The sequence below is a fragment of the Danio rerio genome, chromosome 8 (assembly GCF_052040795.2).
Source record: "Danio rerio strain M-AB ecotype USA chromosome 8, GRCz13ab, whole genome shotgun sequence".
NCBI lineage: Eukaryota > Metazoa > Chordata > Actinopteri > Cypriniformes > Danionidae > Danio > Danio rerio.
Window position 1 is genome coordinate 26,853,347 of NC_141028.1, and position 576,716 is coordinate 27,430,062.

Genomic DNA, 576,716 nt, shown 5'->3' on the forward strand with positions numbered 1-576,716 from the left:
GCTTGTGCGAGCAAGACAAACGACAAATCTGACTCAATTACACTATTTCTGTCAGGAGGCATGGGCCAATATTCTCCTACGTGAGAAGCTTGTAGAAGGATACACAAAACATTTGACCAAAGTTATACAGTTTAAAAGCAAAGCTAAAAAAATACCAAGGAAATGTATTTAAACTTTTGACTGACTAGAAATGAATAAAAATTATATATATATATATATATATATATATATATATATATATATATATATATATATATATATATATATATATATATATATATATATATATATATATATATATATATATATATATATATATATATGTGTGTGTGTGTGTGTTGAGTTATACTTGTAGGAACAGCCAAAAACATATTATGAGTCAAAAATATAGATTTTTATTTCATGCCAAAAATCATTATAATATTATAATATAAAAAAAACATGTTTTTAGTTAGTAATGTGTGTTGTTAAGAACTCAATCTTGATTGATTTTCTCAATAATCAATTTTCTTAGAATTTAGATTTCTTTTGAAACCTTAGATTCCAGATTTTTAAATAGTTTCATTTCTAACATTTAAGTAAACATATTTTTTGCATTTAATAACATTTTTTGTGAATAAAATTATTTGCTTTGGCCACAGTTAAGCATACATTATCAGTGTACCTTCTATGTGCGTGGTAAAATTTAAATCAAACTGAAGTTTAATATGAAAACGGGACTGACAGTTTTAATTTACCAGAACTTCTAAGCTGCTTTGACACAATCTACATTGTAAAATCGCTATAGAAATAAAGATTAAATGAATTGCTGAGTTGACAGGTTGTGATACAGATGGTGTTGTTCATCCCATTATGCACTTCATATCCCTACCAATTTTAATTACTTTCCAATAAAATACCAACTTCATCAACATTAATCCACACACATAATTCTATTTAATAATTTTATAGGACTTCTAAAAAAAATGCCCTCTTTTAATAATAGTTTCTCTGATTACATTCTATAATGACACATATCTAACCGGAATCCAGCCTAAACCAAAAGCATCCCTACAGCTTCACCTTTGCCAACGGCGAATTCTGCATCTCCATTCTGTTTCTGATACGTAATGCTGCAGCAGGAGATTATGACGTAAGCGGCCCTTAACAGAAGGCTGTTTCTAGTGCTCAGATCAGCATCGGCCTGAAATGTGCCCTGTTGGTGTAACACAAACCCTGATTCACGACAGCTGTATCTCAGCCATGTTCCCTGTCATCTTCTCAGTGATTAAGGGCATTAGTTGTCAGTTACGCAGCGATTGGTTGCTTTTCTGCTCCTGCAGGGATTGAACATGCATCATTAATGATTCCATTCATGTAAACGTATAAGTCTGACTTCACTACGAGAGAAAAAGGATGAGGTTTGCATACACAATCAGTCTCTGACAGACTGGGCAAAAGGTACAGGTTGCTTGTCAGGTACCAGGCTTGAGGAAGTAGGGTTTGTCGAAGGCAGTTAAAAGGCACAGAAAGTAAGATAAGACACTACGGGCTATTAAATTCGAGTCCAGGTTAAGTAGTGAGTAGTGTTTTGAAGAAATAAGAAAGCATACAGAATTGAGCACCAAAACCTATAGTATCTATCCCTATATATTCAACACATGCTTAATACTGCTGCGGAAATACTTGACTCATCATTTTTGAGATATTCATTGTTTGTTGAAAGTTAATTGTTGACTCCAATAGGTTTTCCTTTAATATCTTGTAGATAATTTAAAATACTTCACTGACTGTTTATAGTTTAATAGAAGTCATCGCCATCATTCAAGCAAAGCATCTTGGGATGTATAGGAAGAAAAAGGCTTATATCTTTCTCTGCTACTCTCTCGGGCTTCGTAATGTTTACAAGTGAACCACGTGAGGACAGAAAAGCAAAAGCACATCTTTGGATTCAACTAGTGCTGACAAACACACAGCAGACTGGCAGCTCTACAAAATCTCACCCTTACCGCTGAGCTCTTGGCGAGAGATTTAGAAGCTTACATTTGCCATTGCGCAAGTTTGTTTAGAGGCTTTTCATTAGAAATCATTATTCTGATTTATTATCTACGGTGGCCAAGAGGATTCAAACAAGTAGCATTTTAAGAGACACATCCAAATAGAAACCTTTGACAAATTGAGAAAACAATTCAGTTCGACAACACATACACACACACACACACACACACACACACACACACACACACACACACACACACACACACACACACACACACACACACACACACACACACACACACACACACACACACACGCACGTAAATATAGAAACATGCTGTAAATAGTACAGACCACAACAGAAATGTGTTGTGGACCCCAAAAAGTGACTAAGCAAGCGTTTTCCCGTTTAAAGTCAGCTGTGTCATCAGAGATCTAGATGGTGAGTTTTTTGTTTATTTTAATGGTCTGGTCACATGGTTCCTTGTTGTGTGTATATCGATCACTGACTTTGGTAATGGCTGCTCCTTTCCAAACTTTTTAATACACCTTTTTTTGTGTTTAACAGAAGAAAGAACTCAAATGGGTTTGAAATAAGTGTAAGGGCAAGCATATTATGACACAATTTTCATTTTTGGGTGAACTATCCCTTTAATGACTAATGATGTTTATTTGGATTTGGACTTTATTCTGACTTTGCCCTATTGGACTTGAATCAGAAAGACACTGAACTACCAAATTACCTGATATCAATGACATAGAAAAAAATACTATATGCATTTTATATATGATATATATTTAAAAAAATAATGGCTGTACTGTAAGTAAAATAACTTTTATTAATGGTTGAATAGGGACTTTATACTGCACACACAACTATACTCTAGAATATTTTTTGAGCTGTATTATCCCAACCATGGGTCAAATAATCAACAAACAAAACAGTTGGGAAAAATTGTCATTAAAATCTAATGTAAAAAAATGATCCGACATTGGGTTTGGCTATATTTGATCCTACTGGGGCTGCACAATATATTTTGATTTGGCATCATATCGCAATGTGCACATCAGCAATGATCACATCACTTAATCTGCAATATCAGTTTAGTTTTAGTTTATTAATTCATTATAAAATATAGTTGACCAGGAACCACATTGTGAAGGTTAACCTTAATAAAGCGAAAGGTTTTCAGTTGATTGCTTCATTTTTAAGCATTTTTTGTAAGACTTCAATTGAATTTAAATCATTTGTCCATAAGAAACATAAGAACATTTGTAGATTTAACAAAGATTAATTATATAAATTTTTATACAATGAAGACTATGCATTAGTTATTTATTTTTATTTATTTATCCTTTATTTTACCATTGAGATATGCATCTCTACCAGGGGGTCCTGACCAAAATGGCTGCATAAAAAGTTTCAGATACAAAATTAGACAGACATAAAATATCACATATTAAAATTTACACAAAACATTCACATGAATCTTCCTGGTAAGACTTCAAACAAAAAATTACATTTGTTTTTTTACATTTAATTATTAAATTTCTGTCTCCAATACACAGAATCCAGAAAACCATAAAAAGTGGCCTGGTGGATTTCACTCATTAAATGTAAATCAATATACAGATAAATTAATATAAAATGTAAATCAATCAATATAAATATGATAAGGGCGACTTTCTGCATGTTCTCATCGTGTTCGCATAAGTTTCCGCAGGTTTTCCCCACAAGTCCAAGGACATACGCTATAGGTGAATTGGGTAACCTAAAATTGCCCATAGTGTATATGTGTGATTGAGTGTATATGGGTGTTTCCCAGTGATGGGTTGCAGTTGGAAGGGCATATATATATATATATATATATATATATATATATATATATATATGTGTGTGTGTGTGTGTGTGTGTGTGTGTGTGTGTGTGTGTGTGTGTGTGTGTATAAAAAACATTGCAATGACACTTTCCTCCAAATAACCCAGCATTTTTTTCTATGGCATAGTTAACTGTACTTTCCCTGTCTCTCTTCCTCTCCTCGATCCCAGCCGTGTCATAATTTCCCCAGATAAAATGCCCCGTGCAGCCATGTTGTAAATTCAAGCCTTGCTGCATGGCCCATTAGGCCGTTGATAAATATCCCCTCCGCCAGCGTCCTGAAGTCTGTGTGCGTGCAAATGAGCCTGTGAACACACTGTGAAGTCTTATCAACTCAGAGGCGGGATGCAGACTTCATGGACGTCTGAGTGACAGACACCGGTTGCAGTTTTTAGAAGACTCGTTAAAAGCATTTAAAAATACCCCTTTTGGCTGCCTTCTGTTCTTTCTGGAACTGAATGTGGTTTTCTGCACTGGTGAAGTCTGGTGTGATGCATGAAACTAGCATGTGTGTGTTAGTGAAGAGCATCCACACAAATGCACTCCGCTCAAGGTCACAGTGACGCCAGCAAGTTCTCAATAATTAAAGACTCTCTCTGGGACACTGATGCAGCCGCACAGCATGAAGAACAGCAGAGGAAATATGTTTATACTGATGCTATAATGCACACACACTATATATATTGCACAGTTTTAGTTTAGTATCGTTTGTAAATAATACAAATTTTGTTTTACATTAGTAGTTTTAATTATTATTTTTTATTAATTTATATACAGTTGAAGTCAGAATTATTAGGCCCCTTGAATTATCAGCCCCCGTTTATTTATTTACTTTACAGCTTTAAGTGACATTTAAAGGCCTTAATAGATTAATTAGGTTAACTAGGCAGGATAGGGTAATTAGTCAAATCTATAAATCAATGTTTTGTTCTGTAGACTATAGAAAAAAATGAGCTAAAAGGGGCTAATCATTGTGAGCTTAAAATGTTTATTAAAAAAATTTAAAACTGCTTTTAATCTAGCCGAAATTAAACTAATAAGACTTTCTCCAAAAGAAAAAAAATATTATTAGACATACTGTGAAAATAACCTTGCTCTGTTAAACATAGTTTGGGAAATATTTAAAAAAGCGGGAAAAAAATCAAAGAGGGGATAATTATTCTGACTTCAACTGTGTGTATTTATTTATTTTTATTTTTTGTAAAGCATGCCTTTTTATGTCTAGAGAATGTAAAGCTCTAAAATATGGTAAAATAAGCACTATATCATAATCATAAGTAGTGGAAGAGCATGACAATCAACAAAAATACATTTAAAATAAAGTGTATTTTAAAGAAATATTACAGGAAATGCTTTGTAATGTTAAGCTTTTTATCATTTTATGTTAATTTATGTTTATTTATTTAAATATAATTTGCCTTTTGGTTTTGGAATTTATCTTTGTTTATTTTTTTTTTCAACTTCAACTTTGTTAGTTGCCAAAGCAACATTTGGAACCTAAAACTTCTCTCTTTTTTTCCTCATTTATTGTTGTAGTTTATAATAGCAGCAAAAATGATTTGAGATTTAAGATGCAGAAACTCAAATGGCATTTAAATGGCCTATCCATATCAGATGCACTGCAACTGAGGGTAATTATGTTGCTATTTCCCCCATACATGCTTATTTTCTTCTATGTTGACAAGATCTAAGCACATATACTGCATTCAAAAACTGTGTTCGTAGCAATTAGGGCTTGTAGCTTGTAATGCCAGTTATTTACCCAGTGTCATTAGGGATTTGACTGTTATGAGCGAATAAGATGCTGGGGCTAATGATGTGTGCTGTTTTTGTGAAGTAAAAGTCTTTAGTTGTCCCTAAACATGAGCAAAAAATAGCTTTGCTGTTTCACCTTTTGTTCAAAATATTAACAAAAAACTTTGCTCTCATTAAGAACGAACAATTGCAAACACAGCACAGTTTTACAAAAAAAAAAATACCCTTATTAAAAATATAAGTGCTACAATTAATGGCACCTCTATGCATTCACATTAATTCTAAATATATTTGAAGAGTAATTTCATTGACATTTCACACAAACATATTTACACCTTGGGTGACGAGGAACAGCAAATTGTTTTAAACCACGAGTACCTGTTTCACAGGGAAACATAAAGGGCAATCTCATTTAGTCATTCGTCCCAGTGGCTAACTTCAAAGAACAGGATGTGATTTGTGGCAAAAGGTAACTGAGATTCATAAAAGTGCACATCCAACTTTTTCCTACACGCCATGATGCTTTAACTGAATTATAGAATTAAATTCTGTTAAACTGGACACAATCAGTCATTTGTTTTTCAAAACGAGGTATCATAATTCACAGTTCATTCACTGAATATTAAAATAAATTAGTAGAACTAACAAATTACTTTCAGCACAATCAGCAGACCATGAATAACCCCCAAAACTCTTGCGCAGCAAATTGAACAGACGTGTTAACTATTACTGCATTTTAGTTAATGAAAAAAAAAATGATCTGAAACAACAAAATACAACAAACTCAAAAGAGCTTTTGCCAAAGATGCACTGTAAAAAAGTGCTTAGTTACTTTACTTTAAAAATAGAATTTAGCAAACCCAATGTAACTTGGAACTATAAGGTTATCTTTTAAATTATGCACATAATTCATTTACTTTAATTTTAACGCAACAGATTAACTCACATTTTTAGTAACTGCTTTTTATTACAGCGTATAATTGTGATTGATGTCAAGTTAAAATACCAAACATAATGTTATTTTAAATATTTATTAAAACAAATAAAGCACATTCATTCATTCATTTTCCTTTGGCTTAGTCCATTTATTCATCAGGAGTCATCAACATGCAAGCAAATGTTTTACAAGCGGATGCCCTTCCAGCTGCAACCCAGTACTGGGAAACATCCATACACATTCATGCACACACATACACTACACTCAAAAAAAAAAACTCACTGGATAAACTTGATTTAATTGAGGGAGGGATTTTCATCCAAATAAAATTGTTTAGCACCAACAACAAAACAACCATTTACATAATTAAATGCAACTAAGGTGGTCCAACATGATTTTGTCAAATAAAAAAATAAATACATTTGTATTATTATTTAACTTAATAATATCATGTATGTCTATTATGTGTCATACATTTCAAAATCTCTCAGTATTATTTGAAGTTAAGTAACTAATAGAGACATTTTTAAGTATTTTATGAGTTACATATGCAGTTGACAGACTGATCTCACAACTAATTTTAGGACAGTTTTTGCTCACTGAGCAAAGCAACAAACTGCAGTTTTACTAATTTAGCTGCCAACATCCAAAGCATGGGTGTTTCTGCAAGGTGGTAACCTCAAAACTTAAAGCGTTACATGAAAATCTTCTAAATCTTCAAACTAAAGTGAAGATTAAACTCTAACTAGTCTTTCTGTTAACTTTAAACACCTAAGATTAGTTTTAGGTCAACATTTCACTCTCTTAATTCAATACTATGCAAAGCATGCTGGCAACTACAAATCCCCTAACCAGGTAGTTGGACCAATACAATTCCTTCATGTTGTCCCAACACAAAACGCTTAAGTTAACTTAATTATTTACAAATTTAAGTGGACTGAACATAAAACAAATAAATTGGCCAAAGAAATTATGAGAATTGTGTTGTTTTGTCTCATTTTAAATGGGTAGTTTGAACAAGCAGCAGTAATCTCTTTTTTTTTTGAGTGCACGGTCAATTTAGCTTATTCAATTCACCTGTACCACATGTCTTTGAACTGTAGGGAAAACCGGAGCACCCGGAGAAAACCCATGCAAACACGAAGAGAACATGCAAACTCCACACAGAAATGCCAACTGACCCAGCCGGGACTAGAACCAGCGATTTTCTTGCTGTGAGGTGATCCACTGAGCCACCGTGTCACCGCAAATAAAGCACAGAATATTTTAAATATTTCTCACTCAGTTTCACTATGTATGTCCATTATGTGTAGTCCAACTTCCATTCTTTTGAATGGATGTTTTCTAAACCAGAAGTGCGACCCTTAACATGAAACATAATGGAGAAAATAGTGGATAACAATATGCAAAGACATCGTAAATATTCATTTCCATCATCAATACAATAACTAAAAGTGTTATGAATCAGCCTGGAAGAGAATCTCGTCCAAATGCACTGTTAGGAGGAAGTGGACAAAAAAATCTACAAAAGTCATAACTGGAGAACCGCAAACCTTAGTTTAGCATTGGAGTCAGAAAGTCTCCAAAACTATAATCTGACACCAACAACTTCACAAAAACCGTCAATTGTTTTAAAGATTTCTGAGGGGGAAAAAGTCGATACTCTCATCCAGAATCTCATGCATCTTTAGTCTTTTAAATATTTTGAGCAAAAGGTTTATTTTATTTTTCATAGCTTTACTTATTCTATATACTTTATATTTAGCAGGGATGCTGATATTAATGGAGGGCTCTGTAGGTGACGGGTGCGGTGTGTGATTTCAGATGCCAAGCAGGCAGGCATCACTTTCACCATGATCTGACGTGCGTGTGTCACCGCGACTCATTCATGCCACCAGAATATAAGTACACACAAACACACACACAGAGCGAATGAGTCAGAATCATATGATCTGCAGTTGCCATAGCAACAGATCCCAGCAGTGGCCCTGGCGAGGTGAGTCACATGAGAAGGGTGAGGAGCTCTGTGTGCTCCATCAGAGAGAGCCAGAGCCTCGTGATTCACACACACACACACATACAAACTCGCTCACTGCAGGGTTGAGGATGCTCCAGTGTGCTCAGAGCTACAGGCTTCGGCACAGAGAGGGAATTGCTGGAGACTACAGGGCTATTTTTAGCTGTGTTTGTTCACGTCTGTATGCAGCATCCTGGTGTCTAAGACATCTGTGGAAGGAGAGATGCTCAAATCCTCACCGAGCGTTTACCTATGAGTACGTCTGAAGGCCACGTGGGGTATGACGAGGCCCACAGCGAATCTACGCCCATCTGTAGATTTCCACAGAGCAGGAATGTCGTGTTTATTAACCCTTTGATGTTCAATCCTCAAAGGCAGCCAATTAAATATGCATTTTCTTTAAGTTCTTATTGTACACATCTAAAAATAACCTCAGGCATTATTTCTACATTTATGTTGCTATCTTGCATATAAAACTACCATACATTTGGCAAAATGTTTGTTTATATTTTTTTAAACAATATAGCTGTAAACCAGTAAGCATTTTTTTTTTTGTATTTAAACAATGTCTGATAGACATCTAAAAATAGTTGTCTTGGCTAAAACAAGGCTATTTGACGACTAGTCTAGTTTTGGCCTATTCTTAGGTGTCTATTAGATTTTCACTGACAGCCGAAGTTTAGCCTTGTTTTAGAAGAGCTGTCTTTGTTTAGATGTCTATTAGACATCTATTAAACACAAAATTGCTTGCTGGAAACTTTGTTAATAGTACTTGGAAGCATGTCATAATCATCAAGGTACACACGAGTAATATGTATTTACATATAAATAATGTGCTTCCGTATATTGGTATTTTGTGGTCAATGTAATATCCAGGTCATTGTCAGTGATTTTAATTAATAAAATACTTTTCAAGAAATGCATCATATTTCAGAAAACTGTATTTAAAAATTTTAAAACAGAAAGATTTAGTTGTGCAAACATTTCAAAGATTTAATGCTTCACTTCTAAATAGTTGCAAATTTTCAGTAGTTTTGTAACTATAGAACGTTGAAAATACAAGTAGGGCATTCTGCTTAAATGAGTGCATGTTAAATTCAGCCACTTCTTTGCATTTATTTGTCAAATGTAAACTCTTATACTGAACTGATGTTATACTGGTATACTGATGTTTCTAAAACAATTTATATTATACAGTTGAAAAAATTATTAGCCCCTGTTTATTTTTTTCCCAATTTCTGTTTAACTGAGAAAAGATTTTTCCAACACATTTCTAAACATAATAGTTTTAATGACTCATTTCTAATAACTGATTTATTTAATCTTTGCCATGTTGACAGTAAATCATTATTTACTAGATATTTTTAAGACACTTCTATACAGCTTAAAGTGACATTTAAAGGCTTACCTAGGTAAATTAGGGTAACTAGGCAGGTTAGGGTAATTAGGCAAGATATTAAATAAGTATGGTTTGTTCTGTAGACTATCAAAAAATATATAGCTTAAAGGGGCTAATAAATAATGTTTTTTTTTCTAGCTGAAATAAAACAAATAAGACTTTCTCCAGAAGTAAAAATATTATCATACATACTGTAAAAATTTCCTGAACCTGTTAAACATCATTTGGGAAATATAAAAGAAAATAAAGACATACTCTGACTTCAACTGTATATAAAGTAGCAAGTTTTGATGATCAATTCCAAATATTTTCTAATAAAACACAAATTACCATTAGTGCAATATATATATATATATATATATATATATATATATATATATATATATATATATATATATATATATATATACACACATACATATATATATATAAATAATTCCATTTTTTTATAATTGTAAAAAATACAATTCTATAAATTAATTTAAAGATTCTAATAATGTTTATCAGCAAAAACAAAATAACAAAACACAAATAATACCATGGCCTATTAAAAATAAATAGTTGGTCTGTGCAAGAAAATTTATATTAATTTCTACAATTTTACTTTTAATACACAACTTCAACAAACAATCCAGCGCACATTTATGAATATTTGGAGCATGACACTGCTGTCACATGAAATTAGAAGTATCCCATTAATTATGCTTCCAGCAACTAATAAGAGCAGTTTTTTTTATAATAATGACTTCTACAGATTTAACATTAGTATAGTGCATGTGGAAAAACACATCAATACTGGACATTTGGCACTATGAAAATCCAGGTGGTGTTTCTGAAAGTTCATCTGGCTCCCTTTAAAGTCTCTCTTTGGTGTCAGACACCCGGTTGCTTCTCTGGGCCACATCTGCTGATGTGAGTCGAACACACACTCACACATAAACAAACACACATCCGGCTTATGTGCTACCTGTTTGTTTTCCCAGGCTCAAAAGCGGTAGCCGCAGATGAACAGCTCTGTCTGGGCAATGATCTCCCACCCACAGGACTAAACATTCAGAGTCGAGAATTGAGCCATTACCCTTCAGGATTGTGCCTTTTTAAATAGTTTTTTGATCACAAGAATCGTTGGACTCAAAAAAATCTTAAAGAACTGATTTACTTTATTATTGGTAAAAACAAATAAATAAAGTATTTTACACTTTAAGGGATGCTTTCTAAATCTTTAGAGGCCTGCAGACGTGTGACTAATGGGATGCCTTTATAAAACATCTGCTGAAGACATTAATCAGCCATCTGCGATATCCATCTCAATTCACACAGCAAAATTGAAAAGAAACTCAATTGAGCCAGACCAGCCAGAACCAAGGACAATATAAATCCTCCAATGTCAAGAAGAAGAATGAGCTAGACACAATCAGACTCATCCGCATGTGAGAAGAAATAGCCTTTCTGATGGTGCACACTGACATTTCTGGAAGGAGAAAAAGCATCAATAGAGCTCTAGATTTTAACCAGTGTCATTTCTCACCACTTTGACGGGTTTATAATGGAGTTTATTGATCTGATGGGAAACAAGCTTATGTCGAACTAAATAAGACATAATCATACACCCCTGGACACTTCAGGACAGCTTTTCAAAGACAGGACGTTGAGAATTTACTTTGCAGTCGCCAAAAGGTATTTCATCAGAATTTGGACGGGATGGGATGCGCACATTACGCGCTTGCTGACGTACGAACGCGTTCGTGACTCATGCGCACACCTATAGTAATTCACTCTCTGCTGCCAATCGCGTAAAGGAGACATAAGTTGCGCTTTGAATTTTAACCGCTGGAGGACAAATCAAAGAGTGGGTTGGTTAGAAGCCTTATCGCGGACAACGCCCACGGATGTGTCAGCGTGACCCCAAAGTTACTATTTTGGGCTGACGGAGAACACACAATAGTGCCTGGTGGGCTTTGCGTCAGGCGGCGCGCTCACTCACTCTGCGCATTTCTGGACAGGTTCAGTCGTGAGCGCGGAAACGGCACATCAACTGTCTCAACCAGGAATCATTCTATGGGAGCCGTCAAACTGATTCTACGTGTTAATAACAGTCCTCGAGATCTGTATGAGCACATCTGTATTTGAATCCGATCAGTTAGGTGAGTGATTTTGGTTTCTCTTCTTCTAGCATCCGTGATGATGGAAGACGCGATACATTTTTCATCGATGATTGCGTTGTGCCAACTTGCTTGGTATTCCAGTCATGTTTAGAGCGTTTTGTCACGCTGCGCGAGGTTTGTGTCGATAATTCACACCAGCAATTACTAGTCAGTTGTTTGTCATTTACAAGGTTTGTCGTGTTATCAGACGCGCGTCAGTTTTAGCTCAGCGTGACACAAATATTTGACCTTGAGGATGCTGCTCGACGCGTGGTACCCTTTACATACCTGACAACATGAAGCCCCGCGGGGTCCACGTGTTTGTGTTTTTAAACTATCGTAAGCGTTTTGCTCGTGTCCATTTGTGTTGAAATATTAGTGAATGAGGGAGGGTACAGGTGAATGCTATCTCAATGTCCGTGACTGCAGCAGGCGCATCCTCAGGTGATGCTGGCTGGAGCCGTTACTCCAACTTGACGAACATCACGTGATTTAATTACGCTACTCGTTTTCATTTGTGTGCGGTAAAGAATTAGGTTTTAAAAGTAATTATATAAAGGTATTCATTTGGTATAGCATAACATAAGGCAATACAGTAGAAGTTTGCATCAAGACGTAGTTGATTTGTGGGTTCTGGATGTCTGAAGGCATTAATACTGACTCAAATGTTGACTTTTTACTCAATACATGAAATGGCTAATCCACGACGCTTCATTTTTATTGGACTGTATTTGCACAGTAAAGCGCTTTTTAATCAACAGCATTTTTATTATCGTTTACTCATTTAACAAATGGCTTTGGGATTGTCGACTTGGTTAAACACAGCAACAAAATGAATTTGAATATATTTCTAAAACTAACGATATTGTACCATAGCCCTTTTACTGTTCAACACCCCATCTGTTTGTGCCAATGTCTGTCTTGGCTTCCATGTCAACAGATTGCTTTGCTTCTCATGAAAAAATTCTACAGCCAAAAACAAAAAACAAAAAAAACAAATGCAATCTTAAGATGGATTTAATCAGTCAGAATTGTGTTGAAGCTTGACTCATAAAAACTTAAAAGTCAACAGAACACTCATAAGGAAAAGCTAATCTCTTCTGGCCTAACTTCTTATTTGCATTTTGATGTTTTTGTTCTGTAAAGCAACTTTTGACATTACACAAACATTTGAAAACTCTGTTATACTAAAAATACTAAAACACAGTATTCATATAATAAAGTATATATGTAAAATGAATACATAATTAACACAGTTTTATTTATTAAAGTCCTCAAAATTTACAGTGTCTGTTTTACTAGAGCACATTGTTATTATTTAAGTAAACAATTAATCTGTGTACTTTAATCCACTGAATAAAAATGTTTGTTTTGGTAATCTTCAATCAAAGTCTGACCATTTGCTTCCCCGTTTGGAGTGGTGATCCTTCTCTGCTGACATCAGTTTGACAGCTTCAGTCACAATATTCTTAACCCCGCCCCTCTTACTGTTAGTTTGCTATGAGGGAATGATGCGAAAAAAGTAAGCCCCATCCCTTATTCAGTATTCTGTTTCAGTTGGAAGTACATCAACATACTAAAATAAAGGTTTTAACAACTTCTGACCTTAAAATAGGATCCATTTCCTTCCCATTCTGAGGCTGACCAAAACGTGATGTAGGAGTGCGGTTTCCTCGTCTTACCAAAATGATTGTCAGCCGCATATTAATATGTCTCCGTAGTGTGTGAATGATTATATCAACAAGACAGGGCGTGCACAAAGCAACTAGGATTAAAAGATCTGTTCAGCTCTCTGTGATCATCAATCATTATCAAATGTGATCAAAAATTAGTTTTAAAAGTTTAAAATGTTTTTAAATCAGTGCATGTTTTTTAATGAAATACAGACATTTCACCGTCTTTACTTCATCACCACAGCACTGTGTCAGTACAATTATAAAAGAAAATGATTCGATGCCGGTTTATGGATGTTAAATCAGGTTTATTTAGTACATTAACATAGCAGATATTCATACAGCAGTGGATATTAATGTGTATCCTGTCATATTTACCGTGCCAAAACAGTGCAAAGTTAAACATGCACTTTGTAACGACATTGTGTGTGACTCTTTGTTGCAACCCCACAACATGTACATCAAAAAATCATTGGGAAAGTTCTTACTGTAGTAATTCTCACAAACGTTATGTGAGATCTGCTTCCTTCATGTCGGTCACTGTGCTGTTTATCTGACGCAGCCAAGGCGGATATTGAGGCACACTCTGACAGGCACATTGGAATGGTGGGTGGGGAGAATCAGCATTAAAGACACAGGCAACAAAAACAGCTACAATGTGTTCAGAGCAGAAAATTCCAATGTGATGGGTGTTTAGAGCTGAAACTTTACAGACACATTCTGGAGACACAAAAAAACGCATCTTAAATCCTGTTAAAGGGGTAAAATAGGTGCTCTTTAAATAAAACAGTAATATATACTATGAATAGTAGGTTGTTTTAAAGCAAATTTAAGAAAAAATGGACAAACTAAATCATCGGATTAAGTTTTTAATAAAAAAATGTTAACCCAGTTTTTGTTTTGGGTTGAATCAACCCAGTATTTTTAGAAAGCATACTATTCATTTTAAGTTTTACTAAAAATCAAATAATAAAATGCACTGAAGAACATCTAGTTAATTTCCCAAATGTCTTTTTTTTTGTGTCAACCACCCAGAGAGGCTTATATAATCTCTGACACCAGTTTGTTTTTCTTTATTTTGTTCTGGCAATGTGTGGGCAAATTTTTTCTTCACAGTATATGCTCACTTAAGCAATTATCGTAGTGAAAAAATTACAGTAATGTAAAAATAAACAATGACACACATACAGAGAGAGAGAGAGAGAGAGAGAGAGAGAGAGAGTGTGAGAGAGAGAGACAGAAAGAGTACTATTCATATTCTTCTTCAAATTAAAATATTCTAAAAGATGAGAGATTGTCTGTCCGCATAATTCCCATGATTATCTTTGCAACAGTCCAAAATCGAGTTCACATCATCACCATGTCATTTTAGCCATTTTCTGAATAGTAAATATGGTATGGAGAGACTGCTTGCTAAATTTGAACTGTGATTCTCATGATCCGTCTTGTGTATTTTAAAATTTGGAGTAGTGAACAGACGAGCTGCCACTCACTGTTCTCATATAGTGAGCATGCAGGTTCACAGGAAGCAGAGATGTGAGAATTTCATCAAGCACCATTGCCTAGCAACCCGGACAGATAAAATATGTGCATTTCACATTATAATGTGCCGTTGGCTCACCAGGATATTTATCTATATGGACTATTACTAATAAAGAAATGATCTGATCTGCATTATATATTATAATCATGGCTAAAATGGTGAAAATGTAACCACCAGCAGAGAGGCTCGTATTTGCTTGTGTTTGTTGAATTCCTCGGCATCAGCTGACTGAGCACGTTCACTGCATTATGAGTGATCAGCGCCCTTGTGCTTAATACACAGCAAATTGGGACTGACTGAGCACAGGGTGAGCAGCATTCTTCAGGTCTAGTTTGCTCCCTACTGAAATATAATCCTCTTCATAATAATGACGTTGAACTGACTGGCCTGCCGCCCGGACAAGCTGTTTGGGACTTCAACACTGCAAAATTTCACAGTGGGTGTAAAAGTTCAGACTCAGCTTGTGATGGTCCTTTGATGGTCTGTAATCACCAACAATGTCACAAACATTCAACACAAGTGCTAATTGTGGGTTTGTCTGATTTTAACCCTCATAAAGGATTAAGCTGCATCACAAGTCTGTTTAGACCGAATGAACCATTATTTATAAAATTGCCATGTTGGACAGAGAACTTGGAGCGCAGAATTACGGCTTTGATTGGGATTTAATTTGGGAAAAATATTTCAGTTTCATCTAAAAATCCTGCCCAACAATTGATAAATTTCAATGTAGTTCATAGATTTTATTATACACCTCTAAAACCTTTTAGAATAAAACTTATTTCTTCACCTGTTTGTGTAAAATTTTAGCTTTTTTCATGTTTTCCCAATCTACAATTTTTGGGTTAATGTCTTCACTATCTTGGTCGCAAATTCTGGAAATAACCATTGATCCTGAACCTTGCCTTTTTCTATTAAATGATGATTCTTCAAAAACCCTGACTTTGAAACAACGAAACAAACTAACTTTTTCTCAGGATTAACTGCTGCTAATAAAACAATAATCAGTTCCTGGTTCCCTCCTAATCTCTGGTCACTTTAGCAATGGTTATTGCTATTTTATAGACATTTTTCGACTAGACCAATTCACTGCCTTAATTACCAGAGCAAAGCTTTCAGCAATTCTTCATGAACAAATACATGATAATTTGATCTCCATTATTAAAACTTATGTTTTATGACGTATACGAGAAATAATTAAGATGTCTTTTAAGATATAGGTCAAAACAAACTATTTTATTTCCTGTTGGACTGTTTTACAATAATTTTATTAGACACTTTTTTCATTTATGTACTTCTCTGACATTATGTATACAGTTTTTTCCTTTTATACTTACAGAATTCTGTATGTAGATGTATATATTCATATATGTGCTTGTTTGTGTGTACATACAGTACATATCATTTTTAATTTTGTTTCATATTGTTATTAACCATGCTATACACATTGAAAAAGTCAATGTTGGGGAATTCTGCCATTACCATGTTTACTAAAAACACAAAGTCAAAACACAAAAAACACAATAAAGTAAAAAAATTGCAATATTTTGTCATAAAAACTATCTTTGATCTAGGTCACTGAAGGCAACCAAGACAAAACCTAAACTAAAATGAAATGTCTTTGTGCCATATTAAATGCATATTTGAATTAAAAATTATAACTACAGTGATTTAGGAGAGGCAAACGTTTCTTTATGTATGGTTGAATTTATGTTGTGTAATGTGAATGTTCTTTGTGGCAGTGCATGTAATGCAAGGCTAAAAAAAAATGTTTATTTTCAAGGTCTTAGTGATTCATGCTAAAGTGATTTGTCAATAGGCATACATCCATTTAGCAACAAAACAAATTCTGCATTAAAGTCATGTTGGATAAATCGTATTTCCAAGAATGCATGAACAAAAGTACAACGCCATCTTGTATCCCCAAAAGTTTCTTAAATGTACCTGTCATTGCTATTATGCCTTGTCATATCATAAGTAGGAACGTCCTAGGGAGTGTAACAATTTTAAAAAAAGTCTATTTCTTTAAAATAATGTGTTGTCTTCAAATGTTTCATTTCCTTACAAAAGCTAATCCATTTTATATATATTCTTAAGTATTTTAAATTGTTCTCTTTAGGGTCAAAATGGACCTGAGTGCATTATGAGTCTTTCTGCACTGCAGTTTGTATGTTTGTGATGGGCAGTGGGTGGGCATCGCCTAGCAACCTGCAGCATTTTTACCCTCTTGTTATTTGAGATAAGCTGTATAGATTTTTCAGCGCCTCAGGCTGCTTCTCATTACCAAAGATAAACAAAGATGGCAAGAGCAAAGATGGCGGCTTTGTTGCCACATTCCCTAGTCACTCCAGAGATAAAAATCTCAGCTCATGCATCACCTCTCCCATATTATCATGAAAAAGCAGCCCTGTGGTCTTGATTAAAAGCTAGGCAGTGGCTGCCTCTTTTTTTAATCTTCAGTCTGTGGTTTGCTCAGATTTCATCTATTAGTTTACACTAAACCAATACCGCTTTCGATGGGCTCCTTGATAATTATAATTTAAGACTAATAATAAAAAAACAAAAAAATGTACACTTTAGTTAATTGTTTTTATTTAATTGTGTATAGTCAGTGTTGCTTTGCTAGACCTAGCAGAAAATGTTGGCTTTAATATACTGTAACAGCATCTTGGAACCTTAAGCAACAGCCTTGGGCAATGGAGAGAGTGGGATTCATGCTTTTTGAAAATGTACTGTAGTGTTAATGTTTAGTTCCTTGGTAAAGGAAGAATAAAATACTGTTTGGTTCATAAGTTAGTTTGGATGACACATGTAGTAGAATAATGTGTAGGAGGTTGACTTCAGCAGCAGTGCCCACACATATTTCTCAAAGTGCACAACGAATACAAAACCGCAACTCAGTGCAAATCTGCAACAACTTTCTTGACACTGTACTTGCATTTGAAACAAAAATGCTTTTTGCTGCTAAGATACTTTTGAAGAAATTACTTTTATGATATATTCAAATAAAAAAGTTGTTTTATATTTTGTAAATTACTGTTTTGACTGCATGAATCTAACAGTAGGATTTCAAAAAAAGAATTAAATTAATATTAGGACATGAGTTCCAAATAACATTTGCCAGAAATGATTTTGTGTAATGTAGCACATCATTTGGATGATGACTTGGTCTATATAATGATCCTGCTAGTCAGCTCTTGGTGGCCTGATTTCTCATGTTTTCATTTCTCATGTTTTTGTTTTTTTTCACAGGAGCACAAACCTTCATTCTCCACACCTGCTTCAAGCCAAAGGGCGAGCTATTGTGACCTCCATTCTCTTCTGTTTTCCGTTAACACTGTTAATTGTCGGGATAACCACAATAACGGCAAAGCCATGCCCAAAAGCAGTAAAGTGACTCAGCGCGAGCACAGTAATGAGCCTGTCACGGAGTCTGTGGCCGACCTCCTGGCGCTGGAGGCCCCCATGGACTACAAGAGCAGCCAGATGAGCATGAACATGACAGGAGGAAGCGCTCCACCCATAGGCAAACCAGACATCTCTCCTGATCTGGAGGACGGTCGTCCTGCGTGGAACAGTAAACTGCAGTATATCCTCGCCCAGGTGGGCTTCTCTGTGGGCCTGGGTAACGTGTGGCGCTTTCCTTATCTTTGCCAGAAGAATGGAGGAGGTGAGTAACTTATTGATGATGTGGATTTGTAATTGTTTTGAAACTAAAAGCATAGTTCATTCGAAAGAATTGATATAGTAAGATTGGTCTTGAGACCACGCAGATCTGAAACCAATTTTTTTTTTTAAATGCCATAGAATGCATTGATACATTGTTGAATTTGTTTTTGAACTTAAAGCTGATCTATTTTTTAAAATAGGTTTTCTACAATATATAAAACCTAACAGCTTTTTCTTTAGAAAACAAGCAGAAATAAATGATCATTGTTGTAATCTCACTAGGAAACATTGTGGCCAATCAAACAGTGCTGGGACTGTGCATATTAATGAATCAGTGTCTCTGTGTTTTGTTCCAATTGGCCTGTTTTTACCATGTACTAAACTCTTATAAATCACCTATGCTACACTGTAAAACCCAATAAGCTAAGGTAACTCAAACCATTTGAGGAAACCAAGTTCAAACTTAATTCTAATGAGTACTGTGAACTTAATCCAATAAGTAAACAAAGCAGTTTGTACACATTAAAACTCGATAAATGAAAAGAACTCAAACCAACTGAGTACTGTAAAACCCGATTAAATTAAGGAAACTCAAACCGTTTGAGGAAATCGATTGCCGCAAACCATTTGAGTTAAAAAAACGAGGTATTTAATTAACTCATTACATTCACTGTGTTCAAAACTCTTTTCAATTGAGTAGAATTAACTTAGTAAATTTTGAGTTAACTACACTCATTTTATTTAATAAAGTTGACTGTTTGGTTTTACAGTGTATACTAATGCTAATTATTTAAATATACACATTTTCTATTTGAAATATTGATCTCATAACATTTTGTGCAGTATGGTGCTACTTCTGTGTCACCTTTGCAGAAATAGGCTCTCCATAGGGTCTTATTCCAATTTTATCAACTAATTCTAACCCATTTCTTAGGCAGTAAATATGGATCTTTCAGAAATATTTGGAAAGTATAGTTTGGTCTTGGTCCCAACACATAAAAGACTTGGTTTTGTATTGATCTCAACTTCTCAGAGTCTTGGTCTTGTCTTGGTCTCAACCCCTCAAGAATTTGATTATATCTTGGTCTCAGCACATTCTAGTCCTGATATGTTTCAGTATAAATGGTCTTGCCTGCAACTCTACCCTAAAAGGAACATTTCTGTCATAATTACAAAATATCCCAAAATAATTTGTTAATGCATTGGTCATATATTTACACACAATACCAACAAATGTGCACAAGAGCTTTTAACTGTCAAAACTGCATAAATGTTTTCAGTACAACCTTTTTTGTGGTCAAGTAGTGTTTTGTAAGGATTTCATCTGCTGGTTGAGCAGTAAAAGAACATTCCTTCTACGGGGCTGCTAAAATCACTATGATCCCCAAGCACTAATTAAATCTTTAGAGCAATTTGTTAAATCTATCAGTAAATATGTGCTTTAGAATGACTCCAGCATCTAGAACTTTTAATTGATAAACCCATTTGAATCCTTAAGCAATAAACAAACAGCCAAACATGACTAAGTGAGTGAAATTTAGGCAAGATGCAAAAAAAAAAAATTGTAGTTGCATTAATAGAAAACACTGTGGAAAATTCTAGTCCTGAAGTTCATTTGGATGACACATGCTGCAAAATAATGTGCATATCTTAAAACAAACAAGAGATTGATTTCAGCAGCAGTGCCCACACACATTGTGTATTCCTCAAACTACATGAAAACCTTGAACTTGTTCCAAATCTGCAAAAAATAATTTTCTCTACACTTAACTTGCATATCAGCGGTGCAGAAAAGAACCATATAAAGCATCCCAAATGTTTTCAGTACAGCATGTTAGCTAAATTTCAACTAGATTTCAACCATATGTATTTGGAAGACAATGGCTTTGTGTGACTCTGCTATTCTTTGATAATCTTCTCCAGTCAGTTAACCATTCCCTGTGTCCCAATATGCCGAATTCGTAGAAGACGAACAACAGAATGCTAAGTGTTGTGTCCAAATTCATAATATTCATTAAAAGTAATCAAAAAGTGGCCAAAATTGAGTGTCAAATTAAATGTACAACCTTCCTGACTTTCATTGATTTTAGAAACAAAAATAATGATAGGATCATTTAGTCAGTTTTCAAGAACTGGATCATTCAGTTTGGTTTGTGAATGGATCAATCAGACTGGATTTGAGAAATGTTTGTGGCATAACTGCTACTATAATACAGACAACTGGTTCTGAAAATGTATGCACATGTAATATTGTATGTATGTGTTATTTATTTTTTTATATTTTAGCAGTGACCTGACAAAGAGACTGTGGATGAAAAGTTCCTTTTGGTTAAATCTAAAGTGCATTAAATGGAAACATTTATTTAAAAATATCAATATAAAGGTATACATTTTTTATATGGCACTTCTTTTTGAAAAGACTTGCAAGCACACAAGTCTAATCTTTTTTGATATTGTACAAAACTTCACATTTTGTTCCATGAATACAAAAAAATTGTGCTAATTTGGAATGACATGAGAGCAAGTAAATTATTATCATAACATTTAGTTTTCATTTGTAATTATGTGTGATCTTTAATATTTTTACTTTTTTATTATTCTCTTAAGCTCTGTAAAATTTCCACTGAGACAGTTTTTTTGGGGTCAGTTGAGAGCCTTGTGTGCTGTGGTTCCTCTAAATTTATTAAGCAGACGGTAGCAGTGTGTGTTATTTAGGGCAGCCAATGTTATACGAGCTGTTTGAAAATGGGAAATTCAAGGCTGGTGCGGTCTTAAATTGTGAATCTACGTCATAATTTTACTGCCGTCATTGTTCCTAGGTTGCTTAGACTATTTTTCATGGTTCATATACTCTTTTTATCTGAAATGTGCTATTTTATGTTGTTTTACACACATAAAATATGGTGTAGAATAAATTCAAGTAACTGAAATGTATGATTTAATGTTAACTGAATCCACATACTCACTTCACAAATAAATATATCTACAAAATGTAATGAATTAAGGTAATCACATTAACAAACATTGGCTTAATGGAACATTGCTCTTTTTTTGAAAAAGAAAACAACTTTAGAGTTGTACAGTTGAGTAATATCTAACAGTTAATTCTATCCACTTGTGAAGTGTGATGTCACACCAAGTGGTTTCCGGGTCCAAGCTCTTTATCAAACTGTAAATGTTTACAAAACGATGTAATACTTTCGAAAATCACAATCACAGTATACAGTTGAAATCAGAGTTATTAAACTCCCTTTGAATTTTTTTCTTTATTAAATATTTCCCAAATGATGTTTAACAGAGAAAGAAATTTTCACAGTATGTCTGATAATATTTATTCTTCTGAAGAGAGTCTTATTAGTTTAATTTCGGCTAGAATAAAAGCAGTTTTTAAATTTTTTAAAAACAATAAAAAAAAAATTTTAAACCATCATTATATTTTTTGTATAGTCTACTGAACAAACCACTGTAATACAATAACTTGCCTAATTACCCTAACCTGCCTAGTTAACCTAATTAACCTAGTTAAGCCTTTAAATGTCACTTTAAGCTGTAAAGAAGTGTCTTAAATATATCTAGTCAAATATTATTTATTGTCATCATGGCAAAGATGAAACAAATCAGTTATAAGAAATGAGTTAAAAAAACTATTATGTTTATAAATGTGTTGAAAAAAAATCTTCTCTCCATTAAACAGAAATTTGGGAAAAAATAAACAGGGGGGTTAATATTTCTGACTTCAACTGTATATATATAAATGCCTAATATCAGATGGGCAGAAAGTGATTAATTTTTTATAAATTGGTAAAATATTGGTGTCTGTGCAGACACTGATGTGTACACCATGATTTTATATAAAATTTATTCTAACGTGTGATTTGAGTGAAAAGTGCTCATAAACGAATATTTTCTCAATTCAAATGAGAAGCAGCTTGGACCCTAAAACAGTTTTTCATACGTCACGACTTAGCAAGCAGTTTTCAGAAGATCTCCAGGTCTGGCTGGAGCACTTTTACTGCAGCTTAGCTTAGATCATCAAATTTGATTAGACCATTGGAATCAAAAATCAAACAGTTTTGATAAGTAAAAAATTCCTATTTAACGCTAAACTTGTACTAATAACAACAGAACATTTAATAATCTATGCTAAGCTAAAAGTGCTCCTGTCAGACAGAGATTGGCTAAATGGATTCTAAAATGGTACAACTCAACTGTTTAACTATCTGCTTGTTAAGTGTGACGTCAAGCGAAGCAACAACCAGTTCCAAGCGCTCTATCAAACTGTATGGGAAGACTCATCAAATGGTAGTAATAAACGTTTACAAAGTGCTGTAATACTTCCAGAAATCACCATCACAATATATACATCCATGCCTAATATCTGATGGCCAGAAAGTGCAGAATTTTTTAAAAATTGTTAAAATTTTGTTATTTGTGATGCAGCAAATCCAGAGATCGACATGCACGCTATGATGTTATATAAAATTCACTTTAAAGTGTGAAATGATGACTAAAAAGTGGCCATAAATGAATATTTTCTCAATTTAAATGAGTATCGGCTTGAACCCACAAACAGTTTTCCATATGTCACGACTTAACAAGCAGAAAGGGGAGTTGTAAAATGAGCCTATTTTCAAAACAAAAGTGGTGTTCTTCATCAAGTTTTTAATAAAATAATTAAATTCTGAACAAAAGTCTTTTTAAAGCTACCAACGATTAAGATATTGAAGGCACAGTTTACCTGAAAATTAACATTTGCTAGAAATCAACTAGAGCCTCAGGCCGCCAAAAAATAGGTGATATTACAGATGATAAAACAATCATCCTTGGTGATTCATAATACGGTTAGTGGCTTCTTTGAGGGTTCAAACTTACACAAGCAAAATAAAATGCAGCTCCTGACAACACATCGAGGTCTTGAGAACTAAAACAATCCATCTGAGAATAAAATTAATATTCTTGACAGCCTTATTCATCATTTCCAGGCATTTGTAAATGCCTCAGAGATGTTGTTTGATGAAAATACTGTTTAGCTGTTTGCACAAACTAATTGGTTAAAATTAAGACCTTTGTGTTTTGCCTGGTGCCACAGGTATTAATTTTGTTTTGCCTGTATGTGTTTTTTTGCCTCTCAGTGCCAGCTAAACAATCATCTTTAATGCTCTACTGAAGACAACAAGCACATTTATTTATATGAAGTCTATTCATATGATCATATCATTATACAGTAAAAAAAAAGCTCCAAAACAGGACACGATAATCTTATTGAAAGTGAAACCTGACTCCTTAATTAGCTCATCCTATCTTGTCTTTGCTTGTCTAGCGATTATAAATGTTTCCCAGAAGGCCTTGTTTCCGTTACGCTCTCATACTCTCTCCATCTTCTCTCCTCCATCTGTCCGTCCATTCCTTTCTCTTCCCTCCAATCTCCTCTTTTCCAAGCAAGACCCGCTGTTCCTTTTCATTAGTCGTATGCATAAATAAAGCGCAGACAAAAAGCACCACAGAACACAAAAGAAAAGCTATAATCAAACTGATAACAAGCAGTCATTCTTCATAAACAGAGGCCAAGGAAAGGCTGTTCTGTGATCATCCCTGGCTCTAATTACACTTGTATGCTCCCGAGAGGATGAATTTATGGTCATCTGCCAGCAATGTGCACTCGGAGTCTACAAAAGAGGTTATTTCAGGATTGTTCTTTGACTTCAAACAGACGCTGCTTTTGCTCAGACCAAACTCTTCGTCACCATGGAGCTGCTTTGACGTCAACGGCGTGACTTGCTGTTTTATTCTGTTGTCTGTCCGTTCATTCATTCATGTCTGCCGAGGCTCAGGCTTTCATTAGCCTATAGCAGAAACCATCTGCTGCATATGGGTGGTTGAAATTTAGCATGCACATTTAGGCAAAACAAAACAACGATGACTGAGGGATGAAACTAATACAGCATTGCTCTTGTACTTGGAAAAGTCTATGATTCATTTATTTCAGCCTAAATCATGTTGTTTTCAATTAAGCTGAATGTTTTAAATGATGGTTTGACAAGTTCATAAGAACTAAATGTATTGTCAGGAGCTGTATTTTATTTTGCACGAATGCATTTTTTTCAAGGAAAAAGTTGTATTATCAATGGTGAATTTAAGCTTTTTAAATAAGATCGAAACAGAAATATAAACGGCTAGTGAACCTATAAATATATATCTTTCACACCTACTGCACTATTTTTTGCAATTTTTGTCCTAAAATAATGTTCTGTTCTATTTATTTTTTACATTTTTAAAAACATCAATCTTTTTCAGAGAAAAACAGATTGATTTGAAAATTAGAAATTATATCTGCATGTGTTAATATCACAAGGCGAATGAAATAAGGTGTTTTAAAAACAAGTTAAGGTTAGTAAATTTAAAAACAGTAAAAAAAAAAACGGTTAATTAATTATATTTGAAAATTTATTTAAATTATTTAAAATTATTTAAAGTGTGGGTCAATAACAAGTGTCTACATCATAGATGCCCAAAGTAGGGTCCGCAGGCCAAAGTTGGCCCATTGTAACATTTGATTTGGCCCACCATTCCATCTAAGAAGAGAGTGAGAAGGATGGAGAGGGTTAGTGGTCATTTATAATTTGAGGTAGCCTTTTTTGTTTGTTTGTTTGTCTATTGCTGAGCTACAAAAATGCTAACTGAGATAAAATGTTTCAATAGACCCTTTTTACATTTCTGGGTTTCTCAGTAGCGGAAGTCGTCATAGTTCGGAAAACTTTGAAAACAGTGAATGGGAGACTAAAACAAATATTTCTTTACAATCTCACTTGCTCAAATAATAAAAGAAAAACTTTACAGTGATGTTATAAAGACATTTACAACAAGAAAAGAAATTGTGTGAGATTGATGACGGCAGCCAGAGGGAAAATAATGTCAAATTTACTGTCTGTCACATAGATGCTGCATTAGAAACACCTCACACAAGCTGTAATTCATTTTTTTGTAATTTGAAGCAAAGATGATATAATACATACATAAATAAATAAATGTTCATACGTTTTTTGAAAATAAAAATCTTAAAAACTTTCAAGGATTTAAGATGCTGAAGACCTGTAAACGCGTCATAACAGGCTTGTGAAAAGGGTCCATTAAATGAAGGTGATTTTGTTAAATGTAAATAATGTCAATCGACGGATAGAGGCATATGCATAAGACTAGGGTGAACAAATCAAGGCAAAAACTAGAGTAAATCCATTCTGTCAAAAATGAGATTGTTTTTGTAATAGTGTATTAGTTAATAAAAAGTTTTCTAGTTGTTTTTAAATAATAATTAAACTAGCAAATGACCCATGGCAGTCATATTTACCTTCAGCCCACTAGCCTCAATCAAATTTTGTTTGCAGCCCTTCATTAGAAAAAGTTTGGGCACCCCTGATCTACATCAAATTAAATTTACAAATAATTATATATGTAAAAAAAATCATATTAAATCAAAGCAAAGTAAAAATAACCAGCAGAAATGAAAATGTCAAAATATTGATAGAATAATGTATGTTCATTTAGCATAACTAGCAAATTTATATAAACATACTTATTCTGATCTCTAATTATTCACATATATAAATATAAGAATAAAGGATATGATGCATTTTATTATATATTACATTTTTACAAACCTTTTGATGACAAAACCTAGAGGTTTGAATTAAGCATAAAGATTTACTATGACATTTAGTATGTCATTTAGTTTATTAAATAATAATTTAATATGTATTAAATGCATTATGCATTAAAATTCTTCTAAATGCAACTGAGGGCATTGGCACACTGGGAAACACCCATACACTCTCATTTACACTCATACACTACGGACAATTTAGCTTACCCAATTCACCTATAGCGCATGTCTTTGAACTTGTAGGGGAAACCGGAGCACCTAGAGGAAACCCACACGAACATGGGGAGAACATGCAAACTACACACAAAAATGCCAACTGACTTAACCGAGGCTCGAACCAGTGACCTTCTTGCTATGAGGCGACAGCGCTTCCCACTGCACCGCCTAGTTACTCTGATCTCTAATTATTAAAATGTGTAAATATGAGAATAAACGATCATGCATTTTATTATATATTACATTTTTACAAACCTTTTGCTGACAAAACGTTGCTGACAAAACGATGACCTTTAATTAGTCATTTGGTTCTGCACTATGATCTTTAAATATAACCATTTAATATGTATATCAGCATTAATCATCTTTTAAATGCAACTGAGATTTATTTATTTTTTTTGGTATATAAAGTGTTACACCGAATGACGTTTTAGAAAGTATCTGTATCTTCTGTAAATCTTGATAGAAACACTACTACACTATTTTTGATCTATACAAAAATGTAGTTTTAGCTTGACAGATTTATCACTATTGGTCTGAGCATATTATTTAATGTTTACAACATTATATACATGCAGTTAGGGCAATTTATGATGTAAAACACTTTACTGTATATTGCATACTTTAGAAGCAATAGTATTGCTAAAGCAACATGTTTATGTAGTCTATATGCTTATTGCTTTTATTTTGTATGTAAAAAGCATAAAAATAGAAAAAGGTGTGTTTTTTGTCATTTCAGTGAGCAGTATAGCTTGATTGATCGTGGCTGTGTTGGTCATTAAAGATACTGCTGTAAAGCACATTACTCTCTGTGTTTACAAGTGCCGTTGTGTCTCTCAACAGGTGCCTACCTTGTCCCATACTTCATTCTTCTTATCCTTATTGGCATCCCACTCTTCTTCCTGGAGCTGGCGGTCGGCCAGAGGATCCGTCGAGGAAGCATCGGCGTGTGGAATTATGTTTGTCCTCGACTTGGTGGCATTGGAGCGTCCAGCCTGATGGTGAGTAAAAGAAGTTCACTGAAACAAGACACAAATGAGCCATCACTCATTTAAATTACTTTACTGAATTACTTTAAGAGTGTTTATGTGGGCAAAGGTTTTGTTTTTGGATGCACGAAATTTGCTGGTTTAAGGTAGAAGTAGAACTAAATCTAAAACACAGGAAAAAGGGACAAGGTATATAGGAAATAGTTACTGGTAATTGTATGTTCTCTGTGTTACTAGTACTTATTTTTTAGAGAATAATATTGCAAATTGTTTTATTATGCTTACAGTATTTAGAGTGTGTGCTTACCTAAGAAAGTACTGAGTTATTGTATATACTGTATAAAATGTTAGGTTAAGTGGTACATATTATAATTAGTAAGTACATATAAGTAGTAGTAAGTGGTTAGTACATTTAATATTATTTACATGCCAATTAGGACTGTAAAATAAAGATCTACCTTAATATAAATTCTGTTAAGTACTAGCACGTTTTTGAAGGCTATTATAACATATTTGGGTACTAGTGCCTTTCTATACTGATGAGATACCACTTAAATAGACACTAGTACTTGTTCATTATATATTAGTACTTGTTCAGTTCATAGTGCCTAATATAATAGTGACTAGTAGCCATTATATTGTTTCCAGGTAAAACACTTTTGCCACTGACTCTAATGGAGATCCATTACTGAGATATCTCTATTCAGTTTTGGTTAATATTTATTCCAACTGTGACTATGTTTTTCAATAACAAGTAGTCATATTCATATGATACTAATAGCATTTATATTTAAAATACTATTATGTATTATTAAAAACCAGGACTTAATCATTAGATCTTAAATTAGTACTTAAATACTTATTGAATTGATTTTTGTTTACATTTTCTTTAGAAAGTAGTTCATATTTATTATATACTAGTACTTGTATGTATTTAGATATGTCTATCTATAAAATAGATACTAGTGCTTATTGATTAGCAACTAGAACTTTAGTAGATATTAATACAAGTTTATTATATTCCATATATCACTGGTAAGCTTAACTAAATTTCTCATTGAACTTTACTGTGGTTTTTCTGACTATAAATGAAAAAAGACAAGTTATTTATATAACATACAAAATGCATACAAAATAACATACATAATGCATAATAAATAAGTGCTACTATCTCATAAATAACTATAATACAAGTATTTGTTGAATTGCTACTAGTAGCTAAACAATAAGTACTAATATCTATTTAATAGGCAGATGTGTCTAATTAATTAGCATTAGTATGTATTAAATCAATAAGTTACATGTTTTAAAAAGGTAATAATCCCTTAAGAATAAGCAATAGTAGCTAATATATAATGGAGAAATTATAAGAATGGAAAAGATGCTATAAAACAAAAAAACTAAATACGAGTTCCATGAAAATAGATACACAATGTGCAGTATGTTGTATGAAAGTATGTTCATAGTTTGTAACTATTTAATAGTTCATGTTGTAAGAAAGTATGCCAAAACAATGTATTCATAATGCATATTTTATACTCAGTTTGGTCATTTGAATGCATGTTAATACTAGGCCGAAATAAGGCCTAAACTGATTACAAATGTAACATCTGGATTAAAAAACTCCAGACATCAAATCAGGAGTGTCTGTGCACATCAGCTTGCAATTCCAGACCAACAATTATTTTACTATCTTCCTATATTTTGTTGTCACGACTTTAATAAAAGCATTTATTTTTGATGAGTCACTATCATAAAAGTTCCCATTCACCAGAAACTGTGCTAAGACATCCATTACTCAATGCTGTTCTCTGATTAGACTATCACAAGCAGAGTCACACAACCAATCAAATAGGCTTCGATCTCAAAATATCACTTTGTGGGAACATTTCATACATTTGATTTCAGTCCCGACTGCACCTGCTCTTTCTGGTGTCTTTTTCCTAGAATAAGCAGAGCTGCGCTTTGGAGATACTTTAGCAAGTCAGCAAGTATATAAGGCCTTTTGGGAGATGTTGCTTATATTCCATAAGTCGATGCACCGGTGGTGAAATCTGCTATTGTGTAAATGCTGTGTCATCAGCAGTTTCCTGGGACTGGCTTTCACAATAATAAGAGAATGACCTGAATACATATTATATTCAAATATATATAAAATGCAATGAGGTCCACAGGGTCTTGCAGTCTTTAATCAATGCAAATTATGTAATAATTTGTAAAATTGTGAAATGTTTTTAGTATTCGATTCTAATTCAAGAATTAACTACATTTAGGTATAAAGTTATCACTACAGTATATACACTGAATATCCTTTGTATTTTATTTATTGTATATATGTGGATTGAGGGATATAGCTGAATCCATTAACTTTAGATTAGCAAACAACCTTGGTTGTGTTAAAATGATGCTTCACCCAGATTTAATTCACTTACATTAGAAGATTTTTAACGGAAATTGCTGCTCTTTGTCAATCATAAAAACACAAGCGCCAACTGTTACTGGCAATTTAACCTATTACACAGTTCTGTGGCAACAGTCTGTGAATATAACAGCTTCTAATGGTAAAAAAATATATATATATTCATTCTATTTTTTATAAAGACAGTTTATTACAACACTGATTCTCCCATTGTATATGCAATCAGAGGGGCAAAGTCCTGCCCATTAGTGTCAATCTCTGCCTCATTAGCATAGGAGGATAGTCTTGTAATCTGCCACTATGCTGACACACAGGCATTTGTAATTCCAATCACTATTTGAAAAGAGGGCTGAGAGCACAATCTCCTTCAAATTGAATGCAGTAGTCACCAAAATGGCACAATTAGGATCAAAGCCTAAAAAGGGCAGTTTTAAAGAGTTATAAACATTATTTGTGGGTTATTTTGAGCTGAAACTTCACATAGACACTCTAGAGACATCAGAGACTTAATTTACACCTTGTAAAAGAGACAAAAGTAAACTTTAGAAGTCAAAGAAGACAAAACATAAATAATTTGTGTGGCTCCAAATGATGCACTGATGCCTTATGAGAGGAAATGGGAAAATGAACATTATTTGCAACATTACTGCCTTTAATACACACCTCTGTAAACTGTTATGAAGATGCTTTCATAGAGCAACTGTTTTGCTTCATTCAAAACCTCATTAGCTTCCTTCAAATGGACTGAAATAATCAGTTTGCATCTAGACAATAGTCCATGTCAGATAGAAATAATATTACTAATGAATTAGAAGAGGTCACTTAAAGGTTTTCTAATGTGACAGGTTATGACATGTAAACACTAGATTGGATTGAGAGGTCTAACACTGAAAAAGTTCTTTGATGTGCTTTGACAAAAAAATGGCGTAATGATGTACTGTATGGCTGCTATGTCTTTTCAAATTCCTTTCCACTGTCTGTCATGCGGTGCAGGACAGTGTTGCGGACTGATTTTTCAGCCTGATAAAAATAGCCAATGCAGCACAAAGCTTGATATACCAACTGTTCCCTGAAAACAAATAGACAATACTTTGTAAAACAATGTAAATAGGAAGGAGGATTGGCTTAAAATGCACATCCTAAAATAGTGGGAATCTATTTGTCTAATAAGCGCAAGTCTGACTTGCATTTTAAGATATGGCTTCAGCTAAAAATCCTTTTATATTCCGCTGAAAAACAAAATCTGGAATAGCCTGAAGTTGAATAAATGAACAGCAAATGTTCATTCATGTGTGAGCTAAACTTCTAACCACACTCAAAGACAATAAAAAACATGTACATTTAGATACTACAGACCTCTAAATAAAACTAAATAAAAAGAGAGCGTGGCAAAACACCCGAAGACTATATGTAGCTTTTCTGCAGCAGCCTCAGCTATTAATACCCATGAAGCCAAAGCAGAAAGAATGTGCTTCAATTATTCACCAACTCAGTGTGCGGTGGACTTGTGACGTTGCAAAGAGCCATTTCTGCGCCCTGCTATAGACTGCAGAAAAGAAATCAAGGGATAGATTTGCAAGCACAAACAGATGAACCTTGAACATACTTAGTATTTTAGCACATTGTGCATTTGCTTGTGTTCTATTTATATCTATGGACTATATAAATGGAGTAATGGAGTTAAAAGACTTCAGATTTGATCCATTAAGGCATGTATCAGATGAGATTCCGGGAGCCAGACTTCTGACTGTCAGCACATCAGTGCTTTAACAACTGCCAGGAAGAGCTACTCTGACATATCTGTAAACTGATGACTTACACTTTGCTGAATAAACCAGAAATTGATGACATCACAATAATAGGCTGTCATGTAAACTCATTAAGACAGCACCTATGAAATTTGTGGAAAGTATGTTTAGATTATATACTGTAAGAGGCAATCCTCTCTGAGCCAGTAGAAAATCAGAAAACATCACCAGAATAAGACTGCTTGAAGTTGTCAGACTGTTACATTGGATTTTGACAGCTCTTGCTATTTTTAGTATACATAATGTCTGATGTTCAATAAATTGTCTGCAGTCAAACAAAATGAGACTTAGACTCGATAAGACCTTGCCAGGGGCTGTCTTTTTTTTTAAAAGTATTACCACCGTAATTCTTTTAAAGTTGTTAACCAATGCTTTTTGTTCTCGCTTTCTCCAATTCTGCAGGTGTGTGGTTTTGTTGGTCTGTACTACAATGTGATTATCGGCTGGAGCATCTTCTACTTCTTCCAGTCCTTTCAGTATCCTCTACCCTGGAGCGACTGTCCCATCAGGAAGAACGGCAGCCAAGCCAGTGAGTGCTCTTCAGTTTCTCACATAATGACCATAAAGACTGGAGATGAGTCATTTAATGCAAGACATTTCTTTTGGTACAACACTTTAAATAATGAAATGAAATGTGGCTTCCTGCTTGTTTGCCAGTCAAAACTGTAGTAAAGTGACACTGTAAGTAGAGTAGTTATATGTAGTTATGTATGTATATATGTAGTTAGCTATATAGACCAAAATTGTTTTTAGTACCACCTTTTTTCTGCTGTGAAGTTGGCCATTTTAACATTTGGGTCAATAGAAATGTGCTCTATTTTTGCCTAGCGAAATTTTGATGATATGCAGTCTCAGTTACTTCAGTATTACCTTCATGAGAGAGAGCGGGATGTTGTCGCTTGATTCTGCCCTATTCACACCTTGTCACATTTCCTATAGATGCTGTTTATGAGCATCGCTCTCAAGGCCATGTTGTGTGTTTAAGGCTTCACAGAATGCCATGCAGTACTGTCCCCAGGTCAATGAGCAGAGGATGAACTAGACAGAAGCTTTGACCTGCAGTCAGTGTCGATATCTAGCTCTCTTACACTAGATGCATGTAGACGTGCAGGTTAAGTGGTCACAACAAACCACAAATATTCTTATATAACCCAGAACTGTTATGTGCTAGTGTTTTTAAACTTTATGTGGATGTTCTTTATGTTTCTAATCTGAATAGGCCCTGTTTCCACATAGTATTAGCATGCATTCAAATGACCAATTGAGTTTGGATTGCTTAGTCAAAACTCTAATATCTTATTCAAACAGAAATTTTGAATACTTTGTTTTGGTACATACAACATGTCCCTTAATTCTTACTTGTTTGTCATTTGCCTGTACAAGAAGAGTGAGTTTTCCACTGAATTCATCCACATTAGGGCAGCATGATATTGGAAAAATCTGACATTGTAATTTCCTGCGATATATACTGCATTATGGTCACACTTTATGTTAAGGTTCAATTCTCGCTATTAGGAAACCATTAACTATGCCTTTTTTAACTATTAACTATGAATTTGGTCCTTTATTAATATAGTTTAGGTACTGGATGTTAGAAATGTAGAATAAGATCATGCAGAATATGTAGTTTATAAGTACTAATAAGCAGTCAATATCTCAATAACATGCATGCTAATAAGAATAATAATCAGAATTGGTCCCTAAATAGTTATCAAATGTAATATTATATTTTTGTTTGATTGGGATGATTCTGTAGGTCAATTAATTATGCATAAAATGTAATAAACTGTAAATGTAAATGTAATGTAAAAATTACACTGCAAAGTCAACTCAACATTGCATACTTATGTGATGCGACTATTGTGGATGCACACATTGTGATTTTGATGCTGAAACGATATATTGTGCAGCTCTAATCCACATGAGTTTAAACTATTTCTAAAGAAAACAAGCTTAAAATGTTTTTGACCCTGTTCACACCTGTATTCAGCACTAGATTGGCACAAATGCATCTTAATATCAGGTGTAAACAGGACGATGTATTACAAACTTTAAAGCTACTATATAGGTCAAACTATAATGATTCAACCCCAAATTCTGTTGGTTTGTGCAGTGTTTCATCAACAAGTAATGATTCTGTTTCTGTTATTCATTTCCAAGACACTCTACTATGCTGTTAGAAGCAAAGTTTAAAGATTCCCAAAGCGCTGGCAGAACTGGAAATAGCAGCAAGTCACCAAAATATGTAGGGGTTTTGGATGATGGGCTCCCAAAAAGCGTATTGAATTTTTTCAGTTAAAAAGGCTTGAGAAAATAATTGTTAATGATATCCCCAAGTAGATCCTATTTCCGGGATAAACATGTTTTATTGATCCTGGAACAACTTTCCAATCAAGTTAGATTTGAGTATAGGTTTATAAGAAATGTCAATGTAGGATTACAACAAGGTCTGGGCTATCGTCATTATTTTTGTTAACTTTTTATCCTCACTCTTATTCAGTTTAGTCTGGGGTCGCCACAGCGGAATGAACCGCTAATTATTTTGGCATATGTTTTATGTAGCAGATTCCAGCCCTTCCAGCAACCTGAAAGTATATTAACTCATGAACCCCCCAGAGTTGGGAAACACCCATACACGATACACCTTTTATTTCACACTAATTTTAGTTATTATTTGGGGTTAGGCTTAAGGGCAGGGTTAGAATTACGAATATATTTTTTGGACAGGAATGTTGTTCAAGGATCAACAAAAGATAATGGGTAACACTTTATTTTGATGGTCTATTTGAGTATTAGTAGACTGTGTGCTTAATATATGTTCATATGCTCCTTCAACAGACATTTAACTGACTATAAGAAACTTTGCAAGTACATGTAAACTTACACTAACCCTAACCCCAACCTAACTGTCAACTTATAATCTAATGAGAATTAGTTGGCATGTAGGTGCAATGTAACTTAAATTCAACAAACGGACCATCAAAAGAAAGCATAAAACAGTCTTTACTTTGCAAAATCATGGCAACCAGGGAACATATCATTCCAATTCATCAGTGTTTATGACTGATCATCTGACATCACATAGGTGATACATTTTGCTAATTAAAAATTTTAAGTTTGACAAAATGTCAGATTATTGCTGTAAACAATGAACATGATATCTATCGAGAGCTTTACTCATTTGTTCTATTATTTTACTTTATTATCTGTTCCCTGATGTTACTCTAGGATTCAACTGTGGTTCTAGAGCTATACTGCTCTTTTTAAAAAGATATATAATTCTATGAGTGTTGGAAAAATTATTTTATCCATTTATAGAATTGAAAATATAAATTGTACTGCAACTTATAGCTTGCTTATTTGGCTACAAACGTCATCTTGTAAAATCCATGATGTATGTCAAATTAGGAAGTAACTATTCTTCTAAGCACAGAGCAAGACCTGTAATTCCAACCAAAAAGGTTTGCAATGTTCCAGGTGAATATATTTCTGGGAAGCATGGTTCAGGAAAAACATTATTTTTGACCATAGTTGGCTAATTTGCTTTTGGGAAATGCACCCCTAAAGAGTTTTGCTCCAAACTTAAACTTATCAAACTTTTTAGGATAACTAGAAACTATAGGCAAGTTTGTTTGTCTATAATCAAGATATTGACTTATTGCACAACACATGGACATTACCTTAATTATTTTTGCTGATGCAATATACAGCTGAAGTCAGAATTATTAGCCCCCCTGAATTATTAGTGCCCCTGTTTATTTTTTCCCCCAATTCCTGTGTAACAGAGGTAAGATCGTTTCAACACATTACTAAACAATAGTTTTAATAACTCATTTCTAAAAACTGATTTATATTATCTTTGCCTTGATGACAGTAAACAATATTTTACTAGATATTTTTCAAGACACTTTTATACAGCTTAAAGTGACATTTAAAAGCTTAACTAGGTTAATTAGGTTAACTAGGCAGGTAAGGGTAATTAGGCAAGTTATTGTATAACGATGGTTTGTTCTGTAGACTATGGAGAACAAATGAGCTTAAAGGGGCTAATAATTTAGTCCCAATAATTAAAAAAAACATTTAAAACTGCTTTTATTCTAGCCGAAATAAAACAAATAAGACTTTCTCCAGAAGAAAAAATATTATCAGACACTGTGAAAATTTCCTTGCTCTGTTAAACATAATTTGGAAAATATTAAAACAAGAAAAAACTATTTAAATGGGGGCTAATAATTTTGACTTCAACTGTATATCGCTCATACATAAATACAATTCTAGCAGCATTTTAGCTGATTGTGCAACATCTCTATCTATATTAGAGGTGTCAGTGTCAGTATGGTTTAAAAAGTATTTACTATTAATTACTTTAGTGTATTTTCATGTGACAACTGAAATAGATCTGGTGCAGATATCGCAGCTTCTGTTACTTTTTACCTTGCACTTTTTTTCGTTAACATTTATTATTATTTGTTTAGGATATGCATTTTCATATTCTGATTACAATGCCTAATTAATAAATCATTTAAATGACTATAATTAGATTAAATATTCTTAAGAATAAAATATTATGTGTTCTTTTGAAGAGTTTACTTGCATTGTGATTAGGCATGGGTCAGTATATGATTCTGACGGTATGATAACCTTGTATAAAATATCATGGTATAAAGGTCTCAAAGTGTTGTGCTCACTGCTTTAAATGTGATCGTCATTGTGATCGGCCGATACAATATACCGATTCTGATGCTTCAAGCTTTATAATGGATAAAGCACATTTTTTCTCGAAGTATGGTCCTTACCTAAGAGAATAAATTAAGGATGCAGCATATAATCCCATAAACACATATAACCATTTAGGTGTGAACATAAAATTCATAAATTATACACTGTAAACAAAGGCTGCTGCAAATCGGTATATATTACAGCTGCAATCGCTCACACTTGTAAACTCATAACCAAACACTTGAGATCGGTTCATGAGATCAGCCAGATTGGCGAGTACCGATTGAGTCAATAAATGTGATTATCGGCCAATACCGATCTCCTGCCGATCGATCAGAGCATCCTTAATGACTTCTGCTGTCTTCATTAAAGCACAGATTTCTTTACAATTTGAATATCTTTTCTGCTGGAGATACTGTTGTCTTAAAAACAAAAAAAAAATAATAAAACTTAAAAATAGAATCACATACCACATAAATCTTAGGAACAGAAAATGTTGACAGTTTTATAACCTTGCCTTTTCGAAACCGCGGTATACCTTAAAAACTGTTATCGTCCCATGCCTAATTGTGATTATATTATATTGTCAATATAGCATTATATAATGAGTGTCATAAAATGGTCTTAAAATGACAATAATATCATTTATCGCAATATATTTTGGTGCAATATATATCAAACAAAAAAAAAACAAAAACAAAAATATTATGACAGGCCTAATTAGATTTGAAACTAGATGGAATTTGAGTGGTGAAATTGAGCCTGATTTAATATAAATCTTTTTTCTGATTAGTTGTGGAGCCAGAGTGTGAGAAAAGCTCAGCAACTACATACTTCTGGTACCGGGAGACCCTGAACATCACCAGCACAATCGCAGACAGCGGGGGTCTGAACTGGAGGATGACTCTGTCACTGCTGGCTGCCTGGATAATTGTCTGCCTGGCTGTAATAAAGGGCATTCAGTCTTCTGGGAAGGTGAGGCACACTTCTCACTGCATGAAATAATGAAACGAGAATCAACCAAGATGAGAAACACACCAATTTTCAGATATAGCTCGAAGGAACAATCTGGATTATCAAGCACTTCTGAACAATTATACAACCGCTGCATGCAATTATGATTATTTTCTCAGAGCAGAACGATTGAATTATCCTTCAAGCTACTGTAATTCAAGGTGTGATAGCGCTGATGGTTTGGCAAACACAGATTATATAGAAAAATACACATTTACTAGAACAGTGTCTAGACAACAGGGACACATAGTTCTTGATTTCGGTTAATCTCATCAGGCCAGATTTACCTCTGTTTTAGGTCATACAACTAGAAAAGCCTGTAATACTGAATGTAATTTTTCTTTCTTTTATTCAGATTTTTATTAAAACATATTTGTCATCGTCATAAGTTTAAAAAAAAAAACAGATTGAAGATTTTATAAATCAACAACAATAAAATAATAAATATCTAATTGGGAAAGGTAGCTGCTTACAAAAAGTATGAATAAAAAAGCTTTTATGAATTAAACTAATTTGTAATGTGATGATTTAGATTTATTACACTATTTACTAGAAAGACTTGTTATTATATGAGTTAATACACTTGTAGATTTTGATAAATGTGTCCACAAACCATTCTAAAACATTTAAATACAAACCCAATTGTAATTGTCATGCTGTATTTGTGCAGGTGATGTATTTCAGCTCTCTGTTTCCTTACGTGGTGCTCTTCTGCTTCCTGGTGAGAGGACTGTTTCTTAAAGGAGCTGTAGACGGCATCGCTCACATGTTCACACCCAAGGTAACTGTACGCACAAAACACACTCTTCTAAACACACATGTCATATTTATGCGATTCAGATGTCTTCAGATTTATTATTTTAGTCACTAGCTAGCAAATTTCATGCAGTGCGAGCAAAGCTTTAGATGGAAAGTCAGCACTGTAAAAAAATAAAAAAATAAATTGTAATGCTTTGTCACATGGTTGAACTCCCTCTTGTGGTGTAGTTGGGGTATGTAATTAGATTTAACTTGAGGAAAAAAAAAGATTGTAATACTCAAACACATACTTGACCCAAAAACGAAAATAGCCTTTTAAGATCTTCAAGGCTTTTTCTTCAGCCCCCCCCAAAATTTGTTTTTTAAAGAGGGAAACATTCTAGGATTTTTCTCTATCTACTGCAAGTGAATGGGGCTCAGCATAAAATAGGGGTGCTAAATCCTGTTCCAGCAGATGTAAACTTCCAACAAAGTGCAACTCCTGCCCTGTTTATGACCTCTCATTCCTGTTGAGATGTCCACATCAGTTGCAAGAACTGACTTAATGTTTATAAGCAGAACAAGCAAAGACTACATGTCAAGCAGCATTTACAAAAATTCAAATTGGATGATTTTGAGTTTTCTTTTCATACAACCCTACCTATTTAAACTCAAGTACATAGACAAAGTAAACAACAAGACAAAGATTAATTAAGATGTGGTGGTGCATGCCAAAAAAGAAAAAAAAAATACTACAACAACTATTCAACTAGTCAAGCAAGAACTAAACTCTCACAGAGCAGGGTCAAATATTTGTAGTTTATGCTCTAAAAATAAAAAAATTACATTTTCACCAGAGAAGACACTTGTTTGTCAGCTAAGGGTGTGTTTTTCTTTTTTCATTTAAAGCTGCTTAGACATACAGTTGAAATCCGAATTATTAGCCCAAAAAAAATCTTCTCTCCGTTAAACAGAAATTGGGGGGGGAAATGAACAAGGGGGCTAATAATTCAGGGGCTAAAAATTCTGACCTCAACTGTATGTAACTTATGAATTATAAAGAATTCTGATTTGAATGTGAATTTTGAAACATCAATAATGGTCAATGTTGAAGCTCTATACACAGCAAAAAGTTAAATTAATCGTTTTTACAAATTTAAGTGGATTGAACATAAAACAATTATGTTTGCTTAAGAATTGTGTTGGTTCAGCTCTTATTAAATAAGTAGTTTGAACAAACAGCTAACAAATTTTTTGAGTGTTTGAGTATGCACTAGTCAAAAAAACTAACTAACAAAATCTTTTTGGTTCACCAAAAAACATTTTTATAATTTTTTAAAAATTAATTTAAATACATTTTTGAAACTACACAACTATTTTCTGGAATAAAAGAGTCTATAGACATTAAAGGTTCTTCATGAAGCCATAAACACCAACAAAAAAAATCTATATTTTTTAAGCATGTTCATCTTAGATTATCTGGGGGGGAGTAACTAACTAAGAAGTTTTCATTTTGGGGAAACTAACGCGATTATAAATATGTAAATATTTTTAGGCCTTCACTTATTGATCACCTCTCATTTACTTTAATATTTATTTTGAATTGAAATCAAATAAGGAACGGCACAGTGGTGCAGTCGCCACACTGCATGAAGGCTGGGTCAGTTGGCATTTCTGTGTGGAGTTTGCATGTTCTCCCCTTGTTTATATGGGTTTCATCCGGGTGCAAAGTCCAAAGACAAGCTTTAAAGACCTTATTCTTCAGTGCAGAAGTGCGCTCGTTTTTACAATTGTTTTTTAAATTCAGTTGTCTATGGGAGATATGGCGAGGAATAATAAATCGCAGAAAACGGTCAAACTACTTGCTCTACGAATAAGTATTTCCATGACCACAGACAAAGCAGAATCATATAATAAGAAAATATCAGTTTGCAACATCAAGCAGCAGAACGAGGAGTTTTTAACTAATATGAAGAGGAGTTTTTATCTAAAAATGACTGGAAGTGAATGAGAGCAGAAGTCTCGAGTCAAAAAGATTCAATTGGCTGTGCCCACTCATACGTGAAGAACAAGGGGAATAGGTAAATTGGGTAAGCTAAATTGTGTTTAACTGTGTTAACCAGTGATGGGTTGCAGCTGGAAGGACATCCGCAGTGTAAAACATGTGTTGGTTAAGTTGGTGGGTTATTCCACTGTGGCGACCCCTGATGAATAAAGGGAATAAGCCGAAAAGAGAATGAATGAATGAATAAAATTAAATAAACATAATAATTGATTTAATGAATGTCGTTTTAGCTGGAGATCATGCTGGAGCCGCAGGTGTGGCGTGAAGCGGCCACTCAAGTCTTCTTTGCACTTGGTCTGGGTTTTGGAGGAGTCATCGCTTTTTCCAGCTACAATAAGAGAGACAACAACTGCCATTTTGATGCCGTCCTGGTCTCCGTCATCAACTTCCTGACCTCTATACTGGCCACGCTCGTGGTGTTCGCCGTGCTGGGCTTCAAAGCCAACATCATGAACGAGAAATGTGTGGTGGAGTACGTATGACCTACTATTACACCTTTATTTCAGTTCTCTCATAAAAGGATCCATTTGTTTGTGATTGGATTACTCACATGCGCAATACTTTAAATCTAAATGTGAATGCTAGGTTTTGAGGTCATGTTTCAGCCTCATGTCTGCGTTTTCCCCCTTGTAGGAATGCTGAAAAGATTCTGGGTTACTTAAACTCAAATGTGCTGAGTCACGATCTCATCCCTCCTCATGTCAACTTCTCGCACCTGACCACGTCAGACTACGCTGAGATGTACGGCGTAATAAAAATTGTGAAGGAGGACAGTTTTGCCCAGCTGGGACTAGAGCAGTGTTTGCTGGAGGATGAGCTCAATAAGGCAGGTGTTCAGCCCATGAACTATCTGCTTTCATTCACAAGTTTCAGCGATTATTATTTAAGATGGAGAACACTTTTTTTTTCTCATCAACTCAATAGACTTGTCAAATGGTACCATTAAAAATGTGCCCTACAAGTAATTGCATGCTTAAACACAAATTTTGAAGCCGACTAAATGATAAGTCTTACACAGTCCCAGATAGTATTGTCCCTTGTGATGTATTTTTTATTTAGTGCCATGTCAGCAACCAAGGCTATCTTCATGGCAGGAATCTTTCAACAATAAATATACAATTTAAAAATTAACAAATAAAATAAAACATAAATTAAATAAGATTTTTTGTGTTAATACATGATAAAAATTCTAAAATCTTTTCTTGTTTCACTTTGTCAAAAATGTCCTTAAAAGAGTTCATTTCATAAAAAGTGCTTCTGGAATCAGTAAAAGCAGGACAGTCCAGTAAAATATGTTTTACAGTAAGATGAGTTTTGCAGCACAAACACTGAGTAGGGTTTTCACCTTGGAGCAAAAAACCATGTGTAATTATCGTATGCCCAATACGACATCTGGTAAAAACTACTTGATCAAATCGATTCTTAAAATGTCTTAAAATTCTGTGTGAAACTTCAGGTTGGATTACATGTAGTTTTTTGTTTTCTAATGCATGTATTGTCCCTTAACACAGGTATTAAAACAAACCTGGAGTGTAAACAAAGCTCAATTATTATAGGAAAATATGACAATGTACAGCAGGGAAAATAAGTATTGAACATGTCATGTATTTTCCCTTGGTATATTATATCTTAAGAAGCTGTTGATGTGGGATTAAACCAAATTTTAATTTGAAGTTTTTTTTAAACAAAAACTCAACATAAAAATAAAACTAAACATTTTTTTTTAATTAGTTCTATTTAATAACAATGAAATGACACAAGGAGAAAGTTCTGAACTACTGAAAAGTGTTTTATACTTTATACAAAAAGCTTTTTTGTAATGGCAGCTTAAAGACGACTCTCTTATGGAGAATTAAGTCACATTAATTACTCAGTATAAAAATGTTGATGATTCTGTAGGTCTTGTCTATCAAATCTGATCTTTAATTTTTATTTTCTATTGGATTCAAATGAGGTGAGCTTGATTTCTCTGTGTTTTTGATCATAGTCTTGCTAAAATGTCTACTCTGGTTTTATCTTTATTCTACTGATAATGTAGATGTTGGACTGAAACTGCTAATATTAATCTTCAATGACTTTTTTCATGATGTAATTTTACATTTATTTGGGAAATTTTATCAGAATTTTTATATTTAGCCATATTATATATTTTCCATTGAGTTTTAGTTATAGTTTAGTCATTGTTTCACTTTTTTATTTTAGTACTCGTGTTTAGATAATAAAATTATAAATGACCAACATTCAGTTTATCTGAGCCCTCATGGTGCATTGGATGCAATGGCAGTTTCATTTATGAAAGCAGCTTATACATATTAAACTCATTACAATATATTCTAGATCAGAAAATAAAATTAAAATACAATTTTTAATACAGTAGTCAACTCTTGAAGTGGATCACGTTTTTAAAATTTGTCCTAAGAAAATAATGGGTGTCGTTGAATTTTTTGAGCACAATTTTTATTAAAGGTTATGAACCACTTCAAATGTTGACTACTGTATATTGCAAGAATAAAATATAAGCAATCATTTTTATTTCATTTTATTAAGATTTGGAGTTATTGCTATTTATTTTTGTTTAATAGATGTTAGTTGTTTCTATTTTCCAAAACAAAAACACTTTTTTCATGACAGTTTTTTTATCTTTTCTTTCTCCTGTCAGGCTGTTCAAGGCACTGGTTTGGCTTTTATTGCCTTCACAGAGGCCATGACCCATTTCCCAGCTTCTCCTTTCTGGTCCGTCATGTTTTTCTTCATGTTGATTAACCTGGGTTTGGGCAGCATGATTGGCACCATGACTGGCATCACCACTCCCATTCTGGATACCTTCAAAATTCGCAAAGAGTACCTTACAGGTTAGAGTCCATCATTTATGCCCCTCTAAATATTGTTCTTAGTCATATTGTTCCAAGAGACATTATATCTGACCACTTTTAAAACCCACAAAGTAACGATCATGTGTGTACCTATTTAGTGGGCTGCTGTATTGTGGCCTTTCTGTGCGGCCTTCTGTTTGTCCAGCGTTCAGGGAACTACTTTGTCACCATGTTCGATGACTATTCTGCTGGTTTACCCCTCACTATTGTGGTGATCCTGGAGAATGTATCTGTGGCCTGGATCTATGGCACCAAGAGGTGAGCAGATGCACTGTTTACTGCTTATAAAGATCTTCAAAGTGCGCCTTGAAATAGGACTGCATCTCTGAAATCAGATCTCATCATCATCTATTCTTCTTTTTTCCAAATATAGTCTCAGCAATTCAGTTTGTTTGTTTTTTTGCCATGTGCCTGATATCGAACTATAATGCTGGTTGTTTTTTTGGCGTCCATCAGGTTCATGCAGGATCTGGAGGACATGCTGGGCTTTAGACCATACAGTGTTTACTTTTACTTGTGGAAGTATGTGTCTCCAGTGTGTCTGATCATACTGATTTCTGCCAGTGTTGTTGAGATGGCCATCAGCCCTCTTGGATACAATGCATGGGTGCAAGACCTGGTTAGTAATTCAACAGTCTGCTTTTTTGTCCCAATTCTATTCCTGTTTACAAATGATACCATGGTATTAACCTTATTCAGCAATGTGGAAGTGCTTTCATTTTTCTGATTCAGCTGCCTATTTGAAAAATGACTAGGAAAAAAAAACGGCAGAAAACAGTGAAACTTACTTGCTCTACAAACATGACTATACAAAAAGCAGATTAATATAATAAGAAAATGTCTGTTTGCAAGATCAAGAATCCAAAACGAGCAGTTTTTAATGTCTAAAAATCAAAGGGACGGGAAGTCTCGAGCCAAAGAGATTTTAATAGCTGCAGCCACTCTTATGTAAATAAATAAGATTAATATATGTAAAAAAAAATAATAAATTGGGCAGTAATATAATAGGGATGAAACCTGATAATGTTATTTTATTGCAGTATCTGGTGGTGCAACCAATTATTAATAAGTAAATATTATTTCATTAACAATATTACAGTTCATGTGAATATTTTGTTGCTTCAACCACTACTGAAATTGTCTGAAGAAAAAATAGATATAAAGAATAATATTACTATAAATATATACTGAATAGACATCCATTGTTTAGTACTGGGATTTTGTTCCTTATTTTACATGTTTCTTAGTTCTTTATATTTCATACTTATCTTGCGTTGTTATATATTGTTGTTATATACTTCAATATATACATATATATATATATATATATATATATATATATATATATACACACACACATACACACACACACACACACACACACACACACACACACATATATATATATATATATATATATATATATACATATATATGTATGTATATATACATACATACATAAATACATATACATATGCACACACACACACACACACACACACACACACACACACACACACACACACACAAGTTCAATACTTTATTTTTATTTCAAAACTACACAGTATTTGGTAGTTTGTATTAATTAGTTTATGGTACTGATCTTTTTTTCTCTTACTGTTAATGTACAGTTATATTAAGGTGATGTTAAACATGTTCATAATTAGTAATTTACACTGTGGTTCAAAGGTTTATGCTTGGAAAGTAGGGCTGGGTGATTTGGCCTAAAATCAAAATCTCAATTAATTGAAGATTTCAACTCGATTAAAATTAATGAAAAATGATTTTTTTTTTCCCCCTTATAGTTCCCTGACAGTTTTTGTACAGTAAATATGCTCATATTACACATGATAGATTTCTGAATGCATTACTTGATTTTAACTAGTTGAAGGAAACACACACTACCTACTTTCTATGACTATTTATTGAAGTTGAACAACTAAAATTAAAACACACATTGCCTACTTTTTCAGTCACTTTTGTTCTTATAAAAAAGTGAAAATAAATAACTTGCACTTCGATTTTGAAAGCAAAATAAATTATTCTCAATGTTTTTCATTAAAAGTAAAAAACAAGCAGTATCTCTTCTAAATAAAACAACTCTTGTATATACTGTAACTAATATTTTAAACAATGCATTTCCTGCATTTTTTGTAAACAAATATTTTAATGTAAATAACAATTTTGATGTAATAAAAAATATGCCTTATCACTGGCGCAGCGTCCAATCATCATCAATGTAGTGCAAAGTAAGGCTCTAAAATGAGCCCATCTTCCAACTTGACCAGATATCAGAAGTGGCTGCAAAGTGGCCACAGAGGCATAAATCAGCCTCTGCTTTTAACATAGTGGAATCACGTGACTCCACACACGGTAGGGAAAGTAACTGAAAAAAATCGTAGTGAAAAAATTTGATTGATTATAAATTATGAATGTCGATTTTGACTACTTTTTAATTAATCACCCAGCCCTATCGAGAGGCTGTGGTTATTTGAATTAAAATACAGTGAAAGAGCACTTTTGATGGAAAAGAAACACTAAAATGGCACCACAAATAACCTTTTTCTAAATATATTTTTAATATCATTTATTCCAGTGATTGTGAAGCTGAATATTCAGTATCACTATACATACAGAATCTGTATCGTACAGAAATGATTCAATTATTCTTATTATAAATTAAATTGTGAAAACATGTTTTTAGGATTCTTTGATGAATACAAAGTTTGAAAGAACATATTTAAAAAAAAACTAATATTTTGCATAATTTTAAATTACTCCTACTTATAATCAATTTAACAGTTTTATTTCCTGTAAAATTATATTTCTAACTTTAAAGATTTGAATGTCATCACTATGAAAATATTATTGAAAGACTTTCCATTTCACCATTCCTTTCTGTCCTTCTCTCTATAAACAGGCTATGGAGCGCTTTCAGAGTTACCCTCCTTGGGCAATAGTCATGTGCTTTGCTCTGATCATTGTGGCCATGCTTCCTCTCCCACTGGTCTTTATTGCCCGCCACTTCAACTGGCTCCCAGATGGCTCCAACAAGCTGTCCGTCTCCTACCGCAAGAGCCTGGCAAAAGAGGCTTCCACCCTGGAAGACGAGACGCGGTTCATCCTCGGCAAGAACCCGAGTGAAGCCCCCTCTCCCATGCCAAGCCACCGGGCGTATCTGGGCCCTGGCAGCACCTCTCCGGTGGAGCTCATCACAAACTCCACCTCCATCAGCGGCTACGGCAGCGGCTACCAGACCAACCCCGCTCCTCCCAAATCTGAGTCATGATCCTTTAAACCACCAACCAGAGACTGAGACGGAAAGACGAGAAGGTCCTAGTGTTGCTCACACCTTAACCCAAAGACAAGAGAAGACACTGAGATCCTGCCGTATTCCCTGACTGGACAGCTTCCAATGGGCCCAATAATTCATACGGACTACAGATGCTGGTCTGAAGGTGAAAAAAAAAAAAAAAAAAAAAAAAAGAGTCTGGAGCTTTCAGATCAGGGTTTAAGGTGACGTATTTGGCAAGTTATTTATGCGTATAGATTTAAAAAAAATGTAAACACTAAGAAAGTCATGATAACATTCAAGCGAATGTTACCGGTCAGTCGCTCAGGTTAAGGTGTTACCAATGCTGCTGAACTCCAGACATCTTACAAATTGTGCAGGATAAAAGAGGCCATGCAAGGAATTCCATTCAAACCCACCTTTACAGTTCATAAAGGGAGACGGCTAGTTATAATGAGCCTACTAGAGGATACAATGCAAGCATCACTGTTAAATACAGACCACGTGACAGTAGAGAGAGAACTGATAGCTTGATTTTGGTTACAGACTGAAGTACATGTTCAAAGTGTTTCTTGGTTTATAGACTTTGCACATCAACGGTCTGTCACGTCCACATCTCACCACAGGAGGGCGATGTACATGTATTCATAAACCACACACGTACTGTAGTCTCAGTGCAGTATATCAAGTATATACAGTATCAGTGTCAGGCTGTTGTTGAATTTATGGATCATTTTTGGAAGGTTTTATCTAGATGTTTTTATTTTTGTAATCTACTAAAATGTCACTGCCTGACAAAAGGTGAAACAGCACAAGAAAAAAACTACGAGTTTAGGATGCAATAAGGGTTATTGTTTGAGCAGGGAAAACTCCACCAGGCACAATAACTTAATAAATACCACACGAAATAAACATTTAAAAATATTAGTTAATTTCCATTTCTGCACTGGCAATAATAGTGATGAAATGAGTGGCATTAGCTGCTATTATAAGCTTGTTATTGCACCCCAGATCTTGTGCGAGACTACAGTAGCATATATGATAAAATTACATACAATTATTTTAAGAAAAACATAAAGATTGCAAACAGGGAATCATATTTATAAACTTAAAGCCACAAAACATTTAAACAACTATTAGGTGGTGTTTGCTTGTGATTTACAATATAAAAGCCAATGATTATTTTGATATAGAGCACAATAGAAGCATTTGACCCTTGTTCAACACTGCTTGCTTTCAAACTCGCTGTAAAATTACAGACACAGATAAGATATCAATGAAAATTGAATGTATAAAGAATATATAAAGTGGTAATCTGTGTGAATTTCACTGAGGTATTGTAAGGATTTGCTGAAAAAACACATTTCGACCACTTATATAGCATACATATGGCCTCATAATTTTAAACACTACTGTTCAAAAGTTTGGAGTCACTTTTTAAAAAAGAAACAAATACTTTATTCTGCATGTATCCATTCAGTTGATCAAAAGTAAAGGTATGAAAATAAAGCACACCTGGTTTAATTAAATTACAAGCAATATCACACGAGTAGCATTGTGATATTACTGTACTGTATATTAGCACTGCTACTTGTGTGATATTGCGTTTATAAAACAGTTCGACAGCATAATTGTGTTAAAAAAGAAAATCAAATACGGAGAGTCTCAAAAACTCTTTTGTGGGAGAAACTACTTTCTTCCGCCATTCATTCACATCTGCAGCTGACGTTAGAACAGCAGAAACCGTTGCTAATTCACCAACGTCACTTTGGTGTTTAAACTAGTATTTGAATGATTCTCTAACGTAATGTCTAAAGTGATGACAAAACAAGTGATTTTGCTCACATTTTAGGTTTATAAAACTACTGCATGAAACGGCATGAAAAAACGGCATGAAGTGCCATCAGTCTAAAAAGGTTTCCCAGTATTTCTCTGTAGCAATCAGAATATCACAATAATTAACCTACAGTAGAAAAAGCCAAAGCAAAGCACACACCACCAGTTTCTGTGGTATAAATACAGCGCCACAACATACAAAAGAGAATCAGAATGTCTATTACACAATTTATAATGATTTGTTCAGCTGTAGTTTGAAACTTGCGCTGAGAAAATGCTGTTTTTCTCCTCTGAGGACTTATTATGCAGTCTCTGCCGCCATCTTGTGGCAGTACATCAACCGTCACTTTCTTTGGTTTGCTCAGACAGGCTGATGGCGGCCGATGCACTGAATCTAATGCTCCTAAATTATAAATATTTTAAAATAGTCACTATGCTTATAAATAAACTGCATAGTTGCAATCTAAATAACTACATTCTCGGCAAAAAGCCTCAAAAGTACATTATGTTGTCCAACAGCACCAATATTTGTCAAACTGTAGAGTGTTCTCAGCTTGTCGCTGTATGTGGGCGGAGTAATACACAAAGGTGACGGGTGAAGAGGCTATACGAGTGCTGTTATTTGCAGAAAAATCGCACAGCTATCTGCCAATCAGATTCATGAGCCAGACAGAACTGTTGTAAATACACACACACACACACACACACACACACACACTTATTTTGAAATATAGTAGTTTTACTGTTTTCTTGTCAAATGTATAAAACAATTTATTGCCAAAAATGACCCAAACTTTTTAACAGTAGCATGTTTTTTTTTTCTTCTGCCAAATGAAATGTCATGATATTTGTGCATTCTCTCTAAAAAGCTGCAATACATATAAAAGAAATGGAGTATAAAAAGTTAAATCGTAAAATTAGTTTAAAAATAGAACGAAAAACAACCTTGTATGGAAAAAGCAGATGCATGTACTTATAAATTACTATGTTGAGCTGGAAGACAAGGACCATTTTCTTTGAGGAACCAAAGTATAGTCTTGGTTTGTGTAATGTGTAGTCCCTTTATGTGTACTGTCGAGTGAATACTATGAAGACTGCCTGACGTGATTGAGATCTGCTCACTGCCCAATAATGTGCAATCTTAAACGTGATTTATCTTTTATTCTGTTTTATTTGCTCTTAACAGACACTCTGAACCTAATGAAAGAGGCTCGCTTACAGTATTTATTCGAGTAAGAATAGATTCAGGGAGTAGAAGAGGGCTGGAGAGCAGAGGAAAGTGTGGAACAAGAGTTGTGGGTCTTATTGAGTGCAACGGCAATGCTTTTGATCATCCAGCTGCTTGTAGCTTTTGCATCCATCACAAAGACTGCTGAGGTAAAAATAGATACGGACTAGGCTGGTTACCCAGGGGAACCTGTGTCAGAAACAGCACGGCTGCATGTTAATGAATTCTCCGTTTGTGAGTGTGTGTGAGTGTGTGTTGGGAGGAGACTTCGAAATGTTCCTATAAGGGCCTTGTAGTATCCTTAGCAACCGCTGCATTTTACAACAAGGGGAAAATAATTTAAAGGGACCATTCACATTTAATCTAACATTCTGCTGCATTTAAATGCAACCAAATACTCCATTAAATGACGTATGAACAAGATGCCTCGTTTTGTTCAGGGTGTAGGGCATTATTATTGCTACACTGAAAATAAATGATTCAAAGATGATTCCTTGGATGTTTAAGTTAAGTGGTTGTAAACAATTTGTTTGTTTAAATTTAGCCCAAAAAAATTAAGTTGAACATTACCAAATTTAATTTGTTTAAACTCAACACACAAAATGTTTGCAACTATAATTTTTTCCCAGTGTAGATAGCTACATAGGCAGCACTGCACAAAGCTTTATATAGCCTACCTGTCATTTGCTGGAACAAATATTAAAGGCCTAGTTCATCCAAAAATGAATATTCTGACACTGACATTTACTCACCCTTCACTTGTGCAAAACCTATTTGTGTTTTTCCTTCTTCTGTTGAACACAAAAGAAGATGTTTTGAAGTAGCTGGCATTCCTTGACTTCCATAGGTAACTTTTGTCGGTGGATGACAGCAACCAGCATTCTTCAAAATATCTCTTATTGTGTTCAACAGAAAAATTCAAAAAGGGTGATAACCACCTGAGGGAGAATAAATGATGAGGTACTTTATTTATTTTTGGGTGAACTATTCCTTTAAGAAGGAGGAGTATTCTCCAGAAGCTTCAGAAACATTGGAAAAGTCTGTATTCATGTCAAGCGCGCATATCAAAGGATCAAATTCAATTTGAAAACTTAAAACACTATGTTTGGATTCATCAATCAGGATGAATTTATACCAACCGAAACAAAAAAATGTTCATGTACACATAGCCACTCATGTCACTCCACACCGCTATGACTCTATTGCTTCTATGGGACATAAAATATGAATTCATTTAGGAATATACTGGGTGCTGTTTTCTGTCCATTGAAAATGAGGATTGGAACTGTAAGCTTAAAAGTAGACCAAAAATTATCAGAAAAGCAGTGCAAGTTCCTTTAATATTCTTGAAAGAACAGACATACGTTTGAGAGAAGCCAATAGTAATGCTTGTGTGATGTTTCGGAACTTGATGACCATTTCCATTCACATTCATTGTTAAAACTAATGTCTTAAACACATTTCCTTATGTGTTAATATTCGAAATTAAGTTACAATTGGTTAATGATTTTAAAGTAACCCAAAGGTAACTGTGTGCTGCCATTCAAGACCTAGGAGACATTTTTAAAGCCAGGCTAAACTAATGTGATGTGCATTGAGTCTGCCTTCATCACAGTCAGATGAGAATGTCAAAAGAGCACATTTACTCGCGTCAGCACAAATGCACCGTTTTGTTTGTTGTAGTTGGGTAGTTGTCCAACGTGTGGTAAAAGTACAATAATTTAAGTGTTGCTCCTTGCAATAGCACAAGATTGTCCACAAGATGTCGACGTTTGCTGTTGATTAGTGTGTTGAAGGTGTGTCTCTGTCTCTGAGTTGAACATGCTCTCTCTTTCTCTCACACACACACACCCCTCCTCTGAGCACAGCTGGTGCCTCTCATTATGGCGTACACTCTGATGATTAATGTGAAACATATATTGTTTGTTTTGTTGTTTGCTTGTGGCACTTTTGTTTTTGTGCACTTTACCTTCTCTCCGCAAGGGGCCCCAGAGCTGCACCTCAAGCACAATCACTAGGAGTTTTTATTTTTAAATAAGCCATTTAAAGTTATATCTGTTTTTAGTTAAAATAATCTAAAAGCTATATTTAAATGTGAGCAAAACAAACAAACTAAAAATCTTTTGGCTTTCACAAATTATGAACAATGAGACACGTAGAAAAGAGAAGACAGCATGGCTACCCAATTAAAAATTCCACTGTGGCAGCAGGAATATTAAATTCAACATCAGAGATCTCGTTTCTGACCCCTAGGATGTCCGTAATGGTAGTGCAGGCCAATTATTTCACAAAACTAATTTTGTGTAAATACATGGATACACAAAGCACAAATCCAATATAAAGTTAACTTTAAAGCTAAGAAGCTTAATTATTTTTTTATCTTTTTAAATGTACATATATTAAAAAAAATAAATGAATTGACATTTTATGACTGTACATTAATTCAGATGACAATTAAATACAAAAACAGGCCATGTTAAGTATTTTACTTTGGCAATCAATCTCAAAAAAGAAATGGCTCTAGCTGAATTGCTGTAAAGTTTTACATCAATGTTTTCCTTAACAATATCATAAAAACGTCAACAATATGTAATGTATTTTTTATTTAATGCCATGTCAGCAACTATGGCTATTTTCATGGCAAGAACATTTCAATAATAAATATACAATTAAAAAAAATCAACAAGCAAACGAATACAAGATTAAATAAGATTTTTAGCATTAAAAAATTCTAAAAATTCTACAACTTGGTGTCATTTTGCTAAAAATGTCCTTAAGAGAGTTCAATTCATAAAAAGCCTTCTGGAATCATTAAAAGCAGGGCAGTCCAGTACAATGTGTTTTACTGTAAGCAGAACTGTACAAACATTGGGTAGGATCTTCACCTTTGAGCAAAAAACCATGGGTTATTCTTGTATGTACAATACAAGAAAAAAAATATGTACAATTATGTACAATCTGTTAAAAATCCCTTGATCAAATCTAGCCTTAAAATGTCTTAAAATTCTGCTTTCAACAATATATCTACAATAAAATATACAGTAAATTAATTAACAGAGAAAAAAGCACAAAAATAACCTCTTGTAGGGCTATCACTTAAAACATTTTAGGGCATACATTCTTCAGTTCAGTTTATGTTTAATGCCTCATTCACACTCGCTCTGCGTGGCTAACTGCTGTAAATGCAGGTCTGTGTAGGTTCACAGAATGGGAAATACAACCAGCCTCTGAGCGAGCTGGGAGGATCACGTGAGCTCTATTGGTGCCCCTTATTGGCTGTTGCTCAAGAAAGTCGCTCACTCTCTATTGAAATGAACAGTCACTTGTCACTTTGCCGCTGCGAGTCACTCGTAGTGTGAATGAGGCTTAACACAACAATTTAAATAAAATTACTATTCTTATTTTAGTTTACAGGAATCGTTTTGACGACGTTATCTACAAAGGTATAACTTAAGTTTTTTTTTTAACATACCCTAAAACTTTTATCAGATGCATTAGCACAAAGCCAAGCACAACGTTCAGTCGTAGATTAACATAGCATTATCTGAACATGCATTAACAAACATAATACAAGCATTAAAATGCTATGACTTTTAGACTGGGCGGTAATACTCATTAAGTCACTTTACACTACTCTAATACGATAAGCACATGCCTCTCTGTTTGTGGCAGTAATAGATCACAGTTGTACATCCTGCTGTGATGACATGCAGCAGTAACTCATCAATAGATAATTACAAATGCTTCACTACAATCTTTATAGCTATAGCTCAGACTGAAGCGGAGGTTAATCCGCTAAAAGTGTCGAAGCAGACAATCTGGAACCATGTGGCACATCTTTTTAAAGCACTAGCAACTGTACTTTTACTTTGCCCTGAAAACTGCAGCTCTGAGACCTCTTCAAATGTTGATTTTAGCATAAACGTTGAGCCATATTTTAGTCGATTGCAACTATTGAAATGTACAACAAGCATCTCTTCCTTTTTCTAAGAGGTGCCGGAGGCCATAATGTTTGTGAGCAAAATGCTATAACTGTATATTTATGTACAATGTGATTGGGAATATTATATCTGTAAATATCGATGTACATTTTGTTAAACAGGTGGTAAGAAATTTATGAAAGGCAAACAGGTGAATTCTTGTAACACTGATGTGTATGATATTGTTGTACAGTTAAAGCGTAGAATATTGAACTATTTTGTACATTGTGTAATAGTGTACGTGTTGTGTATGGGGGTAGTGTCTGTTGTAACAAGTGTGTGTGTGCGTGTGTATGTAAAAAAAAGCTGTTTTATTTTTGCTATTTTGATGTTGTGAGTCCCTGACCTCCTCCGATTCACCTCCAGCTGTGAGTTTTGGTTCCTCTGTGAACACGGCTCACTTATTTGTGTGTTCACGCCGCAAAGATTGTTGATTAGCGCACTGAACTGAAGTTTTCTTTCACGCTTTTAATGTAAACGTCGGTTTCAATTTGATGTAAACGTCAGCTTACCATACAGACCGCACCTTCTGTACGCTCCTCTGGCCTTAGTATCTGCAATATTATTGTTTGCTGCTTCTGAGTTTCGTCTAAAGTCAAAACGTTCACTTTTCATGTTTGATTTGCCTATATTCAGCGCAATCATTTTTAGTAGTGTTAACTGACTGTAACGCACACACTTAGCTGGGACATTTCCACTCTTTGTGTCTCTATTGTATACGAGCACCGAGGAGGAAAAGTCAAAAATAGAGTACTTTGCACTCTGGAAGTGCTATTTTAATCATTAGAAATATACTTGATGTGAATGTAAATGTATTTTTAACCCCCCAAAGTACTGTAACGATCATCTGCAAGTAATTTAGTAAGAAGGACACTGATGAAACGTGGACTATTACTACCCCCCCTACTACACTTGTGTGCTGTACTAGTCTTAGATTTATAAGCAATATTTCTGCAGGCTTTTCGTTTGAACGCTGGTCAGACAGTCCGTGAGGCCACAGGAACCGCTGTTACTCTGAGAGTAGTGGCGCCGGAGGGCTTCACTGCTCAAGAAGAGCAATGCTCTTGAAACTTTAGTCAAACCCTATTCTGTTGGGTGATAGCACATTCAGATCACTAGCCACAGTATGCTGTTAGCTATACATGGACTATCTTAATGTCTCTTAGTCAATGTCATTGATATTGTACAGTATTTCCAATTCACTTGGGAAATCGCAAAGTTATGAATATTGAATATGGACCATCACAAAGCTGAACAATAAAATGTTGGTTCTCACGCTCATATGTGTGTCTGATTTGTTCTTTGACTTAAATTACCTACATTTAAAATGATTATGAGAGGGTAGAACATGCCTGAGCCAACCTGACTTCACCAAGTAGGACATGTTTCTGAATTAACATCTATGTTGAACCTGGAACAACATTCCAATTAGCCAATTATTATTTAAGGAATTAAGGGATACATTTATGGTTTATGTTAAGGTTAGGTTTACAGTTTTATGCACTTCTACACGATTGTTATCCAACTATTATTCCCCTCTGATTTTGAGAATAATTTATAGTTATAGTTGGGTTTAGGAGTAGGGAATAGGTATGGATAATATTTTTGAACAAAAATGATGTTCCAGGATCAACATAGATGTCAATCCAGGATTGTATCATACTTGGCAAAATCATGACATGTGTGTTGAACAGTGGCCAGATCCACTCACAGACTGAGAAGGTTTCTACCACAATTTGGAGAAGCAATAAAGAAAGAGCCTTTCAAATATAATTTAAGAATGAAACTGATACACTGACAATATGAACAGTACATGAAAGCTGAAAACACAAACTAAATTAGTTTACACACTAAAATATCATAGTGTTGGAGTGCTCAAACCACACAGCTCAACTGTTTTACTTAAAAGAAAAAGGTTTGAGCTTTAGGGGGACATTGTCTTTTCTTTTTTTAAAGGATTTTTATACAAAGATACTACATGTATACTTAATGTTACTAGAGATTTCTATTTAAAATAAATATTCCCTTTCTAACCTTAAAGTCAAAGAAACTTTAAAGAGAAAGATGTTTTGAGGCAAATCTGCAATTATAAATGTTTAAAAGCTGCTGTTAGTACATAAAAAACAAATATGTAATATTATTTTTAAAATTACACTATTAAAATATTTTTCTTGATGTTAGTGTACGCAGTTTATATATTTTTAACAATACATAATTATAAGTAGTAGCTAATATGAGTTAAACAATACATAATTTGTTAAACAAAACACAAATTCACTAGATGAACAGGCATTTTAAAGAAATTAATCGAGTGATGGTATAATGCAGGGGTGTCCAAACTCGGTCCTGGGGGGCTGGTGTCCCGGAGAGTTTAGCTCCAACCCTAATCAAACATATCTGAAGCAGCTAATCAAGCTCTAATTAGATATACTGGAAACTTCCAGCAGGTGTGTTGAAGCTAAATTCAGCAGGACACTGGCCCTACAGGACCAAGTTTAGACACCATTGGTATAATGCATAATTTTATTTGACAAAAATGACTATATACTGCATTTCCAGAAGAGGTCCAAACAATATTTAATTAAAAATGTCAATTTTGGCAGCAGTAGTATTTTAGTCATGATTCCACTTATTTACTTACTGTACTTACAAACTTACTAACTGAATAATGTCAATTTTGGCAACAGTAGTATTTTAGTCATGATTCCACCTACTTATTTACTGTACTAGCAACCTTACTAACTGAATAATGTCAATTTTGGCAGCAGTAGTATTTTAGTCACGATTACAAAAAGCATCCATGACATTAAAGATCAGGAATACTCAAACAGCAGACAGTCCAAATGAACCACAAGACATACTGACAGAGGCAGCACCATCAATCTCACTATTTCTATTATTTACAATAAGCACCATTTAAAAAAAATGCAGAAGTACTAGCCAGGATCTGGAATTGGCTGATCTATGATGCATGATCTAACAGGGTTCCTACTCTAAACCAAATGTGAAATTCCCTGACTTTCACTCACAAAAAGAGCAGAATTTCCATGACCCATAATGATTGAATATTTGTTATTTACAATATATAATATTAGTTGTGTCAATCACAAAAATTTGAAATTGTAACATGGTTTTTCTAGTGCTATTTTTTGGGAGAGATTTTAACCGATTTGTTAATAATTACAGAGACCAATGCCTCTTGAGGTTAGGATTAAATTGGAACTGTTTAAATTCATATATATTTTCACAGCAGAACAACAAAGACATGCCAGAAATAATGTTGTTATTTGATTAAAGTTCACCACTGAAATTATCAGAAAAAAATCCTTGATATTCTGTGACTAGGACAAGAAAATAGATAAACAAATTTCCTGACTTTTAGTGTCTTGAACAGACCTTTTAAATTCTATGATATTCCAGAAAATCCCTGACCTGTGGGAACCCTAGAGTTCTAGAGTTACAATAACTGTCTTATCATTAGATCCATTAAGAAGCATCTATTATCAACTGCTAATGTTTTTTCACATAAGAATTAAATGTGCAAATGTTACGATGAGACTGGAACACAAAAGCATCTCGTACTGAAAGCTCAGACCACATCCTGCCCCTTAAGTGAATCTCCGTCCAGCTGAGCGTGTGAAGCCTAAAGTCCTTCCCCTAGCAGGAAGTCATGCGGCTGTTGAATTGGAATTGACAGGTCATCGGATACGTTGAAAGAAGCAGACCATCCTGTGGCTCGAACAGCTGACTAGAAACAATTAATCCCTACAAACCAATTAGGTGAAAGCTCTCACATCCCTCTAAGGTTTTTTTAGCAAAGACCATGTGGAAAGATTGCCAAGCATCATTCAAACAAAAAAATATATAAACAGCATTTTTAAAATATAGGAGTTGTCCAATGTTTTGCTTGCCTTAATATACTGTTCTTTGTAGGACTAGTATTATATAGTTCAGTGGTTCTCAAACCTTTTACATCAAGTACCACCTCAGAAAAAATTGTCTTTCCAAGTACCACCACAATGAGCAGTATTGAAATACAGTAGCGTAGTATTGAAATATAGCAGCTACAACTCTGCAAAGTAAAAAAAAAACATGGCAGATTACCTCAGAAATATAGGCTATATGGCATATTATATACATCATTTTTGATCAATTTTAAAATGTGTATAGCATATACATGACATATTTCATTCCTCCGCGTACCACTAGAAGGAAGCCTGCGTACCACTAGTGGTACACGTACCACAGTTTGAGAACCACTGATATAGTTCTTAAAAGAAGTCAGGTCAGTTGAATGGTTGTAGCCATAAATATGTACAGTACTGTGCACAACTCTTAGGCCACTTGACAGGAACTTTACAGTACACAGTTCATGGATCAGTTCATTCTTCCTCCATTTTACAAGTGTGAGTAAGTGCGATTAAAATGGTTGCCTCCTTGTTTTCTCTAGCTTGCAAATTATGTACTTGATTGTGTTTTGTTACTTGTAACCACTTGTACTGTATCTGGTTAACTCTTTATATTCTCATATCGCATCTAAAGCCACGTTAAAAACGCAACATGTGCCACTATCTTTATAGATTTAAACGCGTTTGTGAGCTCGCTCCACTGTTGTTGCTATGGCCACCGTCAACTGTTCCAACACACGTGTGGCAGTCAAGTTTCAAAATAGTTCAGCTTTTGCCACTGTGTCGATTAATTCTGAATGAGTGTCACGGTTTAGAATAGAACAATATGCTGGTGTTAACCTGCGTTGCTTTAATGCACTCTTGCATTAGGCTCACACATATACTCTGCACTCTGACTACTTCAACAATGTTGATAAACCGCGGAGGCCGTTTCTCTCTGTCTCATGTTGAACGCAGTCAACTGATTGCAACAGACTGGGTCATCGTAACAAACAGCACTGATTAGCATCGCGCTAAAGGAGGGGTTTGGGAACAAATGAATCACTAACCAAATCATATGGGAGTCATTGGGATAATTAGGTAAGAAATAAATGCATATTATAAGAAAATGAAAGTGTTTTTGGCCTTGCATGCATATCAGCCTGTTGCTGGAGACACCCAAAACCAAAATATCACCTTTTTTAATGCATAATAGGGGCTCTTTAAAAGACTGTAGCTTTGCAGGTAGACTTTGTAAAGTAGAAAATTCCAAAACATAGAAATAACTATATAAATAGATATAAATAGAATAGAATTTATTCATATAAATAGAATAAATTTTGGAGTGAAAAAACTAGCGGTGTATGATTTTTTGTACATCCATTTAAAACCCTTAAAGTTCAGAAAACTCAAAAGTACAGAATGGTGCAGGAATAATATAAAAAATAATGCATAAATTATAATAATTTATATATTATATGTTTTATAATATGTTTTTTTCTTCTTCAGTAAATTAGGGTGGATACAACTATTCAATCTACATCCTACTTTAGACACCTTAATTTTGTATTTCATAAAGTGGACGTTTCTAGACAGTTGTGGAAAAGAACTATTTCTCCTTCCTTTGTCTTACTTTATCACTTTTTATTTGTCTTTGTGTACGCATTACAGTACTTTGAGCCACTGGGAATACATTTTCCTACTGTAGGAGATAGATTTCCCCAAACACCCTTTAGAGCAGCACAATTTAGCCATGTAACTGTTGCATGACACTTGGTTTTAGCACATATTTCAGTATCTTAACACTGGCATAAAATGGGCAGTGTGTGACTACAGTAACTGGGTAGCAAAACCACCACCGCTGCACTCTTTAAAATCCATATTAAATTATAAATCACTGATAATTAGGTGAAAAAAATACCAGTTCATCAAATCTGGTGAAAATATTTTTCTATTTAATTTTTTTTTATTAAATGTAACTGATTAGTCTTAGTTTTAGCATGTATTTTAGTATTTCAACGCTGCCATTAGGCTGTGGGAGTGTGAGAGAGTGGGTAACACTAGCACTATCACCAGCTGAGCCTCTGATTGTGGCTTCTGTTCTGTCAAAGCTGACTGTCTTCAAGAAGGTCACACTCATAAAAATAAAGGTTCCACAGAAGTTTTAAGGCCAGAAAAGGAACCAAAAACTCTCAAAACTTTCCATCTGACTGATTTCATACACTGAAAAAAATGATTTCATGTATTTAATACATTTATTTTAAGTCAAGTGGTTTTATTTTGGTGGAATTAAAATAAACAAATTAAGTTGAACATTACTTAATTTAATTTGTTTGCTTAATTCATACCATATAAATAGTCTTAAACAATTTTGCAAAAATTCATTTTTTAATTGTCTAAAGCTCTATAAACACATTTGTGCACCCCAAAAACAACTTTGTTCTTTTGTTTTATAATTAGAGTTAACATTTATTCTAGGCAATATGAGGTTTGTGTGTTGCTCTGCTAGCTGGTTTATACTTCTGTGCCGAGTAATCAGCGTGACCCATGGCGCATGCCTTGCGCGTTGCAGTGCATTTATTCTTCTGCGCACGGTTTCTGTTGCTCTGCAATAACACTTCCAAAAGACTAGTTGGCAGTGAAGTGTTTATGCTCCTCTGTGTCGAGTTTCTTTGCTGGTGTTTTGTTTTTTCTGAATGCTACCTTAATGTACAAGTGGCTCAAAATTGCGTCGTTGCGACGTGTAGTTACATTTTTTGAGAGATGAGCGTCAGCATCGGCAACGGCCACGGTGAGGGCTATGCGTCCATGCGTAGGCTTCACCGTAGCAAACCCGTGCGCTTGACACAGAAGTATAAATGAGCCTTAACTCTAATGACATATTGCTGGTAGTAAACTTGCACTCTGACCTGATGCAAGAGAGAAGATGTAGGCAAACAGAATCACAGTTTTTCAGCACTCAACAATGTTCTTGGAGCATTCCTAGGATTACAGTAGAATTGTTGCAGTGAGATTTTCTTTTTTGGGGGATTTTTGAACATCTGGAGTTTGACAGTTACCGTCTATAAAGGATGAGAGAGTTCTTGGATTTCATCTAAAATATCTTAATTTGAAAGATGCGTAATTAATTTGTGGGTAAAATATCCCTTTAAAGGCTCTGACATGCCCAAGACCTGTCAAAAAGTTGTCAGATCTTTGCTTGGCTTAAAATTTGTTGTTCTTTGTAGGACTAGTATTTCATTAGTTAAAATAAATACTATATCAGTTTTAAAATAAAACTCAGGTTAGTTGAATGGTTATAACCACTAGCATCTACATGTACATCCATTTAAAACACTTCAGTTGAACTTTGAAAATACAGAATGGTGCAGGAATAATATCCAAAAATAATGCAAGCTTTGCAAGATTTAGTTTTATAATGTATTTTTTCAAGAAATTTGGGGTAATTCAGACACCGTCTCAGGACTGTTGTTGTCTATGAAGGGTGAGTGAGTTCTTAGATTTCATCTTAATTTGACAGCTAAGTAACTAATAACATAATTGTATTCTTATTTTTGGGTGAAATATCCCTTTAAAGGCCCTGACATGCATAAGACCAAACTGACAACAAAAGCCGGTTTAAAATCAGACATCAGCCAACTCAGCAGGTAGTGTATGATCCACATAATGTGTAAGTGGAAAAACACAAAAGCAATCCCCGGACTGCCAACTTAATAAATCCTGCACGATCTTCTGAGAATTTGTAACTATTTTACATTCTGCCAAATTTGTCCAATCTCATTCATTTATTTCTTTATGACCAGTTCAAGCCACGTTTGCATCCTACTACTGTACATTCATTCACATACAATTGTAAAACTGCTCCGTAGTAGCAGTCACATGGAACATCCAAAATATTTGCAGCAGACCATTAACCTCCACTAGTTCACCACCTCATAAGGAATGATTTTGATCAATAAAATGAATGCATGCGAAACAATACAGCTCTTAAAAAAGGGTTGTTGTTTTTTGTCAGCGATGTCATAGAAGAAACATTTTTGGCTCCCCAAAATGTTCAAGGTTATATCAAGAGTCTTATGTGGCATCATCTTCGATTGTCAAATTCTGATTGTACTGTGTGTGATTCCATGTTTTCATCACAATCTGATTGGTATAATGTATGGTTTATTATCAAAGATGATCAAAGACTGCAAGGAAAGACACTCCAAAGTCAGCATGTGTGTGAATACATGTTTCTGTTTTAGGGGGCAGAGAGTGCGTCACACCTGACCTCTCACACTGTCCACTTTACACACTCTTGTTTCATCTGTATCCTGTAAACAGACTCACCGTCCTCAGACACAGCCACTCTCACCATCTCTGTCTGTTTCTCACACCCACTCACACAAACAGAGGTAAATCTAGGAGTGACATCCTTAATTATAGAACAGGACATTGAGGTCCGTCAGCAGATGTTTTCTTGGCTGATATGCAGCTTCCTTTTTTCCCATCACATTCTACCTGATTTAGCATCAGCCCGTCAAACGCACAAAAAATAAATGTAAATGTATGTGCAACAAAAAAAAACACAATTGGAAAGACTTTTTTTTCTTCCTAAGTTTCCAAGCTATATAGGAAATTTGCCAAAACCAGTGAAATAAATATCAAAATTGGAAACCAAAATTTTCCAATAGAAAATTGGAAGATTTCCGCTGCAACATTCGGATAGTAGGGTATTAACGATTCAGGCTGGTGGTGGTGTAATGGTGTGGAGGATATTTTCTTGGCACACTTTGGACCCATTATTAGCAATTGAGCATTGTGTCAACACCACAGCCAAATTCCAGCAGGATAATGCGCCATGTCATCTCAGACTGGTTTCTTGAACATGACAATGAGTTCACTGTACTCAAAAAGCCTCTACAGTTACCAGATCTCAATCCAATACAGCACCTATTAGATGTGGTGGACCGAGATATTCGCATCATGGATGTGCAGCCGACAAATCAGCAGCCACTGCGTGATGTTATCATGTCAATATGGACCAAAATCTCTGAGGAATATTTCTAGTATCTTGTTGAATCTACGCCACGGAGGGTTAAGGCAGTTCTGAAGGCGAAAGGGGGTCCAACCCGATACTAGTAAGGTGTACCTAATAGAGTGGCTAGTTTAACTATGCACCTGAAAAAACTTTCTAGTTCAGAAAGCTTTTTTTAATTTGCTAATTTGCTATTGCATACCTTCTTAAATGATTCCTTTCAACATGATAATACAATGCTTAAAATATCTGTGCTGTTTAAAATTCAGTCACTGACTAACTTTTGCCTTAATTCTGGATTTATCGGGGGCTTGCCACAGCAGAATGAACCACCAATTATTCTGGAATACGTTTTACACAAAGGATGCCCATCCAGTCGCAACCCAGTGCTGAGAGTACACTAACTTATGAAAGCCCAGTGCTAGAAAACACCCATACACACTCTTATTCACACACATTCAATTTAGATTCCTTAATTCACCTATTCTTATGTTATGGACAGTGAGGAAACCGTAGCATCCAAAGGAAACACACACGAGACTGAGAAACTATGCAAAAACCACAAAGAAATGCGTCCTGGCCCACTGGGACTCAAACCAGTGAGTGACCTTCTTTCTGTAATTCGACCGTCATGCCACCTGTTTAAAATTATTATATCATATTTTCTGGACAGAATTCTGGATGAATGAAAAGATTAGAAAAACAACATCCATTTGAAATGGAATTTTTTGTTACTGAAAGAGTGGATTCTGATTAATTTAGTGGATTTTTGCTGAATCAAATTTTTCACAATTGTTTTTAATCCTTAAAGATTAGACAAAAATAAGAATTACTAAGCCTGAAATGCTTCAAGAGGATGAAGAGGAAGACTTTTTTTGTTTAGTCTATTTTGCCAATTGCTGCGTGACTTTTTCGTCGTAAGCGAGCTGGAAGAGGATCGAGGAGACTGCTGGGCCATTGTTTTCCTCGGCCCTGGGGAGTGATGATCTAGGGTTGAGTCGCTGTAGGAAAAGAGGCCCGAGCCAAGAATGTGTGCAAACCACACGTTTCAGCACCTACACACTTACACTTCACACTACTCCTTATCCGTTCACACTCTCACTGAGAGCAACAGACACAGATAAAGACAGAGACTGGCTATGAAGAAAACAGGACACAACTTCAAAATAAAACAAATACAATAATACTCAACCAACATCAAAACCATTCCTATAGGTCAACATTCCCCCTAAATTGTTTATATACCTAAACGATTTCACAAAAAGTGTATTTCATTATAATAAGCAATCTCATCATAGAGGCATGATTCTTTGTCTCAACAAGTGGCTCAACAGAATATTCTAAACAAATATCCTATGAAACCTTACTAAAAGATCCAACTGCTGGTCAAAAACTTGTAACTACACAAAAGCAAAACATCACCCAGCTAAAAGGCACATCTTTTCTTTCAGAAGCCTCACATTTTCTCATTAATTCACAAAGGCATATAAGTAAATCATTTTCACCACTAGAGGGTGCATATTCACAACAAACAAAGGCTGTTCTCAAAATGCGTTCTTCAGCAATCTTGTGTCCTCATGTTACACCATCATCAACCGCCAAAGTTTAAGTCCAAAATTTAAGACCACAAGAACAGAGGATGCGTGAAAGTTCCCTGATGTGTTCTTAATATCAAGGATGCACAGATGCAGACTTGAGCACCGAACTTGCTCTAGAAGTCCCAGAAGTCATTGCGACTAAAAACAAGAGGTGGTAAGAGCAGCATTTTATATGGATTTATTATCAAAGTTTAAGATATAACATATTTCTCTCAGGAATTTACTAAATGAGACGATAAAAGTAAACATTAACATAAAAGTCTTAATAAAGACATAAACGCATTAAGGATGTTTATTTACTGAAATTCATATTGAAATCAGTTTTATTTGTATTGTGCAAATTATATTTGTAAGTTATTGTGCATGTTTTACAGTTGAAGTCAGAATTATTAGCCCCCTTTGAATTTATTTTTCTTTTTAAATATTTCCCAAATGATGTTTAACAGCGCAAGGAAAGTTTCACAGTATATGTGATAATATTTTTCCTCTGGAGAAAGACTAATTTGTTTTATTTCAGCTAGAATAAAAGCAGTTTAAAGGACCAAATTATTAGCCTCTTTAGGCTAAATATTTTTTTCAATAGTCTACAGAACAAACCATCGTTATGCAATAACTTGCCTAATTACCCTAACCTGCCTAGTTAACTTAATTACTCTAGTTTAGCCTTTAAATGTCACTTTAGGCTGTTTAGAAGTGTCTTGAAATATATCAAGTCAAATATTATTTGTTGTCATCATGGCAAAGATAAAATAAATCAGTAGAAATTAGTTATTAAAATTATACATTATGTTTAGAATTGTGTGGAAAAAAACTCCATTAAACAGAAATTGGGGGAAAAAAAGAAACAATGGGCTAATAAAGCTGACTTCAAATGTACACGTACACACACACACACACACACACACACACACACACACACACACACACACACACACACACACACACACACACACATATATATATATATATATATATATATATATATATATATATATATATATATATATATATATATATATATATATATATATATATATGGTCATGTGAACATCAGGAAGAACGCAGCATCTCATTTCTCAGAGGACGCGTTCTGTGTTCTTAGTCTCTGGAGGTGATCTTGCAAGACCGGTCTCCACAAGAACGCAAGTCCGTTCTCTGAGTTCTTAGAATTGAGAAACAGCCAAAGACTTAATCCAAAACTGCCATGAGGTGGAATCATGGGAGTTGCTGTCTTCATCACATCCTAGGACTCTTGCAGACATCATGTTTATAGATACGCTAACATATTCAAAACGTATTATCATGTAGTATGAAGCAAATTGCTTATGAAAGATGAGTGCAACACAGCACAAAAACAGAAGACCGGTTACAGTTCTTCTGTTCACAATAACATAGGGAGAGGCAGCACTGTTTTATCATACTAAAACATTTTTTGGTATATGTTGTAATGCTGCTCTACACAGTCTAATAAAACATCAAACTGTATTGCAGCATCTTTGGTTTTTGCGTTTTCTATTAAGTGTGTGTGGCATCATTAGCACAGCAACCCACTACACTTTCTGTGTCATTTGTTAAAATTGCTTTTTTTCTCTGGATTTTAACATTCTTTTAAACAGTGATTGTTTTGTGGATTTTGTTATAAAATAATCCTACAAATTGTGCCTTTAAGGCAGTTCTGACTGAAGGCGTCTTGATTAAAGTTCATCCCTGAATGTTTCTTCTGTACCATGAATCCTTTAACCCCTAAAACCACAGCAATAAGGCCAAGGTGACATCAAGATGTCATCAATAAACAACGAGGGAAAAGACTCACCTGAGCTCCAAACGTTTCCAGCCGAATGTCTTTTAAATGTTTTCCTGTGTAGATTCTAAAAAGGTGTAACAGTGAGGGACAAATCAAACCATGCTAAAATTATGAATCATTTTCATAAGAACTTTCTTAAATAATGCAATGTTTTCTAGTAAATCCACACGTTATTAAAGCAAAACAGTTCTTCAAAAACAATAGCAAAATATTGAGGATTTGACTTTCTTACCTCGTGTGTAGAAGTTATTTTCTATAAGCACGTAAAGTAACACTGTCTGAAAAAGGTCTGTATATTTTTCGCGAACAGTAACGGCATTTTTACGTTACGCGGTAATGAAAATATCCGCGTGCTTACCTCTCTACTTCCGGTTATTTTTAGTGGACGTTTTCCGTGTATATGCAAACATTTACGTCTTTCAATGATACCTAAAATTCTTTGAAAATCAATTAAAATTTGGGTTGTTTGTATCTAACAATATCAATTTGGCCTTACCCAGATAGCAGGCAGTAATCGGCCCGAGCTCGGCTGCCCTCCGGCGCCTCCGGCTCCGACTCGGCATCGGCGAGTGTTATCCGGGCCGAGTGCGGCCCGCAGCTCGCTCGCGCACATGCGGTTGTGATGCGGCTGTAGAGCACTGGCCCGATTCCGGTCAACCATATCCGGCCCGAGTCTGTCTGTAGAGTCCTGGCCGCTTCTGGCAAGGACTCGGCTGATGGCAACCGATTAAGTTCTTATTTTATCAAGTAATCTGTTAGCTCCACGTTTAATGATAATTTGAGAAAATATTCATGGTACGATAGCAAAAAAAAAAAAGAATATTTAGTGTGGATGGTCGCAATGTTTAGACGCAAACAAAACAATATTATTTATAAATAGATTATACATGTCATCTAGAGAAAAACTGTAAAATTCGCTTATTTTTGAGATAGCACGCTCCTGTGCTGACTGTTTTTTTTTAAGCAGAAGTTGGTTTCATAATAAACACATGCGTGACTAAACTCATGATCCAAACTCCAATCCAGACGGTGGCGGTAATGCTCCAAAAAGCTGGTTGTCAACCACCATGGCACGAAGATCACAAGAAGAAAAAGTTTGATTTTTCAAAGATTCCATGTGGATTCCGGTCAGAAAGGTAAGCTTTTTACTGCTTGTGTACTGTATAATTAGCGAATTTAAAGCTTAAAACATGTCCACGGTGTTTGGTTGTAACAGCGTTTAGTACTTTAAAACAGTTTGATACGAAATGTAACTTGCTTTAAGAAACACGACTGGAGCTAATGTATGCTAACGCTAACAGTTACAAACACGTCTGAAAGTTCATTTTCCTTTTACACAATGTTAGATTGTAACGTGTGTAGTAACTGAAAACTATTTTAATTATTTTAAAGAAACATGAAACGAATTTGTGTGTATGCTAACTTTGCGTTAAAGAAAGTTTCTGTAGACGAATCCATTAATTAACATGGCAAAACGTGTTTTTTCCTGATTTAACATTATAAAGTACCTTGGATGTTGAAAAAATCATTGTACAGGCGTATACTTATCCAACAGTATTAATTCTGTGATTGTGTAAATAAAAACTAATCGTTTTGGATTAATAAAATATTGTTTATCTTGTTTATGCAGTTAGTCACGAAAAATGATCGAAACTCGACTGTTTACTATTCTCTTTAAATTATCCAAGAGAAATATATTACTATGCACTTTAATTCATATGTTTTAGCCTATGTGAATCAATTATATCTTTTGTTCAAGCTGTAATGGTCAGTTAATGTAAAACTGAACGTCTTAAAGCAGATTTTGATGTTTTTTTTATGTTATTGACAGTGATAAATTCTGATTTAAATGAATGGGTAACAATATTTGTTGGTTAAGTCTTATTGTTCTTGTTTAACAAAGGTTAGAGAGATCATTTTGCAGCACATCACGACCAAAGAAGTCAATGGCACACTCTTTTGAATGTGAATAGGCATGTTATAGTTGTGTGCTAAAAGTCCATTATAAGCTGTAAACTGCTGATACATTTTCAACATAGATTGAGCTTTTCAGACATTACATTACTAATTGTTTCACAAACAGCTGAAATGGTTTATTGTTATTGGCTATCATCATCAAACATTTTTCACAATGGTAGGTTAATCTTCATGGGTACAGAATAATGCATGTGCTTGACCATCTTACAAATCTATGTCTCAGATTCATAAGGCTGTCACTCTGCATGAATCTCCGAATAAATCTTGTGCAACCTTCTGTGTACTGATTATTTACACTATAGGTATTATATGCATTAATTAACTTTGATAGTATTTCAGGATTTGAACTTTTCTTTACGGGAGGTTAACAACAATGTGATGTTTTATTATAGATGCATATGAGGAAGTTTGACTAAAACATCCACACGCAACTGTGATTTCTGACTGGTAGACAGATGAGGATGATGATCGCCTGTCATACATCTCAAGACAGAACAGGTTTGTTTGCAATTATTTTAAACACATACTGTCAACATTGTCATTGATCTATTACAACCTGTGAGTTTTGCCCTGGCACTATACTAAAGTGATGTTTTGTTTTGTAAATGTATCTGATCAAGGGACAGTATAGACACATCTATACCGTGATGAAGAAAAATTACTTGGAACAAAGAGGCTGGATAAAAGGCAGGTATGAAGATTTCAGAAATCAATGCAGCACCACAAGTACCATCACCATCAATAACTATGGCAGAAATCTTAAGACCACCATGAAGATGCACAGATACTGTACATTCCAGTACACCAGGCGTGTCCAAACACATAACAAACCATTGTTATAAAATAACTTGCCTAATTACCTTGACTAGTTAACTTGATTAACCTAGTTAAGCCTTTAAATGTCACTTTAAGCTGTATAGAAGTGTCTTAAAAATATCTAGTCAAATATTATTTACTGTCATCATGGCAAAGATAAAATAAATCAGTTATTAGAGATGAGTTACTAAAACTAATATGTTTAGACATGTGTGGGAAAAAATGTTTAACTCTCCGTTAAACAGAAATTGGGGAAAAAATAAACGGTGGCTAATAATTTAGGGGGGCTAACAATTCTGACTTCAACTGCATTTATATATATATATATATATATATATATATATATATATATATATATATATATATATATATATGTATATATATATATATATACATGTATACTTGAACAATTTGTTTCTTTCATTTGCATTTATATATATATATATATATATATATATATATATGTTTATGTATATATATGTGTGTATGTGTGTGTGTATATATGTATGGTATGTAGGTATGTATGTGTGTGCGCCAAATTCTGAAGAAACATCTTGATACATTTTTAAAAAACGTAATACAAATAAAATTATAAATATAAAATTGCACAAGACGTGTATATATATATGAAATGTATAATCATCTCACTCATGTCTTGCTGTTTGTGCAATTGATTTTGTTCAAGTTTATTTAAAAATAAGTTTGACTTTATACTTCTGCAATTATTTATATTAATATATATATATATATATATATATATATATATATATATATATATATATATATATATATATATATATATATATATATATATATATATATTTGTTTGTTTATTATTATTATTTTAATGTTTTATTAAAAAATGTTTCAAGATGTTTCTTCAGAATTCTGCAGTACTTTTTACAAGTTTGACTTGGATATTTTACGGATTGTCATTGGTATTTTTAAGATGTTTCTTGCTATATCTTAAATTGGTTTCTATATTTAGGTTTATATAAAATTTAGCTGTTTGTACAAATTTTTAATTCAAGTCTATTGGGAAAACAGGGTTGTTTTAAAAACATCTGTGTTTGTGTGTAATTTTTAGATTTTTTGTTTAAATCTTTCTGTGTGTCTTTAATGTGTTGTTTTATTGTTGTTTTTATATTGATATTCTTGTGCACTACAAAATTATTTATAAAATTTTTGTACAATTTTTTTCTTGCAATTAATAAACGTTTAACATTTATTTATTTTGTCATTTGTCTGATTATTTTCGTTACAGAATATGTATGCAGTTTGCACTTTATTCAAAGGTTAAACGCAGTGCTTACACTTTGTGTTTACATTATAGCCTGTGTTTGCTGTTATATAAATTCAAATGGTTGTAATACCATATATTAAGTACCAATGTAATACCAAAAGGTTTTATAAGGTGTATAAATACGGAGTCGCGCCAGCTCCGGGCCGCAGCGCACATTACCCTCGCGCCGATTCCGGCGCGGATGCGCAGCGTCGGCTCGCTTACGGCCGCCGCATCTGGCCCGCTTGATTCGGGCCGGAATCGGGCAGTGAGTCCACAGGCATCCGGCCCGAGTCCAGCAGCCGGAGTTGGGCCGAGGGGTAAGTCTTCGGAAGGCGACAATCTAGCCGGAACTGGCCCGAGTGTATTTTGCTATCTGGGTAGTGTGGTAATTAAATATAATTTCAAATACTTTTCCTATGCACTTTCACTTCTTATCATTTACTCACTATGTTGCTGCAAACATTCATTGACACTCAAAAACTGTTAAATATTAGCATTAATTTTAATTGTGTATTTCCTATCAGCAAGAACCAGCATAAATCAGGTATTCAAACATGAGGAGCATATGTTGTTGTTTTTTTCAACAGAGTATTTATGTTCTGGCAATATCTGGTTTCCATATGGGGCCAAATCTATTGAAAAATCACTATACTGCAACAATAAACATCTAAGATGCCACAATATTGTGCATGTGGTTTTAAAATCTGAGCATTCTAAAAAAAGACAACCTTTTACGTGGAAAACCTATTGGTTTAGAAACTGTGGTCTTTTGTGATAAATAAATCATATCAGTGGCTATCATATTATATATGAACATTGCCTATGTATAATACATATTTAATACATGTATTTTTAATATATTTAATTTATATCTATAATTACATCTAACATATTTCAGCATGTATTTACTGACATATTTGTAATTCCAATATGACATATTTAATATATGTAAAATCCAAATATAAACTTTTATGTCAAATACATAATTTGCATGTATATTTCCACGTTTCATTTTCCTATATCGGAAGACAGCAGTCGGTCAGTAAATTCAAACTTTTAAAAGGAAACATCCTGCTTTTCAGGCTCCTAACCTGATATTTATCACCTTGAAATTTTGAAAATAAATGTCTCAGATTGCTCACATTTGCATTTCCAATCAAGTCTGCAGTCAAACTATAGAGATTTGAATAGAAACTTTTATGTTTTTGTGCAAATGTAGGAGTCTGTAAGAGTGTGTGAGCCCACATGTGTGTGTCAGTTTCAGCAGCACACATTATCAAAGTGAATCCTCTTCTGCTGCACTCTCATACCGTATGTGCCTGTGCTAATGGGCTGTGGATTGAAGTGCCCACTGATTGGATAATTACAGTAACACTGTCTTAACCACTTTCCCATTGATTTTAAGAGCAGTAGCTTTTTCGCTCATCTTTAACATACATTATGTCAGGAAACTCTGAACGCTTGGAATCATACTTTCAAAAGGCAACCACCTCAACCATCCAGTGCAACTCTACTGATTACACACTCAGAATATTGCTAGAAATAGAGGGTTAATGCGTGCATTACTGAAAACGAGATTAATATTAATGCGTTGAGACCATGCATTTGTGAGAGTGGACATTTGGAATTCATAGTAATGGTTCTTTGTTTCTATTGGTTCACTGCCAGTAAAACCCCAACCAGATCGAGCGCACAGTACGTAAGTGATGGTGCACGTCAGATGTGTCCATACTAATGGCTTCATATCTGTCCACTTCATGGTGATAAAAGCCTCTCAAATGCAGAAGCTTTTGACTCCTGAACAGATTAATGGCCATTTGGTCTAACGGCATTTATCTTCGTCTTCAAAGACACAAGTTAACTGGTTATCAGATGCCTGGTGAGTTTCTGTATCAATATTGATCCTGGTATTTGCACAACTGTCAAGCAGCAAAATATGAAAAATATAATCTCAGCATTAGAAATGTTGTTACAATTGACCGATTTGTGATAATTGCCAACAGGTATTTGCTTTCTTGAATATGGGTTCAGCATGTAAATAATTAAATAAATATAACTAGCAGCTGAAGTCCCTGTTGGCAAAGGTTTAATCTGACCTTTTCATTTCTGAAATGTTAAATATACATAGGGCAGAACAGGACTAAAGGCCTGCCTGTGAAAAAACAAAACTCTGAAGGGCAATAGCACTTTACCAAATGTCTGTATTGATGAAATGTTCAGGATCCATAAAATTATTGTGTGCAAAGTCCAAAATGTTTTGACAGAATTTTAATCATTCATTTAATATGTAAGTTTTTTGTTCTTGCAAGAATGAAATAATAAAAAGTAAAAGGCATCCATATAGAAAGATCCAGTTTATACTTCAAAATATGCATTTTAAATGGGTCTAAACATTATTTGAAATATATTTAATTCCTAGTATCTTACATTAGTATTATGTTTTGTTAAACAACATCTCAAAGAGTTACATTTTTGCAGCCTATTCGAATGTTATCACTCGATTGAATGGGCGTTATCAGTGGTTATTAGCTTATAGATTTGGACCAGTAGGGGTCTTTTGCGTCTACTGGTAGGGTCAGAAGGCTGTTATCATCTATCCACATGGTTAATCAGCTATAGATCACATACGGCTGCGGCCGGAAGTAAATGAGAATTGTTTATAATTTCTATTAAATTTCCAATTAATTGTATTATATTAACATCTACCCCTATACCTCAACCCTATAAACCCAACCGTCACAGTAATATAAAAACAGTGTACCGAGTATTATTTAAATTATTTATTAAATTTCCCATTAATAGTATTTTATTAACTTCTACCCCAAACCCAACCGTCACAGTAATGTAAAAACAGATCTGGATCTGCAGTCTCTTTATTAGTATAGCTGATTAACCATATCATACTGGCTCAAATCTATCAGCTGATAACCACTGATAATGCCAACTCAATCGAGTGATAACATTTGAGGTGGGTGATTTTTGAAAGAAAGCTTTCAAATTTAAATGAACAGCTAAAACAAGAACTGATTTTAGTTAAAAATTTGGTTTATTAAAATTATGGTTTAAATGTCTCTGTAATGTAAGCTATTGTATATGCCCAGGCAACTAAAATAAATGAATTTAAACAAAATACCTCTTGGCTTGCTGCAATATAGATGTATTATTGCAACAAGTTGAATCTGACTTGATCTACAGAATTTCAGGGGTTTATTTATGTATTTTTTTGCTGACCGTTGATTGAGATTTGTAAACACTTTTGTTTGCTCATGTTGTGTCTCATTATAGTAAAGGTGAACATCTGATAGAATCAGGCAAAACTGGAACATTGCCGCTTTGTAAAGATAAAGGTTGATCACACACTTCCACTGGGCCTCTAACAGACAGGAAAGACACACAAAGGTGAACAGGAAACAGTCAAGAACAGTGTGTTTTCCAGGAAAGATTGTTTCTAATTCTTCCTAGATGTTTATACTTGAAAAACAGAACTCAATTTAGCATCCTTTAAATTGTGGTTTCCATTCAATTACCATGTTAAATCTCAATATGACATTAGAGATCAAAATGAGAAAATAACTTACTGTTTCAAAGTCAATATACTTTTTCCAAAAGAGCAGCATATTTCATGAGTAACAAATACTGAAGCACGGTATAACAACATAAAGCAGATGCATAAAAAGAACGCAAACCAAAGGGGAAAAGGTGCCATTTACACAATTGCGTTTTTCTTTTAAAACGTTGTTTAGGGGGGCAGCATGGTGTTTCAGTGGTTAGCACTGTCGCCTCACAGCAAGAAGGTGTCCAGTTGGCATTTCTGTGTGGAGTTTGCATGTTCTCCCCGTGTTCGCATAGGTTTCCTCTGGGTGCTAGGGTTTTAATCGTAACTTAATTTAATTAATCGTAACTTTATTGCATTAAGTACTATTTACTAAAGTAGAAAAAGTCATTCTTACTTACACTAAGTCACATGTACTTAGGTAAATTAAGTCATCTTAACTTTATATCAAGTATTATTTACTAATGTAGTAAAAGTAATTGTCGCTCATATTAAGTCACATTTACTTAGCTCAATTAAGTTATATTAACTCACCTGAAGCTGTATTCTGAGCAGGGGTGGATTTAGGGATTTGGGGGTCCAATTCTGGCTCGAAAGTTCTAAAATGCACTTTTTGTACTATAATTTATTTTTTATTGATTTATTTTTCTGTTATATTCTTATATCACTCAATCTCCTTTTCTTTTTTCTTAATGCAAAATAATAGTAACAATATGTGAAGCATCTTGCAAAATGTTTTAAATTATTTGTTTTCTAAAAATAATTTCACAACAAAAAATGATTCATCAATGCTGTAAACTATTTCTTTTTAAAACTAAATCTTTACCAAATTTGACTACTGGACTGCTCCATGACTGAGGGTAGGGGACACATTTGCGTTGTAATAAACTTTAAACTTATTTTTTTAATCCCTAATCATACAAAATATGGTAGAAAATAATGTTATATATAATTCATAGATACAATTTATTCTTCTAGGTATTTGGGGGCCCTCAGGTTTCCTTTGGCCAAAAGCGGTCGCTTACCTTGCTTATAAGTTAAATCCACCCCTGACTATGAGGAATGATGCTAGTAAAGTTTACTTAAATTACAGTTTTTATTATGCATAATTAAATTTTATGGTAACTAGTAAAAACCACAGGTGTCTGTACTGAAAATGCTAAAGAGTCAGTTTTATATTGAAAAAGCTGGTGTTTTATTTTAGTATAGATGGATTGAAATGCAAACTTTTGAATTGGAGGCACAACTATTTACAATCAATCTCTTGAGTGGACTGTTGCGTATCATTTACAAAATTTTCAGCTCCTCTTATATGATACATTCTGCAACCTGTTAGTGGCAAGTACAGCTATGGCAAAATATGCGCATACCTAGGTCACGTATTGCATTTTAAGCTATATAGTGTGGTTGGAGACATTTATAAAAATGCAGAAAAAATCAGTCTGGACAAGGAGCATTTCTGTCATTCTAATCCTTGTATATCGCTCGTAAACATGCACTTGTCTAAAGAGCTACAAATCCGCCAGTATATGGACTACAAGATCCAGTCATGCACTGCACACACACACTGGTTCCTAATCCTGTCTGATTGCTAACTCACACAGCTGAAAGTGCTCATGGACTAATTACAGGACTATTTAAACAGCGCGCACACACACACACACACACATCAATGCGGAGTCTTGTTATACTGTTGTAAACATTACGATGCAATTGCCTTTCCGTGTTAGACCTCTGCTTTGTTGTTTTGTTTGTTTACGTTGCCTGCTCACTTCCTATAATGACTATTTGCCTGTGTTTTGACCACATCTCTGAATTCCCTGTACACAATTGTTTGCCCTTGTGTTGACCGTTGCTTGCTTGACCTCTCTGTTTAATAAACCTGCGTTTGGATCTGCATTCCCTTGTCAGCATCCACTTCACATTACAATTCCATTCTAAAATGGATGCCTTTAAAACTAAAACAGAAAAAAAGTTTGTTGGAAACAAGTAACCACTGATTTCGAAAGTAGGGAAACAAATATAGAAGTAAACCGTTTCCAGTTTCAGAATTTTTTTACAATATCTTTTTTCATGTTTCAGCAGAGGAAACTTAAACATCACAAAATTAAATTTTCTGGAGAACAATCCCAATAAAAATCTTACAATTTTTAAACAGTGAAAAGTAAATTATTAAAAAAAAAAACTTTGATCTGCACTCTGCAGAATATACACATTTTAACACATTTCTCACTCTCCCAAAAGATACGTTCAGCTTAAATTAGAGACATAATCATAGTGACCTTTCTCAGTCTCCGAAAATGAATCACGTCAAGTCTGAACCAAAAAGGAAGCGCGGAGAAGACAAATGGGCCGTTGGAAGAAATAGCAGGACGTGTCCGTAGACAGCATGAATCTTAGGGATAATGACCCAAAACCTGTCTCGCCTGCTCCAACGTTGAGAGATGACGAACGGGGAGGGGCAGAGACACCCGAGAGCGCTGTAACCATGACAACTCCATCATGGCACCTCTTTCATCACCAGAGCTGGGGGTAAAACAAAGTGGGTGAGCATATATCAGTCTGTGAGCGTGAGCTGGTCATAGCAGGCATATAACGGATCCATGATGAAACCATTTAGCCTGTCCAGTGTCAAAAGCATTTGCTTTTACTTTCCTTTTACATTTTTTTTTTGTCAGATGTAACTAAATTCCATCTGAAATCAAAATGTACAATGTTTATTTTGCTAGCGCTCATTGTTACTGATTAGTTGAACAATTAATCCATGCAGGTTAATCCACTGAAAAAAAAAGTTTGCTTTGGTAATCTTCAATCAAAGTCTTACCATTTGCATCAGTTTAATGGCTTTAGTCATAATATTCTTAACCATGCCCCTCTTATCGTTAATTTGCTATGAGAGAATGATGTGGAAAAAGAAAGCCCCGTCCCTACTTAATATTTAGTTTCAGTTGTCCTCCTTACACTGGCTGCCTTTTAAGTTTTGTATTGATTATACAATATTGCTTTTAACCTATAAAGCTTTATGGAATCTAGCTCTTGTTTATCTAACCAATCCTCTGTCTCGCTACAATCCAACCTACTCTTTAAGACCAGGGCTTCTGGTTGTACCCAGAATTCCAAAGTCTACTAAAGGAGGTTGAGCTTTCTCATTTATGGCTCCTAAACCTTCCTGATAATGTCCGAGGCTCAGACACACTCTCTCAGTTTAAAACTAGGTTAAAGACCTATCTTTTAAGTTAAGCATACACTCAATGCAGAACATAACAGCATGATGAATAAGTGTGCTCAATGCAGGTGAGTGGGCTTGATAAACCACTTGTAGGACACACTCCTCCTGTCTTAATGCACCAGACATTTTGTTAGAAACACTCCTATGCTTTATATGTTTGTTTCTGTGTTTTTTTATATAACTGCAATTTTCAGAATTTCAAATATGAAACCAAACCATTTTGGTGATCACAATTAAACCTGTTTACACAGATTTCTTTATATAAATCAGTTAAAAGAGAGAGTTTTGCTTTTTTATAAATATGCAATCATAGGTTGCCATGTCTCATAAAATGTTTGGAGAGATCCCTTTATTAAATATCTAACTTTCTCTAATTTCGAATATAAAATTAGATCACACATCTAAACAGAAGCTTTAGGTGAAGCTGCTGATTTCCACTCAAGTAGTATTCTTCTCCTTGCTAACAAAGTAGCGAAGGAGATATTTTTTTTCCTTGTTTGTCAATGATATTTTGTCGTCTTGTACACCAAAAATGGCTAACTCAACACCAGGTTTTATTTCTAAACTGCCTGATTTGAAGAGTAAGAGTTGCACACATAGGAAAAAGCACTGCATAAAATTGCATTGTGTTGTGCTGCCATCTTTAAAATAGGACCACAGTTTTTTTTTTCAGTAGATGTACATGAGGTGCTAGTTTTACTATAGGTAAATAAATATAATAAGGTCTATTTAACTGACTCTCTGATTATATTCATTTATTTTCCCTCAACTCTCGTCGCCACAGCGGAATGAATCGCTAACTATTCCGGCATATGTTTTATGCAGTGGGTATATAATATAATAATCAGATTATATAATAAGTATTACACGATAAATGCCTTTAAAGAAATTTAAACAATTAAAGACACGCCATACATTCCAAATGGGATAAATCGCCCTACATAGGGCACTTTGATGTGAACACAAAAATCATGGTCACCATATTGAAGTGTGGTTCCATATCGAAGTGCTCAAATCTAGCCAGATTGAAGGGCCCTTAGAAATGGAGATGAACTAAGTCTATATTTAACCTCAAAGTAAAAAAAAGTTTTCCGGAAGCTTTCCAGCTGGCTCCACTATACCTCCCATGTATATGGTTAAGTAAAATAGTTACACTACTTACAATTGAAATAGGGTGACTTGTAATCTGTAACCTATTAAATTTCCAAAGTAACCTTCAGCAAACATATTAAGATCCTATTTTTATACATCTGATACTCTGAAACATAATTCAATATGTTTTATTTTATGCCTACAGTTTCAGGGAAAAAACAGACTCATTTGATCAAGTGTGCGATATAATGTCAAACATCTAGACTGAAAACATTCTGTTGTCGAGGTGTTTAAGAAGAGATTGAACATTTCTGTGGGTCACAAGTCCTCAGAGCAGAATGTCTGTCACAGCTGTTACTCTCGATAACAAACATTTGTTACCAAGGAACCCAAATGCTCAATCAGGCCCAGCCAAATAACAAGCCAGAAACCAACTGGCCACTTATGCATTTTCCCTTTTTTTTTCAACTGGCCACTTCTGCGACCCAGCTCAAGTGGTGTTTGAGCAGCTCTCCATGGTTACCGTATTGCCATGACAACTCATTTTATGGGGCGAAAAAAACAACAACAACAACAACAAACGCAAAAGGAAAACAATGCAATTAATTGGCGAGCGAGTGGATGACAGAAAGCATGAAATGCTGCCATCCGTTTCCCTGCATGAAAGCTTATGTGTGTCACTTTCTCCAAAACTCAGACACTGTGAGGATTTTTTTTTTTGCATGCCAGACTGTTAAATCATTCACTGCGGCTTCCTGTGCTCCTGATTCCCCTTTCAGCTAATGGCTTCTGCAGAAGAATTAGAGATATTGTGGATCTCTTTTGTGAATATAACAGCTGTGTGGAAATACAGGTGCTGGAACATATTTAGTGCAATTTTTAATCAACAAGTGTACAGGGATTACATGTTTCTATACCTGTTAGTTAGATTCAGACTGTAATCTCAGAAATGTTGAGAAAAGGTTTGTATATAAACCATTTTTGTTGTCAAAAGATCCAAATTGTGTTTTTTGTGGTACCACTGGAATATCCTGCTTTAATAAAATTGAAAATATTAGTTAATGATGGAAGTATCCTCAGTATTTACACAAATAAAAGTTGCTTTTTAAGGAGATACCGACATTTGCACTGTTAAACATCAATATAAAATATGGATTACATAAACTGAAAATATGCTTTATGGTATAACAATAGTGACAGGTCAGATTAAGTGTGGTTCAAAAAACCTTTTATGAATCTAATGAAATCAAGGACCATGTTATTGCCCAGAATGGCACAGCTGGGGCCCCACCCTGGACCCAAGCCTGGGGTTGGGGCTCGTATGTGAGCGCCTAGTGGCCATGTTTTATCCCATGCTATCCGGCTGTGCTCAGTCTGAAAGAGTGATGTGGGAGTATCCTTCTGCAGGATCCCTCAGGGGTCGATCCAATTTGGAACGGGTGGTGGTCAAAGGTCAGGACCACAATGACGCAATTCTCAGACACAGAAACTGGGAGGGCAAGAGCCTGAGCTTGGTTTCACCTCCATACACAGTTTGAGCTCTTGAGTCTCAACCTCATTGAGAATGGCTGGAATCTTCTACTCTAGAGTTGGCCATGGTGAAAGGTGGTGGGCTGGTGTGGAGTGGATTGCAGCCCACCAACTTAGCCGATATGTGTTGGAGTTTTCCCTGGTGACTGAGAGGGTTGCCTTCCTGCACCTTCGGATCAGGGATAGGTCTCTCACTGTAGCTTCTGCTTATAGACCAAACACCAGTGCAGAGTAACCGGCCACTTGGAGTCCTTGGGAGGAGAGTTGTAAACTAGAGACTCTGACTAGGGACTCTGATGTTCTACTAGGGGACCATAACGCACACGTGGCTAACGACAGTGATGCCTGGAGAGGCAGGATTGGGAGGATCTAAATCCGTGATCTAAATACAATTGGTCCAATCTAAATCCGGACTTCTGTACTAAACTCCATGTTCAAGGGTGTACACCACTTCACATGGCCGGACAGACCTGGCAAGCTCAAATGTATTATCAGGGTCATCTGGGAACGTCTGGCTGAACCCCAAGTCAGAGGGATTTTTAACTCCCACCTTCACAGTCATGTGTCACAGCCATGTCACCCTGCAGCCCAAGACCGGTTACTCACAGAAGCTAAGCAGGGCTGAGCCTGGTCAGTACCTGGATGGGAGACCGCTAGGGAACACTAGGTTGCTGTTGGAAGTGGTGTTAGTGAGGCCAGCAGGGGGTGATCAACCTGTGGTCTGTGTGAGTCCTAATGCCCCAGTAAAAGTGAAGGGGACACTATACTGTCAGTGGGCGCCGTCTTTCAGATGAGACTTTAAACCGAGGTCCTGACTCTCTGTGGTCATAAAAAATCCCATGGCACTTCTCGTGAAAGAGCAGGGGTGTAACCCCGGCCATGATCAGCCCTTATGATCATGGCCTCCCAATCATCCCCTTCCACCGAATTGGCTCTATCACTGTCTCTCTGATTGTGAAGCGCTTTGGGTGTATGGCCATACACAATAAATGCGCTAAATAAATACACATTACATTACATACACCTTCGGAAGAGCTTTGACCAGATCCCGAGGGAGACTGGAGGCATTGAGGCAGAGTGGTCTGTGTTCTCCATTTTACGTGGCTGTGAGAAGATGTGAATGCAAGACCTGTGGTGCCTGTTTTGGCAGCAATCCACAAACCCGGTGGCAGAAACCAGAAGTAAGGGATGCCGTCAAGCTGAAGAAGAAATCCTACCAGGTGTGTTTTGCTTGTGGGATTTCCGAGGCAGCTGATGGGTACTGACATGATAAGCCTTCTGTAGCCCGGGTAGTTGTAAAAGCAAAAACTCTAGCCTGTGAAGAGCTCAGGAAGGCCAAAGAGGTTCTGGCAAACTGTCTGGTGCCTCAGAAGAGGGCAGCAGTTCTACACCAACACTGTTTACAGTAAAGGTGGAGAGCTGTTGACTTCGACGGTAGACAGAATACTTTGCTCTGTCTAGAGGAGCTTAAAGTAGAGAAAAGTCAGTTGAGGTGGCTCGGGCATTTCTTTAAAAAGTCTCCTGGACATCTACCTAGGGAGGTGTTCCAGACATATCCCACTAGGAGGAGATCACAGGGAGGCCCAGGACACACTGGAGGCACTTCGACTCTCTGCTTGGCTGGGAATGCCCTGGAATCCTTCCAGAGGAGCTGGAGGATGTGTCTGGAGAGAGGAAAGTCTGGGGTTCTTTACTGAGTCTGTAATACTTACAATAAGATTGTATTAATGCTAGTTAATGTATTTACTAACATAAACAATAAGCAATACAGTACATGTGGAATGAGAGAAAGTCAGAAAGAGGAGAGAAAAAGAAAGACAGATGCATAGAGAATGAAGGAGCTACACAATAATTAATGGGGCTTATCTCTCACAGTCGCCTTGGAGATGGATGTGTTTTGAGCTCTGTTTAAAACTGTAGAAGTGAAGCAGCACAAGCTCAGTTCTGCAGTCAGACAGATGTGCCAGGCTTCGAATCAAACACACAAGAATCAATGTGCTCCGAAACCTACATCTGCACCTTAGGCAAATGCCTACACAATCCTCAGTTTAATATTTAGACTTTATTTGTACTCCTGCAGAAATGCATAGACACACATGCCTACATAATACAAATTATGAACAGCTGTTTCTTTAGACACATAACACTGTACATGTTCATTCTTAAAATTACAGTGCTGTACCATATCATTTAGGCCCAATCCCAATTCTACCCCTTAGCCCTTAACCCTACCCCTCGTTTTGCGCATTCACAACAAGGGGTAGGGGTGTCCCATTTCTCTTTAGCTTAAAGGCGTAGGGCTAAGGGGAAGGGGTGAATAGCCCTTCGAACAAAGATTTTTTCAGAACTACACTCAAAACCAAGGGGTAAGAAAATTTCCCAGAATACACCAGCCACAACGGCAGTATTGCTGAACCCAGAAGGAGATCCACAAATTAGTATTTTTTTGTCATTATTCTGAATTTTTATGACAAACAAACATGTTTTAATATATTCATAACCGCGCTTGTATTTTACCGCCACTCTACACTCGAATACCCTGTCAGAAAAGTCTAGTGGCTGAGAATGAGCTTTTTACCGTGTCTGCTATAATGTAAAGTCGCCTTTCCAATGCACACGACATTTGGACACGACTGTCGGAATATGCCCCCTTGTGGCAGCCGCACAGTATTTTCAGTGTTGTCGTGCACCACGGGGGAGAAGCTGATTCTCACGGTGTCCGAAATAAAGGAGGGCAAAAGCAAGAGCCTTTATTCTCTGTGCGTTTACATAGTTTAATGGATGAATGAATACTAGAAACTCATAGACCGCTAAAATATTGGAGGGAATATGGAGACAACATTAAAAATATATATTTTTTATTACTTTCTTACTTACATTTATGTTATTATATTTTTATTATATCAATTATTATACATATATATATTTTTAATATAGACTTTTTATAATTCAAAAAATAACCAAATAAACTCCTATTTCTCATCTTGAGTGCACGGACAACACTGGAATACATGATATCCGGTCGACAGGTCGCATACGCTCTAGTCGCAGGAGTTCAAATATTTAAACGGATCAGCAGCTCAATTCAGATCTGAATTTTCCGCATGCGTAGATGATCGGAACTCAACGCAGCTCCCGGACTGCTCTCCATTGGAAATGAATGTCCTGAAGTCTGTCGCATGTCGTTTGTATTGTGCAGTAGAAAGGAGGCTTTAGTGTTGTTTTTGTGTATTTACATAGATGAATATGGCCACTGTGTAAATACAGAGTACAGTTACGATCTTATTGCCACATTAGATCGTTATGATAACATAATATATGCCTTCAGTGATTTCCTGAAGATAAATACCAAAAAATAACACAACTGGAATAACTACAGCAGTCGCCATCGTCTGATGTCATATGAAGTATGAGAAGGGGAAGGAATACAAAAATAGAATTGGGATTGGGCCTTAGTAAAGCCCAAAGTATGCTTTGGTTTTTACGTGCACTATGGTATGTGTACAGTGCAAGACACACTCAGTCAAAATGTTCTAGTTTGGAAGGCAATCAGGGTAAAAGTCTTTAAATGATGACATTTTATCATGGCAACATGCTCAGCCTGACTGTGTTGAGGCAGCAATTTTGTTTTGTCCCCTTGAAACATTTTCGTAGTGTTTCGTGCTGTCTGCATGTGTTGTGAGAATATGCACCATGTTTTATTAATTTGCTTGTGTTGAGAGAATTCGCAGCACATTTTCATAATTTGTTTGCTTTGTGAGAATTTGCAACATTTGCTGTCAAACCACTGAAGATCTTATAATAATTTGCAGCCGTTTTCTTAAATTGCAGCATGTTAATTCTGAGTGTAGACATTAGACATCGACAAATCTTTCTATTAAGCATGATGTGTGTTGATGAATATGTTGAAAGACTGTTGTACACTAAAATACGCAGTATACTTTGGGCTTTGATATAGAAGCCTCTTTATTTAGCATGTTACATCACCCCTGAAACACACAGACAAACTTACAATTACTGGCTAAAGGCAGATACTGTTGAATCATTATGAAAACGATCTGTATAACTAGACAGTGAATGCATCGTCTTGCTAAATACAGTAGTGATACTCCGCTACATACAGTAGTATTGATATTTACATGATGCATTTTCTTGTCTAAAGAGCATGGCGTTGCACTGGTATGAACATAAGGCAACTATGGCAGACAACATACCAGAAAAAGTCTTACACAAAAAAGATTTTTTTGTTTGTCTGTGCAAACATGATTGACTTCTCAACAATATCAGCCTCAAGTGTTGTTATTTATACTTAGTAGTAATACAAGACAGTAGGCACAACTTGGACAGGCTATACAGCAAGTACTCGCAAAAGAAGGTTAGAATACAGTCAACTAACACACATAGAAAGCTTTCTCAATTTGGTCCCATCTCAACCAGCGATGTTATGGGTTTTAATGGCTGATGATGTCAGATGCAGGACTTGGTGCAATTTGCATAACAGAAAACAATGGTTGGGAAAGCATGCAGCTGCCACTATGGGGATTTCTTTACTTGTTTGATTCAGTTAAAATACCTTGGTGAAACTATTTTTGTAGATTGTTGCTCATGCGTTCTTTGTAAAATGATAAATAGGCCATTCCTTCAGTTGTGATAGTTGGCCTGTGATCTCTGGAAAGATACTGTACAGGCACAGACTGCTTTCTGCGTTTGTCCAAATAAAGTCAAGCTGAGGGGAGAAATGTTTTATAGATCTTTATCTGCAAACCTCTTCAAAGTTTGGGGTCAGCAAGAAATTTATAGATTTATTCATCAATAATTCATTATTAGTTGATCAGATGTGATGAAATTTGAATAGTTTTAATTTAATTAAATATTGAAACAAAATTAATTTTTTAAAAGAATCCTGAAAAATGTATCAACGGTTTCCATTTGTTTAAATCAACATATTAGAATCATTTGTGAATCATGATGTTCGACAATTAGTACGTAACAAAAATGATTTAAAGGCACATTCAACCAGAAACGTACATTTTCAAAAAAAATGCAACAGGGCCTGATATGGGCAGGCTTGTCGTCCTCAAGAAATCATACAAAAACATGCATAAAATTAGGGCTGGGCCAATAAACGATATTATATTGAATCGTGATAAAACTTTATGTCAATAAAAATGATTAGCTCTGGACATTTTTACTGTACACTGATATAAGAGCCACTTACCCAGCAGAAATGTGCAACAATGTGAATATTAGCCATGTACCGAATTTTCGGCTACCAAAAATTTAACGGCCGAAAATATGCTATGCCGTTTAATGGACCCTCTAATTTTTGTACCTTAAGTTACTCTTTTAAATCTGGAAGCATTAAAAACTTGAAATATATATATATTGTTATCATTCAATAAGGAAAATAATTATTGAGATTGCATTTTTGCCTTATCACCCAGCCCTACATAAAATAATACCATTCCATGAAAGAGCACATCCTTGATCATTGTCAGCTTCTCCTCTTAACGGTGTATTGCATTCATTTTTTATGTTAAAATTAATGCAAATGTGCCAGGACAGACAGTAATATGTGGACAATTGTACATTTATTTAAATAATATATTTGTAGTATTTATTTGTAGAGTTGATTTATAATTTCATGTTTTTAATTAATTGATGTGAATGATAACAACTTAAACTTGCTATTTCTGAAGGTTTTTTCTAAATAATAGTTTTTAGCGTAACAAAACTAATAAAGCTCTAGGTTTATTTGTGCTGAGAACAAGGTCAATGACAGAGTTTGTACATTTGTAATGTATTTAATACAGAACAAAATCTAAGAACCAAATGAATGACATGCTCCTTTACAGAACAACTCACAGAAATCAGCCATCAGTCCATTTTAGAAACTTTGTGAGATGAAATATTTTTTATTCACTGTATTAATGTTTTATTTTAGGGACAGATAATGTATGTTTCTGGTAGAATGTCCCTTCAACAGAAAACAGTTTGTTTGAATTCTAATAATATTACTATTTATTTGTCTCAGTGAGTATAACAGACTTTCTTTAAAATACATTTTTTAAAATCTTCCCAACCCCAAATATTAGAATATCTAGAATTTGTATCAGTCACACATTTGGATAAACAATCCTATCAGTTTATTTGAGAATATTGTATATAAAAACAGAAAGGTTGCTGGCTTAGTGATAGAAAATAAAGATACCACAGTTATCTTAATTACAGTAAGTTTGTTCGTTCAAAAAACTAAATATAGCTGTTTTGACAGTTACTAGGATTGCATTTAGAAATACATTACAGTTCATTTTTGACCAAAAGTTCTTACACTCTAGCATGCAAATACATGCCTGGCAGCTTGAAAATGGACAGAAGAGAAGAGCGTGATGGTTTGACTAGAAATGTTCTGCATTGTTGACCGTGACAGGTGATGCATGAGTGATGGGAAAATGAATGATTGGTGAAATGAACCTCAGACGAGTCACTATCAGCACAAACGGTCTCAGGTCAGCGTGGTCACTTCTGCTTGAGTGTAGTTTGCTGGAGAAGTGAGCGCATCTTTACAGCTCTCTGAAACATACAGAACACAGAGGAAGAAATCCTGTGAACCAAATAAATAGACCATACTTACAGTAAATACAGTCTGATTTTTCACTCATTTTCTAAATGATTTGTGGCGATGGGAATGTTTAAACAAAATTATTTCTTCTCCCTATTTAATTTTTTTTTTCTGACAATGCGTTTACTACTCAACTAATCAATTACTGATGGACAAAAAATAGCCCAATATTAATACCTAATATAAATACACTCACTGGCCATTTTATTAGGTACACCTTACTAGTACCGGGTTGAACCCATTTTTGCTTTGAAAGGTGCTTTATTTAACTGAGATCTGGTGACTGTGGAGACCATTTGAGTACAGTGAACTCATTGTCATGTTCAAGAAACGTTCGAGGTTACTAAAGTAACCCTTCGTTCCCCGAGGAGGGGAACGGAAGCACTATAAGTGGATTTGATTGTAAAATCCACGCATTGGGAGGTTCGGTTCAGAAGCTACTCGTCTGAAAGAGTATTGAACGGGCCAATTAAGAATGAATTGGCAGCGCAAGCCTGCGCAGGTGAGCGGCATAAGCAATCAACTGAGTATATAAGCTCACCTGGCGCCAGCAGACGCTATCCTTTTTAAGCTGAAGAGACTTTCAACAGCTAAGGGACAGTCATTATGGCGACGGAGTATAGTGCTTCCGTTCCCCTCCTCGGGGAACGAAGGGTTACTTTAGTAACCTCGAACGTTCCCCTTCGGGGGGAACTTCAGCACTATAAGTGGATTTGATTGTAAAATCCACGCATTGGGAGCCCATTGAAAGCGCCACAATGACTGCACCTTACCAACACCCCCGATGAGGAGATAGTCAAGCAAGCGTGACGCACCCACATCATGGGGGGCGCGGTCCTCCAACGTGTCCCTGGCCCTAATTTATCCTACTTCAACAGAAGTTTTACGGATTTATATATATTTTTTGGGAAGTCGTGAGCATCTAGATAATTCTAGGAAAATACGACAGTACGTTGGGAAGCGTGCAATCCCGATAGGGAGGACGCTGCGGAGGCCATCCGTTACCCAAGGGGGGATAGATGGCAGAATTTACATATGGACTAGCCCTAAAAAGGGGGAGTACGCATAGCAAAAGAGTGGTTAGCGGGGAGGGAAGACACGGGTCCGCCCAGGGGGGGGGGACTTAACCGTGGCTGAATAAGCATATGGGATCGCCTAGTGGGGACCACGCATAGCAGGCACCTTTACCCAAAACGCGGGCTGACCAGCGGGCAGACCTACAACGTAGTGGGCCAGCAAGTGACTCCTCCGCTGAGTCAGTGCTGGGGGCCACGGAGGAATCTGCAGGGCTCACCTGACGGGGAACTTTACTGACAGATAAAAAGGCGCACGTATCTCCGTGTTAGGGAAAATGGCGCAGCAAGCGTGTTTCAACACCCTACCGAATTGTTTCCTCAATCACCAAGGGTTACCTAATACCCTTGAGGAAACCGGCTCCACTCGCAGATTGTAAAACCTTGCAAATGTGTTGGGTGTTACCCAGCCCGCAGCTCTACAGATGTCTGTTAGAGGGGCGCCGCGTGCGCGCGCTCGAGAGGATGCGAAGCTTCGAGTGGAGTGCGCACGCGCTCTCTGGGGACGCGGCTCATCTCGGCTCTGATAGTGAAAGAAAGGCATCCACAATCTAGTGGGAACTTATTTCGGTACGGCACTTCCCTGCTGCCGACCGCTATAACAGACGAAGAGCTGCTCAGATGATCTAAACTCTGAGTGCGGTCCGGATAATACGCAAAACGCGAACTGGACAATAAGAAGGGCTGGGTCTGCCTCCTCCGAGGGCAGCGCTTGCAGGCTCACTACCTCGTATTAAAACGGAGTGGTAGGAACCTTGGGCACATATCGCGGGCGGGGTCTCAGGACGTGAGAGAAGCCAGCCCAATTACAGGCACGAGTCACTGACCGAAAAATGCCTCCGGGTCCCCGACCCTCTAATCGATATCAACGCGACCAGCAGAACTGTCTTCAGGGACAGAAAAATACTGAGCCGAGGATCGAAGGGATCTGACGCGGCTTGTGTAGCGAGGGCGAGATCCTAAGAGGGCATGAGAGGGGGCGGGGTGGATTAATTCGCTTAACGCCCCTGAGGAACCGGATGATGAGGTTATGCGTTCCCACGGTGCTGCCAGCCACCGCGTTATAAGAGCGGAGATGGCAGCCACGTAACCTTGAGTGTGGAGGGCGACAGCCTGCTCTCCAACTTCTCTCGGCGTAAAGAAAGCACAACGCTGATCTGGCAAATTACGGGGGTCTTCTCAGCGAGAGACACACCATTCAGTGAATAGACTTCACGTCAGGGCATAGGCGCGCTCGGGGAGGGGGCTCTAGCCCGAGTGACGGTATTAGCCACCGCAATCGGAGGTTACCTAAGTCTTCCTCGCGTCTAAAAATCTCTTCAAAGATCGGCGAGGGTGCCAGGTGGTGCCCTGTCCCTGAGAGAGTAGGTGCTCTCTCGAAGGGACTGCCAGGGGAGGGCTATCGCGAGGGAGAGCTCTGACATCCAGGTCCGGTTGAGCCAGAGGGGCGCAACCAGCAAACTGTTCCTCGTCCTCCCTGACCTTGCACAGTAACTGCGCGAGCAGGCTCACTGGGGGAAACGCGTATTGCGCGTGCCCCGAGGCCAGCTGTAAGCCAGTGCATCCGTGCCGAGAGCACTCGGTCAGGGAAAGAACAACTGGCAATGAGCGATCTCGGGGGAAGCAACAGATCGATCTGGGCTTCCCCGAATCGCGCCCATATCAGCTGAACAGACTCGGGGTGGAGTCTCCATTCTCCAGGACGCAAGGCTGCCGTGAGAGCGCATCGGCTGCACGGTTGAGCTTGCCTGAATATGAATGGCGTGCAGCGATTTCAGCCGCGGATGACTCCAGAGGAGCAGACGGCGGGCGAGCTGAGACATGCGGCGAGAGCGCATACCCCCTATACGGCTGATATACGCCACCGCCGCCGTACTGTCCGTCCTGACCAGCACGTGTTGCCGCTCCAACACCGGAAAAAAACGGTGGAGAGCGAGGAACACTGCCAACAGCTCCAGGCGATATGCCAATGCAACTGGGTACCTTTCCACAGGTCCGCAGCCGCATGCCCGCAACGCACAGCCCCCCAGCCCGTGTTGGAAGCGTCTGCTGAAACGACAACAAGACTGGACGCCTGTTCTAGAGACACCCAGGTCTGTAGGAACGAGGGGTCGCTCCAAGGGCTGAGGGCGCGGCGACACAGCGCAGTAACAGAGACTCGGTGTGCGCGCGCGTGCCATGCGCGTCTGGGGACTCGATCGTGAAGCCAGTGCTGAAGTGGTCTCATATAGAATAATCCGAGCGGCATGAAGCGGCTGCGGATGCCATATGCCCCAGGAGCCTCTGAAATAGTTTCAGTGGGACCACTATTTTACTGTCGAGCTCTCTCAGACAGTACAGCATCAGCTGAGCGCGCTCTCCGGAGAGGCGCGCTGCCATGGTGACCGAGTCCAGCTCCAGCCCGAGAGAAGAGATCCTCTGCACGGGGGCGAGTTTGCTCTTTTCTCGGTTGACCTGAAACCCCCACAGGTGGAAGTGCCAGAGCACTTTGTCTCTGTGCATAATCAACTCTGTGCATAATCAAGAGAGGGCAAAATTCAGCCAGTCGTAAAGAAATTGAGTATGCAGATGCCCGCGAGCCGAAGGGGCGCTGAGGCACCCTCCGCGGGCTTGGTGAGGACCCGCGGAGACAGAGAGAGCCCGGAGGGGAGGGCTTTGTATTGCCAAGCTCGACCTTCAAACGCAAACCGCAGAACTGTCGGTGGCGAGGAAGAGTGGAGACATGGAAATACGCGTCCTTCAGGTCTAATGCTGCAGACCAACCCAGAGGACGAACGCACCGGAGGATGCGCTTCTGCGTGAGCATTCTGAACGGCAGCTTGTGCAGGCAGCGGTTCAAAACGCCCGACGCGCTCGCTTCGCCAGAGGCGTGTGCGGGGGCGGAGCAGCTCTCGTAGGCGGGCGCCTTCGGCGAGGAGCAGGTATGAATGGCACGGCGGGCGGAGCGGGCTACGGACCGCCGATAAGACATCACCCACCAACTGCTCTCTCACCGCCTTGAATTCCTGGGTGAATTCACAGACAGTGTCGCCGAACCTGGCTGGGGATATGGGGAAGTCAAGAAAGCGGACTTTGTCGACTTTGCGCATATCAGCCAGGGGTGGCGCTCCTGGACCACTAATGTGGACATCGTCCTCCCCAACGCACACGCAGCGGACTCAGTAGTCCGAAGAGCTAAGTCGGCGGCGGTGCGAAGCTCGTAAGCCTGGGTTGGACCCACCCTCGTGCAGCTCGGCCAGCGCCTGCGCTTGGTAGCGCTGGTAGGTGGCTATCGCATGCAAGGCGGAAGCAGCCTGGCCCGCAGCTATGTAAGCTCTAGCTCCGAGGGAGGTAGATAACTTACAGGCTTTGGATGGGAGACGAGGCGGACTCCGCCAAGAAGAGGCGCCGCGCGGATTTACCGCCATCGCGCACTCAACCTGAGGAATCGCCACATACCCCCTGGCTGTTTCACCGTCAAGAGTGGTTAGGGTGGAGGAACACGCAGCACGAGCAGAAAAAAGTGCTTTACAAGACCGCGTGAGCCTACTGTGCAACCTCCGGGAAGAAGGGAACGCCCCTCTAGTCGGTCCGGCCGCGGAGCTGGGGGATAAACCATCTCCAACCCACGGCCGAAGCAGCCCGGGAAAGCACGGCTAACATGTCCGTTTCAGGATCCGTAGTGACAGCGCTCACCAGCCCGAAGGGGGCGAGCGGGTCTGGATCATCATCGGACAATGAAAGCCCACCCTCCGATGCCGCGGTGGACATCTGGTCTCCGGTGTCATCGGGCGTAAGGGCTACCATCTGTTAGACGGATCGCTTCCCCCGCCCGAAGCTTGGATGGAGCGCTTAGAGGAGCGGGAGGTCCGCGGGCCCGTGGGCGACGGATTATCTCTCGCTGAAACCCTCAGATCTGCCCGAGTGCCCGCTGCAGAGCAGGGGACAACTGGGGTGGTTCGCCCTTTTGCAAAGGCTAACCGCGATCTTGCGCAACAGTCATGGCATCGCAATGACGACATGAACTGCCCGCGAGCAGCGCATTAACATGCTGGACCCCCAGACATGCAACGCAGTGCCCGCGCCCATCATCCGAGGACAGGAAACCACCGCATCCAGAAACGCACAGTCGGAGCGCCGTCCTGATAAGGACGTGCTGCACGACTGTGTTGCTCTTTCTGTGAAGTTTGCAACTTTATACGCACCGCTCTGGAGGACCGGACCCAAAGAACGCCAGGCAAGGGAGAAACCCAGCTCGACCGTCTGCCACTGCGTGTACACACTCTGGACCGGGAGAATGCTCTCGTTCGCTCAGAATCGCTGGTCACAGCAGGAGGAACCCTCATCGACTCGATCAGAAAGTCTCTGAAGCGAAAAGGATAGCGTCTGCTGGCGCCAGGTGAGCTTATATACTCAGTTGATTGCTTATGCCGCTCACCTGCGCAGGCTTGCGCTGCCAATTCATTCTTAATTGGCCCGTTCAATACTCTTTCAGACGAGTAGCTTCTGAACCGAACCTCCCAATGCGTGGATTTTACAATCAAATCCACTTATAGTGCTGAAGTTCCCCCCGAAGGGGAACTGAGATGTTCAAGTCTGAGATGATTTGCGCTTTATAACATGATGCGTTATCTTATCTTAGCCATCAGAAGATAGGTACACTGGGGTCATAAAGGGATGGACATGGTCAGCAAGAATACTCATGTAGGCTGTGGTGTTGACACGATGCTTAATTGGTACTAATGGGCTCAAGGTGTGCCAAAAAAAATTACACCACCAGCCTAAACCGTTGATACAGGGCAGGATGGATCCATGCTTTCATGTTGTTGATGCCAAATTTGGACCCTACTATCCGAATGCTGCAGCAGAAATGGAGACTCATCAGACCAGGCAACATTTTTTTCAATCTTCTATTGTCCAATTTTGGTGAGCCTGTATGAATTGTCGCCTTAGTTTCCTGTTCTTAGCTCACAGGAGTGGCACCCAGTGTGGTCTTTTGCTGCTGTAACCCATCCGCCTCAAGGTTCAACCTGTTGTGCGCTCAGAGATGTTCTTCTGCATACCTCGATTGTAGCGAGTGGTTATTTGAGTTACTGTTGCCTTTCTATCAGCTGGAACCAGTCAGGCCATTCTCCTAAGACCTCTGGCATCATCAAGGCATTTGCGTCCACAGAACTGCCAGTCACTGGATATTTTCTCTTTTTCTGACCATTCTCTGTAGACCCTAGAGATGGTTATGTATGAAACCCCTTGTAGATCAGCAGTTTCTGGAATACTCAGACCCTGAAATACCCATTCTGATGCTCGGTTTGAACTGCAGCAGATCGCCTTGACCATGTCTACATGTCTAAATGCATTTGAGTTGCTGCCATGTGATTGGCTGATTAGAAATATGTGGTGTACCCAATAAAGTGGCCGGTAAGTGTATATGATCATTTTATTAATATTTAATATTATTATATTTATTCCGATAATATGTTTATTTGACGCCTAATATGTAATGATGTTTACATTATTTTAAGTATATTTTTATGTTTTTTACTGGAATAAAACTAAAATAACAACTTTGCCCCTTTTTATTACTATGTAAGCCTATTAAATACTTTTATATCTGATGTTACTCTTATTTGAACAGCCATCATAACTGAGTTTATAAATTAAAGAAATATAAGTGTATTTGACTTGAACTGACATATGACAGCCAAAAAAAGGGCTTTGTAAAGCTGAAAATGCTCTACAATTCCCTATGATGAGTTCAGAGGCTCTGGGAAAGCTGTAAGGCCTCACCATGCTGCTAATGGAAGCCTATTAGCAGCAATTACAAAGAGTTGCCTTTCGGGACCAGAAGCACATCCATAACTAGCATCAGCACTGATGTAGATGATGCCTTTCAGTGCTGGATGACAGGCCTGCCACATAATTACACACAAATCAAGAAAGAAGTCAGCTTGGAAGACACAGCACTGCATGAGGAAAGCCAGTAGTCAAGGAGACTGTATGTCTTCATGGCAAAATTACATTTTACAGTAAACGTATCTAAATATGCTGAGGATTGGATATTCAAATATTAATTAATACAGAAAATGTACATTTTGGGGTCTTGTTTTCAATAAAAATATATCATGATGAATTCAATTTAAATTAAATCTTAATTATTTTTAAAATACATTTAAATTATCTAAATATTATTAGAAATGTAATTTTTTGTAAATTTTTTGTATTTTTTTTAATTCCTTTCCTTTATCTTATGAGACTGGCACTAAAAACTCATCTCACACCATCAATAAACAAACAAACAAACAGAAGAAACGCACGAGTATCTGGCCTACAGACCATTCGCACACGTTTATTTTTAACATCAGCAATGACATTTCCAAGGATGGAGCATCTTTGCTATGTCTAGTGAGAGAATTGTTGACCGTAATCAGTGTGTGTTTTCTGACAGGACCACAGCTGCTATCGCTCAGCCCCTCATTGATTCACAGAGAGCATCAGTCTCCGCATCAGCAATGGAAAGTGTACAATCTTTTACACAAATGAAAAAATTAACATCACAGAATGTCTGTAAGACTTCAACAACCTCAGTCTGAATCCTCAAAACAAACATGCATGTTAACCGAATGTCTCATCAAAAGGGGAAAAGGGCTTTAGACTTTTAGTTATGCATTTATGGAAATATTCCTTCTTTGAGCCCAAATGAATGCTAACTCACAAAATCGAATGATATAACAAATTGATCCTAGTTCAATGTTCTGTTATGAATGTCGCACCTATCAGTAGTCTCGCTTCAGCAACAGGTGCTAATAAGCTTGTGTTTTACATTAGCAGCACTGGTAAAAAAGACTCCTGCTCTTTCATCTGAAGACGGCAGAGGTAAAAAGGTGGAATGTTTGCTCAAGCAACGCGTGATCAAGCGATTATCTCCAAAAATAGACCGCCGACAACCTGTCAGAGCCTTGGGGATTTTGGGGGGCCGAGACAGAAGTCAGTGAGGCTGAGACGAAGTCTGTCTCGACAGCAGCCAGTAATGAAGGATGTCGGCTTTGTCAAATGCCTTGTCTGTCGTGATGCACTTCTTGTTTTATGCAATGATATCATCCTGTTTTGCCTGTTTTTTGAAATGCCAGCTACAGAATAATGAGTTGGAGAAAAATGCCTGCACTTTGTAGAATTCTGGTTTATCGTGGCGCTTGTGGTTTGTGGTCAATTATTTTTAATCATCTTTAAAATAGGGATTGATCTTCCATAGAGCCTTTGCTAGCTTAATTTCCCACATTGCACTCTACAATAACATTATTTTGATTAAAATCCACATTTCATAAACATTTATTTATTTTTATTGGTAACAACCTGGGTAATAAGTGTGATAATGTACAATTAGCTGTCATTTTGCAGGTTTAATCCAAATAATTACAAGACCTCATAATTGATTATGCAATATGGTACTGCCACAGTTTCATAAAGCACCAAATATTTTAATCCTCTCATAATAACACAAAAGATTTTAAAGGCTTTGTGCCACTGCTTTAGCAAAGCACGCAATCAAAATAATCTGAAAACAAAATGTTTAAAAATATTTTTTTTAAATGGACAGAATCATAAATTGTTTAAGATCAAATAAATAAATAAATAAAGATTACGACCATTGTGGTACCATATGCAACTGTGATGTGAACTAGTGTCTGTTAAATTATAAAGTCAGCAGTTTCCTACCCCTATTAAATATACTTCAGTGTGTTTTTAAAGTGCCTGCAGAAAATGGGAATGATTCTTTTCACAGACTTCAACAGAGTGTAAAAATCATGAGGCTTCTGTGAGTTCTATCCAAACTGATCTTTATATTGTATTATCTATTGGATTCGAGTCAGGTGATTGGCTGGGCCATTCTACAGTTTGATTTTCTTTCTCTGAAAGCGTTTGAGAGTTTCCATGACTGTGTTTTGGATCATTGTCTTGCTGAAATGTCCACTCTGGGTTCATCTTCATCATCCTGCTAATGTAAATGTTGAACTGAAGCAGCTAACAACAATTTATAATGAAGAAGGGCAGAGGATTACTCAATAACTACTGAGAGATGCAGTCAGCTGCAGTCTGGGCTTTCACTGCCTTTATACGCCTGTGTGTTCAATACTTTTTCCCTTCACCATTTCAATTTATTATGCATAACCTAATTTGTAAACTAATTAGATTTGTTTTCTTCACATATATGGATTTCTTTGGTTGTTACCAACATCTGGTAAAAATTTCAAGCCAATGGCACCTTTAGAAATATGTTTTCTAAGAAAAAGGGTGACATGTTGAATACTTATTTCTCCCTTCATTTTTACATAATCATGTAAAAGGTTTCATTTGTAATAGGAAATGTACTACCATCAGTAGCATCGGCAGTCAACAGTTCACCTTTACCTGTGTGGATTGTGGGTTCAGCTCCACAAGAAAAGTCCCCAGAATTCAGAAGAAAGCAGGTTGCATCCTTCATGGTCTTGTCTCTGTTGCGTGAACATCGGAGGGTCCACCTCTCGCCAGGAGAGAGCGGTTGGGTCAGACTGCAGCCCTCCTCTTCTGAAAGAGTTACGGTAGCGTCGCCATTCTGCTTTGAATCTAACAAAAGGCAAAAAAGAAAAACATCAGTAATTATGACAATGTTAGTCATCAAAAGAGAACAAATTTCACTGTTTGCAATAAATATAATGTTGATTGATATCAGAAGTCACCATAATTGGGTAAAATTCAGTAGTGGTGAAAGAAAAATGTGTCAAATAGTTTAGTCCACATCTCAGTCCATTCTACTGAGTAGAATTTACTAGAGTAGAATTGAACGAACACTAAAGCAGTGTTCATGCAAATAATTATTAATAATTAATTAATAACTGAGCATTAATGATGAGCACCTGCTATTAACAAGAAAAATGAAACTAGGAAGTGAAACTGAAACAAAAAAATACCAAACACAACAACCTTAGATAAATGCAGAGGATGTAGATGACATACATAAATAAAGTATAATGCATATTATATTTTGTTTTTTTCTTAGTCCAAATATCAAAAAATAATTTTTATTTTTTTTTAATCATTTTTTTACCTTAAAATAAGCTAAATAATCTGCCATGGGGGTTAGCAAAATGATCTTAAAATACTTTATAAGAAAAAAAAACTTTTTTTCTACATATTTGGACTAGAAACAAGACAAAAATGCTAAGCAAGAAAATCTTTTTTGCACTGTTGAATCTTCTAAATATTTGAACATGTCTGTAAAATCGTTCCTGATGTCACACCACGTCTGGATTTCATGCTGTAGAATAAAGGTCTACTCTAAACAAAAGCATTCACATCACAACCCAGTCAGTGGCTACTACACTGTAGGATGATTTAGTTGTTGTTGTTGTTACAATTAGCCAGTACCACTCTCATATTTCCTCCAGGGTTTTCTTATCGTGACAAACCGATCTTAATGGTGACTTCAAATGAAGCACTTCCAATAAAACTAAATCTGATTCTATGTTAATGATCTCTTAGGCCTTCTGAAGATGTTCCATTCATTTCAACACTAGTTTAGAGTTACTTTAAACTTTGTAGACAGGACTCAGTTGAACTTTGCACATCAATTTAACATGGTATGTAGTTTTTCAGAGGAGAAAAACAGGCCTCATAATCCTGGCAACTATACAGTATCATTTCATAGATTTTTGCCTCTGAGAAACCCCCTTGTCTTGTAATCGTCATGTTTTACCTGAGCGGTTTCTTGTGATGTTTTCCTCCGCAGCGAGTGGGCATGTGTCGCTCTGTGTGCTGTTCCGTGGCGAGTTGCTTTCAGACTTCCCAAATGAGCCAGAGTCCAACACCATACCTGGGTTTGGGTTGTGCTTCTTCTTCTTCTTGGGCAGCTTTTGCTTGGCCATAGCCAGCGAGTAGTACATACCAAAATTGTTAACGATAACAGGCACCGGCATGGCGATAGTAAGCACGCCCGCTATAGCACATAACGCACCCACTATCATGCCGAGCCACGTCTTAGGAACCATGTCCCCATAACCAAGTGTCGTCATGGTGACCACTGCCCACCAGAAGCCGATGGGAATGTTCTTGAAATGCGTGTGGTTGCAGCCACTAGGATCGTCCGGATCTGCGCTGATACGCTCGGCGTAGTAGATCATGGTGGCGAAGATGAGCACCCCGAGAGCAAGAAAGATGATGAGCAAGCAAAACTCATTGACGCTCGCTCTCAAGGTGTGCCCGAGAACCCTGAGACCCACAAAGTGTCGCGTGAGCTTAAAGATCCGTAAGATTCGGACAAAACGGACCACGCGCAGAAACCCCAGGACATCCTTGGCAGCTTTGGAGGTGTTTCCAATCAAACTCCTCTCCAGATAGAAGGGCAGAATGGCAACAAAGTCTATGATGTTCAGCTGGTTCTTAATGAACAGGAGCTTGTTTGGGCAACATATGATGCGGACCAGGAACTCAAAGGTAAACCACACCACGCAGATTCCCTCCACCACTGTGAGCACTGGTTTGGTATCCATAACCTGGATGATGGTGGTGCTGTTGGTGGCTGATTTTGTATCGGTGTGATTGTGAAACTCAAAAAAGGCCTCGTGGGTCTCTAGGCAGAAGTTAGTGATGGACACCAAGATGAAAAACAGAGAGACGAAGGCTATTACCTGAAACAGATAAAAGAATTGGTAAGCAAATGAGACCAGAAATATACATCTCAACATCAGTCTCATGTCTGAACTTTGTTAGGACTTTTTTAGGCATTTGAAAGCTAAGCGATCTAGGGCAGTGGTTCCCAAAGTGGGTGTCGAGACCCTCAGGGGGGACAATGAGCTGGGGTCACTTAGTGATTTCCAAAAATCTAATTCATTTTATTAAACTAGTAGAATTAACCTACAGAAGAAAAAAGTAGTTCAATAAAAAAGCAAATAAAAAAACATCAGCCTTCCAATATTTTGTGACCCCTGGGGTGATTTGCAGCAGCAAATGTAGCAGATTGATTTTATGGCACTCTGACACCTTTACAGCACTCATGTATATTAAAAATAAAAACAGGCCAAAACTAAACATAGAGGATGATCTCTGAGCTGCATTCTTTAAATTTAAACGATGAATAGAATATGTGTGCACCGTTGTGTGCAAGCTTTATATATCGTCACCTTGGAATTACAAATGCAGAGAGAACCTTCTAATAGTAAAAAGTCATTTTCTGCTTGGAATTATAAGGTTCTGTCTGGCAGATCATTAATTGAAGCATTAATTTTCAAGAAATACAATCAATCTGCTTATTAATTTAATAGAAAAAATAGAATTTGGTGTTGTAACAATATGTTGATGTTTGATAAAGTAACATTGTTGCTTTCTATAACATTTAGGTAATGTTTTAGGATGATTATTTTTTTATACTTTAACAAAATTAAGCAAATTAAACAAATTAAGCTTACAAGACTGTGCTAAATATTTTGTCCAGCACAGATGTTAATTTTATGTAATCAATATGATAATATTTATTGAATTATATGCTTCATATAAACTATTATATTAAATTTATTGAATTTCCCAGAGATGGGTTGCGGCTGGAAGGGCATCCGCTGCGTAAAAACTTGCTGGATAAGTTGGCGGTTCATTCCGCTGTGGCGACCACGGATTAGTAACTTAGGGACTAAGCTGACAAGAAAATGAATGAATGAATGAAATTTATGGAATTATATGCCCCAAGATTTAAATTAAGTATTTGCCCTTAAAGGCTTAAATTTAAAGACTAAAAGAAAACGAACAAAAGTTTAATGAACAAAATGTTTCACTGACTATATATACACAAATCAAAATATTTCACATTTAATATATTACATATTTTAATAACTGTTTCTTTTTCAACAATGTAAACTTTAACATTTGATTTCAACGTCAAAAAATGCTTCTAAATCCTCACAGTTGCTCGCATCTTTTCAGTTTCAGGTTTCTTCTAAACTTTATGTGGTGCAGCATTATTTATTCGACTCTGATTTGGTGTTTCTGGTCTTTCCCGCTGTTAATGGAGCTGTCCGGTGAAATGAAAAACAAAGCTGATTCTGATTGGTCCTCGTGCGTACATTTAAATTGCTGATTGGCTCACAGAAAGAACCTTATACAGCCAAGCTAGAGTTCGACTTTTTAGATAAAACCTTTTTTGTCTTTTTAAATAAAAAGTCTTAAAATGTAAAAAACTTATAAAAAAATTACATAATGTAAATAAGTTATTTAATAAGAATATGTCAATAACTCAATTTTGACAAAAAATGTCAGACAGAACTTTATAATTCTAAGTTGACGATATTTATAACCACCTCGGAGGATATTTAGAGTCACAAGTCACTGGCATTGTAATTTTGGAGGTAATGAATTGAAGTTTAAAAGGAGCTTTAAAAGAGCACTACTCAAACTAACAAATAATTCAAGCAAAATTGTACATCTACGTGTAATTCTTCTTCCCATTTAACACCAGCACGCCAGTGCAGGGCTTGCAACGGCAAGTCTAGTATGGAAGGATGGTGCTTTAGAGGTTTACTGCCACAATAGTTCTGTAGTTAGAATATGTCATAGGTAATGTTTTTAGTGCTGTCATCGTGGTCTCATCTAAAAATACACTGGCATCATCTGAATTAAAGAGAAAAATAATCACTTTAATGTTTAAGTGAACGAAATAGCCTTGCTAGCAAACTTACTTCCACAACTGACTGTGTTCTCAAAATAAAACATAAATCAACATCATTGTTTTATTGTTTTTAAACTTTTAACACATTTCCCCCATTTGCATTTCTGTTGCTTAATTATGTATGCAATTACTTAAACAAAAAAACATTGTTTTTACAATACACAGGTTGGCTTCTCAATCATATTTGGGGACAGCTCTCAGATGGGTGACTCCTGGGGTGGAGGGTGAACAATAGTAATCTTGCCTATAGGGTGCCAAAAAGTCTAGAAACAGACCAGGTTGTTAAAATGCGGAAATATAAAAAATATATATTATAATGATGGAGATGTGATAGACATTATTCTTTGGTGCAAAAAAGAATAACATTATGATTAAGTGTTACAGATGGCGTCAGTAAGACATTGTTCTTTTGTTCTCTTCATTTTACTACAGATTTATTTTTAAACAAGACACAGTTTGACTCATGCTTTTCAGAGACTAAAAATAAAAGATAATATGGTGCCAACTCTGACAGGAACCGACGGCAATGCAAAAACAAACAAGAGTAACAATGTTTTAACCACGTGTCATTATTGCTTGTTCTTTTATGTATGGCATCTTTATACCTTTTAATCCAAAATAAACATTAATTCACAGTACCTGTGTGAATATTAGTCTTTAGCTCACATTATTTTATTCTATTAAGTACAATGAACTGTCAGTCATATCTGAGATAAATAAACTTGTATTACATGTCATAAACAACGTCAATGTTTTCCTCCTTCGTATATTTAAAAGAGCTGCACAATACTGGGCTGTTCATGAGTTCAAAAGGAAAGAAAACACTCACACAGTCCTCAGGCCACAGCCATCATTTTTTGCTGAGCCCTATTAGTTACTTACTTCCTTATTAACATACAATATTATCTCCAAATTTACCACCAGTGGAGGCCATTCATTATTCTTTCATTAGCAAGACACAATTAAATTAGCCCAAATTAGCTCTAAATTATCTCTCACAACGATGCCATGCAGAGTTCAGCGTAATCCAGCAGCAGCAGCTTAGATACAGTAAATCAGATGTGCGAAACTGTCAAGATGTGTGTTTTATCTGTGTTTTTAATGTAGATATATGTAATAAATATAGAGAAAGCATAAGAACAGAAAATCAGGTGAGTGTGGTTGGGGGGAGGGGTAACCATGCCAACCATGTCACACCAGCATGGCACAGTTGGAGACTTGTTGTCACGCTGAGGGAGACACAAGCCCATGGGCAGAATGATAGCACTCACAGATCAATTTTATTTATATACACACACACACATCCTCAGAGGAGCAGGAAGTATTGTATGAAAACTGTGCTAGAAACACTAATAATCATCAGTTTTCTATTACAGATCCATCAGAGATATTTAATGGAAAGCTCTACTTTATTACAACTCCCCTTGAGTTAAACAGTTGAGTTTTACTATTTTGAACTCATTCAGTCGATCTATGGGTCTGGGGGGAGCGCTTTTAACCTAGCATAAATCATTAAATCAGATTAGACCCTTACCATCTCACTCAAACAGTTAAAAAATAAAGAGTTCTAATAGTTTTCCGATTTAAAGCTGAACTATTATGTAGTTACATTGTGGCTTCAGCAGGCGCAATGATATTATGCAGATTCTAACTGCTGGTGCAACTGTAAGGCTTGGTGCTAGGGACTATTTTCAGACACTGCGTAATATCATTGCGCTTGCTTCAGCTATGGTACAGCACCAAAGTTCCTTACACCACAATGAGAGTATAGTTCCTGGCCATATCGACCTAGAAGATAGCAAGTTTTCATTTTACGACATTTTTAGTACATGATCTAACTACAGAAGAGTCAAGCTTTCAATTGGAAAATCATAAAACTTTGTGATCATTTGCTTTAGATGCTAATGGTCTAATCTGATTCAATTATTTATGCTAAGCTGGGCGGAAAGTGCTCTCACCAGCCCTTGGGATAGGCTGAATGAAAAGAAAAATGCTAAGGGGAGTAGTAAAATGAGCCTATTTTCAATAATGTGGAGTGTTCCCTTAAGAGCAGAAATATTCGGTCTATTTGAGGTGCAGGTTCTATTCATACCCATTATGAATATAACTATTTTTAATTATGAGTTTTTACATTCATAACCTAAATTAACAATTAGCACTTAGCTATGGAAAAAATAAGAGACCACATGACAAATTTCTTTTTCTTTTGAGTATTTACAGAAGAAGATGTGTCACATAAGCTTTCTTCCGTTGTAATCTTAACTTATTTAAAAAGTATAGAAAGTTATTTTACTGTCCCTAATAGTCTTTTAACCAGGACTGCACTGCAGTGTATTTTATGTACATATGAATTTTGGAAGTTTACAGCTGAGAGACACATTTTTGCAAAGAGTCTTATTGCATTGTGCACTTGTGCAAATAAATAAAAGACAGCAATGAGTAGTATTGTGATCGTTCCAGCAGCCCTTTTGTTTCACTCTTGATTAAAGTGCTGTACTGAGTACTTTAATCAGCTTTAATCAATAGCCAAGTGGTCACAACAAGGGAAGAGCCCTCTGATTCCGACCAGCGACAGTTTCACTCCTATTCAGCACAACATGAATCATTTTTTTCTTTCTTTCTTTTCCAGCAGCTGAAATGCAAATGTGGCAATTAAATGAGAACATGTATGTGGGCAGAGCAAGCGTGGGCGTCTGTGTTTAAAGCCACTTCTTCTGGAAATCTTTCTAGCTATAACAATAAACCTATTCAGCTGAAGAGTTTTAACATCATTCAAGATTTTTAACAATTCAATAAACTAAATGTATTAATATTGAATATATATATATATATATATATATATATATATATATATATATATATATATATATATATATATATATATATATATATAAACTCTACAACATTGTGTAGGGGAACTGCACTGTGTTGGAAGGTCCTCATTTCATAACCCCAATTTTTACATGAAAAAATATCATTTAGAAATAATAAGAAATGTGATGTATGACATATTCCAGTTCATTTAACTAGAGAAAATTAGATACAATTAATGGCAAAATCCCTATGATGACGTTTGAAAAAAATATTAGCACAGACATTTTTAAAAGTACAGAACAATTTCTTGACCTAATGCAGTTTGCATACAGGCCTAACAGAGGTGTGGAAGACGCCATAATCACTCTGCTCCATTTGCTTTTCAACATAAAAAAGTTTTTTTTAATAAAAAAAAAATATTTTTCCCATATTTTGACCCTCTATTTTAAACACACTATTTTAAAAAGGATTGCCACATCTGAGCCAAAATACACCCACTGTTATGATAGGGTAACAGTTCTGCATAAAAACTAATAATAAATAGCATCTTCTAATGTACTCTGAAAGCAATGTGTAAATACAGTATATATAAAAAATGCTATTCACAATTGTGTGTTGCATCCAATAAAATTGGCTCTGAATATTTTTTTTCATTGTTTATGAAAAGCACGAGTTGAACTGTCTTGTTTAAAAATTAATTTACAGTAAAAATGAAGCATAAAAATTGTCTTACAACATCATACTGAGATGAAATATGGCAAAGTTCTGAAATTTACAGGAGATTTTTTTAATACTGTGACATGTCAAAACAAAACTTAACCCACACTCACAACATGATTTCTGCTGCTTGTTCAAACTAATTATTTAAAATAAGCTGAATCAACACATTTCTTGATATTTTTTTAGGGACAACTTAAAATTTGTTAAGCTACCTTAATCAATTTGTGTTGTGACAACATAAATTAATTGTGTGGAACCCTGCAATTTGTACAGTGTATTGTAAAATTTTGCATTCACTTGAGAAAAAAAATAGCATCATTAAAGTTTAGTCACATTTTTATTTGAAATGAATCTGCTGATTGTTTGACTTCCACTAACACCTTCATATGGCATGCTTTAAAATAAAAAACGGACATCATATTGTCAGTAATGTTATGTGTTGTTCCTATAGTTGAGTTTTACCTTAATACGTTAGTTTTCTAATGAAGAAATGGGAAAATAATGGAGTCAAGCTGCTCTCAAACCCTGCAGAGTGCTATTGTGCAACATTAACACAACCTTCTAGAGCACTGAATACAAACAATTTAAGTGGAGTAGTAAATTGCTGGACAGATGGGTCATTACACACGTTTACCCAGCATTATATCACATAACAAAACACATTGTATTCCAACAGTTCATTGAGACTAAACATTCAAACAAACAGCATAGTTGTGTATTAAACTCAACTATTTTGTGCGCTCAAAGTATTTCCCTAACACAACCTTCTATGTGAGCCCATTCACAGACAGATTATACAGTAGGTATCTATTTCTTTCCATTGTAAAAAGTAAAGCAAAAATCCCCTATCTTGACCACTTTCATTTCATTTCAGATTCTGTGCAAAAGTGAGCAACTACTGTAGATAAAAGCTCACTTTTTTAGCACACAAATAAAATTCAATGCAATGCAATTCGTAAATGAAATGTAATTAACTTAATTGGTTCACATACCATTCAGCCCTATTTCTCTGCTTATATGCTTTTTTTATATTCGCTCTCTGGTGTTCTAGCAAAATAAAGGTGTAATACAAACAACCAAAAAGAAAAAAATGCATTAACAGTAGCAGATGGCAACACTGTAGCACATGCTTTCAATAAACAGAACAATATTTGGATGCTACAGTAGCTATTGTAGCTTTTTATAGTTATCATCCTTGGCAAGAAAGGGCCTTAGTAATAAGTGGAGGCAGGTTTTCTTTTGGTGAACTGTGCTAAAATTGTATTAACATGGAGGCCAGATGGCTGTTGTCTATTATTCACCATAAAAATAAACAATGATTGCTATGTGGGACTGCTCATTTAGATGTTCAGCAGAAACCACTGATTCATTGAAATCTGTCTGAGAACATCAACACTTGATTTCCTTTTTTTTTTTTTTTTACTAAAACAGTTATTTACATCTTGAAATTGTACTTTGTAAACCCTTTCACATATAAGTTTCTTAAATTGAGGTAACTTTCATAGTAAGTTATCAAAGCAACTTTTGTTCTGAATAAGCTTTAAATGTCTTATGTATTCAGGGTTAAGAAACTCTGAGTTGACAGAACTTAGGGTTTCTGGAACTAACAGGAAGCAGATTTGGAGTAAATCTAATCTTAGTTTATGGGTTTAGCAGCTGATAAATTAAACCTTGCTTTCTGGAATGCATCACAGGTGACTAATAGATCAAAACAAATGCATAGTCAGATATTTTTATGCTTTTTCTTGATATATAAAACATTTAATAACATGCATAGTGTAATATTGCAAAATAAATATGACAATTTACAACAATTTAAATTATATACATATTTTATATAACAGATTTTATAGATTTTAAAACGTGAATGTGTAATAATTACATAATATTAGCATTGTAATTGCAAATAATTTCTGTAATTCGAAGCTAAATTTGCAGCTTAATTACTCCTGACGTCAGTGTCACATTAATAATCCATCAGATACAATTACTTTATACTCTCTTCCTGATTTTTTTGTGGAAACTGATGCATTTTCAGGGTTCATTTAAAGATTTCAATACATGAATAAGTCAATCAACTGTGCCATTTCTTAATAAAAGAAAAGAGGGAGAAAAAAAAGAGAGGGCTGGTTTAATAGAAAGTGAACGTGTCAGCCGTGTCTGTGAGCGTCTGTACCAGCTGTTCTCTACTGCAGCCTCCAGCTCATTTAGCGTTTAGTCACAGCTCACAAAGACATTTACCCATAGTGCAGCTGTCACATTCCAGTCCACCTGTATGAGCAAACCCTATTGTTTCACAATTAATTTTCCATGGAAAACAATTCAAGCTTCCCATAACTGTCAGACAAGAAAAAACAACGTCAGAATAAAGCAGGAAGACTCAAAATATAGCATAAAGGATACATATAAACTCTCTGGCAATCAGGTCCTCAGGGCAGATGTGCTAATACTGGTTAATAAACCACACAGAGAATAGCTTCGCCTATAAGTCTTTATTATATACTGTATCCATGACATCATAAAATATGTATTATATATTTGACCAAAACATAGTGACTAAATATCCTGTACCCTTAAAAAAAAACAGCACAAGAAATACCTATTGTAGAACAAGTGTAGAACAAATTTGCAAACCCTGACTGAATTAGTAAAACATAATGTATAAGCCTGTGTAATACAAATGTTAACAACACTAATACATAAAGAGACAACCAAAGTTAAATAGTTGATTTTTTAAAACATAAAATCCGTAGTGATGATTATAAATATAAGTTTACGATATCAAATCAGTCACTTGAGTAAAAGTACATCTACCCTAATAAAATATTCATTCATTAATTTTCTTGTCAGCTTAGTCCCTTTATTAATCTGGGCTCGCCACAGTGGAATGAACCGCCAACTTATCCAGCAAGTTTTTACGCAGTGGATGCCCTTCCAGCCGCAACCCATCTCTGGGAAACATCCACACATCCATTCACACACTACGGACAATTTAGCCTACCCAATTCACCTGTACCGCATATCTTTGGACTGTGGGGGAAACTGGAGCACCCGGAGGAAACCCACGCGAACGCAGGGAGAACATGCAAACTCCACACAGAAACGCCAACTGAGCCGAGGATAATAAAATAATAAAATATTACCCCAGTAAAAAGTATAAAGTCCTCTTTTTCAATTTTAGTCAAAGGTCAAATGTACTTGATTTGTAATGTACTAAAGTATTAAATATACTTACTGATGAATGTTTATTTGTCAAGAAAAAGAAAATTGTCTTACCAGAAATTGTCAAAAAAGTCTGTAAATCTGTGCTTACAAATATAAACAATATTAAAAGAAATAACATTTAAAAAAATGTAGCACTTTAAAAGACTTGTATAATTATTTTAGTTTGTATTTATTAAATGCTACTGCAGAATAAATGCATGATCATTAATTTACGTTAATTTAGCATTATGTTTTGTTTTCAAATAAAAGCTATCACATTCATTTTTGTTTGTACATTAAGTAAATCATTTACTTCTGAACTAGATCATTAGAATCAGTGAGTTGTTTAACTGAGTACAGATGTGTTCATATCAGTCCAATCAACAAATGAATTGTTCAGTTCAGATTGTGAACTGATTTAACAGGTTAACCAAAAAATTCAGCTTGTTCACCAAAAAAATAGTATCGCATATCTGAGCTTGTGGTGATAACTCCCTTTTTATTTTTTACTCAGCAGCAACATTTAGGAAATAATTACAATATTTCACAATATTTTTATCCCACTACTGTAATAATAATTACAATGTTGGGATAAAAATTACAATATTTAGTTTTGAAAAGAAGTAAAGTCAAACTTGCACTCAACGTTATTTTTGCTCCTTGCTCAGACTACTTATTTAAAATGAGCTAAATCAACACAATTCTTGAGTTTTTAGGCGGAAAACTTAATTGTTTTATGTTCAATCCACTAAAATTTGTAAAAACAATTCATTTAACCTAATCACTTGTGTTGCGACAACATGAAAGAATTGTGTGGAACCCCCATTTTTACAGTGTACCTAACTTGATAATTAGTAGTAGTGAAGTAAAAATACCAATGGACCGCATGCTATTTTAGAACCATAATGTGCGAAATCAAGTTAAGATTATATTATTGTACAAGTTTATCAAGCTGTTTGCATAAACATCATCTTAATTTGCACTTTGTGGCTAATTATAAGCACACACTCTTATACACATTCCTCTTATACGGTTTCACACCAAGCATGCTGGTAACTATAAATCTGCCTCAGCTTGCTCATTTAAAGTCCAGCTTAATACAGTCATATTTTGAGTTCATCCTTTATGCATTAATTACAATGAACTGTCACTTATATTTACGTGAAATTACCTTAATTGATTCATTTAGACTGTTTGGTTTTACAGTGTGACAGGAGTGAAATTACCTCCACTTATTGTAGTCTTGCTAAGCTGCAGGCTATAGGGACTGAAAGCAATCGCATACTGTACACAAGGGATGAATTAAGCCACTATTATTTTGTCTGTCGTATAACTGCGAGTCCAGAGCCAGAAGCTCATGAGCTGCACTGCCAAGCTCTTCTCCAGGGACACTCAATGGACTGTCTTTTCCCTGCATGAACAACAGCGTTTGTGCATTTGGACATTTCACTACAATGGATTTTGTTTTCAGTTCACAAATAGAGAACAAACATAAAAAAGTCAGGGTAGTTTTTATTGCAAACTGTCACAGAAGTAACATGTCAGGGCAAAATGCACTTTGGCCCAGGAATGAAAGTGGTAAATAAATTAGATTGTGAATCAAGCTGTTCTGCACTCGGCCACCTTGACCTTGAGCTTGTGTTTCTTGAGTGTATAAAAATCTGTCACTGTGCAGGCAGTGTAGTGTAAACTGCATAGGGCCCTCCGCAAGAGTGAAGGCGAGGCCCTCACTGCATAATCAAATATTCACATATGAGTGTGCCAGTGTTGGTACCAACAACCAGTGGCTAAGTGCAATGACATAAGGAACCGAAGAGGTCACAGCGACTCAAGTTCATCCCAGATGAAAAACCCTAAAATATAACTATGAAAAAATGACTACTAAAAAATGTTACATTTTACAAACATGAATACAATGAAATCATGTTTTTTACATTTAAACTACCCATAAAAAGGTTGTGAAAGTATCCAACAAGCATTTCACCTTTAAAAATTGGCATAACGTCCATTTCTTGAAGCGTTTTTCTGTACAATGTCTGTATTACCCATCTGACATGTGCACTGGCTTTTGGAAAGTCTGTCTTGGCTTATTGACTTGATAAAATTTATTTAAGTGAAACAATAAATGTTTTTGCATTAACAGCAAAAAAATAAAATAATAAAATAAAATAGGCTACTCTTTTATAGTTGGTCTTGCATATAAGTCTTTATTCTAAATTGAATATTTTATTTTTAAGTAAGAGAACGATAAGGAGGTGGGCAAAGTTTGTAGTGCAAATACTGTTTGTACATCCAAACAGAATATTTCTGAAAATAATCTGCAACAAAGATTAATATGTATTGTGTAAGAGCTTGCAAAAGTTTCTGGTTGATTTTTCTGCCAACATGATGGAACGGTGCATTTGGTTTGGAAAAAAAATTGGGTTTATGTCAAAACCTAACGTCAATGTTCCATTTTAGTCACTTTCCAACACAAACTAAAAACAACAAAATATCAACGTCTAATGATGTTATAGCTTGATGTTGTGTGGATGTTACAATATGATGATTAAATGTTAGCATTTGACGTCAATATGATGTCGGTTTAAGATATTGGCTCGATGTTGGATTTTAATCACTTTCAAACACAACCTAAAATCAACAAAATATCAATGTCATTTCACAGCGCAATCGGACGTCACAATAACATTGTCCTTAGATGCTGGCGACCTAAATGTAACCTAATATTAATATCTTATGCCGTTGTGTGTCTGGTGGGTTCGTTTTTCTATTTGGTAGTATTTAACTTCAAATGTTTCAGATCAGATATAAACCGCAAACCTGACATTTAAAACTAAAATAAAATTTAATTTCTGAATAGGGATGTGCAATATTTATAGCTGATGATAATACTATAATTCTACAATACTTCCCGCAGGCCATTTGCAGCCCCACTTCCTCCTTCTCAAGATGAGATTTGGCCCAACAAAACATATATTAAAATCATTGTTGTGCAGTCACGTTTAGCCACTTGTGGTTTTGACCACCCACCTACTGGACATGTAAAGTACTGTACAGTATATTCAGGATACTTTCGGTTTCTCTCAGTGTGCGGTCGAAAGTAACACACATGCAGATTATTTCTGGGGTTGATTGAATCGCTGAAATATGTGTCCATAGGTTCTCTATTTTTACTAAAGCTTTATTTTTGTAAATATTCAAGGATTATTTGATTATAATCAGTTTTATACCGACTGTATTTTGTTGTACAAACACCTCTTCATGACTTACATGTTATGCTGGTGGTGTAAATATGATCATTTTGCTAATAATCGATTCAAATGGTCTAATTAATAAACTATTCTAATATACATGTTACGATTTGTATAAAAAATGTGCATTAGTAAAATTTGACTGCTGGCTGAATTGAACATGTTTAAGTAAATGTGAATATATACATACTTTCCCCCTCTTTGTTGTAGTTTTACAAAAAAAGAAAGATATTGAAAAGAACAATTGCCAGTAAATTGTAAAGAGTACCCAAACTCTTTTCTGCTGTCTTACACTATCTGTTGAACTTTTGCTTAAGCAACAATTAATAGGGACATAAATATTATTACTATTATTATTATGCCTATTATTATATTGTAGTATTTTCATAGCAATTTAAACTACAACTTCAATATGTACAACAAGAAACAAAAAGAAAGAGCTATGATTCTCTGGGGAATAATGTCTTAGTGCATCAATTACATCAGGTTTCCACTTTTTTCTTGTGCTTAAATGTTAAAACAGCCCGTCTATGAATTGTCAGTCACTGATATGGCCCCTAGCCAATTTGAGTTTGAGACCCCTGCTGTAATTCTTGTTTTACTAAAGTGCGGTCTAACGCTATTGATTTTTTTGGCAAAAGCATTTAATACATGATGAAGCCAGTATGAATACAGTTTGGATGACCCTATAATTCAAGTTATAAAAGCAAAAATAAATATATTATCTACGTATGGGTTTCTAAACCTGATATAGTTCATTAACATTGCCCAAGCAAGAGTGTTTTTTCTGAATAACAGCGCATGTGAACAATATGATTATTTTTTTTTTTTGTATAATTATTTTTTGGGGGGTTTGACCTTTATTTGATAGGACAGTAGGGAATTGACAGGAAAGCATGGGAGCAGACAGAAGGGAAGGATCAGCATAGGACCACAAGGCGGAATCGAACTCAGATCGCCGCAAGCACTAGAGTACATGTGTCGATGCACTAACCACTACACCACTGTCGCCGACATCAATATGATTATTAATAAGTTTTATGAAAACCATGATACTTTGTGAATACTTAAAAAAAGCATATATTTAAAATCAGTTTTTTATTTTGCTTTATAGATAAGAAAAGATAAGAACAATTTCAACAATCAGTAACTTTTTTCTTCTTTAATATGCTATTTTACTCAGAAATACCACACACAATGGAAATAAAATGGATTGGAAACCTTACTACTGTGTTTAAAGTTGAAGCTCTTTGAAAATGTTATTTTTTTTTTTTTACAAATAATAAACATTCATTTCCATGGTTCTTCTTGCCTCCTTTTCTCTCCAACACTACATTGCAGTGAACAGTAAGTATTGGCCTGTAAGCCTGTGAAGGATATCTACATTTTGGTTTATCTAAATGCCAAACGGTTTACCCTGCTTCTAAACAGACAAAGCCAACCTGTTCAAACTCTGTGGAGCAGAACTATGAAACTGCTAGAAGCATAAGTCTATTATTTACACACTGTCATTGTGCTCATATAAGGCTGAGACTGCAGGCCGCCGCATACCTGGACCAGCTTCTGCAGGTATAAATTCTGCTTGAGTTTTATTAGAGCGAAACACCGAGCATGTGATGGCTCTTCTGTTTAAGTGTTCATAGCATCTGTTCATATTTACGACCTCTCTTATGACTAGATTTATTTATAGAAGATGTAGTTTACATGATATTGAGATTCCACAGAATTAAAAAAAAGTCCCTTTATGGCTCAAAAAGCTTTCATTTGCTTATATCTCACTTTTAACTCGTTACATTTGTACTCTAATCACTATTTGTTAATCTGGCTGTCAGCCTCTATAATAACAATAATTTATGTGGCTTTGGTTCCTTGTATGTAGGATTTGCATTTGTTTGTCAATTGCATTAAGGAAAATAAATATGAAATTAACATTTAAAAAAGCTAAATAATAATCTTAGTTAGTTAGTTAGTTAGTTAGTTAGTTAGTTAGTTAGTTAGTTAGTTAGTTAGTTAGTTAGTTAGTTAGTTAGTTAGTATTTAATATTTTTAGCCTGTTAAGAACGTCTAGGTCTAAAAAAATCTAGTACAAAAGTTAGTTACATATATTAATTTGTCTTTTATGCAAAGTAAACTCGCATAATAGCACTTCAAATCACCTGAAAGTTACATAATTTTCATGTATTTCCATTAATGAGACAATGTTTAATGTCAAATAATTTTAGGCCATATTGCCAACCCACAGGGCTCACTACTATCAGACAAAGAAATATCCCTTTTTCACTGTGTGTCCGTGTGTGTGTGACAGAGAGACATGTAAAATGGATCAAATCACAACAGAATAGCTGTCCAATTGAGAAGTAAACGCTTCATTTGCGCACATTTTATTCCCAGTCATTTCTCAAACTTACTGATGTGTGAAAGTGCTCACAGTCTAGAGCAGTTCAATCATATCTACAGCGTTATGATATTCAGAAAATAAAACAGTAATTGCAATGATTCACTTTTTGTTAGAAGCAATTGTTTACGCCTGTGTAAATTTAGTTCTTCAACAGAATGTGGCATGAATACATATGCAGTTGCATCTTTTAAATGTTTTCATATAGGCAGCAGATAAAAATCCAATTTAAACAATACTGTTATCAGTATCTGTTGATTATAGTATCTGGTGTTTTATTATTAATGCATGTGTATACATTTACAATGCATTATGGGACATTGAAGAAGGATTTTGTTGACATGTATAGGAATTTGCAGTAATATAGTTTGAGTTGGACATGTAAAATAACTGTCCTGTCGTGTTCACATTCCACCCCTTACTTAAACAGTGTCCCTGGTCAATATTGACAGGTTTGTTTTTGACTGCTTTTATATTAGCACAAAAAACATTTTACACAACCAAATTTTAATTCAACATTCTTTAGCTGTGAACAATGTCTCAAAGTAGTCTTTAACATGAATTTATATAATTAGACATAAAATAACTGCAGTGAAAATACAAATAGGCACTGAGAATGTTTACAAAATGAACAATAGGTGACATATATCAAAATACTTTGTTTCATTACCAATAGACAATTTATTAAACAAATTATCACAGGGTCTGACCAAAGGAATTGAATTTTTAATCCATCTGAATGATTTATCAACCAGCAAACATAAACAAAACAGTATCTTTCCCTGTGTACTGAGTGCTCGAATTTTCATTCAGTCCATCAAATGGACTATATTAGTGTACTAATATAAGGAATAGTGACTGAGGGTATAGACCAGGGGTGTCCAAACTCGGTCCTGGAGGGCTGGTGTCCTGCAAAGTTTAGTTTCAACCCTAATCAGAAACAGCTGGCCTAGCTAATCAAGCTCTTACTAGGTAGTCTACAAACAACCATGCAGGTGTGTTGAGGCAAGTTTGAGATAAAATCTGCAGGACACCGGCCCTCCATGACTGAGTTTGGACACAGACGTCTTGTTACAGACGGTGAGTATGGACAAAGAACTAGCACTAGTTTTACTTTGGTCATTTTGACTGAGTTTCTAATGGTCTTATCCAATAAAATTATTGATGCTAAGTTAAGGTAAAAGTGCTCCTGCTAGACACGGAGATTGGCTGGAAGAAAGAAAGAAAAAAAGAGAAGACCACACACACAGATGGGAGGATCACACGGGAGGATCCGACACTCTCAAGGCAATTCATAACTTTTTGATTTAGCAACTATTTCATATGATCTCATTCGTACAATTTAGTACGATTTGCTTATCCCCCAATGATGGTTGGGTTTAGGGGTAGGGTTGGGTGCCACTATTCCTTTTTAAATTCTTACATTTTCATTCGTTTATTTTTCAAACTAAACTAACAATACATAAAATAGTTACTTTTCTTCGTGGCTGGAGGATCAGCACATAAGTGCGGAAAAGAAATGTGTCTGCAAAAGACATAGTTGAGTCTGAAATGTGAGTGACTGAGAGAGTGAGTTGGGGTGGTTTACAGTATATAGGGATGTTTTCTGTCTGATGGATGAATATAGTCTGGATATCCATTTATTTCCTAGGGTGGTCACTTTTAACCACAGGTGTAACAAGGTTGATTAAAACACTCAAAATTTAATGAAAAGAGTGATCATCACGATATGTTCAAGCATAGTGTGGAGGATATCATAAGGCCTTGAGGCAATCAGATGTGAAACACAATATTTAAGAGTGTTTTAAGTTGTAAATTGGTCAGATTTGACCAGAACACGACAAGAAGTTTAAAGTACTGTATAAAAACCAGGTATTTAGCTGTCTGTATCTTTACTGTTACTTTGCAGATGTATTTCTATATATTATTTCTTATGCAGTATATTGTTTCAAAGTACTAACAATGTCAATAAAAGTCGCTTTCTTAAACTGTAATGTTAAAATTAAGTAGCTTACATTTTAATCTGTTTTGCTTCATAATGGGGCAAAACAACTGAAAAGAGCTTTAAAGAAGGCCACAGAGTTTATTCTTGAGACTCTATCACCAAAAAACTGATGTTTCGTTTATTTACCTCGACATTCTGAAAGAAAAGGTTTTTCATTGGCATTGGTTGTTCCATAAATAACCCTTAGCTTCATCAAACTTTTCCATTTAGCTTTCTGAAATCTCATATCACATGAAGAATTTTTGTTTAATTACTAGTGCCATTGTTGATCTTTGATCACTGTGTTTATGATTACTGAGGAAGCCTCTAGAACAGACATTCATATATAATAATAGCCTTGGGTTTCTGATATGAGCACAAGCTGTCAATCAATCACAACAGACTGGGTCATCTGACCAACCAGAGCACAAGCAGGCACTTGGAAGACCAGATCCTTGAAAAGAAAAGATGCTTCAGTATAAATAGTGAAAAAATGCAAAGCTGTTTTGACTTTAGAAGGATGTAAGCCTATTGGACACCTCCAAAACAAAATTAGGAGTCATTATAATAGTATAATAGGGACAAACTTATTGGAAAGCTTTTTAATAGCACACAACAATTGAGAACACTGCATTTACTACCAAAATGCACGGCACACATCCAGACAGTCTTTGCCACTGGGTCAATTACCCTGTGAGTGATTAATTACCATGGCGGTGAGAACATAATGTAGTAATTATAAGGTACAGCTTACATTTAACAAAAGCAACAAAAACTATCAACACATATACAACAAAATTTCCATCCTTTTAACAGTTTAAAGGGATAGTCCACCTAAAAATTCACTCACTCCCATTTATTCTCAAGAATTTTTTAAGAATGTTGGTAGCTAAACCATTTTCGGTTCCTCACTCACTGACTCACTAACTATCAGGAGTCATCACAGTAGATTGAACCACCAATTACTCATATGTTTATAAGTTGCAAATGTTTTATGCGGCACATGCCCTTTCAGCCATAACCCAGCACTGGGACCATTTCAGTTCCAGCTGAGTGAAAAGAAATTGATAAAATAAATACAGTTGAAATCGTTGTTGTATGATTCTTTGCTGGGACAACTGCAAAATAACCCAAAACAACAATGCCTGCCTTTCGATAAACTAAGGCTGAATTTAAATCTGATATTAATATGCATTTTTGTGAATCCGATCACAGCTGAATGACACAAAATACAGGTGTAAATGGGTCTAAAAATTTTGACAACTTCCTGAGGTATCTGAAAACAAACGCAATCTCATGTCAATTTGTAACTTTTGAATTTAGTGGCTAAATCTTATAAATTTGTTCAAACTCATTTATAGATTTTAGTACACTTTGCTTTTCCTCAAAAACGGGTAGAGGTGGAGTTTGGGGACTCCTTAAAAAAATGTTATGTTTTCATAGAGGGGTAGTTGTATGAATGCATACAAATTAGCCACATTTCTGACAATACATAAAATAGATATAAAATAGAAATAACTACTTACTAGGAGCACTTCTATAGTTCCGATTTGGATGAGTCAATAAACTTCAGTTGCATGTTTTTGTATTGTGGAAGAAACCGAGGGGAAATCCATGCAAGTACGGGAAGAACATAAGGACTAGAACCAGTGATGTTCTTGCTTTGAGGCAACAGTGCTAACCACTGGGCCACTGTGCCACCCATCTAGGAAAGGAGGAGTAGAGGTGAAAGAGGGGATTCTTCAAAAGGAAGATGGCTGTGATATGGAACTTAGGTTATTTATGGTGACTTGGGAATCCTCTGATTGGTGAATCATGAATTGGATAATATAGGACCAGCTGTGCAATCATAAGCATGGAATCCTCTCGAAATTAGTTTATAAATAAATCTCATTTAATAATCGCACCAGGACTAAGTTAGACTACATTTGGCTTGAATGACTTGTGTAGCAAAAATACATTTTTACATTTATAAAGGTCAGATATTTTTATCTTGAATGACGTTTTGATATTTTTTTTTACAGAAAAGCAATTAAAAATTACATTTTACTTTCTATTTCTCCTCTGCTGTTTGTACGCTGTGATTAATAAAAGCCTTCAGAGATGGATTTTTCTCTTTCTAACTGTATTAGCTGGCCTGAGCAGCCACCAGTAACATGGTAACATGAGCCCTGCAGCCCATAATGCTCTCAAGGCAGAGATAATTGAGATGGCCGAAAAGGAGCAGAGTCCAAGAAACCCAACCTTTTTTTGCTCCTTGTCATTTCTAGGCGATTGGAATATAATGATCTATTGTTTGCTCAGAGTGGTTTATTCCGTGCAAGGTGTACCTGCTCTGTTTCTTCCTTATTACTGCTTTTCCAAGAGGTTTAATAGTCTGTCAGGCTTGTGTGCTGGAAAAATCTAAATTAATTAGGAACAAACAAACATAGTAATGATGAAGAAGTGTTGGACCTCAAGGCAGCGGCTCAGCTGTGTGTAGAGGCTAACAATAAAAGCATCTCAGAGGTGACAAACACAATGCTTATCAATGAAACCTGTCTGTTTTGTAGCCTGAAGAAAAGACACATACTGTATGATACTGTTTTGTTTTTTTAAAAGTGACCTCTGTGCCGAACAACTAAAGCAATTAATTACTTCTAAAGTTCTCTAAGGGAAGAAATTGATTTTTCTGTGAAAATAAAAGAGCCATAAGGTCCAGAGTTCAATACTGTAACAGAGATTTAGCCTTACAATAAAAAGCTTTCACATTACTGATTTAAACAGCTCATTACAGCAGAGACTATACGCTCTGCCAGCAGTACTCTTGCTGGTGATGTGATTATAACTGAATCCAACCTTGAAATTTGCCTCAAAACACTCAGATATGAACATAAGAACTCGCATATGCATCCTTTGGGATAGCTTAGGCTGAGAAAGCAATTAATACTTTATTTTATTTTCCTTCAGCAATGACACACTAAATTGATCAAAAGTGACTGTAGAAATTATTATGAAACCTAAAACATTCTTAGAATTTTCAGTTCCTGTATAAACCCAGGCTCATTATGGATACATACGTCACAGGAGGTACTTTTTTTTTTTTTGCAGTTTTTGTTTTCGCAAATCCACCAGAGGCTGCTGTGTACACATTTTCAGATCTCTAATTTCTCTCCCGAGTGCCATTAGCACCAGATCTTCTCACGTAAATCCACAAGAGGCTGCTGTTGAATAACCGACAGACCAATAACCCCCTCCTCCTCCCCTAAACCCAACCAGTAGTGTTTTAAAAGCACAGACTGACCAGTGCCCACCTGCTTCCCTAAACCCAACCGATTTTTACCACAATTTTTGATCCACATTCTCACCCTGTTATTTACTTGTTTATTTATTTTTTTGTCTTTTGTTTTTGTTTTATTTGCTGTCTTGAGCCATTCTTTGCCAGACTTCAAACCATATCATCACGACCAACTCCTCTTTGCGTTTCAAGTCCACAGACGTACATAGTGAGCTACTGGGCAAACTGGTAATAGCAAAAGATACATCCAACTAAAAGTAAGTTGTCAGCTGGTAGCACAAAAAGAAACAGAAGCCATCTGCGAAGTCATACCACATCGTAACGTTCGCTATAAAGGCTAAATGCAGCCATGCAGTACATAGCTCTGGCTGATACATGCTGTAATTCACACTCTCCATAAATGTATACCGGGGTACAATGAGCCTATGTTGAAAAATATGGAGTATTCCACAAATCTGTTAAACAATACAGCCATAATATTTTTATGGATTAGATAGGATTTTATTAGGATTATTTAGAATTTTGATGTCTTTTTCATACTTTTCATCAAATAAACATACTGTAGCATTGCTGAGCTCTTTTCATGACGGTCTAATGTGAGCAAGGGCAGACACATTACAACACAAATAAATCAAACCACTTTAAAAACACTTTGCTCTAATTGCATCATGGTAATACCTGCTGAGAGTCAATTCTGCCCGTCATCATTACGGACTTGACATTTAGACATTTTAAAAGTGCTATAATCAGGTTTTCTTAATCCCTCTTGTTTCATTTTTCTTTTATTCTCACCCAGATTGAATCTTGACAATATAAATAATATTCAAATGTGACCCTGGACCACAATAAATGCCATAAATGTCAATTCTTTAAAACTGTAACTGAATAAATAAGCCTTCCATTGATATATGGCTTGTTATGATAAAACAATATTTATTCAAGATAAATATATTTGAAAATCTGCAATCTAATTTCCAAATGTAAATATTGAAAAAAATCACAATAATTATATATAATAATTATTATATATAGATATTATATATATATATATATATTTTCTATATAGTTTTTATATATTTACAGCATGAAATGTTAAAACAGCTTTATGGAACAAGATATTCACAATATTTAAAAGATATTTTAGCATAAAAGTATTTTATTTTGACTCATACAGTGTATTTTTAATTATTGCCAAATAATTTACTTAAACATAAAAGAACATACTGTAAGGTTTTGTTATTCAGGGCCACACAAAATAAAAATGACCTCAATACATCTCATTACACCTCATTACATAATAAACATTCTTTTGTTTAGAGATGATTTTGTGCATTTATATACTATCAGTTTACAAACCTATCGCGATAAAGGAGAGAAAAGGGCATATCAGATTGTTGATTTATGGTAACACAAATCATTTTGTCTCTGTAGCATCACAGAAACTGCAAGTGTCATTCATCCATCACAGCAAGAGAGGATTTTACACTTCTGACATCAGCGTGTGACACACTAACACTAGGGCAGGTGGCATCTGTGTGAATGTGTGTGCGCTACAGAGTGAGACAGGTGCAGTTTAACAGACAGTTAGTGCTGATTGTGTTTCCATTGGTAACCGCAGAGTAAAGCTGCGGTCACACCAGAGTTTAAGTTTACGAAATTCTGTCGTACAGCTCTGCGAAAAGGGGCGGGATTAAACAAGCTTATTAGACATTTTTAAAAGCTAGCAATTGCTCCATGTTTTAAATTTCTGTCCAGAGATTTCATGTTTTGATCCTCGATTGGTCTCACGCAGTCAAGTGATGCGATTTCGCAGGTCAGTGTTCACCAAGCTTGAACTTTGAACCGCATCATCTTGCGAAACTTGACGCATGACCCTGCGTTTCCGGTCTGAAGCATTTGCGTGCGTATGAATGGAAGTCTATGGGAGGAAAAGCCCAGTGTGACCGCAGCTTCAGGATGATCAGTGATTATAACGTTTATGTACATAAAGCTCTAGAGAAGTGTGTAATTACTATATATTGCAAGATGCAAGTCAATGCCACTCATATTAAAGTGTCTAATTCAAATGTGCAAGTCATGGATTAGTTAGAGCATGTTAGGTTATGGCTCGTTTCATGTTTATTGTGCGCGTTGGTGTCCTTTTACATTTTAGAACATTACTAATCACACAGTTTGAGCCATTAGATGCATACATTACAAACAAATATTATCTAAAGTAAAATCAATCTATTATGATCTTAGTTTTACTGTATTTTTTAATGTGTGATACACTATGTCTGTCACACCTCAGACATCTTGCCCATTTGCAACTATATACAACAACGTAAAATCATATAATGTTTTCTTTACATAATACATTAAAGAGATATTTCATTTATTACTGTATTAAACTTTTAAAATGATCAATAATGGTAAATGCCATGTATCATTAATTAAGCTGTACAGTATCTCTCATCTTCTGTTATCATTTACCATACAAAAACATCCTTAAAAACTGGCAAAATTACATAAAAATATATGTGTATAATTCGGACCCTGAAACAAAGTTTCTTTAATTGTTTCTTTGCTTTTTATACTTGGCAAGTTTATTCATTCATACACTTTCCCTCGGCGTAGTCACCTTATTCATCAAGGGTCGACACAGCGGAATGAATCACCAACTAATCCAGCATATGTTTTACAAAATAGGTCCCCTTTTAGCTGCAACCCAGTACTGGGAAACATCCATATACTATCACATTCACACACACTATGGCTAAAATGGATTGTGGGAGAAACCTGAGGACCCGGAGGAAACCCACGTGAACACGTGGAGAACATCCAAACTCGACACAGAAATTATATAGTGGCTCAGCTTGAACCAGCGAACTTCTTGCTGTGCTGCGCACCGTGTGACCCCTTGGCATGTTCTTTTTGGTACAATTCTTTTGTTAGTAGAGCAGAAACTACAATCTAAGCCATATGCTGCACACCCAATGTGTCATTTTCATTTCCAAGCAAAACCAATAAAGAGAATCAAGCTACAAGTGTGCAGCAAACAAGAGTACAGTGCAGCACTTTAATAAAGATACATTTAATTTGATTATTTATACAATGAAGATGATGCAGTGTTGTTTTACATTGTTTTTCAATTTCTGTATCTGAATAATGTTTGACAAAACCATAAGGCAACACTGCTTGTAATTTGTTTAACATTTTATGCATGATTCAGTCCCCTGATGTGAATTATTGAACACTATCCAGATAGAGTTATTCAATGCATCTGATGAAACTATTCCAGGCGACGCGGTGACGCATTAGGTAGTGCTGTCGCCTTAAAGCAGTGGTCACCAAACTTGTTCCTGGAGGGCCGGTGTCCTGCAGATTTTAGCTCCAACCCTAATCAAACACACCAGAACAAGCTAATCAAGGTCTTACTTGGTATACTTGAAACATCCAAGCAGGTGTGTTGAGGCAAGTTGGAGCTAAACCCTGCAGGGACACCGGCCCTCCAGGACCAGGATTGGTGACCCCTGCCTTAAAGCAAGCAGGTTGGTGGTTTAAGCACCGGCTGGGTCAGTTGGCATTTCTGTATAGAGTTTGCATGCTCTCCCTGCATTCGCATGGGTTTCCTCCAGGTGCTCCGGTTTCCCCCACTGTCCAAAGTCATGTGGTACAGGTAAATTGAGTAGCCTAAATTGTCCGTAGTGTATGAGTGTGAATGAGAGTGTATGGGTGTTTCCCAGTGATGGGTTGCAGCTGGAAGGGCATCAACTGCGTAAAACATATGCTGGATAAGTTGGTGGTTCATTCTGCTGTGGCGACCCCACATTAATAAAGGGACAAAGCCGAAAAGAAAATGAATGAATGATGAAACTGTTTATATCGCAACATTTACCACAGTAAATTAAAAGATGTCGTGCAGCTCTAATTCTAATGATGTATTAAACTCCTAACTACAACGAAAACGCAAAAGGTACAGTTTGCCTGAGCATTGGACCTTTTTATGGTCGCAACTTGTGAAATTCATTGTGTCTTGTTTTTGGTTTGATTGAAGGGACTGATTTGTGTCGTCATTGTTTTATAGTCAAACTAAAGAGTTTGTTTAAATGAGAACAAAAATACAGTTTTAGCTTGTTTAGTGCACACAAGGTTCAAATAGCAGCATTCACACTTACTCAAATTACCTGCAATTGCACCAGAGTTGATTTTAATAATCCAGACATACCAAATGTATACACATCCTCCATTTAAAGGGTTAGTTCATTAAAAAATGAAAATTACTTCATCATTTACTCTCTCTCTCTCTCTTTCATGTGGTTTTAAATATTTTTGAGTTTTTTCTGTTGAACACTATTTTGAAGAATGCTGGTTGATATAGGACTCATTGACTTGCATAGTGAGGAAAAATGAAAAATGTACATTTTGTTTATCAAAGTAACTATATATTCAAACTATAAACTACATATAAGTATGCTTTAGTTATATTAAGTATGTTTACCTGCTTTTAATCACACTATAAATACGAATATATAATTATTTTAAGTTTCACTGTAAGACAAAAGTTATATATCTCTTTGTGATATGGTCATATTTTCCCCTTAACCCATGTTATTTGGAATCAGATCTCTTACCCTGGCTGCACGCGAAGAATAGGGATCTTCAAAGAGCGCCCATATTTTTGGTTGCCAAACTTCACAGCATCCCCTGGAGCGGTCGGGGCTGTCCTCAATGCCAAAGCGTCTGGGCATGTCCTGGTCATCCTCCGCGTCCTCAGGATCCGGCGGCTCGAATATGTCCAGCGCCTCCTCTGCGTCCCTGTGCTGGCGGTAGGTCATCCAGCAGCAGGGCTCCACGTCCGTCTCGTCGATGCCCCAAAACGCCAACTCCTCCTCGAACAGAGGGCCGCACACATCCGCCGGGCAGTGGAGCTTGCCAGTTCTGTAGTAGTTCAGCACATAGGCGAATATGCCAGGGTGTCGGTCAAAAAAGAACTCGCTGTTCGGGTGCGTCTGCCCGGTGTCTGCGTCCGGGTTCACCTGGCTGTCCGTGTCCGCGAGCCAGGCGAGTCTGGAGCCCGGTATGGTCCTCAGGGTGCTCCTGTAGGTTTCGTGGCGCGTTCCGCCGACGTTGATGATGATTTTGTCCGAGTCTTCGCATCTGGCCATCTCTTCCTTCAGACATGATTTGGAAGGAGGTTTGTTGCCTGACTTGCGCCCGCGGTACGACGAAACACACACCGAGCTGATCATAGATTTCGATGGAGAGGCTTTTATTTAGTGACTCTCTTGGCTTTCTAAACCAGCGCAGCTGCTGTCAGTTACAAAAGTCGCACAACTGTAGAGAGTTTCCGCCGTCAACATGACCGTGAGACGCGGGAAGAACCACCTGTTACCGGAGAAACTCCTCGGTTTTTTCTTTCTGTCTACAGGTTGCTGCTGGTGCTGTTCCTCGTGTATGGGCACTTTGGCACGATAGTAAACAAAAAACATTTAAAAATAGCTCAAATGTTTGTCTAAAAACGAGTCTCTTACTAAACTCTCGTCTCTTTGTCGCTGCATTAGTGAATTCCAGCCTGTTGTCACGTGCGCGCGCATTATTCCTGACACAACATTGAGTTAATAAGGGTAAGTTTGATTGTACATCTGTATGAGGATAAAGCGTCTGTTGTCGAAGGGTGAGACGGGATCAGTTTGTTGAGAAAGATCTGTTGCATGTAGTGACAGTCAGGCGACACTGCCCATGGGAGGATGATGAGGATGATGATGATGCTCCAGTGTCTCGGTAACCCTTACAGCGCTGCATACGTATGAATGTGAGCTCAATTTGATTAGTGAAGAGGAAAGCTTTTGTTTATTCGATTATTGGCGATATTTCAAGGAATATGATGACGCATTTCCGCACTAATTAGCATCGTAAATCTGACTGTTTATATTTATATTTTTAGATTTTAATTACCTTTTATGCATATATTTAACACTGTATTTGTGTTTGATTATCCTGCCAATCCATATAAAATGTCCTTAAGTCTAGAAAAGTTGTATAATTGTATTTAATTCTGTTTTATGTAGACTACATGCATGGCAATGTTGTTTCAAAAAAGAATGTTGTTTCGAAAAAGTAACCTGTACGGGAATTAAAAATATTACAATTAAATAAACATTTAATATTCAAGATATGAATGCTTAATTAAATAAGTACATGTGAGAAACTTGACATCAGATATAATGTAAATTGGGTCCAAGTCTTCTATCATGTTGAGTGTTCTGTAAGAGTTGAGCAGTTTGGCCTACAACGTCACCTAGTGTACAAAATTAGGTAAAGCAGGTTTAACCCCCTTTATTTATTTATCTGTTTGTTTGTCTGTCTGTTGATTTATTTATTGGTAGTAAAGAGCTATAGTAATTGAAGTTAATTGTTATGAAAAAGATGAACAATATACAGATGTCAATTTGTCAAGTTTTACGTTTCATTTATTGTGGGATTGTAATTATGTTGTACAATTTTGGAAACATTTTGGATAATTTATTAAGGATAATACACAAGATGTTTCTGTTTTAAAGATATTATTTTTAATCATTATGAATCTGCCTCTACTAAAAGAAATGCTTGTTTTGCTATAAATTTATTTTCTTAGTAAATTCCATATCAGCAAATGCAAATTTACTTAAAAACCAAACTATATATTTCCTGATTTATTTTTTGGTTTTTTTTTTTTTGCAAGAATTAAATCATTTTTTTAAATATAATTTCTTTATCTGAAAATGGGAAAGCAAACAGTACAATTTTATTTTTATGGCTTTAATTTCATTCATTTATTGAATGAAATTAAATAAATGAATTTATTTGAAAATGTATGTATTTGGTTTATGTATTACATACCAAAATACATAAATACAAATTTATGTATTTGGTTGTTACAGCTTAACCAGCGACTTATCCAGCATGTGTTTTACGCAGCGAATGCCCTTCCAGCCGCATCCCATCTCTGGGAAACATCCACACACACACATAAACACTACGGACAATTTAGCCTACCCAAATCACCTGTACTGCATGTCTTTGGACTGTGGGGGAAACCGGAGCACCCAGAGGAGACCCATGCGAATGCAGGGAGAACATGCAAACTCCACACAGAAACACCAACTGACCCAGCTCGAACCAGTGAGCTTCTTGCTGTGAGGCGACAGCACTACTTACTGCCCCACTGCGTCACTGGCTTTAATTCATATACTGTAATTGGTTCTTAAATGGCTTACCCTCAAGTTTATTTCATGTTCTTTATTATTTTTTTTAATTTCTTTCTCTCTTGTACATTTTTCATGGACAATGTAATTCACATTATTGTTGTACACAAATATCGATGTAAACATGTCAACTGTTTTTTGCAACAAAAAATAAAATGCTTTACTTTAGATCTGCAAAAAAAAATAAAAGCCCTAAATCAAAAGTTGTGTTTCACATTTGAATTTGCAAATATTTAGAGCAACACAAGTGTCACTATTTTTGTGTGTTCACATACCACGATCCAAAACATTTACTGAGTGTTATTCCTTTTGAGGTATACAAACAAAATTTACATGTCATTTTTTTCCACCCTGCTTTTTTAAACAGAAAAATAAAGACAGATTTCGAAGGATTTCTTGGTTTAAATTGGCATTTTTTTAATTGTCGAAAATGATAAATACCAAATAAAATACAATAAAACATTACTGAAAGACAATTTGCAGGGATGGCCAAACTCAGGTTTCCTGCGTGTTTTAGTTCCAACCCCAATCAAATACACCTGAGCCAGCTAATCAAGCTCTTTCTAGGTATACTAGAAACTTTCAGGCAGGCGTGTTAAAGGAATTTGAAGCTAAACTGTGCAAGAAACCGGCATTCCAGAACCGTGCTTGGAGTTTGGACACCCTTGCCTTAGAGCATTAAAAAACATTTGACAAACAAGATATAAAAATAATTTAGCACAATAAACTAGACATATGTCTTATTTAAATCAGTAATTAATAGAACTCCATGTGTATGCACACTTTACTATCTCTAGTCCACCTCTTCAATGGTGGGGCCCTGTGATGATTCAGGCTGGGCTTGGAATCCACATCCACCTGCAGGAGGAGCTCCTCCCTGATACAGCCGCGAGATGATTGGATTGCACACACTTTCCAGTTCCTTCTGATGATGCTCATACTCTTCCTTTTCAGCCAGCTGATTGTTCTCCAACCAAGAAACGACCTCTGTACACTTATCAATGATCTTCTTCTTATCCTGTTCGCTGATCTTTCCCCTCAGGTTCTCATCTTCAACAGTGTTCTTCATACTGAAGGCGTAAGACTCCAGAGCGTTCTTTGCTGCGATCTTCTCTCTCTGCACTTCATCCTCGGCTTTGTACTTTTCCGCATCTTGCACCATACGCTCGATATCCTCCTTGCTCAGTCGACCTTTGTCATTGGTTATAGTGATTTTGTTCTCTTTTCCCGTGCTCTTGTCGGCAGCGGATACGTTAAGAATTCCATTGGCATCAATGTCGAAGGTCACCTCTATTTGAGGTACACCACGTGGTGCTGGTGGGATCCCAGTAAGGTCAAACTTGCCAAGCAAATTGTTATCTTTGGTCATAGCCCTCTCTCCTTCAAACACCTGGATCAGGACTCCCGGCTGGTTATCGGAATATGTGGAGAAGATCTGCGTCTGCTTGGTGGGGATGGTGGTGTTACGTTTGATGAGTGCAGTCATGACTCCTCCAGCCGTCTCGATTCCCAGGGACAACGGAGCCACATCCAGAAGCAACAAGTCCTGGACATTTTCCGAGGTATCACCCATCAGGATGGCAGCCTGCACCGCCGCTCCATACGCCACTGCCTCATCTGGGTTGATGCTTTTGTTGAGATCCCTTCCATTGAAGAAGTCCTGCAGGAGCTTCTGTATCTTGGGGATCCTGGTGGAGCCGCCAACCAGAACAATATCTTGGATCTGAGACTTGTCCATTTTGGCATCTCTCAAAGCCTTTTCCACTGGATCCAGCGTGCCTCTAAAGAGCTCCGCGTTAAGCTCTTCAAAGCGAGCCCTAGTGATGGAAGTGTAGAAATCGATGCCTTCAAAGAGGGAATCGATCTCGATGCTAGCCTGAGAGCTAGATGAGAGGGTCCTTTTAGCTCTCTCGCAGGCCGTGCGCAGCCGTCTTACTGCTCTCTTATTCTGACTGATGTCCTTCTTGTGCTTCCTCTTAAACTCTTCAACAAAGTGCTTCACCATGCGATTGTCGAAGTCCTCTCCACCCAGATGAGTGTCCCCTGCTGTGGCTTTCACTTCAAAGATCCCATCCTCAATCGTCAGGATGGAGACATCAAAGGTGCCTCCGCCGAGGTCGAAGATCAGGACATTCCTCTCTCCCTTCCTGCCCTTGTCCAGGCCGTAGGCGATGGCAGCTGCTGTGGGCTCATTGATAATTCGCAGCACGTTCAATCCGGCAATGACCCCTGCGTCTTTGGTCGCTTGCCTCTGTGAATCGTTGAAGTACGCTGGGACTGTGATGACAGCATTATTGACTCTATGACCCAGGTAGGCTTCGGCAATCTCTCTCATTTTGACCAGGACCATAGATGAGATCTCCTCAGGGTAGAATGTCTTGTTTTCCCCTTTGTACTCGACTTGAACTTTTGGTTTGCCATCTTCACTGATGACCTTAAATGGCCAAAGCTTCATGTCAGACTGGACAACCTGATCATCAAACTTTCTGCCAATCAGTCGTTTGGCGTCAAAGATGGTGTTGTTGGGGTTCATGGCGACTTGGTTTTTGGCAGCATCTCCGATGAGTCTTTCTGTGTCTGTAAAAGCCACATAGCTTGGAGTGGTTCGGTTTCCTTGATCGTTAGCGATGATCTCCACTTTGCCATGCTGGAACACTCCAACACAGGAGTAAGTGGTTCCCAGATCAATGCCAATAGACAAACCTTTAGCCATCTTTGATTGTTAAAATCACCTGCAATATTAAAAAAAAAAAAAAAACATTATTTTTATTTAATAATGTAAAAGCTATTTATGGGATTATTTAAAATAATTAATCAATTTTTACAAAATTATAGTAATAAAAAAGCAAAACAAAAAATTAAATGTTTTTAAAAAAATGTATATATATAAAATATATATTATATTATATTTTCCAAGAGATGGGTTGCAGCTAGAAGGGCATCCGCTGCGTAAAAGATATGCTGGATAACTTGGCGGTTCATTCCGCTGTAGTGACCCCAGATTAATAAAGGGACTAAGCCGAAAAGAAAATTAATGAATAAATTTAAATATAAAAAATATGTAAATATTACTGATTTATCTGTAAAAATTAGACATAAGACAATGACAACATCTGTTTAATTAAAAAACAATCTTATATAAACGATGACAATTATATTAAATATGTATAATTTATAACATTATATTATAATAACATCTAAAAAAATATTACGTTGACATCAATGAAATGTCGCTGACTTGCATGTCTAAATTAATACACTCTACTTCTACTTTAAAAAAAAATTAATTATAAATATATTTTATAAGAATTCCTAAAAAGTGTGAGTATATAATATTATTTTAAACTATAGAATACTATAGCAACAACAACAAAACAAATTTTCAAATGTTAAGTCTCACTTACAGGTCTTGTGAGTTTCTTCAGTCGCTTTAGAGAGCGGATTTCAGCTCTGTTTCGGGTTGCTCGAGTCGTGTTTTCTCGTCTGCTCGGCCCGAGCGTTTCTGCGCACTTTATAGCAGTCATCCTCCTTCTAGAAAGCCCAGATTTCTCTTGACTCTGGCCGTAACTTTAGAGTCTGACAAGCCCTGAAGCTTCTAGACGCGGAATGGGGGTCTCCTGCGTGCTTCAAAGACACGTCAGAGCTCCAAACATAGAAACGGAACAAGCTGGAATTCTATTTCTTTTCTGTGCAACAAGTGTTGGGTACTACTAGATTTGTCGCTGATTTTTCCGTCACATATTTCTAACTCATTATTATATTACAAATGACGTTATTTTTATTTCATTATTACTTTATTAAGGGCATATTATTTATGTAAGACGTGCCATTAAAACGCCGAGCTGTTTTGTCACATGCTATTTGTTACTTTTCTCAGCGATTACCAGGATGGGCCAATCGAAGTATCTGAGGTGAGAAAAGATGCGCCGTTAATAAGAACAAATATCTGACACGGTTATTATATATTTCGGGTTTTCTAGGATCGATTATAAGGATAAAATCGCTTAAGTCTGCCATAATGTGTCAGAGTTTTGCAGATTTTTGTACGCTAAAACGATACTGAGTCTGAGGAAGATGTTTTTACAAGCATGATTTACTACCAATAGTATTTTTGTCGGATTTTGTAAGTGTATAATGCCTTTAATTTTTGACTAGTAACGTAAATCAAGGCTTTTTATGACCATTTAGAAACACTAATTTATGTTTAAATTATAGTCTACGAATCATATTTCGACTAAATTTAACCAGGACTATGGATTGCCTTTTTGTCTATGAAAGTTACAAAGGTGTAATGTATTCATATTTTTGACCCAGGTAACGCATTTTTTGTTTAAAAAAGAAGAAAGACATTACTGCATCAAAAATAAAATACACTTCTAATAATACTGAAATAATATTAAATATGGAAAAATTATTTTCACAGCCCCTTTAAACAGAGTCAAAAACTGTGTGTAAAGACCACATAAAATGCCCATTCAAAAGCACATCTGTGAAGTTATTGCAATGTAAATTTGTCATATATCAAAAACAGTAAACACAGAAATGCTTCTAACATTAATATCATAAATAAAAACAAAAACATATTTAGTGAGAGCAAGATCTTTAATGCAGGGATTGGATGACGTCAAGGCAGAGGAAGCACATTTGACAAATGATGCAGTGAAAGGTAAATCACAAAGTGCAGATGAGGCAAATATATTTAGATGGCAGATTCACAGTGATATTTACTTAAGACATATGCAGTCCCTTACAGATGGCCATCCAGATATGTGGGCTTACTGTGAGTCTAGCCAAGGTACGTTGAGGGCAATAGGTTCAGCAAACCATAAACGCCTCAAAATCTTATTTCAGCTGCAGTTTAGAGCTGCACGACTCTAGATAAACTGAAAATCACATTTTGGTTTTATTTGTTTAAATACAAAAATCAGGATTGGATTCTGAATAGACAAGTTAAAGAAATTACAAATAAAGTTAATAATTAGAGGTGCTGACAAAATCGGTTGCTTTCTACCTTTTTTAATTAATATTATTATTATTAAATATTTTTTTCAGTCTCAGTTTGAACGAATGACTCAATAACTTACTCATAAAGACCTTTTTAAAGTTTATCTTGAATAAATTATTCTGCGACATGAATTTGAATAGCTGCAGCCTTTAAGTTACTTTTAAAAGGTGATTTTGATCGATACAGTAAGTCCCAAATGTCCTCCCAGTACTTCTATGACAGTTTAATGTTTGTAACACCGAAAAAATAACACTGGATTAAAAGACTGAAGCAGTTTCATAACTTTAACACAACAACTGCTCTGTCTGAATCCGATTTAAACGTTCACTGTGATGGTTAAAGCTTTAATAAACATACATATCGCAAATCGTTTAAAAGAAAGATTGCGAGTTTTAACGATTAATCATGCAGCTCTACATATATTCTCATCTACGTTCGGCCTACATGACATATAATGGTCAACAACGTTATCTTAATATAGGGTTTCATGAAAGGCCACAGAGATGATGGAAGTGTGCCAGAATGTGAACGGGAAAAATCCCAGTTGGTGACGTTATTCATAAAATCCCCCCAAGCGGGGTATATATGTAGCAGCAGGTGCTGCCGGGTCACAGAAGTTTCTGCACACAGTGGTGTGTATCATATTGCCAGAACATTCTAGCATTTAGCCGTAATACACAGTACATTCATTTAATAATTTAAAAAAAAGCTATTATACTTTCTTATGTAAGAGGAATATTATGTGAAGACTAACAGGTTCATATTAAAAAAGCCACAGAGACATCCTTTTTTTTGGTCATGAAATCTTAAGTGTAGTGTAACTTCACGTCAATGGAATCAATGTGTAAAAAATAAAGCATGGTAATGATTATCAGTCGTCCTATGAGATCAGTAACTCTAACCAATATTTGGCACTTTTTTAGAGCCATAGACAGTGGTCCGCTTCCTTTCTTAGGTTAAAAGATAATTTTACAACATATGCTATAATACATCACTTCTAACAACGCACTAAAAGTGACATGAATGTATATATTTTGTCACAGGACATTAGTAACACTATTAAATAAGAATAACATTCGGTAAAATCAAGTTTTGCTTTAAGAAATGTATATTAATATAAAATAAATCTCTTGCTTCACTGGTTATTACAGATCTCTCCATCTTTGATGAAGGCTGAATCCATCCAGTCAGACTAATATCTGTAAGCAGAACAACAGGAAATGTTATTTTCGTTCAGTTTGGTATGTTGTTGTTGTTGTTGATTACTTGGGGTCAGTAGGATTAGGAAATGATAGGTTTTATTCAGAGATGTATTAAATTGATCCATGGTTACAATAAAGACATGGATAATGCTACAAATACTCTGATATCAAATAAATGCTGTTGTTGTTTTTTTATTTATTCATTAATATTGAAGAAAAATATCAGTTTCTACACAAAAAAGCAGCAGTCATTACTCAACATTAATAATAAGAAATAATAATGATTTCTAAAGGATCACATGGCACTGAAGCCTGAAGTAAAATATTACATTTTGAAATATTTTAATAGAGAAAACAGTGATTAAATTATAATATTTAAAGTGTTTTCCTGTATTTTATATCAAATCAAATTTTGTGCACACACACAAAATGTAAAATGCTAACATAAAAATCTTACCAACCCCAAGCTTTTAAACAAAAGTAAATGTTATGCTGAAAAGCTCTAATTATAAATAGTCGATTTATTGAAAACCAGCAGAGGGCAGTAAGTGATAATAAACAGTTACAAATCTCTATTAAAACAGTTTATGTCTCTAAAAAACATTGTGCATTCCTTAAGTGCACTTCCCACAGGTGAGTGGGCTTGACAAACCACCTGTAGGAACACTCCTCTCTCCGTATGCACCAGACTTAAACTTCATCTTACAAGAACACAGTAAGGAAAAGAATGTTTACTTGTGAATGTACCACCAACTTGTTTTCTTCAACCTTAAAAAGCCCCTTTGCACAATATCGTACAGAATATTGTTATGTTAAAGTGCTTGTATAGTCTTTCTTATATATATATATATATATATATATTATAATTCCAACAATTGAAAAAAAGTGTCAATTTTTGCAATATTTTGAACCATCTTTATAATATTTTACATATTTTAGACATAGTTGAAGGTAAAATTATTAACCCTCTTCTGAAATATAAAAAAAAAATTGAATTGTTTTACAGAGCAAGGAAATTTTTCACAGTATTTCCTGTCTTTTTTTTCTGGAGAAAGTCTTATTTCTTATTTAATTTTAGTTTGGCTAGAATAAAAGCACTTTTTAATTTTGTTAAAAACAATTCTTAAGGTCAATATTATTAGCTAATTTAAGAAATATTTTTTTCAACTAGGTAAAGAACAAACCACTGTTCTTTAATGACTTGCCTAATTACCCTAATTAACCCAGTTAAGCCTTTAAATGGCACTTTAGGCTGAATACTAATAAAAATAAATAGTAAAATAATGTCACATCGTCATGGCAAAGACAAAAGAAATTAGTTATTAAAACAATTATGTATGTAAAATAGAAGTTGGTTGTTTATCCCACATATTAACACATATTGACCAATAAACTCTTTAATTTCTGGAAATATTCATTCATTCATTTTCTTGTCGGCTTAGTCCCTTTATTAATCTGGGGTCGCCGCAGCGGAATGAACCGCCAACTTATCCAGCAAGTTTTTACGCAGCGGATGCCCTTCCAGCCGCAACCCATGTTGGGGAAACATCCACACACACACTCATACACATACGCTACGGACAATTTAGCTTACCCAATTCACCTGTACCACATGTCTTTGGACTGTGAGGGAAACCGGAGCACCCGGAGAAGGCAGGGAGAACATGCAAACTCCACACAGAAATGCCAACTTAGCCGAGGTTCAAACCAGCGACCTTCTTACAGTGAGGTGACAGCACTACCTACTGCGCCACTGCCTCGCCTTCTGGAAATATATTTTAGATTTTTTTTTTTCCCAAAGTTTTTCAAAAGAAGGTTAAGCCAGACCATTGTCTTGCAATTCTTGGATATTCTGAGACAATAGACACTTTTCCAAAGTCCTAGCAACATCTCCTTTTGATAGGCCTAACTCTTGTGAAAAAACTTTTAAACTGAAAAACTTCTAACCCTACATGTTTTAAAAAGAGTGGATGGTTGAATTGTATCAAGTCATTTGGCTTGAGAGGATACACTCCTCGGAACCAAAATCTCAACACCAATTTCAAACTGTATGGCAACCTTTTGTGAATTTCCTCAGAACTGATTAGTGCTATGCCAATGATTTTTTGAAACAACTGATCGTACTCTGATAATTATATTTGAACATTATGATTGCTTTAATTAACAAATACTCCCATTTGTTTGTTGTTTATTCACTTTAATTCATTTATTTTTGTTTTCTGATTTAATGCTGGAGCTACTATGTTTATGCCAGTGTATTTCCTTTGTACTGTTTTTGTATTAAACAAAAAGAAAAAAAGCTTAAACTGTAGTAAAACTACAGTTGAAGTCAGAATTATTAGCCCCTTTTTTATTTTTTTTTATTTTTTTAAATATTTCCCAAATAATGTTTAACAGAGCAAGGACATTTTTACAGTATGTCTGATAATTTTTTTAGTTTTTTTTTTTCGATTTGTTTTATTGAGGCTAGAATAAAAGCAGTTTTTACTTAAAAAAAATGTAGGTTTAAAATTATTAGCCCCTTCAGCTACATTTTTTGATAGACTACAGAACAAGCTATTATTATACAACAACTTGCGTAATTACCCTAACAAGCCCAGTTAACCTTCTCCGTTAAACAGAAATATGGGGGGGGGGGTTGTACCTGTAGTAATTCGGTTTAAAGGGTCCATTCTTATTGAGGCCCATATATTTGGCCTGTTCATCAGACAGCTCTGTAAGATGAGCATCAAAGTTGGGTAGGTGCAAGCTGGCCACATATTCATCTGAAGAACACACAATTTATCACAGTTAATGCACAAAGTACTGAAGCTGTTGGTGGAGACAAATTCAGATAATCTTACCCATTTTCTTGGGCAGCAAGTAGACGTCCTGTTTATAGCGACCTTCTGGTGCATTATACAGCTCTATCAGGGCCAAAGCCTAAGATTAATACAAAAAAAGAGCACAACAGCCTGCGATTAGAGATGTTAAATCAGCCGTAATAGTCATACAGCTGTGCAGGAGCACTTAGGAGCTCTGGCATAAATGGATAAAATGTCAGCGGTACAGACGCAGCTAAAACCCAAAGCGGCGGCAGGTTAAATTACCTGGGTTGTGGCTGTGATTGATAGCACAAATGAGGGGACTGTTGAGCAGCTCAGGTTCAGGAGTCGGCCCTGAAAAACACAACACAAATGACTGAGATTGACTGTGATCCAGCAGAAAATCACATATAGAGGAAAGAAATTTATCATGGTGGGCACATTCACAGATTGAGTAGAGAAAACTGGGGCTTTGGGAAAATTCTGTGGACCAAAATATATGTCATGGTATATGGCATAGTACATATCATACGTTGTGACAAGCATTTTTCATAGAAAATATGAAATTAGTGAAAAAATAAATAAATAAATTAAAAAAAAGATTTGATGGCAAATACCTGTGTGGAAAGTCAGATTTTTAATAATCCAGAAATTGTGAAAATGATAGACTAAAATGACAGACTAATAATGTTTTTGAATAATGTTGTATGTATATATATATATATATATATATATATATATATATATATATATATATATATATATATATATATATATATATATACTGTATATATATATATATATATATATATATATATATATATATATATGTGTGTGTGTGTGTGTATATAAATCATGTTTTTGCAATTGTAGTCTTTAATGAACAGCAAAAACATGATATCTGAAGATGACTAAAAACAGCAGTTTGTACAAATAAATATTTATCAGAAAAAAATGTTTAAAGCCAAAACTTAAGTTGAAAAAGCATCAAGAAAAATATTATTATCTCAAATTATTTATAAAATTAATTAAAAATAAAATTTCAAATACTTTTTAAAAATAAAATATATTTCTGTGGTGACAAGACAGGGTTTTCAGAATTTAGAAATTTCAGAACTTCAGTCATGAATCAAATAGTCACCCGTTTGAGTTTCTTCTATTGAACAAAAAAGAAGACATCTTGAAAAATGCTGAGGACGAGAAGCCATTGACATGCGTAGTATATTTTTTCCTGGTATGTTTGTCAATGGTTGTTACAGATTTTCCACGTTCATAAAAATATATTCATAAAAGATATTCCTAAAGGGTTAGAACACCCGAGAGTAACTAAATCAGGGGTATCCAAACTCGGTAATGGAGGGCTGGTGTCCTGCAGATTTTAGTTCAAACTTGCCTCAACACAGCTGCATGAAAGTTTCTAGAAAGCCTAGTTAGAGCTTGATTAGCTAGCCCAGGTGAATTGGAGTTGGAACTAAACTTTGCAGGACACCGGCCCTTCAGGACTGAGTTTGGACAACCCTAGCACTAAATGGTCAGAAAAAATTGTTTTGTGGGAAGTAAATGTTTCTAAACTTCTGACTGCTACTGTATGCAACTGTGGAAATAGCTATTTATATAATCTAGTTTCAAATTAACAGTGATGTATAAATAACTGAAAAGTTAAATTCTTTGGTTTTTTTATTATCTAATTTCATTCAAAACTCTAGCAGACATGGTGTAAGTGCCATTAAACCCTTTGCTTCCAGAGCACTGGCTGACCAAAGTGCTGCAAAAGCTATGGGCTGGGTCTCAATGACTATGACTTTTGTCTTTGTGGATCCATTCAGGTGAAAGAAGCTCTTTCGTTGATAAACTTGTGTGGTCAGTGTCTCGGCAGGTTCTTTCACCTACAGTTGCAGTCAGAATTATTAAACTCCCTGAATTATTTCCCCCCATTTTTCCCCCAATTTCAGTTTAACAGAGAGAAGATTTTTTCAACACATTTTTAACCATAATAGTTTTAATAACTCATTTCTAATAACTGATTTCTTTTATCTTTGTCATGATGTAAGTAAATAAGATTTGACTAGATATTTTTCAAGACACTTCTATACAGCTTAAAGTGACATTTAAAGGCTTAACTAGGTTAACTAGGCAGGTTAGGGTAATTTTAAAAAATATATTTTAAAAAAAAATAAAAACTGCTTTTATTCTAGCTGAAATAAAACAAATAAGACTTTTTCCAGAAGAAAAAATATTATCAGACAAATTGTGAAAATTTTCTGAATCTTTTAAACATTATTTGGGAAATATTTAAAAAAGAAAATAAAATGTTACAGTTTATTAATTCTGATTGAAACGGTATCTACTTCATTTGCATGCTGTGTTAGCCATCTCCACCTTTAGCTACTGCCCCATCCTCTAAACAATATAACAGACAGAACAACTCTGTCCATGTCAGACTCATCTAGACTTGTTTCAGACTTTTGTTAGGCTCATTTATTTCTTGAAGATGGTGTTTGACTGCAGAACAACCAACACGTCTCAATAGATAATTCTGCTTGTAATGAGTATCCTGGATTGAGTTCTCATTTTTCCAACACAACATAAAACAACCTTTCCGACTGGCACTTATTTATGAAAAAAGACAACAAGTACAGACCTCTGCCAGTAAAATGACTCGTTTCCCATCAGGCCAGATGACGTGATCAACCTGTGAGCGGACTCTCTCCCAGGTGAGCTCTGGAGTCCGCAGACTTGCCTGAAACATACATAAATACACACACTTAAAACTCGCACCACTATACCCAACACACACACACTCATTCAGTTCACTCTGTTGTGGCAAACATGCAGCTAAGAGGATTTTGGGTTGATTAAGTGACCCTGCTGCTCAGAGAGGACCTACAGCTGTTGACGGCAACATTCACATTGGTATAGTATTTGCCCGCTACAGCCACAGCAAATGGAGCCTCATTATGAATAAACCAAACTATGTTTTTACAGAGCTGAGAAATGCTCACCACATCGATCTCAGTGTTGGAATGGCCCATGTTACACACGATACAGCCATTCTTCATTCTGTCCAAGTGCTCCCTCGTCACCACATTTTTGTTCCCTGTAGAAACAAACAATTCTTCATATAACCTTGATATACATTATCTGTGAGTAATAATACTGATTTTATCTTAGTGGATCCCCTAAATTGTCATTCTGTGGATGTATGGAACACATCTCACCCGCGAAACTGTGAACGTTTATATTTGAAAGTTATCTTGTCAATTGACAGACAGCATCTGTATTCTAGGTGTACTATGGTAAGGCAAGACCTACACTGTAAAAAAAATTGCTGTAAAATTTACAAGTACTGGCAATTTTGAATGCAAGTAATACTGTGAAATGTACAAGTGCACTGTAAATAAACTATTACAATTGTGATGTAAAACTACAGCCCGGTTCTGATTGATTATTTACAGTGCGCTTGTGATTTATGCCAGTAATACTGTAAAAATTGCCAGTGAAACTAATATTTTCAAGCACACTGTAAATTAATCATTAAAATTGTGCTGTAAAGCTGCAGCACAATTGTTTTGGTAATTTACAGTATACTTGTAAATTGTACAGGCATATCACTCTGCAGCCCAAGACTGGTTACTCACTGAAGCTATGCAGGGCTGAGCTTGGTCAGTACCTGGATGGGAGACCACATGGAAAAGCTAAGTTGTTGTTGGAAGTTGTGTTAGTGAGGCCAGCAGGGGGCGCTCAACCTGCGGTCTGTATGTGTCCTAATGCCCCAGGAAAGTAAAGGGGGCAATTTACTGTCAGTGGGTGCCGTCTTTCGGATGAGATGTTAACCAAGGCTCTGTGATCATTAAAAATCCCATGGCATTTTTCGTAAAGAGTGTAACCCTGGTGTCCTGGCCAAGTTCCTTGCATTGGCTCTTACTGGCCTCCCAATCATCCCCATCCACCAAATTGGCTCTATCACTGTCTCTCCATTCCACCTATGGCTGGTAAGTGGGGATTGCACTAGCGTCAATGTCCTGTGGCTGCCGTCGCATCATCCAAGTGGAGGCTGCACACTAGTAGTGTGGTAGAGACCCTCCACCCATGATTGTATTGCGCTTTGGGTGTATGGCCATACACAATAAATGCACTATATAAATACACATTACTTATTTAGTTACTTTTACAATATTACTGGCAACCAAATTGCCAGTGTTATTGCAAATTTTGCATCATTTTTTTACAGTGTTTAGAATGTCCAGTACTTGTCTTGTTTTTGTTTTACACACACACACACACACACACACACACGCACATTTACAAAGTTAAAACAGGCTCGGTTCTTTATGTTTATATATATATATAATATGAACATATTCATAGTAGAAAATATTTGTCAAATTTAGAAACAAATCATCAAAAATGTTGACAGTGGATGGCAACTTTAAAAAAAAAAAAACACTGGTGTGAAAAGAGTTTCAGCAGGTTGTAAGGCTTTTAAAGACATTTTAAAGACCATTATGATTGAGTTTTTTCACTTTTACAGGGCTAAATGCTAAGGAATTTTTTTTTCGAATAAGCCAGTTGGAAAAGATTTTCACTTGCCCTATCAAAAAAATTATTTTAATTTTATACATTAAATCATACATTAATAATAAAAATTACAATTTAAAAATAAAAATAAAGGCCAGGTCAGTATCCTCAGCTGTAAATATAGGGATAACTTTTAAGCAAATTTTATGGTGAGGAAAATAATTAAAAAATAAAAGTAACAAATAAAATGATAAATAAAAAAAAGTTTTATTGAGATTGATTGTTGGTGAACAAACATAAATGAACAAAAGAAAATTAAGACCTGTTAAGACCTACAACACAACATTTCAGTAGATTTAAGACTTTTTAAGGCCTAAAATTTAGTTGCTAAGATTTAGGACATTTTAAGACCCCACAGACACCCTGAGAAGAGTTCAAATGTTACCAAAGTCCACTTATTATGAGCAATGATTATTTGATGTTTTTTTTTTTACTTTATTTATTATTTATTTGTTTAAATGTATGATAATTATGATAATATTTTGACTTGTGGCTTATTATATAATGATTAACTTATAGAATTTAAAATATTTTTTAAGATATTCAAAATATCCTTGTATCCTTCTTTTTTATTATAAATTATTATTTATATATATATATATATATATATATTTTTTTTTTTTTTTCAGTTTTTGTTTGTGTACTTGATGTTAAGTGTTGGTGTTTATTGTGTTAAAGGTGTCAATCTTGTTATGTGAGGCACCACTATGTCCGAATAAATTGCCCCAAAGGAATTAATAAAGCTTTAAATTATATATTAATCCATTAATTAATACAAATATAACTATTAATTTTCCCAGTGATGGGTTGCGGCTGGAAGGGCATCCGCTGCGTAAAAATGTGCTGAATAAGTTGGCGGTTCATTCCGCTGTGGTGGCCCCAGATAAATAAAGGGACTAAGCCGAAAAGAAAATTAATGAATGAATAAATAACTGTACATTTTTTGTTTATGTTAAAAATAAATGAACATAGCATTTTTTATTTGAATAATGTATTGTTAAATGCTGACAGTGACAATAACAATTAATAAATGGTTTATTATAGTATAATATAATAAAAAATAGAGAAGAAGTCCTGTTTGTCAATCATGTTAACTCACTTAATGTTACCAAAATGCTGTTTTACCCTTCAACCAATTAAAGAAGCAGGAGTTCAGTTCTCTCTTTATGACTAGCAGAGACTCACAACTTGGCAAACATGATTTTTCCCCAGACCACTTAAGAGATCAGTCGTAGCTGTCAAAGGCCCAACCGTTTGACAGCAGCTCAGGGAGGAATCGTTTGTGCTGATAAGAGCTGCATTTAATAGAGGAAATGGATGTGAAAGTGGAAGCTAGCCAACAGCAAGCAGACGTACCCGTGCAGGTGATGACCATGTCCATTTGACGAACCACTTCATTCAGCTTCACCACTCTAAAGCCGTCCATACTATAAAGGAAATAAAAAAACAAATAAAAATTAGCAGATGTGTTTAGATATTGCTGTGCAAAGAAGATTTTGAGTTCCTATTTGGTTTGCTGATATGCTGATATTATTTGTGGTAGATACTAAGAGAGACCAGTTTACACAAGTTATTTGATACAAAATTGTTATGTGTTACAGGGTAAACTGAATAAAGTATATTAACTAATAATTATCACCTTTATCACTGAATCACTGACTCAAATTATTCATTCCTAATTTCATTTAGGAACAAACCCTTGCAATGTTGCTGTGAGACACAAATGTTCGCTTCAGATTTGTTTGAGACTGTGTCTGAAATGTAACTCATGCAGTATTACTGTCTTGTTTGTTAAACTGTTGTATAAAACAAGAACATATTTGCAACTAACTAATAACTAGTAACTAATAACCTTAACTTTACCGAATTAGATTGTAATGGAATAATGTGCACCTTTTGTAAAGCTGCTTTGAAACAATAATTATTCTGAAAAGCACCATACAAATAAACTAGAATTGAATTGAATTGACTTGGAGTTGTTTCGAATACAAAGAGAAAATAATAGGCTATAGATTATTAGATTAGATTAACTGTTTAAACAAAGTATTTAAAATGTGTACACATAATTATGATTGCATTAATTAGTAATAAAGGCAAATGACACTATTGAGCTTGCCATCTGCATTTTTTAATTATTTAAAATTGTGTACCTTTTGTATTTAATTATTAATTAAAATAAATTATATTGGCTAAATATCAGCCACCCTGCTTTCCAATATTGACCTTCAGAAAAAAAAATATCGCATGACTACTAATTTCAATAACACCGCACTTGTGTTTAAATGTAGATTTCACTCATTCTTGAGGGTCTATTGGTCTTACCAGGCTTGAAGAGCACAGATCGGATCGATCTCCGTCACACACACTATTGCTCCAAGTGCTTTCAGAGCTGAACAACAACCTTTCCCCACCTATACCACGGTCAACACAGAAACACAGCCAAACACAGAAACGTCATTCCATTCTCTGTGCTTTTAGAAAATAATGTCTGTCTGTTTTGAGAAATTACAGCTACAGTACAGACACTACAGGTTTTTTTTTTGTCTAATTTAAAGAAAACACTCAAAATATGTGATTAAAATTTTTTTTATCACACTTAAAAATGTGTCTGTGGATGTCAATTACAATATATTTCCGTAAAGACTTTTTCTCAGAATTATTTTATTCTCCTCCACTGAGCCATCAATCTCAACTTCAGCGCAATTTGCAGTACACACAACAAACTTCACAATTGTAATCATCTGTATCCAGTACTCCAAATGTTTTTACAGATGGATATGTTTATACATAAACTACCTGATTATTAGAACATTTTATTCTACAAGATAAAAATCCATTAGTTACTGACAGTTGTACCATTAACTAGCATGGACTAAAATATTTTTTGCATTTTTTAAAATCTGATTGTTATAACCTTTCATTCGACAAAGACATGAGTGAAAGGATTGATAGAGAAAGATTACTAAAATCCTATAACCTTAGACTCTCATTTGTCAAAAACATTAAACCTGAGTTTTGAACTGGACATCATTTAATGTTAAAAATTTAAGCTAGAAATGTATGCATATATGGACACATTTATTTAAATAAACCATTGTTATATAACAAGTGCACATTTAAGCACTTAAACTTAATAAAACTTGTTATAAAAATGTAATGAATCAGCTGGGGAAGTACAGAAGTTGACACAATCACCAGCGATCCAACCTGTGCAGATCGCTAACAGACTACAAATCAGCCAGAATTAGGAACTGGGGTGTGTGTGCAGTGCATGACAGGATCTTGTAGTCCATATAATGACGAATATGTAGTTCTATGTGATCTGTATGTTTACCAGGGATCTTCCAGGATTAGATCGCTGGTGATTGCAACAGAAATAAAATTGGTTAATTTATGGAATTTTTTTGATTTTGCCCATTTCACCTGCAGTGTCTTGCATTTTATTTGCATAATGTAGATTATCCGACCGCCCTATTTTATTTTTGCCAAATGTTTGTACTGACCTCTCCATAACCGCAAACCACCACCTGTTTCCCACCAAACATCACATCTGTGGTTCTCTTCAGACTGAGGAGAAAGAGGAAGACAGCTAAGATGATATTTTTTCTTACACAAGTTTTAGTCAAACTTGGTTAGAGGTTTAGAGGAAGATGTGTTGAAAGAAAAGTCAGAAAAGCATATATCAGCATTGCAGATGTCTTTACCCGTCGAGGATGGACTCCCTGCAGCAGTACAGATTATCAAACTTCTGCTTGGTGACAGAATCATTGACATTCATGGCAGGGACGCAAAGCTTGCCAGCTTTGGAGAGTTGATACAGCCTGACAGAATCAATAAAAAGAGACAAATAAATAAATAAAACATGAATGTTTGTAAAAGTCAGTTGGCATTTCTGTTTGGAGTTTGCATGTTCTCCCTGTGTTCGTGTGGGTTTCCTCCGGGTGCTCCGGTTTCCCTTACAAGTCCAAAAACCATGTTCTGTGGGTGAATTTGGTAAACTAAAATTGGCCGCAGTGTGTGTGAGTGAATGAGAGTGTATGGGTGTTTTCGAGTGATGGGTTGCAGCTGAAAGGGCATCCACAGCGAAAACATATCCTGGATAAGATGACCCCAGATTATTAAAAGGACTGAGCCGAAAAGAAAATTACTGAATAAATGAATGAATGAATGAATGAATGAATGAATGAATGAATGAATGAATGAATGAACGAACGAATGGATGAATGGATGAATGGATGATTGAATGAATTATTAATATGCCAGAATAGTTGGTGGTTTATTCTACTGTGGCAACTCCTGAAAAATAACTGACTAAACCTTAAAGGAAATGAAGGAAAATGAAAGAATGAATGAAAATTAAAATTAAAATTTTAATTAAATTTAATTATAATTAAATTAAAATAAATAAATGAAATTATTGTTTAAAAACAAAATAAAATGTGTAAAACATATGCTGAAATAGTGTGGGGGTTAATTCTGCTGTGGCAATTCCTAATAAATAAGGGACTAAGTCTAGAATGAAATAAAATAAAATTAAATAAAAAATAAATTAAATATATCTAATTGAATATTTATATATTTCGCATATTCCTTTATCCAAAGTGACTTTAAATAAAATTTCGATATAGGTTTTTTTTGGTTAATTTTATGTATTTTCTTGAATTGTTTATGCATTTGATAAAAGCTTTTGCCCAAAATGACTTAAAATGCATTCAAGAAATAGCATTTGCTCCTGTTTATGCATTTTCTTTATGCATTTACTATGACTTTAGTACAGCCCTCCCGTACCTGTGTACACCAGTAACACTCTCCTCCACGATTCCACGAACTTTTTTAAAGACACTGGGATATTTCTTATACACCCAGTGGGTCAAATCCCCTCCGTCATCTAGAATCTGTAAAAGAAAGTATCTTTATTACTCATCTGCAAACACAAACACCATGCTAAAAGTTTTGAACAGTAAATACTGATTTGACAGCGGTTTATAAACAGTAATAGAATCATTGTGTTAAATAGTGTAAATAGTGGTGGATATGATAACAAGCAGCATAAACAGCAACAACATTAGCATTTTGGCTACACATCATATTACAAATAGTGAAATGTTATTCGCAAAAAGGCTAAATGATAAGTGAAGTTACTAAAATAACTGCCAACAACATTGATTGTTTGTGCTTTTCTGCCATCACTTCCTCACCCTCCACTTGTTCAAAATCTGTTTGAGTTTATTTCATCTGTTAAACACAAAAGAAGATACTTTGAAAAATGTTGGAAAGCATCAGCAATTGATTTTAATCATATTTTTTTTTTTTCTACTGTAGATATCAATGGCTATAACATTCTTCAAAATATCTTCTTTAGCGGTCAACAACAACAAAACAACACACACAAAGAAGGTTTGGAACTAATTGAGGATAGCATCAGCCTTTTATTTTAACAGTATTGTCACAATCACCAGTGATCTAATCCTGGCAGATCACTGGTAAACACACAGAGCGCATATAACTACAAATCTGCCATTATATGGACTACAAGGCCCAGTCATGCTCTACACACACACACACGCACCGGTTCCAAATTCTAGCTGATTGCTAACACACACAACCGAAGGTGTTCAGAACTGATGACATGGACTTTAAAAGCAGCACAGACACACACATTAGTTGCTGAGTCTTGTTAATCAGTATTGTGAACATTACGACGCCTTGCCTTGATCCTCGTTTTTTTGTTTATGTTGTCTGCTGCCTGCCTGTACTGACCATCTGCCTGTTTATCGACCACGACCATTGCTTGCCTGACTATTCTTAATAAACCTGCGTTTGGATCCACACTCTTTTGTCAGCATTCTACTTCTTATTACAAGTGTTTACTATTTTTTTCAACTATAGGGATATCAAAGGCAAGGACATTCTTCAAATATCAGAAATAAAACAAACACAAGAAGGTTTGGAACCACTTGAGGATCAGTAAATGGTGGGTGAATTTGAATTTAGGCTGAACTATCCTATAAAGGGCAGAACTTTATACCATGTTTGCCTGCCAGCCATCCATGTTGACACAGCGGTCGATGCACCACCAGAAGTCGTCTTCCGATTCTCCCTTCCAGGCAAAAACTGACACACCTTCACAGGAAAGACAGCAAAAAAAAAGTGAGTCCATAATCTCCAGACTGGAACTGTTAGTTCAGACAGCAGTATTATTTGTTTAGAGGGAGTTTACCACTCTCCGCCAAAGCTGCTGCCACTTCATTCTGGGTGGAGTAAATGTTACAGGCAGTCCAGCGACACTGAGCACCCAGGGCCACTAGAGTCTCGATCAGCACCTGAAAGAAACCAGCATAGCAAATCAAACACATTAAAACACTCACAAACAACAATGTGTGCAAATTTACATTGTAAGCACTTTGGTTTTGATTTGATTATACGATTGTATGTTTAATGAAACTGCAAGCAAATCATTTGCAAAGTGTGCATTAATTAGAATAATAAATAACATTTTTAACATTAAAGCTTTTTGAGTTTTTCTTTAAATAAATTTGCTAAGACCAAACTAATTACAAACCAGTCTGACTTAAAGTGCTCAGCATATATAAGTACACCCCTCACAAATCGCTCTTTTAAATTCATATTTTTAATTAGGAAGCTATACAATATTATATTTGTGCATATACATTAGATTAGTCAGTACCGAAGCCAAATCTGGAGCTTATCTAACAAAATAACTTACAATTACGGTCCAAAAACTAGCACAACCAAATTTATATGTTTGAGAAAAATACTAAATATTAAAATCAAGAAAAGCAAAAAAATTGAAAAATTTAGTTGAAATTTTGTAGGTTGTCATTTTTTTGTGCAATATTTAGCTTGAATTTAATTGCATTATCTTTCAATTTCTAAATGTTTGGATATGTTTACTAAAAGATTATTTTAATAAATATATCTGTTTAATAAATCTGTTTTGGTTAAATGCACCAAAAATACACTAAAAAATGGATGAAAATATTCATTTTCAAAATGGGGTATACTCATATGCTGAGCACTTTACTGTATGTGTGATTTTTTTTCCCTTTGCGACTTCATCTGCAATTTTTTTCGGCATTTTTAAAAATATGCTCCATGTTAAGTTTTAGTAATTTTATTAATAAATTCTACCCTGTTTTATTTTAGTTGTTTGTTGATTCTTTATTTTATTCATTTTACTTTTAGGTAATGTCAATCGAAAAACATTTGTTGTTTACTTATTTCATAAACATTTACTTTTAGTTTTACTTTTAGTGAATGGACACTATATAGTAGTCATCATTCGAAGTGAATCCAAAACATTTTTCAAAATTGTCCTAGGACATGAATGGGTGCTGGTGAGGATCCACTTCAAATTTTGACTACTGTAGTTTATAGTATTGGCCGACACAGATTTATCTTTCCCTAAACAAACTGTTAGTGTAGTTTTATTTAATAGAAATGAAACGAAAATTCGTTTACTAATCCATTGTTTAAATAAATAAAAAGTTATTTTATTTATAGTTTCCTCCTGCTTGTACTAAAAACATTAAAACAATCACTTGTGTACTGTGGTAAATGAATATATTTCACTCTGTTATTTTCTTGTTTACTAAATATGACTGTATATAATAGATAGAAAGCAAAATAAAGAAGCTGGTGAAAAGGATCAGGAAAGTTCCCAAAGCCTAGATTTAAACTCATGTCGCCAAAAATGTTCCACTCTGACCAAAAATGTAAATGTTTTGTCAAAATCTCTTTCCGGAAGAAGTGTGTGTTTGAATCGTGTGACCCTGAGCAGAACCTACAGCAGTCTGAGCAGTGATGTGTGTGCATCCGGCCACTTTGGCCCCGGCGAGGGGTTTCTCTCCCTGAGCTCTCTTCCGCAGGGAAATCAGCGCAGACATATCTGTGGACAACAGTTCTGAGGTCAGACCAGCTGGCCTGAGATCAGCTTTATTAACACAGCTACAATCTAGAGAATCAGAGGTCAAACCAAGCCCTGGAAAATGAGGACTAAAAATCTGAATATGCCTGGAATAAGGAATGGTTAAAACTGGTTAAAATGGTTATTATTCTGTTCAGCTCAGTTGAACTTTTCATTCCTCTGTGTAAATGTTACATTTTGACATTTTTTTCTGCATTTTTCTGATTCATTCTCTAAATTTAAAGTAGTAGTGTGAAGTAAGGACTAATTGATTGAATTATTAAGGCATCTTTACACAGCAAAGGTGGCACAGAAACCAAACCTGGAGCAACTGGGACCTTGATCACTGCTTTATGGGACCTTGATCACTGCTCTGTCGACTTTTGATGTTGAAAATTCAACTCTACAGTTTAACAAAGTGACTTTTATTAGCATTTTAGTAGTTTGAAATAAGAGATTATATATATAGAGAGAGAGAAATAGATCTGTAAAAAACAGGAAATGAACTGGCAGTTTATTTTACGGTTTTTGTACCTTAATATTCAACACCAACCCAGACAAAATATCACTTTCAACTATTAAAAATGTTGATGAAAGTCACCTTTTCAAACTTTTAAAGGTTAAAAGTTGTTGGAAGAAAGATCAAGACTCCATAATGCAATTCAAATACACAAAACTGCTAATTTACAGAGATATTTTTTACAGTGTTCTGAGAGTAATGTACAGTATTCTTCTGTAATAATTCCATGAACTCGTAGCAATTAATCTGCTTATACTACGGTTACCACACCTAAAGTCACAGTTCAGATGTTGTATTTCAAGAAATTTGTCAGGTTTTTGTCCTCAAACAGTTTGTGTGCGTAGGATTAGCTGCTTACTCATCTCATCCAAAGTCTACTGTTTTGTTTGATTTAATATTTGACAGTTGTAGGCTGAAATCATTCACTGTATGAAACAGTAATGCAGTGAAGACTGGCCTGGAACCACTCTAGCGTGTGCTTCTCTAAAAATATTGTGTAACAGAATATTTATCAGACAATCAGAAATAGAGAGAAATGAGTCATCATTTCCTTACCCTGGTGAAAATTATTCACCCATTTTTTTAGTCATCATTTACTCTGCTTCCACTTGTTCCAAACCGGAGTTCATGTTATTATACAAAATATTAAATATTTATTTCCCACAACAGATGTCAATCGGTTTCTACAACTCAGGTGTATACGTACCCAGTTCTACATTTCTGGAGACAGCAAAATACGTAACTGGAGGTACTTCTGCTCACAGTTTTTTATTTTAGCAAATTCACCAGAGGCTGCTGTGTATGTTTATTGATGATCACAAACTTCTCTAGCGCATCCTCTTTTCATGTAAATCCGCCAGAGTGTGCAATAAACACTTCAGCTGACCAGCTTGCTGTCCATGAATGAATCACCTGCCCCCTTCCCCAAACACAACTGATTGTGTTTTCAAAAGTATTCTAGAAAATGAAAAGCCGATGAGTGATTTCACCACGTTTTCATCCTCTTGTTTATTTATGTTTTTATTTATTTTTTGCTTTTGTTTTACTTGGTTTCTAAAACCGTTCTTCTATGGACTCGAACCCCATCTTCGTGATCACCTCTGCTCCACATCCCAAGTCTGCCAATGTATGTGGAGAGCCACTGGGAAAACATAGGAAACGCCGCCCGTCTGGATATAAGCGGTCAGCTAGTAGCGCTAAAATGAATAGGAGCCGTGGGCAGTGTCATACCACCCTGTAGCACTCATTTAAAAGACAAAAGGCAGCCAGACATACCTCTGGCTACATAATTTACACTCTCCAGTAATGTAGACAGGGGTACATATCGACAATGAGCCTGTGTTGCGTTTCTAACAGTCTCTAACAGTTTCTAACAGTAAAACAATTATATAGATTTGAAACCCCTAGAGGGCGATTAACAGATTAATCCCATCAATATCTATGGACTGCACTGCTGCCATTAGATGCTGACCCAGTTATTATAAAAAAAGACAAAGTCAACGGTGGACAATGGCTTTTCCCAACATCAGCAGATGTTATCAAACCTTGTTCACTTGACAGCACTTAAACACACCTATATTTGAGTTAACAGGTATAACAGATGTCCTGAATTAACGGTGCTTCACAGAACCACTGACATTCATTTATAAATTTGCCAAAGTTGAAAGCTGTTTTTGTGTAAATTGTCTTCTGACCTTGTTCTGCGATCTCGATCTCCCGCCGGCCAAACTCGGCCTGCTTGATGTTCTTGACACAGAAGTCGCTGCTGCCCTTTGAGTTGACCTGGCTCTTCTCACGAGGAGACGTCTCATCATCTGAGCTGTCAGTGTACGAGGCCGCTGTAAAAGCACAGAGGAGCATTTTAGTAGGATTATGGATGCATTCATTGATTTTTTGCAATGAAATGATAAAAGCACAACTTTCTTTTAAATTGCTTCAGTCGTGTAGTTTAAACAGATTGCTTTTTTGGAGGTGGACGGGGGGTCAATCTGCAGTCACAAACATGTAGGAATGTTTATCCTTCACTTTTGTTGGTATTATGAGCGATTTAGGAATGTGAATTTGTCTGATCCAGGGCCAATGCTAGCAAAAGTCTGTAGTTCTTGCTCTAAGCTGGCCTGGGATTATATTACACAACACACAATACTAGCATGGACAAGTAATGAGCAGGTTTAAGCAAGTTTGTAGAACACACTGACCCAAACTTTCTCCATCAATTGTTATTTTAGCTACAAATGATAGAGTATTTCTGCAATGGACATTAAATTTGAATTAACCCGGCAAACGTCTAATAGATATCTAAACGTAGCTTGGCTAAAACAAGACTAAACTTGGGCTGTCACTGAAAATCTAATAGACGTCTAAGAATGGACCAAAACTAGACTAGTCTTCAAATAGACAGATTAGGCAGACTGTATATGTGTAGTCATTCATTTGTGTCTATTTGATGACTAGTCTAGTTTTGGCCTATTCTTAGGCACTTATTAGATTTTCACTGACAGCCCAAATGTAGCCTAGTTTAAGCCAAGACGGCTGATTAGACGTCTATTAGACATCTTTTAAAAACAAAAATGCTTGCTAAGAAGATTGTAAATCAAAATAAATTGTCATAACCCATTTTTATTGTTTATGAACTACGATAAATATGCCACTAATACAGAAAATATGATAAAATGATTCTGTGGTGACTACAAAAAATCAATGTAATTTCTGCATTAAATAATTTAGTTCAGAAATTACAGATTGAACTTTTAGGTATATTACACCAAGGATAGTTTATGTTTACAATGAATCTTTGATGAAATATCAAAGGTATAAAGGGAAATAAAGCCACTTGGCACTGGGGTATTTAGCAATTACTTCCAGTTGAATTTACATTGTTGTATCATTGCTAGTGTTTTTTTAGGGTTTAGTAACTTGCTGTTTTATGTCATCTGGTGTAAAACACTGATTGTTGATACCTCCATTGTGTATTGTGTATTTAAGCCCATGCCGTCTGATACTGTCGGTAGGATAGGCTTTATTTTTTAATTTCCCCTAGTTGCAATCGTAGCACAAAAACAACATGTTTTACCTATAATGTAATGTTATGAAATGTGTAATTATATAACGCATTTATTGTATATTCTTCATACACCCAAAGCACTTCACAGTCATGAGGGGGGTCTCTCCACATCACCAGTGTGCAGCATCCATTTGGATGATGCGACGGCAGCCACAAGACAACGGCGCCAGTGTACTATTAGAGTGAGAATAGAGCCAATTCAGCGAATGGGGATATTGGGAGAACCATGATAGGTAAGGGCAGAAGGAGGGAATTTGGCCAGGACACCTCAGTTACACCCCTACTCTTTACGATGAGTTCCATGGGATTTTTAATGACCCCAGAGAGTCTGGGCCTCAGTTAAACGTCTCATCTGAAAGACGGCCCTCACTGACAGTATAGCATCCTCTTCACTTTACCGGGGTATTAGGACTCATGCAGACCCCAGACTGAGCGCCCCCTGCTGGCCTCACTAACAGCACTTCCAACAGCAACCTGGTTTTCTCATGTGGTCTCTCATCCAGGTGCTCATCCTGCTTAGCTTCAGTGTATAACCAGTCTTGGGCTGCAGGGGGATAAGGCTGTGGCCATCAACATTCAAAAAAGTTGTTCAACCTAAATTACAAACGCTTAAAATGTAGGTGCTGTTCACACCTGGAATAAAGATGCATTTTTGTCGATAAAAACACAAGTGGACAATACAGGTGTAAACAAGATGCAAAACTTTTATAGATTGTCCACTTTTGGCCCCATCCAGAGAATGTTAAGAACACATTCAACCACCGTGCCCTTGTAGAGTGGCTAAATGTTCCCTTACCAGTCCTGATAATGTTTTTTTGGCAAAAATAAACATATTTGTAGTATATTTGAAGGCTATGGCTGCTTCATTCTCTTCAAACAGCAGCTCTTATCATGCAGGGCCAGTGAACTGCTGTTTTCTCTTGAGACAAAGCTCTGTGAATGTGTTATTTAATGGGTAACGTCTTTGATCTGCTATTAACAATTTTATTCTATAAAATCAAAATCTTAAAATCTTACACAAGGTCAGTTCCTTCGCCTGACGATTCAAAGACACTAAATGTAATTACTTTCAATGTTCTATAATATTTGTTCAATGAATTTAACAAAAATACAAGCATAAGTACATGTTAAAACTGTAAAACAGAAGAGTGTAGTTAGTACAAGAAGTAAAAGAAATCGGTTATCTATAATTTCATCATCAATGAATAAAATTGCTCAATCATAAGGCATTTTTAATCGATCTGGTCCCTTTAATAAAAATTTTTGTGTATAGTATAGACATTATGCTAGCAAAAGAGAAAAATGTGAACGCTAATGTGTCTCCTCGATCCAAAATGCATCTTGATATCCAGTGTGAACTTGGCCTTCTCACCTCTACTATAGATCAATGTATTTGCTGCTCTTCTGAACTTTAGCACTGTATTAGCATGAATGTTGTATTGCAGTGATGATGGACTAACCTGAGCTGTAGCTGTCCGTAGATGACTGAGAGATGGAGCGAGACAGGGAGCGGCGGCCTGTTTTTGTAGGGAACTTGCTAAACTCCTGTTTGTCCTCCTGGTTGGCAAACTGAATCTGAAGAAAAAGAGAGGATGGGGAGAGAGCAAGAAAATGAATGTAGTTAAAGCATTCCAGTACCATATTTTGCTTTGTAAGACTCCTACGATATATTCATTAATCAAAGTACAAAAAAACACATTATGATTCTCATAATACACAATGCAGCTTCACTGCTTTTTGTATAAAATGGCTTTGGTCTCTCTAAACACCTGCTCTGCTTCAATTGGTTAGATGATTGGTCTAATCTGTCTCTGCACCTGTAATCTCAGTAATATGAACTATAGCTGCATCCATTTGCCAATTATAGGAGAGAAAGGAAGGTCTCCACAAGTTCTTATTTGCTTTGATTTATTTTGAATGTATCATATAAAGACAATGCACATCATACCATTGCAATACATATGGTCAACAGAAAATTGGCCCTCTACTCGCCCATTCCAACAAATAAACAAACAGATCGCCAGGTACAATGAAGGAAATGGAAGTGATCCCCCTTGAACCCGAGACAGTGATTAGCCACGTGTTTTGTAACTGACATTTCTTACACAACACAGAAAACAGCCTCTTCTAGACAACTATCAAACGTTTCCAGGCCATTCAGATACAACAATAGTGTTTGTGAGCAGCCAATCAGAACTATAGACTGGCAATTGTGCAGGAAATAAGACTGACGACATGTTTCAGGCGGTTCTGTTTCACTGACATTCACTAACAAGTATAAAGCAAGTATATAGCAATCATTACTGTATACCTCACTGCATGTCATGAGTCTTACTAATAAACATAACATCAACACATTTCAGCATGTTAGGTTAGACTAATTTCAAGTAGTTCAAAATGAATCATACAAACAAAGATATAGCTTTAAACCCTAACCACTGATCCTTAAATATACTGAAAAGCGCTGAGGATCAGCACGGTTTAAACATGTTCTGTCTTAATATAGCCCAAAAAGAGACTATAAATAGCAATATTGTACAATTACATAACAGATGTGAAGAATGAGTCCCATCAAGGGATTTCAGTTCTGTTTCGGTCACTTAAATAATGCAGACCTTGAAATATTTATTGCATATGTGCTTAGAGTCAGATGATGAAGTCTGTGTTCTGCTGTTTCCAAAGCTGGAGAATGCAGAGGAACCTGACTGCTAAATTATACCTTGTGCATCAAGATGCTTTGAGACAATCGCAAAGCAAACTGCTGCTAGACTGTTATTCTCTGCAGTAAACTCTATGATTGAGCTTTCGAACGATTGCAATTTTCTTTCCTGTGTTATCTTATTTAGCCAAAAGCATTAAGTTTAGACTGCCATGTCATTCAGGGACTTTACAATCAGTGCTTTATGTATGAATGGACCAAGATTTCAAAGGATAAACAAAATCAAGTTTAACGATCCAGAACAAATCGATGAGATCTTTGATATGACTTAAAAATGTTTGGTGGCTAAAATGACTCACATGCTGAAAAAATATTTCTGTAAGTTATTTTAAACATCTATTTTTATATTAACTGTGTTCATTTTCCATTTGCAATGGATTATGAGTATATGCCAATTAAAAAATAGCTCATCCAAAAAATGATACAGGCAGCTTTTTCAGACTTTATCACGTGTGACCTTCAGGAAAAGAGAATGCCATATGCTATTCTGTCCGAGATTGCATCTCGATCAGCTCCCTAATACCTGAGGTGGTTTATCAGTAGGTCGTGAGCATGGATTCAGGCCTTGGTAGGGCCCCTGATGAGCTTGGTTCACAATATATTGGGACACACTGATAATTTGAGACATGAGTAGCATGTAACAATAGCAGATCTAATAATTTTCATTTAATTATTTTACTAAGTTTATAAAATTACATTCCAGCTGAATAATTTGATTATTTCATTTACCAGCAACAGTTAAACCATTAAACAATTATGACTGTTTGCTAGATTTTTTTCTTACATATCTAGCTAGGTTCATTCATGTTAAAAATGAATAAATAAAGACTTTTCTAAGAAAAATGCATCCCATTTGTCATTATGTTTGATGATTTGCCTCAATTGATTCATATTTCACCTTTCCAAACTTCCATTCCGGGCACATAGTACATATTGATGTGCTATAATTTTCACTGTGCATTGTGGGACTCTTTAGGGCGCAAACAATTTCAGTGCACTTAAAAGTGTCACTTAAAATGGCTGATGCCCTGATCAATGCTCCGACTACTGAACAAGTGTTGCTGATTAAAATGCGCCCTGAGTCTGCAATATTATTTGGTTGATTTCACGTAACAATCACAAAAATACAAAAACATTTAGGAGTACATTAGCATATAGCATTAGCATATAGCCTAAAGCTAACACAACGACTAAAAGTCAATTAGGTTTTGGGTAATTAAAATGATTAAGCAAGGTAATATAATCTGAATGTAATACAATCTGAAAATGTCACAGTGCAAAGAAGCTGACAGAAGCCTTCTCACAAAGTACAAAACCAGTCATGAAGACAGAACAATCAGTGTTCCCCATTAAACTGCATGTACATGTAGGCCTGATCATATGTCTGAAAAAGAAGGGAGGGTGGAAGGGGCCGAGGGTTCTGGACTGGGATTCATGGCAGGCTATTAGATTTACACAGTAATGCGCAGGTAAATCACAGAAGCTGAGCTCTGGTTCTGCCTGTGCTCCTTTTTTAGACCTGATTTATGTTTCTTTCATGCACAGATGTCTCTTCTACAGACACGGATCTCCAGCAGCTCAGCTTCAAAGCATCCGCAGACTTAGATTTACAGCAAAACAAAACAAAAAACTATGAATATGACTGTGCTTTAGGAAACAGATTTTATTATCACAGAATCAACTGGTTTGATATGTAACCAGAGGTAATGCACATTTACGACTCAAACCCCAAAAAAGCCAAAACTGCCATTGATGAATTGCTAAAACAACATCTCATTTAATTGTTCATTTCAAAATGATTACAGAATCAGATACTAACACCTCTTAATATTTGAAAGTCTGGTAACGAAGAATTGGTTTTAAGCTGCCGTCACATTAATGTTTGAGTATGCGAAATTCTGTTGGACAGTGCTGCAAAAAGTAGTGGGATAAAACAATATGATGCAACACGGTTGCTCCATATTTAAATTTTCTGTTCAGAGGGGTCAAGTTTCGATCATCTACTGGCCTCCTGCATTTACATGATGAGAAATTGCAGGTCAGAGTTCACCAAATTTGAGCTTTGGAATGCAGTGACTTGCAAATCTAGTTTCATGAGCAAGTTTTTCCGGTCTGTCTGCATATGAATGGAAGTCAGTGGTGCAAAAAGTTCAGTGTGACCACTGTTAAAGACAAAAAAAAAACACATGACATAGATTTAAATGGGAAAAAATGCAACAGTTAATTTGGATGGTCTAGGAAAAAAAGCCCTGCCTTCTAGTAAAGGGGCCAATCATTGATATCTAGATATATCGACGCTATAAACAGACATTTGTCTGGAGAAGAAGCTTGTTCCAGACGTGTTTTTATGACAGTTTCTGCAGCTTCCTTTTTCGACCAACTAACGCACTAATCTTGGTAAATACTTTGCTCACAGGCATAAGAAATACATCTACAGTACGTAAAGCTTTAAATCTACACTTTTTGTAAATAAACCAACTACACTTAAAAACTGTATCGTAAAACGTATCTGTATGAAATAAACACAAGGTACAGTCTTTCCTGTCCAACCTCATTATTTTGAATGATTTCCCAACTGACGGCAATTATTTAATTAAATTCATTTTATGTTTATTTCTATAGCGCTTTTACAATGTAGATTGTGTCAAAGCAACTTAACATAGAAGTTCTAGTAAATTGAAATTGAAACTGTGTCAGTCCAGTTTTCAGAGTTAAAGTTCAATTTTTATTTTTATTTTATTTTTAAATTACCCACATACTTGTAAACAAAGATCATTTTGGGAGGAAATTTGTCATCAGGAATAACTAGGAAATTAACTTAGAAGACCAGCTTGGATACGGATCCGGCAGTATTGAGAAGATGTTAAGGAGTAACACTTGATTCTTTTGGTAGTTATGTAGTTTGTTTGAGAGGGTGAGATTTGATTATGTCCATCAGAAACAAAAATTAAGTAGTATGGTGTCGTATTTTTTTTGGTCAAGGTTCAAAATTTTGACAAATTTCCCCATTCAAAGAGTTAGGAGCTGCACTCCTTGTCAGGGATTTCAAAGATGGTCACTGAGTGATAGGACTTGCATTAAAGAGACTGTCACAAAGACAAAAAAAAAAAAAAACACAGTCATTAACAAAAAATTCCAGCAGACCATTAAATACCCCAAAAGCTCAGCATTTTCAGCATCTGGAACAGTATAATACAAAAATAGATTTTCAGTTTTAATCTAGTCACATTGGATTGGTCCAACTGTCAGTTAGCGATCAAAAATAAGTGGGCAGGAGGCTTGAGGCTAAAGTAACCTTCAATCTGTGACCTTAACCAGTGACATCTGTCTGATCATGTGTTTGTGTGCAATTTTAATCAGTCAAATAATCTGACCATCCAATATATTTACTGTCCAAGTGCAGCCAGAGACAGATAGAGATGGCAGAACCTCAGTCTGTGTATTATGTGCAAACATAAGATTTAGTCTAATGCAACCGATGAGAGTCAGAAGACTGCATTCCTTGCAAAAGGGTTCATTTCAATAGCTTTTTACAAGCTAAAAAACAGCAGATCCCCTCACCCTTACAAAACACAGCTGCCAACACATTTCCTACTGTGAACTACAGCCAATATGGAGATGCAGAGGAAAGTTGTTATTGGATAGAAACAATACCAAATAGCTCAAAGGACTTTTTGGGTAATAAAAGTTTAGTCACTAGTCATCTTTGACAGATCTTTTTTGTTTTTCATTAATCACTTAATGAATGGTAGAAAACATGAAAATTTCTTTTTTTGTGTGGTAATAAATGGCCAATTAATTTATAAATCTTAAACTTTTGCAGTTTATTAATGATCAAACTTTGTCTTAACAATAATTTTATATTTTATAATTTTTGTTTTATTCAATCATTGAAAAACTAGTTAGCAGGTCATAATGGATTTTAACTTTTTCATGGATATTCACCTTATTCTCCGCCGACGAGTGGGCACTGCCATTTGAATCTTTTTGTCTCGCGACTTCCGGTCACATTCACTTCCATTCATTTTTTGACGTTAAAAACTGCTCGTTACGCTGCTTGATGTTGCAATTTGATATTTTATTATTATATTATTCTACTTGGTCTGTGTAGTCATGCAAACATTTGTTTGTAGAGCAAGTAGTTTGGCCATTTTCTGCCGTTTATTATTCCTAGTCATTTCTCCCATAGGCGACTGAATCGGAAGTTCTAAGACAATCGCAAAAACAGGCGCACTTCCGCATTTTAGAATAAGGTCAATAATGCAATACCATATAATCCCCTTAAAAAAACATCACTGAACTAAAATACAAACAAAAAATATTCTGTCAGTCATTTTAACTGTTTTTGAAACAAGTCTTCTATATAAAAAAATAAATATTTACTTCCTAAATTGCAGTTTATTCCTTTAATGACAAGCTGAATTTTCAGCATCGTTACAATTCTTCAGTGTCACAAGATCCATCATACTAATATGCTTAGTTGCTACTCAATACACATATAGGAGAAAAAAAGAATCACTTTTTCAGCTCTTTTCCATCTTATTCGTTCTTCATCTGGACTTTTGCTGTATAAGCCACTCTGTAAACTAAAGACTATGGGTGGTAGAGCTTTTTTGTACAGTGCGCCTAAGCTATGGAATGGTCTACCCATCAGCATCAGGAATGTTGCTTCTCTGGACTGTTTTAAGAAATTTCTTAAGACTCACCTTTTTGCCGTTGCTTTTAACTTAGATTGATTATTTTTGTTAATGTAATCACATCGTTCAAATTTTATTGTTTTATTGTGGTCTTTTTACTGTTTTATTGTTTTGCTTTGTTCTGTCTGCCTTGTAGTGCTTTGGGTCTGAGAAAAGTGCGCTAAGAATAAAAGTTATTATTATTATTATTATTTTCCATAGATCTGTTTTCCTCCAACTCTTCCCTACACTTAACATGACTTCAGATTTTAGTTTGATATGCAACGACACAGTACACCAATTTCTCTTTACTCAAAACATTCACAATCCCAGAAAATGTTCAGTTCCCCCAGTAGTGTTGCTTTAAGAATATCATAAATAGGTTTATTTGTTATCTAACATGTGATCTGACAGACAGCACATAAATCCTGAGTTTAGTTGTGTTTGGACACAAAACTGCATGACATGCCATTGAAGTTGACAAAACACACAGCTGGCGATTCAAGGAAATTGAAGTGATAATAAAAATGCCATTGAGAGATGATATTGTGACCCCCGGGTAGAGCTTGGAACTCAAAGTGCTTGAAATAACCAGACAGTACCGATCAGAGAATAGCAGAGATATACATCTGCAGGTGAAAGACTAACAGACGGAGACCAATAGAAAGCTATGAACCATGATGAAGCCTCATAAGCGTTAATGTCACTTTGAGCTCATCTCACTGATTACACTGTCAGTTAAATGATTAAAATTGTACCAGGAATTGAGTTCAGGACCTATGATCTATAGCATAATGTCTCCACATGTTTTTTATGAGGGAAAAGGCAGAGGTGATTCCTGCATTATAAGACCTCAACAAGGCCAGATTTAAATCAGATTTGAGGTGTTGTATCTTATAAAACAATAGATGATTACAGACAAGTACCATTTACAAGGTTTATTGAGGAAGATATAACCCAGCAAACAATTTCGTGCTTAATAGACGTGTAATAGAGATCTAAACGTAGACAGCTTGGCTATAACAAGACTAAACTTGGGCTGTCAGTGAAAATCTAATAGACATCTAAGAATGGCCCAAAACTAGACTAGTCATCAAATAGACAGATTAAACAGACTGTATTTGTGAAGTCATTCAATTGTGTTTATTTGATGACTAGTCTAGTTTTGGCCTTTTTTTAAGAATCTATTAGATTTTCACTGACAGCCCAAATTTAGCCTTGTTGTTGCCAAGACTACTGTTTAGACGTCCATTAGACATCTATTAGACATCTTTTAAAAGCAAAAAATGCTTGCTGATGGGTACTGGAATGCTATACACAAACATGTATAAAAATTATATTTCTAAATATGTGATTACCCTGATAAGATAGTATATTAACCTGATTATGCACATACAATTTTTTAAAACAAGTTTATCATGTAATATTAAAATGAAATATCTTTTTTATTTTTTATTTTATTTTTTTTTCATATGCTGATTTTACACATGGGTTAATATGCTGATTTTGAAATAGTTTAATGGTTGAAAGATTGCTGATAAATGAAACAATTAAATTATTAGCTTAATAATTACAAATTATTAGTTCCTCTGTTTACTCATTTTACTAGTAGAAAAAAATCATCACTTTATTATTATTTTTTTAACATTTTTTATTTGATTGTTCACAATTAAAGTTCAGAAGGACTTTTATATTAATTTAGTTCTATAATATAATAAAATAATTTGCAATACCATTAATGAAGAATTAAAAATTTTAAAGAATATAAATAAAGGTAAAAAAAAAATGAATAACTTCATTTTTTTAGCATTTTTATTAACACTGACAAAACTTTATAATTAGACCGTGTAATTAGACCATCATAAATAAATAAAAATATATAAATAAAATAAATAAAAATATTATAAATATATAGCCAGTTAATATATATATATATATATATATATATATATATATATATATATATATATATATATATATATATATATATATATATATCAGAATATAATGAAACATTCATATTTATCAACAGAGGTGAAAATCCCTAAAAATAATTATTAAAATATTTTCAATATTACATTTTAATTCTAAGCAAAAACCTAAACACACACACAATCTGTCATACATCTTACAATGCACACAGTATGTAAAGATACCTAATTTCATTTTTTCCAAAGTTTTTATTAATATATAGATTTTTCCCCCACACAGCTATACTGTATTATTCCTCAATGTATATAAACCCCATTTTCTCTGTGTCGTGCTGTATGATGAAGTAGTTAGCATAATGTGTCACTTACCCTGGGAAAGTCATAGCCATGGTTCATGTTCCCTGTGTGTGTGTGTGTGTCTGGCCTGAGCTCTTGCCTGTGTATTATTACAAACTGCTGTTTGACTACTGTACTTTTACAGGGGGAGGTTTCAACGTCTTACAGCGGACATGAGGCTATGGGGAGGTGACAAGGGAACCAATAAATCAAGCACTCGCAAACCCGACCTGCCTACTTTCTGCTCTCCTTCTGTAATCCGCCGTTCCCTTGCAGCCAGCGTTTGTGTTCAGGAATACCAAAGGAAGGGTGTATTTGTTGCCCTGGAGTGTTTTAATCCGACTGGTTCTCCTAGTGCCATCGGAAACAGACTCTCCTGCAGAGTTTATGCGGAGCGGCTCATAAAACAGGAATCTGGCGGGAATTAAAGCATGTTTCTGCAAACCCCAAAAGCATCCACAGTAGGTCATGCCGGTCAACTCTATTCCGAGATCTGACTAAAAATAGCTGAAAAAGAAATCCATTGCAGTTTATCGACTGTTCCGCTTTAAAGCTCAAAATGATCCATAGTGGTGGAAACAGACAGGCAGGACAAGGCCAGCAGACGCTTGAGCCGTTTACCGTGACTCTGCCAATACCTGCTGAAGTCCTAATGTTACCAGCCTGGCGCTCGGCCACAGTCGCTAATCCTAGGCTGAGGTCATGCAGTGTACACTCCGCATGATTGTCAACAAAAACAACAAGCTCAGATGCAGTGCTAGGGCTTTTGATTTAGTGCTTTAAAAAGCAGGGTTGTCAGTTGATTGTGAAATGTAAGTGAATTATTAATATAATGATTATGTATAGTTTCCGACTGTTAGCCCATAAATGGAAGAGATTGCATTATAGGGGTTAGTTTAAATATGTTATAACAGTGGGTTTGGAATTTAGGGGTCAATCAATATATTGTTTTTTTCACGCTGAACAAAAAGCCATCAACGGCCACATCGATGTAATTGACGTTTTATATACATAAACAAAAACACATATACATTATATGAAATATACACACTGTGAAAAATGCTGGGTTCTACACAATTCATTCATCTTGTTTCAACACAAACCGCTCAAGTTAACGTAATAGTTTTTACTAATTTAAGTGGATTGAACACAAAATAATTAAGTTGTCAAAACATAAGAATTGTGTTGCTTCAATTCATTTTAAATACATAGTTTGAACAAGGAGTTGAAGTCAATTTTTGAAAATAAGTAAAACCACTACCTTTATTGTAATATGCCGATTTTTTGCAAAAGAACAATTTTTTTAGGTCAAAATATATTTCTTAATATTATAAACAATGGAAAAAGTCATGCAATTTTATTTTTCTTTGAAGACTGATTTCATAAACTTTTAATTAAGAATACTTATCTGAAACACTCAAAAAATAGTATTTTTTTTGCTCATTCAAACTACTTAATTAAAATAAGCTGAAACAACACAATTCTTGAGATTTTATCGGGACAACTTAATGTTTTTATGTTTAATCCCAATAAATCACAATAGTTGGAGAAAGGAATAAACTAAGTGTTGCAAAAGCGCTCTCAGGTACAGAGTTTTTGTTTTGCCGGACACGTGCAGTAAGATAGTTCTTATATTCTGATCAGGCACGTGCACACATAGGGCTCAACCTGTGCAGTGCACATGCCCTTTTTAGTCTTGGATAGAAAGTGCCCTTCCAAAATGATCAAAAGTGCCCCCGCGACGCGACACACCCTCCGTCCCGCCCTTCAGTAGGCGCGCGACAACACTGATCTTGAGTATGCGCGCTCAACCCCCCCCCCCCTCCCCCACTTTACATTATGCGCGCGACAACACAGCTGATTAGAACACGCGCGACAACACCGCTCTTCAGTACGCGCCCCCCTTCAAAAAATGTATCCTGCACATGCCCTTTGGACCGTCTCTGCACGGGCCTGATTCTGATCATTGCAATAATGTTATTAGCAATATTGTAATGAGCTCATTTTTCATGTGCCATTACTGGTGTAATGTGTTTTTCTTTGAGGGTGGGAGGGGTAGACCACACATTGCCTTTTACAGTGCTGTCTGTCTTGTCGAGCGCAGTGGCACTGAGAACATAATATTTCACATACTTTTTATTTTGCAGATGTTATATTTCACAAACTCTTTATTTCACAAATAACAGCGATGAATCATTCAGTTTGTAATGCACACAAAACTGAGAGCCTCATAACAGTTCAATATGTGTGTGTGTGTGTGTGTGTGTGTGTGTGTGTGTGTGTGTGTGTGTGTGTGTGTGTGTGTGTGTGTGTGTGTGTGTGTGTGTGTGTGTGTGTGTGAAGCAGTGGCGCAGTAGGTAGTGCTGTTGCCTCACAGCAAGAAGGTCACTGGTTCGCTGGTTCGATCCTCGGCTCAGTTGGCATTTCTGTGTGGAGTTTGCATGTTCTCCCTGCATTCGCGTGGGTTTCCTGCGGGTGCTCCGGTTTCCCCACAGTCCAAAGACATGCGGTACAGGTGAATTGGGTAGGCTAAATTGTCCGTAGTGTATGAGTATGAGTGTGTGTGAATGTTTCCCAGAGATGGGTTGCAGCTGTAAGGGCATCTGCTGCGTAAAAAACGTACTGGATAAGTTGGCGGTTTATTCCGCTGTGGCGACCCCGGATTATTAAAGGGACTAAGCCGACAAGAAAATTAATGAATGAATATATATATGTGTGTATCGGTACACCCCTAGTGCAAACTGTTGTCACAATTGATGGAGTAATACTACAAATCACGAGCAATGCTTCTGCTTTGCTCTCAGTTAATTTGCTTTTATGTCATCTTGCAGTTCCACTTTGATACTAGAGTAGGTACTCAAATGTGCACTCTTAAAAACAGCACTTTAAATCTCATAACTAATGATTTTAAGATGTGTGATTTTTATTGCTAAAAATAATTTTGCATCATGACTGTCAGATGTCTGTGAAGTAAATCTAGTAAAAAGGTCAGGTGTATTACTGTCTAAACTAGGTTTAATTTCAAAACTAAACATAATGTCGGAGCAATAGCCTAGTCACAGCGCAACAGTGCTTCAGGCGTCCCAACTTCAAATCATAACACGTGGACCTTTCATGATCCTGTCCCTCTCTTTTTCCTACAAAAATGCCAAAAAAAGATCTTAAATCAGGATATATACAGGAATCAGAGAGTGAAATTTAATACATTTTAAAACTCTATTCATACATTTTAAATTGGCTAATACTGACTAAATGCTGATTGTAAGTAACTAATCCTAAAATAAAACATTATTCATATATTGAATAAAAATGCAGCAGGCGGTGCCCTTAGAACAGCATAAAATAACAGTGTTGCCTTGGTTACTGCAGTAAACAAAGCAGCATGATGACAAATCTAGCAGGATTTTATCGATTTCATAAACTATGTAGCATCCCACTATTCGCAGATTAAATGCTAGCATACAACTATACATATGCACAGTATAATCTAAAATAATACAATATTTAATACTTTGCCACTCAGCATTTAAAACATTTTAATACTCTTAAGGGTCTTAAATTTCTTTATATTTATTTGTCAACTTTTAATACTTTTTTAGACCCCGCGGACACCATTATCAATGTTAAAATCATACAAATTAGCATATTCTAGAACAATTGCATACATTTTGCCCTCAGTAACGTCTGTTCTTTATTGTATCTTTATACTTTTCATACACATTTTGTAACAACTATATTTGTATATTTTGACTTTATTTTTACCCTGAGGTCGTTTACATACTATGCCGATGTAATACTCAACTCACAGTAATAAAGTCTAACAATGACCAGCCTGTGACAGAGTTTTACCATTAACAAAGGCCATTTACTAAACAGCTGATGAAGCTGTTTAGTTCTCAACCCAGTTTTTTCCCCCCAAGTCATGTTGACGTAACTAAATTGCCTTAACAGGATTTGGCTGAGAATATGAAACATCTTAAACTCTGTTTAAAGACATTTCAGCATCCGGCTCAGCCAAGTCAAAAGCAATCATGTTCTTGAGTAAATGAAATAATTGAGCTCTGAAGTGCCGATGGTCTATCGTGAATAAATGAAACGCGATCTAAGCTCTCTCAGATGACTGCTCGGTGTAAAGAGACCCGAATATCAGCTCAAGCACTGAAGCAACACCATCGCTTTAAACCCACAATGCATCCATTCAGCAGAACTAGACATCCAAACCCATAACTTCCCTGATAATTGGCTGAAATTTGATCTAATCTTTAAAACTATGTGTATCAAGTAGAACAAGCAAAGAATCAGTAAGGAAGCAGAAAGAGTCATTTAATTGAAATGAATGTAACGGAGCATTAAGAGAGGTCTGGATGCAATGAAAGCTCTCCATATTTCCCATTTGACAGGCTGAATATACACAATGAGAAAAACCCAAGGTCACTGCAGGGCTCTTATAGCAGGTAGGGGTTGATCAAGGCCCCATGCCAAGATTTGGCCAGAGAAACCAGAGAAAATGTTCCTAAACAGGTGTCATATTTCTCCAGTCTGAGCAATTTTCTCTCACAATGTTATCAGAGCCTCCTGCTCAGCGAGGGAAAGGGCTAGCAGAGGTACCGAGAGAGAAACTTTCTCACACCCTCCTCAAACTGAGAGGAAAAGAGGATACGGTTTCAGAAAAAAAAATAATCGTGATGACTAGTGGAAAGCAGTGCCAGTACACACACAAAAGAGGGAATATGCATGATCAGAGGGGAAGACAGATGAATGTCTGCGATTTTCAAACCTTTGAGCTTTCCTCAAAAGAGACATTGGCTGTTACAAGGTAATTTGTGTGCTAAAAGACAAGCACATAATGTTTCTAAGAGATCAACTGTTCTTTGTATTAACATGTTATTATGAAAAACCCTGTATTAATTACATCAGATAACTCTGAGTCCAGGTAGTATTACTTTTTGAATATTGGAGAGTGTTTAACAATAAATTACTATTAAGGTTATTTTATGTAAAAAATAATTTGTGAAATTCAGCCAAATTCTACATATAAAAGTGCTATGCAAAATCAAAAAATGAGGCTAGATGTTTGTTCAAACTAGTTATTTTAATGGAGTTTTTTGGGACAACTTAATTGTTTAATGTTCAATATACTTAAATTTGTAAAAACAATTAACCTAACTGATTTGTGCGGGGACAACATAAAGGAATTGTGTGGAACCCTGCATTTTTACAGTGTATACTCAAAAAAATGACGTTTGCTGTTTGATCAAACTACTTATGTAAAATGAGCTGAAACAACACAATTCTTCAGATTTTTTTGTTTGCAATAACTTAAATGCTTTATGTTCAATCCACCTACATTTGTAAAAATTAAGAAGTTAGCCTAATTCCTTTCCAATACAAATCGATTGTGTGGAACCACAGCATCTGTACACACGTACACAACATATTCAGATTACTCGTCTTCTGAAAACTTCACTATTTGTTTGCAAAATGATTAATCCTCTGGTGATTATTTATTTAGTTGACTTCATTGGAATGGTACCAAACTCAGTATACATTTTAGCATATGCCGTGTGACACAAAGAATAATGGGTAAAAGTGTTAAATGGTCCTTTTAAAAACTCATTCTGGTGTTGTTAAATGCATCTAACATAAAACATTTGTTAGTGAAAACTTGCGAAAGATATCCTTAGCCTATAAAGAATTTGGAACAAAGTTTGTTTGTTTAGACTTATGGCTTTGATTATTATTACTTATAATTAGGGATGTCCAGATCCGATCACATGATTGGAAATCGGGCCCGATCACGCGGTTTCAGACTAGATCGGAATGGGATAAACTCCCATTAGGACTCCAATATATATGTATATTATATATTCTCTTTTTTTAACACATCTATAGTTATGCGGTGGCACAGAGTTAGACCTTTCTTGACTTACACAGAAACAGCAACGTTTGCAGCATGACATCACTTGTTGCAGAGACGCTATTGGTTAAACGTCGGCAAAGTAGAACACGGAAGCAGCTTGAAGTGGAAAGCGCGAGTATAGCTGCGTCTCCAAATCGCATACTTATGCACTATTCTACGCCATTTTGTAGCATAAATAGTGTAAGTAGTGTGTTCACCCTGAAAACTCTAAAAATAATAAGTGCACTTTAATTACCCGGATGATGCACTCATTCAGCTGCTAAAATGAAGTGTGTAATGATGGACACTTCACGCACTCAACGACCGCAGGTTTGCTTACGTAGCGGAAGGGGCGGAGCTATCGGCGCACATGTTGGATAACTTTATTTATTTTGGATAGTGAAAGTAAATTCTCCTACGAGAGTGATTATAGCGCCTCCCGATGGTGAATGCAGTTATACTCACGGCAGGTATTATTTGATAATTCGGTCGTTTATTTAATTTATTTGATACTGATTTGGCAACCGTCAAACGTCATCAGGGAAACTGTTTGAATTTCCACTTAGTAAAAAAACATTAGCGTGCCATTTGGGACGACACTACATACATTTACTATGCTGTTGAGTGTGTAAGTGCATAAGTACATAGTGCATGAGTGCATAGTGGATAGTGTGCCATTTGTGACGCGGGTGTCGGTTTTGGTAGATACTCAAAATTAAATGACTCGGACTCTGACGGCAAAAAATCCTGATCAGGACATCCCTACTTATGATTATCTAATAGGGCTGCATGATATTGGAAAAAATCAGACATTGCGATGTTTTGTTTTTCTGCGATATAAATTGCGATATGAATACAATTTCACCAAACGACTTAAATCTTTCTATTTGGTAAGAATTTAAGCACAGATATAGAATCATCAAAAATAGCACTACATAGCATCTTAATTGTATAAATAATTCAATAAAATATTTTTATTAAAGTTTTAAACGGTACAATTCTTAGTGCCTGAATGCTTTGAAACGAACATTCTTGATATGCTCATACAGTCATGTAGGGCTGGGCTAATAAACGATATTATATCGAATCGCAATAAAATTTATGATGATAAGCTCTGGATAAGCTCTGGACTTTTTTTTTACTCTAAATTGATCTAAGAGCCAACCACACAGCAGAAATGTGGAACAATGGGAATCAAGAAGTGTGTTGATATTAATGCACCAAATTTTTGGCTGTCAAATATTATCACCCACCAATAATAGGTTATTTAATGGACTCTCTAGTTTTTGTGGCATCAGTCATTGTTGGGATACTCTTTTAAATCTGGAAGCTGATCTCGAAATATATATCGTTTTCGTTTAATATGGAAAATACTTAACTGAGGTTGCATTTTTGCCATATCGCCCAGCCCTAGTCACATGCCTTAAAAACATGTAAATTATAAACATTTGCTCCATTATGGTTAAAATCTCCAATGACTCTGAACTATGTTCTGAACTGTGGCTCCTGGCCAAACATAATCCCAATTCAATATTGCAGATCTTTGCAAAGTGACTATTGTGGATACACACATTGCGATAAAGATGCTAAAATAATATATTGTGCAGCCCTATTATCTAATGCGTATCTTATTATTTAAAATGAGCCTAAATTATTAAAGATTTGAGTCAAACTGGAAATGCTTCTTCAGTTAGATGCTTAGAACGCTATAAATATGTCATAAATGTATTATAACAACTGTTTAAATATAATTTAGTACCAGAGTCTTCTAGATCCAAAAAATGTAATAACAAACGTAACTAAACTAGCATATATTACATGTATGTCAATGAAATAGAAATTGTCATTTTTGACTGCCATTCAAACAGCACCTTAACAGTTAATACACTATTTTTTAGTACAGAACTTACGTATTATAACTGTACATGCACACTGCATAATTATTTAAATTGGATTTTTTAATACTAAAGAGTTCTGCAAACATCAGCAGTGAATTTGATTTGGCGCTGAGTGTAATGCAGCTGAAGAGAAGCAGCAGAACAGCCCTTGGCTCTGTTGTATAACCAGCTGACAACTCGATGAGCGAGTGGGCAGAGTAGTATGTGCCTCCTTTACCACCCCCTCACACACACTCCAGAGGGCCACCCTGAAAACATTTACACAATCTTAGAAAGATCATATTTCATTTGCACTGTAAATGATCTATCTATCTATCTATCTATCTATCTATCTATCTATCTATCTATCTATCTATCTATCTATCTATCTATCTATCTATCTATCTATCTATCTATCTATCTATCTTTGCTGAGTATCTTCACTCTTTGATCTCTGTGACATTGTCCTAGATAGCTACTACCATCCCAGGTGTTAGAAATCAGAGATTAATTTTAGATACAATAAAAAAATAATAATAATAAAATTCCCTACATTTCCTTTAGCTTACGTGATATCTGAGAATACACAAAGGTCAGCGGTTTCTCCAAACATGACGACCGGAGCAGAGCCGGTAAATGTACTACTGGATGCGGCGAGAACAGAACTGTGGAAAGCCTGGAAATGCGCGTCACGTGACTCTAATAGGCTCCAGCACACCTCTAGTTCAACTCCTGTCAGGGATAATCTTTCCTAATGATCCGGTAAAGTGAGCAACACACGTCCCGAACTTAACTGCGGTGTTTTTGGTGCACAGACTGAGGCGTGTTTGGGCTCTTAACGAGCGCGCTTACCTTTTTGACGGATTTGTGGGTCGGGACCGCAGTGAACGCGGCGGACAGCTCTCCGACGTTCATGTTCACGTCGCTGTGCTTCGTGGCTGTCATCGCGGAGTATTTCTCGGCTACGTTCTCGCTCTCTTTAAACTCTTTGCTGGCCTGTTTCGTCGCCTCCAGCTTGGCATCCTCGCCACAGTCTGTCATGGCAGTTGTAAGTGTGCGCGGTCGCCGGGCGGTTTTCGCGGTAGTCCTTCAGCTCTGTTACTGTAACCTTTCGATTCGTCCTTATGTTGCGCTTTAAAAGCTCCGACTGTCTCAAATGCGGAAGAGCTGATTGCGCAAAAAGCGTGTGGAAGGAGAACAAGCTGTCGAATGAGGAGGGCAAACGCACGCGAGCGTATGCGAGTTTATGAGAAGGTAATTTCAGCCCGAGCCGCAGTGGACCGCAGATTATTGTATGTGAGTGTCCGGTTGACGGCCAGCAGCAGCAGCAGCATCAGCGGTGGGCGGGGCCTCGAGCACCTGCGCGCAGAGGAAGTTGCACGAGCAGCCTGGTTTAGCAGCAGCGTAGAGACATTAAACATTTATTACGAAAAACACGTTTCATATCGTGTTGACCTCGTGAAAAATTTTAAAGGAATAATATTAGCATGTATCTTGAGGAACATAAGGTTTACCTGTCAAAAAGCAGCTCAAAAATAAAGCAAAACAAAACTTGACAGCTGATTTACACACACGTTTGTTTTTGGAGTTGGTTTGGACTTTTTATAGACATAATAATTTGTAAGCTTACAAACTGTACATTCTGTCTCCTTTCCCCTAATCCTAGATATAAAATCGCCACAGAAAACTTAAAAAAATTCCTAAACTTTAACTTTTTTTTTTGCCTTTTGACTCATGATGACATGTGGAATGTCCTCAAACCATGTTTACAGTGTAGCCCATGTAATATGCATGTTATTATACACATATGTGTCATAAACCTGACAACACACAAATTCATTCATTTACTTTTTAGCTTATTCCTTTATTAATCAGGGGTCACCACAGCAGAATTAACCGACAACTATCCAGCATATGTTTAACATGGCGGATGCCCTTCCAGTCGTAACCCAACACTGGGAAACACTCATACACACTTTTTCACAGACACACACTATGGCCAATTTAGTTTTATTCAGTTTCCCCTATAGCGCATGTCTTTGGACTGTGAGGGAAACCGGAGCACCCAGAGGAAACTCACACGAACACTGGGAGAACATGCAAACTCCACACAAAAACACGAACTGATCCAGCTGAGGCTTGAACCAGCAACCTTCTAGCTGTGAGGCGATCGTGCTACCTATTGCGCCACCATGATGTCCACAGCAAACATATCTCAAATTTTATTCACTCTTATGTTGTTCCAAACCTGCTTATACTGCAAGACTCAAACGTTTCATGTAGCATCTTTTCCAAATTGAAAGCCAATGGTGACTGAGCTTGTCATAACATCTACTAAAAAAAGCGAAACCACATAAATATCAGTAAACTGTGAAATTTCTATATTATAGTTTCATACAACCTTTGCCTATTGAGTCCAAATTTGATCGATGGAAGCTTTGTGTTTTTGTTTTATGGAATCAAATCTAAAAAAAATGAATCTGTATTTTTGGTTTTGTGTATGAAAAAATATTGGGGGAAAAACAGTTTTGGAAATAAGTTGATTTTCATTTCCCCATTTATCCTGTACTTTAAAAGTATATATGTTTTAGTTTGCAGATAAAAGTATAGATTTGTTCCACAAAATAAAGAAGGTAACTATTAATTGTATCTCACATTTCTGTCTTTCATAGAATTATTCTAAATTTGCAATGCTGAGGAAAAATAGCTAAACTGAAAAAAGTAAATGACTTTTATAATAAAAATATTTATATTATTCATAATAATAAGCAAGGGGCGACGCAGTGGCGCAGAAGGTAGTGCTGTTGCCTCACAGCAAGAAGGTTGCCGATTTGAAACTCGGCTAGGTCAGTTGGCGTTTCTGTGTGGAGTTTGCATGTTCTCCCTGTGTTCACGTGGTTTTCCTCTGGGTGCTCTGGTTTCCCCCACAGTCCAAAGACATGCGGTACAGGTGAATTTGGTAAGCTAAATTGTCTGTATAGTGTATGTATGTGTGTGAATGAGTTTGTATGGTTTTCCCAGTGATGGGTTGCAGTTGGAAGGGCATCTGCTGCGTAAAACGAATGAATGAATGAATAATAAGCAATTCTGAGAAGAAAAAGTATGAATTCTATTATTTATCAGGGGTCGCCTCGGCAGAATGAACCACCAACAATTCCAGCCAATCTAACAAATTAAATCCAACAAAACCCATGCAAACTCCACACAGAAATTTCAACTGGCTTAGCCGGCACTCTAACCAGTGACCTTCTTGCTGTGAGGCGACTGCTAACCACTGAGGCACCGTGCCACCAATTACCTTAAAGAAAGAATATGTATTTTAGTGAACTTAAGTTAGTTACATCAAGGTAATGTAAGGTTGTTTAGTTCAGTAAACATAACATTCACAATTCAGCTTTAATTTATAAAGATATTTAAGTTCATAACTAAATAGATTAAAGCTAAATTATGAATGTTATGTTGACTGAACTAAACAACCTTACATTATCTTTACGGAACTAACTTAAGTTCACTATTGACCAACATGCAGTACTGCACAAGCAACACAACTCCCTTTCATTCATTTTAATTAAGCAAGCTGTTTAATTGTGAAAGTTTACTTTTTCTTTTTTTTCCAACACAACTCTTTTGGTTTTGTTTAATTTAAATATAGTTACATTCCTTGGACCAACTAAAGCCATAATCCATTTTTTAGTGTCCACCCCTCACAAATCTCTCTTTTAAAATGTATATTTTTAATAGGAAGCTATGCAATACTATATTTGTGCATATAAATAAGATTAGTCAGCACTGAAGTCAAATGTGGAGCTTATCTAAAAAAAATCACTTATTATAATGGTCCAAAAACAAGTACAACCAAATTTAAATGTTATATAAAAATATTAAATGCAAATTTTACAAAGAGGAAAATTCATGAGAAGCAAAAAAATGGTTGTAATTTTTTCCAATATTTTGCTTGTATTTAATTGTATTATCTTTCAATTTCTAAATATGTCTGGTGGCCAAAATATTATTTAAATAAATATATCTGTTTTGCTTAATGCACCAAAATACATTGCCTATATTCACTGAGAAAAAAAATATTATATATATATATATATATATATATATATATATATATATATATATATATATATATATATATATATATATAGGTAAATGCAATAACATTTATATAAATAGTTATCTTCTTGAACCCTAGACCCCAGGTTAGGAGCACTACCTTAAAATATCTTATTTCAATCGTAGCAAAGTGGATTAAACTGTTTGAATTAGGATCATTTTTAGCCTTCTTGCCTTCACACAGGTTACAATAATAAAGACAAGTTCTCAAAACAAGATCTGTGGCAATGTTTTCAGCACACACTTTTTTATCAAAATACAATTAGACGACTAAAATGTCGAACATAAGAAGAAACTATAAATGAGCCAGAAATATTCACTCAAAATACAAACAATCATTTTATGAAAACACTAATGTAAAATTAGTTCATGTTAGAAAGAAACATGTACTGTGCAGAAGCTTGGGAAGCAAGAACACCCCATGTTCCCTGTGTTTCCTTGGAGACCAGGGCTGATTTCTGAAAAATGTTGCCCTTTTGCCTTAATTGTATCCCCGGTGCTCACACACACCAAACATGTACAAATTCACTGAACAACACAACAATGTATATTTACAGAAAACACCTACATTATTTCCAAGTAACGTCTCACTTATGAGTTCATAGACCTGACAAGAATTCCCAAAACAGTAAAAAAATCAAACAGACCGCCTCGGTCTTCATGCAGTACATTGGCAAAATGTGTTCTACTGCCACCATTATGGAACATCACAGTAAATGAGTCCTTATTACTAACAACGAATCCGACATCTCTCTGAGGGTCAATTCACGCTTTTGCTATTTAATTGCTTTTTAAAACGCGAGCTGAATTCATTATGCTGTACATTAACAGTAATGGCTCCTTCTATGTGCGTCCTCTGGAGGAATATCAGACCATTAGAAGACACAAAAACAAATGAGATCCTCCTTTCACTGGAAGACATGAGAAACAGGCCAGGCCGAATTACTGTTTGTCTGTTAGTGCTGTGTTTGAGTCACTTTGTTGTACAAACTCAGTAGTGGTTTTAATGCTATGAGACCCGGATCATCTGGGCCACGGCCTCATCTCCTGTCTGGTTCTGGTCCTGTTGCTCCTGCTGAAGAAAGTGAAGAGGAAAAAGGTCAATCATTACCCTCAGTGCTGATTTCACATATGCTTCACTCAGCACCTTCCACGCACACGAGAGTTGAGGCACCATAAAGAAAAACACTGAATAACCAAGAAAACCAGCCAAAGGTTTATGTTTACCAAGCTGTCACATCAGGGATTTCAGGGAAATGCCAGCTATTTGGACTTGTGTTATTTAGAAATGTTTAATGTTAGTCTCTCTGTTTTCATCCATTGAGTCTCTGGAAAAAATATTTTAATTCCAAAACATTTATACGGTAACAGAAACAACTGAAGCTGCATCATAATATGAGAGGCATTTATAATATTGTTCAAAATTTGATGTCAGTAAGGTTTCATGTTTGAAAAAAGTCTCTTTCTCTTCTCTCTCTCTCTCTCTCTCTCTATATATATATATATACATATATATACACACACACATACAATTAAAGTCAGAATTATTAGCCCCCCTGAATTATTAGACTGCTTGTTTATTTTTTCCCCAATTTCTGTTTAACGGAGGGAAGATTTTTTTCAACACATTTCTAAACATAATAGTTTTAATAACTCATTTCTAATAATGGATTTATTTTATCTTGGCCATGATGACAGTAAATTATATTTTACTAGATATTTTATAAAACACTTCTGTACAGCTCAAAGTGACATTTAAAGGCTTAACTAGGTTAATTAGGTTAACTAGACAGGTCAGGGTAATTAGGCAAGTTATTGTATAACAGTGGTTTGTTCTGTAGATTGAGAATAAATATCGCTTAAAGATGCTAATAATTTTGTCCCTAAAATGGGGTTTAAAAAAATTAAAAACTGCTTTTATTCTAGATGAAATAAAACAAATAAGACTTTCTCCAGAAGAAAAAATATTATCAGACATACTGTGAAAAATTCCTTGCTCTGTTAAACATCATTTGGAAATATTTGAAAAAAAGACAAAAAAACCCCGAAGGGATTCTGACTTCAACTGTATGTATGTGTGTGTGTGTGTGTGTGTGTGTGTATACTTTTATATATATATATTCTTTACAGCTGATTGATTCTATATAAGTCATTGGAAGGAAATAACGGAATCTGAAATCCATTGATTTTTAGCCCATCACTGAGTGTGTTTATTTACTTGTGTAAATATGTGTAAATTTATTTTTATTCATTTTTTAAATTAATTTTAGTAATAATATTTACTAATATGAAAATGTTATGAGATATGACTTTGTTTACCAAATGAGAGATTTGCTTTTTTTTACCAAATAAGTGGATCTAATTGGATTTGCATTGTAAACATTAAATAAAAGTAAAAAAGAAAAATATATTACATTTAATATATTGCATTGTTAGCTATGACATTCCCAAAATCTTTCGGCATAAATCTGCAGATTATTTTACAAAATATTGCACAGAAAAAGCCAAAAATGTCCGCAGATTGTGTCTGGCTCTAGTCATTGGCCTCACAAATCTCATCCTATTCATCTCCATTGTGACTCAACTTAGCGCTATCCACCCTAGGGATATTCCTAAGCCCTCCTTCCCCAGCACCTCTTGTCTAGACCTGCAAGAGGGGTTTTCTGGTTCTTTGCTAAGAAGTTCCTTCTTAAAGCATGTTTCATTATCTCTGTTGTATGCAGGTTTTGTCAATACCTTTCCTCACTCTTGGAGCAGTAGCAGCAGCACAACTGCATCCTGTAAAAAAATCTTGCTGCCCTAATTTTTTTATGCATAATGTATAATTTCAAAAAGTAAAAGTAAAAAAGTTAATGCAACATAAGAATATTTGTTGTCTCGACTTTTTGTCATTAGATGTTTTACATTGTATAAATATATAAATAAATATACTTGAATATATATATGGATTCTGAAATATGCAGTTCGAAAGAATACCGCTTGTCTATTTTAAAAAAAAAAACTTGCAATCAGATGTTAAAACCATATGTGCAGGATATATGATATACATGAAATGGTTTTGCAAAAAGTGACCACTTTTTATCGACATGAAAATGTTTCAAAACCACATTTTGAGTGTGTTACTTGTGATTTTAATAAAGTTAAATGGAATTTGTAACGATGTAAAAGTCTTTATTGTCACTTCTGATAATCTCAACAGAAGTATACTCAACCCTGTTCCTGGAGATCTACCTTCCTGCAGAGTTTAGCTCCAACCCTGATCAAACACACCTGAACCAAATTAACTAGGATAACACTTGATAATTACAGGCAGGTGTGTTTGATATGGGTTCAATTGAAATCTGCAAGAAGGTAGATCTCCAGGAACAGGGTAGGCCGTCCCTGAACTAATGCAATGGTTCCCAAAGTGGGGATCGTTTGGTGATTCCAAAAGTCAAATAAATTTTATTAAACTATTAGAAATACCATATTTTAACCATAACCCACAGAAAATAAAAACAGAAGTATTTAATACTAGTAAAAAAAACAACATGCAAATGAAAAGTCATCAGCCTTTTAACTATTTTTTCATAGGATTAGTTTGTTTTTTTTATTAGTTTTTTTTTTTAAAGATTTATTTTTGGCCTCTTTGGCTTTATTAGACAGGACAGTATTAAGACAGGAAGCGAAGTTGGAGAGAGAGAGAGAGAGAGAGAGAGAGAGGGGGGTACGGTAGGGAAATGTCCTTAAGCCAGGATTTGAACTCGGGACGCCCTGACATGCTACAGTACCATATGTTGGCATGCTAACCACAAGGCTATTGCACTGACAGAATTGGTTTGTTTATGTTAGCTTAACAGCACCGCAATAGCGTCAGATGCAGCAGGTTGATTTTATAGCACCAGGTTAAACTTTAACATCTTTATGGCAATCAAATACATTAAAAAATGAATACAGGCCACATCTGAACATTGAGAATGATCTCTGACTGGCGCTCTCCAAAATTAAACCAAGAATAGACTTGTACTGAAAACATTGTGTCCACCAGTCTCTTTAGTTGAGTTAAATAAACAAATGACGTGCACTTTTTTGTGTTGTCAACATGCCCATGTTTATATAAGCTTATTAATATGTGTGCAACGTTTGTATATTTATAACCCCCTCCAAGGAATTTGGGGGTCACGAGTAACTGGCATTGATATTTTAGGGGGTCACGGGCTAAAAAGTTTGGGAACCCCTGATCTAATGTATCCTACAGCAATATATATATATATATATATGTATATATATATATATATATATATATATATATATATATATATATATATGGGTCAATGACGTGACGCTCATTTTTTTGTGTCCATGTCTTTTAAATAAATTCAAGTAGGTTACAGTTTCAAAATAAATAAGCAAATTACTTGCATACATTCTCTATTTTGAGGACCAAGTTTAATTTTTTGGTTTTAATCCATTTTAAGAAAATTTTTAGGGGATTATTGCAAGAATGTCAATGTGGTGTAACCAAAAAAAATTGGTACCAAATAGTTTACCTTGTTTAAAAAATGTGAAAGCCTCAATGAAACATTGTATCGGCTAGTCTGGCATAATTTTACATTAGACATATTTAATAGTAAATAAAGGTAAATATAGCACAATTGTTTTAAATATTATAATTCATTTGGGGAATTTTTTCTGTCACCTCAAATTTCTGAAATGTCAAGATGGTGTAACCACCATTTATTGAGCCATTTTGTTAATATTGTGCACAAGACAGTTAGACAGGAAATTGAATCACAGAGAAGAACTCTTGATAAGACTAATTGCTGCATGCAAAGGTTAGTAACTCTTTTTAAAATGTGAGATACTTTGACCTTTTTAAGGTATGGTCAGCTATTCTTAGATATGCATGTCAAATGGTAAGACCCCAGAAATGCACTGATAATTGTTCATAATTATAAAAATAAGTATTATATTTAAAAGTTAAATTTGAAATATTCCCACCAAGCCCATGTGCTTACATAGATGTTATTGATAATGCCTGTCAAATTTCATTTTAAGTTGAAATGTCAAGGGGTGTAACTGGTTACACCATTTGACTCGTATAGCAGGAGTCTTTCTGTCAGGGGTCAATTTAGTCAAATATCATTAGTTCATGATGCTGATCAAAAATGCGACATAAATTAAACTACTATTTGTGTTCATAGTGTAGATTATTTATTTATTTTTGTTTGAGAAATAGGTGCTTAATCCACAACCTTACTATTAAAGCTCTGTAAACATAGGATAAAATTATTTTACTGCACAACATGAATGTTTTTTTTTTGTTTATGTTAATCCATGTTTATATTCACACAATATAATGTACACACTCTCTCATTAACACACACATTCATACACAGTCAATTTAGTTTTTCTAATTCACCTATACCGCAAGTCTTTGGACTGTGGGGGAAACTGGAGCTCCCAGAGGAAACCCATGTCAACACCACACAGTAAGCCATCCTGGTCCATCTTGGACTCAAACCAGCAACCTTCTTGCTGTGAGACAACTGTGCTAACCACATTAGCCACTGTATCACCCTCCTTTGAAATGTTGTAAGTATTTTTTTTCTTCTTGAGAAAGTCTTATTTCTTTTAGTTTGGATAGAATAAAAGCAGTTTTTAAAATGTTTAAGCAGTTTTTAAGGTCAATATTGTTAGCCTTCTTAAATACAGAACAAACCACAGTTACCCAATGACTTGGCCAATAGATCTTACTTGCCTAATTAACCTAATTACATTTTTAAATGTCACTTTAGGCTGAATACTAATGTCTTACAAATTATCTAGTCAAATATTATGTGCTGTCATCATGGCAAAGATTACGGAAGAAATCAGTTATTAGAATTTAGTCATTTAAACTATTTTGTTTAGAAATGTGTTGACAATAATATTCTCTCTGTTAAAGAGCACTTGGGAATTTCTTTTTTAAATAAAAGAAAAAATTAACATGGGAAATGAAACAAGGTTGACAAGCCTCTATAGACTGAGTGCACACAGCCTTAAGTTTTGGAGGTTTTCATACTTGATGCGCTTGCTGTTGTACTATTATTATTAACAACTGGAGGTGACTCGGAGGAACTTTAATGATGAAAAGTTGTGAAGAACAAGTCAGAAGTTGCTAAACAAATGAATTGCAGTTGAAATCAGTTTTGTTTGGGGTTTTTTACAGCATGTCTGATAAAAAATTTTCTTCTGGAGAAAGTCTTATTTGTTTTATTTAGGCTAGAATAAAAGCAATTTTTAAAAGCCATTTTGAGGTAAAAATTATTGGCCCTTTTAAGCTTTTTCCCCGCGATAGTCTACAGAACAAACCATGGATATACAATAACTTATCTAATTACTCTAACCTGCCTAGTTAACCTAATTAAGCCTTTAAATGCTACTTTAAGCTGTATAGAAGTGTCTTGAAGAATATCTAGTCTAATATTATTTACTGTCATCATGGCAAAGAGAAAATAAATCAGTTATTAGAGATGAGTTATTAAAACTATTATGTGTTGAAAATGTGTTGAAAAAATCTTCTCTCTGTTAAACCGAAATTGGGGAAAAAATAACAGGGGAGCTAATAGCTCAGGGGGACTAATAATAATTCTGAAGTTAACTGTATAAAATAAATAGTTTGTGGATAAGTTGTGGATACACTCATGAAATTATTTGTTGTCAGTCAGTCGTGTACGCTTACAAAAATTGGCCTTTAATCCCAGCACCAAGGCAACAACGAGTAAGCAGCAGTTCTTACGTACTAGTGATTTACGTACAGTGTTTGGCAAATTGTTTCTAAATAGCTTAAAAGTAAAATAGTGGATTTTTTTCTAATATCATCTACTTATTTTTATTTTAATTAAGCCAACTGAAAAGAAACAGTGATGGAAAAGGTGTTAAATGTTAAACATGTTTCTTTAGTTAGTTAATATTCTATTGATGAGGGCCACACATTTAATGTAAAGGATGTTATTACTTGGTGTATTAACGTTCAGCAACCTGGTTTCATTGTTCTAAACACATTTGTCAATGACAATCCCACTGAAATTGTTGACTATCATTCTTAATTTGAATTGATTTTAATTGTCAATTTCAAAATCTTTGGCTGTAGAAGCAACACTGTCAGGTGGTGTAACTGGTTTTTGTCAATTGGTGTAACCAGTATTTTACATAAAAATATAATTATGTACATGGAAATAATGTGAAATTAAAATTAAAACACTTAGTTTAGTGTAATAAAATAGTTTTTAACATTTTTTACATAATTTGTCAAAGATTATTTAGAAACCAGAAGTGTTTTTAGCATGTGTCTGGCCGAATATTGCAAAAACTCATTAAAATGTACATTTAGAGATAATGCGAATACAATAAATGTTATTGTGGTATTTTAAAATGAAGTATTTATTTCAGTGTGTACACTTGCATATCATCTAGGAGGAGTAAATTATTTAATATTTCACAATTTTTGGCAGTTACACCATTTGACATTTTCAGTTGCATTCAGTCTTAATGTCTGTAAAAAATGGTGTAAATGTTATTTTTAATTACATAAAATCAACATGAATACAATCTGTACATTTTAAAATATCTGACGGATGCTTTTAAATCAACTTTGTAAAAGATTTTTAAATTTCCCATCTTGCCAAACCTGTTTTGTCACTGACCCATATATATATATATATATATATATATATATATATATATATATATTAACAAATCTCAGACACCAAACATGATAGTTGATTTTGGTAATAAATTTAGTTTTTTCCTCTGAATCTTGTCAGAATGTTTATTCAGTATAAAAATCACAACATGTGACAAAAAATGAACAGTGCAGACACTGTATGAAAACCAAGAAAAAGCACAGCAGCAGGACCCATCCACAAACAACACAACAAAAGAGGTTCTACAAAAGAAATAAAAATATATACATTCAAACAAACCACGTTTCTTTTACAAACCGATCCCTCAAAAATAACAGTAAAAAAAAAATCCTATTTCAGTGATTTCATGATTGAAAATTTCATGCTTTCTTTAACCTCCATGCTGTTTAATAATAATGATGTTTAGATCTGACAGTCACATGATTAAGCCAATCACATGGCATTAGCAATCCTTCATCCTGAAGAGCTGCGTGCCAATAATATCAGTGTTTTCATCCTGACTGATGATGAGATGATCTTTTTTTCTTTTTAAAAATGGACATCCACACTCAGACAGACAGGCCATGAAAAAGCAGATTATGCAGATCATGCAGTCTGTTGTAGCAATGAGACATGATGGGACAGACTCAAGCAGCCAACGAGCACAGGGAGAGAATCGGGAAGTGATTCGTGCAAGAGCAGCCAAGAACAGCATGTCACACCAGAGGAGGAATGAGAATGATCTGCTAAGGAGTTCAATGAGTGTCTTATGCAAGGGACGGTGTGTGTTCGGGCAGCCAATGTGCATTTGCCAATTCGGTGGCATTGTGGAAGTCTTCCTGCTTGATACGGGCCTGCGCTCTCACCTGCATCGCCAAGGCCATTTCTTCCTTCTCTTTCGGGGAGAAGAACCGGCCCCCATCGCCGCGCTTCCTCTGCATGGCATGTTTGTGTCGTGACTCATGAAGGTATTTCTGTAGGATGGAGTGTGGGGTCAGTCTGGATCATTTATTTCAAGATGCGCATATGACAGCATTCGGAAGATGTAAGATGTAAGACTCACCTTTCGCTCTTTAGGGATTTTTCCCTCTGCCTCCAGTTTTGCCCGAGCTTGGCGCCTCTTTAGGATGCGATGATATTGCTTGGCATTAACATACAGCGGCTCCTCTTCAAGCATTTCAGCACCTGGCAGAGGGATTCGCTGGATGGCTGGCACTGCACCACTGCCTGGTACCATCTAAGTTGAAAGGGAAAGAAGGGGAACATGGTGTTAATACAGTCGAAATGCAACACAAAATGTGGCCCTGTCCACATGTATTCAAAAATCACACAACATTTTTTTCTATGCAGTTTTGCTGCTTGACCACACGAAAATTGTGCAACGCGTGACTGAAACCGAAACTTTCTGAAAACTCCGACCTGGGTGAAGATTTTCCAAAACTTTGTGTTGGCGTGGACACTACAACAGGAACTTTTGCCTCATGACGTCAGTGTGCTCGCTGTTTTCTCCTTTCTGATTGGCCAACACGGCTGGGTTCACACGAAAAAGTGGTACAACTAAAAAAGATGATTAGACAATAAAAAAGCGAGTAATTGCTCCGTATTTTGAATGTCTCTACAGAGAGGTCATGTTTTAATTGGTCTCACGCGATCACGTAATGTAATTTCGCAGGTCAGAGTTCACTAAGTTTGAACTTTGCAATAGGGCTGGGCGATAAAATCGGTATTTACTGACTGAACACCTGTCAAAATTGATTAAAAAAAATTTGGTAAGGAGTTTCGGTTTTGGGTTTTATGTTTTTGCAAATGATCAAGGAATCCACACACTCATGCTTGTTACTTCAGGTCAGAATAAAAACACGAGATTGTAAATAAAAAATATGTAGTCAGAGTGGCTTTTTGGTTTCTTTTCTAGTGCATTTCAGCCACTAGCTCCCAATCTGAAAGATATTTTTAGCATGGGGTAATGTAGACATTCAACTTCACAATTTGTAATGTTGCAGTACATATTATTGGAACAATGATGGTTGGTTCCTTCACTTGAAAGCTCTGATTTGATTATGTTAATTTGTTTTGTTGACAGAGTTTGAGGTTTACTGTATCATTATAACTGACACCTTACAGATGTTGATCTACCTTTACCACTGCACACTTTGTAACATTAACAGAGTAACATCAAGAGTCTCTTTAACAATTATGTTTATTTTATTATTACAAGATCAGATATTTTGTTTAAATATTTTTGTTTTTGACTATTAAAAGTATTTGCCTTAGTACTGTTGGTTAATTAAAATAAAGTGGTTAAATAAAAAAAAAAATATTCGTAAATGTATTGTTAAAAATAGTCAATAATTATCGAAATCGAATAATATGAAACATGATATTGTTAAACATGGTATCGTAATTTTTTTTTGCAATATCACCCAGTCCTACTTTGCAATGCAGCAATATGCGAAACTTTTCACACAATCTTGCGTTTATGGTCTGCTGCATTTGCATGCGTATGAATGGAAGTCTATGGGGCGTAAAATCCAGTGTGACCACAGCTGAAGACACGAATGACGCAAGTTTCAAACATTCACAGCAAACACATTGTGTATCCCGCATTCTTCGACCGCGGGACAGTAATCTACCTCTGTTCTCATGTTTGCATTGATTTTACTCTAAATTCCCTGTTTGGTATAGCAGCATAAAAAAATGTTATTACATGCATCAGGGTCCATTTTTGTGTTCTTATATGGGCGGAGGTTTTTAAAAAAACAAAAGCATTTATTAAAATACTTGTGCACATGTGGACATGGCCTGTATTTGCAACTTCAGTCAACCATTAAAATCAAATTAATTATCAACCCCGTGATTGGTCAGGTAACAGTTAACATAACATGGACTGAAATATGATGACACTAGTGTGAGAGAAGGACACCCACAGAATAGCCGAGTGGATCATTAGTGGACAAGACGATGGGCAGATTTCAGCCTTATACTTGAATCAGCGCTAAAGATTAACACACAGAGGACGGAGGTCGCCACTTTCCACATGCTTCTGAGAAAATCGTCAAATTCCAGGAAGATTCCTCACATTCTGTTGTTTTCTACACTGAATGCTTTGATACGAAATAAATAGTTGACCTAAAATACTTACGCATACACTTATAGCCATTATTTACACCCTTGTGTTGTTGAGATGAGATTTGCTCTTTCATGGAAAAAAAATATGAAAAGTTGTAATTTTACATCAGACACCTGTATTATGTTTTTGTTTTGAACTCAATGCGACACGGTGCAAAGTTGAATAAATTAGTAACCCAAAAATGAAAATTCTGACATCTTTTACTTGTTTCAAAGCTTTACGAGTTTCTTTCTTCAGTTAAACACAAATGAAGATATTTTGAAGAAAGCTGAAAATCGACTACTGACCTCCATAGTATTTCTTTATAGGTGTTCAGCTTTCTTCAAAATATCTTCTTTTGTGCTCATCAGAAGAACCGAAACTCGCACAATTTTGGAACCACATAAGGGCGAGTGGTTCCATTTTTGGTTGAGACATTTTTATGTGAACTATCCCTTTCAGTGTAGTTAAAATAACCTATCAACTTTAACTCCATTTAACTTTGAAGTGTAAAAAAAACTAGTTTTGACTATTTAACTGATTGTAAACAAAATTTATTGATGCTGATAAAGCATCAGATGGCATTTCACAGGAATTTAAATGCCTTTAAACTCAACTAATTGTCATTTTATTATTTTTTACACATTTTTTTATCTAACTTTATCTCTTTTTAAAGGTGCTGCCCTGGTGCTGCCTAGTAACCTGAAAGTACTGATCAACTGACATATCAAATTACATTTCACCAGAAGTTTACCATCTTTATGCAGAAGTTCTAAAACCCACTATGTACTACAGCCATAAATTACTGAAATGTCACTGTTTATATGATACTTCTCACTTTGAAACTAGACACTCCGATAAATAAATCATACTAAGGGCGTACTCACACTATGTACAGTTGCCTTGAACCCGGCCGAAACATGCTTGTCCTTCCTTCCGTCTCCTCCGACGGCCCGCACACACATTAGATTCGGGCCTGAGCATGCTTACATCATCAATGATGCGGTGTTCAGCAAACGCTTTCCCTCAGCACAGTGGAGATTTCTTTAGTTAAATTGTTTTAGTCGTTTGGGATGTGGTGCCAGGCAGTCAAATATTTCGCCATACAGATCGGCCACTTTTGACGCTCATAAACAACCATAAAGTCCTCATACTGCGGGAAGTAGGAGGAAGCGTACCACGCCTGAGCCCAACCAGGTCAAGGCCGGCAAACTGAATCGTGCCTGAGCCCAATTCAGAGCACTAACACTTGGGCCTGGGCATGGTTCGGATAGCACAGTGTAAGTACGCCCTAAAATATCTCAAAAACTAAAGAAAATCATTAAATCATCGTCTTTTATTTTCAGTAGGCTGGATCTGCATGTGAAAATGGCGAGATTTTGAGGTGATATTGTATTTAACAGCATGCACCCACCACCCTTGTGATGACCAATGAAGGGGACGGTTTAAGACTGTTAGATACCTCATCAGGAGGTCTTACCATGACCATTCCCCCAGCGTTCACCATGTTTCCAGATACGGGCAGGGTAACAGTGACTGTGCCCTGCCCGCTGTTGGTTGTGGAGGTGTTAGCTGCTCCTGCTGCCTGGACAATCTGAGTGCCTGCCAGGGTGCCTGCTGGGATGGTGATCACGCCTGTGGAGGTGACAGGACTATTAAGTAACCTGAATAAACATGAGTGGAACTAGTCAAATGAAATATTACTGATCATTCAGGTGTTGTTCATTCTGGTTTACTACAGTATAATGAGAGTAAAGAGGGTGTAGGTGTGCATTTAAATACCCTGCTGCAGCACTGTGCCATCAGCGTTCACAGGCTGGTACACAATTGTCTGTCCTTCAGCTGTTTGTGCAACCTGTTGTCCCTGTACTGTGATCTGCTGCCCCTGCAAAATGCATCACACATTCTTACTGATTTACTGATTTATGTTAGATGCTGGCAACACCATGCCGGCATAAGTACTATTTTCATAGCACTCTCAGAATGAATGGAGAAAAAAAAAAAACGTAGGTGGAACAGTGGGTAGCACGTTCCCCTTAGAGCAAGACGGTCACTGGTTTGAGCCTCGGCTGGGCCAGTTGGCATTTCTGTGTGGAGTTGTAATGTTCTCCCTGTTTTTGTGTGGGTTCCTCCGGGTGCTCCGGTTTCCCCCACAGTCCAAAGACATGCGGTACAGGCGAATTGGGTATGCTAAAATTGTCTATAGTGTATGAGTGTGTGTAAATGCACGTATACATGTTTCCCAGTGATGGGTTGCAGCAGGAAGGGCATCCGCTGCCTACAAAATATGCTGGATAAGGTGGCGGTTCATTGTGTTGTGGCGACCCCAGAATAATAAAGGAACTAAGCCGTCAAAAAGTTATTGAATGAATGATCATGAACAGGCACGTGCCCCCCCCGCTTTTCCAAAAATTTATCCTGCACATCACATGCACTTTGGACGGTCTCTGCTCGGGCCTGATCATGAACATATAAAAGCTTAATAATAGACAAACAAGTATAATGCGATTCATTTGTAGATAAATTAAACACACCTGTGAATAAAATTATTAATAGCTTCACATTTATAGTATAACAAATGTTGAATAAAGTACTACATAATATATAATAATTTGGGGTATACCAGTTAAACCAATTCTTTATAATAAAGAGCAATGTGCTACGTCCGACAGATCGCACCTTTTATAACCTGTTTTAACACATTTAATCTGTTTTTAATTATTTTTATTGTTTGTCTTATTTTCTTATACTTGTCTCTTTTATTCCTGTTTATGTAAAGCACTTTGAATTGCCACTGTGTGTGCATGAAATCTGCTATATAAATAAACTTGCCTTGCCTTATAGTTAATCAGTGGCATGGTGCAAACTGTTAAGCAAAATGTCAAAACGGCACGAGTGTTATTCATTTTATAATTTTTATTTGGATTTTTTTACAAATGGAATTGTAACCATCCATAAAACGCTTAAAAACAAATCTAGTAGAAAAAGGATTTATTATAGTTTATCAGAGACCTGGTTTTGGCCGGCGGTGATGGCAGTCTGTGGCTGCTGGATGATGATCTGTTGAGCTTGACCCTGCTGACCCTGCAGCTGCAGCGTCTGGCCACCCTGCAACTGAATCTGACCAGGCTGAACCAACTGGATCTACATATACAAAGAGATCAATCACCCAATATAAATAACACCAATGTTTAAAAAAAACCTGTGCATTAATAATGACACTACCAAAGGGATATTAAGAACATTTAAACCTAGACCAATTATCATCTTAGAGGTTTCATGAAATGTCATAACAATGAAGAGAATAATCTTATAATAACATCACTTTTTTTTTTTTGATCATTTTACCATCAAGTATAATAGAACAGTCAATAAATACAGCTCTGCCCTGATGAATGCAGCTATAAAGACATGAGGCTTTTAAGTGCCTCTATTTATTTATTCACATATACTTTAATTTGGATCACAACATGCAATACAGTACTACAATTTTGACATACACATCCTTTAAAATATAACTACACTGACAGCTGTAATGCAGAAAAAAACACCCAAATACATTAATGAAAGAAAACCAATTAAATACAAAAAAGAGCAGATGGGTGACTGTGATTACTGTAATAGCTTTGTTCATTATTGTCAAATTAAAGGCATAACAGGCCTGTTTAAAATATTTTGTGGCAGACAAAGACTATGTCTGTAATCCGCTTTTGATGTTTGCAGACTTCATACATACACAAACAACTGGATTACTGTACATAACATGAAAGATTTTTGTCCAAAAGGCATAAAATGGGCATTTATTAACATGTCTCTTTTGCAAAGCTGCTTTAAAAAAGTTCTAAATAACACATAGGACGTGATTTGACCTTAGATCAAGTTAAGCATATTTCCTTACACTGAGGAGTGTTGACAACTGACCTGCTGAAGACCTTGAGCTCCAGATACAGGCACTTGCATGATGGTCTGACCCTGAGCTCCAGACATGGCCTGCACCATGATGGGCTGACCTGACGACGTGATCAGTTGACCACCACTCACTTGCACCATCAGTGGCTGACCCTGCACCTGAACACACACTTAAAGTCAACGGGTGATAGATATTTTACACCCGCAAAATAGAGACAATATAAGACAATATGGGACCATTCTGAAATATGAAAAAAAATCCATTTTAATTGCTAAGCTTGTAGAGTTACTTATATTATTTCAATTTAGGGCCCTATAATAGTTGAAAGTTACCAGGCTGGTGGTAATGAGGTAGCTATACACTCACCGGCCACTTTATTAGGTAAACCCATCCAACTGCTCATTAATGCAAATTTCTCATCAGAAAATCACATGGCTGCAACTCAATGCATTTAGGCATTCTTTGAATGCACAACAGGTTGAACCTTGAGGCAGATGGGTTACAGCAGCAGTTACCACACCAGGTGCCACTCCAGTGAGCTAAGAACAAGAAACTGAGGTTACAATTCCCACAGGCTCACCAAAATTGCACAATAGAAGATCGGAAAAATGTTGCCTGTTCTGACGAGTCTCGATTTCTGCTGTGACATTCGGATGGTCAGGTCAGAATTTCGCTTTAACAACATGAAAGCATAGATCCGTCCTGTCTTGTATCAATGGTTCAGGCTGCTGGTGGTGTAATGCTGTGGGGAATATTTTCTTGGCACACTTTAGGCCCATCAGTACCAATTGAGCCTCGTGTCAACACCACAGCCTACCTGAGTATTGTTGCTGACCATGTCCATCCCTTTATGACCACAGTGTACCCATCTTCTGTTGGCTATTTCCAGCAGGATGACGCACCATTTCATAAAGCGTGAATCATCTCAGACTGGTTTCTTGAACATGACAATGAGTTCACTGTACTCAAATGGTCTCCACAGTCACCAGGTCTCAATTCAATAAAGCACCTTTGGGATGTGGTGGAACGCAAGATTCACATCATGGATGTGCAGCCGACAAATCTGCAGCTATTGCGTGATGCTATCAAGTCAATATGGACCAAAATCTTTGAGGAATATTTCCAGTACCTTGTTGAATCTATGCCACTATGGATAAAGGCAGTTTTTAAAGCAAAGGGGGGTCTAGCCTAGTAAGGTGTACCTAATAAAGTGGCCAGTCAGTGTATTTCCACGTTTGTATTCTAAAATGAACATGATCATAATGAGAATCCTGTGAAGACAATCAATCATGCATTTAATTCAGATCTATACAGTTTAGAGGTGTGCAATATTTGTGATCTACAATACAATGTAATTGCTGTTTTAACACTGAGTGACATGACGTTAGAGTACGTCACTACATTGGGCAAATAAAAAAACAAACACTTAGAGAATCAAAAAGCATTAATTTCCAGATAAAACCGAAGGAAATAAGGTTATAATATGACCCTTTAATTCGAGAAATGAAAAAAAAAAAAATTTTTAGGTTTTTATTTTTGTGAGATATGATATCGCTAAGTAACATCACACAATCAAGAGATGTTTTCCCAAATATCAGCCAATAAATGATATTAATTTAATAATAGTCCAACAAAAATTAAGAGTTGATTTTGTCAACACTGCCAGGTGCTTTTTGCCAATATGCTGTTGAGTCAATCGAGTGAGTCAATGACTCACCAATCAACAAAGATAGTTTACTTGCTTTGTTTCTCAGTGATTAGGATGACTCATTTGAATAAATGATTAAATGACACGCTCTTTAAAGATCCCATGAAATTAATTAGTTTCAGTCTGTTAGTCTTAAGGATATCTATTAGCTAGTGTCATAACTGTCAATCACTCTCACTGACAGAGCTGTGATAAAAACAAAACAAGAACTGGCTGTTTTTTTAAGGGGAGGAGCTATTATATGTCCCGCCTTTTCTTTACTTTTTAGTTGAGATTACGTCAAACATCGAATTTAAAACACTGCACATTTCAAAGTACCTCACAGGATCTTTAAGATGGGAACTTGCTACAACGTATTTATCCATGACCGGTTGAACTCAGACAAAGTACCAGAACAAAAACACAAACATTGTCAAAAATAAAGTTGATTATTTTTAGCTTTAATCTCACACCCCTAATAGAGTGATATACTCGGATATGAATTGGTTCCAACATGCAGGTGATCTTATGTTAGGATTTCCACAGTTACTCCACATGACGAGTCCTGCACTGATATTTCAATGCCACATTTAACAATGAGCATGGTAGAATAGTGCAAGTAAAATCAAGGCATGCTAGGATGAGCTTATATCTCACAAAGAGTGTGACATGATGACGCATGCAACATCACAGGCCTGAAAGTCGGAGTTCACACAACTACCTGGAGCGTCTGCACTTGCTGGCCTGTAGCAGTAGCCACGGGTGCTTCTGTTTGCAGCTGTACTGCAGTTACAGTGCCCTGAGCCTGTGGACAATCCCACATCACACTTTGATCCGCATATTGTCTAACACGAAGGTATATTTGATTGTACTCTGATTCTGTAATTCCTATATCCACAGTGTAAAGGGGCTATGTAGAATTCAGAAACGCTTCTTAAAGGGTTAGTTCACCCAAAAATAAAAATTTAAGTAATAAGTTTCTCACACCCATTTGGTTTTAATCCCCTTGAGGACTATATTCATATTCAGAACACAAATCAAGATATTTTATACAAAAACAAGACTACTTTTACTCTCACAAAACACAAAACGTCAACAAAGAAAACCAAAAACCTTGTCAAAACATTTCTACATTTTAATTCATCTTAATTTCAATGTATATTGTGTCAAAGCAGCTTAACTTAGATGAAATTCTACTAAATTCAAACTCCTTCAGTCTAGTTTTCACAGTTGAAGTTCAGCTTAGTTCAGTCCTATATCTTATCTGCCAAATCAGGTCAAAGTGTACATTTACTTCCTACAACGTATTGTCATTAGAGTCAGCAGGGCAAGACACAAGCATTAAACTGCTTATAGTTAATAAAATGCAAAAAAAATTTGGCACACAAAAAATGTTTTTGAAGCTTCATACGAAAATAATTAAACCACTAAAGTCACATGGAAAGCTTTGACCAAGTTTTCGGTTCCTTTTCTGTAATGTCTGAGGACAGTTGCTTTCTATGGAGGCTGAGAGAGCTCTCCGATTTAATCTAAAACATCTTAATTTGTGTTCCAAAAATGAACAAATGTCTTGGGGCATTAAAAAAATGAGGTTGAGTAATTAATAACAGAATTCTCATTTTCGAGTAAACCAAAACATTTTTTTTTTTAATCTAAAACTTTTGTTTAGTGATACCAGTGGCTGTTAGGTGAACTGCAGCCTGCAACTTTTTGCTCAGCCCCAAGTACTGCAAATTTACCTGCACCATGTCAGCAGATAAAGTACACAAAATTACACATGTATATATTCACAAATCAACATAGACTACGTAGATGTGGTTGTATGACACTACAGTTTATATTGATATGGCATTTGTTTCATGTATCTTGGAACAGAAAAAAAGACACTCAGGAGCGGCATAAACATCACATCCTTTAAAATGATTTCTGGGGTACAATTTAGAGATATCCACAACAAAAATAAAAATGCGATTAAATGATATCCACCCCCTAAATTATAATGGATACAGAGAAATAAACACTACCCAGATTAATTTAATTGTTGATTAGTTACAAATACTCCTCGACAGGTACATGCAGAGGGGGGCTTCTGATGCTTGAGCACCAGCCCTTTTTTTCTCTTGCAGAAAAAGTTCCTTCTCAAAATTAAAGTGCCTTTGCATCTTCTCCCTCAAACCCCACTCCCTTCACAATCACTCCTCACTGCTTGACATTATATACAAAAATGAAATGGGATAAAAAAAAAATTTAAAGACTGAATTACCACAAACAAGATGTGGATATCAAAAAACATAGAGAGAGTTCCTTATTTTTAAAACCCCAATATCATACGCAAACAACTCTCCATGCAACGGGTTTGCTAAAGACAGTGTGCACAGTCAGAAGCATTACGAGAAAAATTACTAAAACTGTTATGTTTATAAATGTTCTGAGAAAATCTCTCTGTTAAACAAAAATTGGGGAAAAAATAATAATTGGGGCTAATGATTCTAACTTGAACTGTATGTCGAAAAAAAAAGTGCTCTTAGAATGGACTGGGGACTTTTTTGATTTTAAATACTCCTTTTGTATAATGATATGCACTCCGATTCGTATAGTATGAATGCGTAACCTATGTACTACGGATGTTTACAATATGCAGCATAAATTAGATATTGTTTTTTGTGTGTGTATAAATATATCTAATATAAATTAGTATAAATATATATCAATTAGTATAATTCTATATTAACCTAAATAAAAATAAATGTAAAGTTCTAAAAATATATTTTAATGATCATATCACACTCAAGACTAATAATGAGGCTTATCGAATCATGGGAATAAATTAAATCTTTCTATGTATTTACAATCATAATATTACAGTTTTTATTGTATTTTTGATCAAATAAATGTAGACTTGGAGAGCAGAAGAGCTTCATTGAAGATATTAATTGACTGATAGTGTACATATAAATATTGTCTTTCTGACTCACAGTGTTGCAAAATGCACTGGGTGTGTTTGGGTCACCTAAACCTTGCGTTTTTTTCAAAACAGAGAATGCTCATTTAAATAGAGAGACTTTGCAAGCTAGTTCAAACACTATTTACCCAGTCCTTTCCTTGAATTGGAAATCACTTCCTGAAGTACCGCTTGTGCTTTTTAAAAATACCACTGCACCTGATACACATCTGCATAAAGCTAAAATTAGATACAATAAAAATGGAAAACATATCGGGCACACACTCATTGTGCCCCATTTTCCATAGTAAAAGTCACTGATTAAACAGTAACATGTTTACATTGGCTCTTACCTGCTGTTGGATTTGCCCATTGGCAGCCTGAACCACTATCTGATCCCCACTGGCTGTAGCTGTATATTGCTCCATCTTTTCTTCCTCACCTAATTTGTAATAAAATACACATATAAAAGAATCACAAGGTTATTATTGACTATAAATAACTCTAGTAAATTTCTATTAAAAGTTTTCTGAGAAATATGTTAATAGCTGCAGGTTTGGGCCTCAAGCCAAGTGTATTTGAGCCTAAATGTTTCCTTGAAGAAAGTGCTTAACATTATGAACTTAATGTTATATTACCCACTGACTTTGATGGTTTTAGATGCACATACACGTTTAAGATTGTAAAAGATTATCATGAAAGTCTTAATGATTCACAAATTTGTGCCATTTCATCCACCTCATAAGGTTTGTTTGGTAAACATCAGTTGATCATTGTTATAAACTAAGCTGCAACAAATGTACTACAATTCAGCATGCTGTGTAATTAATATAAAAAGCTCTTATTTGACAAACATTAGCAGGTCTGTCTTTGTTTTGAAGCGCTTTATTAAAAGTCTCATTCATGTTTAGCGTCCGCTCCTGAGCGCGCATATCATCTGTCTCGCGCTTTCTCCCCTCTCGCATTAACTGATTTGATTTCTGCATTTTTCGGAATTAGTCATTTGGTTGGTCACTGACAAACCAATCCGTGTTGTCAGCTACCATTTCCCTTAGAGCAAGCGCAACCCTTTACCGTTTCTCCGGCTGTCCGGTTCCCTTCTGATTGGCTCCACTACAGATCTCAAAAACCCAATCAACACAGTGGTGCGGACAAAATGGCGTAAAATGAGCCACACAGAGAAGAAAGGGGGCAGGCTTGGCGCATGTGATCGGCGAACGGAGCCGAGTTTGCCCGAGTACAATCGAACCACTGCAGCGCATGCGTACCTGGTTAAACTCACGGTTTCCGGAATAATGTCACCGTGAAGGAAGAGCGAGGGGAACATGTGAGTGCTTTGCTTGTATTGTTTACGTATCGCATCCGACGTTATGAGCTTGTATATTGCCACAATTTGGGCTGTGAGATGAATTGTTGTATACAACTGAAATAAAATGTTGAGTTTGAACAATTCGCTTACGTAGAAATAACGCAGAATGTTAAATAAATGTTATTTTCTGTTATTGTGCAGCTTCATATATTGATTTGTATCATGTGAATATGATACACATTTTAATTAACATTCTTCGTCATACTTGGCATGTTGTTTTATCATATATCGAAGTTTTTTTTAAAGAGAAATGTCTTTATATTTTCACTTCACAAATCAGAGGAAAAAAAGTAAGTAAAATTGCTTTTACAAACTGTTTTTATTAGTTAGTTGTAATATAGAAGAGCATAAAATAATTTAATTTCCAGCTCTATAAATGGGAACAACTTCTCCAGAGAAATCAACATTAAGATATGCATTGTAAATGGAATCAGTACATCTGTAGATCTGTGTAAAAAAATGAGGTAAAGTTTTCCCCTTAAAGAATTTTCCCTTCTTAATATATTTCAGAAAAGTATTCTTTGCCTATTACAAATAGGGAAATCATATTAGTAGCCAATGACTATCAAAGTACAACATTGTTCATAGTCAAATAAATAGTGCTAATGTTGTCTTGAAGACATACTTGCATGTGATTTTTAAACAGAACATTTAAAGTACCATGGTAAAGAATACAGGGAGCATGTCACAAGCTGTCACTGAAGGAATGTGTAAATATAAAACCAACTTTACCTCAATTGTAAAATAATACACACACACACACACACACACACACACATGTATTTGGATGTTTCATTTCTACTCACCTACAACGTTATAGAAGCAAAAAACTCAACATCTTACAATTTAGTATTTTATTTAAAATAAACTGAACTGTTTGACTCTAAAGGAATAGTTAATCCAAATAATAACATTTGCTATTTACTCACATTCAGGCCATCCAAGAAATAGGGCACTTTCTTCTTTAATGGATTCACTGTTATGCCATAAGTTTGGCCTGTATTTGTTTTTCTGCTCTCAAAGTTCTGATTCGCAAAGGACTACGATTTCAGTTGAAAAAAAATCTAAAATGCTGAAAAAAGTATTCTTTATCATGGATGTCCTGAGGATGAAAATAACAGCATATTTTATTTTTGGGTGAATAATGGCTTAAAATAACTGAGATTTTAATGTAATGTGTCCTCTTACTGTTTCATGGCTAATAGACCCGTTTCACACTTCTGGGTTCCTCAGTAGAGAAAGTCGTCATAGTTGGGAAAACTTATGCAATGAATGAGAGAATACAACAAATAATTTTTTACAATCATATTTGCTGAAATAAAAAAAGAAAAAATCAATGATGATGTTATAAAGACTTTCAGAAAAAGAAACAAAATTGTGTGAGACTGATAATGCCAGCCAGAGGAGAGAATAACTTCAAATTAATTTACTGTCCTGTCCTATAGACGCTGCATTAGAAACCCGTTCACAAGCGGTAATTCATGTTTTGTAATTTAAAACAAAGATGATATAATTCATGCATTAATACATATAAATATTCATACGTTTTTTTTTTTATTAAAATATTTAAAACTTTTTTGTTGGATTTAAGATGTTGATGACCATTAAACTTGTCATAACAGGCTTGTGAAAAGGGTCCATTACAATTAGTTGAATAGTCATTTTCATGTTGGATCCAGTTGAAGTTTCGGATATCACTGTCTTTGTATCTCTGACCATTTAGAATGGTGTCCCCCTGGAGAAGAGTCCTCATGCTGGCCACCAAACTGGCCCCTGTCCCAGGACCTGCTGTCTGCCAGGCCCGTCGCCATGCCAGTCGAGGCTCATTCGGGTGGATGTCAAAGAATCCCAAACAGAAACAACAGGGTGCCGTGTTTGAGGATGACCATGACATGGATGCAGTGGAAGTCAAACTGGACTCTATTATTTGGTGAGTTCTTCTAGAGAAGGACAAAAGCTTCTGTCTTCATGCATTAATGTTAACGCTTCTGTACAGTGAAGAGAGGAGAAGACAGAAAGCAGCAAAGTTTCATATAATCAAGAGGAAAATGAACACTCCTGGAGCTCCACACAGAAAGCTCAGCTGGGATGCCATTGAACAGATAAGGTAACAAAGTCAGTATGTCTGTCTGTTCAGTGTGCAAATTGCTGTCTATTCTGTGTGCAAAGATTGCCAGGGGGTTGTTGGGGGCTTGGGGCAATTTTTTTTCAATAGTAGTTGGGTAATACATGCTTCAGTGAATCAAATTTATGAATTTATTTAAACTGCATATCATATATTAATAAAATGTATGCTTAGGGTTTTGAAGGATATTGATGACTATTTTAGAGGTTACTGTACTGTAGGTCAAACTATACAAATTATGTGTATAATTTTTCATTTTTAAGCCTACATGCAGATAAAAACATCTATTTTACAAGAAACTTGTTTTGTGAATACTTAAGTTGTCTATCTGTGCTCTAGAACTGCCAGTTTAGGACTGTTGAATGATATTTTTCCTAGCATTGATTGGCGCAATTATGCATTCTCAATGTTATAAGCCGTTGTAGGGGGATCAAATGTATATTTATATTATACATTTTTAATTATTAATATTAAAGATATGAATCAGAGAAAGCTATTTTTATTATCACAGGGTTGACCCTCCATACATCTTGTTTTGATGTCCTTCAGGGAGGGATCAAGTGTTAGTTAGGGCGTCAGTCCCCCCAAACCCCCCTGTAATTCGCATCCTGTGTCTATTACAAAGGTCTCTGAAATTCTGTTTAATCAGTCACAACATTGAGCATTCAAAATTTGTTGTGATTATAAGCCATCATTTTCTATTGTCACGTGCATGTGTGGACTAAATTATTATTATTATATTTTTATATCATATGTCATACTTATTTGAATGGTTTGTGAGCCCAAACTTTGATTTAAAATGTAAACATATTAAATAATTAATTAGGAGATTAAATAAAATGAGATAAAATGTGTGTATATGTTCAGTTTATTTAGCTTGTGTGTGTATTTATAATATACAGTCAAGCTGAAATTATTCATACCCCTTGGCCAGGTGTGGACTTAACCAATAAGTGAGATAAGCAGCCGCTTAGGGGCTTGGGGAATTAGGGACCTCCAACCAATGCAAACTACGCACAGAAATGAAATCCAACCTGTTAAAGGACTAGAACCGGTGACAATCTTGCTGTGAGGCGACAGTGCTAACCACTGGGCCACCATGCCGCCCTATGGAGGGAAAGTTGAAGAGGTAGGGGTGGAAGGGGGGATTCTTCAAATCGAAGATGACTGTAGTGAGAAACCCTGGCTCTTTATAATGGCTATTTATAATTTTAAATGCTAATGCAGAACCAGCCGTGTTCAATCATAATCACGTGATCCTCTTGAAATTAGTTTATACATAAACTTCACTTCAGTCATATGTTGTAAAATCGATTTTAAATATTTTCAAAACCAAGGCCCCCATGAATAGTGGAACGTTCCTTCCGTACTGCACATGCACGAAGTGTGAGTGCTTTGATCATAGACAGTGTTGCCAACTTAGCGACTTTTCAGACCCCCCTAAGCGGCAAATTTTCCAAAAAGTGACTAGCTAATGTTTTTAGGTGTTACTGGAGATTTTTAGAGAGTCTTATGTTCTGTACCGTTCCTAACATCACTCTTCACAACGTGCTGAGGGTGATGCTGTCGGCCTCTCCACCGCTTTAGAGCACTCAAAGGCGGCACGGTGCCACACAGCCATCTCTCACACCTGCAGCATTGAGAGCAGATCATTCATCTGCATGCCGACGGCTAATATTTTAGCAGTAGAAACGTGAGGTATTTCCCTGGTACAGTTAAACCCATCTGCTTCTCCACTGTTTTACATGTAATCATTTAAATTGACTGCTTATTATTATCTTGTAGTTGTTCACAATCACAGAGATTTTAGTGACACCAGTTTGCTAGCGATTAGAGAAGAGGCAGACAGAGTGTTCAAGAGTGAGAATATTGAGAACATTTGGGGAAAAAAGTATAAATACGACAACTTCCTCCACGATCCTGCTGTCTGGCCAAAACAGCTCAGATGATGAGTGTTGTGAGCTTAAGAAAGAGGGCCTGTTCACATCACATTCTCCAGTGAAACGGCCACCGATTCAAAAACAGCAATTATTCAGTTCATATGATAACGGGTGCAAAGTTTAGTTTGATGAATTGTAAATTCCACTTGTTTAAATGTTAGTTTACTATTATTACTATTAAAATCTAATCACAACAATAGCCAATTAACTGTACATCGGGGTGCCTAAACTCAGTCCTGTAGGTTAGTTCCAACCCTGATCAGACACATCTGAGCTAGCTAATCAAGCTGACTCAACATCTGTGCTGGTGTGTCGAGACAAGTTGGAGCTAAAATCTGCAGGACACCGGCCCTCCAGGACTGAGTTTGGACACCCCTGCTGTACATAGTTTGTGAACTTGTTTTTTTTTTGTTTGCTTTTAATTTTACATTAGAAAGAGAATGGTTCATTTAAATATTAAAATATACAAAATATGCTTTTTAACATGCAGTTTTTTTTTTTTTTTAATTGCTAGGGCCCCATACCTGGAATTGCTTTGGGCCCCAAAATCACCAAGTCAGCCCCTGTTTATGGGAATCTCATTTTATTTATATGAAAATATGAATAAATCCTATTTTTTCCTCAGAGTATCATTTAAAGGGAAGGGGTTGCTATGATTTTATGTCTTTTTAATTAAAATAGTAGTTCACAATTTAATGTAATACTTTTTTTTAGAATAGATGATTCTTAATTGCAAGTATTTCATGGCAAAAAAACAAACAAAAACTTTCATATGCAGCTCCTTGTAAATCAGGCCCTAAGCCAAAGAAAAATAAGTAAAATCAATGAATGTTTGAACGTTGATTTCTCAATAAATCATACCAATCTCATGTCTTGCCAGAAATGTTGTAGTTTTTTACCGGCCAGTCATCTGCCATATGATTTCACAGGTACCTAAAGCAGGAGTCTCCAGAGGAATGGACGCTCCAGAGACTAGCAGAGGGTTTCTCTGTCAGCCCTGATGTCATTTCCAGAGTCTTGCGCAGCACGTTCACCCCACCAGCAGCCCGGAAGCTAAAGCAGGATGCTAAAGTCTCCCCCAGCAGTGGACCACAGTATCTCAAAGACGGCAAAGCTGAACAATCCAGACTTCAGAAGAGCTTGACTCCATCAGTACTGCTCCCCTCTGCAAACACATCTCATTCTGCCCTCAAAACACTGGACACCAAGCAGACTGGACTGACGCCCTCTGCTGGACACATAACATTATCAAAACAGACAGCTGTACTGAATGTGGCACCCGAATACCAGGACAGGCTTGAGTCTAAAGGTGAGATGGATGTGAATGATGATGTAGAGTTTGAGGAGGAGTGGGATGGAGTGATTCTGACTGACGAAGAGCTGGAGAAAATCACACAAACACTTCATGAGAAGCCCAGTCCAGTGGAGCAGAGAGGAAGAGACTTTTTTGATAGTGAAGGTAACTTCCTGTATAGAGTTTGAGACACTTGGAGTTTATGTTTAGAAAATGTTTGTTAAATAAAAATATATCTAAAGGCATAATTCAACCAAAAATAAACATTTCTTCACCATTTACGTAAACTTGAAAGGACACCTATGATTAACATTAGTAAGCTGTTTGGACAGAGCTGTATGTAGGTATATTGTGTCCACAGTCATATTAGAGTGATAGAAACGCAAGTCTCTTTTTAAAAAATATCCTGACAATAAAATAGGACCCATATCACAGTGATTTTGAGGCCCACTGCAACGTGGGTGTGGTTTTCCCTGACCACCGATTGATTGACAGGCATCATGTTTCTACAATAATGTTTATACACGTCCACAGAACATTTTTTTGCAAATAAACTTGGATTAAAATATCTCTGTGATTTTCATAAGTTATATACGTTTAAAAAAAATTTAAAACAGAGTTTGTAATAAAGACAGTTAAATCATTCATTCTTAACCGCTATAATCAACACGGCCACATGGTGTCAGTAAACTTTAATGTGTGTGTAATGCAAATGGCATTTGTGTGAGACTCATCATTTCAGAAATGCTTGAATAAATTCCACCACAAATACATCAAATAAACTTTCTTGGGTGTTTTTGACTTGTGACGTTTTTTCAGCTTCATCCATCACTAACTGCTGTTTATCTGATTTAACCCATGAGAAGCAGACACACATGTCGAAACGGTGGGTGGGGAGAAGCAGCTCATTTGCATTTAAAGCCACAGGCTACTAAAACAGCTACACTGTACTCAGCCACCAAAATAGGCAGGTTCTACAGGCTATAATAAATAATCTGATGGGTATTTTGGGCTGAAACTTCACAGACACATTCTGGAGACAACAAAGGCTCGTCTTACATGATGTTAAAGGGGTAAAATAGGTGCCCTTTAATGAATTTCGTTTTGTTTAACACAAGACATCCTGGAGAATGCTGGAAACCAGCAGACATCGACACCCAGAGTAAAAACAAAAATACGATCAAAGTCAATGGATACTGCTTTATAAAATAAAAATAAAAACAATAATATAAACTCCCAACAGGTTTGAAGGATGGAGAAATTATTATTATTTTCATTTTTTAGTGAACTATCCTTTTCGTAGTAAAGAAATGATTGGTAACATGGTGAAAACTGAATACTTTGCATCTCTGTCACATTTATATGGAGCTGCCAAAGGAAATACAATTTGTTTTACAGGTAATTGCGTTTATTTTTCATAATTGAGACAATTTTTTACACTTTTAAAAAAAATTTATACAGTATATACTCTTATCATAAAAATGTATACAGTATTTATTTTTTATTTCTTGGAAATAAGTTTATTTGTGTAATATAAACTCAGGTTTGTGAGAGAAAGTGTTTGCATCTTCTAAAACCTTTTTTTCCTCACAGAGTTGATGTTTTATATATTGCAAGTTTATTACGCTCATATTTAATTCATTTTCTTATATAAATTGCTTTATTTTTTCCTAACTGCAGAAGAATGGAATTAAAAAACTGACAAATAAGTATAAATTTTGACCACACAAAATCAACAGGACAAATCAATTTATTTCTCAAACTAACAGTTCTTTTCCAAATATACAGAGCAAAGAAAATAACAGATACAAAGTGGGAATTGCTATATATGTACAGAGCTTCACAACTACTATGTACATTGAAGAAGTGTTCCACCTCTCATAAATAACATCAGTGTCACAATAGAATTAACTTCATTTGCATTGCGTCTACTTGTCATATCCAGATTATTTTTATTTTTATTAAGCATGGAGAACAACCTAAACTGTCCAATTTGCAATTAAATGGGAGGAATACAATATTAGAGGCTCATTTACTATTATTCTGTTTTATAAAAAGTAAAAGTACTGAAATATGAACTCATGTTTTTGAACTGTGGTACTTCTTTCCTCTTGTTTTAGAATTATAGATGATGAGATTTACATTTTATTGAAAGGCACAAGCTATGCCTTCATGCTAGGCACTTGAATCAAAACACAAACTAGAATTTTTATACCTCTTAAACATCATATGAGTATTTGCAAAGGAGATTGTCTTCCTCTATGAAAATATGAGACTTTCCATTAGGATTGGTATAGATAAGTAAACAACTGCTAGAAATTTGGCTAGAAATGAAGTGTAGATACTTAAAAGAAAACTCACTGCATCAGACGTTAAACAGGAAGTACAAGCGGAAAGGTGCTAAACTGCTTTCTATTGCATTTGAATCTTGTTAAATGGCATGGTCAAAGAGTTCCGACCACTGGGTCTGTTCTCACTGATGTTTGGAAATAATGAACACATGCTAAATTATTGCGACTAATGGTTTGTCACGCAAACACCTAGTCAAGTGTCAGGCGGTTTAAAAAAGAAAAAAAAAAGTCACACCTTTTCTGCTTAATGACATGGGACTTTCCTGCAGTCAAGAACCACAAAAACAGCACAAACGTCGAGAGCCAAGAAAACTACAAAATTTGATTTGGGCAAAATGTGCAAGGTTGTACACAAACTACAACTCTAGTCCTATTTTACATGCATCTGCGTCATTGCTTAGTTCATAAAAATAGTTATCGTTACAAAATTTGACCTAACCCTCGCAGAAATGGCTTGAAGTGTGACTTATTTACAAATTATCACAAGGTGTATAATGTCGATAATATTAGATACAGATTTTTGTATCAAAAACAGCTACACAGTATCATGTAAAGCAGTGTTTCCCAACCACGTTCCTGGAGGACCACCAACACTGCATGATTTGGATGTCTCCTTTGTTTGTCACACCCATTTCAGGTCTTTCAGTCTCTGCTAATGAGCTGATGATCTGAATCGGGTGTGTTTGGTTAAGGAGACATGGAAAATGTGCAGAGCTGGTGATCCTCCAGGAAAGTGATTGAGAAACACTGATGTAAATAATGTTCGGAAATCTTAAACGATGAACACTCCTCCATTTTGTTTGTTCTGAAGCCAAATCTGTTGCCGTTTATTGCTATATTCATATCAGTGAATGTTAGTAAAGCTTTGAAAGCAGATCACATTTTACTGATGGGTTCAGTAGCACAGTATTTTAAATAAACCTCTTTGATATGATTGATATCATGCCTCCTGTTGCTAAATCAAACGTATGCTTAATCCATTTCAAAATTGATCAACTAAACGTCCAGTTTTGACATAAAGGAATCTGTACATGAAAAGAAAAACAAGTATTTTACAAAGTATCCCATCAACAGTCCTTAAAACGCCCGAAGATAGAATTAAAACACCATTAACCGCATTTTAAACGCTTCTTCAGCAAAGCTACATTCAAGAGAGTCTTTAGTTGTGAGAACAGCACCTCCTATTGGTGGAGAAGCAACCGTGTCCACTCGGATTGATGGAGAAGCAGGAAGTGCATAACATTAGCTGGTAGGTAAGGTTTGAAAAAGCTGACTGACAGCTGGCTTGTGCTTTAAGAAGAGAGACAGCAGCAGTAATGCCTGGATGACAGCAAATGGAGCTCCTTCTGCTCAGCTTTACTCCAGCAGGTCCTGACAATGACACAGACATTTAGCAAGATCAGTACAATGACTTCTTTAATGGAATTTTTTGTGATCGAAAAATGTCACATAAGAATACTTGGATTTTAAGGCTCATTTATAACAACAGCTAGAAGGGAAACAGACTTTTATGGCCATGTTTATACCTGGTGTTAAGATGCTTTTTTGTCGGTCAAACTTGAGCACCATTATCAAATACAATCAAAAACATTGTGACTTTCGACCACTTCCAGAGGTAATTGAAAATGGATTAGATTAGATTGTTTTCAAAGGATCTGTTTACATCCAGGCGTTAAAGAGACAGTTCATTCAAAAATTTAAATTCTGTCATCATTTTCTAGCGGTGGAAGGACTACTGAAAATTCACACTCAAGTACCATTACTTACCCAAAAATGTAGCCTGAGTAAAAGTATCTGCTGAACATATTACTAAAGACTATAGAATACACAAGACATGTCACCTGTATACTTTTAAATGGGTCAATATGGTGAATGAACCCGGCATTAGAAATTTTTTTTTAACCTTTAAATCAAATGTAACATTATCAACTGTAACTGTAAAAAAAGGAGGTCAGCAGGCAGAGAGTTGGTAGTTATTAGTGGCTGTTAGAACACAACTGACCATGAGTTTTTACACTATGTAAGCACAGTGTTTTGAGCTCCCTCTGGTAATGCTAAAATGTGGATAACCTCAAAACATTTTAGACCCCTTTTACACCCATATTTAACATCACCCTTTTGAGATCCAATGCATTAAACTTAATCTTAAAACCAGATGGATACGGAGCTTAAGTGTAGTTATTTATGAGTGTGAATCTGTACCTCATCTGAATCATCATGGAAGTCATTCTTCGGTGCTCCAACCACATCTGTCTCCAGCGGTTCATCAACACCATTGGCTTCCACATTGTGTTGTAAGACTGAGTATCTGTGGACCAGGAACCTGCAAAATAGAGGGCAGGACAGTTTACCGACAGAACTATCTTTTTGTATTTAAAAAAAACGATATGTATTTAATATATAAACCTTAAAATGTTTGGGGAACAGACTGACCTTCCACCGCAGACGTATTTCTTTACGAACAGTGCCCCAAACACTAGACCGGTCAGCAGGATGGCGATGACCATGGCAATGATAGGAGCCGTGTGAGAGGTGGATTGCTCTGACTGTGGATTATTCTGATAGAAGATAAACAGCTGCGTGAGTATGAGGTTTAAACGCTACTGTTAAAAAGATCCCCCATTCACCTAGATCAGGCCAGTAGATGGTGATGTCACTTTGTAACGCACTTATGGTCAACCACATTTCTGCATTCTTTTAAAAATGTACACTTTTTAAAGATAGTAGAGTGAACTGTTCATTCAACACTTATGTACATAAAACAAGCCTACAGTACATGTGACTGATGTTTTTATAAATACAGAAATGCAGAACTGTGATATATAAATGCAGTCTCACCAGCGGCTGGGGGTCAAGCAGGTCACTGACGCATCTCTTGCTCAGGTCGATCACCTTTCTTTCTGGTTGTTTCCCTCCTTCACACTTATCACCTGGAATCTTTCGGTATCTGCCAAATTCAAAATAACTATTCATTCATTTTCCTTCAGCTTAGTCTCTTATTTATCAGTGGTCACCACAGCGGAATGAACCACTAATAAATAATTAATATGTTTCTTAAAGCGACAGTTCACACAAATTAAAAACCTTTCATCATTTACTCACCCTCAAGTGATTCAAAACCTGTTCTGTTCTTCTGCTGAACACACAATATTTTGAAGTACGTTGGAAAACACTTGCCATTGACTTCCATGGTATTTTTTCTCTACTATGGACATCAGTGGCTAGCTGTGTCCAACATTCTTCAAAATATCTTATTTTGTGTTTTAAGAGATTAAATATACTCATGAATCTTTTTTTTCCATTTGAAGGAGAGTAAATGATTATAGAAATGTAATTTCTGAGTGAACAACCAATTTAAGAATCAGAGAAAAATAAGAGTCAGTCCTCAAGAGAATAAAGCAGAGATGGCATTACCCACTGGTCTGGAGCTGCTCTTTCTTCCCATGAATGCAGATCTCCAGATCATGGCCTTTGAGTTCAGCCTGTTCTATACACTCAGAGCTCTTTTCTTTACGGTAGTATCCAAAGTCACTGAAAAGGAAGGCAGAGAATATTTGTCTCTTTTCTTTACATTTACATTTATTCATTTAGCACAGTGGTCCTCAACCTTTTTATCACCGCGGACTAGTCAACGCTTGACAATTTTACTGTGGACCGGGAGGGGTCGGAGTTTTGTAGGTTGCTAGGTGACCATCAACCACTTTTCTCAGAGAATGACAAGCTGTCACTCGGATACAAGTTTTATGTATGTAGAAAATGACAAAGCACTGCAGTGTTTGGGTGTACTGTGTTTGTGTAAGATAATGTCAACCGAAATGTGTATATTCCATCCAAACTGGGGCGGTCACTTCTTGTCACGTGACTCGCAGCATTTATTCAACTGGGTGCATCTGGAAGGGGTGAGCACGTCACTTTGGAAATAACGAATTTGCGCGAACTCTACAAAAGATGCAAAATGCGAACGGCCCCTATAAGGTCGCCGTAATTTGCTTTCTCCAGTTTTCTGATTTGTTGACAAATGGGTTGCGGATCCATTCCTTGGCTGAAGGTTTCATCCATACACACTCATACATTCAAACACTATAGCCTACCCAATTCACCTGTACCACATGTCTTTGGACTGTGGGGGAAACCGGAACACCCGGAAGAAACCCACGCAAACGCGGGGAGAACATGCAAACTTCATACAGAAATACCAACTGATAAAGCCAAGGCCCGAACCAGCGTCCTTCTTGCTGTAAGGCGACAGGACTTCCTACTGCGCCACCGTGTCGCTAATACAGTAATCGTTCCGACTCAGATAACAAATACAATGGAAATAATAATAACTTCTTGTGCGGCCTGATACCAACTGATCCATGGACTGGTACCAGTCCACGGCCTGGTGGTTGAGAACCTCTGATTTAGCTGACGCTTTTGTCCAAACAATTCAGGAGGAATTTATTACACACAAGAGATGCTAGTTTTACAAAGTAACTTATTTGAGCTCAGAGAATGCTAGAGTTGTTGTTTTGTTTTTTTGAGAGAGAAAGAAAGTGTTTCTACAGGTGGTTTGTTAAGCCCACTCACCTGTGTGAGGCACAGTCAGAATTTATAGTATTTTAGGTTGGTGTGTGGTGAGGTGGGGAAGAAATGAGGGGTCTTGGTTTTATTCACCAGAGTTCAGGTGCTCTTAGGCCATGTCCACACATACATGGGTATTTTTTTTTTCTGCCTTCTATCCATATGAAGATGAACTGTCGATGGCATGCGGAATTAATAGGTGATGATAAAAGCAACCCAGGCTCATTCTAAATACGTACCGCTATATACATTTCTGGAGAGCACCGAATACATCCCAGGAGTTATGTTTTATGCAGTTTTTGTTTTCGCGAATCCACTGTGTATAATTTTTGAGATCTGAAATTTCTCTTGCGAGTGCCATTTGCATCTGCTGTTCTCACGTTAATCCACCAGAGGCCGATGTCGACTGACCAATTCCCCCACCTTCCCCCTTTCCCTAAACCCAACCAATAGTGTTTTCAATAGCACTGATTGACCCAAAAACCCATTTCCCTAAACCTGCATAGTTCAGGATCTCCAGAAATGTATATTTCGCTACGTTTTCAGAATGAGCCTATGATGCATAAAAGCCTTACAATAAAGGCACGTTGGCCAATTAGAAACAAGAAAAAAGCACGCAAATCAACACTATGAGGCAAAAAATGCAGTTTAATGGCCACACAACCACACCTGGCCAAAGTTTTCAAAAAATGTATGTCTTTTTCACCTGATACTGCGTTTTTGTTTGATATTTTAATTTTTTAAGGATTAGTTTTCCACTCACCACAGGAAGTCATCAAGTGTGCAGACACACGGCGTGGGCTGTTTGTTAACTACATATTCCCGTCCAATCCAGCAAACAGAGTCCTTCCTCACCCGCAGGAAACGCTCTTTGTAGCCCAGCATGCAACCGTCTTCTGGGTCGCTGATGTCATCAGAGTGTGCCAGCCATTGAACATAATCATCACTCTCGCCTGAAAACCAAACAAAAAATGGTTTGTGTCAACTAAACTATAAAGTGCAACAAGATGTGGTTGAAACTGAACTGGTCACTTACAATTTCGTTTTAGCAGGTCTTTAAAGTCAATAGTGTAGGTGACCCAGTGGCTGATCATAGCGTCTTCATAACCCCAGAGACTGACGTTCACTGAGCGGGCACCAGGCTCAGAGGCCAAGCCTGTGAAGTACATCGGCGTCTGGGTGAACGTGTGAACATGCCAGCATTGGCCCTCATCGGTGGAGAACCTGTGCGGCACATAAACAATGAGTTGTGTGGGATGTACAGACATTATGCATTGAAGAAAATTAGCTTCATTTTTTAAGAATTACAAAGAAAACTGGTATCTAAAAGCCAGTTATGGTAGCCAGATACACACATGGTTTTTTGCTCCAAGGTGAAAACCCTACTCAGTGTTTGTGCTGCAAAACTCCTCTTACTATAAAACATATTTTACTGGACTGTCCTGCTTTTACTGATTCCAGAAGGACTTTTTATGAAATTAACTCTTTTCAGGACACTTTTGACAAAGTGAAACCAGAAAAGGTTTTAGAATTTTTATCATGTATTAACACAAAAAAACTTATTTAATTTATGTTTTATTTTGTTTGCTGATTTTTAAATTGTATATTTATTGTTGAAAGATTCCTGCCATGAAGATAGCCTTGGTTGCTGACATGGCATTAAATAAAAAATACATTACATTACATGGTAGCCAGATACTAACTGAAATCATAGATAACAATTTTCTTTTATTTGGAATAAAATAATGTTCAAATAAACTAAATTACTGTCAGTTGATGTTCTATTTTTTTAAATTTCATTTTAACCCTTTAACTTTCTGCTCGACCCAATGGTTGACCATATTTTGACTGACTATATTTTATTGAGAGGATTACCTAACTTAACTAAACCTGATGGAGCCATCTCTACCGTCTGGTTGAAGTATGTTTGGCCAATAAAATCCACTAGTCGTCACTAACTTGATCAACAGCACTCATCACAACATTGCTTCAAGAAAAAACAAGGAAATCACTCCTGACATGCTAGGTAGGCATTTTTCTTTTGACAAATTATCCTCTGAGAGCCGTAGCTTTACAAAGTTTAGTTACTTGGTACCATGAATAATATTTAGTATGTTTGTAATAACTTTTCAAAAACATGCTCAACCAAATTATTGATGTGTCTTAGAAAAGCAAAACTAATGTTTTCATATTATAAATTTCCGCAGTCAGAATGGACTGTTTGCCTAGAAATAATTACATTTGATCATTCACAGGGTACATATGACACAGCTTGTTATTTATTCATGAATATAGTGAAATACTTACTTAAGTACATTTTTTTCAACAATTTTAGGATCTTTTTGGTGTAAATATAATGCATTCTTAAAACTAATGTGTGGAAATCACAACTTTCAAAGATTTTTTTAAAACTGACTTTTCTTTAATTGCAAATGCTGGTCTTCTAGCATCAGTATAATTGTAAGAGATTGATATTTGTTCGTATGTTTGTTTGTTTTTTGCATTTGTTTGACGGATGTCAACAGTTTCTATGATACAAAAACGCACATTCAATACTTATATTAATTTTAAGCCACCAAAACATGCAGTCAATTAATAAATAAATAATGTAATATTTTCTGTTTGATGGACCTAAAAAGTTGTTTATGTTTGTTTAGTTTGTTATGTTTAGTTTTATTTAGGGTTACCAGTCATAGCATCATGTTTTGTTTAATTTTCCTGTTAAATATTTTTGTTTTCTGAGTTTTGTTTTCGCCCACCTGCTCCATGTTTAGTTCATGAGTTACTGCATTTACAGGCGAGTTGTTCTCTTTTTGGTTTATGTGTTTATTTTCAGTTAATATTACACCTGAGATCTCCTTGGACTGACTTTTCATGAGATCTACACAGACAAAAATTTAATTGTAATTGAATATTTAAAAAGTAAAAAAAAAAAAAAAAAACAGTAACACTTAAGTTTAGGTCAAAATTCATGCTAATAACTACTGACTTATCACCTGCCTATTATTAAGATGTTAACTGTTCATTAGTAGTAATAAAGTATGCTCTTATTCTGCATCCTTAATCCTACCCAAAACCTAAACCAAACTTCAACCAAACAAACTATTAATCAGCTAATTAGTATTTTTTAAGCTAGTAGTGTTAGTTAATGGTTAAGTAAAAGTGTGAATTGTAACCTAAACTAAAGTGTAACAAAAATATGAATATAATCATAACACTATCTCAGTGCTTACTTAATCTCGGAGATGGGTTTGGCCTGGTTGTGCTCCACGGCCACCAGCAGGCCTCCAGAATCCAGGATGGCATAGTGATGTGGCCCCTTTAGAGCCTGCAGCCAGGTGTAGCCTCCATCATCAGACACATACACATCAGGCGTCTGCATGGAGATGGCGTCCCCTACGCTGCCTGGAAAAGGGGGAGTGCAACAGTCAATGTTTCGATTCATTTTCTTTATTGGTATTCCCATTATTTCCATTTACTATAAAGTGTTCCTTCTGAATTGCCTTGAAATGCACAGCTTTGTTCGATGTGTGAAGTAAATCCAAATTAAACATGAAGTCAGGGTGGGGAATATCTGCCCCATTTAAAAAAAGAAAAGTCAATAGCGTATTGTTTATATAGCTCTGCCAATAAGAGTCAGAGAGATAAAGCGAATCTGACTATTGACAACCACAGTCTTTGATAGCAATGCTGAGTCCGTCTGACTGTTTCTCCACTTTAAATTACAGCATTTAGTCAAATTCAAATGTGTCTGATACCTTTGTGGTCTATGTGTTTCTGGACCAGAGCAGACTATCTATGTTAACTCATGTTAGATTTTACTGTATTTGGCTTAACCATTCTTGGAATATAATAAAATAAGTAAGCTGACCAAAATTCTTAAGGGGAGATGGCTTTATTAAAGACATTGTTTAGTACAGTTCCTCAGCATCAATGTTAACTTGTCGGCCTTCAAGTAACTTAGCCCAAAGTACTGTCTGTGAGACAGTACTTCACAGCAAAGAAGATTATTACCCAGCTGGTTTGGTTGGGTCACAACTCTTGAGTTCCTGTAGGGCATTTGGTTCATACCTTTTCAGATGCAGATACTTGTTTGCACATAAAACCAGCCATACAATCTATCACTCTCTTTAACTCACAACTAGACTTCATTCACCTCAATGGAAAGTTTCCATTTTCATTTGAATATTTTCCTCCCCACATTGTTCCAACTAATAAACATGCAGAATTTCAGATGTGTCGGCTACCATTTATTATTTTCTTATTTATGCAAATGTCCAATAAGTAAACGATTTCAGCCTTAACTAGTAGGTAAGAATCAGGACAATTGCGATACAAGAGAGCTTTTGATTGGTCAGAAGATCTGATAAGAAGCTGAAGTGTTCCTTGATTTCATAAAAATTGTTGATCCATTGAGAAACAAAATTTAATTACTTATTTTTCTAAATGTCTTTGTTTTGAAGCAGTTAAACTAATAAAGTCACTAATATCCAACAAAACTTTAATTCTGATTTTAAGGGGACTTTAATTATTTATATATATGTTTGTATTTTCTTCAATTCGTCTATAAGAACCTATTTTCTGTGATTGTTTTAGGATTTGTGAGTCAATAAGTCCCCCTGCACGTAAAAGAGTAAGGTCATTACAGGTTACTACAGATAAAATAAAATGAAATAAAACAAACCATAACAAAACAAAACAAGTACAGTGCACTGGTCTTAATAGTGTGTTTGCATTATTACCATGAGCCAAGATAAGTCCAACAGCATTGGGTTCACTGAGAGGTGGCATGGGTACGTTGACCTTCATGGAGGTACTGTATGAAGCATGAATATGCAGACTACACTGTACAAAAGAAAGACAACACTAGTAAGTAAACACACTAAACAACAAAAACTTCTGTCCAATCTGTCCAATCATCACACCTTTGCTTACAAGGTTCTTACCATTTCTGCATCTTTGGCTGTGGAATCACACTTGGTGTTTTCTGGTTTCTTCAAAGGAACCCACTCTCCTCCCTGGTCAAACGTTATTACTGTCTGTACAGAGTTATCTTTAGCAGAAATAAAAAATAATTACACTACCATTCTATAATTATCTTTAATAAGGGCATCTTTGGTCATGTCAACTAATGTATGTGCGTGTGCTTGTTTATGTAATATTTTCCATTTAAAATGATGCATTAAATTAAAAAGCACAACAAAGTATTTAAACAGAATAAAATGTTTTCTTGAACACCAAATGAGCATATCAGAATACTGTCTGCAACTTATAAGTATCATGTAACATCAAGGAGTAAAAAAAGTCAGCTTTTATAATCTAAATATAATACCATAAAAACATTTTTAAAACAACAGTTATGCCATTGCGGGAATTAATCTCATGTTATTAGATTGATAGTTCTTCTAAATTGAAAGAATTTTATACAATATTACTGGTTAAATAAATGCAACCTTGGAAAGACACATCATCTATTTTAAAATTATCAAAAAAGTACTGTACCCAAACTTTTGAACAGTGCTTAAACAATGTTAAATATCAAATCTAAATGTACATTTAAAACATAAACAGCAGGCCTTCCAATAGAAACTGCTTTTATCCATGTTCATTTAAAGACCAGGTGTCAAACTCAGTTCGTGGTGGGCCACAGTTTTGCACAGTTTTGGTCCCTTTCCACTGAGCAGTACGGTACGGTACGGTTTAGTTCGGAACATGCTTCATGTATGATTTGTGAATGACCGCTACAGCTTTACTTTGACATTTCCTTGAGCGAGAATGACGTCAACTGAAACTTTCTGTCGTACACCACACCCATCAAGAGGGTACTATTGGTGCCCTTTTGGCAGTGGAAATGCAATTCTTATAAAGGTGACCCGTACCGACCTGTACCGTACTGTACTGTACCACTCAGTGGAAACGGGCAATTTGAAACCTACATGTAAGTGTGTTGAAGCAGGGTTGGAGCTAAGCTGTGTAGGACCGCAGCCCTCCAGGAACTGAGTTTGACACCCCTGATTTAAAGCATACAATTTAAATCTGACACAAACACACATACGTTAAATATATGTGCATGTTTTCTAGAATATACCCTACCCTCAGCTAGCACACTAGTAGTGTAGACTCCTCTGAGGGAAGTGACGTTGGTGAAGTCTGTCTCTCCTCCAGTGTACAGATGGCGTTCTAGAGACTTGGAATAGACTGTGCCTCTGTCATCTGACACATAGATGGTGCCAATGCCTGTGTCTGGAAAATAAACAAAGGCAGAAGGCAGTTAAAAAAGACACAGTAGAAGGTCTATCAAGTTTATTAAAAAATAACAGTTGTTTCTTTGGGCAGTTCCACTCTTTTGTATTGCTAAATGCCTGTGGTTGACCAGTACAAGATTTTCATATTAAAAACAATGCATCTATATACCAGTGTGGCTGATTTCAAGATGTTGTATAAAACAGGAAAACGCTAGTGAAAAATGGGGGGTTTGTGTGAAATTCTCACTTTACAGAGGTGCAAGATAACATTATTAAGTATGTCACTCGCTTTGTGAAAACCCCAAGCAACTTGAGAGCCCAAAAGCATTCACTTTGTGACAAAGCCTATTGGAATACAGTCAGAATGAATCTTAAATTATAGTTATGAAAGCAAGAAAACATCCTTGTATGCGTTTTCTTTTTTCCATAGTCTTGCAAGTCTAGATTCTGATTGGCTGAAAGGTGTATAATATAAGGTGTTCACACCAGATGCGGAAGAAGCATCAAGCATGAGTGATTAACATGTTAAGTCAATGCAAAGACGCAAATAGACAATTGCTCTTGTGGGGGGGTAATTATGACGTAGCGCCTGTTGTTGGTGTCCAGACGGGAAAATCCTCCTGCCAACACTGACAACAGTTCATCAAACTGGGCTTGGCTCAGTCAGAAGCACCGCTAAAAGCTTTCATCATCCAGGTCTAGTTTCTGTAGGAGTTTATGGGCTCACAGAGGTGGATGCACCTCAGAATGGATCTAGTGGACACGGCTCCAAACGAATTGATGCTGTTTTTCAGTATTCCTAAAGCACATAAGCACAGCTATTCTCTCAATAAAATCCATGTTAGCCATTTAGCAACAAAGCTTAACACGCGAATAAAGCGTATTTGAGGCGCAAAAGAATTGAGTAAACTCAAAATGTTAACGCGTCTATTTATCCTTGCTTACCGCATTAGGTGTGAACACAGCATTAGTATTAAAGGGCACATATTTTACCCTTTTTTCAAGATTCAAGTTTTATTAGTCTTTTGTGTCCCCAGAATTTATCTGTAACGTTTCAGCTCAAAACACCCATCAGATTATTTGTTGTACCTTTCAGAATATTGGAATTTTTTTGCTATGAAAACATTGCAGCTGTTTTTGTGGCCTGAGCCCAGTTTTGGGCAAGCTACTTTAAAAAATGTAGTGAGCTAAGCTATTAGCTACTCTACTTAAAATGTAGCTTAACTACACTAAAAGCTAAGCTAAAAGCTACATGGGAAAAGTAGCTTAGCAACTTCTAAGCTATTTTTACAAATTTCATTTTTAAATCGAAGCAACTGAAATCCAAGTCAATCATATCTTAGTGATCAATAAAACTGTCAATGAAATATATGACACATAATAGTTCAGTTCAGTTATTTACTGTAAATAATATGCTGTACTGAACAGAAACAAATTATAGTATATAACAGCTAAAACAAAAAAAAATCTATATATATATACTAAAGTATTTTTTGAGCATAGCATCAGAAATTAAGTTTTTACACCTTAACATGTACTTCTTGAGGTATGGTCACGAGAAATATACTGCTTCAGAAATAACTCCTCTCCCTCAGTCATCTTTCCATCAAGCAAGTTTAGGTTTGCGACATCGCCAACCAGAGGTGGCAGTAATGCACCAAAAACTTTGTTGTCGAACATCTGAAGAAGAAATCGTCACTCTCGCCATCATATGGATTTACTTTCATCTGCTAGACACCGGCCTCACATCTCCGTGAATGTGGGTGCCATCACTTATTGATCCACGATCTGTAAATGTAGCTTGTGTGGACGCTACTGCGCTACCTGGCTAATAAAATAGCTTTGTAACTGAAAAGCTATTTAATTTAGAAAGTAGCAAACGCCACACAACTGAGAAATGTAGTTAAGCTAGTAGCGTCACTACTTGAAGCGATGCTACTGCCCAACACTGCTTGTGCCTTTAATGCTAGTTCTTCTCGCCCACGGTTCCCACATGCCTGTCAGAGTGTGCCTCAATCTCCGCCTCGGCTGCGACAGATAAACAGCATATTGACAGACAAGAAGGAAGCAGATCACATTTAACATTTGTGAGAAATACTACAGTAAGAACTTTCCCAATGATTATTTGATGTATTTGTAGTGGAGTTAATTCAAGCCTTTCTGCAACGATGAGTCACACACAACGTCATCACAAAGTTCACACAAACACACTCACAAACAGCACATGCATTTAACTTTGCACTGTTAATATCCAATGCTGTATGGATATAGTGACACATAGTGTTGATTGCAAATGTGACATTAACCCCTTTCATTGATATGAAAAATTCAGTGACATTGATACAGGTAAATATTCTGAAAATTACCGGAATGACTGTACGTTCCAGAATGTTTCAGGAAAAGACCATTTACACATCCATTGCAAAATGCTGGTATATTTTGACATCATTAACCAAAAATGAGCTCTAAACAGCAGCGCAGAAGGGGTCGGGCTTCTGTTGCTGATTTCACTTTTATTTAAAGCTTTAGCATTCTAAAGCTGCAGCTTCTTTGTCTGGCTACATAATTTGCGTTCTCCAGAAATGTAAATAGGGCTGCAGAATGAGTTTATGTTGGATTGTTTGGACAATAATTGTGCAGTCGCCACCTACTGATCTGACATGCACAACACAGCATTTTCAGTACTTTTTTCACAGATTCATTTGTGCATATGCAAAACTATTCAAAAATGAAAAACGCTGTGAAGAACACTAGATGTAAGCATATGTAATAAAGTAAATAAAGCAAGAGAAACCACCAACCTCCTGGTTCATCCACATGCATAAAGACCATGTCATCATTGGCTGCCAGTATTGAGTAAAACTGCTCGTGACTGACAGGAGGAAGTTGTGCCATGTTCCATGTCTCACCAAGGTCTACTGACACATGTATCGCACGCATGATTTCCTGAAAAACATGAATAAAGTTAACACACTGTATTCATGCATATATACACACACTCGTGTATCATAACACACACCTCTGATGCCGACGGTATTATGTTTCCTGATGCTGCCATAACTGAAGCAAACAGAAAACGTCCACCAATCCCGAAGGAGTAGATCCTCTCTGCAACCGTCTTTATATTAGCGCCAAGGTCAACTGACTTTCTCAGCACCAGCATCCCTTTATCAACTGAAAAACACAAAACAACAAACGGTGAAGTATTAATACGGGTTTAGAATGATGTCCCTGGTTTTATGAGCTGCTCGGGCCGCAGTTTGTGTTTTTTCAGCAATAACACAAGGTTTGCTGACTCAAATCCGCTGTGGGGTGTTTAATTATAATGCTAAAATATTCGAACGTTTCATCTGACAGCTTTTAATGAGCTCTTGAGCAACACCAGTCACAGGGTGCTGCTTCATCCCCTCTGACACTGGTGCAAAAGCACTCATAAACATTGCCAAACATCTTGAAAAGGAAGCTTAAAATTTCATTCTGTTGGGTTCAGTATGAGGACAGCTTTTACTGGCCAGTGCAAGAGAGTTTTGGATCAGTTGACAGAACTGTAAGAACTATTTCTGTAGCAGCTTTGATGCAATTTGGACTGTACAAGACGCTATAAAAACTGAAATGACTTGACTTTCAAAATTGTGCTTTTATTCATAACTTTTTTGGCTTCATTTTAATATGTATAATTTAATTAATAATCTTGTGATAGTTGTGGAAATATCATTTAAAATGGCACAGCTTCATTCATTCATTCATTTTCTTTTCGGCTTAGTACCTTTATTAATCAGGGGTCGCCACAGCAGAATGAACCGCCAACTTATCCAGCATATGTTTTACGCAGAGGATGCCCTTCCTTCAGCAACCCATCACTGGGAAACGGCACAGCTTCAATATTATGTATATTTTTCTTATATGACATTTTGTTTTAATTCCATAAAAAAAAAAAGGTTTATGAACATAAATATTTTCTTCAATAAAACAATATATATACAGTATATATGTCAGTTAATTATTGGTTTTAATATTGCTTTCATAGAAGCATATTTCAGAAAATGTTATTGCCATTTACTGGTTTAGACATTTTGTCAGGGCTGTAGTGATCAAGGCTAGAGTGCATGAGAGATAAATCCGCAGAAAAGTTTAATGATCTAACAAGTATCCAGACGGCCAACTTTAACTTAAAATATTGTGAATACACAGTTAATTTAAAGGTCACATAAATGCATTAAACACTGAAGTAGAAACTCCCACAAAAATTAAAAAGATTAAAACATTCCCCTAATTTTATTATTATTATTTTTAAAACCTTACTATACACCCTCAAATATGCTATCAAAGCAGAGGAAATGAGCTAGAATAAAAAAAAATTATATATAATATATATATATATATATATATATATATCAAATAAAATGCTATTTATATCTACAATAGACAAGGCAAGGCAAGTTCATTTATATAGCACATTTCATACACAGTGGCAATTCAAAGTGCTTTACATAAACAGGAATAAAAGAGATAAGTGTATATGATAATAAAAACAAATAAAACAGTGAATAAAAAAGATAAAAACAGAATAAAATGTTAAAACAGGTAATAAAAGGATGAAAAAGAAAAGAAAGACCAAATAGTGTGATCTGTGGGACGTAGCACACTGCTTATTCAGTAAAGGCACAGCTAAACAGATGTGTTTTCAGTCTGGATTTGAATGTGCCTAATGTTGGAGCACATCTGATCATTTCTGAAAGCCGATTGCAGCACAGATTGGAGCGTAATAGATGGACAGAGCGTAATAGAGCATAATAGAAGACAGATTCACCCTGCTTTGACTGAACCCTTGGAATTTCTAGTTTACATGATCTTAAAGATCTAAGTGATCTGTTATGCTTGTAATCAGTGAGCATATCTGTAATGCATTGTGGTCCTAGGCCATTTAATGATTTATAAACAAGTAATAATACTTTAAAATCTATTCTGAATGTAACTGGGAGCCAGTGTGGTCAGAATCCTAGCAGCAGCGTTCTGGATGAGAATTTTCCGTATTTTATTGCTGTAAATATAATTTTGTTCTATATATATTTTTTTAGATTACTTATAACTTTGTGCTATTTTGATATTTAAAAAAATATTAATATTAAATATGTTTTGCAAAGCCTGTTTATCTGTGATTGATTTATATTAATTAATAAATAACATTGAAATGCAATACTAACAAATATGTATTATATGTATGTATGCATTATGTATTATAAACAAATATATGCTTTTTTATTCATTAACACAAATGGCACTGGTAATAATAACCATTTAATGTACCAGCATGTCAAACTATTGATTTTATTTTGTTCCCAATCCAACTCTCATCTTTCATTGCAGAGTTTCCTGTTGGACAGGAGGACAAGGATATAAACGCAGGAATACACGTATGATTTATACACACACAATACTGGCACACATTTGTGTCATCACACCTTAGATCAACAGAGCAATAAATGTTACTCACAACAAGATCCGTTAAGGTTGGTTGAGAAGAACAGAGCATCTATTCCCCTGTTGAAAAGTAGAAGAGAGAATTGATCCGTGAGATTACACTCCTGAGACCTCATAAAACAACAGCAGTCAGATCGGGTCACTTTGTTGGCAGCATAACAAGTGCGAACATACAGCATGCTAAAATCTCAAGCAAGTAGCATGTAGTTTATGATGATCCCTAAACAAACCATATTTTTGCATAATGAATGACATATTTATTATTCATATAAACAAGAAACTGGCCGGATAGCGATTGATCCCCTATTACATCGGTGTCGTTGTCGTAACGGGATATTTAAGACTGTCACAGATCATATGACGCACTGTTAAGACGAGACTCAAGAGAGTGACTCAGGCTGAGGAGATTTCAGGTTACAAAATCATTCTAAACAGATTCAAACATTTAAAGGATTGCTAACCCCCCCAAAAATGTTTTTCTTCTGTTGAACACAAATGAGATATTTCTTAGAATGTTGAAGAATGGTAGCATTGAGTTTCAATAGTTGGTCAATGGCAACCATTCATTCTTCAAAATTACCTTCTAAAAAAGGTGGATAGTGAGTAAATGATGTTTCATTTTTGGGAGAACTATTTGTTTTTTAAAAGTCACTGAGCAATTTCAAGACGGCATTTTTTTTTTAAACTTTATATATTAGATGATATTAAACTTAAAATTTGTTAAAAAGGATACTATATTTCCTTTAAAATCTGCATGAATCGAAAGCTTCAACCATTTTTTTTCATATTGTGACACAGTTCCTAGAAAAATGAAATATTGCAGATGGGTGAAATTCAAATCTTCCAGTAGACCGCCAATCTTCGAGTGCAGAGGCAGGTCCAATATGGGCGATCGCCTATGGCGTCATCTTGCTTCATCTGCGACCCACAAAACCATACAATCCCCCTTGTGTGCACTACGACACCCTGAACACTGTGAGGGCGAACCAGTCTGTGTATTAACAATATTTCAAGATCGCAAGTTAAGCTTGCGACGATCCTGTTCAAGTAGATCTCACAGTTAAAACGAGTTGCAGCTTGTGAAAAACTTTCCTAAAGTTTACATGGAAGGGTTGAAATTTATTTTGATAAATGGGAAACATTTCTAAAATTCTGTGACCCACAACGCTAGCAAACATGTAACGAGACAAAATATTAATTAAGACTGATATTAGCAACCCTTTTTGTTTGGTTTGGTTTATTTTCTCAATATTCATATAAATGTTATTTATTTATTTTGTATTGCTTTGCTTTTCTGATAATGCTGTATTTGAAATTCTTCTACATTATTTGCAAATAGGAAAAATCTATAAAAAGTTCAAATAATAAAAAAGAGACAAAATATTAAATGCGGAAACAGTGGACGTGGCTTGTTTTTCCTACTGCAAGCTGATTGGATGTAGTAAAGTAGATATTTCATTCAGAAAAATCTGGAAAAGGGCTTCAGGAGAGTTATTACAACCAAATAGACACCTCCTCCTCACCATTTCTGGGTTGTTGCTAGATCAGATACATTTGTGGTCAAAAGTTAAAGAGAATTATTTATATTATTTAATACATTTCCTATTATTTGTATTTTATTAACTTCTACCCCTACCCTAACCCTAAATCTAACCGTCACAGTAATGTAAAATCAGTAGTAGTACCGAGTATTATTAATGTTATTTATTAAATTACCAAATAAATTGTATATTTTTAACATCTACCCCCACCCCAACCGCAAACCCAACCGTCACAGGACTGTAAAAATATGAATTATTATTATACAGTGTCACAAAATGTGCGTATCCGCAGCTATATCCAATCTAGAGTTTACCCCATTTCTGTTCTCAAAACTGACAGTTGAAGGGGCGTGGTTAAGTAAGTTAGCCACGCCCAATGGCTAGCAAAGACATGATCTAAGAATTGAACTGAAAACAAACACGAAGCTCATTTCAGATTTCAATTTTAGATTACAGGAGCAAACATTCTTTTTTTCTTCTTAGGGTGCTTTCACATTTGGTTCAATTGCCTGGACCGAACCCAAGTTCGATTATTCCCCCCTTGCCACCTTCTCAGCTATTTTTTTATACGCTTGCGTCATCAAGCTGCTGTTTTGTGTACAGCTGTTGCAAGGTGATGGCCACGAAAGAAAAGTTCCAAAACAGAGACATCTGCATTTCACGGTCATTATGCTTTTACTGAATCTTATTACCAAAACCAAAATACAGAGAGCCACTTGCGTCTATCTGCCGCAAAAAAAACAAAACAAAACATTAAAAATGTTCAAAACATCACGCAATGTCTGCAGAAGTCGTTTTTGGTGGAGACAAGCAGACATTATCACTGTGTTTGCACTGGGTCAGTCCCGTTTACCACCCAGCTAGTTGATGCACGAACATACACACACACACAAATGAACATTATGAAAACTAACGTTTGTTGTACAGTTGGCGGTTCACTTCTGTTATTTGGTACGATTGCATTCATATCAGAAGTAAACCGTACCAGAGTTCCCACAAACCGTATCCCAGACCACCATTTCAGGCAGACTCAGGTACGCTTCACGGGTGCGCACATGAGTTCAGAAGGCATGTTCACACTAGCTAAACGTACCGTGCTCTGACGTCAAACAAACTCGGGTGCGGACCAAAAATGCTAGTGTGAAAGCACCCTTAATTATATGCACAGATGAATTGTTCACCACAAAACTAGCAATGTGAGCTAACAAAATCAATACGGTTAGTTTTAATTTCATGTGTACTTTAACTTTTTTTATGTCACCATATCAGGGTTTTGAGCAGCTGTTGACATTTTTGAACATGTTTCTGGTTGTTACTTAATATAAAAGTGAAAGAACAAAAAACTACTCTGAACTAAATGTTGGTTTTCTTCCTCTGCTTTCACGGTTTCATTTTATGCTGATAAACTTGTAATGACACCCTTCTCCAGGAAGTGGTACAATTTGTGGAAGGAAAACAACAGCACGAACATTGCTTTAGCATCATGTTTAAAAAATCTAAAATATTTAGCGTAATGCATCTGGTGCTTGGAAAATATGCAATTATTACATGTAATAAATTTAAACACAATAAAAGTGCCTTGATGTGTCTTGATAACTGCACTGACAAACCTTCAATTTCAATTTACTCAGACTTCTATGTTAAGCTGCTTTGACACAATCTACATTGTAAAAGTGCTAGAAATAAAGATGAATTGAATTGATATTTAATGGTGGGCATGTCTGAAAATATGGTTTTAATACTTCCTCATACTGCATTCTCTACGTCTGCTTGTTTTGTACTTTGAATCTAATAAAGACATTCCATTAAAACACATTGAATTAGAGGAGAAATGATCAAGGTTTTTGGTGTGGCTTGTAAATTCATGTGCAAACTTTATATGATGCGGTTGTGGGTGAGAACTTCCTGTTGTATGTTGTAGATTCACGCTCTCAAGATGTCTTACTGATCCGACCCAATTTCTGACTGCCGTTTTGATCCCCTTTCCAAAAAGGTGGAATACTGTTCTTTTTTTAAAACTAGGTTATTCAGAGGGCTGCAGGGACGCCTGAGGATGAACCTTGCCTACCGTTAGGAAAGCTCAAAGGAGGAATTAATGGAATAGTATGGTTTATAATGAATATAAACAAAACAAAACAAAACAAAAACTAGAGTGTTTAAACAGATCTTGCTTTCTTGGTTAAACATTAAACCTGTAAATGGATAGTCTGGATGAATTTGCTTTTAAAGATAACTACTTTTGTGTTGAAGTGTAAAAACACAAGACTTTAACAGTAGATTTAAAGTGAAGTTTGATGCAGGCGTTTATCTGGGGCAGCTGAGCGTCTTCGGACATTGAAAGCTGAGCCTTGTGGAAAAACAGGATGACTCAGCAGAGAATGTCTCGTGTTGCTGCCATGGTGGCCATATTTGCATGTTTGTGTTGTTGTGTCCTGGATATACACCCGTGACAAGACAAGCCAGAACTTCCCAAACAGGCTGGTCAAATGTAAAAAGAAAAGAGGCTGTGCTCCACCCTGTGTCTTCACAAACACAAAGCTCCTAAATAACTAACTCGCTCACTTCTAGGTATTTTGACAATCATTGAAAGATCTTACCATTTCACCACGCACACCATCTCATGAATTTTTGTCCATGTTGTGCCAAAGTCTTTCGAGATCCAGAGGTCATGCTGAAACGGCAGTAAAATTAGAAATTATGCAAATGTTCAAAAGCAGAAATGCACCAGTTGAAATGCATAATAATATTGTATTTTTATGTATATGTAAAAATGTAAAAGCAGGGCTTCACCAAGTCAAATGTAAGACTTTTAAAGACCTTTTAAAACCATCGAGAATTAAATTTTCAGACTTAAACAGGGCTAAACGCTATAATGCCCCAGCAGAAAAATAAATAATTTACCATCAAGAAACTAATTTTAATTAGTTATTTCTTGGCCACATTTTTGTGTCACATCAACCCAGCAGGCACATAACATCATAAGACGTTAATTTTAGGTTAGATTTAGATCAAGACGTTAGGTGACCTAGCCAGCGTTTGAGAACAACATAATTTTTTTTTTATTATATTTTAGGGTTTTTTCACATTTATTTGATAGGACAGTAGAGAATTCAGACAGGAAAGCACTGGGAGCAGAGAGAGGGAAAGGATCGGCAAAGGACCTCAAGACGGGAATCGAACCCGGGTCGCCACGAGCACAATGGTGCTATATGTCAGTGCACAGTACCACTAGGCTACCGGCGCTGACAGGACAACATTATTATTATGTCCAATACCGACATCAAATTACATTTATATTTGGTTGATTTTAGGATGTGTTTGAAAGTGACCAAAATCAAACTTTTGATAGATACCATAGTGGTAGCGTCCACACAACGTCAAGGTGTAACATGATAAGACGTTGATATTTTGGTTGATTTTAGGTTGGACATTGGCCTGACGTTGGGTTCTAACGTCAACCCGATTTTCATTTCCAAACAAAATCCAATGTCCCCACGACGGTATGGTACACTGTCAATATGACTTCAAGTTGACGTCCTGTGCCTGCAGGGAAGAGTCAAATCAAGCAAACCCTAGTTTTTCAACATAATTAACAAAAAGTCTTATACAATTTTAATAAACTAAATGTATGCACATCAGACTGTTACAATATTAGTTCTAAGTAGTTTTGCTAAAGGTTTTATTGATATTTATTGTTGGTTATTGGATGTGTGTTGGATCGATTGGGTAGCTTTGCATAAACAAATGAAAATAAAGACCCTTTAAAAATAAAAAAGAGCTTTTTTAAGGCCTAAAATTTTGTTTTTGAAATTTAAGACATTTTAAGACTTTTTAAGACCCTTTGGAATCCCTTGAAAAGATCACACAACCAGGATGTACACTTTAATTAAATTAAAAAAAATTATCAAATTTTAAGTAGTGGACTTCCGTTAAAGTTTAGTTCTCCAAAGTATTAGCAGAAAAAAGGGTTGTATTTTATTTTATGCTATTATTTATTTACATGAAGTTACAGAGCACTTACCGAAGAAAGTACTGGATAAAATAAGATAATTACAGTGGATTTGATTGGGTTTAGAGGGTTAGCACCTAGTTACTATATGGTTAAAGAGATAGTTCTCACAAAAAATTAACATTTCCCAACCCAGGCTCATCCTGAAAATGTACCACTATATATATTTCTGGAGAGAGCCAAATACGTCCCAGGATGTATGTTTTTTTTTTTTTTCACATTTTTTTTTCGTGAATCCACCAGAGGCCACTGTGTACATTTTTTGACCCCCAATCTCTAATTTCACTCACTCGCTTGCTGTTCTCGTGTAAATCCAGCCCTACCCCGTTTTAAAGGGGTAGTGGTGTCCCAATTCTCTTTAGCTTGAAGGCATAGGGCTAAGGGTAAGGGGTATACATCCCTTCAAACGAAGATTTTTCAGGACCACATTCGAAATGACTTTTTGTCATTATTATGAATTTTTACAACAAACAAACACGTTTTAATATATTCATAACCAAGTTTATGTTTTACCATCATGCTTTTTAAAAAAACACTGAAATAAAAACTGCTAAATTTCACGATCTATTCACCGTCTATAATCCCCAATAATAACTCCTGTACAGCAGTCCCACAACATTCTGACACTCGATGACACTGAAATACACTGTCGGAAAAGTTTAGTGGCTGAGAATGAGCTGTTTACAGTGTCTGCTATGATGTTAATGTTGTTTTTGCTGTGTTTACATGATGAATATGGCCACTGTGTAAATGCACAGTACAGTTACGATCTTATTGCCACATTAGATCATTATGATAACATGATATACAGAATGCCTTCAGTGATCTCCTAAAGATAAATATTAAAAAATAACACAAGTAGAAACACTACAGTAGTCGCGATCGTCTGATCTCATTTGAAGCAAGAGATGGCGATGACATCTGATGATGTGTGCAGGTGCTGTAGTGCTGTCCCAATTCTTAGGAGTAAAATTTGAAGCCCTTCTACTTAACTCTCGGTTGTTGGGCCAAGGAGAAGGGGTAAGGGTACAAAAATAGAATTGGGATTGAGCCTGAAGTGAGTTTAAACTTTTATGAATTATTTTCTTCTGCTGAACACAAAACAAGTTATTCTGAACACTGTTGGGTGAAAAAAACAGCCATTAGTATTCATGGTAGATCCCAAAGTCAATTTAGCAATCCCAAAGTCAGCTACTTATTAATAGTAGAAAAAATACCATGAAAGTCAATGGCTCAATGGAGAAGTCAATGGAAGGTCAATGGCTGTTTTTTTTTTCTCCAACATTCTTCAGACTTTTCAATTTGTGTTCAACAGAAGAAAAGAACTTAAACATGTTCGGAACAAGTGGAGGATGTAAAGAAGTTGATAGCATAACTGTGACATAATATGTACATATGGATCAGGACAGTAAAATAAACTGCTATCGAATATTATATAGCCTCTCACCTTGGTGCTGATAGCCGCAAGCACATCAGTAGTTTGAGGGTTGTACATTATCTGCATTAGTGGGTGAAAGGGCAGCTCTGTGTGGACGAAACTCTTGCCAAAGTCTCTTGAACGGAAAATTCTGGCACCACTGCCTCCCGAAGCATCTCCCGTGAGAATCACCTGAAGGGAAGAAAATCAGAGATGCTTTAAAGAGCTTTTGCACAGTTGAGATCAGAAAATAACTGAAGGTTCAGCTTGTCTTTTCTCACTGTGATTGACATGGAGCATTTAAGAGTCTACAGGCCAATTCAGCAACTCGAGAAACACCTTTAATGTGATCTGATTCAGCTCATCAGCCCACGTGTGCTTCAATGGAGGAGCTTACTCAAATGTTTGTTTGCATTTTTGCTCACCTTGCCAGAGTTTTCCGGACCAATAGCAATCCCAAAGTCAGTATTGATGAAGGTGTTATTGATGAGTTCTGAGACATCCTCAAATGACTTGCCATAGTTTTCACTGTCACAAGAAAACAAAGACTTCTAGTTAGGTAAAGTCCTCAAAATATGCTACTTTATGAAAGTAAATCCAAAGTTACAAAATAAAACATAACTACTGTGACAATACACATAATATAGGCTTTTTTACAATGTCCAAAATAGTTCAATCAAGAATTTGATCTCATTACATCAGTATTTCTCAACCATGTTCCTGGAGGAGCACCAACACTGCATGTTTTGTCTGACACACTCAGGTCTTTCAGTCTCTGCTAATGAGCTGATGATCTGAATCAAGTGTGTTTAGTTAAGGAGACATGGAAAATGTGCAGAGCTGATGGTCCTCCAGGAACATGGTAGAGAAACACAGCTCTAAACCTCTCCTATCTGAGACCCTAGCCAGTTCTGATTGGTTAGATGGCTAAAGACTATAGATATACAAAGACATAGAAATGTCTCGTATTACTATGAATGCTGAAAAGTATCCAGTTTTCTTTCGAGAAAAGTTTTATCATATAATTTCATATGATTTAATTGTTTAATTCATTCGATTGGAAAAACATTTTATCAAGAAATTAAGCCTTGTGCAACATAAACGGCACACTTTTGTGTCTTTCTGACACATTTTTGGCTCAAACTATAACAGCAGCAAAGAATTTAATTGGTTTGAAACCGAATGTCTAATGAACGTCAAACGTCAAACTAACTCGCCACATCGAAGGAACTCCCGCCCTCTGGTCAAAATAGCAAATCATCATTTATTATAGCAACAAGGTTTTTGGGGAAAACAGCTTGATTTTGTTCAGATTTGCTTGATCATTAGGGTAACCGCTGTTGTTTGGCGACTGCTTTGTGCTTGTGTTGATTTTAACATGAGAAAAGACATCATCACACTATCACACCATCTTGTGTTCCTCTAGTGTCATCCGGCCTCATGTTCTGTGTCTATTATTCCAGTGTTTGTAATGGTTACCATTGAAAAAGCCATAAAGGAGATTGGTGTCTTGCCAATCATTGCGCAAAAACTGCAGCTGGAGCAAACTAGAAATGATCGTCATTAATACTAAACATAATTTCGTTTTTGTCCTCCAGCATTATCAAAACATATTTTAGTTTAGATTTTGTTACTGATTTGAAATGTGTAATTCACCTACAATGACAGAAAGCAGTTTTTGAGGTTTCAGGATTTCTCTATTCATTTAGATAGGACTTTGCTCTTAGAAGGTTTTTAAATATGATCAAATGAATGGACATTCCTTAAAAGGAACTTTAAGATGGCCCAGTGTGTTGTGATTGGTCTAGTGTGTGTCTATATATAAGTACTTGTAAACAGAGTGATATCTACACTAACAATAGTGAAAGTTTTACTGCATCAATTTATAAGTCCTCAATTCTTAGGACTGCATGTAAAATGGATTCAATTTTGTAGCACAGCTAAACAACAATGAATTTTCCAAGCCTTAGCTACAACTACAGTGTTTAAGAGAAGACATTGTATGCGGCCCGCCAATGAAGAGCATTGAATAGCAATATACAACTGTACAAATCTAAGAGAAACAAGACCAAAATTACTGATTGTCTTGTTTTAGGCAGTTTAGAATCTGATGCTCTATTTGTGTTGCACTTTGGTTTTTTACATCTGCAAACAGCTATATTACTACACACTAGAGGAAAAGTAGCATTTAAAACAAAATAATAAGAGCACTTGAAAAAGCTCAAACTAGCACTCACCTCCTGTACAGTTTGGACTGTCCAAATCGCAGAAAGACTAATGGCATCTGAAATGTTGTCAAAGCCAGGACTACCTAGAATTGACACATAAGAGATGGTTATTAACCTTGAGACAAAAATCCTCACAATATATTATTGGAAAACTGCCTGTACGGGAAGCCCTGCTACTTGCAGTTCAAAAGTCTAGTGTCAGTAATACTTTTCAGCAAGGCTGCATTAAAATGATTGCAAAATGATTGCAATACCATATACAGTGCATCCAGAAAGTATTTATAGCGCTTAACTTTTTCCACATTTTTTATGTTACAGCCTTATTCTAAAATGGATTAAATTAATTTATTTCCTGTAAAATTCTAGGCTAATATCATCCCTAAAGTGAAGCATGTTGGTGGCAGCATCATGCTGTGGAGATGTTTTTCAGCAGCAGGAACTGGAAGACTAGTCAGGATAGAGGGAAAGACGAATGCAGCAATGTACAGAGACATCCTGAATGAAAACCTGCTTCAGAGTGCTCTTGACCTCAGACAGTTTATCTTCCAGCAGGACAATGACCCACAGCACAACGCCAAAAAATCTATGTAGTGGTTTCACAACAACTTTGAATGTCCTTGAGTGGCCCAGCCAAAGCCCAGAACTAAATCCTATTGAACATCTCTGGAGAGATTTAAAAATGGCTGTACATCATCGCTTCCCAAGTAAGCATGGGACGATAACCATTTTCAAGGTACACCATGGTTTGGAAAAGTCAAGGTTTTAAAACCACCAAATTTTTCTGTAGTACTGTTCCTAAAGTATGTGTAAGATTTTTATATTAATGTTTTTTTTTCTTTTTTTTTCTTTTTAGGACAACAGTATCTCCAGCAGAAAAGATTTCCAAATTGTAAAGAAATCTGTGTTTTTCAAACTATTGAAGACAGCAGAAGTCAATGATTTATTTTAATTATTTAGCCTGATATGTTTGCTGCTCCAAAATATTTAAAATGTTTCTCAAAATAAAATATATACTTATATATACATATGTATATGTGATTTTTCAGGATTTAAATTATTTTTTGCAACAATTTTTTTTCACATTGTCATTATGGGTTATTGTGTGTAGAATTTTGAGAAAATAAATGAATTTAATCTATTCAAGAAAAGGGTTGTAACATAAAAAAATGGAAAAAGTGAAGCGCTATCAATTCTTTCCGGATGCACTGCATTAACAAAATGTCACATAAAGGTCAGATCAATGTAAAAAATCTAGAAAAAAAATAAATAAAACAAATAGTAGCAATGTTTTGATAATTACAATAATTTTTGAGGGATCATGTGACACTGAAGACTGGAGAATAATTGCTATTTAATCAGATTTGTAAACAAAAAAAAAATGTTTTCATAACAGTATAGGATACCAGCCAAGAACAAAGTAAAAATAAAGATGATCTAACATGACCTTGAATGTGCACTGGGGCATGAGAGAGGTCAAACCGATCATGAGATTGCATTTGCTATATTGATAATCATGTTTATTTTTCTTTGTAAGCCCTGCAAACAGCATGAGAGCTCTGCAAGATTACTCTAGACAATCTAAATTTAAACCTAAAGCCAAAAAAGTCCCTATCTAACCTTGAATGGAATTATTAATGCAATTCTCTCAGAGACTTTATCTCAGAAAGGCAAATCCATAATAAGTCTGTATCCATAAAACAAATCAAAGGTGAAACTTGGAAAAGTATTCATTCATCTTTGTTACTCTGGATTAAGGAAATTTCTTCTTGAAAAGGAATGGATAGACTGACTTAATCAAACACAAAATGCACATATTTTACAAGATTTGGGACTTCTTCCTTCATTTTTTAGATAAGAATTGACTGACTGTTTAGTAACCCCAAACAATGTGATCATACTGTGTAAGTATTTAACTATAATTGACTGTGTTAATGTGTGCACTGTATTTGTTTTGACTTACTTTATTATATTTATTCACTTTGAATGAAATGTACAGTTGAAGTCAGAATTATTGGTCTCCCTAAATTTTTATTAGCCCCCCTGTTTATTCTCACAATTTCTGTTTAACAGATATTTTTTTCAACACATTTCTAAACAATAGTTTTAATAACTCATTTCTAATAAGTTAGTTATTTCATCTTTGCCATGATGACAGAACATAATATTTTACCAGATATTTTTCAAGACACTTCTATACAGCTTAAAGTGACATTTAACACTTAACTAGGTTAATTAGGTTTACTAGACAGGTTAGGGTAATTAGGCAAGGTTTTGTATAATGATGGTTTGCTCTGTAGATTATTGAAAAAAAGCTTTAAGGGGCTAATAAATTTGTCCTTAAAATGGATTTAAAAAAATTAATAACTGCTTTTATTCTATACAAAATAAAGCAAATAATACTTTCTCCAGAAGAAAAAAATAAATTATCAGACATACTGTGAAAATTTCCTTGCTCTGTTAACATAATTTAGAATATATATATATATATATATATATATATATATATATATATATATATATATATATATATATATATATATATATATATATATATATATAAAACTCAAAGGGGGGCTAATAATTCTGACTTCAACTGTATATGTGTTGAACTGTCATTGTCTTAATTTCATTTTATTTTTACAAAATTGTCCTTTTTATAATTATTAATAAAATAAGTATTTGGTTACTACTCATACAGTATGTGTGTATCACATTTTGTTCTGAAACAATAAAAGTAGTTTAAAAATAAAAGTGAAACTTACCCCAGTTCCATCCCCAACCCAGGCCAAAGACACAGATCCACTAATATCTTGAAATGTCCACTGAAAAAAACATATTTTTAAATAATATTATACAAAAGCAAAGACAGGAAGTGTCCAAAACTACAAGGAACAACATCATGGAAAAATACAAGGATTTTAAAAGCTCAGTATTTCCTAGAAGGACACTGTCATGCAAAACACATGTTATCCTTGAATCTAAATCAGAAGCTTAGCAACTATTACCATTAAACTGAAATGAGATATGACAGATCATCAGTGTTGGGTAACGTTACTTTTAAAAGTAATATATTACAATCTTAAGCAGGGCTGGACCGATAAACAATAATTTTATTGAATCGCAATATTATTTATGTCAATAACAATGATAAGCTCTGGACTTTTTTTTTTTACTCTATATTGATCTATGAGTCAATTATATAGCATAAATTTGCAACACTGGAAATCCAGAAGTTTGTTGGTGTTAGAGATGCACTAAACTTTTGGCCACCGAAAATTCATCGGCTAAAAATATGTAATGCCATGAACCCTCAAATTTTTGTGGCCTCAGTAATTGTTGGGGTACTCTTTTAAGTCTAGAACTGTTAACAACTTATATATATATATATATCGTTCAATATGGAAAATAATTATTGAGATTGCATTTTTGCCATATCGCCCAGCCCTAATCTTAAGTCATTTCTAGAAAAAGTAACTAAATGTGTTAGTTTCATTTAAAAGAAAGTAATGTGAAAGTATGTGGTAATATGTTATTTTTGCTTTATTGAAAGATTAAGATTTAGAGGTTTAAGATTTTAAAAGTAACATTACCCAAGTTAGAGACTATTTCAATAAAAACATAAGAGATTCGGAAGACAAATAAACAACAGTAGTACAGGTATTTATAAATACTTACAAAAAAAGGTTAATAAGAAACTAGTATCAAGAATTTATTCCTGTCTGACACTAACAAAGAAACACTCAACAATATAAAACAAAAATGGGCAAAGAAAGCCAATATAATTATAACGAATGAAGAATGGTTAACCATTTGGGAAACACAGATGATCACAATTAATACAGATTCAAGGAGGGAATTTATTTGGAAAAATGTAATCAGGTTCTTTATGACACCTAAAATAAAATACTTTCAAACTAGAGATGAAAAAAATGGTGAATGCTGGAGAAAATGTGGAAATGTATTGACTGATAATTTCCACATATTTTGGGATTGTATTATTATACACACATGCAGGGTTTCACACAATTAATTCATGTTGTCCCAACACAAATTGATTAAGTTAACTTGACACTTTTAACAAATTTATGTGGATTGAACATAAAAACAATTGGTTGTCGTAATGAAATCTCAAGAATTGTGTTATTTCAGCTCATTTTAAATAAGTAGTTTGAACGAGCAAAAATGTATATTTCTGAGTGTATTAGCAAGATTTGAATAAAGGGAAAAATGCAATAATGGGATTGAATCTGGAATGTAATTTTAAAACTATGTACCTGGGAATTTACTGGAGCCAGTTGATCTTTGATACGTAACGCTTAAAAAACTTTATATAGCAACATTTTATTAACCATAAATACGACTGCAAATAAGATTGTATCTGGTGACCTTTGACACTTGTATTGTGTCTTTTTTATTTCCATGTTCATTTGAATTTTTGTTGTTGTTGTTGTTTTGTTTGTTTGTTCTGAACTGTTTTGAAAAATGTAAAAAAAAAAAAAAAAAAAAAAAAAAATATATATATATATATATATATATATATGTCTGTATGTATGTATGTATGTATGTATGTATATATATATATATATATATATATATATATATATATTTTATATTATATATAATATAAAAATATAAAATATAAATATATAAATAAAAGTAACATTACCCTATACTGCAAATCATACAAATGAAAAAATAGGAAGGAAATGTGAAATTGAAGATGACATATCAAAACAGTGTTTTATTTTTAATCCTCTTCCTTTAGTTGAGTGGCTCTCAAACTTTTTACATAAAAAACCCTCCTCCCTAAACAAAAGAGGTTATTTAAGCATGATAACTCATTTGTGTAATCAAATGTGCCATTACTCTGCTTAAAAAGTCAATTGTAAACTCTCATTCAAAGCACTTTCCTTTTTGATTTCCAAAGTGCATCTGAACTGAATGCTGACTAAAATACTTCCACTTTCTTGCACCGCTCTGTCTGTGACCCTTTAAATAACAGTTAAATCTTATAATCCCATCTAGTGATTCTGAAGTCAGTCTACAATTGAACATACACCCAAACACTATATAAAGACCAAAAGGTCAGTGTAATTACAGTGTATTAACACAGCTTTGTTTATGTCACCTCTTTTAAATTTAAGATAGCTTTCTACAGAAACCCAGAAGCTAGGTTGACACATAAGTGACTAAAAAGGAGAGGAAGTTGGTCAGAGACAGAGTTGGTGAGGTAAAAACAAACTGATGTTTCAAAGAGGTGAGGTGTGAACCAGCCCTCAAACACCGCTTTAATATGTTTGGTCAATGACAAGATATTTCCGAGAAAAGGAAGTCATCACAATGACTATAATGTCAAAATGTGTTCTGTTCCATTTTAAAATAATAGTTATACTTGCTTGATTTGAAAAGTGGTTTGGTAGAAATTTAAATGCATTATAAAGATGCATACATAGGAACAAAAAATTAAACAGGTTGTACCAGTTTAACTGGTTCTACAACTGCTGCAAGTCAGACTGCACCTACTGGTCAAGTACACAATGAAACACAACCATAAACATTTTAAAGTGATTATAATAATGAAAAACGAAACGTATTCTGAGGTCAAGACAGAAGGCACGAAAAAAAATTAACCTTACACGTCTTAAACCAGTTTTTTTTTTTTTTTTTTTTTTTATCAAACCATCCTTTTAAAATGAAAGGCTCATTTTAAAACACTTCACATTATTTATATTTCTATTCATCACAAAAATGCAAGAAATGTGAATGCGTTTGAGCTAAACAAATGAGTTTTTCAACATCTAAATAGGTTTTAAAGACATTTAAACACGTCTTCCTAAAACAATAGCAAGCTCTGTTTTGTTATTTCTTTATTAGGAAGTTAATACAGCCCAGTATAGTGATTGATTGTATGCTATTTATACAATCTAGCTTGTCAATATTGAATTACTCACTATAAGTGTTTACTGTTTAGAGTTAATAGCCGTTCGTAAATCAAATAACTTGTTCTATTTTCAAGGAATGCATATATAGATTTATCAGTTATCTCGCAAAAATGTCAAGTTAGGGTGCTGTCTAAGTTAGAGAAAGACCCTCTAGGTTTTAGGGTTGCGCTCATTGGTGCAAGTGAACTTACGTTGTGCGTATTGCTAGTTAACTTGCTCTCATATCCTTCTAACGTTAACCCATTACATGAGTCTGAGCCACGGTCGGTGCTTCTTTTATGGATGCGATGGTGAACCCGAGAAAAATCTGCATCCGATCCCGTCCCGAGCAGACTTCTGACGGATACCGGAGACTTCGCATACAGCGGGTGCGCGTTAGAGGATCCGGGATCCACATGGAAATCCACACCAAATGCCATTGGAAAAAATAAAAGTGCAATAAAGTGTCCTAGGCCTCTCATTTTTCGTCTTCGGAATATTTCCAACAGGACTGTGTTGCTGGTTAAATGCGCATTAATTCCTCAGTGTCTCGCTCCTGAGCGGTTGCTGACGTTCTCAACATAAACAGACTGCCTGTGACAGCGAAAGGTCCCTGCTGCTTATATTATTAGTGCTGCCTCCTCAGAGAGCACAATCAACGCCCTTTTTACTTCATCTAGACAATTTCCAAAAATAGCAGAAAAATCATAGACCAGACAAGTTGCTCTAATGGATTGTATCCTTGACTGTTTTTCGTGTAAAACACTTCAAATACATGCAACCCGAAAAAAATAACGATGAATAGAATGCACCTTGCAGAGCCTGCATGATTGGCTGCTGCGGCTGGGGCGTTTTTCTGATTGGTCAGTGGAGGCGGATTCATGTTTCTGTGATTCCCTCAGTCCTTGTGGACAAGTTAGTGTGACACGTCACACTTCAGCGGACAGCATTGTGCGTTTCATATTGAAAATGAATTAAAATTAATAATCAATACGGCAATAAACTCAGAATTTAATAACCCCAAAATTCACAAAGCTTTATGAGACGCTAAAAATGTGCATGTTGTTTCATGGGCTGGATCAGATGCTTTTTTTTCAAAGCAAAGTAAGGAATACAAGTGATTGCTTATAAAGGGGTAAATAGTCACCAGAAGTGCTAGCAATGCAAAGTTTCAGACATTATTTAGGGAAGTATGTTAAAAGGGATTGATTGATTGATTTTGATTGATTGGTTTAGATCAGAGATTCTCAAACTTTTTTCATTAAGTACCACCTCAGAAAAAAAATTGTCTCTCCAATTAGCACCAAAATGAGCAGTATTGAAATACAGTAGCGTAGTAGGCCCAGTAAAGCAGCTACAGCTCTGCACAGTTAAAAAAAATGTGACAGATTACCTCAGAAATATAGACTATGTGCAGGGTTGTCCAAACTTGCTCCTGGAGGGCCGGTGTCCTGGAGAGTTTCGTTCCAACCCTAATCAAGCACAGCTGAACCAGCTCATCAAGCTCTTTACTAGATATACTAGAAACTTCCTGGCAGGTGTGTTAAAGCAAGTTGGAGTTAAACTCAGCCGGACACCGGCCCTCCAGGACAGAGTTTGGACACCTCTGGCTACATGTCATGTATGGCATGTTCATCTATACATACATTTTGAAGTATATGTAGCATGTACATAACATATTTAATTTCTCTGCGTACCACCAGAAGGAAGCCCGCGTACCACTAGTGGAACATGTACCATAATTTGACAGCCACTTATTTAGATGTAGCCTGCCTGTTTTGAGCTCTCTATGTAATTTCTCAAGAATCTCATCATCATGTTTGGTCAAGCAAGGAAAAGTTTCTGGAAAGTGAATATCCACGGGTAAAGGCCTGGTCTTTATTATGTTTTATAGTTGCATGGCCATGCTATCTTACAATGTGGTAGGTCAGTTGGTCAAAAAAGATTACCTGAATTAATGACTGAACTACTCAGGAAATTTGTTGATGGCTGTATCTGGATGGAGAGCCAGAGTGACAAGGAATATGAGAAGGTTTGTTATACACTCACGACCACTTTATTAGATACACTTTACTAGTACCGGGTTGGACCCCCATTTGCCTTCAGAACTGTCTTAATCCTTTGTGGCATAGATTCAACAAGTTACAGAAAATATTTCTCAGAGATTTTGGTCCATATTGACATGATAAAATCATGCAGCTGCTGCAAATTTTTGGATTGAGAACTGGTGACTGTGGAGGCCATTTGAGTAAAGTGAACTCATTGTCATGTTCAAAAAACCAGTCTAAGAGGATTCGTGCTTTATAACATGGTACGTTATCCTGCTGGAAGTAGCCATCATAAGATGGGTACACTGTGGTCATAAAGGGCTGGACATGGGTAGCAACAATACTCAGGTAGACTGTGGCATTGACACAATGCTCAGTTGGTACTAATGGGCCCAAAGTGTGCCTAAGAAAATATCCCCCACAGCATTACACCACCACCACCAGCCTGAACCACTGATACAAGGCATGATGGATCAATGCTTTCATGTTGTTAAAACCAAATTTTGACCCTACTATTCGAATGTCGCAGCAGAAATCGAGACTCATCAGACCAGGCAATGTTTTTTCAATCTTCTGTTGTCCAATTTTGGTGAGCCTGTGCGAATTTTAGCCTTAGTTTTACTGTTCTTACTGACAGGAGTGGCACCCAGTGTGGTCTTCTGCTGCTGAAGCCCATCTGCCTCGAGATTCTATGTGTTGTGCTTTCAGAGATGCTCTTCTGCATACTTTGGTTGTAATGAGTGGCTATTTGAGTTACTGTTGCCTTTCTATCAGCTGGAACCAGTCTGACCATTTTCCTTCAACCTCTGGCATCAAAAAGGCATTTGAACCCACAGAACCGCTGCTGACTGGATAATTTTTCTTTTTCTGACCATTCTCTGTAAACCCTAGAGATGGTTAGGTTGGAAAGGACAGTACCTAATAAAGTGGCCAGTGAGTGTAGGTGATGTTCTTCATCCCATGACATTATGGTTAATCTAGTTGAAATGAAAGATACAACTGTGTAGTTTAGTTTACTAAAGCATGAATGAAGGTCTCAAATGATGTGACCGAAGCCATGCATGATCTTCTTCATTTTATAAGATGAATAAGCGACTTCAAATGCACATACTTTCTGCTTGTGTCTTTACAGCTTAATGATTTAATATGCCTAAATATCAATGCATGACTCAGTCAGATCATAGTAAAAAGATGGTGGAGCTTTCCAAAGTGCATCATGGAAGAAAGAAGCATCTGCTGATGCACTTCACAGTTCAGCCTACATCATAACTGTGTATTATCTGTGTCTCTGACTCATATTATAATGAACAATTTTAGTGCATCTTCCCACAGATTCAATCCATTTTATTCTTATATAAGATGACTCTGGAAACAAAGTGAAAGGTCAGTTTCTTAGTTTCTTTTTCTTAAACATGTTTGATCTTTTGAACGGTTTAAATGTATAGTTAGACATTTACTCTTTTTTCATTGTGTTTATTTTATGTGAATTGCATTATTGTTACTGCATATTGTGTGTGTGTTTGTGTATTTTTGGAATGGTTTAGCATAGCCTATCCCATGATCACAAACCATGTGACACAGAAAAAAAGGCTTATTGTGACTTCCATCATTGCCCTATAATTATGATCTGCCATCATGCTTATTCTAGATCTGCACTGCTGGCCGGGAGCCACATGCTTCCCATTGATTCTCATCCTGTCCGCTCCATGGATAATATTTGCAAAAGAAGCAAACCACAGCATGGACGTCATTGCTTTTGCAAGCAAGATTATAATTCTTAATATCAGGCCAGTGAGTCTGCGGTGAAGCATTTCACTAACTCTGCAATGCATGAAAATTATGCATGGGAAAACCTGTCATACAAGTAAAGAAGATGTGACCTGAATTCCTCAGAAGTGACTGTATAATGTTTGGGCTCCTCCTGTCCATTGAGAGCAAGTGGGAAACAAAAAAAGCTTTTATCACTCTTTGTGGATCGTTCTAGATTCTCCAGGTGGCAGACTGTTCTTTTTTACCCTCAGCTGTGATTTTAAGGCTAAATAAGGAACTTTATATATGTGAACGTGTTACTTTTGCACCATTCTCTGTATGTTAATGATGTTTACACAATGCAAAGGAAACACATTTAATTGTGTGGTGCCATAACAAACCAAACATACAAGTTGTACTTTTTTTTTTTCATTTTCTTTGCTTAAAATTTGCATACTTGCTACTGGCATCTGGCAAGGAAGATAAATAAACGTTGATAAAAGACAAGAAAAATAATTGAGCATTTACAAAAGATTGCTGATTATTTTTTTATTATTAAAAACTTTGATAATAGCGTCCTCTTATGGCCATACTACAACAACGTTGAATGCTGTCAATCATTTTAAAATTTGTATTCTTATATAGTATTTTTGTATTTTACATGTGTCTTTTTGAAATTATCGCAGAAATGTCACTAAAAGCTGGCATCATGTATGCGTAAGTTTGTACAAAAACATATAAACATTTATTCATTATACATAATTTTTAACTCCAAAAATGATAAACAGAAATTTTATTATATATATATATATATATATATATATATATATATATATATATATATATATATATATATATATATATATATATATATATATATATATATATATATATAATAAGCAAATAAGGATTGTTTTTTGTTGTTGTACTGACTTAAAATTTTTTAGAGTGTATATAATATGTAATATTAATAGCCTAGTTTAATAATAATGATAATAAACATAAGTATAATAATATGTATTCATCGACTCTGCTTTTGCATACATTTATAGATTACCTTTGACAAAACATGCATTCTTTTCAATACAAAAGCTTACTAACTCAAAACACAAGATGTAAAAGGTAATTTAAATCATCAATGTTCTATAATAATTTGCCTTGACACACGTAAACATCTTAGAGAGTAAAATCTTCAAAAGAAATTATTTACGGTCATTGTGTCAATAGTATATTTGTATAATTTAAGCATTTTAAAATGTGATATCATCTAATTTCAAGTTGTACATTATCCAGGTTAAATGTAATCTTTTTATTTTCCTTTTTTTTTTTTTACCATTTGTTGTATAACAGAAAGGCAGAAAAAACAACAGAAATCAAACTAAAAACAAAGAAATATCAATAGGTTATCTGATCTGAGTATATATATATATATATATATATATATATATATATATATATATATATATATATATATATATATATATATATATATATATATATATATATATATATATATATAGAATCTATTATATATCTATCCTCAGATCAGATAACCTAGAAAAAATTGGAAGTGAAGAAGTACTTTCTTGTTAAGTGACTCTGGAATTGTAAGCAATTTTTAATCTTATATAAATGCTATAAATAAAATCTTGCAACTTGAACATTTGCATTAATTAATGAAAAATCTGCATAAAATGAAAAAGATTAATTGTAAATCAGACATTAAAATGTTTATATGAAAAATATTACTTTTGGAGTCAGAAAAATTCTGTGAGTAATATTTGAGAATTCAGATAAATAAATTAACATCTTGCCAAAATTGGAACACGTAGTTGCATGATTAAAATAAGTGAGAAAGAGTTTCAGCGTTATTCTGACAAAAAGGAGCATTCTGTATCAAAGTCTGATCCAAATCGTTTCTTTAAGGTTAAATGTAATCATTTAGCTACCATCCATCTAGAACTGCATCGTGAGCTCATCATCATAAGCCCCGGTTTGTCTGAGCCCCGGACGAATCACGTCACCAATCACGTGCTCAAAACCATGTCTAAAGCTGAAACAAGAAAGGGGAGAGGAACTTTGACAACTTTTTGGTATTTGTCTGGTGACTACACAAGGTAAGCTTTCTGAATTTGACTTATTTTACTGTAATACAACATAACACGGCTCGCTTTCTGCTTTACATACTTGATTTCGCTCAAGATAAATGCTGCATTTTCTACAGACTTGATAAACTTGTGAAAAGAAAAGAAAAGAAATCCGATATAAATTGAGCCGCATTTCACATATTTCCGGGTGTTTAGTGCTTTAGTGTTTCCGCGTTTTCTACAGTTGTAACGGTTTGTTGATGCTTTATTTCCAGAACACAATGAACGGGTTTCAACTGGACCTGAGCCCTTTGAAAGAACCACTGGGATTTATACGTGTGCTGGAATGGGTACGTGCTGTTCAATTAATAGCATTTGTTTAGCCTAAAGTTACATCATCACATGATATAAAAAAATATTAATCACACATTATTATTGTTGCTAATGGTGTTAAATATTTGACTTGAAGTCAAAGTTTAAGTGTTTATAGTTTGTTCTTAAAAATGAATAAAGTTCAAGATAAAATTTCCATAAACAAATACTGTACGTTGTAAATTCCTTTCAGTACTGTTTGGCCTATGTTTGAATTGTAGCTCATTCATTTACTACTTATTAAGTTAATAACCATATAATGACGTAATTTAATACAAAATGTTCACAATGTCAACATCATGTTCCTTATTTACAAGATAAGCATCAGATGTTATTACCATAATACCGCCTCTGAGGTTGTTTGAAACACACCATTTCCTCTCTAAAATGAATGGCATCAAATAAAAGGAAGCAGAAAGCAATTAGGCTTTTGATGTTCATTCAGATACCTTTGGAACAAACAACTTACTACTATAAAGTTAGCTGTATTTTTATATAACCGGCTTAGTACTATATAAGTATGCATGCTATTGCTGTTACAGTGGCAAACCTGAACTATTTTTGTGGTAAGGGCCTCCACCACCTCAGGCGTTGCAGTGTTTGGCGGGAGGAGGGGTCTTTCTCCACTCCCTTGTTTTCATAACCATTTTAAGATATAGTGTAAGAAAAAAATATTTAATGAAAACGCCAAAATTCACATAAAACAGGAATCCACTACATTTACAAAATATATGGAGTTTAAATGCATTATTAAAATGAGTTTGCAGAAATAATTATACAACAAACATCAGCCATAACTGCCTCCGAACACATGATCACATGACTGGACTTGTATGTGTCCTCTACACACTCTGATGTTCAGATATTTATTTTGGAGGAAAACAAGCTAATCTGGTTTAGTTTTGCACATACTTCAGAAATTAATTTTCTTTTATAATCATCGGGCATCTGAAAACGTTGATCCTCAACAATTTTATTGTTACACCATTTTTAAGCAATAACATTTGAATCAAATAAAATGCATAAGCAGATGTGCTGCAGAAGGTTAGACATAAACAGGACAGTGGGCAGGCAGAGTTTGAAATGTTATTTCTGTTTCATTCATACTAGATACTATAGGGCGCCCTCATGTACAATCTGCATATGTATGTTTCCAAGACAATAACAAACAGGCGTTTTCAACTTCCATTGTTAAACATATATAGCATTATATCCAAGCAGCATGTAATAAACAAAATAGTACATAATAATAATAATAATAATAATAATAACATAAATAAACCTTAAATAATACAAAAGAGGGTGGCGCAGTAGGTAGTGCTGTCGCCTCACAGCAAGAAGGTCGCTGGTTCGAGCCTCAGCTGGGTCAGTAGGCGTTTCTGTGTGGAGCATGCATGTTCTCTCCGTGCGTTCGTGTGGGTTTCCTCCAGGTGCTCCGGTTTGCCCCGCTGTCCAAAGACATGCGGTACAGGTGAATTGGGTAGCAAAATTGTCCGTAGTATATGAGAGTGAATGAGTGTGTGTGGATGTTTCCCAGAGATGGGTTGCGGCTGGAAGGGCATCCGCTGCATAAAAACATGCTGGATAAGTTGGTGGTTCATTCCACTGTGGCGACCCCGGAATAATAAAGGGACTAAGTCGAAAAGAAAATGAATGAATGAATAATACAAAAGAAAGTACATAACATTCAGGGGGTTCAGTCCATGAAATCTGACAAAAGTTTAGAGAGCTTTAGAATGCACAGCCCTAATGCATGCTTTATTTGCTTACCATTTATACAGTATTCTTTCACTGAATTCATTCATTCCAATCTGTCACTTTCACTGTTTTTCAGATATTTGCCATTTTTGCTTTTGCCACAACTGGGGGTTATTCTGGCTCTACTAGTTTCAACATTGTCTGCAAGGGCAGCAGTGTCACCCAAGAAATAAATGCATCCTTCAGCTACCCTTTTAGGTAAACCTCATTAAAGAGTCTCTAATAAGAATTTTCAAAATTCTATGTTTTCACTGCCATTGTGTGGACAGCCTGTAATGTAATTAAAAAAGAAAGATCTTGAATGACTTCCTAGGTCATGAGTAGACTGATTTTTATGTAAAGTACTCTGGATAATTTTTTTAGGACAATCAAAAGGATGTGATGTTTGTGGGCTTCTCTCAGACATGTGAAACAAATGCATTACACAGTCTTCAAACAATGGCAAAAGTACCATGACCCGACGACTCTATAGGTGTAAACCATATGTACAGCTTAAGTTTAAAGCAACGTGTTTGCTACTTTTGTACTTTTTGTCATATTAGTGAAGTAAAATCACTGTCCAATAAGACAATTTACTTTTCCCTTTCTTAGATGAGTTTAAAATAACAAGAATACTTCCATCTCAGAAATGTAATGCTCTAGCCTGCCATCTTTGTTTCTATCTGTTCCCCATGGAAGCTCATTCTCTTATTAAGTATAGGATTCAATGTGACAACGTTAATTTTAATTCAGCAATTTAATTTTTTCAAAAATAGTTAATTAAAATAAAAATGAAGTCACATTACATTAAAAAAAGGAACTCAAATATTATTACTTATCTTTTAAAAGCATTTTATTACTTATGTAGAAAAGTAATATTGTTATGTAACTTGCATTACTTGTAATGGGGTATATATATATATATGCATCTAGATTCGTTTTACTTTCAATAAAACAATGAAAAACTTTCCTGTGAATGAATCAGGGCTTTGAATCACGCAAAGTGTGAACATGAGCAATAAATTGCAGGCTGCAGGTCACTAAAAGCAAATGATTCTGAATTATACATATTACAATGAGTTTTTCAGATATTTGATTAAATTGATATTATTTATATAAGATAAATTCTATAGTATTTATATTATTTTACATTGTATTTATTATTTTATGCCTTCTCTTATTCCCCTTAATTTTTTTTGTTTAAAAGGCTCAATACGCAGAGTTACAAAGTCCCAACCTGCGAAGCCAATTCAACAACCTTTCGAACCAGACAGCTGACCGGAGACCATTCATCATCAGCTGAGTTCTTTGTTGCTGTCGGAGTTTTGGCCTTCCTGTACAGCACAGCTACTCTTGTGTTGTACCTGGGTTACCAGCACCTCTACCGTCAATCTCCTCGAGGTCCCTACATTGTGAGTGTTTAGGATAAAGTTCACACTGTAGCTATTTTAAGTGTTGTAACCGCCTCTATGTTCTTGCATCCTTTTAATGCTCATAATGCTTTTTAAATCTGTGTACTAATTTCACATTTCAGATCTGTTTAAACCCGAATTATCATTGCTTTATGAAACAGTCATAACCTAATTTTTGTAAACTACAACCAGATTGTATCAATCAGAAAATTAGAATTAGATTTTTTTAAATGTTACAGTGTTTTACTGGTTTATTCATTCATTCATTTTCCTTCGGCTTAGTGCCTTTATTCATCAGGGGTCGCTACAGCGGAATGAACTGCCAACTTATCCAGCATATGTTTTACACAGCTCTTCCAGCTGCAACCCAGTACTGGGAAACACCCATACACTCTCTCATTTACACACATACACTACAGCCTATTTAGTTTGTTCAATTCAACTGTACCGCATGTCTTTGGACTGGGGGGGAAACCGGAGCACTCGGAGGAAACCCACACGAACACGTGGAGAACATGCAAACTCCACAAAGAAATGCCAATTATTAAATTTCCACTAGTTTTTCCTCCATTTGTTTGGGTCAAAGTAGACCATAAATGAGCGCTTTTAACTTCTCTCCCAACCTTCCACTGGCCTGCAGGTATATCCAATATCTCATGGGCGTTGGTGACTCATTGGTGATTCTCGCAGACTGCATCTTTTATTGTTCATACTGTGTGATTGTTACTCATATGAACGGGCGCGGATTTGCCTGCGATTTTGGGCATTTGTTAGCGATATCTCAAAACCTGTAGCTAAGTCAAAATTGGGGATAAAATCATGCAGTCGGAACTAGGCACAACCCAGCCAGGAATCAAACCAGCGACCTTCTTGCTGTGAGGCAACAGTGCAAACCGCTGAGCCACTGTGCCACCCTTGGCTGGTTTATACCTTTGTTAAAGGTTAAGAAAATATTTGAAATGTAAAATTAATCATAACCAACACAAAAACTATAATGTTATTGCATTTTTTAAATTTTTTTTTACATATTTATCAATTTTACATTTGCAAAACTTTCAACCAAGGGATCAGTGTTTCATGGTTTGTGACTATGTAAACTTATTCATCCCAAAAGTGTTTTAGATATGGGAGAAAGTAGACATAAATATAGCAAGTTTTACAAATGTTTTACAATAGTTTCCCAGAGATGGGTTGCAGCTGGAAGGGCATATGCTGCGTAAAACATGTGCTGGATAAGTCGGCGGTTCATTTCGCTGTGGTGCCCCCAGATTAATATAGGGACTAAGCCAAAACGAAAATGAATTTATATATATATATATATATATATATATATATATATATATATATATATATATATATATATATATATATATATATATACACTGGGGAAAAAAACATTCAACACGTTTCTATACATAATAATTTTATTAACTAATTTCAAATTAAATAAAAGAAAATATTTGTTTTTATCTTTGCCATGATGACAGTAAATAATATTTTTCTAGATATTTCTAAAGATACTAGTATTCAGCTTAAAGGGCAATTTAAAGGCTTAACTAGGTTAATTAGGTTAACTAGGCATGTTAGGGTAATTCAATAATCAGTTAAAATCATTGTGTAATCAATAATCAATTTAAATCATTGTATATGGCTTGTTCTGTTGTTCTGGGGCGAATAATTTTGACCTTAAAATGACTTTTAAAAAAAAAATTAAAACTGCTTTTATTCTAACCAAGATAAATCAATTAAGACTTTCTCCAGAAGAAAAAATATTATCAGACATAGTGTGAAAAATTCTCTGCTCTGTTAAACATCATTTGGGAAATGTTAATTCATTCATTCATTCATGAAAAAAAATCAAAGGGGGCTATTTATATCTTTTAAAAGTCTGAATAATATGAATTATATGGATTCTGAAGAAAAGCATTTTTTATATATTTAATATTTAAAAAATATCTTTTAGAAAAATATGTTTCTCTTCAAATAACTTAAGATATTAATTTGAACAGAAGAAAAAACAAACAAAAGTCAACCCCTTCATTCAATAATAAATACTGTAATAAGTTAAGTTAATTGATACTGATGTCTTCCTGGCCTATTTTAACAATAGCCTTTTCAGTATTATGCTGGATTTCAGCATTACTTGTTTGCTGGATGATCATTTGTGAGCTGTTTTTGAACCGTGTGGGAGTGTGAAGAGTTTCACTTGTGTGTAAATGAGGAAACAGAGGGCTGGGTTTTTCTGACAACAGCTGCAACTGTTAAAGTCTGTTAAAGTTTGAAGTGCCCTGAGGTTAATATAAGCACATGCCAGTTCTTAATATAAAACATTAGTGCATGGATAAAAGAACCTGGTCAATTAAATTAAATATGTATCTATCTGTACATATATCTCTGTATTTAATGGTGTACATTTTTTTAGGATCTACTGGTAACTGCGATCTTCACATTCATCTGGCTGGTTTGTTCCTCTGCCTGGGGAAAAGGCCTCACTGATGTCAAATGGGCAACCAGTCCAAATTCACTTGTGTCCCTAAATGAAGTGTGTAGGCAAGAATTGAACAAGTGCACTGCAGGACACACGCCGCTGATGGGCCGCCTCAATTCCTCAGTGGTAAGAGGATTATAATGAGCAATATATTCAACTTGTGAAGCGCACAGAGGATTGAATTGACTGATTGATTTGATTCATCCTGGTTTGCCAGATGTTTTTTTATCATTCTCCTCAATATATATGTTCTGGCTGTGATTGAGTGGATATTATACTGATTCATTTTAGAGCAAGACAATGCAGGCAAAAAGCTTTTCCAGTATAATAGAAAGAAAAGATCCAAAATACACTTTTAAGTGTTACAAAAATAGAATTGGGATTGGGCCGTAGGCAAAATAGATGTAAATAAAACATCTTTATTTAATTTCCTAAACAACAGGATTCAATCATCTGTATTGCAAGCAGGCCCGGATTGGCTAATCGGGAGGACCGGGAGATTTCCCGGTGGGCCGGTCCATTTTTTGGCTGCGAGGGCAGGTGTCCCTAGCTCCAGAATCTGTTGCTCTCGGCAGTCACACTTTTTAAATTTATTTATTTATTTATTTATTTATTTACCACAGTCTTTTTATTCATTATTTTACAGCAGCTCTGCTCTTTTCATATATAACCAGCCTGCAGGTTAATGATGATATTACTCAGATGAGTCACCTTGTATAAATCAACTATTGTGGTTTAGTGTTTAGCATGTTAGATTGCGACCCCGCTGACCCGGGTTTGATCCTTGTCTGAGTATGTTATTTATTTTTTATTTTTATCATTTTTATTGTTAAGACATATAATACAGTTAGGGTTGTTGAACATTTAAAGTTCTAAAGCAGCTGTTTTCTCAAAAAAAAAAAAAAAGATGTGATAGTGTAATTAGAAACTGAATTGGAAATGTCCTTATTTTAATATAGTCATTCGTGAACTGAGGTGGGCCGGTCTGAGGCTTGAAACTCCAGGGCTGAAAAAGAGTCCCACTCCGGCCCTGATTGCAAGCTACTCTTTGGCACGTAAGGTCAAAAACTGTAGCTGCGTTCCAATTCGCATACTTATACAGTACTAGGTCCTAAAAGTATGTACTTTTTTGTAAAAGAAAAGTATACTTACTTTTGAGTGTTTAATAGAAGTGTATGCAAGCTTTGGGCAAAGAGCATAGAATCACCAAGAGGCGACGCTCTAATGCGATTTGGGAAACAGCCACTAGATGCCGCTAGTGTCACGTGGTGGCCATTTTGGAATGAAAATTCTAATCAAACCTGTCAACATTGGAATGTGAAAATAAAGGATATGCCCACCATAATAAGGGAATAAAGAAAAAAAAATTATTATTTTTTTGATTACATTAAATAACAGGTGTACACATATAACGTTATAATGCAAACATTTGATTGCTTTCCTAACTTTTTATGCTCATTTAGGACGAAATTAGTTGTGTTTGAAAAATAAAAAACCCACCAAGATCGACATCCTTAGATATTACTGTTATTAATTATGTGTATATGTCTGTTTAAACAGGCACCCAAAACCCAGACTTTCACTCCGCTTCACATCGCGTGTACAGAATGCGTTTTATGAAACAGCATCTATCAATATGGAGCGCGTCAGCTGACAGTCATGCATTTTGAGGATTGCATATGAAGAGGAGACGGCACCTGTAATGAAAAGGAGAGGAAATCACGCTGTTTTTATATTTCTTTCAAAGTGTTTTCCTGCCTAAACACAGCGAAAGTACAGAACAGACTCACATTTAAGAGCGAGGGGCGGCCCCTGGTGGTTCGGCTGTATGGGTTGTGCATAGGGAGGCTCGGCTCTTTATTGTTTATTTGCCACCATTCAGAGAAAGACTGAAAATACAGGAAAAATATGGGAAAATACCTTTACAGGATGATAGCAGGATAGAATTGTAAAATACGCGGGAATCCCTGGAAAAACGGGAGGGTTGACAGGTATGATTACAATAGAACAACAGCATATTATAAATCTGTAAAATAATTTTAATTATTTAAAGTGCTGATAATTGGGATAGTAAGTGTTTTATTGTTGACTTTCAGGTTGTATCTCAGCTTTAATGCGCTTTTTAAATAAATAAATAAAAAACAAAGCAGCTGCTTGCCAGGGGCGCCCCCTAGGGTAAAACATGTCTTGATATAAGTTCACATTGTTGTTGCAGATCAAATATAACACGAAAAATGCTATTTAAATATTTTCCAGTTGGCTAGGTATTGATTAATAGTCATTCAAACAACTTCACGAAGCCTCTCTACTTGACGTTTGTAGTTTATATACACTTTTTTACTCAAGTTAGTAGTTCTGATCAAATTCATGTCCAATGTGCTATGTATTGTGGGCAATATTTGCAGTTAGCACTTCAAGTTTTTACTGGAAAAAGTAATCATCCGGAAACCGTTGGCATATCCTTTTCAACATACTATTCTTTGGGACATACTAATTCTATTTTTGAATACTTTTTTAGGATGGATAATATGTGAATTGCAAATATCTGTGCCTCCTACCAGGGCCGGAGTGGGACTCAATTTCAGCCCTGGAGTTTCAACCCGGCCTACCTCAGTTTACTACTGACTATATTAAAAAAACGCAATTTCCAATTCAGTTACTAATGACACTATCACGTCTTTTTCAAGGAAACAGCTGCTTTAGAATTTCAAATGTTTTTCATAAATATGAGAACATTAAAGGATAGCTAAGTCTCCGACGTACATTCTTTAAAACATCACAATGTGCTTTCCTGCAATATGTGAATATATATTCTGTGCAAAATTCTTTATAGATATCCAGTCCTTTGTAACAGTGGTCACACAAAAAAACATAAATAAAATATGTACACCTATATAAGTAACCCAAACAGTATTATATGTCTAAAGACTAAAAATTAACCACAGTGGCGCTGTTATGTCGGTGCATTTGGAATAAAATATAAGTATTGCACTGTAATCTTAACCACAGTATTACTTTCTATTGATGGCTCAAATTTTTTCTCGCCTTTTTAGATTGCTGATCAAGATATGTCAGGTTTATTAATGTAGTGAATCATCTGATTTTCATTGAGCAGGTGTAATATTCATTAATATTAATTATTCAAATTCTTATATTCACTAAGGTGCTGCTGTTTGGGGTTGAATGATAGTTACGTCATCATTAACCTGCAGGTTGCATTTTGCTCATGGGGCTGCGAGAAAATAAATAAAAAGAGCGGAGCTGCAGCAAAATAATGAATAAAAAGAGTGAGGCTATGGTCAAACAAATAAACAAATGAAAAAAGTGCGACTGCTGAGATTGCAAGCAGCTAGGGACACCTGTCCTCGCGGCCAAAAAATGGACCAGCCCACAGGGAATTCTCCCAGTCCTCCCGGTTAGCCAATCCGGGCCAGCCTTCTACCAACGCTCTTCCTCAATGCAGTGAAGCCACATATATATGGTACCATTCTGTCACCTAGTGGCCAAATGCCATTATACAATGTATGGCACCAACACTTTTTTTTCCAATACTTGTTTTTTTTAATGATCAGATTAATTCAAAATGAATCAAGTGATGTTAATAATGATGCACATAACAAGTGTATATCTGTTTAGATCTTTGGATTCCTCAACCTTATCCTGTGGGGAGGAAACTGCTGGTTCCTTTACAAGGAAACACCGTTACACAGGACAACCAATCAACAAGAAGGAGCAGGACAGCAATAATGAAGCAGCAGGTCACATCCACATTCATCAGGCAGGTGTTGTTGCAGTATTTAAGTGGTGTGCTACATTGCACCCAGTCCACTGAAGTGTCTACCTGATGTGATGTCACAAACGTTCCAAAGGTCTTCGCCTAGAATATTTCCATTACCATCAGATATTTCGATGTTCCACATTAAAGCAAAGCTGCATATTTACAGAAGGTACAAGGCCTAGCCAAATCTTTTTGTACGATATTAACATCATTACAGTATTATATGAATGTCATGTTTCAGATTCCATTTCAACTTGTTACATGAAATGTTTTTGACTATTGTTTGCTGAATTATATTTTGAATTGGATATTTAACTTGAAATTGCTGTTGATATAATACACCTTTTTATAACGGTTTAGGTTGCACAATACTCATTGCTGTTGTGTTTAGTTGATTGCAGTTTGTAGGCCTGTCATGATATTTACTGTTTGTTGTACAATATGTTGCGCCAAAACATATTGTTATAAACGATATTATCGTCATTTTAAGACTATTTTATGACACTCATTATGCAATGCCAGAATGACAGTATAATATCATCACAATGTAAGTACACTCTTTCAAAGAACACATCATATTATTTTCTTATGAAGATTTAATTTAATTGTAGTCATTTTAACAGTTTAATAAATCGGCTTTGGAATCAGAATGTGAAAATGTTTATTCTAAAAAAATAAAATAAATAAATAAATTGCTACCAGATCTATTTTCAGTTTATGAAAGTCTACTAAGAAGTTAACAGTAAATACTTTTTAAACCACACTGACACCTCTAATATAGAAGAGATGTTGCACAATCAGCTGAAATGCTGCTAGAATTGTTTTTTTATGTATGGCCGATATATATTGCATCACCAAAAATGATTGAGGTCATGTCCATGTGTTGTGCGATAAGTCGATATATTGATTATTGTGACAGGCCTAGTACATGTAGTTTGCCTTATAAGATATCATCTCAGTTTACTTTCACATTGTATTAAAATTTCCTTTTTAAAACGTGTGTGCCTTATAACTTAGTTTATATTTACAAATGTTTACATCAAATCTGCCAAAATGTTTTGTGTGTGTGTGTAGGTGTTCAACAAAGATGGAGGCTTTTTTTTTTTTTAATAAAAAAGAATTTCATTTGATATTATTAGGGATTGTTTTATTTGTGGCTCATGTGTGCATATATTTCCTAATTACATAATGGAAATTATTTTCTAATTATATTTGAATCATGCAAACTGCGTATAAGGGGAAACATCTATTTCTATAAAATTATGAATGTACAAAATATAGTTCACTATATATTTATAATAAACTGTTGATGCCAATGGTTTATGAGGATGTTTTAAATGACTCTATATGCAGTGTTTATGAGGTAATAAACTGAAAATTGGGTATTTCCTATATGGGTATTTCCAGCAGTTCATGTGTACAGACACGAACATTGTGATGAACTGCTCTTTTGAATCGGATCTTTTCAATGAATCACTTATAAACCTGTTTGAACGATTTGTTCATGAATCGAATTGAACTGAATTGAGTAAACAGATCTTGAGTAAACAATTGTAGCTTTTTAAACTCACTTGTCAATTCAAAACATTTTTTATCACATTTGTTTATTTTTACAGACAGATTTTGTGCTTTTTTTGTTTGCTTCGGTAACAAGTCAAATCGCTCGAGTTTCTATTAGCATCTATACTTTTCTTTGATTTGTACATGTAAACATAACATTTTATTGTGATTAATTGCTTTGCTGTGATTTTACTGAAGATGAAGAACTGTGACATCTGACCGTTACAGTGAAATTGGAAAAAACATTGGGGACACTTTTAATGGCAAAAACAAAATCAAACTAGTCGAATTTACACTCTTCTTTTGTCATATTTATTTTTCCTCAATGGAAGGACTGTAAATGACTTGAGCACATCCAAAATGGTAAAGTTTAAAACAGAGAAATATAAACAATATGTGCCACTATTGTTTGCTACTTAAAATAATCACTGAACAAGTTTGTGTGAATCGATTCTTTAAATCGAACATATAAAATGAACCGACTCTTAGAAATGAGTCGGACTCCTAGTCGCTAGAAGGTAATCCGCCGTGAGCGCGCAAGATGACGTCTTGATGCGCTCCCGTCGTGATGGTGGCGGATCGTGCACGCGCTAAAACGGTAATGGCTGCCCTGGATCGGCGGATTTCCATCCTTGACTATGTAGGGCAAAGCTGGGCCGCTTGGATCGACAAAGCTAACGTATCCACGCCGGACGGTAAGTAAAATACCATCGAGCTCTCGATACTTCAATTTTCAATCGCGTCGAGTGGGCACAGGAAATGGATTTGTTTGAAAAGAGCAAACCCCGGACACCAAGACCCAAACAAAGGCCCCGCCGGGTCCTAGCGCCGTATGGGTTGCAGTCCCACACGCTCGACTTTTGGAAAATCTCCCAGGTCCTAGCGCTCAGTTAAGCCGATAAATATTCCCTTTCTTAAAAAAAGTACAGTCTCGAAAACGGTTTGATGATGTGACTGAATTGGTCATAAATGTTGTCGTGCTTGTTGGAGGCTTAAATGCAGAAGATGCGGCTGAGTTGGTGATCTGACAGTCAGCGCGACGGGAAGTGAAGGTGGAGACGAGTCTCTGGCCAGAGAACTATCAACAGAAATAAACCTCTCAACACATTTACAGACTCCCAGTTTAATGATTGTTCAGTTTATGAGCCGAAAATCTCATTATTTGACCGTTTGAAACGCTGGACTGATGTTTTATTTCGCAGTCTCTATGAACGCTGCCTCTATGTGCATCTTCACATCAAACTAACGTCGGCTCTCACTTTTCTTTAAATATTACATAAATATATAGCACACTGAAATGGCCTCTTTCCCTCTGTTCATCTGAGGAACTGATTTTGAATAAAACATGGTGTTTTCATGTGTATGGTTTATGTAATTCAGGAAATGACCCACATTAATGAACGCATTGAGCTGTGGCCATTAGAAATGGGAACATTCAGTACTGTTGCTCTGACATTTGATTGCTGGATTTTCTGCACTCTGCAAACTTTGAAGACCTCAGGTCCAGGGTCTGAAGGAAAGACCCGGCCATGAGCTAGTCGTCTTGTGAAAAACCGATGGGAAAAGTGTAGGCCAGCAGCATGCAAACCAGCACCACATTCGTGGGTTGAAATTCATCACTAAACCTTCACGTTTTCCACCGCAGTGTTCATCTCTTTGCCAAATATCTTTTTCCATTTTACTCACAAGTTTCATTTCACACCTTCTTTCTTTCATCATTGTTATCTGACTTCGAAAACCCCTACACACCATACATTCATCCTCTGCACTGCCAGCAATAAATTGAATCTTTGTGTTATTTTTTTAAATCAAATAATAAAATGTATAGTGATTTTATTATAAAGATTATTTTTATATTTATTTGGATTACATTTTAGTAAATATGTAATATAAAAATGTTTCATGATTTCAAAAATTGTAACTTTATATAAACTAGGGATGCTCCAATTGATCATCCGTAGATCAGTATCAACTGATAATCACATTTCACGATTCGATTGGTACTCCACAATCTGGCTGATATCATAAACCGATCACAAGTGTTTGTTTATGAGTTTACATGCCAGGTTAAAAATCCACAGTGCTACAATACATGAGCAATGTGTTTCTAAATTGCATTGTCAGTAATTTGTTTTACAACTTTTTTTTCTATCTGTTTTATATATTATTTTTTGGTGAAGCTGATTCTGACCATTACATGTATGCAAAATCCTTAATTTATTCTCTTAAGTAAGGAGAGATCTCGTACATAGAGGGAAAATGTGCTAAAGCAATGGCAAAGTTATATAAAGTTTGAAGCATCAGAATCGGTACTTGGTATCGGTTGATCACAATGACAAGGAATCTCACAATGACAGTTTACTCCGTATCGACTGCAAAAATCCTGATCAGAGCATCCCTAATATCTACAGTATATTCTGTTTGATATTAGCTTTTATTTATTTATTAATTATAGCTATTTTTTTAAGAAGTCCACTAACTGCAATTATAAGTCAAGAATTCTAACACCGAACCATTACAGCCAAAACATTTTAGAATTTCTGAATTTATTCTCTCAACCAACCAATAAAATATCTTGAATTTTCAAATTTACATGACTTTTAAATCGCTATTAATTGTTTGCTTTATTTGCTTTAATATATGGGTCGACCCTCAAAGAGTTCGACTGAAAGGCCTCTAAACTAAACAACAGGATATGATGTCACAAAATGTACATCAGAGGAATTTCTGTAAATGTTTTGATTCCTTAAATCATTTTATGAGCTCTTTGCGAGTTTTCTGCAGTGAAAATTTTAAATTGTAAGGTTGTAAATTTATCTTTATGACTATATGTTCCAATACCCTACTGCACTTTGTTAAAACGGTATCATTTACATTTTAGTTCCACGTTTTTCAAAAGAACTGTGTAGTTTTCTCCCTCAAAGGGTGAACACGCTCATAGTGTCTCAATTACAGAGAAATGCTGATCTAAAAACAAACATCCAAATTGTGTTTCATTTCCTGTTTTGAAGATCTGTTTATTTCACTGCTGTTCAGGGCCCCCTCTGGAAGAGTGCAGCAAAAATGTGAAGAAACGGATGGAAACCATGACTCTCAAGAAAGAGGGTGAGGAAGACTTTGACGTAGGCTTGTGATTGACAGATGACAAAACAATAGGATCATGACTTTACAAGTAAACGCCTTGTGTTCCACTCACAGACATGTCGATATATGGCCACTGCCCAGCACACGACAACTTCTTCCTGGTGGTCTGCAGCCACTGTGGGCAGGTGGTGAAGCCTCAGGCGTTTGAGAAGCATTGTGAGCGTCGACATGGACCTTTCAGCAAACTCTACGGCACACCATCCAACTGTTCTCCAGACCGACCCCAACAGGGGAGACCTCCATCCTCTCAGCATGTCAGCCTCTGTGAGGGTCAAGATGGCAGGCACCAGGGGGCTGGACCTCCACGAGTCCCACCACCTCATCCTCCACACCAGGGACGGCCCAAACCACAGAGGGAAGCACCCAGGTGAGAAAGAACGAAAAACAGTTGATTTCCGCTCGATTTTGAGCATCCAGTGTTTATTCTATTGTTGTCTTGTTTACATTTCAGTCTTCAGCCGCTGGATAAAGTTCCCCACGTAAAGCCTCCATCACCTTCAGATTTGCCCACCCCACCAAAAAAAGCACTTCCGTCTGCTGAAAAGCCAATAATACAGAAGGGTTTGGATTCACATGGGCCAAGAACATACAGCAGAACCTTCAAGAAAGTTCTTAGTAAGTCTATGATGCAGATTATAACACCCTATCATCTTGTGCCTATAAGTATGTCATGGTTTTGCTGAAGAAAAGTTAGTAAACATCAAGGCTGCACATTATGTTGTTTCAGCACTGATATCGCAATGTGCACATCCACAATAGTCAAGCTGGCGTTATAATTAACCAGGAACCACAGTTGACTACACATTTTGTGGAGTCACTGAATTTTAACCATAATCTCTGAGACTTTTGCTTGGATGTGTTTTTAGGGCCCGCGACTGTAAGATTTAAAGCAAATTAAAATCATTTGAGCACAAGAAATGATCAAGTTTGCCGCTTTAACAAAGATTCATTTTGTTTAATTATTAATAAAATGAAAATTATTAGGTAGGGATGTAACGATTCTCTGTGAGCCAGTTGAAAATTGATTAAAATCTGTGACGAACCGGTAAAGATGTTGAATGAATCGCAATACATGTTTGAACAGAGGGGGCGCTGTGTTTACAGGTGCAAACTCGCTTTACCTGCACATCAGTGGCGAGCAAGAGGTGAGGCTGCAGAGTAAAATGACAGCGGTGTAGTGCGTGAAACAAAACACAAACTGTGTGCAAATACTGCAAAAAGATGTTTACTTGCACTAACAGAACAATGAATATGATGCACATAATCCGTCAACACAGTTAAAAACTACGGTCACAAACATCTATACGCAATAAACTATCAATAATGCAAACCACTCGGACCGGATGATTTGCAGTTTTCTTGCTCCGATGAGTGCTACAGAGATCATGCGGTGCATCAGTGCTTTCATAGTGAAAGTGGGAAGATGTTTTTCAGACTAAAAGGGAAAGTTGTTCTGTTACAGAACCAGATATTAGTTTATTTTTACTCTCTCCCTTTCAAAATAGTTTATGCATATTTTAATAATTTGCTTATTATAATAAAATATTTCAAAATGTTCAGGATTATCTCTTAAGTGCGTCGCACTGATACTTACACTAATTAATTATACAAGTAATATTAATTATTCACCCTCATAATCATGTTCAACTCCTATCACAATCCTACTATGTAATTGGTAATTTTATAATAATTTTTTTATGCCAGTGGTCCGTCCCATCGGTAAGAGGGCCTTTTGATTACCTCTGTACACACTAACTGCTCACTGGTTTAGGAAAGGCTTCCCTCTCCACACCAGCCATCTCAGTGCAAAGTATATGCTGATATTTAAAAAAAAAATCTAAAATTCCAGCACAGTCACAGCTTTAGTTTGTTTATATTAATGAGTCTACTTTTAGTTTGTATTGTTATTTATTTATTTACTTCTTTTGGAATGGGTTTTAAAACAGCAATTTGGTTATGGCAGAAAATATATTATTTAGCAAAAATAATTATTTTGAAAATATTATTTTGCGGCATTTAAGAAAAAAAAGAAAGGGCGTTTCGCCTTAAATTTGTTTTGAATAATTTAGTTTACAAATCGTGACTAAATTGTATTGTGATATTAGTATCGTGAATCCTATCGAATCGTGAGTTGGGTGAATCGTTACATTCCTACTATACAGTGTTATTTCCGATATGATAATTGAATTTCTATACCTCAATATTGTTAGATTCCACCGGATGGCTTATTTAGTTTTTATCTTCGTTCTGTTGTTTTATCTGTGCTTTAAATTGTTTTCTTAATTTTATATATTTTTGTATATTTTATGCAGATTCTCTTACCTACACGATCATCCCAATCAATCTCAAAACTTTCCAAACAGTTACTTTAGTCATATTGTGAAATTATATTCATATCAAAGAATTACAATATGGTAATATTTTACAACATCTTGCAGCCCTAGTAAACATTCTAAATATTGCGGTTTATTTTATTTAACTTTTATTTTGACCATTAAGAGCATTTGATTGCTTTTGCATTTCCTTATCCGAGAAGTAATGGAAATAAATTAATGTTGTTTTAATTTCAACTGATTTAATTTAATTATTAGTTTAGTTATTTTTAATCATTGACTGCTGTTGAGACTTTTAAAAAAACATATTAAAAACAAAATTGTCAATGTTTTTCATTGTTTTTGAAAGTCTTTAAAGGCTCAGCAAGACTTAAATGTAATAAAAACAGCATTGTTATTAAATAATGTGAAAACTAGCCAAAGTAACTACTTTCTGTCTCATTTTTTCTATCTTATTTTATTTAAATGTTATTTATTTATTTGAATAATTGTCTTGTTATGAAACATTTATTATTATTAATATTATTATTATTAATATTATCCATTGTGCTACTTTTGTGGAAACCACATCTTCTTTTTCATGAGTCTTTAATGAATAGTTAAAAAAAAAACCTTTTTTAATGTATTTTTTATTAATGTGTATTGATATATTTATGCGTCGAATAAAAACAAACATTAATATTGTGTAAACCTACAGAAATAGCGTAAATATTTACAAGTAGTATTTTACTTTCTTCATAAGCAAAATGGGAATATTCTTCTTTGTTTCTTCTAGTTGAAACCATTTTTTAAATTGTCATTTTAGAGAAAGAATGTGACGTGAACAAGCACTGCGGGGTGATGGATCCTGAGAGAAAGAAAGTGTGCACCAGACTGCTGACCTGTAATGTGAGCATATAGTCAATATACTGAATCAAAGGCTTGCATACATGTTGGAGTGCTGTTGAACACGAGCTTTAAACTTTAATCAGTTTTTTCCATGCATCTCCGTCACCTTAGATTCATTCCATCCATCAGCGGCGGCAGGTTGTAGGGAGGCGTAAACCCTTTGACCAGCTTGTAATGGAGCTGAAGATGAGCTCAAAGCCTCGAGAGCGACCGCCTCTGCCCAGAGAGATTTCCGACGGAGGGTCTGTCAACCACGAGACCCCTGCGCCACAGACTGGGCCTCTGCACTACAAATGCCAAATCACTAACTCTTCTATTCTCAGGTCTGTAGATCTACTGCTTTCTGTGATTTAAAAATATTCAAGTTTATCTGTTACAAAAGACTGTATGTGGAGTAGTCTTGCACTGATCATGATTATTCATGTGTGATTCTGATTGCCATTTCTTTTTTTTTTTACAAGCAAATTGACCAATTCTGAAAACATGAAGCATTGGTTAGAATGGCATCAGTTGTTAACTGATTGACAAACTACACGAGACATCAAAAATCAAGACACAAGGGAGATAAAGCGAGAAGCAATGTACTGAAGTAAATTATCAACATTTGACCGAAACGCTCACCTTTTTTACTTCAGTAAATAGCTTGTCACTTTATTTTGCTTGTGTTTTGGATTTTAGATGTTTGAGAGTGTGCACACTTTTCTTTTGTTATTTCTCTTTGTGGAATTTTTTTGGTCAACACACCTATTGGTCTGATTTGAAGTTGCGGTGAGTGTTTGGTTGTTTGCATGAGACAAAGCAATGAAATCTTGAATCATAATGACACACTAAGTCAAGCAAATCATGGTAAAATCAGGAACTAATGGTGTCTTCTTTTTTTTTCTTCAAAAGTATTTTTATTGAACATATTAGATATGAAGCATACATTACAAATAGCTTTTCACTTTTTCTTTTTTTTCTTACACAACAAACAAACAAAACCTGTCGCACATATATACATTTAGGTTCTAGAAAAAAATATATAAATAATATTAAGAAAAAATACAAATAAATAGTTATAATAAGTAAAGCATATGTTACTCTCATATATAAGGGAAAAAAAAGAAGAAAATACAAAAAATAGAAAAAAAAAAAACAACAACAACAAACAAACAAGGAAAGGAGGAAAGAGAAAACTCTTCTAAAGTGACTGAGGGGTCAATCTTTTTTACGTGATCTAAAACAGGTTGCCAGATGAGAAAAAAACATCAGTACGGCCTCCTAGAGTGTATCGTATTTTTTCTAAGGTCAGGTGGTGTAGAAGTTCCATAAGCCATTGCATAAGGTTGGAGGACGTTTTTCCTTCCATTTCATCAATATTAATCTTCTAGCTAAAAGCGTAGTAAAGGCAATCACATTTATCTTGCTTTTGTTAAAACATAAGGACTGTGGTGTGATCCCAAAAATTGAAATTATAGCCTCAGGTTCTACATAGGTATTTAATGCGTCCGAGAGGAATTTAAATATTAGCTGCCAGAATTTCTTTATTTTTGAACAAGCCCAAAACATATGAGATAAAGTAGCTGGCTCAATGTTACATCGGTCACAGTTAGGGTCTATATTTGGTTTAAATTTGGCTAGTTTCACTTTGGACCAATGTAATCTATGTACTACTTTAAATTGTATAACTCTATGTTTTAAACAAATTGAAGATGAGTGGATATTGTCTAAAACGGATTGCCACATATCTTCTGATAGTTCTATCTCTAGCTCCACCTCCCATTTTCTTTTTAATTGTACTAGGGGTTCCAGATTGTGGGAATTAATTATAGAATATATTTTGCCAATAAGTCCCTTTGAGTATGGGCTTAGCTCCATAATAGAGTCAAGCAGGGAGGGGGGAGGCAGTGATGGATAGTTACTCATTGAGGAGGACACAAAACTTCGCAGCTGGACGTATCTAAAGAAGTGAGAATTTGGAATTTGAAACTTAACTTTTACTTGTTGGAATGAAGCAAATTGCCCATCAATAAACATACCTTTCCAATGGTATCTTCTGAACGGGGCTTAAAGAGCCCTTATTATATATAAAAAATAATTTCCCATATTTCGGTTATATGGGTCTCCAACAACATACTGATATGCATGCAAGGTCAAAAAACACTTTCATGGTCTTATAATATGAATTTATTTTTACCTAATTATCCCAGCGACTCCCATATGAATCATTCAGTGATTAATTTGTTCCCAAACCTTCTTCTTCCCAAACTCCTTCTCAGCGCGAAGATACAGCCTGTTGTGATTGCGAGCGCAAGACAGTGTAATGCCCCTTGCGGTTTGTCAAGACGCCGGGTCCCCAACATTGGTATAGGATCCGATCACAGCGGACGCCCCAAACACACTGTACTCAACAGTGTTATTCAGACACCTTACCCCCTAAAGCAGTGTAGTTAAACACCAGCATATTGCTTCGTTCTTAAATATGACACACATACAGTATTAATCCACACAGCAGCAAAAGCTAAACTATTCTGAACCTCGCCGGCTGGACGTGTGTAGGAACAGCTGACGGTGGCCAGAGCCAAAACAAACGGCAGTGGAACATGAGCTCACAAATGCATTTAAATCCGTAGACAAAGCGGCATGCATCGTGTTCTCAACGTGGCATTAGACCCGATACAAGAATATAAAGTTAACTTGATACAGTACAAACGGTTAAAAGTAATAAAACACAATTAAATACACCATTTGCAAGCTAGAGAAAACAAGGAGACAGCCATTCACTTACACTTATGAAATGTGTCACGGGCCAGGTCTGATTTCATTAATTATCTTTGATTTTGGAGCTTTTCTCCCTTCTCATCTGTAGATCGTTTCTATTTGCAATCATTGCTTTGGCACCTCTTGCGTGAAGTGTTATATGTTCTCAGGGCTTACCTGTACTCTGCTTTGCTCAACAATCACATCCCCAGCTAGTGGGTTGTAGCTCTCATCAGCGCGGTTCCTCAGGGTGCAGCAGGCTGCCTTTGTGCCTAATAAACTGGCCTTATTTTGCACGCACCCCTGGTGTATTGTCTGTCCATCCATCTCTCAAGTCTCATACATCAGTAGTCTTTTCTGATCTTTCCTTTAACAAACGAATGAATCGCTCATTTTAAGCATGTAAATTGCTAAAGCACTCCTTTCCCTCACACTTCCAATAATATCCAGGTAAGCACAGCGTCTTCATGACTCATGCTGACTTCAGCATCTGTTTGTATTTGCTACTGTGTTAGTGGGCGGGGCTGCAGGTTTAAATTTTCCTGGGTTTGCGCGCACAACAATTGGGCGGGGCTTATGTTTCGTAGACTCAATATGAACACGATTCATTCTAACCACTATGTGTGGACTCATTTTTTTAGATGAATCAATAGTTTTGAAAACTGTCCACTTTCAGATATAAGCCTTAGCTGGATATTTCACTTCACTTAGAGCTGTGTTACACACTACGTGGAAGGTCCTTTTCAAAAACCCACAATTGGGGCTCTTTAAAGGTCCCAGGAAATTTAAATAAATATTTTTAGATGGTAGTTTCTGTTGGTTTTGAGGATATCTGCAAAACAGTGACAAAATTCACATTTAGAAAAATGTATAACTGTTATAAACATCTAAAGCTTGCAGTTTGTCACTTCCTAAATGGATCAACAATTTTTTTCACCTTACCTTATCAAATCTTGACCAATCAAATGCTCTGTAGTATCTGCCCCACCCCCTTCAAGACGATTCTCATTTGATGCGCTTTATCTCAACCACTCTCACTGGAAGAGGTGGGATAAGACTGATAGACTATTGGTTGTTTTTTTAAACGAGGAGGAACTACTTTGTCCTGCCCTTTCTTCATTTTTCAGTTGAGATTACGTAAAACATTGTTTAAAAATGCACTTTATAGGACCTTTAACTGGTTGTTCTCACACTTGTGCACACACGAAATGTGAATTACAATGAATGGACACCAAATCTTTCATTCTTGCATGCGATGACATGAAAGACATTTCTCTAAATGTGTGTTTACAGGTCAGTTAATCCATCAGAGGGTGTTGTGGAGGTGAAGGAGGAAGTGATGCGCTCAGAGGAGACGCAGGCAGAGTCTCTCTCAGCGGCTCTTTCCAGTGAAGAGAGTGATGGGGAAAACCGTGAGGAATTTGCTCATCTCCCAGCAAGCACCTTGCACCCCAAACCTCTAGGCGTGAGTTTTAAAATTTTGAAATGGTGTTTTATAATTCATTAACGTAAGATGACAACAAAAGTATTAGAAATTACATTTGCCTATTAAAATAACATTTGGGGAAAGATGAAACCATGTTTGTTTTGTTTTTTTACATCCTACCCAGCTTTGCACGTTCGGGGCCCGTGTTCTTGGTCGCAGCGTGTTGGCGTTTGACCGACGGTTGCTCCACCTGCGGTCAGCTTTCAGTGTCATGATGGAGCAGCACCTAAGCACTTATCTGTGGAAGTAAGAGGATTTACAACATCAGACTGGTGACTTTGTGACATTTATAACATGTGTTTTGCGTCTTTTCAACATTTATCCAACTATACAAATGGAAAGCAGTCCAAACATCAAATATTAATAAACAAACATCTATCTTTGTTGTAACATTATTTAAAGCAAAACATGTTTAGTTATTAATGTATTATCAGCATCGTTTATAAAGAAAAACATATAACAAATAAATACATATTTTGAATTTGGTTGAATTTTATAAAAGTATACGATAATACTAATATTTTGTTTTTTTATCAGCATGTTATATTAATGGGATTAAGTAAAAAAAAATGTATAGTGAAAGTTCAGATTTTTATAGTATTTTAATATTTTGCTTTTTGATAACAACACTCTGTCAAGCACAAAACAAGACACAACAGGACATACTTATTACATACTCTTTTAGATTAAATTAATAATAATTATAATAAATAAATGATAGTAATACTAAAAAAGGTCACTTTTATTCATCTTTTATATCTAAAGAATTTATTTGAAATAAGGCTCTTTTTTGATGCAGGGCATATATTAGATACAAATCAAATGAAACATTATAACATCTTATTCGGGTGTAATTTAAATATAGTATACTGGTGTATTTTCCATATACACAGACTAACATGTTTTACTTTTGTAAAAATAATAATAATAATAATAATATATTTATCATCTGTTGAACTGCATCCCAATCGAGCAAATACTGCAGAAGACCCAAGATTCTTACAGAAATCAGTCAAGTTTGGTGAAGGAAAAATCATGGTTTGGGGTTACATTCAGTATGGGGGTGTGCGAGAGATCTGCAGAGTGAATGGCAATATCAACAGCCTGAGATATCCAGACGTTTGTGCTGTCCATTGCATTACAAACCCCAGGAGAGGGCAAATTCTTCAGCAGGATAGCACTCCTTATCATATTTCAGCCTCCATATCAAAGTTCCTGAAAGCAAAGAAGGTAAAGGTGCTCCAGGTTTGGCCAGCCCAGTCACCAGAAATGAACATTATTTAGCATGTCTGTGGTAAGATGGAGGAGGTATTGAGATGAATCCAAATAATCTTGATGAACTCTGGGAGTCCTGCAAAAACACTTTTTTTGCCATTCCAGATGACTTTATTAATAAGGTATTTGACTCATTGCAGAGATGTATGGATGCAGACCTCCAAGCTCGTGGGAGTCACAATATTAATTATTTTTTCACTGCAGCATGACTTTATATTTTGTACTCTACATTCAATCTGTTAGACAAAACTTTTGTCTAATCAAAGTCAGACCTTACTGTCCTAATTAAATAATCAAAAATCAAGGCATGATCATATTTTAATTTGGTAAAATGAGCGTAATCTAGAGGCCTTTGCCTTTCATATAATCCACTTCTGATACCAAATGATCAACTAAAAGTCAAGTTATTATTTGTTGTTTCTAAAACTTGGATAGGCGTCAAGATTTTTGTCAGGTAGTGTATTTGTATTAATATAGTTTATATAATCGTAATATAATTCGTACAGTCTTAATTTCAAAACTGGAAGCTTTTAGATATGTGCATGTAGGAATGTATTCATTTCTTTTATCTTCTATCTGCAGGAAACTCCCTCAGGTGTCAGAACTATGCTCTAATCAACAACAGATCACCTACAATTCCCATGATGCCACGCGCAGCTCAGCGCCCATCCACATCACCTCTACTCTCAGGACAAGCACCTCAGGACAATCAGAGCCCTCAAACCTAAAAGCCTCCTCCAAACGACCAACAAAAGCCCAGTCAGCCTCAGGCCCTGTTCGGCCACGTCAGACCAGCAAACAGGCCAGTTTACAGACCGGTTTCAGGGAGCTCCAGGACAGTCCAACAGCCAGCAAGCGGAGGAAATCTCCCAAAGAGGACAAGGACTCATCTGGACAGTCCAAAATGCTATTCGTCCCACACCAAAGGGACCACCAGTCCTCCTTGATTTCTCCACCGCACGGACTGTTTAATGGGACACATCCATCCAGCAGCAAGACACGCCCACCTGAAACAAAGGGGCGTGTTAAGCAAAGCCCCGCCCTCATCTCCATCTCCTCTCCCTCTCCTGAGTGTGAAAGGGGAGGTTCCTCAGGGCTCAGCCATAGGAGTGATGGGTTTGAGCTTAAAGGCAGAAAGCGCAAGACCAGCGGTGCCTCTCCACCCAAAAACACTTCATGTGCTCCTAAAGCCAACATCCTCTCACCCCTCTCCCAAACTCACTCAGGCCTGGTGTCCTGGGGTGGGGATGGCAGACCCGGATCAACCTCCCACAGTCTGACGAAGAAACTGGCTGCACAGAAGGTATGTTAATCACAGTTTCTGGTCATTTCTGACACTCAGATGTTTCATTAAAGGTCATTTTTTAATGTTTATTTCAGTGACCGATGTTATGTTGGAATTTGACTGGTTATAAATGATCAACTTTCTCAGAATGTTTTAATTTTATCATTCAGTTTTGGGGAAAGTCGCTTTTTAATAGTTCATAGCTTTTATGTTGAAATCAAAAATAGTTATCTGTCGTTTATACCATTGTTCTGTTATGTCTCATGACACTTTAAAGGGCACCTATGATGAAAATCATCTTTTGTAAGCTGTTTGGACAAAACTGTGTGTAGGTATAGTGTGTTCACTGTCATATTAGGGTGATATAAACACAATAAGTCTTTTGTAAATTTCTTGATGTTAAAATGGGATCCAAATCTATTTTGATGCCCACCGCAACATGACGTAGGAGTGCGGTTTCCCCACCCACCAAATTGATTGACAGCCATGTAATAACATGTCTCCGTAGTAATGCGTATAATCATATCAACAAGACCTGCGCAAAGCAACCGAGATTAAAGGTCTGTTCAGCTCTCTGTGATCATCAATCAACATTAAATGTGATCAAAAATGAGTTTTACAAGTTTAAAACGTTTTTAAAACAGTGCATGTTTTAAAAGTGTCTTTATCACTACAGCTGCATGTCAGTAAAATTCTAAAAGAAGACGCTTCAATCCTGAATTGGACGTTAAATCAGGCTTGTTTTGTACATTAACATAACAAATATCCATACAGCAGTAGATATTAACGTGTATTCTGTCACATTTGCCTGCAAAAACAGTGCAAAGTTAAATGCGTGCAGTATGTATGTGTGTCTGCGTGTGCTCGTGAACTTTGTATTAACATTATGTGTGACTCATCGTTGCATCGTTCTAGTGTTTCTTTTGTTAGACTTTTGAATTAATGAGGGCCAATGGACTTATGTTACAACTGAAATTTTGTTTTGTTATAAGTCAAGAGTTGCCAACCAACTTTTATATACATTATTTTAAATATACTTAAGGTAACATTTTATAATACATTATTTAAAATATTTAAATGTTTATAAATATTTAAAGGGCACATATTTTACATCTTTTACAAGCCTTGGGTGTCTCCAGAATGTGTCTGTAAAGTTTCAGCCCAAAACACCCATCAGATTATTTATTATAGCCTCCAGAATCTACCCATTTTGGTATCTGAGTACAGGGTAGCTGTTTTTGTAGCCTGTGGCTTTAAATGGAAATGAGCTGCTTCCCCCACCCACCACTCCCTTCTGCGTGTCTTCTTCTCCTGTGTTACATTAGATAAACAGCAGTCAGTGATAGAGACAGACATGGATGAAGCTGAAATACAGCTCATTAGTCAAAAATACCAGGTAAGTTTATTCAAGCATTTCTGAAATGATGAGTCTCACACAAATGCCTTTTGCAGTACACACACCCACACACACGCATATTAGCGTTTACTGACACCATGCGGCTGTGATGATTACAGCGGTTAATAATTAGCAATTTTACTTTGTTTTAATGTCTTAATTACAAACCTTATGAACATAATTAAAAATGTATGTAACAAATAATTTAATCCTAGTTTATTTGCAAAAAAAGTTCTGTGGACACGTGTATACATGTTATTATAGAAAAATGGTGTCTGTCAATCAATTCGGTGGGCTGGGAAAACCGCACTCATACGTCACGTTACTCTGGGTCTCAAAATCACTGGGATTTGGGTCCAATTTTAATGTCAGGAAATTAAAAAAAAAAGTGACTTGTTGGGTTTCTATTACTCCAATATGACTGAGAATACACTATACTTACACACAGTTCTGTCCAAACAGCTTACACAAATTGATTTTCATCATAGGTGCCCTTTAATAAATACAATGCAACTTTGTGGCAAAAGAAATAAAAAGGTGACAGATTAAAACTACGTCCTTTACAAAATCAGACACAGATGTTACTATTATTACTTGAATCCATTGATTAACTACCCAAAATGTAGCTGCTTTTATTAAAATACACTTATGATTCAAAGTTGTTGCACATTTCAGAGGTTGTAGTGTGAGTTTTCAAGTGTTGTTCAAGCATCTCACATTGAAGTTACTGAAAAGAAAACCGGCACAGCTTTACTTTTTAAACACTTCAAGGATAAAAATACACCATGCCGGAGAGAAACAACAAGTCTAGGAAGTCACAGATTGATATTCTGTTGAGGATGAATCATCAAGGTTTCATTTCAGCACAGTGGTTGAGTCTCAGCTCTCAGTTTAGATCCTTTTCCTGACCATCTGCTCTTCTTTCTTTTTTTTCTCCCTTCAGCCAAAGCTTCTTCACTGAGGGAGTCTGCCTTAAACTCCTCCAGAAGCACAGGCTCACTGCCATGTATTTGCCATAGACTTTATGCACAGGATGGTGAAAACGTCTGAAGCTCACTGTCTGAGGACGGATCTGTATGTATGTTTGTATGTAAGGATGGATGGATGTTTGGTTTGTATTATGAATTTCTATGTGAGTGAGTGTTTCGCTGAATGACCTGCAAATGAATATTAGAAAATACCTCAAGACCTTCCTATGCTGCTAAACAGACTGTCAGATAATGGACTCAGAAATAAACAAGCCAACACGTTTCTTTTGTCTTGCTCTTAATTAGTTGGAGTACATCATTTCACCACTAGATGACACTAAACAGTTGGATAAATCTGCTTTACATAAACGAAAGGGTCTCTTTCTTTTAGTGTAAATAAAAATTGGTATTTGTGGCGTGCTGCAAGTTTGACTTGGGAAATGATTTAAATCTCATCCCTACGAGCAAATATTGAATTACGAATAGATTATTTTTGCATCCAGTGTCCTGACATTTTATCCTACCCATCAGGTTATGCTACCAACACTGTATTTGAATGGTTCTGAGGTTGGGGTTAGGGATTAGGTAGGTTAGAGTGATATTTTCGGCTTCATATTACACTAATCCACATTACAATTTACACTGGTTGCAAAATCTGAGGGGTAGCATATTGTGTCATCAAAACGTGCTACCTGCTTTTGAATGAGAGGTAGAACAAATTGACAGAACACCATACATGTAATAAATGTTATGTATGTCAATAGCTGATCGCCTATCAAAGTACTCAGTTCAAAGATTCTGTATAAAGAAGGAACAAACAAATGTTTTCAAACAGGAAAACATTGAAAGCTTTGCACAGCTTTGATTCTTTATGATTATGATACATTTTTACACACTAAAATATTATTCAGTGTAACAGTATGTATATATATATATATATATATATATATATATATATATATATATATATATATATATATATATACATATTTATATTTATATTTATATATATATATATATATATATATATATATATATATATATATATATATATATATATATATAAATATAAATAACCGTAAAGTCAGGCACATTAAACAGGGCGTCTACAGGGTCTTAAAATGTCTTAAATTTAAAAAAAAACTAAGTTTTAGGCCTTAAAATGTTTTTATTCAATCATTTTCCTTTGGTTTAGTCACTTTTTCAGTGGTTGCCACAGTGGAATGAACCGCCAACTATTCCGGCATATGTTTTACGCAGTGAATGCCTTTCTAGCCGCAATCCAGTACTGGGAAACACCCATTCACACTCATACATATGGCCAATTTAGTTTACCCAATTCACCTATAGCGGATGTCTTTGGACTGTGGGGGACACAGTCACCCCACAACACCTGGAAAAAACCAATCGCAAACACGGGGAGGACATGCGGGTCTTACTTCATATAAAATTGGTCTTAATTTTCGTATCTGTATGTACAGCTTTCCAACACCCTGTCCAATCACCAACAGTCCATATCAATGAATCTGTGAATCTTTAATCCTCTATTTATAACTCTTTTTACCAATATGGTTTAATGATCTTCCTTACAATTACAAAAGTATTGACCATGTGTGTGGAGGACACTGACTTGGACAGATGTGTATACTGTTAGTTTATTATAGTTTTTAAAGCTTGTCCAACTTTTAATAGAAAAGAAAAAAAATAATTGTGTATGTGAACAACTAGAGTTTGCCTGTTTTGACGGATTTAAAATATGTGGCTAAAAATAACTTATTTAAATTGTTTTGATGAGGTAAATAAAAAACTTTCCCGCTGGTCTAAGTTGCCTTTTAGAAATAATCCTTAGTGTTATCTGAAATTTCATTCATAATGGAGAAACCTGTTGAAACCCTGTTAAGCAGTTTATTTAAGGCTTAAACACCAAATTACTAAACAATGTTCTTTTTAATTTTGGATACTTTGTCACTATCCTTCAAATCACCTAGGTTTTACATATATTTCAGCAAGAAATGGGTAATAATTTAAAATATAATAACATTTAGAACAATATTCCGTGTATTTTAAGTCAGAATAAACATGTTTAGTTTTTGCATAAATGTATCTGTCACACTGAATGATAATGGAACATTATTCCACCCATATTTTAGCAACAATTTTAACACCAAAGTATCACATCTAGCTTTTGACCTGTGTATCCATTTTGGAAGCTACTGTAATATATCCAGTGTTATTACAGGGGGAAAAAAATCCAAAACATTCTCTCATTATTTACTCACTGTTTCTTTCTTCTGTTGAACACAAAGAAAAAAAATCAATGAAGTTTCTGATAGCCTCTGACTTCCATTGAAGGAAAAAATGAATATTATTGAAGTTAGTGTGATTAAGTCTTGATAAATATTTTGGGTGAACTGTCCCTTTAACACTGGATATATTAGCTTCCACAATCGTGTAGACATATACAGACATGGACAAAATTTTTGGTACCCTTCAATTTTATCAATGCCAGCTTTATTACTTTTCCTTTTTAATGCTTCCTGAAACACAATTAGATTTTTTTATTAATTTATTTTCTGTCATTTTTGATTAATCATTACTTTTTTTCAATTTTGAGTTATTTCAGTGACAACTGTAGTTTTGGTTTCTTCGATAAAAGAGTACCAACAAATTTGTTTACGTTTGTGTGTGTATATACAGCTGAATTATTAGCCCCCCTGTATATTATTTCCCCAATTTCTGTTTAATGAAAATCTTTTTTTTTAAACACATTTCTAAACATAATAGTTTTAATATCTCATTTCTAAAAACTGATTTCTTTTATCTTTGCCATGATGACAGTAAATAATATTTCACTTAATATTTTAAGATATAAGTATTCAGCTTCAAGTGCAATTTAAAGGCTTTAATTAAGCAAGTTGAAGTGAATAGGTAAATAGGCGTGATAAAATCATTTTAATATGATGGCTTGTTTTGTTGATAATCAAAAAAATATTGAGTCTAAGGGTGCTAACTATATTGACCTTAAAATGGTTTAAAAAATTGATTTTATTCTAGCCAAAATAAAGCAAATAAGACTTTCTCTAGAAGAAAAAATTATAGGAAATACTGTAAAAAATTCCTTGCTCTGTTAAACATCATTTGGGAAATACTTAAAAAAGAAAGAAAAATCAGAGGATGGCTAATAATGTGTATATACTGGTCAAACTAGATGACAAAACAAAAATTAAATAGTGCTGAATGTAAACATTCTCCTATCTGTGCATCTTGGACCATAATCGTTGGGGCAAATAAAAGACAAAAATGGTCAGTTTAATATTTTATTCACATTATTGATAAATGATACTTCTCACATGTAAGCTTCCATGTGTGAGGACTGCTGATCCAGAATCAGTTTCTGCACAATCCATATGGTGTCCTTCTCAGTCTCGCAGAGGAATATGCGGCACACAGCACTCATCAGTCTTGTTTTTGACATTCAGACTAAATAAACTTTTACAGCTAGCTCTAAAACTGGACCTGACAATGTTTCCATTATTGCTCCCTCTCTCTCTCTGAGGCTATATGATGGCAGAGACTTTACATATCAACCAAAAAGATTCAAACTGTTTATTAGCGATATCTAAACATATCAGAATGCTTGTTTTCTAGGAATTGATAGACACATGTTCATTGCTGTGATTCCAATAGGCGCTGTTTTTATCTCTTATATGTTCTCAAATCTTACTAGTTATAAAACTAATGCTGATGATAAACAGTTATTATTAGCCTTCCTAGGAAATGTTTTATTATTTTTTTTAAATTTCCAAAATGTTTAAGAGCAAGGACAGTTACAGTGTTTTTATATATACTACATGACAAAAGTCTTTTTGTCGATCCCAGTTGTAAGAGTAAAATATAATAAATTGACTTAAATTGAGTTACCTATTGGAACCTGCATGGACCCAAGATTCTCATAGAAATCAGTCAAGTTTGGTAAAGGAAAAATCATGGTTTGAAGTTGCATTCAGTATGGGGTGTGCGAGAGATCTGCAGAGTGTATGGCAATATCAACAGCCTGAGGGATCAAGACATTTGTGCTGCCCATTACATTACAAACCACAGGAGAGGGCAAATTCTTCAGCAAGATAGCGCTCTTCATACGTCAGCCTCCACATCAAAGTTTTTGAAAGCAAGAATTGCTCCAGAATTGGCCAGCCCAGTCACCAGACATGAACAATATTGAGCATGTCTAAGTGTAAGATGGAGGAGGAGGCATTGACGATGAATTCAAAGAATCTTGATGAACTCTGGGAGTCCTGCAAGAACACTTTCTTTGCCTCCAGATGACTTTATTAATGTTATTACATTATTTAGTATATTTAGTAAGTTATATATTATTTCTGTTAAGTGACATGACTTTAGTCTAATCAAAGTCAAGACCTTATTGTCCTAATTAAATGGTTAAAAATCAAGGCATGATCATATTTTAGTTTGATAAAATAAGCGTAATCTAGAAGCCTTTGCCCTCATAGAAGCCACATCTGATACCATATTATCAACCAGAAATCAAGTTATTATTTGTTTTTCCAAAAACTAGGATAGGCGACAACTTTTGTCAGGTTGTGTATTTTCCCAATCTCTCTTATGAAAAAAAGTCTTGTTTATTTTAGTCTGGCTGGAATAAAAAACAATAATAATGTAAAAACTGCAAAGGTCAATAATATTATCCAGATTTATTTATTTCAGATTGGCAACCATTATTGTCCAATGACTTACCTAATGAACCTAACCTGCCTAGTTAATCCTAATTATCCTAGTTAAACCTTTAAATAGCACTTTACTGAACTGAACATTAGTATCTTGCAAAATAACGAATAAAAGTTTATGTACTATCCTCATGACAAAAATTGTTTTTTATAAATTAGTTTTTTTCTTTTCACATCACTTGTAATTTTTTTAGAAATGTTAAGAATTTAATTTAGATAATAAAAAGATAATAATTGAATTTATTAAATTTCTGGTAAATGATGTCAGAATTTACCGGTATTTTGGAATGGATGTGTGAATGGCCTTTTCCAGAAAAATTCCAGAACGTCCTTGCCTGTGTGAACGGCACTTTTTTGAATTTACCGGGAAAGTCGTTTTTCGGATGAAAATTTTTGGATATTTAACGGTATCACTGTGTGAAAAGGGCTACTGACTTCCATTGTAGGAAAAACAAATATGAAAGTCATTGGTTACAGGTTTTTCAGCTCTATACAAGATAATACATTTTAATTGGTGTTCTGTTCAACAGAAGTAAAAAAAAAAAAACCTTACAGTGGTTGGAACAAGTGTTGAACAGGTAAGTGAAGAGCTAGGATTTTCATTTTTGGGTGAACTATCCCTTCAAAGTAAAATAACCAAATAATTTTCATCTTGTATCATATTGATTATCGAACCATTAGCCAAAAAAATTATCCATTTTTTGTATTAAGTTCCCCAAACTATTTCCCAGCCTAAAAGGGTTTTATTTGTGTGCGTGTTAAATATCACATTCCACTTAGAAAATCATCTGATTACAAGAGTAAAATGGTAGAGTAAAAGAGTAAAACAACAGAATTAGCTCTTTGATGCTTCTTGAGATTTAATTTAATGACATCTTTTAAAAAAATCTCAATTGATGTGCCTAAATAACAACACACGATAGACACGAATGTGCGGTCGGAATTCAAAATACATGACAGAGAAAAACCTTTACAGTCCGTGTCATTAAAATAGGTTTACCAATATGCTATAGTCACAAGTGGAATCTAGACAACTGTACAGGAAACAACAACAGCAACAACAACACGCAAGAACAAGGAATTCAGTCTCTTTGGAACCTCGAGGGGGGGAGAAAAGCTACCTAAAATGACACCATCTCATAAACACTGTAAAAACAAACACTGAGCACAGATGTACTGTTAGATGTTGAGTAATGAACAGTGGCCGTTCACAAGAACTGGTAGCGGAATAGCCAAGGACAAACACTTTAGAAGAACACACACACACACACACACGTGACAGGGGCCAAAAAACTGTGGTTTTAGGGGGGGGGTTTGGCTTTTCGGTGTCTTTGCAAACGGACTGCTAGATCTCAGGCCTCCTCCCACAGCACTCGTAATGGTAAGGCCTTTCTCTTTCCTCCACACTAATTTTGGATTGCAGCTGGAGGGACATGTAAGAGAGCGAACTGCCCATGACTGCAGTCTGCCATAGCTGCTATTATCTGTCATTCTCTCTCCCTGAGATAATACTGTTTGCCAGTTCATCCACCTATCAAACATTTAATAGCTTCACCCACTCCCTCGCTCGCAAAAACAGGATGCAATTACGATGTTACTAAGGAAAGAGGTCGGACCAAAACCAAGATTGCTCATGCTGAACCCATCCAGACCCCGTTATAAATATGCAGTTATGGTTAACATGCGACATGGGTCTGATTTCTTTCCAGGAACAGAAGAATGGAAGTAGTGTTCCCAGAATTTAAGGGTTCGTTCGTCCCTAAATTGTTTAGTCAGCCTCATAAGACTTTCAGAGCTCAATTGAAGATTTTCATTAATGAATTCTGCTCTGTTTAATATTCCATTGAAAATCGATTCACTCAAATGCTTTGAAATTGTAACGATAACATTGTTGTAAATCTACAGGAATCAAGTAAATGAAAAAAAATTTGTGGCTTTTATTAACATAACTGTTATCTCAAATGCTTTGAAATTGTAAAGATAACGTTAAAGTAAATCTACACGAATCAATTAGATTAACCCAAATCTTTGAGAGATACACGACCACTACGTATGATGACCAGATTTAAACCTATGGCTTTTATTAACATATTTGTTTACTCAGATGCTTTGAAATTGTAAAGATAACTTTAAAATAAGTCTACATGAATCAAGTAGATTAATCCATATTCTTTAGAGATACACGACCACTACGTATGATGACCAGATTTAAATTTGTGTCTTTAATTAACATATCTGTTCACTCAATTGCTTTGAAACTGCAACAATAACATTAAAATAATCCATATCCTTTAAAGAAACATGATCACTTCATATGATGGCCAGATTAAAAATTTTGGCTTTTATTAACATAACTGTTCTCTCAAATGCTTTGAAACTGTAATGATAACGTTAAAGTAAATCTACACAAATCAAGTGGGTTAATCCATATCTTTTACAGATACATGACCACTACGTTTGATGACCAGATTTAAATTTGTGGCTTTTATTATTATGTAAACATTGATCTGAGTGTAAACATTAATCTATGAACATAAAGGGAAGCTCAACGTTATCTTCTTGACATGCCAGAACAAATATTATTGGTTCATGGAGAAACTTGGATGTAGGTATGGGACGATAACCGTTTTCAAGGTATATCGTGGTTTGGAAAGGGTTTTAAAAACCGCCAACATTTTCTGCTGTGCTGTTCCTGTGATATATGTAAGATTTTTTTGTTTATGTTTTTTTTAGGACAACAGTATCTTCAGCAGAAAATTTATCCAAAGATGCTGTTTTAAATTGTAAAGATGACTGTGTTTTTGAAACTAATGAAGAGAGCAGAAGTCAATGATTCATTTGTTTAGACATGTTTACTGTTCCAAAATATTTTAAATGCTTCCTAAAAAATATATTGTGTTCAACAGAGAGAAATGTGTTTGTTTTTTTACCCAGATATATAAAAAGAATATATTGTAGAGCAGTAAAAAAGCAGTGAAAACATGATATTTTTATCCAAGGTTATCATACCGTCGGAATGTTATCCCAGCCCATGCCTACTCGGATGTTCTATGTGACATGTAAGAATGAACCTCATTGGTTCTCGCAAATCAAGCAAGCAGGATTGAGCTTCCGTGACCAAATTTGATTGGGAAATACATTGTTTACTGATAACTGTTTATATGTTGGGTGACCAGATGTTTAGGATTTCCCAGGACAGTCCTGTATTTTGGCTGTTTTAGTTTATTTCAGCATGTTGATGTATTTCCAATTGAAACAGAATATTGATTAGGGGGCGGGGCTTAAAATAAGAAAAGAGAGGAACATTTTGCTGAGAATATGCACTTTATAAATGTCTCTTTAAAAGATTTAGATCGGCTCAGTTTATATGGAATTGTTTTTTGCTCTCTATGAATGTTTTGAAGCATTTGTTTTGACTTTCAGAGGAGGGACAAATATCTCTTAGTCAAACGATCCTAAATTATGTTACAAAAATTAGCACTGCTTAATGACAGAAATTAATTTAGTGTTTAACTAACTATTAGAGGAATAGTTCACCCAAAAATGAAAAATCTCTTAACATTTACCCTCACAGTCAAGTGCTTATGAATATTTTATGACTTTCTTTCTTCTGTTGAACACAAAACAAGATATTATGAAGGATGCTGGGTGGGAAAGCAGCCATTTGACATCCATAGTAGAACAAATATACTATAGAAATCACTGTCTGCTTCTTTTTGCAACATTCTTGAGTATATCTTCCTTTTTGTTCAACAGAAAACAAGTTGAGGATGAAAAAACCATCACAGCATTTTCATTTTTGGGTGAATTATTTTATTAAAGGGTTCTAAAATCCTAATTTCCTTATTATGATCCTTACATGATGTTCTAGAACATCCCTATCAAGGCTTTTGAATCCACAAGGATAATAATGTTGTAATGGAAATGCAAATTGTCGGTATCAGGTTGAAATGGATATAGTCACATCTTCCTTGAGCACAGCCAGCAAGCTTTACGCATTACATTATGATTCATAGCCTAGTTTCCTATGCCATGGTTTATGTAAATATAGCATCGCTCTTTGAGAGATCGCTGCTGTTCGCCTGTAGTAATCATTTAGAATATCATGGGTATCGACTAATCACCATATTTTTTGACCTGAGCTCAAGCTTGATTTGACTTCATTCTTAAAATGTATTTGAATTAGAATGTTTTGAGTTAAAACTAATAATACAAATTCCTTAGCTTTTGGCTGATGAAGATTACATCTGTGCTTCAAGGGCTGGAAGAAAGAAAAAAAAAACACATCCATTCCGACAATGGATGAGTCAGCACTGACTCCAACCACCACAAGTGCAAATGAATGCAGAGTGAGAAGAGGTCTGAGTGTCTGAAACTGTTTTGGCTGTTGAATCCAGGCTCACATCATCATAGCCTTAGAGATGAGATAGCAAGCAGATGGGACACGTCATTCTATTTAAAGATTGCATTAGCATTATATGTCACTTTCTGGTTGTCATGATAGATGAGCTCAAGCGGCTGAGAATGAACACAGGATTTTAGTAATTAGTGTTTTTTTTGCTAATAAATGTACACATTTGATTATACACATTTATTAAGGTGATCGCTCACTCAAATCTTTGAAAACGTGTACTCACCCTCAAGTGGTTCCAAACTTTTATGAGTTTCTTTTTTCTGTTGAATGCAAAAGAAGATATTTTGAAGAATGTTGGAAATAGGTAGCATTTGACATCCATAGTAGGAAACTAAATATTATATTTTGAGAGATTAAAGAATTAAAACAGGTTTGTAAGAAGTAGACGGTGAAAAATTACAACATAATTCAACTTTTTTGGCTGAACTATCCCTTTTGTCTGTGGTCTTAGCACAATTATGTGCTAGCTTGTTTAAAAAAGTCTAGATTTAACCAGCCAATCCAGTTTCACAATAATTTGATTTGTATGTTTGAAGAGTTCAGATGCAAAAACATCTAAGTGCCGTCTGAAATTTCCATCGAAAACGAACGTTTTTCTCAGCCTCCTTTATTTAAGTTGAGATATTTACCTTTAAAGACCAGGAAAAGGACTTATTCTTTGCCATAACAGTGACATTACTAAACAAACACACAGTAGCCTGATAAAAGTGCTAATTTTGGAGGAAAATTTCAAAAGGCATTTAGAGGTTTTGCATCTAAACTCTTCATTTATTAATAGACGTGAAATCATCATCACATGGGTTTTACCTTTTACACACATCTCATAGGAAAGTGACCATTAATCCTCGGTTCGCTGTTTGACTCCTTCATTTAGAACACACATATAATATTCCATAGAAACACAGTTTTCCGTCATTTTCTTGTCATGGTTTTCTCTAAAATGCAGTAGTGCTTTGCTTTCCCCATGCAGTGACCAACTGCATATGGCTTTTCATAAAGTGGTACGGTTGGTCATTTAGCAATAAAGGTGGTAAATATGATAAGCTACAAGGGCTTCATTCTATGCTATATTCTTCTGTACATTAGCAGTCTGCAAAGCTCATGCTTATGACGTGATTATATAGTGGATGTGCTAATGTTCGAATGTTTCTCAACCTAGCTTTCTAGCTGGATCACCGAGAAATCGCAGATTGCATGTGACGTTTACCCAGACTACCTCTAGTCACACTTAGTGGGCTTGAAACTCACAGGAACATCTAAACACTCCAAGTTTAGATTCCACTAATATGGCAAGACCTTTTCACAGTATATACTTAAGTGCTACAGATTAAAATGCTGGAAAGGTTTTGCAGAAACAGCCAAACACTGAGGATGGCAAACTGTGTAAAGTCTCTTTGTCCGAGAAAGCCACAACAATGAACTGTCTCCGGTCAAAAGATACACATCCTCCCTCAGACTACTATGGGAGTGTCAGAAAAGACTGAACTGATTGAGTCTGCCACCGATTTCTTCCTCTTTCCCTTTCCTTGCATGGCCTCCTCATCCACCTCCTCATCTCCGTTCGGATTCACCTTTCCATTCTGTCCCTGCAGGTCCTTGGGGTCAATGAAGGCCACGTGCCTGTTGAGCTCTGCTTTGGTGGCCATGTCCTCATGCGTTGGAGTGACACTGAGCATAGAGGAGTGGATGCTGTCTTCATGATGGTTCTTTGACTTGTCAGGACAGCAGAAGCAGCGGCAGGGTGTTAGATATAGATAGATAAGAACTAGGACCACGCTTGCCAAGCAACCCACCAAAGTGGTGTAAGCAGTGTTGAGGGTATCGCCATTGCCGTTGAGGGTAAAATTGTGGACTTTGACCACTACATAGAGTGTTTCGTTGAGGTATTCACTCACGGCGAAGCAAGTGTACACACCCGAGTCCTCAGGTCGTATTGTTTTTAATTCAAGATCACCGTCTGGGAGAACCACAGCGCTCAGGTTATTGCCAGGAGAAACCACTACATTTCCAGGTAACATCCAAGTCTTTGACATCTCCCGATGTCGGGTATCACAGTCAAGGATGAGCGTCTGCTCCAAATAAGCCTCTCTGTCTGTTTCTTTAAACGTACTGCAGTTCATATGAATGTTGAGTTCGTACAAACGCAGTACCCGTTTATCCGGTCCAGGGTGAACACAGGTATGGTCGTCCTTAAAGTCCAAAGCCGAATTGAGTCGCCTGATGTTCCAATGTGCCATCAAACTGTACAACTCGCAGTCGCAGATGAGGGTGTTGTTATGGAAGTAAAGTCCATTCTTGATGTAGGCCGGAAGCGCCTGCAGGTCTTGAATGGGGAGAACTTTGATCCGATTGGAAGACAAGTCCAACAGGCTCAGCTTGTCCAGTCGGTTCTTGTCCTTGACGAGCTCCAAAGGGAAGCGAGATACCAAGTTCTGGCTCAGGTAGAGCTTCTGCAGGCTACCGAGGCCCAAGAAGGCTGTGCGGTCTATCTGCGAGATGTGGTTGTTGTAGAGCAGAAGAACCTCCAAATGTATCAGTGGCTCGAAAATGAACTCGTCCAGCTGTCGCAAAACATTTGATGAAAGATCCAAGTAGCGCAGTTGCTTTACGAATATGAACGCCTCGGAAGAGATGAATGACAAACCATTGTGACTGAGTAAGAGATTGTGGAGATTGGGCAGTTTGTGCTTGGTCCATTGTGCGCGTAGTCCGGTTATCTCATTAAAACTAATGTCAAGCACGGCTGTGTAGTTCGGCAGGTCAGACGGGATCATCGTCAGGTTCATCTTAGAACAGCTGACAATGTTGCTGGCGCATATGCACATTTTGTGACAATTCAGCGTCGACCCTCTGATCTTGGGGATCAGTGCAAGAATACAGGACAAGCAGACAGCCCACCTAATGCACCAATTAATGGAAGGGGGCATTTCTGACACGCAGTTAAAATGTGGTTGTAGCACAAGTCATAAACTCCTTGTTCAGTAGTGAAGCTGTTTAAATCCTTTCCACACTGTTTGGAGAAACAGCTTGTGGGACTTATGAGGCAAACGCAGAGCTACAAGACAAAAAAGAAACAAGAGTGTTTTATTTACCTTTTAAAAACAAAAATGAAACTGCTCAAATGTTAACCTGTTTACATCTGATGTACGTTTCAGTAATTCAGTAATTGAATCACAAAATATTTAGTTGATAGGTTGCTAAATTGTTAATTTGTAATCATTAGTCAAAAGCTAAATTAAATTATCATGCTGTATAACAGTAGAAAATGGTCATATCGGCTACTCTAAGTATTATGTTTGTATTTTAAAAGTAGTATTATTACATAAACATTATTAAATATAATGACAGCCTACATCTTTCTACCTATCATTCTATTCAGACAGACAAACAGACTGACAGACAGATAGATAGATAGATAGATAGATAGATAGATAGATAGATAGATAGATAGATAGATAGATAGATAGATAGATAGATAGATAGATTATCTCTAAACCTTAAGATCATCTTTAAAAACACAAACTATGTATCAACAAAACACCAAGATAGGTTTTCATTTACAATGTTCAAACGTCAAAGTAAGTGTCAGATGTCTATATCACATTTTGCTCTTTGGCTGCATTTATAAGAACAGCTAAACTGGTAAAAGCTGGTCTTTAGCTGCTCCAAGCTGACTGCAGAGCGTCTTGGACCAGCAAGAAAGCAGCAAACATCATGAGGTGATCAAACAACCTTATTACAAGGTAACTGGCCCGCGAGCTAGCATGCGCCAGCCATGACCAACGCACAGGAACCACAATAGATTCTCCTCCAAGGGTTTTTAAGTGCAAATAAAGCAGGGAAACTCACTGGAACATGATACGGATCTGAACGGGTTAATGTAACGTGAATGAATGTGAACACAATAGTTAGAACAAGCGCGCGCAACTAATGCATGCGCATAGGTTTACAAACAAGCTCTGACCTGTTCATTCAGATAAGAGTATGGCGCACATGGCGGGATCTGTACATCAATATGTCTTATTTATTTATATACATATTTTCACTTATTTGACTGCACTTCCAATGTCATTAAAAACGCAAATTTGACAGGAGCTATAACTCACTGTAAATGTTAAGATCTCTGTGATGTGGCCTCTACGGACTAATCATGGTGTAGCACTGCACCATTTACCGTATGCATAAAGTCATCTGTGGTTTTAATAAAACATAAAGATAACAAGATTACGAAAAACGCGCAAATATTTTACCTGCATGCTAATTTTCCTAAAAATGTCATTTCAAAAATGAAATATTCTCTTTAATCCATTTCATCACAGCAGAGTGACACGTCTTTCCCATTTAAAGCGAAGAGAAACGGAAGCGCCAAGGAGAGCAGTGGACGCGCAGTCTTCAGAGACTGAAAATAAAACGTTTCCAGATCGAGCGCAGAGCGAAAAATGATGGCAGACACACCAGAAACAGCGTAACACGGTAAGAATAAGATTACGTAAAGAAACAGACTCGGAGAACGCCATGTCTCAGTACTAACCTTGAGATGTATCAGCGCAGAGACACATGAATCCCTTTAGAAAGTCCATGTCCTAAGGAGCGCCCGAGCTTTTCTCTAGCAGCAGTGTGACTGAACGGGTGTAAATAAGCGCCCGCCGCAGCGCACACACCTCTCAGCAGCAGCAGCAGCATCTCTTCATGAGCGCATGAGCAGACCCACACACACACACACACACATATACACACCGCAAACACACACTCTGCTGGAGCACTTGAGTCTGTGTCCGCATAGGCAAAGCATCCGTGAAGAGCTGCATCTTTCAGCCTCAACTGACAGTCTGCTTTCTGCTGCATTTACACCTCATTTAATTGCTTCTTGTCAGCTTGCTGAGCACATATGCCTTTTCAAAATTAATAACAATAATAATAACAGTTTAACTGCCTGCTCTACCAAATGTTTAACAAACTGTTTTAAATAAAGTCATTTAAAGGCTGATTTAAAAATTGGTTTACACACACAGTATTGTTGGTTTACAAACAAAAAAACAATCCTGTTGCACTACTACTACACTTGATTTTGGTTTTATTGTAAAACAAGAAAACAAGTTAAATGAGAATCTGAAATATTTTATGGCACACTTTAATAAATAAAGATGATTTATGTTTTATTTTGATTACATTTTTAAATAAATTGGTCTAACACTTCGTATTTTCGGATTGTCATAGTATTTGTATTAATTTCAGTACTTTTACCATAAACCAACATCACTTGGTATAGGTTGATATTTTAGAAATTATAGAATGTGTTAAAACAAAAGGCATTGAGTGTGCTAACAAGCGACTTTACACTCTCAGAAAAAAGGTACATGGTGGTAATAATGTTCCTTAAGGAACAGTTTTGTTCCTATGTAAAGGTTGTACTTTATATGGTACAGAAAAAAACCTCTTCTGATACTGCTCTGTACATTTTATATTACAACTGAAACGAAGGTAAACAATTGTTCTCATAAAAAGTGTTGGACAACTCCTTTATTACAGTATGAAAATAAAAATGACTGGAAAAAGTGATTTTATAAATAATTTCCATATCAAAAAATGAATCATAATTTAAAACATATGCGTAAAGAAAGTCATTAACATTAATTATTAACCTCTATAATAAAAAACAACAACTGGTAAAACAAAACTATAGGTTTTGTAAACTAAACATTTAAGGCATTTTTAAATAAACATTTGGTAAGCATTTTCTGATGAATACAGTTTCATTATTAATATCCGCACCTTTTAGCGTTTGCTTTCCACTACACACATGAGCTGGCAAAAGTCCTGCATATGCAAAGTGTCCATGCAGACATTTTAGTACTGTAAAACTAATCAAACATTGTGCATATCTCGTTACAATACTTTTGCATAATTCTATTTCTATTTTAAAATCAATTAAATTAAATTAACTTTGAAGTGATTACAAAGGTATTGAGAGAAAATTACAGAAAAAAAAGTTTTATATTGTACAAGGGAGAATGTATTTCTGTAACATTTTTGTAAAAAGTGTTGTGATATGTTTAGCAAAAAACAGGTCTTTGATTTATGTTAAAATATTTTCTATTCTTTATTGTAAATGGAAAAGGCGCATTTACACTAAAAGAAACTTAAAAAAAAACATTGTTTAAAAATGTATTTGATGTTTTATATTTACTGAAGGGTGACGCAGTGGCGCAGTAGGCAGTGCTGTCGCCTCACAGCATAATTTAAAGCATTCTTGAACCTCGGCTTAGATGGCGTTTCTGTGAGGAGTTTGCATGTTCTCCCTGCGTTTGCGTGGGTTTCCTCCGGGTGCTCCGGTTTCCCCCACAGTCTAAAGACATGCAGTACAGGTGAATTGGGTAGGCTAAATTGTCCATAGTGTATGAGTGTGTGCGTGTGTGTGTGGATGTTTCCCAGAAGGGCATCCGCTGTGTAAAAACGTGCTGGATAAGTTGGCAGTTCGTTCTGCTGTGGCAACCCCAGATTGATAAAGGGACTAAGCTGACAAGAAAATGAACAAATAAATAAGTATTTACTGAAAATAAATTAACACATTTTAGATACCTTTAAATTGCTTTTAAGGGAACACATTTGATACTGTTAATGTGCAAAGTGTCTTGTCACTGTGGTGGTACCTTCATGGATCACGTTTGCACCTTTGGTGAAGGAACAATTTTGTATCTGCAGATTTTAAAAACCAAAGATACACTGTAGTTTCCAATGGTACAAATTAAGTCCTTAAAGGTACAAACTGCAATGGTACGAATTTGTTTCTTTGTCTTAAGGTACAATTCTGTTCCATAAAAAGGTACTGCCCCAGTGACAAGGGTTTGTACCTTCTATAATACAACATTGTGAATGCAATCCAATTATTTTTGGTGGGGCAGTTGAAGGGATAATAATAATGCTAATAATATTACTAAAAAGTTATGAAAGCATGCATTTAAGGCTGACAAACATAAAAGCTGCAAACATAAAAGCTGAGCACACCCCCTAACATTGTTAATCATTTCTCAGTGAATATAGACAATATTTATTGGTCCATTTAAACAAAACAGGTTTATTAAACAGTTCTATTCATCAAAATTAGAGTTTGGTCACCTAACATCTTTAGGAGTAGAAATATAACACATTTAATTTCAAATGTGGTATTGCAAAAAAAAACAAAAAAAAAAACGTGCAAACTAATGTGCTGGATAAGTTGGCGGTTCATACTGCTGTGGCATCCCCAGATTAATAAGGGGACTAAGCCGAAAATAAAATAAATGAATGAATGAGTATCTCAATGATAAAATTAAAAGCCACATTGTTTTAAAACAGAACTTTAAAATACATTTTTTAAAGAGCCCCTATTGTGGGTTTTCGAAAATGAGCTTCCATGTAGTGTGTAACATAGATCTAAGTGAAGTGAAATATCCAGCTAGGCTTAAATCTGAAAGTGGACCGTTTTTAAAACTATTGATTAATCTAAAAAAAAAAGAGTCGACTCATAGTGGTTAGAATGAATGAGTCTTTAGCCGTTTCGGCGTGACGTGACTACGAAACATAGTTGTTATGAGCGCAAACCCGGGAAAATTTAAAAACCTGCTTCAAAACAGATTAGCTTCGCACTAAGGAGGGGTTTGGGAACAAATGAATCATTGAACAATTCATATGGGAGTCGCTGGGATAATTGGGTAAAAATAAATGCATATTATAAGACCATGAAAGTGTTTTTTGCCCTTGCATGCATATCAGTATGTTGTTGGAGACCCATATAACCGAAATATGACCCTTTTTCATGTATAATATGGGCTCTTTAACAGACACTATAGCAATTGTGGAAAAAGGGAATGATGAAGAAAGAATAAATAATTACTTCATATGTTTATTTTTTATTTAACGGTACTTTTTTGAATTTTGTTTTACTAAATTTTCAGGCAATACATTTACAACAACAATTATGATATCTTTTAATAACAATATTAGTGACAAATGAACAGAACAAGGGGAAAGAAAAGTTGTAATAATAATAATAATAATAATAATAATAATAATAGGTAAATTAAACAAAGCAAAAACGGATCCCACCTCTCATGAATTAAAACATCTTTGCCATGTAATTCACAAGTCAAGTAGTCCAGTGGTACATATTCAAGCAGTGCCCTGTGCCATAAAGACTTTGTATAGGAGTTTTGTCCGTTATCCAGTTCAGGAGAATACATTTTCTTGCACATAATGTCAGGAACTTGCAAAAAGTTTTTTTTTTTTAAGTTTGTTCACATTAATTTTATCGTATATCCCAGGCAGCATATGCTTTGGGTCACAACTAATATTAATAGGATACCATTAATTTCTTGGTTAATCAAGGCCCAGAACTTTTGAATTTTCCTGCAAAGCCAGAAACAATAAACAAGGTCTAATTGTACTTCTAATTAAATTTATAAACCAGAAACTGAAATATGAAATGTCTCTAATTACAGTGCTTACATAAAAGAAATCTGACACATGCAACAAGCATCAAGCAATAATCTAAGACAGTAAACATAACTGACTTCCATGAAAACCCAGGGGACTCAGGCTGACGCTGACGCTCCTGCAGGTTTGTAATTGCACTCTCGCATACGTAATTGCATTAGTCCCGTCTTTAATTAACTGCCTTTCTCCTTTTGTCTCTTAAAGAATGTCCCTTTTCTCATATAAAAGTCTCAGTATGCATCAACAGCTCAAAACACAAGTGACGAGTTCTGTAGGCCTTTTAGTTTGTTTTTAGTTCAAAGCAGAACTTTGGTTGATTGTGTCTGTTTGGATGAGAGTGTGTTCACCAAATTCATGTTCTTGCAATAAGCATTGACACTGAAGACCTGCAACAGCATCAGACTCTGTTTCTGTCACTCGTTTCTCTCTCCAGCGGGAGCTTTTGAACCGCTCCATGAATCTGTGAGCTGGAGAACAAAGGTGATCACAGCATGTGGGCTGAAGATGCAGCAGCACTGAAGGATGAATCCACATAATCCTCAATAAATTAATCTACCATTATCTGAACCATCCCAAAAGCACATTTATTAATACCAAGATTATTCTTCTCTTTAAAGGATTGCAGGCTTTATGCTTATAATCAGGGTTGACAGGTCTGCGTTAAAAAAAAAAAAAACCTCACAACAAATGCTAATTAAAATTGCCTGTAAGACCATTTTTATTTGACTTTTTGAAAAATCTCCTTCTTTTTATTTAATATATTTTTAATTTACAGACTAATGCATTTAAAGCCAGTGGGGTCCAATAATATTGTTAATTATCAAATTTTTTTAGGATGACATAGGAGTAAGTTTTCTTTAGTCATATTTTAAGATATAAGTTTACTTCGGTGAAATTAAAGCTGGATTTTCACCTTCATTACTCCAGCCTTCAGTGTCATGCAATCCTTCAGAAACCAGTCTATGATTGTTTGATGCTCAAAAAATATTTCTCAAAATTATCAATGTTGAAAACAATTGCTGCTTAATATTTTTGTTGACACCAAGATTTTATTGTTTCCTGATTCTGTTAAACAAATGTTTTTTTTTTTTTAAATCAACTTTAATTGATGGTCAAGTGTAACAGAAATGTAATATTCTGTCTCTAAAAAAATAACTAACTAAAAAACTCTAAAGAAAATGTCATCATGATTCATCTTATTTTTTTTTTCTAATCAGCCATTCACATGGCAGCAACTCAGTGCCATTAGGCATGTAGACATGGTCAAGACGATCTGCTGCAGTTCAAACCGAGCATCAGAATGGGGAAAAAAGGTGATTTAAGTGACTTTGAATGTGGCGTGGTTGTTGGTGCAAGACCGGTTGGTATTTAGTATTTCAGAAACTTCTGATCTACTTGGATTTTCACACAAAACCATCTCTCGAGTTTACAGAGAATGGTCAGAAAAAGAGAAAACATTCAGTGAAGTGCAGTTCTGTGGGCGCAAATGCCTTGTTGATGAGGTCAGAGGAGAATGGCCAGACTGGTTAAGGCTAATAGAAAGGCAATGGTAACTCAAATAACCACTTGTTAAAACTTAGGTATGCAAAAGAGCATCTCTGAAAGCACAACACGTTGAACCTTGATGCGAATGGACTACAGCAGCAGAAGACCACACCGGGTGCCACTCCTATCATACACCACAGACAATTTAGCTTATGCAATTTACCTGTACCTCATGTTTTTGGACTGTGGGGGAAACCGGAGCTCCCAGAGGAAACTCAGATGAACACAGGGAGAACATGCAAACTCCACACAGAACTGACACAGCTGAGGCTCGAACCAGATAATATAAAAAATGCACTCTTTTTTTATAATATTTTTTGTAATATAGCCTATAATTTTGTATGAGTTATTAAACTATAAGTGGTATAGTACCTAAGTTTTTCTCACTGGTGTGACAATGTTGGTAGCTAAAAGTTCAGAGTGAAAAATGAAACTTAAAATCCCTCTGCCAGTTTGACCATTATGGCCATTTAAGGTAGGACATTTCTCAGAATTCTTTGTGTTTTGTATAAATTATTTTAATAAAATGTTATTTTATTGGTATGTGTGTTATTTTAATAAAATGTCAATAGAATGAAATATGCACACTTTTAGGAAAAGTCAGGTGACTCTAGTTTTAAACAACAAAATTCAAAAAGTTCTCTCTAGTTCTAGTGTTAAAGACAGAATTTTCTTGAACTGTCTCTTTAAGACCAGAGTAAGGAATGAAAGGAAAACTGCCAGCGGGACACATCCTAAATTATGATCACTCCTCAAGTGTGAACAACCAGCAAGATAAATTAGGAAGTCAAACAAAAACCATACATGGTCACAGGCAGATCGAGGCCACTTAAGTACTCAAAATAAAATTAAACCAGTTAGATATGTGAAGCAGATATTACACACAAAAAAATAGTTCCTCTGTGGAGTTTTGGGAGGATTGTGGTTTCGTCAATACTGCCAAATAAGAACTGGTTAAGAGCAATTTCTTCAGAAGTTCTTTAGTGATTCTTTAGTTAGTTAGAACCACAGTCTTAAAGATAATATTGTTTAGATCTTTAAACTCCCACTTAGTTTAGTTGAAGACAGAATTAAACAACATTAAGATACATTAATTATATCTTAAAATAATGTGTCTCCCATTCACATTGGCCCAAGGTTATTAAAAACCTATTAACAGTTATTAAAAACAGCCTTTGCCGTTGTAGTAAATTCCAGTTTACAGCAAAACAAATGCTATAGTTACAGTTGCCTTGTACCCCCTCCCCTCTTCCCTGATGACCTGCACTCGCACTGCATTTTGTCTTCCAAGCCGGAGCACGCTTACGTCATGAATGATGCGACTGTTCAGTTTAACAAAAAGGAAGCGCTCTCACTTAGCACAGTTGAGATTGCAGGGGATTCATCTTGTGCTTTTGCACCTCGTCTCAGCACCAGACTGCTGTTGTCTTTTCCCAGGCATAGTGTTACACCAGTCATAATCATATGCAGTAGCAAACATAGTGGGTCAAGGCGCATGTGCACAAAAAAATACGTAATATGTTTTTTGTGTTCGCCATAAAATGCATTTAAAAAAAAATATTTATCAACATATTTTATTTCTACTCAGTTTTTGTTTATATTACTATAATATATATACACATATATATATATATATATATGGTGCGCCCCTCCGGAGTTGGTGTCCTACAAAACCTGCATACTCTGCGTATAGACAGCGACGGTGCTGGACGGTGCTGGTTTTGATACATATAATGTTTATCTTTTTCTGATGTGTTATTAAATAAAGGTAAAAGACCACGTTTAACTCAAATTTTACATTTAGTTTCTATCATTCATGTGTTGAGATCTATACAGATTAAGATGCCGTATTAAAAGGCACCTAATTTACCCATTTTTCAAGATTTAAGATTAAGTCTTTAGGTCTTTTGTGTCTCCAGAATGTGTCTGTAAAGTTTCAGCTCAAAAACACCCATTAGATTATTAATTATAACTTTCAGGTTATTGGGATTTTCTGCTCTGAACACAGAGTAGCCGTTTTTGTTGCCTGTGCCTTTAATGCTGGTTCTCCCCATCCACCATTCCAACACGCCTGTCAGAGTGTGCCAGCACAGTGACAGCACAGTGACAGACATGAAGGAAGCAGATCTCACGTATCGCTTGTGAGAAATACTGCAGTAAGAATTTTCCCAATTATTATTTTATGTATTTGTTGTGGAGTTAATTTAAGCCTATCTGCAATGAGTCACACACAATGTTGTTACAAAGTTCACGTACACAGACAGTGTGCTCGTTTAACTTAACACTGTTTTTGAACAGCAAATGTGACAGAATATATGTTAATATCCACTGTTGTATTTATATCTGTTATGTTAATGTACAAAATAAATCTGATTTAACATCCATAAACCAGGACTGAATCGCCTTCTTTTTACTGACATGCGGCTGTGGTGATAAAGATGGTAAAATTACTTTAATTCATAACAAATATGCAATCTTTAAAAACAAATTCTTGATCACATTTGATGATGATTGATGATCACAGAGAGCTGAACAGATTTTTTAATCCCAGTTGCTTTGCTTTTTGTGATCTGCCTCAAAATGTGAGGGATTTGGGCCCAATTTTAACGTCAGGAAATAAAAAAAAAATAGACTTATTATGTTTCTGTCACTCCAATATGACTGTGAACACACTATAGCTACACACAGTTCTGTCGAAAGAACTTAAAAAAAGATGATGTTCATCATGGGTGAACTTCAAGTCAAGTAACTGAATTACTTAATGAATTATTATATCATTTGAATCATATAACATATCTGTTTACGTATTTGAAGTAACTTACCCAACACTGCATTGAACCATTTGACCAAATTGCTCTATTTTTCACCAATTTAAGAGTGTACATACAAATTCCTGTTTTCAACAGGTTTCCAATGTGGAATAAGACAAAGCCTTTTCATTAGCCCAGATAAACTGATGAGTTCTGTGTTTTTGCACTCACTTTCTTGCGTAATTAACCATATAGTAAAATGCCTGGCAGTCCGGCGGCTTTGTGCTCAGAATCATTAATGTTCTATTGGACTCCTGCTCCTGCTGTGGAGGGAACAGTGTTGCCTGGCAACTGTTGTGGTTTTACATGAGCCGTGGCATTGGGTTGCCCACCCTCTGATTGTTTTTGGGATGCCAGCTCAGTATACCGGGGTTTACCAGGAAGGAATATAACAAATATAAAGAGACAGAGGCAAAAATACATGGTGAAATAAAACCCCCTTGACATTTACAAGTTAGAGCTAACCAATTGATTAAAAATCTGCACTGATAAATATTGAACTGACAACTGAGAGAGATGGTCTTTCCTTTTCTGTTCTTGCTTTCCAACAATTACTCATGCTTCTAACAATAGCCTGCAATGCTAAATAGACAAATGGATCCCCGGGTTGTCTCCACAGTGGTAAACAGAGCTGTAGTCATTGTCTGTGCTCCACCTGGCAAACACACGCAGATGGTAAACACATTCTTTATTCTTCGGCAGGTGCGTTTGAGATCAGTTGCCATATTAAAACAGCCAGACTTGAAGGTGAAAGTATCCGAGATATATTTAAGTGAGAGTTATATGTGGGAGATGACTATAAACTGATTTATATCCCAGTACAAAAATTAAATAATTATAAAAATATGTTGGTGGGAAATTTTTTAGGTTACCTACAATGATATCATGAGAATTCTGCTTAAAATAACAATGAGGAGCAGCACAGGTGATCTATATTTGTAAAAATAAAATATATATGTTTATTTTTAAATTAGAGGTTTCCCAGAATGCTTTTCAAATAGAAAATTAAAGTTAATGCTTTACTTTTTATTGTATCGATTTAATATTTATCCTTCTAATTGTCTAAACTTAGTCGTCTTGGCTAAAACAAGGCTAGATTTGAGCTGTCAGTGAAAATCTAATAGACGTCTAAGAATAGACCAAAACTAGACTAGTCATCAAATAAACAGAAATGAATGACTGTACATATAAAGTCTGTCTAATCTATTTATTTGATGACTAGTCTAGTTTTGGGATATTCTTAGGCGTCTATTAGATTTTCACTGACAGCTTAAAATTAACCTTGTTTTAGTGAAGCTGTCTACATTATGAAGTTTTTTTAGATGTCTATAAAACACAATACCGTTTGCAGGGTAAGATGTTGACTAATTAAAATCATTTCAATTGGCATCACGATTTCTCAATCTGCTTGCAGTGTTTTTTTGTTTTAAGCTCAAAACATGAATTACTGTAACAAAATGCAGATTAAGAAACATTTTCTGTGTACAAAACCAATCACAGAGAGTCTGTTGTGCAAATCTTTGCTGCATAAATTTCATTAAGAAAAAAATGAAACATTGAGGAAGATTCGTTTTTTAAATAACTGTTTTAAAATGTTTTAAATTGTAATTTAATTCATCTGATGGTGAAGTCGGATTTTTAACATTAAGGGGCAACTATGATAAAAATAATCTTTTTTAAGGTGTTTGGACAGAACTGTGTATAGGTATAATGTGTTCACAGTCATATTGGTGTGATATAAAGACAATTAGTCTCTTTTTTTATTCATTATTTTAACATTTATTAACATTATTTTTATAATGTTAAAATAGGATCCAAATCCTTCCCATTTTGAGGCCCATTGCAGCGTCACGTAGGAGTGTGGCTTCCCTGCCCACTGAATTGATTGTCAGCTGCTTATCTACATGTCTCCGTAGTAACGTGTATAATCATATCAACAAGACAGGAAGTGCTCAAAGCAACTGGGATTAAAAGATCTGTTCAGCTCTTTGAGATGATCCATCATCATCAAATGTGATCAAGAAATCGTTTTACAAGTTTAAAATGTTTTTAAAACAGTACATATTTTGGTATTGAATTACAGCAATTTCACTGTTTTTACTTTATCACCACTGCCGCGTGTCGATACAATTATAAAAGAAGACAATTCAATCCCGGTTTGTGGACGTTAAATCAGGTTTATTTTGTACATTTAACACAACAGATATCCATACAGTAGTGGATATTAACATGTATCCTGTCACATTTGCAGTGCAAAAACAGTACAAAGTTAAACTTGCATGCTGTGTGTGTGTGTCTGCTCTGTGTGTGTGTATGTCTGTGGGTGCGTAATCTTTCTATTGACATTGTGTGTGACTCATCATTGCAGATAGGCTTGAATTAACTCTACAACAGATACATCAAATAATCATTGGGAAAGTTTTTACTGTATTTTTCTCAAAAATTTTAGGTGAGATCTTCTTCCTTCGTGTCTGTCACTGTGCTGTTTATTTGATGCAGCCAAAGTAGAGATTAAAGCACACTCTGACAGGCATGTGGGAACGGTGGTTAGGGAAAACCAGCAATAAAAGCACAGGCAACAAAAACAGCTAGAAGATGCTCAAAGTTGGAAATTCCAAACTTCTGAAAAGCAAAATAAGTAATCTGATGAGTATTTTGAGCTGAAACTAGACACATTCTGGAGATGTATCTTAAATCTTGAAAAAGGGATAAAATAGGTGCCCTTTAATACTTTTTCTAATACACGGTAAAGAATGCTGGGTTCCTCACAATTCCTTTATGTTGTCCTAACACAAATTCATTGGTAACTTAATTTTTTTATAAGTCGATTGCACATAAAACAATTAAGCTCTCCCCCGCATCCCCCCCCATCCCATAAAAAAACTAAACTCACAAATTGTATTGATTCAGCTCATTTTATATAAGTAGATTGAACAAGCAGCACAAATCATTTTTGGAGTCTATGCTGATTTGGTTTTCTGCTTAATATTTTATTTTGCAGAAAATGGCATATATATTTTCATAATTTTAATTAATACAAAGCTGTAATTTTGTTATAATAATAATAATTAAATAAATATTGAGTCACATTATAAATGCTATTGAAGGTAGTAAAGTAACTAGACATAGATGTACACAATCAACAAATCAATGAGAAAACAAACAAACAAAAAGAAAGATTTAATTTGAGTACAAAAGAAACTAAAATCAACATTGGCAAATTGAGGACTGAAATAATTAAATCTGGTCCATTAAATTCCTAGTAATGCACATTGTGACGCATCACAGCTTGAAACTTTCTAGAAGCATTCAAGGCGCAGTAACAGCAGTCAATGCATTGTGAATAAGCCATAATTCCTAAATACACCAGACAAATGCTGGTTATTTTTAACATAATTAGACTGACGAGAGTGACAATAGAGGAGCAGGTGTTTTATTCATGGGGCATTTCCCCTTCTGCTGTATATTTGCTTGCAGCTTCCAAGTGGAAGAGCTCAGTCAATAAGCAGCTAAATCATCCCGAGCTATCACGTCTGCAGGGATTTTGTCTTTCTTACTGGATTGATGGATTTACACTCTTTCATGCTTGTGGCTTTACAACTCCTCCAAGAGATCTCACTCGGGGCCAGTCTTACATGAGATATCTGAAATCTGTGTGGCTTCATGGTGGTTCAAAGTGCACTTAAGAAGAGAAACAACAGCTGCTTAATAGCTTTTGTGCATTTAAATATTATAGCACTTTCTCATCATCATCCTTAGCATCCACTTCTTCACTGAAGAAGAACAAAAGATCAGATTAACTTAAGTACTTCTTGTTTTGAAATTAGCATTTTTGCTCAATGTGTGAAGTGAAACATGAAGATTAAACTGAACTGAAACATGAAACTTGAAGATTGGGACATAGAGTAGCTCCTCCCCTTTCACTGGTTTTTGCAACAGCTCAAACGTGCTTATATGACATGTAAAAATTAATCTTATTCGTTCTCTCGTTTCAAGCAAGCATGACTGTGTTTCTGTGAATGAATCAACCTAGGCTCATTCTGAAAACGTACCGTTATATACATTTCTGGAGAACACCAAATATGTCCCAGGAGCTTTTTTTGCATTTTTTGTTTTCCCGAATCGCGAGGCTGCATTATACACTTTTTGAGATCTCAAATTGGGCCTGCTGTTCTGACGTAAATCCACCAGGGGCCGCTGTTGACTGATCGATTTAATGACTGACTGATTGACCAATCAACTGACCCACCTTCCTCCTTCTCTAGACCCAACCAATAGTGTTTTTAAAAGCACCGACTGACTTGCCCACCCACCCACTTTTCTAAACCCAACCAACAGCAATCCAGAAAAAGATTGCCATCACGTCAATCCAGGCGGATGCTGGTGGATGAGGAGATTCTCTCAATGTGTAAAGCACTTTGATTGTCCAGAAAAACTCTATACAAATGTAAGGAGTTATTTTTATTCTTAAAAATTGTATACAGCATACACTAGATTTGTGAAAAAAAATTGTTAAAGCCGTAACTCCTGGTACATATTTCTTGTTTCTCAAATATGAAGTGTGAAATAAATTTGTTCATTATATAAAGCTCTTTTTTTCAGTTCTATTCAAGTAGAGTCAAGTAATTTTTTTTTCACATTACATTACTCTGATTTGATTAAACATATCCTCATTAACATTCTAAAAGTGAGCAAGTTTATTACATTGCGTTTAAAACAGGGTGAGTAAAAGATAACAGAACTGTCATTTTGGGGTGACTAACCGTTTAACCAGAAGGCTACGCAGATGATATCTCTTGTTTTCTGGATGAGCAGCACTATGAGGGCTCATTAGTCACACTGAGCACAGACAGGAAGTCGCCCCCATCCTCAGCTAATAACTAAGATTTGTTCAAGCAGCTGGAGAGATTTTGCACCTGCTTTTTGTTTTCAGTGGTAAGAGAATGTCCCTCTGCCTGAGTAGGCTGATTCAAAACACACACTGCCAAAAGATTTGTACTGCTAGACTTAGTTCGCTCTCCCACTCATCTCTAGTTCAGTCAGTAGTTGCACTGCGAGCATATGTGCAAATAAACATTTGCCTTAATGAGTCTCAGGCTAACGCTCTCTAGGTCAGTGTGGAGTGCATGTTTATGAGCCAAAACTGTTGTTTTTATGGGAAATGCAAGTTGGCAGACAGTAGGATGTTGGATTTTTTGGGTACAATAAGTGGTTGTTTATATGAAAAATAATAATTTTCACCAATGTTGGTAGCAGGGTTTTGTAGAGTTAAAAACCTGGAAATGAATTAGCATTTTGTTTTTTTTGTTTTTTAATAGGGTTTTTAATCAAATGTTTGAAATTAATTCTGTACATAATTCAGACAATTGACATGTAAAATATTCAGCCTTCCTAGCTTCTGTGACATTTTTTTTATTTTTCAAAAATTTCCATGTGCTGTTTAACATTGAGAAGATTTTTTCAACCCATTTCATTCAACAATATATTGTTAGTAACTATTTTCTAATAACTTTTTGTCTGTAGAGACTATTTTTCATTTTAAAGTGCAAATGAAAGGATTAGCTATATGTTTATAATAATGACAACTTAATTAGGCAAGTTGTTGCAAGTTGTTGAATAACAGTGGTAAAAAAATATAATTAAGGGGGCTAATTATATTGACCTAAAACTGATCTGTCAATTCCACAGCCTACCTGAGTATTGTTGCTGACCATGTCCATCCCTTCATGACCATAGTGTACCCATCTTCTGATGGTTACTTCCAGCAGGATATATGCCATGTCATAAAGCGTGAATCATCCCAGAATGGTTTCTTGAACATGACAATGAGTTCACTGTACTCAAATGACCTCCACAGACACCAGAAGTCAATCCAATAGACTCCAATTAAGCATTGTGTCACATTCTACCTGAGTATTGTTGCTGACCAGGTTTTTATGACCACAGTGTACCCATCTTCTGATGGCTACTTCCAGCAGGGTAACAATCCATGTCATAAAGCAAGAATCATCTCATACTGTTTTTTTAACATGACAATGAGTTTATGTACTCAAATGGCCTCCACAGTCAGCAGATCTCAATCCAATTGAGAACCTTTTGGATGTGGTGGGTTGTGAGATTCGCGTCATGGATGTGCAGCCGACAAATCTGCAGCAACTGCATGATGTTATCATGTCAATATGGAGCAAAACCTCTGAGGAATATTTCTATTACCTTGTTGAATCTATGCCACAAAGGATTAAGGCATTTCTGAAAGCAAAAGGAGGTATAACCTGGTACGAGTAAGGTGTACCTAATAGTGGCCAGTGAGGGTATATATAAATTTAGTTAAAATATGGACAAACCGAAATGTTGGGTTAAATTTTAGAAAGATCAAATACATTTTAACTTGACGCGTTGGTTTGTCCATATTGTAGTTGAAAAATTTAATCACCTTTGACAAAGAAAACATAGATTATGGTAAAAAAACTTATTCCCACAAAAAGTTATTCACACAAACAATTCATTTGGTCATTTTATGGGAGAGGAAACTCTTGAGAGTAGATTAGTCTTTATTTTAAAAAGAGTGTTGGACCCTATAAACAATAGCTAACAATGGAACTGGAAGTGCTCAAATGCTAAATTCTGTCAAAATTTGGGCCAACCAAAATATCTCTGTATCAGTGTTGAAAGGTCCTCATAGTGAAATCTGCTCAATTCCTCAACAAAACATCCCCAATCACGCTTTCTGGGGCTTTTGTTTAGAGTAGACCACTTCTGCAGGAAAAGTGCAGACTTGGCAACACTGCCCTTCAATCTTTATCTGACAACCATCAATACACAGATATAGCTACTTGAAATATGGCTATTGACCTTACCCCACCTCCTGTTTCTTTAGATTGGTTCACTGATTAGGATGAGACTAGGCAAGATTTGCAGCTTGCAGCCAGCAAAAACCGCTGCTGTTTATCAAAGGGTTCAAATATTGTGATTATAAAAACAGAATCGCCTTGGGTAGTGAGATATTACAGGGGGAGAAGTACATTTGCTCATGGCAGAAGCTGCATAAGCCATCTCAGGCCACAAAACAACATAATTTCCCTCCAGTACAGCAGCATCCAATCATGTTAATGTAATAACCTAGCCATCTAACCTCAAATGCCAGCTGCAGCTTTCATAGTCTTGACAAGACACAAAATTGAGAAAAAAATGTTGAACATATCTGTTTAGGACAAGGACTACCTTTGATCAAATCAGATCCTCCAAACAATAATAACCTTCATAATGCCATTTATGTATTGTATTTTTATACGTATATGAGTAAATAAATCATTAATTAAAAAAAAAATACGTGAAAACAGACATGCACACATAAAATATTAAAAATAGAGGATCCCAGTTTTTTTTATGGCAGTTATAATATCAATATATAATATTAATAACTCTATTAATATTCTGGGGTTATTATTAATAGAAAAAATGGCCACGTAATGTGAAATTTGATATGCAGATGTGTCAGAGCTGGGTTTATGTAACCTGTCTGTGAGGGCACAGGTGTCTTATTTAACGGAGGTACAAACAGATAACAGTGATACTGTGTCCTGGTGCTTTAGTTCATTGCAGGATCAAATGTCTTGTTTCCTGGCTGGGTCTTTCTTAGACCGCTGTCTTTATTTATTTAGCACCAAGCTTGAATAATGAAAAATAGGTGGGAAGGAAGTCACTGCAGCAAAGGCGCTCATGGAACATGAAACAGCAGGGAGTGTCTAAAAGCACATGACATCCATCCTTTAGCCTCACATGGGCTTTATAGCGACAGAATGAGTGAACAGTCAGGTCTTAGTGTCATTCACAGATCCTACATCCTATAGCCATATTAGAAATGATCCTTAGTCCACCTTCATTTTCTCCAAATTTGTTCAGCTTATTCAAACTTTATTTCTTCAATAGTGAAGATGATTTTTAAAAGATGTTGGTTAATATATATTGACTTCCATCTTTTTTTTTGTCTCCACTGTGAAAGAGAATGGTTATGAGCAACTGTGTTTACCAACATTGTTATGTGTCCATCAGAAAATTTTTGAATTTTTCTTCTGCGTAGTCCCTTTATTCATCGAGGGTAACCACAGCGGAATGAACCGCCCATTTATTATTTAGTAATACTATGAAAAAATATTATTATCATTTAAAATAATACCTTAAAATGTATATATTGATAAAAAATGTTAATGTATATTTATTCCTGTGATGAATGGCAATGCTGAATTTTTACAATCCTGTCATAAATGTTACGTGATCTGCTGAAATCACTTTAATTTGGTGAGTTGAAACGTAATAACATTTCTGATGGTTATCAGCAACAAAAATATGAAGCATATTCATCCATTCATTCATTTATTCGTCTATTTTCTTTTCGGCTTAGTCCCCTTATTAATCAGGGGTCACCACAGCCAACTTATCCAGCCTATGTTTTACACAGCGGATGCCCTTCCAGCTGCAACCCATCACTGGGATGACACCCACACCCTCTCATCCACACACAAACACTACCTACAATTTAGCTTTGGACTGTGGGGGAAACCACAGCACCTTAAACAAACCCACGCCAACACGGGGAGTACATTTAACCCCCACACAGAAATGCCAACTGACCCAGCTCAAATCAGGGACCTTCTTGCTGTGAGGCGACGGCACTATCCACTGTGCCACCGTGCCACATTATATGAAGCATATTGCATATTCATATGTTGTGGAAACTATCGTTTTTAAAAAAAGTATGGCAAATATGTTTGATAAAGGGAAAAAATGTTAAGTGAACACTTTATTTAGAATGAAATCATTCTTTAACATGAATCTTATACATTTAAAATGTTTTAGAGGATGTATATTTATATTTTCATCCATCAGAGAATCCTAAAAATTTATTATTTAAACATATTAAAACATAATTAACAACTGAACACCTGCAATGATGAGCAATTTAGAAATGTCATGATTTCTGAAGGATCATGTGGCATCACATGATTATTAATGACTTTTAAATAACCTTTTTCCACTTAACTAAAAAACTTTACAAAAAATCTAAACTTGTGTCTAATAATAATAATAATAATTATTATTATTATTATTATTATTATTATTATTAATTTCATGTCATTTGTTTTAAGTTGTATGTTTTCTTGCAGTTATGTTTGCTCTATGAATAAAGGAGTCATATGAGAAGTCTACTACAGTATATTTCTAAACTACAAGGCGATTTTACTTGACTGCATACACTATGTAAGAAGAGCACACCTCAGCCCATCAATCCTCACAACTTTTTACAGAGGAGCTGTTAAGAGTGTTCTTACTAATGGCATCTGCCTTTGGTATGAGAATACCATTAAAAAGATAATGAAGTCAGCTGAAAGGTTCGTTGGTGTCAAAATGACATCTATTGAGGAACTGTATCAACAACGTTGTCTGTCTAGGGCAAATAGCAAAGTCTGCACACAATCATGCCGTCAGACAGGCGGTACAGAAGCCTGAGGAGCAAATCAGTGCAGATTCGTTATAGTTTTTATCCTGTCATTATAAGACTTTTAAATAATACCGTATCTTAAACACTATTAATAGCTAGCATGTAATAAAAACATTAATAAACAGTTAAACTAGCACAAATTTTTTATATTTTAAGTAATATAACAAACCGTGCAATAGTTATTTAAAAATTAATTTATCCCTTCTGTGATTTTTCTAAATTGGGTTATATTTTATATAACTATATTTTTATATATTTATGAAATTATAAAAGCTCATTCATTTTGTTAGGTTTTTATAGGATTTGATGTTTTTTTTTTACGTAATTTCATTTTGCATTACAATTTATTGACAAAAATAAAAGATAATAATAACAATAACAAAAATAATAGTAATAATATTAATACTACTACTACTACTACTACTACTACTAATAATAATTCAAATTATGATTTTTCCAGAGATGGGTTGCGGCTGGAAGGGCATAATAATAATAATAATAATAATAATAATAATAATAATAATAATAATAATAATAAAAATAAATAATGATAATAATAATAGTGATAATAGTAATAATAATAATATTGATAATATTAATGATGATAATAATAATAATAATAATAATAATAATGATGATGATGATGATGATGATGATAATAATAATAATAATAATAATAATAATAATAATAATAATAATAATAAAAATATTATGTTTGCCAGAGATGGGTTGCGGCTGGAAGGGCATCCACTGCGTAAAAACGTGCTGGATAAGTTGACGGTTTATTCCGTTGTGGTGACCCCAGATTAAAAAAGGGACTAAGCCGACATGAAAATGTATGAATGAATATTATTATTATTATTATTATTATTATTATTATTATTATTATTAATAATAATAATAATAATAATAATAATAATAATAATAATGATAATAATAATAATAATAATAATAATAATAATAATAATTTCCATCAAGTCTGAAACAAGATATTTGACCACACTGAATGAGTCAATCATGCGGCATCTGAAGAAATTTAACCTCCAAAAGATTTTTGTTGGATTTAGGTTTATTCAATCCTCCCAAAATAGCTCATATCCCTGTCTACGTTTTAATTTTCATCCTGACCTTTCATCCTGCTGACAGTAACAGATGGTCGTCTGCTAAAAGTTGCCAACATCCACATGTTCTTAAGAGCAGCCCTCCTGTTTTGATGCGTGACTTTAGGCTCAGCTCCTTCACATAATCACCAGTTCCATTATGCAATGACTGTGTCCACTAACGCCAAAGGGAAAACTGTTACTCTGAGCAAGCCAGTATATGTTAATGTGTGCATCTGCATATGTAGAGAACGAAGCCCTTATTTGTCTGTTCTTCCCAGCATGCATCACTCTCAAGCATGATATTAGCTAACTGCAAGTGTGTGACGACTGAGGATCACAACCAACATGCTATTGATTATTGCGCAATAAAGCACCAAGTGTTCTCACTGATGGCTCAGATTCCTGTGGATTTACAAGATAATTATCCCGCTAATTGCAGGATTAATGGAGCCTATTGTGCAGATGCAGAACTTATGTGTCATTAACAAAGGCGCGACACTGCTGAGAGAAACCCAACAATGAAGTTTCTCATCAACAGCCCTTAGATTTATTTTGACATCAGTTAAAAATGACAAGGTTGTACTATAAAAGCTTTTATTTTGACAGTGTTTATATATCCTGTATAACTCATTTCACATATTATTTTGTCTCAATTGTTTAAAAAAAATGTAAGTAACGTACAATAAATATTTGATCATTCGCTATTGAATTATTAATAAATGATTTTACCTGCGATGGTGATGTCGAAACAGTAAATCACTTGTGAAACAGCTGGATCAGTTGATTTGAAGCTATGGAAAGCTTTGTTTCTGCTATCACTGATGTTTCTGTGTTTGGCGTAATGATATGGAACTGTAATGTGGTCAAAACTTGCCTGGAACTGCATTACCTGTGCGCTTGCTGAAAAATAACTGCACACATATGTTTACTGTAAATGCTTTATTTTAATTGGTTGGTGAATATTCTAATTATCTAATATGTAGCTGCTGAATACTTGATTCTGATTGGTGGTGAATTATCCTAAGATAGCGCTTTTACAAGATTGTGTCAAAGCAGCTACACAAAGTTCTAGTAAATTGAAACTTTGTCAGTCCAGTTTTCAGAGTTGAAGTTCAGTTTAGTTTGTTTTCAGTGTGGTTTAATTTTCACTGCGGAAAGTCCAAACACTAAAGAGCAAATCCATCGATGTGTAGCTCCACAAGTCTCAACCAGTCTTAAAGACAGTGGCGATAACAGCGAGAAAAAAACTTCACCAATTGACAAAAGTGAAGGAAAAAATACCTTAAGATAAATCAGACCCTGTTGGGCATGACCATTTCAGCTCTGGCTACACTTTTTGTGCAGAGCTACAGTCTAGACGTCGGACACTAAGAACGCTGGACATCCATCGTGGAGCACTGCAGGTTTCTGTAGGTTACCGGGGGTGTTCAGGCTGGCCCACAGAATCAATGTGAAGACTCGTCTGTTTTTGTGGTCTTTTTTAGGAATCAGTCTCATGCTCTCCACTCCTCCATAACCACCACAGAATCAGCTCAGGATACGGTCTCGTCCAGGATTATAGATACCTTGGCATCATTTCTTCACAGGTCTTGGATCACATCAATGGTGCTGCATAATCTCTAGAGGTCTTGAGATGAGTATCCTCACGTGGAAATAGAGGATAAAAAATTAAGCAATAATTGATTACAGGCTATAGAATTATTGAAAAATCCATGTACACTTAAAGTGGTAATGTTGCTACAATGTTTATACCATGTGCATCGCTAGGGCAATTCTACTCAGGCTCCCCTTCATCTCTAACTCTCTCCCCCACAACCCTCTTTATCTCTAACTTCATCAGCTCCCTTACAATGACAAATTGCCCTTGCATCCATTTTGTTTTAGGCTGTTAACTGAAATATCTGAAACCTTGGCTTGGTGTAAACTGTAATGCAGTTTCAAGAACTGCACTGTGAAACCCAACAGTCAACTTTATCAAATGAAATGAGAATAGTTAAATCAAAATTGACTGAAAGTTAATTCTACTCATTTGAAATGAGTTTTGAACTCAGTGTTGAAGGTAATGAGTTAATTAAATACCTCATTACCACGGAGCAAGTTCACAGAACTCATATAGATTAGTTTTTTTACTTAAATGGTTTGTTGCCATCGGCTCCCTCAAATGGTTTGAGTTGACTTAACATATCGAGTTATACAGTAGTCAGTTGGTTAGAGTTCATCTTAGGGCTTTAAAATTTGTGCTTAAATTGCTCCGTCTCAATTGGATTAAGTTCACAGTACTCATTTGGATTAGTTTTTGAACTTAAATGGTTTGAGTTACCATAACCTTTTGGGTTTAACAGTGTGCCTGGAACTACTTCAGTTTTGCATTTAGTTGAAAATGATTGTGTCTAAAAGTGTTCCTCAGGCAATCAGCAGTGTTTATGTCTGTGTATCAGCCTGAAATATAAGACATTTTGCTTTCCATACTAATTTAATATGGGGCTTGTCTTTTAAACTTTAAATACAAGAGAATTCTGTATTTTATGGGTCAGATAGAAGGCTTATTTTAGAGCTATAATAGAGGCTTGTGTGACTGACAGCAGACTATAATACATGCCTGTCAACATTGGCATGTGAAAATAAGGCATACTCCCCAGATCTATAATAAAAACATTTGATTGCTTTCCTAACTTTTTATGCTTATTTACGACAACATTTGTTGTAAAAAAAAAAAAAGGCAACAAGATCGACGTGTTTAGGTTATTATTATTGTTATTATTATTATTATTATTATTATTATTATTATTATTATTATTATGCGTACATGTCTGTTCAAAAAACCCAGAGTGTCCACTTTTACTTCGCTTCAAATGGCAGAATCCATTTGGGAAACAGCATCGATTTGTCAATATGGAATGCGTCTGACAGCAACAATGACTGTAAAAAGCATGCACCGCTACATGAACAGACCGTTTTGAGAATTGCATTGGAGGGGCAACTGCAACGGCAACGTTTTTATATTTATTTCAAAGTGTTTTCATGTCTAAATAAAAATAGCACCAAAAATCGCACGAAACAGAATTACATTTAAGGGCAATGGTGGTTTGGAGGTATGGGTTGTGCAAAGGGAGGATCGAGTCTTTGATGCTTTTTGCCACCCTGTACAGAAAGAGTAAAAATATCAGAAAAAATACTGGAAAATAACTTTACCAGATGATAGCAGGATAAAATTTTAAAAATTCAGAGAGAATACTGGGAAAAACAGGAGGGTTGACAGGTGCGATAGCAAGGTGCCAATCTTGAAGGATGCTTTATACCTTAAGCGAAGTTGTGGAAAATGTGTTGCACATCATACGTCATTCTTATCCCATGGAGGAATTTTTCTATATCTTTGCAGTTGTATTCCTGGTAGGTAATCTACTTGCCTGAATACTTAATTTAGCTTTTGGAGTGACCCAGCAATTGGCAGCAAAATCTCAACTTATGATAACTTATAAGTTCACCTGCTTTAAAAACTACCAAATGCATTTGAGAAAGCTCATGCATCTATTTGGTTGGAGAGTTTGCAGGGCAGTGTCAAGTCGGACATGTTTTATTTATTCATTTGTCAATGTTGTAGTTTTTTTTGTCTTTTTTTTTGCTGTTATACACTGTAAGGACCTTAGAAGTTATCATTTGGGAAAGCAATATGAACTGTAATCACTCAATGAAATCAGGCATTTAACACCCCGGAAGTATAATATAATATAATAGAATATTCATTGGTGACACAGTGGCGCAGTAGGTAGTGCTGTCGCCTCACAGCAAGAAGGTCGCTGGTTCGAGCCTTGGCTGCAGTTGGCGTTTCTGTGTGGAGTTTGCATGTTCTCCTACCTACTGAGCCACTGCGTTGCATATAATATAATATAATATAATATAATATAATATAATATAATATAATATAATATAATATAATATAATATAATATAATATAATATAATATAATATAATATAATATAATAATACAGAAAGCTCACTTGAATGACAAATGCATAATTTTGGTATAAAAACGCATAGAGATCTTAACTTAAGAGTCCTTCCAGAGCTCGGTGTGATGTGATAGACACAATGTGTCCCTGAAGGCCCTGACAGTTCTGAGCTTATGTAATCAGAACACAGACTGTGCTGTAATGTATTTATTCAGTTGCAATACCTCCTAATCGTTCAGCTAGAGTTGAAGATTTGGCCAGCATATGCTTAAGCTGAACATTATTGATTTCCACTTATAATTGAAATCTCTCTCTCTCTCTCTATCTCTCTATCCCTCTCTCTTTCTCTTGCTCTCAAGTATGCGTATGAATATTGTTTGCAAAACAATATTAAAATGTTGACACGAGGATGGATAATAGTCAGGAAGATTGTTGCACTCTGGCGAATCTGCTGCCTCTAGCATGAACAAAGCTTGAATTTCTCTGTTTATCTTCATGGAGAATGAAAAGAAAGAAAGCATGATTCTCCCTGTCAGCCTGCCTCAGTTATATTACACTGATTTGTTTCATGGTGTTAAGTAAAGCTCTTATTCAGCTGTAGTAATCTTGTGCTCAGTCACACAGCCTTGTGGTGAGATTTAAGGGCTTTAGAGACATTCTTTCCCCCACATTAATCTTTGTCATTCTGTGCTGTACAGCCACCTAATACAGCAGAAGCAGATTTTTAGAGACAGATAACACTTGCGAATGCTAGTGCCTTTATTGATTGTAGCCTTATTCATTATAGGAATGTGCGCTTCCTATATATTCTTGTTTTATCTTGACCATAGGTGTACATAATACTGTAACCAAAATAACTAAATATTGAAAATGTTCTGTTGTTTTTTATATGATTTTTAATGAGTAAAAAAAAATCTAAAAAACAAAAGTGTTAATTTATCTTTAAATAACGTATGAAATACACGCAGCTAGCCAATTGCTAAAATAAATTTGCACTAGGTATTTTGAATCTGTATATTATCATACTGTTAATAAGTATAACATTAACAGTATTCTGACACCAACTGGCAACCCAAGTATCACTGAAATAACAGGGCTGGATCCACAAATCATTAAAGCTTTGTTCACACCAGACGCAGCACGTGCGGATAAATCATGCTGACCACATCAAATTCGCTTTAAACACATTAAATTCATCTCCCAATGCATATTCGCATCATGGGTAGGGCTTCTGTCTGCTCTGTGACTCTAGCTTTGTTGTTAAATGGCTAACAGAGATTTTATTAAGAGAATAGCTGGGTTTATGTGCTTTAGGAAGGCTGAAAAACAGATCCTCACAGAGGTGCACCCAGCTCTGTGAGTTCATCAATTACTTTAGAAACCATACCTGGATGATGGAGATTTTCAGCGGTACTTCAGACTGAGTCGAGCCAAGTTTGATGAACTGTTGTCCAGTGCTGGCAAAAGAATTTTCACTCGGGACACCAACAACCGGCACAACGTCATAATCATGCCCCTACAATATAAAGCTCCTGATTGATTAACGTGGAGAGAATGTCCGCTGAAGTTCAGATTTTCCAATTTGCATGAAAGCTCAACCCGTGCTGCTTTATTTGTGTGAATTTCATCATTCGCGCTGCCTCATTCGCCCTTATCACTCTACAGGATGTCTATTCGTGTCTTTGCATTGACTTGAATGCAGCATTAGTCAATTAATGACGTTAATGAATTAACTTTTGTTCAAAACATTGTCTAACTTGAAAAAAGAAGAATAATTTGGAAAAATAGTTTGTATTCCCATAAAATCATCTTTAAAATGTTTATATAATTTTCATTCCTCTATTACTTAAAAAACAGCATTTAAGAGGATTTAAATTGTTGGAAATAACATTCTTGAAATAATCTTAAATCCCTTATTAAAGCTAAGATATTTGTTCAGATTTGTATTTATTTTTTAGTAATCCATTTCTGATTAGTTTAGGAAAACAACCAAAGTCCTTCCGAAGTGCTTTTATTGTGATCTCACACTGCTTTTATGGGGTTAGTTTTACCTGGTTTCTGGAACTGCTACTGAGCAATCACGCCAAACATAAAGCAGTCCATACAGAGGTAAGCAGTAAGTGGTACTGCACTGTAGTGTACGTTTTACACTTAAAATGCAGCCGGGCCGGATCAATAAAAAATCACATTTATTAACATTGCTAAATTTTTTGTGTTTGAGAAAATCTTTTTCACGTATCGTATGAGCCTACTAGAACGATATTTGAACATGCTTATCTAAGACAAATGTAAAAAAGAACGAAATGATAATTCAAATGATTGTTTTAAATGAATATAAAATAAACAAATTAAATAATAATTATACCATGTCATGGGCATACTGCATACACAAAATGTTTAAAATATGGTTAACTGAAATCATCCAAACAGAATGGTAAAGCGTTTTTGGTGAACATTTCTCCAGGACCTGGCAACCCTGAAAAAATTGTCAGTTTGAATCGCGCCACAATCAATCACACACGCGATTTTTAATTGTAGATAACGTTACATATTACAAATTAAAATCTCGGTCTTTTATCCACATATTTTATTGTACAACTTCGGAAGCTTTGGATAACTTACAGGACAACACATGCACTACTTTTTAGTGCGTTTGAACAGCGAGAAACGCCATTCATGTAATGTCATCGTTTGGAGCAAGGTCAGGGTGAGTAACGTCAAACGACAGCATTTTCTATTTGTTCAGTTTACTTTACAATCCGTAGGCTGCTGTTTTGCCCAAATTTGTAAGTCTTTGTCATTGTTCGTTTTAAGATATTTGCCCCAGGGCCATTCTACAGTTAGGTTATCAAACTCACTTAGGCCAGATGACTGGATGTGACTGGTAGGTTTGAGAGAAAACAGCTGGTGTTCTCCTGCATGCTGGCATAGTGTTTATAATAAGCAGCCAACATCTATCTAAAGTGAGAACTTCCACACTCCTCTAGACTAGCTGTCTCTCTCCTCTCTCTTACACACACACACACACACACACACACACACACACACACACATAAACAAATATGCTATAGATTTCAGATTTCTATTGCATTATGTGCCTTGTTATTAATTGTTTTGTAATTGATGTGTTCTCCCCCTTCCCTTTCATTGCTGTATGTAGTTGTATTGATGGTTGGTATTCATAAAATAACATACATTCCGCATTAAGATTAAACATGTTTACTGCAGATAATAATAAAAAAATATGCCTGCAAGGTGGAACTGTAATCATTACTACTACACAACAACCTCACGATTCAGGTAATAAAATGTAGCAGGCTGCCAATAACCTTGGGTCTTTGTGCTGAAAGATCTGTTCATCAAGCCTGCAGTCGATTTAACCCTGACTTCAATGCAACAGAATAACTTAACTCCTGCTAGCTAAAATCATCCTTTGTAGTATCAAAAACATGTTTTTTTTTTTTTTTTACATGGTGTTAAATATCAAACTTTGTTTTTTGTCATAATACAAAATTTTTGATCCCTGGAAGAAAATAGCTGCATCATAATATGATAGATATGACAAACTGTTTCATTGTGTTTTAATTGGTTGCATTTATAAAAAGAAATGTTTAATATTTCTTGCCTTTTCTGAGAATTTTGAATAGCAATATTGTCCATCTTTAGAAAATAATGCTATTTATTTATTCAAGTTTTTTTCCATATAGTTAGTTTATTTTACAGTCTTTACAAGGTTATGTTTAGATGTTTTATTTTGTGAAAGGAATTAACTCTCCTATTAACCCATAATTCTGTAACACATTTAAACCTTTGGGGCCAAATCTTTATTTATTTTTAATTAAAAGACTTGTGCAAAGTAATTTATGTCATAGTTGACTTCTTAAATAGCCCTAGTAATAACCCAATCCTGCCTCCCCCACTCCCTGCCCCTTATCTATATTACCCATTGACAAATTGGCAAATCACCATAAAATCTCACTAAATGACTGCTACGAACACCCTGATTATAAAATGACAGGACATTGAAAAAAATGTCCATGTTAATTTTGTCAACAGAGTTATCCACATTAAATTAGGAAAAGTCATTACATTTGAAGCAAAAACAAATGTCAAGTATGTTTTTACTGGTATGTACTGTAGGGTTGGGTTGATAGACGTTGCCATCGTCCATCGACGATAGCCGATAGACATCACGACGCTGAGTCGGCTTTGCAATCCTCTGCCCTCCCCCCATCGCAGCAGCAACCCGCTCGTGAAAAATACACACTTAGGCCCTGTTTACACTTATACGTCTTAGTTTTAAAATAGCATTTTAAAACTAAAACAGTCCACGTTTACACTGGCATTTCATCTAGCATTTCTGAAAATATTACCACACACACACACACTCTGCCATGCGCTGCAGCATTTGCGCATGTCTGAGCTCCAGCAGTTAACAGGTGCTTTGAGCATAAAACCCCGGAGAGCAGTGTATGTCGGACAGTTTATCAAGGATGTACCACTAGATCGCGTCTCACTATAATTGTTAAATGTGATATTTAAATCATTTTGTCTTTATCTAACGACTCTTCCATCTTTTGAATCTATCAGGTAACGTGTCACCACGTCAGTACTCTGCTTCAATCTTTTGCATTCCCGCTAGTACTTAGTAATTTAAGTGAAAACCTCAGATACTGTTGGTTGTTCAACTTTTTTACCAACCATGTTTGTTGATGCCATTATAAAGACACAGATCACTCTGCCTCTATTCATCCCTGAGTTCTGCGGAAAAAGTAATTGACTGTCTGGTGGTGATTTGTGTGTAACCGATCTTTATTTATTTATGATTTGTTTATGGGTAAACAAAGGCCATGCAGGTCAGGTAGTTGAAATAGTAGTCTACAAATAATTAATTCACTTTGAATTAATTAATTAATCATAAATTATTAACTTATTGCCGCCTACGACAATGATGCCATCTTCCATCACAATGTTTCATATTAGACATCGAACAATACCAAATTGGGTTAATACTTTCATTCAACAAAGACAGTATATTGTACAATTGTGACTAAATACATTTAAAATTGATTATCAACAAAATATTTGGTATTTATTTAATGCTTTTCTTTCTATTAATTGAAGAAATAATCAGTGTTTTCATAAAAACATTAAGCCGCACACACAGCTAATTTATAATAATAATGCATATTTGGAAGTTTTCTCCTCCTTATTGTAGTGCTTATAAATAACTATCTGGCAGTTTGCAAGGTTGTCACCAAATGTAGGTCAAACTTATCCCCTTTAGTGCCCTGTGGTGATCTTGATGCTTCCAGGCATTGATGGCATTTTGAGAATAGGCCTGTTTTTTAACAGCTCATTAGTCAAAAGAAGCCAATAAACGAACAGGATGAAACACCATGCAGAATTTAGGATGGGGTCGTGCCCTGCTGCAGTGCGCAGTTAAATCACTCGGGATGCTGTAACTCTCAACCAAGGACACTGCAGTCATATTAAACACAAGTACAGGTTGAAAAGACACATTTAGTGCTCCTGCTGCTTATTGCTAAAGTAATACCTCCTGCTTACATAATTATAGAAAAATGACTGTGCTTTGAGAGTGTTTTACTTAATTAATTAACTTAATTTACTTAATTTGTAGTCATTCAAGATTTTGCAATAGTTTGTTTCAAGTGCTTCTTTTCTTCTCATTTGTAATTTGCCTTTGAATAAAGCCTCTGGTAAATTAATAAATGTAAATTTAAGGCAGAAACCAGTCAGTATCTGGTGTGATTTACCTCATGCAGTGCAACACATCTTCTTGACATAGAGTCAGTCAGGTTTTGATTGTGGCCTCTGGACTATGTTGGTCCTCGTCAATGGCTGTGTGAAGTTGCTGGATATTGGCAGAAACTGGAACATGCTGTCATAAATTCAGATTCAGAGCAATTCAGCACATCCCAAAGTCACTTAATGGGTGACATGTCTGGTGAGTTTGCTGGCCATGAAAGAACCTGTGATATTTTAAGCTTCAAGGCATTGTGTTCTCATCCTACGTAGAGCCGCCATGCTGCAACATGAGGCGGTTTTTGTGAATGAATGGCACAACAATGTGACTAAGGATCTTGTTGCGGTATCACTGTGCATTTAAAATGCCATCAATAACAATCAGCTGTGTTTGTTGTTCATAACTTACGCCTGTCAATACCATAACCCTAATGCCACCATGGGCCACAACTTTGACATCAGCAAACCACTCATCCAAACAACGTCATACACACTGTCTGCCATCTGCCTTGCACAGTAAATACCAGGATTCATCTGTGAAGAAAACACCTCTTCTAAGTGCCAGACGTCAGTGAATGTGAGCATTTGCCCACTTAAGTGAGGTATGATGATGAACTGCAGTCAGGTTGAGACCCTGATGAGGACGATAAACATGCAGATGAGCTAAGACCTAAGGCTGTTTAGACAAAAAAGTTTTAGTTTTAAAATGCATAAGTTTAGATACGGTTACAGCTTCCGTCCACAATACCCTCAAGTTTTCGAGCCTTAAAATTGGAGCGTTTTGGAAACGCTAAAGAGGCCTTTTCAGATTTAAAGAGCACCTAGTTTACCCCTTTTTTAAAGATTTTCTTCTTTTTTTTAAGACTTCCGAGTAATTCAGATTTTTTTATTATAACGTGTTAAAAAGTGTCTCTTTGGTAGCGTGTATACAGGTCGTTGTTTTAGGGGTGTGTTGCTTCACATGAAAATTAGTTTTGACTTCCGGCCCAACTTAACAAGGGGGTGGAGCCAAGAGCTCCCCCGCTTTGTGTATGGCAACAGACAGGCAGACAGGGAGAAGCAACATGAGTGAGAGGACCAGCATTCAGCATGTACAACTCGGACACAGACCAAGCAGAGAGTACAAAATCATTTGTGTCTTTATAGTTTTGCAGCCAACTGTGTGCTAGTTTAAAGTTCCGAGCTTGTACACCAAGACTAATTACCACACACACCGAATTAACTTTGACTGAGGCTATAACTAAAGGTCATCACACACCGGATGCGCCGCTCAGAGCCACAACACAGATCACCAGAAGTGCACATTCGCATGTTATATAAAATGAAACTAATCAGATGGCGCTCTGTGGCGCGGCAGAAATATGTACAGTGTCCTGAGTCGTGGCTGGGCGCCGCGGACAGACGCCGATTTGCAGCGCCATTGTGTGTACCCTGAAAGAAACCTATGTATAGAATCCTAAAATGCATGGTGCTGCATGTTGCCGAGCGGTGCTTCTGGTGTGCGACCTGCTTAAGGCAAGTTCATTATTTCCAATGGAAGGACGCGCACGTAAGGCAAAGAGCTTGCACTTTCCAACTGCACCTAGTTAAGATGACAGAGCTTGTGTGATTGCAGGAAATGCAAACGGCTAAAGTTTAAGGAAGACGCAATGAAAAGTACACCTGTTTGCAAACCCACCTAAACTTTCAAACAATGGCGCCGATGACAGCAATCATGTGGTGAATGTTGATCTTGTGTTGAGCCCAATGAGCCTTACATCTAAAAATAGAGCAAGGGTGTTCCTTTGGTGACATTGCTTTGACTCACATGTTGAAAATGGCGGACGTGAAACAACAAATTGAGGATATGGTAATGCGCACCTGTCAATCAATATTGGTGGTAGGGGGACCGCACTTCTACGTCAAGTTGCGGCCGATCTCAAAACCGCTCCAATTGGTCCAAACCGCTCCAATTTAAAATGGAGACATCTAAAAACGGAGGCGTGGCTGCAGACATTTACATCTGATTGTGGCTTTTTCTCAATATTAAGAATACAAAGTTCAGTCTTGCATCCTTCCTTGTAAGTTCAAACTTCGCAAGTTTGATATGGAAAACAAACTCCTGAGGACATGTCGGTTAAATCTTCAAAGTAAACGGTGTACTTTATAACGTCATGCACCCTGGCTTTGTTGATTTACTATCTTAACAGTAAAATGAAAGCATGATTTAAGGAATTGTCTCTGTTCATTTTGATAATAACAACTTTACAGACACTAGAAATGTTAAGGCGTTGTGTATCTACATATTTACATGACCGTCATCTTTACTGTATATTTAACATACAGAGCCTACAGAGCCTACAACATAACTGCATCCTTTTATTTCATTAAAAAATATGAAACATACCTTGTGTCTTTTGCTTAATATCAGTTTTAATTATAAATAATGTAAATTAATAAAATATAATAAGTTATATTATATGTTATAAATCACCTACATATCCACAGTGTGAATAAATGAACAGCAAATTTAAATTTTAGGTAAACTATCCCTTTAAGAAAATGTTAAAATTACAGGCATGTATGCATTTTCTCATTACTTCAATCATTTGAAGCACAGTTGCTCTTAGTTGCTGGGGGTTTTTCAGGATTTAATGCAGTATCTGCAATCTTTAGCATGATGTAAACATTGGCGCCCTCTGGAGAACAGTTAAGTAGTGCAGGCAGATTTAGAAGTGCACAGTCATCCAAGACATTCAGTTTGTTAGATCACATCCCTGTGTAGCACTAAACTAAATTCAGTCATTCTGGTAACCTGATCATACCCTCAGGTAGGGATTTAAGAGGACACAAGCCAGGTGGAATAGTCATCACAGTATTAAACAGAGCATATACTGTAGCTCTGTTTGTCATCTCTGGCCAAAGTCTCAGCAAACATTTCCCATCGTACTCATCTTACAGGCCTTTGGATAGAGGCTAAAAGCATTGAAACGCAGTCCCAATAAACACAATGGCTAATGATGTTAGTGCTCATTTTCTCTCCATTACAGTCAGAATGTGAGATGAGCTCTTTTCTTTCTGCAGTGCTCAAATTTACGCCACTGGAATATCTTGTTTTTTGGCTATTTATTTATTTTCTGTATTCATTTCGGTGCCTCAAATTTAGCTCTACAGAAAAGACTGTGATCTCATGCCACCACTACCAAGGGTTAGTAAATTAGAAAAGGATTCCTGAAGGATAATGTGTGATGCCGAAGACCAAAGTAATCATATTTTTTAAAATATAAAATTTTTAAAATTGTTAAGATATTTTAGAATTATAATAATATTTCACAGTATTACTGTTGTTGATTTTGGTTTGCCACAGTTTTAAAACATGATCACAGCTGGCTATTTCAAAATAATCACAACATTTTTATATAGAAATTAATTTTATACAGAAATATAAAATACTTGTATGGGCGTCTATGTATTGATGAAATATTTAATTGGAAATCATTGCAGCAGTAGATCCAGTGCTTCCCACACATAGACTTTACTTATTTACACATGCAATGCTTGTAGTTATTGACAACATCATTAGACAATTTATTTTTCACACTTGTCATTATCGGATTCTCTCTTGCATTATATTCAACATTATATAGGCCAGATTAGTTATACTGACACTGTTAAACATTAATTTTCATGCACTGCACTTTGTGTTTGCTATGAAAGATAAAACATATCAAATGCTTGTCATACAAATGCGATATGATCAATAAAATGATAAGTACACTTTCAGGTTCACTTTCACTGGCGAGTGTGCTCATGTCATGGCTGTCTTCACTTTGCGAAGAAAAAAAACATACATGTAAATTACACTTCCCGCTTGGCTCTTAAATGATCACTCTGCAACAAATGGAACATTATTTACAACTTTATCTGTTTTTTACAGCCTATGCAGGTTCTGTTCACTAAAGTAGACATCATTCACAGGCATATGTGCATCCTCTCAGTAGTAAACAAACAGTGCGTCAGCTTATGTGTGATCTCGCGGCCGCGAATACTTTATTACAATTAGACAGAAATGACATATTTGCATGAATTATAATATGTAAGTCTTTCAAAGCCTTTTGGAAGTGTCCATGTTGCTGAGCAATGTAATTAAAACAATGTGAAGACTTGTGCAACCTCATTTATGCTTCTGCCGAACTTGAAAATTTAATTGGCTAAATCATAGAGATGCTGGATTAAGATCATGTGGGAAGTCGAATCAAGATTGTGATCTTTTTTCAATTAATGGTGCAGCCCTAATGGAAAGTACATTGTATTAACATGATCCTCAAACATCATTGTTTCTATAATCTCATGTGGATCCCATGAGTGTAAAATATTGGTGAAAACCAAGGGATCATTAATATGCATGCTTCAGACTGTGTTGGATTGACCACAACGTTTCTTAATGAGATTACAACAATGATTATTTTTTCCTTGTAGTTTATCTAAGCTTATATTAAATGTACTATGTATGTAGGTCTTTTATTTTAAAGAGGAGAGGCAGGGAGACTTAAAAGGGGCAGTTTTATGCATGACTACAGAGAGTCCACAGCTTGATAGAACGCAAAATGGTGGATTTACAGATTACACATTTATTTAGCACCACCCTGAAGAGGCATACAATCTGATTAACCGCATCTTTTGTTAGTTCATCATGTATATTGTGAAATTTAACCTTGTGTGCATTGTGTATTAGCTTGCTCAGTGTGCATGAGCAAACGGATTGTCGCAATGCAATCAGTTTTTATTTTGCATGACTTTTCAGAGCTCAAAATCAAGGATTTACCAAATTTATCTCTGACCTTATTTATACTGAAATAAGTATTTCTTCGCCACAATTTGTTTGTGTCAAAACAAGGAAAATATAGCTTTGCAGGTGCAATTTTTAATTCAGCAAAACATTTCATCAAAAAACATTACATTAAAAAAGGAATTAATGTCATGTATCTAAAATATGCACAGTAAACGGTCCTGGCTTAAAGTCCCAGATCACCAGTGAACTACACATAAACGGGGAGTAATCTCCCATTAAAGCAATGTTATTGTGAAAAAAATATAATTTAACCATATTAACAAAAATAAATGTAAGCAAAAGAAAGCTGGTGAAACATACCGTGTTTGATAATGAAAGGATGATCATGTGCACACGGTAAATATAGGCCTGTTAATAATCTGTTCGAGGAATAATTAAAATGAAAGCTGTGACTTCTGCTGCTTACAAAATAATATGTGTATTTTTTTTAAATCTTGAGCTCTTGAAAGCAGCAGGATTGTGGGTGCATGATCATGGCTCTTTGTCCAGTCTATTTTAGAGGGAACCAATTGCACCAGTTGCGCTTCCTCGGTTGCTTCACGTTAGCAAACGGGTGCACGCTCGCTTTTTAACAGTAGCACGCATCACATCACCTGTGCGTGCGAGTGATCATGCTCTCGTTGGGTATTTACTTTCCTTTTTGCTGTTTTGTTCGCGTGAACACAGTTATTTTTGTCAGTCAGGCGGGTTGACGGGTGTTAATGTAAAGCCCTGCTTATAACCACAGGAATTAAAAGATTTGGAACTTAGCTAAGCCACATACCTACTATATAGATATCAGAGAACAATTTAACATATTGAATTTTAGCACTCCATAATATCCTGTTTTTAGGGGAGGTAATGTGATGCAGAATTGTGCAGAGCTTAACATGGACTCATAAATAAATATGAGGATTGTTGAGAATCTCCTGATGACTGCCTTAGTGTTTACACGCAATGTATGGAGTCACTCATGTGAGAAGTGAAGTGCCTCAGATAATTATAATGCTCTGAGGATCTGATTCTTTGAGAGGGAATTCAATGAGAAACTCTTTAGATTCATCTTAAGGTGTCTCCGCTATTCAGGTGGATTGATCTTCCACTCTTTGGTCATATGGTATTCTCTGGCCTCTCAATTCAGTTCTTTCTGAGAGCATTGTCTCATTAAAAAAAGCTTGACATACTTGTTGATACAGTTGTTACTGTTCACCTGTCCACTCCAAACGATTGAGTCACTTCTCTACAACACTCGCCGATAGATTCAGTCACTGTAGATTGACTACATGGAAATTCTGCTAATGTGTGGATTTGGTTTATGGATTTTGTAGATGATGGTGAATATATATATATATATATATATATATATATATATATATATATATATATATATATATATATATATATACATACATATATATATATATACATACATATATATATATATATATATATATATATATATATATATATATATATATATATATATATATATATACATATATATATATATATATATATATATATATATATGTATATATACATATATATATATATATATATATATATATATATATATATATATATATATATATATATATATATATATATACATATATATATCAGGGCTCAAAATTGCGACCATTTTGGTCGCATATGCGCCCGAAAATTAATCTATGCGACCTCATAATATATTTGGGCGCATTAGTGCGACTGCAGATAATGGTTGTAGTGCGACCTGTTTTGATTTTTTGTAAAAACGTGCTGAATCGCTCTTCCCTGCAGCTATATTGGTTCATATTAGCTGTCATTCACTCAAGGTATTCCGCTGTCAGATGACAGGGAAGGAGCTTTTATGACCACGGGAAATGCAAACGGCTGAAGAGTAAAAACTTAAAGCACACAGGTTTGCAAACCCCACCTAAAGTTGAGGCGCAGATGAAAGCGATCATGACACGTCACGTCACAGATCAATCGAGTACGCGCTTCTTGGAGAAGGTGCCCGAATCTCCATGCTTTGCATTCACTGGGTGTTCAGCGCAAATGTCCGCTAAAAGTCAAATCTAATACTGTACATATCATCGCCAAAGAAGCTCGCCTTTACTAAGTTTACACTGAAACTGCGGCTCATAGCAAAGACCGGTATTGCGCCAATGGTTAGCGCAAGAATCCTGCTCTGCGTGCTCATAAATTGGGTCGGCTGACTCTCCAGCTTTTCCACAAACACAGAAAAATGAAGATCAGCTCAGACTGAACCTTTAAATTGACACAAACTGAAACCAAAACTTTTAAAGAGTAATAGAAGTGAGACTTTACTTACTTTCTTTTGTCTATTCTTTTTTTGAGGTGTATATTATTTTTTATTTATTTACTGATGACTGCTTTGCAGCTTTCATCATTGAATTGAATGATTTATTATAATCTTTTGTTTGTTTTGTAGCAGAAATATTATTTATTAAATTGACATGCATATAAAAACAGCAGTACAAAATAAATATTTCTTACTGCAATGCTTCATTTTTGTTTGATGCTAACTAAACAATTATTTTTCATAAAGTAACAGACTTTTTATAGCAGATAACCTACATTCATGCACATTCAAGGCAGTATCATAATGAGAAATATAATTCATTGTTACTATTATTGTCATTTTTTATCATCATTTATATTCTATAGCCTAATAGGAATTCATTTTGGAATAATTGCACACAAATATCAATGTCTTCGCAGCATTAGTTAGATAGTTGTTTCTGGTTTTTGTCAGTCCTATTAATGTTGTTTTAAAATACAATAAATCTCTTAAAAAACAATTTGCAGCTGTGCTCATTCATTTTTGGTGGGTGCTCCTAAATTTTCTCTGACGCTCCTAAAAATTTTTTGGTGCTCCTAAATATTTGAAGTTGGGAGCACCGGTGCTACCAAGTAAAAAAGTTAATTTCGAACCCTGTATATATATATATATATATATATACTGAATCAGGCCAAAGCAATCCACTGTTAACCAGACGAGATGTGACTCACCATATATATATATATATATATATATATATATATATATATATATATATATATATATATATATATATATATATATATATATGGTGAGTCACATCTCGTCTGGTTAACAGTGGATTGCTTTGGCCTGATTCAGCCAGTCGAATCGGTTTCGAGGTGTCTTCCGATTGCTGTGACTGGTTATTTAGCAATGAATAAGTTTGACATAGTAAGTAAACAAATCAAGTCAAAAAGGAACACATAGAGGCCAAATATACTTTTGCTACATTTCTCAAATATTTACATATGATGTGCATTATTCGGGTGTTGATCAACAATTAATGGTACTAAATGCTGCTTTGTTTTGTTCCTTTTTTTGATGAACAACCTTGGCAACCCCCATAATATGGTAAATGAATATGAATCACCCATGAGTGAACGTCATAATAGCTCATCTTAAAGAAAACAATAAGCAAGAAAAGCTTCACTATTGCTTGTTATCTTGTTTTCATTAGTCTATTACAACTTATTTTATTCTATATACGGGAAATCATTTATTTTATTTTAATTCTTCATTAAGTGAAATGTGTGACTGTTGTTGAAAGTATGTTAATTAGTTTTTTTATTTAATAAAGTTTGTCGAACTATAATTTTTAATAATTTATTTAGCATAACATATAGCATGTCTGTTACTAACGGTGTCAAAATGAATTGTTTCCTCTGTGCACTGCGATGCAGAGGCGGACAATTTAGTATTGGTTCAGTAATAGATCACAACTGGTTTTTACGTACTGATGTCATTTATCTCATATGCGCTATGTCACAGTAGCTTACTATGGTGAGGGAGGCGAACTCGAGTAATTAAAACACTGTAACTGCTTAAAAACACAGAAACTCTGCACAATTCACTGTGTGATTGTTTGATGGACAGTCTTTCACTGACACTAAAGTACAGCAGAAGCGCTGTTTCACCGCGATTGAGAAAATGAAAGTAAACTCCATTTCTTTCTCTCTCTCTCTCTCTTTCTGGGTTCGATTGCCCCTGCCATTTATCTGTGTCATCATCGGTGAAGAGCGAATCGAACCGTGAGACCAGTGTAAGGTTCACACCTCTAGTAATTACTTATTTCTGATTTCTAATTGTTTTATTAATTATAAAACAATTTATTTTAATTGCTTTATTAAAATTATTGACAGACCTGTGTTGATCTTGTGACAGAAAGACCAACTTACACAACTTTGTCAAATTTTCATCGTAAGCATTTGTGTTAAAATCTAGCCTTGAGCGCCACCTGCTGTCTGTATTTTGAAATTCTTGAGCAATTTTAAGTTTCAGTTATAGCCCTAAATATTTTTTGTTTCATCCAAACCAATTCCTAAATTAAAAACAAAAACTTAGAACAGATTTGAGGAAACTCTATATCATTTTTAATCTGGAGCAGATGATTGATTAATTGAAATGCAACATATTCCCTAGAGTCTTTCTCTAGTGTGCATGTCGAAGCTGAATAATCCAGTGCTACAGACTGCTGATCTTATTTATTAATAATGGTTATTATCTCTGTGACAGGAGTGCAGACCCCAGGCCTTGTCTTTTCCCAGTTTTGTATAATTACAGTTTCTCTGTGTTGCTCAGGCTTTAATGCAGTGAGTGCAATCCTGCGGACTTCACACAGCCTCCCCTGGGCTTTAAATGTTGCCAATGGAAGCACTGCCTGCTCTATAAAAACCAATTAAAATAATTACACCGACTCCCATGCAGACTGAAAATGTGCCCTTTTAACACTTATTAGTGGCATTATATATAATGCTGAAAACTGTTTTGTTGAATGACATTTGCCCTCTGCTAAACCATGCAACTTGCAAACAGAAGCATCATTCTTCTTCTGTATTTATAGTCACTATATATAACATTACATGCATATATACACATATATATTGTCACTGGAATTTGTTATAATGTTGATGATGTTTCAAAAACATATTTTATGCAATCGATAGCTGTTTTGCTGATATTTTAAATAAATAAATAAATATTGTGGATTGATACATTGGTGTAGTACTGTAATTAAAGAGCCCCTATTATGGGTTTTTGAAAATGGCCCTCCATGCAGTGTCCAGTGAGGTCTTAAATTTGTTCAAGAGTTGTCCAAAGTGCTTGACTCCAAACAAGCATAAATATAATTATTTTTCTCCTAATATTAACAGTGGCATACTCGATCCATGCGATTGGTTAAAGGTTAGGTTAAAGGTTAAAGGTTAAAGGTTTGATACTGATTAGAACTTTAAGTGGCGATGATGCTTTAAAATATTCTGAGAAGGTCTTTTAAAAGGTATTGAAATTATCTTTAGGATTCCTGCATATACCCTGTTGATGTATGGGACCTTGTATGGGAAGCTTGACAGGAACTTTACAGTAAACAGTTCATGGATCAGTTTCTTCTGAGCGTGGCTTGTAGTTTATCTGGTTGACTTTTTTTGTATTTTTATATCGCGTCTGTTGAAAATGAGACGCGTGATGCTTTTTTTGTGGATTTAAACACACGTGCTGCAGTCAAGTTTCAAAATCCACTGTGTGGATTAATACTAAATGTGTGTCATGGTTAAGAATATGCATTGGGCTCACATATATACTCTGCACTCAGACTACTTTAATAATGTTGATGTCCTGCGCTGAACACAGTCGACCCAACAGACTGGGTCATTGTATCCCAGCGCAGATTAACATTGCGCTACAGAGGGGTTTGGGAACCAAAGAATTGCTGATCAAATCATATAGGAGTCGTTAAGATAATTAGGTAAAAATAAATTCATATTATAAGACAATGAAAGTGTTTTTTTGATTTTGCATGCATATCAATCTGTCATTGGAGACATCCAAAACCAAAATATGGCTCTTTTTAATGCATTGGGGGCTCTTTAATTATATATATATATATATATATATATATATATATATATATATATATATATATATATATATATATATATATATATATATATATATATATAGTAAAGTTTTTAACCTAAATAAGAGTACAATTTATATTTTACACTTGTTTATACAAAAGTATAGTGATCAAACTAGGTAGTTTTATCACACCTAGTGGGTCAGGATGACTTTTCAAAAAATAAAGTGCATGATGTCCCTTTGAGGGAAGAGGACGCACAGTATCTGAGTGCATGCTAGAAAGATGGGAGAATGTGTAAAAGTCCATCTGACCAGCAGGGGATTGTGTGTGTGTGTGTGTGTTCCTCTGTGTTCGTATATGTTGAAATATGGTGCACTTTCCTGCTCTCAAGAAACAGTAAGTAGGTCAGAACAAGAGAGGAGCTGTTCTCTTCACCGCTATGAGTCGTCTTAAAGCCATCACTAACCACATCCTGGAGTCTAATTACTGCCCCACTGCTATTCCTCCATGTGAGAGTCCAGGATGAAAACTGACTATTTATTTGAAGGTATAGGAAAGTGGGAAGAGTATTTTAATGGGAAATAAATAAATAAATAAAAAAAAGATCATTAAAAGGGCATTTTTTGCTGGCAGGTATTTTTAACTAATGTTTGTATTTTAAAACATCAACAAGACTGAATGTGCAATATGAAGAAAACACACAACAGCACAACACGTCTCATTAACTATAATAATTAGATTGATTATTATTTCATATTTGTACACGAGTTTCTCACAAAAAACAATTCATGAATTAATTAATAACGTAATTACGCAAGCTTCAGAGCAGTTTGGATCTCAGGATATTACTGTTGGTAAATTTCTCATAAATCAAAGAAAAATAAGAAGCTTCTAGCTCGAATTCATGTTTAGTATCTCTGAACTAGATTCATGGAACAAATTCCATGATTGATTGTCTTGTAAATGACCAATCAGTCAATCGATTGATCAGTCAATCAGTGAATAGTTAGCCTAAATAATGGAAGATGTGTTTACTGCAGTGGTGCACTGGCATAACAGGATGCAAATGACATCTAATCAAATCAGAAGCATCCTCACCCAAGAATGTTAAAACCTATAATCAACATTGACTTTCATAGTAGTTGTTTTTCCTATAGATGTCAATGGTTACAGGTTTCCAACATTCTCCAAATGATTAGCTTTTGTAAATGACTAACTGATGTCAGAATTTTCATTTTTGGATGAACTACCAATTTAACATTGCCATTTAATGATTTCTAAAATACTCAGATGAACACACTATCAACTTTTAATATTGTTTTACATTGTTATAACAGTGTTTAACAGTGTTATACGTGTTATTTTCTTCCCGAATGTGCAAATTGCAAATCTTAAGGAAAATCAAGAAACTGTAAAAAGGCTGGTAATTACGCATGATTAGGGCCAGACTGAATCTGCGGACATTTTTTACTATTTCTGTGGAGAATTTTGTAAAACATTTGCAGATTTATATGGAATGATTTTAGGAGTATCATAACAAAAAAGTTAATATATGAAATAAAATATAATACATTTTTAACTTTTATTTAATGTTTACAAGGCAAATCTTATTAGATCCACTTATTTGGTAAACAAAGCAAGTCTCTCATGTAATATATCTACTGAAAGACAAAAATATTACTTTACAAACTGTCTTGTACATAAATCAAATGAATATTTTAATATTACTATAATTATACCACAATAATATTAGTGATATTATTTTAAAAACTGAATAAATTTAAATTCAAACACATTTACACAAGTAAATACATAGGGCTCTATTTTAACGATCTAGGCGCAAACTCTAAAGCGCAAGGCGCAAACCCATTAAGGGCTTGTCGAATCCACTTTTGCGCAGCGCATGGACTAACAAGGTTGTGCTTATTATCTTAATAAGTTCAATAAGTCTCATCTCCCATTCCCTTTAAGAGTCAGTTGCGTCACGCCATGAGGCATTTGCTATTTACATTGCAGACTTTGTAAGTGGAAAAACGAAACGCTTTACTATGAGCAAACAGTTAAACAAATCATCTGCTGCACGAGGATAAAGAACGAGCGTCCTCCAATTGGCATTTACTTTCTCTTTCTCTTTTTCATGGATAACGGTGTTGTACACTCCACTGAAGACATCCGTTGGCCTACACAATTAATTTTGTGTGTTAAGCGCAAAGATTTGTTTCAAAACTATTTCTAAATTCAGTTCTAGTTTCCAGCAAACAAATAAATTAACAATAATAACAATAAATAATAATAAGTGTGGCAAAAAAAATCCAAGCACACGTGCCATTCTTACACACGTGCTCCATATGGTCCAAAACCTGACAGGTGGAAAAATCTAACTAGTTTTTAATTAATCACATATAAATATGCATATTATAAATAATACTACTATTAAAAATAACATTATACAAAAGCAAGTTGTTGTGAATAAACTGAAAAAGCCCCCTGAGATGAAGAAGGCATGAAAGTATGGTTTTTATATTTATGTAGGCTAGAAAATAAAATTTTTTGTAATATTTTAATCCTTTTATTCTTTTTCATTTGTTAATATATTTACATATTGCTGTACATCCTGCATGTTTTAAGCAATGTGTAAGCGAGGTGCAGAACTAACGCACTCTGCGCTCAACTTTGACCTGCATTTAGCTGGTCTATTGCACAGTCTATTTTAGTTCCTCAAATTAGCAACAATGCGCCTTAACACACCTCTTAAGGCGCAAATGAGTTTGCTGTTTAAATAATGTGGCAGAAAATGGAAAAATAAGGGTTGAGCTGGTCTGAAAATAACAACACATTGTGGCAAACACATCTTGCGCCTTATTGTGTCGGGTGTATGATAGAGCTAAAAATCTGCAGATTTCTTAAGTCTTATGGCATTTAGTTATTTCCCTACTTCATTTGTTTTTAAGTATCACACTTGGATAAATGATAAATATATTGCTAAATTGATTTTTGTTCTAAATATGTATCTACATACATGGCTGAAAGTCTTTTTTCATCAGAAAAAAATTAAACAAAACACCTAAAGTATAAACAAAAAAATGAATGCTTCACTTTTATTGATTTGATACTTAAAATCTTTGCATTTTTCACTGATATTCATTTATAATGTACATGTAGAAATAATAATAATAATAATAATAATAATAATAATAATTTTAAAATGTTCATCTTTAAACCAGTAGCAATCCTTCACTTCTGTTTCCCAATTTCTCTAATCTAAGAGTGCCCCCTGCAGACAAGATTATTGTGCAAAAATAAGCATGTGTAGACTATTCACAGAATATTATTTGGTGTTTTAAAATGTATATCCTCTTTATTCCTTTACTCTTTATATATTTATAATTCTTTATCAATTTGGTGCATTAATATAGGTGCCATTTTACCCAAACCCAATGCATAAAATAGCTTTAATAAAAGCATCTGCTGCTATCAGACAGGCTTTTTGCAAAGAAATGCATCGATAATTGAGTGTTTTCATCTGAAGAATTTTTATAATTGCATCAAAATCGCCGTCAGACACTAATAATTGGTGATAAAGATATTGAGGATGAGTCATACCTCAGTGACAGGGCGTGTATGTACGTGTGTGTGTGTGTGTGTGTTTATTTTTGGAGCGGCGTGCTAAAAATATAGTGCGTTATAACTGGCTGTCGCGCAGGGAGATGCTTGGACTGTTATTGCTCAGAGGCAGCCTAGAGTCTATGGTCTCCTGAGTTGTCATGGAGACCATTGTATTTTGCCTCTGCCGTGATTGGTGCTGCCGGGTTGAGCAAGTATATGCTATTTCTGTCTTTTTTTCAACACCTTCAGCCTGCTGTTTTTCTCTGCCTCCTCGCTCGCACACAAGTGTTCTTGTTTCGCTTCTATTGTTGTCTTTCCCCATTCCATTAATCCCTCCAACGACAGCCAGCCCACCAAGCATCTTTCCCGTGCGGCTCGCTATTGATCTATTGATTAATTGATGCCGCGATCTCATGTAAGCTGCTGTACTGCTTGTCTGCAAACAAAGGGATGGCAGTGAAGCGAAGAAGGAGATCAAGTCATGTTTTGCCGTGATCAGCCAACAACATCTCCATGCCCCTGTGGCTGTGTTTTCTCTTGAGCGAAAAGTTGCAAGATCTCAAACGAAAGGGGTCTCGAGTGTCTCAGTACGTTGCCTTGCAACCCCCCCAGTGTCTCAGAGTTGGTCTCCCAATGTGCCGTGCTTACATAGAGGCAAAACAGCAGTTGCACTAACACAATCCATGCTGTAAACTCCAATTAAAGTCGTCTTTTTTATTGTTTGTTTATAAGAATTCACAGCATTTGTGTTGTGATAGCTAAACGTGTGTGGTTTCTTGCGCTGAAAGGACTGGGAGTCAAATAAAATTGTCTTATTGCGAGTCCTGCAGTCCTGTTCATTGTTCTATTAATTATTCATAAGGGTTTTATTATTATTTCTTCTCTGGGTGAGTTTTACTCTCGCAGATAAGAGGGTTCAGTAATACATAGAGCAGTGCAGTTTGCAACCCTAAACCCCATAAGAGAATTAGATGTGGGTTCCCTTGGGGATTTCCAATGGGTTTTTTGGATTAACATTTTTTTATTTTTGGGTAAAGGTAAGGTGAGCGTCTCTTGATTTTCTTGATGGCTTTCATGTTTTTTTCAATGTTCATTTTTTTTGTAGAATGCAATTTACCCACAGTCATACTGCAGGCTTGAAACAGAAGTCCATTCTGTGATGCACAACATTTAGATTGATATGAAAATTCCCCTGATCTATGGGCACATTAAAGTACATTGTACTTTAATAACATTCTGTAAGTTTCAAAATGATAGCCGGGTGGCTTCACTGGTTGCTGGTTCGAGTTCCTGCTGGGCCATATGGCATTTCAGTTTGAAGTTTGCATGTTCTCCCCATGTTCACGTTTACAGTTTCCTCCAGGTGCTTCGGTTTTCCCAACAGTCCAAAGACATGTGTTTTAGGTGAACTGAGTTAACTAAATTGTCTGTCGTGTATGTGTGTGAATGAGTGTGTATGGGTGTTTCCCTACTGGGTTGCAGCTGGAAGGGCTTCCATATGCTGGAATAGTTGGCGGTAGCACAATATATAATTTCAGCATCGATATTGCAATGTGCACATCCGCAATAGTCTAGACATTGGCCGATACAAGATTCTGACAGTATAATAACCTTGGAAAAAATATCATGGTTTGATGATATTGTAATTAATGCTCTAAAATATATCCTTTTTAAATGTCTGGTTAAAAAACAAGAATTTTTTTCCCCTTTAAATACCATTTGTTTTATTTTGAGAACCATTTACAATATTTTGGAGCAGTAAACATGTCAGGATAAACAATTCAAATAAATCGTTAATCGTTTCTTCTGTCTTCATTAGTTTCAAAAACACAGATTTTATTTTATTTTTTTTCAATTTAAAGTGGCATCTTTGGATAACTTTTCTGCTGGAGTTACTGTTGTCCTAAAAAAAGAAAAATTTAAATAAACAATCTTATACTTAACTTAGGAACAGTATAGCAGGACATTTTGATGGTTTTAAAATCTTGACTTTTCCAAACCGTGGCATATCTTAAAAATGGTTATCGTCCCTTTGCCTACAGTAGTCACATGTTAAGTCTGGATTATAGTTCAACAGGAGCTACAGAATTATGTTTAATCACTGTATTTGTATGAATTACGCAACAATAAAAACAAATGTTTTTCTTACTTAGAATTTTTGTCTTTGTTTCTAGTCCAAATATCTACATTTCAAAGTAAAAACAAGATTATTTCACTTATTATATAAACTCCAAATTTCCCCCTATTTCACCTGATTGAAGATTTTGTTAAGATATTTGGGCTAGAAATGGGACAAAGGAAAGTAGGGCTGGGTGATATGCCAAAAATGCAATCTGTAAAATTATTTTCCACATTGAACAATGACGATATATATTTCACTATAGGTTTTTAACGCTTCCAGATTTAAAAGTGTACCTCAACAATGACTGAAGCCACAAAAATTTGAGGGTCCATTAAATGGCATAACATATTGTCTGATAAATTTGCAAAGGCTGAAAATTTGATACATCTCTAATATCAACACATTTTTAGATTCCCTTTGTTGCACCTTTCTGCCATGTGATTGGCTCTTAGATCATAATAGAGTAAAAAAGTCCAGAACTTATCACTGTTATTGACATAAATTTTCGATTTAATATTGTTTTTTGCATTTGATTATTCATTTTTTTATACTCGAATACAGTTAGGCTCCCCAGAAAACATTCCATAGTGCTATCCAACTATCTTGTGTAACTGTATTTACATTGCAATATTTATTGCAGAAAAATAAAAATCGCAATATCAGAGTTTTCAAATATCGTGCAGCCCTAGTTAGCAGTTTTATTCTGCTGTGGCGTCCTCTGAAATAAAGACTAAACCAAAGGAAAATGAATGAATGAGTGAATGAAAGTTATAGAACTCTGTTCTTCTTTCTTGTTGTTCTAAAACAACAGCGTATTGTGTATCTTGTAATTGAGTGGCTCAACTGTTTAACTCTGCCCACTGATTCACGGTGCAGTAGGTAAATAAAGAAAGAGACAAACGCAAGTATTTGAACCTGATTTGTGTTAAAAATCAAGTAATTCAGTTAGTGGAGTCCACGTAATATATCATTTCTCACAGTGGATTTACTACACATTTGCTGCATCAACCAGCAGCAAAACTGCTTGTATTAAAAGTGACTGACACATGGCTACATTATTGACAATAGATCTTTTTGCCACTTAAAATGAAACATTGTCACTAATGCACCTACATTTTTTTAAAACGCAAGAAATGCTTTAAATCAGAAGCAGATCATAGTGCACTAAATCAGCTTATCAAGAACTTCAGTGAGAGTTCCATCTCATTGCATAATTGTGTTTTTTTTTATCCATTGAGCATATGCTAGCAATTAGGCATTGTTGATCTGATGCTAATAACTAAGAGGAAAGTGATGCATCACGAATTTGTTTATTTGGCTCATCTGTTTGTCCGGTTTACTCAAATAAATAAATGAGTCATTCTTTCTGTGAGATGGCTCAGTGTCGATGTGATTCTCTGAGGTGGAGGTGACAGTTGAGTGCCTGCTCTCACTTTTGCACTCATGGCTTTAAAGGTGCTATTCATCATTTTTATACAGTATCTTACATCCTAAAAAGATGCAAAGCCGAGCAGTATTGATTTAGTTCAAACTGTATCACTTGCAGAAAAACAGTATTTAGGCAAATTTGCTTGCCATAAATTTGCTGCAAACTAACTGTAAGTTAGCCACAAAGTAATTTATAGTGAGGGAGTGAAGACGACTTGAAGACAACAAAGACGGGTGTTTACATGTCAATGATGTGCAAAAAAGAAAAGTTTTTTCGTTGCTCTTTTGAGAACTTCAAAAAATGTAATAATGTAATCGCGGCTATGAAATCACATGTGAGCTGACGCACTGTTTGTTTGCTACCAAGAGGATGTTGTTGCGCACGCCATTGATGTCTACTTTAGTACTTGAGCCTGCATAGGCTGTGAATAACAGGTAAAGTTGTAAATGATGTTTAGCTTGTTGCACAGAGTGATGGTTTGGGAGCTGCATGGGAAAAGTGATTTGCATGTATGTTTTTTTTTTTCAAAGTGACCAAAAACATTATTTTAATGATCATATCGCATTTTAGAGGTATGATTAAAACAAGCATTTGATATGTTTTTTTCTTTAATAGCGAACACAAAGTGTTAATAACAAATATTGTTTAACAGTGTTAGTATAACTACTCTAGCCAATATAATGTTGAATATAATGCAAGAGGGAATCTGATAATGACAAATGTCTATATTTATCAGTGAAAAAAATGGTCTAATGATGTTGTTAATGACAAATGACAAGCATATGTCTCAAACACAATAATTTAACCTTAGAATTATTTATAGTTGTATTCTGATGTCATCACTTTACTGTTTTTTTAACAACCAGGACAAATTTAAAGTCTGTTCAAGTCCATCATTCAAAGTACAACAGCAGACCTACACATTTGCCTAATATTATTGTTGTTTTACCAAATATTTAATGATAAAAATAATTATAACTTTCTCTTATTAACCTTTATTTTGCATCTACAGAATCGTGAGAAAATCGTGATCTTGATTTTAAGCAAAAAATAAACAAAAAATTGTGATTCTTATTTTAGCCAAAATCGTGCAGCCCTACTTCAAACTAAAGACGACAATGTGTCAACACGATCTGTGAAATCAAATCTGCCAAGTGACTAAAAATGCAGTATTATGTATGATTGGAAAGGCTATGTAGCTGTGCACATACTGTGCTGTAGTCTGATGTGGTTGTTTTGGCTGTCAAGTGTTTACACATGTCTGTAGACAAGAGACATGTTGAAAACATATACAGTAATGGTGTGGTTTTCAAAAACACTATGAAAGTAAATTTTCAAACCCTCAAAACCACCCAAATTCTAATATGTCTTGCAGGCTGTAAAACTCTATTCTACATGCTTTGTTTTAAGGATTGTTTTTCTGGGAAGAAGAAAATAAGTATTATTTCATACTGTAAAAAAGGATCATTTGACTACATAAAATGGGAGTAAACCCACTGCTTTTAAAGTGATTAGTTGGCTTAAAATAAAAATTAAAGTTTAAAAATTAAGCTAACTTAACATTTCCAAATTACAGATTTAATTACTTTTTAAGTAAAGTATTATTTATCTTTTAAAATTTTTGGTTGCTTAATGAAAGAAAGGTCCCACATATTTGACAGATCAAGATATCCATAATAAACTAAATATATTTAGTTTTAAATTTAACCAGTAAATCTTTACATATTTACTTAATTTTTTGCCATGTGCAAACACCTTATATCCTCTAACATTTATGTTTAATAATTATTTTAGTGTGTGTTCTTGGCATCACCAAAACGACACAAGCGCTGATCTTGCCTTGTAGTCCCTTTGTGCCTTGGCAGCCTTTGCAACCACAAACAAACAATAATCAGGGTCTCATGAGAGAGCTTTTAACGGATTGGACATAGAGATCAACCCAGGCCTAACTGCAAGAGATTGGATGGTGGAGCGGGGGGAGCATGCACTTTCCTTGCGACACCCCCATAGATCTAGAGAACCTGACATGACCTCGTACTGCAGCCCATGTGTGCGAACGTATGTGCCTGTGAGCCTGCGGACAGACAGACGCGCTGGGAACAGGAGGGCACTAGGACCTGGTGAGACGCGAGAAGGGTTGCCTGCCTGCCTGCATCCCTGTCTCCTCTCCATTCTGCTCTGCAGTTGCCCTGTGCCCGTGTGAGGCAGAGCACATGTTTATGTGTGTTTGTGTGGATGTGTGTGTGTCAGAAAACGGGCGAGAGAGGCTCTCGGACGGCTCCGCCTAAAGAGACGGCGCTTTTTGTTATCTTCTCGGCAGCGTGAACATCAGCCTGACCACCTGGACCAGCCGCCTGCCTGAAGCATCGCTGACGGGGGAGGGGGCGAGATCTCTCTCTCTCTCTCTCTCCGTGTGTGTGTATGTGTGTGTGTGTGTGTGCATGCGTGTGGGCGGGTGAAAGGGTGAGGGGCGGAGAGATGAAAGGGCCAGGTGAGGAGGGGTGTTGGGTACCTCTCACTCCAGCTTTCTCGCTCTCTCTCTCCCCCTCTTTTTATCCCTCTCTCACTGTCGCGCGACACTAACCCTGGAAGCTGAAGAGGAGATCCTCACCGCTGGACTTCTCCACTACAGGTACCTTCTCCTCATCTACACCTCATGGTTCCTTTAACTCTGCACCTCCACTCACACACACACACACACACACACACACACACCAATGCCTGCTTTAACTTGTGCATCCCGGATGACATGCATACGCTCTAGTGTTTGTAGACGCTTGAGTTGCAAGTGTTTTTCAAGACCTCAGCCTTGCAGTTAGACGTTTCTCTGCTCTTGCTTTGTGAGCTTCATCTCCAGTCGAATCGGTGTTTGTATCGTTTCTCAGGAATCTGAACCAGCGGTGGCCTTGAATGAAAGTGTTGACATACATGACATATGTGTAATGTAGCACTGAATCAGCTCACCTCAGGGGATTATGGGAACTATTTGGCTGCAGACAATGAGCTTGGCACATGTTGGGCGTGATAGTGGATTATTTAGGTGATGACAGCGGACATCATGTTTGTAAGTGTGGGCTGTTAGTTGTTAAGTGTCAGCTTTGGTTACCCTGAGGGTTGGAAAGAAGAACAAGAAGAAGAAGAGGCAAAAGAAGGGAGGGAGGAAGGGAAAACACAAGGTTTTTTTAGACAACAGAGCCGGTTTTCATCGCAGTAAATACTGAGTCATGTGCATATTACGGGGTCATATGTTTCTCAGTTGGCAGCCCCTGAGATTGTTAGTTGCTGGCAGATTCTTGTCTCACTAAAGTGCAGGAGGGTTTGGAGAAAACTGACCACTTTCAGAATACATCTGTGGGTCCTAAGGCTTTATCTCAGCCCTGGAGATGCATTTAAGAGCATAAATGCTAACCTGAACTCTTTCTTGAAGCACAGGTGCTTCAGGGCTTTATGACCCATATTCACCAACAACCGAACTATCAAATGACAACTTTGTTTGTCATTGTGCACATAAATATTTGTCTCATTACTGGCTGATGATGGCATCATAGAAATGTGTTTTTCATGTTGATTATTTACAGTACGCCATGACATGGTAATAGATATTTTAGGTTTCTAGATCTCAGATCTTGACAGTTTTGTCTGTAATGCTTGTTATGAAGCTGTAATAACTGTAAACTAAAAGCGAAACTTGTCAGATAGTCTATAATTATTCTTAAGGTGATGACATTTAAATTAATTGGTTTTCTTATTACTTATTATATTTAATACCAACAAAATTTCATTTTAAGTGAGATTTTTAAGGGAGAGATGGCTCTATAAAGGTGAAGTGTGCACTGCTATTCTGTACTAAATGAAGAGTGTCAAATGAATGGCTGTTTTCATCCTTTTCCCCATTTCTATTCTCCTGCTCTAAACACACGAGATTGGTTAAGTCAGTCTGAGTTTGTCCAGCTGGTTTGACGGAGAAATTTGTTTATATTTAGTTTCAAAGTTTTGTTTTGGTCAGACGCTTGTCTTCAATATTACATTAGTCAAAGAATCTGTAAAAACAATTAAGTAGCACAAGTATTTTTCGCTTTGAAATGTTAACAAATTGTTAAACAAATTCCGTCTTGGTGAGCATTTCTATTCATAACATTAGTTTTCCTTCTGATTAGTCCCTAGTACTGGGAAACATCCATACACACTCATTCATACACTTACACTATGGCCCTTTAGTTTATTCAATTCACTTATAGCTCATGTCTTTGGACTGTGGGGGAAACTTGAGCCCCTGGAGGAAACCCATGGTAACAAGGGGAGAACATGCAACAGAAAAGCCAATTAGCCCAGTCTGCACTCGAACCAGCGACCTTCTTGCTATGAAGTGACAGTGCTAACCACTGAGCCACTCGCCTTTTATTTGTAATGATTAGATAAAATTCTGCTAGTAAATACATTAATGTCTAAAGTTATCATTTGCTTTGTACGCTTTCTCACAAGACAGATGTGATGCTTCATATGTGCTAATCTTTAAAAGTTGTAATCACGTCTTTGTGTACTGAACTGTATTCTTTCAGATAAATGAGGATGAGCTTGAAATCACGCTGTAGCTCAATTATAACTCACTATGTAAACATTCATTCATTCATTCATTCATTCCTTCATTCAGTTTCCTTCAGCTTAGTCCCTTTATTCATCAGGGGTGGCTACTGCAAAATGAACCGCCAACCTATTCAACATGTGTTTTTCTGCACAGCGAATGCCCACAGCACAGCAACCCAGTACTGGGAAACATCCATACACAATCATTTACACACATACACCAAGGCCAATTTAGTTTTTTCAGTTCACCTGTACTGCATGTATTTGGACTGTGGGGGAAACCAGAGCACCCGGAGCAAACTCCACTCAGAAATGCCAACTGACCCGGCTGGGGCTTGAACAAGCGACTTTCTTGCTGTGAGGCAACAGTGCTTACCACCTTGTCGCCCCAATGTAAACATGTCAGAATTAATAAATTTTAGGCTCGCAGGCCCAAAACACAGAGTTATAAAACACACTATGGCTTAAAACAAGATGGCAACACTGGCCTGGCCGGACTATCATAACTTCTGGTGAGAAACAGCTCAGACGTTGGATGAAGATTACACTTTGTAATGCATGTGCCTAGACTGCCTGTGCTTGCACACATTGTCAAGTAGAATATACATGAACCTGGAGAATACTTATTTTCTCTCTGCTTGGCTGTATGCATATGATGAGCATACAGGTAAAAAATTAATTATACTTTGTGCTTAACACAACACAGGTACATTTAGAATATGCATTTTAAACAGCCTGCCTGCGACATCCAATCACAACAGGAGAAACATTGTGTCATCAACATGTCAGAATTTTAGAACTCTATAGCCCCTTTTTACATTTCTGGGTTTCTCAGTAGCGGCGTCATGGTTGGGTAAATTTAGAGTGCAGTGAATGGAAGAGTACAACAAATAATTATTTTTAAAATCTTATTTGCTGAAATAATAAAAGAAAAATGCCACAATGATGTTATTGAGACTTTCAGAAAAAGGGAAAAAAATTGTGACGGCAGCCAGAGAAGAGAATAACGTCAAATTTACTCTCAGCCCCATAAACACTGCATTAGAAACACCTCGCATAGTACATTGATAAATACATATAAATGTTCATATGCTTAAAAAAAACTAGCACTTCAGGTGTCGCCACAGCGCCAACCGCCAACTCATCCAGCATATGTTTTACACAGAGGATGCCCTTCCAACTGCAACCCATCTTTGGGAAACATCCATACACTCACACACATACTGCACGGACAATTTTAGCTTACCCAATTTACCTGTACCGCATGTCTTTGGACTGTGGGAGAAACCTGAGCACCCAGAGGAAACCCACAAAAACACGAGGAAAACATGCAAACTCCACACAGAAATGCCAACTGACCCAGCCAAGCCTCGAACCAGCGACCTTCTTGCTGTGAGGCGACAGCACTACCTACTTTGACACCATGTCGCCCTTATGGTATTTTTATACATACATTTTTTTTAAATATATATATATATATATATATATATATATATATATATATTTTTTTTTTTTTTTAACTATGGAAATAATAAAATTATTTAATATATTAATGTAATTTCAATTTTCCAGCTCAACATGGAAAGAAAATTTTAATTAATCCTTTAAAGTAGGTGTTTTTTTTAAACGCTACTGTTATTTAAGATGCTTTTTACATGCATTTCACAGTCAAAAGGATCACTGAAAATAAATCAGGACAACCCCCACCGCAAAGTTTTCATTTGATTATCTGTCCCACAAAAGCATCTAATCAAATAACCCTCGTCTGTCGTGAAAAAGCCAGAGTAACAATGTTTACACTTTTCAATGAAATTACTTACATTTTTTTCAACACATTTAACTGTGATACAAGAAAGTATTTTAAGACAATATGCACACTTCGCCTTTAAGGTAATAACGTCTGGATAGTTTAGACTACAGAACTTCAGAAAACTAGAATTCCATCGAAGTGGTTTTGTACTGTTTCTGGCCTATTGTAACAGGTTCAGTTCTGGAAAACTGTCATTAAATCTCTTCCTCTCAGACTTTGTTTGGCGAGTTTGTATTTCTGAAGTATTCTTTAGAAAATAGCCTGTGATAATGAATGACATTTAGTGTTGTTCTTCCTAAAACAACACCTTTCCTTCGGGTGCTCTGGTTTCCTCCACAGTCCAATGCGCTATAGATTAATTGAATAAACTAAATTGGCCATAGTGTATGAGTGTGTGTGAGTGTATGGGTGTTGCCCAGTATTAGGTTGCTGCTGGAAAAGCATTCGCTGTGTAAAACATATGCTGGAATAGTTTGCGGTTCATTCCGCTGTGGTGACCTCTGAAAAACAAGGGACTAAGCCGAAGGCAAATTAATGAAGATTACAGTTAAAGAATTCTTTAGTGTTCCTAATGTTGATAGAACCTCTTGTACTCTAAATGCTCTATTGAAAAAAGTATAAGAAGAAGCAGCAAGGGCTAAAATGTTATCACTATTATCACCAAAATCGAGCTCCTCATAGTCATGTGGATAATCATGCAACTTTAGCTCTAACTGCTTTTTGTTTGGTTAAACCACAGTTGCGATACCTTCCAGGTACAGAACAGCCCCTTCCCTTCTTTAACACAATCAGTTAAGCATGAGATCGATGTGGTCACAAGCCTAGGGCAAAAAACAGTCTCTGTGCTGGCAGACATGTCCTAAAACAACAGTTTATAGCTGAATTAAAGATACTTTTAAACTCTTGTGACAATACTGACCACATTGTGTCACAAGGGAAAGTTTCTGCCCTCAGAGAAAAACTACATGGATTGATGCCGAGGAGAAACAAAGCTGGTCCAGTGTTTTTAAAAGAATAGTAAAGTATTGTTGAAGTGAAGTTTGAGAAATGATGCATGTGAGGTAGTGTGCAAGGTGAGGTTGCGATTATAAACACAGACCACATACTTGGCAACCGTTTAGTGGATATTGAAACGCACACTTAATGTATAGTGCTCAGCATTATTGAGTACACCCAATTTTTAATATGAAATTTTTTTTATCCATTTCTCAGTGAATATAGGCGATGTGTTTTGGTGCATTTAAACAAAATAGATTTTTTAAACAGACATATTTGTTAAAATAATGTTTTAGTTATCAAACATATTTAGAAATTGAAAAAATAATACAATTAAATTCAAGCTAAATATTGCAAAAAAAAAAATTGCAAAATACAACATTTTTCAAATTTTTTTGCTTCTCTTGATTTTTCCTCTTTTTAAATTTTTTTCATTTAATATTTTTCTATAACATATAAATTTGGCTGTACTAGTTTTTGAACCGTTATCATAAGTTATTTTGTTAAATAAGCTCCAGATTTGGCTTCAGTACTGTCTAATCTAATTTATATGCACAAAGATAATATTAGATTCCTATTAAAAAATTATATGAATTTAAAAGAGAGATTTGTGAGGGGTGTAAATATATATGCTGAGCACTGTATATGTGTTTTCATGACATGAAGTACATTTAGGGCTGGGTGTCGATACAAATTTAATTGACTTTCACTGAGATTCATAAGATGTCTTCATCATAAATGAATTTCAATTGATTCTGATTCATGTAGACAATATTACTGCTTTGTTTACATATGATTGCATATTAACACAATGATAGCTTATTGATTCAGTAACTGCACTGATGGATTCAGTGAGCTCTTTTGGTGTTTTCACATGTAGTTCATTAAAAGAACCAGAAAGGGGTTGTCTGTTGTTGCACTATAAAACAGTAATTCTGTTTTGTAATTATTTGTGAACAATTCATAATTGAAACGATTGTTAATTGGCCTTGGCTGATTGTGCTGTATATGTTTGTTTTACAGACTCAAGCTAAGTCATTTGTTTGTGAATTGGGTTGTGTTATTATTTCAGATTATTTTCAGTTCTCTTAGGGTTTCCTCATGTACAGAAAAATTTCTGAATATCACACAAAAGACAAGAGAAAATGTAAACATTTATTTTATTGAAAATAATCATTATTTTAAAATGTTTTTGTTAATTGAAGAACAGTTCAGAACAGAAGAATTGAAGACACTTAGTCTGAAAAAAGAAATGTTTGCAGAGCCCAGTTCTTGGTTGACAGGTTTTTGTAAATTGTAATTTAGTGCCTTTCGTTTCTTTTCTTGTTACAGTACATTTGTTTAAAAACTTTAGAGAATATTTTATTCCAGCACTGGGATTTTGTTTTAATGATAATGGAATTTGAAATGCCTTGGAAAAGTCCTAGAAAATGATGTCTGTAATCAAATGAGAACCCTGACACATTCACAGTGTGTCCTCTAGGATTTTTTCCAGCTGTGGCGGCAGGCCCTTTACACAAATCTTCCAACTACCTACAGTATGGCATTATTTCAATGACAAATGTCGTGACACAGTTATACAAGTCAAGATTGCATCCATGTAATACGAGCATGCGATTCACTTTGCTTAAATAAGTGCTGCTGAAGTGCGATTTAGGAGTATTTATTAATGTCTTCAATAGAACTACAGAATGGCATTGATGCATCCTGAAATAAAGTGAAACGACTATAAACTCCAGCAAGATAAAGCCATTGTATGCAGAGCCACAGACCTTTATCGATAACGTATAATTATGGAAACCTTGACCGTCATAACTGAAAGCTACGCCATGTTTGCTGGCCTTGCGCATCACGCAGCCCTGTCAGTCAGTCAGTATGACACCTTAAAACAGGGGTCACCAAACTTGTTCCTGAAGGGCCGGTGTCCTGCAGATTTTAGCTCCAACCCTAATCAAACACACCTGAACAAGCTAATCAAGATCTTGCTAGGTATACTTGAAACATCCAGGCAGGTGTGTTGAGGCAAGTTGGAGCTAAACCCTGCAGGGACACCTGCCCTCTAGGACTGAGATTGGTGACCCCTGCCTTAAAGGGTTAAATAAATAACGCACAGCACTACTACGATTTCAGAAAAGTTTGCTCTGTTATAATTTACTTACCTTTTAATATTTTTTGGTGCGATTATAACCCGCTATTAAAAAAAACAACAACAAGGTTTTGAATGAGGAGCTGTAATGTAGCTGTGGCAGGAATTAATTTTTTTGTGGCGCTCTAACATGGAAGAATGAATGTAGCGGAAACCATGCATCCTTTTTATCCTTTATTCAGTTCTGAACTCTTATCAAAAATATATATATATTTAGTTGTAACAATCTTAAATTATGGATGTTTGTTCACATAAACATAGATAAAAGTCTTTGTATTTTACCCAGCCATGTAACATTACATTGTTTTCTCTTCTCACAGACTCATCATGTCTGCTTTGGACTTTGAGTGCGATGTCGTGAAGGTGACTACAGAGGGGAATATTTGAAGATGAAACTGGACTCTCCAACTTTAATCTCCCCCGACTTCAGAGTTCAACCTCTACCAGCATGCCGTAACGCCAACAGATTCAACAGTATTGCTGGATCCCACTCTTCACCAGGGAAGGATGGGTGATGGTCCCATGAGAATCACCTCCGCCCACAATCCTCATTCCATCCTCTCATGGAGCATACAACCGCCTACAACCCACCGTGGAACGTCACCCACACCACCACCTGGCGTCCCAGCACCACCCAGCCTAACGCCTCAGGACTGAGCGAGCCCCGAGATGGACACCTCCTCCAGACGCTGGCCCTGTGCACCATGCTCCTGATGGACATACTGGCCATTGTGGGCAACTTGGCCATCATGACTGTTATTGCCAGGACGCCGCGGCTCCGTAAATTCGTGTTTGTCTTCCATCTCTGCCTGGTGGATCTCATCGCGGCTTTGGTGTTAATGCCTTTGGGGATGCTGTCAGGTCAGGGTTTTTTTAACAAGGCTCTGTGTCAGGGTTACCTGTGTCTGAGCGTAGGACTGATCAGTGCTGCTATCCTCACCATCTCCGCCATCAACGTCGAGAGATACTACTATGTTGTTCATCCCATGCGCTACGAGGTCAAAATGACGGTGGGGCTGGTGGTTTCGGTTTTGATTGGAATATGGATCAAAGCCATCCTCATGTCCGCGTTTCCTTTACTCGGCTGGACACTTGAAGGAGACGAGAAAGCATTCACGCTTGAACCAAAGTGCTGCTCACTCCACTGGGTGGATGGAGGTCCCCAACGGCTGGTATTCATGGTTCTTTTTACCCTTATGTACTTCCTTTGTCCGGTCCTTATCATTTTAGTGGTGTACTGCAACATGTTTAAGGTGGCCCGAGTGGCTGCCATGCAGCAGGGCCCGGTTCCCACATGGATGGAGACTCCTAGGCCTCGCTCTGAATCTCTGAGCAGCCGGTCGAGCATGGCAGGCAGCCTCAGTGGAGCTCGCACCACCCCACAGAGGACTTTCAGCGGCGGCAAAGCCGCAGTGGTGCTGGTCGCCGTTGGAGGTCAATTCCTAGGTTGCTGGCTGCCTTATTTCTCCTTCCACCTGTACTGCGCCGTCATGAGATCCTCTCTGGAATCTCTCGCACACATGGCGCAGCTGGAGGACGTGTTCACCTGGATTGGCTACTTCTGCTTCACCTCCAACCCCTTTTTCTACGGCTGTCTGAATCGGCAGATCAGGGAGGAGCTGGCCAGAAACTTGGCCTTCGTGTTCAAGTGGGGTCGTCCCGGTGAGGAGGATCAGCTGCCCAGTCGAGAGGCTTCTATCGAGGAGAACTTTCTCCAATTTCTTCAGGGCACCGGCTGCAATATGCGGCCGAGGAATTCCCAAAGCATCTCCATCCCGCAGCAGGAGGAGGAAAATCCTCTCTCCACCGAACTCCACAGGCCATCTGTCGACTTTCACATTCCGGGTCAAATCATGGAGGAGACCTCGGAGTTCATAGAGCACCAACAGATGAATGATCTTAACGTATCAGACAATTGTATCAAGACTAAAGTCGAACTGCAAGGTTGATATTTTCAAATGTGAAATCTATATTTAATGTATCATATATTGTTGCTATGTTTTAACATTGTAACTTTTTATACTCTGCTCAAAAATTTGTACATACTGTAGCTTGTTTTAAGGTTTTGGTTGGTAGTTTTCTGTCACATTCTTTTTCTTTTTCAGGAGAAATGTTGGGTTGATAAGATGGCCTCATTCCAGCATATTACCACTAGATAGAAACTTATTTACATAGATTCAGCGACATTTGTGGAAGCAACAAACATGGAAGCAACATTGTGGTGTGAAATCTGTATTCAAAAAAGCGTTTTAAACCAAATGTGATCAATGTAAACAAATTTTAAGGCTCCTAATGTTAATTCAGAAAATAAATGAGAATACAATTGGTTAATACTCAGTGTTATTGTAACAACCAAATCTGGAGCATGCACTAATATTGAAAAAAAAAAAGATTGTTTGTGTGGTGGGTAGATTCTTACTCTTTGCGTAAAACTATGGCTTTCCACAATGTCATATTTTGAAAGAAATTATGTTTTTTCCTTACAAATGAATAAAAAAACCATTGAAAACACACACAGTCTGTGGTGGTGTACAAAAGCTTTATCCATGTGATAATTTGGGAAATGTAAGCTTTAAAAATTGCTGGTTAAGTGTTACAGGCAATTTAATTTATTCTTAAATTGTAATGTGTTGCTTTGACCCGAAATTTCAATATAGCATTTATTTGAAATAGAAACCTTTTGTAACATAAATGTCTTAGCTGTTTTGATCAATTTAGTGATGCACTAGCAATTTATTTTTTAAAATATCTCACTAACCCCAAGTTTTTGAACAAAACAGTATATTCAGACAAAATAATATGACAGAGAGCATTTATAAGAAACCCGTTCTAACCCGTAAGCGTATTCTGGTCATTTGCAACAAGAACAAGATAAACTCCCAAATTAGAAATGATCTGAGAGTTCATCAAGATGTACATTCACACGGCGAGCTTCTCTAATCAGCCATGGAGATACAATCTCATCCCAAAAAAGAAAGTGAAGTGTGTTTACAGAAAGTAAAAACTGCCTCGGTTTATTCAGTCACATTTTCCACACCTTGTGACATGAAGATGGCGGTTTCCACCTCCAGGCCTCTGCTTTGCTCGAGCACCTGATCCACAAAATGGCGGAGGACAATCAGATAGTCTCTGACAAAAGGTTAACAATCGGGTCAGCTGAAAAACATGTGCCACTACCGATGTCCTCTGAGACTTTATTTCTCCATCCACTCGGATAAGATGGCAATACTGCTGTTGTTAATGGTTTTTCTTAGTAGTGATGAGGATAGATCTACACCTGCGGTATCTCACTTATTTACCGGCTTCTGAGTCGTCAGCTCAGCTTTGATAGTAATTGCTAGAAGGTAATGAAACCTTTATCTCTCCACACTGCAAGAGTTGTGAGAATCAAAAACAGAATGCTATTGTTGTGATATCCATAATTAATCTTACGATACTATACCAGCTGAAGTATCATGATAACAAGTAGTATTATATACTGTAAGTCATAACTTAAATTACAAAGAAAATGGTCAGAAATAATATGTTGTATATTATAATAGGCCTACTGGAATGTAATTCATAATCCCCTTAGGACTAAAAAGTATTATTTGCACCCCACTTCACCTAAAATGTATTCATACTTTTTGTTTATTTTGTAGATAGCTGACCAACAAAAATACTTTAAAATAAAGATACCGAATTAAATTGGTTACAAAAGAGCATTTTTCCAACTAAATAAGGCTTTATGAAATGCTCAAAAATTGTTTCAATGCTTCCTGGTGCTATTTTGGGTTTTTCATCTATTTTTTTCCTCCGGTCTTATCAGGTAACAATCCAAAGTAACTCAAATTTTCACTTTGTGAGTCGCTCTTTTAAAGAGATTGTTGCGGTCTCTAATAAATCATATTGACAGGAACAGAAATGAACCAATTTACATGTGCGTCGAACTCAATCGCTAGAAAACATGCAATGGGCTACAATAAAAGGTGCAAATTCTACGCAGTTTTGCAACCATAAAAGGCTCCACAGACTATTCAAATAAAATGGTTTATTGTTGCACAAACGTGTGAGCATTTTAGTGACTTTTTTCACATGCAACATTATCTATTGTAGATAAACCATTAATGATAATACTACCGTTTACAAACTACAGTGGCATCGCCAGTATTTCGGAGCCATAGTATTGCGATACTGCGATAGTACCTGCAACGCATATGCTAAATACTTTAACCTTTCAGTGTTTTCAGTGTTGTGGGATAAATTCTCATTTAGAACAACATTTGGATGGTTTGTGAAATGTGTATAATTTTTTATTGGTTATGATGTCTGTGGTTCAGTTTTAGGGCTGCACACTATTTTGTTTTTTATTGCAATGTTTACATCCGCATGTTGCATGTTTTTAAGGCCTGAGAGAGATTGAAGTATTCAGGCACATACATACATTTATTGCATTATTTATACAATAAATACTTTGCAGTGTAATTTTTACATTCATATTTCCAAAACCACATTTGTAGTTATGTTATTACATTTTAGGCATGATTCACTTCCTTACAGGATCATCCCAATCAATCTAAAATAATACATTCGAACACACTTTAGGGACCAATGGTCACTAATTAATAATTTCTTATTAGCAAACATGTTGTTGAGATATTGGCTGCATATTAGTATTTAAAAACTAAATATTCTGCATGATCTTATTCTACATCCCTAACCCAATACCTAGGAGTTTAGGAGTTGGGATTTGAGTATATTGATCCAAAAGTCATAATTTATGGTTTGCTATCAGCAATAAGTGAATGTTAAAATGAAGCGTGACTATAAATTATTTCCAGATGCTATTCAATCTTTTGGTGAAATTGTGGATACAGTAAATTGCAGTATATTTAGCAGAAAAATAAAATATCACAATGTCAGAGTTTTGCAATATCATGCAGCCCCAGTCAGTTTAACCTACAATTTCATGGTTGCTTTATGTTTGACTTGGTCAGCGTTATAGTCATACTGCTTGATCTTCCAACAAAAAAAAAAAACAAACTTATTAAAGTGTAAAAAAGTACAAATTCAAATAAAATAAAAAATAGTCACATTAGTGTATAAACTGCTCTTCAATGCATTTTTGAAGGTGACTTTTAAACGTCTGATAAGAGGTAAATGTTTTCTATTTTTTTTTACATACTATTTTACTACATTAAAGTGTAATTGTAATTTAAAGGTGATTTTGTAATCATTATCTAAATAAAATCTTTTTAATCTTCAGCAAAATAAGTAAATAATAAATACACACAAATCAGAAAGTTAGGACAGTATGGAAAACGCAAATAAAATAAGAAAGTAGTTATTTCATAATTTGATTTGACTTGTATTTTATTGCAGACAATACAATAAACATTTAATGTGTTAAATATTTTTTACTTTTATTTTTTTTAATAAACACATATTTCAATTTTGGTTCTTGCAACACATTTAAAAAAAATTGGAACAGTAAATCATTTACCACTTTATAATGTTGCCATTCCTTTTCACAACACTTAAAAGACATTTAAGGTGTAATTTTGGCCCATTCTTCCTGCAAACAAGTCTTAAGTTAGGCAACAGTACGTGTCATAAATGCTCTATTGGAGACAGGTCAAGACTTAAGGCAGGCCAGTCAAGTACCTGTATCCCGAGGATACAGCCCAGACTAGTTGACGGTGCTTCTGGACACTGTTAACATAGGGCTTCCTTTTTGCACAGTACAGTTTTAACGGGCATTTGTGGAAGTAAATAACTATTGTGGTACTTGCAAAGGTTTGCCAAAGTAGTCCTGATTCCATGTGTCTTTAATTCGTCATCAGATGACTCTTGTCCTAAACATGCCTGACAAGATTTTTTTATTTATTTTTTTGGTAAACAAACTTACATTGGAAGATATTTTAGTGCAAAATAAAAAGATTTAGTACAATAAAGATATTGTATATGTAAAAATGTTTGATAGTCATTAAAACTTGAACAGGACACATGATATTTTTAAGCTACGAGTTTGAAAGCCTTTTTTGTAACATGAAGTTTGTCTAAGATTTGATTTCTGCCGCAGAATGCAATTCTTAACAATCTCCTGCATTATCAACAGAAGCTGTGCTGTTTCTCAGTTGTTCTTGTGATGTCTCACTGTCAATGGGCTTTTGTTTGTGTGTAAACCAGCATTTGCTCCTGTGTCAGAGCAGTGTTTGAGCTGCTGCTCCTCTGTTTTGCCATAAGCAGAATGAGCTGATTATGGCCTCAGCATTAAATCGTAATTTTAATGTCCATATATCCAACTTTGCCGATGGCTATTTTAAGCTATTCTGAAGCAAAAGACAGTAAAGACGTGTGATTTCTAATTATTTCTTGTAATGACATCAGCGCCTGTTGTTGTTTTGATTAAATAGTCAAAAAAATAAATTAAAATAAACTAAAAAGAGAGAAAAACAAGCACGATTTCAATTATATATACATTCAATCGTTTTCCTTCCTTTCCCTCCTTTTAGTCTTTGATTTATCAGAGGTCTCCACCGTGGAATGAACCGCCAACTATTCTGGCATATGTTTTACGCAGCGGATGCCCTTCCAGCCACAACCCAATACTGTGAAACACCCTACACTTTCACATTTACACATGCGCTCATTCACTATGGCCAATTTTGTTTATTCAGTTCACTTAAAGTGCATCTCTTTGAACTGTAGGGGGAAACTGGAGCACCCAGAGAAAATCCATGCAAACATGGGGAGAACATGCAAACTCCACAAAGAAATGCCAACTGGCTCAATCGGGACTCCAACCATTGACCTTCTTGCTGTGAGGTGACAGTTCTAACCACTGAGCCACTGTGCCACTAATTTTGTATATAGTAGATAATATTATTTACATTTTAGTTATACAAAGAGTTGTGTCTTCCAGATTAATGTTGTTCTTTTAAACTTTCTGTTCATCAAAGAATGTTTGAGGGTTTCCATACAGATATTAAAAACTCCAACTCAATTTAATACTAATAATAAGAAATTTTTAATGTGCAGCATATCAGCATGATTTCTGAAAGAATATGCAACACTGAAGATTGAGTGAAGAAGCTGAAAATACAGTTATTTCATTATTAAAATTTTTATTTTTATGTTTATTAAAATACAAAACAGCTAATTTCAATTGTAATATAAATTCTATATTTTTATTAAATAGTTTAGGTTTGTCTGAAAAATGTCATTTTTTATTTAAATGACTTGAATTGATCATATTTTAATAATTAGGTAATTAGGTAATGGGACTTCATGTGGTGCAGTGGGTAGCACGATCGCCTCACAGCAAGAAGGTTTCTGGTTTGAGTCCCGGCTGGGTCAGTTGGCATTTCTGTGTGGAGTTCGCATGTTCTCCATGTGTTCATGTGGGTTTCCTCCGGGTGCTCAAGTTTCTCCCACAGTCCAAACACATGCAGTACAGGTGAACTAAATTGGTTGTAGTGTATGTGTGTACAAGAGTGTGTATGGGTGTTTCCCGGTGTTGCGTTGCGGCTGGAAGGGCATCCGATGCGTAAAAACATATGCTGGATAAGTTGGCGGTTCATTTCGCTGTGAAGATTCCAGATTATTAAAGAGACTAACCCAAAAAAGAAATTGAATAAATAATTAGGTGATGTAGCTTTATGTAATGTTTCATGTTGTATAAATGATATTTAAGCAGTACATTTATGAACTGTTGGGTACAGATTTGTTTGGTCTCTTTTTAAGAAAATAATGTTTCTGAAGCACACTTTACTCTTTAATAAAATCTGAAGCTTGAAACATAAGAAAAATTCAAGCAATATATCAATACAAATTTTTTATTTTATTTGAGATAGTTCTTTTTAAGTGTACATTTTCAGCGGATGTTTTTTTTTTTTTTTGATTAGGCACTGTATCAAAGTCTAAAGTCAAGGGACTAAAAAAGCCAACTGAAAACTAACAATTAAAAAGATCTATTTCAAATTTAAAAAGAACATTTAGTCTTGATTTATTGCTTTAGTCTTTGCAGAGTCTCACAATTCCTGTTACATGATAATGTTATAAATAGTTTTCTATTCATTTTCAATTTGATTCAATTAGATTGTTTTTACTGCACAGTGACTATTTCTTCATAATCATCTATCTATATCTATCTATCTATCTATCTATCTATCTATCTATCTATCTATCTATCTATCTATCTATCTATCTATCTATCTATCTATCTATATATATATATATATATATATATATATATATATATGAAAATATAGTACTTATTTTAATGAAAAAATAATATAACTTCTTTTAAATAATGTGTAAAAAATTGGTTTATATATTGCAAAAGATTAAATGGTTGAGAAAAAATAGTAAATACATTTATAGTTTTTTAAATAATATAAAAATTTGTTCATTATAATATATATATATATATATATATATGAATATATTTTTTTCATTAAAAAATGTCAAGTCATCACCAGAGTTGCAAATAAAAAAAATTTAAAATACTGAACAAAAATGCTTTTTTTAAAACTGGAAAATGTTATTTTTTATTTAAATACATCTTCATTTAAATTGCTTAACTTACTTTAGTAATTGTGTCATTTTTGACCGTCTATATACTTTTGCCTTGCACAAAAGAGAAAGATACAATCAAGATCACATGTTAATGCTTTTTCCCTATTAATAACTGCCTTTGGAGGAGACTGGAAATAACTCTCGACAGTATAAATGACTCAAGATAATAAACCGTCATTATTTTTAAAAAGCCAAAGGCCAGAATCATGATATACAGTGCTGCAAGACGACAACATTCACTTTTAACATTACATTGTTCGATCAATTGACGTTCCATCATTTCCATTCTCTACCCTACACATATACGTGTATATATATATATATATATATATATATATATATATATATATATATATATATATATATATATATATATATATATATATATATATATATATATATTTACATGTATTTACTCACATTTACACACAAACAGCAGCAGACACACGCACTCACTCACGGGCACAAACACATATGGTTGTGCTTTGATGTTTGTTAAGTAAGAGGGAGGCCCCTAGTGGTGCAGTTCAAACCGCTGACCTTTTAGCTCAGCTGAGAGATGAAGGTGTTTGAGAGCTTTGTGAAGTCATTTGCAGCACTGGGGGAGGTTTCTCCTTGCGGCTGATTAGAGATCAGTTTGTGCTTTCTGTCATAAAGTGCACCACCCAGACACTCTGCTATGGCTGCATTGGATTTTAGGCTTGAAAAGACGACGACTTTATTCCAGTCGCATTGTACTGAGTTGAAAATTCAGTGCTGTGATTTACTAAAGGGTCTTTAACTGGTGTGATATCAAACTGTATACCTGAAAAAGGATGGTTTTGTGAAAAATGTACATTTGCTGTTGATTTAAATATCTTTTACCATCCCCAATGTAGGTTACTGTATACAGCATTAAACATGATTTTTAGCTTAAACTAATATGAAACGAATATGAGTCAAAAAATTTGAGAGTCTTTTACAAATTTATACAAATATATTCCTACACTTACTAATAGGCTATACATATTAATATACATACAGTAAACGAACATTTAATGTGGAAAGTTATGGGAAAGTGTTCTCCGCTATGACTACTTTTGATGCTCACAATAATTGAGGCCACTTTATGAATATAATGAGCAGATCCCTGGACGTGCTATTATTAGGTCTATGTTTTGAGTAAACTTTTCATTTGTGTTTTAATTCATAAATAAACTATGTATATCATATCTACTCCAATATACACTCACCAGCCACTTTATAAGGTACGCCTTACTAGTACCGGGTTGGACCCCATTTTGCCTTCAGAACTGAATTAATCGACCTGGAAATACTGGAAATATTTAACAGAGATTTGGGTCCATATTGATATGATAGCATCATGAGTTGCTGCAGATTTGTCGGAAGCAAATCCATGATGTGAATCTCCCGTTCCACCACATCCTAAAGGTGCTCTTTTGGATTGAAAACTGGTGACTGTGGAGGCCATTTGAGTGTAGTGAACTTATTGTCATTTTCAAGAAACCAGTCTGAGATGATTTGCTTTTGAGATCAGAAGATGGGTACACTGTGGTCATAAACGGATGAATGTCGCAGCAGAAATCGAGACTCATCAGACCAGGCAACGGTTTTCCAATCTTCTATTGTCCAATTTTGGTGAGCCTGTGCGAATTGTTGTCTCAGTTTCCTTCTCTTAGCTGCCATGAGTGGCACCCAGTGTGGTCTTCTGCTGCTGTAGCCTATCCGCCTCAAGGTTGGACGTGCTGTGTGTTCAGAGATGCTCTTCTGCATACCTCGGTTGTAACAAGTGGTTATTTGAGTTACTGCTGCTTTTCTATCAGCTGGAACCAGTCTGGCCATTCTCCTCTGACCTCTGCCATCAACAAGGCATTTGCGCCCACAGAACTGCAGTTCTATGGATACTTTCTCTTTTTCTGACCATTCTCTGTAAACCCTAGAGATGGTTGTGCATGAAAATCCCAGTAGAAAATCCCAGCAGTTTCTGAAATACTTAGACCAGCCCGTCTGGCACCAACAGCCATGCCACGTTCAAAGTCACTTAAATCACCTTCCTTCCCCATTCTGATGCTTGGTTAGAACTGCAGCAGATCATCTTGACCATGTATACTTGCCTAAATGCATTGAGTTGCTTGCCATGTGATTGGCTAATTAGAAATTTGCATTAACGAGCAGTTGGACAGGTGTACCTAATAAAGTGGCCGGTGAGTGTAAAAGGTCTGAAAACATATTGTTATTATTTAACACTTTTAAAAATATATATAAACACTTATTTCTTGCAAATACATGCATACACATACTTATTATTATTATTTTTTAAATTCCTAACTGAAAATTTGAAGACATTATCATTAGTTTGACAAATTTGAAACAATTTTTTTTTTACAAAACACAAACCACTGATAATAACTTTGAAATTTGAATCTATGTAGGAAGAGTTCAAGTGCAAAATCCTGTAAATTCCTGAAATAATCTTTTAAAATTAGCATTTTTCTCTGGCTCCTGTGTGTAGGTTCAGTTATTTCACTTTTATGGCTTTTAAAAGGTTATAAAACTTTACTGAATACAAACATAAGAGATTGAGGAAAAGAATTTCAGATAGCACTTGGCACTCTGAACTCTTAGTATAGAAATAATGGTAAATCACAAAAAAGTACTGGATACTCATTTCAACCATAAATTACAAGCTCAACCCAGAAAAACGATCATTTTAATTCTTATATAAATCATATTAATTAGCAAGGATCACATTTTCAGCAAAAAAATCTTCTTTAATGTTCGACTGAAGAAAAAACGAATCACTTTCATATACTTGGATGTCCTGAGCTGGAGTATATTGACAGCAAAATTTTTTTAAAGTGAACTATCCTTCTAATTAGTTAATAATATGAGTCATGTTGAAAGCTGTATACATTATTAATACCTGGTAAATTAGGGATAAATCCCGCAGGTGGCATCACATATTAAATGAACAGATGAATAAATCATCAGTAGTCTGATTTCATGTGATTTTAGAAAGCGGTATAATGGTTTAATATATAACAGAGTTCCCAGTTCTTAAACAAGTGTTTCTGTAGGTAAACATTTTGGAAGTATCAGTACACTGGCTTTGCCGGCAGGTACACGGACATTCCTGCTCTTAAGTCCGAGATCCACAGTGAGACTAAACAAATCCCGACTCAGCTCAACTGTGATTCAGTGGCGGAACACAGGCTTTATTCTGCACCACTGTGGGACTTGGTGTTTCCATGACAACTTATCCTCAGTGACATTTCTCTGGCTAAGGGAGTACGTTTATGAGCAAAAGACCCTTTTCGTCATAACCTGCTGCATCACTTTACACAGCAATTTTTTATTTTTATTTTGTTTGTCTGTAAACATGCACTGAGCTGTATTTAAAAGTAGGGGAAATTTAAAAAGAAAACTCATACTAAAACTGGTCTGGTGAGTTCAGTCTAGTTTTAAAAGCAATAACAAAACAAATTGTACTACACAATTTCCAATAAATTGAATTATTTTGCCTAAATAAAGCACAATTATGTGGAATATTCGCTGAATAAATCTTTTTTCCCTGCAAAGCTGCATTTTAAATCGATTGGAGTCTAAAGCTAGAAAATATTTTAAATTCCGGCAGCTGCTGAATACACATTCTTGATAACTTCTTGACTCAACTTATAACGCACAGCACATTTGAAAGAGAGTAAACAAACAAGGATAACTAAATGCCAGTTTTGCTTAATTCTATCCTAAACAGTCTGCACATTTTATAGAATTTTAACCCTATTTTAAGGTGCATTTTTGTCATATAAAGTTGACAAATGTGCTGTAAAATGTTCTAAAACAGTTAAAAATATAAAAAAAATATTTTAAAAATGTAAATATAATAAATGATATAAAATACTAACTTATAAAATATATAAATATAAAAAATCTAAAAAAATTGTCTGCAAAATTGTTGCAAGCAATATTTTTGTTGAGTTTAAACAAACAAATGAAAGTTATTAATGTTCAACTTAATTTGTTTGTTTAAATTCAGCCCAAGTAAACTGTTTACAACCACTTAACTTTAATAACTATATTATATTATAGCATTATAGCATTATCATAATAACTTTATAAAAATTTTGTAAATCCAAGGAATCATCTTTGAATTTTTTTCAGTGTACACCATAAAATCAACAAATGACTTCCCAATACATATGAAATAGTGAAAAGAAATGTTTTTTACTAACCAAAGTTACAGCCAGGGGCGTAATAGTCATTTTAAAAGTGGGGAGACAGCTGTATGTGACCCGAATGTTACGCATAACCATTTTGCTTTTGAAGATATCAATGTATAGTTCCTTTAAATATTGGCAATCAGTTCCAAAACATTGCCTTAAAACAGTCAGTTTCCTTTTTTATACAAATTCTACCTGTTAGGACACAACAGTAATAAATTAAAAGAATAAAATTTGATGAAGTATACTTGGGCAACAAAATACAGCAGAACCCGACAGGGGCAAATCTTGAAAAATATTTATGAGGTGGCATGAAAATGATAAATGTTGGAGAACACGGGTGGAAATATTAGAGTTTGGTAAAAAAAAAAAGGTGTGGGGGAGTTGGGAAACAGAATCACCTCTTTCTAAAAGTTAGGGGGACATGTCCCCCCATCCCCCTGGTTGCTACACCCCTACAGCTGTGGCAAAAGCAAGATCAGCTTCATTTTAATTTTGACTCAATTTTGAATCAACAGACTATGGTTGGCAAACATAAGAGCTCTTATTGGATGATTGGGTAACAGATCAGAGATGTAGGAAGGAGCAAGGGCATGTAAACATTCGAAAACAAGGAGATTCCTGTGCAAAAGAATGCCATGTCGGAATTACCAATTTAGAAATTGTAACTTAATGAAGTGTAAGAAAAAGTTCACATCTGCATATATCCCAAATGTGCCTTAATGTTTTGAATGCCCCCCTAGTGGCTGTACATTTACATGTAGTTATTTAGCACACGCTTTTGTGCAAAGTGACTTACAATTGAGGAAACTTTCAGCAATTCAATAAGAGGCAGTACACACAAGAAGTGTTAATTATATAGTAACTGTTAGTGCTCAATTAAATGTCAGAGTAAGGGGTTACTGTTTTTTTCTACAGGTGTTAAGCCCACTCACCTGTGTGAATGTAAAAAAAAAAAATGATAATCATGTGTCTGTTTTCCTGATATAGCCATTTTATTTCATTTTGATGCTAAAAAACTGTTGAATTAGCAGGATGTTGTGTGGAACTTGATGTTTATAATCACTGCAGTGCAGAATTGGGCTCTATATCCAAACAATGACAGTGGCCTGGTTATATATATATATATATATATATATATATATATATATATATATATATATATATATATATATATATATATATATATATATATATATATATATATATATATATATATATACTTTTTTTGTTTAGACGCTGCATTTTTGTTGTTGTTGTATTATTTCAACGGGCTGGGGTATTTTAGATGCCATTTGTTCACAAACAAAATCATCCACTATTATTGCAGCTCCGATTCTCGTTCAGATTTAAAACTGACTCGTTTAGTAACGTGGGCGCGTTCCCTCAGTAGGTCCAACCAATAATATTGCTCCCCAACAAGCCGTAGTCAACCCCTGTTGGTTTGCGCTTCAGTCTTTGAAGGCAGAAAAGCGGTCACGCGCTTCAAAGGGGAGAGACTTCATCGAACCAAACATGTGAGTGCGCGCATGGAAGTGAACGAGAACGACTCGTTCATCTAAAAGATTTGTTCAAAAACACCGAATCGTTAACAGCGCAAGTCCACTTCGAGACCTTTATCTACATGTTTTACGTAAAGTCTTGGATATCGTTTTTGAGAGAAAAACTTAAACTGGCATTCATTCCGCAAACCCTCAACGGTGGAAACTTTTCAGTCAAGGAAACGTTATTATCGGGGTTCTAGCATTGGACCCATTGCGCTCTTTCCGTAGTTACGTTGATGTTGTCGGAACCGCCGTTTTAATGTTTTAAAGTGTCCGTTATTAGACACTGGCAGCATCACCGCGTGCGAACCTGCCAACGCCTTTTCTCTCTGTGTTATTCTTTAAGCGAGAAAAATACAACGTTCAGTTTCAAAGGTTTTCATCACTCGATTCATAAACATTTGGAAAAATGGGTTGCACGTTAAGCACTGAAGATAAAGCCGCGATGGAGAAGAGTAAGATGATTGACCGGACCCTGCGAGAGGACGGAGAGAAAGCATCCAGAGAGGTCAAACTCCTGCTGCTCGGTATGAGGCATAGACTTTCTTCATTTAATTCTCCATAATGCATGCAATGTTGTGAACGGAGATCTTTATTTCAGTCATAATGCTCCTTGGATGCGTATTCAACTCACTTGTCTTCATTAATGCAGAAAGTGAAGTGAAATTTTAAGGCAGCAATTAAACTTCCTGCCGTAATGGGTTGAGATGTCTTACTGAGGGAAAACAAAGCTCTCCAACTTGTTGAATATTACCTCAGACCTGTCAGACTAATGGCAGCGGATTGGGAATGTGTTGTGTTTGCACTAGTCTTGGCTCAGTGTGCTGTCAAAACATGTTTCCCCGCGCTAATCCTCCCCCAGTGTCCCATAACATCCAGCGAGCATCACATTTTATTACCATATTTAACCTACAGCATTTGCTTTGCTCTGTGTGACATGAAGAGCAAACCCACACGCTCGCACTCACACACAGCCGGGATTCACAGCAGCGTGAATGAGGAAAATAGAGGAGAGTAATGGGGTGATTGTGGCAGGATTCCAGCTATCAAAGCGTGATGGAATGCAGAAGATAATGGCTGTTTCGGGTCATTACTGCTGTTTTGTCTGTCTGTTTTTGAATCCTTTATTGATACTGATTTTAGAGGCATAAACAGGTAATGACTGCTTGGCTGACTTGCTGTGTAGACAGTGCAAACAACAGACAAAACAATAGAAATCTAGGGTATTTTTGTTCCATTTAAAGGCACAATATGTAAGATTATGTTCATTCAAATATCCAAAAATAATGTTAAAAATCCAAAGTCATTTTAATCAGTAAAACAGTGTGTGTACTGTCACCACGCTTATGATGTCATACCCTCGATTTCCGGTTTGGATTAGTAAGGCTGGGCAATATGACAATAAATTAAAATCTCTCTTTTTTTCTTCTAAATTTTAACCAATTCACAATTATTTTTTGGTCTGTGTGTAATTAGTCATTTGAAAAAGTATGATAACATGACTGAATAACATTCTCTTTATTACTAACTTGACAAGCATCTGGTTGATGAACGTTGTATTCTCAGGACATGCCAAATGTAAACAGGGCTCCAAATGAGCTTTTTTAATAACCCACCAAAAATGAATGAGTACCACTACTACAAATCATGTATTAATGGATTAAGTGTGTTTGAAAACAACACTAATGAGGACTAACAAAAATCCAGAAACAACATTTTAACTAATTCTGCAATTACTTGTTGTTATTGATGCAATAATTGCAAATTAAATCTCCAATAAATAATAGTACTAATAATAATAAATAAAGTTCCTCTCCATCTTGCTGCTCTGAGTGTGCTGGCACATATTAATAAAAAACATTCTGCTACAAAGAGTTGAACTGTTCCATTAGGAAAAATAAATGATGATTTTAATTGAAACTAAAATTAAGTAGTGCTAGACATGGACCGGTATAAGATTATGACTATGATATCTTTGGATAAAATTAACACAGTTTCATGGTGTTGTAATTACTGCTCTAAAATATATTATTTTTAAATGTCTGGGTAAAAAAACTAAAACTGTTTCCCCCTTGAACATGATATATTTTAATTTGGGAAACATTTAAAATATTTTGGAGCAGTAAACATGTCAGGCTAAATAGTTAAAATAAGTAATTGACTTCTGCTGTCTTCATTAGTTTTAAAAACACAGATTTCTTTACAATTTAAAATAGTATCTTTGGAGATTTTGTTTTGATGGAGATACTGTACTGTTGTCCTAAAATAACCAAAAAGTATATTCTTATATACTTTAGGATTGGTATGACAGAAAATGTTGGTGGTTTTAGCGCCTTGACTTTTCGAAACCACTGTATTATACCTTCAAAATAGTTTTCCAACCATGCCAAGTAATGCTGTCAAAAATTAATTGATTAATCGCATCCAAGATAAAATTCTGTTTACATGATATATATGTGAGTACTGTATTATTTTTGTGGATATGTATAAATACACACACAAACTGTACATCAAATAATATGCAAAAATATAGAAAATAAATATATTTATATATAATTTATATGATATATTAATATTTATAAATATATATGTTTACAAATATTTTATACAATATAGTCATACATATATGAATATACACAGAGTACACACAAATATATACTTTTATTTCAGATTTGATTAATCGTGATTAATCATTTGACAGCACTAAAATTAAGCATTGCAGTATAAAACGCACTTTTAGCACTATTGTTTTTATATTCTTGTCAATTTAATAAACAAAGTTTTTGCTACACAACAAACCAAATATAATGTAATGATTCTAAAAAATTATAAGCTGCAAAGTCATCAGTAATTAAATGGACAATTAATATTCATATAGGCCACCACGGACTTGCACAATATAGTTTTCATGAGCTGCAATCTGACTTTTAACTTTGTAAATGTGAGTTTATTTGGCAATGGTTTATGCAATATTGAATTTTACATTTAGCTGTAATTTCCGAATAACGTATGGTAAGTTTTAATGTATCGAGTTTTTTTTAAAGGATCCAATATGTGTCTTCTGAGCACTATTTCTGATTTCTGGATGCTCTCTTGGCAAACAGATCATCGTTACTATCGGCGACGGCGCCATTATTGGTAACCTATGTGGCTTTAACCTTTATTTCTTTTCATTTTCCCTTCTTTAGCCCTTTGCATTTTCCACAATCATAGCACCCTGTCATCTGACAGCAAAAAGCAGTGACTGAGTGACTGACAGCTAATTTGAACTAATCTAAAAGAAAATGGTACTGCTATTGTTATTATGTTACTTCACTCGCATGTAAGAGGCTAATGAGGCGCGTCATCACCATATGGTCGGACAGTAGCTTCTTAATTATTCTGCCATCGATTCAATGACAAATACATTTTCAATAAAAAAAGATGATTTAAGAAATATAGAAATTATAAATTTCTTTTTTTATTAGAATTAATAAAACATTTTTTGAAAAAAATGCTCAGGACTTTTTTAGTAGGATACAGAAAAACACCAAATACCATGTAATATGTTGTACAAATTATTATTATTGTATTTAATGTGATAAAACTGTAATTTTTTCAAATGATCATAACCTAAAGAACCGGAAGGGGTCGACTGTGGCATAATAAATGTTCCGCTGCTTTTGCGCCACATCCATCAGCCTTACTCTTCTTCATACTACCATGCTAATAAGTATTGAATACTTTAGCTCATCGGTGAACATGATTTCTGCAAGAGTTTGTAGAATGTAAAGACGACAACTCCCAATATTCCACATCATCAATTAGGGTTGGACACCAGATGCTGAGCCGGCATCGCGATCCTCCGCCCCGCTCCCATTGCTAATCCGCTCGCGAAAAATACACACTCAGGCCCTGTTTACACTAATAGGTCATAGTTTTTAAATGGCATTTTAGAATGAAAACATTCCCATCCACTCAGATATTTCATCTAGCATTTCTGAGCAGCCCTCCTTACACACTACCGCTGAAAACGCACATCACGTGACCACACACATACATACAGATACACACACACAGGCACAAATTGGTCAACATCGCCCAACTCTATCATCAATGTACAGTATGTTTTTTTTTCTGTTTTGAATAAGCTTCTTCTGTTGGTGACGATGACATGCAGTGTCTTTAATAAAATAAAATCTACACTGTTACTGCGTCGAGAGCCCATTTGAATCCAAATAAATGTATTTAATGAAGCATTTATAATTTTATGTTACACAAAGACAATATAGTATCTAATAAGGAACATCATATTAACAAAACGTGTGAAGAATGTAAAGAAATAACAAATTTATGAATATGAATATCAATTTTACTATATTATTATTGCATTTTCCTTTTCAGATTATACAAAAATTGTTAAATGAACATGACTCTGAATGCTTATATATTTTATTATATTTTTGACACTGATATAAGTAAATCAAAATAATTGTACTAAAAAGTGTTTTTGTCATATGGTATTATATATTAAAATTGTTATACTGCTATATCACATTTGTAAAGTTTCATACCAATAAATAAAACAATGCATTCATTTGATATTCTTTTAGAATTGGTTTTTTATCAAAATAGAAGGTAGAATAGAAGCTAAAAGGTAAATGTTTGTATTATTTGGGTCATTTAGGTCTTACTATAAAAGAACTGATATAAATATTCTCATAAATTTACAAGTGCCTTTTGACAGGTGTTTTTCAGTGTGAACTGCTGTGGTTTGATATCAGTCAATATGGAAAAACATCTGTGGTTTCTGTGTGTGGGATTGTATTCGTTTGCACTGTGTCTGTGATGTTCTCACATGGAGATTCTCTGTCAATACAAATGAAAACCATTCCAGTAGATTGCACAAAACTTTATCTATTGCTGATGTCAAGTTTTCATTTGAATGCCTCAAACAGATTCTGATATCTAAGACAGCTTTTCTGATATTGGGTCAACATTTAGTTTAAAATAAATCCTCTTTTTTTGTGTCCCTCTCAAGTTATGAAACTCTCTTGGCATTTAAATTGTGCATTGGGGCATGTTAGGGGCTTTGGCTTTTTACTCTGCCTGCAGAAACCCACATTATGCTGGAAGTGGGGCGAGCATTTCAATGAGCCCGAATATTACATGCTCCGTTAAACACAGATTGTAGTTCATAAATAAAAAGCACTCAGAATGAAGTGTCCAAAGACGGCGAGTTTTTAGATTACAGCTGGATTTGGATCAACTTCTCTGTGGCCTATAGTGATCATCCTGAATAACCAGGCCAATTTTATATGTTCCTACTGTTTTAATTTTGTTCTGGTGAGTTTAGCCAGCATGGCTATGTCTCTATTGGCGAAGGGATTGCAACTGTCTAGCAAGGTTGACTATGGCTGAGTTGTAATTAGCATTTCACAATGAGTTCTGGGCTTAATCATATTGTGGGAACTCACTTGTGGCTTTTTTCTTTGTGTTCTCTGCGGCTCTCCTGACATCAGCAGATTCAGAGGCATTAAGCGATGAGGACTATACTATTACTTCTGGCTGAACTGCAGTCCAAGTGGTCTGTTTAAAGGGACACTCCACCTAAAATCTTTCATCATTTGATCATCGTCTTGACTTAATTTCTTTTGAAAACAGTGGAAGAATAGAAGTTCTAAGAAAACAAAGGTATTGTAAGAAAATTATAAATGTGTTTTTTCCTAATTTCTTTTTTTCCTATATTTAGTTTTTAAAATTGAATTTAGGTAATTGTTTCAATTTATTAACAGTTTATTTAGAGTTTAACAAAATGTTGTATGTTGTAATTTTTGGAAACAACAACAACAACATTACAAGACAGAACAAGAATTAGTGATGACAAGTGACAGAATTAAAACAATACTGCTTTTTTTCTTTCATGTAAAATAACTATCCTATGGTGTAACTGCCTTAAAAATAGTTCATTACAACTTTTTTTTGAGCTAAAAAAATAATACCGTAAGATCACTAAAAGTACCCCAGGCCTACAGTGTAATAAAGTAACGCCCCATTCACACGGGGCTCGACAGAGGGCATGTCTGTAGTTGGGCTGACGCGATCATCGTATCAGCATCAGCCAATGAAATTAGTCAGCAATCGGCTACTGTCTGAGCTTGTGTATTTGCATACAGCGATCTGATTGGCTGACGCTTCTGTCGGCGCTTGAAAAGTTGAGAAAGTCCCAACTTTTGCAGTGATCAACACCACTGAAGCAGCGCAGATGGATCCACGATGCAGTTCGGCATCGCCTGACGTCACCCATTCAAAGTGAATGGGAAGTATTGAAGATAGCGCCCTGTGTGAATGGGGCGTTAGAGTGTACTCACACTATGTACAGTTGCCTTGAACCGGGCCAAAGGACACTTGCAGGGTTCAACGCTAAGGATTTTTTCTTCTGGCCCAATCGGACCAGTGGTTCCGATTTTTACTTGCCCTGCCAATATTTTCACTGGTCACACCAAAAAAAAGTTAATTTCTTAGTCACAAATAAAAAAAAAATGCCAAAATGTTTGTAAATAGAATTTAAATATTTTAAAATTTTTTGATAAATGTGTAATGAGCAAAATTCAAAGTGTTTTGAAACAAAAGATGGCTAAAGACCTGCCAAACTAAGGTCAAACTGTACAAAAGATCACTTGATTTTTTTTTTTGTCGTGGTGTACCCATGTTTATGTCTGCTTCCAAGACGTTAGAAACAAATGTTTTCCTTTCGCATCATCATTTGATGTTACGGCCATGTTGCTGTCTCTTCGTTGTACTAATAACGTGCTCACAACATCCAATCAGATAAGAAGAACCGAGAAGGTAATAATAATAATGATAATTTTTATTTATATAGCGCCTTATCAGAGCTCAAGGACACTTTACAAGGAATGCGACAAAAAGATAAACAAACATACATGAAGTCAAATATAACACACTGGAATTACAAAAACAAGACCTAGGAGACAAATGAGCAGAGTGGAGGTGGATCAGATAAAGTAGTCAGTTTGGCAGATCAGAGGCGAAGCATTCAGAAAATAAGTGAGTCTTAAATAAGGATTTGAATTCAGAGATATTATTAGCAGAGCGGAGTGAGCGTGGTAGAGAGTTCCAGAGTTTAGGTGCAATAACACTAAATGATCTGCCCCCCATTGAAGAGAGGCGGTACCGAGGGACAGCGAGAAGGCCAGAGTCAGCGGAACATAATGAACGAGTTGGGGTGTAGGGGACAAGCATGCTGCAGAGATAGAAGGGAGCTAGGCTATTTAGGTATCTAAATGCAAGGAGGAGAATTTTGAATTTAATGCGATAAGCAACTGGGAGCCAATGGAGGTCGTACAAAATTGGGGTTATGTGAGCAGAACGTTTGGTATAAGTGGTATAAGGAAAATACGTACTGTTTCTCAATTCTAAAACTGTATTTGCACGCAATTGACAAATAATCACAGGCAAATTAAACTTTAGTAACAAGGCAGCAGTGGCCCGATCGGGCCAGTAACGATCCTGTCTACTGTCCCGAGCATCTCACACGCTGGCCCCGGGCCATCGGGCAGTCCTTATTGTTGAGCCCTGACTTGTCCCCCCTCCTGTCTCCCCCGACGGCCCGCACTTACATTACATTCGGGCTTGGGCACGCTTATGTCATAAATGATGTGCTGGTCAGTAAGAATCGCTCTCGCTCAGCACAGTGGAGATTTCTTTAGTTATAGTCGTTTAAGTCGTTTGATATGCAGTGACACAGTCAAATATTTTGCCAAACAGATCTGCCACTTTTGAAGCTAATAAACAATCATAAAGTCCTCGTGGTGCAGGAATTTGGAGGTTTGCTGAGGGTGCAGCTGTCGTGCATTGAGGGGTTTGCGTTCTTATTAAACTATGACAGTTTGCGTTCATTGAACAGTGAAAATGATTAACTAATCCATATGAAACAGTCCCTTAAAAGTCATGCCTCACTTTCAGTTTCGGACTCATGCACGTTTTGCACTCACACACAAGCATACCGTGCCAAAGCCCAAGTGAACCGCACTCAGGCACACTTCTTCCAACCAGGCCAGGGCCGGCCAAGTAAACCATGCTTAAGCCCGATTCAGAGCACTCACACTTCTCAAACAATACAGGAATGGGCCTGGGCACGGTTCGGATAGCATAGTGTGAGTAGGCCCTTAGTGTTCATGCTGCCTTCAAATTTTAAGTTTACTTCACTTAAATAGTAAAGTTGTCTTAACTCAAAAGACCTTAAAACGTTCTTTAAAAATTTAAAAATTGCTTTGATTCTAATCAAAATAAAACAAATGAGACTTTCGCCAGAAGAAAAAAATTATCAGACATACTGTGAAAGTTTTGCGAACATGCCACACACCATGGTCTCTTAAAGTCCAACTCCTTAACTTGTCCAATAAGAAATTAATGGAGAATACTAAAATGAAAATCATTAAATCTATTAATTAAAAAATACATAATTTGATAGAGTTTATTTGATCAAAAATGGGATATGACATCTGGGACATGAACATTTAAAAGTCGCTTAAGGCCTTTGTGCCCAAATGTGTCCACATTAAGGGCTGCAATAGGATATATGGTTGAGGGTTAGAGAAAAAAAAATAATTAAAAATTAGATAATTTTTTCCTTACAATTAAAGCCAACAGATGCTAAAACTGTCTTATCTGATGTTCACTTAACACATGAGTCAGAAAATGTAGTCAGGAGTTTCATGACCCTTAAAGTCAGTGCAATCATTCACCACACAAAAACGTCCATGGTTCCTATTGACCGCAGTCCTGTGTTTCCAGCCAATGAAGTGAGAGCCTCTTATAATCTGGATGTCATCGTAGTATCAGTCCTCATACCGGGACATTCAGCACAGCCACAGAACCTCCACATACAGTACACATCTGCGAATGCTTTCAATGGGTGTGTGAATGACTTACTCCTGCTGTAATTACACAGTTAGATACAGTGGCATGTGCAGTGTGGTTAAGATCACAGCTATTATCAACTCCAGCTGAGCAGAGACATGCTTTATGATTTATAACTTTTTCCTTTAGCTCTTTATTTGTCTTTTTCAACAGTGAACAGACCCCAGAAGCCAAACCCCCTGCTGAGCAATATCCTCCAGTAGGATAATCATAGTTTTATCAAACAGAGACTAATTTTAACATCAAGGAGCCTTTTCTTCTATCGAAAAGCAAAAGGTTTTGTGGAGAGTTCACCACAAAAATGAAAAGTCCATTGTTATTTTCTTACACCGATTCTTTCTGTGGAAAATAAAAAGAGTTGTTTAAATCTTTAGATAAGTCTAAGACGACTGTGAATGAAGATCTGACATATTTTTATAAACAAAAGTGATTTCAATTATTTTATATTGTTTTCAATATAGCTTTTAATAGAATCTCTTAATCATTGTATCTTTAAAAAGCAGAAATAAATAATGAAATATTTTCACAGACGGCTGTTGTTTCCTCCTGGGGGTCCTTAGTCCCCCGTTTCAAAAGCTCTGCTTTAGACATGTCATGCTGGGTTTGACAGTACTGATGTCAAGTGCAATGACAACTACACAGGAATTGCATACACAACGTACAGTTTGTACTGTACACTGTAAAAAAAAATGGTATTCAATTTATTTTCGGCTTAGTCCCTTTATTAATCTGGGGTCGCCACAGTGGAATGAATCGCCACCCCAGCTGCCAGAAAAAAAAAAGTAAAATAACGGATTCTTTAACAGTGTAGTCATGTATGCAATTTATTTGTTGCGTCTAAGAAAAAAACAACACAGACTCATTGTGGATATGTACCCTTTTTACATTTCTGGAGAGCGGGAATTATGTAGCCAGAGGTACATTTGTCCGCATTTCTTCTTTAAAATAAACAATACGTTGCAGTATGATGCAGATATTAGTTGTGAAACTTTGCTAAATCACAAGAAAGTAACATAAAAAATGTATAAACAATATCTATAAAAAATATTATACACACCTAAAACTACAACTTACAAAATCCATTACATTTCTTTAAATTCAGCAACGTCAAGTCAGGTACTTTCTTTATCTTTTGAGTGGATATTCTTGAGAAAATATTCTATTATTATGCAATAGTGACATAAATCTTTTTTTTTTTTGTGAAGTTTTTCTTTAACCAGTCAAATTAAGGCATTTATACAGCACACATAAACAGGGTCTTACGATTTCCACAATGCAAAAAAACAAACAAACAAAGATATGGATGGAAATGCAGAATTCAGTAAAAATACACTAACTAAATCTTGGATGTATAAATGAAAATCAATTAATGCTCTACACATAATGGATGTGTCAAACTGGGATGTGGAGTTTGTGTCTTGTTAAAAAATACATATTTAATGTTAAAATACATGTTTAAAGAATGAGGAAAGACCATTTTTCTTCCTTATTTAACAGAAATAAAACTGACTTTAGAAAAAAAATATTATTTTGTTGGCTGCAGCATTACATCTTACTTTTGAATGTATACTCAAACCAATTTTAGTCTTTATAAATGATCATGATAATTCTTGCATTATATCATGAATTTGGGATCATATCAACTAGGGCTGCACAATGTATGGTTTCAGCGTCAATATCTCAATGTGAACCCCTGCAATAGTCACATTGCAAGATATGCAATGTTGAGTCTAAATTATATTTGACCAGGAACTACAGAATTGTTTTTAATGACTTTATATATTATTATATATTATATTTATATTTTAAATCTAATGTGATTTATGCAAAATGTTTTTGTTGTCTGGTTTCTAGTTCAAACATCTAAACTGTAAAGCAAAATCAAGATTGCTTTAATTTATTTTAATATTTATGGCAGAAAAATAAAATATTGCAATATCAGGTGTTTCCAATATTGTGCAGCCTTAAAATCAAGAGAGTGTAAAAGATAAAGTGTCTCTTTAGGGCTGTGTTTTAAGTCTTCCGATATGCTGCATTGTAATAGTTTTTTTACTCAAATACATTTCTGTTGTACTTCTAACTGAGAAAAATGTTCACTCAACATTCATCAGCCTATGATATCTCCATTGACCTTTTTCTTGTGCCGAGGTATTATCAGATTTGGGGACATTTTGGCTGTGGATCTCTCATTTGCAACATGCCTGTGGTTCAAGACATGTTCCACATAATTCTCCAGCCGAAGACCAACAGTCATTCCCTCTCCCTGCCATAAATTTGGGCTAATACGGCAGCATTCCACACCTCAGACGCTAGCAGAACATATCGACAGTGGACTTGCTGCATTTAACTGTAGACAAAAAGTAAAATAAAATATACATATCAAATATATATGCTTATTTATTCATTAATTTTGTATTTTTTAATAATTATTTAATAAAATTCATTTAATTTTGAACACTTGACCAAATTGACTATGTTTAAACAAATATGGATGCATTGGATTTTTTTAATGAATGAAAAGGTATTTTGTATGCAGAAAACTCCTAATTTTGCTAAGCAAATTGACATAATTAAATAAATATTAGATTATTTTATAAATAAATAAATAACATTATATGCAATTTTATAATAAATAATTTATATTAAAAATGAAATGAAATTTGGTTGCACCATTTTAAAATGTCCTTGTTGTTACAAAACCTATTTCTTTAACTAGTCAGTAATATTAACTACATTTGATTACTGTAAAGGGTTAAGTCTAAGGTCGTTTCCATATAATTAGTAATAATTAATTGTAATTACTATAGTAAATGCATGGAATAAGTGTTATAAGGACACCTTAAAATAAAGCATTACCATAAAAAATAAAACAAAACAAAAAAATAAATAATTTCTTATTGTTGTAGGTTATATCCCTTATGTAATGCAGTGGTTCCCAAAGTGGGGGATCGAGATTCGGGACCCCCATGGAGGGTCGCGGGACAAAGGCGGTGTTGTTTGGTGATTTTTAAAAGTCAATAAAAAAAGATAAAAATTCTATTTTTTTATTAGTAAAAAACAACAACATGCAAATTAAAAAGGCCATTCAATGATCTTTTTTTTCATAAGATTGGTTTGTTTATGTAGATTAACAACACCGCAAATAGCGTCAGCTGCAGCAGATTGATTTTATAGCTCCAGGGTAAATTTTCTGACACCTTTATAGCAATCAAAATAAATACAGGCCACAACTGAATATTGAATGTTGAAAAAAACAAAAATAGTCTTGTGCTGAAAACATTGTGCCTCTTTAGTTGAGGGTAATATTAAATTAAACAAAATAATAAATGACTATAAAAATTATATGGTTGTTAGACTGTTGCACTTTTTTCGTGTGTTGTCAATATGCTCGAGTTTAAATAGGCCCAATGTTTGTGTATTTATAACCACCTCCGAGGAGTTTGAGGGTCATGAGTCACTGGCATTGTTATTTTAGGGGTCGTGGGCTAAAAAGTTTGGGAACCCCTGATATAATGTGTGTGTAAAATATAGAGACTTATTTATTTTGGAAATTCTATTTGCATGCTTACTACATGCAACCACGTACAAATGAAAAGCAAGTGTGATAGGCATTACACAAAAAAACTAATTGTTCTTAAATATTGCAATGACCAGACAACTTCATTGAAAATGTATCATATAAATACACATCACTTTTTTGATAACTCTGTAACTGCAGGTTGATTATTAATATAATGTGTACTGTCCACCTTATACACAATATCTTAGCTCTTTCTGATTTTTGATTGTAATGTAATAACCTGCACCTTTAGTAAAGCTGCTTTGGAATAATAATAATTGTGAAAAGTGCCATTGACGTTATTCTGCGATGTGGAAGCGTGATTTTTTTGAGATTGTTTTAGAACTTCCAATTCAGTTGTCTATGGGAGATTAGGAAAAATAAACGTCAGAAAACGGTCAAACTACTTGCTCTACAAACAAGTATTTTCATGATTGCATAAAAGAATAAAAATATAATATGAAAATATCAGTTTGCAACATAAAGCAACATAACAAGCTATTTTTAATGTCTAAAAAGACATGAGACCCACCAGACGTCTTGAGCCAAAAAGATTTCAATGGCTGCAAATGCTCGTATAGGTGAAAAATAAGGTCTATATAAATAAACATGAAATGAATTCAGATGCTGAAGATTGAATCTTAATCAGAATGGCATGTTTTGAACAATCTAAAAGTATCTTTTTAGGTAGCAGACTTCAATATGTGCTAAAATAAGTCCTATAAAGCCTGCTAATTAGCGAATAAATGTTAAAAATATGTCCTATTCATTCTCGTTCTTCATTTCGCTCTTCAACTGAGAATCACAATACCAGATAACATTACTAATACACCACGCATCTTTTGGCCTGTTTGCTGATATTTATCCAATTTTTTTTTAGTTTTTTTTTGTGTGTGTTAGTTAACAAGCCGCCCAAGTGAGTCATTTGACTGGGTTTATAAAAAGCTCACCTATGGTGGCTTCTGCTGTCCTCACAAACACTTGGGCTGGGGGAACGAACATCAGAAAAAGCTTTCATCTTTAGGGCATTTAATCTTACCGTATGGCAAGCGCAACCCGAAATAGAGAGCTCGTTCTGCGGCTCATGCTGGGCTTGTGATGTGGGAGGCAGAGGTTGAAAGCTTCTATTCATCTAATGCAGACCTTCTCCTGAGCGTGTGATGTTCAGGGTCAGGACAATAAGCTGCATTTATCCATATCAACCTCATCAACAACACTTTCTGTTGGCTGTTCTCTTTTAGGTGCTGGGGAATCAGGGAAGAGTACTATCGTTAAGCAGATGAAGTGAGTGTTTTGTTTTTTTCGGTTTTATGTCATATGATGATATATGCAAGAATGAGGCTGGCAGTCAATGTTCCCTCTAGTTTTTGTGTGCTGAACCTTCCAGAATGTTCAAAGCAGTGATGCACAGTAGACCATTTATTCTCCATGATATATCATTGTTATGGAGTTGTGATTGTTTATTTGATTTTATAATTATTAATTGTATGTCATTTTGCTTTGGATTAAATATTATATGTAAATATATTTTATAAATAAACACCCCCCCCCCCACACACACACACACACACACATATATATATATATATATATATATATATATATAGTGTTAAAGTCAGAATTATTAGCCCCCCTTTGATTTTTTTTTCTTATTTAAGTATTTCCCAAATATGTTTAACGGCAAAAATTTTCACAATATGTCTAATAATATTTTTTTCTTTTACAACATTTTAAGGACAAAATTATTAGCCACTTTAAGCTAATTTTTTTCAGATTGTCTACAAAATAAACCATCGTTATACAATAACTTGCTTAATTACCTTGACCTGCCTAGATAACCTAATAAACCTAGTTAAGCCTTTAAAGGTCAAGTTAAGTTGTATAGTATTATAAAATAAAAATTTAATATATAAAATAAAATATTATTTACTTATTATTATTTACTTTGCCGAATTTTAACCAATATGTGATGTCCTGCCGCGTGCGATGCTGGTCTAATTCTGTGCCACCGCATAAGTATAGATGTATTAAAAAAATGAGAATATATGTACAGTTGAAGTCAGAATTATTAGACTCCTTTTTTTCTTCTTTTTAAAATATTAAGGAAATTTTCACAGTATGTCTAATAATATTTTTTTCTTCTGGGAAAAATCTTATTGGTTTTATTTCGGCTAGAATAAAAGCAGTTTTTAATTTTTTAAACGGCATGTTAGGGGCAAAATTATTGGCCCCTTTGAGCTATATTTTTTTCTCAATAATCTACAGAACAAACCACTGTTATACAATAACTTGCCTAATTACTCTAACCTGCCTAGTTAACCTAATTAACCTAGTTAGGTCTTTAAATGTCCCTTTAAGCTGTATAAAAGTGTCTTGAAAAATATCTAGTAAAATATTATTTAATGTCATCATGGCAATGATAAATAAATCAGTTATCAGAAATGAGTTATTAAAACTATTATGATTAGAAATGTGTTGAAAAAAATCTTCTCTTCATTAAACAGAAACTGCGGTCTAATAATTCTGACTTCAATATATATTGCAGAAAAACTAAAGTTTGCAATGTCAGATTTTTCATATATTGTTCATTTCTAACATGCATGTCGTATATAAATCGTATATATAGAGACTAAAGGAAGATACAAGGGAAGTGATATTTATGATTATATTAGTCTTTAATTTATGCATATGTATATTCCATTAATTATTACAGCATAAACATAATTATTGTTAATGTTTATGTTACTATAATAAATATTGTAAATAAATAATGAACACTTTTTTTTACTAAAGTCAGTGCAATTAGGTTTGTTTATAATCCTGATGTATTAGTATTGTTGTATATTATGTTATTGTTTTCAATTAAATTGCTTTACCAAATACACACACACACACACACACACACACAGCCACATTACACAAATGCATTAAATGACGAAACTGAAATGAATCAATATATAAAATAATTTTATATAATAAGTACTTTGGTAACGCTTCGCAATAAGGTTTCATTTGTTGACATTACTGTAGTTCAAGAATAATGAATAATAATAATAATTGTGAATAATAATATTGAGATTTGAACATGTTTGCTTTTATCTGCTTTAATCAAAAAAATAAGATGAGATTGCACTTATTTATTTTCATTTATTGCCTTTTGAACTTAAGGACTGCTGACGTACCTGATATACATTTAATTAGGGCTGCAAAAAGTATGACAGTGCTATATTTTGTTTTCTGCGATATTGCGATATAAATACAATTTCACTAGATGGATTGAATAGCCCTATTTGAAAACAATGTATTGATTGATTGGCATAATTTTGTAAGGGAACAAATCATGCATGAAATATAATATGCAAATATAAGAGGGAAATAAAAAGTGCTTTACTGTTTTATATTATTTAGGTACAGAAAAAAAGCCAAACTTAAAATAACACTGCAAAGACTTTTATATATGTACGTATGTATGTATGTATGTATGTGTGTGTGTGTGTGTGTGTGTGTGTGTGTGTGTGTGTGTGTGTGTGTGTGTGTGTGTGTGTGTGTGTGTATGTGTATGTGTATGTATGCATATATATATATATATATATATATATATATATATATATATATATATATATATATATATATATATATATATAATCCCAAACTACACAATTTCAACTCAACATTGCAGATTTTGTGCACATTGCGATATTGATGCTGAAACGATATTATGTTTAGCCCTACATTTATTGTTGAAAATTTGTTCAGCACAGTATCGAAACTGGTATCAAATATCATTTTTTTCAAGGTATTATATCAGAGTTGGAAATTCCAGTAATGTGACAGTTTATTATTAGCTCTGTTAACTAACACAGTATCTTATGAAACCTCATTGTAAAGTGTTTTCAACATATTTGAATAAAATGTGTAGATATAGAATTGATTAAAAATCGAAATTGTTCATTACCCTCATCTTGATTTCTTTTTGTATGCTGGTTTTGTTTTGATCCATGGAAACTAACACCAGATTTGTGAGGCTATTCATGCGCACAGCTTCGAGGGAACATTGCTGGCAGTTTTTATTGGATTTGGTTGATTTAATTGTTTTGCTTGATGTGCAGTAGATGTGGTTATCTCATCTGATTTGTTTGACTTCAGGATCATTCATGAAGATGGTTACTCAGAAGACGAGTGCAAGCAGTATAAAGTGGTGGTTTACAGCAACACTATCCAGTCCATCATTGCCATCATCAGGGCCATGGGACGATTAAAAATCGACTTTGGGGATCCGGCAAGAGCGGTGAGATTGAAACATGCACAAAGAAACACCCACAAATAATCATTTATTTTTTATTGTAGTGCCTGAATTTAGGGCTGGGCGATATGGCAAAAATGCAGTCTTGATAATTATTTTCCATATTGAACAATAGCAATATACATTTACATTTTTTTGTTAATGTTTACAGATTTAAAAGAGTACCTTAACAATAGCCCCTTTCACACAGTGATACGGTAAATATCCGACTTTACCTGTATTTTTAAAAAAAGCCCTGTTCACACAGGCGAGGACGTTATGGAATTTTCCCAGAAAAGACCGTTCACACATCCATTCCCAAATACCGGTAAATTCTGACATCATTCACCACAAATGAGCCTTAAACGGCTGCGCTTGTATTTGTAAACATTTGAGTACATTACAAACTCTGTGGATGATCAGTATTGTGATCAACTTCGATGAAAACATATGGAGGATCACTTTCGCATGTCGAGATGTTCATAATATGTGCGTGTGCATGCGCTCACAGGCACAAGCAAAACTTGAAGGTAAACAAACAGCGGCTTACCATAAGCATCTTATCGATGATTATTTACACAGTTGGCATTAAGAAGAACATATAAATGTTATCTGACTAACTTCTAGCAGCTAAATGCGTCTGGGATAATATTCAAAGGCTTTTATTCTCATAAACCACGCGGACGTAAACGCGTCTGACTGTTCTGATTGGCTAAAGCAGACGTCTCACGTCAGTACGTTCTAGATGTGCACGCACTCTTTCCGGCAATCTTCCTTCTGCATTCACACAGCACAGCATTCCGGCTAATTACCGGTAATGTTACAACTTCTCTTTCCGGAAAATAGCCAGAACGAATTTACCGGTATTTTCAAAAAGGACATGTTCACACATACAACCTTTCTGGAAAATTTCCGGTAATTTTCCGGAAAGGTCTGTATGTGTGAAAGGGGCTAATGACTGAAGCCACACATATTAGAGGGTACATTAAATAAATTGTTGGTGGCTAAAAAATTTGATACATCTCTAATATCAACACACTTTTAGATTCCCATTGTTGCACATTTCTGCTGTGTGATTGGCTCTTAGATCAATATGGAGTAAAAAAGTCCAGAGCTAATCATTGTTATTGCCATAGATTTTGCTGCGATTTGATTTAATATCACTTATCGGCCCAGCCCTACCTGAATTTAAGTGCAGTGATAAGATTTAAAAAATCACCCTCTGAGTTTAGTTCTTAAAAACATACTTTTTTTTCAGCCTTCCTGAGACCTTAACGTCATAATTGCTCAGCATTTCTAAATACACTAAGAATCTTGTGATGATTTTCACAGTTTGTCATATAAACATTTTTACCAAGAAATCTATATGTAAATGCCATGGGCGACACTAAATTGCTCAATTACTGAAAGAAATTAGATTTTATCATATTATTTTTGATATGTTATTGTTTAAGTAGACAATTTGGGTCTACTTTGAATGTATGTACAAAATTAATGATAATTGTAAAAAAAAATCACACAAAAACAAAGCAAGAGGTTGAGAAAGTTACTTTAAAAAAACTTACTTCAACTAATTCCTTTACTGAACTTCATTCCAGATGAGAAAGTACATGCTTTAAAAAGGAATTTGTAAAACATATAAATAAATAAATATATGTTTTATTTATATCTCTGACACTTGCTTCATTTATTGACTGTTATTGTGTTATTTTGTTAGATTACACAAGCTTAGTAACTTGATGAAAATTCTTTAAAATTATAACAATGCAACAAAATGTAATACCGAATGCAGCATGAATGAAATACTGTAATACCTTGTATGTTACACAAAGGGGTTCTCTAAAGGAAAACAACATTTGACACACAGAGATTTTTCAGAAATATTAGTTTTGTACTGTATTTCCCAGAAAGAAAGGCAAAATTGCATTGTTGGTAGAAAGCTACTGTTTTTCCACATTTTTAATGTTACAGGCTTATTCCAAAATGGATTAAATTAATTTTTTTCCTCAAAATTCTACACACAATACCCCATAATGACAATGTGAAAAAAGATTGTTTGAAATTGTTGAAAATTTATAAAAAAATAAAAAACCTGATATATGCAGGGCCTTTGCCATGAAGCTCTAAATTAAGCTGAGGTACATTCTGTTTCCACTGATCATTCCTGAGATTTTCTGCAGCTTAATTGGAGTTCACCTGTGGTAAATTCAGTTGATTGGACATAATTTGAAAAGGCAAACATCTGTCTGTGTAAGGTCCCTGGGTTGACAGTGCATGTCAAAGAACAAACCAAGCATTAGGACAAAGGAATTGGCTGTAGACCTTCGAGACAGGATTGTCTTGAGGCACAAGGCTGTAAAAGGTTACAGAAACATTTCTGCTGCTCTGAAAGTTCCAATAAGCACAGCGGCCTCCATCATCCATAAGTGGAAGTTGTTTGGAACCACCAGGACTCGTTCTAGAGCTGGCCGGCCATCTAAGCTGAGTGATCAGGGGAGATGGGCCTTAGTCAGAGAGGTGATAAATAACCCGATGGTCACTCTGTCTGAGCTCCAGCGTTTTTCTGTGGAGAGAGGAGAACCTTACAGAGGGACAACCATCTGTGCAGAAATCCACCAATCAGGCCTGTATGGTAGAGTGGCCAGACGGAAGCCTCTCCCCACCTGGAATTTGCCAAAAGGCATCTGAAGGACTCTCAGACCATAAGAAACAAAATTCTCTGGTCTGATGAGACTAAAATTGAACTCTTTGATGTAAATGCCAGGCTTTACATTTGGAGAAAACCAGGCACTGCTCATCACCAGGCTAATACCATCCCTACAGTGAAGCATGGTTGTGGCAGCATCATGCTGTGGGGATGTTTTTCAGCAGCAGGAACTGGAAGAGATCTAAAAATGGTTGTACACTGTCGCTTCCCATTCAACCTGACAGAGTTTGAGAGGTACTGCAAAGAAGAAAGGGCAAAAATTCGCAAAGACAGGTGTGCCAAGCTTGTGGCATCATATTCAAAAATACTTGAGGCTGTATTTGCTGCTAAAGGTGCATTAACAAAGTATTGAGCGAAGGCTGTAAATACTGATGCACATGTGATTTTTCAGGTTTTTGATATTTAATAAATTTGAAAAATGTAAACAAAAAATCTTTTTTCACATTGTCATTCTGGGGTATTTTGTGTAGAATTTTGAGGAAATAAATGAATTGAATCCATTTTGGAATAAGGCTGTAACAAAAAAAGTGAAAAAAGTGAAGCACTATTCATATTTTCCGAATGCACTGTATTAAGTCACATTTCATAATTTCATTCAGAAATAAAGTAAAAAAAAAACATTACAATTGTATTTTAGTTTCTCTCGCATTTCAAAACATTTTAAATTTCAGTATTCAGAACAGAAAATACATGTTTTTTTAAAAACATAACCAGAAATTATTGTGGCCATGACATTCACTGTCATATCAAATGTTTTATGAATTTTAAACTTAGAAAGAATCAAAGTGAAACTTAAACTAGCGGAGTGTGGGAAATATGCTCTACAAATATTCACATGCCTCTCTCTCGGCATCAATCCAAATGTAATGAGCTTTGCGAATCTTTTGCTTTCTTGCCATTAACTTGGTTTAGATGATAAAAAAAACACTCACAATCTCATGAATTATTGATTTGAGTCATTTGAAAGAAGTAACAAACTTCACTTTCAGAGCGGAAAGTAACAGACAGCTATCATGCGTCATGTTTTTTAGAGTGATGTTTTTGTGTTGAACATCAGGATGATGCCCGTCAGCTGTTTGTGCTCGCTGGCACTGCTGAGGAAGGGGTGATGACGGCTGATCTCTCCGGGGTCATCCGCCGGCTGTGGAAGGATGAAGGAGTACAGATGTGTTTCGTCAGGTCACGAGAGTATCAACTCAACGATTCTGCAGCCTAGTAAGTGCACATCCTTAGAGCATGTTAACATGTTTGACGATAACCAGAAAGTGTGCAAATAATATATAAATATATCATTTGTGTTTACACTTTAATGGCTGCTCTATTGTGGAAAAAGTCATGATCATTTTTTTGTTCATTATTGCAATCACAATTATTTAAAATAATTATAAGTTGTCTATATAGCCAAAACTTTATTTTGATTGATTTATACTCATAAATGTATACTGTATGTATTTATTTTTTATTTTTTGTAAATAAGATTGCTATTACACCTGTATATTTTAGAGGAATGAATGCAGATTGCTGGAAAGGGGGGCATGTGATGCAATAATCGTTTAATCTTGATTACTGTTTTTTCATAAGTGTTGAAAGCGTAATTGAAATACAGTGGAAGTCAGAATTATTAGCCCCCCTGAATTATTAGCCCCCTGTTTATTCCCCCCCCCCCAATTTCTGCTTAACGGAGAGAAGATTTTTTCAACACATTTCTAAACATAATTATTTTAATAACTCATTTCTAATAGCTGATATAATTTATTTTTGCCATGATGACAGTAAATAATATTTGACTAGATATTTTTCAAGACACTTTTATACAGCTTAAAGTGACATTTAAAGGCTTAACTAGGGTAATAAGGTTAACTAGGCAGGTTAGGGTAATTAGGTTAAGTTATTAATTTAATTAAGTTATTGTATAATGATGGTTTGTTCTGTAGACTATCGAAAAATATGTAGCTTAAGGGGGCTAATATTTTGACCTTAAAATGGTTTAGAAAAAATATAAAACTGCTTTTATTCTAGCCAAAATAAAACAAATAAGATTTTCCCCTGAAGAAAAAATATTATCAGACATGCTGTGAAAATTTCCTTCATCTGTTGAACATAATTTTGGGAAATATTTAAAAAAGATTTTTTTTTTTCTGACTTTAACTGTATATACCTGTATATTACTGTATATATTGCTGTTTTTTTCTTTGTTATATGATAGTAGTGACCTTCATAAATATTTACCTGTTCAAATAGTTATTAGGTAAACTGTTTAAAGAACACTTGGCTTTAAGTAAACAATTAATCAAAGATTTAATTTGGCTTTTAACATTTGATGGTAATGTATCAAATATTCTCGCAAATAGTGTCCATAAAATCATTGAGTTTTTGTGAATTTTTGTGAGAGTTTTCTGAATGAGTTTTTTTTGAGGCACAGGTACAGTTGATCGAGAGCCATCTTGCTTGTGCAAACTTGCTCCGCTTTTTTACTTGGTGGATTCCAGCGCATTGACTGTGGGGAGATTTGTGGCTTTCTCAATTGCATTGCACAACTTTTTTCCCCCCAGATTTTTCCATGTTATAGTCATTACTTTGCTCTGTTTTCAGCTTTGGTAGCCACTAAGAATGTTTCCAGTGATAATAATCAACAGCAAACCAGGTCTTCCAGTGAGAGAGAAACAGAGGGCTTTTTCATTATGATGTAGTCCTCTTTATTTTAGCAACTGTAATAATTTGGAAACAGCAGGCTTTCTGCATTGATTCCAGACATAATATTAGGAGAACAATTACACTAAAGTTCAAAAGTTTGATGTTGCTTAGATTTTTACTGAAAGGGGTCATGAACTGCTTTTCTATTATTTTGTGCTGTTCTTTGAGTTTGTACTTCACTATAATTTCAAGAGTTCACACTTAGATAATGCTTGACTATTTAAGCTAGTTTGGCATGCTGTCCCGGGAGAGAACCCTGAGCTCGGTGATAGATGAGCCCAAACTTCACTTAATAGTTGATTTTCTGTCCTGTTTTGACTCTCCTCATTAGAACGATTTGTTTGAATAGGGATGGCAGATTGTAGACACATAAGTAAATTGGTAACAGCCACTGCTACCATTGGATAACAGTTTTGGATATTTTGAAAGGACAAGCATGTTGATGTAAACTTGTGGATTTGTGTTTGACAGTCTACATGCTTCGGAGTTGGATGCTAAAATGGCTAAACACTCGTTGCATTTCAAACAGTGTAATCACCAATAAAGCAGTAGTGACTGCATGTAATAAAAATTGATTGTCTAATTGCCTAGTTAGATCTCTCTGTATTTACCTACTTCAATCATGAATGAGTAGGCTAAGCTAAACAGACATCAGACATCTAAACAGTGATGTAATAGCAGGTTGATCTTTTGAAGAAGCAGAGCAACCGAAAGTTCTGTGTTTTTGACAATGTTGCAAGTTCACTAAAAGCTGGCTGAAATTATTAGCTAAATAAAACAATTTTTTTACATGAATATTTAATAATAATAACTTCTTATAATATATTTATTGCAATAAACATTTTATAGGCCTATTTCCTTTTAGTAGGAGTATTAGATTTATAGGTGTCCATTGTAATTCTTATGCATCAAATGTGCACTCCAAACTTTTTCTTGATTGCGTCATGTTGAATTCTTCTTTCATCATTTGCAGTGTTTCCAAATTATATTATTTGTTTTTTTTTTCTTAACAATAATTTATCTTTGTGTTATATTATTTTTTTGTGGCGGTTCATTCTGCTGTGGCGACCCCTGATAAATATAGGAACTAAGCTGAAGTCAAAATGAATGGATCAATTATTTTCTGTAAAGCTGCTACTGGCCATGACACGTTCACAACTAAATGGTTGTAAGAGATGTGCTTAAGGTATTATATGCAGCATCCTTGATTTATTCCTGTAGGTAAGGCAAGATCTTCTATTAAGGTTCATACTGAGAAGGAAAATGTGCTTAATGCATTATAAAGCTTGGAGTATTAGAAACGGTAATCAGTATCGGCCAATCACCATGAAAAGGAATCCCCCCACAAAGCTGAAAACCTAGGGAACACCGCTATGTGACCTCGCATTGTTTCACTTCTCACGTGTGTTTGATTGTGAGATGTAGTTTGCATATCGAGACGTAAAGTTGTCAGCGATTCTTCTTATTGTAAAGTCATGCAGTGTGAAACCCTGTCACCGATCCATCTTGCAGTGTAAACAAAGCAGCGATGGAACGCTGCCCCAAATAGTTATGCAGTGTGAAAACAACTGTGACATGACTACTTTAAAACTTGTGCAGTCTGAACTCGGCAAAAGAGGCATTATAAATGTGGAGTTTTAGGATGAGCAAATGAAAACCTTTGTCTTCATTGACTGTCTTCTTCTGAGACACGTTTTGACATTTTTAGTATTTCACAGAGCTGTTTTGAATCCGCCACTATGGTACAACATAGGCTTTGAAAAGAGCCCAGTCATATTTGAATTTTAAGCAGCAGTAACCAAAACTGCACATTTTGGATCAAAGCCTGAAAGGGACAGTTTCACAGAGTTATAAAACATTATTTGTGTGGTATTTTTGAGCTGAGACTTCACATATACACTCTAGGGACATCAGAAACCTTTTTACATCATGATGCCCTTTAAGGATCACAGGCCACTGAAGACTTAATCCTATAATAAAACAGTAACATGATGCATGTCATGATTTTTCCAAGTACAATGTGATTTTGCCAAGTAAAATTCTGGATTACAATCTATGTTGATCCTGGAACATCATTTTTGTTCGAAAATGTAATCCATACCTATTCCTTACCCCTAAACCCAACCATAACTGTAAATTATTCCCAAAATCAATAGGCAAATAAGAGTTAGATAACAATCATGTAGAAGTACATAACCCTAACCGTAAGCCTAAACTTAACATAAATGGTAAACATATCCCTTAATTCTGATTGGCTGATTAGAATGTTGTGCCAGGATCAACATACAGTAGATGTTAATCCAGGAATATGTCCTACTTGGTGAAATCAGGTTAGAGGTAACATAACATATAAAATATGACATAAAAGATAATAAAATAAATAAAGAAATGTGAATAACATATAATAAAATAATCCAAATTATACACAAAGTATGCATGTCGGTTTCAGCACAGGTGCATCTTTTTATTATGTTTTCCAGCTTATAGTTGTCTTTAGATAAAGTACATTTAATATAATGAAAATAAAGAGGTTTTAATGTGGTGATTTATTTAAAACTGCCCTTCTAAATGCTTTTAAATTAGTCTGACATTTTCGTTGCTTTTTGAAGTGGTTCACTCAACACTGCTCACTATGATTTGTCTCTTGTCCAGCTATTTGAATGATCTGGAAAGGATATCACAGCCCACCTACACACCCACTCAACAAGATGTGCTGAGGACTCGGGTCAAGACCACTGGCATTGTAGAAACACACTTCACCTTCAAAGAGCTCTATTTCAAGTTAGTCTTTGCCTTTTCTTTCTTGCTTGCTTTCTTTTTTTGTGTCCTGATCGCTGTACACTGCTTTTTTCCCGAAAAGGATGTTTGATGTGGGTGGCCAGCGTTCTGAGCGGAAGAAGTGGATTCATTGTTTTGAAGGAGTCACTGCCATCATCTTCTGTGTGGCGCTCAGCGACTATGACCTGGTGCTTGCTGAGGATGAAGAGATGGTGAGTTTCCCTCACAGGTGCTTAACCCTACAGTTAGGCGGTTAGCTAAAACCACATGAGACGCTTATTTGATATGATAAATTACCATGTTGTCTTGACAAAATTTAAGGTCACACTTTATTTTAATGGTCCATTATTGAATTAAGTTAAATTGCATCTACATGCCAACTAATTCTCAATAGATTAATGTATGTATTACATTAATACTAATTATGTAATGATTAGTAAATGTATCTTACTTCCTTTTTCTAAATGCTACCTCCCGTTGACCTGTCATCCCCTGAAATGTGATGTTTGTGTATGGTCGGGGGGGGGGGGTCCTATTTCACTACATGACAGTGTATTTGACTACATGGAAGTGTATGTGACAAATAAAGGCCATTGATTGATTGATTGATTGATTGATTGATTGATTGGTTGGTTGGTTGGTTGGTTGGTTGGTTGGTTGGTTGGTTGGTTGGTTGGTTGGTTGGTTGATTGATTGATTAGATTATAAGTAGACTGTTAGGTTGGGGTTAGGGTTAGTGTAAGTTAACATGTACTTGCAAAGTTTCTTATAGTCAGTTAAATGTTTAAATGTCTGTTGAAGGAGCACTATCAACAGATATTAAGCAGACAGTCTAATACTCAAATGGACCATAAAAATAAAGTGTTACCAATTGTAAGCCTTTAGAAACCCTTTTAAGCCTTTAGAATGCTATTCCAGAGTTTAGGAGCCATACATGAATTGGCTCGACCTCCTTTAGTGGACTTTGCTATTCTGGGTCCTACCATAAGCCCTGAGTTTTGAGATCTTAAACAGCGGGTTGGATTTTAATGAGACAGAAGGTTGGTTATATAAACAGGAGCTAGACTATTTAAAGCTTTATACGTAAAAAGCAATCTTTTATTATCAATAAGGAAGATCTTATGGGATCACAATAACATTTCTGAGAAAAAACAAAACAAATGTAGGTTTTATATGAGACCCATTTTCTAAATTAATTCATAAATAATGTAAAATAAGTAACTGGTAGTCCTAAAAAAACATTATGAACTAACAAACATAAATTTGAGTTGCTTTGACTGCATTTTCACAGCATTTAGAACATCAAACCTAAATAAACATTTTTAAACCAAACTGAAATTGGCACTTTCATTATTACAATACAGCATATGTCATGTTAGGACAAACACTTATTTTAAAGGGGACCTACAGTATTATGCAAAAATCACTTTTATAAGGGGTTTAAACACAGTCGCAGGGCAACAATGTGAGAATATAGCCAGCCTCTAATGGTAAAAATGTATTACTTTATATTAAAATATTTATATTATAATATTATTTATATCATTATATTATAATAATCTCTGACAAGAGTGCTGGGAGCACAATCTCATTTAAATTTAAAGCGACAGTCAGCAAAACGACACAATGTGGCTTGTATCCTAAAAGGGGCAGTTATAGTCATAAAAATAAATATAAGAATAAATAATATTAAAGATATATAAAAAATATTTATATAGTATTTTGAGCTCAAACTTTACAGATACACAGACATCAGAGACATATTTTACACCTTTTTAAAAAGTGCATCATAGGTTTAACATGGAAAATATACTTTTTATTGTGTGTCCCAGTGTATTTAGGAGACGATGTAAGGGTGTGTTCATGGAGTCTGAAATTTTGACACATTAAAAAATTATTTGACCTCACATTATGCCAATCACATTAACACACCGCGTCCAATTTTTTTGTCTGTCAAAAAAATTGGATCACAATTTTTTTTATCTCCTCATCCACCAGCCATATTGCACCAGACCGCATGTGAGAGTTGCAGAGAGCTAGCATGTAGAAGTTAATAAATATAAATAATATAAGTATAAATGGTAAAAGTATGTCTTCATTTTGATTGGCTGATTGGAATGTTGTTCCAGTATCAACGTAGATATTAATCCATGATTATGTCCTACTTGGTGAATTCAGGTTGCCGGATGCAGCACATTGTGGATGATAAAAAAGACAATCCTGTATTCCAAAAAATATGGCAATACAAATATGATAACAGTTTATAATCGGTTAGAAAAGCTGGTTACAGAGCAAATGATTTTGTTTATTTCCCCATAGCCTCCACAGGGGATGTTCCACTTGTCCTGGTTGTGTTAAAGTGTTTTCTTCATAGCTTCTGGAAAGGCCACATAGTTTCCTCATGAGACCCAATTTCTTAAAATACACTGACTATTTTTCCATGCAAGGATGATTTGAGGTTACATATTGATTTCAGTGAAGCTCTATAATTAAATAACTATTAGCTCTATCACAGCATGGAGTGTTTTATAAGATTTTTCTGGCTTTTTGCACTTGGAATTCTCAGCTATCAGTTGCCAAAAACAAATCAGTGTCCAGTCAAATGTGAACTTCAGAAAGGAATCAAATGCTGATTTTGTTTTGTCTACAGAACCGCATGCATGAGAGCATGAAGCTTTTTGACAGCATCTGCAACAACAAGTGGTTCACAGACACGTCCGTCATCCTCTTCCTCAATAAGAAGGATCTGTTCGAGGACAAGATCAAGAAAAGTCCACTTACAATATGCTACCCTGAATACTGCGGTGAGGTTAAAGATATATTGTCATTATTCTTGAAAAGTTGGTGACTTATACAACCAATGTGACAATTATTCAACCTGAACCATCTGTTTTTGTTAAGCCCTAGAAAACTGTTTAAATAAGTCTAAAATTAAGTGGATCAACAAATAATTAGTGAATCTTTTTTTTTTTACAAGTATCATAGCCATTCGTCCTAAAGGTTTGGCCAATGGCAGAGTGGATGAATTATTGGTTGTTTATAAAAAGTTATAAAATGAAGAAGTTGAGCTCTTCCTTGTCTAAGTGCTGTGGAAAAAACTCTGTTTTGTGTCTGCTGATCGTCATCCTTCAGGGTGAAAGTTGAGTCTTGCCGGTTTGGAGATGTTTCAGTGCCTCTCTCTGTCTTTAAACACTGCAAGTTTACTTATGTTGGTTGGTCCTCAATGTGTGTATGTAAAAGAAATCAGTAATGTATAAAAAGTACTACTGGGTCTGACCATAAGATTTTTGAATTAAATAAATAAGAATAAGAATTAAAATAACTAAAATAAATAAGATAAATAACATTTTTCAAAATGATGAGTTTGTGTTGTTTTCCAAACTAGACTAAAAACTTTGAATCACTGAGATGCTTTGATTTGCCCCTACAAAAGCCTTTGAAAAATGTTCACAGATTTATTATCTTATCGATAAAATTATTAGCCCACCATTGAACTTATTTATTAACTTCCTAAGTGCTGTTAAAGGTGCAGTAGGTGATCTGCCTAAATACTAACCGGTTATCTGTCAAATACAGTCCCTTGCCTGTCGTCCAAAGCCACACCTCCTAAAATTGTGAATGCGCACAATAAACATGACAGAGACCCCTTCTTTAAAGTACTATTATTCCCAATGGAAAACCGTATTATATCTAGCACAATTTCAGTTATATAGTTAGCGAGCAAAACTTGTCATCACACTCTCATTAGTCTCGCTCTCTCACAGGCTTTTTCCTAAAGCAACAACTGTATGCTTAGTGGTTGGCCAGCGGGCTGCAGGAATACTTATTACTAGGTCACACTTACATGCTATTTCAGACTGAATATTCAGAGTAGCATGGTAAACAATATAGGGAGTGCGTCATTGTTCAAAAATGAACAAATGTAAATATAAAAACAACTTCACCTCAGTAAAGCAGGCTTGGCGGAATAGCTCTATTTACTTATGTTTTGTTATTAAACGGAATATAAATCTACATTATCAATGCTGAAAAAGGTCCCTTATGAACCTTTTGAAAAAGTCACATCAATCGTTCGCCGGAAGATTTCAGTGGCTGAACAACATGTCTGTGCATATAACCCATTCATAAAACGATACTATTTACATCAGCTTTATGTGACTTAAATACTTTTTAAGCAAAGCATTACCTCTCTAAAAGAAATACTTCAGACATGCTGCCGTCCCTCCTCCACTGGGCAAAACTGAACGTGCATCAGTGGATCTGCGTAAACAGAGCCAAGCCCAAATCCTAAAATATATGTAATCTGACAATTTAACCAAAAAATAAAGCAGAAAATGCATTTTCTCATTTTAATTAAAGATTAGAAGAGCAAACTTATTTTTCTCTTAATGACATGCACAGATGAGTTTGTTTACATGCTAACAAAATCAATATGGTTAGTTTTGATTTTATGGGGACTTATAGGGATATATATATATATATATATATATATATATATATATATATATATATATATATATATATATATATATATATATATATATATATATATATATATATATATATATATATATATATATATTATTCTAGCCAATCAAAAAAAATATGACTTTCTCTAGAAGAAAAATTTAATCAGAAATACTGTAAAAACGATTTTCTTGCACTCATAAACATCATTTGGGAAATATATTTTAAAAATGTAGTTGTTAGTTGTTGTTTTTTTTAATCTTGCTTACCTCAAACTTGGAACGGTACATGAAAATCACACATCATACAGTATGCCTAACACCTGGTATTAAGAAGTTTTTATCTGTCCATTTAAACAGGGTTTGATACTTTTTGAGAAAAAAGAAACCAAAACATTGTCAATATGTGCAATAAACACACACCCTGATCTTACGCAGACTTCTAAAAGTGTAGTGTTGTAGAGCTTGATTAAACAAAAGGGAAGGTGATCCAACCTCAAGTGATAACAAGAATCATTTGAACAGTTTAATATCAGTTAATATCAGAAACAGTGATGCGCCTTTGCTTGCCGTTTGTTGACAGATAACTGAAAACGCATGTTGAAAACAGAGCTTTAAACTTTAATCTGTCATGTGACACTCAGGGACATGCACGTACGAGGAAGCAGCGGCGTACATTCAGTGCCAGTTTGAGGATCTGAACAAAAGAAAGGAGACAAAGGAGATCTACACACACTTCACCTGTGCCACAGACACCAAGAATGTACAGTTTGTGTTTGATGCAGTCACTGATGTCATCATCAAGAATAACCTCATTGAGTGTGGGCTCTATTGAAGCGTCATCAAGCGTCTGCATAGGTAAGTACTAATAGGATATAATTTGTATAATGTATTGCAAATTTAAGTGTTTATTTTGACATTTCACTCTGTGTTTTGTTTATTTTTGACCTATTTGCCACCAAATTATTTTTTATTCTTGTAAAATATATTATAATCTAGTATTTTCCTCTATTTTTTTTAAATATTTAAATATGTAGAGGGCAGAATAAGTATGTTTACATCTTACATATTACACTGAATTATTTTATTATTATGTTTATATTTCACCCATATTTTGACCACAATGTATATTTATTAATCCAGATCCATATTATTCCAGATGTTTTATATGTAACCCGTGTGTATTGTTATTGATAACAATTCTTTTTCTTTTTTTTACAGTTATTTCTGGAAGATTTCAGAGTTTCACCTGCTGGTTGTTCCTGGTTTGTCCAGTTTCACCAGTGGGGAATGAGCTGGAGAAACTGCCAACCTGCTGCACAGCACACACTCTTTACATTAAATGTGGTACCTGCAGCCATGGACAGGAATTCAGCAACTCTTTAATTTCCCTTTATCCTTTCTTAATGACACTGTGTCTTTGCAACTTCTCTTTAGTCTTCATTTATTTGCCAATTAAACACCTTAAATTTTTTTTTAATTTCCTTTATACGCATAACAAGATAGACCACTATGCACAGATCAAAATTCACAAATGACTGTAAAGTGTGACTGCATTATAACCTCATTAGATCAAATATCTTTTATTTTAAAGTAGCAAACTGTAAGAATTCAGTGTAAATCTTATTAATAACAGCGTTATCAGATCTTATGAGGAAGTTATGCTTTTAGCATGTTTTTCATAGTAATTATTCAACTCATTTATTAACGATTTGAGCTGTCTTTAAGTTTGTGAATGGGTCAAGGATGAGATGATCACAACATTTACAAATGATTGTTTATACATAGTATATAAAGTGTCTACTTTAAAGCTTCAAATAACCTTTCGTAAAATTTAAATATGGGTGAAATTGTTATTCAGTGTAACAGATCAATGTCAAAACCTATAAGTTTTAACACACACTCACCGGCCACTTTATTAGGTACTTTTTCTACTTGTACCGAACCCCTTTTGCCTTCAGAACTGCCTTACTCCTTCGTTGCATAGATTCCACAAGGTATACTGGAAATATCCCTCAGAGATTTTGATCCATATTGACATGATAGCATCACGCAGTTGCTGCAGATTTGTCGGCTGCACATCCATAATGCAAATCTCACGTTCCACCACATCCCAAAGGCGCTCTATTGTATTGAGAACTGGTGACTGTGGAGGCCATTTGAGTACAGTGAACTCATTGTCATGTTCAAGAAACCAGTCTGAGATGATTCATGCTTAATGAAATGGTGCGTTATCCTGCTGGAAGTAGCCATCATAAGATGGGTACACTGTGGTCATAAAGGGATGGACATGGTCAGCAACAATACTCAAGTAGGCTGTGGGATTGACATGATGCTCAATTGGTACTAATGGGCCCAAAGTGTGCCAAGAAAATATCCCCCACAGCATTACACCCCCACCACCTGCCTGAACCATTGATAAAAGGCAGGATGGATCATGTTTCATGTTGTTGATGCCAAATTCTGACCCTATCATCCAAATGCCGAAGCGGAAATCGATACTCAACAGACCAGGCAATGTTTTTCCAATCTCCCCACAGAATTGCAGTTCACTGAATATTTTCCCTTTTTCGGAACATTCTCTGTAAACTCTTGATATGGTTGTGCATGAAAATCCCAGTAGATCAGCATTTTCTGAAACACTTAGACCAGCCCGTCTGGCACTAACAACCATGCCACGTTCAAAGTCACTTAAATCCCCTTTCTTCCCCATTCTGATGCTCGATTTGAACTGCAGCAGATCGTCTTGACCATGTCTACATGCCTAAATGCATTAAGTTTCTGCCATGTGATTGGCTGATTAGAAACTGTTAATTTGCGTTAACAGACAATTGGACAGGTGTAGCTAATAAAGCAGCCAGTGAGTGTAAAAGGTCTGAAAACATATTGTTATTATTTAACACTTTTAAAAATATAAATAAACACTTATTTCTAAGTAGATAGTAAATTAGTATATTTTGAATTATTATTGACAAATAATAGTTTGAAGGATAGAGATATAAAGACTTAATCTAAAATGAATGAGTGTTTTGGTGCTACACTGTGATCCTTAACAGTCTTAATACGTCATCAAATGACTCTTGTTCTAAACATGCCTGACAAGATTTATTTGTAATAAATTAGTCACACTAAATGACATTTTAGTGGATGTCTTCTGTGAATCACGGTAAAATAATGGTCATTCATTCATTTTCCTTCAACTTAGTCCCTTTATTCATTAGGCGTCCCCACAGCAGAATGAACCGCCAACTTATCCAGCATATGTTTTACACAGCGCAGGCCCTTCCTGCTCCAACCCAGTACTAGGGAACGCCCATACACTCTCACATTCACATATATACACTACGGCCAATTTAGTTTATTCAATTCACCTATAGCGCATGTCTTCGGATTCTGGGGGGGGAACCGGAGAACCCGGAGGAAACCCACGAGAACATGGAGTGAACATGCTAACTCCAACTGACTCAGCAGGGACTCGAACCAGCGACCTTCTTGCTGTGAGGTGACAGTGCTAGCCACTGAGCCACCATTTTGCCCAATAATGTTTATTATATTTTATATTTTTGCTCAGAAAAACATTTAATAAAACACATTTGAAGACATCATTTACACTTTTATTATTGAATGTTTGAAAAGCCCTTTTTATCTTTGACCCATAAATGCACACACACCTCTGAAGCTCTAAGAAGGAAGTCTCAATGCTGAGTGAAACTGAATTAGTGTGAGAGCTATAGTTGTACATTGTTTCATTTTTTAATATTTCAAAACACACACACAGCAATAGCTTCATTTTCACTTATCATACATGATCACTCACTTTATAAAACACACTTTATATTCAGCAACAGGCTATTTTTATATCTATTGAGGAGCAGTAAAGGTGAAAACAAATAATTCTCTCTACGATTTATGTACGATGCAAAAAACAGACCTATGTTGGGTCGAGGACACGTAGGAATAAGTGGCATAAAAAAAGAGCATGGTTATTTGCTGGATTTGCTTTCCCGTCTTGACGGAGGACAGGCTTGTTTGATGTGCTTTTTGTTTAATCCTGTGGATTTCAGTATTTTTTAAACAAACTGACACAATGTGATCTGGTTTGTAATATCTGTGTTTAATACGAAAATGTCAATTTCAAGTTAGTTGTCCGTAAGATTTTGCAAAATGCCACATAGCTTGAGTCACCAGTGTTTCTTAGATTTCCAAGCCATTGTTTGTGTATTACCTAAAAAAAAAGAAGGATATTCCAGTTCTGATATATTGGAGCACTCAATGAATTAGTCTGGATTCATTCAACAATTGGTTGAAAATCACTGTGCTTTATTTGAACTATTTTAGTGTGAACAACTAACAATAATTATAGCACAATAGGTCATACAATATACTAAAGGCTTGGTTATTTTCCGAACACTATTCCACAGAGTATTATTTCGAAATGTTTTTGTTTTTTAATGGTTGTTTTCTGATCATATAAATATGCATTTGTTCATTATACCATGTCGAAAATTGCTGCAGTTTTAAGACAATGCATATGCAATCAAGAAACATATACAGTTGAAGTCATAATTATTACCCCCCTTTGAATTTTATTTCTTTTTTAAATATTTCCCAAATAATGTTTAACAGAGCAAGGAGATTTTCACAGTACGTCTGATAATATTTTTTCTTCTGGAGAAAGTCTTATTTGTTTTATTTCAGCTTGAATAAAAGCAGTTTTTATTTTTTAAAAAACATTTTAAGGTAAAAGTTAATCGGCTCTTTAAGCTATTTATTTTTTTGATAGTCTACAGAACAAACCATCGTTATACAATAACTTGCCTAATTACCTTAACTTAATCCTATTTACCTAGTTAAGCTTTTAAATGTCACTTTAAGCTGTGTAGAAGTGTCTTGAAAAATATCTAGTCAAATATTATTTACTGTCATCATGGCAAAGATAAAGTAAATCAGTTATTAACAATTAGCTATTAAAACTATTATGTTTAGAAATGTATTGAAAAAAATCTTCTCTCAGTTAAATAGAAATTGGGGGGAAAAAACGAGGCTAATAATTCAGGGGGTCTAATATTTCTGACTTCAACTGTACATTGAAGTATTTCTGATTCTTATTCTTGGCTGTTAGATATGTTTATTGTAGATAACATGTTGTTGTGTTGCGCTCCAGTCAAATTATTCAAAGCATTGTCTTTATTTGGTCTTGAAAAGGTCTTTAAAAAGGATTTGAAATTCTGTTAAATCTATTTTTTAAATAGTTGGGTGATAGATTCAGGATTATATCATCATTGGAGCACTCGAAAATATTATTTTTTGCTGCTTGTTTAAACTACTTTTTAAAAATGAGTTGAAACAACACAATTTTTCAGTTTTTATGGACAACTTAATTCTTTTCAACTTCAATTCACCTAAATTTGTAAAAACCTAATTGATTTATATTAGGACAACATGAATGTGTTGTGTGGAATCCAACATTTTTTTAAAGTGTTTTCAAAAATAATGATGTTTTATTTTGGAAATTCAAACCAAATTTTACTATTTGTCTTATATTAATGAGACTGTGTCTTTGATCTGTTACAAATGCGCAATTGCCATTTTTGGTTTAACCATTTCCTACTATTCCATTTGTTTTCCAGATTGTGTCTGTGGCCCTAAATGTGTTTATTTTAGTTTGTTTGTGTATTAGTTTGTTTGATATATGGACTTTTTAGCTGTCACCTCCTTTTGATTATATAATAATTTTAGCAGAAAGAGTATTTTGTACTGTGGTTCATTCAATATTAGCTCACACTTGGAAAGTCTTTTGACGTTTGAAATATTTAACCCTGTGTCACATTTTGATTCATGTTTCACATTGCATTTGAACAAATGAATCCTGTGTATTAATTCCCCTGTGTTTCATAATAGGTTGATGTTTTTGTTTTCATTTTTGAGTGTAGGTTTCTTTTACCTGGGGTTAAACATAATGTTTACAACAACAATTAATTTGTTTGAAAACCCCTGTTAAACCAACATAAAGTAAGGTCATTGTTTTGTAAAAATGAGCAATTACAGTAGCGCTAATGGTGAGACTATAGCAGTACATAATGGTAATCGGACACCAGCAACCAGTGGAATTGATGCAAGTCTTTATTTCATGTGCCTACATTTACATTCCAGAACATCTCCACAAATTCAGACCTCAGGTTTAAAACAAAGCAACAGGCCATTCTAGAATTTTCACTGTTACTGTAATACTGTATCATAAATATATATATATATATATTTAGGTTTCCATATTATATTTCATATAGAATTTATTTGCCTACTCTTATTTACAAAAACGCACCACCCTACTGTGTTTGGGGCTGAAAAAGAAAAGTCTTTCACATATTTTGTGAGCCGGTTAATTTCAAACAATCAGGTCTTGCTGATTTATATGCACGTTTTTTACTCACTGTACATAAAAGAACTTTCTAATTGCGATCTGATTTCCCACTACAGTGTTTTTTATACAGCAAAGTTATTTTGCATTAAATTTACTTTTCTTTCTCTGGAAATGAATGGAAAAATAAAACATCTAACAGCCCAACCTCTATAGGCTTGACTTTAAAACACAATGAGAGGAAGCTTCTCTACAAGCGCCATTAACTCATAGCATCAAAAGTCCCCTTTCTTTGGTAACCCTTCTCTTACTGACTGTATTAGTGACTTGAACAGTTGGTCAAAATGTATTTAGAGTCCTTTTTGGAGAGCAGAGGCCATTTAGTCTAATCTGGATCTAGTCTTTGTGGTTTGGTTGGGATGTGGAGGTTGTTGTTTTGGCCGGGGATCCACTTAGCACACTTGACTGCTTGCTGTAGAGTTCACTTTCATGCCACCTGTGGATGTTCTTTTATTACTGTGGCAGCTTCACCAGAGTAAATCCAATCATTTAGGTGGGGATGGGGCTGAAAGATCTGGAAACAAAATGCAGAAGATTATTTATAAATTAATAGAACAGACAACAATCTAGGTGTGGGAACAATGCATTGATAATTAAATGCAAAATGAGGTTGCTTGAGTAGCTATTCATCTGGGATCACTCCCTCATGTTTTGCCATTAAAGGGCTTGCAACTTTGTTTGAACATCACATATAAAGTTCGAGGTTAACCATAAGAATCTGCTTTATATTTGCTAGAGCACATACCTTTGAAAAAGTGGATGGTGTTTAGAACAGACCGCAGTCCTTAAGGTTTTCTTTGATGATAATGTCTGTCACGGCGTTAAACACAATCTCGACGTTCTTTGTGTCCGTGGCACAGGTCATGTGTGAGTAGATCTCCTTCACTCCCTTCTTCATGTTCAGGTCTTGAAATTGAGTCTTGATGTAGTTGCTTGCATCTTCATATGTGTTTGGACCTAAAAATAGGGATATTTATTGTTATTTTCAATTGCCTCCGATTTCAAACAAAGCACATATAGATACTTAAACAGTTGGTTTTTGACTATTTCTATTATGCTAAGATGATTCTTTTCTAAATAATACCATTAACCAGCAATTTCCAGTCCTTTTCACAGAGATACACCAACCTGAACTGTTTCATTCTTGCTCTAATACTCCTTATCAATTGCTTCTTAAGATCTTAATAAGATGATTTTGGTGTATTTGGAGCTGGACATTGCAAGAAGGTAGATCTTCAGGAAAAGGTTTGGGCACCCGTGCCTTTGAACAGTTTCCGATTCTGGTCATGGAGTACATCCAAAATCACATTTTTATACAACATGTAAAAGTCTTGGAGTCTTTACTAACAAGCTGATGTTTTGAATTTTGTGTCCCATTATAGTGATATCAAAAATTAACACTGCTGGGTCTACCAAGGTTAGGAACCCATGCCCAAGACCAGGGGTGTCTAAACCTAGAGAGGAATGTACTGCAAAGTTAAGCTCCAACCTTAGCTAATCACACCGGAACCAGGTATGCATTGCAACGATCAACCAGGAGCACAATTGAACACTCTAAGCCTAGACAATTCCATTCAATAAAAGTATAGTAAATGATTGTCAAGCTTTAAAAAGAAAGCAAAATTATTACAAAAGGCCACGAGAAGCCAATCCAGTAGGAGACCAAAATTGAAGTCATTATTCACTAATAGACGTCTCACTGAATGTGCTGTTTAGCATTGCAGTTGGTTTGAGTTGGATAGTTCATTAAGTTGATTGCAAGGATCTGAATCATACATTGTCTCTCATGAACTTGCCAATGAGACCTTGGGTAAATCAAGTTTATAACAATTTAAATTTTAGTCTGCTCACACAAAGCTTCATCTGATTCATATAGACCTATATTAGAACGCATTTATGGGGCTTTTTGTCATTCTGTAGCTTGAGAGCCATATTCATAAAAGAGTGGTCTGGATTGAACTGGAAGAGTGTAAAATAGCTGTGAATGATAGTTTGTGTTGTTTTTGTGGAATTGTAGAATATTTATTTGTAAAGAGACAACACACCATCATAGTCAGGGAAGCAGATGCTCAGGTGGACCTTCTTAATCTTCTCCTGGAAGAGATCTTTCTTGTTGAGGAAAAGCACAATGGAAGTTGTGGCGAAGAATCTGTGATTGCAGATACTGTTGAAGAGATGGAGACTCTCGTGCATGCGGTTCTGGGAGAAGCATGAGGAACAAGAAGGCAAATATAAGTTGAAATGCAGTACTTGAGCCGCAAACATCAACATCAAACCAAAAAGTGGATTTAATGTTGAATGCTGAATCTATAAGGACCTTTTTTATCCGTAAAACTATAGGTTCCAAATCAGGGATGTACAAACTCTGTCCTGGAGGGCCGGTGTCCTGCCAAGTTTAGTTCCAACCCCAATCAGACACACCTGGGCTAGCTAATAAAGCTCTTACAACGCTTTCTAGAAACCTCTTGCAAATGTGTTGAGGCAAGTTTCAGCTAAAATCTGCAGGACACCGGCCCTCTTGGACCAAGTTTAGACACCCCTGTTCCAAATGATTTATTTATCCATTTTATTGTTCTTTTCCATTCTTGGTTGCCCAGTGAACACTTCTCAGCAATTTTGTCTTAGTGTGAAGACCATATTAAAAGTTATTTTAAATGTTCTTCATGGAACCATCAATGCCAATAAAGATCCACATTTTTTAAAAGTGTTGGCTGAAGATCAGCACTTACCACTTCATCATCTTCTACCAGCACCATGTCATAAGCGCTAAGAGCTCCACAGAAGATGATGCAAGTCACACCTTCGAAACAATGAATCCATTTCTTCCTCTCGGACCTCTGGCCACCCACATCAAACATCCTGCAGCATCCAGAGGGGAGAAAAAATTGTTGTGCAGAACAAGACCAGCTAAAACCTATCCAAATTTCATTAAAGAACCAATTTTGGTAGCTCTAAGTTTGAACCAACTATTGCTTCCATCCTCTCAGTCTGGTAAGACACACCTAAAGTGGAGCTCTTTGCAACCGAACTGTTCCTCAATGATACCAGTGGTCTTGACTCGAGATCTCAGCACATCCTGCTCGGTGGGAAGGTAGTCAGGTTTGCAGATTCTGTCCATTTCGTTCAAGTAGCTGTGGGAGATGAGTCAGCAATTCATGTACAGACACACCTGAATTATTCATCTGCTAAAGTACTGAAAGTCACCAAAGCATGAAAACGGCATTCAACATCAAATAAGCATGGTCTAATCGCTTCCTCAGGCACAATTCAACTTTATGTGTGTTGCTGGGCCTTTTGAGTGTTTTACTCACTATCCAGCAGAGTCGTTCAGCTGGTACTCGGCAGCTCTATCAAAAGAGGCCTGCACGCCTGCATCCTTCCATAGCCTTTTGATGACGTCTGCCAGCTCTGGAGGCATGGTGCCCTCCTCAATGGAGTCAGACAGGTTCTGGAGCTTTTGACTATCCTCCTACAAGAGACAGAAAAAGGGGGCACTGTTAGGCACCATGTGGTAAGTCAGCTGATTCTATTACTCATTAAGTTGCATAGACATAGCTTCAGATTTAGATTTCGTTATTATGATGTACATGATCCAGGTGGAATGGATCATCCAAATTGAGAAAATGGTTGACTTTTATGAAACTGTTCTTGATTGGATTTTCAGTAGTACTCACAAGTGGAGTGCATTTTTACATCAGTTATTTGTACTATTGCCTGTTCACACTACAGGATTTTGAGCCTGATTTTAGTATGCTGCAAGTTAACAAGTTTGCAAACATATCGGTCTGCGATCATGGGAAAATCTGCAGGGAATTAGCACTTGGCAGCCTTTATGTGGTAACTACACTTACATTTACATTTACATTTAGTCATTTAGCAGACGCTTTTATCCAAAGCGACTTACAAATGAGGACAAGGAAGCAATTTACACAACCAAGAGCAACAATGAATAAGTGCTATAGACAAGTTTCAGGTCTGTAAAGTCTAAGAAGGGAAGTATTAGTAGTTTTTTTTTTTTTTTTTTTTGTACAGTTAGTGTGATATTCTGAGAGGCAATTGCAGATTAGGAAGTGTAGTGGAGACTAAATAGTTGGGTTTTTAGTCGTTTCTTGAAAGTAGCGAGTGACTCTGCTGTTCTGATGCAGTTAGGGAGTTCTACTGAACAATGCATCTAAGAAGCTCACTGACACTCTGCTGACAAAAAGCAAACATATTGCATGTTAAATATTCTGGACTGGTAGGCCGACTCAACACCACATGTAACTACAACCAATGAGAATGCAAGTCTGATAGGCTGACTGGCCGTTGTGTTCACATGCTCAGTGGAAATGTCTGATTGGCCAGAAAGCTCATTGATGCACCTACACTAGAGCATATGAAAGCCACATCTATTGGATTAACTGTGCAGAAATATTAGTCATTGATCCGCTGATGGATCAGCTAATAGATGCTGCTTTTAAATTCTCCAATACATGATTTCAGAGTCTGGCTGTGTCAATGATGTTGGTCATCATCACACAAACAGCCAATATTATTCTGCTCTGACAGCTTTGTCCTAAACACATATCATTCACTATTGTTTGGGTTTGATTTGCAGTTAGCTTGTGTAGTAAGTGACCCCATCTTTTACCACAGCCATATCACCCTGCAGCTCAAGACTGGTTACCCACTGAAGCTAAGCAGGGCTGAGCCTGGTCAGCACCTGGATGGGAGACCACATGGGAAAACTAGGTTGCTGTTGGAAGCGGTGTTAGTGAGGCCAGCAGGAGGTGCACAACCTGTGGTCTGTGTGAATCCAAAAATGCCCCAATATAGTGAATCGGACACCATACTGTCAGTGAGCACCGCCTTTCGAATGAGACATTAAACTGAGGTCCTGACTCTCTGTGGTCATTAAAAATCTCATGGCACTTCTCGTAAAGAGTAGAGGTGTAACATGGTGTCCTGGCCAGATTCCCTCCATCAGCACTTGCATCATGGCCTCCTAATCATCCCTATCCAATGAATTGGCTCTATCACTGTCTCTCTACTCCCCATAAAGCTGGTGTGTGGTGAGCGCACTGGTGCAGTTGTACTGTGGCTGCCATCACATGCCTTCATTCTTCTTTGGCTCTCGGCGAAGGCGGTCACGCTTTTTCCCTCTCCGTCCCATATCTCTCCTTGCTAGCTCCTCTTGTCTTTGTCTTATTCAATCTCTGAGGCTCTCCGTGCCCTGTTATCCAAACGAATTAGGAATTATGGATTTGATCAACTGGTCTCTGAATGCGATTGACACCATCATCTCGACAAGAAGTTTGGGCTCGAGAGAGCCCACTTGTCCTGAGGGGAGGTTTGCAGGATACGTGATGGATGGTTGGGAGAAGTGGCGAGTCCTGTGCCTGGTTGCTCTGTCTCTTGAGGATATTGAAGATATTTACCTATTCAGAACTTTGATAACAGGCTTTCTGCTGATGGGCTTATGCGGGGCCCTGGGGTATCGACAATTGATGAAAGCGGTCAGTGCTGCTCAAAACCCCACCAGGCTGGCCAGTTTGATTGAAACGCTGATGGGCAGGCTAGCTAATAATCAGACTGCAATATTAGATCGCAAATTGGAAAACATTGGGGTGAAATTAGAAGCTTTGCAACAAGATTTGGCCAGATCTGAAGACGAGTGATGGACATTAAATATTTGTGTAATTGGCAGATATTGACCTAAAGTTAAAGTATCTTCTACACTTTCGGCTTCCCTGTGTTTTCTTTTCTCCTGCCAGACGGCCTCAGCCGGAGAAAAACAACTTCTCTTGGATAGCAAGATAAGGAGACGCTCTGAAATTCCTGCTCCCTGTCAAGGACACCTGTTGAACTCTACAGGCTTACACACACACACACAGACACAACTACAGATAAACAATCACTACCTATCCCTTCATCCAAACGCCTTCGTGTGCTTTTACCCACTGGAGGGGGTAGGCGGGTCTGCAACCAGCCCCTCCATGGCTGAAGGGCCAGATGGCTGCCCGCCCTCAATGGACTATATCCACACCCCCTGTTCCCATCCACTGTGGCAATGTGGTGTCTTGTCTGTGTGTTTTTGTGCTAGATTGGTGTGGCATTTTTTTTTCTCCCTGGTCTCACATTGCTCTAATTCAAGAGCAAGGTGAGAGGGTGTTTTTTTGCCTCCCTCTCCTGATGTATCTTACTTCCTTTTTCTAAATGCTACCTCCTGTGACTTGTCTTCCCCTGAAAATTGTGATGTTTTTGTACATTCGGGGGTTCAATTTCACTATACGAAAGTGTATGTGACAAGTAAAGGCCTGATTTGATTTGATTTGTTAATCCAAGTGGATGCTGCACACTGGTGGTGTGGAGAGACCCCCCTCATGATTGTGAAGTGCTTTAGGGGTATGGCCATACATGATAGATGCGCTCTACAAATGCACACATTACGTTATGCAGTAGATCATTTGTGTATTGCTGCATAGTGGGAACATAAAGACTCAGGATTAAGTCGTGTAGTCTGAACAGCTATCTGCTGGTGATTGAAGACATGTAGTATGAACTAGGCCTACGGTTGGATGAGAGCGCTGTTCATTCACTGCATGCCCACTATAACTCTTGCTTGTACTGAACATCATAACATGCTTTTTAGAGAATCATTTTCACACTAATAATTGTTCTGTTTGTTTTAGAGCAGTCCTGCAGACCTGTGCAGATGGCGATCCAAAGTTGATTGACAGCATCTCCATGCCCCTGATGATGGCCAGAGCAGACTGCAGGATGTTGCCAAAAATAATAGATCGAAACTCCATTTGTTCTTCTTTTGTATAACCACCTTGATGGAGAATCCTTGGACAGGAACAAGAGGGGTTTTTATTAATGATTTGAAGATAAAGGACAGGCTCCTCATTCACTACCACCTAGTGATAACAGTTTAGGGTCTCAACTCTACTGTAGGTAAGCGCTGGTATTCCCCAAATGCACACTAAATGTTAAGGATTAATTCAGTTAGAATGCAAGAAACCTAAATCTCAATTCAAGAGCTTACACAGCTTGTCTACAAAGATACAAATTGTCATATCTGAGCATGTGTTTTGTATATCGCATGTGTTTCAACTCACTTCATCTGTTTTACAATGGTGCTCTTCCCTGATTCACCAGCACCTATAAAACAAAGGGGAAAAAACATGATGTAGAGCAAATAAAGGACAAACGAGTCCTCAAACGCTTTTAAACCAAACATCACACAAAGTTTTGGCACGATGAACTCCATCTGTAACTTTTAACTTCATTCGAAGGTCTTTGAACAAACCACATTGAGCTGAATCTTAGTCCCTTGGTTACATATTCCATTGTGACATTGATGTATCACTTCATACAGATAACATAATGCCTGAATTTTTCCTGAATTTAAACCATTTGTTTTCCTCTCTATGGATATTGATTTTAATAACAAGGTCAATGTTAAGCTGTAGATAACCTGTCAAGAAAAACTCATAGATTGCCATTGATGGGCAGGTCAGAGGAAGGCTTATGAGCCTGCTTATAAAGTGACCCAATTGGATTTGTGTTAGGGAAAGCTTCTCAGAAGATCACTGACACTTTGATTCGCCTTTGAGCTTCAGTCAGTCCAGGGCAAAGGGGTGGGGCTTAACCATCTCCCGTAGCAACTGTCACTCTTACATGCCCTTTACTTTGAGAGTTAACAGTAGCTGTGGTGATGTGTTAAGAGAATGTGCGTCATCACTGTTGCATCTCTGTCTATTTAGCAACTACATTAGATAACCTGCTTTCTACTTCCTAACTCTCAGATTTGAATACACATCACTACCATTATTACCACACTCTTTGACTGTAATTGTGAAAGAGTTAAAACAGTTTGAATAAGATTTTGTGCAAAAGAAAAATACATTTTAAATAATTCTAATAATTTGTTATATTTTAATATTTTAGTTTACGTTTTTGGCTTAGGACCATGAAACCATCCAGAATGGACAATTTTTTAACAAATAAATAAATAATGTTATTTTAATAAATAAGCTTTCCATTGATGTACAGTTTTTTAGGATAGGATATTTGGTCGAGATACAAACATTTCAAAATATGAAATCTGAAAAATGAAAAATTAAGTAAATTACCTTTAAAGCTGTTCAAATTAAGTTCCTAGCAAAGTATATTGTTTTATATATGTACATATATATGTATTTATAAGTATATTGTTTTATATTATAAGTTTTATATATTTACAGTTAGAAATATACAAAATATCTTCATTGAACATGATCTTTTACATAATATTCGACTGATTTCTGACTTAAAACAAAATTGATTATTTTGAATCTATAATACACCCTTGAGACCAGGATCACATTTATTATTTTAACAGCGTTAATATTATTTGATAACAGGAGGATATGAAATTTTCCTGTTTAGACAGGAAGTGGCTTATCGGGTTGGGAGAAATCAGATCGATACTTAATCGATGCATCTCTCTCACAGCGATTTGCTGAAATGGGCTCATTGATTTGAAGTGTGTTGATGTAATCAACTGCCAGGAGCCTCGAAACTGGCTTCCTCTGCTTTCCATTTCCATTGGAAGATAAACTGAACCTGAGCTTAAGAGGATCGGGGCTTAAATCATCACCGTAATCGGATTCTGGTCTTATTGCCAATATGCCACAATTCACAGGCTTCCTCAGGTTGTGATCTTTTAAGGCGACTTCACATGCGGTGAACATGCGGATGTGTTGCTGCAGTAAACTGGAATCCTGCAAACATTTCTAAAACCTAATTCTGCGAATGCTTAAAATTGAAAAACTTGAATAAATTAATTAGGCTTAAAAGATTATTTGTAAAAGCTGTTATGCATCACATGCAAAATCATCTGAAATGCAGAAAGCACTTGGTAATGTTTTGTAAATGTCATCAAATAGTGTTATATGCCATGCACATCAACAGAAAAGTGAAAACATTTTGCATGCAATCTTCTAATTTTATATTTTACTACTGCAATATTGTGAATAAAGACTTACAGTTGCAGTTTATTATAGTAAATAACCTGTCAGAATTCCAGATTGTCTGATTACAGAATGCCTTAATGCTGTATCTTAGTGCAAAACTCTTAATCCCAGATTAAAAAAGAAACTAAAAAAAGCTTTCACAGTATCGCTTTTTTTCTTAAATCTCCATAATCCATTTGGTAGTGGTTAGATCTTGACTGTCATCCAGGATGGATGCACCATGTTGTCCAGAATCTCCTGATCTGCTAAAATCTGCAGCAAAGTTCAGAACTGTACTATTTTACAGCTTGCAAAGTAGTTGCTGGCACAAAAACATCTGTAGTTTCTGGATTTGTGGAAGCTGGTTCTGGAGGCTGAATCCTTTAACTGAACACAAGTGCACAAGATAAGTCAAATTCTTACCCAGCAGCAGAAGTTTGACCGTCTTGGCTTCCTTATCGGCATCTTCCTGGAGCTGCTTTTCCAGCTCTTTGGACTTCTTGGCCATTTCCTTATCCTCTGCGCTCGCTCCGCTACCCATCTCGTCGTCTGACGCTTCCCTGTCAAGTTCCTCAAGGAAAGAAATTTTGCCGGCTTCCCCTGTGCTTTGCAGACAGAGAAATGGATGCAGGTAGCCCTGTACCTCAGATCACGTGATAGGGGGAGGGTCGCAGAAGTCTTGATTCCCCTTCTAAGTGTGACCTACGTGGAGGTGGACAAGTGGATAGAGACAGGTACAGAGACTGAAGTGGACTGTACTGTTTCTTCCTTTGGTTGCTCTATCCCCTCTAATTCCTCCTTGTCCACCTCAAAAGTCTTAGCTTAGGATTGGGGAGGGCTTTACTGATCTTCCTGTGTGAACCAGCCAATCCTATTAGCTCGGCTAACAAGGACAGAAATGAAGGTTGTAAAAATTAGGACCAATGCTTCAAGTCAACTAGCATTTGACATTGATCAGATGACAGTGTGATTAAAAGTGTGTCTGCGATCAGTTGGATCTTCCTCAAGATTGCTTTACTGAGCTTGCTCAGCTGATATTTAAGCAATATTTAATGTCATAAGATTGCTATGAGATTTGTTTGTTTCCAAATAAAACATTTTGCAGCAATGCCAAAGAAGTTGGCAGCTGAAGTCCTGGAGGTCTATTATCCTTTAGCGTATAGCTGAAGCTCTCATCAAATACAACTGTTTTCAAGCAACGTCGAAGACATTGATTTTATTCCTATAGGCCCCTCAAACCATCTGAGCCAACAATCTGCACTCTGTCCCCCAATTATTACACCACTGAGGACAGTGCCCCTGCCCACTCCTGCAATGGAAGTATCATGTTGGGTTCCCCAAATAACCATATGGTGAACACTTTTGTAGAACAGTTTAATACTCTTTTACATACCTTTTTCCCAAACTTTCTAGACTTTTACAATGTTTCCATGTCCGTTAAAGGTACTATGTGAGTGCACCATCGTTTCTGAATGTACAGCTCACAGGGACCACAAACTCAATCGTTTTTTTTTCCTTGTTCATCTCTGTTGCTGATTTACATCAATTCTTAGAATGGAGAGGTCAGAGCATGAAAGGTTTTACTCTTGTCCTTTGCGAACTCTCTTAACTGTAGGTTTGACACATGTACAGCATTCTCCATTTGACACACACACACACACACACACACACATGCGGTATCACGTGTTATGTAACCCCAAGCTTGGGGAACTAGAGGAAAAGAGGGAGGGCTTACAGGTCTGTATGTCTTGTTTCCGGAAAACGGGAGTGGTGAAGTCACTGATGAAGTTGCTATCTGATCACTCTTCTTTTCTTGTTTAGCATCATGTTTAACTCCATTGAACAGATCTTTATCTCCACCTCCCACTGTGATTAAGGGAATGAACTTGCATTAACTCTCCACTATAATTGTGCACTAAGTTTTATTCTCATTGGGCTGTGAAAACGTATTCATTGTTATTCTGACTTAATGCGTTAAATGATTCAATGCAGTTCAAAATTAATGTCTGCATTACAAGCTGGAGTGCCATTTTAGATTCTTGTCCCTCTTTTAGATTGCATTGGACTCCCTCTCTGATCGGGGCCCATGGAATCCTTCACAATTTTATTGATTATTCTCCTAAATTGAAAAAAAAAAAAACTTCAAATAGAGAAAACCACTATCACAATGCCAATATCAATAATCATAGATCACTGTTTTCCAGAGATTAGATGAACTAATCTAAAAACATTTTTTATAATCTTCCAATTGTTTATATTGAAGTCAAATGATGACCCGAGCATTAACATTTAATTAATTAGTTGTATAAATTAAATTTAGAGATTGTTAAATTTTTTAAAATACAAAGACTTCTAAAGAGGATAATGTAGCAAAAAAATCCATCCAAGGCATTTGGAAATTTGTAAAAAAAAAAAAATTTTAATTTAAAAAGTCTTTATTGACATGGCTATTCTTTAAAATTGCACCTATGCATTTCGGCAAATACTTGCCTTCATCAGGGTAACAGTGATCAGCTGCGTCTGCAGTTTCTTTCGAATCCCACAATCTCATGACTAATTAGAATATGTAAACAATACTAAAATGATATATTGAACACAAGGTGTAGGAATTTGTCTTCGTAAACATGGCAACATTGCAGAACAATCAAACGCATCAATCGCAAAATCACATTCTATGTGAACCATCGCTGAATGTTTACAAAATGAATGCCAGTAAACTAGAAGTAAATATTAGCTCCTCAGACAATCATTAACTCCCTTCTCAGTTGATTTTAAACAAATCCGTTTACAGATCCTCCAACCCGGGAGCGCATGCAGTCACCTGCTCCCTCCTCAGATAGATCATGGGACAAACCAACTTCTCTGTGAAAGCGAGATTTCAACCCACGTCACTTTTGGTAAGCAGATTTTTTCTTACTGCTTGTGGCAGGTTGTGAGCACCCAAATCCCTAAATGCTTCCAAGAGGAATATAGCAAGCTAATCATGGTATCCTTCTCTTCATCTGAGCCAATCTCATTAAGGTTTCTGTGGTGCAGCCCTGCCTCCAACACTCCAGCACAGCTTTCATGCTTCTGACAAGATTACTAGCTGAGGCCCTCATGGGTCGAGGTAGGGGACTGTGGAGGGCGATTATTTTAGAGATGGTTGTTTTCTGCCCTTGTCGTTTGAGCTAATGAATGAGAAGGGAGTTCTGAGAATGAACACAAGCTTAGTCAACCAGCAGACACAACTTCAAGTACCCTGCACATCTGGAAATGTTATCAGCAGCATTGAAGACAGGAAGTACTGAAATAAAACAACAGAACATAAATATACGCTTACTAAATGCATGCTCATGTAATCCCTCTGGTTCTACTTGAAAAAAGAATCCCAGCTTGTAATGCAGACATTTATTTTGAGGTTGAATCAGGCTGAATGCTTGGTCGAATCATTTAATGGACTAAAACAACTCCATGCATGGATCTAATCTGGCAAGGATGGTAAATACCACAGCTTCTACCATCAATGCCAATGCATCTTTTAAGGTTAGGGGAGTAAAATTTACTCATAGAGCTGCTGCATGCTAACTCTCATTACACATAGCCCCCTAAACACATTGCCGGCAGCTAGCTCTGCAACTCTCACATTGTCGCCCACTGAAGCTAAGCAGGGCTGCGCCCAGTCAGTACCTGAATGGGAGACCACATGAGAAAGCTAGGTTGCTGCCGGAAGTGGTGTTAGTGAGGCCAGCAGGGGGCGCCCAACTTGCGGTCTGTGTGGGTCCTAATGCCCCAGTATAGTGACGGGGACGCTATACTGCTCAGTGAGCGCCGTCTTTCAGATGAGACGTTAAACCAAGGTCCCGACTCTCTGTGGTCGTTAAAAATCCCAGGATGTCCTTTGAAAAGAGTAGAAGTTTAACCCTGGCATCCTGGCCAAATCTGCCCACTGGCCTCTCTCCATCATGGTCCCTAACCATCCCCATATTCCAGTTGGCTTCATCACGGTCTCCTCTCTACCAATCAGCTGGTGTTGGGTGTGCGGTCTGGCACAAAATGGCTGCCGTCACGTCATCCAGGTGGATGCTGCACACTGGTGGTGGATGAGGAGATCCCCCCCATTGTGTGTAAAGCAATTTGAGTGCCCAGAAAAGCGCTATATAAATGTAAGGAATTATTATTATTATTATTAAACTTACTCCATGGCATCAATGTAACCCCTTCCAATCTACTAGCATTTCCTCTACTGACAATTCAAAAGACGTCTATGAGATAGATGATATCCTTTAGCATCAGCTCTTACTGGCTGTTCTCTGTTACACTCACCCCCTTAATCCTCACTCCCTTTCAGTTTCACTTCCTCACAGTACCAACGTGGACCACTTTGTGCCAGATTTAAACCAATCTGTGCAGCTCAACCAATAGCCATCTTTTGTTATACCCCTAAAACCTCACTCCTTTATTTGCACACTGCTCCATGGTGTCATAGAGTTCATTGATTCAATAAGTTAAATTGTTCTCTGATATCTAAAGGTAAGTTAAAAAAAGCAAACATTGGTGTAGGAGGCTCACAGTATGTCCATTTCAATGTACTTAACTCTTATTCTTCAGCTATAGGCAGGCCAGATGGAATCTGCGGATGTTTTTTTCTATTTCTGCAGAGAATTTTTGTTTGAGTTCTCTTCCATTATTTGGTTTTACTGTGCTAAGATTGATTCGTTTACCCAAATAGATTAAGTTAACAGTGCTGATTAGGATTAGTTTTTGAAGAAAGGGTTTGTTGCAATTGGTTTCCTCAAATGGTTTGAGTTACGTTAACTTTTGGATTTTACAGTGCAGATTTTCATTATGTGACATCTTTTCAAGATGTATGACAAGCCTTTGGTGTCTCCAGAACGTCTCTGTAAAGTTTCACCTCAAAATACCTATCAGATTATTTATAATAGCTTCCAGAATCTACCAATTTAGGTGGCTTAGTACAATGTAGTTGTTTTTGTAGCCTGTGGCTTTAAATGCAAATGAGCTGCATCTCCCCATCCATAATTCCCACGTGCGTGTCTGCTTTTCATCATGCGTTATGTCAGATAAACAGCAGTCAGTGATCGAGACAGACTCAGATTAGTCAAAAAACCAAGTTTAATTGATGTATTTAAGGTGAAGTTTATTCAAGCCTTTCTAAAATTATGATTCTCATCATTTCATAAATGCATACACTGTACACACTACACCTTTATATGAGTGCAAGAATGAGTCATTAATGATTCAAACTGTCCATTCACGAAGGAAACCTCTTGTGTTCAGGTTTCAGCAAAATCATGCATTTAGTGATTTTTTTTTTATTTATTTACTTAGCAAATCCATAAGGTAGAGATGCTTGTGCATTGCTCTGTCCAGTTTTAATTGAAGTGCACATGCATTATGAAACATGATGATGACCATTAATTCACTTTAAATGTATAAAATGAATGATGGTTTGTAAAATGGTGGTTAGTATAACGTAAGAGTTGTTCAAGTAAACCACACTCCCCTCAGCTTCACTAATATGGTGATATATATGGTTATTATATTATTATAATCCCCATTATATATGGTGATTATAATGATTAAGAATTACATAACAATTTTACTGTCTTCTATTACAAACATCCTCTGTTTTAAAAGTGTTTTGAACTTATAATAATCACAGAGCGTTTGATATATGCCTTATACAGTTTAAGATTATACAGTTTAGATCATTTTTACTGGACTCCTTTCAGACTGTTTAAGCTGAAAAAGGGTTCATGAACATATTTGGTTGATTTAAGAATTTCATGTGTTTCTACATGTCCTAGACTGTTTATAGGTGGTTGGACAGACAACAATATAAAAGATAAAAACATAAAATTCTGGGTCCAAACCAGTTTACTGATTGGCAGACAGATAATTCTTAGGAGCTGGTAATCTGAAGATGCCCCTTTAAGAATAGGGAGTAGAACTTATAAAATTAAAAAATATAAAATAAGCATTTATATTACTAAGAAAGACACATTGAGATAAAAAATCTCTTTTACAAGAGCGTCCTGCTAAGATTAGGCAGTATACATGTCACATGGGTCTAACAGACAACAAAAGCCTTTTTCCCCATCTCAGTCCGCACTTTAGGATCACACAGTAAATAAATATCCTGTGATCGAAGCTAAACCTATACTATAAGCTAAACCTTATAGTATGGACAAGTTAAACCTATACTATAAAAAGTGGTCCAAGTACTTAACCTGTTTGGAAATGGAACAGTAATAAATGTGTGAGAAAAATACTGATTGTGACTGTACATGTGATATGTTATTAACTGAACTTGCATATTCATTTTTTATTGTAATTTATTTTTATTTTCTCTTCATTATATAAAGATGGAGGCTATACCTGTATTTAATGATAGCCAAGCCGGGACCTTAAAGTCATAGTTAGGGATTAGCTTGGGTTAGGTTTGTTAATAGGGAAAAATGTTGATTCTTTACAGGGTTGTATTTTGTATTCATTCTGAAATTTGCCTGGGAATCAAGAAAAATTTTAATAACTAGAAACATGGCACCTGTTAAACAATTCGGTGGGCAGGGAAAACCGCATTCTAAGTCACGGTGGGCCTCAAAATGACTGCGATTAAAGTCCTGTTTTAACGTCAGGAAAAAAAAAAAAGACTTTTTGGCTTTATATCATTCCAATATGACTGTGGATCCACTATACTTACACATAGCTCTGTCTAAATAGCTTACACAAGATGATTTTCATCATAGGTGCCCTTTAAATCTGGCATCTCCAGGATGGTAGGAGAAAGCGCTAATAAAATTACCAAAGACTTCAAGTCACTAAAGCACTGGTCAAGGCCAAGGGAGTGAGGTTTACCTGTACAGATTGACTTAGCTGCACACAGTCACAGTTACCCTTCTAAACATTCAATGGGGACTCTGGCATCTCTTGGTGAGCACACTAACAAGGATGCTAAAAACTGCAGCTTCTAGAATCAATTACTAGTACACATCTTTAATCCAGGGGACTCCAATTTAACTGGATGTTTCTTAATAGCTTGCTACAGTTACACATAAACTCACTTCTATCTGGGTCATGGCACCAAAGAAACTCCTTTGGCTCTTCTCATGCTTTTCTGAACATGATTGTTCGGAATGGAAGTGGTTGCACTAACAAGGTGCTAAAGATTGCACTTTTAAGCATCACTCTTTATTATGTCTCTTGAGGGCAGGGAAGTTAGGTTACCTCACACAGTGCTTACTAAGTGCCCATTACATTTACACCCAACTGGGTCATAGCACCAGTGGAACCCTTCTGGTTTCACCCTTCTCTGTGGGATTCAATACACTAGGAAGTATGATAAATACCGCACCAGTCACCAGCGAAGCTGAGGGGAGTGAGGTTTACTTGCTCAACTCTTACATTATACTAACCCCCATTATACAAACCATCATTCATTTTAAAGTGAATTAATGGTCATCACCATGTTTCATACAGTACTAATGCATGTGTACTTCAATTAAAATGGAACAGAGCGGTGGATTTGCTAAATATATAAATAAATACAAATCACTAAATGCATGCTTCTGCTGAGACCTAAACACAAGAGGTTTCCCTGCTGGATGGACTGTTTGAATCATTAATGACTCATTCTTGCACTCATATAAAGGTGTAATGTGTAAGTAGACGCCTACAGTCTCCTGGGACATCAGACATGCTATTGGTCATGTCACAAAATGCTTGTAAATACGTTCTGTAGTCAGGGATGACAGTATATGTATTTTAAATTTGTATTCAAAATACAAAGTAGTATTTTGTTATTTGTATTTCATAGGGTTGATCAAAATATCTCAGTTATTTTTGTCTTGTATTTTTAATACATTAAAATATTTTGTAGAAAATCTACCTGATGACAAAATGCACTCTCTGATTAATGCTCTGGACATTAACGTCTCTTCAAAAAAATCTTTGGGGAAGAAGTGTACTTTACAGATAATAGCAGTTTTTGGATGGATTGCTGATGCCAAATGTTTGTTAAAACAAACAACATAAAAAGGATTCCTACAAATGAGATTTCTAATACTTCATTGACTGTTTAATATGCCAAGTCAGATGCAAAAAAAATGATTAATGAAAAAATCTCTGATCCAATTTTTTTAAACTAACTTCATTCATCACCCTTTTAAAATATTAAGAGGTTGAATTATTCTACAGAGATAATGCCAATTTTACTCGCCACTGAATGGGTGAAAATACAATCAACACTTATAGTACTTAGTTCCAACTTGTCTTAAATGCATTAATTAGTTTAAACTTTCTATATGAAATGTATACAAAATATACAAAAAACACATTACATTTTAAACCTCCTCATGTACAGCAGAAGTAGAGGTGAACAAAGTGGCAAAAAAAGTTAAAACATGGTCAGCGAAAAGCTCAAGGTCTTTTTTTTACATGCAATTTTTATTTCTCTTTGCTATTTGGGCTTATTAAAAGCTAATTAGAATAAAACCAAAGTATAATATTTTGATAAGATATACTTTTAAAGAAAACTGATGTCCATATATGTGGACTTGTGGTCCAAATTTACATAAAACACTTTTTCCTGAGTGTTTAATGTATATATGACATACTATCAGAGAGTAAAAACAGTTAAAAATAGTGTTTTGGACATTTCATATGCTGCAAAACAGTTGCAGGATGACACTGTATGTCTGTAACAAAATATAAAACATTCAAAGTATTTAAAATAGCCACTTAAGAGCTAAAATTTGCTGTCCACGAATGTGTATAGTATAATGGTGAAATCAAAAAGGCCAATTGATGGAAGGTTTACAAATAAATATCTTGCTCTTTTGTAAAAGTGTTTTGTAGTAATTATAAAATACGAAATACTGTATGTTATTTTGATACTTGTTGTGGCTGCTGTATTTTTTAGTTTATTTTGGTACAGGTATTTGGTATTTTATTTTAAAAACACTTTTTAATGTATTTTTGCCCAGCCCTGTCTGTAGCTACTTGAACAAAAGTGATGTGACGATTATATGTTTGCGTAACATTTTAATTATTTTATTACTGTAGACTTTCTTGATGCACTAATGTGGCACCGACATACAATCACAGCGTATTTGAATTAATATGTATGCATCACTCTCATTCTCCACAAGAGGGAGGTACAAACCAATTTCTTCGGTTTGCTGTGCACATTAGATTACACAAGAGGACCAAAGCTCAACGGGCATTTATTTAAAATTGACTGCCCAGTTTGATGATTTGCGTCAGATACCCTGTTTTATAACTTAATGATACAAAGAATATTTTTTTCTGGACAATACCATACACATTTGTTTCATTTATGTCACTGTTTCTATGCTAATGCTAATGTTTCCATGGCTCTTTGTAGCTGCATTTTTCAGCATGCTGACACGTCCAGTCAGCAGAGATACAAACATTCCTTTGTTATCTAAAGACCCTGTACATTGCTGATGGGGGTCAATGCTGTCACTAGCATTTCCCGGGCATTTTCATCATGAACAAATAAAAAGGAGCAGATCATGAGGTGAGTGTTAAGCTATCTGACTGCAGGATTGGGAATTGTCCACTCAGCTTGCCTTCTCCTCAATTTTATTCATGGTTTCAAGCATATTCATAATTATGAGCTCAATGTGAATTTAAGTAACCTATTGAAAATTAAAAGCAACTATCTGCTTCTAATATGATATCAGTTCCATACATAATATAGGCTACTCACAATGACATGTGGTAATTATAGAAACATCAGACAAAGTTATAGCCAATAGAGAAATGTGCTTATTTACATATTTTGATATATTTTTTTAATATTAAATTTACAGGCACTTAAAAAAAACATGTGTCTTCTATTGCTTATACTAAAATAAATGTGAAATTTATAGCATTTAAAAATAATTGTGCTCACTCCATTTAATTTCCACAGTGAAAGCACTTGTGTGCCTAAATAATAATAATAAATAACTATGACAAATTTAAAATTACAAATTATTTACATTCAGTTACATAGCTGAACTGCACTCATCTTCCCTTAATGCTCGAAATGTCATATTATAATATATAATATTGTGATATCATATATGTTAAAGCACTTTTAAAAAACTCAAATTCAAATTTGAAATATAAAATATTATAGTACAATATAATATCATCTTTCTTTTATGGACACAGTAATTTATCAGTTAATCTTCAAAAATACAAATAAAAAAGGAATTTCTAAAATTAGAATGTATATTTTTGTACATTAATGGACATAGTAAATCCACTTCTTTTGCTTAAATATTCAATTCAGTTCATCTTTATTTATATAGTGCTTTTACAATGTAGATTGTATTAAGCAGCTTAACATAGAAGTTCTAGTAAATTGAAGCTGTGTCAGTCCAGTTTTCAGAGGTGAAGTTCAGTTTAGTTTAGTTCAGTTCAGTGTGGTTTAATTTTCACCGCTGAGAGTCTAAAAGAGCAAATCCACAAGTCCCAAAACAAACAAGCCAGTGGCAAGGAACAAACTACATCAATTGACGAAAGTGAAGGGAAAAAAAACTTGAGAGAAACCAGGCTTAGTTGGGCACGACCATTTCTCCTGTATGCATAAATACTCCAAAAATATCTGAAATATTATAAAAATAAAAATAAAGTAGAAATAATATAAAGGAGGACTAAGCTAAATTGTTCTCAACTCACAGCAATACAACTTTACAGTGAGTAAAAGTGTTTGCATTCAATACTTTATTGTTATTATAATTTTCCATATCTGCAGTGCCTGTGTTATGGCATTTTTTTTTTTGCAGTCCATTTAGAATCCGACTTGGAAATCAATTTTTTTTTCTTTTTTGGCATTGATTGTTTTGAAATTCAAATGGCACTAACGTGCCTGTGTTTTTTTTTTCTGTAATAAATATGGCTGTCAAGCCAGGATCTTAATGGTTAATTGTGTGTATGTTGTTTACAAGAAGAAATCTGTTTTACAAGTTAAACCAAATTACAATTATATTTTGAATTTAAATAGTTTTTGTCTTGCGTTTACATTAATTTTACATTTGAATAGCCAACATTACAAGATTCAGTTTTTTAAATATGATTAATCGCGATTAATTTTCAAAAAAGTGTGATAAATTTGTAAAAAAATTTTAATCGATTGACAGCACTCATTCATTTATTTTCTGTCGGCTTAGCCCCTTTACTAATCTGGGGTCGCCGCAGCGGATTGAACCGCCAACTTATCCAGCACATTTTTATGCAGCGGATGCCCTTCCAGCTGCAACCCATCTCTGAGAAATAAAGGGAAAGGATCGGCAGAGGAACACGAGGCGGAATCGAACTTGGGATACCATGAGCACCGGAGTGCATGTGTCAACACACTTTTCTTTTTTTTTTTCCAGCTAATGGGTAATCAAATAATTCTGTATAATATCACTGAATAAATAGTTACACTGTAAAAAAAAATCTTGGTTGCCTTAAATTTTTAAGCTGAATCAAATTACCTTTTGAGTCCATTGAACTTAATGTTAAACTGATTAAAAACAGCTTGCATTGCAAACCTTACAAAATTAAGTTAAAACATGATTAACTTAATATGTTACGATCAGTTAAAACATGCTGTCATGACTAATTGATCATAGAAATTGTTTTACAGTCTAGGCCTATAATTAGGCTAATTGCAAAAAACTCATTAGAAATCTTTCTCTTTTTCAAAACCTGAAATCTAGATGTAACTGTTTGCCTCTTTCAAATTGCACTTTATTACATTTCCAAGTTAAACTATAGGTTAATGGATTGTGTGAAATTGATAAACTGAAGATTTAAAATTCCCCATTCCAACATTGCTTGACGCTCCTTTTATTGCAGTCAATTGTAATCAGATTCTATGACCCTCCTTATCCTTCCCTTTTCCTAGACGATTCTGTAGACTATTTCAGATTGGCCCCTGTACCAGTAGTCACTTTTCTGGAGCCGTTTTTATTTGTATGCATCTCTGACACGTGTGTTTCTACCATTTCACGTTTACAGTTCCAGCTGTTACCGATCACAGACAGTGGCGCGACGGTACGGAGGCAGCCTCCAGTGTATCTCTTCCGGCTGAATAAACTACCGAGCAGCGTCTGTTTGGCTCGTCGTCGTGTTTCCCCCCTCGTCTCCTGTGTCCATCATTACCAGGAGCATCTCCTTTCCATCACCACAACACACAGAGTCACCGTTCATATACTCACCGTACTCTCACCGTGGCTCCGAGTTCCCATGGAAACCGCGGGGAGTGACAGCATGCAGGCGGCGTGTGCCCGCGTGTGAGTGGGCACCGAGAGCTGAGGGAGGAGCCACTTTCTATACTGCAGCATCCAAGAAGCGGGATTTCTCATTTACACACAAACACAAACGTCTGAACATCTTAGTTACTGCAGAGAAAGCTGGACCGAGTGAAACCCCCCTTTCTCTGCCCCGCTGTGGAATCCGTGCCTTGACCAACCAGTGTTTTGTCGGTCTCTGGTGAATCTAAAGCCAAAATGTCTTCTAAACTGCCTTCAGGCAAACCTACATCCCCTTTCAGGAAGAGAGGAAGCCTGCAGTACACAGCCAGTGGAGGTAAGAAAAACACATGGGTTTATAAAATGTGAGTTAGAAATGATACATGTCATAACCTGTGCAGCTTATGTAGGAAAAATTGAGAGACCGCCTAAACATCTCAATTAACCTAACGTAAATTTACAATGTATAGTTGGACTTTGTTGTTTTTGTAAAGTACTGATGAAATTTGCTTCTAAATGTAAAATAAAAAATGTCGTTAAAATGTGAAGTAGTCAAAATAACAAAAAAGGTTCCCTGTTTTCATGTTTCTGTTTATTTTTAGACTACGCAATACCATTTTTAAATTTAACATAGAGTTAAGAAAAAGATTTTTGAATAACCTTGATTTTCAAACATTTTTTTTCTGACTGATTGTCATATAACAAACATAAAAAAGAGACAATGTTTGAAATTTGGATGAAATGTTACCACATCTTTACAGATGAAAACAAATATTAACATTTTACTCAAACACACACATCTTATAATTCTCAGTACATCCAGAGAACTCTGGTATTTCCTAGCATTCTCCCATTTTTTTTTCCATAGCTTTGTATTTGATTATAAATTCAGTATTTTATAATATTTTAAGTCAATTATTTCTTGCATTTGACTTTTATGTGCCATATGTTCAGCAGAGTTTCTGTAATCCAGCATCTGTTTAAAATAGAAAGTTTTGTACCTGTTGATTTAAAGCAAACTGCTGCAGCTTTTAGAACACTGTGCTCCTTTTTCCCCATCTCTTTCCCTCTCCCTTACATGGATCTACAGGCTTCAAATCTAATGCTTTACATAATGTTTTCTCTCTGTAGCTAAATAATAGCTCCCGGATATGTTTTTGATATTTCTCTGATGAGCAGAAAGCGGAAGGTTTTGATTATAATTGAATTGGCAGTACTTCACTGATGGGCTTTTAGACCTCTGTTTCTCAATTCATAAAAGGATTCATCCAGATGATGTTTCTGATTCAATTGCAAGAAAGCCAGACTAGAGAAATCAAACTGTGTCTGCTCCAGACCACATCCATAAACTGCGTGCAACACAATGTTTGTGGTCAGGCCAGCATTGCGTAAGGCTTACATAAGATCTGGTCCAAAAAAACACTTCACACCTCTTTCTTTCTCTTTTTTCTGAAAAATTGTGATTTTTATTCTGCGCTAGAAGCGACACATTCTGTTAGGCGTTGCATGTATGTGTTAGTTTGCTGTGCCTCTGATACTTTGGTGAAAACCTGAAAATGTGTGCATTTTTCGGTTGAGCGCAAAAGCAGATAGAGATAAATGCTGAGATGGATTTGCCTTGCTGCGACAGCATCATTTCAGCAGCCTGAGGCGGCAAATATCACCAAAAACCATCTTCACCACAGAGATGGAGTAATTATCTAAGCATGGAGGCTTGGCAGGTGGCATATTGTTGCTATCTTTCTGAGGAAAATGCAGCAGCATTCATTGAAATATTCTCTTGCTCACTCACTTGCAGCAGTATATTATAGTCTGTGCTCTGCTTTGAATGAAAAGCCCTTTAAATAGTCTTTACAGATTCTAAGACATGCAATATTTAAAATTCCTCTCACATTTCAGCCGCAATCAAGTGTCTGATTACTCAAAGCCTCGGTACGCTTTCGCTGTGGCTCATTTTTGACAGATTCTGCTTGATTTAAAACAGAGGCCACAGTGTAAACATGAGGACCAGCAAATAGTCCATCTTGCTATGAAAGAAATTACAGCTTTCAGGCACAGTCCAGTGTGTTTAATGATCCCGATCTACTCAGGAATGTGTTTGGGATTTGTTTTCTTGCAGTCTAAACTTGCCTGACCATTGGTTTATCTAATGGCATATAGGAATGATATTACAGTGCAGTTGGGTGCCATATCATACATATTTCCGATGATGTTGACTTGTAAATATGTTCTTTTTAGTAGTGTGCAATATTTAGTCATATTGTATTGGATGGAATTAAATTGTCATTAATTATAAATTATAATTAAGTCATAATTAAAATTCAATTTAATTATGTAAAATAATTACTGGTCGATGCAGTGGCGCAGTTGGTAGTGCTGTCACCTCACAGCAAGAAGCTGGTTCGAGCCTCGGCTGGGTCAGTTGGCGTTTCTGTGTGGAGTTTGCATGTTCTCTCTACGTTCGCGTGGGTTTTCTCTGGGTGCTCCAGTTTCCCCTACAGTCCAAAATTTTCTGTAGTGTATGAGCGTGAGTGAGTGTTTATGAATTTTTCCAGAGATGGGTTGCAGCTGGAAGGGCTTCCGCTGCGTAAAACATATGCTGGATAAGTTTGCGATTCATTCCGCTGTCTCAATGCCTGATTAATAAAAGGACTAAGCCGAAAAGAAAATGAATGAATGAATAAATAAAATAATAACCTTCATTTAACCAGGTTATTGAATTGAGAACAAGTTCTCATTTACAATGACGACCTGGCCAAGAAGCAACATAAAAAACAGATATGAAGCAGCAGGGACACAATAACAATTTCACAAATGCAGATAATAACATAAAAAACAAGGAAAAACTAAACATAAACAATATTAACTTGTTTGAATTTTTAAAGGATGATAGTGGAATAAAAGTGTTGAGCTTTAGGGTCTGATGCAGAAGACTCCAAGCATCAGCAGCAGGAAACTGAAAAGATGAGCGACCAAATGAAGTGCAAACGTTGGGTTTACAAAAGTTAATAAAACAACTTAAGTGCAGATTTTGACATGTTTTCTGTAAATATAGTGGAGTATTGCCAAAAAGAGTTTTGTAAATGAACAGAAACCAATGAGTTTGTTGACGTGATTGAGAAGAAGGCCTATTCAATAAAGAATACCGTTGACAATGATGAGTATTAAATTGCGCACCAGTAACAAAAGGAATTGCTGCATGGTAAATAACATCCAGTTTGTGAAGGGGAGTTTTTTAAGCTGATCTGTAAATTAAATCCCCATAATCCAAAATTGGTAATACTGTTTAATATGACCAAATGCTGCTTTAAAGAGTGGATTCCAGATTCCAAGATATTTGTAGCAGTCAACATAATCAAGGAGCTAATGAGGAAATTTAAGGACGAAACTTAACATGGTAAATTTCTATTAAAAAACACACATTTTGTTTTTATTAGTATTTAAAACTAAATAAAGACTGATAAAAGCGCGTTGGATGTTTAAAAAGCTGGCTCGCAGTGAAGTGCTGTAGTCAAATAACTAGATGTATAAGCGATGGTATCATAGATGTATGTAAGAATCGCCTGCAGCAGAAGCAATATTATTAACAAAAATGTAAAATAGACAGAAAAATACAATAAGGCAATTTTACTTAAATGCTCACAGGACTTACAACAATTTTTTTTTTCTGAAAAATGTAAAAAAATTAATAAATAAAAAAATAAAGAAAAGTATAATAAAACTAGTTTCCCTTTAAATTACTAAAGGGAAAATCACATTTGAAGATATTTTTGTCTTGTTTTAAAGATTGGAAAAACAAGACTTAAAATCTTTAAACTTATCTCAAAAAAATATTTAAAAACTTTAAAAATTCCAATAATATATATTGATAATAGCAAACAATCCAAAAATATTAAGGGATTTTTAAATTTGTTTTATTGCATTGTAAAAGTATTTATTTATTTTGTATATCTGCCACATTTCATTAATTGTGTGCAGTTTTTCATGGTATATGAAGTTTAGTATCAACAGAAGCACAATAATTTGTCATTATTTAAAATATTGATTAATATGTTATATTAATAATTATTCTTTATTTCACTTTTCTTTTGAATGTTTCGTTCTAATTACAGCATCATGGAGTACGAAATATAAATTACACTACAAATTATAGATTTTGACAGTTATAAACCTGACATTACACCTACATAAGCCATATCTCATGCAGTAGCATGCCATATCTCTTTATTTTGTTAACATTTTTCATCACACAAGCACGTCAGCTTGTGGCATCAAGGTTTATTGCCATCTTGCCATTGTTCTGTCTGCCTGTTTCTTTTCTGAATGTCTTTTTCTGTAACATTGTGCCCTCGATTCAATTTCTCAGCCCTTCTTTTTGGTCTTTCAGTTGCAGGATTTATACTGTAAGTCTACGTTTCATCTCCATTACACCACAACACACAACACATAATAAAAACACAGTTTCAAGCACAAGGTCCTCATCCTCCAGTTGTTGATTTTATTGAATGCCATGGATAATAACCGAGGTACCGCTCAGTTCCTATAACAAAGTAATTATAAATTCCCCTATATAGAAAAATAAAACAAACAGGTTTCTCTCCATTTTACAGACCTCTAATAACAAGCACTTTCAATTGAACTCCCCAGCAGTCAGGCAATGTACTGTATAATCATAGCTGTTTGTTTTGATTGCATTTATAGCCTCTACCTGACAAGTGTTTTCATGAGTCACTTGACTGTACACAGAGCAGATGTGTCATTCGGGACCCTGTCTGTGTTACATCATGCTAGTTTAATAACCTTTTCCTTCTTAACATAAAAGATGGACAAGATCGTCTAGATTGACCTTTGAGAAATGTGTTGTTTTTATAAGAATTATTATTAAAGGTATTGTTCACCCAAAAATGAAACAATTCTGTCATTGTTGACTCATCCTTTACATTTCTTTAACCCTTTATGAGTTTCTTATTTTTAACACACAAAAAAGTTATTATGAAAAAGGTTGGACTCTAAAATCTGTATCTCTTCATTTCTATTAGTTTTTCCAACTATCAAGTATGGAAGTTAAGAGTAATTTGTTTTTTAACGTTCTTCAAAATATATTTTGCGTGTGTTAACTCAAAAAGTGTTAAAATCACTTAAGGGTGAGTAAATGGTGAACTACCCCTTTAAACTATTGTTAAATAGGAACATGTCAGCTGGCAAAACACGTTTTTTGTTCATTTGTGCTGTTTATTTTGAATGAACTTGGTCAAAGTTCATATCTCAGCCTCCAGCTTTCTATCTATCTGTAGGTTTGAAATATTATTGGTTGAACTTTGACGCCTGTTGTGCCTCCTTAGCCTTCAGTGTGGTTTGAGGGAGAGGAAGGTTTCTGTAAAAAAGCCCTTTGACTGCCTTCCTCTCAGCCACCATTTTGCTGCTATTTAGAGTTGTTTACTTCAAGTCCATCAGCTAGTTACGTTTCAAGATTCACAGGCACTTCACCCATGAGGTAGGGGCATTGTAGATTTTTTAAACACCCTTTTGTTTTGACTATAGGTTAGTTAGAGTCTTATTTGGTGCGTTGGTACCTGAGTTTTGTTTATATATTTTAAGCATAGTAAGTTTATGACAGTGGGTTGGCAGTAGCTTTTGCCGCGGTCGTCAAATATAAATAAACAGTTTAGCCGGTGTCCATTAGGGGGAACCAGCGAGTCATTTTGCTTACCAAATATACTTCATGTTCATCATGTAAAATTCATTTACTGTATTCAGGGTTATTTGAGTTTATTAATTAAAACTAAAACCCTAACCATTTATGTAAAATAATACGTAAATATAAACAATTAATTTAAGATGGTTTTAAGAAAATATTTGTAATTTTCATTTATTTTTAATTAAAACTAAATTAACTAAATATAGAATATAATATAGTCATGTATACAATAACTAATACAAAAGTGATATCATAGTAAACCAAAACCTTTAACTTGGTATAGAATAAATGTTAACTGTAATAAACAAGTTCCTCTCAGTTGACATTAATGTATTTCTCATTTAGTTTGAATTAAAACAGAAAACTAAACTAATTAAAACAACAAATATACATTATAAAAAACTAATAATAAAATAGTTACATAGTGGAAACTCTGGATGTATTTCAAGATTTTAAATTAGTTGTTAAGTAGATATCATTGTTGCCTCACAGCAAGAAGGTCGCTGGTTCGAGTCCTGCTCCTGGCTGGTCAGTTCGCATTTCTTTGTGGAGTTTGCATGTTCTCCCAGAGTTCACATGGGTTTCCTCCGGGTGCTCCTGTTTCCCGAAGGAAAATGAATGAATGAAAGTGATTCCAACATAAAGTTAATACAAATTTGATTTAATTCAATAAATCAGTAGTGGAGTAAGAAATGATCATATGTATAATTGAATAAAATTTTTATGAATGAATTAAATATTTAAAAAATGCTTTAAATTAATTGAGCACGGCATTACATCCTAGAAACTAGCATATAATTTTATTACATTTATTAATGTTAATTTTATGAACATATGTTATGCATTTTTTGCATTCATTAATGCATATTCATTAATATTAATTCATTCACTGAAACTGTTGTAAAATTATTCACAATTAATTTAAGCAATTTATGTTTATTTATTCATAAAAAAAATAAATTTTACTTTATTCACATCCCCCACCTAAACAAAGGCCTTCAATCACATGAACAAATGAAAGCAGTAGATTTCCAGAGCCTTACAAAAGCCTCATCAGTGTGATCTTTGTTTCTCTGATGTCTTCATCAAAACCGGTGTCCTCCAAAAGAGAAGCCGGATTCAGGGATGCTATTGTTCCCTTTGATTAAACATGATCAAAAACACCTCTGAACACGACAACACGATTATTCACACTCCCTCCATACCAACAAAAACCACTCTATTTCTACACCAAAAGCTGAGATCAATATTTGACACAGATGATTTGGTGAGCAAGCATTGATAAACCCACTATCTTGATGACTGTTTAAACGGGCCAGTCTAGTTTCTACCGCTCTGACCTCCATTTCAGCTTCTGAGGGAGTCTCTCTTTCTCTATATCCCTTTCTCAAAACATCCTCCAGCATTTTCGCATACACTGCAGTCGAGCAAACGCATCACCGGGTGAAGGACAGGGGGGTTTAGAGAGACACTGTTTTATTCCAGTCTATTATGAGACAGCAGTGATGTTTCTAAACTCCCCCTGTCACTGCAGACCAGGTGGTACAGTCCAGCCATGTGTCAGGGATATTTAAATGAGAGGGGGGTGACAGTGGGCAGCCCAGACAGCTGGCAGGAACCAGGAAGAGGAGGGAGGGGAGACTGGATGCTCCGGCTCCATCAGCTGTGTTTACTGTATGTATGTATGTATGTATGTTGGACAGATTCAATCCCAAGCAAATGAATGAATGACATGTTTTGACTGTTGAGTGAGAAAGTGTAGCTTTGTGCTCTATCTGTTCTTATGTTTTCTTCTCTCTGTGACCTGCACTAGTTTGCTCTTATTCTTTCATCTGGGACGTTCATGGCTTTCTTTTTGTCCCGTGTTTGTCTCCATCCAGCCTTCAGCTGTGTTGCTGCTGTCAGCTCATGTTTGTCCCTTGGGAGTCATGGACTTGTGTGTGCGTGTGGCTGAAAGATGATGATGATGTGTGTGTGTGTGTGTGTGTGTGTTGTATTGATTGTCCTCTGTTTTGAAGGTGTTGTGGTCATCATTGTGTAGCTCTGTTTTACAGATGATAGATTAAGTGGATGGTTAAGAGAGTTCTATTGAAGGATGTGGTTTGTTTATATGAGGTTATAGAATGTGTCTGCTCAAAGTAAAAGAGGTTATGAGGCCTCGGGTTAAATCCTACTGGGAAATTCACATTAAGATGCTGTATGTGTCAAAGACTCAAAAATGTAAAATAAAATAAAATCAATCATGTTTGTTCTATAGAGAGCCGACTCTTATCATTTTGATTAGCATTGTTTCTTTTGGGTTGTGCAGTTCAATTCACAGAATTTATGCAAAGTATACAAACTTGCTAACTTTTTTGGTCACATCCATAACGCATGTTTATTTTCCTCATTTAATATCAAAAACATGTTTACAGATTGATATTTTTCTGATCCCATTACTTTGTGGTTAGTTGTTTAAAAAAATAAACAGATGTTTCAATATAATGTTAAAATATATTTTCTCTGTGAACCTGTTTAGAATTTTTACAAATGTCACATCCACAAAGCTGTAATTGCTCAATTATACTATAAGACTACATATTTTTAGTGTGTTGTGACTAGTCTTGGATTACTTTGAGATTACATTTGACCTAACTCAACTATTTTTTGGACCTTGGATTACTTTGAGATTACATTTGATCTAACTCGACTATTTTTTGGATCTTGGGTTATTTTTAGATTACATTTGAACTAAGTGACTGTATTTTGGATCTTGGATTATTTTTAGATTACATTTTAACTAAGTTACTGTATTTTGGATCTTGGATTGCTTTTAGATTACTTTTGACCTAACTTGACTGTATTTTGGATCTTGGATTACTTTTAAATTGCATTTGACCTAACACTGTATTTTGGATCTTGGATCACTTTTAGATTACATTTGACCTAACTCGAGTACTGTATTTTTTGAAACTTGAATTACTTTTATATTACATTTGACCTAACTCGACTATTTTTTAAATCTTGGATTACTTTTAGATTACATTTGACCTTAAATTACTGTATTTTGGATCTTGGATTACTTTTAGATTACATTTGACCTAAGTTACTGTATTTTGGATCTTGGATTACTTTTAAATTACATTTGACCTAAGTTACTGTATTTTGGATCTTGGATTACTTTTAGATTACACTTGACCTAAGTTACTGTATTTTGGATCTTGGATTACTTTTAGATTACATTTGACCTAAGTTACTGTATTTTGGATCTTGGATTACTTTTAGATTACATTTGACCTAAGTTACTGTATTTTGGATCTTGGATTACTTTTAGATTACATTTGACCCAAGTTACTGTATTTTGGATTTTGGATCACTTTTAGATTACTTTTGATCTGACTCAACTATTTTTTTGGATCTTGGATTACTTTTAAATTACATTTGACCTAACACTGTATTTTAGATCTTGGATCACTTTTAGATTACATTTGACCTTAAGTTACTGTATTTTGGATCTTGGATTACTTTTAGATTACACTTGACCTAAGTTACTGTATTTTGGATCTAGGATTACTTTTAGATTACATTTGATCCAAGTTACTGTATTTTGGATCTTGGATTACTTTTAGATTACATTTGACCCAAGTTACTGTATTTTGGATTTTGGATCACTTTTAGATTACTTTGATCTGACTCAACTATTTTTTTTTTATCTTGGACTACTTTTAAATTACATTTGACCTTACACTGTATTTAAGATCTTGGATCACTTTTAGATTACATTTGACCTTAAGTTACTGTATTTTTTGGATCTTGGATTACTTTTAGATTACACTTGACCTAAGTTACTGTATTTTGGATCTTGGATTACTTTTAGATTACATTTGACCCAAGTTACTGTATTTTGGATCTTGGATTACTTTTAGATTACTTTTGACCTAACTTGATTTTTTGTTTTGATTTGTCCTCAGATTCAGAAGCATGGGTTGCAAATAAACACATTCACAGCCATTTTGTGCTGTAAATTTATAAAGAAGGATAGAAAGATAATGTACAGAGGATTGGAATATTTTGTGTATAAATACAGTGTACAGCTGTAAAGTTACTAGGTTATTGAAATATAATAATCTGTTTACTAGTACAGATTTTTTCAGAATCTGATCTGCTATTGCAAAAACAACTATATTATATTTTGGTGGCCAATCTCATTTGTATCGAAATGCTGTACAAAGTTTTTACGTTGTCCAAAACATGAAAAATTGTGCAAAACTGTACAGACTGTAGGTCATTAATCTAATGTGATGAAGTGGAAGATACAATATGTATTTGAGTAAAGCGTTTTCTTGAAGAAGATAAATGCAAAACTGGACTGAATTTTATCCATTGTTTGAATGTTTTTTTTGTTTGCTATTGATTTATCTCGTGATTGACAGGTTTTCTCAATCTTGTAGCTGTAATATTCAATTATAAATCATTGTATTACTAATAATAATACACAGATATATCCTTTATAATAAACAATGCAATATTCCATTAAAAACATGATTACATAGTGATTTTAAACATGTGCATTGGGCTCTGGGATTTCACATTAAAGTTATATGTGTTTAGTTTTATGCTGTAAATGGAGGCTGCGTCTCTACTCTTGACAGATGCAGGTTGTTGTTAGGTCGTGTGAGGTATTCAGTGAACACAGGGATGCAGCATCAGGTTCCCATGGTGACGGCAACTGGCTCTGTTTGGTAACCGTCATCCTTAGCGTGGCTCCGTTTTGATCAGGGTTCATATGAAATATGTCACCGTATCAGTTTAGACATCAGATATTAGGCATGGTTATGTAAGACTTCACTCAATGTTTTATGTGTATGGAACATCTGTGGCAGTAATTGATCTAAAATTAGTTCTTGTATACTGAAATACTTAATAATTATAAGTTATGTGAAATATTAAATGTGTATACAATCACTTAAACACCTGAGGACGAAATATGTTTTTAAATGTTGTTGAAACAATGCTGAATCAGGTTTCATTTATTTGATCAAAAGCACAGTAAAATATGCTGCTATTACAATTTAGAACATCTGATTTTTAGTTACTCCAGGATTTAGCAGGTCCAATGATTTTTGAGATCAAAAAATAAACATTATACAACATTTTTGTGTACTTTCTCAGCAAACCAGAGAGTAGTATTTTATAATGGCGGAAGTTTTGAAAAAAATTGTTACAAATCTGTATTTTTTTTTAAAAGTAATGTTCTAGCAAACATGTACTTTTTTTTCTTTAGTATATTTATATATATAAATTGTTCCTATGGTTTAATGCTGAACTTTCAGTGTCTTCAGTGTCGCATATTGCTGCAGAAATCATTCTAATATGTTGTTTTTGTAATTAATTATACAGTTAAAAATTACATAGTAATAGTAAAAGTCTCATGTGAGATATGCAGATGTATATAAATAATGTACAGTATATATGGTCAAGTTTTATATTAGGTGACAATAATTACTTCATTGATGCCTATTTGTTTTGGCAATGTCTTTAAATAATTAATTATTTAGGCCTATATAATCAAACATTTATTATTATGTACAATAATTAAGACATAAAATGAGAAAGTAAAATATAATCAACAATGAAAATGTACATGAAAATGTAAATGAAAAAGCTTATTTATTGACTATCTTAGTCCTATCACTTTAAAATAACAAACACTGTACAAATCTCTATATTTAGGCTAAAACACTTTATTTATTTATTAATTTATTTGTTTATTTATTTGTGTATGAAAGCATGTATGTTTGTATCTCTTTAATTTTAATTTCCCAAATGAATCCTCATTGCACTTAACAACTTTACAGTGATATTAAAGCTTGTTAACAAGTTTTTAATGATTAATGAAGGAATTTTAATGCTTTGTTTTATTTTTAATCTTCATTTACAAGTAGCAGAGTATTTACAGCTACTGTGTATTTCTGTCCATTCGGCATATAGCAGCAAACTGATTTTACACCTAAAAACATGTTCTTAATCCCTTAGTGCTGTGACGGCACCACACGTCATGTTAATGGTCCTTTTGAAGTGTCACCCACTGTACATATATGTTAGTGTATGGTTATTACATTTAAACTATTTGCATTTTATTAACATTTGTAATTACACTGTTTACATCACCCCTAACCAGGGCTTTACATTAACAACTCGCCAGATGCGGGTAGATTTCAGCTCTGGCGGGTTAGACAGACTCCTCCACTAGCCACTTTGGCTGGTTGGAAATCATTTTAAAATTGTAGTTTTCTTAAAAGCAGGGTTCGACAATAAGCATGGCCCAATATTCGTTCAAATGTGATCTTAGAATTGAGAAGCAGCACGACTGACAAAAACAACTGTGTTCGCGCGCGAGCAAAAGAATGGTGAATCAATACAGAATGAGAGCATGATCACTCACTAACAGCTGATGTGATGCGCACAACTGTTAAAAAGCGCGCACGCTCCCGTTAACTTGCGCCAAGCAACCATGCCTAGAGGAAGCATAGTGCAACTAGTGCGATTGGTTTTCTTTGAAATAGACTGGACAAAAAGCGATGATCGTGCACACACAGTCCTGCTGCTTTCAAGAGCTCAAGGTTGGAAAAAAAATACACATATTCTTTTGTAAGCAGCAGCAGTCACTGCTTTCATTATGGTTTATTCATATTTTTTTACTGTAACATTGCTTTAATGGGAGATTACTCCCCGTTTATGTGTAGTTCACTGGTGATCTTGGACTTTTAGCCAGGACAGAGTACTGTGCATATTTTAGATATATGACAATAATTCTTTTTTTTAATGTAATGTTTTTTTTTTTCAAGTTTTGTTTTTTTCAAGTTTTGTTATTAGTATCAATAATCAGTAGCTCGTTTTGATCTTATAAAGCAAAATAATCTATCTGTGCAAAATAAATAGTATTTACAACATTATTACCAATATTTCACAACATAGGAACGGGTAATAATTTAGTTTTGCTCGTATATGTTTTGGTTTTGACACCTAAAGTGCTTTTAGCCATTGACTCTCACATTCACTGTAAAAATGCTGGGGTTCTACACAAGCAGTTTGTTGTGGGACAACATGAAGGAATTTAGTTTTGGTATTAGTTTTTTACAAATTTACATGGATTGAACATGAAACAATTAAGTTGTCGCAAAAAAATGAAGAATTGTGTTGTTTCAGATCATTTTAATGAAGTAGTTTGAACTAAAACATCAAATGTCATTTTTTCTGTAATATTCTACTAAACTAAAAGACATCTACTGTACATGTTGTTTGAGATGAGGGTGAATAAATTACCTGCATATGTAGATTTTTGGAGTAAACTATGACTGACCACCTGGGTAAAGTTGTGCAAATGATAATAAAGCATTTTATTCAAGATGATTTGAATTAGCAAGTGATTTCTAAAAGTAATTTAAGCCAGCTTTTTGATCAATGGTCTGGTCTTTGACCTGATCTCATGTGTCACGGGGCTGTTGGTCATTCTTATCTTTCAGCTTCATATCTCACTACACTGATCATTCGCTTCTCCCATTCATAAATACATGACATTTATAAAGCCTCTTTCTAGACTGTTTGTTTACCATCACAATCAATATCTCCATTAGCTGGGTTTTTGCAGTTGTGCAATACTGCGGTTGAAGCCTCAGTCGTACTCAGATGAGGTCAGATGCTCAGTTCGCTTTTCAGTGCTTTTCTGCTGATCCTGTGTATGAAGGGGATGCTGGTTATGTAACAAGCACTGAACTCCCAAAATAACAGCCATGAGAAGATTATACACAAGCCAGTGGATGTATCAGTCTCCCCTTCTGGCTTTATGATGCACTGTGCACATTTAATTTACAGTCTAGTTTGTTTTGAATTGATGTGGTATTTAGTACTACAGTGTAGAATTTAAAAACCTTGCAGCCATAATAATAAAATACAAATGTAAACATAAATATTAGATTTTAAAAAGTACTTTTTTACAAGAAAGAAATTACAGTTTAAACTTATAAATCCAGCTTTACACTGCTACTAATATGTGTACTATTAAGATATATTGACAGCCACTATAGTACAAGTTGTTTGCTCAGTCTGAAGTAAAATACTAGTGTGTACAGTAGATTAAAGGTGCCTGGAGTCATTGAATGTAACTGTATTGAGAAACACAGTTTGAACTCACAGCTGTCGCCTCACAGCAAGTAGGTTGCAGGTTCAAGCCTCGGCTGGGTCAGTTGGCATTACTGTGTGGAGTTTCCATGTTCACCCCGTATTCACATGGGTTTCCTCCGGGTGCTTCGGTTTCCCCCACAAGTCCAAAGACATGCGCTGTAAGTGAATTGGGTAAGCTAAATTGTCTGTAGTGTGTATGTGTGTGAATGTGAGAGTGTACTGTATAGGTGTTTCCCAGAGATGGGTTGCAGCTGGAAGGGCATCCACTGCGTAAAACATATGCTGGATAAGTTGGCGGTTCATTGCACTGTGGCAACCCCAGATTAATGAAGGGATTAAGGCGAAAAGAAAATAAATGACTGAATGTGCGTTTAAAGTTTTTGTTTTTAATTACTTCTGAATTAATTATTATCTCAAAATTTATTAGTATGTTTTAACAGTATTTTACTGTAAAATTATATATATATTTTTTTGTTTTGGCTTGTTATTTTCCAGCTTTTTCAGTAAAGAAACTTTAACTAACTAACATATTTTAACAGCATTTATACTGTATTTTACATTTAAAATTTGAATATTTATTGCAGTGTATACTGTATATTAATAAAATATATATTTTTTTAAAATGTATTTGAACATAGAAATTTGATATTTATATTAGGGATGCACTGATACAATGTTTTTTAGAACCAATCCGATACCAAAATTTCAGTGTATCGGCCGATATAGATACTGATATCTGATTCGAGTGCAGTTATTATACATTTATTACAATTTCTATACCTATGAGAAATAGAAACCCAATTAATATCTCTTCTGTTGGACACAGTGCACTACATATAGACTACTTTATTATAAAGAAGAACGATGTCTATAAATATAATGTTAAACCTTCCATTATTTTTCAAAAACAAAAACTTTTATTATTAAACTTGTTTTCTTTAAAAACAATGTTTGTATGTGTATTTAGGGACATACAATATGTTCACTTGAAATGATGTTTATTTATTTAACACTTTTACAATGTAGATTGTGTCAAAGCAGCTTAACATAAACATTCTAGTAAATTGAAAGTGTTTGTATTGAAAATATTATCTTAAAGACATTCACTGTACCTATGTGTAATTGTCGCTGCCTTTAGAATTATACATCTAGCCTCAATTATAAAGAAATTAAGTTTATAGTTTTTTTATTTATCAGTTAAATAAACATATGCATAAAACATCTATTTTCTATTTTCTGTTATTTGTAATTTCAGTTTTAAAAAGTCTGCTTTTTAAAGGTCTGCTCCTATGTTCTAGTCAATTCTATTCAAACCTCGTTATTATTAAAATGCATAGCACTTTCAATGTCTTTAAAGAACTGCATAAAAAGGATGTGACTTGCTCCAAGTGACTTGCTTCACTTCCACTATGGGAAAACTAGGCATTGATAAATATAATTTATTTTTCTTTAAGTCATTTGTTAAAAAAAATTATAATACACTACAAGTAGTTCTATTATTTGTCAACTCTTTTATTGTGATATTACAGTGTGATACTTGACTCTTTCTCTTTTTAAAAACAATGTGCTGAAAACACATCAAAGTCTGTTTTACACATGTCATGTACTGTAGTATCTGTTTGAGCATTGTGAGCTAAAGCACAACATGATGGAAAACTCTGTCAACATTGTTTTTGTCAGCTTTGTTAGTGGTTTAACAATAATTTAAACAACAATTAGTAATAGAATCAAATGTTCCCTATTGCATTTAAGCATTTTGCAATACATTACTCTACATTAATAACGGCTTCTGTTTACATTATAGCAGATATGCTTAAACTTTTGTTGTATATAACTCCAGTTTAAGGACAATAAATGGAAAATGCTTAAAATGTACTCACAATTCTGGAATGAGTCATGTATACTACTGTTTACAACATGTGTACTCCAGTTTTATATTAAACGCTTTTTTGTTTTAAGTCTCTTATGGTCATTATGAAAGCATCATTACTCTTTTCTACGTTTTTACATGATCTTTCAAAAATCATTATAATGAATCTGATAATGTATAATATATATTTTGACTTTATTTCTGATTAAATAAATTCAGCATTAGTTAACAAATTAGGCTCAATGCTCATCAAAAATCCAAACAGAATCTCTTGCCATAGTCATGTTGTCAAAAAAGTCTTTTACATTAGTTTGCAGTAAAGTGAGAAACACGTAGGCATGATTATGTGGAGGTAGAAGTGTGATTATTATAAGTGTGTTATCGATGCTTGTGTGCTAATGAACTGTCATTGTTATAATGAATCCACCATCTGGACCTGTGAAAAAGCCAGACAGATTTTAGCAGCGAGTTCAATATCGTTAATTACCTTCAATAAACTCAGCGATAAGTCTGTTGCACATTAACTTTGCCAGAGCAGTAAAACAGTAAAGCATCATGTAAACTGTTGTTGAACCAGGGTCAGTTTAACATGATTCCAGCATAAGATGATTGGGCATATCCTGTGATGCTTAACTTTAAATTATTCAGTTCTGCTGCTCTCGTTTGTGTTTGAGCACTGTTGATAATTATAGTAATTAGTGATTGAGTCCAAGCAGATGGACGGATGAGAATGTGTGCATTACATCAAATGGCAATGATATAACCAAGTCTTTGTCCTTGAGATTAATGGTAAAGCTCTAGAAGGGGAAAAACAACAGATGCGACTCAAGTTTGTGTGTTGAGAAAGTGTTGTGTTCTCAACAGCTGCTGAGTTTAATGGCAAAATAATATATTAATGCTCCAACTGAAACTGTGTTTATTTTTTCACTGCACTTTTTTTGCAAACTAGTCTGAAAAATGTACATCTACACGTTTTCTGAAGTATATTTCTGGCATCTGGCAGAAAAGGTCTGCTATTAGCCTCGGAGAACCAGTCAAATATGTTTGTCCAGAATCTGTTCAGTAAGGGACAGAGCCAAATGGCGTGAGCAAAGGTGTCCTCTACTGTCTTGCATCTATCGCACATTGGTGAGACAGAAGGAAAGATTTTATAGAGCTTGGCTTTAGTGTAGAGTAGACCAGGGGTTCCCAAACTTTTCAGCCCGTGACCCCCAAAATAACAATGCCAGTGACTCGCGACCCTCGATATCTTCTGAGGTGGTTGTAAATACAGAAACCTTGCATGCAATGGTGCACACACACACACACACACACACACACACACACACACACACACACACACACACACCAATAGATCCAAGTCTATTCTTCTTCTTTTTTTTTATGTATGTGAGTGCTGCAAATGGGCCAGAAAGTTTAACCTGCTTTTATAAAACCAATTTGCTGCATCTCACGCTATTGCTGTATCTTTAATATTACCCCAGGGATCGCAATCCAATAGAACTAGTAACTATAAGGTATTGTAATAACTACTGTTTCTACAGTAGTATGTAGTAACTATAAATAACAATTTTTTTCTTTTCAGTAGGTTATGGTTTAATAACAATAAATAGATTTTTGGAAATCACCAGCCCCATTGTGAATGCATTGTGAAAATAACTGTATATTTTACAGTAAAGATATACATAAAACTCTGTAAAAATGGTGCTGTATATGTAAATACAGTATTTCTCCTAATTGATTTACTGTAAGTTTCTGGCAAACTGCTGCCAGTGAGTTACTGTAAATCCTACATTGTTAACAGTGTGTGTATATAGTCTATTCATTAGACATTGCCACTGTGGAATGAACTGCCAACTTATCCAGAATATGTTTTATGCAGCGGATGTCTTACTACCTGCAACCCAGTACTGGGAAACACTCAAACCCTTTCACATTCACACACATACACTACAGCCAATTTTGGACTGTGGGGGAAACCGGAGTACCCGGAGGAAACTCACGTTAACATAGGGAGAACATGCAAACTCCACACAGAAATGCCAACTGACCCAGCCGGTACTCGAACCAGCAACCTTCTTGCTGTGAGGCGACAGCACTAACCACAGAGCCACCATGCTGCTCCTAAATATATATTTAAATAATTAAAACTACAAAATTATTTTGTAAAAAAGGGGTTTACAATTTGGGAGTTGATCATTCTGCTGCAAAAAAAAAACAGAAAAAAAGGAAAGTTTCAGCTCTTCTTGGTAAAACAGTGATGAACATATGAGTGCAAGAGCCTGGGATGAATTCAGGCTGATGAAACAACTCTTACTGTAGCAGAAATAAACAAAGTTTAAAATAAAGTGTATTATCTGTAAGTGTATAAACTGTAACGTCTTTACCACATTTTGAGCTCTGCTGGAGGTTTCTGAATCCTGCTGAGAGCTGTAAGAATGGGAGTCCGCCTGTTCTCTGGTCGTTTTCTGAGATGTCCAGGTCTCTGCAGTGCAGGGGCTAGACATGGCTGATTAATTATTCATTAGCCTTATGAATATTTGATCAGACGTCAGAGTTTAGCAAGACTGATATCACTTGCGGGACCTGTGGACCTTGAGCTGATGAGTTGAGCTTTACTCGGGGGAAAGCGAAAGTGTTTTCAAGCGTGTTTTTGTGAGGCTAAATTTTGTTGTGGTATTGAAACATTTTTGATTTACGGTTAATACATTTGATTATACTTTTGGCTTATGCTGCACAGCAAAAATCTTCTTAATCTGTATATTTGCAATTGTGCTAAAGTATACACTTACCGGCCACTTTGTAAGGTACACCTGTCCAACTGCTCGTTAATGCAAATTTCTAATCAGCCAATCACATGGCAGCAACTCAGTGCATGTAGATGGTCAAGACGATCTGCTGCAGTTCAAACCAAGCATCAGAATGGGTAAGAAAAGGGATTTCAGTGACTTTGAATGTGGCATGGTTGCTGGTGCCAGACGGGCTGGTCTGAGTATTTCAAAAACTGCTGATCTACTGGGATTTCACACACAATCATCTCTAGGGTTTACAGAAAATGGTCCGAAAAAAGTGAAAATGTCCAGTGAGCGGCAGTTCTGTGAACAAAAATGCCTTGTCGATGCCAGAAGTCAGAGGAGAATGGCCAGACTGGTTCAAGCTGATAAAAAGGCAACAGTAACTCAAATAACCACTTATTACAACTGAGGTATGCAGAAGAGCATCTCTAAACACATAACACGTCCAACCTTAAGGCGGATGGGCTACAGCAGCAGAAGACCACACCGGGTGCCACTCCTGGCAACCAAGAATCGGAAACTGAGGCTCCAAATGCACAAGCTCACCAAAATTGGACAATAGAAGATAGAGAAAACGTTGCCTGGTCTGATGAGTCTCCATTTCTGCTGCAACATTTGGATTGTAGGGTCAGAATTTGGCATCAACAACATGAAAGCATGGATCCATCCTGCCTTATATCACCGATTTAGACTGGTGCACACGTTGCGGTCATTATTACCAATCAAGCATTGTGTCTACGCCACAGCCTACCTGAGTATTGTTGCTGACCATGTCCATCCCTTTATGACCACAGTGTACCCATCTTCTAATGGCTACTTCCAGCAGGATAGCGCGCCATGTTGTAAAGCATGAATTATCTCAGACTGGTTTCTTGAACATGACAATGAGTTCACTGTACTTAAATGGCCTACACAGTCACCAGGTCTCATTCCAATAGAGCACCTTTGGGATGTTGTGGAACGGTAGATTCACATCATGGATGTGCAGCTAAGAAATCTGAAGCAACTGCGTGATGCTATCATGTCACTATGGACCTAAATCTCTGAGGAATATTTCCAGTACCTTGTTGAATCTATGCTACGAAGGTTAAAGACAATTTTGAAGACAAAATGGAGTCCAATTCTATACTAGTAAGGTGTACCTTATAAAGTGGCTGACGAGTGTATATATAAATGCTTTGAACGGAGCTAAAAAAAAAAGAGTAATTTCAGATACACTACAAAAAGTTTTTAAAAATGTCAGTTCACACTTAGGGCGAAGCAGTGGCGCAGTAGGTAGTGCGGTCACCTCACATCAAGAAGGTCGCTGGGTCGCTGGTTCGAGCCTCGGCTCAGTTGGCGTTTCTGTGTGGAGTTTGCATGTTCTCCCTGAGTTCGCGTGGGTTTCCTCCGGGTGCTCTGGATTCCCCCACAGCCCAAAGACAGGTGAATTGGGTAGGCTAAATTGTCTGTAGTGTATGAGTGTGTGTGGATGTTTCCCAGAGATGGGTTGCGGCTGAAAGGGCATCCGCTGCGTAAAAGCTTGCTGGATAAGTTGGCGGTTCATTCCGCTGTGGCTACCCCGTATTAATAAAGGGACTAAGCCGACAAGAAAATGAATGAATGAATGGGTCATACTTTACATTAAGGTTTCATTAGTTAATGTGTTTACTAACATGGACCAAGATTCAACAGTACTTGTACAGCAGTTATTAATTAATCATAGTTCTACATTTACTAATGTATTATTAAAACCCTCTTCAAAAGGCTGTGCTTGTTAACTTTAGTAAACATTTTAGAAAACATTTTATAAACTGTGTTTTTACAGCGTGGGCGCTAGATGCATTTGGTCTTTACTTGCCCACAAGTTAAGTTGGCATTCTAAGACAAAGGCACAGCACACACTCACATATAAACTAATATCCTCCCACTTGAATGCTCCATTGTTTTTTGAGACAATTGGACAAACAGTTGCAGATCTTCGTCAGCTTTCTGACCCTGCCTTTCTCTGGACAGCAGAAAAACAACGCTATATATAATTGAACACAATCAATGTTGTCATTTTGGCTTAAACATTTTTCTCTATACTTACATCTTACAATCTGAATGTTTTAAATATGAAAACCATCTCAGTTAAAATATAAAGATGTCTTTCTCACTGTCTTATTAGTAGATCTCCGTGTTGGCAGACACCTTCTCACATCCCAGTATTCATTGCCTGGCAACCCTGTAACCAAGCACGGCCACATTGACCTACGCACCTCCATGGATGGCAAATACAAAGAGATTGCAGAGGTAAACAAAGCACAAATCACAACACCGACTCTTGATGCCTTTGAATGCCACCCTGACCCAAATGTCTGGTGTTTTAGATTTATTATATATTTCTTTTACAATCTTTTTATTGACAATATGCAATAAAAAATATGACAATATAACATCACAATCATATTTACATCCTTGTTTTCAATTTAGAGGAAAAAACTAAAATATTGAGGAAACAAAAGCAAAAAAGGGATAAAAAAATTAATAAAAAAGGAAAAGGGGGGGGGGGCACAGGCTGTTTGAATAAATCTTTGGAAATCGGGGGAATATGTAGATAGGTAGTTTATTTTGTCTTTTCCTGTTTCATTAAATAAATTGCTGAAACTTGAGTGTCCACATTTTCTCAAAAACAGTAAGTTTGCATTTTGTATTTTGTATTTCTAACAATATCAGCAAAAAAAATGTGTAAACTAGTACTAGGTTTGTATAAATGTAAAAAGTGATAGAAAAAAATTGTTAACAGTTGCATAACTTTGAAGTGGGCAGGATCACTCACTTTCCCTCAACGTAGTCTCTGATTTATTAGGTGTATTTAAACATTATTTACAAAAAAAAAAAAGAAAAAAAAAACTTTTACAAGCTAGTACCAAGTTTTTTCACACAACCTCAACACAATTGGTTGAAAAAACTTTGGATTTGCAACATTTAACAATTTTATTTAAAAAATAGCCTTGGCCAAATCGTCGACTTATAAGGTTCTGCGTTCTAAATGATTTTGAAATTTTGAGCTTCAAAGTTTTTGCATTCCATACAGCAAGCAATATGTCAAAATATGTCATACATTAGCATGACAAAGACCCAAAATGTACTCTAAATCTAAAGTATCAAAACTCTCTTTAATTTATCTCTTTAAATTAGGTTAAAAAAAGGACAAATGCAGGGAGAAGGTTCTAATTGTAAAAAGTCATTTTCTGGTTGGAATTATAAGGTTCTATCTGGCAGATCATTAATTGAAGCATTAATTTTCAACAAATACAATCAGTCTGCTTATTAATTTTATAAAAATAATTGAAATTGCTGTTGTAACAATATGTTAATGTTCAATAAAGTTTTTGCTTTCTATAACATTTATTTATTGTTTTAGGATGAATAATTTATCTTGTTCAAATAAAGCAAACAGGGCTGTGCTAAATATTTTGTCCAGTGCAGATGGTAATTTTATGTAATTAACATGGTAATATTTATTGAATTATATGCTTTGTATGAATTATTTAATTATATTTATTGTATTTATTATATACCCCATTAATTAAATAAAGTATATCCCCTTCAAGGTTCAAATTTACATACTTTAAAACAAAACAGACAATGAGCAAATGAGTTTAATAATCACAGAAAAATGTTTCACTGACTATATATATACAAATAAAAAAGTTCACATTTAGTATATAACATTTTTTATAACTATTTCTTTTTCAATAATGTAAAATTTAACATTTCATCTGAATGTCAACAATGCTTCTACATCACATTTTTTTCAGTTTCAGGTTTCTACTCAATTTTGTGTGGCATTATTTAGTTGAATCTGATTTTGTGTTTCTTTCTAGTCTTTCCCTCTTTTTCTGGTCTTAGTTTGGCAAAAGGATAAAGAAATCTGATCCTTATTGGTCCTCATGTTTGCATTCGAAATACTGATTGGCTCACAGAAAGAACCTTACAGAGCCAAGCTAGAGTTTGACTTTGTGGATTAAACGTTTTTTGTCTTTTTTAAATAAGAATTCTTAAAACATAAACAACAATTAAAGAAAAAACATCACATAATGTAAATAAGTTTTCTAAGTTGCCTTATGATTCTAAGGTGACGAAATATAACAAATCAATATTCCATGATCGGCTATACCTACTATAAAAATGTTTATAGTAGGTATAGCCTACTATAAAATGTAGTTTTTTTTAAATGTAGCCTACTTTTTTATGTATTGTTTCTGTGCTTGTGTGAATGTGTGTGTGTAGGAGCTGTTCTCCCGCAGTCTGGCTGAGAGCGAGATGCGCAGCGCTCCATATGAGTTCCCAGAGGAAAGCCCCATCGAGCAGCTGGAGGAGAGACGGCACAGACTCGAGCGGCAGATCAGCCAGGATATCAAGTACTGCATCTCATTATCCATCAGCACTCTTCAAGTTCTTACATACATTCAACTCATTCACGTATTTATCCTGTTTTATCCCTTGTGTGCGTGTGTATTGTTGAATTTTTGAAACTTGAAGCATTTTCCCAAAGTATGTGTCAAAATAAGATTTGTCACCAAAAATCATTCCATTTGCTAAAACACAGAGAGAGTTGTGCACAAATTAAGACTCAAAATTACTCCAGAGTGGATAAAAACATCCCCAAAAGCACACAAGGGTTAATCCCAAATTTCTTAAGCTAACAAATTGTTATGATCTCAGTATTTAACTAACAAAAATGTCTAGCTTAAAACTGGTGTAGAAGCAAAGTTTTGCTGGTAAAGTTCCAACTGGCTAACCAGAATTATTATAGCTAACTATTAAAAAACAATAAAACGTGTATATCTTTTGTTAAACTTTTTGAAAACCTGAATCTCAAGTTGTAGTCGAGCAGCCATACCAAAACACAACCTGAAAATCAGTCTAATGTTCATCTGCATTAGCTTTTTCAGCTGGGAATTTGAAATATACTCCTGAATGCATGAGCCAATGTTAGTCCAGCATTTATTGGACTGTATGCACATGTGAACCACAGAAAGTTAATTAAATGCTTATTCTCTTGAGGTTTGAGCCTGATATCCTTCTACGAGCCAAACAGGACTTCATGAAAACAGACAGCGCTACGGACCTGGAGTGAGTGCCTTTAACATCTTCTGTGATGATCGCTGTTTGTTGACTAATCCACTAGATAAGTCTGACATCACATGCCATAGTTTCTGGGTCCAAAATCGACAACAAATGGTAGTAACCTAGCTAACAGGAAACATTCTGTAACCTTTGATAAAGGTTTTCTAAGTTTTAATTTGTAATGTTATTAAAGTTGTGCATTTGGAACCATTCTTGTAACATTGATAGAAAAACGTTCCTAAAACATTAATATGATGTGGAAGAAATGTTCGAATAACCTTTTAAATAATGTTGTAAGAACATGAAAAGAACATGAAACCTTATGAAAATGCTGAGAATAATGTTATTATAATAAAAAAATTATGTTATTTACATAATCTAAAAGATTGATCTTTTGAACCTACTAAGAACAATTGAAAAATGAATTATATATAACTAAATGAGAACATTAAGAGAGTGTTTTTTTGCAACCTTAAATTGTTAGCAGGAAGTATATACTTACAGTTTGGTGTGCATAATGTTTATAACCATGTCTAATTTCAAATGGTCCATATTTTGTAAATGGGTTGAGCAAAATCATCATAAAGATTTGCTTAAATGTGTCTATGACTACATGACTAAACAGTAGTCATAAACGGCTATGGGCTATTGAGATTTTTAATTCAAATGAGTACTTAGAGTATTTCATGGATCAAAACTTAACAAGCACATTGTATCTCTTGTTTTTTTTTCAGGTATATGAAAGAACAGAGCCAGACACCCATAGAAAACTATCCCGAGAGAGAGCTTATCCCGGAGAGAGAGTACCAGAGAGTCACTATCTCTGGAGAGGAGAAGTGTGGGGTACAGACAGACCTCTTCAGCTTTGTTTATTACACTAAAACAAGATGTTGTTGAGAGAACTGGAGTGGACACTGCAGACATTACATAAACTCCTCAGGGAGAAATATTTCTCACACATACACACACACACACAAATACACAAACCCCAGCGGAAACAGGCTGACAGCAATGCAGCTGAAGAGTTTTCACATAAACTTATGAAGAAAAATGAGCAGAAAAGTTTTTCTTTTATATTTATATATATTCATAAAACTAAAATCATGTTTGACTCGAATAAAATTGACATATATTAGACAAATATAATACATATAAAGCAAAAATAAGATAAATCTGGATTTTAAAATCCAATAAGGATAAAATACTTTAAAAAAATTATGAAATCAGATTAAAACAAATGAATTCATGCAAAATTTCGCCAAAATAATCTTTAATTAAAACAAACAAATGAATACAAATTAGATAAAATATCTAATAATAAAGTCAATAGATCATAAAATAAACAAGTGAATAAATGTGTAAACAAATAAATACAGTACTGTACGGGAAAACAAGTAATTACAGTAAATACAGGTATTTTTCAACTATTTTTTGACATAAAAGGAAAGAGGAATGCAGCCCTGCTTGTTTCCTTCTTAAATGAATCAGTATTTTTGAATGAATCATTTAAGTGAATGGCTTTTTAACTCACAATCTTTTGCCGCAAACCTACTGGCATAACATGTATAAATGGAGAGATGATTAACTTCACTGACTTTCAGACTATATTTAATTCAATCTTCTTTTTTTTTACTACAGGTTCCATTCACTGACCTGCTGGACGCTGCTAAGTGTGTGGTGAAAGCTCTGTTCATCCGAGAGAAGTACATTTCTCTGTCCTTGCAGAGCTTCTGCAGGACCACAGCACGATACCTGCAGGAGGAGCTGAGCGAACAAACGCCTGACATCAGCACCTTCGACGAGATGTCAGAGTCCTCCATCTCTGCAGGTGCATTTATTACATATATTCTGAGCGATGATAGAAGGATTTCATAACACTATAGTTTTATGTCTAAAGTACACAACAAATATAAGAGACACGTTGGATTTATCTGTGTTATAGAAAGTAGAATAATTTACAGTTGAATCTTTTATATGCAATCAAATTCAGTTAGGCAGAAGGAAGTGAAAGCAGGTGCTCTGTTTACAGATTCAGTATCTGTTTATGAACCAAGTGTGATCAGTTTAACCACACAAACGTATATATATATATATATATGAACATAAAATTATTATTGGTTTTCTGGAATTCCCATTAATGTGCTTTGCGTAAAAAGCTGATTTTGTGTCTTATTTGATAACACACTGGTATTGTGTCTCAAAATATTGATATAAAAAAACAGTATGTCTAAATGGTCATGTTACTAAATACTAGAATAATGGTGATAAAAATTAAATCATAAGGTATACTGTACATTTTGTTTATTTTAAAATATTTTTGTTCAAATGAAGCTACATTTCAGTAAAAAACAACAACAACAGTAGTAATACTTGTTTCTAACAGTTTTTTACTAGGATTTTAATCAAATAAATGCAGCCTAAAATCATATCCCAACAACACACAATGCCAACGAAAGGGTGAAAGTTTTTAATCTAATTAATACATATAAAAATGATTAACATTATCAATATGCTACAGAGTGATTGATGTTGTCGGTTTGCACTGGAATACAGACTTTCATTTTTAAATCATCTTCTAGTCATTTTATTTTCAAGATCTGAGGTGAACTATCTGTTGCTTTTTTTAGTAGTATGGCAATAAATGTCATGTTAAATGTTATTTAAATTCACTTTGGAAGCATTTAACACTGACTTAATTGCATAATCAATAATTAAGGTGATCTTTGTCATATTACAGTTGAAGTCAAAATTATTTAACCACCTGAATTATTAGCCCCCCTGTTCTAGTTGCTGATTTATTTTATCTTTGCCATGATGACAGTAAATAATATTTTACTTGATATTTTTCAAGACACTTCTACACAGCTTAAAGTGACACTTAAAGGCTTAACTAGGTTAACTAGGCAGGTTAGGGTAATTAGGTAAGTCATTGTATAATGATGGTTTGTTCTGTAGACTATCAAAAATATATAGCTTAAAGGGGCTAATCATTTTGACCTTAAAATGGTTTTTACAAAATTAAAAACTGCTTTTATTCTAGCCGAAATTAAACAAATAAGACTTTCTTCAGAAGAAAAAATATTATCAGACATACTGTGAAAATGTCCTTGCTCTGATAAACATTATTTGGGAAATATTTAAAAAAGAAAAAAAATCAAAGGGGTTTAATGATTCTGATTTCAACTGTCTGTTGTTCTGCCATGACGTGGCAGATGGTTAGGTCAAAAACAGTATTTTACTCTAAAATGAACTGTGTTTTACTGTAGGACGTTTATGCAGTATGTTACTGTATTTTAAAGTTGCATCATGAAAATAACTGTATATTTTACAGTAAAGGTGTACAAAAAACTGTAAAAATGGTGCTGTAAATGTAAATGTAGTATTTCTCCTGTAATTGATTCACAGTAAGTTACTGGTGAACTGCTGCCAGTGAGTTACTGTAAATTCTACAGAAAATTGTTAAGTGATGGTAAAAACCAAAAATGCTACAGTAAAAATCAATAACCTGGTTAATAGTAAGTTTCCTTAACGTTTTCTTAAAATATACAGTACATAACTGTAAATGTTAGCCTTTTTTTAGTAAGGACTTTAATGTTGAAGTATCTAGATCCCTCTGTTTCTACAATTCGGTTTAATCTGCATGAATAATTCAGATCAAGGGTAGAATTATAAAACAATGAGAAGATCATAATAACAGTGCGCACATACAGCACAGGTACAGTATCTCCTTTTAACATGGAAAAGATATTGTGTCTCGCGGTACCTCATCACGTGTTGTTATAAAACAGTGTTAGTAAGCAAAGTAGGCTTATATTAAAACCATTGTAAACATTTTTAATTCACAGTGTACATTAATAGGCATGATTAACACAAGTAAACTGTCCACTTTAATGTTTAGTATAACTAAAATTAAAAATGACAAAATATGAATGAATACATATCATTCAGAGTAAGAGATAAATTCATGGAAAAATGACAGCTTATTCTCTTATAACTGTAGAAATATATAAATAAAGAAATAAAAGATTTGTGATCATACAAAATTAGTTTTGTTAAATAATCTATTATATGATGAACCATTACACTACCTAACTTTTTAATGTGTCCTCTATAAATCCTGATAACTATATATTATAGTCATCCTTTTATCCTTTCACTCTTTCACTGTATTTTTGATCAAATAATGGCAGCCTTGTTGTGCATAACAAATTTCTTCCATAAACATTTTATCTACCCCACACTTTTGAACTGTAGTGCATGTTTCTAATGAGGTGTCATTTTTGCTATAATCTGATTTCTGTTATAAAGCAAAATCACCAATTAAATCTTCATTAATAACTTCGTGTTTGTTTTCTGTAGATGCAACAGTTCACCCACCTGTGTCAAAAACCCACCCGTATGAGAGTCTTGACCCTGCCAACATGCCACCAGCGCTGGGCTACACATGCAAGATGGTGGATGGTGTTGTTCATGTGTACACACACAAGTAAGACTTCTGATCATTTCCAAAAGCAATTAACAATGATATATATTTAGTTACCTATTAAAAATTATTGACGAGTAGTTGGCTTTTTCTTTCCCTTTAAACGTTTTTTCATGTTTATTGAATATTTTTCTTGTGTTTTGTTTCACAATCAGTTCGTCAGAGTTGGACCTGCCATACCCAGATCTTCAGGAATACATAGCTGATATGAACATGATGATGGCGCTCATCATTAACGGACCAGTGTAAGTGCTTCATCAGACTGTAGATGTGAGCTGATCACAGAGCGAGTGCCTTTGCTTGATTGAAAGCATCAGCTCTGACCTTGTGGATGAAAAAAAAAATAGACACGTCCTGACTGAGATAAAGACCTGTAATTAATCTGAAATCTGAATTATGTCCCAAAGATAAAGAGGTGGCAGTGTCTGATTTAAATATGACCCAAAAATACCCAGAACTGGGCTGTTTCTCAATTCCAAGAACGCAGAGAACGGACTTGTGTTCTTGTGGAGACCGGTCTTGCCAGGTGTCCTCGAAAGAAGGATCTCAGGAGACCGCGAGGGCAGAGAATGCGTCCTTTGAGAAATGGGATGCTGCGTTTTTCCTGATGGTCACGTGACCTTCACGCGTTTTAAATAGTAAATTATTTAAACATTACAGCAATCATACAACGATTTTTTTGTTTCCCCCCTTATCAAAATATATACTTTGCATAAAAACATTAGAAATATACTCTGCACAATATAAATAAAACAGATTTTAATACGAATTTCAGCAAACAAACAACCCTTAATGTGTTTATTCCTTTATTAAGATGTCCATGGTAATGTTTACTTTCACCGTTTCATTTAGGGAAACTCCTGAGGTAAGTAAGTGATCTCTCTGAACTTTAATAATAAATCTAAATAAAATGCTGCGCTTCCCAACTCCAGTCGCAATGACTTCTGGGACTTCCAGAGCGAGTTTGGTGCTCAAGTCTGCATCAGTGCGTCCTCGATATCAAGATCACATCCGGGAAGTTTCACGCGTCCTCCATACTTACGGTCTTGAGTATTGGAACTGAACTTAGGCAGCTGATGATGACGTTGCACGAGAACACGAGGACGCAAGACCGCTGAAGAACGCATATTGAGAAACAGCCCTGGTCTGATCTGCTAAAGCAGGGGTGGCCAACCCAGTTCCTGGAGAGCCACCTTCTTGCAGATTTCAGTTGCTACCCATATCAAACACACCTGAACCAATTAATTAGGACCTGAACACCATGTGATAATTACAGGCAGGTGTGTTTGATATGGAAGGTGGCTCCCCAGGAACAGGGCTGGCCACCCCTGTGCTAGAGATTAAGGATTTCTGATTTTATATTTTTCTCTTAACAGGAAATCTTTCTGCTATCGGCGACTGCAGTATCTCAGCTCCAAGTTCCAGATGCACATCCTCCTAAATGAAATGAAAGAATTGGCAGCACAGAAAAAAGTCCCTCATCGTGATTTCTACAATATCAGGAAGGTTCGTTGATCCATTGACGAGCACAAAAATATAATTCATTCAGATTCCTTAGTGGTTATTATAGTACAAAGTTTCTTATTTAACAAATCTTTCTTGCTCTGTTCTCATGCTTTTCTGCTCACTGACCTTTGACGTGTTCTTCTTCAGGTGGACACGCACATCCATGCCTCGTCCTGCATGAATCAGAAGCACCTTCTGCGCTTCATTAAAAGAGCCATGAAGAAATATCCAGGAGAAATCGTCCATGTTGAACAAGGCCGAGGACAAACCCTGACAGAAGTGTTTGAGAGCATGAACCTCACGGCCTTTGACCTCAGTGTGGATACTCTGGATATGCATGCGGTAAGAGCTGTCAAAGTAATCTAGAACATTTAATCTATTCAGCCAATTACTTTCATAAAATTTGGGAGAAGTTGATAAGCTAGCATATTGTAAATCCAGCAGCTCTAATTGCTCCCATCATCCATCTTAGATTTGATAATATAATCCTTATTAGGCTGGTTAAACAATGAAATACATGCTCTTACACATATTTCAGAATCAGAATATTCTATATAATTAAGATGTTTGTCAATATTTGAAGAAAAGGAAATAAAACTGACTCAAGAACTGATAGATTGCCATTGAAACTTTAAAACGATGCATTATAAATAACGGTCACATTTTAAAAACTTATACGGGCGGTTAGCTGGAGTATTTAAAACGTAAGTTTGAAAGGGTTAATAAATAATTTGTAATGCCATATTTTGGCACAAACTGTTTGACTTGTGTCATTGTCGTGATTGCAAATAATATCAAGAGTCCATTATTTTATCCTGTATAGTGTTTTATAGTGAACGATAACTAGGCCCACACGGAATCTGCACTCAGAAATCCGCAGATTTCTGCTGATTTTTAGTTCATCATTGAGTCTATTTATTTACTTCTGTAAATGTGTGTAAATTTTAATTTATTCAGTTTTGAAATTCATTTCACTTAAATTATTGGTATATAATAATAATTATATTAAAATGTTCTTTTGATATATTCACAATACAGTTTTTAAAGTAATATTTTCTGTATTTTGGTAGATACATTAAATGAGAAACTTGCCAAATAAGTGGATCTAATTGGATTTGCATTGTAAACAAAACAAAAAAAAGTTTTACTTTTATTTAATTTAATGTATTAAGTTTTTCGCTCTGATATTCTTAAAATAATTTTGTATAAATTTGTAGATTTTTTACAAAATTCTCTGCAAAAATTGCAAAAAATGTCCGTAGATTCTGTCTGGCCCTACATATGGCATATCTGGAACACTTCATGACATCCTGACAGAAACGCTAGCAGGTTTAATTTTTTCCCATCCTTCGTGTAAGATTTAGCTGTGTTTGGGAAATTGACCAGTAGGTGCACAAAAGCTTGTCAATAGCTAGTAAAAATGATGCTATTCCTGCTTCTTGGTGAATTATGCAATGCATTGTACATGTTTGAGTTTTTTCTTTTTTTTTTCTTTTTTTTTTTTTTTAAACACACTGCTTTGGTAGCCATTGTTTGCTACACTCTTTTGGATAGTCAAACAAATCTTGCATATTGTTAGCAATTCATCATCATGACTGGCCACATGTTTCTTTTTCATAACAAAACGAAAGAAGTTGGGAGCAAAAATAGCATAATCTGATACCGGGACTAATGTAACAGACAAAAATATGTTAAATTTGTTTGATTGTAACACTTTTTAGTTTTAAGAACTTTTTTTTTTATTTACTGCAACTTCTGTCTAATAAATTTCTATTTTTTTTCTACTGGTTAGGTAGTTGTAACAATTATGTATGAGATAAAAAATATGAAAATGAACAATGATTTTATAACGTGAATTTTGTTACTCCAGTCTTCAGTTGTACACAACCCTCGTAAAATCATAATATGCTGAGAAATTATAATATACTGTTTGTTTTTTTCAGGATACTTAGAAAAATATTTCTGTCCCTTTCATCCTATTTTTATTTCCTAAATATAAATTCCTTTTAAACTATACTGTTTGATGTTATATCTTGTTCATATTATTCGTTAAAACGTCATAAAGTGGAACAAAGCAGACTTAGAATAAAAAACAAACAAACAGACAACTGGAACCTACAATATAACACAACCATTCTGAATCTGAAGTTATCTTGTAGTTCAGTGCTGTTTCACACAGTAGATGCCAAAGCAAACATCTAGTGGGAGCTCCAGACTCCATGTGTTTGTGTGGGATCTGGGTCACTCTCACTGAAAATATGTAGCACAGCGTTGCAGATGCAGTCGCACAAGCTTAGAGGGTTTGCACTTAAGTGAAAACTGAATAAGCCAATGAATGAACTGTTGTTCTCTAAATGAACGCTATACAACCTTGACCGCAGTTTAATAGCTCTCTAAATCATGTGAATAATAATCTATATTAGCAGAGATTCTTCTCTGAATTTTTTGTGGGAATAACTATTCTGTGGAAGAGGTTTTGGAAAGCATGTGCAAAAATGTTGAAGTTTTTGCCCATAGATGTTATCATAATTTATTAAATATTTATGACAAAGTACACTGTTACTGACAGATTTCTTTACCAGCATTAGTACTGATCATATTTATCAATTTAATTAATGCTAAATCTTTCAATTACAATTTATTATAATCCCACTATTGTTTTTTTAAATAAAAAATGTACAATCAAATCTATTAGTTTCTATATACATCATTTTAATTCACACACATGCAAATTTCTTATATGTACATACAAAACAAATCCAGAATTTCCATTTATTTGGCATGCTGTCACAATCACCAGCAATCTAATCCTGGCAGATCGCTGAAGACTACAAATCCGTTGGTATATGGACTACATGGACCTGTAATGCACCACACACTCAGATCTGTTCTGGTTGTCTCCTGATTGATAACACACACAACTGAAGCTGTTCAGAACTGATGACATGGACTTTAAAAGCAGCACTGAGACACACACTAGTTGCTAAGTCGTGTTATACTGATTGTGAACATTTTGATGCATTTTCCTTTCCTTGTCTTGCTGTATTTTTGACCCTTGTCTTGTTTGTTTGTTTGTTTACGTTGACTGCTGCCTGCCTGTACTGACCACTCACCTGTTATTTCACTACGACTCTGGATTCCCTGGATACATAAGTTTGCTCCTGTGTTGACTGTTGCTTGCCTGATTATTCTCAAATTAACCACAGCGTCCACATTACATTACACATGCATTGCCCAAAAGCAGAAAACAATTAAAATAGATTCAACAAAATAAATTAAAATAAATGTTCAAAAAAATGATAATTATAAAATAAATTTAAATTATTCAGCATCGGCGGTTCATTCCGCTGGGGCGACCCCAGAATAATAAAGTGACTTGGCCGAAACGAAAATGGATGGATAAATGGATGGATGAATGAATACCACATCAAAATCTTGCCAATAAAATTGAAACGTGTTATCCAAGAATGTATGACTTTTTGCTGAAATGCCACTGGGATGAAACATTTAATATATCTACGAAATATTTAATCGGGCATTTTGTCCCAAATGTCCTTAGTCTAACTTTTTTCTATGTATTGTAATACAGATTTCTAGAAAGAAAACAGTTTATTAAAAAAAAACCTTTTTACACCAAAAGTTGTGCTGTTTGCATTTACACAGCCAAAATATCACAAAATAATAAAAAAAATTAACAAGACAAACTAGCCATAAGGATCTGCAGGAGTTAAATATTTAAAGAATTCTCTCTTTCCCACAGGACCGAAACACATTCCACCGCTTTGATAAGTTCAACTCCAAATACAACCCCATTGGAGAGTCCATTCTTCGGGAAATCTTTATCAAAACTGACAACCACATTGAGGGCAAATACTTTGGGCACATAATCAAGGTATGGGTTGTTACATATAATTATTTATGCATGAAGATGTTGATGAATGAGGTTTTATAGGATGACTTGCGCCCCCTGCAGATAGTTGTGTGCTGGTGTGTTTTAGGAGGTGATGGCAGATCTGGAGGAGAGCAAATATCAGAACGTGGAGCTGCGTCTCTCCATCTACGGAAGATCAAGAGATGAATGGGATAAACTGGCTCAGTGGGCCGTCACACACAAGGTTTATTCAGATAATGTGCGCTGGCTGGTGCAGGTGCCACGGCTTTTGTGAGTACTGAACAATAGTAAATATCAATGCTAATATCTATTTTTTGCCTTATTGTTTTCTAAAACTAAAAAATATATACTATAATATTTTGATGTTTAGGGTTGGTAAGAATTTTTTTAATTTTGGTGAGACAGTCACAAGAAAATTGTAACTGTCTCCTTCAAACATGTGCAATGTTTCTCATATACAGAGTCAGAATTATTAGCCCTTCTGAATTATTAAAATATTTTTTTCATCAATTTGTGTTTAATGGAAGAAAACTTTTTAAAACACATTTCTAAACATTAAATAAATTATTTCTAAGTGATTCGTTTTATCTTTGCCATGATGACAGTAAATAATATTTTGCTAGACATTTTTCAAGATACTAAAATTCAGCTCGAGTGCAGTTTAAAAGGCTTTTTTTATTTATTATTTCATTTAACTATGTTAATTAGATTAATAAAGTTAAGCAATGGTTTGCTTTGTAAACAATCTAAAAATAAATTGCTCAAGGGGCTAATAATATTGATCTTAAAATAGATTTTAAAAAATTAAAAACTGCTTTTAATGTTGCCGAAATAAAGCAAACAAGACTTTCTGAAGAGTGTGGGTATTTCCCCGTACTGGGTTGCAGCTTGAAGGTCATTCGCTGTGCAAAACAAATGGTAGAAGTTGGTGGTTCATTCCCCTGTGGCGACCCCTGATGACTAAAGGGAAAATGAATTAATAAATAAATAAAATTCAAATTGGAAAGATTTGAGTTTATTATAAGTGGATTTTACATCCATTTTACAAAAAGGAAAACTGAAAATTAAACTAAAAAGCTCAGAAGTGGAATTACCTTCCTAAAAATTCCTTTTTACTTCCCATAATTATCAATTTCAGATGAAATCTCAGACTATAGCTATCCCAGAGATAAAAAGATAAGGTAAAAGTTTGTTTCTTCTCTCTGCAGTGATGTTTACCACACCAAAAAACAGCTGTCAAACTTCCAGGAGATGTTAGCGAACATTTTCATGCCTCTGTTTGAGGTCACTGTCAATCCCAGCAGCCACCCAGAGCTGCACCTCTTCCTGCAACACGTGAGGGGACCTTTGTCTTATATTTTTACACTTAAACTAACTTCATTTTTATAATTATAAATATTATAACTATTTATAACTATTATATTTCATTGTGCATTGTGTGGAGTAAAGCATGCAAATTGAAGATTATGTAATACTCAGGATTTGATGAAATGCCCAGTTTATTTACAAGAGACATTTGCTTTCGATTTTACGTTTGCCATGAGCTGTGATTAAAGATCTGGCCAAGTGAAGTTTTAAACCCTTGGCTTTTACTTTTATTATTGTGCATATAATGAGACTATTGAAAGTTTCTTAAAGTAACACTTCACTTTTATCTTTTATATATATATACTTTATATATATATATTATATTATATATATATATAAATAGACTCAATTTACAACTCCCCTAAAGATAAACTGTTGATTTTTGCTAGTTTTGAATCCATTTAGCTGATATCCGTGTCAGGCAGGAGCACCTTTAGCTTAGCTTAGCATAACTTGTTGAAACAGATTAGACCATTAGCATCGTACTTAAAAATAACCGAAGAGATTCGTTACTAGTCTCATTTAAAGCTTCATCTGTAGTTACATCATGTACCAAGACCAATGGAAAATGAAAAGTTGCTATTTTCTAGGTCGATATAGATACTCTCATATCTATATGATACTACTGTATACTCTCATTATTTTATGATAATCAAGGAACTGGTAGCAGGCTCAATGATATTTTGCAGTGCACGAAAACAGTCCCCAGGACCAAGCCCTACACTTGAACTACCAGTTTGAATACCTCCATCATTGCCCCTGCTGCACCCATGGTACAACAGCAAAGTACACTAGAATGAGAGTATAGTTCCTAGTTATATTGTCCTAAAAATAGCAACTTTTCATTTTCCATCAGTCTTAGTACACAATCTAACTACAGTCAAGCTTTAAATGGGAAAACATTTTTGAAAATTTGATGGAGATGCTAATGGTCTAATCCAATTCAATTATGCATGCTAAGCTAAGCTAAAAGTGCTACAGCCAGACCTGGAGATCAACAGAATGGATTCATAAAATGTTAAACTGTTAATCTTTAAGGAAGTTGTGAGATGAGCCTATTTTCAAAAACAGTGGAGTGTTTCTTTAAGATAAGAAAATACCTGTAATTAAACTTTACCCTTAGTAGTGAAATCACGAGATCCCACTTCACTAACCAAAATAAAATCATAACCAGTCACACACCCAGAGTAAGTATGCTCAAAGTGTCATTATATTATGTTGCTCTTTAGGTTGTTGGGTTTGACAGTGTGGATGATGAGTCCAAACCTGAGCATCACATCTTTAACCTGGACAGTCCAAAACCTGTCAACTGGACGGATGAAGACAATCCTCCATACTCTTATTATCTGTACTACATGTATGCAAATATGACTGTACTCAACCACCTGCGCAGGTATTTAATCCACGCTTTGCATATTTCACATTGATTTGAGACTAAGATTTTGGGACATAAACAGCTAAACTTAAATTTAAAAAAATGGGTTAAAGGGATAGTTCACGCAAGATTGAAAATTCCTTCATTATTTATTACATCTCTCCCTCAAGTGGTTACAAACATGTTTGAGTTTACCTTCTTTGGTTGAAAACAAAACAAAAAAAACATACTTTGAAAAATGCTGGAAACTGGCCATTTTTTCCACTTATGAAATTCAATGGCTGAACAGAAGAAACAAAGTCATAAAAGTTTAGATCACTTGAGGATGAGTAAACTGCATTATTTATGTCTCTCAACAGGCAAAGAAACATGAATTCGTTCGTGTTACGTCCTCACTGTGGAGAAGCAGGGCCGATTCACCACCTTGTGTCTGGATTCATGCTGTCAGAGAACATTTCCCATGGCCTACTTCTCAGAAAAGTAAAGACACTCTTGATACTTTTACTGGCTCACGGTCACCTCAGAAATCTGTTCTGCACAGATTTAAAGCATGCTATGTGTATTTATTTATTTTTTTACATGTCATTTTTTTGTGTTAGACCAAGGCCACATCGCACTTTTGAGCAGTGTCACACACTTCATTTTCTCCATCAAACACCTTCAACTTAGATTTTTCAGTCAGTCCTTGAAAGCAATATCAGATCAATCTGTGTCCCAGTTTAGAAGATCTTGTTATGTGTAACATTTTTTGAAAATTAAAAAAGAGACTGCTTAGATTGTGTTTCTGTACTGGTTTAGGCCGGTCATGGATAGAAATCCATTTCTAGTACAGTTGATTTAATTTTAAAGATTGCAGTCTTTATTATGTGATATTTGTTTAGTTTTTTTTCCAGAGTGAATGACATGAAGTCTTTGAAATTAACTTGAAATGTCATTAAAGGGCTGCTATTTTACACCTTTTACAAGATGTAAGATATGTCCTCGGTGTCTCCAGAATGTGTCTGTAAAGTTTCTGCTCAAAATACCAAACAGTTTATTATACTATGTAGTACAGGGGTTTTCAAACTTTTTCAGCTGAGGGCCCCTTTGTGTAGGGCGAATTCTTTCGGGGACCCCCCCTCCAAAAAAATGACGCCAACCCCTCAAATTAACAACTGTACTTAATTTTTTTTAAATTGTATTATTCAATACATTTATATTATTATATATTATTCAATAAATCTATATTATTCACAATCTGGATTAATTTTTGTAAGATGTTAGTTGAGTTGACATGGTTTCAGTGCTTCAATCTATTGATCAAATTTTCATGCGCAGTGTTTATTGTGGTCTGCTCTCACTGGATTCCATCAAGCCATATTTTGTGTACGAGTCATCACGTTTACACAGTTTTTTATGCCATTTTTATGCTTTTTAACTGCCTATGCATAGCAAGACCCTTCTGTATTTACCCTTACAGCTGAGAGTCTAAATGTATCTAAAGATTTAAAGCTTTGAAGTTTTAAATAGTTTTGTCATTCATCAGCCTGTTAACAGTTCACTGTTCACTGAGGCTGTAGTGGTTCAGTGTGTTTTGTTTATTTATTTATTTATTTTTTTTGTGCACATCATAATTTACTCAGGTCGACAATCCTGACTTACACTGATAAAAAATAATTTCCTAAATGCGATCTAGAATTGGGTATTCAAGTTCAAAGAGCCACAAATTTTACTTTGCATAATTTTAGAAGCTTTGCTGACTTTAAAATGTTCATACCAGTTTGTTCTATTAATAATAATACTGAACATTACATTTAAATTAGTTACACAAATAAATATGGGAAAAAGTGGAACATCTTGAAAAAATGCATTTATATTCAGAGTATTAAAATTTGATCAGATATGTTGAGCTCCATTAAATACAGAGCACTAATACATTTTAATATTTAATAATTAATTAGCCCTATAACATAACACAAACAAATACATTATAATTTTTATAGGCTATAGTGGTTTTATTCAGGGTGTATACAATTTAGTTTTTTTAATCATCCAGTTATGAACCAATGTGAGTAAGAGGTCCACTGCAGAGCTCATCCAGCTGTCATTAGAGTAACAGGAGTGAAACTCTGAGAACTCGCTGATGTGATGACAGCTCCATTCATTGTTATTGCAGCACTTTTTGCTTTACAATTTTAATATGTTTGTTTGCCATGCTGCAAAGAGGACCGTCTTATATTTGTACAATGCAAAGTGTAAAGCCTGTCTCACTGTGGACGAGGTGCAATGTTGTGCCGTGTCTTTAAAATGATATTTGTTTAGTAAAGCCTGCGCAGAGAGGCGCGCACTCCGCAGCACCCAGCTGATCGATTACTTAGGAACGCAAGCCATAAACAGGGAAGTGCTTTCAGCCTCCGATAATGTTCTTATTGATCATGTATTTTAACTGAAATATTGTCAGTAAATAGACCTGAGCATTCATTTAGTTGTTTAGCGTAAAAGAGGTAAGCGTAAGTGAAAGGTAAACGGCGTCAGGTGCGGCAGACAAGTGCCAAAAATCACAGGAAGCGGCCGGCCAGAAGCGCTTATTCAATAAAAGTCCCCGTGCAAAGAGGCGAGCCGCTGCGCTTCTTTTCCTGTTTCACGAAAGTGTCAACTGCATTTAAATGACACAAGCATAAAGCTTATTTTTTGCAGTACTTTTGAGGTCAAATTATAATAAAAATATATTAAACTTCAGAATGATGCAGGACACAAAATTCATCCATGTGGGCCCATTGATTACCCCTTATCTAAAATTTTTTGCGGCCCCCCTAGCGCCATCTGGCGGCCCCCCAGGGGGCCGCGGCCCCCAGTTTGAAAACCTCTGATCTAGTACACCTGTGTCAAAGCCAGTTTCTTGGAGTGCTGCAGCTCTGCACAGTTTAGTTCCAACCCTAATTAAACACACCTGATCAAACTAATTAAGTGCTTTTGGCGTACTAATAGGTGTGTTGAAGCAGGGTTAGAACTAAACTCTGCTGGGCTCCGGCCCTCCAGGAATTGACTTTGACCCCCCTTGATCTTGAACATGCCCAATTTAGATTGAAATGACACTGTAGCCGTTTTTGTAGTCTGTGCCTTTAATGCAAATGAGCTGGTTCTTCCTGCCCACCGTTTCCACATGCTTGCAGGCGTCAAGTCGGATAAACACCACAGTAACAGAGACAGACACAAAGGAACCAGATTCAGGATTCATTTTATGAGCTTATGAGTCAAATAAAGCAAGTAATTGTATTTGATATAATTGTGGTGGAGTTTATTCAAGCAAATGATGTATAGTTTTCTGTATTGATGACTCGTCACACAAATGCTCACAGTACACACACACCCTCACATGGTTTTTGCATGTCTAACTTTTAAACTTGTAAAACTTAAGGCCGTGTACACCGGGATGCTTTTATTCTTAGTTTTCTGTCGACATTTAATGCCTCGTGACTAAATAAAGGGCGCCAATGTGCACAACAACGCACAAAGAGGCAGGCGAAAAAGCATAATTTTTTAAAAAACGTCTCATGCTCGAACCATCCATGCTTATTCGAATCACCAGTAACTTTAACAACAAGCGTGTCTTCTTCTACAAGCGGGTGTCAGAAGCCTAAAGTTGTGTAGCGCCATCTAACATCAAGGAGTGATTTTGCATACTCTTCTGCTCGACGCCAGTGAAAACCGCTTGGGTTTGAATCCAGAAAAGCATCTCAAAAAACGCTGATGATAAACAGAAATGAAAAGCATCCTGGTGTGTACGAGCCTTTATTTTTGAGGTGCGGCTGATCACAGAGTTGCACAGATCATTTAAACCCCGTTTCTTTGCAACTCCTGTGTTGTGGGCATGTGTACTGTCTACATTACATGTAAATTCACAGCTGTCAATCAATTCGGTGGGCAGGGAAAACCGCCCTCCTATGTCACATTGCAGTGGGCCTCAAAATTACTGGGATTTGGATCCTATTTTAACATCAGGAAATTTAAAAAAAAGAGACCTGTGTTTATATCACTCCAATATGACTGTGGACACACTATACCTATACACACAGCTTTCAAAAGTCGATTTTGTACCATAGGTGCCCTTTAATGTCATTATCTTGCTGTTACCCATAGCAAATGGAAGTGTCATAATGGTGCTACTTGCATCCTTTTTGTCTTTTATAAACTGCACCTAAATATGAGGAAATCAATGAAAAAGTAAGTGAATTTGAATATAGTCTTGAAAAGCAATATTTGACCGTCTGGACCCAAAACAGTGTAAAAATATGTTCTACATCTGTCTGAATATGTTCTCTCCGGTTCATCTATGTTCTCTCCAAAATATCCAGTCCCCATCGACGCACTGTACTGTGAAGAATCCATCTGTGGTATCCTTCATGGCCGGGAAAATAAGGACACATATGGAGGGCAGATTTGCAGGCCGCATTTAAAATGAAACAGGCTTCATTGTGCTGCAGTGACGCACTCGCTTTTGTAAATGGTCTCCGAATAATTCAGCCATTGAATTGAGCTAAAAGACAGAGCTAATTTACTTTTTTTTTATAGTCGTTGTGAAATCAAAATAATGTTTTTTCGTTGTTATTATCAGTATGTTAGTCTTAAGAATATCTATAAGCTAGCGTCCAGCAAAACAGTGACAGCATTTTCATTTAGAAGATATAAACATTCAAAACTTGCAGTTTGTCACTTCCACCTAAATGGATCGATGTTTTTTTTGACGTCAGTTTCTCATCAAATTCTTTGACCAATCAAGTGCTCTTTAGTATCTGACATGCCCCGCCCCTTCAAGACACTTCTCATTTGCTTTTTATTTGATGCCCTTAAGCTCAACCACTCCAACTGACAGAACTATGAAAAAAACGAAACTCTATTGGTTGTTTTTTTCTTAAGGGGAGGAGCTACCATATTTCCCACTTGTCTTCATGTTTCAGTTGACACCATGTAACAAAATACACATTTCAAAGCACTTCACAGGAACAATTTCTTTGCAAACACTCAAGAGTTTATGAGTCCACCTAATGTTTTAGATCAGGGTGTCCGCAGAGTCTTAAAAAGTACTTAAATGTCTTACATTTTAAGCCTTAAAAAGTCTTACATTCACTGAAATATTGTGTTGTAGGTTTTAAATAATTTTAAACAGGTCTTAATTTACGTCAAGGGTCAACTACCTGATCAGGCTGACACAAAACACAACTTTTTTTTATATTTAAGTCTTTTATTGCAAAGAAATGCAATTCAAAACAGCTATTAAGACATTTAAAGGAAATTCTCCTAATTAAATTCCCCAATCGGGAAAAGAAAACTAAAGAAACAGATCCCTTTACAAAAAAAATACTAAAACTTTTTACGGATGTAACTGGGCCATTAGAAAATATCCTTAATGTTTAGCCCTGTATAAGTCTAAAATTTCATTCATAATGATCTTAAAAAGTCTTAAATTGACTTGAAGAAACCTGCAGAAATCCTGTTGAGTGATATGTTGCTGTATTTCCCACAGGCTCCTGTACTGCAGTATCTGTATTATCTGGCTCAGATTGGCATTGCTATGTCGCCGCTCAGCAACAACAGCCTCTTCCTCAGCTACCATCGAAATCCACTGCCTGAATATCTGTCCAGAGGCCTCATGGTGTCTTTGTCCACTGACGACCCTCTGCAGTTCCACTTCACAAAGGTTAGAAGTCAAACCACATCATCTGATATGAAGTGTTTTTACTTATTGTGTGGATAAATGTGTTTGACCGAATATATGTGTGGTTTGTTTAGGAGCCACTGATGGAGGAGTACAGCATCGCCGCTCAGGTGTGGAAGCTGAGCTCATGTGACATGTGTGAACTGGCCCGAAACAGTGTGCTCATGAGCGGATTTTCAAACCAGGTGCTCACAGCTACACTTACACTTCTATTCAAGCACTTTTGGTTCTTTTTTGTGACATTTGACAGTAAGTTAATGCATCAGTTAATGTATTTTAAAGCATAATCTAACAAAAAGCCTAAAATGTTATAGTAATGTAGCTTTTTTATTATTTAACAAGGATACAGTCATTTGTAATTTTACAATTCAGATCTTTGGATAACTTGAATAATTTAACTTAATTGAATTACTTTTTATTCATCAAAGAATCTAGATTAAATCTGATCACAATTTTGGTTAAAAAATAAAAGAAAAAAGATTAAGCAGCACAAATTTTTAACTTTTATAATAAAAGCAAATGTTTCTTGGGCACCGTATTAGCGTATTAGCATATTAGATTGGTCTCTGAAAGATACAGATTGTAGTATTTATGCTGGAAATTCATCTTTGCCATCATAGGAATAAATTATATTTTAAAATATATTAAATACAAAACAGTTCTTTTTAAAAAAGCAAAAATATTTTAGTTTTTACTGTTTTTTTTATAAAATTTATTCAAAAATGTTTTTTTTATCTTATAGACTTTTAAGTGGTAATATTGTATGTTTTTCATTAAATAACAAAATCTGTTAATTTGTATTACCAACAAAAATTATTAAATTTTTATCAATTACCATTAGTGCAGACTTTTTAATTCACACACAAAGTGTTCATCAATGCCTAATACAGTAAATAATGTTACAATCTGTACATTCAAAAAAGAAAACTTATATATACTTTATATATATATATATATACATATAGTATATTGCTCATATAAATAAAAAATAAAATAATAAAAAAATAAAATACATAATATACATATATAATAATATACATATATATATACATATATATATATATATATATATATATATATATATATATATATATATATATATATATATATATATATATATATATATATATATATATACGAGCAATAACATATGAGTAGCAGTGCGATATGGCTGTTTATATCGATATACAGCCATATTGCACTGCTACGAGTGTAAAATTGAGTTTATATAACAGTTCGACGACATAATTGTGTATATAAAAAAAGAAAATCAGACACAGAGTTTCAAAAAAAACTTTTGTACGAGGAAGCATTCTTTTTTCCATTCATTCACATCTGCAGCTGACGTCAGAACAGCAGAAACCGTTGCTACTTCACAAACTTTACTTTAGAACTAGTATTTGAATGATTCTTTTGCGTAATATCTAAAGTGATGACAAAACAGTTGAATTTTGCTCACATTTTAAGATCATATGGCTGAACATCATAAAAGGCCATCAGTCTACAGAGATTTCCCAGTATTTCTCTGTTGCAATCAGAATATCACAATAATTACCCCAAAAAAGCCAAAGCAAACACGACCAGTTTCTGTGGTATGAATATAGAACTACAAATACAGCACTACAACATACAAAAGAGAGAGATCGACTTAAAATGTCACTTACCTGATTCATATGGATCAGTTCAGCTGTAGTTTGAAACTTACATTAAGAAAACTCAGAAGTCAAAAGTTTTTCTCCCTCTACTTATTATGTGGTTTCTGTCGCCATTTTGTGGCAGAACGTCGATCACCACTGTCGACCGATGCACCGAATCTCCGAAATGATATTTTAAAATAGGCACTATCCTTATAAATAAACTGCATAGTTGCGATCTAAACTATTATATTCTCAACTAAAAAAGCCTTAAAAGTACATTATGTTGTATAACTGCAGCAAAATTTATTAAACTGTAGAGTGTCCTTTGCTTGTCGCTGTATGTGGGCAAAGTAATACACAAGGGTGATAAGGCTGTACGAATACTGGCCTTTAAAGAATATCACTTGATTATCAGCCAAGAACAAGACAGAACTGTTTTTAATATAAATCTATATATATTTCTGAATTATTGGCTGCCATTCAATTTTAGCACTGTATTTAGCCACCACTGTTGACACAGATGATTTAAATACAATCTACCAGAGACGCGCATTTATCTGACCTATTCAAATGTCTTCTGTGAAGGTGAAAAGCTACTGGTTGGGGCCGCATTATATAAAAGAGGGACAAGAGGGCAATGACATCAGACGTACCAACGTTCCTGATATCCGTGTGGCGTATCGCTTCGAGACTCTGTGTGAAGAACTGAATCTGATCACACAGGCAGTGCGGTCAGAGGAGCTGGAGACGGTCAAAGAGGAGGGATCCCTGTGCATGGCTTCAATACGCTAACAGTGTTTCACACTTTCAATTATTCAACCAGTGCAGAGTGTGAGTAAAAGGTTAATCAGGGAAATGTGGGACTGACTTTCTGTCCACAGGTATTCACCTAAACCCAATTGATAGTAATGTTTTGTAATTCATTTGGAAGCATTGTGCAGTTTTAAAGGGATGGTTCAGTCATAAATGAGAATGTGCTAATTTACTCACTCTCAGGTTACGGAAGATGTAGGTGACTTTTTCTTGAAAGTTTTTAGCTGAAACTGTGGTCGTTGGTGATTCACATAAAGTAGTTTAACAGTTACCAGCAATTTAATGAAAGTTGCTGCTGAATTTTATTTCAGTATGATGACATATTTCTAACCCAAATGTAACTGAGTAGAGGGCGGGGTTTTAATTTTTGAGCTTCTCCTCTCATCTTTCACTTGCAGCAAGCTAACGGTTAGAGGGACGTGAAAGCATATTTCACCCAATCCATTAAAATGACATCATCCCTTTATCCATCAGGGGTCGCCACAGAGGAATGAACCAGCGGCTTATCCAGCATATGTTTTACGCAACAGATGCCCTTTCCAGCCACAACCCAGTACTGGGAAACACCCATGCACACTTATTCACACTCCAGAGCACCTAGAGGAAACCAACACGAACACATGGGCAATAAACAAACTCCACACAAAAATGCCAACTGACCCAGCTGGGATTTGAACCAGCGACCTTCTTGCTGTAAGGCGACAGTACTGAGCACTGAGCCACCGTGTCACTGATTAAAGACCAAACTAACTTTTATTTAATGGATTAATCTTTCATTTTAAGACTAGCAATGTTTCATATAAGTTAGCGTCACGCTAATCTTGCTAAAGCAGGACTAGTCGACATCTGTAAAGTGATGTCAATTCAATTGAATTCAGGGTTCTATGTTCTAGAGTTTCCATTTTAGATGTCTGACTTTTAGCGGCATTCTAGACATTGACTGCATCCGAAACCACCTACTACTCAGTAGGTTCTGCATTTGAATTTAAATGTATTACTCGACTGTTAGAAAAAGAGTGTTCTATACAGTATGAATATGGGTAGTATGAATGGAACTCGAATGTACTACATCTGCCACCGACATGACCTGCCTGCGTAAGTTGTGTTGCTTCACTCCCATTCATAAATTTTCTCGTGATACATTACCTGATAGCGTAGCAGCCATCAGATCTGCACTTAAGAATCTGTTTTTCAAAATTTTTGAATTTTGACGTACTACTCGGCCCACATACTGTTTTTAGCGTACTATATAGTATGGAAATATGCGATTTTTGGATGCAGCCACTATTCCTGAGTATAAAGTAGGAAAACTCACTTTTGGTTTGTCTAGACCATAGCATATTACCCATGTCTCCTGATAATACACTGTTATGAAGAGAAATAATAAGATGTGCAAGAAAGTCAACATTATTACCTTTTGTCCAAAGTCAATGGCGAAATGACCCTGAACACATTTGCAGCAGTTGCATTTGTTGACTAGTTTATGAATCACCAAGCAGTCTCAGCTAAAATAAAATTCAGTTAGTGTTCTACTAAAGAAAAAAGTCACCTCCACTTTCGATTGCCTGAGAGAGAGTAGTTTAAATGAAAATTTTCTTTCCTTTTTGGATGAACTAGCCTTTTAAAGCCCTATTTGCTGGGAAACTGACAGAATTTGCACAAAGTAAATGGCATTGTCGTCAAAAGCACACCCAGATTTCACAGAAAATTAACTGAAAACGTATGTTCAGAGCTCCAGGAAACCTCAAAAATCCCCCCTCTGTAACTGAGGACCTTTACACTGTCCATAACCTGCAGCATGAAATTCAGCAAAATGGTTTACACTGTCATACATAATGAACATTTGGTGTCGTTTGTACACTTGTTCTGATCGCTAACAGCCATAAACATTGGTTTGTTGGCTATTCTGGTGTAAACTGAAATACACACGCACATCTCCGTTATGAGCCGTCATCATCATGTCATTTTTCAATGGACATTTATTTCCGTTATATTCTTGATTTTAACAGTTTCTGCTTTAATGTTTTTATTATTGTGAGATTATTTATTTTATAGTGGCTGTATCCATTTTTATGTGTCTGTAATTGAGTAATTATTAGTGCTATTTATTGTAAATTCCACATAATATCAAAGTCAAGTTTATTTTTTCTGCTGTATTCTGTATCTCAAAATAAAAATATCATAATTCTGCCTGTCTGTGGAGTTTGATATACTTTTTCTTACCTTATTTTACAAAGCATGAGAATGTGGTAAAACAATGTGCTACAAACCAGTGTGTTTCTGATTGTAACATATTCAACATCAAGTTGCATGATGGTTAAAGAAAATATTTCTTTGAAGCTAAAGTAACTTTAAATACTCATTGTTATGTTACTGAATAGACAGAATAAGTTCTTAATATGAGTCTAAATCATACATCTATCACAGAGTGGCACACTTTGGGGCCTGGAACACCCATAAAGTTTCCTTTTTGTTTATAAATTTGACCTGGCGTCCTGGCCTAAGAATCACATACACAGTTTTCTTTGTGTTCTCTGTTCTGTTCATTTGACCAGCCTTTTTCCTGCAGCCTTTGTTCATCTAGTGTTACAAGTTAGAAAAAATCTACCTCAGCTTTGAGTCTTAAAGCGATAGTTCACCCAAAAACTAATGTAACCTGTTCATAAAAGGCAAGCCAACAGGCACTTTCAGCATAAATATAAATATATATATACAGGAAAAACAAAAATAATACATATCCTGATGATACATTATGAGGTCTAATGAAGCAAACCAGTCACTCTGTACACGGAACTTAAAAAACAAAACAAAACATGGAAGCATTACTTTTTATCCAGAGCCTCTGTAAATGCGTCCAGGACAGTCTGGAACTCACACATAAGCTGACTTTATTTTACTTGAATGATGCAACACAAGCTTCTCCATTCTCTGTGGTAAACCAGCACTAAAGTCATCTTGGATACCCTGAATGTATTAACTGCAGGGGTGTACTAATCCTTTAAAGCATTTGTTTTACAAGAACATGAAGGTTGCTACATCACAGTACATTTTTGCAGACTTGTTGAAATATAGGTTACTGCTGTGTTTTAGTAAACGTGGAATTAAAGCAAACACCTATTTTTGTCACATTATGAAGTGAATGTGTTTTAAACTGATTCTAATAAGCTTTTTTTTTTTGTTTCACCTCAGTTCTGCTTACATAAATGCATACAAAGAGTTAAAACTCAATAAAAACATTTAATATGTCATGAATTAAACAAGTTTTAATAGTTCTGACTAACTCCATTATAAATTACAGATTATCATAATTAAAAATGAAAATATATACATAACACCAATTAACTGTCGAAATTACCATTAAGCAGTGATCTGAATAAAAAAATAAAGATTGCAATTGAGATAAATCGGTTTTTAAGCTTTTATTTGGGCTCTTAAAGCCGATGTCTGGATGATACCATTTCAAAAGCTGAGTGGAGGTGAGGATTATCTTTTAAACTCCAGTGGTTGTTGTTTTCTTTATTAAATAATCAAACACATTTCTCTGTGAAAGAATAAAATTTATACTGAAACATATGTATGTTATCACAATGCATATTTTACTGCACAAAATGAAAATGAAATATTGCATAGTGTTCAGCACGCACTAAAAGAAAAGAAAAAGGGTACTTTCCCTTTAAATTGGGTCTAAACGCACAGAGCCCACGTGCGCGCACACGCCCCCTCCTCCATTCCGTCGCTCCTGCACCTCATTTTGAAGAGCCGAGTAGCGGTGCACCCTCTTGTTGCAAAATGGCAATGAAATTGGCTTATTGGGATATACGCGGGGTAAGAACCAGTAGTAAATTTGCTACCTGTACTAAAATATTATTATTTGATTACTGTTAAAAACAACTTCTCATGGAGTCGCCATCATATAAGAGAATTGTATTCTGTGCTGTTTCTAATTTCTGAAAACAGTAAAGTTCACTTCATATTGTTAATGTTAGCTTGTTTAACTTCACGTCTTTGATGGACAATAAGTCGTTGCTTCAGAAATTAACTCGTCAGACAGTCCGTGGAGAAAGTTTGAAACTCGTCCAAATGCCTTGTGTGACGCTGAACTGTATGACCTCTTAAACACATATTAGGGATTATTAAACGCGTTTTGTCGTTTACTGTGCTAACGTACTTTTTATGTCAGTTATGTTTAACGTTATCTCAAGGCACTTCGGGTGTGGCGACACTAATATTCAAAATTACGACAAAACAGTAACGTGTTGTTGTAATTCGAGCTATAACCTTACACTAAATGCTTTGGGCAAAAAGGGTTTTGCACGTGTTTATGAAGTGCTTTTACAGCACTCTTCTCAAATGTTGAGTTGTTTGGCAACAAACGTTAACGTTAATCATCATAAAATGCCTCAAGTCTTCATCACACTTTCTACGTTGTTTTGCAAAGAAGTATTCTTTGCAAATTCTAAATAAGGAAAATCATATGAGCAGCAAATTACTATCAAAGTACAAATTTTTTCACAGTGAATTAGAACAGTGTTACTGTTGTTTTGAAGTCATGCATGTTAATTCCAATAGAATATTCAAGGTAACATGGTAAACAATATAGGGACTTTTAAATAAACGAATGTGCGAATATAAAACCAACTTTACCTGTGTTGTTTTGCCTTAATATTCAGGGAGAACAAAATACAAATTAACCGCAATGATAAAAATATTATTTTACTGTGTATGTCTCAGAAGATTAAAGCAGATATGTGTGGCAGCATTTCCATAAATAGACGAGTTATTCAACAAGTTGTTTGTTTAAAATTATTCACTTCATAGATGTGCAAAATATGTACAACCCATGGTTGAAAGAGTCCGATAGTATAATTTCAAGACTGAAAGGCATTTTACAGTTGCAGAAATGAACTATACAGCACAATATTTTTTTTTCTATTAACAGCTTGCTCAACCCATCCGTCTGCTGTTGGAATACACCGGTACCAAATACGAGGAAAAGTTCTATACATGCGGCGAAGGTAAATCAATATAAAGAGTTTAATAAAACTTTTTTTTTCATTTAATCACAGAGTGCTATTCAAATGTCTTGCAGCTCCCAACTATGACAAAAGCTGTTGGTTTAATGAGAAAAGCAAGCTTGGGATGGACTTTCCAAATGTAAGTTCTAAACTTTCCCTATGTTGTTTTGCAAAGTATGGTATGAATTAATTAACAATCATCTGTGTTGACCAGTTACCCTACCTAGAGGACGGAGACCGAAAGATCGTCCAGAGCAATGCCATAATGAGATACATCGCTCGCAAACACAACCTCTGTAAGAACTGCATTCATCTATTTCTTCATAAAATGTTTTACCTCTTTTAAGCGTCGCTTAAAATAATGTAAAAACTTTCACTGTCTTGTGTTTCTAGGTGGGGAAACTGAAGAAGAACAAATGAGAGTTGACATTTTGGAAAATCAGGCGATGGACTTCCGCAATGGATTTGTCCAGCTCTGCTACTTAGACTTTGTAATGTGTACTACAATGTTGGTGGATTTTTTCATAATGTGATACAAGTCATTAATAATAAGTTCAATTAATTTACCTGCAGGACAAAAACAAATCCAGTTATTGTGAGAAACTTTCAGGAACTCTAAAGCAGTTCTCTGACTTCCTTGGTGACAGAAAGTGGTTTGCTGGGGACAAGGTAAATGAGCCTTAATGTTTTGAATACGATAATTTTGTCAATTTATAGATGTTGTAAATAACAGACTGTATTCTGTGAATATTTTTTGGTACGTTCACCCTACTGTCACTTCCTCCAGATCACATTTGTGGATTTCATCATGTATGAGTTGTTGGATCAGCATCGCATGTTTGAGCCAGCATGCCTGGATGACTTTAAAAACCTTAGATGTTTCCTGGATCATTTTGAGGTTAGAATTCACACGGTACAACATGATGATCTCAAATAAGTTGTAATGTTTGTAGATAAACCCGGTTGTGACTGAATATGAATTGTTTCTGTTAGAGTCTTGAGAAGATTGCAGAATACATGAAGTCAAACAGGTTCATGAAAACACCTGTGAACAACAAGATGGCCAAATGGGGAAACAAGAAGGAGTGAAACTAACAACCATTGCCAACAACTCTTTTAAAACATTTCATTAGACCAGCAGTTAGTTAAATGTACATCTCAGTGATAGTTGTCATTAGTGTAGATTAAAAAAGCACAGCACAACACAACAGTCTGAATTCTTAGTGGTCGTCTATAGAAATAATGTAATTGAAAAGCACTTCTGTTTAGGTTGAATGTGTTCAGGTGAGTGTTGCATTTTGATTTTTCACATTGATTCCATGAAAAGAAAAGCATTTCAGTGTGTTAGGTTTCACTGTTTAGTTTGTGGTTCTGCATTGTCTGAATTGTAAGCAAAGCATTAAATGCGGCATCGTATTTTGACCCAATAAAGAGCACAGATTTGTTTCATTCAGTATTTTTTTTTCTTGGGGAAACCTATTAATATATGAAGAGTTCATTTGCAGGAACAGATTACTCAATTTTGTCATTGTCAGATATCATGTTTTTGTTGTGTATTGAAGAATACAGTGAACTTTTAATTTTCAGCCAGGCAGCACAGGGGCTTCTGGTGAACTGTCTTTACATTACAAAATTGCATATTAAAATCTGATTTCTTTAAATATTAGCGATAGTCACTGCCTGATAGATATACGATATGAAGTGGGTCTCAGACCAGACAAGAAGCACTGCATTCCATTTCCCCCCGCCATGTCTTTAAAATATGACAGTTACTTTAGTATTATCGATGGAATTTCTGCGCTCGCTGGCAGTTACAATGGTCTTTTATATTATTTTACTCTTAAACATCTACATGAATGCTTAAGTCTATTTACCTGAATGTGAAACACTGATGCTGTTAAAACAACCTTGTGAAATTGAAAATACTCACATTAAGCTTTCACCGGAAGTTTATCGTCGCCTTCAAAACTCTAGCTATGCATAGGTGAAGAACACTACAACTGAAGTTTTCAGAAATCGTACTTTTACATTTGAGTATTGAAGAAATTACTGCAAAAAAAGACTTTTTGCTAATAAACTGTACATATGCAGTTGAATGCTCTTATTAGTGTTTAAGTGGAATTACATTTACTATATTACATATTACTTATAGCACTTTGATTATTAAGTTTACTTAAAAAATAGACATTTATACAAATTTTTTGTTTAATTTTGGAGCATTCTTATTCAGTAGGATTGGTACTCTTAGCTTGAAACTGTTATGTTAAATAGCATAGTACACTTGTTGGTTTAGTGTGCAGTCCGGACACGCCCCTGAGTGAAACTGCACCCTTGGTCTCCTGAGGTCGCGTATTCATCTCCATTATTACACAAAAGTTTTTCTTTATTTTTTGTAAATTGTAATACACCTGCTGAAAGTTTTGGGTTTGAAACATGTTATATATATTTCACTCATTAAAGTATGCACGTTTGTTTTAAATTGATACTTTAGTATAATCGAATCCAAACATAATCCATCTTCAAGTCTCGGTGAAAAGATGTTTGTTAATTTTTTTGAACCATTTTGCTTTCCGTACTTTCAAATAGTTTGTGTTGTGTAACGCTAAAGGGAAACTGGAATCGGCTGCGGTTACTGTACATCACCATTTTACAAAATGGCAATGAAATTGGTATACTGGGATATACGAGGGGTAAGATATTCCTATTTACATCAAGCATTGTAGAACTTCTCATGCAGTCGCCAGCAAATGTATTCTGCGCGGTTCATGTGTGAAAAATACGTAGCTTGTTTACATTCCTCTCAGAAATGAATGAATGATGATCAACCAGTGGAGAAAGTTTAAAGCTGGTGCAGATAATGGATTGCCTGCTGTGTCGCAGAACTGTAAAAACTAGACTAGCTATATAACATTACCATCCTAAGGCATATACAGAGATAATTTACGCGTTTTTTTCTGTCTATTCGGGAGTGGCGACACATGCATAATCACGAGTCTAACGTTAGATATTCATACTATTTCTACGTTGTTTTGCTTAAGTTTAAGAGCAAGTTGTCGAGCAGAAGACAAGTTAACTGCAGTGATAAACAATTTTACTACGTTGTTTCAGAAAACTAGAGCAGATCTATGTGGCAGCATTTCCATAATTATTCAACAAGTTGTTTGTTCAAAGTTATTCACTTCATAAATGTGCAAAGTATTTACAACCCATGGTTTGTAAGGGTCAAATAGATTGAAAGGCATTTTACAGCAGCAGCAATGATCTATAACAAACTATACAAATCAATTTTAATTCATCCAGCTTGCTCAACCTATCCGTCTGCTGTTGGAATACACCGGTACCAAATATGAGGAAAAGTTGTATTCATGTGGTGAAGGTAAATCAATATAACTACATAACAGGTATTTTTTCTTAAGCAAACATGGAGTGACGTTCTTATTATTGTCTTGCAGCTCCCAACTATGACAGAAGCTGTTGGTTAAATGATAAAAGTAAACTCAAGATGGACTTTCCAAATGTAAGTTCTATACTTTTCTATCTTCTTCTTGCAAAGTATGACATGAATTAACTAACCATCATCGGTGTTGATTAGTTGCCCTACCTAGAGGATGGAGACAGAAAGATAGTGCAGAGCAATGCCATAATGAGATACATCGCTCGCAAACACAACCTCTGTGAGAGCTGCATTTATTTGTTCCTTCATAATTTTTTTGTACTGTTTCCAGTATCTTTTAAATTAATATAACGTAATGTAATTTTTTTTTCACTGTCATGTGTTTCTAGGTGGGGAAACTGAAGAAGAACAGATAAGAGTTGACATTTTGGAAAATCAGGCGATGGACTTCCGCAATGGATTTGTCCAGCTCTGCTACTTTGACTTTGTAATGGACTATTTAATATGTACTACAGTGTGTTTGATTTTCATTTCAGAAGATGACCTATTAGTAATATTTTCAATTAATTTTCCTGCAGGACAAAAACAAATCCAGTTACTGTGAGAAACTGCCAGGAACTCTAAAGCAGTTCTCTGACTTCCTTGGTGACAGGAAGTGGTTTGCTGGGGACAAGGTAAATGAGACTTAATCTTTTGAATATGATAATTTTGTCAATTCATAGATGTTGTAAATAACAGACTGTATTCTGTGAATATTTTTTGGTACGTTCACCCTACTGTCACTTCCTCCAGATCACATTTGTGGATTTCATCATGTATGAGTTGTTGGATCAGCATCGCATGTTCGAGCCAGCATGCCTGGATGACTTCAAAAATCTTAGATGTTTCCTGGATCACTTTGAGGTTAGAACTCAGTTTTTTGCACACAGACTTACTTCATAATCTTAAATAAGTTCTAATGTTTGCGGATAAAACCGGTTGTGACTAAATGTGAATTGTGTTTTCTGTCAGAATCTTGAGAAGATTGCAGAATACATGAAGTCAAACAGGTTCATGAAAACACCTGTGAACAGCAAGATGGCCAAATGGGGAAACAAGAAAGAGTGAAACCAACAAGATCAGGGGTCCGTTCTTCATACATGGATCATTCAGTTGGCTGGATTTGATTGTTGATGATTTTACACAATATGGGATAGTTTCTTTATTCAAAACTCATCCAGGAGTTGTTGGCATAGCAGCAGTTCTGATAGACCTGATCCAAATAATTTAAAATAATTATGTCTTATCCACTGTATTAAGAAACTATTTTTTTGGCTCCATATGTAAAACTTAATTTCTAAAATCTTGACACATGGCTGCTGTGCTGCCAGCCAATAACTTCATTGCTGGTCATGTTTTTGAGGATTAATGAATCAGTTCTTCACAACAAACATGAACACTTGCAGCAATCTCAGATTAATTCATCCTAATATTGTAACCTTATCGACAAACTTGTTTAAATAACCAAATTATCCCGAAATCAGTTATCAAGATTAAAAGGGCCAGAATCTGCCAAATCTTCTCAGTTTAAGCGAGGTATGAACGGACCCCTAGACCACTGTTTTAAAGCATTCCAATAGACAAGCAGTTTGTTAAATGGACATCCCAGTGATAGTTGACATTAGTGTAGATCAGAAAAGCATAATGCAACAGTCTGAATTCTCAGTGGTCGTCTATAGAAATAATGACATTGAAAAGCACTTCTGTTTAGGTTGTCTGTGTTCAGGTGAGTGTTGCACTGTGATTTTTCAAATTGATTCCATGAAAAGAAAAGAAGCATTTTATTGTTAGACTTCGATTTAGATTGTTGATTTACATTTTCTGAATTGTTAACAAAGCATTAAATGCAGTACCTTATTTTGACTAAATAAAGAGCACAGATTTGTTCCATGCATATTTATTTCTTGGGGAAACCTATTAATAAATGAAGTATGTTTATTTGCAAAAACAGATAACTCCATTTTTAGTTATTCCTAAAAGTTTATTGATTTTCAGAAATCATTCTATTACATCAAATTATTACAAATATAAAAATTCTGAAAGTGGTTGTTTTTTTTGTGCAAATGAATTCTAGCTGCGTGTGGTAATTTAATTCACAGTTAAAGTGGAATTAAATGTTGAATTTTTTAACTGACTGCTTAGTGCAGCAAGGAGGATCTGGAGCGCAGCTCTGCCCATATGGATCTGCAGTGTGAACACGCCCCTCAGTGTAGTTAGCCCCGCCTATAATCTAAAACTGAACTCTGATTCACCTGAGCGCGCCCATTCATCTCCGCTCACTGCTCCTGCACGAAGTTGGCTGCAACATGGCAATGAAGCTGGCATACTGGGATATCCGCGGGGTAAGAAACAGTCATTTTGCTTAACTGGTTAAGCGTTTTATTCTCAGATTATTTATTTATTTATTTTGCTTAACGTGTCAACCAGTTAAAAGATTAACCACTTAAAGCTTATCAAAACTCCCAATAATATATTTTGATGCGTTGCAACTGAAGTAGCTGTATATAAACAAAAATGTTGCTTACTACTAAAAGAAAACTATAGAATAACATTTTTAGTATACATGAGGGGGAAAAGGAACAATGTGTATGGATTTTTTTTACTTTTCTCTTTTCTCCATTTTCCTCCACTTTATTATTTTACCTGCAAGTTGCGCGTGTCAATTTTGGGTGTGGTTAGACTACTGTACATTATGACGAAGCTCCTGCGGTATACTTTGAATGAATTCATAAAAGCTTTTCACACTAGCTTTAACTCTGTTGACTTTTTTTTCAAAGCCATGGGCAAATGTTTATTTAAAACTTGGGCTATTAGAATGTATAGACTGCTTTGCAAGGTTTGCACCCGATAGTCAAATCTTTAGGTTATCTAAATGTTCTGCAGCAAACAGCTTCTCACAATTATTTATTTATTTATTGCTTTCAGTATTATTATTTTCCGTTAAGAATTCCATTCTAATTAAAATACGTCAATGCCAGCACAGATTTTTCCCCCCAGTTCAAAGGTTTCGTGACTTATGCTAATCATCTGGTAAATCACAGCAGTCAAATGTAGAATTCTAAAAATAAGACAAGTGTAAAAGACTGCAAACTGTACAACCTGAAGAAAAAAAAGAACTGTCCAACAAGAAGCATTGCAAATGACAATTGAATCAATTTTAAAAATGATCATACATATTTAAAGAAACAATGCATTTAAGGTTTATTGCAAAAAAACAAACAAAAAAAATATATATATAAAATGCAATTTACTTGCTGCAAAATGTTTTGTGTACTTGTTCACTTTTCTTTGGCTTGAGCGAAGCATGAACCACGGAATGTACCACCATTGTCGGAGCAAATTCAGATTTTTTTTCAGCAAGTAGAAAGTAAAATTTTGCAATAAACCAGAATTTGCTCAGAAATTTTAAGTTATTAATTTCTGCAAAGTTAGTTGATTACTGCAAAAACTAAAATGTTATCTGTTTGTATACAAAGTTTTATTTATTTATTTTTAATCCTGATCCAGATCTTAGCTAATTTAATTAGTGATAGATATTCTCAAAGGGTATCTTTATGGTCTGGTTATCAATTCTGTTAACAGATTGCTCAACCAGTCCGTCTACTGTTGGAATTCACTGGTACTAAATATGAGGAAAAGTTCTACTCCTGTGGTGAAGGTAAGTACTGCAATTATAACTCTGCAGATATTTTCACTGTAAACACAGTGACGGAATCTGAATATATTGTGTTCTTATCTTTCAGCTCCTGACTATGACAAAAGCTGCTGGTTTAATGAGAAAAACAAACTTGGGCTGGCCTTTCCTAATGTAAGTTACGTTCTTAACCACATTTATAGAAAAATAGCAGCAATGGAGGAACTAAGAATCTTTGTTGTTGATCAGTTGCCCTACCTAGAGGATGGTGATACAAAAGTAGTCCAGAGCAATGCCATACTAAGATACATTGCCCGCAAAAACAACCTCTGTAAGTACTGGGGTCATTTAAATCTCCATTAAAAAATTGTCTTAATTTTTTCCCTCAAATATCAATGAAAATAGTGTCCAATGTTTATATTTTGTTGTAATGGGAATGTTTCTAGGTGGGGAAACTGAAGAAGAACAGACCAGAGTTGACATCTTGGAGAATCAGGCGATGGACTTCCGCAATGGTTTCATCCAGCTCTGCTATGGAGACTTTGTGAGTGACTGATCATGTGACTATGCATTAGGGCTACATGATATTAGGAATATATGTGATATGGTTGTTGAGTATTTTTATGATATTACTACCTTTAAAAAAAAGGCAATTTTATCAGCAATTTATATAAAATATAGTGTAAAGATTATATTTAAACAGTTAAGTGATTTTTTTCAAAGCTAATAAAAATATCAACATGGAAAAATTCTGATTTTTATTGGCTGATGTCATTTTCCTCTTTATTCAACAAGCATTAGTAATTCTTTTCAGCTGTAGGTTCACCTGACAGAACCTACTGGGTGAGATGGGAATGAAGATAGTAAAGGCCCCATCTGATTGGTCAGATTTGGATAAACAACCCATGCATGCAGCACACAAATGCTTCACGCATAAAATAATTCAGTTTATTGCGCTTCTCTGTGATATGAATATTACACGTTCCAGTGACTAGATTTACATGGACAGTAATCAATTTTTTTGCCTTAATTTGAATAAGACAGTAGCCCCTTTCACACAGTGATACTAGTAAATATCTGGAAAATTTTCGGAACGACTTAAACTAAAGATTCAAAAAAGAATTACAGAATTTTTCCAGAAAAGAGCATTCACACATCCATTCCAAAATACAGGTCAATCCTGACATCATTAACCAGAAATGACCTCTAAGCGCGTGCACTTGTATACATTACAAACTCTGTGGATGGACATTGTGAGTATTGTAATCAACTTTGATGAAAACCTATAGAGGTACATTTTCGCATGTCGAGATGTACATATTATGTGTGTGTGCTGGCACTCGCTGAAGGAAGCAGAGCTTGAAGGTAAACAAACAGCTGTTTGTCGTAAGCATTTTATTGATAATTATTTATACAGTTGGCATTAAGAATGAACATAGAAAAGTTTTCTGACTATCATCTAGCAGCTAATCGTGTCTGGAAAAATATTCCAAGGCTTTTATTTTCATAAACAGCGTGGATGTGAATGTGTCTGAATGTTCTGATTGGCTGGAGTAGACATCTCACGTCAGCGTGTTCTAAGCATGAACGGGATCTTTCAGGCAATCTTCTTAATACGTTCACACATCATATTTGGAACTCGCCATACAAAATATTGTAAAAAACGATGTTACATATAGTTTCTAGGTATAATTTATACTTCTAGATGTTTATTGGGGGCCCCCAGATTTTCTGGGCCCCTAAGCGGCCGCTTACCTCACTTATTGATTTAATCTGCTCCTGGTTATAACATTCGATTAATATCCTTGCGTCACCATGCTATACATATTTCCTCATTCAGTTTCATTTTTAATTTGTCGACTTTACCTTTAGTTTGGCACTTTCACTTTCATTCAGGAACATTTCATGCATGCCCACCGTGACAAACAAGATACTGGATGTGAGTATGAACTGCTGGAAGAGTGTTGTTTTAATGGAATTTGATCCCACTCGCCAGCATGGGGGAAAAAACTCCATATTTCATGATGCAGGTGTCTGTGGTCCTTTACTGACTCGGTAGCTGCAGAGAATAGTTAAACAGCTGTGTGTGTATAGACTATCCTGTCTCAAATGCTGCAAAAATCCTACACAATGATGATAGTTTGATTGCGATGTTTACGTGTCTGTACTGCACTTTATTAATGCAACTAAAATCGGCATACTCCATATGTCTTAGTCCGATTTCTGTTTTGTCCAAAAATGACCTTAATTAAATTAAATTAATAAAAAATGGCAGTTTAGATGGTAGACTCCTAATCAGAGTATTGTCTTAATCGTATTAAATTGGATTATTAGTGTTCATGTAAACACTCAGTTCAATGATAATTCAATGATAAATTTGTGCAGCCCTAATATGTATTAGTGTTGAAGAAATGTTCAGATGATGTAGACTGTTTTTGATTACAGGACAAAAACAAACCATGTTACTGTGAGAAGCTGCCAGGATCTCTAAAGCAGTTCTCTGACTTCCTTGGTGACAGGAAGTGGTTCGCTGGGGACAAGGTAAATGAGACTTAATGTTTGAAAGCTTTTTTTGGGGGGGATAGAATGAGGTTATGTATTGTCTTGTCCCACCTTTGTCATCATGTAGATCACATTTGTGGATTTCATCATGTACGACTTGCTGGATTTACACCGTATGTTACATCCAGAGTGTTTGGATGACTACAGAAACCTTCGATCTTTCCTGGATCACTTTGAGGTTTGGATTTTCTCTTTTGACACATGTAATGAATTTATAGTTCAGCCTGTTCTCATAGTGAAATTTAATGATTTTACATATTGCTAGAAAAAGGGCTAGCTTGTATTCAATTTTTATTTTATTATTATTATTTTTTAAAGTCATATCCCAAGACTGTACACCTAAACTTAATTGTAATTGGGGGAAGAGCAAATTGTACAAGATTTTACAAGATCGCACACATATCTCATACTAATTAGCATAAAAATGTGATTGTCATGAGACTGTAATGGATAGTCTCAGATTAGTTATGTTTCCTGTCTATGGCTGAATATGAATTGTGTTTTCTGGCAGAGTCTCGAGAAGATTGTAGCATACATGAAGTCAAACAAGTACATGAAAACTCCTGTGAACAACAAGATGGCCAAATGGGGAAACAAGAAGGAGTGAAACTAACAAGATTGCTGTCTGTTATTTTTGGTTCTACTTTTTTTTTTTTTTTGAAACCTCCCAATGAACAAGAGTTTGTTCTTTTTTTCAGATGTACAAGCTACTGACACAGTGTTTGTCTACAAGTACAGTGCAGCTGATTAGCACGTAAATTGATGTTGATGATGACAGTTTGATGTCATTTCAGTGTTACATTATCGGTTTTCTACAAACAAATGTTTAAATGTAGGATCTTTTTTTACACAATAAAGTGGTTCAGTGCATAAAAAGCCTCATTGAACAGAAATTAAAGCCAAAAATGACTGTGGATTTACGTTATTTCTCCCTACGATGAATGCCAATGGCTACCATCAGGCAGTATTCTTTTTTTGTGGTAAACCAAAATCCCTTTAAGGCAGTGTTTCTCAACCATGTTCCTGAAGGACCACCAGCTTTGTACATTTTCCATGTCTCCTTAACCAAACACACCTGATTCAGATCATCAGCTCATTAGCCGAAACTGAAAGACCTGAAATAGGTCTGAACGACTAAGGAGACATCCAAAATATGCAGTGTTGGTAGTCCTCCAGGAACATGGTTGAGAAACACTGCTTTAAGACAAGTCATTTCACTCAGTGGCCATCTTTAAAAACACCTCTCGGGCAGTATGCTCAAGCATTTTGTCTGAATGAGGAAATATGAAATTCTCCAAAACTGCTTGCCAAGCTTACCCTTGAAACTCATATTAGGAATCAACAATAAAATTAAACAACTGTGTCTTTAGTTTCATTTCTAAACATCTAAATCACACAAAGAAACTCATGTCTAGTCCGAGCCCCTGCCCTGGAGAATCATCAGTCTATAGTGAAGGATGATTGGCTCTTGAACTAGTAGGCGGGGCTTTAGTCACCATATTGACCGTTACACTTCTCCCCATTTAAAAAGATACGAGTGGCATGTCTTGTGTATTCTATAGCCTTTGGCTAAACACAATACATCATGTGTAACACAACACTGCAAACATGTTTCAAAATCAAATAATTATTCAAAGCACATGACTAACATTTAGTCAATCATAACACATTGACAAAAAAACACTAGCATAAGCTGACATTACAGAAACGGCATTATTTTATGTCAGGTCTGCCCTTATATTTGAAGCCTCTACATTTTTGTGTTGGGTTTAGTAAATGGAGGCAATTTTGTTTGTTTTGCTGCAGAAATTCAATACAAAAAAAAAATGAGCGACCATATCAGAGTAGCTTTATTAATTATACAGTTTATGTAAAAAGAAATACAGACACAGAATTGTTGCAGTAAAGACTTTATTTGCAAAAGGACATTACCGCTAGATATACAGACAAAAAAATAAATAAAACTAGTAATCTTCTGCATTTGGCCACATGTTCTTATCCACATCACACCTCATATCTTCTCTGGCAGGGCAAGAATTCTCTTGTTCCTTTTCCACTCATGATCACCCCTAAGTGTTCTTTTTTGGAACATGATCGTGTGTTTGGAAAAACCTGAGTGTGATTCCTAGATATGGAATCTGCTGTGATGTATGTATTTACATAACTGCAATAAGCTGTTCCTCTTTGACAATGGAATAAATTACAGGGAATATATTTGTGTTTCAATTCACAACAAGAACAGCTGTTCACTTTGACTTTAGCCTACATAAGTTGTGTTTAGAACATGATGTTATCTGTTCTGACGTACAGAGGGAAAGCATTTGTAAATTTGATTGTTACATTACATTGTTTTGGTCTTGGTTGAGCTTGTTTGTGAAAGACGTTCAAGTGGTGTTAACTGGATGCATTTTGCATCAAAGCAACAGGAAATGTGTTAATTGTATAGCCTACAAAGACGGAAGTTGTGCTTACCATGTTACAGTTTTTCTGTCACTGGTGCATTTCTCACAGCACTATTTACATTTGCACAACATTAATGCATTTCTCAACAACAGTTATTCATTTGTGCACATTATAGTAGCAGTTTTTCATTCCCTCCAACAAATTGCAAATACTTTTGGACATTCATCAATTGCTTTCATACAACTCAATTGCTTTTCATACAACAATAAGCTGTTTTGCTTATTTGCTTATGTCATGTCAGTCAAAATGAACTAAACTTGTGAATGCTGAATAGTCATTCTATATAAAACTAACAGTCTTCATTTCATTACTTGAGTCATTACATGAACTAGTCAAAATCTGTCAAGCTAATTTTATAAGTTTTTATTTTTATTTTTCCCCTGAAAATGTCTTCTAAAATGACCAATTTGATGAATGATTTACAGACCTGTGTATGTTGTAGGTTCAGTTACAACACGTACTGCAATATTGTTTACAGTTGTGCACAGCTCTACCCAAAGGAAGTTCATATTTGTTGTAAATAAGTACTTAAAATGTGAAACATGCATATTGAGTGTCTTGTACTTAGATACCTCACTAAATGCAGTGATGTCTAACTTTACTGTAGTTTTCAAATGGCTGTGCAAATATAGTGCGGTCTTGAGCATTTTCAGGAAGTGTCACCAAAATCTGGCTTTTTTTGCATTGGAAAAACTTCCAGAGTAAACTGTCATAATGAAAACATGACAAAGCCATGTGACCATCTTATTCATAAACAATGGAGTTAGGATTTTTAATTTTGATGACACTGACACTTAGACATCAATTCTTGCTTTTGAGGAATGAGCTCTCCATTTTGAGCAAGTGACACAGGTTATCAACTAGGTTTAGCAGTTTGTACAAATTGTTTTGAGAAATGCATCAACTGTTGTGCAAATGTAAACAGTGTTGTGAGAAATGCACCAAAGTGACTGAAAAAGTTTAGGAAACTCTTAAGTGTATTGAAAAAAAACAAAACTGTCATAGCGATTGTAATAAAAAAATTTTAAAAATAAAAATTTTAAAAATCTGACAGCAATATATTTTAATCAGGTAAGATGGTGTACAGGGCGACACAGTGCATTGGGTAGTGCTGTCGCCTCACAGAAAGAATGTCTCTGTTTGGAGCCTCGGCTGGCTCAGTTGGCGTTTCTGTGTGGAGTTTGCATGTTCTCCCTGCATTCGCGTGGGTTTCCACCGGGTGCTCCGGTTTCCCCCACAGTTCAAAGACATGCGGTACAGGTAAATTGGGTAGGCTAAATTGTCTGTAGTGTGTGAATGTGTGTGTGTGTGAGAATGTGTGTGTGTGAATGTGTGTGTGTGTGTGTGTGTGTGTGTGTGTGTTTGTGTGTGTGTGTGTGTGTGTGTATGTATCCCAGGGCATCCGCTGCCTAAAAACTTGCTGGATAAGTTGGCAGTTCAGTCCGCTTTGGCGACCCCGGATTAATAAAGGGACTAAGCCGACAAGAAAATGAATGAATGAATGGAGTGAGCGGGGTACATTTTTTTTTATGCATCTGCAAAAAAAAAAAAAAAAAATATATATATATATATATATATATATATATATATATATATATATATATATATATATATATATATATATATATATATATATATATATATATATATATATATATATGGCAAATATAACCTTTACATTTGAGTTCATAAGCCTGCAGGACCGAATGATTTGAGAAAAATCTTGCAAAATCATTCATTTTTCTTTGGCTTAGTTCCTTAATTAATCTGGTGTCACAACTGCCGAATAAACCACCAACTTATCCAGCATGTTATTACGTAGCAGATGCCCTTCAAGCCAAAACCCACACACTCCTACATTCACACTTACATACTACAGCAAATTTAGCTAATTTAACTCACCTGTACCGCATGTCTTTGGACTGTGGTAGAAACCGGAGCACCCAGAGAAAACATGAACACGAAGAGCATGCAAACTCCACACAGAAATGCCAACTGACCCAGCCGGGGCTTGAAACAGCAATCTTCTTGCTTTGAGGTGACCGCACTTTCCACTGTGCCACCATTTGTAACATTCACCCCATTTGAAAAAGACAATTAAATATGCTTTGAATGTGAAAAAAAAATTGGTAAATTTGATTTTGTGCTGACAAGTTGAGGCATTCATCTTTGACCTGCTGTGAGTTTAAACACAAATGTATTTCTGCATTGTTAAAACTTGAATATCACCAAATATATTCAACCCCATAATCAAAAGCTTACTTTAAAGACCAGTAAACAAAACATCTGCATGCAGAGCTTAAAAAAAAAGGTCAAGCAAAAAAGTACTAGAGAGCTTATTATTGGCACATTTTTATTAACACACAATTAGCCTACAGTTTCATCAGTGTTTTGCAAATATGGCTTATTTTGCATTTTGGCTGGTACAGTATATTAATTAATCATTCAACAAGTGACCACCACCTTAAAGAGATCAGTGAAATCAGCTTAAATAAAAGAATCGGTTTTGTATGGAATAAATAAATGAATGCAATTCTCAGACATGATTTGCAACAGTAAAAAGGGATGTGGTCTATAATTTAGTAGTGAACAGCCCAGTAGGCATCGGTCCCGGCTTGTTTTCAGATGAATGGAAATTGTGAGGTGTTTACTCAGTAGCGCTTGTTCATTCAGGTTCAGGCAAGTTCAGATTCCTGCTATCAAAAATACAGCAGCGTCCTCGGATTATCAGCGGCCACCATACTGACTGAACTGAGCCTCATTGGCAAGCTGCAAAGGAAATGAAGATAACATTGGCTCTGCCTCAGTCCCGAAATGACCTCCATGTATAAAAACACACGGTGAAAGCACCTGACCACAATCAAAAGTGCTTCATAAATAATGGTATTTGTGCAAGGCGTGAGTTTGTGAAGAACAAACAGCTTATTGTGGGACTTACTGCGACTGTGGATCTGACGCTTTGCAGCTGGAAAAACACTCGTCCTCCTTCTTCTGGACATATCGCTCTGATTTCATCCCGTTTCATTCTCAGCAACATTGCTCCATCAAGTATCCCGAGATTCTGGATCGTCCTGCGCAGATACAAGAAGAACTGAGTGTGCGAACGACTTATTTAAAGTGCATGGTTATTAGTAAAGACTATAGAATAATTTAAAGGTTAAAGTAAAGCATGTTTCTTACGTTTTAGAAAAGCCTTTATACTGTAACCAGGCTTTGACTTCCTCAGGTCTAGATTTCATGTCCAGAGATGGAGGTCCTCTCATATTTTGCTGCTTTAGAAAACAAAGAATTGTATAAAAATCAATGAATTGGCTAAATATACCCAATGGCCACTTTATTAGGTACACTTTCTTATGGCAAATATGTGATTTGTAAGTCATGGAGCCACAACTCTGGGGATTTAAGCATGCACACCAGTGGTTATCAACCATGCAGCTGGAGGACCGCCAGCACTGCAAATATCCATATCTGAAATCACCCCTAAAACCCTCATTCACTATATTGTACATTAGTCCATTAATATAGCCCACTTGAAGGAGTGAATGAAAATGAGTGAGGAATTTCGAGCGTTGGAGTAGATGCCGTTTTATGCTTTGCTTGTTGATAATCCTTTAGACAGAACTTCTTGGTCAGACATTATTTCAGACCCAGCAATTGCTCTATTAGTAATAAAACCAAGTATTTTAATTTCTTTTCTTAAAGTTTTATATACAACGTTAAAATGTCAATAAATATTTTATTTAGAAACTTACACGGATAGAATTCTCCAGTGGATGCCATCTTGAGGTCAGACAGGGAAATTAATACGACACGCAAAGTAAGTGCAATATTGGTATTCTCCAGCTGCTGAGTGGTCATATGGTGTACACTTGTGTTGCAGCTAGAAGGGATAAAGGCCTAGCCGGACTGTTACAACAATTATTTATATTATTTATTGTATTACCTTTTACATTATGTTTTATTAATGCCTACTCCTAGCCCCTACCCCTCACTTTAACAAAATACTAATGTCATAAAAACAACACTGTATTGATTGATTGATGTGCGCATACACAATTATCCGCAGCTGTATTATTTCTAGGCTGTGTTTCACTGCACTTTTAGGCATGCTTTCACATTCTTCCCTTAAGGGAAATCCCTACCACCCTTTTAAACTGTGCTCCATTTAGTCAATTGAATGAGGAAAGCTTTCACGGACATACCCTCAACTCCTTGATTTTGACAGACAGAGAGAGCAAGTCTGCTTTATATGATTGTCCCTACATGTCTCAGACTGCAGTGCACTTAAGACATCACAACAGGGTAGTTCCCAAGTGCTCAAGGGTTTAGTGAAGGCTGCAGGGGTCACCAAACTTGTACCTGGAGGACCGGTGTCCTGTAGAGTTTAGCTCAAACCTTAATTAAACACTCCTGAACAAGCTATTCTAGGTCTTACAATGTATAGTTGAAACCTTCAGGCAGATGTGTTGAAGCAAGTTGGAGCTAAATCTCTTCAGGGACAACAGCCCTCCAAACCAATTTGGTGACCCCTGGTTTAGGGCATTCTATTTACACCCATTAAGCTGTTCCACTAGTACTGGACACTCGTAGGACTTAATCGCAGGACTAAAGTTAGAGAGTGAAGGGTATAAAAATTGTAATGGAATGCAGCCCTAGATTTTACCGTACACTTGTTATTGCGGTGAATTTTGGGATTGATTGTGTGCACTTCAGCATGTCCACCATGGTTTCAGACAGCACTTGAAATGTGCGCTATTTAGGGGGAAAGGGCAGGATTTCAGGTAGAGCTCATGTCTCTTTAACCAAACACAGGCCATTCAGCTCATTAGCAGAGACTTAAATGAGTGTGACAGACAAAGGAAGCATGCAACGTGCAGCGTTGGTGGTCATCCAGGACAGTAGTTGAGAACCACTGATGTAGACAAAGGTTAAGATGATCTGCTGAAGTTCAAAGTGAGCATCAGTATGGAGAAGAAAGTGACTTATATGATTATTTCAAGTATTTCAGAAACTGCTGATAGGAGATTTGTTATGAATTGGCAGAAAACTAATCTGCAGCAGCTGTAGCTTGCTATTAAAATCTCTAAGGAATGTTTCCAGCACATTGTTGAATCAATGCCATGAAGAATTAAGACCACAATATGATCCAACTCAGTACCTACTAAGATAAACCTAGTGAAGTGGCCGGTGAGTATTTACTCAATAAAACAAACACATCCTGTCCAAACTAAAGTGAAAATGAATGAATGAAAGGGTTGTTTAGTATGTGCACAACACTTTGCATGTCTTAATGGAGGAATTTTGTAGGGACTACAACTTACTGGTGGCCTTTCTCCATCAACAGGTTCTAGAACATTCTGAGGCACATAACCCTCCTCGTTACGACTGTTTTTCACTTTCCACCATTGCCCAGACTTGTCGATTACCTGTTTATACAAGCACACGAGTTTAATCTTGTATGACAATGTAGTATTTTTCAGTTTATACATAAAAATATGGAGATATTTACTTTAACATACTAAGAAGTGATTATGCTAAAACATTACATTTCAAATAAAAACTCTTACTGGTAAAGTGGTAAAATCTAATGATTTGAATAATAGTAGTGGCAACGTTTGAAGATTTAAAATTTATTTTAATTAGTATCTTGGTGCAGAACTGTCTACCTTAAATTTATTCTTTTAATATATCATCAAATTATTATTTTTATAAATATGACTAAATAGATTCTTTTTGTAAATAATATCTTATTAAATAGCAAATCCTAGTAAAAGGTATGAGAATTGGTATATTTGGTCCAGGAAAGAAAAAGATCTAACAGGTCACACTTAAATGTATGGAAAACTTTCATAAAAATGTCAGCTCTATTGCACTTTAATATTTGAGAAATTATTTTTATCTGTTCTAGAAACTGTTGTAATAACTACGGTTAACAAATGAGAAAAAAGTCATTTTGCATCCCTAAAGTAAATATAAACAGTTTAAGGGTCAGGCAATTACCTGCACCATGTCACCCTTCATCACACTCAGTTCCTGACTGTTTCTTGCCATAAAGTCATAAATCACCCTCATGAGGAGCGGCAGCTCTGCTAACCTGCATTACATACAACAAAGGTGTTAATACAATTGATCGGAAATATAACTTAAAATCTTTAGTGATCTCATCTGTCCATTAAATACTATTTAAGTGTTCAATGGTTTTATCTTTATGGGTATTTTCAACTCAAGCTGGGTAAAATGTGGACAAACCCAACCCATTGGGTTGAAACAACCCAGTAATGTTTAGAGTATAAAAAACTTGTAATTGTGGTGGATTGGAAAGTTGTACTTAGTAGTATTTCTAATACACTCTTAAAAATAAAAGCATTGGCATAAATTGTTCCATGAAGCATCCATAAAAACTTTGAATTCAACAGAAGGACTTTATTAGCATCAGTGGTTTTATAAAGAAACTCAAACATCCATGAAACCTTTAAGTTCTGCTTGAGGTTTATTACAGGGGAAAAAAGATTTTTAGATTGTGTAAAAGTTTTCCACATTACAGATTTTATTTTCAGAAGCTCTTTAGTGAAAGGTTCTTTGAGGAAACCAATGATGCTTATTCTATGACACTGCTGTGAATTTACCAACTTGGAACCTTTATTTTAAATCAGTGGTTCTCAAACTTTTTTCATCAAGTACCACCTTAGCAAAAAATTGTCTCTCCAAGTACCACCAAAATGAGCAGTATTGAAATACAGTAGCGTAGTAGGCCCAGTAAAGCAGCTACAGCTCTGCACAGTTAAAAAACCTGGCAGATTACCTCAGAAATATAGCCTATATATAATATATGGCATATTATATACATCATTTTTAATAAATTTTGAATTATTTGTAGCATGTACATGAGATATTTCATTCCTCCGTGTACCACTAGAAGGAAGCCCGCGTACCACTTGTGGTACACGTACCACAGTTTGAGAACCACTGTTTTAAATAATGTACTATTGGTTTTATGTACTACAACCTTGAGAAAACAGTAATGCAACAGTAACACAAAAGCCTAAATACAGAATTATAAGAATGAACAGGACATGGCTCACTTCATGGGTGGGGGGTTCCAGGCTCTGTTGTCCTAGAAAAGAGGTGAAACAGCACTTTGTATGAATTTCAATTTATTGCACCTCACCTCATTTTAGATCTACACATCAAACATGACATATTTTTATAATACCCTGATGAAGTTTGCCCTCTGGGAGATTGTACCTGTTCAGGTGGCCTCTGACTGGCGTTTGCGGGTGGAAATCGCTCACTGTTGCTCCGTGACAGCTGTCTGTTTGCTGGAGGAGATTGTGAAGGGCCGGGTGGAAGAGGCTGCCAGCCATCGTAAAACTCAGGGTAATATGGAGGGATTTGATCGCCGTTTGGCCATTTGGATCTGATTGAAAAACATAAATATTTACATAACTAAAGCAAAAGATTTTCAAGTGCTCATCTATAGGGCTTTTTAAACTGTAAATAGATGACACTGTGTCATCCTTAAGGAATCCTGGCTTATCTTTCTTTACATTTGACATTGTTCATATATTATGCAGGGTTAACAATTAATCCTGGGTAGTCATACACTGATGTTTCACAATGTCCAATGTTACACCCAGGGTTAATGTTTTTATTTGCAGTGTCAGTCACTGATTGAATGAATATGCACAAGATATGTTGACATACCCAGTTTAGTATCTTGCATTGCACATCCTTATTCACTCGAAACAATGCTGGGTTTTTATAACATGACATCAGATTGACATTGTCCCCCAAATGAAAATTGTGCTGACATCAATGTCCAATGTTCAACTTAAAATGAACCAAATATCAACGTCTAATAATGTTAGAGCTTGACTGACGTTGTATGGACATTACCAATATGACATCTATCAGATGTTGGATTTTGGTTGCCATACATGACAAATAAATGTCAGTATTTTGGTAACTTTCCAACACAGCCTAAAATCAAAATCAAAATTGACATCAAAATAACGTTATCCTTAGACGATGACTAGACATTGAATTTTGGTCACTTGACGTCACAACCTTCATCTAACCTAATATTAATGTCTTACGACATTGTGTGCCTGCTGGGGTAACTTTAAACAAATTATCCCAACATTGGGTTTGTTTCTATTTGATCCAACCCAGCCATTTTTAAAGTGAACTACCACTGTTTATAGAACAGTGTTTCAAACCGTACAAAGACATTTACTGACTTTCTATTTTCTACACTGTAAAAAAACCTGTTATTGGGCTCTATTTTGACGATCCATGCGCAAAGTGCAAAGCGCAGGGCGCAAACGCATTAAGGGCGTGTCAGAATCCACTTCTGCTAATATAAGGACGGAAAAATCCGCTTTGTGCCATGTTGCATGGTCTAAAAAGGTTGAGCTTATTTTCTTAATGAGTTATAGGTGTGTTTTGAGAATAAACCAATGAGAGTCTCATCTCCCATTCCCTTAAAGAGTCAGTTGTGTCGCGCCATAGCGCATTTGCTATTTACATGACGAACTTTGTGAGTGGAAAAACTGAGCGCTTCATTAGCAAGAAAACAGTTAAACAGAGCATCTACATTCTGAGAATGAGAGATGAGCCTCCTCATTAATTACTTTCACTTTCGCTTTTGTGGATTGGGAAACCTTATACGCACAGACATCTATTAGCCTATAAATAATTAATTTAGTTTGATAAGCGCAAAGATTTGTTTCAAAACAATTTCTAAATTCAGTTCTAATTTCCACTTACATTTAACTTATATTTATATTTTATATCCAAATACACATGCTGTGCCCCATATGGTCTAAAACCTGACAGGTGGGCAAATCTAAGCTTGTTTTTAATAAAACAAATATAAATAGCATTTAATGAATACTACTACTAATAATAATAACATTATACAAAAGCTAATCGTCACAAATAAACTGAAATAAACCCAGAGATGAAGAAGGCATGAAAGTATGGTTTTTATATTTATGTAGGCTAGAAAATAAAATGTTTTGTAATATTTTAATCCTTTATATTTATATCCTATATATATATATATATATATATATATATATATATATATATATATATATATATATATCCTTATTATATTCTATATATATCCTTAATATTTAAATTCTTTTTCATATGTTAAGATAATTGCGTATTGCTCTACATCTTGTGTGCTTTAAGCAGTGTGTAAGCGAGGCGCACAACTAACACGCTCTGCGCTGGACTTTAGACCAGCTTTGTTCTGGTCTATAGAACAGACTATTATAGTTTCTCAAAATAGCAACGCGTCAGCAATGTATCTTAACACACCTCCCTTTTTAGATCGGATTGCCTATGGCGCCTATGGCAAATGCATTTGCTATTTAAACAGTGTGGCGCAAAACGTCAAAACGACTCTTGCGCCAAGCTGAAACTAGCAAAAAACAATTACAAAACGCCTTGTGCCACATTGCGCCGGGTGTTTGATAGGGCCCTTTATGTTGAAAATTCAACTCTACAGTGATTTTTTTTTGGACAGTTTAGTAGTTAGAAATAATACAATATTTAAGAAATAATATACAGAGAAAAAAGTCTGTGAAAATCACAGAAACAGTACTATATAACAATTACCCAGACAATATATCATATTTAAGCTATTAAAAATGTAAATAAAGTTACATTTTCAAACTTTTCAAGGTTAAAGGTTGTTGAATGAAATAATCCCATTATGACATTCAAAAGCATAAATAAACAGGGAAAAATAAAAACATGAATCACAAAATCTTGAAAACTGTTAATGTACAAATATTTTAGTGTACTAAAGTGGTCTCCAAACACTTTTTATTTAATATTCTGTCTTTTTATAAAAAAAAAAAACTTTTTGACTAATACTAATATTACTCATTCATCTATTCTGTCTGCTTTTTATATACTGTATAAAGGATTATCTTCTAAAGCTAATAATGCCATTTTTATTTTCCTTTTCTTTCATTTTATTTGTTGCTTTGATTACTTCTACTGCCCTCATTTATAAAACACTTTGCATAAATGCTTCTGTCAATTGATCAAATATAAACAATGTAAATATATGGGTTCCGACAGTTCATACTCGGTTTTGTTTTTCACCTGGTATTAAAATGTGTTTTTATTAATCTGATCACAAGTGGATGCCACTATATATACAGGTAAAAACAAGAGGCTAAAACGTTTTGACCTTATCCACTTATCCACTGTGCATTTCTCAAGCTACTGTAGTTGAAAACAAAATCTCATGTAGTTCAGTCCATTTTAACAGCCACAAATGATCAACTATTCTCCTCTTACTGACTTATATTAAATTGTTATTTTTATTTGACGTGTCCTGAGAATGCATAGCAAAACGTTTTCAACCTTTGCTGCATTGCATCTAAACACACAAAGTGTTACTGCTATAGCTACTGATCCTTTTTAATCCCTCCTTTCTCACTTTCCTGTAAACTGAAACAAGAGGGATGGGATGTAATCAAATCTGAACCAGTCCCAACACACATTGGAATGCACGTTAATACCAGGTGGAAACAGTTCAATCATAAAACATTCCTTTACATTAAGTAAAACATGGTGTTTGGAACAACAGAACCCTAGTATAAATGGAGTGTAAACAGTTTGTAGTTTTTTAAAAGAAGACCTTGGGATGTTCCACGCATCACCCAAACTGCTCCACAGTTTGTCCTCATTCGGTGTGACCACACGTCCCAGCAGCTGCAGAGCATTTTCTGTGAGCAGTGGACTCAGAACAGAGGGTGGAATGTTGGGAGGATAATGACTCATTATCTGAAGCAGAAAGAATCAGTCAGACATGGAGATTGATACAGGGTGATGTGCTGTACTTTTAATCATTAACATGCCAAAAATATTCAGCAGTAATCATGTGACTAAACTTATCAAAGCAAAGATTTTCTCTGGATATATAAAGTGCATACTTTGACATACACTGCTATGCTTTTGCAAACAGTTAACTGACTAGTCAGGTGTGGTCATGCTGACTCACTATATGTACAACAAGCTTATAAAGTGCAGTCCTAAACTTTGCCCATCCATTGCTATTACATAATGAAATTATTGTAGAAAGTGGTTGCAATGAAAAAAGATGAAACAAACAGTTGCTTACAAAACCAAGGGAGGAGAAGAGACTGTGAACAAAGTCAGGAGCAGGAGGGTTTTTAAGGTGACCATCCAGCTTCCCCTGTTAAGTAGAGATAAGTATGTGTTTTATTAAATATTACAATATGAAACATTTCCTGGAAGTTTGTTATAGTGACATTGGTGAGTTTTTTTTATTTATTTACTTAAAAGCCTTTCAATGAGAGACCAAATTTTGAAATAATAGTAATAAAATTAGTAAAAATCCAAGAAAACTTAATTCTATCGTAGTTTAAAGATATTATGCAATCAAGTTTTAAGAACAACAAATAATAACTTGACTTCTAGTTGATAATTTGGTATCAGAAGTGGAATATATGAAAAGCAAATGTCTCTTTATTTTTTTTACGCTTATATATTATACGCTTATTTTATAAAAATAAAATATGATCATGCCTTGATTATTAATTATTTAAATAGGACAGTATGGTCTAACTTTGCTTAGACTAAAGTGTTGTCATTGAACAGAAATAATGTACAGTATAGAATATAAAGTCATGCTGCAGTGAAAAAAGAATTAATATTATGACTCCCATGAGCTTGGAGGACTGCATCCATACATCTCTGCAATGACTCAAATAACTTATTAATAAATTCATTTGAAATAGCGTTCTTGCAGGACTTCCAGAGTTTATCAAGATTCTTTGAACTCATTTTCAATGCCTCCTCCTTCATCTTAGCCTAGACATGCTCAATAATGTTCATGTCATTGAATGGGCTGGTCAGTCCTGGAGCACCTTGATCTTCTTTGCTTTCAGGAACTTTAACGTGGAGCTGAAGTATGAGAAAGAGCGCTATCCTGCTGAAAAATTTAATCTCTCCTGTGGTTTGTAATGTAATGGGTTGCACAAATGTCTTGATACCTCAGGCTATTGATGTTAATGTATGCCTCCACACTGAATGTAACCCCAAACCATGATTTTTCTTTCACCAAACTTGACTGATTTCTATGAGAATCTTGGGTCTATGTGCGTTCTAAGAGGTGTTCTGCAGTATTTATTATTATTGCGATGCAGTTCAACAGAGGATTCATCCGAAAAATCTACCTTCTGTCACTTTTCCAAATGATCAACTAGAAGTCAAGTTATTATTTGCTGCTCTTATAACTGGGATCAACGACACGATAATTAATTAAATTTCGATTACTTACCAGAATATTGAAGCCATACTTTATTTTCTGCAAACAGGACACATACTCCTCCACAGTGGGAATATTTGCAACTGTTATATTATAAATAATAGTAATTAAAAAAAAAAAAAACACTCATACATCTAAAACATAACTCAAATTAAAATTGCAAGTAACATGTATCAGTTATTCACCGGGCGCTTTGGGAGCATTTTTCTTTTTCTTTTTCTTGCTTCCATCATCTTTTGGCAAAGCCGAACCTACTTTATATGTGAAAGTCTCAATGTCAGCTGCTACATGGTTAAGGATCTCCTGTAAAGAATTATTAGATGGATGAAACAAAGGTGTCATTGAATCAACGTATAAATTGATCTATTAACAGGCCAGGAGGAGCCTGAAGCTTGTGAATAAAAGCAACTGACAATATCTCTGTTGACGTCATTGAATGGAGGGGGAGTTTGCTCTCGCTCAGACTGCACTGGCCTGAAAGGAACTTCATCTCTGGGAAACTGCATTGTAGGTGAAGGCCGTCTGTCATCTGGAAGAAGCAGTTTAATGAATAGGTTAAAGAATCAGTGGATGAACGCTATAATTTAACCCTTCCATATTTCTTACTTTGAAGTTACAGTTGTTAAATGGTACTTTTAGGCCTTTTTTGCATTCATTTTTAATAAGAGGACAGGCAAGAGGGATCAGAACACCTGCTCAGATATTGCCCAGGCATCTATGACTCCGATCTATGATCTTCATTGATCAACACAGACTAAAATCAATGAATATAGTTGGTTTCAGTGATATTTTGATTTGATATTATGGTAGTATATTAATTAACTCTAAATCAAGCAATGTGTTTAAAATAAAATAAATATTATATTTAATTACTTTATTAATGTCTAAATATATAAATGCAAAACCCATACATATGACACATATGACCCTTAAAAATAAGCTCTATATTTTGGCAACTCCCATCAAAGATGCCTTTATAAAATTTTTGTTTACATTGTGAAAGTCTGATTTGTTTTTTCAACTTACAAAAAATGTTTCACACCCTGTTTACACCTGGATTTAACCTGTTCTCTTATCATCAGATCAAAAATAAGCATATCTTAATAACATGTGTAAACAGAGCCTTAGTTTTTTCCAATCATGTCTACAAGTTTTAGTTTTTTATGCAGAAAGTGCCACAAAACTCACCAAGTTTCATTGCATTTTAAGGAAAGATTTATATTTTTGCAGTCCAAAATGACTCAAAGTTAATCCACATATGTAATTTTTGCCATGATATATTCACTTTTAAGTTTGAGAATCTCCTTTAGCTCTAATCAAATTGAATAAAATAAGTATGAAAGTCAATGGTCGCCCATCTGATAATTCACATTCTTCCAAATATCTTCTTGTTTCTGTTTTAGCAGAAGAACGAGACTCAAATTGGACTGGAACAGCACTGAACTCTCTTTAAGACCATCACATTTCAGATCATTTTATAGTAGATGAATGAAATCTGACCATAGTGATCACCATAATCTTCATAGCTGTTGTATTGTGGAGGTGGAAAATCTGGGGGAGGTGGGTTTGACTGTATGGGTCTCTTCACATTACCCGGATAACCCTGACCAATGATGCTTTCCAGATGACTCCTGAAAAACAGGAAATATGCAGAGCACTGATGAAAATGATTCATTAGTACTAACAAAATATTTAACAAAAATCTTTATATGAGTTAAACCTTTAAACCTAAAACTTTTATTTTTCTTCCATTGACCTTTTTTTTAAAAAACATATTATATATATTTCAAATGTTTGAGCCAAATTTCAAAACTGTCATTTGGTGTGACTGTTTATGTTTAAAGTATAATTAAATAAATTACAACTCTTATAAAAAATATTAATAAATACTTCAGGCCTAATTTGACAAGTCTCTAAAGAAAAAGACAATATTTATAATCCATATTTTCTAAAAACATATCAACTTATATTAACACTAACACTATATGCAAATTTTACATCTGGTAATTCCACTGAAAATATTAATAAATATAAGGACCGCATTCAAAATCATGTAAATCAAGATATAATTCATAATTTCATATTAAATAAATAGCACTATATTAAGATAAGTGTTCAAAAATGTAGATAAATGACTGACATACTTTTTGTATATTATTAAGAGATGATTTTCTTAATTTTTGCTATGTCACAGCATAGGACATATTTACTGTACCTTTTAGTTAAAAAAAAAAAAAAAAAAAACAGACTACAGAAATATATATATTTTCTTTCTTCAAAAAGTCAACTACCCAGATATACTTTTGTTTTTTGTAATCATACAGTATATTGAACCACATTGTTTTCCTGAAGCAGAAGCTGACCTGATGTCCATCTGTGGTTCTTTAATCGGTGGACTGGCATCTCCTCCTTGCTGAATAGACTTTTCCAGATCATTGGCCACTTCCTGAGCCTAAACATTAGACAACAGACATGTCTACATATATAAAACTATCCCAGATCCCGAGAGTGGGGGAATGGAATGGATGGAAACTCCCACAATCCAAAAGATATGATACAGACACATTTATAACAGCCAGATACACCACTATCTAGTGTGTCTGAGAGCCGTTCCTTACCCCGGCCTCCTCACACTGGAACAAGAAGGCCTGTGGAAATCGCTGGCTGGGCTCTTGGGCTGAGATTATGAGGAGAGAATCATAAACGCAACTGTCCAGAACAGCTTTGGCCTTCCTAATGCTGTTCAAATGAACAGACTCTAAAACCTCCTGCAACAGAGAAAGAGTTTATTGTTAGTCTACTCTATCAATATGATTTTAAATAAAACATTATAAAAGTACATTTTACAAGCACATACAATTCTTTAAAAAAAAAAAAAAAAAGAAGTCATAATGTGTATTAAAGTGTAATGAATACAGGAGAAATCCCACAATGCATCAGCAGAGGCTAAGTCTAAAGAGAAACACCATGAAAGCAAGCATGCTAAGAATATAAATGTTTTTAAGCATAAAGTTTGTCACTGACCTTGGTCTCAATGTCACACAGTTGCAGGTGGTTGGCCTGGATCTGTATGATCATGTCTTGACCCCAAATTTTTCCTTTACTGTCCAGAATCTTCAGCCTGTTGACACAGTCATCAATGCTGCTGACCTCTCTGCCATCCAGTGCACAGGTGAACAGATGCTGGAGAACAGAGGCAGAAGAAAATTTCCAGTCACTTTTTTCTCGCTTTATATATATATTCTCTCTTCTGTGGAGAGAGGAGAACCTTACAGAAGGAAAACCATCTGTGCAGCAATCCACCAATCAGGCCTGTATGGTAGAGTGGCCAGACGAAAGGCACTCCCCACTTGGAATTTGCCAAAAGGCATCTGAAGGACTCTTAGCCCATAAGAAACAAAATTCTCTGATCTGATGAGACTAAAATTGAACTCTTTGAAGTGAATGTCAGGCTTTACATTTGGAAAAAAACAGGCACAGCTCATCACCAGGCTAATACCATCCCTAAATTGAAGCATGGTGGTGGCAGCATCATGCTGTGGGGATGTTTTTCAGCAGCAGGAACTGGAAGACTATTCAGGATAGAGGGAAAGATGAATGCAGCAATGTACAGAGACATCCTGAATGAAAACCTGCTTCAGAGTACTCTTAACCTTAGACTGGGGCAACGGTTCATCTACCAGCAGGACAATGACTCAAAGCACACCGCCAAAATATCAGTGGAGTGGCTTCACAACAACTTGGTGAATGTCCTTGAGTGGCCCAGCCACAGCCCAGACCTAAATCCTATAGAACATCTCTGGAGAGATTTGAAAATGGCTGTACACCATCACTTCCCACCTAACATGATAGAGCTTGAGAGGTACTGCAAAAAGGAATGGGCAAAATTCCCAAAGACAGGTGTGCCAAGCTTGTGGCATTATATTCAAAAAGACTTGAGACAAATTGCTGACAAAGGTGCATCAACAAAGTATTGAGCAAAGGCTGTAAATACTTATGTACATATGATTTTTTAGGTTTTTTATTTTTAATAAATTTGCAACAATTTCAACTAATCCCTTTTCACATTGTCATTATGGGGTATTGTGTGTAGAATTTTGAGGAAATAAATGAATTTAATCCATTGTGGAATAAGGCTGCAACAAAGAAATGTGGAAAAAGTGAAGCGTTATGAACACTTTTATGATTAATTTTGTGTTATGATGCTTTGTTTCTGTTTTTAGGTGTGATTTTTTTTTTTACATTCTGCCTTTTTAACATGGCCATTGTTGGCAAATTCTGCACATTTTACAGTCATGTTGATTGATGTGCATTGCCCCTTTAAACAAATAAACTAAAAATTAAGAGTTCACACTTAGCTAATGTTTGATAATAATTGCAATTAGCTAGAAGAGAGCTCAGAGATCCTTAAAACTGGGCCTCCCACCTGGTTAGTTAGTATAGAAGGGGGTCTGAGCTCAGGTGGGTCTCGAAGCTTCCCTAGTATAGAAGGGAAATAGGGTGACATGGGGTGAATTCTTTAAAAACGAAGATGAGAGAAGTAAGAAAACGGGCCATTTCTGTAAGCTTAAATTCAATCGATTGGTCTATCACTGGTCAGTTATAGCATGTGATCCTCTTAAAATTAGTTCATAAAACTTCACCTAATGAATCATGCTAAGGTGTTTATCCACTACTAAATGAGATTGCTGTGGTTATCATGCGAAGGGTTTTGTGAATTTCACACTTATGTCATTAAATAGTCCAGCTAAGTTTCTGTGAATTATAATATGACAGATAAGGCTTGGTTGTCAGTTCTTCCCTATAACATATGGGTGTTGATTTTGCCTTAACAGGTTATGATTATGAGTTTGTTACATATGTTATCAAAACATTACATATGTAATAACATATACATATTATATTAGATGTTACATTACATTACATTACATTACAAATAACATCTAAACAAAATTGTCACAAATTATCTAAACTTTTTGCCAAAGAGATTTTTTTTATTATTATTAAACCTCTTGTGAATTTTTTACTCTTTTTCACATTTTTCCCAAGTCATTTTAAACGCCACAATGTTTAAATATATTTTTCCACAGTATTTTCTGTTATATTTTTCTTCTAAAGTGTATGTAAAAAAGTAAATGTATAGCAATAAATAAATTGCTATTGTCAATATAGTTATAGCCACCTTCAGATTTTGGCTTCTGAACAAACTACTGTTGGCCACTGACTTGCCCAATTAACCTAATTAAACTAGGTACACCTTCAAATTGCATTTCAATATACTGATAAATAAAATATTAGTAAAATATTATGAACTGTCAACATGGCAAATACAAAAGAAATGAGATATTAGAAAGTAGTTATTTTATGTATAATTACATATAAATATGTTATGTTAAAATTAAATAACATTTTTACCTCCACTCTGTACTGAAAGCTGTCTTGTCTGCTCATCGATTCTGCATACTCCTTCCTTTGCACTAAAGCATCAAAGTCAAGTTAAAATCATGGTATTTTATTTTTTTAGGATATGTTTTTAATGGGTTTGTACTTACTGTAGATGGATTTAGCACTGGGACGAGACATGCCAGAGCCCTGAGATGATGGCTCAGGTGAGAAGCCTCTATAATATACCAATCACAACACAATATGTCTTTGTTTCAATTTTAAAGATGTTGAGTCAAGAGGTAGGAGAGTAACATTAATTTTGGGTGAAACACATAAGCAAACACACAAGATCAATAAGTGAGGGACAAAATACCATGATTAACTAAATGCAATAAAGTGAGTTTATTTACCAAGATAGTCATAATAAGTGCAAAATATGTATGTAGAAAGAACAATAAATATTTACAAGAATATATGCAAAATTACAGACAATTAATGGGACACAAAATGTTTGAACAAATAAAACCATTCAGAAATACAGCAGATTAAGTTCTGTATGTGATGCTAAGCTGACTGCTAGTCCTGTGTTCAACAGTAGTGGTTTGACAACACTGATCTTTCAGAAAATGGTGAGAAGCATTTAGTCACCAAATAAAAGAAAACAATCTATTCTACTGGCCCAACCTCGACCCTATGCCCAGTTCACTCTAAATTTAAGTATTCTTACAGCTTACAGTTAAAGATATAGTTTACCCAAAACTGAAAACTATGTCAGAAATTACTCCTCCTTTTTAAACCTTTTTGAGTTTCTATCTTCTGTTGAACACAAAAGAAGAAAGTTTGAAGAAAGTTGGAAACTTATAAACACTGGCTTCCATGGTATTTGTTTTTCTTACCATGGAAGTCAATGGTTTTCAGCTTTCTTCAAAATATCTTCCTTTGTGTTCAACAGAAGAAAGAAACTCATAAAGAGTTGAGGTTTTTATAGTAAACTTAGTGCTACAACATTCAGTAAACAGCCAAAAAGACTCCCAATGCTGTAATGCAAGTGAAAATAAACAAAACTCCATATCTAGATTGAATTCCGTTGCAAGAGTTCTAGGGAATCCTCTTTTGTGCAAGCTGACAAATCGTTCTAAAATTGAAATACAGCGGATTATTAGTTTCATGGTTTAATGCAAAATATTAAAGCTTTAAAGCACCTCAAAAATAAATAAATAAAAAATAATTTTTATATATATATATATATATATATATATATATATATATATATATATATATACAGTATATATATACAGTATATATATATATATATATATATATATATATATATATATATATATATATATATATATATACATATATATATATAAAAACTCATAGGTGTTTACTTAATATTATGTGACAAGTATTATGAGAAATGTTTTGTTTTCCTCAGAATTAAAACTTATTTCTCAATAATTGTGATTTGTATTAAACTTTAAAAGTGCATCAATCAGGTAATATTGTTTGCTTGGCTGTTATGACAACTGCTACTCGAGAGATATAGATGGCAGGGCATGACGTATTACACTGAACCACCCTTAAACAGGTTTCAAGTCCAAATTCCACTGGCACATGCAGGAAAAGATAACACTGACAGAGGTGAGTAGGACATGTACCTTGGCTGGAAAACAGGGTTACCCCCATACATTCTTCAACGTGATGTCTAACACCTGTAAACACAATATTATCCGTCATAAAACCATTCAGAAATACAGCAGATTAAGTTCTGTATGTGATGCTAAGCTGACTGCTAGTCCTGTGTTCAACAGTAGTGGTTTGACAACACTGATCTTTCAGAAAATGGTGAGAAGCATTTAGTCACCAAATGTGAGAAAAGCACAAGTATTACAAAATTCTAAAAACAGAAAAACCAGAACAAGTTATTGTTTTTAAAGTTTTAGTCTACCCAAAATCTGAAAAATTTTTCATCAAAATTATTTCTTCTGTTAAAAACAAAATGTTAAAAGAATGTTGGAAACTGGTAGCCATCAACTTATATAGCATTTCTTTTACAGAATTTTCAAATAATGAAATTTAAATACCAGTTTTCTGTAATAAAAAAGGATGATAAATGTTTATGACTGTGTTTATTATGTACAGTGAGCATAAATTAAAATTGTCGCAAATTATATAATATTTTGAGTCAGACAGTTAAAGACAAAATGAAAAATTTTCTGTTATATTTTCTTTCATAAGTATGTATAAAGTGAATGTATAGCAATAAATAAATTGCTATGGTCAGTAGTTAGCCCCTTTATTTATTTTTTTTTTAATTGGCTACAGAGCAAACCACTGTTGTCCAATGACTTGCCTAATTAACTTAATTTAACTAGTCAAGCCTTCAAAATTGCACTTCAATATACTGATATATATATATATATATATATATACATATATAGTAAAATACTAGTAAAATATAATGAATTGTCAACATGGCAAATATATATAAAATTAAAACATAGTATGTTTAAAATGTAATAAAAAAGATACTAAATGTCTGGGACATTAGTTAGGATTAGGGATTAGTAAATGTGGGAAATGTTTAATTTTTTGGTTGAACTGTCCCTTAAAGAAAATATACACAAATGTTTTAAACCAATCAATAATTGACAATTTTGTAAAAAAAAAATAAATAAAAAAAAATGCAGATTCATGTGGAATGATTTTAGGAGTATCAGAACTAAAAACATAATAAATAATATTTAAAAAATATACATTTTTAACTTAAGCGTATACAATGCAAATCCAATTAGATCCATTTATCTGTTAAACAAAGCAAATCTCTCATTTAATATCTCTACTAAAAGACAGAGCATATTACTTTACAAACTGTATTGTAAAAAAATCATATGAACATTTTAATATTACTATAGTTATATTACAACAATATTGGTGATATTACTAAAAAAATGAATAAATATAAAACTTACACAAGTAAATACAAAGACCCGACAATGGGCTACAGATCTGCGGATTCCTGCACACGCTTATTCCGAGTGGGTCTAGTTATGATTTATAGGTCTTACAATTCCATTACAGAAAAGTTGTGAATATTTTGTAAATGTACAAAAGCTTGAAATAATTAAAATTTAAGTGTAAAACAAATCTTTTGTTGAGCCAAGGCTGTGTTCAGCTGATTTTTATTTGATTTACCAAATGAAATAATATTGAACTCTTTAGCTAATTTGTGAGATACTAAAAAGAAGCTTTGGTCATACAAACTTTAAAATTAAAAATAATGTTTAATGATAGTGTTATTTTGACCTGTAGTTCAAAATAGTCTCTCAAACAAAGTCATAACTGAGTGAAGCCATTAAACTGTGACAAAATCACAGCACAATCACGCTGGAGCAGTTATCATATAAACAACATTTATTGAAGAAAGACTCTTATGTACTCAAAAACAGACAAGTGTCCAGTAATGAATTAAGTAAACCGCAAAAAAAGTGCTGACAACATAACGCTGGATCTTTCTTTAACAAGTTTGTGCTTGTGGCTTTACAGGAAAACATCATAAGTCATACACTATAGAATGAACTACGAAAATGAGAGAACACATACATTACCACTAGTTTAAAATAACACAATTAAATAATTCTCAATCTGTATGTGAGCCTGTATACAGCCACTACACTCATTGATTATAAATATATATATAAAAAAAAGATACCACTAAAACAGACCTTGTAATTAACACAATTATTTCACATTACCTTCGAGAAAATCCTAATGTTTTAACTGCAAATCCTCAAATGTAGGTTGAGCTTCCTCCAGATTTGACATATCCTTAAGTCCGTGAAGTGCACTAAAGCAAATATTCTGGACTTCCTGCTTGGGAAAAACAGGGGTCAAAGTCTAGTTCCTGAATTATTGTAAAAGGTAAGAGCAGGTTTTCCATTTATATTCTTGAGTTCAAAGGTATGGTCATTATTAGACAGCTCTGACGTCTACAACAAAGTGGCATGCTATGATCCAAAATGCATTTCAACACTTACATCATATCGAAAGCTTGTTGCTGTAGTAGATAAAAATCATAAACCAAACAGGATGGATTTTAAAAGAAAAAGGTTGGCATGTACTGAATGTGAAGCGTCACAAATGCCACACAGTTTGACGCTTTGCTATCTAAAAGACCTGAAATGACACATTTTGGGGCTTAATTTGTTTAGTCATTAAACTCATCTAAATGACACCTCTTAGCTACATAAAACTGCAAGACAGAGAGCTGGACATCTTCAAAATGTTAAAGACAAACAGGAAGCACATTTAGTGAATAACCAAATCTTTTATTTATTACGGGTATGTACATTTTTGACGACACTGCCAGTCTGGCGTGTTGACGAGGAAAAGGTTCATTTAGGATGAAAACTGACACAGATTTACACTGTAGCTCTAGCCTGAGTGCTCTTGGCCAGGACCTTCAGATCTGAAATGCACTTGGCGATGCTCTCCTTCTCCTGAAAGAAAAAAACAACAAATGAAAAATGAGATTAGACCAAGAAAGCAACAAGTGTTAGAGAATAAATGTTTGTAGTTATTAAAGATGATCTAATAGGGCACTTTTATTAACAGTGTACCTATTATAATTTTAATGTATTGAATAAGAAACAACTTTTTGCGCCAATTTAGCCAAATCATTTGATCAACTTCACAACATAAACTTTCGAAGACAGTTGTGTATTCAGAGTTTGGAAGTGATATTGGTCAGTTGCTAGTAGTTCTAGATTTTCTGTCCACATTTTTTCAACTACACTCTTAACCAGCTGAAATGTTGAAGAACAAAGACTCCATCTAGAGGCCAAACTAAAATCGTACTTCTAGTAGATATCAACTCCCACTTGCGATAGTATCTGGATGCAGCTTTTATGATGCAAGCTGAGATTGCATCGCTAAGAGATATTTTACAAATTTACAAACAAATGAAAAAGTCATGTTTCCCATAAAATATATCAAAATTAGTTTAAAACCAAACCAATATCAATTTAAAAGGAGGTCATTTTGCTTTGGTTTTGAATAAACTTGTTTAGCTTCTCAGCCTTAATTTCTTTTAATTTATTACCTCAGTAAAAAGATTTTTTTTAAATGTTACAACATTCAGAACAAGAAAAATTATGAAATAAGTATAAAACAAAAATTATAAATGGTTGGGCATGGGACGACAACCTGTTTAAAGGTATAGCGCGGTTTAGAAAAAGGGTTTGAAACCGCCAAAGTTTTTAGTTATATCATTCATAAGATATATGTAAGTTTTTCAGTTTTTTTTTTTACATGTTCTACACAACTATTTTATTTAGTTATTTAGGTCAACAGTATTTTCAGCAGAAAATAAACTTTTACATCAAAAGCTACCGGTCCAAAATATTTAAATATTTCCTAAAATAAAAAAAGTTTTTTTTTTTTACCCAGACATTTAAAAAGAACTTATTTAGGAGCAGAAACCCGTGAAACAGTGATATTTTTACCCAAGATTATCATACTGTCACAACCTTATACCGGCCCATGCCTACAAATGGCATGCAATTAAAAAAAATGTCAAGCCTTGATTTATTTATAATAAAACTGTGTGTGTGTGAAATGTGTTGTGAATTGACTCTTTTACTGAGGTAAAAAGACGGGTGCACAACTTTTTTGTTTGGTCTGGTTCTCAAAGTAGAACCTGTAAATATTAATAGGTAATTGTACTGTTTGTTTGTTCATTAATTCATGTAAATTACTTAATCTTTTATGTCTATTGTCAATCTTTGAAATCCAAACATGAACTTTTGAATGCAGTTTTAGTGTGATTTGCATATACTGGCGCATTTCATATTTCTACAAATGAGGTATGTATTCGACTCTATTGCCTGGGTTGGTCCAGAGTTTGACTGACACTTTTCACCCTGCCTATGCTGGACTGTGTTCACAGTGGTTTAACTTCTGAACCCCAGTTCACTTAAATCAATCTACTGGCTGATGTATGTACAACATTGAACCTTGTTTTCAGCATGGTAACACTTAGTGCACGAGCCTATTTATTATGATCGTTATGGAAAGGTTCAAACTAAAAAGAAGAGAGACCTTCCCTCCTAAAGTTGTGCAAAAACAAGACCTCTCTAACACCAAATTTGGTCCAACTTTATATTTTAATCCCACATGTGCTCCAGGTATGTGCTCCCCTGACTATAAATACAACAAAGTGACAGCAAGTATTTCTTGTACCTGCTGTGGTGTGATGCTCTTGACCACACTCTGCTCCACCCAGTTCACCATGTGCTCCTGCTCCATGCGGCGGTGCAGGTTCTGAAGCTCCACCTGATAGTCCAGCCTCTTCTTCACCTCATTGGTCACCATGTGCAGACGCTCTCTGTAGTTGATCTCCAGCAGCATAGCCACGTTATTCTGATGGAAGATTGGATGAAAGACATCAGAAAACTACACCTAGCACCATTCTAGGTGCAAATAGTTCTACATGAAAATGCTTCTCACCCTCTTGGCATCGAAGAGCATGCTTCTTCCTTCTACTCTCCACTGCTCCTTCTTCTCGTTTTCAATGCCCTGAGCATAACTAGCCATAGACTGATCCTTCACCTCCTGAGCCTTTGCTATTTTATCCTGAAAAGGAAGAGAGTTTTAAGTTAAAGTCCCCAAATACATCCCTCAAATAGTCTGTAAGTTAACTGTGCAGAGTGACACATTTTTCAGAGTGCATGTGTCTCTGTGTCATTCAATATAATTAAAGTTAAGTAACTGTTTGGTAAAACGCAAAATGTTACAAACCGCATTAAGTTTGTCAGCGAAGGCAGCTACACTGGGCCCAAACTTCTTGACGGCGTAAATGATGACTGCACCAATGGATGCACCAGCAATGGTCTCGTGATTGATTACATAGATTTCCTTAGACAGCAGGTAGAGGAGCAGGCCAGTGCCAAGCATATAAGGCCCTGAAATCAGAAGACAACGCAACTGTTACAATCACACCATACACAATAATCTCCTTGTAAAAAATCTTCAGAGGGTAGAGCTGCAAACTGGTTGTTGCTAGAAGGGATACAGATGCAGCTGAAAGTTAACAAGAACCATTTATATTATTTATGAAAGTTTTATTTTTTTAAAATCAACTCCTAACGCAACGTTTCTTCCGTGTGCTCCAGTTTCCCCCAAAGACATGTGGTATAGGTAAATCGGGTAAGATAAAATTGTCTGTAGTGTGTGTGTGAATGAGTGTGTATGGATGTTTCCCAGTGCTGGGTTGCAGCTGGAAGGGCATTCGCTGCGTAAAAACATGTGCTGGATAAGTTGGGAGTTCATTCCGCTGTGGCGACCCCAGATTAATAAAGGGACTAAGCCTAAAAGAAAATAAATAAATGAATGAATGAATGATACACAAAATTAAGAGAGATTTAAGGCCTACTCTCAATATGCTATCCGAAACGTGCCCAGGCCCGTTTCCCGGAACGTTTGAAAAGTGTGAGTGTGCTGAATCATTCTCACTGTTTAATGAACGCAAACTGTCGTAGTTTATTAAAGAAGCAAACCCCTCACTGTACCACAGCTGCGCCTTCAGCAAACTTCCTAATTCCTGCAGCACATAAACTTTTCGACTGTTTATGAGCGTCAAAAGTGGCGGATCCGTTCGGCGAAATATGACTGTGTGTCAACGCATCCCAAATAGTTAAATATTGGGGATATAGGGGATATATAACGCATCCCCTTAGTTAAATATTGAGCGTTTCGTGTTTTAGAGTAAAGAGTAGGAGTGTGTTATTTTGCACAGAAACATTATATTTTCGTCTTTGAGAAGCTCAGTTCACATTTCTAAAAGTGTTCTGAGATTGGGACACTTATTTGGTGTCATCAGTGTTGTCAAATTCGCAGTTTTCCCAAAAAATTGGGCTAATTTTGATCTGTGTCAGCAGGTCATTCGTTTATTCTGCATGTTAAAGTTTTGATATAATCCATACAGATATAAAACCTTGTTTAAAGGGTTAACTAGGTTTTCAAGAGTTCACACTTAGATATTGCGTGACAGCTGTTAGCAGGTTTGGCATGCTGTCCCGGGAGAGAACCCTGAGCTCGGAGATAGTTGAGCCCAGGGCTCCCACCAGGTCCATAGAGCATGTGAGGGGAGTACGAGATCAGGTGGTTCTTGAGAGCTCCCCTTTTTGTAAAGGAGGAAAGGAGGATAAAGGGGGTGGATGGGGGGTTTCTTCGGAAAACGAAGATAAGGGAGTAATATCTAGCTAGGCTACTTATAGTAAGTTAGTATAGATCTGATTGGCTAATTAATGAGTGTAGATAGGCGGCCAGCTGCAGTCAATTATATCAAGTGCTCCTCTCGAAATTAGTTTAAAAACTTCCCTTATTCTGGGATAAAAACTAGGATAGATTACATAATTAAATGTACAGCATTGCATTATAAATATAATTAATTCTTAACGCAATAATATTTCTCTAAAGATACAGGCCCTATTTTAATCTCTCAATGGAAAACATGAATCATCATTGATATTATTATTGCAATACATACCAGAAAATATTGTGATAGTTTTATGCCTATTCCTATTAAATAATCAACAATAAATAATAGTATAATAAAATAGTACAATAGTAAAATTGCATTACACTTTGTGGCACTTTTTAATGTAAAATGCAAATGTGTGATTTGCACAATGTTTAATTTCTGCAGATATAAATCATTCTTTCATTCAACTAAGAGACCATGCTGATCTTCTTTTATTTTATATTTCTCCACATATCAGAGTTTACAGAACTTCAAGGTTAGCATGCTGCAATTTTCACATGAGCTTTTGTTTCCTGCTTTAATGACTTAAAATTGTAGTGCGACTGGCCCTTAAGAAAGGAAAAAATAAAGCTGATAAACCCACCTGTCACACCAGTCTTGGGGTACAACATTGTGAAAATCTCCTCAGGGAAGATGCCATGACGGACCTTTCCTCCCTTCTCTGGTAGAGGGGGTACTGGTGCAAGACTCTGGGATGACTGATGAAAGGAGCGAGGGGCCTGGACCAGGCTGTAGAGAAAGCAAACACATGGTCAACAGATTTTACTCAGTGTCACTTTCTCCGAGTATTGACCACATGAATAAAAGATATGCATACCAAGCACCAAAAGACCCGCTGTTTTTCAGGGAATGGCCTGCAAGAAATAATCAAGAAACATATCAGTGCTTTTGTAAATGTTAATAAACATGTCACAATCATTTGAATCAAAATGACAGAAAGAGCCTAGTAATCTCGTTTATTAGATAAAACTATGTAAACGTTATCAGAAGAATCAATGATTTGGCTGAAGTGAATGGAATCCTTGTGAATGCATGAATAAACTATAACTGTTACATTTGAAACAGTATGTCTACATGTCATTAACTAAATAATAACATACAATATTTATCATAATTTTACTTTATTTTTTTATATCGACTTTGTTGCATAAAGAAAACTTAATGAAATAAACGTCCTTGCATACAAATTGGTAAGTTGTCACTCTCATCGAGTTATAAGATAATGCAAATATAGTTCAATCTCATACACAATTTGCATTGATAAAATATGTTTAAAACATATCCCAACACGTGACCATCAACATTATTCCACACATTCCGCAAACTGAATTTGCAGTTATTAGCTGAAAGCTAATGCTACAACTGAATACAAGGGCACTCTGAAAACTCAACAACTTCATAATCTTTCTCATTCATAAATGAGTGCCTGAGCATAAAATCAACATCTCATTGATTCATTACGTTATTACGAAGCGAATATAGATTCAAAGGAGTAAAATTGTTTCTCTATGCATTCATGTGCGGCCGTTCACAGCGTGCGGCCTTCAGTTTTACCCTTCAACTTCACATTCGTCCTTAAAACCTTCTAGTTAATACGCACAATCAGTTAAACTGTTAGAATAGTTTTCATTTGATAAACTACTCACCTGAGACGAGCACCAGCCTCGACAACATGTTTTACGGTTAAATGTCAAGATCCCCGGCTGAAACGTCTCTGCACCGGGCTCTCTGTGCCCTTCTAGACCAAGGATGAGAAACTCTCAGCGCTTCTATCGCGAGATGTTTTGGAACCAGCGTCTGCCACATCCGGGAGACTCTTAAGTCCACAGCGCCTAATAATTAAAAATAAAAGCGTCGACACTTGCAAGTCGTTGCCATTAATATTTGGACCTTTATGTGATGATAGACAATGCCTGAACGCATTAATGATAAAGTCGTCAAGAGAAGCATTGTTTATCGATGTGTAAGAGTCCATCAGTGGAGTAACGTAACTTACGTAGTTAACGTAAACCCTGACAGCAGATGGCAACACTTTAGCATAATAAAGCATCTAGTATTTATTTTCGTATTTCTAGTACTTATTTTTTAGGGTATCTAGTATCTAATACTAGTATATTGTCCATTAAGTACTAGATACTAATGCTTATTTGTTAGGTAGTACCTAATCTTTAGATACTACTACTTTTTAAAACATAGTGCTTACTGATAAAACACTAGTTATTTTTATTAGAAACTAGTACTCATTCATTAGATATTAGTATATATTAAATATAATCTAGTACTTATGTTTTAGATAATAGTATCTAGCCTATTTAATAGTTACTATTACTTATTCATTAGATACAAGTATTTATTAAATAGATACTAGTTCTTATTTATTATACTATTACTTATTTTAATAATGACTAGTAATTATTCTGTTGTTACTTGTAACAAATAAAAAAATTCCATTAATTTCTACAGAATTTGCCATTGAGATGTTAACTATTCAGTTTTGACTAGTATGTAATCAAGATGGAACTATTTATATACTAGTACTTAACCATTAGGTACTAGTACCTAATTAATAGATACTAGTACTTGTGTATTAGATAGTAGCAAAGACCTACTTATTCATTAGTACTAATATCTATTTAATAAATATAGTGTGTATTAATCAGATATGAGTACTTATTAAATCGATAGTATGGGCTATAGATTAAATGTCAAAACGGCTTGCCTTATAGGCAATGTATTTTGGTGCATTAACAAAACAGATTTACTAAATAGATATATTTATTCAAATGAAATTTTAGTCACCGAACATATTGAAAAATTGAAAAATACAATTAAATTCAAGTAAAATATTGCAAAAAACAAAACAACAACTACAAACTCTTAAATTTCAACAAAATCTTTCCATTTTTTGCTTATTTAGATTTTTTCCTCTTTTTAAATTTTGTAATTAATATATTTCTATAACATATAAATTTGAGTGTACTAGTGTTTGGACTGTTATCGTAAATTATTTTGTTAGATAAGCTCCAGATTTGGCTGGTTTCGTAGATAGGCTACATTTGGCATGTTCACTAAATTAATCATTAGATTATTTACTATGGTACCGATACAAAAAATAAAACAAGAACAATCAAAGGGTTATCTGATCTGAGGATAGATGAAATAGATAAAGAAATTGAGAGTGAGTGGTCCAAAATAATAACAAAAAGATGAAAGTGATTTAGAGATTTAATAGATTGTACAAATTAATTATATGTTTTGAGGGCTTTCTTGTTAAGTGAATGTGGAATTGTAAGTAATTTTTAATTTCTTGCAATAATGCTGAAAACTGTTTTGCAATTTGAAAATGTACATTTATGAATATAAAATCTACATGAAAATAAAGTTTATTATAAAGCCGACATTAGAATTTGTATGAAAAAAAGTGAAATAATATTTAATAATATTGCCAGTTTAAATTACAATTAGAGCAAGTGTATGTATGATGTGTGCCAAAGTCAAATTACCTAAAGATTTTTTTTAAAAATCTCTAAGATTATGATCTTTTTTTTTTTTAAATAAACATTTGAAATGTGTAAATATGACTTGTATTTTTATTTCTAAATAAAATACTTTATGTAAACACAAAATTAAATATGTTAGTATAGCAAAACAGTAGTCCAGGCAATAATGTTTCGCAGTGGAATAATGTGTTGGAAAAATGAAACAACTGTCATTTCAATCACAGATGTTACTGGCCGTAGTACTGATTATAAGCTTTAGTCAGATGCACCTTTCCATCCAGTTGCAGGCTGAATCATTCATTAATTTTCCTTTGGCTTAATCCCTTATCATCAGGGGTTGCCACAGTGGAATGAACCGCCAACTTATCCTGCATGTTTTACACAGCTGCAACCCAGTACTGAGAAACAACCATCCACATTCATTAACACTCATACACTAACTGTTACGTCCAATTTGAATTATTCAGTTCACCTACACTGCATGTCTTTAAACTGTGGGGGAAACCGAAGAACCCGGAGGAAACCCACGCCAGCATGGGTAACGTAAAACATACAAACTCCACTACAGAAATAGCAATTGGTCCAGCCGGGACTCGAAACACTCTTCCTGTGAGGCCACTGAGTCACCGTGTCGTATTAAGTTTCTCCCGGGTATATACACTTTACTTTTGCCTTCTCCTTATCTATTTCTAATAAAGGAACTGCGTTGTATCGTCAAGTGTAAACAAATATTGACAGCTTACGCTTTCTCTCAGTAAAAATAACCATAACAACGGTTAGCACATTCTCCAAACATGGCGTCTACCCGAAGTTCAATGCGTTAGCGACGGGGAGCCAGCAGATGGCGACATTGTACCATGAAGCATTAACAAGAACGCTGATTCTTTCAAGTTGGTTATATTAACATTTTTGAACATTTAATGATAGTAGTAAATATCTAAATCACTAGACTGAATGCATTTCAATAGGTCGTCACGCACAAAAAAAGTTTATTTCTTTATTTCTTTATTTATTTTTTATGAACTCTGACAGGGAGCCAGCAATAAATCCTGTGCTGGCATTTTCAAGTTGTTTTCAAGAGTTATTGAGGTTTCTATTAATATTTTAATTATGGTATCTTTTTTTGAGATGATAATGTCAGAATGTCAATGTGTCTTCATATAAAAACATTGTTTATTTTGATTCTTAGATGCCATCAAAATTGTATTAAAATGTTCACACAGAACACAAGCTTTCAAATTAATTCATCTCTTTTTATCATTCATCCTGTTTCTGCACCTATTTCATCTTGCATTAAATGTTTCTCGTCTTCATTTATTTTAATCAGCCAAGAACTTGGCTTGATGTTATAAATCTTGCTATTGATGTTGCACTGAATGTCTATTTTCTGTTGTCTTTCCCCCCACAGTCCCTCCCGTCACTATTGCTGCAGCTAATGACCTCCCCTCAGTGCTAATCTTAGGGCCCATCCGTGTGTGGCACCAGTTTCAATACGCATGGCTGCTGAGATAGAGGAACTTGTACAAGTTGTGAGGTTCAACTTACTTCCTGTTAAGCAAGCAAGGCAAAAAGAAATAGACCGCCCTTTGTTGAATGAACTAGTTTTCAAGTGCCATGTCAGCTTCAAAGTGTTCAGACTCAGCTTTCACAATTATTTCAACTCCAGCGACTACTCTAGGAACAGGTACTTTTCTTTTAAAGACACAAATATGCTAAATGTTATAGTTTTATCTTGAGCTTGGATTCTGTGTTGGGTTATCTGTTTGAATGCATGTTTGTTATTGAGCTCCACTGTTTATGGTTCCACCTTGTTAACATTTTAAAACAAAAATACTTAAAGGTTACTAAACAAATGAAAAGGATTGAAAAGTAGTTTAGATTTTTTAGTAAATCTAGTGTCTGAAATTGTTGCAAAACTGTACATCGAGCATTGTAAACTATCACTTTGTTTTAAAAACATTTTCCTATGATAATAAAACTATTACATCCATATTGAAGAAAACGTTTGCATTCAAACGAATCACCGATGGTTCCAACTTTTTGTTTCAGTTACATGTAGCTGTAGCCGGTTTTGAAACAATATGACAACAGAAGTGAATGACTGGCCGCACTTCATCTTACAGTATGTTGAATTTAGAATTTAAAATGTTTGATGTTGATATGTTTTAGAGGATTAATGATATAGTAGCACTTGAGGATGGATTTAAAGTATGTTGTTTTCAATTACAGGAAACTGCCATTGCAAGAAGCATTCATTTACATCATAAGGTGACATTCCAGTGCCTGCCTTAAAATATCACACTTTCTTCAACTCGCTCAAAGTCAGAAAGAAATGGAAAGTGCTCCTGAAAACAAAAGGTCACCAATAGCAAATTACGAGTATAAAGTGGAGCAACGTGCCATGAAGCACAGAGAAATCAGCCACCGGAATAACACAACGACATGTCGCAGTCCCACCAGAGATCTGGACACAAGGCAGATGAAAAATGAACTGCATCTCAAAAGACAGTCTGAGTTCTTCAAAAGAAGACCTGTGGACCATGGTACATGCTCACTGTTATCTCCAGTGCCAAGGCGCAGATACCCAAGGGAAACCCTGCATGCCACACAGCATATGACGCACACCTTAACGTCAATCAGACGGCCCTTGATAACAAGTCAAAATGTAAAGCTTCAGAGAGATGGCATAACCTTGGCAAAGCAGGTACAGAGTTACCATTGTCCTGTTACTGATTGCTGAACAGATTTTCTAGTTTACGCTCAGATTTTCTGGGTTCCACGTTTTTGGTCCCACAACAAACCTTTAAGTGAACAGCACTTTATAGAATAATTCTTACACTCTAAAAATGCTCAATCAGCCCAAATTTGGTTATATAGACAAACCCAACCATTAGATTATAAATTAAATTTAAAAATGTAACCCAGCAGTTGGGTTTGTTCATATTTTATAAGCATTTTAAGGTTAACCAACCCTGCATTTTAATAGTAATCAGTTCAATTTTAACAATTAAACAATCCAAGGAATATTTTTACACCATAAATTACCTTTTGTTGAATAGAAAGGGTTAAATGGACTATTTATCAATGACTATTTATAAGAGGAATCTATTTTTTAAGAGAGTGGCTGATGTGACTCAAATAATAGCTACTCATTTTGAGCTGTAAATTAAAGTAATTGTAATGAATTATTTGGATGATCCTCTGTCTGAGACATCGTCAACTAGTAAACATTAGTAGACTGTTTACTTAATATTTGCTGACACTTTATTTACTGTAAATTGTCTCCCAAGAGACATTCTGCTATCTACTATCTTTGCACACACATGCCAACTTATTCTCCCAGCCCTCACTGTCTAAAGCTACTTAGTCAACAGAATGTCTAAAGGGGTCCATCAAAAGTGTAACTGAAAAAGTGGCATATTGCTTGCATCCTCATATTACCAATGAAATCAAATGTCTAAATTCTAAAGGTCTCTACATCTTTCAAGAATGAGGAAAATGAGCTGAGATCAGATGTATGGGAAATTCCGGGCCTCAGTTCTGTTCAGCTTCGGGGGAAAGTGAAAAAGGAGCGAGGTAAGTGGAATTTATAATCAATGACCAAAATCAGGCCCTAACGTGGCTTTAATTAAAGCAGATACTTGCATCCAATTCTATTGATTCTAGCAAAACATTTAAAAACATGTGTTTTTTTCTCTAAAAAGCATTCAAAAGTGTTTTGTATTGTGTGGCAGGACATGCCATAATATATATTAGTTATAATAATAATGTACGTTTGTGTTTACAGTTCTCCTTAAAGACATTACTCAGCTCTCAAACTTCCAGAAGACATTACAGACGGCCAGCATTCAGACTGAGTGAGTTCCTTCATATTGCTTTTTACTATATTTTCTGCTCAAAGTTTTACAGACAGTCTGCCCTTGGGGTTCAATATGTCAAAATCCTAAATTCAACCATATTGCATCAGTTTTATAAATATTAATACTGTAATATTCACTCTGTTCTTTCAGGTCTGGATTCGTTACCGTCAAAGAAGCGGTAAGGAATATGCTGCTTATTAAAAAACTTGTTATTCTCAGATACATTGTAAAAAAAAAAAGGTTGCATACATGCACACTATTTTATTCATTAATACAGCAATTCATATGTTTAATGTTTGTTTTTTTCTTCAGGATGTTAACCAGTTGACTGACTACTTAGAGGTATGGGAAACGATAGCATTAGCATTCATATTTTAAAACCAACTCTTCTGACTTACTTTGAAATAAGTAACTGATATTATGAAATCTGACATCTCCATGCAGGAGGCCTTACAAAGAGAGGAGGCTCTTAAAAAGAAGCTCTCCAACCTCCAGAAGAGTGCCGCTACATTACTGCACTCTACAGAGCTCCTCTGGAAGGTATATTATTAAACTACTTCCTGCTGAAACCCAGCAGCATTATTCACGCAAAGACCTGCCTACAGTCTAATATCAATAATCTAATACATTGAGCGTTAGAAATCAAGATGAAGAACATAATCAGCTACGTGTGGAGTTGAGTGTTTTAAAAATGGACAGCTCTTATTGGTCAGTTTTCAATTACTCATGCAGTGTTGTCGTTCTGCACAATGCTGTCTCCAGCAATGGCAGTGTTTCCTGGTTTGATAACATAAGTGTTGTAGACAGCGTTTGGGGGATGGTCATGTGGTTGACAGCATTCGGCTCCTTATGGCTTGTTCAGAAAAATATAAATGTTTTTTTTTTTCTTTTTCACAAATGATATGGAGAGAGGTGTAGGTGTCAGAGAGAAGTGTGTTTGCATTGCAGGAATGCTTCAAACTCACCCACACCAAAACTGTTACATTGTTCCATACTGAACACACGGAGCACACTCATATCTCTCAAGAGAGTATAAACAAAGTCTCTTTAAGTATTCTATAGTCTTTGCTATGTAGCAAACAATATAGAATTGTACAGACAATTTATATTTTGCTTTTAACAAAATCTGAGGATGGCAGTTATGACACAGGATGCAGTATGTACAAAAACTCTGCATGTAACAAAAACTCTTGTTTCAGTGGTTGTCTCACTAGTGCACACACACATTTCCTTTTCCTCCCACAGACACGCTGTGATGAGGACGTGTTGAAGAGTAAGATTAAAGCTCTTGAGGCTCAACTGCAGGTCTGCATCAAGGTAAAACGGCAACGCCGCATTTCTGCAACAGCTCAAGCGCATGCTGTGAGAATTACAATGCGAAAAATGTGTTCAAAACAAATATAAATTACTTTTTTGAATCTTTTACCATCAAAGCACTTCAAATCAGATCACAAACTAAAGTTGATTAAAATATTTTTATGCATTTAAAAAACTGGTTTGTACGAATGGCAAAAGTTGGTTGTAAAAAATTCAGGCCCTTCAAAAAACTAAAAACAGAGATGCAATTTGTCATTTTTCAGAAGATTCCTCAGGATGGAGTGAAAAGGATAGTGCTGAAGATGGAAAAACAGAGGGAGGAGTATGAAAAGAAGGCTCTGAAGGCTATTCATAGGGCAGAGAATGAGAAGGCAGAAGCTCAGAGCAGGTCGGAGTACCTACAGGTAACAGCCAAATGCAGAGGTCAAAATGTTTCAACAATTAATGTGTGCAATGCCAACAATAACATCATAATGGTACCATAGCAAAGAGGCCATACGTTTTCCACTTTCCAAAACCTTTTCATTCAATGTTCCATGCTGGTGGAATGATATTTCCATTCACACACAGGTTCACTTGTATCCTTCAATCAACAATTAAAAACCCATCTCTTCCAAGAGCACCTTAACCCTGATGAATAAAGCCAAGACCACATGTAGAAACACTTTCTCTACCCCCGTCTATAAACATTCATTCATTACTTTTCTTTTCAGCTTAGTCCCTTTATTAATTAGGGGTCACCACAGCGGAATAATCTGCTAACTTACGTAGCAGATGCTCTTTCAGCCGCAACCAAACACATATTTGCAATCTGAGACTGCATATCTCAGACTTGCAATGTCAGACACAATGCATTCAGTGGAGCTACTGATGTTACTGTGAGGAGTAGGGTTAGGTATGCGCGTTTAAAGCATTACATGCAACTGCACCCGGTCTGCATCCAGACGCCTCTCAATGAACCATTAATAGTGGCTTCATCCTATATCACATTTTCAGCTACTATTTTTTGGCAAAGATCAATATATTGCAGACGAATTATGTCTGAATTCACATAAGGCAATAGGCAAAATGTAGCAAATTCTATATTCACCTTATTCTGCAACGTGGAAGTAAACTCATCAATTGTTGTAGGAGTTCCGATTCATTTGCCTATTGGGGAAATAACTAGGAGTAACAAACACCATATAATGGTAAATCTACTTCCTCAGCCAACAAAAGTTTTTAGGACAATACATTAAATAATAAAATAGGAAAAGCAGCATAATGGAGCAGTTTTTATGGCTTCAAATCAGTGAAAGGGATTAAGACCAGAAGTCCGGAGCCAATAAGGTTACAATGGCTGCACCCACTCATACGGGAAAAAATAAGCTCAACACAACAGAAACTTTTTATGACAATAAGGTCAAGGCAGAAGATTTATGAAACAGTAATGAAGCAGTACAACTAATGCTGGTCAACACACAAAATGTAATATGTATTCAAGCCCATAGACCACTCACTGACAAAGGTCCAGAATTTGTCCCAAACATTGACTCGTTTGTCCTATTTAGACTTAAATAGCGAAAAATAAACCATCAAAAAAGCCTTTAAGAACAAGCGGATTGAGGAAAGTTGAATATGCTGGCCAGTTTGTTATGTGCCTAATAATTGACAATAGGCTACAGATGTTAATCTGAAACTTTAACAGATTTGTTTTCTAATGATATATGATGTAATATATTTGTATTTTAAAAATAAGTATTTATTCATATTTCTTTATTGTAACTTTTTAGCAAATATTTTGGGACATTAAAACATTTGGTTATGTGACCATCCCATAAGCTAATATACCAAAAATAGTGCTTAAAATGTCACTAAAATGCAAATAGAAATTAATTAAATGAAATAGAGAAAATGCAGTGAACAAATGCAAAAAGGTCCACATTTTGAGAAAAAAAGAACCACCCTTTTCTCCAGGCTGGCTACGGACTTGGTATATACTATTCAGAATATGGAATTTTAGCTGTCACAAAACACTTACCTGTAGGACAATCTCTTTTATATTTCGTTAGTGAGACTTATCATAGCATCTATATACTGATACTCTCTGATTATTCGAAGTACTTCTTTTATCCTGCCTTCTAAGTCACTTTGGATAAAAGCATCTGCTAAATGAGTTCATGCAAAAGTATTAAAAATGATGCAGTTGCAGCCATTCACTGTCTTGTTTTTCTATGAATTAGGCATTTTAAACAAACCATTTGGTTGAATTATTCAGTGAATCACTGAAGACAGATAATGTGTCTGAAATTAAGTTCTGCATACTACATACTACATATAAATCTTAACATATTTTTTGACCGCTGAGTGGAATGTACCAAATGCACCATCACATGAGCTTCCTGCATCAGTTGCATCACTTTACTTACATTCATACATTGTCTCGTGTGGCTTCATATAATTGTAAAGTGCCCATCAAATATGCACTTAGCAGAAGTAGGTCATTGTTATAAACTATTTAGCAGGCAAGTGTGTGATTTTTTTGAATGCACCCACTGGTGGCTTTAGTGTCATATTTGTCCATAATATGCCTAAACCAGCACAAAAAAAATTTTTTTTAATTAAAAAATTAATATTTTTTTCAAATTTAAATAGAATTTCTTGTCATTATAGCTCACCCACGTAAAATATATGACACAAAAGTCTGCCTAATATGAGAACTCCTAGCTGTAATCCCATTGTAATTCCCACTGTTTTTTTCCTCTCCTGCAGGGGGCGCTGCAGACATCACAGTCAGAGTCTCAGCACTGGCAGAGGCTGTGTGAGGAGCTGAGAGAGAGCTCCAGTCAGATGAAAAAGAGACAAGATGAGAGCACTGATCAAATGCTGCAGCTGCAGGGACATTTAGAGGTATAGCAAAACCACTGTAACAAACAATGATGACAGTCTTGAGTGACATAAAGCACATCAAAGAAGCTGACACACCACAAGAATGTGGTCAACTTGCTTTCATCACAGGCGATCAGAAAATCCAAGAATGTATCATAATATACTTTGTGATGAATATCATTTCTTTAACAATTTTTTTGTTATTAAAACAGGCAGATATTATCCCTGCTCTGAGACATTGAGACATTGACATAAAAAATATGTCAAAAATGCTTAGCCTAGCAATTTAACATCTATTTGACATAAAATTTAATTAATCTTAAAGCTTAAATTTCAAATTACAACTTTACACTGAATTCTGTGTCTCTTTAATGCATGCAAATTACCTCGATGTCTAACACTGAGCTAACGTTGGTGTCAAAAACATGTCGAAAATCAATATTAGATGTCAATTTGATGTTGCTTTGGCGATCAAATTGATTAAAAATTTTGGCTTTTTTTTTTTTTTAATCTCATATTGACGTCAAGGTGCCTGCTGGGATGTATGTCAGTGGCTGAATGCACTGATGTGTTTCATTTTATTGTTGTGTAAATGTTTGTGCAGCGTTCTGTGGGCCAGGAGGAGATGCTGAGGAAACAGAGCGAATCTCTTGAGCAGGAACGAGTAGAGCTTCATTCCTGCATCTCAGAGCTGCAGGAGGAAAACCTCACACTGAGAGAGTATCTACAGGAGCTTACAGGTTCACCTCACATCTGTGCAGATCTTTCATTTAATGTAGCTTCATACGTCTTTATACGTCTCTCTCTTTCTCTTTCTCACACACTTAAAGGAAACAACCATGAGGGGTGGAACAGTAGCACAGAAACACACGAAGAAGTTTCAGTATTGGACCAGCTCTTGCGAACAGATAACAGCCCAGCAAGACATCTGAGAGATGCAGAACACAGACTCAGAGCTAAAGAAAAAGAGGTAAAGATCTGCCACTGAAATAGGTGGCCACTATTTAGCATCTTTAACTATATAAAAATAAATTGGGAAGCTTTAACTTCTGCACATTGTACTCCATGTGCCACTGCATTTTGTGACCCTAGACCACAAAACCAGTCTAGTATATTTTTAGCTAATCATATCATATGGGTCACACGTCACACAACATGTGGTTCAAAATGATAGATTTTTTTTTTTTTCAAAAAACATTAGTGTTTAAAGTAAAGATTATGTTCTGTAAAGATATTTTGTCAATTTCCTATTGTTGATATTTCAAAACCCTATTTTTGATTAATAACACATGCATTGTTATAGCTTAATCTGTACAACTTTAAAGGCGATTTTCTCAATATTTACACAAAAAAGTAAATAGTTGTATCTCAGCCAAATATTGTCCTATAAAATAAATAAATGGAAAGTTTCTTTATACAGCTTTCATATTACACACACACACTTATACAGCTATCTTTTTGGGGAATTCTCATAGATGTATAATTTTTATACTGTACAATTATATGTACTGTATGTATAATAATTATAATAGTTTTACAAAATCATTATGTAATTTACATTATTTAAATATATATTTAGGGGCAGCACGGTGGCTCAGTGGTTAGCACTGTCACCTCACAGCAAGAAGGTTGCTGGTTTGAGTCCTGGCTGTGTCAGTTGGCATTTTTATGTGGAGTTTGCATATTTTCTCTGTGCTGGTGTGGGTTTCCTCCAGGTGCTCCGGTTTCCCAGACAGTCCAAAAACATGTGCTATAGGTGAATTAAATAAACTAAATTGGTTGTAGTGTATTGTTGTGAATGGTTGTGTATGAATGTTTCCCAGTATACTGGGTTTAGGATGTAAGGGCATCTGCTGTGTAAAAGATACGCTGGAAAAGTTGGTGGTTCATTCCGCTGTTGCAACCCCTGATGAATTAAGGGACTAAGCTGAAGGAAATTGAAAAAACGAATGAATGATCAGTACTTTTTTCTTTTACAGAACGTTTGAAAATACTGAAATTCTGGAGTACTTTTATTTGAATAGAGTAAATTTATCACATGATCTGTACCTTTACTTGACTATATTTAATTGCTGTGCTTTGCCCATGAGTTCATGGCATGTTTAAAAGTTGCTTTTATTGCATTTTATTAATAAAAATAAATTTTATTATTTATTTTTTTATTGGAAAAACGTCACAATGTTTCTTGTGTTGTTTCCCATAAAGATAATAGATTTGTATGCATGTAAGAAACGTGTTTCAAATATTTACATAATCTAAAGTGGCAAAAAAATCCTTATTCCATGTTGTGTGACTGTAAAATGGTAGCATAGTCTATCTAAATAATCATTTAAGATGGAGGAAAACTCCTAAACTTTTCTTACTCTTTTGCTCTATCAACTAAAGACTATGGGAGAAAGAGTTCTCACACAAAGCCCCCATATTATGGAATGGTCTTCCACTTTATGTCCAAAACGCACTACTGAATAAAGTTTAATTAAGGGACATATATTTAAGCTTGCTTTTAATTGTATGCATTTTGTTTTTGTTTTTTTATTTCGTACTTTTTGAATTTTTTTTATTTTTTGTTGCACTTTTTTAAACACTTGTGGCTTTTAGATTTTTAGAAAAATGCATTACAAACCAAATGCATTATTATTATTCATTTATTAAAACATTAAAATAAACATTAAATAGAAATAAAAATAAAATATATATTCTGTCAAAAACATACTGTTCTAAAAATCATTAGCTTTCTCTCAGAAACATTATAATTAGATGCCGTGTAACCGGTCCTCATTTGTTGGCAGTGTATGGAGCTGCAGGCAGATCTTGAGGCTTTGGAGCAGGAGTGTTACGGCTATCAATCTAGACTGACCCAATGCAGAGAAGAAATGAACTCAATGGCCACACGCCAGAAGAAGAGAAGGGTGAGACACTACAAACTACATACAACCCTCACTTCAGTCTGCTTTCTATTTCGATTATTTTGTGCATGCCTTATATTCAGATTAAACCAGTGATACATCATACTCAACACCCTTCACACTTCATCTCCATTTCGATTGGTTTCTCAATACCATCAATAATCCCCCCCCTTCACTTATCTCTTTGTACAGAGTGGATGTTGTAGGTCGTGGCTGTGTATGTGTGTGCTCTTACTGATCCTGATGGCCATGGTGTTGGCGGTGCTTTGGTTTTATCATCCGCCTATAAGAGAACAGCTCCGCCATCTTTACTCTGAGCTGGAGGAACGTTTGGAGGACTACCTTATACTGACAGCATCCACTCGCAACAGATTCTGCTTTAGACCTGTGTGACAACAGCAAAATCAAGTGGCTAATAGAGAATTCTTGTGCATATTTATATTTTATAGTTATTATTTTATGTTTCTAATGGATTGTGTATTTTTTCAAGTCAAGACTTGAAGTACTTCTTTGCATTAGTAGCCAAGTATTAGTATTAATGGAAGCTCATGTCTGTCACAAGGTTAAAAAAAGGTAATTGCGACATTTTATTTCAGCTTTTATATTACAAAGAAAAAATTACACTTCTGTGATTATATACTCTGAATTATGAGTTTACATCTTTAACTTCTGAATAACTTCACATCTTTCACAAGTTAATAAGCTTACTAGCAATTTTAGATTATCTATAGACCATTTCAATGTGGCGATGTCACTGGCCCAAGAACATTTCCTTGTTGTCAAACTATTTTGTAACTGTAACAAGAGGCAATTTAATTATTTATTAATATTGAAACAGCTATCATAACAGTATTTATCAATATGTGAACATTTTGGATTCTTGGAAACTTTAGAAATTAAAAACGTAATACAGGAAATAGGTTAGGACCATTGTTATTGTTTACATCACTTATCCCCCCTAACTTTTTTTATCAGAATTATGAGTTTACGTTTCACAATTGTTATATTTTCACATTTTGAGTAATTAAATTAGAATTGTGACTATTTCTAGCAATAGCAAATTTTACTTTAGACTTTTTCATCAGAATCAGGCCTGTAGCCAGTCTATTGAAGGGGGTGGTTCTTATTTCTGAAAAAGTGGACCTTTTTGCAGTTATTCACCTTATTTTCTATTCAATTATGCATTTTAGTGACATTTTAAGAACTAATCTTTGCTGGATCAGCTTGTCGGATGGTGATCATAACCACACTTTCTTGATGACCCAAAAATATTTCCTACAATTTGTGCTCACCTTACTATTTTACAACAAAGTAATTATTTACAAATGTAGATTTTAAACTGTTTTGTAATATTTTGTTTCATTTAAAATTTATAAGATATTTAAAGGCAATGCGGTGATGCAGTGGGTAGCGCTGTCTTTTCTGTGTGGTGTTTGCATGTGCCCCCCATGTTCGTGTGGGATTCTTCTGGGTGCTCCGGTTTCCTCCACAGTCCAAAGACATGTGGTATAGGTTAATTGGGCAGGCTAAATTGTCCGTAGTGTATGAGTGTAAATAAGTGTGTGGATGTTTCCCAGTGATGGGTTGCAGCAAGAAGGCCATCTGCTGCGTGTATATATATACACACACACACACACACACACACACACTCATATACACTCGTCTCTTTATATATATATATATATATATATATATATATATATATATATATATATATATATATATATATATATATATATATATACATATACATATACATATACACACACACAACATATGTAGCATAAACATATAAACAAGAGATGACAATACTCAGCCAGTGTCATAAATATATAGGTTATCAATAAAGTTGAAGATTAACAAACTTAAAATACTAAATTGTAAGGATTTAAACTGTAAATTAATCCAGTTTTATAAGTATTGTTATGCGATTAGCATTTAAAAAGAATGAATAAAGAAATGTGAAAAAATATATATTTTTAAATACAAATTTATTATCATTCATCAATTAAAACAAATAGGAATCTGGTAAAATTGGTTTTAAAATAAAAACTGTAGCCTTTGGGCTAATAAAAAAAAAACTGGCCAGCTCGTTCAACTTTCAGAATTTGGCCACTTGAATAATTAAAATTGAAAACTGTCTTAAAGCCTTCTTCTATCTATAATTTTCACAATTTATGATGGAATAGCAGTCAAAAATGGGATAAATGAGCTTATATAGGGGTCAACTTCTGGACTTTTTTAGTGGGTATAGGTGGGTCTTTCGAACCACTTGAACCCCTTCGGGCAACAGGCCTGAGAAAGATGTTTTTTCCCCACACAATTCTGCATTTATTAGATTTTTTGTGATTTCGATTTACTCAAACATTTTTAAAAAATTCTTAGATATCTGACTTTATTTCATGCAATTATGAGTTTATATCTCAAATTCTGTTTTTGTCTTCTAAGAAATAACCTTTTTTCCTCAATTTTAAGATTTCTAGCAATTCTGACTTTTAGCAATTTCTATATTTTTCCTCCTGATTAAATCATGATATTGAAGTTTACATCATGATATTGCACAATACAGTCACAATTGTGATTTAATAAACCAGAATGTGAGAAATAAACACGCAATTACCTTTTTTGTAAATTTTTCTGTGAAACAAGCTTCCATAAAAAAGGGACCAAACCTGTGTATAACTGGCTTTATATCACAAACCAAAGGTGATATAATGCCTTAATATCTAAATCTGTATCCCATATATAAATTGTACCATTTATGATATTTATGATTTTAAAAACGGTACATTCCATTGTTCAAGCACAATTGTAAGTCTTGAACAATTTCTCTTTGTAAGCTTTGTATTTTGCCATAAGTATTAAATTGTATCTGTATTTCGAGCCGTGTCTTTGTTTCACTAAAAGATGATTTCCAGATAGGAGCCTGCGCTTCTTTTAGTTTGCAGCACACACTGAGAATAAAACAACAATACCATCCTGTTGAATGGCTGAAAAGCACATTGTCATGACAGGTGACTCTCTTTAGTGTTCCAGACTGACCTGCACACTACTGGAGCTCTGACACAGCTCATTTAAACACATTCACACACTGCCCCTCCTCTTGCCCAACACAACTTTGCACCATGGTTTCCTGTGTAGAGATAACCCGAGACCAATGAAAAAACATCCACTACAACTCTAGATCACTCAGAAAAGCTTGACAGGCATCTTACAGGGTGAGTCATTTCATATGCCTTTGTGGTAATGCATTTTCTGATATGCTTAGAATGACAAAATACTTTTTGATGACTAAATTGCAGCAGAAAAATGATGCAAAACTGTAAGTGCTGTTCAAAAAATGTACAATATGACAGTGCTGTAAGCCTGAGGTTAAGATAAAGATATTTTCAAATTTGATTAATACTATTATTGTATTTAATATTGTGATGTTTCATCTCATGATTGTAATTTCAGGAATTTCTAGAGGTTGTGATCAATGAGGCCGCCTCTTCTGCTGTGTTTTATTGGACTGTGTTTGTGGACTTGTGTAATTTCCCTGAAGATCTGCGCCTTCAACATCCAAAGCTATGGAGAAGCAAAGGCCAGCAATACTAGAGTTATGGAGATTTTGACAAAGGTACAAGTGTTTTTAGAGATTGCAAATTAAGTTTATCTTAAATGCTGGAAATTCTAAAAGCGTTTTGTACATTTCTAGATTATTTCTCGCTGTGACCTGAGTTTGATTCAAGAGGTTCGAGATTCTAGAGGAGAAGCCATTTCTGCACTGTTGATGAGTCTGAACAGGTAAATATTACTTATATTAGTTTGTATTATTAGTTGTGTACACATATATACAGTGTGCAGCAAAAATGGGTACACCTACTTTTGAAGTAATTTATAATATATATATATATATATATATATATATATATATATATATATATATATATATATATATATATATATATATATATATTATCGAACAAGAAAAACGTATGATAACAGTCCAAAAACAAGTACAGTCAAATTTATATGTTATAGAAAAATATCATATACAAATAAAAAAAAAGAGTAAAAAAAATCAACAGAAGCAATACATTTTGTTGAAATTTTGTAGGTTGTAATTTTTTAAAAATATTTTACTTAAATTTAATTGTATTATCTCTTAATTTCTAAATATGTTTGGTGACTAAAATATTATTGAATAAATATATCTGTTTAATGTTTTGTTTAAATGCACCAAAATACATTGCCTAATATATTCACTGAGAAAAATATTCATTTAAAAAATGGGGTGTATTCAATTATGCTGAGTACTGTATATTAGATTATTAGATTAGATTACTATTAGATTGGGGTTAGTGTTAGTGTAAATTGACATGTACTTGCAATGTTTTTTATAGTCAGTTCAATGTATGTTAAAGGAGCAGTATCAACAGATACTATATAGTATATATACTATACTATATAGTGTGAACTGGACTTTAAAAGAAAATAATAAAAAAAAGAATAAAAAAAAAAGAGAATAAGCAGACCGTCTACAAATACTCAAATGGCCCATCAAAATAAAGTGTTTTTGTAAAAATCAGTAAAGTTATTTGAAATTGTATTAAGATTTCACAAGTTTTTACTGATTTTTTTATTTTATATAAACTATGCATGCATCTTTGGTGAGCAATTGGCTTCTTTAAAAAAAAAAAAAAGAAAAAAAAAAAAGAAAAGAAAAATCATATTGATCCTAAAAGTTAATTAACTTCTTTGCTCTTTTTAATAAATCATGCTCACAATACAAAAAAATAAATAAAAAAATGGATTTAACAACAAATGAACCAAATCTTACCATATAGCCAGAATTCAATGAAACAAGGGAATAAATTATTATAATGTAAGATTAACTTAACTGCCTGCTCTACCAAATGACTGACCATATTTTGACTGTTTTAAAATAATGACTGTTGAAGTCATTAAAAGAATAACTGTTTTAAATAATAGTTTACATTACACAGTTCTGTTGCACTACTGCGCTTGTGGTTTTATTGTAAAAAAAAACAAAAAGAAAACATGTTAAACAAGAATCTAAAAATATTTTATAGCAAACTTAAAAAAATAAAGGTGATTTAGTATTCAAAAATGTTTAATTTTTAATATTTTTTAAATAAATTGGTCTAAAACTTCATATTTTCAGATTTTAATAGTATAAGTATTAATTCCAGTATTTTTACCATAAACCGACATATCAGCCATTTGGTAAATGTTGATATTTTAGAAATTATGGGATGTTGAAATAAAAATGCATTGAGTGTCTTAACTAGCGACATTAAGTTAAGAAATGCATTTCAGTTTTTTTCTTGGTGGAGTATTTAAAGGATATTTAAAAATGCTCCATGTAAACCATTTTCACTTTTCACATATTTACTTTTTTTTAGTTAATACTTATAAATGGTTTTAGTTTTCTGATTTCAGTAAGAGACTTAACCATGATTTTTACTCAATGTGGTTTCACTGATGAATATAGAACATCCAACACATTGTTTTCCCTTTCCTTCCTCCAGATTCGACAAATCTCATATTTATGCCCATTTAGAGAGTAAAAGATTGGGGAAGAAAACATACAAAGAGCAGTATGTGTATATTTACAGGTAAAAAAAAAATTAAATATACACAGATTTGTATACCCATTATAATGAAAGTGATCTGCAGTGAACATAATTGTTGTGTTGACAGAAAAGACATGCTACAGGTGCAAGAGCAATACGAGCACCCAGAGGTCAATGAAAGTGCATCAGAAGTCTTTTCCAGAGAGCCCTTCATCATACTGGTCCACTCTCCAACAACCTGTAAGTCTCATAATACCAGCAGAATAAAACAGCATGCATATGTTTGATCTGATTGGTTGTGTCTTCTTACAGTGGTGAAGAATTTTGTCCTGATTGGTCAGCACACCTCTCCTAAGAGTGCAATGAAAGAAATGGATTCACTGTACGAGGTCTTTCAAACCGTCAAGAAGAAATGGAAAACTGAGGTACAGCAAACATATTTAATGTATAATAAATGCAGTTGAAGAGAAAACTGTTAGCTCTCCTGTTTATTCTTTTTCAAAGATTTCCTAAGTGGCCCCCTTTTTTTTTTTTTTTTTTTACAAATTTTTAATATAAGTTGAGATAACTAAAAAAGTTAATTTGATTCAACTAAAGAATTAAGTCAGCAAGATTTTTTTTATAGTGCAGTAGTTTAACTAACTAATTTCTTTTGTCTTTGCTATGATGAAAATACATAATATTTTACTAGTTATTTTGCAAGATACGAGTATTCAGCTTTAAGTACAGTTTACAGGCTTAACTTTGTTAATCAGGTTAACTAGGTATGTTAAGTTAATTAGAAAAGTCATTGTATAACAATGGTTAGTTCTGTAGCCAATTGAATAAGATAATTTCCTAATGAGGCTAATATTAACCTTATATATATATATATATATATATATATATATATATATATATATAATATAAAAAAACGCTTCTATTCCAGCCTAACTAAAAGAAATAATACTTTCTCTAGATGAAAAAATGAGTTTAGATGCAAACAGTAATTTCACTTTTATGGCACAGGATAAGTCCTTCTCATGGTCTTTAAAGTGAAATGACTCAACATAAACACAGGAGGCTGAGAAAAAGATTAATTTTCTATGGAAATTTCAGATGTCACTCTTCAAATGTAACAGGAAAATGTCCTTGCTTTTTTATACACCACTTGGGAAATTTTGAAAAACTAATAAAATTTCACAAGAGAGCTAATTATTTGGATTTTAATTATACATACGTATCCAATATATTAGATTGTATACAGTGACCAGTAAAAATAATTAATAGATTTTTTACCAATTTTATCAATATTCATTAGCATAATAGTATGTTTACGTAACATCACCTAACATCTGCAAAAAAATAAAAAATAAACAAATAAAATTAAAATAAAATCAAAAACTAAAAATTTAAGTAAATTTCATATTTAAATGGCTCTGTTAGTTTCTGCTCTTGATAAAATGTTGTTTATATTTTCCCCCAAACATTTTTATTTTTACACCACAGTCTTAAACTTTTTGTTCAAATTAATGCAATTGTACTATTTTCCTTTCTGATGGCCTCTCTGTATGTTTGTATCATTCTTATCTAGAATGTGATGTTTCTGGGAGACTTAAATGCCGCCTGCAACTACGTCACTAATAAAGGACTGAGAAATGTGCGTCTCAGGAGTGACCCAAAGTTCCACTGGTTGATCAGAGACGAACAAGACACTACAGTGCGTGAAAAAACACGCTGCGCTTATGACAGGTACAGCAAACCAACACAGTGATGTTAAAGACAACAAAGCGCTGCAGGGATGACATTATATTGTAGGCCAAATCAGAGGATTGCATCACTTCTTCAGCAGTACTGGTTGGAAATGTTTTCCATAAGGATAAGTCTTTCTCCTCAACAACAAAAAATACCCTTGTTAAAATAAGCCATAAACCACAATCAGCAAGTCATTTAAAAACTTTTCATCAAAATTGTCTCAAAACTATTGAACAAACAAGTTTGAAAAACTTTTTTGATTCACTTAAAGTGCAAATATTTCTCAAGTGATGTTTAATAAAGCAAGGAATTTTTCACAGAAAGAATGTGGAGCTAAAAAAAATAGATAAGAATAAACTTAGCTTGATGTGACTTTCTAATGGCCTGGATATTTCAAATATTATATACTGTAGAATAATTAGCAATGTGAACGAAAACAAAAAAAGGACTAAAATTAGATGAGTTTTCTAGTCTGTACACCCTTTTGAGCTGCTTGTAAGCAAACAATACTTTATAACATCTAAAAGCACAAGTCAGACAGTACTGATGTTGTACATGTTGTAGAAAAAAATAATTCTTGAGCAAGACCTTTAAAAAAAAAACTGACTTGAGGGCAAATAAAACATTATTTTTAGGTCTTGGGACTCATTCCTGCTGCTCTGAGTCAGACATACATTTAGCATATATCATTTCTTTTATTATACTTCACAGTTTCACAATGCCATGCCGATAAATATTTGATAACCCTTCTGTTCAATCTTTCTGAAAACCCTCTGAAGGATTATTATTCATGGAAAAGAGCTCATTTCTGGGATAGTTCCGGAATCCGCTCAACCGTTCAACTTCAAACAGGAATTTAATCTCTCTGAGGAAGAGGTAAATAATTATACTGATCTATTCATTTCTTTAAAGAGTAAGTAAAAATGTTTATTTATTTCTGTTTCTTTGCACTTATAGGCTTTGGAAGTCAGTGACCACTTTCCAGTAGAAGTGGATTTAAAAGCAAACCATCGCTACCTCCTGCGCCATGAACTGTAAAATGATACATATCTGTGAAAACGACCTGCAAAGTACAGATACTAATTTTAAATAATTATCAGCCTGATACTGTGATCATTTATTGCTACAGGACTGTTGCTACTTGGAAGGACATTGTGTATCGACAAATAAAAACGTTTTATATTTTATTCGTTTTAGTTCCCTAAATATGAACTGTTCTTAAAAGACCTTTTGCTTGTGTGAAAGATATATTGGTCACACTTTACAATAAGGTTCATTAGTTAATGTTAATTACTGCATTTACTAACATGAACAAACAATGAACAATACATTTACTACTATATTTGTTCATGTTAGTTAATGTTAGTTAATGAAAATACAGTAGTTTATCGTTAGTTCATGTTAAATCATGGTGCACTAACTAATGTTAACAAGCATGGACTTGGATGTTAATAATGCATTAGTAAGTGTTCAATTATGATTAATAAATGCTGTAGATGTGTTGTTAATGATTAGTTCATTTTAGTAAATGCATTAACTAATGAACCTTATTGTAAAGTCTTACCGATATATCTCTTAAGAACACTTTTCACTATAAAGAACAGTGTGTGCAATAGAAAGATAATATATAAAACATATTATTCATGGAACAATCAATGTCAATAAAGAACTTTAATTTTTATGAATGTATATCGGGGAAAAAAGTTATGTTTAAAAGTGTATTTACTATAAATACTATATAAAGTAGTAATAGTATGATGCACTCACCGGCCACTTAAATTGGTACACCTTACTAGTATTGGGTTGGACCCATTTTGCCTTCAGAACTGCCTAAATCCTTCATGGCAAAGACACAGTCTAGTGACTGTGGAGGCCATTGGAGTACAGTGAACTCATTGGTCATGCTCAAGAAAACAGTCTGAGATGATTCACGCTTTATGACATGGCGCGTTATCCTGCTGGAAGTAGCCATCAGAAGATGGGTACACTGTGGTCATAAAGAGATGGACATTGCAACAATACTCAGGTAGGCTGTGGCATTGACACAATGCTCAACAGGTACTAATGGGCACAAAGTGTGCCAAGAATATATCCAGCACACCATTACACCATTAGCAGCAGCCTGACACATTGATACAAGTATGGATTCATGCTTTCACCAACTCTACCTGACCATCTGAATGTCGCAGCATAAATCAACACTCAGACTAGGCAACGTTTTCCCAATCTTCTATTGTTCTATTTTGATGAGCTTGTGAATTGTAGCCTCAGTTTCCTGTTGTGGCACCAGGTGTGGTCTTCTGCTGCTGTAGCCCATCTGCCTCAAGGTTCAACGTGTTGTGCATTTAGATATGCTCTTCTGTATATTGCTGTTGTAACGAGTGGCTGTTTGAGTTACTGTTGCCTTTATCAGTTCTAACCAGTCTGGCCATTCTCCTCTGACCTCTGGCATCATCAAGGCATTTTCCCCCACAGAACTGCCGTATATCTTCTCTTTTTTTGCAACATTCTCTGTAAACCCTAGAGATGGTTGTGCATAAATATCCCAGTATATCTATCTATCTCTCTCTCTCTCTCTCTCTCTCTATATATATATATATATATATATATATATATATATATATATATATATATATATTTATATATATGTCATGCCAATAAAGCAACTTGAACTTTGAAAGAGAGAGAGAGAGAGAGAGAGAGAGAGAGAGAGAACACTATAAAATCTGAAATAATAAAAACCCTTTCAGATAGTTCGCAGCTATTGCTGTATATGTGTCAATAGCTGATGAACCTGTAATCTTCCTACTATTTTTAGTCAGTTTTATTTTCTGAAGAAAAATAAATTACGTTTATAAATTGTTCTCTAATCTTGAAATCTGATGTGTAGATTGATATATTTAACATAAATCTTTTTATGCTAGTCCCTTACCCTGTTGTGAACAAAAGAAGCAGTGAGTCTCTTGTTTTCTTTGACTCTAATTTCAATATATAATTCATGCTATTAAACCGAATACACAAATTTGCAGCAACGTAGAAGCTGTAAAAAAATCTCTTGCCCATTTTAAAAGCACAAACTAAACTGTCTGACGGAAATACGCCGAAATGCTCTGAATAAAATTACCGTGCAACTCATAAGAAGGATGCATCAATATAGAGGCAATGTGCTGCGGTTAAACTTTGCAAACCACAACCTAGAAAATGTCATACAAGCCTGAAGTTCCTGCAGAAACACACACACACGTGCACAAACACACTAACTATTTAGTAAGATGTAATTTATCAAGTTTGTATAGGTTAAAACACATCTATTTAACCCTTTGATTCTTATATTTAATAGTGTTTATATACAAGTGTAAATTTTTTAGTTACATTTTAAGGTGTTCATGTTCGTGTTTTCATGGCACTGTTTAAACAGGAAGCGATGTCACGAAGCGGTAAGCATCACACTCTCATTTTGTCAAGTGGTGGAACATTAAGTGGAGTGTCTGTCATGTCTGTATCAGATTTTTTCTGTACGAGAAGAAATTAAATTTTAAAAAACATGGACCAAAACATTGCAGATTTTCTGACTGATGCATTCCCAGGTAAGATTTAAACTCTTTTTCACTTTGTAGCCAGTTGTGCAGTTAATTATATCTACAACTAAATCTATTATTCAACAAGTATTGTGACTCAATAATCAATTTCTTAAAAAAAAAAAAAAAAAAGAGTCTCTTAAAAAAACATGGGCTCGGATTATATAGAACTGAATTTGCACAGGTGTTTTTTTCATTCGGTATGTTGAATTAGATTGTGTTGTTTTTTATGTCTATAAACTTTCTGATAAAAAATGTTTCTGATAAATACTAAATTGTACATATACCTGCTTTTTAAAACAATAAAAACAGAGCCAAACTTTGAGCATCTACATTTTGATGACGACACTGCAATGGCACACAGTGTTGATGTATCTCAAGATATGCCAGATATGGAGGACAACGAGTACAGTAACAAAGAATCCAGTGAAAGTGATTCTGAAGTAGATGACGACACCACAGCAGAAAACAATATAAACACATCTCAAAATGCACCAGATATGGAGGACGACAACAACAGTAACCAAACATCCAGTGAATCTGACTATGAAGTAGATTTTGAGAGTAAAAATAGTGATCGTTTGCACTCTGATGATGACACCACAGCAGCAAACAATATAAATACACCTCAAAATGAGGCAGATATAGAGAACGACAACAACAGTGACCAAGAATCCAGTGAATCGGACTCTGAAGTAGATTTTGAGAGTAAAAATATTGAACGTTTGCACTGTGATGATGAAACCACAACAGAACACAGCATAAACACACCTCAAAATGCAGCAGATATGCAGGACAATGAAAAAAATAACAGAGAGTACAGTGGAACTGAGTTTGACTTAGATTTGGAGTGTAAAAATAGAGAAGAGGAAATTAAAAACTGTCCAGAGAACAATAGCGACTTCTCATTAGATGAACAAAACATGAAGCCAGGATCTACGCTTGGTGGTTCATTGGATGACAACAATTCAGATGAAAATAAGACACCGACCCAAGATCAGCAATTAAGCTTGCATGATGAGGAAAGTAGAGAGGATGGATTCGAAGATATCCATCAAGCTGAAAATGACAATATGCAGAAAATGGCCCTTCAAAAAGAGCCTCTACTTGATTTGGATACAATGAGGTCTCACAAGAAGTCCACTTCCCATCTGTTGTCCCACCAGATGGTGGATGAATCTGAAAATGAGAGCTCAACATCAGAAGAGGACACGGTGGAGCTGAAGAGCACAAAGGATGATAATAAACTCTACTGTCTTGGCTCAACATTGCAAGACTGGCCTGTAGAATCAATAGAGGTCCAGTCTGGGGATGAATTGAAAGAGTTTACAGAAGACGATCTTGAGAGAGAAGAGGAAGGCTTAGCAGAATATCCCTCTGATCTGTCTCGAAGTGATAGTGGAGACAGTGGTGAAGGTCAAACCATGGACACCAAGCTAGACGATGGCTTAGGTTGGTCAGGTGAGATGAAGATGGAAGAACTGACCATGAGTTACCAAGCTGTAACTTTAAGAAAAGATGCTGAAGACGTAAGTGTGGATCATGCAGACGTGCCTACATGTGTCAAGAATGAGGATCTGAATGAGACGACCACATCTAGGAAATCTGATGACACTTTATTCCGGATAAAGCAGGTCAGTTTTAGAGATGACCATTATAGCAGTGAGATTTCGATTGCTGGGGAAAGTCCTGATTTTGAGATCGCTGCAAATGTCCAATCTAAATCCAGTGCTTCCTACAAGAACGTGCAGCCCGAATATGATGGCGATATCAGCTGCGATGGTGACTACTGCAAAATCCAAGACGAAAAACCTGATTTGCCATTCCAAACAGAGAAAAACAAGCCAACTCTCCTGAAACAAGATCACACCTTCATTGAGGATTTTTCAACAGATGTTGAGCTTAAAGTAGGGGATGTTCTAGTCACAGATTCAGAGAAATGTGATGTAAGTTCCTCAAGCATTCATCCAGGATCTAAAAAGGGAGGTTTACCTGAGAGACATTCAACTGAAACCTGCAGTAGTAAGTTATATTCATCAGAGGCCTGCAAATCAAAAGATAACAGTGAAGACATCACCGTTTTGTTACCTGGAACATTTTGGTCTGTGATGGATGAGGACAACCTGAAGTTTGATGAATATGACTGGGATATTAATGGGGAAGAAGCTCTCTGTGATGAAGAGGACAGTCTCCTGGAAGATCTGGAGAATGAAGGAGAGGGGTCCGAAAGAGACTGGGAGAAAGAAAAGGAAAGAATTAAAGCATTTAACAAATACTACAACACTGTTGAAGGCGAGGAAAACAAAGGTACATGTTTTTTTGTTATATTTTAAAGGTACTTGCATAAATATGTGCTTTGATTGATCAGATTGCAAGTAAACGAAGGAGACCCATTCCCATTTGCACCTAATGTTTTAACCTTCTTTGTCAACTTTCCTGTCTTATTCAGATTGTATATTTAAAGTGACACACAATAGAACTGCAGATTACTCTTAAAGTCCACCCAGAAATTGAAAATGTGTCCAATCAACGTGCCGTTTCAATCCACTGAGATTTATTTTAAATCAAATGCAAGAGCTCCCTCATCCTCCATACACAGCAACAGTCTGGAGGAACCAAAAGGAAACAAAAAAAAAAACATTGTCAAAACATTTTATCTGACTTCAGTGGTTCAACTGTAATCATACAAAGCTCCAAGTACACTTATGAAACCTTTACTGAGTTTTTTTGGCACCTAACATTGCTATTGCTTCGTTTGATTAGGACTAAACCGCTAAAGCCACACGGAACGTTTCTACAATGTTCTTTGGGTTTTTTTCTGGACTTTGAATGTCTCTGAACTATTGCTGTCTTTGATATAAGACAGATATCTTAAATTTTATCTAAAACATATTAATTTATGTTCCAAATATGAAAGAAGGTCTTAGCGGATTTATAACTTAAGTACATGAGGGCAAGTAATTAATAACATAATTATCATTTTTTTGGGTGAACTGATACTTTAATTATGACATAATTAATATCTTAAAGGATTAAAAAAAAAAAAAAGCAATTAACAGCTTGTATAATCCTTTCATAACAACAGATCGAACCCCACTAGTGACATTTTGTTTGGAGCCAAAATACTCTCTGTATGAGGAGGAAAGTGACAGGTAAGATGGCTTCCATAGTTTTGACATTGAAAATGTAAATAAAATGTTTTGTAAAACACATATCTTTAGTTAGTTTAGTGCAATAAGCTCATACATTTGATTTGTGTGTGGGATGTTGCCGTTTACACAGCAGTGAAGAGGATCTTAACACAAAATGTTGCATGTATGAGCAGCATCCTTCAGAATCGAGTTTATTCCAAGACCAAAGCAACAACGACAACAGCAGACAAGCTTCAGACACTTTAGAAAATATTAGTGCACTTCTGAGGGATGAGGACAATGTAATGTTTGACGAATACGATTACGGTATTGGCGAAGAAGAGTTTTATAAAACAAACTCAAGTAAGACGATCCTTGATGATGAGGATGATTTCTTGGAGAAGTTGAAAATCGAAATAGAGAGAGAAATGCAACAAGAAAGAACTGAAGCATTAAACAAATTCTATGAAGAGTCTGGTCAAGAAAAACACAAAGGTAAGTATGGTTTTTGGGAAAGAAACTAATACTTATATTTGCATTATATTTAACTAACACTTATATTTGGTAGTTACTACAAAAAGTGACAGTAAAGCCATTTACGACACTACAAATTGTTTTCTTTTAAACATTATATTTAGTCCTGTGTTTTCATCATTGATATTGAAGGATGAAAGATCAAGTAACACCAAAGACTAAAATTTCAGGAATAAATTATATTTCAACATTTAAAAGAAAGATTTAAAAGATTTAAAAGTCATAAAGGCCTTAAAGTTTACATATTAGATATGTTGTAAAATGATGTACATGAACAAAATGTAATGTAATTTCCTCTCTGGACAGTAACAGACAGAAGTCAGAAAGGTCTGTATGGGCTGCATCAAGATTCTCAAAACGAGGAAGATAATGAGAGGTAAGATGAATTTAATTAAGCTTTAAATACAACTCATGTTTCAGATTTGTAAATTAGTTTTTGACATTGCCGTGCAGCAGTGAACAGGAATCATACACAGAAGAGGATACTTCCAGAGCTCTAAAGATAAAGGTGAGAGGTTAAGACATAGCACAAAGTAATTAAGAAATTGCAAAGTGTCACTATCTTACGGCTCACTGCGTGTTTCAGGACCAAAGTGATTCTGATGAACCACACGAGAGACGCTTGTACACAGGAAGGCCCAAAGTCTTACTTAAAGGCTTACAAAGGGCAGACAAGCAGCTGAAGGAACCGCGCAAGAGAAATAAGGTAAATATTAAACTGAAAGATTAAAAAAGAAAAAGTTTGACCAAAAATAAAACCTCTATAAACAAAATTGAAAAAGGTCATATTTTAGTTCAATTTTTAATTTGGGCACAGGTTTGAAAAAAGTGTTTTTTTGTCCTCATAAGCATAAACATATTTGCATTTTAAGTGCAGAAATAACAACAGAGTTCATCTACAGTAAATAATGTAGAAAATGTGCGGACATTCATCATATAAACAGCTATGTAGGTTCTGAGATTGCCATTATTCAAGTACAATGCAATTTACTGCATTTAATCAGGCTGTGCAGTAAATCAGCACTGAAGGTTTTCTCCTATATTATGTTTACATCCATCCAAGGTCAAAAAATACAACATTTATCATACTACAAACTGCACGATCAGCCATTTTCTTACATTATTTGAAATGGATCATTCAAGAACTCAGAGCCTCATTTATAAAATGTGCAGACATATTATTTTTCTCTTGCACACATACACTAAAATACATACACATTATACAGATTTAAAAAATGCTGTTTGAGGTTTAAAAAGTGTTTAGCATGCAAAAGGTTCTGCGTTGTGAGAACAATAATAAGGATGGCATTAAAGGGATAGTTCACCTAAATTGTGCACTGAAAGTATTCTCATAGCTTGATAATATTCTGATTGAACCGCTGAAGGCATGTGGTCTGTGGATTTTGTGGTGTTTCTATGGACTTTGAACAAGTTAGAAACATTGCCAGCAGATTCGAATGTTATCACTCGATTGAATGGGGATTATTAGTGATTATCAGCTGATAGATATGGGCCAGTAGGGGCCTTCTGCCTCTACTAGTAGGTTCAGAAGGCTGTTATCCACATGGTTATTTGGCTATAGATCATATACAACTGAGGCTGGAAGTTAACGAGAATTTTTTTATATTATTCCTTAAATTTTCCATGAATTGAATTTTAATAACATCTATATTCCCACCCCAACTGTTAACAGTAATGTAAAAACATATCTGCCTCTGGAGTCTTCTCTATAGATTATATAGCAGTATAGCTGATTAACCATTTGAATGGATGATAACAGCTTTCAAGGCCTATCAGTAGGCGCAGAAGTCCCCTGCTGGCCCATATCTATCAGCTGATAACCACTAATACCGTCCATTCAATCAAGTGATAACATTCGAAGCGGTTGACATTGCTGTCTATGGAGGATGAGGAAGCTCTCGGATCTAAAATGTCTTAATTTATATTCTGAAAATGAACAAAGGTTACTCAGGTTTGGAATCACATGAGGGTAATTAAATAATAGTTGGTGCATGCTTTTGAACGTATGTTGCACAAATTCAACCGAAAAAAAAACTAAGTTAGTGGTTGCTGCATGATTGTGTTGCTTCAAGTCCTTTTCATTTGAAAGTGTTTGCAAAACAGATCTGTTTTTACAGCACAATAAAAAGTGTCTTTGTTATATGCAGACCAAAAAAAACTCTTCCAGGCCTCAGATCCAATTGTAGTTTTTGAGTGTCTATGTGGGCATTGTTTACAGGCAGCCAATGAAGATCATATAGACAGACATTATGCCTTTATTGTGATAGGACAGGATATGTAGACAGGAAGCGAAATTGGAGCAAGAAAGGCGGAAAGGATTAGGAAAGGTCTGTGAGAACAGACCAAACTTGGGATACACAAAGCACGTTGTGCTATATGTTGGCACACTGCCCACGAGGCTATCGGTTCAACACCATTATGATGATGAAGCCTTTATTTGTCATCCACTTTTAGCAAAATTGGAGAGCGAAGTGGAGAGAAGAATTTGAGAAAAGAAAAGGTTTTTCAAATTTATGTCAATATCTGCCAATTTCGCAGATATCTAATGCCGTCACTGATCTCTAGGTCTGTCCAAATCACAATGCAAAGCCGCTAGTTTTACCCTGATGTTTTCTAATTGGCAGTCTATAGCCACAGTCTGGTTTGTAGCAACTCTGCTCACCACCGTTTCAATTCAGGTTTTTTGGGGTTTTGAGCCACCCTGACTTCTTTCATTAAATGTCGATACCTCAGGCCTCTGCCTGAGCCCATCAGCATAATCCCTATTATCAAATATCCGAATATCTAGATATCTTCAATATCCTCCAGGGACAGAGCGGCCAGGCATACTACACGCCACTTCTCCCACCCGTCCATCATGTATCCAGCAGCAAACGTTCTGCAGGACAGTTGAGTTCCCCTGAACCCAGACTTCTCGTAGAAAAGATTGGATCAATTGCGTTCAGGGACCAGTTGATCCAATTCAAAATTGCTTAATTGTTTGAAGAGCAGGGAAAGGAGAACCTCAGAGATAGAATAGGATGAGACAAGAGGAGACAAACAGGAGAGATATGGGAGAGGAAAAAAGTGTGACCGCCTTCACAGAGAGCCAAAGAACAAAGTTGCAAATTTCCAAAAAACCTACATAGACCTGTGAAGAAATTAAGACTGAAATTACTGACAACTCCTTCCAGGGATTTCAGCGGTTTTTTCTTTTTGCAGACATTTACTCGTACTTTGAGCTTTGAAAATTTGCAGACCTTTAGCAGTTCATTATATTACACAACCTAACCGTTTAGACCCTGAACAAACTCTGTCTTGATCTCTTACAGTGTGTTTTCCTGCTGCGGTCAGTGTTCGCATTGAGTCTTGTGACTGTGGTGGGGCTGCTGTCTTACTCCTGGGCAACAGACAACATGGACTTACTGAATACACATGTATCTTCCGTATTCAACATGATTCAAAACAGACAATAAAAGTTTTGCATGCATGCATATACGTAACTATTGCATAGGACCATGCAAAATCTAAACAGATAAACCAAAAAAAAGTAGATAGGCCAGCAGAGATAAGACCAACTTTATTTCCTTACAGAGTGCAACCTAATATTGCAATGTTTAAACAGTGCTTTGAAATACAGCTTTGAAAAATATTTGTCTTTTAACATGGATTTCCCTGTTTTGTTATGTAAACCACATTTAGATGTAATGTTTCTGTGTTTTTGTTAAGTGACATATCTGTAGATGTACTGTACGTGGTCTTTTGCCCGTACAGGACACCTGTAAAAACAAATCTTTTTAAAGTAAAACTGACCTGACAAATTAAAACAAATAAATAAATTAGATATTTTTCCAATTCCTTTGTCCTTTATTTTATTTCTTTCTGCCGTAATCTCAATTAAGTTGTCAACAAGCTATATTCCATAAACATGCCATGCAGTTATTGTATTTTTAGGTCTGATACTTATTTAGTGCCCTCTTCACTACAGCATAAAATATGTTATCATAGTGCAAGTTACCAGTTCTAGGAAATTAAAACCGATTGCATACAATAGCATGAGTATTTCTCCAATGACCCTCCCCAAGGTATCTGCAATTTTCAATATTTCCTAAAGTACAGTGTGTCTCTCTCTGCAAGTGCTTTGACTTTAAATGTGGCTATAAAATATTTAATAATTTTTCCATCCTACAGATAAGAAATGTAAGAGGGTAAAGTACCTGTAAGTCATGCTCAGCTTTCTATCGTCTTTTTCTTTGGCTCAAACTATTTTCTCCAAAGTAAACCTTTCAAACTAAAATTCAAAGTTAATTCAACGAACACATGCCCTGATTAACTACTCGTTTTCATAACAGTCTCATAACACATTTCAGAAAAAGACAATGTAAATAAATAAATAAATAAATATATTGTGATTAAAAATTATAGTTCTAAGATAAAGTGCATTTAATAAGCCATTAGCTGTGGTGATTACGCAAACTAATAAAGAAAAGGTGCCTTGTTTGATTTTATCCATGCCAGTAATTAAATACACACAATCTTTTCCACTTGTGAATCCACACACCTGCAGCTTCCGTGTTTGAATTTTTTTTCTTTACATCAAAATCTTTGGGATTCATTCTTCACAGCTCCTGCTGCATGAGTCTGTAATCAGTTCCACATTTTTATGACAAGTTAAAACGTCCATCAGCTACATCCAGGAAATTTTTTCAACAAACTACTTCATTCCAGGCCACATCCTGTCCCCGAAAGTTCCCTCCCCTGTAAACGAGAGAGGGGATGGTGCTCCCGGCGTATACAGGTCAGAGTCTGTATCTGATTCGCCCTCTGCTAGATATGGTCTGATTCGGGTACACAGCGTCCCGCCGCCTCCACCGAAAGGCCCCAGACTTACTGGAGGCACGTAATCCTCTTCCCTGGCCTGGGAAATGCTAAAGCCACTGAAAGAGCGATCTAGCTCCTCATGGTCCACTGAGGGAATGGAGAGGGATGTGTCACTTTCGACAGCAGCCTGCTGCTGGACGGGTCTCCTGGACCTGCGTGAGCGGCTGTTGTCCATGCTCTCATGGAATGGCGGAGGCGGTAAGCGGTACAGTGATGGGTCATCGGTACCAATCGGTGACACTCCTCGACTATTGTTCCAGAGAGGCACGCTGAGGGGATGCTCATCCTGCTGGTGCCATGAGGTAGAAGGCCGACACTGACTCTCAGTCAGAGTCCCGTTGGGTCCGGGGTTGATGGGAGATGGGCTCTTGCCTTTGTTTTCATCCTCATCCGGCACTTTCTCACTCTTCTCGTCAGGGCTGTGGTAAGGAGGAGCAGGGTACGCAATTTTGAAGCCTAAAAGAGCTTCGGTTTCTGATCGTGGGATGCCCATTTGTGCCGTGTATATGCTGACCAAAAAGTTGAGTTTAAGGTCCATTGCTCCCACCTGCACAAGAACAGACTGTTCAGAACTGGTATAGGAACACACCAAGGCCACATTCACACAGCAAAATGCAGTTAAACAGCAGCAAATTAATTAATTAATTAATTAATCAGCTACATCCAGGAAATCTTTTCAACAAACTACTTCATTCCAGGCCACATCCTGTCCCCGAAAGTTCCCTCCCCTGTAAACGAGAGAGGGGATGGTGCTCCCGGCGTATACAGGTCAGAGTCTGTATCTGATTCGCCCTCTGCTAGATATGGTCTGATTCGGGTACACAGCGTCCCGCCGCCTACACTGAAAGGCCCCAAGTAAATTAATTATTTTTTTTTTTATATACAGTATATTACCATAAGTTCTGGGAGACCTTTTCAGATAATTTAATTCTGGTGCATGTCCCTGACCCCTGGTGTATAAAATCCAGCACTAGGCATGCAGACTGCTTCTACAAATATTTGTGAAACAATGGTGTGCTCTCTGGAGCCAAGTAAATTCAAGCTTTGTACAGACAGGCGCACAGTTCCTAGAACTCACTAAATTTCTGCAGAGTCAATAGCTCTGAATCTAAATGTGGCCTTTAGATTAGAGAACAGTGTGTAGAGACTTTCATTAAGGTGATTTCCATAGCTGAGCAGCTGCATCTAAACCTACATTGCTCAGTGCAATGAATGTAAAGCAGATGCCACTGGACTCAGAGCAGCAGAAATGTGTTTTCTGGAGTGACCAATTATGACAATCACATCTAGGTATGGCAGTTGCCAAGAGAACTGTACTTGCCTGAATGTATTGCATCAAGTGTATAGATTGGTCGAGGGGAGATTATGGTGTGGGGTTGCTTTTCAGGGATTGGGATTGGGCTTGGCCTCTTAGTTCCAGTGAAAGAAACTTAAAGCTTCAGCAAACCAAGACATTTTGGACAATTTATGTTCCCAACTTTGTTTAAAACAGTTTGGGGAGGTCCACTTCCTGTTCCAACATGACTGTACAGGAAAAATACATGGATAAGCACGTCTGAAGTGGAGGAACTTGACAGGTCTGCAAACAGTCCTGACCTCAACCCGATTAAGCACTTTTTGGATAAATTAAAGCAGAGACTGTGAGTCAGGCATTCCTGTCCTTAGTTCCTGACCTCACAAATGTGATTCTATTGTCATCATAAACACACTCTTAAACCTACAGGAAAGGCTTTACAGAACAGTCAAAGTTGTTATAGCTGCAAAGTATGGGCTAACACCATATGAAACCCTAGGTATTAAGACTGGGATATCAATAAAGCTCAGGTGGATGTAACAGCAGTAGTGTACATTCACTTACATTTCAGTTACTTATTGGAAAGACAACCACATTCAAAACCCAAAATCACAAATAAATTTCAGCCCAGGCATTGGAAATGTGTAACAGTGGTGCGTATTTCCAATTAGCCTGGGTTGGTATTTTTACGGCTCATTGGTGAACTGTATATTCACCAAAGCCCTGTTATGTATTTGGAAAGATAGATTGTGCTACACATACAGTATGTGTCTGATGTGTTCTTACGGTTTTCTAGTGTGGTTTTGGTAACTTACAGAAACACAGATAAAGCAGATACCCTGTTTTGTGGTCTATGCGGACCTCAAATGATCTCTTCTTTACTAAGGCATGGAAACTTCAATTGATTGATTGATTGAGATTCAAAATTTCTCATCAACTTTTGCCATTTCAAATCTGTAAAAAAGTTGCTGTTTTGGACATTAAAGTTGTAAATGACTTTAATGTCCAAAAACCTTTAATACTGAACCAATATTTAGTAGAAAAAAAGCTAAAAATCTGCACACACTGTGATTACAAAAGTGTTCTTACAAACCAAAGTGCTACATTTGTAACTAAATGACAACCAAAACAAACAAAATACTCATCACTATGTGGGTTTAACACAAATTCAACACATTTCAAGACTTATATAAACAGTACAAGTAAATGCAGTCCCAAACACAAACACTGACAGTGTGTGTGTGTCTGGCCCAATTACTTCACCTCTTTCTCCATCTTGTTTAGACGTCCCATCATGCTTGGGTCCTCAGGCACCTCTGTGTCACTTTTGGGTTTGTCCTTTTCTCCTGCACTGGCTCCTTTTCCCACAATCTGATCCACTCTAATGATCCAATAGACCATCACTTCGACACATAGTCAATACACCCTCATCCACACTGAGATTCAGTGGTTAACTGTGCACTGTACCTTGTCAAGTTAACAGAAATTAGCTTTATGAAGGAGGACTTGAACATGCGAATGCAAACATCGGACAGCAGGGTTGAAATAATAGGGAACACAAAAAAAAGATGATTGGCTGGAAGTGAACATATGCGATACTGCATGCTGAGTGCCATACAGGAAAGTCGGTAATTAGCATGCATTCATCAAGGATTCAGGACATCAAAAAGCTCTTGTTGGAAAGATGAGCATCTCAAACAAGATATGCTGCAGCTCACACTACTGCAGTGAAAAAAACCACTCAGTGTCTTTTGGCACAGTTACTGACAGCAGTGTTGGGAAGTTATTCAAAATAGGTTAAAAGAAAACATACACACATATTTTTGGCTTTATTAATCAGTAATCTGTAATCATAATGTGTATTTTAAGAGCATAATCTTGCTCTAGTGTTAATTTGACCAACTACGACTTCAGTGAAATATGTATGTTTTTGTATTTTGACATAAATGTAGGAAGTGTCACATATTTTCCATCATTTATTTATTTATTTTTTTCCACTTATTAAATGATTTACTTGACAAATTGATTTAACTAGAATGATTCACTAGAATTTCCATACTGAAAAAAACAGTTAACTAAATGTCTCAAAATGATTTTACCATAGTGCATGGTTTGAAAACAAGGTACAACAGGTTATAAGTTAAAAGAGCTTATACTTCAGCTAATATGTGTTAATACTATTATCAGTTAGGTGTTAATTTTAAATACTTCTGAGCATTAGCCTTTTATCAACACAAGCATACATTTAAGAACAAGAAACTCCCTAATTAAACTTTATCAACTACATTTAACATGTACTGGAAAAAAATAATTATGCTGTTTAGTAGAACCACACCCTGGATTCTTTGCAATATCCTTTGTGTCCACAGACCTGTTTTTCTTCATGACACGGATCATTACATCTACATAAGAAATGTAACCCTAACCCTAACCCTAACATTTACAAAAACAGTACATGAATAATGAAGTATTAATATATAATCTAAACATTACTTTATTATAAATTAATGATGAGTTAAGTTGTGCGCTAATCATGAACTAATTTTAATATGAGTCACAAGAGTTCATGAGAAAACAATGGCTAATTTAATTACCTGTTAGTATGTTGTTAATTAATGTATTAATTAACGTTTAAGTTTAAGCTAAATGTAATCAACATAAGCTGTTAATGTGTAATTATGTCATGACTTAACTTGGAGGGGCTCATCATCATTAACTCATCCTTAACCTCTCCTGTGTTTAAACTTTTGATGTTGACAGAACACTTGACTTTACTATTGTTATTCAGTGTAAACACACTAGACGGACGTTCAAAAAGGAGTTCATGAGTAATTAAGAATGGGTAATGATGAGGTGCTCCTCAAGTGAAGTCACAACATACTTAGACATTATCATGAGTTCATGATGGTTTGATTAAGCATAAACTAATGCTGTGATTAATACATTAATTAATAATCAAGCATGTACTAACATGTAATTAAGGTAGCCATTATTCACACAAGAAATCTTGTGACTCATGTGAGTTTATGATTAGCGCATGCATTGACTCATCATTAGTCCATAATAAAGCAATGTTTAATTTACATATTAATACATCATAATTCATGTACTGTTATTGTAAAGTGTTACCTGAAATTGCTTATAGCACCTCTTGTGGAGACACATTTAAAGTTCTTCACTTAAATTTAGCAATTTTGTAATTTTACAATTTGTAATTCCTGAGTGCTTTGAAATTTGACCCAAGGTTGGTCTCTTCTTTATAAAAAAACACTCAGCACTTGATGTAAATTATATTAAAATGTAAAAAAGTTACTGATGTTTAGGTTTATTTTACGAAAGTGTATTAGACATTTTTTTTGTCTAAAACTGATATAAAATCAAATCTAAGAAATCAATTAATTTTGTTTATTCTTAATACCAAACAGCCAGCGGATGACACTCAAAACCACAAATGCATGTCCCAAAACAGCCGCCAAATCGGAAGCCTTCCCTGTCAGAACTCTCCAACAAAATGTTTGCGGTCAAGATTCAAATAATATTTGATTTGTAAAATAATGTACCTTATTTTGTAATATGAAACTTGACACTGCCTACAACGGTAAGAAGCTTTGTAAAAGCCACACAAAATGTAGGTTTTACATGGTAATGAAATGTAAGATCATATAAATCACAGTTTTCGCATGATATATTTTGAAGTTTTAAGCTTTCTAAGGATATCTAATTAAGGATGATTACTAAAACATGATAGGAGAAGTGGGACATTGACACAGTTACAGTGTTTTGTAACTACATATTCATTAAAAAAACTAAGTCTAAATCAAAATAATATTAGGATATATCACGAGCTAGTGTTGTTCCCATACTGATAAACATCCGGTGACCCGTTATTGTGAGTTTTTTTTCCATTTTATACGGTTCCTTTTACTGCATCGATGTTGTAATGTAATTAAAATACATTCAGTTAAATAGACACTGGCATTCATTTAGTTGCTCAAGCGTAAAATGAGACAAAAAGCTGTTTACTCGCACACGCCCGTCAGAATCGGCAGGCTAGCGCAGAAGCTTCATTGAATATACCGGGGTAAAATAAATGCTCATATTATAAAGACATGGCGAGGGGGGGGGGGGGGGGGGGTGTAATTTATTGCAGTACTTCTTGTACAATCTAACAACCAAGTTAAATCAGATATAACTCAGCCAGTGGAGATTGCTGAATTTTAAAGAAGACAGACTTTAAACACACAGATTTTGCAATGGCATTTAGTTTACCGGAAGCAGTTAACCCAGGTTACTGGCAAATTAAAAGTCCTATTAGCATGCTTCTGCAGATACCATATTAATATGATCAAATATTTGTATTTAGAATAAACAGTCACCACTTTAGCTTCCACAACACTGACTGTCAGATGTAAAGGCACGTAATTTGACCCCTATAATAAATAGCGTGGGGAAATAAATAAAAAATCAATTAAAACTATCACCTGGTTCCATGCCTTATGATGCTTTGTGTTTTACACACTCTACATTTCAGCTATTCTCTCATTTTAAACCCCAGAACAACATGCACAATGGCATCAGTCCCCCAGCAAGCAGGCTGCACGGTGCATAGTATTATTGCACAGCATTAACTTATATATTCTGACTAATTATATAATAAAAAAAAACACCTTTGATAACCTTAACTCAGAAAAAAAGTGTATAATTACACTACAGGGCTGAAGAATGCCTGATTCTGATTGAACGTTTTAAAATGCAAGGCAAGTCTTGACCTCTACACAGTTCCGTATCACTACACAGAAGAACATTTATACTGCAATGCTGTCCAATAATAAAGCCATCGAGTCTGGGAAGGCCATTGGTGAATGTTTACGTACTTCTTGTGGCGAGGGGTCGAGGGGGGAGGGGGACCCACAATCAAATCTATCCTGGCAAAGCACACAGAGAGAACATGGAGACCAAGCATCATCAAGCAACACATGGAGACCACCGCCTGAACCCACGAGGAGGACCGTCCACAAACAAACAACGAGAAATATATCCCATACATGTCTGTTCTCACCCACTCCTAGGAACAGTGCTTCATGTTTACATGTATGATAGAGATGGCTGTTGCTGTTGAAATATATCGGTATATGTGTGGATGTTATTTCACAACATATATGAGAGAAAAGAAGTGAATCTGAATTCAAATCATTTTCGATGTGACACACACACACACACACAAAATAAAAACAAAACAAAACAACACAACACAAAAAAACCACTGTGAATGTGATTTGGATCAAGCAGTGTTGAAAGTATTTCATCCTGCAATACAGAACATTGACCAACAGAGGGCGCAGCTAATAGTTCTGGTCAATACTGACTGACTAGAGAAGCAGGAGAATCGTGTTATTGGTAATGGGTCACTGTTTTGTTTTTTTGTTTGTTTTTTGTTAAAAAAAAAGTTATTCTTGCCTGGACTGAAGGTTTTTGATACGGGACAGCATGTCCAGATGTCCTGCTGAATACTGCTCTATCACATCCATCACGTCGTAGGGTCTGAGGCTCTCTTTAAATCTCCTCTTAGACAACAGGAACCGCATTACACTGGTAAAAGACAATATGACATCTTTCATTACGGTGTAACATGTAGTTACAGAATTACATTGAATTTAATGAACAACTGTATGTCCCACAGGCCCGTAGCCAGGGGTTCGGGTGGTTTGACAGACCCATCCCTTACTAACAAAGGTCCAGAACTTATCCCATACATGAGCTCTTTTTGCCTATTTTGCTGTGCCATCATAAATAGTGAAAATATTTAATTGAAAAAGGTTATAAAACTAAGCGGAGTCCTCTGTTGGCTGTCGCTTTAGTATGATTTAGCTAATCAGCTAATTACAGTTACTATGAGTCGAACATCCAGTGTGCAAGAAAACATGCTACCTGATGTAAGATAAGTCATCTTTTGCTAACGTACTGTTAAATTTTACAAGTAACTTTTATTCAAAATCTTAGACCTTATTCTTAAATCAAAAAATGAGTAATAAAAAGGTGTGAAGAATCAAAAGCGGCCTATGTTAAAATGAATTTGAATTCTAATTTGGCTATTGTTGTTATTCATGAATCTTCAAGCATACTTTTTTATTAGAAAGGCTAAAAAAATCTTAAAGGTCTACATTATTATAATAATTATTTTTATGTTTGAAATTTTTATCATACAAATTTGGATTTTATCAATCCAAATTCTAAATGAACTGTTAACCGTTATTTGCATAATGAATTATAATAGGCCACAGACTTCAACAGATATTTTTACAGGATCTTTTTATATTGCTTTATTGTAAATCTTTAGGAAATACTTTTGGTACGTCAAAAAGTGTGGTTATGATGACCATCCGACAAGCGTAAAATGTCACTAACATGTAGTATTAATACCTCAGAAATAAATAGAAAATGAGGTGAAGAACTGCATAAAAAGTCCACTTTTTGAGAAAAAAAAGAACCACCTCTTTCACCAGGCTGGCTACAGGCCTGACCCATTAGTTAAATCAATCAGCGTTCTCAAATATTTTTAAAATGTTATGTGTTTTGAAAATGAAATATTTTATATTAATTTTAGCATTCTTAATTTGCTAAAATTAAGAATTTGCAAAAACAATTTTAGCAAATTAAGAATGTTGTTAAGTTAATTAAGTTGTGCTAATTTTAATGTTAATGTTATTTTATGTTACACATTAAAATTATTTATATCTAATAATTAAATGTTATCATTTCAAAAAGTCTTTTAAGTAACTCTAAAACTTAAACTATAAAACTAAAACACTGTCTGTTACTTGAAATAAACCAATGTTAACTAAAATAAAATATGCAATCAACTTTTATTCTGTCTAACTCCTAAGGAAATATTTCTCTTTTTTATTTAGTTTACTTGACGTACTAAAATAACTATAAATAAACAATACTGTATGGACATATAGAAGCACATTAAGTTACTAAACCTTTTTTATTTTAAAAATATAAATAAAAGATAACAATTACAGAGGTAGCTCAATACTACAATTGGTAAGCAAATATTTACACCCTTAAGCTTTCAAATGGCTGTATTGGTGCCTCTTACCAGATTGATCTGATGGTGACCTTGAGTCCGGGTGACAGATGTGGCAGAAATTCACAGTTATAACCTCTGTCATCTCCCAAATCTTCTGGAAGACTTGCCTCTACAACACACAAAAGCACAGGCTGCTCCCAATGTAAAGAGTCCTAATGTTAATGAAGAACAGCCCTTTGGCAAGATGAACGATTGCAGGAAACATCTGCCATGGCAGACATGCTCCATTAACTGCTAAAGCTACTTCACATTATACAACAGTTAGTTCCAGTCCTTCAATTTGATTGGCCAATAGTGATATTTACAGCACAGAGACTTGTCAATGTTAGTCTCAATCTGTCCATCTGCGGCCACTGTTTTCCATGCCAGCCTCTGTTTATTTTTACAGAACTGTTGTATAAAATCAATATCACACTTGCACACTTCTGAATATCAGCATGACTGTATTTCAGCTGTAGAGCTGATCCTGTGTGCACAGTTATGCTGTAATTCACTTCAATAGTTGCTTGTGTGATATTTCTAGAGTAAAACCCATCTGAAAATTGTTCGAAAAAGCCCAAAGTATACTCCACTTTTTAAAGTCACACGCTCAATCTTTAAAGGATACTCTTTTGCGTGCTAGTAAGTTTTTATCTAAAACATGACAACCAAAAGAAATTTCATTGGTTACACTTACATGACAACAATTTCACTCTTTTATGAGTTTTGCCCATTAACATGACTATTGTTTTTTTAGGGGGCCTGAAAAAAAGTGTTCAGACTTCAATCGCACATTTTATTGTCTCAGTTTAAACTGCAAAAACGGGAATATATATAAAAATGGTTATGTCAAGCACATGTGTATTACGTCTGCACCCTGCTGAAAAAAACATTTGTAGCTGGTAAAGTATGTTTTGATGAAGGTTTCATTGCTGGTCTTAGACCAGAGTAAAGAGCATCCAGAATTGAGACCAGCATACCAGCATCCAAACTTTGTTTACTAGAATACTGTATGCTGTATTTTTCAGCAGGGGCAGTGTCTACACATCTGCAACTGTGCACTTTTGTCATGTAAAATGCACTCTTTGTACTTGCTTAATTTAGACTTGGGTATATCTTTAAACTCCCTCACATGACACCTCGTCAATAAAATTGTTTTTTGTTCCATCTCCTCATTTCCTACATTGAATCAACAAATTGTTTCACCTTTGACACCATGTGGACAAACTGAGTAGTGCAAAAACAATTTAAAATCATTGCACGTGCACTAAAAGTTACCATGAAATCAAAATGTACACTTCTTAGATTTATATACACATGTATACACATGTATATATATATATAGTGGTTCTTGTAATAAACAATGTATGTGTACTTCATTATTTTGTACAAAATCGTTAAATTTTACCATTCATTAATTCATTTTCTTTTCGGCTTAATCCCTTTATTAATCCAAGGCCGCCACAGCGGAATGACCCACCAACGTATCCAGCAAGTTTTTACGCAGCTGATGCCCTTCCAGCCGCAACCCATATCTGGAAAACATCCACACACACTCATACACTACGGACAATTTAGCCTACCCAATTAACCTGTACCGCATGTCTTTGGACTGTGGGGGAAACCGAAGAACCCGGAGGAAACCCACATGAACGTAGGGAGAACATGCAAACTCCACACAGAAACACCAAATGACCCAAGTGAGGCTCGAACCAGCGACCTTCTTGCTGTGAGGAGACAGCACTACCTACTGTGCCACTGCGTCACCCCAATATTTTGCCATCATAAACTTTAATCTAATGCCATAACCTTGTAAAAAAAACAAAGTTGACTCAACTTAAAATTTGAAGGCAACAAAGTTTAAGACATTTTTGAGTTGACTCAACTTTCAACAGTTACATGACTCAATTTAGGTTGAGTAAACAAATAAATGTCCTGAAGTTTGCTGCCTTAAAATTTGAGTTTTTTTTTTTTTTTTTACAATGTTAAAATGACTTTCATTACTTCCTGATCACATGGAATTCCTTTAGGGTAGGCATATCATTGGGTGTTTCATTCCTACTCCGAATGGATGAATTTGTCCGTTTGTTAATCATCCTTCATTTTGTTAGCAACATTCATCTTTCAACAATCTGTTCAATTCTCAAAGGACTAAATCATGCACTGTAGGACCATGGGGTCGAGGACAATCTCATTTTATAGAGACTTTAAAAACTGAAGTATAGTTTAGGCTTCAATGATGACAGTTTTTAAAAATGAGAGGACCCTGCTTTTTTCATCATACTTTGATTTTAAAAATGAATTTACTCTACAGTTCAAAAGAAGAAAAAAATGAGACAATATGCAGTTGCGCACGGTTAAATGTCTGCACCCGTGAAACTGACAGCCCTCATAATCTCTTGATCACTTGTAAGCAAAAGATGCTATTTGTTTCAATTGACATGCTTTAACGTTTGAGCTGAATTAAATCATGCATGAAGCACTTACCAGAACCTGCTAGTCTAAGAAAACTTAGTGCACCTAACAAATCAATGCAGCAAATTTCAAACCCCTATGAAAAAATAAATAATAATAAAACAGTACGGCTAGAGCAAAAAGCTGATGTATTAGTACAACATGTATCATCCTTATGCCATATGAATGAGGATATGACAGCCAGAAAAAGCATATCCTATTCAAATGACAAAACCAGCTGGTCAAAAAAGGCACATTTCTGGAAACAACCCTGTTTCCTTTGTAAGCTGAGAAATTCCTCCATGCAGGTTAGTGCAGGGCTAGGCTATTTAATGGAAAGTGTGAGCTGTCGAGTGTTTCATTAACACCTTCATGGAACACATTCTGTCATGGGATGAGCATGAGAAAAATGAGTAACGTTTTGTTTTGCTGGACTTTCGCTTTTCACCGTCACATGGGTGACCGATGTGGCTAATATAGCCGCTGTAAAAACTCCAAGCATCAGGGAAGAAATTGATATTTAGTGTGATGCTTCGAGTGAGATGAAACTTTCAGCCAAGCGTTCATGACAGAGAGTGTTGGATGATGGGCAGATCTGTGAATAAATGCTGCAGCTCGGTAATTAAGGAGCCATTTTTAATTCATGCACAGTGCTTCTTTAGCAGACTGGTGTTGAGATTTTTTTCAGGACTAGTGCTAAAGAGATGCAGCCCCAGACAACGTAATTTGTCTTACTGATTAAGCCCTCAATCGCTGCCAGGATGTGAAGAGAAAAAGAGATCAAATGTGAAAGATAGAAAGAGAAAGAAATAGAGAAAGAGAGAGAGATGAGAGAGATATGGTCAACGGTGATAATGATTTAAACCATGCAACTGTATAACACATGGTTTTGAACATATTAGGAGTTTGTTTACATTATGAGTGGTGGAGATAGCTTATACTTCATTATAAAGCACTTTCCATGAACACTTTTACCTCACAAATGAACTCAAAATGGATTTTTGTTTCATTTAGCATGATAATGTTTTTACCATGTGTCATGATTGCTTTATTTGTTGCATTAGTGGGTTGTTGATGTTAATGACCTATACGGTTTCTAGTGTACACAGCAGCATCCATCTATTATTCATTATGCTAAACTGTTCTTCAATCATATTCGTATGGGTTTACTTTTAAAATCGTTCAAAGAAAATATCAAAAACCGGACAGAAAATTGTTTGTTTAAAAAGAAGCTTACCTCAGAAAACCAACAAAGGCTCATTCTAAAAACGTAGCCCTATTACAATTCTGGAGATTGCGAATTTTGTAGCCAGAGCTTCGATCTTTTAAACAAACACTACGAGGCGGTATGACGCAGTTCCTTTTTTTGCTTACCAGCTGACCGCTTATCTCTGTATGGGCGGCTTTTCTGCTGTGACCAGTTTGTCCTGTAGCTTGACACAAATGTCGACGAACTTGAGACATGGAGTGGAGTTGACCGCGACAACGCAGTGCAAGTCTGGTGAAGAACGGTTCCAGAAAGCTGGTAAGAAAAGCTAAAAAATAAAATAAAGCAAATAACAGGGTGAAAATGTGGTAAAATCTGAAAACATGGTAAAAATCAGGGGGCTTTTCTTTTTCTGGATTGCTTTTTAAAACACTGCGGTTGGGTTTAGGGAAGGAGGAGGGTGGGGGGGGGATTGGTCAGTTGATCAGTCAGTAAGTCAGTCAGTCGACAGCGGCCTGTGGTGGATTTACGTGAAAACAGCAGGCACGAATGGCACTCGCAAGAAAAATTTGAGATCTGAAAAAGCATACACAGTGGCCTTGCGAATTTGCGAAAACAAAAACTGCAAAAAACATAGCTCCTGGGACATATTTTGCTCTCTCTGATATGTATATAGGGATACGTTTTCAGAATGAGTCTGAGTTGCAGAAAACACTGTAGAAAAAAATGCTGTTCATAATCTGTCCTGTTATACTGTTCATTACAGGGAAAAAAGTAAATTTTGAAACAATTTACATTCAGTTTTTTAAAGAATAAAACCTATTTAAATTCATAAAATATTATTCAAAACAATTTTTTATAACAAAAATGGAATTTCTCAAAATTAGAGCACCGATTGAATAATATTTTTCTGCATTTAGGCCAGATGATAATTACAATATTCAACCCAGACTCATTCTGAAAATGTATATACATTTCTGGAGAGCGACAAATACGTCCCAGGAGCTATATTTCTTTTTTTTGCAATTTTTGTGAATCCACTAAAGGCCGCTATGTAAGCTTTTTCAGTTCTTAAATTTCTCTCGCGAGTGCCATTTGTACCTGCTGTTTTATTATAAATCCACCAGAGGCCGTTGTTGACTGACTAACTGACTCACCCTCCTCCTTCCATAAACCCAACCAATAGTGTTTTCAAAAGCACAGATGGACCAGCCCACCCACTTCCCTAAAGCCAACCGACAGTTTTAAAAAGCAATCCAGAAAAAGAAAAGCCCTTGCCTGATTTTTACAACGTTTTCAAATTTTACCCCATTCTCTCTCTGTTATTTACTTGTTTATTTAATTTTTTGGCTTCTGTCTTACCCGCTTTCTGGAACGGTTTTTCGTCTGACTTGAACCCCGTCATCATGGTCAACTCATTTCTGTGTCTCAAGTCCGCTGGCATACATGGCGAGCTAACTGGGCAAACTGGTAACAGCAGGAAAGCCATCCATACGGAGGTATACGGTCAGCTGGTAAGTGTGAAGAGGAACAGCATATTAATGCCCCACAGCACTCATTTTAAAGACCCAATGCAGCCATACATACTTCTGGCTGCATAATTCATGATCTCCAGAAATGTATATAGGGCTACGTTTTCAAAATGAGTCTAAGTTGACATAAATTTTAAACAATTTATATAAAAGATTGCAAAAATTCCATAAGTTAAAGAGTAAGATTAGTTAGCCACTAATTTAGTGCCCTTTTGTATTTCATAGAAAGGCCACAAAACAGTGTATGACACTGGAAGAGTAATCTATTTTGTATATTTCTTATGCTGTAGTGACACTGTGTATCATTTCTTTACATGAATCCTCTCAGCTGAGCTCTGTGATGCTGTTGTTTGTGTTATCAAACGTGACATCTTGTCTTTTCTGTCAGGTGTCTCTGTGAGATCAGTCATCTTTGCACCACGCTTATTAAATATACTCTACTTCTGAGAGAAACTGCCCTGTCATCTCTGTGCTTTTTGGATCATATTTCTGGATCATGGCCTAACCTGGAGATCTCTTCATGGCGAAGTCCTCGTCTTGCAACTCAATCAGCACTTTATTTTTTTTCCAGTAGAGAGAAATGAGAGAGAAACCGATGAGTGCGCAGGTAGTGAGACACATAAAATGGATCCATTTTTATATATGTATTTTGAATTTTGAGCACTGCAAAGCTATGCCAAGAGCATAAAAGTGATGGGAAAAACCCAAAGGAGCAAATTCACTAAGCTGCGCTGTATTTGATAGCAGGAAAAACTATATCTCATCCAGTAACCACTGATAATCCTGTTTCCCATATTGAAATCTGATACATGTAAATATATGCTAACTTCACATACTGTATGACATAAAAGTTTTAAAAACAAAATATGTCATATATGCAACATTTAGTTTTGCAATTGACCATTTGTCCAATATTTCAAATACATGTTGCATATTTTACATATTTTTAAATTTAATATTTATATAAGGTTTTGTATAAATAATGTCATACATTTAACATATATTTTGAAGTATTATATATATCAAATATACTTTCTTCAACCACTGGAATTACAAATATATACATATGTGTTCAAGCATATTAGCTATAATTTTATATAATTTGTAATATATATACTATGCAGAAACTCAACGCATTTAGGCATGTAGACATGGTCAAGACAATCTGCTGGAAGAAAGTTGATTTTTAAATGACTTTGAATCTGGCATGGTTTTTGGTGCCAGACAGGCTGGTCAGAGGATTGCGAAAACTGCTGATCTACTGGACTTTTCACGCACAACCATCTCTAGGGTTTACAGAGAAAAGTCGGAAAAAGAGAATATATCCAGTGAGCGGCAGTTCTGTGGGCACAAATGCCTTTTTGATGCCTAAGGTCAGAGGCACAACCGAGGTACGCAGAAGAGCATCTCTGAATGCACAACACTTCAAACCTTGAGGTGCTACAGTAGCAGAAGACCACTGCGGGTGCCACTCCTGTCAGCTAAGAACAGGAAACTGAGGCTACAGTTCGCAGAGGCTCACCAAAAATGGACAATAAAAGATTGGGAAAATGTTGCCTGGTCTGAAGACTCTTGATTTCTGCTGCAACATTCAGATAGTAAGGTCAGAATTTGGGAGCAACAACATGAAAGAGTAGATCCATCCTGTCTTGTATCATCTGTTTAGGCTGAAGGTTCTGGTGTAATGGTGCATTAGGGGGTATTTTCTTGGCACACTTTTGGCCCATTATTACCAATTGAGCATTGTGTCAATACCACAGCCTACATTAACTAAGTGTTGGTACTGACCATGTCCATCACATTATGACCACAGTGTACCCATCTTCTGATGGCTACTTCCATTAGGATAACGTGCCATATCATAAAGCGTGAATCATCTCAGATTGGTTTCTTGAGCATGTCAACATGTTTAATGTACTCAAATGGCCTCCACAATCTTCAGGACTCAATACAATAGAGCACCTTTGGGATGTGGTGGAATGGGAGACTCGCATCATGGATGTGCAGCCGACAAATCACCAGTAATTGTGTGATGCTATCATGTCAAAAGGGACCAAAACTGAATCTATGCAGAAGTCAGTTCTAAAGGCAAAAGGGGGTCCAACCAGGTACTTGTAAGATGTACCTAATAAAGTGGCCGATGAGTGTGTATAGCTGTATCTGGGCACATATAAAATTATAGCTATGCTAGAACATGTGTGTGTTTATTTGTAATTCCAATAGATGTATAATATATATATATATATATATATATATATATATATATATATATATATATATATATATATATATATATATATATATATATATATATATCAATAATATTTTTACATATATGTTGAATGTATAATATTTTATATATATTACAAATTCAAATATGAACTTATGTGTCATATGTAATTTGCATATATTGTCATATATTAGATTCTGTGGATTACTCTTCTTTGCAAAGAAGCATATACTGTATGAGGTAATTTTTCTTTAGTAAAACATTTAAAAACATATTTTTTGCTTTAATTGTGCTCTTTGGTGATTCACAAAATGCAAGCCACTTGATACCAATAATTTGAGAGTGAAGAAAACGGGCAAAACACAAATGAATACCTGTGGCTCATGGTAAGAGATTGAGGCCTTAAGCAAAATAAAAGTATTTACTGTACTGTAAAGGTATTTACAACATTATTACTTTTATTCACAGCCGCAGCAAAAGGGAACTGGTAGATCTGTGTTTGCTCAAGATGGTTCAGTCAGTTTGATGAATGTGTTCATCCAATTAACTAAAAAGAACCAATTCAAAAGAATGATTCATTCACAAACCAGACAAGACTCCAGGCCACACATCTGAGATTCTGGTAATAATAATGTTGTAAATAATGTTCAGTTTCTTGCACAAGATGATCATTTCACTTCATTAGACCCCAATATAGCATCAGGAACCACAGAGATTCATTCACCTCTGCCCGTACGTATGTTTTGCTGAAACAGCATTTAATAAATCACAGCTTTAGTTTCACCTAAAAAATCTTTCTTAATGTTCAACTGAAGAAAAAAAGTCACCTAAATCTAGGATGAGTGGAGCATGAATGAGTTAACAGCAAATTTTCAAGTTCTGGTGAAATATGCAAATGCAGATGAATTATCAGCAATTTAGATCATTTTTAGTAAATCCCCAAAAGCATTTTTATCATAAATTATACAGTATTTAGTGGAGATCGAGCATCTAATGTTATTATACACCTGCTCATATTAATATAGCTATAAAAGAAAAGATGCAAACCACAGCTACTGCAACTGAAAAGTGCATGAAATACAAATCAGTCTTTTCAGGCCGTTTCTTGAAATAGAAAGACACACCTGCCATCTTGTGAATTGCAATGAATGACGTGTCACTGGCACCTTTTTTGTGCTACAGCTACAGCATAAGCAATTCAGTAATGCATCTGATTCCGTGCCAGAGAATTACAAACTACCCTAAGCTAGGTGTTTAAATTCAAAAAGTAAGACTAAGAAACCTATGCAGAGCAAGTGTGTGCATATGCATGTTTATGCAAGAACTGAATAACAGTGTATGCATCTCAATTGTTTTCTGTGTATGTGTGTGTTTGTCAACACAGTCTGACCTTCAGAGTTCTGGCGAGAAGCTCCATCTTTCATTTTGAAAGCGTGTTTGGCTTTGTTGCGGTCTGTGAAGCTCAGGCTCTTGGTCACTTTGCTGGGACTCTCTTTGACTCCATCGGTTCTGGCTTCTTTCCCCCCGGTGCTCTTAGAGGGACTGCCTTTCTCTTTTACGCTGGGCTTACGACTGCACAGCAGACACAACCAAGAGCAGAAGACAAATAAAAAAAGCAAAGGAAACAAATAAATCATCCCGAGACCACACTAATTACGTTTATTCAATCAGTGATAGAAACAATACCTGAAACCTCTCATTAATTTTTTTTTTGCATTTTAATACTAAGCACAAAGATTATGCTAATCAGGTAACAACATTCATTTAAAAAATATGTAATTGACAATTATTTAACCATTTGCTTGTTTACCAATAGTAATAGATAACAAATAATAATAATATTAAGTCATAATATTACATTATAATTATAATTATTATAATACACTGTATAAAGAAAACATAAAATATTATTTTTGCGCTATGTAGTGTACTTCGTTAAATTTCTCACTGTTATTTATTAAAATGTAAATGTTGATTATTGAAATGTATGATTTTTAATCAGGTAAAAATATCTAAAATATCTCTTTGTCATTTACAATTTAGTTTTTGGTGTTTTAAAAAAAAAACAATAGAATAAAGATGATTTAATAGTGTAAAAATTCTTCATAATATATACTGTATTCTATAGCATGTTTAGTGTACTTTATTTTTACGAATTTTAAATTTTTTTTAAAATGAACAACACACAACTACATACAGTATTTACTGAAAAGAAATCATATTTATGTTGAATGATCAGTTGAAGCCATCATCACTTCATAAAAAAACATAAAAAAAACATAAATTCTGCAAGTAGTTCCACTTTACATTAAAACACATCTGAAAAAAAAGCTTACCAAACACATAAAGCCCTGGTCAGATCACACAATTTTTATTGTCGGTTACAAAAGTCACTATGTCAGATTATGCGACTTTGTCTTGATAAAATCTTGACTTGTCATGGGTAACAAATGTGCCAAACTACAAGTTCCTTCACGATCAGTCATACCGTCACGTCTACGGCAAGCGTTTTACCCAAAGTCGTCACAAGTGTTGCTACAACAATATTTCTTATCTAAATTAAATTTTTTAAAATCTTATTTCAATCTCAATAAACACTGATGCTTGCTGACAAATAGGCTACATTATTTAATGACATTTGTTATGACATTTAATAGGATTAAATTTATGATTGCTTTTTAATATTAGGATATTTTCTTTTAAATCTAGTTGTATTATTTCCAGCCATAAGTTGCTTATTACACAATCCCATGCCTGAACTTGCTGAGAGTGAGACGGAGAAAATGAAAGCACATCAATACCAAGGAAAAATCAGATGCTCAAGACAAAATTATGGCATATAAAAAAAGCAAATATGACAGAGGTTTGTGGTACAACAATTATAGTGAAGCACTAATAAATCCTTATTTTCACTGAGTGAAACAAATCATCCACCTGCACAGTGGATGGCACAAACAAAAGAATAATTAGTATATTTTTCTTGGAGAAAAAAATATTTTTGAAACAAATTTCGTTTGGTATAATGAATTATGTCTGGGGTAAAGTGCTTCAAAACCCATTCCGCTATGCTTTAGCGCACAAACAAGGCTATGCTCAGGCTATGAAAATAACATATTTTTAATACCCAAACACCTTAAAAATGCTATTGACTTCCTTAATTGAAGGAATATCATACATATCACAAAGTATAATTTAAAAAAGATACATGTAACCAACTTTAGGGTTTTTTGGGCTATATGGGTTAGACATAGCTGGACTAGATTGCGTCTATACCTCACCGAGAAAGTGAAACTACAGTTATTACTTGCAGGTACCTCATAAACGTTATTGACTTTGCTTACACGATGAAGTATAATACATATCATAAGCTTTATTTGGCAAAAAAACAACAACATGCAACTAAATTTAAGGTTATTTGGGCTAAAATTGGGTTACATGTAGCCAGACTAGGTCTGGTCTATACTTCACCTAGACGGTAAAATGACAGCTATTGCTTTCTGGGTGATAAGTTAAATAAAATAAAATCTAGCCCAAATAAAATTAAAATTAAATATTCACAGATTCAGAGAAATCTATATTATACTGTTTTCACTGTTAGCCTAATGACAAAATCATTCATTGCCGGTGAGTTTCAATTTAAATAGTTTAATCAAGTAATTTGGATAAGCAGAACAGGCTTTTACAATGTATTCGCAGCACTGAATGTGTTCCCAGATTATCTTAGAAGAACGAATTCGGTCGGAAGGCTGAGAAAGCTTAAAATCTTGTGAGAACAGAGATGTCTGCTTATTTGTGCCAATTAAGAAGTTAAAGTTTGCATAAGCAAAGATTTATCTTGACCCACCCATAAGTAAATATGCAGCCAAATTTGATTATCTGCAACAGATTTATGACAGCACTTGCAGATATAACTGAGAAATGATGTGCTCCTACTGCACAGTGTCACCTACGTGACAGAATTCGTCGTGAAGAATGAGAAAAAATGAAACATGCTAGATTTTCTGCAATGGTGTCATGTCGCAAACATGGTATCGGTTGTCATGAACTATGCCACATTCAGTGTTGCCAACTTAGCAATTTTGTTGCTAGATTTAGCAACTTTTCATACTATAGCAACTTTTTTTTGTTTCAAACAGCACTCAGCAACAAATTTAGCAGAATTTAACATTCATTTGGCTACTTTAGCAATTTTTAAAAAATAACTCAATAGACCAGTGGCTGCAGGCTTCACTCAGTTGAGTAAATTGCTAGCTCAGATTGTTTTTCATAACTGTTCATTTACTGATATTTATTAACATGTATAATTGTTAGTAATTTAGGTAGCAATAAATACCAAAAGTGCTATAATTATGTCACTTTCACAAATGTGTTAATTTCACAAGTTAAAAAAGTCCACTAGCTGTGATTGTTTAAAAGAATGTAACTGCTCGTTATCAGTGTTACATTTAAAAATAAACTATTTTTATCAAAAAGTGTTTGTATTACTTTAAAAAAATAGTCTACTGTATTTTCATTCAAATCTAAATGGACATATTTTAAATAATGTTTTTGCTGAGATGGCCAGTCAGTTTGAAAAAACATTCATTATTTTGTATACTACATAAAGATGTAGTTTTGAGTTGCGATTACGCAATGACGTCTTCATGCAAAGCAATATGTTAATAGGTACCTATTCATTGTGCATCTGGATGTAATGTTTTAATCTAATATAATATAATACACGGTGCCTCAGAGAGTAGAAACATGAAGGGGTTACGCTTGTCAGATACTGCGTGATGATGTCACTGGTATGCAAATTAGTGTGTGACGTCATCTGGCAACATTTAGCTCATTTTCAGGCAGGCTTTAGCTACTTTTCATTGGAAATAGTTGGCAACACTGGCCACATTACATGAGAAGAAATGGTTGAATTTTGTGTCACAATGACCTTTTGTCATTTACGACGCCCCACAACACCTTACGTCAAGGAAATCTGACCGGGGCTTAAAGTGTTGTTTCTGCATTTCTGATCAAACTTACATGGGCAAAGACATGGATAATGGTGCTTCTCAGTCATGCAATGCAATCCACATCTTCTGGATGCAACAGCAGACCCACATGCTGCCACAGCGGACACTTTTCAACAACAAAACAATGAAACACATGCATGTAGACAAGCATGCTAAAAAAACACACAACCGTTACATTACACACAAACAGAGTTGATGAAACCCAATAAAACACAAGGCAGCTTGCACAGAAAAATGGGCTCATGGGATTGAGGTAACCAAAAAAGTAAATGCTAAACTGGGGAAAGCAAAACGCAAAACTCCACGCAAAGCTAAACAAATGTCTGCTTCTCTGATTTCAACATGGCAACTTTTTTTTTTAGAGATGCAAGAAAGCAGAACATTTCTCAACCCACCAGAGCCGGCGGGAGATTAAAATACTTCAACACCTATACCAATGTGCACTGTAATGTACTTGTTTTCAAAAATGTTGAAATATTTCACTTGAGCTGATGATGGTACACGCTGAGGGAATACATTTATAAATAAAAATAAAACTAAAACTGGGAAGGGAGATCAATTCAAATGCTGGAGAGAGAAAGAGAGAGAGATCTGGGCGTGCAGACATTAGTATCTGTGTGCAACTGTACCTATTGGTTCTTGGACAGCACCCACACAGAGTGTCTTTGTGTGAAATCTCACTACTGCGAGTGTGGTTGGAGTGGGTCATGAGAGAGAAAAGATTATACAAGCAGTGGTCAAAAATGTTCAAGTGTGGGACCGAAAAATGAGAGGTATTCCCCTTTAAAACCCCCAAAAACTGATGGGTAGATGTTTTTACACTGAATGAAATGAAGGAATGTGTTGGTTTCACAAGGTTGCACTTGACTTTTACAGGATTAGCAGGTCTTTTTACAGGGTAGATATAGAGTAATACATTTCAGGTGTGACTGTACACATTTCTGAACTGTACTGGTTGTTTTGAGCCGGTATACTATGGTTTCACTAAGCTCCCTGTAAAAAGCGCTTGGAAATGCTGCAGTATAAAGTGCAACCAGATTGTCTTTGAATAAAACTTGTGATTTCAAATGAGGTCAAACACAGCACTAGAAGCCGTTTTCTCATTTGAAGGATGTGATGATGGTGCTCTGAAACTATGATTGTCAAGAAAGGGTGTTTAAATGGGATTTTGATTTGAGTATAGTCAAATATTGATGAGGACAAACCTCGGTGTGACATCTATCTGAGAGTCCTTCCTTTAAAAAAGAGAGAAAAACATGATGATGAGCAAATTAGACATGAAAATAAAGCTGGAAACCCCGAAAGCAAAGGTAAAGAGTACTGAGAGCACTTAGTAAAATGGCACTTTCACCATCAAGCAAGGTTCGTTAACAGTTCTCAGGAATCTTGGGGTAATTTTTGACTGACCTTCAAAGACTGCACTGCAAAGCCTCTTCCCAATGGAGTATGATGCACATGCCCTTGTCAGTTCTAGGCTGGAAAATGAGCATCACCCCATGGTACCATCACAGACAGACAAAATCGTTTTCCTGAAGCTGCTGTTTCCTTCTGATTGAATGATCTACCCAATCCCATCTGGCATGCCAAATCCATGGCAATATTTAGGAGAGACAGCTCAAAACTCATCACGTTTCCACTTGACGACACACTATTTAATAAACCTATTCAATAAAAAATAGTCACCTATTGTTTGCTCTTACTTTTCGTTCATTCCTCCCACTTTTAGATTGTCTCTTTTTGATAAATCATTTGGATTTCTCAATTGTAAGTCACTTTAGATAAAAGCAACAGCTGAATGAATAAATGTAAACATAACTTTTGGGATATATTGGTGATCTGTGAACCTGTTTAAAATGATTAAAATATGAGATAATACAAATGAATTTAGATTCCAAAAAAAGTCTGGCATAGGAGTTTATATAATTAAATCTTTAAGGGGTAGAGATTAAATCTGAATCTCTTTCAGCTCGTCTGCTTTTTCTTTCAGATGGATTACAGCAGGGAAAATAAGTATTGAACCCGTCACTATTTTTCTCAGAAATCTTATTTCTAAAGATGCCGTTGACTTTACATCTTCCGGATGTTGGTAACAAACAAAGAAATCCATATATGCAACGAAAACAAATCTAATTAGTTTGCAAATTAAGTTATGTGTAATAAAATGAAATGACGAAGGGATATAAAGAATTGAACACATAAAGAAAGGGAGGTATAGAAAGGCAGTGAAAGCCCAGACTGCTGCTAAAATCTCTCCGTTTTTATTTAGCAACCCCCTGCCCTTCGTCTCAAATTCTCAAATGGTTTCAGAGAAAGAAAATCAAGCTGTAGAATGGCCCAGCCAAACATCTCACTTGATTCCAATAGAAAATACAGAATAAACATCAGATCTGACAGACAAGACCCACAGAACCATCAAGACTTTTACACTCTGTTAGAATACACCTGAGAAATTAATGTGACTTGTCCATATGGGAGGCGTCTTTAAGCTGCCATAACCAGAAACGCCTTTTATATAAAGTGTTAAATACATTTCAGCAATTCAGTACTTTCTCCTTGTGTCATTTCATTATTACACATAACTGATTTTTTTAATTGTTTTTGTTTTGTTTTATTCTTATGTTTGTATGGTGTGACGTGTTCAATACTTACTTATTTTCCCCACTGTATGTAGTAAAAACTGCATGCACTTTATACTGAATCTTTGGGTGATCATTATTAAAATGCAACATGCAGGCAAAGCCTTAGCTAAAATGAAGAGATGTATTTTGTTTGTGTAGCTTATTTGATTTGGAGTTTATTTTCAAATTTCAAATTTGTTTATTTAACTCATTTACAGTTGAAGTCAGAATTATTCGAATTTTGTTTTCTTTTTTAAATATTTCACAAATTATGTTTATCATTAAATGTCTGTATGATGATATTTTTGCTTCTAGAAAAAGTCTTATTTGTTATTATTATAAACTAATAATAAATAGTATTATTGTAACTTCAACTGTATACTTCATATCTTTGGACTGTGGGAGAAATCGAAGCACCTGGAGGAAACCTACACAAACACAGGGAGAAGGTACACAACTCCACACAGAAATGCCAACTGGCCCAGCTGGGACTCAAACCAGTGACCTTTGAGGCAACAGAGCTAACCACAGAGCCACCATGCCACCCCCTATGATTATGTTTTTCCAGCATAATTTGATCCAAATAATAATCTATAATAAGGCACTATATTAAACTACTATTAGTTACTGTACTGTGATTTTTTTTTTTTTTTTGCTGTTTGTTTAAACTATTTCTATAAAATAAGGTGAAACAACACAATTATTGAGTTTTCTTCCTGCAACTAAATTGTTTTATTTTCAATCAACTTAACTTAATTGATTTGCTTTGGGACGACATGAAGGAATAGCGTGGACCCCTATACTTTTACAGTGTGTACTGACTGACTACTTTTTTCCACAACGTTTTACAAATTCTAAAATGTTTGATTTATTTCTATCTTCAAACAAAAATCCATATTTTTGACAGTTGGGTCTTATATTTTTAACTCTTGTGGTCATATGACAGATATGGTGATCATAGTACAGTGTTACTTGTATACATATTTAAATGATATAATAACCAACCTGAAAGCAGACTTTCCCTTCAGACTTCTTAAAATGTCCAGCTGATTTACAGGAGGAATAAGTCTATAGGAAAAGGGAGGATGGGGAGCAGACTTTTAAATGCCTACAGTACCAACAGCATATCAAACTGCCATAAATTGCTGAGAAGTGTGTTTCTGCTTAATGAAATCTAATGGAAAAAATATTCCAAACTCTACTGAGAAATATTATAATTGAGAGAAAAACAGCATACTAAAAACTATTTCATTAAAACTTGTACAGTCACAATGGCCCTCAGGATGATTGACTACCTGTACATTGGGACTGACACTGTCTGTGCATAAAAGTCCCATGTGGAAAAAAGGTCTGTTCGTGATAGGTTTGTGGCATGAAACCTCCAAGCAGCCTGACGGGAAAGAAAAAATGAATGAAATTGACTTTCATGACCTTCACAGTGATGAATAATTAAGTATATGCTGTAATTAACATTTTTAGTCATATCATTCTAGAGCCCTGCTAACACCTGGTATTAAAATACTTCTGTTGGATTATATTGCTGATTCATGTTTACACCTGCTGTTTTAATCCATCCTTTTACTGCATTCCGGATTTCTTTTGAGGTGAGTAAATGTATTATAAGAAATTAGTCTGCCTCGACCCAACTTCCACTCTAAATGGTGTGTTGATGCTCATTTCCCAAAAGGGTTAAATAATGATAGAGAAGATGTGTCAACAGTTTGTTGTCTCTGCATTCGAAATGATAATATCTTGAGCAAATGGTACTAATTGCAGAATGGGGATGGGTGTGGGACACAGAGAACCATCTCATACAATGGGGTGTCGAAACTGCATTAACATACAGAGCACAGCTGACAATAGCCAAGGAGCAACTTTATTTGCATCTAAAGGCAGTACATGAAAGCTGTATAAAAGGTTTGAGTTAAAGAATGTTCAGGGTTCATTCATATCCAGCTGCAACCCAGTATTGAGAAACATCCATACACACACACTCACACTCTACAACCAAATTGGTTTATTCAATTCACCTGTATCGCATGTCTTTGGACTGTGAAGGAAACTGGAGCATCCGGAGGAAACCCACGCAAACACGGGGTGAACATGCAAACTCCATACAGGAATGCCAACTGGCCCAGCTGGGACTAAAACCAGTGACCTACTTGCTGTGTGGCTAGAGCACTAACCACTGAGCCACCATGTCGCTTTTTGTTATTTCTTATTTTCTTTGTCTTATTTTTTTTAATATTTTTTTAAATGTTGGAAAATAACCTTACAAAACAGCTTAAATATGAACGTGAAAGTAGACAATGACAAATATTATGTAGAGAAGTTGCTTTTGTTTCTGCAAAACAGCGCTCCTTCTCATACTTCAGCCTCCACATCAAAGTTCCTGAAAGCAAAGAAGGTAAAGGTGCGCCAGGATATACTAGGTGGCCAGCCTAGTCACCAGATATGAACATTATTGAGCATGCACTGTTAAAAATTGTCCCGTTAAAAAACAGCAAGTTACTGGCAGCACAGTTGCCAGCAAGTTACTGTTAAATTAACAGCATCTAGCTGTAGTTGAAATTTACAGGTTGTTACTGTTTTTTAAAAATACAGCAAAAAGCTGTTATTTTCTACATTAACAGTAATTTACTGTCAAAAGTAACGGTTAATTAATGTTTATTTGAATTTTTAACTGTAAACTACAAATATGTTATCCTGAGAAATAAACTGCTAAGAAAACAGGTATATATACATTTTTTATTTGTTATAAAAACACAGTTTAATACAATGCATACATATAGCCTTATTGGAAACAATGCTAAAACTAAAAAATGCAGTGTAACTTCAAGTTTTATTACATCTTATTACATTTAAATATTTCAAAATTACTGGCAATGGAAAATAAAGTGGAATTACTACAACGATTACTACTCTGAAAACTTCTAAGTGAATTACAGAATTAGTTAGTAAGAAATAAAAAAGAATACAATGAACAGTTTAGGTATTCAAGAACAAACACCTGAAAAAAAGTACGCGACTAACACAATAAAATGAGTGCCATTAGTGAAGAGGATGTGTAAGGTGTGTGTGTGTGTGTGTGTGTGTGTGTGTGTGTGTGTGTGTGTGTGTGTGTGTGTGTGTGTGTGTGGTGTCACTTATATGACATCCCACTCAAAGTCCAATAGCTTCTTTAAGTAAACTGGCAACCTTAGTGTTGACAATTATTTTTGTGGGTGACCTTCCCCATTCCCTTCGATAGGATGTGTCCACTCTTGGAGCCTTTTTCAGGGTTTACCCATGAAGCTTCTGAAAAATGCATACATTCAGAATTAGTGTGGGTTAAAGTTTATATGATAATAATGTGAAGAGAAATAAATACATGAATCTAACCTCTGAATTAATTCCAATGTGCATGCAGCCTCAGCTTGGTTCTCCACATTGAAAATGTCGTAAGATGAAAACACAGCCGCTATACCAGACAAAAAAATTGGCTGGATGCTTTTACAGATTATTTGCCCCTCAAAAATGATCATCCATTTATGAATGTAGCTTCCTGGTTTTTCTCCTAAAACAATTAAAAGAAAAAAACAATGTCAGCAGTCGCATGAAATGTTATTTTTTATAGCCTAGTTGAAAATATATGTGAGGGAAGCAGAAGTAATTTTACTTGGTCTCAAAGCCCTGTTCTTTTAACACAATACATGCATTTGAAAATGTTGATTGTGGACTCACCATGTACAGTGAAATCAACATGTACAGTATATACTGTGTATTGTGAAATTGTCACTGCAATGTTTGTGATTTATTTAACTTAATATTTATGATCAACATAGCGTGTTAAACAACTAAGTGTTAAACAACTAAAATGGAGTAATTTAGTAAATTTAGTAAAATTCACCAAAGGTGAATGAAAGCTTGGATAAAATATGGCAGAACATTTAATTTATGTATTTGTGTATTTTGTTTTGTTCAAAAGAATTTACCATGTTTGCTAAAATACAGAGAAAACACCCTTAGTTGCTTAAGTAATAAAATACAGTTCTAAACATACCAAAAAGTATCAGTCAAGGAATTGCAGGTAGTTCAAGGGTCTTTTCTACATCAGGTACAGTAGAAGATGCCTAAGACAAGAATTACAATGATGAGGAAAGAGACAAAATTAACAACCATAATGTATGCGTAACATTTTTTAATTGTATGTTCAGTTATTAGGACAATAATACCACATAGCAAATAATAATAACTTTACCATGTTATCATGTTTCATTAAACTCACCTTGTAATCAGTAATCAATATCTGTATCAGAAATCCAGCTCCACTCTATGATGCAGTTAGCATGTTCACAGGTTCAGCACTGAAATGGACATATAAAACAGTTTATCGTGGTGATTAGCCAATTGTACTCGACAAAGTAGCATTACAATACAAACCAACTACAGTAAAATTTGCAAACACAGCATTAGGGAAATAAATGTTTTATCAAAGCCTACATTGAAGCCATATTAGGTAGCTATTAAAAGCTAAAGCTAAAATTAGCAATGAGATGACAATCTTTTCATCATGCTACATAAATCAATACTACTTTGTTGCTACATATGTTTAAAAACTGACTTTGTAGATAAGCTTATAGCCTATATCATTTTTATATATCATATTCTGACTTACCGTGTAATCAGGAAATATCTGTGTCAGAAATCCAGTTCCACTCAATGCAGATGCAGTTTGCACATTGACAGATTTAGCACTAAAATAGATGTAAAAAAGTTACAATATCAGCATCCAGTTAGCCTATGTGGAATCACAAATGTGTATTTTGTGTAAAATGAGCAAAATAAAGGTGCACTTACCGAGTAAGTCACAGTAAACAAAAGGATGAAAATCCACATGTGATGGCTGATGTTTTCTGTTAGAAAAATACTGTTGATTGCTGTTTTTTTACATTAGTGTGATAAAAACAGTAAAATAATGTTAAATTTTGTCTAAGTCATTTCAAAAACTGTAAGAAAACAGCAACATACTGCTTTTGACAATAACAGGATTATACTGTTAAAATTTTGCCGTAAATTAACAGCAATTTTTAACAGTGTGCCTGGGGTAAAATGAAGGAGGAGGCACTGAAGATGAATCCTAATAATCTTGATGAACTCTGGGAGTCCTGCAAGAATGCTTTCTTTGCCATTCTGGCTTTATTTATAAGTTATTTGAGTCATTGTAGAGATGTATGGATGCAGTCCTCCAAGCTCATGGGATTCATACACAACATTAATTATTTTTCCAGAGAGTAGGTGGTGTTTTTTGGCTGCTTAAGTGCATTATACTATGTTTCAAAACCCATTTGCACCTGCGTGTATACTGTGTGTTCACCGCAGCGTGAGTCTTCCATGACTGCCAGAGTCCCTCTATCACTTCCTTCTCTCCCTCTTTCCTTCTAGCTCTTACTTTTTTTTCTATGACGCCAAGCTCCGTCTCTTCTCAAAGAACAGACGTTATCCATAATAAAAGTATTTACTGCGATTGCTGAACTTAATCACAATTTTATTTATTTATTTTATTTATGACATTGTCACAGCTTCGTCTGCATTTGTTACAAAAACTAAAATGCGTCTTAATACCAAGTGTTAACAAGACCTAAAAAAAGCGACATACATTAACATTTATAAACTCCAGATCAACCTCGAAATGTTGATTTACTCAAAAAGTCTGGTGTGAATCACAGAAAAGTTTTGAGTATGACCTGGATAAGACCTGCAGCGGGGTTACGACGCTTCTCGAAATGCTTCTGTCTGTGCTGCTCTTGAACCTTCAGAGCAAACCCTGAGCCCAGGATACCCTAGAACACAGACAAGCATCTGTGAGCCGTTTCAAGTCAGGTACTGAAGATGTTCAATATACCGTTTCGGTTTTAACTCACCGCAGGAAGAGCAAAAAAAGCCACCCCAATCAGACTGAAAGTGGCAGCAATTAGACGACCATTCCACGTGACAGGAAATTTGTCCCCATAGCCAATAGTTGTAAGAGTCACCTAAAAAATGGATGTTATTTTTCTTAAAGGTGACATAGAATGAATTGAAATAATATAATCAATTGTTCTCTGATATCTACATAGAAGGTACAGTATGTGTTTATTTTAGCTAAAAGGAGTGAATGAGCTATCTTTATGCTCCTGACTTGTGTTGTGGATGAAATATAGATTAAATTAAAATTATACTTGACAAAAGGGACAGACAGAGGTGTGTTTAGATTAGAATTTTGTGGGTTTAATAATGTATCTGAAAACAAAGGCAGGATTTAATATCAACCTCTGCGTAAACAGGAGAGTTTTTAAAGTTTATTGGCACACATTTACTCAAATAAAGAGCGGAGTGATATGACACAATGCATAAACATGCATAAAACACTTATATTAAGCAGTTAACATCTGTTTGTTGCCTTAATATAAATGTTAAACTAATAAAAGATACATTTAAACAAATAAATATATTATTTTGACTCTCAAAGTGTTGTTCCTATTGCCTTTCACTTTATGAATCAGCACAAGGACCTCATTTGAAGCTAAAATGAGAGAAAAAACTTCTTTAATGTCCTCCGGAACCAAAAAGTGCCACCTACATTAGATGGCTTGAGAGTGAATAAACTATTTTTTAACTATTCTGTTAACAATTCTTCTAAAAATGTCACTATAACAGCACACTCTCTTGAGTATTTACTAAAATACAACCTAGCAAGGTTCTAGGATGTACATTACATGCAGATTTATATGTTCAATTCCAGGTTGATATCCTGTTTTAACAATGATCATGAAAGTCACTTTGGACTGTAAAGATCTACCAGTTCGGGCACTGATTCATTTGTGAAATGGATCTATAAGCATATCTTGTTTCAGTGTGTTGTATAATCTTGTTTTATCTGATTAGATGCAGTCTCAGGTCATGACGATTCAGTAGCACCTACCAGTCCCCACCAGAGGGCGTCTGCGTAGGTCTCGAACATCTCTGCATTGTCATCCTTCTCCACAGAGTACACCAAGAAAGATGCCAGGATGAGGCAAAGGAATCCGATATACCATGCCGTAATCAGCTCCTATATTCAGAAATTGAGAATTTTATTAAAAAAATTAAATGTGTAATGCACACCTTATACATAATTAAAAATTCAAACATTTTATTAAATATTAGAAATTTAGAAAAAATGATCCATGGTTTCATAAAACTAGAAAAAGAAATTAGTGTTTTATTTTTTTTTTAAGTTCAGAGTTTGTGTTCAGACAATATTTAAATGTTTAAGAAAGATACCAATAATCCTCAGCAATCCTGGATTCATGCGATCAATAATGTATTTAAATATAACATTTATCTAAATTGAAAGTTAAATTGATAAATAATAAACATAATTTCTTGGTATGACGGTAGACATTATGTTATATATTAACTGTCGCATGATCCATCATATATTATATACTATTACTTTTGTGGAAACTGTGATAGGATTTTTTGATAAATATAAATGTCTTTGAAAAAGAAATACAACCCAAAACTTTTAAATAATAGAGCACTCTATATGCTCCAATAATCGGACAATAATGAAATACAAATTAACACTTCTCAAACTGTTTTCAGGATAGTAATTCAGAGTTCAAAAAATAATACAATACTCTTTAGAATGACTATTTTAAATCACCTGTTCCCAACTTCCTATTCAGAAAGAAAAAAAAGTCTCAATAAAAGAAAAAAAATTGCTTCCAGACTATTTCACGGGTGCACAAGACAAGTGAATAGCTTAATTTTCCTATAGACTAAATTGAGTGATATCATTTTTCCAGTAATAGAAACGAATGAATAATAATAAATTTTCTGCCTACTGACCCATGGCAGACCAGTGGAAACATGCTCACTTACTCTAATAACCTGTTTAACCTTTGCGTTAAATAAGTATATGTATAAGTTTAATAAGTATATGAACAAACAATTGTATATACTCTAATGTATAACTCGCTCAGAAATAAAGGTATAAAAGCTGCCACTGGGATCCACATTTGTAACTTAAAGGTACATATCTATACCTAAAAAGTACAAATGTGTACATTATAGTACCTAGTCAAGTGTTCCCTACGGTTACAAACATTTTCCTTTAAGATGCCACAGTGCACCTGTAATGTAGCTAACCTTTTTTTCTTAGTTTGAACATCCAGTAAACATGCAGTACACACATGCAGTCATTGTGCAAAAAAAAAAGAAAATACAAAATCAAGCATGTTATTAGTCACCTTGCTGTGCGCATAGACGACTGATCCCAGGAGCTTCCATGTGCCACCGCGCCGGTCCATTCGCAGCATTCGGAGGATCTGGAGAAACCTCAGACTCCTTATGGCCGAGGTGGCAAAAACATTCCCCTGTGAGCCAGCGGCCAGGACAGACACCGAGGCGAAAAGCACCATGATATCTGCAGATAAAGAGTGTGTTTAAGTTATCACATAAAACCCCAACATAATATAAACTTAATTTTTACATAAACATAATATATTTATTGATTAACAATGTTTTTGAACCACGCCAAATGTATATCATACACAGTTAAACCCAAAATTAATCATACCCCTGGCAAATTCTTTTTGTTTTTGTAAAAAAGTTATTAAAAGCTTCCACAATGATGCCTCTTCCACAGGGTCTTATTATCTTTTGGGAAAGCTTTTGTTATTTCTGGTCAGAAAAAAAATCTTGCTGGATGAATAAAAGTAAGTTTAAGTCAGAATCTGCCAGAGGTATGATTTAAAGCTGCACAATACATCATTTAGGCATTGATATTGCTCATGTGCAATCAGCAATAGTCACATCGCAAGATCTGCAATGTGATGTTTGGATTAAGAAAACTTGATCTAATCTTCTAGGTTCTTTCATTTTTATGTATTCTTTAGTCTTGTGACTGTAAGAGTTCAAGCAAATGTAAACCATTTGGGCACAAGAAATTCTAAAGTTTTCCACTTTAATAAAGATTAATTGTTTATTTACACAATGAAGACCATATGGTGTTAATTTACATGATTATTGCATTTCTGAACCTCAATGCTGTTGCAGCACTATGCGGTGCTGTTTACTTCACTTATATCTTTGTTCTATTTATCTTTTTATTCTATCTATTATCAGCAGCAGGGTGGATTACTGTAATGGACTCCTCACTAGTCTTCCTAAAAAGACAGTCAGACAGTTGCAGCTCATCCAGAACGCTGCAGCCAGGATTCTGACCAGAACCAGAAAATCAGAGCACATCACACCTGTCCTCAGGTCTTTACACTGGCTGCCAGTTACATTCAGAATAGACTTTGAAGTATTATTACTTGTCTATAAATCACTAAATGGCCTAGGACCTCAATACATTACAGATATGCTCACTGAATACAAACCCAACAGATCACCCAGATCTTTAGGATCTTTTAAACTAGAAAATCCAAGGGTTTAGTCAAAGCAGGGTGAATCAGCTTTCAGCCACTATGCCCCTCGCTGCTCGAATCAGCTTCCAGAAATGATCAGATGTGCTCCAACATTAGGCACGTTCAAATCAAGACTGAAAACACATCTGTTTAGCTGTGCCTTTACTGAATGAGCACTGTGCTGCGTCCGACAGATTGCACTATCATGTTTTTCTCTTCTTCTTCATTCTTTTATTTCACATTTTACCTGTTTTTCTGCTTTTTTTTTACTAATTTTTATTATTTGTTTTTATTTTTATTTTACTTGTTTCTTCTATTCTTGTCTATGTAAATCACTTTGAATTGCCACTGTGTATGAAATGTGCTATATAAATAAACTTGCCTTGCCTTGCCTATTGTTTTCAACTGTGCTTTATTTTATTTGACATATTTCATAGTTTATGCAGATGCAGATGCACTCCCCTAAAACTATAAATACTTTCCAAAAAGAGTCATTTTGTAAAATTATATATATAAAAAAGTATATATATATATATATATATATATATATATATACATATATATATATATATATATATATATATATATATATATATATATATATATATATATATATATATATATATATATATATATATATATATATATATATATATGTATGTATAATGCAGAAAAACAAAAAAATCACAATATCAGTTTTTTCCAATATCGTGCAGCTCTAGTATGAATAATTTTGCATTTGACTGTACACAAGTATGGACAAAAATACATTGAAATGTATTTTAAAATAAAATACTAAATAGTTATATTTTAAGTGTATTCAAATAAACTACGAAATAGAGGAGCCACAAATGTGTCAAAATAAAATACTGTATTTTGATTTTGAAAACCCTACAAAATACATTTAAAAGGTAGCATGAAATTTCTTTGCAAACCTTCCACCAATAGGCTATTGGATCAATCCCGTCATCATTAAAATAACTTAGTAAAGTAAATAATGTAACAATTTTCTCTGCCACTTCGTTCACCTATCGGAAAAGTCGAGGACTAATGATTAGTGAGTTGAACTTGTAACCCAAAGGTAACTTGTGTTTCTCACAAAATTGCTTTGTTTACTCAAATAGATTAAGTTTACAGTACTCATTAGGATTAGTTTTTAAACTCAGAAATGGTTTGCTGCAATTGGTTCCCTCAAAGGATTTTACAGTGTAGCTAGTGTCAATGGTTGTTGACTTGCTCCTGAATATACCCTCACCCTTTGTCTGTTACTTTCTCTAATGGCCCGTTTCCACTGAGTGGTACAGTACGGTACGGTATGGGCCGGTCCCACACCTGTCAACCCACCCGTTTTTCCTGGGATTCTCCCATATTTTACAGTTCTATCCCGCTATTATCTCGTAAAGGGTTTTTTCCTGTATTTCTCCCATATTTCAGTCTTTCTCTGAAGGGTGGCAAATAAACATTAAAGAGCTGAGCCTCCCTATACGTAACCTATACCGCCGAACCACCAGGGGCCGCCCCTCGCTCTTAAATGTGAGTCTGTTCTGTGCTTTCGCTTTGTTTAGGCATGAAAACACTTTGAAATAAATATAAAAACAGCAGGATTCCCTTTCCTTTTCATTACAGGTGCCGTCTCCCCTTCATATGCAAACCCCAAAACAGTAATAAAGCGGAAGGTGACTGTTAGCTGACGTGCTCCATTGTGATAAATAGACGCTGTTTCCCAAACGGATTCTGTACTTGCGATTTGAAGCGGTGCAAAAGTCTGGGTTTTGGGTGCGCGATTAGACAGACATAGACACATAACTGATAATAATATCTAAAGATGTTGATCTTGGTGGGGTTTTTTTTTCAAACACAAGTAATTTCGTCCTAAATGAGCATAAACAGTCAGGAAAGCAGTCAGATGCTTTCATTATAACCTTAGATGTGTGCATTTTTAAAGTGACACCTCTTCTTTAATGTAATCAGACGAAAAAAAACCCCGAAATTAATCATTTATTCGTTGCTCTTTATTCAGAATGTGTAAGTTATACAGTGAAGAAACAGAGATTTGCAAGAAAATGAGATTTGATAGCTTGATTCTATTTCATTATAACCGCTATTAATGTTAATGAGCTGAACTTTTTGCCAATGTATTTTCTGCTTACGTATACTATAATTTTTTTCTTTTGAAAATAATAATAATAAAACATATAACTGACTATTTAACTGTTTATTTACAACATAACAGCTCCAAATGAGCATATTTAGTAATTTGGGGATTTTTTAAAGGGGGGTCGGGGGAATCCCTTATTATGGTGGGCATAGCCCTTATTTTCACATCCCAATATTGACAGGTGTGGTCGGTACGGGTCACCTTTACCAGGCTTGCGTTTCCACTGCTAAAAGGGTACCAATGGTCCTCTTTTGGTGGGTGTGGTGTACGACAGAAAGTTTCAGTCAATGTCATCAACGTCATCAGTCAACGATCGGATATCAAAGCACTTCAGTGATCACGAGCACATTATTAATATGAGCTCAAAAAGTTAGTTATTGCAACTATAGACGAGATTGCAAGCTCTGGACAAAGTGAAACTGCTTGCACTTTTAGAAAGGCTCGTAAAACAACAACAGGGCACAGTAGATTTTGTTTTTCTTGGCTTTGTGGCTGTTCATCAAGACGATGACAAAGTTTGTTTGAGGTTGGGTCGACCATGGCTTGTTATTATATGTATATATTATTACGGTGTAATGTCTCAGCTGTGTATTTAAAACATGGCGGTTCCTGTTGTCATTTTAGCTTGTTACGCGAGCGAATGACATATTTTTGTAAACCAATAGCGTTCAGCTGCACGTCTAGCTCAGCCTTTTGGTACCCTTGGTACCCTTTCCAATTGTGCCAAAAAAGTGGTACGGTACAGTACAGTTCGGTACGTCTTTTGACAGTGAACCGTACTTTATTGTATCAAACCACTCAGTGGAAATGGGCCATAAGCATAATGTCCATCCATTCAATCATTCACCACCTTCTTAAAAAAGAATGTAGTTTTCTGTTATTTTCTTTTGGAAAAATACCAGAAAGCTCCAATCAGAGGCTTCATTTTTAAGATGTCATCATGTACTGTAGACTTCTTGCGAAGTATTTTTTACAGTATTTTGAAACTTCAAAAATACAAGACACTAAAGTATTTTGATATAAAATATTAAGCCATTTTCATCAACCGTATCAAATACAAATTACAAAATACTATTTTGTAATTGAAATACCTATTTGAAATACATGCATCATAAATACTGTCCATCCCTGACTGTACATGATATAGATATTCTCCATATGGTTTATGCAAACAATGCGTTTCTTACAGGGACAGTTAATTGTTCTGAAATGTTGAAGAAAATTATCAATGTTTGAATGACATCAGTGTGATTAAATGCTGACAGAAATGTCATTTTTAAATGAATAGTTTCACTAATCTGACTATCAATCTCATATTTACTGGCATCATCTCTTCTTTCAAATCATGCACTAATGGAGTTTGCATTATTCTTCTGTATAGCGCTGGCATATCAAGTGTCGTAATTCAGAGAGTGCCAACCCTTTGCTCGTTTACTGCCCCAGAAAAAAGTTGGCAAAGCAGATTTTATTGTCTCTTGAGCAGGAAGAATAACGAGAGAGAGAAAGCGGTGGAGAAAAAAGGAGAAAAAAAACTTGCATTAGAGAAGAAAATCAGAACAGGCACAAAGAAAGAGAGCAGATGATTTTCTAACCGATGATACAGAAGGGTTTGCGAGCAAATCTCAGCCTTCCTCTCCATCCTCTGTAGCGACAGCAGCAGCCGGCAGCCCAGATACGCACAATATATTCCACACCAAACACCACGATTGTCACAATTTCCTGGAAAACAGCACACACTTTTATTTTTACATCCAGTTATTGTCCCATTTATTTGAGCTTCCTAATTTCACATGTCCAATAACATACAGTTGATGTCAGAATTATTAGCCCCCTGTTTATTTTTCCCCCAATTTCTGTTTAACGGAGAGAATTTTTTTAACACATTTCTAAACATAATAGTTTTATTAACTCCTTTCTAATAACTGATTTATTTTGCCTTTGCCATGACGACAGTAAATAATATTTCACTATATATTTTTCAAGATATATAAAAACACTTCTAAACAGTTTACACAGTTTTAAACAGTTTAGTGACATATAAAGGCTTAACTAGGTTAATTAGGTTAATTAGGTTAACTAGGCAGGTTAGGGTAATTAGGCAAGTTATTGTACATTGATGGGTTGTTCTGTAGACATTTAATAGCTTAAAGGGGCTAATAATTTTGACCTTAAAATGTTTTTAAAAAAATTAAAAACTGCTTTTATTCTAGTCGAAATAAAACAAATAAGACTTTCTCCAGCAGAAAAAAAAAATTACTAAAAATATTACTACTACCCTGTGTACTAGAGAGCATGACAAACTGAAGTATGAGGTGACGTGATAAAAACTATTGATCCATTTAGGTGGAAGTTACAAAATACACACTTTACAGGTTTTTATATGTTTTATATCTCATAAATGCAGATTTTATCACTGTTTTGGAGCACACTTAGCTTATAAATATCCTTAAAACTTACATAATGACACTAACATCAAAAAACATCTTTATTTTAATTTCATGGGACCTTTTATTCTACATCTTTTAGTTTAAAACAAACCTATTTGTGGCACAGTATGAGTTGAAGCAGCATTATGAGCATACAGTACCAGACTTGGCAGAACTTTTAAAATACAGTAATTTGCCCTGCTCACTTCAGAAACGGTGGGCTCCACATTGACATGCATGCCTCAGAGTATCTCCAGCATGATAATGGTATATAATACACTAACCAGTCACTTTATTTACTTACACTTGTGTAACTGCTCATTACGTCTGAGCGTTTTAGAAAATGCTGATCTACTGGGATTTTTTTATGCACAACCATCTATAGGGTTTACAAAGAATGTTCTTTATTAAATAAAAAAATAAAATAAAATATGCCGTGAGCAGTTCTGGGGTTGAAAATGTCTTGTTAATGGTATCGTGAAGTAATCTCAACATAGCTCCTCCCCTTTAAAAAATAACAGCCAATAGCATTTCATTTTTATCAAAGCTCTACCAGTGATAGTGGTTGAGCTCAAGCGCATCAATTGTAAAACAAATGAGAAACGTCTTGAAAGGGACGGGGCATGTCAGATACTAAAAAGCATTTGATTGGTCAAGATTTGATGAGAAACTGAAGTATGAGGTGACGTGAAATAAAATTGTTAATTGATTTAGGCAAAAGTGACAAACTACAAGCTTTACATGTTTATATCAGTTTTATATTATCTAAAGAAAACTTTCTTGCTGTTTTGTAGCACACGGTACTCTTAAAACTTACAGACTGAAACGAACATCTAAAAATAGTCATTTTAATTTCACAGGACTTTTAAAGTGATAATTCAATACAATACAATTGGTTCTGATACTATATGAATTTCTTTCTTCTGTGGAAGACAAAAGATGGTATTCTGAGAAATGCTGGGATAAAAACACCCATTGACATCCAGGAATACAATCTTTTAAAATATAATCTCATTTAGCAGAAAATAGAAATTCAAACATAAGTAAACAATGACAGAATTTTCACTTTTGGATGAACTATCCCTTTAATGCCAGAAGTCAAGTCAATAGACATCCAATCAATAAATATGCACCAAATGCATGATGCTCAATCTTTAAGGGGTGATCCACTGCGATTTCACATTTTAAACTTTAGTTCATGTGTAATGTTGCTGTGTGTACATAAATAACATCTTTAAATGTAATACACTTAAAGTTTAATGCAACGGGAGATGTTGATTTTTACAGATTTAGCTTAGCAAAGTCTACAGCGAACAAAGTTTGGGAACTACAAAAAAATACATCTGGGCTAATGAGATCACAAACACTTCATGCGCTTACACTACACACAGCAAATTTGCATGGCCAAAACCGCTATAATGTTACAGCAGAGAAAGCTAAAATCCAAACGCTGCTATTTCCACAGAGCTTCTTCTGTTTCTGTATTTGGGCTTCCAAAGGACAGAACACAAAGAGAGAAGTGCTTACAATTTAATTTTAATTATGTTCCAGAGAATTACAAAATATATATATAGCTAGCACTTAACAAAGGAACTTTCAGAATCTCTCCCAGTTCAGTGCTGTATTCAGTTAAAACACCTCCAACCATAATAGAAGAAGCTGTGGATTGTGAGCTACAACCTGTAAGTACTTTTATTTGTTCAAATTTATCTATTACATGAACAGTTTCTAGCGTTAACAGTGTGTTGTAGCAAGGACGTAAACAAGGATGTAAACAAATTACTATTTATCCATCAAACCACTGTAAACGGCCACAATCTTCACCAGCGCTGCAGTGTCTCTCTATGCAGCCGCTTTCCCTGCATTTGACATCTCGAATAACGAACTCACAAACTCACGTTTTTCCTGATGATGTGAAGCCGATCCACAAATCACAGCACATAATGTTAGCTGACCAATCAGAGCCTCTTGAGGATGGGCCTTTCAGAGGAACTAGGAAATACGTTTTCATGTAGCAGTATATAATCAAATAATAATGTAAGATATGTGAAAAAATAAAATGATTTTTTACAAATGAAGCATGAGCGATAATGCTTTGCATCTTAATAACATAACCGAACCTTGAAAACAGAATCTGGACCACCCCTAAACTTGTTCTTCGTTTAAAAGTTGGTCCGAGCTTGTACTAGCAAGGTGTAACTAATTTAATGACTTTTCAGTACTAAATATAATACAGTTCAATAGAATTTTCATGGTGAAAAAAACTTTTGTTTCAAATACAAACAGCAATGTAAAAGTTGTGTTTTTGATCTTAAAAGAGTACTATATCAAGACTTAATGACTCATTTTACACCAACCCAAACAGATCTATAAAGTGTCATGTTCACTGCAATCCACATCAATATCCCACAAGTCACGTTCAGTTTGAACGTGAAAGAGGATCTACTATGATCTACAGCATCTTCAATCTATGCACACCCTGTCATCTAAAGTGACTGATAGAAAAGCCTGAGAACATCATCATGAATCTTCCATGTAAAATAAGGATCAGATACGAACCAGGATGTACAAGGCGCTCTCGGAGCTCTTCTTGTACTCTTTGATTGTTGCGAACACAGACAGAACCAGGCAGGAAAACACCAGCACAAACCTGCAAGACAAAAGATGTGTAAATAAAAATTATTTCCTTCACATTTATTTCACATATGTATTTCTTTCACTCCTGAATAAGCTCCAACTGATTTGTTTCAGCATTTGAAGTAATTAGTTGACGGTAATTTGTTTTGGACAGAGCAGTCAATGCATATTCATAAAGGACACTGAGTTTAGACACTTAATTGGAATTGGGCCTCTTGGGCTTATTGTTGGCTTCGTGATCTATGGTGAAAAATAGTGGCTTGAGGAAGGCAAGAATCCTCAGAGAATTCCTGACTCTTCATAGTTAAACTCAAGAGATAAATCCCTGAAGAGAGAGGCAGAAGGAGAGTGAAGAGAAATGAGACTAAAATAGCTGAAAGTCTCATTAGCATAAAGTCTCTCCAGGCCTCACACCCATGTACAGTGACAGAGAAGAAAAAAAATCATGATAGATAAAAACCCTGACATCAAATTTTAGAGGGAGCCTGAAATAGACAATACTCGCATGTGACGTCCGGAGGTACCTGGAGACCTGGAAAACAATTGACTGCAGTGGTTTTGTCCTGATTCACATTATAATAAAGGCAACAAATTGTGACTTGTGGGATGTGATAAAGTTAAATGTCAGGGAATGTCTCACCATCACACAATCAATAAAAGTCTTGGTTAAAAAAATCCAACAGCTGGTGCAATGTCTTTTATAAAAATAAACACATCCAGATGCACCTGAAGAAGATATCAGGGATGGCGGAGGTGACAAAGTTTTCTCAAAATATCAAATAGCATTAAATTAATAAAAACACCACAATGCACTTTCTCAAACTCTGTTTCTGCTATGCCCTGCAGAAGCTCATTTATGAGCACTCATCATATGCAGTGTCTAAAGATTGATTTTCAGGTTTTTGGATCTAAAATATAGATATTGTAGCACTGCAGATTCTGAAAAATTGTGACCATATATTAAAAAGATGCTTATGATAGTCAATTTTACTCAGGGTGATTGTGAGGGGGTGATTATACTCATTCACTCACTTAACTGACCTTCAGTTAGTCCCTGATTTATCAGAGGGTGCCACAGCAGAATGCACCATCAACTAGTTTGGCATATCTTTTATGTAGCAGAACTCATTAACACCCTGGGAAACACCCATACACTCTCTCATTCACACAAACACACACTCGTACACTAGATTTTAAAGTATTATTACTTGTCTGTAAATCACTAAACAGCCTAGGACCACAATACATTACAGATATGCTCACTGAATACAAACCTAACAGATCACTTAGATCTTTAGGGTCATATAAACTAGAAATTACAAGGGTTCAGTCAAAGCAGGGTGAATCTGCCTTCAGCTACTACACCCCCTGCCGCTTCTAGAAATGATCAGATGTGCTCCAACATTCAAATCAAGACTGAAAACACATCTGTTTAGCTGTGCTATTACTGAATGAGCACTGGGGGGTGGGGGTGATGGGGGTTTAAGGGTGTACTCACACTATGTACAGTTGCCTTGAACTGGGCCAAAGCACACTTGCTGTTCAGTAAGCACTTTCACTCAGCACAGTGGAGACTTCTCTAGTAGTCGTTTGGGATGCGGTGACACACAGTCAAATATTTCGCTGAACAGATCCGCCACTTTTGACGCTCATAAACAATCTTAAAGTCCAAGTGATTATAGGAATTAGGAGGTTTGCTGAATGTGCACCTGTCATGCAGGGAGGAGTTTGCGTCTTTAATAATCTACGACAGTTTGCGTTCATTGAACAGTAAGAATGATTAATAAATCCATATGAAACAGTCCCTTAAAAGTCACATCTTGCTTTCAGTTTTGCGCTTAAGTGGTTTTGCAATCACACACAAGCATACCGCGCCAAAGCCCAAGTAAACGGCGCTCAGGCCTGAGCCCAATTCAGAGCACTCGCACTTCTCAAATGATCCAGGAAACGGGCCTGGGTTCTGTGGCTATCCACAGTTCGGATAGCATAGTGTAAGTAGGGCCTAAGTCTCTTGTGTCTGGCTCATATCAAGACCTTTCATTACGTTTGGCTAGCTAAAGCAATCTACTCCCGGGTGGGGGTAGAAACCAGGAACCATGCCATTTACTTCCAGAAAGAAATTGAAATTGGGGGGCATGTTATTAGAGCTGTAAAGCTTAACTTTTTGATTTTAGGAGAAAAATCTAATAGATTAATAGATACCGAAATAGTCCACAGAGAGAGAGAGAGGGGGGGGGGGGTGATGATGATCCCCATGAAGTCCCAGAGTAAAATGTGACTATAAACTTTATATCTTTACGGTGTTTTCATCTGTTTTTATATTATTTACTTCTATTTTATTTATAATTGTCTCTTTTATTCCTGTTTACGTAAAGCACTTTGAATTGCCACTATGTATGAAATGTGCTATATAAATAAACTTGCCTTGCCTTACACTACAGCGAATTTACTTGATCTAATTTGTTACTCATTTAAATGACATTTTCTGACTTGAAAAAGTAAACCTTTGTTATCTGTGCTTGGTGAAATTCTCACAAGAATGTAGAATTCTAGATGGTAGCATTGTAGTTACTAATTACAAATTAACAAAAAAATTAGTTAAAATAACAAAGACGTCTAAATATAATCTAAGAAATACATTTATTTTCGGTAATGTAATTACTAATGAAATTGAATGTACTTCTTAGATTACATTTAGATTACTTTTGACTCACTTTGATGCCCCTCCAACCACAATGCAGCACAGAGATTACAACTTAACATTGGGAAATACAAAGACACTCTCGCATTCACACACTATGGCCAGTTTAGTTTGTCCAGTTAACCTACAATATACTGCATGTCTTTGGACTGTGGGGGAATCTTGTACAAAACTTACACAAACACTGGGAGAACATAGTATTTCCACTACTAGCAATCAGCTATCTTTAATATCCCTTTGCATGATTGCTTGCACTTGTGTTAGGATTGTTAAGGTTCATTGAGTCACTCAAATCAGTTTTGTGTTGTAATCAATCAGCATTAAGTGACTACAGGTTTTGAAATCCACACAAAAGAGAGACAAAAGAGAAAAACTTTTGCATTGCCTATTTTTCAGTTTCAACTTAATTTCACACATTTCAATACTGCTATAGTGCATATTTCTGTCTGAAAAACATGCCATTATATAGCTTTCTCTAGAAAGTCAATGGCATTTCACTGTGATATTCTCTTTTAAAGAAAGAGTACATAATTATGCAGCCACAGAGGGGTGCTCAAATTTTATACAGCATAAAACTGTATTAACCAGTACAACTGTTTTAATACTGATCATAAGAACAAATGCTTCTGGAGCACCAAATTAACATATTAGACAGATTACTAAAAGATCATTTAAACTCTTAACCAGCATCATTGTTTCAAGGGTTTTACTGCAATTATACTGCAGGCTAGATGGTCACACACTCACTACTAATGCAGTACTAATTACTCGCTTATTACCTGCCAATTATTAAGACATCGGCTGCTTATTTGTGCTGTAAAAAGTATGATCTTTTTCTTCACCCTTAATCCTACCCAATGCCTACTACTACCTTACTAACTAGTAATAAGCAAATAGTTAGTAGTTTATTAAAATAAAAGTCTTAGATAACGATTTGTTAATTGTAACAACAAAAAGGGCGACCTAAAAACCGCAATCAAACTTTACAAAATCTTAGAGAACAAACCACTTTTGATTTTTGTTCGTTGTTGTATTCACGGATCATATTTTGGGTCACTCTAAAAATCAACCTTGACACAAAACATTTCAACACTTCTTACACTGTAGTGGTGATTTTTTTCTTACAAGATAGATATTATAGTCTCTGACCTCGACTTACTGGGAATCTGCCTTTTTGGACTGAACCCCAGTGGGAGAAATAAATTAGGCATGAGTCCAGACCTCATCAATATGCAAATGGAAAACAAGAAAGAAGCTGTACCTGTGTGATGGTACCGTACAGTATACGCTCTTTAATTTCAAAATACAATTGACTTCAGAGAAGATTATGAAGAATTGCTGGCAATGCTGTCTCTAGAAGAATTGATTCTAGAAGCGTCAGCCCTAACTGACATCCTCTCCACCAGGCTTCTTCCCTCTGCTATCAGTATTAAATGTCATAACAGAAATTAATCAGCTAATTTGGAACAATCTAACAGAAGGAGATCAGTCACACAGACTGGCCCTTAAGGGAACAAGGTGAACAAATGAACGCTGCTTCAATAAAGGTGGGAAATAGAGGATTGGAATGTCGATGTTAAGTAAATCAGCTCAAAAGAGAGTCCTCACAGGAAATCTAATCTTCACTCATTAAGCATGGACAAAAAAATGCTGAGCTGTACAGAAGAATGACATTAGACACCTGACGTGGCTTCTTGGAACTAGAGTCAGATTATGAGAAATCCCCTGCTCTCAGAAGGATGGATTTTACAAGGGCACATTTCATAATGAACTTATGCCAGAATCATATTGATATAAATAAAATGATACTGGATAAATCATTTTTGAACATAATTTTATAAGTTATGACTAGGGCGAGATGGAATCTGCAGACGTATTTTGCTATTTCTGCAGGAATTTTGGTAAAAATCTGCAGATTTCTGCGGAATTATTTTGGGAGTATCATAACTAAAACCTTAATATGTGAAATAAAAAAAAAATTATATATTAAATAATAACTTGTATTTAATGTTTAAAATGCAAATCCAATTAGATTTACTTTATTGGGCAAACAAAGCAAGTCTCTCATATGTTTACTTAAAGACAGAAAATATTACTGAAGAAACTGCATTGTACATAAATTAGATGAACATTTTCATATTAGTCAACAACATTACTGTATTTAATTTAAAAACTGAAAAAATATAGTATTACACATTTACTTAAGTAAATAAACAGAATTAATGATGGGCTAAAAATCTGCAGAAAATCTGCGGAACTCTGAGCATGCAGATTTCATGTGGCCCTATAGTTATGACCACAAACAAGTGCTACCATGGTAAATCCTCTGACTATTAGTATTACCATTTCAAATTTCATTATCATTAAAACCATAATCGATTATCAAGATATTGAAAAGTAACTATAAATCCTGTCACATTGTAATTAGCTATGTAAATGTGCATTTAATTATATATATATATATATATATATATATATATATATATATATATATATATATATATATATATATATATATATATATATATATATATTCTGTTAATATAAGTTGTATTTTATTCATTTAAAGTGTGTGCAGCACACTATTGAGAATACTGAGCTGAAGTTTGACTTAATTTGAAATGATATTTCAAATAAAATTGCTAGGAACCAAAAAAAAAAAAAAAGATTGAAACGTGTTAGCAATGTGCTAAAGCATGTTAAATTATAAATGTGACCTGCTACAAACAACATGTAAATCTCACTATATGCTAGTCATGTGTTAAACAATGTTTAACGTGCCAGAGTTAGCTTTTCAGGCCAATGCTACAAATGTTAAAATATGATGTGCCATGTGCTAAACATGCTATAAAACTGTAGGCACTCTACAACACATTAGTTATATGCTAGAATATGATAGCTACAAATTAAAGCATTATAGCCTTGAGCTAATACAAGTTAGAAACATGCTAGCAACAAGTTAATTTATGCTTGTAACAAAATCAACTAGTAACTCTGTTAAAACATGCAAGAATTGTGCTAACAACAATGTGCTAAATGATGTTAGTCATGCAAGAATTGTGCTAACAGCAAATTAAGAAATGGTAGTACAGTCTTCAAATAAGATAAATCATGCTAGAATTAAGTTTTCCAGTAGGTTAATTAATGCTAGGGACAAATTAAAACATTGTAGCCTTGAGCTAAAACAAGTTAGAAACATGCTAGCAACATGTTAATTACTGCTAGTAACAAAATCAAGTAACTAGCGATGAGCTGAAACATGGTAGAATTGGGCTAACAGTGTGCTAACAATGTGCTAAATTATGTTAGTCATGCAAGAATTGTGCAAACAGCAAATTAAGAAATCTTAGTACAGTCTTCAAATAAGTTAAATAATGCTAGAAACAAGTTGCATGTTAGAAACATGCTAGAAACATGTTAATTCATGCTGGTAACAATAAAACTAGCAATATGTTAAAACATGTTAGAATTGTGCTGCAGTAGCAACATGTTAGGAAATGGTAGCACAGATTCTTAATAAGTTAATAAATGCTAGCAACAAATTAAAACATTATTAGCTTGTGCTAGAGCATATTAAAAACATGCTAGTAAAATGTTAATTCAAGCTGGTAACAAAATCAAGTAACCAGCAATGAAATAAAACATGCTATAATAGTGCTAGCAACAAATAAGGAAATGTTAGCAGTTAATTAGTCAAACCAAATCGAGTCTTCAATGCTAATTAATGCTAGCAACAAGTTAAAACATTATAGCCTTGTCCTAATACAAGTTAGAAACATACTAGCAACATGCTAATTCATGCTATAACACAATCAACTAGTAGTAATGTTAGAATTACAACATGCTAACCATGTGCTTAAACATGTTAGTCACATGCTAGAATTGTGCAGGCAGAAAGCTAAGAAATGTTTGCACAGTCCTAAAATTAGCTGATTCTAGCTAGTTAAACAGTATAACCTTGTACTAAAGCTTGCTAGAAACACATTAAATCATACAAGACAAACAAATAAACTAGTAATGTGTTAAAACATGCTAGAAATGTGCAAAATCTTTATTTTCACTTCACGTCAAGTTTAAATCCTTTAAACATTCAGCCAAGGCACTCTCAAGCCAACAGTAATGACTGTATTTTCACCTCACTGATGCTAATAATCTACTGCTGTGTTTGTATTTACAAAAGTCAAAGATCTACATACTGCTTTCATATGGGGGCTCTGTAAATGCTGCCAGAACTATTTGATTTACACAAGGGCCAAACTGACCACAGAGGATCAAATACACACTTGATGATTCTGGAAGGATCTCTGCTAAAATACAGCTTTACGACAATTTACTATTTGTGATACTGCTGAAACTGAGACCACACATAAACTTTAAAACAAATCATTAAGCCTTTTTATCTTTGTCAGACTGGCCATTGCTCTTGATGCTGGCAACGGCCACAAACTAATCTGGAGATTGTGAGAAGGGAAGACTGTACAGGCCTGTCAAGAAGAGAGACAGCAAGGACAAATTCTTTGAGTCAGCAGTGAATAAGGTAATAGAGTAATCGATTAAACTCATTCAGCCCACTAGCATAATTCCCCCAAACCCAGACTCCCTGGACTTAAGCAAGAACACGCTAGGATTTGTTATTAGTTGACATTTAATGGTGAACAGGGCAGAGTTTCTCCAACAAAATCTCACGACAATTCGTAACTTTTTAATTTAGTGGCTAATTCATATGAATTCGTATGATTCATTTGTACAATTTAGTACGATTTGGTTATCCCTCAATGATGGTTGGGTTTAGAGGTGGGGTTAGGTGCCACGCCTCCTTTTTTAGACCAATTATGCCGCAGTCACACTAGAGTTTGAGCTTGCAAAATTCTGTAGTACAGCCGTGCGAAAAAGGGCAGGATGATCAGACATTTAAAAAAAGCGATTAGTCCATGTTTTAAATTTCGTCCAGAAAGGTCATGTTTTGATCCCCGATTGGTCTCATGCAATCATATGATGCGATTTCGTTGGTCAGTGTTTACCAAGCTTAAACTTTTCAACGCAGCGAACTGCGAAACTTGCCGCATGACCTTGCGTTTCCGGTCTAATGCATTCGCGTGCGTATAAATGAAAGTCTATGGGAAGAAAAGTGCAGTGTGACCAAAGTGTAAGCCCCTAAACTGACGAAATGTAAAATAGTTACATTTCCTCATAAGAAGGATATCGCACATCGCGGATAATTTCCCAAATATCTTCTATATTGAATCTATAAGAATATATTGTTGAATATTTGGAGTTGGAAGAATTTTTTTAAATGTATCTTTCTTGTATTGATCTCTCCAGACTTTATTTGTTTGATACAGTAAAAAAAAAAAAAAAACTAAACAAAAAACATTTCAGGGAACAATTCAATTCAATCTGTTACTGTCAACTCTCAAGATGAGATCCAAAGAGCTGTCACTATCAGTCAAGCAAGTTATCATAAGGCTAAAAAAAAAACACCAGAGAGATAGCAAAAAATATTAGGCATGGCCAAAACAATTGGTTGGAACATTCTTAAAAAGAAGGAACGCAAGAGTGAGATCAGCAACACCAAAAGACCCAAAAGATCAGGGAGAAAGACTCTGGTTAAGATAAAATAATAATTCTTTCCCTGATGAAAAAAAACACCCTTCACAACAGTTGGCCAGATCAAGAATACTCACCAGGAGGTAGGTGTATGTGTGTCGAAGTCAACAATCAAGAAAAGACTTCAGTGAATACAAAGGGTTCACCACAAGATGTAATACATTGGTGAGCCTCAAAAACAGGAAGGCCAGATTCGAGTTCTAAAAAAGCCTTCACAGTTCTGAAACAACAAAAAATTGTATGGAGAAGGAAAGGAATTGCTTATGATCTTAAGCAGTGAAGCATGGTGGCAGTAGTGACATAGCCTTACATGGCCGACAATGGAACTGGTTCTCTTGGATTTATTGATGATGTGACTGCTGTCAAAAGCAGCAGGATGAATTCTGAAGTGTTTCAGGCAATATTTTCTGCTCATATTAAGCCAAATGCTTCAGAATTCATTGGACGGTACTTCACAGTGCAGATGAAAAATGACCCAAAGCACACTGCAAAAGCAACCAAAGAGTTTTTGAAGGGAAAGAAGTGGAGTGTTATGCAATGGCCAAGTCAATCATCTGACCTGAATCAAATTGAGCATAGATTTTACTTGATGACGGCAAAATCGAAGAAAAAATGTTCCAAGAACATGCTGTATTCAGGCTGTTATTGACTGCAAAGGATTTGCAACCAAGTATTAAAAAGTGAATGCTTAATTTATGATTATCATTCTGTCCAATTACTTTTACTTTACTGTACAATTAATTTTTGCACAAATGCAATCTGTTGTAATTCCTACAGTGTTCATCTGATTTGCATGTAAATACTTTTTTAAAGCTTTAAAGCTGAGAGTCTGCAGTTAAGGCACATCTTGTTCCTTTTATTTCTAATCCATTGTGTTATATGTGTATAATATGTGTCCATATGTGTTGGTGTATAGAGCCAAAAATGTTTGAATTGTGTCGATGTCCAAATATTTATGGACCTAACTGTATATCGCAGAAAAACTAAATATTGCAATGTCAGATTTTTCCAATGTTGTGCAGCCCTATAGCAGGGGGCATGGTTAAGAATATTGTGGCTCAAGCTGTTAAACTGACGTTTATAGAGAAGGACCACCAATCCAATTACGCAAATGGTCAAATTATGAATGAACATTACCAAAACAAACATATTTTTCAATGCACAGATTAATCACTCACCTAAAGAATAATAATTTGCGATCACAAAATAAACATTGTTGATTTCGATTTCAAATAGACTTGAACCTTCTCATTGCGTAAGCTAGCTTGACTATCATCAGCAAAATTAATTATAGTTGCATACTCAGACTCATATATCAAAGACAGCAAAGTTCACCACTCCTAAGTATCTCCTTGTACCCCTTTCCTTAAGCCTGGGAAATAAAGGCTTAGCTGAGTCTGTACAGCATGCAAAGTGCTATCTCTGCATTTAATGCTTGTGAAAGAGAGAGGAAAAAAACACTTAGAGTAAGAGGCCAAAGTCAGCACACTGCACTCCACTCAATGTGTGTGTGTGTGAGCTCTAGACGGAGTAAAATAAGGGTGGTGGCTGCATAAATAATATATCTTTAAGACTGACATTCACATCTCCGACCGAATTGAGAGTCTTCAATGCTTGCATGACCGGCAGAGCCGACACAGACATTTACTGTGCAGCCACTCAGAAGATTAGACAGCATCTATGATACAGGCTAGTGGTTATGATGCTGCATTATGACAGATTGGTTTACAGGCTTCATACAAGACGGACGGATGAGATTTAAGGTAATGGAGCACTCCAGATGCTCTGAGTGTTTCTAAAAGGTTACAGAAGAAGTG

The 576,716-nt window shown here is 35.3% G+C and overlaps 23 protein-coding genes and 3 long non-coding RNA genes across 96 annotated transcripts in view; 14 read left to right on the plus strand and 12 right to left on the minus strand.

Moving 5' to 3' along the window:
• Positions 1-12,035: 12,035 nt before the first annotated feature.
• slc6a17 (solute carrier family 6 member 17) lies at positions 12,036-46,964 on the plus strand. The gene is made up of 12 exons (NM_001256724.2): positions 12,036-12,108; positions 18,577-18,994; positions 27,710-27,867; positions 32,485-32,611; positions 37,595-37,776; positions 38,486-38,596; positions 40,849-41,090; positions 41,252-41,444; positions 43,278-43,470; positions 43,590-43,749; positions 43,948-44,110; positions 46,412-46,964. The coding sequence occupies exons 2-12, from the start codon at positions 18,700-18,702 to the stop codon at positions 46,778-46,780; spliced, it is 2,193 nt and encodes a 730-aa protein (NP_001243653.1). The 5' UTR covers positions 12,036-12,108; positions 18,577-18,699; the 3' UTR covers positions 46,781-46,964.
• On the minus strand, positions 22,600-67,111 carry LOC147835593 (uncharacterized). Of its 5 annotated transcripts, none has more exons than XR_015497954.1 (6): positions 66,630-67,111; positions 66,143-66,197; positions 38,516-38,600; positions 37,636-37,793; positions 27,718-27,861; positions 22,600-25,565 (listed from the first exon to the last, which is right to left on the minus strand). It is a non-coding gene; the product is annotated as an uncharacterized LOC147835593 (long non-coding RNA). The 5 variants fall into 5 exon arrangements; XR_015497950.1 differs by lacking the exon at positions 66,630-67,111 and adding an exon at positions 66,366-66,513 and having other exon boundaries at positions 24,175-25,565; XR_015497951.1 differs by lacking the exon at positions 66,630-67,111 and adding an exon at positions 66,366-66,513 and having other exon boundaries at positions 24,175-25,565; positions 27,718-27,885.
• LOC147835594 (uncharacterized) lies at positions 54,643-58,898 on the minus strand. Its single transcript, XR_015497964.1, has 2 exons — positions 56,567-58,898; positions 54,643-56,484 (listed from the first exon to the last, which is right to left on the minus strand). It is a non-coding gene; the product is annotated as an uncharacterized LOC147835594 (long non-coding RNA).
• A 103-nt stretch (positions 67,112-67,214) lies between the features above and the next one.
• LOC141375631 (uncharacterized) lies at positions 67,215-69,180 on the plus strand. The gene is made up of 3 exons (XR_015497960.1): positions 67,215-67,269; positions 68,503-68,608; positions 68,731-69,180. It is a non-coding gene; the product is annotated as an uncharacterized LOC141375631 (long non-coding RNA).
• Positions 69,181-75,803: 6,623 nt separating this feature from the next.
• kcnc4 (potassium voltage-gated channel, Shaw-related subfamily, member 4) lies at positions 75,804-123,296 on the minus strand. Of its 3 annotated transcripts, none has more exons than XM_087264010.1 (5): positions 122,236-123,296; positions 97,020-97,950; positions 95,696-95,890; positions 86,090-86,188; positions 75,804-76,290 (listed from the first exon to the last, which is right to left on the minus strand). In XM_087264010.1, the coding sequence occupies exons 1-4, from the start codon at positions 122,851-122,853 to the stop codon at positions 86,121-86,123; spliced, it is 1,812 nt and encodes a 603-aa protein (XP_087120136.1). In that variant the 5' UTR covers positions 122,854-123,296; the 3' UTR covers positions 75,804-76,290; positions 86,090-86,120. The 3 variants fall into 3 exon arrangements, with proteins under 3 accessions (XP_087120136.1, XP_087120135.1, NP_001182125.1); XM_087264009.1 differs by lacking the exon at positions 75,804-76,290 and adding an exon at positions 77,493-81,279; NM_001195196.1 differs by lacking the exon at positions 75,804-76,290 and having other exon boundaries at positions 86,121-86,188; positions 122,236-122,853.
• Positions 123,297-125,641: 2,345 nt separating this feature from the next.
• hspa1b (heat shock protein family A (Hsp70) member 1B) lies at positions 125,642-128,333 on the minus strand. Its single transcript, NM_001100062.1, has 2 exons — positions 128,253-128,333; positions 125,642-127,580 (listed from the first exon to the last, which is right to left on the minus strand). The coding sequence occupies exon 2, from the start codon at positions 127,559-127,561 to the stop codon at positions 125,642-125,644; it is 1,920 nt and encodes a 639-aa protein (NP_001093532.1). The 5' UTR covers positions 127,562-127,580; positions 128,253-128,333.
• Positions 128,334-129,431: 1,098 nt separating this feature from the next.
• On the minus strand, positions 129,432-168,716 carry ahcyl1 (adenosylhomocysteinase like 1). Of its 4 annotated transcripts, none has more exons than NM_201293.2 (17): positions 168,239-168,716; positions 151,409-151,523; positions 148,579-148,722; positions 146,246-146,346; positions 144,658-144,760; positions 144,466-144,560; positions 143,226-143,332; positions 142,142-142,258; positions 141,941-142,004; positions 140,760-140,848; positions 139,794-139,864; positions 136,862-136,956; positions 136,501-136,599; positions 134,145-134,213; positions 133,899-133,977; positions 133,700-133,820; positions 129,432-131,052 (listed from the first exon to the last, which is right to left on the minus strand). In NM_201293.2, exons 1-17 carry the CDS (start codon positions 168,425-168,427, stop codon positions 131,046-131,048), a joined length of 1,665 nt encoding a protein of 554 aa, NP_958450.2. In that variant the 5' UTR covers positions 168,428-168,716; the 3' UTR covers positions 129,432-131,045. The 4 variants fall into 4 exon arrangements, 2 of the variants coding, with proteins under 2 accessions (NP_958450.2, NP_001417990.1); NM_001431061.1 differs by lacking the exon at positions 168,239-168,716 and adding an exon at positions 159,644-159,716; XR_015497351.1 differs by lacking the exons at positions 129,432-131,052; positions 133,700-133,820; positions 133,899-133,977; positions 134,145-134,213 and adding an exon at positions 132,850-133,521 and having other exon boundaries at positions 136,056-136,599; positions 168,239-168,684.
• A 3,012-nt stretch (positions 168,717-171,728) lies between these two features.
• nfyal (nuclear transcription factor Y, alpha, like) lies at positions 171,729-191,959 on the minus strand. 14 transcript variants are annotated; one of them, XR_015497254.1, is made up of 10 exons: positions 191,876-191,940; positions 191,155-191,243; positions 188,579-188,665; positions 186,185-186,331; positions 185,276-185,407; positions 184,046-184,148; positions 183,151-183,898; positions 180,218-180,391; positions 180,021-180,128; positions 171,729-172,583 (listed from the first exon to the last, which is right to left on the minus strand). XR_015497254.1 is itself a non-coding variant. In XM_087263815.1 (10 exons), exons 2-10 carry the CDS (start codon positions 191,227-191,229, stop codon positions 172,518-172,520), a joined length of 1,044 nt encoding a protein of 347 aa, XP_087119941.1. In that variant the 5' UTR covers positions 191,230-191,243; positions 191,876-191,940; the 3' UTR covers positions 171,729-172,517.
• Positions 191,960-192,098: 139 nt separating this feature from the next.
• On the plus strand, positions 192,099-198,307 carry ngrn (neugrin, neurite outgrowth associated). Its single transcript, NM_001045253.1, is given in 4 exon segments — positions 192,099-192,128; positions 193,894-194,100; positions 194,167-194,277; positions 197,165-198,307. Coding segments are annotated over 3 exon segments (870 nt in total). The 5' UTR covers positions 192,099-192,128; position 193,894; the 3' UTR covers positions 197,718-198,307.
• A 954-nt stretch (positions 198,308-199,261) lies between these two features.
• On the minus strand, positions 199,262-232,033 carry sort1b (sortilin 1b). 2 transcript variants are annotated; one of them, XR_015497353.1, is made up of 21 exons: positions 231,498-232,033; positions 228,127-228,186; positions 225,374-225,447; positions 223,562-223,664; positions 223,167-223,328; positions 220,308-220,381; positions 216,183-216,229; positions 213,708-213,862; positions 213,490-213,634; positions 210,537-210,686; positions 209,390-209,496; positions 209,186-209,288; positions 207,677-207,848; positions 205,480-205,667; positions 205,207-205,396; positions 203,295-203,411; positions 202,719-202,827; positions 202,314-202,438; positions 202,083-202,203; positions 200,629-201,251; positions 199,264-200,473 (listed from the first exon to the last, which is right to left on the minus strand). XR_015497353.1 is itself a non-coding variant. In NM_001126465.1 (20 exons), the coding sequence occupies exons 1-20, from the start codon at positions 231,765-231,767 to the stop codon at positions 201,237-201,239; spliced, it is 2,487 nt and encodes an 828-aa protein (NP_001119937.1). In that variant the 5' UTR covers positions 231,768-231,862; the 3' UTR covers positions 199,262-201,236. The 2 variants fall into 2 exon arrangements, 1 of the variants encoding a protein (NP_001119937.1); NM_001126465.1 differs by having other exon boundaries at positions 199,262-201,251; positions 231,498-231,862.
• Positions 232,034-237,142: 5,109 nt separating this feature from the next.
• Positions 237,143-248,086, plus strand: sypl2b (synaptophysin-like 2b). 2 transcript variants are annotated; one of them, NM_212669.1, is given in 6 exon segments: positions 237,143-237,199; positions 237,445-237,519; positions 239,376-239,497; positions 240,486-240,690; positions 243,113-243,304; positions 246,815-248,086. In NM_212669.1, coding segments are annotated over 5 exon segments (699 nt in total). In that variant the 5' UTR covers positions 237,143-237,199; positions 237,445-237,450; the 3' UTR covers positions 246,926-248,086.
• Positions 248,087-249,012: 926 nt separating this feature from the next.
• On the plus strand, positions 249,013-264,314 carry atxn7l2b (ataxin 7 like 2b). Of its 2 annotated transcripts, XR_015496996.1 has the most exons (11): positions 249,060-249,211; positions 251,553-251,621; positions 251,715-252,027; positions 252,112-252,275; positions 254,799-254,881; positions 254,993-255,204; positions 258,914-259,085; positions 259,231-259,352; positions 260,964-261,684; positions 262,992-263,062; positions 264,006-264,314. XR_015496996.1 is itself a non-coding variant. In NM_001002655.2 (10 exons), exons 1-10 carry the CDS (start codon positions 249,085-249,087, stop codon positions 264,021-264,023), a joined length of 2,001 nt encoding a protein of 666 aa, NP_001002655.2. In that variant the 5' UTR covers positions 249,013-249,084; the 3' UTR covers positions 264,024-264,314. The 2 variants fall into 2 exon arrangements, 1 of the variants encoding a protein (NP_001002655.2); NM_001002655.2 differs by lacking the exon at positions 262,992-263,062 and having other exon boundaries at positions 249,013-249,211.
• A 5,303-nt stretch (positions 264,315-269,617) lies between these two features.
• On the minus strand, positions 269,618-277,797 carry amigo1 (adhesion molecule with Ig like domain 1). Of its 2 annotated transcripts, XR_015497929.1 has the most exons (3): positions 277,721-277,797; positions 273,997-276,244; positions 269,618-273,449 (listed from the first exon to the last, which is right to left on the minus strand). XR_015497929.1 is itself a non-coding variant. In XM_087264729.1 (2 exons), the coding sequence occupies exon 2, from the start codon at positions 276,114-276,116 to the stop codon at positions 274,641-274,643; it is 1,476 nt and encodes a 491-aa protein (XP_087120855.1). In that variant the 5' UTR covers positions 276,117-276,244; positions 277,721-277,797; the 3' UTR covers positions 269,618-274,640. The 2 variants fall into 2 exon arrangements, 1 of the variants encoding a protein (XP_087120855.1); XM_087264729.1 differs by having other exon boundaries at positions 269,618-276,244.
• A 25,233-nt stretch (positions 277,798-303,030) lies between these two features.
• Positions 303,031-336,253, plus strand: gpr61 (G protein-coupled receptor 61). 2 transcript variants are annotated; one of them, XM_087264716.1, is made up of 2 exons: positions 303,031-303,275; positions 334,061-336,253. In XM_087264716.1, the coding sequence occupies exon 2, from the start codon at positions 334,304-334,306 to the stop codon at positions 335,687-335,689; it is 1,386 nt and encodes a 461-aa protein (XP_087120842.1). In that variant the 5' UTR covers positions 303,031-303,275; positions 334,061-334,303; the 3' UTR covers positions 335,690-336,253. The 2 variants fall into 2 exon arrangements, with proteins under 2 accessions (XP_087120842.1, XP_087120841.1); XM_087264715.1 differs by lacking the exon at positions 303,031-303,275 and adding an exon at positions 326,385-326,836.
• Positions 303,031-383,351, plus strand: gnai3 (guanine nucleotide binding protein (G protein), alpha inhibiting activity polypeptide 3). 3 transcript variants are annotated; one of them, XM_087262591.1, is made up of 10 exons: positions 348,007-348,590; positions 353,565-353,736; positions 361,786-361,828; positions 364,691-364,832; positions 368,591-368,748; positions 372,880-373,008; positions 373,088-373,217; positions 375,656-375,809; positions 378,116-378,329; positions 378,693-383,351. In XM_087262591.1, exons 3-9 carry the CDS (start codon positions 361,824-361,826, stop codon positions 378,304-378,306), a joined length of 909 nt encoding a protein of 302 aa, XP_087118717.1. In that variant the 5' UTR covers positions 348,007-348,590; positions 353,565-353,736; positions 361,786-361,823; the 3' UTR covers positions 378,307-378,329; positions 378,693-383,351. The 3 variants fall into 3 exon arrangements, with proteins under 3 accessions (XP_087118716.1, XP_087118717.1, NP_001104720.1); XM_087262590.1 differs by lacking the exons at positions 348,007-348,590; positions 353,565-353,736 and adding an exon at positions 303,031-303,275; NM_001111250.1 differs by lacking the exon at positions 353,565-353,736 and having other exon boundaries at positions 348,015-348,590; positions 378,693-378,944.
• Positions 383,352-383,576: 225 nt separating this feature from the next.
• Positions 383,577-394,733, minus strand: gnat2 (guanine nucleotide binding protein (G protein), alpha transducing activity polypeptide 2). 3 transcript variants are annotated; one of them, XM_087262726.1, is made up of 10 exons: positions 394,603-394,733; positions 393,291-393,750; positions 390,990-391,032; positions 390,576-390,717; positions 387,201-387,358; positions 386,892-387,020; positions 386,619-386,748; positions 385,935-386,088; positions 384,635-384,846; positions 383,577-384,403 (listed from the first exon to the last, which is right to left on the minus strand). In XM_087262726.1, the coding sequence occupies exons 2-9, from the start codon at positions 393,406-393,408 to the stop codon at positions 384,656-384,658; spliced, it is 1,065 nt and encodes a 354-aa protein (XP_087118852.1). In that variant the 5' UTR covers positions 393,409-393,750; positions 394,603-394,733; the 3' UTR covers positions 383,577-384,403; positions 384,635-384,655. The 3 variants fall into 3 exon arrangements, with proteins under 3 accessions (XP_087118852.1, XP_087118853.1, NP_571944.1); XM_087262727.1 differs by lacking the exon at positions 394,603-394,733 and adding an exon at positions 394,261-394,480; NM_131869.2 differs by lacking the exon at positions 394,603-394,733 and having other exon boundaries at positions 393,291-393,592.
• Positions 394,734-405,233: 10,500 nt separating this feature from the next.
• ampd2b (adenosine monophosphate deaminase 2b) lies at positions 405,234-451,703 on the plus strand. Of its 18 annotated transcripts, none has more exons than XM_087264668.1 (19): positions 405,234-405,458; positions 425,797-425,921; positions 427,905-428,035; positions 428,682-428,750; positions 429,479-429,587; positions 430,383-430,572; positions 433,104-433,230; positions 433,383-433,472; positions 434,604-434,733; positions 434,881-435,075; positions 438,494-438,625; positions 438,732-438,895; positions 439,834-439,960; positions 441,223-441,386; positions 441,728-441,848; positions 446,872-447,045; positions 447,138-447,248; positions 449,286-449,531; positions 449,988-451,703. In XM_087264668.1, exons 1-18 carry the CDS (start codon positions 405,380-405,382, stop codon positions 449,490-449,492), a joined length of 2,445 nt encoding a protein of 814 aa, XP_087120794.1. In that variant the 5' UTR covers positions 405,234-405,379; the 3' UTR covers positions 449,493-449,531; positions 449,988-451,703. The 18 variants fall into 18 exon arrangements, 15 of the variants coding, with proteins under 15 accessions (XP_087120794.1, XP_087120796.1, XP_087120793.1 ...); XM_087264670.1 differs by having other exon boundaries at positions 425,800-425,921; XM_087264666.1 differs by lacking the exon at positions 405,234-405,458 and adding an exon at positions 412,360-412,501.
• Positions 451,704-453,282: 1,579 nt separating this feature from the next.
• Positions 453,283-455,977, plus strand: gstm.1 (glutathione S-transferase mu, tandem duplicate 1). The gene is given in 8 exon segments (NM_212676.1): positions 453,283-453,338; positions 454,453-454,528; positions 454,603-454,667; positions 454,743-454,824; positions 454,922-455,019; positions 455,102-455,197; positions 455,316-455,426; positions 455,522-455,977. Coding segments are annotated over 8 exon segments (660 nt in total). The 5' UTR covers positions 453,283-453,302; the 3' UTR covers positions 455,618-455,977.
• Positions 455,978-457,118: 1,141 nt separating this feature from the next.
• Positions 457,119-459,851, plus strand: gstm.2 (glutathione S-transferase mu tandem duplicate 2). The gene is given in 8 exon segments (NM_001110116.1): positions 457,119-457,218; positions 457,829-457,904; positions 457,981-458,045; positions 458,121-458,202; positions 458,312-458,409; positions 458,501-458,596; positions 458,715-458,825; positions 458,934-459,851. Coding segments are annotated over 8 exon segments (660 nt in total). The 5' UTR covers positions 457,119-457,182; the 3' UTR covers positions 459,030-459,851.
• Positions 459,852-460,220: 369 nt separating this feature from the next.
• Positions 460,221-465,063, plus strand: gstm.3 (glutathione S-transferase mu tandem duplicate 3). Of its 2 annotated transcripts, XM_087263735.1 has the most exons (9): positions 460,222-460,303; positions 461,544-461,619; positions 461,705-461,769; positions 461,845-461,926; positions 462,042-462,139; positions 464,041-464,136; positions 464,225-464,335; positions 464,669-464,780; positions 464,856-465,063. In XM_087263735.1, exons 1-8 carry the CDS (start codon positions 460,268-460,270, stop codon positions 464,762-464,764), a joined length of 660 nt encoding a protein of 219 aa, XP_087119861.1. In that variant the 5' UTR covers positions 460,222-460,267; the 3' UTR covers positions 464,765-464,780; positions 464,856-465,063. The 2 variants fall into 2 exon arrangements, with proteins under 2 accessions (NP_001156323.1, XP_087119861.1); NM_001162851.1 differs by having other exon boundaries at positions 460,221-460,303; positions 464,669-465,058.
• Positions 465,064-468,948: 3,885 nt separating this feature from the next.
• On the minus strand, positions 468,949-488,685 carry eps8l3b (EPS8 signaling adaptor L3b). Of its 2 annotated transcripts, none has more exons than NM_001328079.1 (20): positions 488,083-488,187; positions 485,986-486,039; positions 484,492-484,559; positions 484,355-484,416; positions 481,964-482,122; positions 481,558-481,707; positions 481,303-481,391; positions 480,440-480,570; positions 479,353-479,468; positions 479,125-479,242; positions 478,952-479,022; positions 477,770-477,844; positions 477,287-477,432; positions 473,866-474,037; positions 473,703-473,734; positions 472,621-472,714; positions 471,942-472,046; positions 469,801-469,892; positions 469,559-469,691; positions 468,949-469,389 (listed from the first exon to the last, which is right to left on the minus strand). In NM_001328079.1, the coding sequence occupies exons 2-20, from the start codon at positions 486,015-486,017 to the stop codon at positions 469,348-469,350; spliced, it is 1,887 nt and encodes a 628-aa protein (NP_001315008.1). In that variant the 5' UTR covers positions 486,018-486,039; positions 488,083-488,187; the 3' UTR covers positions 468,949-469,347. The 2 variants fall into 2 exon arrangements, with proteins under 2 accessions (NP_001315008.1, XP_087119060.1); XM_087262934.1 differs by having other exon boundaries at positions 468,957-469,389; positions 469,801-469,889; positions 488,083-488,685.
• Positions 488,635-494,412, minus strand: atp5pb (ATP synthase peripheral stalk-membrane subunit b). Of its 2 annotated transcripts, none has more exons than XR_015497019.1 (7): positions 494,297-494,395; positions 493,468-493,504; positions 493,234-493,379; positions 491,126-491,289; positions 490,835-490,960; positions 489,337-490,747; positions 488,635-489,229 (listed from the first exon to the last, which is right to left on the minus strand). XR_015497019.1 is itself a non-coding variant. In NM_001005960.1 (7 exon segments), coding segments are annotated over 7 exon segments (759 nt in total). In that variant the 5' UTR covers positions 494,325-494,412; the 3' UTR covers positions 488,635-488,748.
• Positions 494,413-497,703: 3,291 nt separating this feature from the next.
• Positions 497,704-507,846, plus strand: traf3ip3 (TRAF3 interacting protein 3). 2 transcript variants are annotated; one of them, XM_087264683.1, is made up of 15 exons: positions 497,704-497,834; positions 498,200-498,272; positions 498,380-498,854; positions 499,621-499,726; positions 499,938-500,007; positions 500,161-500,188; positions 500,323-500,352; positions 500,455-500,550; positions 501,256-501,327; positions 501,591-501,731; positions 504,079-504,216; positions 504,800-504,935; positions 505,026-505,165; positions 506,985-507,104; positions 507,294-507,846. In XM_087264683.1, exons 3-15 carry the CDS (start codon positions 498,483-498,485, stop codon positions 507,492-507,494), a joined length of 1,650 nt encoding a protein of 549 aa, XP_087120809.1. In that variant the 5' UTR covers positions 497,704-497,834; positions 498,200-498,272; positions 498,380-498,482; the 3' UTR covers positions 507,495-507,846. The 2 variants fall into 2 exon arrangements, with proteins under 2 accessions (XP_087120809.1, XP_087120810.1); XM_087264684.1 differs by having other exon boundaries at positions 499,639-499,726.
• A 2,426-nt stretch (positions 507,847-510,272) lies between these two features.
• On the plus strand, positions 510,273-515,599 carry dnase1l1l (deoxyribonuclease I-like 1-like). The gene is made up of 9 exons (NM_001002403.1): positions 510,273-510,319; positions 510,558-510,720; positions 510,799-510,887; positions 512,636-512,722; positions 512,808-512,920; positions 512,993-513,105; positions 514,254-514,411; positions 515,194-515,290; positions 515,372-515,599. The coding sequence occupies exons 2-9, from the start codon at positions 510,580-510,582 to the stop codon at positions 515,450-515,452; spliced, it is 879 nt and encodes a 292-aa protein (NP_001002403.1). The 5' UTR covers positions 510,273-510,319; positions 510,558-510,579; the 3' UTR covers positions 515,453-515,599.
• A 2,004-nt stretch (positions 515,600-517,603) lies between these two features.
• si:dkey-183p4.10 lies at positions 517,604-525,512 on the plus strand. 2 transcript variants are annotated; one of them, XM_087264661.1, is made up of 8 exons: positions 517,604-518,001; positions 518,305-520,299; positions 521,078-521,144; positions 521,275-521,618; positions 521,964-522,033; positions 522,111-522,165; positions 522,244-522,363; positions 524,990-525,512. In XM_087264661.1, the coding sequence occupies exons 1-8, from the start codon at positions 517,959-517,961 to the stop codon at positions 525,131-525,133; spliced, it is 2,838 nt and encodes a 945-aa protein (XP_087120787.1). In that variant the 5' UTR covers positions 517,604-517,958; the 3' UTR covers positions 525,134-525,512. The 2 variants fall into 2 exon arrangements, with proteins under 2 accessions (XP_087120787.1, XP_087120788.1); XM_087264662.1 differs by having other exon boundaries at positions 521,278-521,618.
• The window catches only part of kcnq2a (potassium voltage-gated channel, KQT-like subfamily, member 2a), a 55,469-nt gene continuing 3,966 nt past the window's right edge, over positions 525,214-576,716 (minus strand). The window contains exons 2-19 of one of the 18 annotated variants that reach the window (NM_001442615.1): positions 566,514-566,604; positions 563,121-563,247; positions 558,210-558,385; positions 556,898-557,026; positions 555,858-555,968; positions 555,681-555,776; positions 551,250-551,344; positions 550,960-551,022; positions 548,542-548,571; positions 547,966-548,019; positions 543,718-543,899; positions 540,604-540,651; positions 538,094-538,111; positions 534,935-535,034; positions 533,290-533,421; positions 532,707-532,757; positions 529,096-529,213; positions 525,214-527,085 (exon numbers count right to left, since the gene is read on the minus strand). In NM_001442615.1, coding sequence (NP_001429544.1) covers positions 526,372-527,085; positions 529,096-529,213; positions 532,707-532,757; positions 533,290-533,421; positions 534,935-535,034; positions 538,094-538,111; positions 540,604-540,651; positions 543,718-543,899; positions 547,966-548,019; positions 548,542-548,571; positions 550,960-551,022; positions 551,250-551,344; positions 555,681-555,776; positions 555,858-555,968; positions 556,898-557,026; positions 558,210-558,385; positions 563,121-563,247; positions 566,514-566,604 — 2,335 coding nt within the window. In that variant the 3' untranslated portion in view covers positions 525,214-526,371. Of the gene's footprint in view, positions 527,086-529,095; positions 529,214-532,706; positions 532,758-533,279; positions 533,422-534,934; positions 535,035-536,883; positions 538,112-540,603; positions 540,652-543,709; positions 543,900-547,965; positions 548,020-548,541; positions 548,572-550,959; positions 551,023-551,249; positions 551,345-555,464; positions 555,777-555,857; positions 555,969-556,897; positions 557,027-558,209; positions 558,386-563,120; positions 563,248-566,513; positions 566,605-576,716 lie in introns of those variants that run through there. The other 17 variants (XM_087262605.2, NM_001442617.1, NM_001442616.1 and 14 more) reach the window with 17 other exon arrangements.

What these genes read in the sequence shown, in the direction of transcription:
- slc6a17 (NM_001256724.2), top strand. Translation starts at nt 18,700, where the DNA reads ATGCCCAAAAGCAGTAAAGTGACTCAGCGCGAGCACAGTAATGAGCCT. An exon ending in AACGAGAAATGTGTGGTGGA is followed by an intron (nt 41,091 to 41,251) that starts GTACGTATGACC and finishes TCCCCCTTGTAG; the next exon opens with GAATGCTGAAAAGATTCTGG. An exon ending in TCGCAAAGAGTACCTTACAG is followed by an intron (nt 43,471 to 43,589) that starts GTTAGAGTCCAT and finishes GTACCTATTTAG; the next exon opens with TGGGCTGCTGTATTGTGGCC.
- kcnc4 (XM_087264010.1), bottom strand. Translation starts at nt 122,853, where the DNA reads ATGATCAGCTCGGTGTGTGTTTCGTCGTACCGCGGGCGCAAGTCAGGC. An exon ending in ATTCTTCGCGTGCAGCCAGG is followed by an intron (nt 97,951 to 122,235) that starts GTAAGAGATCTG and finishes TATCTGTTTCAG; the next exon opens with GTAATAGCCTTCGTCTCTCT. An exon ending in TGAACCCACAATCCACACAG is followed by an intron (nt 86,189 to 95,695) that starts GTAAAGGTGAAC and finishes TGTATGTTTCAG; the next exon opens with AGAGCTGTAAAGATGCGCTC.
- hspa1b (NM_001100062.1), bottom strand. Translation starts at nt 127,561, where the DNA reads ATGGCTAAAGGTTTGTCTATTGGCATTGATCTGGGAACCACTTACTCC.
- ahcyl1 (NM_201293.2), bottom strand. Translation starts at nt 168,427, where the DNA reads ATGACAGACTGTGGCGAGGATGCCAAGCTGGAGGCGACGAAACAGGCC. An exon ending in ATCTGTGCTCTTCAAGCCTG is followed by an intron (nt 139,865 to 140,759) that starts GTAAGACCAATA and finishes TTTCCTTTATAG; the next exon opens with TATGGACGGCTTTAGAGTGG. An exon ending in CAATCACAGCCACAACCCAG is followed by an intron (nt 133,978 to 134,144) that starts GTAATTTAACCT and finishes TATTAATCTTAG; the next exon opens with GCTTTGGCCCTGATAGAGCT.
- nfyal (XM_087263807.1), bottom strand. Translation starts at nt 191,229, where the DNA reads ATGGAGCAATATACAGCTACAGCCAGTGGGGATCAGATAGTGGTTCAG. An exon ending in TGGCACAGTGCTGCAGCAGG is followed by an intron (nt 183,899 to 184,045) that starts GTATTTAAATGC and finishes TCACCTCCACAG; the next exon opens with GCGTGATCACCATCCCAGCA. An exon ending in TGGTAAGACCTCCTGATGAG is followed by an intron (nt 180,392 to 183,725) that starts GTATCTAACAGT and finishes CTTTCAACTTAG; the next exon opens with ATGGTACCAGGCAGTGGTGC.
- sort1b (NM_001126465.1), bottom strand. Translation starts at nt 231,767, where the DNA reads ATGAGAGGCCTAGGACACTTTATTGCACTTTTATTTTTTCCAATGGCA. An exon ending in AAACCCATCTCCGAGATTAA is followed by an intron (nt 205,668 to 207,676) that starts GTAAGCACTGAG and finishes TGTGCCGCACAG; the next exon opens with GTTCTCCACCGATGAGGGCC. An exon ending in AAATACGTCTGCGGTGGAAG is followed by an intron (nt 202,204 to 202,313) that starts GTCAGTCTGTTC and finishes TCTATTTTGCAG; the next exon opens with GTTCCTGGTCCACAGATACT.
- sypl2b (XM_087264011.1), top strand. Translation starts at nt 237,430, where the DNA reads ATGCTTTATTTCCAGAACACAATGAACGGGTTTCAACTGGACCTGAGC. An exon ending in TTATACGTGTGCTGGAATGG is followed by an intron (nt 237,520 to 239,375) that starts GTACGTGCTGTT and finishes ACTGTTTTTCAG; the next exon opens with ATATTTGCCATTTTTGCTTT. An exon ending in GCCGCCTCAATTCCTCAGTG is followed by an intron (nt 243,305 to 246,814) that starts GTAAGAGGATTA and finishes ATATCTGTTTAG; the next exon opens with ATCTTTGGATTCCTCAACCT.
- atxn7l2b (NM_001002655.2), top strand. Translation starts at nt 249,085, where the DNA reads ATGGTGGCGGATCGTGCACGCGCTAAAACGGTAATGGCTGCCCTGGAT. An exon ending in TAACGTATCCACGCCGGACG is followed by an intron (nt 249,212 to 251,552) that starts GTAAGTAAAATA and finishes ACTGCTGTTCAG; the next exon opens with GGCCCCCTCTGGAAGAGTGC. An exon ending in CTAAGCACTTATCTGTGGAA is followed by an intron (nt 259,353 to 260,963) that starts GTAAGAGGATTT and finishes TTCTATCTGCAG; the next exon opens with GAAACTCCCTCAGGTGTCAG.
- amigo1 (XM_087264729.1), bottom strand. Translation starts at nt 276,116, where the DNA reads ATGCCCCCTTCCATTAATTGGTGCATTAGGTGGGCTGTCTGCTTGTCC.
- gpr61 (XM_087264716.1), top strand. Translation starts at nt 334,304, where the DNA reads ATGGAGCATACAACCGCCTACAACCCACCGTGGAACGTCACCCACACC.
- gnai3 (NM_001111250.1), top strand. Translation starts at nt 348,473, where the DNA reads ATGGGTTGCACGTTAAGCACTGAAGATAAAGCCGCGATGGAGAAGAGT. An exon ending in TTGGGGATCCGGCAAGAGCG is followed by an intron (nt 364,833 to 368,590) that starts GTGAGATTGAAA and finishes GTTGAACATCAG; the next exon opens with GATGATGCCCGTCAGCTGTT. An exon ending in TTGCTGAGGATGAAGAGATG is followed by an intron (nt 373,218 to 375,655) that starts GTGAGTTTCCCT and finishes TTTTGTCTACAG; the next exon opens with AACCGCATGCATGAGAGCAT.
- gnat2 (XM_087262726.1), bottom strand. Translation starts at nt 393,408, where the DNA reads ATGGGTAGCGGAGCGAGCGCAGAGGATAAGGAAATGGCCAAGAAGTCC. An exon ending in GGTCAAACTTCTGCTGCTGG is followed by an intron (nt 391,033 to 393,290) that starts GTAAGAATTTGA and finishes TTTGTTTTATAG; the next exon opens with GTGCTGGTGAATCAGGGAAG. An exon ending in ACCATTGTAAAACAGATGAA is followed by an intron (nt 390,718 to 390,989) that starts GTGAGTTGAAAC and finishes TTCCTGTCCAAG; the next exon opens with GATTCTCCATCAAGGTGGTT.
- ampd2b (XM_087264665.1), top strand. Translation starts at nt 412,375, where the DNA reads ATGTGTCAGGGATATTTAAATGAGAGGGGGGTGACAGTGGGCAGCCCA. An exon ending in GCTGTGTTTACTGTATGTAT is followed by an intron (nt 412,502 to 425,796) that starts GTATGTATGTAT and finishes CTGTCTTATTAG; the next exon opens with TAGATCTCCGTGTTGGCAGA. An exon ending in GACAGCGCTACGGACCTGGA is followed by an intron (nt 428,751 to 429,478) that starts GTGAGTGCCTTT and finishes TTTTTTTTTCAG; the next exon opens with GTATATGAAAGAACAGAGCC.
- gstm.3 (NM_001162851.1), top strand. Translation starts at nt 460,268, where the DNA reads ATGGCAATGAAGCTGGCATACTGGGATATCCGCGGG. An exon ending in CATACTGGGATATCCGCGGG is followed by an intron (nt 460,304 to 461,543) that starts GTAAGAAACAGT and finishes TTCTGTTAACAG; the next exon opens with ATTGCTCAACCAGTCCGTCT. An exon ending in TGCCCGCAAAAACAACCTCT is followed by an intron (nt 461,927 to 462,041) that starts GTAAGTACTGGG and finishes GAATGTTTCTAG; the next exon opens with GTGGGGAAACTGAAGAAGAA.
- eps8l3b (NM_001328079.1), bottom strand. Translation starts at nt 486,017, where the DNA reads ATGTATGGGGGTAACCCTGTTTTCCAGCCAAG. An exon ending in AACCCTGTTTTCCAGCCAAG is followed by an intron (nt 484,560 to 485,985) that starts GTACATGTCCTA and finishes GGTATATTATAG; the next exon opens with AGGCTTCTCACCTGAGCCAT. An exon ending in CAGTGCTAAATCCATCTACA is followed by an intron (nt 484,417 to 484,491) that starts GTAAGTACAAAC and finishes TTGATGCTTTAG; the next exon opens with TGCAAAGGAAGGAGTATGCA.
- traf3ip3 (XM_087264683.1), top strand. Translation starts at nt 498,483, where the DNA reads ATGGAAAGTGCTCCTGAAAACAAAAGGTCACCAATAGCAAATTACGAG. An exon ending in CTACAGAGCTCCTCTGGAAG is followed by an intron (nt 500,551 to 501,255) that starts GTATATTATTAA and finishes TTCCTCCCACAG; the next exon opens with ACACGCTGTGATGAGGACGT. An exon ending in GCAGGTCGGAGTACCTACAG is followed by an intron (nt 501,732 to 504,078) that starts GTAACAGCCAAA and finishes CCTCTCCTGCAG; the next exon opens with GGGGCGCTGCAGACATCACA.
- dnase1l1l (NM_001002403.1), top strand. Translation starts at nt 510,580, where the DNA reads ATGAGGCCGCCTCTTCTGCTGTGTTTTATTGGACTGTGTTTGTGGACT. An exon ending in GGTCCACTCTCCAACAACCT is followed by an intron (nt 512,921 to 512,992) that starts GTAAGTCTCATA and finishes GTCTTCTTACAG; the next exon opens with TGGTGAAGAATTTTGTCCTG. An exon ending in ACACGCTGCGCTTATGACAG is followed by an intron (nt 514,412 to 515,193) that starts GTACAGCAAACC and finishes AACCCTCTGAAG; the next exon opens with GATTATTATTCATGGAAAAG.
- si:dkey-183p4.10 (XM_087264661.1), top strand. Translation starts at nt 517,959, where the DNA reads ATGGACCAAAACATTGCAGATTTTCTGACTGATGCATTCCCAG. An exon ending in TGGTCAAGAAAAACACAAAG is followed by an intron (nt 521,619 to 521,963) that starts GTAAGTATGGTT and finishes CTCTCTGGACAG; the next exon opens with TAACAGACAGAAGTCAGAAA. An exon ending in AACGAGGAAGATAATGAGAG is followed by an intron (nt 522,034 to 522,110) that starts GTAAGATGAATT and finishes ATTGCCGTGCAG; the next exon opens with CAGTGAACAGGAATCATACA.